This window comes from Rutilus rutilus (genome assembly GCF_951802725.1).
Source record: "Rutilus rutilus genome assembly, chromosome: 15".
In the NCBI taxonomy this organism is placed as follows: Eukaryota; Metazoa; Chordata; class Actinopteri; order Cypriniformes; family Leuciscidae; genus Rutilus; species Rutilus rutilus.
In genome coordinates, this window is record NC_140220.1 from 33091823 (window position 1) to 33668538 (window position 576716).

General features: G+C 37.8%; 9 protein-coding genes and 1 long non-coding RNA gene across 27 annotated transcripts in view; 3 read left to right on the plus strand and 7 right to left on the minus strand.

The window, feature by feature from the left end:
* Nucleotides 1-5780, plus strand: part of slc22a16 (solute carrier family 22 member 16) — an 11049-nt gene extending 5269 nt beyond the window's left edge. The window contains exons 6-9 of the mRNA XM_084432580.1: nt 44-171; nt 3576-3685; nt 4343-4442; nt 4585-5780. Of these exons, the coding sequence (XP_084288706.1) occupies nt 44-171; nt 3576-3685; nt 4343-4442; nt 4585-4749 (503 nt within the window). The 3' untranslated portion in view covers nt 4750-5780. The remainder of the gene's footprint in view (nt 1-43; nt 172-3575; nt 3686-4342; nt 4443-4584) is intronic.
* Nucleotides 5781-9439: 3659 nt separating this feature from the next.
* On the minus strand, nt 9440-76282 carry usta (uronyl 2-sulfotransferase a). Of its 2 annotated transcripts, none has more exons than XM_084431830.1 (8): nt 75692-76282; nt 40399-40442; nt 25925-26092; nt 20063-20142; nt 19782-19935; nt 12220-12317; nt 11586-11743; nt 9440-11334 (listed from the first exon to the last, which is right to left on the minus strand). In XM_084431830.1, exons 1-8 carry the CDS (start codon nt 75915-75917, stop codon nt 11030-11032), a joined length of 1233 nt encoding a protein of 410 aa, XP_084287956.1. In that variant the 5' UTR covers nt 75918-76282; the 3' UTR covers nt 9440-11029. The 2 variants fall into 2 exon arrangements, with proteins under 2 accessions (XP_084287956.1, XP_084287957.1); XM_084431831.1 differs by having other exon boundaries at nt 25937-26092; nt 75692-76147.
* A 1586-nt stretch (nt 76283-77868) lies between these two features.
* On the minus strand, nt 77869-311927 carry sash1a (SAM and SH3 domain containing 1a). Of its 11 annotated transcripts, none has more exons than XM_084431973.1 (21): nt 310536-311927; nt 136751-136822; nt 114456-114584; nt 103955-104005; nt 103700-103749; nt 98730-98767; nt 98442-98528; nt 97915-98027; nt 96513-96614; nt 92966-93095; nt 92040-92437; nt 90293-90364; nt 90006-90137; nt 89294-89426; nt 88720-88889; nt 88162-88368; nt 87443-87593; nt 85272-85400; nt 82087-83033; nt 80142-80273; nt 77869-80019 (listed from the first exon to the last, which is right to left on the minus strand). In XM_084431973.1, the coding sequence occupies exons 1-21, from the start codon at nt 311037-311039 to the stop codon at nt 79759-79761; spliced, it is 4008 nt and encodes a 1335-aa protein (XP_084288099.1). In that variant the 5' UTR covers nt 311040-311927; the 3' UTR covers nt 77869-79758. The 11 variants fall into 11 exon arrangements, with proteins under 11 accessions (XP_084288099.1, XP_084288096.1, XP_084288100.1 ...); XM_084431970.1 differs by having other exon boundaries at nt 90006-90143; XM_084431974.1 differs by lacking the exon at nt 136751-136822 and having other exon boundaries at nt 90006-90143.
* A 5283-nt stretch (nt 311928-317210) lies between these two features.
* Nucleotides 317211-398991, minus strand: stxbp5a (syntaxin binding protein 5a (tomosyn)). Of its 4 annotated transcripts, XM_084432864.1 has the most exons (27): nt 398517-398991; nt 395445-395542; nt 367442-367523; nt 363702-363802; nt 356363-356497; nt 350529-350592; nt 349276-349359; nt 341482-341605; nt 340367-340445; nt 339809-339963; nt 337714-337786; nt 337446-337593; nt 336705-336772; nt 336203-336243; nt 334247-334467; nt 332990-333174; nt 329567-329692; nt 328166-328317; nt 327562-327624; nt 325259-325306; nt 323824-323874; nt 321957-322238; nt 321519-321888; nt 320126-320291; nt 319910-320021; nt 317817-318037; nt 317211-317629 (listed from the first exon to the last, which is right to left on the minus strand). In XM_084432864.1, exons 1-27 carry the CDS (start codon nt 398694-398696, stop codon nt 317588-317590), a joined length of 3471 nt encoding a protein of 1156 aa, XP_084288990.1. In that variant the 5' UTR covers nt 398697-398991; the 3' UTR covers nt 317211-317587. The 4 variants fall into 4 exon arrangements, with proteins under 4 accessions (XP_084288990.1, XP_084288991.1, XP_084288993.1 ...); XM_084432865.1 differs by lacking the exon at nt 325259-325306; XM_084432867.1 differs by lacking the exons at nt 323824-323874; nt 325259-325306 and having other exon boundaries at nt 321957-322196.
* Nucleotides 398992-422665: 23674 nt separating this feature from the next.
* On the minus strand, nt 422666-465015 carry adgb (androglobin). Its single transcript, XM_084432752.1, has 35 exons — nt 464015-465015; nt 463207-463342; nt 462861-462950; nt 461482-461553; nt 461168-461365; nt 459982-460121; nt 458862-458951; nt 455260-455411; nt 450377-450465; nt 449492-449666; nt 449312-449399; nt 447502-447643; nt 444798-444840; nt 441624-441807; nt 441422-441485; nt 440458-440571; nt 440019-440127; nt 439795-439927; nt 436903-437017; nt 436533-436676; nt 435817-435958; nt 435588-435710; nt 433937-434030; nt 433525-433656; nt 433225-433378; nt 432951-433138; nt 431971-432137; nt 430752-430870; nt 430424-430535; nt 425779-425930; nt 424628-424783; nt 424459-424537; nt 424277-424358; nt 423477-423660; nt 422666-423325 (listed from the first exon to the last, which is right to left on the minus strand). The coding sequence occupies exons 1-35, from the start codon at nt 464089-464091 to the stop codon at nt 423218-423220; spliced, it is 4347 nt and encodes a 1448-aa protein (XP_084288878.1). The 5' UTR covers nt 464092-465015; the 3' UTR covers nt 422666-423217.
* On the minus strand, nt 465015-485700 carry rab32a (RAB32a, member RAS oncogene family). Its single transcript, XM_084432756.1, has 3 exons — nt 485117-485700; nt 469744-470021; nt 465015-466025 (listed from the first exon to the last, which is right to left on the minus strand). Exons 1-3 carry the CDS (start codon nt 485328-485330, stop codon nt 465876-465878), a joined length of 642 nt encoding a protein of 213 aa, XP_084288882.1. The 5' UTR covers nt 485331-485700; the 3' UTR covers nt 465015-465875.
* Nucleotides 485508-498644, plus strand: LOC311305195. Its single transcript, XR_014629981.1, has 3 exons — nt 485508-485613; nt 492426-492579; nt 498505-498644. It is a non-coding gene; the product is annotated as an uncharacterized lncRNA (long non-coding RNA).
* On the minus strand, nt 486616-516107 carry grm1a (glutamate receptor, metabotropic 1a). Of its 3 annotated transcripts, none has more exons than XM_084432753.1 (9): nt 516012-516107; nt 513694-514547; nt 508593-508842; nt 498497-498732; nt 496020-496266; nt 493744-493915; nt 492809-492935; nt 490096-491038; nt 486616-488723 (listed from the first exon to the last, which is right to left on the minus strand). In XM_084432753.1, the coding sequence occupies exons 2-9, from the start codon at nt 514427-514429 to the stop codon at nt 487982-487984; spliced, it is 3453 nt and encodes a 1150-aa protein (XP_084288879.1). In that variant the 5' UTR covers nt 514430-514547; nt 516012-516107; the 3' UTR covers nt 486616-487981. The 3 variants fall into 3 exon arrangements, with proteins under 3 accessions (XP_084288879.1, XP_084288880.1, XP_084288881.1); XM_084432755.1 differs by having other exon boundaries at nt 488469-488688; XM_084432754.1 differs by lacking the exons at nt 513694-514547; nt 516012-516107 and adding an exon at nt 508945-509335.
* Nucleotides 516108-520987: 4880 nt separating this feature from the next.
* Nucleotides 520988-541532, plus strand: cd164 (CD164 molecule, sialomucin). Its single transcript, XM_084432757.1, has 6 exons — nt 520988-521184; nt 523018-523092; nt 535582-535665; nt 535837-535908; nt 537778-537834; nt 537937-541532. Exons 1-6 carry the CDS (start codon nt 521109-521111, stop codon nt 538098-538100), a joined length of 528 nt encoding a protein of 175 aa, XP_084288883.1. The 5' UTR covers nt 520988-521108; the 3' UTR covers nt 538101-541532.
* A 2150-nt stretch (nt 541533-543682) lies between these two features.
* cep57l1 (centrosomal protein 57, like 1) lies at nt 543683-551686 on the minus strand. 2 transcript variants are annotated; one of them, XM_084431983.1, is made up of 11 exons: nt 551546-551686; nt 550960-551110; nt 550693-550869; nt 550468-550589; nt 550190-550300; nt 549335-549412; nt 549122-549211; nt 548941-548997; nt 547551-547780; nt 547285-547429; nt 543683-544096 (listed from the first exon to the last, which is right to left on the minus strand). In XM_084431983.1, the coding sequence occupies exons 1-11, from the start codon at nt 551564-551566 to the stop codon at nt 543872-543874; spliced, it is 1407 nt and encodes a 468-aa protein (XP_084288109.1). In that variant the 5' UTR covers nt 551567-551686; the 3' UTR covers nt 543683-543871. The 2 variants fall into 2 exon arrangements, with proteins under 2 accessions (XP_084288109.1, XP_084288108.1); XM_084431982.1 differs by having other exon boundaries at nt 550960-551140.
* Nucleotides 551687-576716: the final 25030 nt, after the last annotated feature.

Sequence of the window (576716 nt, forward strand, 5' to 3'; positions counted from 1 at the left end):
AGTGAACAGCACTTAACTATCCTTTATTTGACTGTTACTGTAGGTGCTGTTGAGATCCCGTCATACTTGATCGGCTGCTTTGCAATGGATCGGGTCGGCAGGAAGAAGACATGTGCCCCGGCTCTGCTGCTCGGTGGAGTAGCCTGCATGCTCATTATTGTGGTGCCCCAGGTATGAGATCACGTGTGTGTGTGTGTGTGTGTGTGTGTGAGCATCCATGTGATATATCACACTGTGATATAGTAGTACACTGTTAAATTCACGATGAAATGGAAGTAGCAACAAACCTTACCTTCTGTATTGTGGCATACAGTACAGCTAAGTGTAGCAGATTATCTAAAAAGATTAAATGTAGGGGGACTTGGTTCTATGTTGTTGATTGGATTTTGAGATGTGAGAGAGGCAGATGAATGCAAGCTTGCATGTGCAGGTTTGAGCGGACTAAATGATTGGAGAAGTCCTGAGTCACCAGAGAGAAGCCTGTAGTTTTCACTGGAATATTCAGTAATGACATTTTGATTCGACATAAAAAAAGGAAACATACGCACAGATGAATCTTTGTTACAGTGTAATTATACAATTAAGTACTAAGTAATAGTAATTAACTACATGTACTTACTATATAATTAGGGTTAGGGTTAAGGTTTGGTTGCATGTAACTACGCATAATTGACTGTTATTACTATAGTAACTACATGTAAAATGTGTAACAGGGACACTGTAAAATAAAGCGTTACCAAATTATGTTACAATGAGATCAATAAACGTGCATTTAGAAAATAGAAGATAGATAGATTTGTTTCATGCTGACATTAACATATGTTAGTTTATGTTTTGATAAACTGTTAAATACATTTTCTATTGGGAAACAGGTAGTTTGATAAATGAAAGGAAGCATGACATGTATTTAGAGTAGAGAGAGAGAGAGAGAGAGAGACTGAAATGTATTTACTTTTCATAGCAGGGCCACAAAAAAATGTTAAAATGGGTCAAATTTCTAACAAATTGTTGAAAATATCAATCTGGCTAAATCAACTTGACAGCTGACCATAACTCGTGATTTTAAGTTGTTTTGATAGATCTAGAACCAATATGCAACAAGTTGCATCATCATCATATTGGAGAAACTGAGTGATTATTAAAATGAATGATTAACCCTGGCAAGAGAGGACATGTGTGTGTGTTTGCTTTTCACATGGTAACTGGGGCAGCTGCGCATCAGTCTCTTTTTGTTTGTGATTAACCTTTTTCCACCTGCTTTCTCAATTTCTTTCACTCTTCTTCCCTTGTGCTTTAAACAGCAGTAATGCATTCACTGCATATGATCCAATCAAGATTCATCTTCTGAATCAAGTTTAGATTTCTACCCAAGCACAAGAGACTAGAGTATATATTTACTCTCAGTACATGTAACAGCTCCTCTGTTGATTCAGCTGACAAGCGTATTTTTATTTTTTTATTTTGATAGGTTGCATGTCTGTAATTATTATATCTTTGACTCTTTCATTGTGAAACTTGGTCACAGCATACACATCCCACTTCATTAACCAAAGAAAGTGACTGTGTAATTATTGCAACGAATTACTGCCAGCTTTATTGGTCTAGCAACAAGGTTTTAAGCACCATCTATTCGATTTAGAGGATGTGAATGCAGCGCAAAAGTTTTTGTCGATGATACCCCAGTTCTTCTTTTTTCCTTATTTTAATTTCTACTGTCTGGTCCCTAGACACAGTCACTTGTGATTTGACAGTTTAACCTCATGAAACTCCCAAGTAGGATTTGTGGTATCGCAGCACCTTTAAGAAACCAGACTACTTACTAGGATATACAATTCTGCCCCAAAAAATATTGTTATTCCTTGGTTTTGTGATTGGTAAGAGCATCCACAGTGGTGCAGGTCATAACAAGCCCAAAACCTTATTGTGCATGTCAAACTTGTCTTGCTTGAGTTTAATAATTAATAACAAGCTGCATGCTACAGATTGCTTCAATGCAGATATCCATATTGTTTTATCGCTGGTGTCACAAGACCTGCGTTTAACCCTCTGTGCATGTGATTTATTTTTACATGCTAAATTAATTTGAATATGTTTGACACAGTAGTCATGTCAGTATGTTTTCCTCTCTCTGTGCTGTAGTTGGTTTCAAGTGTCAACTGGACAACTTTACCCCTCTGGTCAGTGCCAAACTTCAGTTTAACCTAAAATAAGTGGCTTGAATTATAGATCTGCAGGTGTAAGGTAGTCTTCTCGGCTTCTTGAGAGTAATACATGTATGCACATGGCTTGTATGTCAGTTTAGGAATGCTGTTGGATGAAAGGTACTTCAGTAAGTGCCATGCTCACACATAACTGAATCAAAATCAAGACATTTTACTGCTTTTAACCCTCATGGTTGTTAAACTTTGCAATTTATAACAATAGTGTTTAAAAAGATTAGCTTATTCACAAAACATTGCACTATTAGTATACATATCAGCGACTCTTTCTAGCTTACATTAATCCACCAGTAGGTGGCGGAAAGTTACAGTACACTTTGTGATAGAGTCATTAAATAATTTAACCGATTCCTTCCAAACACTGGCTGCGTCCGATTATCGCCTAGTCTTAACTTGAGTAGGTAATTGTTTTTAATAAGTAGTTACTTCACAATTATTAAAAAAGTATGTTCTAATGAATGCGTGTAGTATGAAAATTTGCTACCAGCTTCACTACCTTTTACAAATGGACTCATGGGATAGTAAAGTGTCCATTGAGAGAAGTAGGATGTCCAGGTACTTTTCGACAACTGTTATGAATATTGTGAATTTAGAAATGCTCCTCATTTCACCTTACTATATAGTAAGGAAGTATGCATATTCAGATACAGTCACTGATTTATTTAGAACGCAACAAGAGGAGTGAAGAACTGAATCGATTCAACCACTGAGTTTTTCAAAAATGAATTCTGATACTACTTCATATGATATCATTTTTGTTGGCTAAGCCAAAAATAGATTAAGTAACTGGCAATATTATGTAAAAAAACCCTTCTGTTACTCAATATTACCTTATTGTTCACTGAACTGTAAGAATCACAATCGTGCTGTCAGTCTGAATATCAACATACAGCAGCACCCATTCATATATTATGTATTGATTAAAAATTCAGGTCACACAAATGGAGCAATATGAATGATAGAAATCAAAGGATATAAGTAAAATATGTAAACTATGGAGTGCATTTCTCCAAACAGCCTTGGTCACTGAAAGCACAGGCTATGAAGAATGCGTTAGTGGGATGATATTCCATCAGGATCACGTCACCCCTCATAACTAATAGCTGCACTGCTGACACACTGAAATGGCCGAGTGTGGCGTGAGTACAGCCACCGTTGCTCCAAAAATGTATAAATAGACCTGTCATCTAAGTGGCTGTTTATGGCAGCTGCCTGCTTCTGAGAGGGGATATGTCTTGGGGACGTTTAGACTTCGTGAGCCCATTGACCTGCTACTGGCAACCACTTTCAACAGCTGATGAATAAAACATTGTTGCTGATAAATATAATCTCACTGTTTCTCTCTCTTTGTTTCAGGATATCGAGGTATTGGCTATAGTCCTAAGTATGACAGGGAAATTCGCCATTGCCATTGCATTCGGCCTGATTTACTTGTACACCTGTGAGCTTTACCCCACAACTATCAGGTATTTGTTGTATTAATACACTATAAGTCCAGATTGAAGGCTAGAATACACTACATGACTTTTAAAATCTGAACAGATCATAAACTTGTCAACATATAAATGTTAGAGAGAAATACTGGGAAGCATGCACTGAACGACCAGACACAACAAACTCCCACAAAAACATGCATTTGACAAAGCAATGACAAATTAAATCAATGTGTTCTAAAATCAGCTCAAGACATCACATTGTTGTCATTTTTGTAAAGTCTAACTGCCCAAAATCTGCAGACTGGCTCTGACTTTCAGCGACTAGTGTTGACTTGTCCAGACTGCAAAAAAAACTGTATTCCAGCCTTTAGGCTGCCTATCACTAACTACCTCACGATACACACTGTCTGCAATAGATGTTACTGTAACATACTGTAAAACACTGACGCATTACAATATCATAATTGGACTTGAACAGTTCAATCTCTCTACTGTAGTTTGTTTCACTTTTATCCAGTATCGCTAATTTTCAATCACAATATTTATAATGTTCCAATATAAATCTAGTAACAATATATTTCATCAGTTTCTGAAGTTCACTGAGGATGATTGTTACATATATGCTGTATGCTTTCCGGTGATTATTTGCATAGACACAATCTTTAATAACAGACACTGATCCGGCAGGTCTCTGGCTGTAGGCAGTGGTAGTATGATGTGTCGGGTGGGAAGTGTGGTGGCTCCTTTCTGCGTTTACCTCGCTGACATCTGGATCTATCTGCCTCAGGTATGTAACCGCAATCAAAAACCTTCAGTTGACTGTGGTCAATTGTGTAAGACTCTAGAACTGAAGCATGATACAACATGAACATACATTTTCTGGACTGAGCAGTGCTGCAGTAACTTCTGCTCTCTCTCTTATTCTGTAGCTCATTGTGGGAATTCTGGCTATCGTCATCGGGATCCTGACCATGTTTCTTCCAGAGACTCTAGGACAGCCCCTCACCTCGACTTTGAAAGAAGCTGAAGCTCTGGGCTCCAAGCCCAAAACAAAGAATCCTCCAGTGGATGCACTAGAGATGAACCAAATATGAAAGCATAAATCCATTTTCACACAGGATTCCTGAAAGTGCCTTTACTGACTGACAACAGTACATACTCCAATATGAACGAGACATCAAATATTTTTTGACGTGTGCTACAATTTTTATTTTATTTTGTAGGCATTTGTGGGTAGATGAGGCTGTGTTGTGTGTGAATGAGTTTGGATAATATTGGTGGCATATTTGATTGTGAATGTTTTGATATTTTGTAATTGTTATGAAAAGTATTATCTTAATTTTACCAAAGTAAGAGCTTGCAAGGCAGGACCTCATTTATCTAAGTATTACATTTTTGCATTTCAGTCCAAACCACTTACGCACAGACGCTTAAGGTGCTGTCACATTAGTGAATTGGAAAGCAGATTTTTCCACTGTCTAGTGATGTATGAAGCACAGCTTACACAGATGTCCCTTTTAAGCCAAGAATCCATGATCAACGTAGCGAAATTCTTGTGGATTCCTATTGAAATGATTGGATTTCACTTAATCACCTAAAAGTAAATGTGGCTGCACCTTTCTAAAACATCTATTTGCATTTCCTTCTGTAAATGGTTTGAATTTAAGAAATGGAAATTTAGTTTTGACTCTACAAATGTGAACATAGTTAAATGATGAACATTTCAATGCACTAATGTGTTATGGATCTTAAACTCCATCTGTTTATTGACTGTATTAGCAAAACTCAGCTGTAGTGGACAAGGAAAACTCTTGGTTTTGGAATTGAAAGATAGACCTTGTTTTGTATGAAGCCGTTTTTTTTACACAATTGCATCTCAGGGTTTTGCTCAAAATCTATCAGTATTGTTCATAGTAAACTGTGACTGTACTTTATAATACTTCAAACCTCACTTTGCTTGACATGAGGAATGTATTGTTTAGAAGAGTTTATTAGTAATATTAAAGGGTTCACCCAAAAATGATCACTCTTCTGCCAGAACTAGAATCGCATATATGGCCGTTACCGGAATCCAGTGATTTTAGTTTATAAAGTTATAAATATGGATTTTTGTATAATTTTTTTTTACAAAAATGCATCGCTTCGCTTCAGAAGGGTTGTATTAACCCCCTGGAGCCATATGGATTATGATGGATGGATGTGCTTTTTGAAGCTTCAAAACCTCTATTCACTCCCATTATAAAGCTGGGAAGAGCCAGGATATTTTTTTATATAACCGAGATTTATTTACAATTATGGGATAATTTGAATTTTTGGGTGAACTAACCCTTTAAGTAAGTATTTATTAGTATTATGTGCTAAAACACTTTTTGTAAAGTCTTGACTTAAGGATTTGATTATTTGTAATACAGCTATCTTTTTCTCTTCAAAGACTCCATAGACTTTATACAATTTTCCTTGAGCTCTTGAATCTTTTGTGTGTTTTTGGACCAAAAAGGCAGGGATATTAGATTCTTAGTCATGTGCAGTTGTTATAGCAACACATTTGTCTAAAGAATGTCACATTAATAAAAAAGGTATCGTGTCTAAAATAATCATTTTATTTTTAATTTTGGTTTCATTCAAATTATTATATTGGCTACAAATATTGGCGATTTAAGTACATACTAAATGTCCTGTCATTTCCAGAGAACAGCACAAAGGGAATGTACTCATGGAAAAGGTGGGAAATATTTTCCAGGTTAGTCGGCATAAGGCAAGCGTCTCTGATTGGCTGTGACAGAGGGGAGGAGGCCCAGGACAAATTGTGTACAGTCAGCTCTTACAAAAAAAAAAAAAAAAACACACAAATAAATCACATAACAGTGAATTGTTCAATCAGAGGTTCAGAATTTATACAAAGGAACTTTTGTGTGTTCATTTATTTATGGCCTCTTTTGGACATTCGCATTAGCACCTTTTTGTTTTGTGTATATTGGACTACTACTGTCAGCACAAAAATATTTTCACAAAATAATCTCCATATTCCAAGTGGGCCTCCTACTTTACACATCCTACACAACAAATTCACCCACGCATTAATTGTGGTGCAGACATTCTGCATTTCCACCATCTGCTCACTGTATAAGTCTTTTTACAGGGGTGCCTTTATAAGACATGGGCTTTTACTCATTCGACAGCTTCTGAATTTTTTTTTTTTTTTTTACGTTTTAAATCATCTTCAAAAACCACCGGGGGTCCACATTGTACCCCGATTGTTTATGTGAGGTTTGGGCTATCAGTGCTGGCCTACAAACACAAATAGAAATGATCCTTTGTGGACAGGGCCAGCTGGATAATGCACTTTGACCCTGCTATGAAACCAAACTAATCACGAATACACGTACCCGCACTGATGCCTATTTCAAAACAAACCATGCAGAGTTCAAACCAATCTAAACACACACTGGGACTAAAACTTATAAAGACAAATGAATGTTAGTACATTAGAAACAAGGTATTGTAATGACTGAATATAACAGTAAATACAACAGCTAAATCTTTACAGTAAAATCCTTCTGTTTAAAATGAAGTAGGCCTATCCTTTGGAATACATGTCTGATAGTAAAAATGCCACGGTAATGCTCATGCAGCTAAACCATAACTATTATTAAGATGCTTTATCAAGTGCTCACAGCAAAACCCTATCAAAAACAATAAAGCTGCTGAGGGTTTCCTGAAGCAAGGACTCCCACTTCTGTTGAACTTGGGGAAACACACCTTGGCCTATATGGTACATCCATGCAAACAGTGTCTCTCAAACTTATCAGAGCACTTGCTTATCTTTTACATAGAGTTGACAGACAAATAAAAAAGATTGTTCATGACAAACATCCATGAACTGCAAGTAGGCTATAACAATGACAAATATTTGAATTATAAAAATGTGGTTTAAAATAGTTTTAGACGAAGTACAGCATGCCACACTCTCAACCCACAGGACAAGATTTTGATTAATTGAGTGACTCGATACTTTTAAATCAGTTCAACAAAAAGGTTCGTTTACGTCTATGCATCGTTACGCCAGTAGGTGTGCGACTATTGGATTCAAATGCGGCCGCCAATGCGTCCTTCATTTCCCATTTCCTGTTGTATTCCCATGGGATACAACAGGTGGATCCTACCCGGCTTAGCCGACCCCATGAATTCATTGCAGAATTACACTTTTAAATGCAAGTATTGGGTTTCAACTTACTCAAATATCTAATGATACAAATGTAAAATACATGATTACAAATAAAATTTATAAAAAAAACTTTAAAGCTGTTCAAATGTTGACATATCTTACTAATATGCGATTATACTCTTACTATATACATAAATGGACCATGGTGAACATGTTAAGACAGTTTGTAAACCCTGTTTTTTTTGTTGTTGCTTCAGACAGTTTAATATAACTTTCAAAAGAGTCTAGAAACATTACTGTCCCTCATTAACGGCAGTTGTGACAGTTGCTAGGCGACAAGAATAGTCCTCGATAGGCTAGACCCGACCGACCCATTTAACGAACACCAAATCCAGGGGGAGGAGTTGGATCCAGATCCAACTCCTCCCACCTTACATATACCTAAACCTACCCATCTCCACCCACTGATCCCTAAACCCACCCCTAGACCTACCAATCTCCACCCCCTGATCACTAAACCTACCAATCTCCACCCCCTGATCCCTAAACCCACCCCTAAACCTACCCATCTCCACCCCCTGATCCCTAAACCCACCCCTAAACCTACCCATCTCCACCCCGATCCCTAAACCCACCCCTAAACCTACCCATCTCCACCCCTGATCCCTAAACCCACCCCTAAACCTACCAATCTCCACCCCCTGATCCCTAAACCCACCCCTAAACCTACCCATCTCCACCCCCTGATCCCTAAACCCACCCCTAAACCTACCCATCTCCACCCCGATCCCTAAACCCACCCCTAAACCTACCCATCTCCACCCCCTGATCCCTAAACCCACCCCTAAACCTACCAATCTCCACCCCCTGATCCCTAAACCTACCAATCTCCACCCCCTGATCCCTAAACCCACCCCTAAACCTACCAATCTCCACCCCCTGATCCCTAAACCCACCCATAAACCTACCCATCTCCACCCCTGATCCCTAAACCCACCCGTAAACCTACCCATCTCCACCCCCTGATCCCTAAACCCACCCCTAAACCTACCCATCTCCACCCCCCGATCCCTAAACCCACCCCTAAACCTACCCATCTCCACCCCCGATCCCTAAACCCACCCCTAAACCTACCAATCTCCACCCCTTAGATCTGGATCCAACTCCACCCCCTGGATCTCGTGTACTGCAGTGAGGTGCTACTGCATTTAACCGACCATCGCGGCCTTCGAAAGGCGAGGACTTTGTAGTCAGTCTTTCTAAGGATGCAGCCTTTGAATTGGGACACAGCCAATGAAATGTATATTCACAGAGCGACCACTCAAATGCTATTTGCTCGCTCTATTGTCTCGCTTCAGTGAATGAAATAAATAAGTGCAAATAATCGCACGAAAATGACCCAGAGATGTTGTTATTTATGCCTAGATCTGATGATTTGTTCACAAACAAAACACCATGTTTTAAATAAATAGTAATCAATCCTCATACAAAAATAAAATTAATAAAAAAGAACAAATTTAAATAATTGTTTCATCATAAAATAAGAAATAATTATTTGTACGCACAGATTATTAAATATTTTCATACATCACATATGAAGAAGTCCTACAAACAACAAATGCTGTTAAAATGCTTTTATTTTGAGTGTTTTCCCAGTAAAGGTGCAGTTAATTTGTAATGTTAGCCATTTTCATTCACTTTGGGTATTCAAAACAATAGCCACTCCAGCAGTCCTTAAGTAACCTTTAGCTATCAGATGCTTTAATATTTGCCAGCTGTTAGATGTCAAAAAACAAAAATATATCTGCTGTTTTTTTTTCTTCTTCCTGAGATTCATACATGGAATGCAAAATATACTGCACAATAAATTAAACAATATAAAATCCACACTGAACACAAAACAAGTAGGCATACACAAGTGTATACTTATCTGGCAAGTATAAGAGGAACGTGTTAAATTCTGTGAGAGCTTGTAGCTATGGCATCTATTTAGTCATGTATTAATCATTTTACTTTACCAGTATAGTTGAACAGAAATGCTCCATGAGTCTGACCTGTAATGAATATAAGTGGACCAGTCTTTAGTTAAAACACACTAGGAACAGGTGTTGAACTGTGGAGCAGTATAACAATGATTTAGAAATATATGGGTTTAAAATGCAATTTTGAAAACTTTGATTTTCACATTTATAATTTCAATTTTTGTCCTGTTGTCAAACTTGTCTGATCATTGTTTAAATGTAATTAGCTGGTTATTGTTTGATATCCCAGTAGTTTAACAATATCTTGTACACTGCTGAGTAATACAGACTAGGATACAATTGTATAGCTGCTTTTTCATTTTTGGGTGAAGAATTACCTGTACTTCAGGTGTGCTCAGCACATCATGTGCCAAATGGAACTTAGGAGCCCGATTTTATGCGACGACTGGACTCAACATATGACTCTCTGTCAAAGGCGAACAAAATGTTTAACATCCACATTAAACATTTTAGATGAACAGTGTGCTGCATTTGACATCTTGCAGACATTCAAAAGTGTTTGATTTATTGTACAGCCACTTACATGTACAATATAAAAATAACCTTTCAAAAAGACTAGCACTGAAGTTCTGGCACAGAGTTGCAGCAGGTTTCTAAAACCAGAGGAAGTGAGTGATGAGATGATCAGATCTGATTGGTGTTTTGAGTTGTTTATTTTGATTACAACTATATCGTGCAGTAATCCTTTTCAATTTTTTCACAGGTTTTGCACTTTGTTGTGATCTTCACTTGCCTCTATTGCGTAGTCTGAATGTGTTTGCGTGTGAAAGTGTGGGTTGAGTCAGAGGTCACCCAGGTTCCAGGTGCCTAAAAACTTCCACAGCATCTCATTCTGCTATACCACAATTAGTTCTTCCCTCCATTTTGACAATCCAACAACATCCCTGTAATTCCAATCGTGTATCATCTCACCAGGAAATGACCACAACCAACTGCTCAATTCCATAAACATGAACAAAATCGTTGTCATAATCGTTAGTTCCTTAAATAACTATTCAGACCCTTCTGTGCTCCTCTTGAGAGTGTCTTGAAGGGCCGTCCCGTTAAAAACACGGGGATCACTATTACACACCCAATTTGCGCCTGGGAATGTCGACTACCTCCTGATTGGACATAGACATCAAGCTTATGAGATCTCTGCCATGCCAACACCTCAATGGCTAATATTCAAGGTTGAACCATCCAGATGTTGGCATCCTCTTGCCCCATGTCCTCCTCTTCCTCCTCTTCCTCCTCCTCTTCCAAAGGTTCTTGGGTCCTGAGGGCAAGCTCACGGAGGAAGTCAGGTTCATGAGCTGAGTTCTGGGAGGCGGACTTGAGGCCGATCTTCTTCTTGGTTAAATGGAACTGGTCACGAATGAAGTTGTAAAAGTCGTACTCGTACTTCATCCTTTGGTAAAGCACCTGCAAGGCCTCTATAGTCGGCATGTGCTTCTTCACTGTGCCTGTAAGGTTTCCCATCTTCCAGAATGCTGCAGAGAAATCAGATTTACAAAAGTATGAGCCAGAGAGAAATCTACAGTATGTGATACAAAATCAGTTTTAAGATGAGTTTAATTTTCCAAAACCTTCTCAGAAGATTTAAATACGGTTTTTAATTTTCTCCTTACCTCACCAGGTTTAAAAATGTTTTCATTTTTATTCATATTTGCATTAGCATTCATTTTTTTAAATGTTTTATTTAATTTTTTACGCAAATTCAAAGCAATTGAATAAAACACACTTGGACTCTTGTAGATGCTTAGGACATCACTAAAGTAGTGAGGTAGGAGTCTCTCCAGCAGGAGCAATACATCCTCCAGCTCTTCCAGAATCCCAACAAGTAGGAAGTTCTCTATAACGTTTTGTTTGGCCCTCTCCAAAGCCCAAACTCCAGGCTCTCTGTAGCAGACAAAGAAAAATTACATGAAAACATCCAAATATTTCAGTTTGCTTAACTGAAGAGATTCTCTGTGAAAACAGAAACCCGTGTGAGGCTCATTTTTCAGCGAAACACAAAAAAGAAGAAACCTTGAAGATGTTTGGTAACCAAACAGTTTCGGTTCCCACAGACTTCCATTGTATTTTTTGTCCATACAACAGAAGTCAATATAGGGAACTGAAACTGTTTGAATACCACCAACATTCTTCAAAATATGTTCTTTTGCTGTTTGGCAGATTGCAGAAGAAAGAAAATCATGGAGGTTTTGAACAACTAGTCGGTGAGTGAAATTGCAGAGTAGTAATAAAATCTGCACGATTACAAAACAGCTATTTAACTCGATAATCATTACATATAGCGATACACATGCTTATATAAATGAATTATAAAACACTAACTCATCAACGTTTATACCTAAATGATGGGTCATAATTACCTGCACTGAGGGTGTTGTCCACAAAAGTATGGAACAATGTAAAAAAGGCGTGGGTTGGAGCACTCTGGGTAGTTCTCCATGATGCAAACGTTAATGTCCTGCAGTGGAGACATGGGGAAATAAGTCAGACTGAGAGAGCTACAGCCAAAAAGAAAGCAGCACATTGAACAAAAACATTGGCAAACGGAGCAAAAATTCGAAATGTGCTTATAAATCATAGACATGCTCATTTTCACTGGACTATATGCTTTAATACTGTAGCAGCCCCATCCAAAGAAGCACTAATCAGTTTTAGTCAACACTAGAACTGTTCTACACTACATCACTACATCAGTTCTAGTGATGCACGTACTAAGCTAGAATACTGTCTAACAATTGATGGCTGCTCTGTCAAGTCCTCGTCGTCGGTTAGGAACCTGGGTGTGCTCTTTGATATCAATCTTATACCAATCTTTCATTTGAAAGCCACGTTTCTAGCATCTGTAAAACCGCATTCTTCCATCTTAAAAATATATCTCTAAATTACGACATATGCTTTCAATGAAAAATGCAGAACAGTTAGCTCACGTGTTCATGACCTCAAGGCTAGATTATTGTAATGCTCTTATGGGTGGTTGCCCTGCACGCTTAATAAACAAAGTCCAGTTAGTCCAAAACGCAGCAGAACCAGAAAGTATGACCATATTAGCCCAGTTCTGTCAACACTGCATTGGCTCCCAATAAAACATAGTATACATTTTTAAATATTGCCGATTACTTACAAAGCACTAAATGGTTTAGCTCCTCAGTACTTGAGCGAGCTCTTAATGCATTATAGTCCTTCACGTCTACTGCGATCTCAAAATTCTGGCCAGTTGATAATACCTACAATATCAAAATTAACTGCAGGCGGTAGATCCTTTTCCTATTTAGCACCTAAACTCTGGAACAGCCTTCCTAACATTGTCCGGGAAGCAGACACACTCTGTCAGTTTAAATCTAGACTAAAAACACATATCTTTGGCCTGGCATTCATATAGAACATTATACATTTCTATTATTCAAATCAGTTAGATGATTATTAGGCTGCATTAATTAGGTCAGCCGGAATCGGGGACACTTCTTATAACACCTGATGTACTCGTTACATCATAAGAAGAATGGCATCTACGCTAGTGTTAGTCTTTCTGTTTATTCCGAGGTTTACTGAAGTCAGCCGGATCCGGGCCGTATCCAGATCAGATGGTGGACCTGCACCTGGACCCATCCATAAGGCATCCCTGAAGTGCCAGCCTCATCAGGCCCACAAAATATTTGTATCTAGCAAAAAGAAACCAGACTAAAGAAGTCCTGAGATAAATATGCCTCTCCCTTGTTTAATTATCAAGACTACAATACGTGAAGTCCTCAGAGAACAATATGGACAAGAATAAAAAGATTATATGGAAAAACGGGAGAAGACGATATGAAGTGTTCCTCAAAACAACAATGCAGCCAACATTGCTATAATGATGAAACTAGATGAGAACATATTACATGCTGAAAAGTAGATGGTCAAGAGTCATCCATAAGGCATCCCTGAAGTGCCAGCCTCATCAGACCTGTGACGGCCTCATCGACACGACAGTCATCAGCACTGATCCTCAACAAACTCGTCTCCATACTGGCGTGATGACTCCGACTTCCAACCAGATGGAACTGGATAAATATTCGTAATGTTCTGATCCAATCTGACTTCTGATCTATAATTGCTCGTTGGCCAGAGGAGAACTGGCCCTGATGGAGCCTGGGTTCTCCCAAGTTTTTTTTTTCTCCATTCTGTCTCCTGATGGAGTTTTGGATCCTTGCCACTGTTGCCTTGGCTTTTGGCTTGCTTAGTTGGGGACATTTAATGTTCAACACTATTATTAATCTGCCTTACTAAAGGTGGACGATGACGCAATTTTCTTCTAGAAACAAACTTTGTTGTATTATTTTCATGTTATCACTGTGAAGCTGCTTTGTTACAATCTGTATTGTAAAAAGCGCTATATAAATAAAGGTAAAAAAAAAACCACAAGGGGGCACCACTTACACAAGTTGTGTCTTCTGAAAGTTATGTGACGCCACTGACAGCACATCCAAAACACAAACAATCACTCATCTGTAACAATGTTTTATCACTTTATTTGATCCCAAATCTATAAATCAACATTGGGAACATTAAATGGGAAAATATGCAATCCATGGAGACTCGTATGCACACTTATTTAAAACACACAACAGGAGAGGCCTATGAAACCAATGTATTTTATTTCCATTTTATCTAGCAAAAAGAAACCAGACTAAAGAAGTTCTGAGATAACTATGCCTCTCCCTTGTTTAATTATCAAGACTACAATACGTGAAGTCCTCAGAGAACAATATGGACAAGAATAAAAAGATTAAATGGAAAAATGGGAGAAGACGATATGAAGTTTTCCTCAAAACAACAATGCAGCCAACGTTGCTATAATGACGAAATTAGATGAGAACATATTACATGCTGAAAAGTAGATGGTCAAGATGACATTTCTTGGAAAAGAGGGCAATTTGTCAAGTTAACAACCTCGTCTCTAACTCGAGCACAAGAGAGGTTACGTAAAGACCACATAGCCATGAGGCTCCAGACTCCACGCACTCCTTCCCTTTCATGAGCCCCAGGTGGGGGAATCACATGCAAGCTGTGGGTCTAGAAGAGAAGGACCCTCATGCAGGCAGGTAGAAAAACATACTCTTGAGTTATTTCAGCATTAATCTTTCACCGTAGAATGGCCTTTACACATGCCAAGTATGAGTCGATATGTGAACGTTATTTCTCCGCCTTTCAGGAGCCCTAATTCAGGAAATTAAAAGGTCCCCTAAAGATGAAACTCGTTTGCAATACAGGTTTAGTTTGGAATATTTTAGAAATTTACTTGGATTATCTTCATTTCCTAACCATTAAAAGTATGAAGGCTTTTCAATTATCAGTTACTTTCGAATATTAATGTTTCTGATAGTTTCTCCGGTTTTGTTTGACCCCTCAAAATGGTGGGTGATTTATGTAATTAAACTGCAGACTTGAGTATCTTTGGAATTTTTCAAGCTGGTTTTAACTTTCAGTTTTTAAATATCAGTCAACTGGCTTTTTTTCTCTTCTTCTTCTTTCTACTGCCCCCCTCCCAAATTTCTTTTTTCAAATTTTTAAGCTGGTTTTCACTTTCAGAGTTTCTGGATAAGAGTCAATTGGCTTTTCTTTTTACTGTCCCCCTCCCAAATTCTGTACTTTCACATTCTAAAATACTTAATATTCTAGGTATTTGAGTGCACTGCTTTCTTTTCTTTTATTCCACTAAAACAATTAAAATTGTGGTCAGATTTTTAAAATGCAATATATAAAACAGGATAGATAGCACCCCTAAATCAAAGAACCATTATGAATATTCTCCTACAATAACTACTATGAATATTTTTGCATTACATCAAAACTGTGCTTACAGATCTATCACAGGCTCAGCTCCCTCCTACGAGCCTACATCCCTACCAGAAGCCTACGATCAGTCAACGAGCGACGCCTCGTGGTTCCATCACAGAAAGCCACAAAATCACTTTCCAGAACATTCTCATTCACAGTTCCATGCTGGTGGAATGCTCTCCCCACCCTCATCCGGAATGCAGAATCGCTGGCAACTTTCAAAAGACATCTTTTGGGTTCCAAAAGAGACACCCATCTCTTCCGTGAGCACTTGACCTCATAAAAAAATAAATAATAATAATAATAATAATAATAATAATAATCTCTCATTTTTCCTTTAAATCCTCGTTTATAGGGCTTATGCTACTCTGAACAATGCCTGAACTTCGTATTTTGAGCACTACTTGCATTGTTTCTTGCCTCTTCATGATGACTCGCTTAATTTAGTACTAATTTGTAAGTCGCTTTGGACAAAAGCATCTGCTAAATGACTAAATGTAAATGTAAACTGCCTCATATCTTAGCTTCTCTACAATTTGCCACACATGTGCACAGGTTTTAAACAGTTTTAAACAGTATTGAACATTAACATACAATGGAATGGAATTTATACACAATTTAAATGAAGTTAAAGCATTTTCAATTAATTTAAGCATAATCCTTCAGATAAAAGGTTTTTTAAGATTATGATAAACATATAGTCAAATGTGTCCAAACATTTGACTAAACAAAGGCTTGATATCTTGTCATGATATATATAGGTATAAGCAATGAAGAAATTACAGCAATTATGAACATCGATGCTTGGATTGGGATGTTTGCTTAAAACTTAATTCACTGATTGTGAACTAGAGCTAAAAAACAAACAAAAACCAGATTGTTGTGTTTAGCTTTCTTTCACTGCTCTCTAAACGTGTTCATTTGTTGACAATATCAAGCTGATGCACTGGCGATTCCTTCAAAGCAGTGGAGCTCCAGGAGGGCCAGTTCCTTTAACAATACTCACTCTGTGTGTATCTGAATAGAGTCTAAAAGCCAAGAGCGCATCAATGTCCTTTCATCCGCATCTCCACTCACTCCCAGTGGAAACACATACAACTCTGATGGATATGCACTTTGAACGCACAAATGCTATTGCTGAAAGAAAAACAAGTAATGTCCCATTTGGGCTTCCGTTGACTTTTTGGTTTATAAAAAGGAAACAAGTATTTAAGTTACAGAAAGCCAGATGGCCAAAAGGGTAAATGTCTGCTGAGAACAAAAGGAACAGAAATGTCATCCTCTAACAGATCATCAATTGTGCACCAACTTACAGAACAACATCCTCAAGCGCTGAAGAGATAATGGTGCCTTAAAGCTGAGCCATACATTTAAAACAAACAATTAAAAACAATTCAATGAGGAGAAAGATGCTGTTTGGTGGAGTGGAGAAAAAAAGAGAGTATAAAAAGAAAGAAACCCTGTTTGGACATATGAAATGACATATAAAAAGTTACAGCAAATTTCTAGTGTGCTTCTGGCAAACATCCTGAGCAGTAAAACCAGTCAGTGTTCCTCTCAAGAAGGACCCACTTCAGCTCAGGTGACACACTTATTTGGCCTTGTGTTCTTGATTCAGTCCCAAGGTGGCCATTTCACTAAGCACCTAGGAACACAGCCATTGCAATTTACCCCTAAACTACCTCCAGATGCACGTAACATGCTCTGCCTCACACAAAAGAAAGCATTTTTCAGTCTAGAAAACGCAAAAACAACGCAAAAAAAAAAGGAGCAAATAATAAATACTGGTTACTGCATTCATAATGCTTGGCTGTATTTGAGCAAAGCAGAGATTAGACGAGATGATATGTTACGAAAGGAGACAAGAAGTCAGTCTGCCAGAGAAATGAGAACCTGGATGAGTTCCACTAACGGGGGCAATTTCCTTCCTATGTGCACGGCTGTGCGCACACACACACACACACGCACACGCACACACTTCAGCTGTTGAAACAATGTTTTTAGTCATTAGTAAACATCAGTACTACAGCTTTGAAGGTCTGCCAGCATACTTCACACAAAAACAGTGTTTTTTTTCAGTGTAATGACCTTACAGAACAACCGAGTTTGCTGGCGCAAGTACATTTAATTTTGATCAAAAGTGACAGTAAAGACATTTACATTGTCACCAAAGATTTCTATTTCAAATAAATACTGTTTTGAACTTTCTAATCAAAAAACCCTTTTTCAGCTTTGCCATTACACATAAGTGTTAAAAGGAAACCAGCTTGAAAAATTTCAGTCACAGCAGGTGAAAGAGTCCTAACCCGTCCCCCCCCCGTCCTTGTGAGCATGGCCATTCCTCTAAAACACTTTATAAACTCACTTCACATGCTTCAAACATATGGGACGACTCTGCAATATCAAATTAGCTTACAGCGTCCAGTTGTAATGCAAATGTGTTCGTGTTGGTGAATGCATGTCTGACGTTGAGTATGTGTGTGGGCGCGCGCGCATCCATTCAGATTATGGGGAAATTCCCAAGTACGTCACAGATTATTATAATTAAACTAAATTCAAAAGGAAAGATCAAAAATGAAACTTCAATAGGATACCATCTGAATGCTCATTCTTGTCAAAGTGCCCAGCTATTAAAGACACATAAATCAAGCAAACAGATATGTTTAGTGTGAGATAGATCACAAGCCACAGGTAATCCTAAACTATAAAAACAGAGATGTGGTTTACCAGGCCTCCAGGAAGAGAGAGGATCTTAAGAAGAGGTTATGTTCTTCATGGTGAAGCTTCGATTATATTTATTGTAGTCTCTCATTAGCTAAGATAAGTTCAATTCCTATCGTAACAGAACTGCTACTGTTCTGTGTTATCTTGTTTCATACATTGTGAACTGAACCTACTAACTGAACCATGCTAACCTGCCAAATCTTGACCCCTACTCAGTAGAAATATTCATAGATTAATCTCATTACACCGGGTACCGCATACATGAACAGAGAAAGCGGTCTGGATTGAATTAACTAGTAACTTGATCAAGAAAAGGTCCCAGTTTATGTTCCAGATTAATGCGTGTCTGGGAAACTGGCCATTTATGTTTTATGAAAAACAGATATGAGCCATAATTCTGTCACAATCCTTAGTCGACTGATGTAATTCTTCGAGCGATGCCAAGTTTTCATGCGATTGTCTTGAGTTTCAGCATTTATGTAGTTTTTTTTTCCAAATCCAAATCAGAGGTTAGAGCATTTAGCAATGCAATTGACTAAAAAAGCAAGCATGACTAATCAATTCCTGAACATTCTGCTCACATTGTCTGAGCTAATTTCCAAAGAACCAGCCAGACTCCTGCACCCACTCTCACAAACACTCATTGTGCAACAAATTCATTCCCAAGGGGAAACAGAGTCCCTGTTTACATTTTCTATGTAAACTTGTGTGCATATAAGTACAACTCCTATCTGTTTGAATAGGTAAATTACTAGTCATACTGTATGGAGCTCTGTTGCAGTGCACTAAGCTACAGTAAGCCCTTCACATCACTATTCAGATGTTTAAGTTTGAACCTGTGCTCAACTTCAGTACTGCTGCATCCCTATAGTAACCAGCAAAAAAAAAAAAAAGATGTTGATGCACAAGATTAACAAAGATTATGTTAAAGTTTTCTTAATAGGATTGAGTTTCCGTGCCTAACTGGGTATTTCTGTAACTACAAAGCAGGGTGTAGCTCAAGGGGTTAATTTGCCCACAAACAGTAGATATATATGCATTTATTTTTTGTCTTTTTATCCCCCTGAATGAACAAATGGCATTTCCATATTAAAACTCAGAAACTCGCTGTGTCTACACTGGATAGGGTGCAACGCAATGAGTCCCTGACATTAAACTGATGCTCCGTTCTATTTATTACGTACTCTATCTCTATGCACTGAACTTTTGACAATGAAATAATATTATATTTTTTACAACCTGTGATGTTTTCCCTCACACATTATATCTCAAGCATGCTTTTGTATCCTTGCGCTAACTTTAAAAAAAAATTATATTTGGGGCAAAATTGATGGATGTGGTGAAAATTTGGAAGAAGAGGAAGAATTTAGAAAGAGTCTCTGACCAAATATCTCTCGTCATCTTTCATCTGGGGTGTGCGGATCAAGTGATTCTGCTCTCCTCTCCAGTCCCCAAAACGACGAAAAAAGTAATTGGAGAGGAAACGGTTAATGGGATCCCTGATGATGTTTATGTAGACAGGCTGTTCTATCCTAAACCTGAGAAAGAAAGAGACAAAGAGAATGAGCACTGAATCCATCGCTAATTTAACGGCAGCATAATACGTGCGTCTTTATCTTGGACCTGATCAGATACATTCAGATAAATAATTCCTGATTTGCTTACCTTGTGAAATTGAGAAAGTGAACATGTCTGGTGTACAGAAACGGCTGTGGAATAGTGCTAATGTTTCTCATCAAATCCACCTGGCAAAAAAAAATCAACACAAATAAACAGAGATCAAAATGCATGTTACATAACCGTTCATGAGCATCTCTTCATTCAACAACACTGACAATTGTGATGAATCAAAATAGCAGTGGGATGCAACAAGTTACAATTGCAGAGCACAAAAAATAAAATAAAAATTTAACCACTAGAAGCATCGGTTGCACGACATGTAATTATATATACTTCCGGTCAAACAAATAAATAAAACACTAACAAACAAATGAATTACAGGGTATATTAATTAAAGCTGCTGTCTTCAGTGGCTATAAAACCTTCAGCCACAGCTGTGGATCTATTCAAAAAAATAAACCATAAATGTTATGCAAGTAGTTTCAAATTTCAAAGTGAATTTTAGAATCGCACACACACACATCTTTGTGGGGACTCTCCATAGACGTAATGTTTTTATACTGTATTTTCTATCCCCATACACTAACCCTACCCCTAAACCTACCCATCCCAGAAAACTTTCTGCATTTTTACATTTTCAAAAAAAACTAAAAAACTCATTCTGTATGAATAATAAGCTTGTTTCCTCATGGGGACCTCAATTTAGGTCCCCACAGTGACACGAGTCCCCAATGAGGCGGTGTGCATTCAGGTTGAAGTCCCCACCGGGATAGAAAAAAACACACACACGCACACACGCACGCACGCACACACGCACACACGCGAAACATTCTTCGCGTGGATGGTACGTGGTGCAGTGGAAAGAAGCTGACTTCTCATTACCTTAATGTTTCCTAATGAGGGCCATCTGGGGCCCCAGTCAGCCCTGATAGAGCCCATGTGTCTCTAAATGCATGTTACAGTCTCTACAAACATACCTACACAGGCATAAGGAGACTTAACAATCCCTATAACAGATCACCATACGAGGAGCGGGATGGCGTAATGCTGGTCTGGTGTGCCAGGACGGTATGTGTAGAGTGCAGCACTGGACAATAGGTTCCAGAAGTTTCTGACTTGGAAAAGACCACCCTCAGAATTGAGATTTCATACCGAAACCTAAACCTCTTTATACCCCACATCTCCGTCAAACAGCTTACCACACTGTAACAAGTGAACCCACTTAAGCTTTAATCTTTTATCAAACGCTGCGTCAAAGCCAAAACACACATTCTGTAACAACCTGAGGAAGTGACATCATCTTAATGAGATTTCCTGTGCTGTAAACACTTATATGGGCACAGACATGGCCATGCAATGTACAGCTAAAGTAATGATATACGAGGTGTTGGTAGAACCACATCACAAGTAACACCTCAGGTTGTGTGACACTGGGTAAGCAGTCTGTGGTTTAGTGTTTTGAGGCCAATTAAAAATGTACAGGTCTTATTATAATGACATGCCAGAATAAACATGAGGGTGACCCGATGCTTTATTTTGCTTACTAATACACAGTTTAGGTCATTATAGTTTTTTTCTACAATGTTTTAACCGTTAAATTATTTTGGTGGAAAAAGTATGATGGTTTCCACAAAAATATCAAGCAGCACAATAAAATTAATAACAATAATAAAAGTAAAAAAAATGCATAAAGTACATTTTTAATCTATACTGTGCTGCAACTTCTCATGTCAAGCGCAAGAACATTTGAAACTAGAAAGCACTGAAGATAGCAATGTGCTGAAACGTTTGCTTGCTGGTGTCTATTTGTTTTTAACTCACATGCACTTTGCACTTTTTGCACGATGCAATTTATAAAATAAAATAAAATAAAAAATTTGTAGACTTTTCCAGTCTTGAGTGGATCAGTGTGCGGTTAGCCACCCTTTTTGTTCATTGCGCAAGAACATTAACATTACGTATCTGGAATATATGACCACTGATGGTTAACAGCAGAGTCTTCAGAATTTTCACATTTGTTTGAATATGAAATACCCCTTAAATAGCAAAACCTTGTTCTACACAATCACATTATGATGTGAACATAATGATTATTTAATGGAGAGGAGGTTCATTCGTACTTGTCTCATTGAAAGCTCAGACTGAACATTCCCTTTATACACACACAAATAAACTTTCTTCTCTAAATGAGAGTTTTATGACCCTTATCCCGCAGAGAAATTTGCATTTGTTTAGGAGACTCTGCAGATGCTCCAACGCCACAAACAGGTCATCAGCAGTGGCGGATTTAGCAAATCGGGGGCCCAAGGCGAAGGTAGGCTATGGGCCCCTCCCCATCCAATCTTTAAAAGAGAACGAAAAAAATATGTACCGACTGAATGGTGGATAGGCAGGTAAAGCTAATCTACGGGGAAGTAAAGGTTAGAGAGGAGAAAAAAACGTCCCCTTTAAACCCTGCATACACTTCTTTACTCCTAAACAGAAACATGTTACAATGTTTACATGGTACAATTTCTGTTTTTTTTTGCTTGTATCAGCTGGTATAATTTAAGGTTAAAATAAGTAATATAGTACACATATTTAGCCAAATACTCTCTATAGCTCTTTTTTTTCTAGCCAATTAAATGGCTTTCCTGAGGTAAATGTTATGTGACGATTGTTCTCCAGCTGTTTTACCTCTTTCCGCGGTTGAAAAACACTTATTGATCGAATATTATGAATGAGGAATATATATTTCGGTAAGTTATACTGTATCTTTCAACATTGTTAATTCGTGTTTATTTACTATTAGCTAGAGATGATCAGTTCACGTGCCGCTATAGGAATCTGTCACGTCACATTAAAACGGCAAAACGGTATTTATTGTTTGAATTTCGTAATAGAATTGACAGAATCTGAGAGCTGAGATTTTTTTAAATATCATGATTCATAAGTAAACTGCTCAGTTTTGTCTGTCGATCTCCGTGTCCTCTTTGCTTCACGATTTTTCTGTGCGTTGGACGTTGTTGTTCCTGATCTGTATCCCCAACAGTAGCCGTAAAAAAGTTTGTCATCTTTGGCAGCGTTCCCAAATACTTATCAGCGTCTTTTCACTTTTTTTCTTTTATTTGAGCCGCTTGGGTAACTTCGAAACTTAAAATTTTCGCGTTTAGACTCCTCTTGCTCTGTTTGTGTATTTCCCAGTCCTCCTGTTACTGCGTGTTGTTTATCTTTCGCGCCGCGCACTTTTTGCTTTCCTCCTGCTTCCTCCTTTTTTCAGCACCGCTTGGATAGCTAGCTTTGCTTCATTTTTACTCTGTCTACTATTCTGTACACTCTGTCTGTCAATCACTTCTTTTTCTCCGTCAGTTTTTTGGCACAGCCTTGTCACTTTCGCAGATGCGCAGTAAAAGTGAGATAATGGAATAGTCCAATGTAGTGAGGCGGGGGGCCCCCTCCTGTCTGCGACACTAATGATTTGATGCCATTTTTTGCAAATGGAGTTTTAGAAATGTATAATAAAAAAATAAAAACTTAAGCATAAGTTAATAGGGCATTTTGGGGGCCCCTAGGTAGCTCGGGGCCCAAGGCAATTGCCGACCTTTGCCTAATGGTAAAGTCCGCCCCTGGTCATCAATCACAATCACAGCTGTCAGCCAGAGAACACAAGGACTGGAAATACACTTAATGCGCACAAAGAACGCTATGCTAATGCTAATTATGGACGAAGCCGAGGGGTTAATTCTCCAAGCAAGGTCAACGGTCTATCAGATTATTAAACTTCACTTGTGCATAAATGATACACATCAAAACAAGACATTAAACCCTTATTTTATTGAGTTAAGATTGGGCCAATCCTTTAATTTATTATTATTATTATAAAATGATTTCCACATTTTAGAATACCAGTAATGTCATGCAAGCAATAAAATAAAACAAGTGGAAATATGGAAAGTATTGAGGCGAGACACTACAGGTGAACAGGGTAACATTTTTAACTAGCAGATATCACCATGAAACTTTCCCAGTTGATTACCTACATTAAGATGAGAAAAAAAAAATTCTGTAATTTAATGTTTAAATATGCAAATTAGGCAATATCGAATTAAATATGTGCTAATTTGCATATATTTTAAAAAAAAAAGAAATCTGAGTATTGGATAAAGCCAGGTTAAAAATGATTTTTTCATTGTGTTCACATATTAGATAGGAAAAAAAAAAATCACAGAGGGATTTATGGATATCTACTTTTGTTATCCTGTAAATCAGAATATACTGTCAATAGCCTTAAAAAAATGATTTTCGCCATGTTTTTTGGAATAAAATATTATATAAATCAGGCTAGGAATAATATATTTACAAATCCCTCTGTAAATATCTTCATAATATAACTAGGTACAAGACTGGAAAGTTTGGTGTATATAGGTGCTACTGAAGTACTTGGAGTATGAGAGAAAAGTCATTTTGAGAAAACAGGCTTTAAAGATTTATCATCAGCCAATGAGATCGCGCATTCAGCCCTTTTACTTTCACTATTGGTTGCTGATAAAAAGGAAATGACCATATTTGGATCCGACAGGATTATACAGGAGAGAGAGAGCTTCCTAACGGTGCATGTGATGACAGGGTGCCGGCAGAGATCGCGGAGCAGCGGGATGATTTACAACGCCAACTTTTGTCAGAAATCTACTGACGCAAACAGACAAAGTGTAGTAAAATAAAGACCTAAATGTGTATTTCTGACTTTTTTTCATCACAAGTCTGAAAGAAGACATGGTATTGAAGAGAAATATCCAAAAAAAACTCACAATTGACCAGTAAAAAAAAAAACGATGTTTTTGCCTGCCGTGTCTCGCCTTAAACAAATCAAAACAATCTTATATTTTAGCTTCAAATATAGCCACAATTTGTCTAGATAAATATAAATACATTTATTTAAACATTGTATGTATGTGTGCGGTCCCACTGGATCATAACGGCACCTTCACACCTTCTTGTTTGCTCTTGCAGTATAGTTTCACCAACCAGGTATGGACATTTGTTTATGTAAGATTCCAAGAATAATCATCTCAGTCTCAAACAGAACACAAAAGAAGATATTTCGAAGACCGGAGGGGTCCAGATATCTTTCATTGTATGGACAAAAAGACATGTAGAAAATATCTTCTTCTGCATTCCACAGAAGAAAGAGTCATTAAGGTTTGGAACGTCAGAGAACATTCTAAGAATATCTGATACAACACTGTGAATCACTTTCATTTGCTGGTTTCCCCTCTCTCTCTGTCTCATCTTTCTGAACACACACCACCGTTTAGGACAGTTAGTCGTTCTGATGGCAAAGAAACCTGTATGTGTTCTGAGCTTACCCCCTGTAAACACACACATTTAATATTAGCTTTGAGTATTTACCATACATCTAACCAGTTTACACATTTGAAAACCTATGAATAATGTATCACTCAGAAAAAAAACATTTTATTCTAGGGTTCTGGAAGGTCCCATGCTGTCCAGAAAGAATTATGAGTGTACTCTGGGATATAGACAGATTTCCAGTCAGAAGTGTTCATTTTCATATTAGTCACTTTTATTTCACTCTCCCACTCAACAAACGTATAAGAGTGTTATTTAATCAGCTTATTTATTTGAGCTTTTCATAGGTTGAGTTTAGCTGTGTGGAGGTGTGGTGGCTTGACTCAACCCAAACGGGATGACAGAATATTTTCTTTTCCTCTCCGCAAAGGAAGAAAGTGTGTGTTTTTCTCCACAATGAGTGCCATTCGGATGTGTTTCATTGCCGCTGGCATTCAGTGAGCATTTCCCTTGGCAAACACCTTTATTTAATCACATCAGCAAGTTTTCACAGTATGCTTTTTATATTAGCATGCTTTACAACTTCTCTGAGACATTAGTTGCCTCAGACACACTCACCCATCCACTGACCTGCTCATGCTTTGTGAGTCTGGTTTTGTTATGGATGTCAGAGGACACCAGGTTAAACTGGTGCTTTTCTGCCAAAATCCTCAGCAGCAGGACAACTGTCCGACTTCCACACTTGCCAACCCTGTTGTAGATCACCTGACTTGGGAATGGCAGCTCCTAGAGACACAGACAGTGAAATACATAGTTATTAGAAAGAAGACGACGACTTTATGCAACCCTATCTTCTCTTCCATGTCAGTCTCTGACGCCGTTCACGATGAACCGCGTCAGAGACTGAGACAGTTATATTTGGGGCGCACAAAAAGCATTCTTGTTGCTTCATAAAATTAAGGCTGAACCACTGTAGTCACATGGACTATTTTAACGATGTCTTTACTACCTTTCTGGGCTTTGAAAGTGGTAATTGCATTGCAGTCTATGGCTGGGTCAGAAACCTCACGGATTTCATCAAAAAAACCTTAATTTGTGTTCCCGAAGATGAACGAAAAGAAAGAAAGAAAGAAAGAAAGAAAGAAAGAAAGAAAGAAAGAAAGAAAGAAAGAAAGAAGAAAAAAAGAAAGAAAGAGAAAGAAAAAGAGACAGAAAAAAAGAAAGAGAAAGAGAGAGAAGAAAGAGAAAGAGAGAGAAGAAAGAGAAAGAGAGAGAAGAAAGAAAGAAAGAAAGAAAGAAAGAAAGAAAGAAAGAAAGAAAGAAAGAAAGAAAGAAAGAAGAAAAAAGAGAGAGAAGAAAGAAAGAAAGAAAGAAAAAGAAAGAAAGAAAAAAAGAAAAAAAGAGAAAGAAAAAGAGAAAGAAAAAGAGAAAGAAAGAGAAAGAAAAAGAGAAAGAAAGAAAAAGAGAAAGAAAGAAAGAGAGAGAAGAGGAAAGAAAGAGAAAAAGAAAGAAAAAAGAAAAAAAGAAAAAAAGAAAAAAAAGAAAAAAGAAAGAAAGAAAGAGAAAGAGAGAAGAAAGAAAGAAAGAGAAAGAGAGAGAAGAAAGAAAGAGAAAGAAAGAAAGAAAGAAAGAAAGAAAGAAAGAAAGAAAGAAAGAAAAGAGAAAAGAAAAGAAAGAAAAAAGAAAAAAGAAAAAAAAGAAAATGAGAAAGAAAGAAAGAAAGAAAAAAAAGAGAAAGAGAGAGAAGAAAGAAAGAAAGAAAGAGAAAGAGAGAGAAGAAAGAAAGAAAGATAAAGAGAAAGAGAAAGAAGAAAGAAAGAAAGAGAAAGAGAAAGAAAGAAAGAGAGAGAAGAGAAAAGAAAGAAAGAAAAAAGAAAAAAAGAAAAAAGAAAGAGAAAGAAAGAAAGAAAGAGAAAAGAAAATGAGAAAGAAATAAAGAGAAAGAGAGAGAAGAAAGAAAGAAAGAGAAAGAGAGAGAAGAAAGAAAGAGAGAAGAAAGAAAGAAAGAGAAAGAGAGAAGAAAGAAAGAAAGAGAAAAAAGAAAATGAGAAAGAGAGAAGAAAGAAAGAAAGAGAAAGAGAGAGAAGAAAGAAAGAGAAAGAAAGAAAGAAAGAAAGAAAGAAAGAAAGAGAAAAAAGAAAGAAAGAAAGAAAGAAAGAAAGAAAGAAAGAAAGAAAGAAAGAAAGAAAGAAAGAGAAAAAGAAAGAGAAAAAGAAAGAAAGAAAGAGAAAAAAGAAAGAAAGAAAGAGAAAGAAAGAAAGAAAGAAAGAAAGAGAAAAAGAAAGAGAAAAAGAAAGAAAGAAAGAAAGAGAAAAAAGAAAGAAAGAAAGAGAAAGAAAGAAAGAAAGAAAGAAAGAAAGAAAGAAAGAGAAAAAGAAAGAAAGAAAGAAAGAAAGAAAGAAAGAAAGAAAGAAAGATCAATAATTGAGCCACATTTAGTGCACACTGCACAGTGCCCCTGGAATAAGCCGAGGTTAAGTGTTTGACTGAAGGACACTATGGTGATAGTTCAGGTTTTGCCCCTTTAGGAACTAAAATCTAGAAGCTTCCAGTTTCCAGCCCAGATCTTTATTCACTACTCCACACCACCATAAGAAGTCTTTAAGAAAGAGTCAGGAATTGTTTTTACTCCTAGATGAACATGCAGTGTGGAAAGAAGAATGGAATTCCCTGCAGGCCAGCATCCTAGATGGAACTGGGTTTGGAGAGCTGCTCTGTCCCCTTTGTGTACTGTATGTAATTTGAGAAATGCTCCTAAGAACAAACATTTATGTCAAAAGCAGTCTGTGTGTTTATGTTTGAATGTGTGACATGATTTTCAACTTCAGGTCTGTAAACACATTCCCTTGTTCCAACCTAAATTCCTCTCGGGAGTCTCGGGACCCCTTCAAGCCTTTTATTATTTGGTCTCTCTCAGTCTCACACTCCATAGTGTGGAACTGCGCTCTCTCCCAAAACAACAAATGCGTTCAAGTTCAGAGAGAATGCCCTCTTTTCACCTCGCACACACATAAGAGGCCTTGTCTGAGCCCAGCTGCCTTGCCATTTCTCCCCCATCCTGTTTTCCTCCATTTCTCTCCCTCTCTCGACATTTACTCCTGCCTCACTCTTCTTCTGAGATAATCACGCTTCTATATATGTCCTTCCTTCTCTAATGCAAAATAAATGCATCCTGCAATTTTTTGATTGTTCTGTTTCAGAAGCCACTATATGCACTACAAATGTTCACAACACATTCAAAAGTTTGGGGTCAGTAATTTAAAAAATAACAATAATAATACTTTTATTAAGCAAAGATGCAGCATTACATTGATCAAAAGTAACAGTAAAGACATTTACATTGTTAAAAAGTTTTCTATTTCAAATAAGTGCTGTTCTTTTGAATCATCCTGAAGTAGTATTACTAGTAGTATACTGAAAAGTATTAAGCACAACTGTTTTCAACATTGATAGTAATAAGAACATTTTCTTGGGCACCAAATCAGCATATTAGAATGTTTTTTGAAGCATCATGTGACACTGAAGACTGGAGTAATGATGCTGAAAATTCAGCTTTGCCATCACAGGAATAAATGACATAATATTAACAAAATTTTTGCTCAAACACATGCAGGCCTTGTCCACACTAATACGTTTTAGTTCACTCTCCAACGTGGATACGTTTGAAAACGCTGTTTTCGCATTGTAGTGTGGACTGTGAAAACGGAGGTATTTGAAAACGATGACGCATGTTTAGTCATGTGACGCATATTCAGGGTTTTTCCCAGTAGCACCTCAATGCAGTACACGAGATCCAGGGGGCGGAGTTGGATCCAGATATAAGGGGTGGAGATTGGTAGGTTTAGGGGTGGGTTTAGGGATTAAGGGGTGGAGATGGGTAGGTTTAGGTATATGTAAGGTGGGAGGAGTTGGATCTGGATCCGACTCCTCCCCCTGGATTTCATGTTCTGCAGTGAGGACCATCTCGTTTTTCCTGCGGAGAATGTTTTTTGCCGTGTTTAACTGAAAGAACGAGCAGAGAGAGAGAGAGAGAGAGCCCCTTCCCCGGCCGCGCGTGCGCACTCTCACCGCCTTCAAACTGTCTTGCTCTCTCTCCCTCCCTCGCGCATATTAATCAAAATCAATTGAGAATTGACACGATGGAAAAAGGTCGGAAGAGCGAAGTTTCAGAGTAGCATCTGCCTGCAAAACCGGAGGCTGCATTTTCAGGAACCCAGTTCCAGGACCGCATTTCTAGGACCCTAGGTTTTTAGTGACAACGTCACCTACCGAATTAGAGGACCAGCGAAGATGGATGACAATCAGAGTGTGAGTATCAAATGCGAAGCAATTTTTATTTGTTTAACTTTAAAAACAATTGTGATGCATTTCATTGGAAAGTTAACGTAGCCAACGTGATGGTGATTTGCTAAATAGTCTTGAATGCATAGCCATCATATATTAGCCTCTAATGCTGTAAAATGAATTGGTAGCACAATATAGAAGCGACGCGGCGCGCTCATTTTTCCAGGCGCGCCTCTGTTCATGGTTGCATAGCAACGACAGACTCCATGGGAGAGCAAGCGTTTGTGGAAAGGAGAAAGCGGTACGAATTGCGAAATTGATACCGGGAACCGTGGATTTTCACTGGTCCGGTATTTTCACTTGAAATTTTACAGTAAAAACAAACAAAAAAAAAACACCACATTTGATTGATGTCATTATTTTTGTATCGTATATGTGTGTGCACTCTGTGGTAACTAACCCTAACCCTAACCCTAACCCTAGATCTTTTAAATATGACATTTAAAATGAGAGAGTTGAACATGTTCAACTAAATGTTCCTTATTTAATTCACTTCTCTTTCTCTCTCTTAGGAGTCAGTGATGATGTTGTCCATGAAGTTCTGTCTATGTGGTTCACGTCATGAACAAATTTGTTTTTGTGTGTGTTCAAGTTCAGTTGTTATATATTATTTTGTAAAATATACACAATCTTAAATCTACCCCCAGAGTCATCCTTGTCTCCCCTCTGTACTTGAAAATGTGGTCGATCTAGTGACTGAAAAGACTATACATGATTCCTTGTTTATTTTACTCGAGTTAATATATTATGCTACTTAGACCCAATAATTTCTCAACATTCCTAGGAACCAGGTTTAATTGCAATAAAGAAAGTAGTATTTGGGTGTAATGAAACTTAAAAAAAACCTCAAACTTTAATGTAGTTAAAACTGGGTGGAAATACTGCCTTGGTGGCACTTTTTTCAGTCCTCCAAACCTAGGGTCCTGGAAATGCGTTCCCGCGACTCGGTTCTCCGACTCGGTAGGTGGCGCTGTCACAAAAAACTAGGGTCCTAGAAATGCGGTCCTGAAAATGCGGCCTCCGGGACTGCAGACGGATAATATTGAAGTTTCACGTGGAGCATTCAGAGATTTTTTTCCTGATTTACCACTGGGTGTGAATTGTGCTAAAAAACGTTTCCTTATCTTCTCTCAAAAGCGTTCCGCACATTCAGCTGACATAAACCACACTTTCAATAAACAAAAAAACCTATCCAGTGATGAAATGTTTTCTGTGTTGACACAAATCTTGTACAATGTCCTAACTGTCGGGATAATCACACAACGCGTCTTGTACACGTCCACTAATGACACGTCCGATTCGCGAACTAATGCCACCTTTGAACCGATTCCTTTTAACGAATGGTTAAAACAACTGATCTGTCCGACACTGAACTCACTGAATTGGTGTATAACAAATCGGTAACACTTTACAATAAGGTTCCATTTATTAAACTCTAGTTAACTACATAAGTTAACATTAACTATTAATAAACTGCACTTTTACAGAATTTATTAATCTTTGTTAATGTAAATTTCACCATTTACTAGTAGCCAACATTTTTTAAATTGAAAGTTGTATTTGTTAACATTAGTTAGCCTAATGCACTGTGAAGTAACATGAACAAACAACGAACAGCTGTATTTGAATTAACTAAGATTAACAAAGATTAATAAATACAGTAACAAATGTATTGGTTCATGTTAGTTAGCCTAATACATTAACTAATGTTAACAAATCAATCCACATTTACTCAGAACCTCTTAAAATGAGAATGCACAGTAAGTGTGCTTACCCCATTTTTTTTTAGTAAGAGTGGTTAGCAAGATTTAACTTAATAAACTTCAGTATTTTCAAGTTATTTATATGACAATGTGTAGAAAAATTAGACTGGACTGGAGTGAGGTGAAACCAGAAAAAAAAAAAGTGCAAAGCAAGTTGTTGTTAACTAGCTGCTAATTGTATTCAATTGTATATGGTAGAAAATTAGACTATTAGTTAAAATAAACTTTTTAATACTACTTTTTTTTATTTTACTTTTTGATATTGATATGATTATATACCAAAATAATTATTAGGTCTAGCAAAGAAGAATTTTATCTTACAAAGCTATGAAATCCAGTGGTAAAAATGGCAAATGAAAAAGGCAAGAAAGGATGAAGAAAAACCCTGATATTGTACCGATAGATATTCATGTTTATACTGGTATTATTGGGGATATTTGGGGATATTTAATTTAATTAATCAATCAACAATACTATTGATCAGCATTACCAAACGTGGACGTTTTCCACTAGAAACAAACATTGATGTATTATTTTAATTTAATACTGTGAAGCTGCTTTGATACAATCTGTATTGTGAAAAGCGCTATATAAATAAACTTGACATGACTTATTGTGCCTGTTATGGGCTATTCACTTTCACACAGTTGCTAAAATATTATTCTTTGCGCACTCTTCATATCAAAATCCTGCAAAGACGACAGAATTTACTCGCATTTGCTGTCCTGCGACAAAACATGAGAGCAGTCGCGTTTTAGACCAAACATATAATTGGTGAGTGAGTGCGACCAGGACGCATCAGTGAATGCTGAGATATTTTGCTAAATAAAATGATCCTGTTAACTTATGAGGAACTTGTCTTATTCCGTCTGTATCATCTCAGTGAGCTTTTATGAGGGTTTACGCATGCGCAGTAAGGTGAATTTAGCGATTTCCGAAGGTTCAGTGTGGATGGGAATCTTTTGGAAAACGCTAGTGTGGACAAAGAGCATTTTAAAACAAAAACACCGTTTTCAAATGCATCCGGATAAATGTAGACGTAGCCGCAGTCTTGGTGAGCAGATGAGACAACAGTAGTGTAGATTCATCCATTTAGCAGAAGCGTTAACCCAAAACAATTCCAATGCATTTGAGTTTGCATTTTAACGGTACAGGCACAGGTTTCGAAGCCATGACCTTAATGTTGCTAGCGCTATACTTGACCAGTTGAGTTGCCGATGCTCGTAGTGGCCTGTACACTGATGAGACTAGAGCTAACATACTTCGCTGTAGCATTTTTGTATTATGTTTGTGTGTGTGTAAGTCTGTTGAGTTCTTGTTAGATCTGTGAACGTCTGTTCAGAGTTTGTGTGTTTTCCACAGCTGTGAGATGTTAAAACTGGTTGTTATCATTGCTGGCTTGAGGTCTTTTAGTAACTGTGGGGGTTTCAGCTACCAAAGACTTGACCAAACTAGACAGATCCACACAAAACATTATTACCTAGGAAAATAGGAAAATTTATAGACGGGTACACCTTTTTATAGTAAACAGAAGCAGTCCTGGTAGAAATATGATGATTTATACACATGCACACATTGAACTGGACTTGGATTACATTACTTTCTTATTCAGGAAGTCATATTTTCCAAATGTTTAACTCTGAGCTGTAAAATTTTATACATGCATATATTATATTTATATATAGAAAGCACATGTGTGTGTGATTTCAGTCACATTCTTGTGCACATCTGTCTCTATGGTAAGAAATATATTTTTAAATTTTAGGTTAACATTGCTTAAATTCACTTGTGATGTGATTATCTGTTTGATAAGTTGATAAAGGCTGAATTAAATAAAAACAGTGGAAGAAATAGTGAAGAGTAGTACGCTACTATGCTATTCTGAAGTTCCTAACCCTGAGTACAGTTCTGCTAGCCAAGCAAATCAGGTCAAAGCAAACATAGGTTGTCTCTAAATCAAATCAAGCTTGACCACTATAATTTAATATGTATGTTTGAGTCGCTTTCTATTTCAATCTCTGTCTATGGACAGTTGCTGATGCACACAGTCTCAGGGTCATCCACCCTGGGCAGATCTTCATCCACCGTTACTTGTAAATGTCTCTTATATATCTTGTAGACTTATGCAGGATTTTAGATAAGATTATTCAATATTAAATATAAATATAACTAGTCCAAATTGCTATTACTTGAACTATGGATTGTATAGACAAGATAATAATAAAATATACTGTAAAATGTACTACGATACTATCCCTTTGACATTGTTAATGTTACAACCAATTGTTTTGTATTCTCTCGTTTCTTTCGGAAGTGTTTGTGTCCAGGTACGGTGCTGATTGGCTCCTGCAGGCTAATGACTGGCTCATCCTGATTGGTGCATTCGATTCCAGGCACACCTTAAAAGTCCTGATGTCACTTCCTTTGGGGGGGGGGACATTGTGTTGTTGTGAGGACAGAATTGTTGGTTTTGGTGGCTGTGTATGTGTGATTAGATGAATTTTGACTGTTAAGAGTGATCATTGTTTGTTCTCTGAAAAGAATTACAGATTGTAAGTAGGAAACTGTTTGGTATTTCGACCCTATTGACTGTTACTGACAATGATTTGGATTTCTCTTTTAACACTGTTTGCTTGAGCTTGTAAATAGTTTGTCTATCATTGTAAATCTTAAGAAAGTAAGGAGTTTGACGCCATTATTGTTCATTGTAAACCTTTTGATCTCTGTTTTGGCTAGGGAGTTAGGTTAATATATTGTACTTTTATTTCATTTCATTTTGGTTAGGTTTTAGGAAAGAGGTTAAAGGGATACTCCACTTTAAAATGAAAATTCTGTCATCATATACTCACCCTCATGTTGTTTCAAACCTGTATGAACCTGTCTTTCTTCTGCTGATCAGAAAGGAAGATATTTAGAATAATGTCAGTAACCAGACAGTTTCTGGTCTCATTGACTTCCATAGTAGGAAAGAAATATACTATGGAAGTCAATGAGACCAGAAACTGTCTGGTTACTGATATTCTTCTAAATATCTTCCTTTCTGTTCAGCAGAAGAAAGAAATGCATACAGGTTTGAAACAACATGAGGGTGAGTATATGATGACAGAATTTTCATTTTAAAGTGGGGTATCCCTTTAAAGTAAGAAAGTTTTGTTTGTTATCTTGGCCAGGTCAACTCCCGAAGAAAAGTTCCCTATTTATTTATTTTGACTCTTGTATTTTATTTATTTTTGGTTTCATTAAACTCTCAAAAGATTCCTCGCTTCCACTCTCTCATTTCATGTTGCGTCCTTTACCCCCTAGACGGGGCGTATCAGTTAAACACTCTAAAACACAATTCGCTATGGGATATTTATCAGAATGTTTTAACAAATGTTACTGCTCTCAGGAGGCAGGTTATTGCATAAACTGTAAATAAAGACTTATTTTACAGAGGCATTGACGCCTCTCGAGTGTATATTCAATACAGGAAATGTCAATACTTATCACAGAACAATCCCTCTAGTTAGAAACAATAAAACGTAGTTTGTACCATTGTAAAATTCACAAGAGTATTTTTATGGGTGGACCCCCTCTGCTGTTCTCTTCTGGACTCATTTGTCATATCACACACAGTACTATCAATGCATCATTCCAGCATTCCAAAGTCTCTGAATCATCTGAACCCATTTCACAGCAGAGACACAAAAAAGCCAAAAAGGAAAATAGCAGCGCAGAGAAATGAGTGTTACACTCCGGAGTTATTTTTGACCACAAAACACTGATTAGAACACTGAACATACAATCCCAGTTATAAATCATTTGAAAACATCGAACCAAGTTCATTCAGTCTCGAACATGTAACAAGTGCTTTGAGACTTGTCTTAAAACAACTGTCCTATAACACATAATGACTCCTTTTTCAACAAGTCTCTATAAAAACCATAGACAGACCACAGTGATGACTTCAACCCTACTATTATGAAACAGACCCATCGTTCATCTTCTGAGCAAACCCAGCTGAAACTTTCACTGAGCTTAACCTCTTTTGCAGAGTGCGTGTAATGACACTCCTCTTAAATCAAGCTCGTTCTTTCCACTCATTCCATTTCACTCCCCCTCTCTCTAATCTGTGTGTCAACGATCAGAGTTGTCCTCTTTGTAGGAAGTGCTGATAAGATTAGTTGTCATGATTGTGTTTGTTTCGTTGTTTTGTTGACCCAGGAAAAGTCACTATGTCAGCTAAATGGCAAGAAAGACCATATTTGGGGCTTTTAGGCCATGTCTGTTTTATGTTACCATACTCCAAAAGTTGACAAAATTAACTTCCAGCAGATATCAGGGCTCTAGACTATAGTGGGAATATAGGCGGTGGGTGAACCAACTCCAGGGTAAGGCTAGATGCGCATCTTCATTAACTCTTTCCCCGCCAGCGTTTTTGATCATTTTCACAAAGATTCATGGCTCCAGATTATTTTGTTGTATGAATACTGTATGCAATATATCAAATATATTCTTTCTTCTCACTTGAATGTGGGTAAGTTTAATAAAAAAGCAACATTTTGAGCAAAAATAGTGTTTTTGTCAAAGACTACGCCTGGATTGGATTCAGAATGACGATCAAAACACAAATGGAGTAAATCGAGTCCATAAACACCCTTAATGCTTGCACAGACCTATAGCTCGTTCTGGATTGACATTTCATTCAGTGACATTCGACAGTTTTGATTCATATGCTGTTTAATGTTGGTGATCGCATTATTTTACATATGCACATGATTACATATGAGATCGCTGGTTTCTGCATCTTCTTCGCATGTGTTTTGAACAGGAGACTCGGTACTCTTTCAGAGACGCGTGATAGCGCCCCCCTACCGCGTAACAGTGAAAACACGGAAAGCCAGAAACTTCCCTTCAATGGCAGAGAAGCATTTTCTCACAAATGACGGAAATGTCTGTCAGGGAAAGAGTTAAAAACATTTAAATAGAATACTGCTCAACGCTGCAAATCACGTTGTAAATAGAAACCTTTGACGCTCTCAAGAGCACAACCACAGAATCTCTTTCAACAATATGCTATTAATATGGAGAAAACTGATCCTAGACCAGCAGTTGTGGGCAGCTCTTCCCTCTAAAAACAATCAGAAGCAGCAGCAGGCAGTGGTTTGAGTGAGAAAAGTCCACGCTAGTCTCAAGTCCGTGGCCAGGGGTTTGGCTCACCAGGTTTCTCACCCTTCACCAGCATATGATCATTAAAATCTTAGACACATCACTAGAGAACAGTTTACAATTCCTAAGTCCTGAGTTCCACAAGTCAATAACAATTCATTTGTAGTACAGCCAGATAAAGTTAATGAAAAGTCCATTTACAATATTTAAAGTTGTTCCAACCAATTTGTGTATGCAGTGGTGTGCACAACTCCAATACTTTCTGCATGAACTAACAACTAGTCCCAAGCACAAATTCTATTAAAATCGCACCTGTAACCAGTGACAGTGATTAAAGTAAATATCAAAGGTGTCCATGAAACTAGAAATGATCATCACATCATCGCTGATTAACCAACAGCAGTTTAAATGGAGAGTGAAGCACTGATCATAACTCTGTCGCTGTATGTTATGAAAATACACGCTTGTGTGCAGCTCAGTTCTTTTGTACTATATGACATGACGGACAACTAGTTGTCCAGTCCGGTTCACACAGTGGGGACCCGCAGAGAATGCGGATGTGAGTCTCCAAAACCTACAGGTGATAGAATGCAGTTGTCACCCCGTAAATAACAAAACTGTGAATACAACCATATTTAGGAGGAGGAGTCAAATACAGGACTCTCAACCATATTTTACTGCTGTGTGAACAGAGCCATAGTAACTTCTGGTGCTCAGATACAAGCAGCTGCCCAGCTAGTTTGTGGAGATGGCAAAAAGAAAGATTTCAGAGGAGCATCGAAAATTTCAAATCATAATGAAACATGTTACCTATTTTTTTTATTGATTTTTTCTATTTTTGAGTTCCATGTTCTCATTCTGTTTACGCCAAATTCTGATACCATCTGAATGTCTCAACAGAAATCGAGACTCATCAGACCAGGCAACATTTTTCCAGTCTTCAACTGTCCAATTTTGGTGAGCTCGTGCAAATTGTAGCCTCTTTTTCCTATTTGTAGTGGAGATGAGTGGTACCCGGTGGGGTCTTCTGCTGTTGTAGCCCATCCGCCTCAAGGTTGTGCATGTTGTGGCTTCACAAATGCTTTGCTGCATACCTCGGTTGTAACGAGTGGTTATTTCAGTCAAAGTTGCTCTTCTATCAGCTTGAATCAGTCGGCCCATTCTCCTCTAACCTCTAGCATCAACAAGGCATTTTCGCCCACAGGACTGCCGCATACTGGATGTTTTTCCCTTTTCACACCATTCTTTGTAAACCCTAGAAATGGTTGTGCGTGAAAATCCCAGTAACTGAGCAGATTGTGAAATACTCAGACCGGCCCGTCTGGCACCAACAACCATGCCACGCTCAAAATTGCTTAAATCACCTTTCTTTCCCATTCTGACATTCAGTTTGGAGTTCAGGAGATTGTCTTGACCAGGACCACACCCCTAAATGCATTGAAGCAACTGCCATGTGATTGGTTGATTAGATAATTGCATTAATGAGAAATTGAACAGGTGTTCCTAATAATCCTTTAGGTGAGTGTGTATATATATATATATATATGTCAATCAGAATATTTTGATTTTACCATGTAAAATGAGATTGTTACTTTTTTTGTTCATGCATTTTTTTGAAAGGGCCTAAGATTTTACTATTATTATTTTATCAAAAAAAAAGTTATCTCTCTCTCTCTCTCTCTCTCTCTCTCTCTCTCTCTCTCTCTCTCTCTCTCTCTCTCTCTCTCTCTCTCTCTCTCTCTCTCTCTCTCTCTCTATATATATATATATATATATATAAAACTTTTTTTTTAATAAAATAATAATAGTAAAATCTTAGGCCCTTTCAAAAAAATGCATGAACAAAAAAATGTAAAATAAATAAATAAATGCTCTTTGGTGAAAAAAAAAAAAAAAAAAAAAGTAACAATATCATTTTACATGGTAAAATCAAAATATTCTGATTGAGTTATAACTTAGTTAATAAGAGTTAGTTCCTCTTATTAAAATTGGTCTTCCATAGTACCATACATTTGTAGATCATGATAAACAGGTAAAACCATGCATAGCACCTCAGTCATGCAAAAAGTAACAATATGGTTTCTATTCTATGCCTAGGCCGAACACAATTAGTACATATAAAAATGCAAAAAAGGATATATCTAACAAATACTGTAATTATATTCAATATCTTTAATACATTTAAAGCTACAATATGTATTTTTTTCACCGCTAGAGCTCACTAACCTCTTCCAATAACAAGGGTGTAGGTTGAAGTGAATAAGAATTAAAAAATTCTTGGAAACATTTAGGATAATGTAAGTACACAATTGAAAGAAATATGTAACACCGTGCAAGTGGTTTTTGGATATTTTGATACAAAATTCTTAATTTTGTACCTTTAATACATGTGTCCATTAATAATAGGCCTATAATAAAATGCTATATAATATGTTTACAGTTAGCAGAAAATCCATGGTAAATGTAGCCTGGGTTTTCCCATGCTGCCTTGCGCGCAGCGCGATTTTATTCACGCTGTTAGGCAGCCTGGACACCATGGACCAGATTTTCCCCTCAAAAAGGGGAATCACAGAACGGGGAGGGAGCAGCAAGACGATGACGACGTCTATGCGACACACCGAAGCAGTTTGTTTATATCTATGGATCCAACATGGCAGCAGACGCGAAGTTACCTTTCGATGCAGCCTTAGATAGTGTTCTAAGTAGTTTAGAACGCAAGTTTATTTCGTCTTCTTCCTCGTCGAATTTCTGTCGCTCTACATACGTCATCTGGTATAATTGAAATGATTGGCTATGAGCTACGTACAGGCGCATTTGATAGACATTCGTAGCGCCCAATAAACGGCTCTGGGCATTCGTAAACCACGCCTCAAATACGAGAAAATGAACATGTGGTTCCCAGACCACGTCTCAATGTGATGAGGTCTGACGTTAGCCAGGCTTTGGTAAATGTTGTTGATTTGTGGATTGAAAAGCCTTCTAACTGGATAATTTTGTTTTCCACATCAGTGTTGTCAAAAATGTCATTGCTGGTTCTTCTGGCTTTGAACTATAGTTAAAATCACAGAGACATTTATGGTTTATATCGGAGAACTCTGTGGTGAACTTGAAAGCTGTTTAGTGGTGGCGTTATCGAGATGGCCAGTGAGTAGCTTGTGCTGCTCTTTCTTTTAGCCGAGCTGATAAATGGGCCATGTGACGTGGTTTAAATGAGTTGCACTGTTTTGTCCCACAGTTGCCGTATTTACCATTTAACGTCTCTCATACACAACAGAAATGGCACCACTTACCAGTTTAACAGAACAAATTTCAGCCGCACCGACAGAAAAACATTTAGTCGCAGTCTAGAGCCCTGAGAGCCCCCACACATAACCACAAAATAATAAATATTTTTATTTCAGAGAAACTGACCAATACTGATACTGCAAGACCCAAGTGCATATAGAAATTTCTAGCATAAAAAGCATGGTTTTGCCAGGCTATGATTTAAACTGATAGCAACTGGCTATTAATACAAAAAAAATTGTATATATACACCACTCAAACTTCCTGTTTCATTAGGAAATACATCAACACAGGAAATAAAAATGCATTAAATGTGAATGTGTGGCTGTGTGTGTGTGTGTGTGTGTGTGTGTGTGTGTGTGTGTGTGTGTGTGTGTGTGTGTGTGTGTGTTGACCTTCCAGTCACCGTCAAGTCTTGAAATGTTTTCCTCTAGTGTGGGAAGGACAAAATAACAGGACAAACGCAGACAGGGATGTTTTGTACAGTACATTTCGAACTGGAAGAAAACAAAGGAGAGAAAAAGAGTTTGATAGTGCAAAAAAACAACTTACCCTTGGTGTGGGAGGCCCGTGGTCGTCAACAAAAGTGGATTCTCCTGTGAAGAAAATAGAGTGTCAGAGTGAGCTGCTTACATGAAACATCTATTATTTAGTAAATCATAAGCTTAGAGAACAATGCAAGACAAAAAATAAACTTTTTTAGCGCATTCAGTGAAAAACTATATTTTGGAATAGAGCAGACTCAGCATGTGAGATCTGCAAAGAAATCTGCATGGGAGCCAGATGAAATCCACTGTGCGGAAACGGAAGAAGTGTGTTTTCGTGGGTGTTTGAGAGAGAAACAACGCCTTCTGTGATACAGTAGTGGCTAAAAAGGAGACGCTCTTTCATCTCAAACAAGGGTCTACTCTTTAATCTCCACTCCAGGTGGCATGCTGGAATCAGTGATGTTCTTCTTGTTAAAGGGATCGTTCATTCAAAACATAATTCATCATTTACACACCCTCACGTCTTTTAAAACCTGCACGACTTACTTTCTTCTGTGGAACAAAAATTAAACATTTAGGCTACGTCTACATTAATCCGGATACATTTGAAAACGGCGTTTTCGTTTATAAACGCTCTCCGTCCACACTAGCGTTTTCAGGCGTTTTCAGACGTTTCAGTGCGGATGAGAAACTTTTGAAAAACGCCTGAAAACGCTAAATTCACCTTTACTGCGCATGCATAAAACACGAAAGATCACTGATATGATTCAGATGGAAAAATAAATAATGAAGTTATCGCGCAATTCTTCTGACAGGATCATTTTATTTAGTAAAATATCCCACCATTCACTGATGCGGTCCAGGTCGCACGCAGTCACCATATATTTGGTCTAAAACGCGACTGCTCTCGTGTATTGCCGAAGCACAGCAAATGTGAGTAAATTCTGTCATCTTTGCAGGACTGTGATATGAAGAGTGTGACAATGTAGAATATTTTTAGCAATAGTGTGAAAGTGAATAGCACATAACAGGCACAATACTGGCATAAACATGAATATCTATTGGTACAATATGCGTCACATGACTAAATTTCCGTCATTGTTTTTAAATACCACCGGTTCCACAGTCCACACTACAGTCCACACTACAACGTGAAAACGGCGTTTTCAAATGTATCCACTTTGGAGTGCGTTTTCAAAAAAGCTTCGTTTTCATTAATAAAAACACCGTCTCAGTGTGGACGGAAGGCCAAACCGGAGAGAAAAATATACGTTTTCAAACGAAAACGTATTAGTGTGGACATGGCCTTAGAACGTGCAAGGTGCTCTTTTCAATGAAAGTGAATGGTGACCACAGTTGTCAAGCAAGACTTTCATTGAATCAACATCATAAATTACATTTCGGTCAGTTCCTCACACAAACTATGTCATATAAGTCATATGGACCACTGTTATTCTGCTTTTATGGTGTAAATTTTTTTTTTTTTTTTTGAGCTGGTCCCCATTCACTTTCATTGTGTTGAATAGAACAGCTCAGATATTTAGCTAACCATTTCATTTTGTAACCAAAACAGTCATTCAGGCTTGGCCTGACATGAGGGTGTGTATTTTCATTTACACATTGAGGTGCACTGCTCCTTTAATGCTATCTGTTGTGCTCTGCCTGTGTCCGTCTGCTGAATAAATAACCTATCAAGCAACACAGAGCTGCTATACTTCTCAGCCTATCTTCAACTTTCTCAGTATGAGGCTGAGCAAAAGAATGAGATATTCATAGACAGAGATTGATGCGTTCTCTTCCTCTGAGCAAAAAGTCATACATCTTGAATAGTTTTTCGGCACAGATAAATCACAAACAGAAGGAACAACAAAGAGAATGTACTGTTCTAGACTGATGGTGGCAGTAATGTAACATCTTTCAGCATGTGATACAGTACATGTAAATAAAAGTAAATACACTCTCTTGAGACATGATTCTTGTGTTTACCGAATTATATACACTACACTACTATTCAAAGGTTTGGGGTCAGTTTAACATCCCTACCTTTTATATGTCAAAAGAAAATTTGATTTCTCAATTCATGACCCCTTTAACAAATCGGATAGATATCCGATCAGTAAAAATGCATGAAGTGACCAGGCGTAAACAAGCCCTGTGATGAAGTTCAGAAGAAGGACCCCCTCGAAAACGAGATGTTTCATCTCAAGGGGTTATCCTCATCAATAAATAAATTTCAAATAAAGAACATAATTTATTTGAAATAGAAATCTTTAAGTCATAAAGTCATTTTTTAGATCAATTTAATGTGTCCTTGCTGAATAAAAGTAATAATTACTGTCAAAAATAATCTCAGTTTCTGTGTAATCCATCAGAAGAATCCATCAGACCTCGTGTTCCTCGTTTAGTGGCTGTTGTCAGCACTGAGATCGTGTTAACAGGACCATATGTCTTTAACCACGCATACTATGGCTGTGTCCAAATTCAGGGTCTACATCCTTCGGAGTACTCATTTGAAGGATGTTACGTCACAGCGCCGTGACGAAGGCTGTCCAAATTCGTAGGATCCTTCAAATGCGGCCCACAAATACGTCCTCCTTTTCCCCGAATTGGAAGGATGGGTGTGGTGGATCCTTTCCCGTCCTACCTATCCCATAATTCTTTTCGGCAGAGCGTAATGGCGGACGAAGCGAGCGGTAGCGGAGTGGGAGAGGAGTATGCTTTTCGATGTAAGTTTTTTAAAAACTGGCTTTTCAAAAAAATATTGCTTTATTTCTTCCAAAAGAATTAAAATGAGGAGAATAACTCTTTGTTTGTCCATTTTCCCGCTTCTTGCTTAGCGCTGTCACGGTTGCTAGGCGACAGGATATGAGCAACGGGAGGGAACTGAAAGAAGGGTAGGCTGTCCAAATTCACAAACACCGACTTCCGGGTTTTGCGGTCGTCGGAGGACCCCTCCTCCTTCAACCGGGTAGGAAGGATCCTCAGGAGGATGCAGACCCTGAATTTGGACACAGCCCAAGTGTACACTACACTTATGAACTCGTACGCTGCTGACACACAAGACATGACTAAGTTGATTCAGTCTAATTATCCACAGTCTATTCATTACAAATGAGGAACATCACATGCAATTTGTCAATTTAAAGCTGCAGTCCGTAGTTTTTCCTCTTTGTCGCCATCTCTGTTTGAAATCTGCAATTGCAGTTATTCGCGGAATGATCAACTTTACGTGGGTTGTGCTTCGGGACGGCACTGCGCGGATGAATCCAATGTTTTGAGGAGAATGTGCGGCTGTCAGTCGCCGTGCCGGTGGTGTGGATACTGTCATTCGCAATCACAGATTCTACTTTTTGGATTTTTCACCGGAAAATGTCGTCTGAACAAGTAACAATCCACTTTTGTTCTGACCAACTAAGGGAAAAAAAGCATTGCAGTAAATCATGCTGATTAAATCTAACGATCGCTTATCATATCACGTCAAACCGTGCAAATTATACTTTGTTCTCAAACTGTTAATGTTAACAACATCAGCATTGCGTGACTACATTTAATGCCCTTCCGATATTTATCCTTTCACATGGGCCGGTTGCAGTATCTTTATTTCTGTAGCCACTCCGGAGTCCGAAGTCTTTTGCATTTTACAACGGGTGAATCTCCAGTTGTCACTGATGATTGTTGTTTGAACCTTTCTGGATCCACCATCAAATTGTTAAGTTTAATTATATCAAGTGCTGTGAGAAAAGGCTATAAATCTCCAACATCCTCACACGCAACAATGCCTACTAGCCGAGACTCCTTCTTAGTTTATGTGTACAGATGTGACGTAATGACGCAAAGACATGCTTGAATTTCCTGTGGAAATCCACCAGTACCACTGGAATTAAAAACATTATTACAAGCTTAACGTTTTGAATCGAGCTTTGGCAAGCAGATAGTTTTGAACACTGGCTGGTTATGTACTGTCATGAGCTGGGTTTGTTCTCTCTCTCTCCGTCTATTTTCCCACCTGTTCATTGTTGCAATTAGCGTTCGCCGCTGCTTCTCTGTGACACCTGTAGTCTCATTACTTTCTCTCTACTTCTAGCATTTGTTCTCCTTGTTCTTTGTCAGATTATTACGTGTGTACGTGAGTCATGCCTGTGTTATATGTTATCTCCATGAAGATTTACCTTGTATTATCTTGTCTAGTCTAGAGTTGTGCTCGTCTTGTGTGCTTTCTCTGCCCTGTCACCCTGCTGCTTGTGGCCTTCAACCAGTCTTCTCTATGCGGCTTTGTAGCCACTTACAAGGACTGTGTTACTGCCCTACGTGAATTACCAGCTCTACCACCAAGACAGGAGTCTTCCGTTTCAGCTGACCTACTGTAAAGTACACGGATTTTGAGTTTATTCCAGTTCTGTGTCGTTGCACGACAGACTGCCTATGTTAATTCTTCATTAAAGACTATTGCAAGAACTTGCCTTTGCATGTGGATGGATCCTCTGTTTCTTCTGACATGTAAGTACATGTACAAAAATGTATTTTGGATCATTTTTAACCCAAAAAAGTTACAGACTGCAGCTTTAAGTGTTAAGAATTATTTTTATTTATTTTTATAATATTTAAATGAAGTTAAAAAGTAAATAAAGTTATTATTAAAAATAATAATAAAGTTATTTTTACTATACAGTATATTTATAATATAGTTATTATAGTAAGTGTCTTTCAAATGGTTTGAGATAAATCCCAAAGGAAATTAAAAAAAATGTGGTGAGCTTATAAATCTTGTACCGTTCTCTGGATTAATTGAACGATTGGTTGATGGCAATATAGTAAAATATCCTGTTCTAGAATAAAAGCATCATGTGAATGTCAAGTGACAAACTCTTGATATAAATCGTGTTACATTTTCAGCATTGCAATGTCTTTGAAACAGAATAAAAGTAGTCATGCTATACTGCTGTAAAAACTGGCCATTTAAGCCTCAGAATGACCTTGTCCTAAAATGTACTTGTCACTACTATAAGGATTAAGTAGTTTGTGGGGGGCTTGCTCAATTATCCACCGAAAGCCCGACTGCCCTGTTTACCCCCCATGCCGGCACCCTCGGACCAGGCTTTGGTCTGCATTGCACTTCATCTGATAATGGACCTTCATAACCCCTCAAAGCCAATTAGCACCTGCACTAACTACCCGTCCCGGCTGCAGTCGTCTGGGGTCAGATTCTCAGACTCCAGGCAAGTCATTCAGGTCGCCAGGCTTGGAAATAATTGGAGACCAACGCAGCAGAAATGCAAAACGTAAACAGAGGACTTCTGCAATGATTAGCATGGGCCAGTTGCATGAAACAGAGAGTGGGCGAAGGCTGGAAAGAAATCAAGCAGCGGTGCATTTCTGTCAACTATATTTATAGGTTGTGTTGACGCTGGTTCAAAGCTTGCTTTGGTTATGAGAGGATCATTAATAACCTATAATTAAGACACAAAAAGTCATAATGACATTGATGAAAAAAGCCACTAACTTGGCTTACTCAGACACTAAATTCCCCAGAAGGAACATTTAAAAACAAAATCAATCGTTCACATAAAGTATCCTTTTTTGGCTTTCACAAAGCAAAACATTCTCTAAAATGGAATTTTAGAAAAGCTGGCTTGGCTTAGGAATGCTGTTGTTGTGTCGGAATTCCATAAACGTATGCTTTCGGCATATAATGTTTAATTAGAGTTATGAAATTGGTGTCTCTTTAAAGTATGGTTTAGAGATGAGGAGAGCCAGAAATACTCCAGAGGCAGAACAAGAAGCCACACGGAGTCGAAGTCTCGGTCGTGAGGTACACAAAACACAAAAGCCGCGGGCTATTTTCATCTAGTCTACATTTTCAAATCATATCCCGTAATAATCTGTGACCGCAAGTAGAACATTCTCGAGACGTTTGAGTACTAAAGGAGATTCTAAACATGAAGATTAAAGCAAAAAACATCTGGCTCTTGCTCAACATTCTTGTGAACTCAAAGTCTGGTTTGATCTGATTTTAGGGAACAAGCAAGCCAACCATCCAAAGCAAACAGTGTCAGCATGAACCTGTTGTCAACACGGCCCTCAATGAAATCAATGTATAGACTTCCGTTATACAGTAGTCAACATCTGAAGTGGATCAAAACCTTTCATTAAAGTTATACAAACATTTTGAACAATACCCGTTCTTGTCTTAGGAGAACTTTGATTCACTTTTTTGATCCACTTCAAATGTTGACTACTATATATATATATTTTTTTCTTTTTCCTTTTTTTTTTTCCCATTCACGTATATGTGCATGCAGTCTTTTAAAAAAAAATGACTGTTCTTATTATATAATGTGCCCAGATGATCATATTAAAAACATTGGAAAAAAATATACGAAAAAAATAACAACAATTGAAAGGGAAAAAAGGGGGAAATAATGAAAATAATTTCATAATTCACAAGGTAACAATACCTTGTATTAAGAGATCTACACAAATTGTCACACAATAAACTTTCCACATATTGAACACCACATCAAAATGATGTCTTCAAGCCATTGCCTTTAATTGTGCTGTGGATTCTAAACACTCGCAGTCACTCCTACAAGACACTTTGGCGGGTTGAATTTTATATATAATATATACATTTTTCAAGGTCCGTGAGTCAGGCCTTAAAGTGACAGCAGCCTAATATACCTGCTGCCAAATAATGAGATAATATTAAAAATATCTTGATGACAGCTTTTCTTCATGGTATCGATGTCAATTGTGGCTAGTGAAAATGCTGAGTGGCTAGTAACTTTGGAAAAACCACAAGCCACTGTGGCTGTTGAGCAAAAAAAGTTAATGTAATTATTTGGCAAGCCTTTTAACCCCATATAACCCTATAAATTAAATATATATATACACACACACAGTATATACATGCACATATTTGTTAAATATATGTGTATTTATATATACAAAATAATTATGCACAGTACACATACACATATTATGTATGTACAAATGTTTATTTTGGATGCGATTAATCGTTGCCCAGCACTAAAAATAATATAAACAAAAAGTTGTCATAGTGATTATTAACGAGACAACTTTTTTTCCTCAAGAACATACTTAAACTTCAACCTTACAAAAGTTTCAACTGATCCCACTGTCTTACACCTGCACTGCACTCAGTGAAGTAAGCGCTTTAGAGGGTGTGTGACAGACAGGCTGACAGCACACTTATGCACTCTCACACTCCTGCTGGTGTGTAGCATGGCTGAGAGAAGAACATATGGCTGAGGGTAAGAGGGTCCTGAAATAATGCCGTCTGGTTAAACACACCCTGTTTAAAGAACATCAGAGACTTATTTCTTTATTTCAGACGTAAAGCATACAGCATAAAGCAGTTTGCAGGTTTCTAACTCTGTTTGGTGACACAAGTACTCATAGCCGTATGTGGTCAGACTTCACTCAACCCTTTCATTTAATATGTAGGAGTGGCCCAACATTAACCCATCAGTCTAATAAGAGTGGGTGGTTTAAGAGTCTCCACCCAGGACTGTTATTCTATAGGTCTCAGCCTGCCAAGTGTGGTAGAGTTGATGGACATCTGCTTTCCTTTTTTATAAATAATTGCTAGGTTTTGTTGTTTTAGGAACCATCACCTAGTGAGGTCAAAGTTCTTGAAGGAGCCTAGAAAGCTGTGTCAGGATTTATAAGGTGGCTTGTGTCTAATGTTAGCATGGGCACGACTGGTTCAAGCTCTTCATTTGTGAGGTTTTGATTCAAAGGAATGCCACACTTATGCCATACATCATTTAGTGTTCACTAGTCCCCACACACTGAGCAGGGGATCTTCATAATGCATTGCACTTAAATCATGCTGACTACGATTTAGGAGTACAATGGTACTATCGGTAAGATTCATTTACAATGTTACAAAATATTTATATTTCAAATGCTGTTCTTTTGAAATTACTATTCATCAAAGAATCTAAAAAAAAAAAAAAAAAACGTATCCACAAAAATATTAAGCAGCACAAAATCAGAATATTAGAATGACTTCTGAAGAATCATGTGACACTGAAGACTGGAGTAATGGCTGCTGAAATTCAGCTTTGCCATCACAAAAATATAAAAAGTATATATAAAAATAAAATAAAATAAAGTCATTTTAAATTGTAATAATATTTCACAATGTTACTTTTTTACTGTCTCCTGTTTAAATAAATGCAGCTTTGGTGAATATAAGGCATCTTTAAAAAAAAAAAAAAAAATCTTACTAACCCCAAACTTGTAAATGGTGTGTGTGTGTGTGTGTGTGTGTGTGTGTGTGTTTACATTTAAAAATGATGACTGTTGCAATGAAAATAAACATTATTTGGATCAATTATAATATGCATGTGTCTTTTTTGTAACCCACGGTCATGAGAGGAGGTAAAGGAGAGAAGTTAAGAAGCTAAGCCAGAGTAAATCAGAATCAGAACTAGCTCAAAAGGAAATGTTATATAATAAAGAAAAAGATCTGTTGTTACACCCAAAAATATGAAAAAAATTAAGTAAAACCAGAAAGAAAATGGCTGCTCAAGATAAGGTTACACTTCTCAGATTAATAATGATAAATCAATCCAGTAAGGGTAACAGAAAGTAGGTAGGGGTCAAAAAGAATCCAGGACCATCTGGTTTTCATGTATGTTATTTCCTGTGGATCGGCTATACTGTACATACCTCTGCTCACCTGCTCTGGCCTTGGCCCTGCCATACAGGAAGTGTGCATCGCTATGGCCACATACTGACCTGCACTGTAAAAAAAGTTGCTGCCTTAAATTATTAAGTACGATCAACTTGGATGTTTAGGTCATTTCAACTTAAATTGCATTAAACTGACTTTAAAACAGCTGAAAACTGCTCAATTTATTTTGATGAGTTAAAGCAATGTAAAAAAAATATATGTGGTCATAACATTTTTTACAGTGTGCACTCTTTCCCATATTTGCCTACAAAACAAGCCACATGAAATCACCATTTACAACTAGACCACTATTCAGGGACTTTAGGATGTGCTTAAGTGTAGTCCAGGAATGTCAAAAACTGTTTGTCCAAGTAACTTATTGGTTTAGTGGTTTTGTGCTTTTATGTATGATAACTAATACTGGACATACAGTATTTGAAAGTAGCTTCATATTCAATTCATACATTCACTGGTAATCAAAATCATAACAGTGGCTATGCAAACGCTATGCTTTAGAAACACTAAACACATGAAGTGAAAATGCAACCATGTGAAATTTTACTGGAATTGCTATAGACTTCTAAAATGGTTTATGGTGACAAATGACAACCTTAAGTTTTTGCTCGTGTCGCACTTGAAGTGGTGCCCAGAGGTGCTATTCAGAAGATAAACTGTGGCGAACCCCCTGTCAATACAGCACAGCATTGAACTGTAGCTTGAAACTCTTTTGTCTGTAAAACTTCCGAAGGAATAAAACTCTGAAGGAAGATCCCATTCAGAGATTTTCCTGTAGGTTTGCTGCAGACTTTGTTGTTTTTATGACTGTGCAGAATAGAAACATTTGTAGCAAGTCATCAAATCCAGATATCTCCATGTGCTTTTCTCATCACTGCCTCCCACACAGCACACTTTTCTGGGGTTGGCCAAGCACATTTGAGCACCTGGGATGAACCAGGAAAAGTCTGTTAAAAATGGTACACTTGAACGTGACCTTTGGCCTCTGATGCACAAACATCTATGGCTAACACATAGGCAGAAAACAAAAATAAAAATAAATCATTTCATCAGTAAGACAGTATTTAATAAGCACATGTGCAACTCAAGGCTTAATAACAAAACCTACAGTGTATGAAACCCTAATGCACTCCGACAGGAGCCTCAAATGACATTAACACAAACGGCCGACACACATGCTGGTGTACTTACGCACAAACACATGGCTTACTAAGTAATACCCGAAGGAAATGACCATGGGATTTGAGTGAGCTGTGGAGTAAACTGAATGAAACAGATCTATCCCCATAGACTCACAGTCACTTTTACCAGGGCTGCTACAAAACAGGATTGTGACATCCATTAACTACATGTAAAGAGAAAATCAGTAGCGAGACAAAAACACAACATATGGTGGCAGAAGGAGCTGGAGGGTCTTTACTTTCCTAAGCAACAAGACACAAACAGTAACCTGGTTGCGTTTTTAACACGGAGGTATTTTCAATTCAGCAAGTCTACTGACAGTAAAAGGGTGGGTGTGGTGTTTATGCCTTTAAATGAGTCTTTAAATACATCTCCCTATGGCCAACATAGCCACAAGTTACAATACACTGCCACACACTGAGCAACACTTCCTCAAGTGCTTTATTCAAAGACACAATGGCAATTTACCCAAAGGCCTAGTAAGATTACATCATAAATATCTAAATAAAGTAAAATAAACACTAACTAAAATCATTAACTGCTTAAAGCTACAAGTGAATTTAGGCATCACAACTTCTAATGTACAATATGAGAAATGGATATTCATTATGAAATTTGTTAAAGATTACATTTAACAGTTCTTAAATTATTCATTCACTATTAAAATGAAAATTCTGTCATCATGTACTCACCCTCACTCGTTCCAAACCCATAAGACTTTGGTTAATCTTCGAAACACAAATTAAAATATTTTTAATGAAACTTGAGAGAGGTTTCTGTCCTTCTATTGAAACTCCAGGTAACTAAAACTTAAAAGATCCAAAATAAGGCATCGTAAAAATGAAATCCAGCGGTTCAGTCCAAGTCCTCCAACCCTCTACGGACACCTTGGCAATAGAATCGCCATTAACCGATATCGCCACACTGATAGATATATATATATATATATATATATATATATATATATATATATATATATATATATATATATATAAATATATAGGTAACCATGTATGAATGCATTTTTGTCATTTTAACTGAACTTAAGATATTGTTAGCCAATTTATTAGCCAATGGCTAATGATAGACATTTTTTTGTCGCCCAGAGTGAGATTTAGGATCAGGTTTTAGGAGATTTAGGAGATTTAGGAGGTCGCTAAAGGATCATCTCTTTATATGATGATCAGATTTAATTTAGGCATTTATTCACATATAATCACACGAGGTAAACACGGAAGCTTGTGCGTGCATTACGTGCATGCTTCGCCCATTAGAACAAATCCGATTGGTTTTTGTGCAGCACTTCGCACACAAAAAAACAAATGAGATTTGTTCTAGTGCAAAAACTCAGCTGACAGACACTCAACTACAGTCCGACGTTGGCCAACCGTCAGCTTATCCCGGCCTTAAGAAACTCATCCAATCATGTTCAGATACACATCCCTAGTGGTTTTTTTCATAGTTTCCCACAGTTTCGGAAGGCATGGGAGACACATACGGAATTGACCAACCATGTGCTGGAATCTGTGAACGTCAAACTGAGCCGGCGTCAACACGTTAAAACTCACTGGGGCACCGACAAAAACACTAAGAGACCATTCATAGATCAAGTAAACCTGTCAGCACTAGAAATTGTGATGTGATCCTGCAGGTCAATTGGGGTAGTTGTTCATACTTTGTGAAATGCATATTTTCAGCCCGTCGTTGAACCCAGCATTGAGTTTGGATGGCTTTACTTGCAAAATAACCTCTGATTGCAAGGAAAATATAATGGCACTGGGATTCAAAAGACAGCAGCAATGGCTTCAATCTCAATTTCCTGGTACTCAACACACAAGTCAGTTCCAAGTCTAGCTGACAAGGTCCTGAAGACGGAGAGAGGGACATAGCAGCTCTGCCTCATTGTCATGACGAATGAGTCTTCGCTCATGAAACCAGGACACATGTGGTGGTGATTTGGATCTCTCCGTCACGTGCAGCTCAAAATCTCCCTCACAAAGTGCTTTAACTAAGCTTTAACTGAGCTCTGAAACATTAATTTCCTTCTCAACTATGTCCCTTTGTCATTAACATATGGTGTAATAGTGTGATGTTTAACGGCAACACTTATTATAAAGAGCTACTGCTGCGTCTGACACATCTGTATTCGTTTTTGTGGAAAATTTTGTGTTTGTTGTCTATGGAGCAGATCGAAATTGTGTTAAACATTGGTTTTGCTAGTATAGATTTATCATCATATGGGGAATATTCTACCCTGTGGCTGTAATGGCCCGTGGAGAAACTGTAAATGATTCAAATCCTTTTACAGTATGGCCAGTTGTGATTCAAAGGATGTTAAGTGTACCATGGGATCCATATATTTAGCACGTACTGTATGAATTGTTGCTTATGTTTTGAATTACGGTCGTCCTCTGTGGCTTATTATGCACAGAATGTGCTATGATGTTACACAGGGTTTAGTTGAAGTCTTTGACATTTCCTTCTGAGAAAGCAATTTATGCTTATAAGACTATGTGTCCAGAAGAGATGGGTGAGAAATACTGGAAATGCCATGTTCAGCTCTTAAAATGACAGTTCTCAAGGGAGAATTGTTTTAGTTTTAGTTCAATTGGTCTCTACAACTGGTCCTCTCCTTTGTTTATGAGCTTGTATTTGCATTACAATGTTGGGTTGATAATGACTTCATCTGACAAAGTCTTCTAAGCCTGTTTTTCTTGACCACAGTGATTATCGACTATCAAGTAAATAGAATGAATCTATAACTATATAAGCTTATTTGAATCTGACATAATTTTAATATCAGTGCATCCCTAAAAAAATGTTTACAGTGACTTCAAGAACCGAAGTAGAGAGTTTATTCGAGAAATAATAATCTATCTTAGCAGAACCATAAACGTATGCATTCTTCACTGAAACATGCTGGTTAATGTGTGTATAGTATATAAACATCATAAAACTAGAGTTTACACATAATTACATGGTGCAGTATGGCTTGGCTTTGACTTTGTGTGCAAATCTGTCTAGTACGTAAATAACATATAACAAAACTATGAGTCCTGCTTTAAAAACGCACTTGTACATAACCAAACCCAGAGTCACTGCACTGTAGAGTGGCCTACAAAACAGACAGGGGGTTGATTGAAAGCTGCTGATGCAGGCCAACAGCAGTAAACAGGAAATTCATGTAAGAAAGAGTCCTGCTCTGGAATATGCATTCTCCCTCAGTGTCTCCCTCTCATATAGACACAGACAGCCACACACACCACTCCCTCCAGCTCTAAATAACATAGACTGCACATGTGCAGCACATGTGTATGTTTTCCTGCTCTCTCTGTAATAACAAATATCACAGAATGAGTGAATAAAACAAATGCAACAGCTAATGGATCATTCCATAGTGGAGGACAACCAGACCCTCATATACAACAGATATTATCTAAATCCACTAAACTAAGAGAATGATCTCTAAACCAAACAAACCAAATCCGTCTTAAATGTGTGGATGTGAACAGGAAACAAGAAAATTGGATGCACTTCCTGCTAAACGGTTTTCCCATCATTCCCTCTCAGCTATGCACTCAACTGCAACAGTAAACAGTATTTGGATCATTTAATAATAGTATAATCAAGTTACATTTGTGAAGAGCTTTAATATATTTACTCCCTACAAAACAATTCTATTAAGGAAAAAGTCATGAAACTCAATATCCTGCAAAGTAAAAAAAACAGGTTAGATACATTTTCATAGTTTTGACTAAAGAGTTTCAGGGATGTTTCACTTAAGTATCAACTTTGTCTCAGATATTTCTGATAGAAACTATAATAGAATAGAAACAAATTAGACAATTGGGAAATTCCCAAATCGTTTGGGAATGAAGCATCCTCTTCAATATCCATGTTGGCTATCCCCCTGGAAACTATGACAGTAAAAAAAAAACTAAAAAAAAACACAACTTCCTCTTCTTGATTTTCCAGGGAGAATTACATCATTCCAAAAGATATCCAATGTTATATCGGAGACTTCCTCAAACTGTCTGAGTGTAAGGGCTGCTTACAACAACTGAGACACTCTCAGGTCATCTGCCATCTTGTTATAGTACTACAGTACTATATATCTAAGGCACATTTTGCCTTGGTTTTGGAGCTGGAAATATACTGTACTTCACAAGTTCACATTCTAAAATGTTCTGCAAGAATGTCTTTGGTTGAACATTAAAAGTGCTTTGCTCAGCTCCAGATGTTCTTGATGGAGCAACAGCCATGTTTTATGTGGCAATAATTGACATCACTCTCTAGGAAAAAAAAGCAGAACCCAAAATAGAGCAAAAAGTGTGTGCGTGTGTGTGTGTGTGTGTGTGTGCGCATGTGTGGAAAGCTGTTTCTAGGAATGCCAAAGAGTAAAACGAGGAAACGGTTAATTAGAGACAATGAGGAAAAGAAATTAAGAAACTACGCTACTGGTTTGCTAAAAACACAGAGGTTTTTAATGCAATGATGACATTTATTATGCCAAAACTTCTAGCTTCTAACTATAACATAATGCAATGTTGTGTTACATGTTATTTCTAACGGGTTTCATTCCAAACTAAATTAATAAGGAGAGACAAAAACAATGTGGGAATGTTCATCAACTACAAGAATTGCAGAAATTCTCTTACCATTCAGTCTCTCTCATTAGACTCACCTAAGGGAACTGAGTCATCATTAACTGCAGTGGAACAGAAAGCACTAGAATTCAGTCAAGTTTCATGACACTGAAGCTGTTGCATGTCACTGAACTGTGAACACTATGAAGACTTTATCACTCTGCGCTAATTAAAGCAAATGCATCTCTACTTGCTTTTTTTTTTTTTTTTCTACTACAAACTTTTTAGAGTTGACTAATTTACGATGGTAAAATCACCACTAATAGTAAATGTGGTCATCAGCAAAAAAAAAAAAAAAAAGTGCCTACTGTCTGCACTTCCTATTGTCTCATTATGACATCCAGTACAGCTGGGAAACGCAGAACTTACTGTAAGCAATTCAAAGGAATTTGCATGATGCAACAATGAAAAATCTGCAGTTCAAACTGACACATAAAGTTAACGTATCATTAGTGCTGGAGTGCTTGTCACTAAACAGAGTTGTCATTTTTAACACACACACACACACACACACACACACACACACACACACACACACACACACACACACACACACACACACACACACACACACACACACACACACACACACACACACACACACATGTTGGGTTTCCATGTTTTAAGAGGGCTTTTTCCACAGACAATTATACTATACAAACTGTATATTCTATCCCCTTACCCCTAAACGCAACTCTCACATAAAAATGTCAGCATTTTTGCATTTTCAAAAAACGTCATTCTGTATGATTTAGAAGCAGTATTCTTCACGGTGACAAAAAAATGTCCCAACAAGGTAAAACTGGTTTACTTTACTGTCTTAGGAGATTTACCAGGAACACACACACACGTACATAAATGTACCGATGTTCTATAGAAGAAACTCTTGAGGGTAGACGGAAAGATGGAAAAAAACAGGCAGAGGAAGAGCAGGGACATGGATCAGGGTAATGGGGCTTGTGACATTACAGTGATGAATAAGGTGATTCTGTTGTGTGTGAAGATGGAGGATAAAACGTGTTGGTATCCATCACAGATTTATATAATAATTTCTTTATTTCCACAGAAATATGGCATAATACATGCACACACACACACAAACTCAAACAAAGTCAAGATACACTGACTTGATTTGTGTACTATTTGTAGCTCTTCCCTAAAATCCAGCAAATACAGTATGAGCCACAGTGTCCTTGCCATCTATCCTTTATTTACAAGAAAAGAGAGGGATCAGGTACAAAATACACTATTTACTCACCCATTTACATTTACAAATATGTCCGCAATGTCATAAGTGTCCGTTCAATTCATTTTCATCTGTAATTCAGGATTCCTGACGTCTGTGTACAGTCAGGCAAAGAAGCCAAAGGTGTTTACCTGGCCCCAGGATGGTGCAGTATGCAGTGTGCATTCATGTCTGCATGTTTGAGGTGGTTTAAGACTCAAGAGAAACATCTGGGCTACAGACCAAGTCCTCTCATGCCAACTTGCCGCCCCACTGGAGCTGCAGCGGTCTGGCCGAGGAGATATGACCACTTAAACAGGAGTTTCCGGTCAGTCTAGGTCATCTGTTTTCTATATTACACTCTTTTTTGGAAGGAGATTCATTCTACAGTTAGATGTTTCATTTACAGTATTAAAGGATCTGGCCGTGTTTGGTCAGGTTAATGGTGGACTAATGCAAACCTTCACATGTTTCATGGAAGCTATGCTGTGGTTATGGATCAGGAGTCACAGCACAGCTGCACTGGAAAGACTTGTGCATTGAATTTCTTCACTTTTCCAGGCCGTTTGAGATAGAAAGATGGACGTCCGTATCAGAATTCGTGCTCGGTGGCTGTGCTGAAAAAGTCTCTGGATTCACCAGACACATTCTCACCCTAAAACACTTGTACTGTGGGAGGACACAGAACAGACTGTACTCCACTGTCAGGAATGTCAGGAATGGTTTGTGAAAAACACACACTAAGCAACACAGACTGTGACACAAACACATACACACAACTATTAAACTCAGATAGACCGAAGGATTTACACTGACATTCATAGCATATCACACACATATTCAGATGCTATGTATCCAAACCCCCTTATTTGGGCTGGGTGGTGTTGGGTATAAATAGTGGAGTGGTGTTACGGTGAAGGGCCAGAGGCCACAGAACTCCACCCTACCAGTCTCTTAAAAATACACACTCCCACTCTCTCTCTATAACCCTCTCTCCTCCACTAATTCTCTCTGATGTACCTGAGAGTATGACGACCTTCCTGAAGTGATTTTAGTTATTTCTGTTAACCGTTAAAGGGATGAATTTTGTCGTCGTGACTTTCTTTTGTAGAGAATGAAACTAGATATTTTGAAGAATCTTATTGTGGCTCTTTGTCATACAGCTATAGTTCAGAGTGACCACAGCTGTTAAGCCCCAAAAGTTAAAAGAAAATGCACCATAATAGTGGTCTATATGACTTATGCACTATATTCGAAGACTACTGAACTCATATAGTAACTTTGTGTGAGAAACAACTGAAATCACATCCGTTTTTCACATCCGTTCTTCCCCTCCAGTGAACTATTAATTGGAGAACTGCTGTGAATCATTATGTCACTGAGCTGAATGAATCAACTGACGTTTCTTGAGTTTCTTGACTCAATTATTCGGCTTAGGGATGTTCATTCTGGGGTTTTTTCCCCTTCACCTGACCGACAACCGATGCTCGCTAACTGATCACTAACCTTTAACCGACCAGAATAAATTAGATAGGATAAGTGTCTGTGACCCATTAAAAATACCAAAATTAGTTTTTCAGGGGTTTAGTTTTACATTCGCAAATAACAGCATAAACAACAGAACATGAGGATTCACACATCGTCACATCATGAACTGAGAAAAACTGAATAAAATGATGTATATAAAAGGAATAAATAGGCCTATACACAAAATATATTTCACACAATTAACAAAACTAAAGACAAAACTGTGCAACAAGTAGAAGCATATATGCCAATTTTTGGGCCACACTCCACAAACAAGTTCACGGAAAGAGATGGCAGAAAGCATCATCCTGTTTGTTTTCTTTATTTTACCAAAGCACAATGCACAAAAAAAAGGTTAAAATGACGTCTTACTCTTATCTGTATGACCATAAAATATTTTATGTTGTTCATTAGAAAATGTTTTAAGTGATCACACAGGCTACTTACATTTTTCATTCTTGTTTTGTTCTGAATTCTGTTCAATTTAAAGGACTGAGTGGAGTGAGGTGAACTATTTCGCTTAATTACCGATATTTTACATTATTTCTGAACGTATTAATGGTTAACCAGTTAATTATGAGCATCCCTAATCTGGCTGTAATGATATTTCACAATTTTACTGTTTTTAATGTATTTTTGATCAATAAATACAGCCTTCGGGTTTCAGAAATCTTACCGATCCCAAACTTTTGAACAGTAGTGCTAGTGCATGTTCTCCTTTCATGTTCAATAGTAAAAAAAAAAAAGAAAAAAAAAAAGAGGGTTTGGATTGACATGAGGATGAGTAAATGTCATAATTTTTATTTTTGGGGGGTGGACCATCCCTTTAAACCCTTCTTACCTCACACTCATTTTTCTCCCTTAATTTCACCTACTCCTCAAACCACCTCATTTTCCATGTCTCTGTCCTTAATGTCATCTCTCATTTACATGTCTAACTGACAATTACAAATTAGTAGCAACTGAAAAGTGACAAGCCCATCATTTCTCCAGAGGATTGTCCTCAGGATATGCAGCATAAAGAACTACAATGTTGCTAAAGTGGGTTCAAAATGCAGACAGGCAAATGACAACCTGAAGTACAAGAAAGGGTAAACTAAAAATACCTCAAAATGATTGAACTCAGGCCTCAAGTCTCCCCCCTCAGTGATGTGAAAGCTCTTATTGTCTTGAGTGAACTGGACTCTGTACTTTTCTTGGATGGGCTGAAGCGCCCTACCGACATTCAAAAATAAATGCTCTTCAATGATTCTTTGCAGCCCTTCAGATTTAGCAAAGACCCCTCGTCTTATCACTGTTTTGGGTCCTTGAGTTGCTCATTATAGGTTCTTCAGATTAGAATATTTGTTTTATGTTTCAGTACATTAACTGTGCAATTCATTTCTTTTATGAGACGGTTTCTCTGGTGAAAACGAACGAGATTTTGCATAACATTAAGCTAAACCATCAATGTTCTCCCATCCACACACATTTATACAGTTACACAATCTGAGCCAGAAACATGTTGTCCATCTGCTCTGAGATGCAAATGTTACTATGCCATCCAGGAAACGTTTTAACGTTTTACGTAAACGACTGCCAGAAGACTCCATGAGACACGAGTGAAGACACAAGTCAAGTCATTCATTCAAATCTGCCTGGCGTAATCTCACTCCCAGATAAAACATCTGAAACTTGGATACAAACTGAGAAACAGCCTTCCAACTGCTACTAGAACACATCTTTTGTTAGAGTAAGAATAATCCACAACCTGCAGCAGAAAACTGTTCTGGAACCTTGATGACATTTTAATGATCAGCAGAAAACACATTCAGATTTTATCAGCACATATCAGTTAGTAACCCAGGCAAGAAAACCACTTCCGCAATACATATATTTACCAGCTCTTTCGAGAAACCCTGCACCTGCTAATTCAGCAGATCTAACAAGGAAAAAAAAAACATGATAACCCTATTGGGCTAAATATACATACAGTAAATCTAAGAAATATGGGTAAATACTTATAAAGGTATTGGTATAAAGAAATATCACATGAGCAAGAGAGCTGTTCTGAATATCAATAATAGGTAATTGCATATTTAGTGTGATCGTAGTGTGATACCACTTTTATATGCTAATCAATTAACATCAAGTAACTAATCATTTTAAAAACAAATTATGACCAGTTCATAAATTCAGAAACTAGAGGACTGGAACTAACTGTCGTAACACTAATTATTAAGCTGATTATTTGATTTCATTAGAAAATGTTTTAAAGTGATCACACAGGCTACTTACATTTTTCATTCTTGTTTTGTTCTGAATTCTGTTCAATTTAAAGGACTTGTTGTGGAGTGAGGTGAACTATTTCGCTTAATTACCGACATTTTACATTATTTCTGAACGTATTAATGGTCAACCAGTTAATTATGAGCATCCCTAATATGGCTGGCTGTAATAATATTTCACAATTTTACTGTTTTTAATGTGTTTTTGAACAATAAATACAGCCTTCGCGTTTCAAAAAACTTACTGGAACTAACTGTCGTAACACTAATTATTAAGATGATTATTTAACTTACTTGGTTTCACATTCCTTGACGTGCCAATGTTTTAAATTCTCTTGTTTCCTCTTTCTTTTATTCTTTCACATTGTATTTCTAGAATGTATTTCTGTTTTCTTATTTCATTTATTCACCTTGAAGAAAGTTCAACATAGTATCTTGAATGAGCTTGGTAAAAGGCTCCGAACATCCCATGACCCAGGTCAGATGAACATGAGACGAAGAGGCCAACAGCAGTGAGAATCTCTCCAGAGATCTGAGACTCAGAAGGAATTGGATCTCAGCCTCTCTCACTCTCGGCCTCCTCTACCTTTCTGGGCTGAAGTTCATTCTCGGTCCAAAATCTCTTTTTCTTGGAACAGAAAGCTACTTTTTTTCCCTGAAGCCAAATTCATTTTGGACCAGAGCACAGAGGATATTCAAGTCCAGCTGCTGTATATGGCGGGTCTGTACTGGACCTAAAAGCAGGATTACAACTTAATGAGCAGGTTTCTATAGGCCCAGAGTACACTGGCAGACTGTCAAACGTGACTCTCATTTAGCATTTACAGTAACCCAGCATACCTCTGGATCTTTACCAGTACTTATGGATGTAGTCAATAATGAAAGAAAGGTTACAACTTAACTTTCATTTGATCCAATTTGTTTCTCCTCCAAATCATACCTTTGTCTGAGGTTTGGGAAACACACATAAAAGTGATGTCCAAATGAACAAGCAAACAACTGAACCAAAGAAAGCTAAAGAAGAGAGTTTTACAAAGTATGCAGTAACCTCAAATTCCTAGTTAATTTTCAGGTTCAGTTTAGTTCCAGTTCCATTATTGCTGCAGTATTTGCACTACTTTTTAATTGCTGGTTTAATTGCTATTTATACGTCAATTATTGATTTAATTTTTTTACGTCCCACACCATGAGTTTTGGATTAGAAGTTTTAAGGTAAAATATTAACAATTAAAAACAAAAGTCTCAGAAAACAAAGCTTGAAGATGCATCCAAAAATTCCTGAGTTCTGTTTCATTCCCCTCCAAAAATTAATGCCATCCTCAAACTTTGTTGCGGCTTCAGAGTTCTTCCCTGCAGGATCCCAAATGTCTGACATGTGCTTTTTAAACTAATCGGCAGCAAATGTACGACACGATTCTCAAAATCCCAATTTTTTTTTTTAATCTGCCTACCCTACTTAAAGGATCATGATTGGATTTGCAATTAAAAATATATATATTTTAAGCAGCTAATATACTATATAAAATACTGCAAAACAAAAACAACACAAAACTACTAACAATAGTCTCCACTAGGCACACAACCCAATGCGAGTAGTATAACATTACAACTCCAGATGAAACTAAAGCTGTTTTCAGTGGGAAACAAACAAGCATGAAGAAAACAAAATAAAGCTATATTTCAAAAGCCAAAAAACGGTGCAGAACGGCATCGGATATGGAGTCATGAACAAGGGCTTATCTTACTTGGCATCTTTACAGCCCATAAAAAAAAGCCAAGAGTCATGAAAAGTAAAACAAAGAGTGAACCGGCCTGCGGGCTTGGAGATGAGACCGGCAGTGTGGGTGGTTTGGGATCTGGGACCCCTCTTTTATATCGAAGTTATTAAAGCCTGTAAATGAGTCTGTGGAGATGTTGTCAAAACTATTTATGGAAGGTTAGCTGGAACTATGTTGAAGTCAAAGCTCATATACATCTGGAGATTGACAATAACTTTTACATTTAAATTGTGGCACAGCGCTGAACCAAAACCCAACGGCACACCACCAGAGCATCAACATGGGCCATTAAAAATCATATGAAAGGTGGAGAAAGACGCAGAGAGAGAAAGTAAAGGGTGTGACTTGGATCGCGCAGAAGAAAACAGTGGAAAAAGCAGACACATGTTTGGAAGAGAATGTATAAACAAAAACGGTCTCATCATGGCATGATTTCCTTTGGAAATATCCGTCAACCCTTTCCTACAGGTATTTCATTCTTTTCCACGTTAATATTGTCTGATTTTTCTAATTCATCCTACGTTCATTAATCATATCCGTGCTCCTATACGTGCGTGCCGGGAGTCCAAAAGAAAAGTTTTTTTCTCTCAAACACTTTCTGATACACTGTTTCCTGATTTCTGCAGACATGTCCTGTCAACTAATTTATACACACACACACATACAAACAAGGAAAAATGACAAGTTTATTGCAGAAACTTCTATAACTTCTATGAATAAAGTAATCAGCTATGTACTAATCACTCCAAGTCATGTGACACACATAAGCACAGCCTCACATGACACAATGAAGCTCATTCCTATACATTAAAGGGAATGTCTGCTAGGGCAACAGATTGGCAAGCCCCAAAAATGATAAAAACACCACACAAGTATCATATATTTTTGTTGCGGTCCATATCACTTATGTGCTGCATTCCAAGTCTTCTGAAGTCTAGCTTTAAGTGAAAAACAGACCGAAAATGACATTATTAGCTTATAAACTTTCCTCAACCATAGCTCTCAGATATTTAGCTTTTTTTGGTCCTGGACAGCCCCAATAGCCATCATGTAAAGAAAATCATACAGATTTGATGAATAGTAAATGAATGTTTAATTGGATTAACTGTTTCTTAATTCTTAGTGTGACTGCTATGACATGAAATGAATAGAGCTGTTCAGTCACAATGTCAGTTTGTTAGGATGACAAGGATGTAAAATCCTTATATAATCCCTCTAGACTTTATGGGTAAAATACGGTCTGTTCTGTGGTTAATATTACTTGAAGATCCTTCTCCACAAATATGTAAGTTTATAAAATATGCTTGACGTATCGGACAACCATTGTAGCCCCTGTGTAACTTGATAGTAACTTACATTTTAAAAGCAACACAGCGGCTTTGACATTTAGGTTTGAGGTATGACTAGATGTAATTCGTTTTGCAGAACGCAGGCAAGTCTCTTAAGTAATGCTAACCACAGAGCTTTTGTGTGTGTATATACACCACATAAAAGTGAGCAAAAAAGCGAAAACGTTTTGCAGTCTGCAGATAACAAAATATCATACATGGCTTGTGCAACTTGCTGCAAACGTGCGTGATTTTATGCACGGAAAGAAAGATCATTATCCTTGAGAAGGTATCAGACATTTTGTGGTGTTTAATAATCTGTATCTGTAGTAGTAGCCTACGTGTTCCACATAATCAGTATTGCTCAATATCAGAGTGATGTGGAAAACTATACAGTAATGCGGTCCATCCCTGAGTCATCTCTTAAGAAACATTCCCTTTAAAGGATGAAAGACGATGTCACCTATATGAACAATGTTAACCGTTCATTCCCTGGAACAGCCAGGGACGAAAACCCAGAAATTTCACAGACATGTTGTCAAAAGTAATGACAGATGTCAGGGTTTGGAGCTGATGACTCTTTAAAGACTGACATGAGTGAGGTTTTTTTTATTTATTTTTAAGAAATGATTACAAAAAAAAAAGTTTCAACAAAAATATGAATCATAAAAACTGTTTCTTGAGCACCATAACAGCATATTAGAATGACTTCTGAAGGATCATAAAGGCTGGAGTAATGGCTGCTGAAAATTCAGCTTTGCCATCAAATAAATAAAAAAATCTTTCAAAACATTTAAAAAATCTTACCGACCTCAAACTTTTATATTACAGGAAAGTAGGGGTGGTGAGAGACTTGAACCTGAGCCAACAGCTCTTGCATATCTTGAGCATGTTTACAAGCTTTTCCAAACTGATCTGATCCTCTCTAAATTGAATTCAGATGAGAGTCAACGGACGTTTTAACTTTAGCATTGTTTTTACATTGCTGTCCGTCAGCATACCAGTTGAAAACCATAGAACAAGGCAAACGCGAGGCATGCAGGAACTGACGGCAATGATTGAACTAAATTACTCTGAATGCAAGCTGGCACTGTGGAAAACCTGAAAAATTGAAAAACAACCAACTTAATGCCGCTTACATTTCTCGGCCTACATAAAACATGAAAGCTCAGCGCTGTGCACACACACAACACAGACACGTACACGTTCCCCAACAAGCGTACAGCGGTTACACACAAAGGGTCGGGCATGGCTGCCATATCTGCCCAGCATATACTTAAGGTTGCTATTTTAGAGCGGGTACTTCTGTTCTTTCACAAGCAGTAAATTAGTAAAACAGAGCTGGCTTGCAAATTGTAATGCAGGACAGACAAGATATAGTGATCTGCCAGAACACTTCATCTTCATAACCCTTTTAATGAACAATCAGACTGAAGATGGCTATCATAAAACACCTTTGTCTGGCTCCCTTAAATAGCATTAACAAAGAAAGACAAGCTCATATGGAAACACTTGGAAGGAAGTTTGCGGATTATGTTCTCAGGATGAAGCTGGAAAGATCAGAGGATGACATAACTTGTGGAATGTTCTCCATCCTGGGGTAAGAAGGGTTCTTCCAAATTGCATCATTGGGGAGATCAATGACCCAGTCCAAACGGCAAGATTTAGTACTTAAATTCGAAATGCTCTTGCAAATAAAGAGAAAACAGTAGACAAGACACAGTGGACACACAACACAAAAGGACCATAGGTTCTTGGGGGCCAGGAAGGACAAGGGACGTAAGGAACGAATTTCCACTCCAAACAAGAAAGTTTTCAGGAATTATCTTCAATTGCTGAGTTAATGGCACTGGTAACTGTGCCCCACCCAAAATACCACTGACTGTGCCACCCACACGTTTGTGCCAGTGCCAGCTGTGCCCTCATCAACCTTTCACAAGGAAAACAGTTGGGAAAAAGGCGCAAGTTTTTTAGTTCGAAACATTGCGTCTCATTAGAGTTAATAATAGCAATGCATCAAATTTTAAAGTAGCCAGATCGCTACTTCAAAATTTGATGCATTATCATTAAGTCCATTGTGGCTTCCTCAGCATCTGGTTAGAGTGAGAGAATCACAGTTTGAAAATGCGTTTTTACAGATTTGCGAGATGTTCTTCCCAGAGAAGGAATCTGTGCAGATGTGAAATACCACACCTAGCATATCCCCCTCACCCAAAAGATCCTCGCCGTCAGACCACTGCCAAAATATGCGACTGTCCTTTCCGAACTCAACACTTGAGCTGAGCTCCAAAAGTCATAACAAAGAGTTACAGAATCACAACACTGTTTCATATATATATCATCACATTTTGACTCAATAAAATCACTTATGCCAAGAACTGATGTTTAAAGTGGACTTTTTTGCCACTGAGAATATAATAGTTATTAACAGAGTACAGTAATAGTAAAGAGTAGTGATGCAGTGGATCACAAAACTCACGGTTTGGATCATATTACAGTATTTGAGTCACGGATAAAAAAAAAAAAGTCACTTTGCTTTCCATTTATTACTTAAAGCACACTCGATACCACAGTAAAAACTACTAGCCTGACTAAAGTTCAAACATTAAAGGCAAGTGAAAAGTCAGTAATAAAATAAAAACAATACACAAATTACAAGCATAGGTAAATACAATAGAACAAAGTTACAAATAAAGTAAGGTCTAAATAGTAGTATTCAGGAACAGAAATGTAATAGGCCTAATTACATGTAAAATAACACTATAGTGTTCACTGTATAAATTAAATACAGATTAATATTTGTTAAAGCTGTGTTTTGTTGTTTGATTAACATTAATGACATAGACAGCAGCAGGGACTTATAGGCTGCTGTCACTTTAGGACCGAATGCATGGATCCAATACAACGATACACATCTGATGTCCTCATCAGCATTGTGTTGTATGCACTCTGCTACGACAAGACGACAACGGATGACAAGAAACCTTGTAGCGTGAGCTTGCCCTAAGACTTAACGGACTGTTTACGAGAATTCTTGCTGGGACAGGTATTTTGACATAATTTTGTGTGTTTGTGTACGTTTTTTCACAGTCAGTTCTGCGTTCACGTGATGTCTGAAACAGGCCTGTTTGTGTGTGAGCAGCTGTACGCACAGATAACAGCACACACAAGTAGCGAAACTTTAATGACTTTGGGGTTTCATTAATAATTAGGTGCTGTAATTGAACTAATTGTGTAATTTTGTAGTCTGGGAAAGTGGGTAAATGGTCCAAACCGCAACTTCAATCAAAAAGTAGCCTATTGTCTACTTTATGTTTGCAGTTTGGTTTGGACCATTTATTCTTTTTCTCAACCTGTGAAATTACAACATGTGCTCAATAGCTAAAAGGTAATTGACTGAAATTAAGTTTACCACTATTAATTTAACTGAGTTGGGTTTTTTTTTTTTTTTTTTGTGAAGGTTTCAACCACACATATCTGAACTGATACAAGTAGGATTTGAAAGAAAGATATCTGTGTGTGCAAGAAAGAGAAAATGAAGGAACTCTGATCTTACAAAGGCTATTTGTGCTAGTCAAACATTCAGGAAACCACTTCGGCAGGAGAGCCTCCCTCCGTCTATGCACATATTTCACTGAAAGTTCAAATGTCAAATAATAGATCCACATCGCCTGCTGTCCAGTCCGTTCAGAGTCTATAAACTCCTTTCTGTTTTTCCACTCTCATAGGATAACATTCAGTAATGTGGGATTGTAATGCTCAAACAAGTCAACAATCTGACAAACCGTATGTCCACCAACAACTTACACTGTTAACATTAAATACCCAGCAAAATATGACTGACAGCTCAGCACACTCATTTCCTGCTGCAAAAGCTCCCACCTGCAGCCCTCTGGAGGAGCTGGCCTGCGAGTTTAAGAGAGTCACCGCATAAATCTGTCAAACGGGGGGAGAGTGAGATGAATAAATGAAATAAAATGAGAATCAATCCCTCATTTCTTTAGCTGGCCACTGGAAGCATGCTGTATAGTGCAACGATGGGACCTGCCAAAAATCACAAGTACATGAGAGGAGCAGAGACTCACATCGCCGTGCCGCTAAATGAGGATTATATGCTTGTTTGTGCGTCTGCATTTATATAACATTACTCACAATTCCTATTTTTGCGATTATGAACCCCAAAGACTGTGAAGCAAAAGTGTTTCGCCAATTTTTTTCCGCCTGCGATTAATTTGTCAGCGCATGTGTAATTGTTCCAGGGTGACTGTCATATGCATCTGGCAAAACTCAAATGTGCTGCTCCTATAGCTTTGTGCCATTAGTCTTTTTTTCCTTTAAATGGTCCAGTAAATGGGTCAAGGCATGCTCTTGTACACACTCTCATGCTCAGACATCACACAGTAGCCCTGCTTTAGAAATACAGGCTGATAACAGCGGAAACAGTCGAAAAGAGAGAAATTCAACGGAATAAGAGTGTAACAAAGGTGGAGGGATAGACCCAAACTCAAGGTCAACTTGTGTCAACATGAAATTGGCGACATTTCCTTTAAGAGGACCTACTGTGCTTTTTTATATTTTCATCTTTCTTTAGTGTGTGATGTTGCTGTCTGAGCACGAAAAAAGTCTGCAAAGCACAATGTCCACTCCAAAGCTACTCTCTATGTCAGTGGTCCTCGACCAAGAGGCCGGGGCCTACTAGGGGGCCTCAACAAACTTCCAGGGGGGCCTCAAGATGACTTATAAGACAAAACAAGCATTAAGCTTAGCTAAAATAACTTTTGAGTCATGCCAAGCTCTAAAATATTTACTGAAATTGAGAAGGGGGGGAGGGGGGGGGGACTCCATGAAACACCTATTTTCTTCCAGGAACGTACACTTCACAACATTCACACAATTTTTTTTATTAATAGTGTGTTTAAACTCACGGTTATGGTTAGGGATGCACCGATTGAGCTGCAATAAATATTTTTTTTGTGTCCAGATTTGTCCAGAAGTGGCAGACTACATTGGAATCATTTCGCGAAAATTCGTGGAAATGCAGAGGTTTTGCCTGTCTGAGGCACAGACACCAAGAAGCGAACAGCCGTTAGTGTAGCGCGCACAAATAAGAGCTGCTTTAAAGCACCTGCTGTAGCATCTTTGTTTTACTCATTTTCACTTTTAATATGAATTTATTTTGTTTTTTATTTAGTATTACTGGTAAAGACCCTTTTTCTTTACACCGAATTTAAAAACAAAAACAAATGCTGAATGCTGATTAAATAGCCAATCATCTTTGTTTGGATTGTTGAATGTGTGTTGATTGTGTTGTGAACTATGCAGTTGTTGCCTTAATTTAAGGCCAGTTTTATGTAGTTTCAAGTTCAACCCAATTTAAAAACAAAAGCTAAGTGCTGATGCTAAATGTCAGTACCACGTTTGTATTGAATGTGCTTACTGCGCAGTTACTTCCGTTAATTTTTATTGTTTTTAACAGCCAAAAGCCAGTTTGGCCTGTTAAATACCAAATTAACATATTGTTTTGCTTGTTTACTTATATTATTTCTTGTTTGTTGCTTAAAGAAAAGAAAAAAAAAAAAAAAGAAATCGGTATCGAAATTGGCCAGTTTACTTGTAAAAAAACGGTATCGGAATCGGCCATGAAAAATCATGATCGGTGCATCACTAGTTATTGAAATAGTTGACCAATCAGAGCACATTGCGCTTTTCAGAAGGAGGGGCTTCACAGAGACAGGAACTAAACAGAGCGTTACAGACAGACTTGGAAGAGAGGTACTACAACAATGTAAATTATGTTTTTTGAACATTTAAGCATGAAAAGTGAAACCTATTCTAGTAGACCCCAAAAACTACAAAGACTTAGGGCATTATATGGCCTCTTTAATGCACATTATTCCAAAGGGAAAGTTTTTTGACAATCATTTTTAATTAAAAAAAACAAAAAAACACCAAAGCTCCTTCCATTTTCCACTGATGTTCCTTTGGCCATGTATGATATTAGATGTTTGTAGCCAAATATCTTAGCAAATCTGGCTTCAGTATTTATGGCCGCACATTTTTGCTTGCTGAATATGTTGTTTCAGTATTTTTCATTTTTAGTATGGTTTTTATTTTTTAAATTATATAAAAATTATTTAAATTATTTGACATTTTTATGATTTAATTCATTATTAGCTTTTAATAAACTCATTCTTGAACCCCAGGGGGTTAGCAAACCTCAGTTGAGATAAACAGAGACAGCACAGAGGAAATGGGAAATTGTTGAGGCGAGAGAAGGGGAATGGCCTTGGGACAGCCAAAATCAAACCTGCGAGCCATTTCCTAACAATCAGCTCACGTTAACATAGGTGATGTGAACATGCGAGCTGATTGTTAGGAAATGGCTCGGACAGACAGAAGCACTTTGATGAATCTAGATATTTTGAGTTTCTCCTACATTTCTCTTCAAACCTTAGAGGTCATATCAGTGCAAAGAGTTCATACTGTTCAGGAGCGGAGATCTTTACAAGCAGGATGGATTACGAACCTACAATAAATCACAAACTTAAGTTCATCTCTTAAAGAGTGTTAATGTGTGTGTCTGCGGTGGCCTTCCAACATTCCACTCTAATTCATATTGAGCCAGAGATCCTTCTGTAAGTTGGCTGGTTTGTTCAATCATTAAAAACCTCTCGGCAGCAGCAGTTATTTCTGTGTGTATGTGTGTGATATTATAGTCTAAGAGGGTTTGAAAGTCAAGGCAACATAAATCACGATTAATGGCACAAACACACCCAGTGTTTCTATGAGCCGCTATTAGTCACACAGAACTGCCATAAACTCCTCAGACAGCAACACAAACACGTGCCACTCACATCCGCTGTTAACATCACAGCAAAGCCTTCAAAAGTTTGTGCGGGTAACATTTAACAGTGGTAATTGTGATTTTAACAGTAACATTGTGAAATATTATTACAATTTAAACTGCTTTTTCATATATTTTAAAATGTAATTAATTCCTGTGATGGCCATGCTGAATTTTTTTAATTACGGTTTTCACATGATCCTTCAGAAATCATGCTAATATGCTCAAGAAACACTCCTTCTCATCAACGTTAAACACTGTTGTGCCGCTTCATTGTTTTGTTGGTCAATTGAATGCATCCTTGCTGAATAAAAGTTCACATTTCCTTCAAAAGTTTTTTTGAACAGTAGCGTATAAACACACGTACAAACACTACACTTTAAACTTTGCAGCACAGATCTGAAAACCACATATCATCGTCAAAAAACAAAGTGAAAGGTAAAGATGTACCGCTGGAGTGGAGAGACTGATTACCATTCTGAACTTCCTCACGCTAGTTGAGATACAAAACAACGTTGCACTTGAGCACCGTCCAAGATGGTGACTTAACACACAAGTGTTCGCTTAGTGTACACACACCGAATCAGCCCAGTCAAAAGTAACACCTGCTCTTAAAGTAAATAGGACAGATGCTCATCCTCCTGCTTAAGAAAATAGAGAGAGAGAGAGAGAGAGAGAGAGAGAGAGAGAGAGAGAGAGAGAAACACACTCAGTGACCCCCACTCATACCCTGCAAACCTCTCTCTCTCTCTCTCTCTCTATCTCTCTCTCTCTGATCTGAAGCTTCAGCCTTGATATTTCACTAACTCCTATACCTATATCACTGACACTCCGGACCAGAACAATGCTGTCAAACTAATTACAAATCACAACGAAAGCAAAACAATTACACTACTTACTATTCAACGGTTTGGGGTCAGTCATTTTTTCTTTGAAAGAACTGAAGATACTTTTACTCAGCAAGGATGCACAAAAAATGCATAAAAAGTGACAGTAATAATGTTACAAAAGATTTCTATTTCAAATAAATTCTGTTCTTTTGAACTTTTCAGAATCCTGAAAAAAAAAAATTCTCACGGTTTCCACAAAATTATTAAGCAGCAACTGTTTTCAACATTAATAATAATAATAAGAAATGTTTCTTCAGCAGCAAATCAGCATATTAGATTGATTTCTGAAGGATCATGTGAAACTGAAGACAAGAGTAATGATGCTGAAAATTCTGTTTTTCCATCACAGGAATAAATTAGATTAAAAAAAAAAAGTTCTTTTAAATTGTAATAATATTTCACAATAATAGTACCATTTTTACTGTATTTTTTTAATCAAATATACGCAGCCTTGGTGGTGAGAAAAAGAGGCAAGAACTTTAATAACGGTAGTGTATCAAAAGTAAAATGCAATACTCTCCTGCCCAAAAAGACATGGCACCTAAAAAATATACCATGCAAATACTGAGATTCATCCATGACAAGGTACAGACTGAGAAGGCCGTGTCCATCAAAGCCATACAGAGTCACACAGACATCCGGGAGAGGTTTTATCACACAATTAGGTAACTCTTTATTTTGATGGTCCACTTTTAGACATTCTACTATAACTATAAGTAACTTTGCAACTACATGTCAACTAGCAGTCATTAGAGAATTAGTAGACTGTCTGCTTCAAATCTGCAAGTAACTTAGTTTTCAACTACATGTAAACTTAACCCGAACCCTAACACATAACCCTAACCTAGTCTGTAATACTCTAATGAAAGTTGGTTGACTTGTATTTGTAAAGTTACAGTAGGATGTCTAAAGTGGACCATCAAAATAAAGTGTAACCCAAAATTATATACATCAATGCACCGAACATTTAATAATGTATGAAACAATGAAACTGTGTCTTATGAGGGGAACACTAATAAGGACTGTGACAGCATGAGTCTGTCACCACAGTATGAGGGTCAGTGAGTGATCTGACTGGAGTCTGTGTCTCCATCACTAAACACAAGCTCATTATCAATGTTTTTGGCACAGTTAGTCTTATTCTCCATTCTTTCTTAATGACTGGCTCAAGAAATATTAATTCTTACATTTTTTCTTCTTTGTTTAATTTCGGTTTTCTTAGTTAGTTCACATTATTTTATTAACTATATTTTACTTTTATTTTTGTTACTATTACTTGATCATTTGTACTGTTTTTGTTTTTGTTACTCGTTTTATGCAAATGCTCTGGCGATACCAAAGTAAAGAGCATTTCATTCTAACAAAGCACACTGAATTTGAAAATTGAAAAAGAGTGCTTTTCTGTGGGCAGAACAAATTTGACCCCATGTGTCTTCCTGCAGAGAATGAGTTTTCCTTTGCCTGGGTTTCTGAGAGCTGCACATCCCTGGCTGTCCACAGCTCATTTGTTCATTCATTTCCTACAGCCAGAATACGCTACATCTACTCTGCAACAGGTTTGCCATGTATATACACACAAAGCCAAAGACATGTCAACAGTTATGTTCTGCACTGGCGGTGAGGAAGTCAGCTGCTGTCCACCATTTAAAGGCAGGGAAGATGATTTGTTTCAAAAACATTTTTTGTTATGCTGGTTGAAAGCCTCTTCACATCCCGATAGCAATCACTAAGTTAAGTGGTCCAAATGTATTTATTTGTAGGGTGCAACATGGCTAAAGGCATACCTTAAGAAAAATGTTCTTTTCAATATTCCCATAGTGTATGATTGCAGAAAAATTGATGGAAATTTTAAAAAAGTGATTTACTTTGTTTAAAAATCGTATAAATGTATGAGGTGGGGCAAAATGCTCATCATTTAACAAATACTTTAGGTAAAATAATATGTTTTAAATAATGTCTAAGTTAATACTTGTGTTAAAAAAGTTTGTACTATGTTATATTTATTTTGATAAATAAAAGAACTCAATGTTGTTCAATAAATATAATTGTTAAATATAATAAATCATAATTACCTTGAACAAAACTGAAAATCATTAACAAGACCTTTGTCTCAAAATATATTCAATAATTTTAGCGATTCTCGTTTGCTACTTAAATATACAAAAAACATCAAATATTAGATCAAATTAGCACAGAATCAACTTTGCTATGATCGCGTCAAGGATCAGCCAGATTTCCACGTGCATCTTGAAAAGCTGGTGTTTTTGAAAGTGCTGTGGCAAGTTTGTGCCATCTAGTGGTTTAGAGGGGAATAAAATAAAAGTGCGCCTTTTACCCCGGTGAACCTTTAGCCCCACTGTATCCTATATACCATCTGTGGAAGGTGTAGGACCATAAAATGTTTGGTTCGAATGTAATGGTATGATGTCCTACCTGACTGTCAACATATTTATCGTACAGTATTTCCATACCTCCGTGCACCCTGCTCGCGCAGACATCACGCGTTATCAGCGTGTTTCATGCTATGCGGAGTTAGACAGACGTCAGTCACAGAGCAGCGCAAACGAAACAGCAGCCACCTTTTACAGTTCCTCCTGAACCAAAACATGAGCTTATGCTGCGTTCAACGCAGCATTGTGTGAGAACGCTGATGGCGTGCACATGCGTATTAAGAGTTCAGTCTATAGGTATGCGCATATGCCATAACTACTGTAATTTGGAAGAGATGGAAACCTGTGACGTTATACTCATAGCGGTTCGTGACTCACATTTATGCATTTCAATGGCAAAACTATCAACGCCGAAATGAATCTGCAGCAGTCAGGTGGTACAGGTCAGCGCTCTTTAAGCGGTTTATGTTCATTATGTAAGTTTAACGCCGTCTCTCATCTCGTGACGCTTTATAAACTCTGCTATGTGCATTTTGGAGATTCTCTGAATGGGGGGTGGGGGGATGTCATGCTTTAAAAAGCTAGCTTGCTATTGCTAGCTGCTCCGGAAATTGCTTACTCTACCTTTAATTTGATTGAGGATGGTCGATGTTTTACGAATTGAAGTTTAAAGAATTGCGATCTCTCCACATGCACATGTGGCTGTAACATTACAAAGCTTCTGCACCTCCCTGTAGCAGTGTACAAGGCTGGCTCTGTGTAGTGTGTTGTGGGGGAGTTTAGGAGCTGACTGGCAACCGTGGGCGCTCCTGGTGAAGGTGTTGATGGTAAAGGGTGAGGCTTTCTCAAAGTGGATGAGAAACCACTTAGCAGTCACTTGGAAAAAGCTCTAGTATACCTTAAGAATGCATCACTGACTTTGCTTAAAGGAATAGTTCACCAATAAAAATGAAAGTTTATACATAATTTATTCACCCTCTTGTTGATACTCTGTATAGGTTTTTTTTTTCTATCCATGGAATACAAAAGGAGATGTTAGGCAGCCAGAAATAGTAAAAGATGGTGGAGTAAATGAAAATCAAGTAAACTTAAGTTGCATCAGTCCAGTAAATGTTCATCTTGAGGCTGGACAACATTTTTAGAAGTATACTAGGCCTTTTATTTACTTAAAAAGTATATGAACTATCTAACAACAGATGGCAGAAGTCATGAAGGCAAGATCGTACAAGGTTTTTCAGCAAAGTTTTGATCGTGTTGATAAAAAGGTCTTAGAAATGCATGTATCAAATATGAAACAGCCTTTATGGGGTTAGATGACCCGACAGATTATAGATCAACATGTTGACGCTCACAAACACTGTAGCAGAACGAAAGCAAGCATGCACTGCTCATGCTAATGTTATTCTCAATTTCATACCAACACAATGACACAGACTTCTCTTTACGACTACACTTGATGACCCATATGTTATGCATCGCTCTCTCTCTAATAGACCTCCTGAACTGAACAGCTGAACATACCTAAATTCAAGTGCAGAAATAGGCAAGACTGTAACTAGTCATTTGTTTCTTTTGTCCCAATGGAACATACAGCAAAAATTAAACAATAAAAAAATGGAATTATAAAAAGTCTCTTTATTGCCCATGTGAGACAACTAGACCTGATCTTGTCTATATGTATGGACTACAAATAGGCTATATTGCCAAAACCCAAATCAAAGGTTAAAGCTTGTATCAAAACGTTTTCTTGCCTTACCAAGGCAGACAAAGACGTCACTAACCTCTGAATAGCCTTTAGCAAACTATAGTGCAAGTGTTAAACACATAAAGATCATACATAAAAGATAGAGATAACACACAAAAGTTGATGCCTGTTTAATTAAAGATGCACCAAAAAATGGGTTGGATTGCTTTGACATGTCGATACATGCGAACATGATTCGTGCTTTATATCAGATGGCATATTCTGTAGTGCTTGTGAATAGACAAAACTGCATAAAGACTGAATATGGAAAACAAACTGTTCTTCTATCTAATTTATTAGAAGTTGAATGGATAGTTCACCCCCAAAAAAGTTTGCCAACATTTACTTACCCTCATGTTATTCTAAATGTGTATGACTTTCTTCAAGTGACAAGTTTCCCAGTGCCCATTAACTTTCATTAGTTGGGAAAAAAAGATGCCAAGTTAATGGTGACTGAGTCTGTCATTCTGAATAACATCGTGTTCCAAAGAAAGAAAAAAATCATACAGGGTCGGAACATCATGTGGGTGAGTTTTTTAATCAACTATCTCTTTCAAATGTATTTTACATATGTAAATACCCCCAAAACAGCTCTGACACCACACACGTTTTCCTTCGAGTCGCCGAAAAGTGAGGACGCGGAAAAGCAAACCTGTCCGAACACGTCTATTCAAGAAAACGCACAGAAACCCGTGGGAATCCAACATCTGCCTCGGCGACACACAGAGGAAACGTTGGATACTTTAATGCCGCGACGAGACAGCAGTCGGTACAAGTATCCAAACACGGGGGAAAGCGAGAGGAAGAGCGCGAATCTTACCGAGATACTGCCTGATCTCCAGCAGAACTTTAGGGGGTCCTCCGTTCAGCTGGTAAAACAGTGAGCCGAGACAGAAGAGCAGCAGTGTGGCCATGCAGAAAGCATAATCGCGCAGGGAGAAGCGAAGCCTGAGAGCCGATAACCAGAATCCCTTTCTGCTGTTGCGATCTGTGCTGTGACTCGCGCTGTGATTGTTTAGACGGGGACTGCTGCTGTGATTCTTCATCGTCTCCTCACATGGAAGCGCCGAGAATGGTCGTCACCCATCCGCCTCTTTAGATAAAAACTTTTCAGCCAACATTTAAACAAAAAAAAACTGAAGCCGCTTCACAGATTAAATGCGCGCGCGAACGGAGGCGTTCAGATGTTCGTCCCCTGCTCGGCCGTGTTTTCTCGTCTGCTCTCGCTGAGCTATTTTTGCGAATGAAGTTGGGAATCCATCCTCTGCTTTTTGGGGTTAGTGTCGGTGTCAGATTACCGAATGTGGAGGAAAAAGTTCAACCGAATTCCCGCTCACGCGCTGCCGTGTGCAGCTCAGCACCACCAGGCGGAAGACGCGTGAAAGCGCTCGAGAGCCGACATCTATCTATCTATCTATCTATCTATCTATCTATCTATCTATCTATCTATCTATCTATCTATCTATCTATCTATCTATCTATCTCATGAAAGAGTGGCATTTGTCAAAGTGGCAGAAGGCTTCAGTGTAAAAACAAGCTGCTTTAGGAGGCACATTTCCAGGTCATTATTGTTAGGCACAAAGATAGAAACCATTTTAATTAAATATTCAGCCAAGAGTAAGGTTTATGAGTGAGCAGTTTTTGAGCGAAAAAAACTAAATTTGACTCTTTCAGGCATGTAAGTAAGTGTTAGAAGAATGATAAAAGCAGTCTGTCTCACAATGGTTTTATTTATAGTGCAACACTATATCTTTTATTTCACTGAACCATTGCAAATCAAATGAAATTATGTCTTTATTTAACCCACCCGGAATATTATCATGTCTGGTGATTGCCAAATCAAAGGGTGGACAAGCGTTTGCTTTTAACTATCAAAAGAAAGCAAAATTATAAAATAAAGATTAGTTTACATGTTCTCAAATTACAATGTTTATTTGTAGCCTACTGTTGAAACTAGTTATTTGTAATGATATTGGGTCACTTTGCAGTAAAGTGTACGCACATGGGTATATAATTGTAAATGTTGAAAGCATGAAGACTTTGATATTTCTTTTACAATTTTGGTGAAGTCTTAAAATTAGAGAAATAGGGTTGTCTTACTGACCTTTTGTATCAGACAGGCTGAGAAATAATATAGGCTACTGTTCAAAAGTTTGTGGTCAATATATATTTCAACAAGGTTGAATTCAATTGATCAAAAGTGCCAGTAAAGACTTTTTAATAGATTGTAAATCATGTTTTTTATAGATTTCCATTTCAGATACATGCTGTTCAGTATCATGATTTCTATAAAAACACTCATTCTAATAAGGAATGTTTCTTGAAAAGCAAATCATCATATTAGAATGATTTCTGAAGGATCATGTGACACTGAAGAGTGGAGTAATGATGCTGAAAACACACACAGACACACAGTAAGGAAGAGCAGTCAATGTGTATGATATTCTTTTTTTTTTATTACACCTCAAAGGGACAAATATTTTAAGACATTTTTGTTTGTAAATACACAAGCAAAACCTTTATGGACAATCATTAGCGAACTGAAACCAGATAAAATCATTTTTATACATGTATTTTACAATGGTCACTGAAGCATGTCACTTGCTAACTATAGGTGAAAGAGTATTGCTCTATGATGTATAATACAGCTAATAATTACATTTGATGTAAAAGCAAAAATAAGTTATTTAAATATCAATTACATATACAGAATGTGCAACCACAGTTAATCATTTCATATATGTAATTAAGACCCAGTTTTATATCATTTAAGTTGAAATAATTAACTGGTCATGGTTAGTTCTGTAATTAATTAACAAGTGATTATATTTTTTAACAGATTTGATATTTAAACAGCTCAACTCAACCATCAACATTTGACCTGAAAACAAACATGTTAAAAAAAGAGAGAGAGAGAGAGAGAGAGAAAAACTGTAAATGTGTTGATTTGTAATCTCATTTTCTCAACAATGGAATTAAAAAAAAAAATCATTCTTTAATAAAGTGCATTATTTATTTTTTTACAGTAACATTTCATGAAATATATTTTCGATTTTAAATACATAAAAAGCCTCATTGTTATCAAATCACTCATCTGATAGCAATCTGAAGGCAACCATTCTGATATAAAGGAATCTAACGATTCTCTACGGCAATTTAAAATGTTCATTAAATTCTTGAGCGTTACGGTCTATAAATTGTGCTGCATTACACATACAAGAGAAAATGACATGAGGGTGAAATACAATTCTAAAAGACACCGTTTCATAAAAACTGCAAGACTGGTGTCTTTCCGTAACCGGAAAAGCAAAAGATCTTTAGAAGCATCTGCGTGTACTGAAACGAGGTGAATTCTCAATCAAAACCCACCTGAGAGTGATTGTACGAGAAACTCTCTTCATTGTGCTTAATTTGGAGCAATGTAATGCTTTAAATCTGTCAGCTGTGATGATGTCATACTAATGCCTAAATGACGACACGCACATCTGTCGGCTAACCTTGTACTTCAAGCTCAGTTTTCATTTAGGAGCGAGTCTGCCAGATAAGTCTCCCTGAAAAACACACACACACAAACGTCATTTGCAATGTGTTCTGAATGGCAAACAAAATAATTGTAAATCAATCATCCTTTTTTTCCCTCACAAACAAAAACACCACAATGATGTGGTTATGTGACTTGACTTTCACTTGAAAAATCAAAACATAAATAACGCTTCACGGATCTTTCTTCCTAATCTTGAAATCATGGCTGAAGCCCCAGTTCGTGAAGGTCACTAGTGTCAGAACGCTCCTCCAAGCTATTCATTATCAGTTTTGATTTGATGGACTTATTTTAAGGCTAAGACTGTGTGCTTTCAAGAGCTTGAGGCTTTTTCTAAGATTCAAAGTGTCTTCAACACCCCAGTCAAAGTGCAAGGCAATCTGGGGCGTAAGAAAAAGAAGATAACGCAAAAATAAACACCTGTACACATTTCACTCCAGCAAGAAAATTACAGCTGTGTGATGCACCAAGTCGCATCAGAGATGAGTATGATGAGAGGTAAACAATATGCACGAGTATAATTTTCAAGATAACGGGCAACATAAATTGATACAGTAATAACCTTTGATATGCCGCAACAGCCGAGTAAGTGATGCATATTGTGTGTTTAGAAGACTGGGAAGATTAAATGTGCTGTAAATATAAAGTATTATATTAAGCGTAATACAAGGAGTGATGCTAAAATGTAACCACGAAGAAAGAAACAAATGCAACGGTTTGTACAACATAGTACATACTCGCTAAAACCGTGACCAACTATTGGCCTGAAATCAAAATGTGCATTGCTCTGAATATCCCCATATGGCAACTTCATGCTTTTGGGAATTTTAGAAACACCCATCTTTCCATATACTGTATGCTTTGAGAGATAAAGTAATATTCTATGAACAAAACCTGCATGAAATGACATTGCTTTGGCCAGGTGACATACTCTTGATATTCACGTGCTTCAATAAGCACAAAACCTTTTTTCCTTTACAGTTTTTTTCTTTTTCTAAATAAATCTCACGCTTCCCGAAAAAGCGAGAAAGGGTTTCAAAACAGTCTTCAAATTCATACAAAAGCATACATTTTCAGAAAAAAAAGTGTGCTTTCTTTCGACAGGCGGTCCTTTCAGGCCCAAACTAGGTGTTTCTATGGAAACATCTGTTGACAGGCTCACAATAACAGTCCTTGGAAGGCAGATCAGCCATTTCTGTTTCTGTAAATGCCAAAAGGCTTGAGATTATAAGACGAAAAAATTTGGGGGGGGGGGGGGAATTCGGCAGCTGTTGTCCAGGTCTGTCCCTTCACCTGGCAGAAGAGTTCGATCCATTTATTCTAGTTCATAATAGCTCATTTTAGTATTATGACTGCCCAGAGCTGCTGGCTGAGACTAGTTGGGCTTCACTGAGAAGAATACGTATGTGACGGTCCTCCTTCAAGCCAGCTTCCCTCGCTCTTGTCTCGTTTAAGGATGACACACGACCCAGCGTGTCAAAGCCTGCGGCCAATAGAGGGGCAGAATACATGGGCATTCCGATCGACACGAGCCAATCAGACACGGAGCTCAAATGAACCGGAGACGCTGGCTTCCGACACATGTCCGTCAAACCTCCCGAGGGAATCTGCAGAGAGAAAGAAAACACAAAGGCCAAATGTCAGTGCTAATGCAGTCAAGTAAATAAGAGTATCATGATCTAATTTGACTCGCGTGAACGTGCTAAATAAATCTGCGAAAGTAACTCACAGCCATGCGGTGCTCCTTACGGAGTTGTTTAACTCTGATCTGATCCAGACTGGACGCCACGTCCTTCACTGGTTGCTGGAAGTCCTCCGAGTACCTCTGTACTAAGAGCTGAGGAATACCACAACGGCCGTGCTAAGAAACAGAGAGAAAGGGAAAGATTAGCCAGGATAAGTTCGTCACCTCGGTTAAACGACTGGAAATCACCTCTAGAAACTTTACAACCCCTAAGAGACACAAGTCCGGTCTTCAAAATATAAAAAATATGAGGAGAATTGAGGAGAGTCAAGCTAAGCTGTGATTAGCGCTCAGCTAATGTAAGCGGAGCAACGTTCGACTCAGGCTGTGGACTCAATAACAACAGAAATTATCAGATCATAAACTTCACTTCATGTGGCTTTTTAATTGATTTTACGGGTGGTGGGGACCGAGCATACTTGGAAATGGAGGTTGACTCACAAACAAGCAAACTTTATGTGGCAATTATAGCATTACAAGGAGAGCGAGACTAAATTGTTTGTTTAATGTGAGATTCAGAGCTTTAAAGCTAACATCACCCTGTGTGGCGTAACAGATCCAGTTTAATCCTTTTCTGGACGTCTTTGTTAGAACGCCAAATGACCATCTTGGTTCTCTAAAATAAACAGTGTGGCTTTATAATATTGCAAACCAATCAGTTTTTTAATTGTAGTAAATCTCAACTATGGAAATACTCGGCCATTCACTTTGTAAACTAATCAACAATCCAATAGCACATGAGAGCCACAGTGTTAACGCTCCTCGGGGAAATCACACAATGAACAGCAAACAAGCTGCGAGAGGAGACTGTATATACTTTATATTACACACTTCAGCTTTAACTTATAAGCATCTGGTTAACTGAGGGATTCATTCTAAATCTACTCAAAGAGATTCAAAAATGTCTTGTGCCCAATATGGGATACATCTGATAGGCTGTGGGTCCAGGCATAATTGGATTGGCTGCCAATAAAAAGCACTAAAACTCCAGGCAGTCTGTGCGGTCTGAAACCTCAAGCTGCTCCAGTGTTTTTATTTTAGAAAGGGGACATTTTTCACCTCTTGTTCACCTTTTTGTTTGCGATAACCTCAAAGAAGTGATTTGGTATCAGGTTTGTTGATGGACGTGCAGTGGACACCAAGGACTCAAGAATATGTACCTGATTTGAGATGTTCTATGAATACTAAACTCCCTGCTTATAAATTACACAAAAAGCTAGTCTTCCAATCCTTCCCCTTTTCCACTGCTATTGCTGGCATGACTGAAAGGACTTTAAGGATACACGATATGTTATAGTTATGTCTGTCCTAAGTCATGCATTTTTAGCAATTAAAAATAGCTAAAGGAGGACAATTAATTGTACAGAGACCTATAGGTACTATACGGATGTCTGGTATGAAAGTTAATGAGTGGAAATTAGTGTTTGGATGAGCACGGATTAAAATGGATGCTTCTTTCCGTTTCTCTTGACACTTGCAAAAGAACTTCCAGCAGTAAATGGAAGGAAAAACTAAACCGGCCATGACTTTCCAGGGACAGTGGCATGGTTGAGTCAAGCCTCCAAATGGTAATCATTGTGATTCTGTTTAGACTGCTAAACTGCTATAGTGCCACCATTTCCCACACCATTTTCTCCACATGACGCATTTTATAAAAACTTGCGGTCACTTGAACATGAAGTCCATAAGCAGGGTTCCTCAAATCCCTAAAGAGTTCTTCACGGTCCTGAAGAGTTTAGCTCCAAACACAATCAAAGACATCTGAGCAAGCCAATCAAGGTCTTCAGAGTTACTAGAAAATAACAGGTATTCTTTGAGATAAATTAGAGCTATTCTTCTTTGCCTTCCAGGAAAGGATTTGAGGAACCCTGTCATACGGTGTCCCATTTGGCATTTTAAGATTTCGAAAAGTGAACACAGCATTACTTACTTTATCGGAGTATGGCTCTTCAGTGAGGTCAATCCCTTCCGAGCGCATCCTCTCCTCCAGCAGAGTCTCGAGGTCAACCATTTTGGCGTGGGAGATCTTCCTGCTAAGGGCGACTTTAGCACCGTGGATCTGACGACATGCTGATTCAGGCAGGTCAGACAGCCAGGGTGGACTCAGAGCAGTGGGAGATTCACCTGGTGATACTGGAGAACTCTCGGAGGGAGTAGTTGGGGTGTATATGGGTTTTGGGGGTAGGGTTGGGGTATTTGGCACCGAACCAGAAAGCACCAGTGGAGGGTGGCGCAGACCATTTGGCAGATGTTCTTTGGACTTTTTAGCAGGCACTGGAGGTGGGACAGGTGGCTTTTTAGGGTGAGTCCGTGGAGCCGGGCTAGTCGGGGCAGAGACAGGTTGGCGGTTTGAGATCTGAGCAGCAGGCAATTGACTGACCAGGCTGAGAGGAAGCTGTGTGGGAACCATAGGTCTCTGCAGCGAGCCTGTCTCTCTTCCAACACAACTCTGGTCCTGTTTTGATTCTACAGGATCTGTATATTTTTTTCTCTCCGGTCTGCCCCTATCCTCACTGCCACGCTGGTCCTTCCTCTGATCGAAGGCCTGCTCCCAGTGTATATCCCCCAGAGAATGAGAGCGCTTCCAAGACTCAGGGGTCTCCTGGGAGCCGTCCAACTCCTCACAGCTTCGGCTGACCAGTACGCGGGAGGTTTGTACTGCTTTGGAGCCCTTCTTGAGGCCGAGGCTTCGCAGGTTGAAGCTCTTTATGGGCCGGGGCAGAAAGGTCTTCGGGAACTTGCGTTCCTTCTTGGCCTGCTGCTGAAGAGCTTCGGTGGAGTGAGTCATGGGAAGAGTGGGATAGTCTGTAGACTTTACACCCCCACAATCAAATCCAGATGAACCACGGCTGTGGTGCGACGACTTGCGGCTCTTACCTGAAACAGAGATTCGTGCTTTCACATAAATTAAATCACATACTTGGCGCTAAGTATAACCCTGATGTCATAAAAATGATGAAAAGGAAGAGATAGTATTGTAGCAAGCTCTTCCACTTTCTCATTGATGCATTAGCCAAACCAATAATGCACACTATTATTGGTTTGGTTCATGCATTAATGAGTATTATCATAATTAAAACCAAACTACTACAATCTGAAATGTATGCTGTCAGAAAATAAAATGCAAAAAATTGCACCTTTAGGTAGTATCTTATCTACCCTCAATAGATGGCTATTACCTTAAGGGCACGTATCAGCAAATTGTGGTACTAAAATGCACACTTTAGGAGTACATACATAAAAGTCACTTGAATTTAAAAACTGTATAATTTATATGAAACATTAAATAAAATATATATTTTTTAAATGTCTCAATGTTTTAGTCATGAAAAAAGTATGTCATAAAGGTTTAGAGCAACATGAGGGTGAGTAAATGATGACATTTTCATTATTTGGTGAACTACCCTTTTAACAAGCAAGAAGAACAGAACAAGTATCTATAAAGGAAATAAAGGTATGAGAAAATACAAATGTTTACTAAACAGGTTAGTGGTAACATTGTTTAGCAGGTACCCAGAGGCATAATTCAATTCACAGTTCAATGTTTAGTGATTATCTAAGGGTTAGTTTCAAGTTAAAGATTAGGGGAGTGTTAAATGCGAGTGTTAAGGCATTAAGTGATAAAAAACCACAAATTCAGATCATATTTATTTTGAAAGTGGCATCTTTCCTGTCAATTTTCCACATCAAGTATACTTAATATGCTGAGTATAGAGTTAGTGACAGTCAAGCTATTTAAGATTCCCAGAGGCACAACATTTTGTATATTAAAATAATAATATATAATAAATAAAATGATAAATGAGCATTTATATCCAGGGATCTTAAAGATAAATGTAAATAACAAACAAACAAATGATTATGCCATGGTTGAGAAATGATGCAAAGAATCTGGAAATGAGAGAAAGGAGCCTTCAAGGCTGCATTTAAAGCATTTTTTCCTTGGGCCATTAGTCATACTTTAACAGAACCAATGACTCAAAAAACTGATGGTGACAAAGCAGCACATGCTCCAATATTGAATATAATAAGTTCTGTACTGCTGCTCTTAAAAGAAATAAATGGAAAAGTAATCAGCACAGAAAAAATTATGTCAGGAGGTGAAAAGAGATGAAAAAAGCAAGCTGACCAGAATGCTAGAGATCAAAGAATGGATTTATTTTCCACATTGGCAAATTGCACATATTTTCTGATCCGTTCTAAACACTCAAGACTTGGCTCCACACACACACATACATACATACATACGCAGACTCATACTCTTGACATACATAACAGGAGGAGGGATCAGTCAGTGTTTTAAGATGCCAGTATAAGGTTAAAAAGGCATCAGAAGAGTGAAACCCTTAAACACTGAATTTCTTTGGAAATGCAGAATGAGATACGGTCCTCTCACTAACATAAAATCCTCTAAAAATAGACTTAGTAGGTTAGCTCCTACTTTTACACAATCTACATAAAATATCAGCTTCCAACCGTATGTAGCTTCTATGCAGCCACAATATTTAGCATTTATAAAGTCTATTCTATTTTAGGCACATAAGAACTTGTGCAATATGACCACACCAAACACCACACACAAATATGGAGTGATATTTCTTGAAATGGCAAAGGGAGGGAGAAAGAGATGTTTAATAGAGTTTGAAATGAGTCTGAGGTGGTTCTGCCATGGAGAACATTCTCAAAATCGTCCTGTGTGTAAAGTCCTGCTGTGAGTTTCTGTCGGCCTCTCTTTAGATTTCTCTGAAGCAGCGGATGTATTTTGATTAGTTAGCGATGGCAAGAGTGGTTGCTGCTTTTGGAAATGTTGATTTCTAACAGAATGGAAGCAAGCAATAGCAGAAGTCTGTGTAGGCTGGATAAGAGAGTTAAAAGAAAGGGATGATGATAGAGCGCCTCTGGAAAAGAGCAGCAGAAAGAGAACAGGGCACAGCAGACGTGACAGACAGACAGGCTTGGGTTAAATCCAGATGTGATGACAGGTTCTCATTGGCTGTTAGGACACTGAGTCATGGCAGAGGCCCAGAGGTGAGAGGATGATGTCATGGCGTTGCTACACTAGGCTGGACATGGTGATGCGGTTGGTATGGAGATGCTAGACAAGCGCCTGGTTACCATTCTCTAGGTTTTCGTTGCTTTCGTAGCAGCCAGAGTCCCGTGGGGAGTCAGCCATGAGGCCACGCCCCTCACAGAGGAGTTTCTCCTGAGAGCCAGAGAGGGCGCTGCGCTCCGGATCACTGCTACCTAGAACACAGACACACAAAGTTAGGAAATACAAGTGAAAAAGTGGATGGTCCTGTCATCTGATTAACTGTCATAGCCAATGGATGCTAATGCTAACATATGGCTATGTTCATGAATTATAGACATTTGTTGTTTGGATAAACATTTAATATAGAGTGCATTTAGTAAATCCATGTGTCCGCCACTTTTCAAAAACTAGCGGTTATTAAGAATTAAAAAAAAAGAAATTAATACTTAATCTTGAAAAAAAAAAAGTACAGTGTATTCAAAAATATTAAGCAGCACAACTGGAAAATAAATGTTTCTTGAGCAGCAAATTGGCATATTAGAATGAGTTCTAAAAAATTCAGCTTTACCATTACAGGAATAAATTACATTGTAAAGCACATTAAAAACAGTGAACGGTTATTTTAAATTGTAATAATGTTTCACAATATTACTGTTTTTATGGTATTTTGGATCTGCAGTCTAATGAGCCCAACAGACCCTAAACTTTTGAACAGTGGTGTGATGTACAGTATCTCACAAAAGTGAGTACACCCCTCACATTTAAGCAAACATTATCTTCTCAAGGGACAATACTATAGAAATGAAACTTGGATATATTTTAGAGTAGTCAATGTGCTGCTTGAATAGCAGTAAATATTTACTGTCCTCTGAAAATAACTCAACATACAGCCATTATTGTCAAAATAGCTGACAACAAAAGTGAGTACACCATAAGTGAACATGTCAAAACTGTCCAAAGTGTCAATATTTTGTGTGAGCACCATTGTTATCTAGCACTGCCTGATTCCTCCTGGAGTTCACTAGAGCTGCACAGGTTGTTGCTGGGATCTTCTTCCACTCCTCCATAATGACATAATGGAGCTGCTGGATGTTAGACACATGGCACCTCTCCACCTTTCGCTTGAGGACGCCCCACAGGTGCTCAGTAGGGATCAGGTCTGGAGACATACTAGGCCACTCCATCACCTTCACCTTCAGCTTCCTCAGCAAGGCAGTTTCTGAAGCGAGGGCAACATGTTCTGCTTCAGAATGTCGCAGTACATGTTGGAATCCATGTTTTCCTCAATGAAGCACAGCTCCCCAGTACCAGAAGCACTCATGCAGCCCCAGACCATGATGCTCTCACCACCATGCTCGACTGTAGACAAGACACAATTTTCTTGGTACTCCTTACCAGGGCGTCGCCACACATGCTGGACACCATCTGAGCCAAACAAGTTCATCTTAGTCTCATCAGGCCACGGTTCCAGTAATGCATGCTCTTGGACAGGTTTGCTGTTTTCTTGTGAGCCAGCTTCAGAAGAGTGTGCGTGTATGGTCTGAGCACTGACAAGCCGACCTTCCGCTTCTGCAACCTCGTCTAAGCAATGCTGACAGCACTCATGCGTCTGTCAGTTGAAGCCAGCTTCCGCACCTGACGCACATCACGAGGACTCAACTTCTTTGATTGACCCTTGCGAGGCCTGTTCCCAGTGGAACCCGTCTTGGAAAACCTCTGTATGATCCTGGCCTGTACTGTAACTCAGTTTCAGGGTGTTACCAATCTTCTTATAGCCTAGGTCATCTTTGTGGAGAGCAACAATTCTAATTCTCAAATCCTTAGAGTTCTTTGCCATGAGGTGCCATGTTGAACACCCAGTGGTCAGTATGAGAGAATTGTAGTCAAAGCACAAATTTTAACTGCTCTAATACAAAATACAACAATTTGTATGGTCCTGTCAAGCAGACAAAAACATGAAAATGATGAATAGGACGTGTGGCTTTGCATGGTTAAACGACGTTCAGCTATTATCACTTATGGTGTACTCACTTTTGTTGTCAGCTATTTTGACAATAATGGCTGTATGTTGAGTTATTTTCAGAGGACAGTAAATATATACTGCTATTCAAGCAGCACATTGACTACTCTAAAATATATCCAAGTTTCATTTCTATAGTATTGTCCCTTGAAAAGATATACTAAAATGTTTGCTAAAATGTGAGGGGTGTACTCACTTTCGTGAGATACTGTATATGTGTGTGTGCGTACTCACTGTCATAATCCTGCAGTAGCTCTACAGCAGTCATCAGTACGGCGCGATGTTGGGGGTCTTTGATGTTGAGCTCATCTAGATCTTCTTCCTCCAGTAACTTAAACGTGTCCAGGTCTTCATAGCCATTAAATAGGAACGTTGGCATGTGCTCCTAAAATATACACACACACACACGCAGATTAAAAACCCTGTAGAGAAGTAGCACTATGTAGGACCCCTAACAGCTAAAAATACCCCACTCCACCCTAGTGGTTCAACTATTTATGTGTGGGAATGTTTCCAGACTTCAAACTCTATTGTGACAGCCAACTATCATTATAGTCCATTAACACACTAAGAAACAACACAATGAGGCTTTAAATGTGTCCTGGTGTCTATTGTGTGTAGCCGTAAGGTCTGTAATGTGATGTTATTTAGAGATGTAATAATCCAGGAGCTTGTGGGAGGTCTGAAGGGTGTGTATGTCTCTGAGTTTAAATAAAAAAATTAAATGGCATAGGGAAATGACCTCATCCCACATTCTCATAGTCACACCAACAGCATCCACTTTTTTATTTTCACATCTCTCCCCACTCCACTCTTACATTCTGTCAGTAAAGATTAAAGATGTGCCGCACACTCAGATTTATGTTAGATGATTATAGATATGCCAGTCAAAATTTAAACATGTACATAATTCATAATTCAATAAAAACGGTTGTGTGTGGTCTTTTTCTCACCTTCATGTTGATTCTCTCCAGTAGCTCCTCAACAGAGCTGGGTTTGGGCGGCCTGCCCTTCCTCCTCCGAACCGCTCGTTTGGGCTTCTCCACTTCTTCAGCCAGCACATCCACATAGATGAACTTAAACGTGCCCACCTTGTTATTGAGCAGACCCATCCAGGTGCCCATGGGTGGCTTACTGATGATGTCTATCACATCTCCTCTCTTAACAGAAAAGCAGAGAAATTGAGTGAGTTACATTAAATGAAAGTTCTTATTCAATAAAATGGAAGAAAAAAAAAAAAACACTGAAAGAAAAATAAATACTAAAATAATTAAGCCTGAAACTAAAAACAAATTTCCAAAATGAAATAAAAATAACCATAGTATTACTGTCTCGTATCACCCTAAAGCATCTTACTTCTCATATAATTTAAATGATTTAAACTCATATCAATATTTATTTATTTACTAAGTAGCTATGTAATAAGGTCTAAAGGTCTAATTTAAAAATAATGAGTATTAAACAAATAAATTTGAAATGAATCTGATTAATCTCCTGTGTGTGTTCAGCACCTTGAGCTTGAGTGAGTCTGTATCATATGGACTCGGTGTGAAGTCAGTGTGAACTCTTGCTCTGCCGCAGAATGGGCCTCTGTACGGAGGCTCTTCATCATCCCCATCCTCACTCCTCACACTCTCTCTGTTGCTGGCTGATGAGTCTGTGGTGCTCACAGTCTGTCCACCTGTGAGAGGACCAATGCAATCATCAGTCAGAGACCGCTCAGAAAAACATCTGCATGATTTGAGGCATCATTCATGTCCGTAGCACAAATATTAAAAGTTGCGATGAAATGGTAGACAGATTATCGAAAAAGGAAAAATGTAGGCAGGGACTTGGTTCCATCCATCGGTTGTTAATTGGACAGAGGCAGATCAGAATGCAAGCTTGCAGTCGATTGGCGGACTAAATGATTGGAGAAATCCGGCATGAGTCACCAGAGAGAAGTCTATATAGTTGTCACCAGAACATTGAGTTACCACATTTTGATTAAAAATTACGACGCCAAATTACAATTATAAATTAGGGTAAAAGAAAGAATGAGCAATAGTGATGCTTGCCTTAGCAAAGAACAAAAAACACACTTACTCATGGAGCTCTGTCCACTGAGGGAGCTGCGGAGACTCTCTACAGACCCTCCTGCCTTGAGTTTGGGCTTCTCAAGAGAGTCTGTGTCTGGCTGAGGAGACTGAGGACAACTGGGTGTCCCATCTGTACTGGACTATACAAAGAAAGGACGAGAGAAATTTAAGTGTATCATTATTTATGAAACAAATCAAGAAAGATAGACAGCAGATGATGGACATAATATAAAGCTCACAAAATGGACATTTGCTGCACTGCTGTAAGATCATTCTTTAGTGTGACAGTAATTCCTCTACGTCACCACTAGGTGGGACTACAACATAACATATGATTCGAGGGAGCAAAATATGAAGAACAAATGTGCTGTGTTGACACATGAAATTCTCTCATGAAATGAGCTCAACATTGACTAACACACGCGTCCTAAACGCTTTGCCTAATGGTAACTAAAACCTAATGAGCTTGTGCATGTGAAAACAGGCAGTGAGTGTGTATTCAACACCGCCCGGGAGTTAGGGTGTATTAAATTGGATGAGCTTGTATCAGGCTCCAGGCTACATAAAGTAATGTTTGACCCTAGTTTGAAACAGAAAGTGGGGCACACATGTGCTACTTTCCCCTGGAGTAAAGACAGGGTCTCACCTCTGAACAAGCCTGCTCTATAGCACATAACTCAGCACGGTCAAAGAAAGCGCATGAGCATCTGTGTGTGTACCTGTTCAGAGAGAGACCCGGTGTATTTCTTGGACATGCGTTTCCTCATAGTCTCTTTGACAGACTTGACTTTCTTCCCTAGGGAGATGCGTGATGTGGTGGGAGATTTCACAGCATCCCTGTATAAAGCCTCCTGCTCCTTATGCCAGAGAGAGAGAGAGAGACAGAAAGAGAGCGATTAAGCACAGTGAAAGCCAGCTGAACGACACAACTGAATCACAAACAACGCAGCTGCATATGAGAGCTGAGACCACGAAGAAGCGAAAGAGAGAGAGTGTGTGTACTCACGCTGGGCTCGGTCGTGTTGACCACATGGAGAGAACGATTAGACAGGTCAAATCCTCCAAAGCTACACGTTCTCTGCAGAAAAATGAAATATCAAATGAATATATTTAGAGAGAGTCATTTAAAACGATTCACCAAGTCTCAATGATTCATGCTACTCTTTACAATGGAAACCACACATATTCAAATGACGAACTGCTGAAAGAAATAATTCATGGTATGACCTGATTTCCTATTTAACTCTGAATAAAATCTTTCAGCAGTTGTTTAACATTATGTAAATAAACCGGTGCTTTCTTGTAAAACCTTGAATGAACTGAAAATAAAGCACAAATTTCATCTTACACTGCTTAAACTCAAGCGATGCATTACATTTAAATGAACTGGCTTTTTTAATTTCATTACATTTTGTTGAAATGATCTACAAAAGCAGCAGAGATTAGAAATAACCTGTTCAAAATGAATAAATAAAGATCAAAAGGTATAGTATGAGAAGCTGTTTCATGTTCCATGGAATAACATCATGCACTTTAAAAAAGAATAGCACATCAAAAAAATAAAAATCCATCAAATTTAGCATTCATGCCCAGGCTGAGAGAGGCATTTCCAACCCAAAATGGATGAAAAAGTTCACTGATGAAGATCACGGTCATGTTCACATTCACTATGAATGACGGCGAGGATCCACAGATGGCAGACTCTACAAAGCTGCAGAAGGAATTCTATATCATTTCTTTTTCTTCTTTTTCTAGCACTCTCCACTATCTCACAAGGACTGCGAGTTTCAATTATGATCTGATACACATGACTGACTACAAGAGAAATGAAAGGAGAGAAGCTCAGGATGAGGAAAGATAAAACTTTCAGTATTATCACATACTGTTTCTCTTCTATACATTTCTCAGATTATGAAGTTTTGACTCAATACTACAGTAATCTGAGTCTACGGTAATGAAAAGAGCTGACGTCTTACCGACAGTCCAGGGATCTCTAACTTCTAACTAACAATCGACACAGACATGGGTGTGATTTTTGTGTGTGTGCATTTTATGACATCACAGTCTGCATTTCAGTATCAGACTCCGTCTTGAAATATAGCTCAAGTTCGTCTAAATTGTGCCCTACAGAAATTCTCTTTAGCAGCTTTGTAGCAGCCTGTTCCTCCAGTGCAGCAGGGGGCACTGTAGATCTGCTCTTCTGGCACACTCACAGACTTCTGCTGAATGCGTAAGAGTACACGCTTGGTGCAACGATCCATGCTGGACGCCCACTTCCTGTTTGCGTCTCTTTCGTCCTCCAGGAGCCAACGCCTATCTGCTTTACTCAACGTGACGGGCCTAACCAGTCCGGTCCAGTTCAAGTGGCCATACAGGCTGCGTTCCACCACGTACGTGATGTTGAGCTCGCTAACTGCAGTCCTTCCCTTCAGACGCCTTGGTGGAAACAGCCAGCTGCCCACTACTCCGCTCCCACAGCTCTTCCCCTTCTCCCTGGCCAACGGAAGCTCACGAGTGGGAGGGGAGGCAGGCAAGGTGGAGGACGGTGCGATGGTTTTCTGAGCGTTGCAGGAACGTTGGTAGAGCAGGTGCTTGGTGGAATACGCATAATTTGGGTCTGGCTTATTGCGTTGCCACATGGAGACGGGCGGCCGCTTGGTGCTGTTAATGTCATCTAAAGACACCAAAAGGGGGTGTGGCTTTGGGCGGGGCCTAGTGAGGCCGTAAAAAGCGTAGACACTGTCAGTACTTACCCCGTGAGATAAAGATAAGGCCTTCCGCATCTCTCCGTCTGTAGCCGAGCGGGAGACTTTAGCATTGTCGTCTCCCAAACCCTCCAATTCAGAGAAAGAGGAGCCACTACCCCCCACAACACCCAGTCCGGATCCGGCACTACTCTTCCGTGGAGGGCGGATCAGGCCGTGAGGATGTGCGCCGGGGGTCTTCACTAACTTGTGTGCAGGTTTCCAGGCATCAAGGCTGCTGGTGGAGGGTGAAGTGTTTAAACTATCTGTGTCCTCATCCAGAGAGAGCTGCTCTTGGGCAAGAGAGGACAAAGAGGAGTCTGTGCACTGGGCCGGCTTCTTGTGGATTTCTGCATACAGTGCGTTTATGTCATCACATAAAGGAGCTGCATCTAGACTGAGCGAATCTGCAAGAAAAGGAAGATCAAACTAAAACTTCTATAAACTGAAATATAATGACTTTGAATACACTGAATGATCTCTATCCTACAGCAGATATTAAAATTCTATACTATTTTGTCTAAATACCGTTTGAGTTCTAGCTAAAAGTTTGAGGTCGGTAATTTTTTTTCAATGTTTTTGAAAGTCTTTCATTTTCATATTTCTTTCAGGATTTTTTGATGAATAGAAAGTTGAAATGAACAGCATTTATTTGAAATAAAACATCTTTTATAACATTAAATGTCTTTACTCTCCTTTTTCGATCAATTTAATGTATCCTATTTTCTTAAATTGTTAGTGTAAATTAAATATAAATAACTAAAAGCTGTTTTAAATGCTACCACTGAATTTTAGGCGTCACAACAGTGTAATGTACACCATGAAAAATGGATATACATTGAGACTTGCTAAAAATTACATTGAACAGTATCATAAGAATATTCTCATAATAAACATCAGTTAATGCCAGATAAACAATATTCTCTTCCAGCTACCTTGTGAGCCATGTCTTTTGCTGTCATCCACTTTGATGAGTTTCTTACGAACACGTCGAGTCGAGTTGACCAGCTTGTGAAGCCTCTTGAATTTCGAGTCTTCCTGCTCATCATCTGACTGCTCCACGGACTAGAAAGGGAAAAGTCAGCTTCAATATTAAATCACCCCCTAGAAACATGCATACACACAACATCTCTTCAATATAGACATACACACAAAAAAGAAAATGATGGTTTCAATTGGTATGAACAGATTATGACAAGTTTAGGATGGGCTCTTGCTATTAAGGACTTATGAAAACAATGCAGTATGGAGTTACGTGTTAAGAAGTTGTGAGTCCAAGAAACACACACAAGTCCTGTTTTGGGACATAACAGATGAGTATGAGAGAGCATTTGTGGTGGAATAAATACATTTGATCTGAAATGAATATTTCAGATAGGGACTAAACTGTTGAGATGATTTATGACTCCCTCCCCCAGCCTAAAAATATATATATATAAAATATATAACAAGAAAAATAACATTAAAACATCTGACAGTTAACACAGGAGGGGTATAATTTATGATACTGAAACCTCTCATCCACAAAGACAAAGCCTCTTTAATCCTTTTTATCCAAGTCCCAGACTAGCAAATTACAAACTCAAAATACATTTTGTTCTCTGCAAAAGTACACCACATTATGGGATGACATGGTATTATTTTGACTAACAGGATATAATCGGTGATAACCACAGACTGTTTTTAAATAACCAGGAGAGATTGAGCTGTTTTGACCAAAATGAATGATTGGCAAATATATCTGGTCATCCTAACAATCCACACACTTAAGTGCTCAACTGAGATGTTGAGGTTGAAAGGGATCTTTTACTGGAAACCTAAAGCTCACCCACATAAACACAAAATCTCACTGGTTTACCATTGGTATTGAATAATCTTTCGTAATTATTCAAGGCCACAACGGCCACCAGCCAAAAGGAAGAGTCGTCGATCGCGATGGACACGAAATAGAGGATTTGGACAAACGACAGCACGAATCAAAGAGCTCAAAGTGTATTCCGTGATGCAAAACTACAATGTCTACTGCTCAAATCCAGTCACCAGCAAGTTTACTAAACCATATTTCAAACAAGAGCAAAGGACAAAAGAAAGGAGAAAGAAATGTGTCCAGTGTTCCTACCAGCAGTAGTTTCCTCGAGGACAGATGTTAGCAACACCATCTCACACCAAGATGAATACAAACAAATTTTTGAAGAAAACTCTGCAATATCTGGAGGCTGGGGCAAAAGGCGTGAGCTTGGGCGTCCGGGAACACAGCGAGGTCTCCCATATGACCCCTGAACATCCTTAATGGTCTTCAGAGGAGAGAAGGAATGTGGGCCAGAGAGAAGAAAGGCTGGCCTGGTTGCAGTCCATTCATATAGAGATACAGTACATCCTCTGTGATAGTGGATGCTGGCACTGATCCCACATCAGCTTACTCTGGCGGAGCTGTGATGGGTCACTATATTGAGTGCAGTTGACACTGATCTCATGACAGGGGAACCCTGCAGACACACAGTGAGCTCTGGGTGTTCTGATTAGTGTTAAACTGAGCTCAGATCAGCATGGATGCCCAGAGAGAGTTGTGCCCATCGGTTTAACCGTTAGCAGACTAGCGCTGACCTATTTCCATTTATAAATAGGAGATCATCCACCCAGAGGCCAAGATTCCTACAGAGATCCACTTTCCCATTCAGACGCTGAGATTCAATTTGCACATGCTTATGTGTGCCAATGACAGACAGGAGGAAATGTGTGTGTGCGCGTTTCAGAAACAGCCTTGGGGGTTCAGAGATACAGGGTCTTTTTTAATGAATAAGACTTTCTTACCTCATTTCCTTTCCTTTTGCAATCATGAGTAAAACGGTACAATGGGAGAATCTCAAGAATAAATGTCATCATATTTCACCCCAATAAAATAATAAATTACTTTTGCATATTTAATATTATACTTTTATGTATATTATATACATCGTGTAAAATAATATACTATTATGTGTGTGTGTGGGGATATATACTACAGAGACAGACATACAAAGATTTATCTATAATTTGAAAGTTTAATGTGCATTAAAATACTTTTATTTTGGCGTTAAATATATCCTGGACATTTCTTGACACACAGATGCACAGAAAGCGCGGCAGCAGGGACGGGCAGTGACTTCTCTGAGCGGACACAAGGATTTGCTGGACGAGTGAGTCATTCTGTAGCTGTAAGCGCTGAGCGAAGCAGTGCTGTGGTTTGTTAACATCAAAAAGCATTGCAAAAACAGCTTAGCTGTTGACCATTAGAACAGGAGGTATATGTTTACTTGCAGAGGCTGGAAGCTGCTCAAAGTTTCCATGATAACTATGTGTGTATTAGTGTACTGGAAGCTTATTTCTCGAAAAGGGAGAACTAAATCCACCAAACCTTTCAAGGTTTTAACCAAGAACAATTCATGCAGAGCTTGGGACGGCCCTGTGCGCAGGCACGCACATACACCATATACAAAGCAGTAACTGGAACCAAAATAGTGTGACATATCAAACTGATTGCAGTGGTTTGTTGGTTTCAAAGCAGAAGAAAAAGCCAGGAGGCAAAAAAAAAAAAATCCATATTACCCTTCAGTTAAGACGCACATTATGACCTCTTTGAACAAGGGATGTTTAGTGTGCCAGCTCCCCATGCCAAGTAGAAATGACATCATTACTAGGGGACTTACAGTGAGCCGCCAGTGCCAGATGCTCATTACAACTGAGCCATTACAACATCAGCGGCTCCTCATGAACACACATGACATATCAGCTTTTCAGATAATTCTTTAGTTGATTCAATGGTTTATAATTTCTGATTAAAGATGCACTCAGTAAATTTCCTACATTTAAAAACCGTTACCTCTACAGAAATTAATAGTATTGCAAAAATGTGGTTAAAATGATGTACATGAGACTATATGAGAACTCTAGTCATATCAGCTTTTTTTCATTTTTTAAGTTTTATTTTACTTAAGAGTTGGTCATCATGTTAGGATCACATGACCAGCCTAATAATACTCAGGGCTGACTGCAGGTAAAACATTTTGATAGATACAACTTTTTTGTGTGATACAACATTCACATCCCTAAGTATGGATATAAATTCATAAAGACTACCATATTTGCCTGATCAGATCAGTATACATTCTGAGTGCACCTTTAATGTATGACGACTACAAAGCATCCTAAGCTTTGTACATCCTAATGTTTCCAACAAATGAAAGTGTGTGTTCAGTGTGGTTATGGCAGAAATGGGGATGAACTGGGTTGACGTACAGACCGCCACTGCATGAGTTTATAAACCACAATGTCACTAGTCTGAAGAGATTTAACTCCACACACACCAATATATTGTCAGTACAGTGAGAGACATTACTAACACTTACTGATGGGGGAAAATAAACTTTGATGTGACTGAATGAGGTTATGTTATAAACACACCCACTCAGGTCTACAGTCTGGGTGGTTGGGTATAGTACTTACATTGCAGGCGGAGGAGAGGTTAACAGTGGGACTGGATCCATCAGTCCACTCTGCTGTGTCTGTACTGCTGCTCAACTGTCTGTTCCTTTCATATTCCTTTAACTATGGAGAACAAGAGGTCAAAGAGAGCCGCCCCCTCGCCCTCAAACTCACACACCCTATCTGTTACAGAAATACAGTCTGAGAATACCCCACACAAGCATGTATACACACACACACACAAAACACAGGCACATATGAAGGCGTCATGTCCATTTTCTTATGTATTAATCATTAGTATTTATTTAAACAAATCAAAAGTTTGGGGTCAGTGAGATTAATTTTTTTTTTTTAAGAAGAAATGTATAATTTCGTACAACCCCTAACTTTTGAAAGGCTGTGTATTTATAGGCATACGTACATAAATACAATAAAATGCATTAAATATATATATTTTTATATATAATTAAAATTAATTATTTCGGTTAAAACAAGCATGATTAAACCCCACCCTTAAGTCACCCCAATTTAATTTTTTTGATTATAATCATTATGATCATTGGCTGATCCCAGGTCCATTTTCATGCTACACAAACACTGCACCACTAGACTTTCCTATCTTAAACTCATTAAAAAATAAATAGGTGCATGATGCCCAAGGACACACAGAAATAAACTACAAAAAGACAGAACACAGAACAAGTAAAGCAACATTAATAAAAAAAATATATAATAATAAAATAAAAAGACAAATTTGCATTCAAACAAACACACACAGACAAAGGACAGACACATATCCCAGCATGCTTACAGCATGTATGATGTCAACTATCCACAAAGGCTCAGCATTGATTCAAACTTTGGATCCAATCATTCAAGACTGCTCATAACAGAGATAAATCAACTACCAGCCCAAAGGAAGAAAATGTGAAGCAGAAGAGAATTTAAAGATTATAGAAAACACAGTTGGTTAAAGGAATCAATGTCAGCCTTGTGGAGAGAAGAAAGCCAGATGCTACAATAATCTATTAGGTTCATTATCAGATAATAATTAATCATTATCATGTTCTCAAAACACAATAACAGAAAGAAAAAGAGACCTACAATCAACCAAACACATCTGAACAAATGAGAAAGAACAGACGAGGATCTATCCAACCAACCCCAGCTAAACCAACTTCAGAAATTAGACACCAAAGACCCTCCTTCATCTCAACATGAGTTGCACTAAGGAATCTACTCAAGCCATAAATTCCAGTGTCAGTGCGCATGTGTTTAAATGCATGTGAGTGTATGTAAGAGTGTGTGTTTTAGAGGAAGGAAGGAGCAGGGCGGACTCAGTCCGGGTGAGTAAAGTTAGTACACATGAATGTAAGCAAGGGAAGCTCATTTGCATTATTGTTGGGGGTTAATGGGGCTTTACCCGTGCCAGCGCCTCCTCCACTGTGATCATCTTCTCTTTCACCATCATCATCAGCTGGATCCGTTCCTCATCGCTCATAGTGATCTCACTGGCCACATAGCCAATGTCCTCACCTGCAGGGAGGTCAAAGGTGAGTAACAAGAACAAGGGACAGTCCCTCCAGGGCAAGTCAGTTCATTCAGCAACCATCATATTGATCATCTGTTTGTCAAGATCAAGTTTCAACAACATTTCAAATCAGCAATCATATCAGATAACCGTGCCACCATAAATTCATAAGTTAATTTTTCATAGGCAAATTCTAGTTCTCATTCTAGAGTAAACAAATACTAACAAAAACCAAACAGACTTTTTAAGTGATCGAGGGAACTACAGCTGCCATATTTAGCGTTATTTCTTCTTCCATTTATATTTGTGAGTGGGCTGTCTCCCCTCCTTTACAGTGCCTCTGAACAATAAAAACAAGTGAGGAAAATAGTTATGAAGGAAGGGAATATGAGAAAATAGAGTGAGTTTGTTTTTATTACCTTTTGCCGTTTGCCTTGTGACCCCTTTCTGCGACTTTCGGAAGTTCTGCCAGAAGGATTTGTTTTTCTTCTTGTTGTCCCATTTTCCTGTATGTGAAAATAGGAGAAATCCATCAGGACCATCAAACTCATGACTATTTGTACAACTCTGAAATACCTAAATATAATGCTTTACAAAAATACATTTACTCCACATCTTTTATCTAGCATCTATGTGTCTGCCCATCTACAAACCACCAAAGGTTCATCATAATAACGGTTGAATAGTTTTCATAATGAGAAACAAACCTGATCCATCCTCAGAGCTGGATTTGTGCAGAGGAATTCTGATGAAAAATAAACAAAAAATACAAGAATTAAGACATGACTTCAACATCTCATTACTAAACATTACTTATATCAGCTATGCCCTTATCTACTGGATTTGTAGAGTGATTAATACAGCCAGACGAGGGCAGTGTGGAGCTGTTCACAGAGCACATGTCAGGCTCCTGAGGCTCACAGGGCACAGATGAGACGCTCCTCAGATGCAGCCAAACGAGACGAGGAAGACAGAAAGTGAGAGGGAGAAAAAGGGAACGAGAGCCACCACAGGACAGACACTGCCTGTTTATATTTCCACTTCGCTCCTCTGGGGCACGGTGCCCTTGGAAAATAACAAAATAACATAAATCTAACACAAACAGACCAGCACTCCTTTATGGAGTCGATGGATAAACGTACAGCACTCAGATTCCACAGATATCATATTGATAATGACAGAACATATTTGGTCTATTTAGACCATTTGGGTATTTGCACACAGTGATCGTGTTTTTTGTTGGCGGAGCCGTCCTGGTGGCAGAAAATGACAGTTCTGCCGTTACATTAAATGACAGCAACAGAATAAAAAAGGTAATTTCGAGTTTATATCACAATCTACAATTGTGACTTTATATCTGACAATTATGAAAAAAGAAATCAGAATTGCGAGATATAAACTCTGTGTTCTGTCTTTCTTCCTCAGAATTTGTTCCTGTTCCTCTGAGTTTATATCCAGCAATTCTGACTTCTTTCCCTCAGAATTGTGATGTAAGCTCACGATTGCGGGAAAAAGACAGAATTGTGAGATAAAAATGCTGTGTGTTTAAATGTTATCTATGTAAAATGTTATAGGTTTGAATATTAGAGACAGTGCTGGGTAGATTCTTTTTTTAGAAAGGACATTTTTAAAGACAAAATTAGGAGAATTAGGGAGAATCATTGAATTATAGATAATTTACTGCCATTTTGTGAAAATCAAGTAATCATGTAATAAATAAAAAAGTAACTGTAGTTTGATTACTTCATGTGATGGCAATATATCTTTACTGTCCCTTTTTATCAATTTTGCTGAAGAAATAAAACTTTTGATATATTTTGTCCTTGCTGAATATAAGTATAAAAGTCCTTCTTTTTCATAAATAAATACATTAAAAAAACACACTTTTTATTGATAGTATATATATATATATTTCTAAGCATGTTTGTAGAAAAAAAGTCGGAAAATTATAGCCTAACAAAATTATTACTATTTTCATATAGAACACCTGGACATACCATCCTGATTTTGGAAAATATCCAGCGTTTACATTCCCATTAGCCACGTGACAGACTGTCAACAGAACCCGAAACACAGAGGCAGAAGAAAACAAATCTCAAAAGTGTTTGTTCTGCAGACGAGAACATGAACGCAAGTATGCAAGTATGCAAGTGTGTGCGTTGTGGTTTTCTCATCCGAGTGGATTCTTGCTCATCCTTGGGTTAAGAAAACAAACTCAACCTAGTCTGCACTAAAGTAAACAGTGAAAGTCATAAGCATGTGCACCTCTGCGCTCCAGTCTGGTTTTCTCCACAGGAAGACAGTGTTTTTGCCAGTCACTTGTGCTTAAATCATCACGGGTGCACGCGTGTCTGCGTTTCATCTGTTCTCCATGTGTCCCAAATACATCAATGACATCCTCGCTGTGAAAATCTTGTTGAAAACAGATTTCTGCATATTTCAGGACGTCCATTGCACTCTGACCAAATGAATACGTCAGCAGTGATCTTTTACCCAAGTGACACAGGAGGCCTCCCTGAATTATCATATCATTATGCTGCCATGGAAGCACAAACTTTCTCTGTTTAACCTCTCATTCACCCCTCACGGAATCCAAAGGGAGTCTCCTGCTTATATGCTAACTGCATCCCATGCTAAAAGGCCCTATTGAAGAGCAGCTCAGTAAATTAGGCTCCATTCAGGATTTCTGCTATTGACAGTTGTATGTGTGCTAGTACTGTGTGACCAGAATACAATAAAAGCGTGTTACAGTCCGTCAGTTAGGTTCTTTCTTTTCACAGAGTGCCTTGTGTCTTTACTAGTGTGTGTCTAGCAGAATATAAGCCCTCCGAGCTGCATTCCTTCACTGCGAGTAACTGTCATGTTCACTAACTCTGAAACAGAGTAATCCCTGGCTTGCTGAGATTGTTATTCAGAGAATGTGATGAAAGAACATTTCACACAGAAATATTTGCACTCTACTTTCTCAATTTTAATATGCGGCATGTCTGGGATTGACAACCATATTTACTACCCGTATTGACTCAAATTAACAGGTTTGGACTGAATAACGTCTGTATGAAAAGGTAACCAAAGTCAATAACTACGCCTGAGGATTGTATTCTGCTGGTGTGAATGTGGCCATCTTTTTTCAAGTGTTTGCATGATCGGAAATGATCAGAAAATGGCCTTCCAGAGTATGAGATCAGTCATATTACTGTGCCAACATGTCATCACTATTAACTTAAGAGGAACATCATGTTGTTCTCATCAGTAATGTATCACTACAGTGATGCATGTTCACTGCTCTTTCAAAGCTAGGAGTGGGCTAACTTCCTTTTTCCTCTCGTTAAACTGCTGATGAAGAAGGAACACTTCTATCCCAGGGTGCACCTGGTGTCCTGCGATTGGTTGGTTTGCTTCCTTACACCTGGCGTTGGAGTTCAATGCACGTATATGATCAAGCACAAAAACGCATACAAAGATCGCAAAGGAAATGTCTAGGAAATGACCTTCACTAGAGGTCATGGTAAATGGGGCTTGAGGGATTTCCTTAAAGCCACACACACACACACACACACACACACACTATTCTATTATGTTTCTATCACCTAATTATGTGGGGAAATAATTCAGTAAAAACCAATTAAAATCTACTTACAGCTATTACGAATACTTAATTTAAACAGATGTACACTAACGTTCAAATGTTTAGGGTTGGCAACACCTCTGCTCACCAAGGCTGCATTTATTTGATTAAAAAATACAGTAAATATTGCGAAATTATTTAATTTTAAATTATAATTTATTCAAGTGACGGCGAAGCTGAATTTTCTACTTCAGTTTTGTGTCACTTCAGAAATCATTTTAATATGCTGATTTGGTGCTCAAGAAACATTTCTGATCTATTTTGACTAGATCTGTGCTGAACAGAAGTTGTGCCGCCTAATAATTTCGTAGTAACGGTGATACTTTTTTCAGGACTCTTTGAAGAACTGACGGTTCAAAAGAACAGCATTTATTTTAAATAGAAATCTTTTGAACATTACAAATGGCATTACTGTCACTGGTCATAAACTTAATGCATCCTTGCTGAATAAAAGTATTAATTTCTTTTTAAAAAAAGAAGACTTTTTTTCAACTTTTGAACGGTAGTGTGTATTAGGAGGAAGACTAAACTAACACATGCACATGTCTCTGACTGTCATCAGGTTCTTTCTGGAGGCCAAGGCTGCTTCCTTCTAATCATACAGACAGGAAATCGGGGTAATCTGCCAACTACTCTTTTGTTGGGAATGGGAATGGCATTGCGCTGATAATACCACAGACAACTCTTCTGAAGAGTAGGATAAAATCATACTGAGATTATTATGACAAATATCATTATGATAATGATTTGAACTGCGACATGACAAACATCTAACATGTTACTTCTGCTTAGACACAAAGACTGAAAGAATAAATAGCCATAAAAGCTCTCACAGAATACTATATACCACTATAAACGGAAATAGAGGATCTTTTCTTCTGAAAAATGTTTTCTTTCAATTCAAATGATATTTTAAAAATGAAAATTGCATGGATGAATTGTTCACAATAAGATCTCTAATATGCATTTAGAAAATAGGTAGGATGAATTTTAATTTCATGCCTTTAAACGGATAACTTTCTTCCGTGGAACATAAAAAATTTTTTTTGAGAAACGTATCAAGTGTTTTTTTGTTTTGTTTTTCATTCAATAAGTCAATGGGCTCCAGTGTTGTTTGGTTCCCAATGTACTTCAAAATATATTTTGTGTTCCACATAAGAAAGAAATCATACAGGTTTGGAACGACATGTGAGTGAGAAAATTATGACAATTAACATTTTTGGTTGATCCAAGTTGACCATTCAAACAGGTCAGAAAATGTTACTTATTTTTGCACAGAGTTAAGTCATATGCAACTATAAAAGTGAACAAGTTTAAAAAAAGTTGCTTTTGTCAATCAAAGTTAGTGTCACAACATCACAAAGCAGAGTACCAGTCAAACCCAGCAACATGTGTGTAGGACCACAGAGACGTATAATTGATGAAAGATGTGTCAGCTCCATATGGTTTAGATTCATCTAAGCATACTACTACACTCCAGAGAGTGTGGATGACGGAGGTAGAATTAAATCTTTCCCATGGCACGTGGACTGCTCATCCCCAAAGAAACAGACCATCAACAGGAAAGATTCATGGAGACACAACCCTGTTTGTGCACTGACATCATTCATTTAAAATCAATTCATTTCCACAAAAACACTAGCACTTTCAACATTTCGAGAGTCGCTATATGACTAAAATCACAGAGTCTCACTTCACTTAAGTCTGAATTTCTGTCGGTCTTCCTCTCTCTATAATCAGCGAGTTTCATCTTAAACATCTAAGAACAATAGACGGAAGGAAGGAAGCCTGGAAGCACCAAGATGTGAAGAAGTAAAACGGAGGAATTCACACCCATTCAAACACACACACTTACACTCAGGGGTAAATGGGGGTGGAGAGCAGACCTGACGTGTGTGTGATCATATATCCAAGAGGTCAGCAGTCATATACGGTTTAGATATTGAAAACTACCATGGGCCTGATTCATTAGTTTCGTTCACATTTGTAAAAACCAGCAACTAAACATAACTGAGCGCACCGAGTTGCAGCTAGTTGAAATTTTCTTACTTTCTCTCAGCCTCTGGAGTAGACACCTCACTGCTGAATCCAAACGACTCCTGTGGATAAAGACAACACTGCGGTTAATTACTGACACACACACACACACACACACACATACTTTAATCACTGATGATAAACAAATCAGAGTCATTTGAGCATGCAGTCAGCTGATTTATCACTGAGGGGTTGTGCGTTATAGTGATGGCTGCAGGTGTGCGAAGGTCTGAAAGCAGATATGCACCGCATTGTGGGTCGACTGACCTGGATGTCTGAACTAAGCTCTGAAGAGTTGATGCTGGTGTCTGCTTTTTCCTGGAAAACACACACAAAAAAGGAGGGGGGTTAGGAACAAGGAACACATACTGCCAATAATAAAGGGCCACACGGCCATATGCCAGGAGCTTGCTTGTCATAAAGAAAGACACACCCACTGCCTCCTGCACACACACATCACCTGAGGTGCACCGAACTCGCCAGTCCTGTGCAGCTGCACAAATCAACATGTGGACTGAGCCAAACCTACTGGAAATACAGCATTCAATGAACCCTGTTACAAACCAACAAGCCTCAATCAACACCTTACCATTATACAAAAATAATCAGAGGACTGCAAAGCACTTATATGCATCTTATCTTTTCATAAAGATCTCCTTTGGTCACATTTGTTCTCTACATTTGATCTAGGTTTAAGTGTTTTTTCCCCTTTATACACGCCAAAATAAATAAATACATTCTTGTTCAAAATTTTACATTGTTGTGAAAGATGTGTAATTACTGTAGATAAATACACTTGACCTAGGATAATAAATTTAATAAACATAAATAATCTCAGTCAGTGATATATTTAACGTTTAATATTTAATATATTTGATAATATTATATTTAATGTGATATAGAACTGACTTTAATGTGATATTTTGGTTGAGATTTTTTGACCACTTATGTTCTCTAAACCAAGTTATTTCTCTTTTATAAAAAAAATTATAATAATTTTAACAGTTGTCAAATTATGTAATTAGATAAATAAACAGGATCTTGGATAAAAAAAGAAAAAAAGTATGCCGTCAACTGTGTCAAGTTCAAATAAATATTTTTAGAGGGGTAACAAGCCTGTAAATCAAGAAAAACGTGCACTCCACATGCAACCTCATTGTGTAGGAATCTTGCCACCCCGGGATGTTTGCTTGCTTTTTTACTGGCCACAGTCTTTGAAGCTACAGGCCTGGTAAGTGCCCTGGCACAATGGCATAATCGAGCAGAGGTTAAGCTCGTCTTTTTTTCTTTTTTTTTAACAACCCTGAATTATTGTATAGCTTATAAGCCACACTATAACTATCAGTGCAGGCTGATGTGAACTAAGGGAAAATCTATTGTGCTTCCAGTATATACTCTTTATCACTGCTTACTCGTTCACAATGCTCACTTCTCAAATCCAAGACTTCTTCTCATGCCCTGACCTGTGAAAGCGTGTGCATCAGCAGTTTAAAAAAAAAAGTTCCTAACAGCTCCAGGGTTTCTGTAAAATGAACTGTGTCGTGCTCAATTTGGAGATTCCTCGTTTAGTCATTAATAAACTTGACTTTTAGTATATCAGGATCATATCATAAAATAAAAATTAGCATGGGAGTATCAGAAAAGGTTGCTGAATATAGTTAACATAGCATTATGGTAGTTTGGATGGAAGAGGCCCTCTAACACAACCACCTGGATCTGATCACAAATGGCCTAAGGCTTACTGTCTGTGTTTGTGGATGGTGGACAGCACTTTGGAAAATTTGTGTCCAGACTCTCAGTTATCACAGTAGTAATCTTCAAGCCTCTTTTCCTGCAAGTGAAGCACTTTCTTCAGAGAGAAGCACTGTTTTAGGCCAGGAAGGCTGTTTGTGTGTGTTTTGTCTCTATGCCACTCCATCCGTCTGCTTTAGCGCTCAGTGGTGTGTTGGTAAAGTCCGGAAGTTTCTTAAGTAGTAAATCAGACTTTGTGCTGTAAAAGTGGACACATCCAGAAAAAAAGAAGAATTCACTCACTCAAACACACAGTGGTCAGGTTGAAGTTATTCCTATATAAACACACACACACACACACACACACACACACACACGTCTGTGTTATGTATCATCAGCAGCATGGCATCACCAACTGCCCCATACCCACTGGGCACATGCTTACATTGGCACACACTGAATCATGTGTACACACTGCTGCTGCCCGTGTCATCCAAAACACATATCCACACAACACGACACACAAAGAGATGCTCTGTGTCTGTGTGCACTCACTGACACAGTACTAAAACACAGCCTTCACAACAGCAGGCATAAAAGCACAGTTCTACACTAGACAGACACTGTACCTCTTGACATAGTTTAGTTCAATGTGTGTCAATGTTTATACCACTATATATGGTATACGTCTAAGTGTAGAGCTAAAAGACAATCACTTAACGACTGGCTATATAAAGTAAGTTGTGAGGCACAGCAGCTGGTGGTTGATAAGTGACTGTGTGTGCCTGTGATTGTCTAGGCATGACTGGATTTGACCTTGTGCACACTGAAGATGAATTTGATTTAATAGGCAGCACACTGTCACTACTGTATACACTCACACCCATATACAGATCAGTGCACGCTCACACAAACACATGTAGTTATGAGATGTTGAAGCATAATAATGCAGCCACTGCCTAAACCAAAAAATTATTTGACAGTAAAAAAGTTTTGCTGTTCTTTTGCCGGGCTGCACACTTTGTCCAAAAAGTTTGAGATTATACATCCATAAAACTATACAATAATAATATATTTTTTTATAATTTTGTTATTATTATTTAAAAATTATATTTATAAATTATTATTATTATTATTATTCTTATACTATACACATTTTTTTAATAAAAATGAGATTTCACTGAAAAAAAAAAAAAAAAAAAAAGTGTTTAAAGGGGACCTATTATACCCCTTTTCACAAAATGTAAAATAAGTCTCTGATGTCCCCAGAGTGTGTATGTGAACTTTTAGCTCAAAATACCCAACAGATGTTTTAATGCTCAGAAAAACGTGCTGTTTTAGTGTGTGCCCTTTAAATGCAAATAAGCTGCTGCTGCACGGCACAGGGGGCGGAGCTTCATGAGCTCGCGGAATCTCATGTCTCATCTCACGGAATGATGATAATATCAGAAACTCTCAGTAACGGTGTTCATTTCGACCCGGAGTCGGACAATAATGCCTACAGAGTCAGAGTGCTGTATGGAGATGGAACAGGTATAGTTTAGTTTAATTACGGTTATAACGTATTTGTCATCTTGTATGTATCCACTATTAATAGCCTACAAGTCCAAATGATGATCAAAAATATACCGATGAGTTTAATAAAGTTTATTGTACATCACACAAAAGATGAAGCGTCAGTTTTACTCCAGAAAATCACCGTAAGAGCTGAGTAAACAGTATAAGAAGTGCGTAAGTACATAAACTAATTTCGGTAGAGTTGAGGGAGCCTTTTCTTTGAAAACAAAATGTTTCCATCTCGTCTTCAGCGGCTGCCTCAGATTTCGGGGGTAAATAGAGAGAGCTATGTGTATTAATACATCCAGCCACACAACACCTACAACGCTTGGGACACATTCTCGTCAGTGCAGCAATGGCGGATGTGTACAACTCGCTGTGAACTCGATCAGGGCGGGTCTATGTTAAAACGGCAGTGTCTGTCAACACTCGTGGGCGGGGCCTGTGGCTTTAGTGACGTCACTAAAGCCGCATTCTGAAAACAGGTCGTTGGGAGACACTGCTGATGATTTATGGGGATTAATAAAAAAGGAGTGAGTGGATTTTATCACTATTGGGTGGTTGTGTACACACACTGCCAACACACATGTATGTCCAAACAGCATGCAAAAGTGAATTTTGCATAATAGGTCTCCTTTAAGAAAAACAATAGAAAAGAATTATAACTATTGAGCATGGAACAGCATTTGCTGCAGTCTGATCAGAGACACTGAAAATACCAGATATGAACTGCTCAAGAGTACAAAAAAATAAATAAAATAATAATATCGTACTTCATTCTAAAACATGCAGCACTTTAAAAAAAAGAAAAGAAACCTCAGCCTTTGCAATTAAAAAAAAAATCACAATAAGGTACATTAATAAGGTAGTTGCCCATGTATGCAGGCAGGTCGATCACTAGGTTTTGGAACAGCTATTTGTCAGAGAACGAGATATAGACAGACAGAGATGTGGCAGGCTGGCTGGCACAGAAGCATTGGGGGATATAAACAAACCAAAGGAGGCTAATGAGGTGTTGTACACACATTCATACAGAGTCTCTGTGTGCAGGGCAGGACACACACAGTCAGGCTGGCAGCGAAAAGGCCTGTGTGGTCAGCTCATGGGGAAAGCCTTGGCTCTTATTGCCCAATCAGGTTGAGCAGCAGGTAGAGAAAGTTTCCTTGTAGAACCAGACCAACCATTCCTACTGCTGTAACACAAACAAAACTCACAGTGTGTGAAGCTTTGTGGGGACAATATTCCATCATTCCAGCTTACGTGGTTTCTACCTGGAAATACCAGTCGTGGGGAGGGAAAAAAACACTTTTAAAACAGGTTAGTGTAGTCTGTGTCGAGAAAGAATTGGGCAACAGAGAGCTCCATATCTTTGCACATCACCTGGCGTTAGGTGTGCGTGCGTGTACATGGGTTCCCCCTAAAACAAAGGTTCACTTCCATAACATGATCTACTTTCAGACCAACAGGAATTAAATCAAATTGCCACAACATGCCTTTGAGTAAGCCACACGCAAGTCTGAGCCTGAGAAAGAGAGGGGGACAGAAAAGCTAAAAATCATTAAAACAAAGGGTGTGTGTCAGAGTCTTAATTGAAATGAGTCATAAGAGCAATTACGAAATTAGCTTGTTGAAGTAGAACTCCCCCAAACCTTATCAAGCTCAAGCTACTTGCGTGTGAAGTGTTGTGCAGTAACCTGAAGTAGCAACGCTTCTAAGTTAACAAGTTTTTAGTAGCATGACAGCAGCTCAGTTTGCGTTTTGATCGATGAGATTGTTAAAATGCAATATTTTGAAATATTATTTAAAATAACCGTTTTCTAGTTTAACATATTTTAAAACGTTATTTATTCCTGTCAAGGCAAAGCTGAATTTTCAGCAGCCATTACTTCAGTCTTCAGTGTCACATGATCCTTCAGAAATAGTTCTAATATTCTGATTTGCAGCTCAAGAAACATTTCTTAATATCAATGTTGCAAACAGTTGCGCTGCTTAATATTTTTGTGAAAACCATGATAGATTTGTAGGATTCTTTTATGAATAGAAAGTTGAAAATAACAGCATTTATGTAGAAGTCTTTACTTTGACGTTTGATCAATTTATTGTGTCTTTGCTGAATAAAAAGTACTGATCTCAAACGTTCTGAATAGTGTATATGCAAATTATATAGATAATAATATTAGTAAATATTATATATAAATACATTAATTATAAATACATTTAAAAAAGCCTGATAGCTTCAGTATAATTAGGCCATTTTTGTTTTTAGCTGGTAGTGTAACTTAACTGTTGCATGATTTATTACTCATATTAATGGTTAATATTGTCTACCAAGAGAAACATTCAGCCTGATGTTTTCTGTTTTTATTCCTTCACAACTGATGCTCAAGCTGAGACCCAATAAAACACACTGCTTTCCACAGCACAGTTGTGTGGCTAATAGAGACTCTGTCTGGCAAGTGTCTCTGTAGGAATGGCTAAAAAGAAACATGGCGCAATTGCAGCATGGTTACTTTGTTCTATGTAAAATGGGGGTTTATCCATTCAACACATTCAGTAGGGGATGTTTTCTTAACTCATTGTTATCAGGGTAGCTCTTATAAAAGCAGAGAGAGATAGAGGAAGAGTGCTGAGCAAATGTGGAAGCCCAAAACGACCCAGTCAGCTCTGTTGAGATATCTGAGGAAACGAAACCGATATCAAACCTCAAATTGAACTTGGGAATGTCTAGGGCATTTGAGAATGCCTCAAACTAAACCAGAGAAAAGAAACAGAGAAGAGAAAGTAACAGACAGCTTCAAATAGCATATGGACTTCACCTCTGTCAGAGAGGAAGAGGATGGCAGTGAAGGGGAAACCATGGGCCTCATTTGATGCCGTTCAGGATAATAGTCCTTCACTGTGGATTCTTGCATGTGCTTAGAGATTCATTCTATCTAAGTATGAATAGGCCACAACATTCATGCCTCACTCACAATAGCCTTCAGTGTTGCCTCTGGTTAAAACCGGTGACCTTTCCCCTCTCTTGGGTTGAGGGGAGAAAGCGAGGGCCCATCGCCAACTTGGCCTCTAATACAGGGTTACATGCCTTTGGAAGAGAGGTTAGTTGGGTGATAGTGTTTATGGAAATTAGTGAGAGGATATGAAGAAGATAAACAACCAAAAAGAACAGAGAAGAGACTGAAAGATTAGCATTTTTGTACTTTTTTACTTTTTGAAGCCTCAAAAATGTCAAAGGTCACATAAACGTCATGTCTCTCAAGGCAAAGCTGAAATATCAAGCCATTAATATGACCTTTAAACTACCAAACAGAAAGAGGATAATCACCTGTTACTGCCCCGAGACTGGACAGCAGCCACACTGCTTGAAACACAATGAGTCTACTTTTTTCTTTCACAACTTCTATTTTTTCCCCAATCGATTTAGCCCAGACATAGTGTCATGGTAGGCTAGGAGCTGTGTACATATGAAAAGAAATTGTTCCAAATTTCAATAAATAAACAAATGAATAACAGCACGTACGGAAGGACATGATATTGAGTAGATGACAGCGTTTCCAAAATCATCTGCATTACTAAACAAAACAGTTCAACTTGTGTTGAGCCCGAAAAAAACATGTTTTCCTCGCACATGGAATGCAAAACACCTCCCAGAAAATTCCCACGATTATTCATATCATCCCTCTTCCCATTAACTGAATCTCCCACTAAACAGCAGCTACTCCTCCAATGTCCCCATTTCCTTTCCACGATACTGTCGAGAATGGCACAAGACCAACAACACTAAATACATAAAGCAATGACCTACTTGGCCCACTTGACACTTCCTTCGGCCTCATTAGCCTCGGATTAAAGCCTCCTTTGACAGACAACGCCCTCTGCTCGGGATTTATCGCAAGGTCCTTTGATATATCATTCAAAGTCAGAATGTGGAGACCTATTTTTGAACTCAATTCATGGTGAGATCAGATTCCCACCGCATGAACTTTATCTTGAGCCTTTGTTGGCGGCTATCTTAAGTTTGAGCTAATTAAAGGGGTTAGAGATATTAATGTAAATATAAACTTAAAAAGCAGCAATTTAATAATAGAACAATCATATTCATAAACCCCACACTAAAAGAACACCAGCACTGAAGAGGAATGAATCATGATTACTAAACAAACACAGCCGAACCCCACAATGCTGATTTAGGTGGGACAGTACAGCCAGGTTTTGTTCTGTGCTCAGCCATGTATTAACCAGCTTTAGCTTTAGTAAGGTTTACACAGGGCAGGGTGTGGAGCTGGATACTGGATTAGACAAGATAGATAGATTAAACCATCAAAAGGTAGAGTTCACCTAAAAATGATAATTCTATCATTGTTCAAAAATAATTTCAAACTCATTTGTAGATATTTTTTCAGTGGAACACAAAAGTATACATATTTGGACTTTTACTTCGCTTTTTCCATATAACAATGAGAAGGGGAAAAAAATGCTGTCACGATTCCTCGATTTTGAAAAATCCTTGATTGCAATTTGAGTTGATTAAACGGCAAAACACCGGAAGTGGCACATTGCACAGAGAAGAAATTCGTGAACCGCTTTCAAAGGGTGTGCGATATATTAAAACCACTTAAAAAATCATAATATAGCATAGTGCTATTGTGAAATCACAAAGGCTGTGATTCAGTTTAATAAATATATATATGCGCTGCGGGTTTCAGGGAGCAGGTTACGTGTTTCTCAGAGCTGCCCTGTTCAGAGTACATGCTGTTCCATGCGACCTCAGTCTCTGCATGTGCGGTTTGTTTGGGTTTCCAATAACATGCAGTGTTGCGCTGTTATCATTTAAATGCGTGGAGCGTCTCAGCAGCTCGGCTAACAAACTCCATCTCTGCATATGCTGCGGTTTTTTATAGCGTTCATCAGGGTACGCAACGTGTTCATCGCGATTTCAAAAATATTATTTTAATTAAAGCTACCCTGTGTAGGATTTTCTCCCATCTAGAGGTGAAATTGTTTATGACTACCAACTGAATATTACTTTCTAGCCCCTCCCATTCCGAGGGCGTTTTAATTCAAATTTCAAATCAAATCTGCCGGCAGTCGCGAGTAATCTCCCCCTCGCATTCGTCACGGTGCCACTGAGTGTAAAAACGCGAAAGGCGAAGCTTGAATTTCCATTCTTTGGCTAATGTATTTTCAAGATATTTTGGTAGCTGGTTTGGTTCAGCTACCAAATCGGACATCAGGAGACTACAACGGACAGTCCGGACTGCAGAGAGGATTATTGGTGCCCCCCTGCCAACCCTCCAGGACCTGTACTCTTCCAGAGTGAGGAAGAGAGCAGGTAAAATCATCACAGACTCCACTCACCCTGGACACCCCCTGTTTGAACTGTTACCGTCAGGACGGCGACACAGATCACTGGCCACAAGAACTTCCAGGCACAGGAACAGTTTCTTTCCACAGGCCATTTCCCTTCTGAACACTTAACATGCCCCCCAAAGCATATGCCTGTAAGTGCAATACTCCCACTGTCTAGTGCAATAAACTCAGGTGATATTTATATCTATATTATTCATACTACTCAAAATACTGTAAATATGTTTATAATCTGTAACATGCGCTAGACTCCCACTGTCTAGTGTAATATTCTCTAATTCAGGTGATATTTATATTATTCATACTACTCAAAATACTGTAAATATGTTCATAATCTGTAAATGTTTATTCAGACTAAACCCAACTGTGACCCTACTTTTTTACTTTTATACTATTTTTATTTATTTTTTATATATTTTCATTCTTAGAATTTGTATTACTATGTTCTTGTTGTATTTGTATTTGTATATGTGCACTGGAAGCTTCAGTACCAAGAAAAATTCCTTGTGGGTGCAAGCACACTTGGCAATAAAGCTCTTTCTGATTCTGATTCTGATTCTGAAGATGGAGGCGCAACATGGCTGCCGCCATTCGAGCGACTCGCTCGTATGTATTCTAAATGGCAGATTCTACGCTTACGAGAATACTTGATTAGTTGGTAGAAGTAATTACACATTAATGAGAACGTATCATTTTGAAAGAACAAAATGTTTTTTGCTAAGAATCAACTTAAAACAATTACACAGTGTAGCTTTAAGAATATGTTGTTTTGAGATGTTTTGCAGTAAGGGAATGTAAGGGAAAGTAACAGGTGATTCTGGACACAGTGCGCAGTGGAACTCTGTATCATTCATTTCAGAACTGAGAGAGAGAATCCATCAAAATAATTCAACACAATAGCGTACCTAATGTTCTCTAAACCTTGAGAATGACTGGTTCCTGTCTGAGGCCAGTACCACAGCTGAGCATGACTTTCAGTTGTTTTCTTTATTTTTCTCAAAATCCCCTCATTGGACAGTGCCAACCCCAGCTGCATGTCATAATGAGTCCGCTGGTTTCTTAGCAACCCTGGGTGGCCCACTACCCTACATCCCTGAGAACAGAGACGCTTTGAGATGCAGGCGAGAAATGCAGGGCACTGACAGAACCGCAGACAATCCAAACACGTATGGAGAGAGGGCAGGGGGTGAACACATTTGTCTTCATTTTGTAATGGTTTAAGACAAGCGTTTCCTTCTATTAGCTCATAGGTTTACAATAGCCATTCTGCAGCACCAAGTGATGAAAGAAATAACAGAATTTTGCTATTAGCTGTGCTTGTGGTTCATTGTCCCTGGAAAATAAATGGAACGGAAACTACTGTTCTAGTTTATGACTAAAACAACTGTTGATGCAATAACATGCATGCCATGCAGAGGTAATACCTTTAGCATTTAAAATTCTTATTTATTAAGGCCAGACTCAAGTGTATAATATATATATATATTAAAAAGAATGGGCCAGATCATTTGAACTTTAAGAATTAAAATTAAATGCCACTTGGAAAGCATAAACATAACTTCTGCAGAAAATGTTTCAGTACATTACAATTGTCAAAGGCACACATTTTAGTTTTGTTAATGTTGCTCTGGTCAATATGGTAGTCAGTTGATCATGTGACTCCAATGGCGGCCCACATGAGGTTACCGCTCAATGTCAACAAGGGCTACTGATAGGACTGGAGTTTTCGTCTCATGTGAGATTACATTATTTCAAACATTTATCAAAAGTATTATTCATTTCTTTAAGGGTAAAACCTTTTTAAATGAGGAAATAAAAAGTACTGAGGGCACAACTTTAATACTCGCAAACTCCATTTGCCCCGAAAACGTGTTTAACTGTGCTGATGACTGCCAGATTAACTCATCTGGCTTCAAATGCTGAGTGAGTAAACACGCCAAGATGAATTAAATCCATGGTGAAAGCATGTAAACAATTCTTACGAATTATTTAGTGACACAGAGATTTAATGGAATTGTTGGTCCTTCTAAAAACCAAACACATCCACAGCTGTAGAGATGCGGGTGTACAATTAAGACTGAAATGTGCAGGAAACCTTTTAGGCTGAACATACCATGTCTAGCTCTTGAGAGACTTGCCGCTTGCGTAGTTCCTCCATCCGATCGCTGACGTCGCTGAAGTATGTGTTGTAGTACTCCGAGTACTCCTGTGCCAGGTCATCTATATTACCCAGAGAGCCATCCTGCACAAACAGAGATATGAGTGAGACAAACTTTGATGGCTTTTCATAAAAAAAAAAAAAAACATTTAAAAAGACAATTTTAAATCACATGCTTTGAAATAAATTCCATCTCTCATTATTAAGCCTCCCTTCCCTCACAGCCTCAGAAACACAAACAAACACGAGTGGAGCTGTAGGAGAGCTTCATTAAAAACCTGTCACTGGAACGTGATTTTAATCACGATCGCAAAAACGGCGCCAGCCATCAAGGACTTAACACACTCAGAACACATTGCACACATCTGCTGCGACAAGTCGCAAACGGTCACACACAAGCTGAACTAAACATCTAGCCCTCACATTCCATTATTTTCACTCCACATACAATACTCCTGGCCGAGACCATTGGATTTTACAGTGAAGTTGTCAGTTTGTTGTGATGGGTTTCATGTGCCAAGTATATGGGCCAAGGACAGCCCAATCTCATAAAGCATTCAGTAATGGTACACATTGTATGCAATCATTTTCACAAAAAAAAAAAAAAAAGAAGTTAATTTATAATCTGTATTTATTTTTATACACCAATTATTTAATGTAACATTAAATAAAATAACATTTGTTTTTTTACAACAAAGTTTTGTTTTTATTTTTGTAAAGAAAATATAAGACAACCCTCTACAATGAGACAAAATCACTCGCATAATATGCGACCAAATTTCACAAGAGGCGACTAAAACCTTTATTTAATTAGCCAATGGCAAGTAAATTGTACAATTATAGTCGCCTGTAATTGAGTTAGAGACAAAAAATAACTATAACGCAAAGCCGCACATGTAAGTTCATTGCCTGCTGAGCTTTATGCACCCTGTACATTTTCTCTCAGAAAGAGAGAAAGAGAAGCCCGCTGACTGAACTTTAGCTGCCCTGATCGGACCAGTGCTGCATTGTCATGAAAGTTTATCATTTGCATGCGTTTTTAAAGGATTTGTTCACCTCAAAATGAACATTTCCTGATAATTTACTCATCCCAATGCCATCCAAGATGTTCATGTCTTTCTTTCTTCAGTGGAAAACAAATTAAGTATTTTGAGGAAAACATTTCAGGATTTTTCTCCACACAATGGACTTCAATGGCAACCAGAATGTTGAAGTTCAAATCAATGCCGTTTCAAAGGGCTCTGAAGTGCTTCAAAAGGCTCTGCACGATCCCAGTCGAGAAATAAGGGTCTTGTCTAGCTAAACGATCGGTCATTAATTATAAATTAATATTTATATACTTTTTAACCACAATTGTTCGTCTTGTGCTGGTCTGCGATGCACCACGTATTACGTCATCACGTTGGAAAGGTCACGAAAAAAAAAGAAGAAAATAATAATAATAATAATAAATTAAAACAAAGATGTTGGACGATTTTGAAGTTGGAAGAGAAAATGAGATGGAACTTTTCGCTCTTCCCTACCTTTTTGAACCGGAGTACACAGACAAATAACTTAGAAAGATGACGTGACTCGTGACCTTTCCAACGTGATGACGCAATGCGTGGCATTGCAGACCAGCACAAGACGAACAATTGTGGTTAAAAAGTATATAAATTGTCATTTTTTTTAGAAAATGACAGATCGTTTCGCTAAATAAGGCCCCATTCCTCAGCTGGGATCGTGCAGAGCCCTTTGAAACTGCATTGATTTGAACTTCAACATTCTGATTGCCATTGAAGTCCATTGTGTGGAGAAAAATCCTGAAATGTTTTCCTCAAAAAACTTAATTTATTTTCCACTGAAGAAAGAAAGACATGAACATCTTGGATGGCATTGGGGTGAGTAAATTATGTTAGAATTTTTACGTGTGAAAACCGAACATCCAAAGCACATTTATACTAATCTCTTTCAGGTCTTGCACTTGCACAGACAATTCCACACAAAATTGTCAAAATGTCCATCTTTGCGAGTATCCTAGAAAACATGTACACTGCAGTATCAGTAATCAAACAACAGATTCGCTGCAATACTTGACTGAATAACTTTTGTAACTTCAACAAGGATTCATCTCTATTTAATTTACACAGTGAAGACTATGCAGTGTTATTTTACATTTGATTAGGGTACTTTATTCAATTTCTGCACCTAATCTACCTAATCTTTAAAGCCTGGAAAGCACTGCTTATTTAATTAGCATCTTTGTTCTATTGTGTTTATTTGTGCTTTTGCTTGTAGTTTGATTATTTGTTCTAATTTGATTGCAGAGCGTTTACTTGATTTTAATAGTGTTTGAAATTTATATTTTATATTTATCTTCTATATTTATGTAGAATTTTTTTCATTTGCATTGTTCTTGCATTCCATGTAAGAAGTCTGGTGAGTAAAATAAAATAAAAAAATACCAGCCAAGGGCGACTCAAGCTTCAGTGTGTCCGTAGAGGGTTTTAAGATTTAAGAAAAAAAAATTGCGCACAAGCCCTCTCTTACTGACCAGCCCTTACAACCTTCTCTGACATTTGTAGCTGTCTTGTTGTGAGTGTGGAGATTCATTTGTGGTGCAGTCTGGCTCTGACTTCAGCATGTGGGTGCATTCTATTTTTCTACGAGCTCGTGACACACACGTAACAGCGAATTACCTCAGACTGCTGCAAAAAAGCACATAAAACAGGAAGGTCCTTCACTCAAACCCAGAGATTAGCTTCTTTAGAAAACTATCAATACCCCAGCAGCTGCAGGTGGCATGGTTTCTTTTCATAAATGGAAGAGTTTGTTACATTTAAGACGGTGTTTGTTGTATTTCAGTTCTGGGCTAGGCTGGATCTCTCCTGCTGCTGTACTAGATGCCCTTTAAAGTCCTGATGAATGCAAAGTCAAGCACAAAGGACTTCTTCCTGCTCAGGACCATGCTGACAAACACATACATCCTGTCATTGTGTGTATAGGCCAGAGCTAGGAAAACCAGGGTCTCACACACATACTGATTGGTAAAATTTGAATTTACAGACATGGACTGATGCAATTAGGGCTGTGTTAAAATCTATCAGAATAGTGCTGAAAATAAGTTGGGAGTTTCACGTTTTATGAATAATATAACAGAATTAGACGTAAAATAGTTTTTTTTTTTGCTCTTTATAAAATGTCTCTTAACCAATCCGTTCCAACAGAACTCCAAACAGATGATCTCAGAATACTGAGACTCCCAACGGAACGCTGCTCTCGGTGAGAAATTCCAGCTTTTGCATTCCAATATGCTGGCCTTCAGAGTCCCTCCAGCTTTTAGACAAAACATGATGTGAATATGTGAGATTTATGTTGTTGGATGTGCAAAAAAACAATTTCTGTCAGATTGTTTTAACCAACACAGACACATTCTCCTTACTCTAAGCCATTTGATAAAGAGAGATACTAAGACTAAATAAAAACTTTACAAGAGCAACTAGGCCACAGGCTTTTTGCTGTTGCCATTAGACAGATTTTCTCAAGTACGCACTGTTGGTTGGGGTGGTGAGTCTAACAGCTTGCTGTAATGACAGGTCAGAGGCTGTGCGGAGCTCTGAGTGATGGGTGGAAGGGCCAAAACTTTCATCCAAGAACATATTTCAATCTTAAAATGGACTCATAGCTTTATATAATTTTATTATATAGAAGGCAAAAACAAGCATGAATTAAAGAGAAAAAAGATGCACAGAGGCAGACATTTTTTCTTCATTTACAGAACTATAAAAATAAATAAACATTTTAACTAACCAAACCTGTCATTGTGTAACAACAACTAAGGAAAGAAAATGTATCTATAGCTTTAAATATATAAAAAATATATATAAACACACTCTCTCACACATATATACCTGTATGTATGTATGCATGCATGCATGATATATATAATACTGTAATTTAAATATAATTTTGTAAGATCCTAATAAGCTTTACATATTTTTATTGAAAAGGGTTTAAACAATGTTTTTCATGCTTGAAAAACACTGAACCACAAACAATTATTGTGCATGCAGCTGTGGAACAGTCCTTGGGTTGTTGCTCCAAACTCATAAGCCTTTCGTTCATCTTTGAAACACAAATGAAGATATTTTAATGAATTCTGGGAGATTTCTGACCCTCTATTGACGGTCCACACAACTACCACTTTGACGTTTCAAAAAAAGTTTATGAAGAGATCTCAAATAAATCCATATGAAATGATTGAGTGGTCAAGTCCACATTTTTCTGAAGAAATATGCTTTATGAGATGGACAGCTTTAATTTAGGCTTTTATTTGCATATAAACATTCAACACCGCACACATCAGATATGGTAAACGGAAGCTCAAGCATGTTCGCTTGATGTATGAGAACCAATGAGGTTTACTCCTGTGCGTTTTCATTTTTTTCATTTAACAGATTACAAGTGGTTGGCAATTAAGGTCACAGCTCTAAAACTTCAAGAGACACTCAAGAGACCTTTCGACTGACTGTGAAAAACACCAGGAGAAAGATACCCAGGGTCCCTGATTATCTGCGTGAACATGCCATAGTCCTGCTGCATGTAGGCATGAGGGATCAGAGCAATAAACTGCAATGTCCGAAATGCAAGAAGCCTAAAAGTGCTCCAGCCAAACATTTGAGAGCAGTAGCAAAGGTGCGACTAAGTTCTACTGTTTTGCATTAAAAAGTGCAGTAACTAATAATATGAAATGTTTATCTCTTGGAAAGGCACATTTGACCGTAAAGCACTGAGCTTGAATTGAGATACAGATCAAATTAACTTTTAACAACAGTAACATGTAAAATCCTTATTTTTATAGGGATTTTTTTTTTTTTTTTTTCACATTAAATAAAACTATCGGATAATATTTTGAGATTTGAAGAGCTGGAAAAAGTGTGAAGCACTGGAAAGTGCTTGGATTTCACTCTCAAAAGGTTGTACGAACCCCTATAATGAATAAATGTAATAACATTCGACTATTTTTGCCACAATACCATGGTTACAGTTAGCGTTACTACATTAAATCCATACTTGTGGTCTGAAAACCCGTCTATAACTTTGTTCATGTCTCAATGTTTCTCCTGGTTTCCACACCAGCACTGTTTGATCTGATATCTATGGTCTGCGCTGTCAAATACTGGTCCGAGCTCATAAACTGTCTGTGCAGCGCAGCTTAAACGAGAAGCACAGTTTTGTTTCGTTTGATGTTTTTCATATGCAGCAGAAATGGCAGCTCTTAGTTGGGCAACGTGGTGATCCCACCAGTGCGACCTCTAACAAAATTTAGTCACACTGACAAGAAAAAAGGTTGCAAAATGCTACCATTTGGTCGCAGTCTGGAGCCCTGTCTAAGACAGTGCTACAGGGAGACAGGAAGGACAGCTGATAGTCCTTGCAGTGCCAAACCACATTTAAACATATTCCCCCCAGATGTGTTTGAGAATTTGCAAGAGCCTCGGTGGAAGAGTGGGGCAACATCTCACAACAAGAACTGGCCAATCTTGTGCAGTCCATGAGCATGAGATGCACTGTACTACTTAAAGCAGCTGGTGGTCACACCAGATGCTGACAGTTGTTGAATCTTTATGTTCATACAAATATTTACACGTTAAGAAATTTGCTGAGAAATTTGCTGAAAGTGAGAGGATGTTTAGTTTTTGCTGAGTTTATATGAGGACCAGGCCATCTATCTTCAGACTGGAACTGAGCCTATCAGCACTGAGAGAAGCAGTGGCCCTTGATCTGAATTAGTTCAGTTCCATCTGTACAGCACATGCCTTCCATATTCTTATCATTCCACACATTCCAGGCCTCCAGTGAGGTAATGCTGCAATACTTTAGTCTTAAAGTGAGTGAGTGTGGGTCTGCTGCTTCCAGCTGGGCATTTAACTGAAGGACTAATTCAAAGCTCATGCGTCATCTGTCTGTATCTGTAAGAGGATGTAGATGACAGAAAATGTTTGCCTCACATGAACGTAGCTTCACATGAGCTGAGAACTCGAAAAAAGAAGAGAGGGAATGAGTCTTATTTAGCTGACATGAATCACTGTTCGAGCACCCAAACAGCACCACCCAAACACTGCTGTCCGGCCCGAAAAGCCAAACATTTAAAGCCCCCAAAGCTATCCCTTTGACTAGGGCTGGGTATTGACACAAATTTCACAATTCGATTCAATTTCGATTATGATTCAATTCAATATTGATTATTTTGGATATCAGGTACAATACATTGCAAATTTTCTCAAGGAAAACAAATTTCTAAACTATTATTGTTAACTATGGGAGTCAGTTGTAGCCTATAGGCTTCATTAGCCTACTATAATATTGAAGGTAAAAATTAACTGATTTGTATACAAACACTTAAAATACACTTATTTATTTTTATAAAAATAAAGTTATATGAAATTATATAAAAATTTAAATGGTGGCTGTCATAAAAAACTTTCCAGATTTATTCACACATGCATTAAATAATGAAGAACAGTAAAAATTATAATGAATATGTAATATGGTGCATATATTTAAAGGGATAGTTCACTTTGAAATAAAATTTTGGTATGTTTTAGCTTACCTCAAGGGCATCCAAGATGTAGGTGTCTTTTTTTCCGCAGTAGTTTCAATTTTGATATTTTTAGGTCAAACCGTTCTTGTCTGTCAGTCATATAATGCAGGTCTATGGTCACTGGCTCAAAACACAAGCACAGAGTCCAAATTAAAACAATTCCCCATCGTCCAAATTAAACAATTCCCCATCATAAGTACACATTGATGGCCTAAGACACGAAACGAGCGGTTTGTGTGAGAAAACGAACAGTATTTATATCGTTGTTATCTCTTGAACACAGCACACGTCCAAATGATCTGACGGCGCGGGCGGGTATAGATATATAAATAGATGTCGCCTTGGCTACTGCAGTTCATTGGAACGAAACCGTAGCCAAGCGACATCTAGTGTATACATCTATACCCGCCAGCAGGCGGGAATAGATGTATACACTAGATGTCGCCTTCGCTACTGCAGTTCATTGGAACGAAACCGTAGCCAAGGCGACATCTATGTATACATCTATACTCGCCCGCGCCGTCAGACCATTTGGACGTGTGCTGTGTTCAAGAGATAACAACGATATAAATACTGTTCGTTTTCTCACACAAACCGCTCGTTTCGTGTCTTAGGCCATCAATGTGTACTTACGATGGGGAATTGTTTAATTTGGACGATGGGGAATTGTTTTAATTTGGACTCTGTGCTTGTGTTTTGAGCCAGTGACCATAGACCTGCATTATATGACTGACAGACAAGAACGGTTTGACCTAAAAATATCAAAATTGAAACTACTGCGGAAAAAAAGACACCTACATCTTGGATGCCCTTGAGGTAAGCTAAAACATATCAAAAATTAATTTCAAAGTGAACTATCCCTTTAACAAAATGCTCCTCTCTAGAGTTAATTTTTCTAGCCGACTAACGAGTTTATGGTCACTGGATATGTTTTTTCTGAGGTAAATGTGACGTTACATGACATTGTTTACTAACGTCTTTCCACGGTTGAAACACTGATTGAGCGATTCCATGTCACATGATACGGACTTCGATAAGTTGTACTCTACCTTTTAACACACTTTCACATTCATGTTTATTTCGCGCTGTAACTGGTATTATTAACGCGGAAGAGAAGATCATGTGCATGATGTGCTTCTCTTGAGCTGCGCCAGAGCGATCTCACGCCACCGCGCCAAAACGGTAATTATGTTTTTGAATTTCGAAAGAAAATGGATGCAATTTGAAATCTGAGAATTTGTTTCATATCAATAATAACAAAGCATAAATATTATTGTGATTTATTGGATGGGATGCGCGCTACAATGTTCCATTCATTCATCAACTGAAAACAGAAAGACTAATCGATTCTTGGGATTTAAGAATCGATATCGTTTCGTAAAAATGAGAATCGATTAAAATCGAGAAATCGATATTTTTTACCCAGCCCTACCTTCGACTGTAACTGGAGCTCTATGGTGAACAATTTCCAAACACAAACTAACTAAAAATTACATTTATTTTTTAAATGAAAAAAATTAAAAATGGTAAGCTGCAAATTTACAGCCCAAGTTCTAAAGCTCCTCAGACTTTGGCTCTTAGCAGGTGTAGCTCGCCAGCTCTTATGTTTATGAAGTCCAGCTAGAACTACATTCATTGGCTGATATTATTATTATCATTACTAAAATGTTTGCTCTTTTGGGTTGACTCTAAGATATCCATCACTGTAGCACACAACAGGAGACACTTCAGTTCTATAGCGCTTTGAGTATTTTTTTAATCACTATTGACTTCTCAAAAGTATATACATCATCCAATTACAGTTCAGTTATCCAGAATCTGCTAACGTCAACACTAGTCGAGGTCCTGAGCCACCCACACAACATGGACCAAACTCAACACGTTGTGTAATGACTAGCAACAACATTCTTTCTCAAGACTGTTCATTTCCAGGACAGGGACAGAAAGGAGGAGGAACAGGTCGCAGCGACTGGAAGCGAGACATATCCCACATTAAGCAAAAGAACATGACCTTTTTACAATAAAATGCATCAAATATGCGAAACTGTCTGTTCAAAGAAGCCAACCACATATTCACACTTCCCTCAGATGAAGCAGCAGCCACTGAGCAAAGCCACAAAGATTTGATGTGGCCATTGTGCCGTGAGACAGCTATGCTGTGTATGTGTTGAAGAAAAGAAGAAAAGAAAAAAAGAGTGATTGAGGAAAATACAGAGAGAAAGAGAAACAAAAAAGAAAGATGATGATGCATTTTCCTCTGACAGCAATGGACTCGTGCTAATCAATTAACCTACACAATCATCTCTTTAATTTGCTCAGCCCACCTGCTCAGAAACAGCTTTATGGGACACAAAGGTCCTCAGAGGGTAAAGACATATTTGATTACCGTTCTACACAAATGAGAAAAAAAGAAAAGCAAAAAAAAGTAACCTACTCCAACATGCACAATCAGGCTTTTCCCCCTGTTAACTCTCTTACTGAGAGAGGAAGCTTTTTCTTAGGAAAAATCTTTCATTCTTTACTGACCTAAAACAAAACATACAGAGAATCCAGTGTGAAATGAGTGAGCAGATCTGATAAGAGTTCTGTTCTTTTCACAGCGCTCAAATCAAAGGAAACACATTTCATTCTGAATGCAGTGCAAAGAGTAGAAAGCCATTAGACGTTTGGACAAATCCCTGAATCCAATGCTTCTGCACTGTGACAAATATGTGACTAATTCCAGGAATTCATGAGAAGCATGCACTCCTTGAGGATTAAACAACAACACAGCAGCAGTTTCATTTTAAATAGAATCTAGATTTCCTCTTTGATGTAAAATATTTTCTTAAAGTACCCACTATGTTTAAATGAACATGGTCACAGGGCATGCAAATTATATGATTTAATTAATTAAATCCCCTGCAGTTCCCTCACAAATGTTTGGGAAACCCTGAAATAGGGCATCCAGTGTCACCACATCACATAAACAATGCCTTTCTAAACTATGTTAAAAATACCTTTTTATTATAAATTATTATAGATCGAGATGCAGCACCAATACTAAATTTCTCAGCCGATACCGATAGCCGATTATTCAGAATGATTTTTCTTAAGGAAAAAAAAAAATCTATATCTAATCTGTCTAAAAAGCTTGTCAAGTTTTCAAAAAGTCACTTTGGATAAATGCATCAGCTAAATTAGGAATCTGCAGGTTGTCACAAATATAATTCAAAATGCATTAAAACAACTAAAGTAAATACCTTAGAAAGTTAAGGCTGAACTGAGGTTTTCTTTTGGGGAAGAAGTTTATTCGGTTGCGATTCTGTCCAAATGTAGATTGCATAATATGTCTGTTTTCATAGCTGCTGATCCGAGAATGAGTAACACAGCAAACCACAAAACAGGTTTAATGCATCAGCTTTCAGAAATAGACCATCACAAGTCTGCTTTTGTTTTCCTAGAACGAATTCTCATCATAAATGTTAATGCCCACAATCCCTAAACATGTCATGACAATTACTGTATACAGAATACCGCCTGATTTTTTTAACCACGCAGGTACGCACATTAGGGGTGGGACAAAATATAGATAGGGCAATTAATTGTTGTCCTTCTCCGTACGATGCGAGAATTGATATGCTAGGGGCAAATATTGATATTTTAATTAATAAAATAAGGCGCTTTAAATAGATTTCCTTGCTCCCAACGTTGCTACTTCATGGCTCCTCAAGGTGGCGCTCAACACATGAATAAGGGAAATGTGGCCATAAGAAAATAGGTTTTTAACAGGATGGCGGACAGCAGTGCGAGTAAAATAATAGATGCCCCAGCCACGTTTAAGTCCAAAGTCTGGAAAACCTGCACTTAACCTTTTGACGGGCAATTTGTTTTCATAGTTAGACAGATATCGTGATGTATCATTATAGGACTGTCTAGCAATATATCGATTATCGCAGAATTGCTGTATCGTGATATTATGTATCGTGTATGTATCGTATCGTGAGGTGCCCTGTAGTTCCCACCCCTATCACACATGCGTATTGAATTTGTTTTACTCTAATTAGTTGTTCCACAAGGTGGCAACACTGGCCCAGCCCGTTGTTCTACAGTAGAAAACAAAACTCAAGAGACGAACAACAGCAACAACAAAATACTGGAGACAACAACAGACACCCGCTTTGACAAGAGGGTTATGAGAGAGCCTCAACTTTAGTTTAAAAGAATACAAAGACATTTTTATCGGTCATAACTTCTGGAGAAAAACAGCGCAGACTGGACAAAGATGAAACTTTCTAAAGCGCATGTGTCGACCGCCTGCGCTCGCATACGCTATCAAATTAAGTATACTTTGAGAGGGTATGCATTTGCTAGTGAACAGGTAAAAAAACGAAGTATACTTTGAACTTTAATGGCCTTATACTATGAAGTAAGATTACCAAACAAATGGAAATGACTCACACTCTTCAAAGCAATGGGGGAATGGGAAGTTGATTGATGAGATGTGTGGCGCCGCCCTGGAGGGGAGAAGTGGACATGGGCCGCATTTGAGTTAGAGAGGATGTGAGACAGAAGTTGGTCAGGGGGTCCTGGCGCACCCTCATTAGGGCGGCTTCCTCAGGATATCCACAGAGGCAAAGGAAAGAGGGCTGACGGAAGCATAATGAAGGAAGAAGGGAGATTGGGTGGAGAATTTGTTACATTAACTGGAATCAGAGGTGGGGAGCGATGGCTGATCCAAAATTTAGATCAGTTACTGTCAAGGTGCTCAAGTACTGTGGATATGAGCAGCCACTCTCACACTCATTGTCTAATGTCCACTGGTGAAGCAAATATATCAATTGTGAATACTGCTGCCACATGCATATTGTGTGTTTGGTATTCTTTACAGTTCGAATTAAGTAATACGCTTCTCAAATGCTCAGTGTTTACTGCATGTTGAAGTGCAAAAACTATTGCATTTAATGCAAATACCGTAACTCAAGCTTCAACAAAGTTGCTCCTACAGTATTTTAGAAATATGCCATGAGGCAAACAATTAACTGTATTTCACAGATCATTTTCTCTCTAAAACATTCACAACCACAACAAAACAAATCCGAGAGGCGGCTAAAATGAGGGTGGCAAGCTGTTAATTGACTTTGAAGTGAATTTACATGAGTGGAACCACATATAAACGGTGTTTGCGTACACAGACATCACTTCAATGACAGGCAGACAGAGGTATTCTCATTAGGAGAGATGTATGAGCTTGGCATGCACTATGGTAAACCTCAGAATGTGGCTCTAACCCTTACTACGTTTCTAGGTAGCCGCTAATTCTACAAATGCAGTTTATAAACATTAGCAATAAGATAGTAAATCTTAAAGCCGCAAATAAAATAAAGCAATATACATACTTCAGAAAGCAAAAACTACTATCTTACAACTTAAAAAATCTACATCACGTTATAATAAAATCGTACTTTTATAGACCGAGTGGCGAGCGCCCATCAAAACAACATTTCATAAGGCTTGTAAAAGTTGAAAGTAAAACAACCCGGACTGTCTAATGATCATCTTAAAACCAAGAACTATTTTTTAACGCAGAAATAAAAAAAAATATTTCCCATATTTATTACAAGGCTCTCTGGAATACTTGACTCTGACTGGTCAATCATGGTGTTGTTTATCATTGGATATTTTACCATTGTCCCATTGAACCAATTTTCTACACAGCTGTAGTTTTAATCAGCTTTACACTCAGCAGCCTGTCGCCCCCCTCCTCCCTGTATAATAAAAAGGTTAACATAAATCATCTAGTCGTCATTGCAAAATAAAAGCAGTGCAAATGCACAGAACTCCATTTGTTCGAGAATCAAACAACAGTAAAGCAGAGTGTAAATTCTCCAAACATCCACTATGGATGAAGGCCATGGCGAGTTGCTATAAAGCCAAAAGATAGAGGATTCAGTTAAAGAGGAGTTTGTTGTTTGTTGGGGGGTTGGGTGAAGCAATGCCGAGAACACCTTCAGGTGCTACTTCTGCAACTTTTCCCCGCACAACTGCTTCATGGAAGTAAAGATGCATGAGCAATGTGGTTTAAGTCAGATGAGGAGAGACCACTGCAGGGCTATTTGTAACAAGAGGAGTAGGCTATACATGAGACATATTCCAAGGAAAGAAAAAAAGACTCATCCTCTATTAGTAACATCACAGAATAAAATAAGCCTGAGGGAGGAAGAGAGGTGTGCAACGTAAAGGCAATTAATCACTCATGTGTGTCAGTGAGTAATAGTTTATCTCCTTGGATTTAACAGAAACAACTGGGAGTAGTATATCTTTTCTCATTAAGTAATAAAGCAATACACACACTTCTTCAGACGCCAAATTAACACCACCGCCATCAAAAGGCAAAGCCATTTTCACTGGAAATGGGTGTCACACCTTTATCTCTTTCATCTGGGTGTTTCACAAAAGGCACATTAAGGCTCTGACAAAGTCCCAGGGAATAATTGTATGTAAATGTCCAGTTTACCCAATGTCTTGCACAGCACTAAATATTAAAGATATAATTAAAACCAAAAAGGGACTGAGAAACCAAGACCATAGTCCATTTGAGGTGATCTCAATAGAAACATTGAGACAACAAGGAGAAAATACACATTACTAAGATCTTTTTTCCCCACACTCAAAGACTTATTTGATTAAAATAAGCCCCCCACACCCACAAAAAAAAAAAAAAAAAAAAAAAAAAAAAAACAGTTATATTGTGAAATATTATTGCAATTTAAAATAATGGTTTTCTATTTTAATATACTTTAAAATATAATTTATTTCTGTGATGGCAAAGCTGATTTTTCATCAGCCATTACTCCAGTCTTCAGTGTCACGTGATCTCTCAGAAATCATTCGAATATGCTGGTTTATTATCAATGTTGGAAACAGTTGTGCTGCTTAATATTTTTTTTTTATAATCTGAAATGATTTTTTCATGATTCTTTGATAAGTAAAAAAAAAGAAAAAAAAAAAAGAACATTTTTATTTTGAATAAATGCTGTTTATTATTATTATTATCATTCATCAATGAATACCTGAAAAAAAGTATCACAGATTCCAAAAAGCAGCACAACTGTTTCCAACATTGATAATAACCGAGTATCAAATTAGCATTTTTAAACGCTTTCTGAAGGATGATGTTTCCAAACTTTTGACCGGGATGTTACTGTACAACTGCATGAGAGGAAAACAATAGAAATACCCCAAATGTATAGGCCCTATATGCTACATTTCAATTAAATATATTAACCAGTCCAGAGGAAATACATGGAATATTGATTAATAATACAATGCTATATTGTAGCAGTGTTCGTTTTGTTACTAGGCCGATAGTTCTCAAAGTTGCCATGCTAGACTGCTTTGCGAACGATTTAAACTAACTTGCACGTAAGATAACACGACAGTTTCAACGCCGAACCACTATTTCGTGTCCATATATTATTAACATGAAAAGTATTGTAACATCCTGGATAATGTAAGAGTTACATTGACAGAAGGAAAAAAAACATTAGTTTCTGCGCTCTGTTTGAAATGCGTTGCGTATCCGACTGCGCACGTGCGCCACTGAACCTGCGGAGCGTATAATAATAAACACTTCAGTTACATACCATGTGATACGATTCCCTGGAGATTTCTAAACTTCTCACTGCCTCTCAACAGACCAAATCACACAGCTTCAAAACTCATGTTCACCACGAGTGTGAGCTGAAGTTGTCCAGAATCTCCTGTTGGCTGCTTTAACATGCGCTTGGCATCAAAGCACAAGCAAGCACTAACACACACAATGAGCTCCAATAAATTAAGCCCCTTGGGTTGAAGGTCTTTTCTCAAGTTGCCTTCCTGTGACACCCCTCCCCCAATCCCAAACTTACCAGCATCCCCATCACGTCCGACCAGAGCTGGGAGAAACTGTCCGATGATGCGGCGCTGACCGCCTGCGGCTCCTCGACAGAGGACACTTGATCCTCCTCCATTGTCAAACACTGATGGATTTACAGCTTAAAATTTCAAGTTGATGAATGTTAATCCCAAAACCATAAAATACGTCCCGAAGTCTTTTTAAATCTGATTTAGTATTTCGCTTTTCCGTGGTGCGTGTTCAAAAGTCGATGCCAAGTATTCCGTTAAAGTACAGAAATACATAATCATCAAGGTCGCTGATATGTTTTCCATTTGTATCCAGCTGAGCGCACGGCACAGAATAACACAACTTCAACTCAAGTAGCCTATAGCCGGACAGTTTTCAGTGATTCACTTGGCACTTTGTCGGTGCGAACCAACCAAAACTTTAAGGAGTTAGCTTTAGAGTGCAATATACACAGATTTAACCACTACAATCCGTATATAAAATAAAAATCAACCCCAGCGAGACAAACAACCATCCGAAGTGTCCTCGAAAGCACCATTCGGCAACAACATTGACGAATACGCCCGAAGCGGATTTTTTCGCTTGTTGAGTTCTCCAGCCTCCCCCTCTTCGACCCAATGGTTTACTCCGCCCAAACAACACGGCTCTCCCGCTTCACTGCCACAAACTAGACAAACCGATCCTTCCTCACTAAAACTTCATGAACCTATGACGACACACAGAGACCTTTGGAGAAGGGCATCTCTCCTTTCGCTTTTCCAGCAATACTTTCTCCGCTATAAACAGACACAAAGGAACAAAGCGACATTTTGCTCACAATGCATTCAAAAACAAAAGCCTATGAGAGAATTATTTTAGAAGCATGACGCTATCCATTCTCTATTCATACTACTTCAAAGCACGCCTAAAAGTTTCACATACAGCAGTATATGCATCTTTTTCCTTTTCTTTTCTTTTTTTTTACTAATAAACCCCAAAGCTCCCACCAACTAGCCTACTCATTCACTGACAGCAAATAGCATTATCAGTAATATTACTCACTTTCATGAAAAATTTAATAATTAACACACATTGTTTTATTTCCTTAAACTTTTTTTTTTTTATCTTAAAAGTACACTGATATGGCGAGGTACAATAGTAAACTCAGAAAAGTTAAACTAAGTAGGGTTATTGTAACTAAACAAAAACAAAACATTGCATGCCTTCAGTCACAAAGCTAATAAGTAAAACACAATCAGTAATTTCATCCTCATGTAACACAATCTGTGACATCATGTTCTTTCATGAAGATCTTGTAATGTGGCATCTGACCATTGTGGATGTCCTAAAGGGACACAGGGGTTTCACTAATCTAACTAACCTCTGAGCTCCTGTGTAATCTGAGCCGCAGTAAGCCAGGCATCAGGAGAGAATTGAAGAATTGTGCATGTTCAAAGCACATGCCGTGGATATTTCTCATGTCACAAAGAAGCGGCTATACATGTCTGTTCTTCTTCTTTTTACTTTGCTTCCCAGAGACACATTACCAAAAGCAGCAACAGCTGTCCAATCTCGTGACAGATGCCAGAACAGCCTGAGAGAGAGAGAGAGAGAGAGACATAGAGGGGAAGAGAGAGCAAGTCCCTCTTGTTCTATGTGAGAATTCCTGCATTAGTCATACAGGGGCAGAGGGAAGACCATCCATCCATGTGATGATGTAGATCACACATAAACATCTGTGCAACACTGACGCAAAAGAAAATGCTTTTAATGCGTACTTTTAGTGTCTACACAGTTGTTTTGTAAGCACCATCTACATTATACCAACTCACGCACAAAGACAAATGCACACAGTTCTCAAAGAAATGAATGCAGGTCTGAGGTAAAGGAGGAATGACTTTCACAGACAGGGCCTCAAAACAGCTGCTAAACAGGCTTAGTGTTTATAGCCTAAACATATAAAACACACGCTCAACTCTCTTTCAGTGCGTACACACACACACAATCTTTTATCATCACATAATCGTACACACATTTCAAATGGAAGTCTCTGATTATCTGGTAGTGCTATACCTGATGTCTGCTCCTGTATGTGTGATTATCACAATGTTTGCTTAAAAAGTGGCTGTCAGTCAATTTGGGGGAAAGAGGTCCAGGAAGGGGTCAAAGCTTCAGATCACTGTGTATTTGTAAGGGAGTTCCCTGCTGAGTAAACAGAGTTCCTAACAGCACTGAAAGGTATAGAGCAAAGGTAATGATCTATTGTTGAGACAGCATCCGGGTTCAAACCAAAGTGTGTTGTTAAACTAAAGGGCCTCTTTCACCTGTAACCTACAGGAATTGCAAAAAAAAACTTTCACACAATACTTCAAGAAACACTTAATTCAACGGCGGGCTGCAGGGGGTCAACAGAGCATATAGATCTTGAGGAAGGAAAGTCAACACAGCTGCACCCGATTCACACCACCCATAACCAACATCAAATATGGGAAAGCGACTCTAGGCTAAAAACATGCGAGTCTGTCACTGTCTGCAATGAGATCATAACAAACGCTCTTAGAGCAGATAAGACTTATAGGGCTTGTCCCATGCAAACTTATGTTTACTTTTTTTATCAAAATTATTGAATGCTTCAAAAATAGCTTCTTATGTAAATTGGGACTATTGTGTCTTATAACACCATCAGCATTAATATTTCTGTATTTGATATTTGGGGAAAAGTCATTTGTTTCTGTTTTCTGCTCATGTCTCTCTCTGCACCTGTGGTGCTGATGGTGATGCTGTTGCGTAAGACACACACAGTGGTTCTCTTGCAGGGCTGTGATTGGTATTCCAGTGATCTACATACTCAGTGGCAGGAACTACAGGCCAGTTTGGCCCGGCTCACTGGATCTGTTTATGTGGAAAGTGCCAAAACGCTGGCCACCTGCAGACTCTGGTTCTGTGGACAGCAAAACATTCACTGTTCTGCTGTGATAAGCTACCCTAACTAAAGCTATGAGGTATGGACCACTGAGCACAGGGTAGCATTTACAGCTTCATCCCGAGAGCCCACGGTAACGCTGGACGTTTTGGATCTGCTGAAGCTGAGGATGAAGGAAACTTAAAATAAGGATACTTAAAGATGATTAACTTCTGTTCAAAAGTTTGGGGTCACTATGATTTATTTATTTGAAAATATAAAAATAAATTATTTTATTCAGAAATTATTAATTTAATTGAAGAGTAAAGGCATTTATAATGTTAAAAAAAGATGTTACAAAATAATACAAAAGAAAAAATAATTATTTTAAACACAAACAGAAACCAATTATTTTAAATTTCACAATATTTCTGTTTATGACTGTATTTTTGGTCAAATAAATGCAGTCTTCGTGAGCAAACATTTTCTTGTAAAACCATTTGTAAAAATCTTACTGACCTCAAACATCTGAACAAAAGAGAAGGAAACAAATATGAGATCAAAAAGTGGTTTACCTGATCCTGATGTGATTGATCAAACCAGGTCACTTTCATGAGGGATATTTGGGTGATAAAATACACTTGCATTCATAAGATACACTTGAATGAACACTCAATGACCTTCTGCAACAGGATATGAGCCATCACTTTAAAGGAGAACTCCGGTAAATTTTAACATTGAGCTCATTTTTTTGTAAATTTGGAGTGCTGTCAATACAGAGAACAACGACAAAAATCGGTGTTGCCTACACCGTGTTATCCTCTTTTTAAAATTTGCACCCTGTTGACTTCAATGGGGCAAGTTTTAAACCTGCTTTTAGTCTCTTAACATCCTTGATGTGTCATTACAAGTGCACAGCTAATGTGAGTGATTCCTTCAGAGTGATCACGGGTGAATCAGACTGCAGTAGATGTGAAAGATATTAATAAATATGATGTTATTTCAGCCAGCGCACATACCTGTATTTACATCCTGTTTTCGGTCGAAGCCCATAGTAATCGATTGTCGAGTTCACACGCATAGGTTTAGTTACCTATGATCACGCGCGTGAACTCGACAATCGATTACTATGGGCTTCGACCGAAAACAGGATGTAAATACAGGCTGGCTGAAATAATATCGTTTTTATTAATATCTTTCACATCTACTGCAGTCAGATTTACCCGTGATCACTCTGAAGGAATCACTCACATGGCTGGGCACTTGTAATGACACATCAAGGATGTTAAGAGACTAAAAGCAGGTTTAAAACTTGCCCCATTGAAGTCAACAGGGTGCAAATTTTAAAAAGAGGATAACATGGTGTAGGCAACACCGATTTTTGTCGTTGTTCTCTGTATTGACAGCACTCCAAATTTACAAAAAAATGAGCTCAATGTTAAAATTTACCGGAGTTCTCCTTTAATGAAACTGTATATTTATGAGTGCGTATTCATATGATTGAATCTATACAAAACAAGCACTTTAAAACCAATGTTTGCAGACTTTGCACACAATCCTACAATTTATATAATCAATCCAAGAATTATAAATGAAAACACAATTGTGTTTAATTTGTAAATCAAATGTGACGCAATATGCATATTCTATCGTTTCCAGAAATCATGTTAGTAATAGTATTTCATCCAGTGAGTTTCAACCAATGATGCACAGCATTGTCCAGTTCAGGAAAGTGGCATGTTACTGCAGGATCAGTCATAAAACGGGTGGCTTTTCAACAGCAGCCAGTACTATCTTCAAACAGAATACTCTCAGAGGTGTGTATGTGTGTTTTCTGGTTCATGCTGGTAGTGGGAGGGCTTCACTTCAGCTGCACTGCACAACACACTGCTCAAAGATAACCTAAATAAATAAATAAAAACACACAAATGTGCTATACTCTGTGATAGTTGTGTGATTGTTTCAGATCTTGAGGTGAGATGAGCTTTCTGCTGTCTATAGGGAAGTTTATCCTGAATGTGTCTTCATGCTATGGTGGCAAAAACACAAAACACAGTAATCAGACCTGCACTTCATCCATTCCCCAGACACGAGAATTAAAGATAAAAACCTTTATGTAAAATAAAGCAGCTTTTATTAGTGTGTACATGATTTGGAATCTTTTTTGTATATCGTGCATACTAATGTCTGTTATGCTTGACAAACTTCTTTGCATAAACTTGACATCTCCCCTGTAAATGGGTCACTAAGGTGTTTCAGAGAAACACTTGCTTTTGTCATTATATCTCTAAACTCTTTGGGCGCTCCAGGCACTGAAGGGTACTGAAATGCAGGGATCATTTATCCCTGTTTGGCTGTGTTCCTCCATGACTGAGTAAACAGCTATTAGCTGGAGTGTTTCTTTTAGCTGCATTAGTCTGGCACACTGGAACTCAGCATTTGAGCCATCCAGCAACCGGCCGTCCATGTGCAACCACATTTGTCTGGAGATTTGGCACTGTGTGCACTTTAATCATGGCACGGTTGCTAAATGGTACGGTGGGAAGAAAAGCACAATGAGACACGACCGCACATGCACATTATATTGACAAAAAATGATTAGTGAGCATTCTGCAATCGACAATCTGCAAATATATTTGATAACAGAATGGCTGAGTATGTCATTTCATTCATCAGATAATAAACCATCAATCAAACCATTTCTGATCCTGCAATGTCATGCTGTCCACATGATGACACTATAACACTGCTATGTGTCTGTTAAATCTGTCATCCTAGGATTCATTTCTCTCTCTGGAAACTTAGTGTAGGACAAATAATGTGCACAGCCACCAGTGCGCCCAATGTAATCACAGTGTGAGCTATTCATTTCCAAATAGAGCCCCCTGGTGGCTGACATCATAACTGCAGGGTAAATGTATGTGGAAAAGTACTAAGATTAGTCAGAATGAAGATGAAACCATCAAATCCTAATAACAAAGGCTTTGCACTAAAGGTATATGCTAATAAAAAAAAAATATATATATATATATATATATATACACTGACAAACTTTTTAATGGAAGTGTAAAGTTTGCAGCCGCATCCAGTTTAACTCTCTGATCTTTAATGTCTTAGCGGTAATGCTGAACATGTCGAATATGCTAGAATGAGGGAGATAAGAAACATGTTTGATGCTGGTTTTCCACTGACTTCATCTTTGTGATCTTTTCACTGAGTTTCCCACAGCAAGTCATAATGAGAACTGCACAGACCCATAGCAATTAATAGAAGTCTGACAGAATCTTTCACATCCTCATTGAAGACCCAGATGCACGATAACAAACAGCTGTTCCCCACACATCAGACTTAGCATACATACAGCACATAACACAACATTTTCTTCCATTGAGCTGGTGTTAAAAGAATATTTCAGGTTCAGTATGTTCAGCGACAGCTCTTGTATACATAATGTTGATTACCACAGTCTCTTAAAAAAAAACAAATCTGGGTTACCGTGGGGCACTTACAATGGAAGTGAAAGGGAGCAAACTGTTAGCGTTACAATCCTCACCGTTTCAATAGTATAGGCTTACAACAACATGGCTTACAAACCATTTCTATGAAATTTATAATCAACTTTGTTGCCATTTACAACCAACGTAATGCAATAAACCCTAAAGCAACTGCAAATATGATTTAAAACGCTCAAATAGTGAACACTTTTAAACAGAAAATCAACGTAACATTTTTAAAAATAAGATTATAGGCCTCACATTTCTGTTTCTAAATTCTCCAAAATTTGCCTCATTCACTTCCTTGTGGTAATCAACAATCAACTGCCTATTGATTTTAACTTTTTATTCCTTTAAATTCAATTTAGTTTAAAAATGGCTCAAAGGCACAATGAATGCAAATGCCTGTACTTGACATGCTATGCAGGGTTGCGCCACACCATCGTGGAAGAGAGGCCAGTCCACCAGATGCTGGTGTTTGTCAGTCTCTGCTTCCCACCCACAACAAACAGGCCTGTCGCCATAGCAACCAATCCACTGGAGAGTGAAGTTACATTCAAGAAAAATGTTGTACTGATTGGAGCTTTACACACGGCCAATCTGTCACACCGACAGGCATATTAATATTCATAAACATACACTTTGGAACAACACACAATCGCGGTTTCAGAGGAACACAGTTGACTTACACTAAAGAACAATGGAAATATAAGGATAAGAAAACAGAAACAGAAACACATTTGTGGATATACAGATAAACTAAAGAATTGAGGGTAAATATGCTTAATACAATATTTAGCTGCTGTATAAATTGTAAAAAAGAAGATAGTCGTACTGAAATGGATATATCTGAGAAAGTGTTTGTTTCTCAGTATGGTTGGGTTTTAGAAAAATTCGAAAGCAGAAAGTAAACAATGCGAGTATTTTAGGCTTTAGCAATCTCCTAAAAACCACGTTTTCAGTCGTTTTAATGTGGACTGAGATCAATTCTAATACGCAGCTAAAACGCTGGTGTGGACGGAGATCGTATTCGTTTTAATTCTCCGTTTCTAAACTAAAACGCAGTAGTGCGGATGGGGCCTTAGACTATAGAGCAACTACGCATTTGACCATCATCTCTTAATCCTCCCTTTCTACAGAGAAAATGAAGAGAGGAAGAGGAAAAGAAGGAGGCGAGGTAGGGAGACGCAGAATCAGCAGGCGAGAAATTGAGTTGACTACCTGCCAAACACAAGCAGAGGGGAGGAGGACGCAGGAGGGGTGGAGGGCAGGACACCGCTGGCCTGAGGCGCTTGGCTCAGGTTTGTCTACAGTAGAGTGGGGGAGTGATGAGTGCTCGCTGAGGCCACTGGCCATTGACTGTCATACAAACATGCCAGGGATATAAAAACTCTATGCCATGGGTACCTGTGTGTTTGAGTGTGGGTTGGACAGATCTGCTCTTTGCCTCAACCACAAGGGACAGACCACAGCTGATTTCTATGGAAACAGAAATAATATTTCAGCCATGGGTTATGAACACTGAGTTCCACAGTGAGGTTGATTACTCACTGACAAAAACTCACTGGGACATGCTCCACAATGATAGATAGATAGATAGATAGATAGATAGATAGATAGATAGATAGATAGATAGATAGATAGATAGATAGATAGATAGATAGATAGATAGATAGATAGATAGATAGATAGATAGATAGATAGATAGATAGATAGATAGATAGATAGATAGATAGATATTTCTTATTCCTGGTCCTATTGCTTTCTTTATATGTTCATTCATGTTCAGAAGTCCAGTTTGCACTTGTAAGGAAACAGCTCCCCCTGGGGTCATGAATGCACACCCAGAGAAAACACACACACACACACACACACACACACACACACACACACACACACACACACACACACACACACACACACACACACACACACACACACACACACACACACACACACACACCGTGTTGAGAATGTGGTATATGTGTCATTTTCCCCATTTTTCACCAACAAAATCAACAACTTTAAACACAAAATGTCTTTACCAGGCTGACCATAAAATCTCTCTGAGTTTAAACAAGGGTTTTACTGGTTACAACCATCATTTAAAATAAAACAGACTCTACTCACATAAAACAAGACACAGTTGTTATTTCTAACAATTTCACAGACAGATTAAACTGGGGTCCTTAAGTTTGTGGTCAGGGAACATGAACACTCAAATATGGGCTGCTGCAATGAATTATTTGAGGTCAGACACACACACACACACACACATTTGCATTTGTGAAACTCATTGCCCTTGAGCCAGTAGAGGAGAATCTGTTTTATGAAACATAGTTTTGACTTTAATTTCTGATTGGATGAAGCTCATTCAAAGCCAGGGTAAAATGCAGATAAACAAACATCTCTGACCACACATTCTACCTGAGGGGGAACAGGTAACTATTACTGAATATGAAACTATGTATTTAACAATGATGTCTTTAATCAAGATGCTGTAACTGTCATTATATCAAATGAATGCTTTGCAGCATTTGCTTACTTGTGGTGACACAAACTGCCTCTCATATCTTAAGTTATATTACTTTTATCTCTAGCCTTTTCTTAAATAAAAAGCCTGAAAACTAAAACAACTTTAAATGAATGATCACTGCAACTAAACAAAATTAAAGGCAGGGTAGGTGATTTGTTTTTTTTGTTTTTTTTGTTATGCTGTTTGAAAGTCTCTTTACATCCTGATAGCAATCAATAAGTTAGAAATGTATTTATATGTATATATCATCTGTGGAAGGTGTAGAACCATAAAATGTTCGTCCATGCTTGCTCCGAGGGCAATAATACAGTGTCCTTCCTGCCTGTCAGCGTATGTATTTCCATACCTCCGCGAAGACGTCAGTCACAGATCACCGCAACCAAAACGGCAGCCACCTTTTACAGCTCCTCCTGAACCAAAACAACAAGCTTATGCTATTTTCATGCCATAACTACTGTAATTTGGAAGATATGGAAACCCGTGACGCCTCGGAGCGCCTCGTGACTCGAAATTATGCGTTTCAATGATAACACTATCAACGCCGAAATGAATCTGCAGCAGTCAGGTGGTACAGGTCAGTGGGTCTCATTCAATTATTTTGGTTTAGTATGCACAGAACTTCTCATGAACAATATCCACCTAATTCACAACACATTCGTACGCACATGAATATGTTCTTAACATAGTCCTGATGTTAGTTAATTTGGAGTATTCTAAATGAGCGGCCGCGTGCACAAGGTTAGTCATTTGCATAAAACACGCCCAAACCATCTCCATATATGGGCTTTCCGCACACGCTTTCCGCACAGCCTTTAATCACTCTCGTCAAGCTTGCCGCTGTTTGCATACGAGCTCTCGCCCGAACCTTGAGCAATGCCAAGTGTGCCATTCTCATCAGTTCTCACAATAAACACCTTTTATACAGACCCAGATTATAGACCTCTCATTTGCCAGATGTACATACGCGTATATCTGTGTTATTCAGAGAAACCTCGCAACTAAACATATAACACAGCTTTTCTTACTCTTAGTCTAACATTACACTATCACACTAAACTGATTTTGAATGTGTTGAAATGTATGTGTTAGTTTGTCTGTATGAGACTAGCAGTAAGCTAGATCAACATTAGAATAACATACAGATCATATTCTAACATTTTATCATTGTTGAACTATATAACATTGATTAGTTTTATGTAAATGTGCTCACCTGTTTAATAAAGTACATGTAGGAGCGGTCGAAGTCTCGGACGTGGAGCTCTCGTTAATATACTGTCTATGGGAGCTCTCGGCATCTCGAAAACACCGCGCTGATATTGATTCTCGTTTTAGTTCTTTTTTATCCAAAGTCTGCTTGCCATGGTCCATAATGTTTGAACGAAACAACAACAGCGTGCAAATAGACATTGCGAACTACACAGTTGTCCACGTCAGTCGCCTTGGTTACTATCAGAGGGCTCTGGTTGCTATGGCAGTACGAGCGGAAACCAGGGACAACGCGGATATGACGCCATTGACGGCGACAAAACGGAAATAAAGAAACGGGACGTGTCTTCGAATTAAATTACAAATTTCTCCTGGTTTGAAAGTTGTTGGAAACAGTCGGGATAATGTAAGTACACAACTAAAAAAAATATATAACATAGATATAGTGATTTTTGCTATTTTTAAAGCAAAAAAGTTACATATTGTGCCTTTAAGATGAACTTTAATTGTATTATTAATCATTTTATTATATCATTTTATACATGGATTATATAATACAATTAATGCAACATACTTCAATATAATAATAGTTCGTAATAATACGATAAACAATATAATAATAAACTTCGTAACACGATTATAAGGCCATACAGAGTAACTGCTTTTTACCTACGTGTGGTTTCAGTAGTTCCTATATTTTTTCCGCAAATTTAGAATACATTTTTTTTCAGAAATTGCTCTTAAAATCATTCGTAGATGTTTTGGTTCATTATTACTGTAATGTTATGTGCTTTGAGTCATGGGGTACTTTAACGCTGTCTCTCGTGTTTTTAAGAAGGTGTGGCTTTGGAGACACTCTGAAGGGAGGGTGGGATATTATGCTTTGAAAGCTAGCTTGACTAGACTCTGAGCTTGAGCTAGCTATTACTAGACTCTACACACACACACACACACACACACACACACACACACACACACACACACACACACACACACACACACACACACACACACACACACACACACACACACACACTCGTTCTAAAGATTGGGGTTTGTACCAACGATGCATTTATTTGATCGAAAAATAGTAAAAACTATACAATTGTGAAATATTACAATTTTAAATAACTGATTCCTATTTTAATATATATTTTAATTACTCCAATTGCAGTCTTCAGTGTCACATGATCCTTTATAAATCATTCTAATATGCTGATTTGGTGCTTAAGAAACATTTGTTATTACTATCAATGTTAAAACATGCTGCTTAATATTTTTGTGGAAAACTTGATACATATTTTTAGGATTATTAGATTAATAGAAAAATACAAAAACAGCATTTATTTTTTTAACAACGTAAAACAAAAAGTCCTTGCTGATACTTTTGCGCCCTGAATAGACGCAGAAGTATAATTTTTTTTTTAAAACTGACCCAAACTTTTGAACAGTAGTGTAAGTGTAAAAAAGTTGTTGATATGAGAAACACACATTACACTGGAGAGAATACAAAATCCTAAAATGATTCTCCTCCACTGCACTTTCCTGCTTTTGTGCTAGTTGGCATCATCAGAAAGCTCCTGCTTTATTTACTCAGGCAGACACCCTCTGAGCGTTTGATAATGCTTGGGGGAGAGACAGAGACGGGTTGGGCTTTGATTGCTTCTGGCTGCCTTTAAAAGCGTGCAGTGCAGGGCAGTTCAAGAGATCACAATCTATTCCACAATAAATCATCTGAACAGTGAGCCAGCCAAGATCAACTCAAGACCTTCCTTATTAACTCAGTGCCAATGCTGATGTCAACTATGGATCAATTATGTTAAAGGTGAAGTGTGTATTTTCTATATATAATAAATGCTTTCTCATATCTCAGTTTAATATGCTGAGACAACCAAGTAAACAATTTGTAGATTGATTTACCAGAACAGTCTCAACCAGTGAACTACCTGGTTGTCGAGTGATGGAAATCGGGCTGGGTTTAAGGAAAACTGTCTGGAAACGTATTTTTTAATATCTACAATATCACTGTTTCAGTAGTATTAGTTCAATCTATCAGGCATTTTAAGCTCTTAAAAAAGATACAATGTGACCTGGATTTCATGATGTGTAAAGTAAACAGTAGCCGGGCGGTGAAAGTGAACGTTGTATGTGTTTGGACTCCTGCTGCTGCGGGTAAGAAAAGAGGAAAACGAAAACAACTCTTTTAATGGGCTGTTTCAATCTCCGCTCCCAAAACACCTATTCCCCCTCAGGTAGTCTTCCTCTATTAATATACTACTGTGGTCAGACGCCAACAAACACACACACACACTGCAGCCCACTTAACTCGCCGCTGGGGGTGGAGGATGAAAGGGAAAATAGTATATAGGTACAACTCCGCTGGCACTGATCAGGATGGGCTTGACTTTATTGGCCCCATTATCCAGGTTTTTAATGTGGGACTGATTTTCATAAACACATCAAAATCAGCGGGAGCTTTCAGACACACAATTAGACTTGGCTGTTACAGCAGGCAGCAAAATAACAATCATTAGTCCACAGGGATGTAGATGCTGTGTCAACATATTTGCAGCTACATGTGGTCCCACCTTGTGTGTGTGTGTGTGTGGATAAGCAACAAAGTATCTGTCTCTTTACTGGAAAAATCTACGTATCATCAAAACACTTCTCTGCCAGATTACACAAAGTCTAAACTCCTTCAAATAAACGAACAATGTGTGTTATGTCTTCAAGGTCTTAGCAGAAAGAGCACATTTCAACATGTCTTTTATTTTGAGTCTCTCTGGCAGGACTAAAGAGGTCTGCTTGAGCTCGAAGTATTGTGGGTGTCCTTATTTTATCTTGTTTCAGTGTTTCCTGTATTGATTTATTTTTTATTTTTTACAAAACTGTCCTCACAGAAATACAGTGTGTCCAGTGTAATCTGATTCATGAGAAAATGACTCTTATGAACAGATTCTTTTAATGAATCATTTAAGACAAGAGCTCAGAAGGTACCAATTTGAATCGGGATGACAAATGACAAAAACTCACTGAATGCATCAGGAACGGTTACTAATCAACATCTAAATATCCATCTATCGTCCTATCTTTCAGTCTATGTATCTTTCTGTCTGTCTATGTATCTATTTGTCTGTATACCTGTCTGTCTGTTTATCTAAAGTATTTCTTGTAATAAATATAGTTTACTACACATCAGGCTCATGGAGAGATAGATGTTTTCTGTCCACACTGAGACAGCATTTTTATTAACGAAAACTAAGCTTTTTGAAAACGCTCTCCAAAGTGGATAAATTTGATAACGCCGTAGAGTGGGGACGGTGAAAATTGAGGTATCTGAAACCGATAAAGCATGTTTAGTCATGTGACGCATATTGTACTGATAGATATTCATGTTTATACCGTTATTGTGCCTGATATGGGCTATTCACTTTCACACAGTTGCTAAAATATGTTACTTTGCGCACTCTTCATATCACAGTCCTGCAAAGACGACAGAATTTACTCGCATTTGCTGTCCTGCGCCAAAACATGAGAGCAGTCGCGTTTTAGACCAAATATATAATGGTGAGTGAGTGCGACCAGGATGCATCATACAATGCCAGAAGAATTGCGTACAGTAAATAAATAACTTTATTATATCTTGTTCCGTCTCTATCATCTCAGTGAGATTTTATGAGGGTTTAAGCATGCGTGGACGAGAAACTTGCGGAAAACACTTGGAAATGCTGGTGTGGACAGAGCGTTTTGAAATGAATAAATGCCGTTTTTCAAATGTATCCGGATTAATGTAGTAGACGTAGCCTCAGTGTGTCTGTCAATCTATCTGTATGCACAGTTTTTGCCCATGCCATATATCTTGTAATAAATATAGTGTGTTGAACATTATAGATAGACAGAGCTAATGAGACCTGAAAACTAGCCCTATAACTAAATTGTACAGTTCAGGAAGGCAGGGCGATCAAAAACATGGCAGGCAGGCAGGGCGATCTCTGCTGGCATCACAGAGGCAGACAGATTCAGCATGGACCATTTAGAAAGCCAATTTTTCAGGTTTAATACACACACACACACCTGTGATGCATATTATAAACACATATGCAAAGAGTGTGGAAAAAAAATGGGAGTCCAGAATCAGAACTTAAGAATAAAATACATCTGCTAACAATACGATCCTGACATCACTAATGCTTTCCCGATCTCTTTATCCTTTTGTTTTTAAAAAATGCACATATATTTGGCTTATTCTGAAATTATTTTGTTTCGATATCTTTCTAATATCCAGTAGTTATGCTATAAAAAAAGCACTGCAACCGTTGAACTGACACTGCATGGTGTCCTCCATTGTATTTTTTATCATAAAATCTGTTGAAATAATTTGTGATAACCTGACACAACATATTACATTCTGTCCACCCCCATGGTTTGCCTGTGTAAGATGAAGGGATGTGTCTGTGTGTGTGTGTGCGCGTGTGTGTGTGTGTGTGTGTGTGTGTGTGTGTGTGTGTGGTGCTGGTACAGGGCTGTGTGCTTGACTGCCACTACATGACACTGTTGTTGTGGCATGAGCTCATTATTGAACAGCATTTCTGTCAGTGAACGAAACAAAAGACAGTCCTGTCTCTCTCATTCTACACACACATGCTCACTCATATGGGCAGCATCAGAGCATTAATGTGTGTGTGTGTGTGTGTGTGTGTGTGTGTGTGTGTGTGTGTGTGTGTGTGTGTGTGTGTGTGTGTGTGTGTGTGCGTAGTGAATGCTGTCAGTGTGTAAAAGGGTGGCCGGCAGGAGAATGGGAGTGTCACACTTCATTGTCTTCACACGCATGAACAAGAGCCGTGACTACACAGCACACATGCAACCAGTTTGTGATGTGATTGTATGAGTTCCTGAATATTAAAACACCACTTTCACACCATTTGGTAAAAACAATGCATAGATGTTATGTTGTGGTTCAAAATAAAAATATAAGTAAAAAAAAAATATAATAATAATAATCTTACCGACCCTAAACTTTTAAAGGTAGTATAATTAAACATATATACTTTTGTTTTCCCCCCACAAAACTCTTATGTAAGGCTTACAATTTGAAGTGCTTAATTTGTAAACAAAGAGATTATAGTATGTCCCCATCTAAGTATCTTAGTAAATGTATGTGTATGTGAAGAGAGAAAGAAATTGAGTGTTTCTTGTTCGGTGGGAGAGAGAAGCTTTAGTTCACTGAATAGAGTTTCAAAACTGTGTCATTCTCCAGATGTGTGGTGACCTCATTCAAACTTAACATCATGCTCAAACAGCAGGGAACCACACTGGCTTATAAACACACATCCTAGTGTGTGCTGTGTTGCTGGAATTCTTTGCTGGCATATTAGTGACTTTGTTATCTGCACTATTTTACAGTAAGAGTATCTTCTAGTGTTTGTCATTGGACTGTAAGCCAATCATCAATTCATTTCACATCAGTGATGTAAATGGCAGTTTCTGTTCTGCCATTAAATTGTGCATGTGAGGGTGTGTATGTGTGACTTCATTCAGACGTGCATAAGTAAAACATACAGTACAGTACAGCCGACGTTAGGTTTTAACATGTTAGGCCATCATATTCCAAAAACATTGTCAATTTTTCAATCTTGGTTATATCAAACACATACAGAAAGTGAAAACAGATACCCCTTGTATACTGTAAAAAATGATATAAGACAATATATGTTTTTGCATTGCTTTAACTCACCAAGTTAAGCAATTTGCAACTTTTTTACAAAGTTTGATAGATTCAACTAATTTTTAAAGTCAGTTTAATGTAATTTAAGTTGAAATTACTTAAACATCCAAATTGATTGTAGGCCTACTTAAAAAAAATATAGGATCAAAATACAATGCAAATACAATGTTTTCTGTTTTAATATTAGTTCAAATGTAATTTGTTCCTGTGATGGCAAAGCTGAATTTTCAGCATCATTACTTCAGTCTTCAGTGTCACATGATCCTTCAGAAATCATTCTAATATGCTGATATGCAGCTCAAGAAACATTTATTCTTATTATCAATGTTGAATACAGTTGTGCTGCTTAGTATTTTGTGGAAACCATAATATATTTTTTCAAATATTATTTGGTTAATAAAGAGTTCAGATGAACAGTTTAAAAAAAAAATAGAAATGTAACATTGTAAATGTCTTTAATGTCAATTTTGATCATTTTAATGCATCATTGCTGAGTAAAAATATTCATTTTAATCTAAAAAAAAATAATTGTGAACAACAGACAGACAGACAGACAGACAGACAGACAGACAGACAGACAGACAGACAGACAGACAGACAGACAGACAGACAGACAGACAGACAGACAGACAGACAGATAGACAGATAGATAGATAGATAGATAGATAGATAGATAGATAGATAGATAGATAGATAGATAGATAGATAGATAGATAGATAGATAGATAGATAGATAGATAGAGTGCTGGTCAGAATTATTTGCCCCCTTGGTAAATATGATCAAATCTAACCTTTTATTGAAGTAAATTAATTGAAAGTTCAAAATCACATTAAGAAATAAATGTTTTTCTCCAAAACACATTGGGAACAATTATTTGCCCACTCTGCTGTATCTTTAATGCTGTGGGCCTAATTTTCTGCCAGAGGTCCTGGACATCTTGTTCAGATACATGGCATCATGGATTCGATCAAATACCAACAGATAAAAAAATCAAAACCTGACAGCCTGTGCTATATAGAGATCTTATAATGGGCCATGTTTGGATCTTCCAACAGAACAGTGATCCAAAAACAAACATAAAAATCAAAACAAAAATGGGTCACTGAGCACAAAACCAAGCATCTGCAATGGCCATCCCAGTCCCTAGACCTGAACACTAAATGAGCGGCCAACATGGATCTGGGGATCTGAAGGATCTGGAGAGATTCTGTATGGAGGAATGGTCTCTGATCTCGTCAGGTGTTCTCCAAACTCATCAGGCATTATAGGAGAGCTGTTATCTTGGAAAAAAGAGGTTGCAAGAAGTATTTAATAAAGGGGGGAAAATAATTGTTCCCAACGTGTTTTGGAGAAAAACATTTATTTCATAATGTGATTTCCCCCCCACTTTCAATTCTTTTACTTCAATGAAAGGTTCGATTTTTGCTAATTTTTTGAATAAAATCTCAAAAGGATTAACAATGCAGATTTATTTTTTACAGCCATCTTTGATCATATTTACCAAGGGGGCAAATAATTCTGACCAGCACTGTAGATAGGACATTCTGTCCCAACAATGCAGGGAATCCCTGGACCACACACACTTTTCCCAAAAACAACATCCCTAAAATAATCCATAAATATGGTCCGCTCTGTGTGTGTGTGTGTGTGTGTGTCATGTCTACAGCAGAGGAGGATTGGAGGCTTGATTATACGTTGTCTGCCACTCCGGTATTATTGGAAATGACATCATCAGGCTGATGTTTTGGTTAAAACACAATATCTACAATGTATAATTACAAAAAAAAGTAAAGCTAAGAATATAACTACAGCAATGTGGGAAAATCACACAGGCACCCATGCAAGAGTTGCCAAGAGTGGCTGTCAGCAGGTTGCTATGTGGTTGCTAGGGTGTTCTGGGTAGTTGCTATTTCGCTTCTTGCCCAAGAAGAGTGCAGAGCGCAGCCCCAAGATATTCTAGATTCGACTCATGTCCTTTCAAAGTTTGTGTGTATGTGTAGCTGTTGTAGAGGAAATTGTAAGTCAATGATTTAGAAAAGTAATAGCACTCCTCTTCTCAAAAAGCCACACAATTTGAGGTATCTTTTAAGTCACAAACATAGTGGGATGTACTGAAATGCAATACTTAGGATTAGAGATTTGTCCAAATCCTTAACCATAAGTATGGGCAATAATAACAGTGATGCTTGCTTTAGCAAACCCCACTAATAAACATTCATGCACATGACTCTGACAGAGGACAAGCTGTCATCAAGCTGTGTACTTTACTCCAGCTTTGAAGACACAGACACAGGTAATCAGTAATACAAACACAGATACGCTGCTCCCTCAGGCCACGTGCACATGTCTCTGCATGCAGAACAATAAATCCCAACACATTCAAAAGAGGAGACTGCACAATGGACCAAAGCAGGGAACAGCCGGCGAGCAGGTACTGGCTCGTATCGTCATGGCAACACACAGCTCTGATCAGGAAGGGATACCAGTTATGATGATTTTACTGATGAAACTACCAGCAGTTAAAGCAAATCATTGTCACACTCTCTCTCACTTGATGTAGTTTGCGGAGTGTTTCTGACTTCTGCAAGCTATTTGATTCGTCTCTCCCTCCCAAAGTCTCTCCTTTCTATTTTAATCCTGAATTGATCCAGATGCTGTTGGACGTCTTCCAGACAGGAAGTCAAACACAAGAGGCTTTGTATATGTGTGTGTGTGTGTGTGTGTGTGTGTGTGTGTGTCTGAATGCTTGTTAGTGAAATTTTATTGTCGGTGCAAGAGCTGTCGTCACAACACAAACATAACTCATTGTCTAACTTCCTTTCCAGTTTGAATCCTAACTGCTGGGTAATCACGCGTGGCTATACATGGGTGTGTGTCCGTTCCTGTGCTCTGCCTTTGCTTCTGCTAGATGTTCCTGTGTGTCAACAGTGAAAATCAAATTCATATTTGTAAGGGTTCTTACTTGTGCAGCAAATGACACTATGGGCCCTATTTTAACGATCTGAAACGCAAGTATCAAGTGCGAAACGCAAGTAACTTTGTGGGCGGGTCTTGGGCGCTGTTGCTATTATACCGGCGGGATAAATGACTCTTGCGCCCGACGCAAATCTAAAATGGGTTGGTCTGAAGTAGCTTCATTATTCATAGGTGTGGTTTGGGCGTAACGTGAAATAAACCAATCAGAGCGACATCTCACATTCCCTTTAAGAGCAGGCGCGCTTGTTCCATGGCGGATTGCTATTATAACGGCGGATTTGCCAGGAGCACGCCAGGAGCGGTTCACAGCCGAGGAGGCCGACGTTCTCGTCAGGGCCGTAAAACACAGAGAAGTGACATTGTATGGGGATGGGAGAAACCCACCCAAATTAGCTTCGGTTAAACAGGAGTATAATAATTTGGGTAAATGTGTAAGCTAGATTTATGCCTTCATGGACACAACAATGATTTCCCTCGTGTGTTAATATTGTTCCTTGTAATAATGTATGGTTTTCTAAAAATGAGAACTGCTGCGTCTGTGTGTAGATGAGATAAGCAAAGTGTATGCGCGTTATGCACACGCTACATTGATTATGGCCAAGCATGCGCCCTTAAAATAGCGTATGAATAACATGCGCAATGCGCCACTGACTTTAGACTAGGTTTTTCCTGGTCAGTGGCGGAATTGTTTTCTAAACCTGCAAAATAGCACCAGGGAACGTTTGCGCCGGAACACGCCTCCTCTTTGCGCTGAACCGCCCCCGGGAGCGCAAGTTCATTTCCTAATTTACCGACGTGCGTCTGTGGAGGGAAAAGTCCGCTGTGCGCGGGTGCAAAATAGGAATGATACATGCGTCGGTGTACAAAGTCAATTGGGCTGGGTGCAAGATATAGGGCCCTATGTATCTTTTTCTGTCTGTGTATCTTGATCTGTTTGTGTTGTACTTTATGAACGGCTTTTGTTGCTTGTAACGAAATGAGATCACGATATGAATTAAGTTTCTTGTTTGTCAAACATCCATTCCTCATAATTCTTTTACTTTCATACATACACACTACTGTTCAAAAGTTTGGGGTCGGAAATATTATTTAACGGTTTGAAAGAAGTCTTTTATCCAAACCAATTTAATTTATTTTGAAATGTAATTTATTCAAATGATGACAAAGCTAAATCTTATTATTATCATCAGTGTCGAAAACAGTTTTTGATGAAAAATGTGGAATAGAACAGCATTTATTACAACTAGATTTTTGTTGTGAAAATGTCAAAGCCTTTCCTTTCAATGTAATGCATCTTTGCTGAATAAATGTATTTCTTTCTTTCTTTCAAAAATCGTATTGATGTCTGTATGCTTGCTATGTATTGAATATCCTACCAGCCAAAAAATAAAAAATAAAAACAAATTCAAGAATTGTTAAAAGAATGTTCCTGGTTAAAAATAAATAGACCTACCATATAATATTATTTTGTCCCGTAGTTTCTAAAAACAATGGAAATCCATGGGACAGTTTTAGTACATTTGCCCCATAGACTTTCATTGTAAGCATGTAACTGTCAACATTACTTTTTATTAATTACCAACTGAAGGATGAGAACAGAATTTGACATTTTCTGTGGTGATTGACAACATGCAACAGGTATTGTTCATAGAACTTGTCTTTGTATCTTCAATAAGAGACACAGCTAATGACAGAGTGAGAGATGGATCACACCACTACATCACTGAACTTCATTTTGCTGCACTGAATATAACTCACACTTAGACAAAATGCAAACAAACTGAAATACATTGTATAACAAGCGAGAGTAACACTCTCAAACTTTCTACGACTCTCTGTTGTTCGCCAAACTATGAATGTTAGCAGCCTACTATTATATTTGCCAGAGTGCTGCAACTCTACTTGAAAGTTAATCTCTTGAGAATATTCAAATATTAATATTAAACACAAACTGCAAACGTTTCCACTGGAGTTTTAGAAGGACTCACCGGTATAATTGAGATCCTTGCTGTAATGTCACTCAGAATAGACAGGTCTCCCTCCTTCTTTCTTTGTCTTTCTTTATTTCTTTTTCTGTTCTATCGCTCTCTAAACCTCCCTCCTCTTTTCCAAGTTCCCTCCTCCCTCAGTACAGCTTCCTCCACGCCTGCTCTCTCTCTCTCTCTCTCTCAGTACAGTGGGGAATATAGAACAATGCATGGCAGCAGAGGAGAGCTGGAATCAGGGTGACCATACATAAGCCACCACAGAATCATCCTCTCAGGTTATCAACATATCAGCACATACATAACAGTACTCAGCTGCAATGGGTCTTAAAGTTGTAACAATAAGTATGCACACACACACACACACACATCACATACAGACCGCAGCTGTGTTCCCAATGGAAAGAGCGCTGCAGCGAAACATCTCTGGCTGGAGTGGAGTGTAACTGGGTTCAGTTGGGCTAGTGCTGATTGGCTCCAGTGGGATGACTGGCGTTTCCTGTTACTGTTAACCACTGCCAGCATCCTCCCTCAAACTTTAGAACACAGCCCAAAGGCAAACACACACACACACACACACACACACACACACACACACACACACACACACACACACACACACACACACACACACACACACACACACACACACACATCTCTCTTTCTCTTTCTCACTGAAGAATTCTCATGTATACATGACCCACATACAGAGAAGGGTAATAGTAAGGGAAAGTATGATATTTCAAGCAGGAAAAACAGCAGTTGCTGAAGTGAGTCAATGAACAGTTTCTTCAATGTAAAATAATGAGTGAATGTGCTGTTAAAAAAATGAAATAAATAAACAAGAAAGACAAGATATTAATGAAATCTTTCAAATCATTTGGTTTACTTTTCTAAACAAGTTCACTTGGTGGATGCTCTAATGAGTAGAAAAATACCTTAGACTTACACTGAAGACCAGAATATCATAGATTCTTGGGGATGTGCTCTTTTTAACACTCCAGCAACTGAACTGTGTGTATGTTTATCGCACATACCCTCAGGTCATTGCTTGGTGGTTGCTACTATATATATAATTTAGATTTTTTTTTCTCCTCAAGTGCTCGGCCACCCACTGAGACACTGATTGATGGTTATTTTGAACATTTCAGATAATATGAGAGAATGACTACGTCTATCATACAATCTTGGTCCCATGCCATGAGTAAACCTATTTATTAGGAAATAACATAAAATGTATAAAATGAGATGAAATTATCCAATAATGATCCAATTGACAGAATCAAATAACTTTAATCGTATCTGCTTTCTATCAGCTTTTCTGAAGAACATTTGCCTCTCCTGGATGATTTGAAGAAGCTCCAGTAAACCAGCCAGAAAAAAAAAAAAAAAAAGTGAGCATTTTGTGTAATTGCAAGGAAAGAGAACAGTGGTTTTGAGTAATCCGGCCAAGAGAAAAGCTTGCTCTTTCAAGGAATGCTAAGAGTCATCCCATGAATTATGGGTAATAATAGCATTTCTATGCTCTAGTTTAGATTTAAACCTCTGTTCCAGTCTGGTATTAAGATGCTCTACATTCAGTCCTGGCTCCTCTATGTCTACAGATCCACACAGAAACAGCACAGAACAATACTAACATTAGCATCTAATCTGATTTAACAGAGCGCTGCTGTTGAACTATCAGTTGGACGATACACAGCTCGAGTCGTCGCAATAAGCTATAGTCCAAATCAATAAAAACTAAATGGGAATGGTGATAAATAACATTAATAATAACATTAATACCATACGACCAGTGAAAGAGGATATTCAGGCACAAAATCTACTTTGCTTTCTTAGTGGGGACATACAATAGATTTCTATTGTTTTATATTCTATGGTTTACTGGACGAACTGGTCGAATATTTTATATTTTATTTTATTTACTGGTCGAAAACGAATATTTTATTCTATATTGATTCTATGGTTTTACATATGGTATTATTTAATGGAGTTTTTTCCCCCCAACTAAGGCTGTCCTTAAATGTCCCCAAACTATTGCCAAGAACACACACAAATACACACTGAATCTCAAAGTGTATTCATTCGATACCCCTGTGTTTTCAGTCCTCATTTGAACAAAAGCTCTCATCAAATTTAAACAAGCTCTGTCCTCTGTCCTACTTACTGCAATTTATATGTAAATGAGTGTGTGTGTGTGTGTGCTTGATCGGAAGAATGTGGCTAGGTTAGGTTTGGCAAACTGGATGTGTGGTAATTGTGTTCATTCTGCAGTGTGTACCTAAGTGTCTATGTGAGGGATATGTAAACACTGATGTTAATGTATGCATGCGTGAGATCCCTGACTGCACCAACACAGTCCTCTCCACTCGTCTCTCTATAAAGACAAGCACTGATTGGCTTTTGTGTCTAACAGCAGGAGTAGTGCAGATGACTGAAAGATGGAGAGAGAGAGAGAGAGAGAGATCGAGAGAGAAAAATGTGGCACTAGGTGGCAGCAGAGTATTATGAAAATGAGGACACAAAGTTAAATGACTAACACATATATCCTCCTAACGTACCTTTGATCATGAATTCAAACCAGTACTCAAACATTTCCTAAAGCTGTTGTTTACCATACTGTCATATATATTATAAAGCAAATACACTAATACATAAACATTATGCCTGATGATGAACATAAAGAGGACAGAATTTATGGATCATTGGTTTAACAAATATATATAAAAAGTGACAAATGACTACCAATCAATATATCTGACTGCTGACATTTCACACAAACTTTGACCTCAGACAAAGTGTGACCTATCTAGGCATGACGTGACAAGTTTCCCCAGAGCAATTGGTTTGTTCACACTGAACACAAAACTGCTGTGTGAAAGTGACGATCACAGACAATAAGAAGATCGGATCGATGTTTACTGTAAGGTTATGAGCCGAGGAACAGGGTTTTGGACTAACACACTGGATTGAGATTTTCGGGTACAATGTTGCACAAACAGAAACCCAGTAAACGGTTGTTTTTGGTTAAGTAGGACAGGTTAGAGATTGTCTCACCTAATTAACAGTAATAAACAGTACCTAAAATATAATAATAATAATAATAAATAAATGTTAAATGACCATGTACTGTGTCAGCTACTCATGTGATCAATTCTTTGAGTTTGAACTGAATGCTTTCTATTCTCAGGCAGCGTTAGAGAGACAGAGCAAGACAAAGTGAGATAAAGTGAGAGAGAGACCGGGTAAGAAGTATTGCCATCTGTCTCAACCTGTCTGTGATTACCAGAAGCAGGCAGACAGGAGAGATCTCCAGAGGGATTGGACGATGGATAGAGGAAGAATTGCGAGGTAAAGGGTGAGAGTCAGGGGAAGAATAAAGGACTGCAATGAAGTGAGGGATGATTTAGAGAGGTGTGAGAGAGAGAGAGTCAGACTCTCCTGAGGATAAGCGTGGATGGTCTATCAGTCAGACTGGAGGAAGAGAGAGAAGGATCGTGAGAGAGAAGACATCAGTTAAACTTACATTTAAAGTCTCTGGCTCAACCCCAAGTGTATTAACTGGCCAATACAGTATGCAAGATTAATAAGATCCTCCTAAACCATTGTCCAGTCAAAATAGCATGCCAAAGATGTCCAGATGCCGAGTTCACGCTGAACGACTTTAGGCCCGATTTTCGCTCGCCGACTGGTTTTGGTGAGATATTTGGCATGCTAAATATCTGGACCTGTCGGCGATTCAAAATCTGTGTGAATGTGTTCTGACTGAAAACTACATCGGCGATGACCTACAGCCAATGAGAGAGCAAGAAACAGGACATCGGGATGTTCGGGGAGGAGTTATAAAACCAGAATATCAGTATTTTAATAGATATATTTACCAATATCAAACAGAAACAAAGCACAAACATTTGCTTGACCAGCAGCAACAGCAGCGCATTGCAAAATGATTTATTTACCCCCAACTCTCGTCGCAGAAACACAGTCCTTGCTCCCCTCGTCTCCCCAACCATTTCCTCCAGCATAATCGTTTTTTATTTTTTTCTCCTTTTCGCTGCAAATCAGCAATTTGGATCATTTTTACTAACAATTTCGGTCTCACGCACGCGTGATCTTGCGTTATTTCCTTATCACTTCTCGCGTGTTTGGTTGTGAAACGTAGTTTGCGGACCAGACAGAAGTGGTCAGCGATTCTTTCTTTTGTAAAGTCATGCCGTGTGAAACCTCCTGTCGCCGATCCATCGTGCAGTGTGAACACAGCAGCAACTGAATGTTACCCCGGATAGTCGTGCAGTGTGAAAAGAACAGTGACCCGACTTTGAAAATCGTGCCGTGTAAACTCGGCATTACTCTGTAAGCAGGAGTTTGTGACAGTTGTGCTTTAAATCTTCCAGTTATAGAAAAGACTGAATTTAAGACTGAAGCATGCAATGTTTTTATATTAAAACACACTACCGTTCAAAAGTTTGGGGTCAGTACGTTTTGTTAATACTTTTATTTATTGATACTTTTTATTCAGCAAGGATGCATTAAATTGATCAAAAATTACAGTTTTACAAAATATTTAAAATGTAACTGTTCTTTTGAACTTTTTTATTCATCTAAAAAAAAATCTGAAAAAAAATGCATAGAAAAAATATTAATTAGCACAATATTGATAAAAATAAATATTTCTACACCAAATCAGTGTATTAGAATAATTTCTGAAGGATGACACTGAAGACTCGAGTAATGATGCTGGAAACTCAGCTTTGCCATCAAAGAAATACATTTTAAAATGTCTTAAAATAGAAAAATTATTTTTAATAATAATATTTCACAATATTACTGTCTCTACTGTAGTTTTGATCAAATATTTGCAGCCTTGGTGAGCATAACATCTTTAAAAAAAAAAACTTTTGACCAGCGTAATATGTAACAATTGAGCTATACCATAAATAAACCATTTATATCAATGGCTTAACCAATGCTGTGCTGGTTTTCTGTTTGGCCGACCAATGAAAGGTGGAGGGGCGTGCCTGGGAAATCGGTTTCAAAACTCACTTTCTTATTATAAACTCAGTGACCTTTACAACTTGGAAAAAATGTGAAAGGCCCAAAATCTCTCAGAAAGACAGAAAGAGAAAAAGAATGAAAAGTGATTCCAGATTTTATAACATTTCTTCTAGAAATCAGAACTACAGTAGGCTATAATCAAACACACACACACACACACACACACACACACGCACACACACACAAATCTTATCTAGGTCCTTGAAAGTGACAGTTTTGTCAAAACCCAATTTCAGGTTGGATGATAAAAATAAATTCCATCAAATGAGTGTGGGAGTGTGTGTGTGTGTGTGTGTGTGTGTGTGTGTGTGTGTGTGTGTGTGTGTTAAGAGCGGCTCAGACTGTAATTGTAGGTGTTATAAAATATGGATGCCATTGTTCAGCGGTGGTGGTGTTCTCCATGAGTGATTTTAATTACAGATGGAGGGATAAACTGGCCTGAAAGACTGGACTCTAGTGCACGCACGCACACACACACACACACACACACACACACACACACACACTACTAGCCAACATGATGATAGATGACATGACATTAAAACGAGTCAGGGCTAAAGCCTCTTTCAGGGTGAAAAAAAAAATGAATGAAAAGGTAAGCCTTGGGTTAAGAAAAAAATAAAAGAAAACAATACCAATATAGAATTATTATAGTCTTCTCACTATATAAAGGCATGGGGGTGTGCGCATCTGGGGTTTCTCTACTAATTAATGAAAATCTTGTTCGTTTTGAAAATGTTTTTATAATAAAGCCTTAAGCAACTCAGTGGCCCAGAAATTCCAATTAATAGAGACTCTCTCTCCTTCTATTTTCCCCTTTACTGACAGACTTGCTGTTTTTCATTCAATGAGCAATGAAAACTACTACTACGAAGAAAACAGATTTACAGTTAATGTATAGGTCTATATTATTTTTACCCTCACATAAATACCACAAACACACACAGCCAAATATTTGTCATGATGTTAAAGAAATGCAACACACCTCAGTGAGACTCAACCTTTTTGTTGGCTCTCATCAGAAACTAAACTGAAAGCAGGGCCTTTATTAGATGTGTGACACTGGAGCCGAGCATGACAGCCCTGTCAGTGGTAAAACCATTAGGCTGACTGACAGCGAAATGAGACTATATTTCAGAAGCACTTCATTTAAATCAAGTGTAGTCTATGGTTCCCACAATGCTTTGCGTCAGCAATTCCTAATGTACAAGGATATTACCCATCATAATAACTGAAGCCTTAGTAGCCCAGGGAAAAGAGCAGATTCAGAAATGCAGAAAAAATATAATTTCTTCAGTTTCTTCACTACTTAACACAAAGTGGTGTTTATTAAAAGAGCATACGCAAGAGTTTATCTATTACTTATCATAGTCAGACATAAATGAAAACATTTTCATAAAACACAAGAAAAGGTGTCTGTGTTTTTGTGCCTGCCAGACACTCATAATGAGACCCTGAAGACACACACACACACACTTGTTTTTTGGCCATAATGAAATCCAGTGAACCTCTATGTTCCCATCATCATTGCAACTTACAAAGGTCAAATGCATTTCAGAACAAAATGATGCATTAAAATAGTTTAATCCAAGCTAAACTATCAATGTGGCTTAAATAGATGTATAGAATATCATAGATATCACACAAAACTATAAATTATTTATACTACCTTTTAAAAGTTTGAGGTCAGTAAGTGTTTTTTATTTTTTTATTTATCAAAACTGTTATTCAGCAAGGATCCATTAAATTGATCAAAAGTGACAGTAAATACTAGCCTGGCTAACGTCAGACCTCTTTCTCATTGAGACGTGGTCTGGGAACCACATGTTCATTTTCTCGTATTTGAGGCGTGGTTTACGAATGCCCAGAGCCGTTTATTGGGCGCTACGAATGTCTATCAAATGCGCCTGTACGTAGCTCATAGCCAATCATTTCAATTATACCAGATGACATATGTAGAGCGACAGAAATTCGACGAGGAAGAAGACGAAATAAACTTGCGTCCTAAACTACTTAGAACACTATCTAAGGCTGCATTGAAAGGTAACTTCGCGTCTGCTGCCATGTTGGATCCATAGATATAAACAAACTGCTTCGGTGTGTCGCATAGACGTCGTCATCGTCTTGCTGCTCCCTCCCCGTTCTGTGATTGGTCCCCTCGCTGAGGTGAAAATCTGGTCCATGGTATCCAGGCTGCCTAGCAGCGTGAATAAAGGCAGCATGGGGAAACCCAGGCTAAGTAAACACATTAATGTTACAAAATATTTCTAGTTCAAATAAATGATGTTAAAAAATCATCACGTTCCACAAAAAGCAGCAACTGTTTTCAACATTGATAATAATAAGAAATGTTTCTTGAGCAGCAAATCAGCCTATTGGATTGATTTCTGAAGGATCACGTGACACTGAAAACTGGAGTAATGATGCTGAAAATTCATCTTTACCATCACAGGAATAAATATAATTTTTAAATATATTAACAGGAATAAATTGCATTTTAAAATATATTAAAACAGAAACCCCCTTTTTTAAATTGTAATAATATTTCACAATATTACTGTTTTACTGTAGATTAAATAAGTGCATCCTAGCCGAGCACAAGAGACTTCTTTCAAAAACATTGAACAAATTCCAACCCCAAACTTTAGCATGTGCTGGAGGTGCTGGATCTGGCTTTCTCAAATTGTGCCCTGCTCTAACCCAGCTTCAGTACAACACAAACACCTGTAATGAGGAAATTAAGTAAAACCGGGATCCTCAAGTGACAGCCTATTAATGTAGCATTCACAAGCCCATTAATCTTGATTTAGAGAGGCAGACAGAAGTCACTGGCTCCCTGCTGACTACATTATGCTTGTTTCATGTCTGCCTGAGTGATTATTTTAAACACTGCATCCTGTAATAGTGTGACTGTAAGAAAGCGCATTGTAATGGCTCTTTTTGTGGACAGTGTCACAATGCTGAGCGTTTCAGATGGAAGATGAAGCTCTAAATCAAATGTACCACTAGAACAAATCAGTTCACATTTTTTATGCCTGCTTCCTTTATTGTTTCCAGACATGTGTACAAAGACACAAAAATACATGCACAGACATGCATTCACACAAGGCATATCCAAATGGGCCTTTCATGCTGTAATTCTGGGTTTAAAATCCAATCATCAGAGTGCATGGTGAAATATGTTAAATAGAGCTGGCATAAAATGAAAAAAAAAACATAAATAAATTTGATGCATCTGTACAACCAAATCAGTGACCACCGACTCAAAAACAACTTAAAGGGCAACAAATCACTATCATCAAAAAAAATTTAGGCATTATTCTTTGCAGTAGCAGTATGACATTCATGCTAATATATCATATTAAACATCACAAATAGCAAACACAATTTGCAGCAACAATAGGCTTCAATTATTACAGTGTTGGTATCCATGCATATTTGTGTGTCCATTCAGACTAACAATGAGGGACTGATTGGCATGAATTACCCACAATGCTTTTTCACAGCCAAAGCGGTTGCTCCTGTTATCACAAGCACCGTTTCATTAATTCTTAAACCCTTTTCTTTACTTCTGCCCTCATCGTCTCGCCTCCTCTTCAACCTCTTCAATCCTACAATATACTTACATATATAGTATACATCAACAAGCACTTAATATTTGTCATATTTTAGTCTTGCAAATTCAGATGATGCAACAAGTGAGCCTTTAAATGAGTGTGCCCTATCTGAACAAAGGGCAGATGTTCATTAACAATCACATAGACCTACATGTTATGGAATGCTATGTTTTCTATGGAATAGTTTAATATATTTATGTACCCTGTGGGGCATCTCATCATCTACTTTATACTAATTAAACCGTATATCTAATGTATAAGCTAATGGCATTTGAAAGTGCTCGTTTTCAGCTAGTTTAAGTAATTAGTCTTAGTTAGCACACGTCAGATCTTATAGATGTTTGACCTTCAGGCTATCAGAGCACATAATCGATGACTGAAACATCTGAATGTCTGTTAAAGGCTCACTAGGATTTGCATCTTAAAGGTATAGCGGAGGATTTTCTTTTTCCAGGTGGATCATCAAGACTATTGGTCCTCCTAAGTGTCAATCATTCTGGTGATATATGTTCGTCGTACGTGCACACGATTCACACGATGGCGTGAGCTCAAAACACAGGTTGGGCTTCCCACTGATGCCTCAGTCGCGAAGTTTCTACTTGACAGGTAAAGTTTGGAGAAATCCATTTAAAATCACTGCTAGTAAAAGTTAATGTAAGCTATGATTAGCTCGTGCATGCTCTCTCGTGCACACGTTTAATAGGCGTTCCCTCTCGGGAGCAGGGAAAATCCTCCGCTATACCTTTAATCAGCATGTTGTCTTGTTTTTCAGTAAGAATATCATATGCACATCATTCAAAGAAGAGAGATTCACTTAAGAAACAAAATTGCATATTATATTCATAATAATATATATTAATATGCATAATAAATATGAATGATATTACATTCACATGCATAATACATTGTATACAATATTTTCATAGAACATATCTTGAATTAATTTATTGTTCTTACTCCATTGAATTTATTCATTTATCTGAAAAGTTTACATAGCCTAATTATTTACAGATTTGCTTTGCAAGCAATGCTAATATATTTTTATTAGAAAGCAAAACTATTTTATTTTTATTTGCAGTGTGAAACAAGCTTTTCTCATACACAAATCTGTCTGCAATCAGTCTTTCTGAATAGGAAAAAAAACTGGTGTTTAATAATTTGTTTAGCATGAGCTTTCTTATTTACCAGGACAAGACACTGTTCTTTTCACAACCCCAAGGACAAAGTACAGAAGCCTTCTCGTGAGTGAGTTCATTATACCAAAACATCATCCATGCTACATGGCCTGTGTCAGGATTCCTCAGCAGATAATGAGATAAAACATATAAAAAGCGTGGTCGGTGTGAATCATCCTTAGTGAATAGTGGTGTTGAATCATTGACCACCTCATATATTTCTTTCAGTAACTTACAGTGCATGCATATGCTACCAAGAGGACAAAGATATTGCAACTCTTGTTATATTACAGATAGATACTCTCAGATATTGCTCTTGGGCATCTTAAAATTTCATTTAGTGTTGTTTTATGATCCTGAAAAGGTCAGTTTGTGCCATTTTCAATAAGATTTCTTATTATTGCTCCAGATGGTGTCATTTTCCAGAGCGCACTTTTGTTTTTCAGCATCCGCTGGTGGCAAGACGTGGACTTATATTTAGCACTATACAGTTCTTATTAATGTATTCATCATCTGAGGAGGGAGCGATCACCTCTCCAGACCTGAAACAATCATACAAGCTGTCATCTAACATGATTTATAATAAATGACCGTTCTAAAGCAAACAGTCTGATTCTTTAGGTTTGAAAGAGTTTCATTTGCACTGGTTTGCACCTTTAACACTTTCTTACCATCAAAGGCCCAGATTCATTTGATGCTCAGAATGATACATATACAGCTCATCCACCATTTTAATAATATTCCTATTTAAATGCATGAACAATGTTTAGCTTCAGGCAGGTTAACCCAGTCCCTCCGTGTCTCTATCTCTATACTGTATATATTTCTCTTGCTCTCTTTCTCTTTCTATAACACACATTCATGCCAAAAGAAATATTATAGTATTGGTTGCTTGTTGATAAGTGTGAAGTAAATGGAGTTCCATATGTTTAAACCTGGAAACTCACTCCCTCTGTCTCCCTTGATAAATGTTGGGAAATGTTATAGAATAACAATTTCATACTATCTTGCCTCTGTAAATTGTGAGTGTCTTTTTTCTTTTCTCTTTCAGTGTTGCTGCTTTGGATGACAAACAGCTACTGGTCCCAGGCCAGTTGTGAAACAGTGCCTTCCAGCACGAGATGCACGAGACATCCTCAGCTTTAAGCCTAGTCTATCTAACAGGATTAAGTGGATGGGTTCTGCAGCTGGAAGGAAACGCTCTCAAGAACAAATGAAGAGAGAGCAAAGCTTCAGATTACAGAAAACTAAAATAAACTAAATACGAAAAGATCACTTTATATACACTACATAATATAATATAATTGTGGGGGAAACATTATTTAGTATATAAATACCAAGGAAAATTAGGTAGCATAAAATAAAAAGAATAACAGAGAGAGAGCGCGAGAGAGAGAGAGAGAGAGAGAGAGCGAGGTTGAGCTCTAGTGGACACATGCATAATTCATTCATTCATTTTTCAGTCAGGCTGGATAAAGTCATGGACCTATAGCTCACACTTGGCTTGTCCTATAGCTTAAACTTCCACAGTCTGTGAAGCCTGCAAAACTACACTGTCAGACAAAAACTGTGTGTGTGCAGCATGCTAAACCACTCACTCTGCTTCATTTCTGCCCAGTGTACATCTCTGTGTGGTATCCTACATGCATCCTTGAGTGTTGACAATGCATACATAACTACATAACGCATCACAGCACAGAATACAAAATATGAAGCTTATTACCTTGTATGTAGAAAACTATCCCTTTAACCTCCAAACCTTACACAGATGTTGTAACACACAATATATATTCAATACAAAATAAATTACTAAGATATTTTGAATATATATACACGTTCAATGCATGCTTCATAGCACACACTGGTATGTGAGCACATGTTCAGACAGCAGACGTATGTTGGAGACGTGACACACATATGGTCTATCGCTTCACCTTTAACCTCAAGTGTCATATCAAACATATGGCCAGTGTGTGTGTGTGTGTGTGTGTGTGTGTGTGTGTGTGTGTGTGTGTGTGTGTGTGTGTCTGTATCTGAGGAATGTTGTACCTGTGGAGTGAAGAATCAGGTTGCACAGTGTGTGTGTGTGTGTGTGTGTGTGTGTGTGTGTGTGTGTGTGTGTGTGTGTGTGTGTGTGTGTGTGTGTGTGTGTGTGTGTGTGTGTGTGTGTGTGTATTTCCCAGTAGAGGAAGCCATCCAAGGTCAATGTGACCCATAACTTGAGTTCTGACACACAATCTCAAAGAGGACATAAGATGATTATGTATTTCTACATGGTAAAAATCACAAATGTATCTTAAAATGGGTTTTATAAACAATAGTTGCTTGAATCATATCATAAGTCTGAGGCCATATTAATAATTTCTTGGTCACTAATAAAATCAGATTTTCAGTTTGTACTCTTTGCACACACTTGTGGATTTCATGCCAGAGAGAGAAATAGCATTTTGATGTGTAATTATAAATTTTGAGCTGTTTATCACTCCATAATCATGCCGTGTTTATCTTCCATGCTTTAATGTGATGCACGTAACACCTTTTTCTGACATGTCTCATTCAGTCCCCTCAAGGTGATATTTCAACAAATGTATGATCGTGACCCCTGTGAAGTGTCATCTGAAGAGGATGGCTTCTTGAATCCCACAGCTTTATGACAGTCCGGTCACAGAGAGATTTATGTAGCTCTACTGACATATGAAACTCATATATAGACATTCAGAAGTGTAGGATAACATGAAAAGGTCAATCTAAAATATCACTGTCATCTCACAATGTCTGTTTCCGATTCTGTCAAATCTTCACGTGTTCATTAGCACATGCATGACTGAGCTTACATCGAGACACCAGAGCGGACTCCTTCTCATATTAAATCAGGGGATATTGCTCAATCTTCCATGAAATGAACCATGACTTGCAAATTAGACACTTGGGATCCATAAACTCAAGAGAACCTACTATGTGTTCATGGTGAAGACAAATAGCTTAAAGAAAAGAAAATTTACAATTGACACAATTTACAATTAGCCACCTGTTCTATCCGAATACATTTTTATCAATCAGAATTTATTGATTTTTTTCAGTGGAATTTTTTATTTTTTCCTTAACCCATTAGCATTTTAAGCATAAACCTCAGTCAATTTGATTGTTAAACTAAGAGAAATAGGGTAAGAAAACCCGGTCTAATATTTTACACAGTTTTGCTTTTCAGTGAAAGGTTGTTGTTTTTTTTCTTTTTGTATGGATGACTTAATATTTTTACTATAAAATAAGACAAAAATACTGATTAAGAAAAATATTTTTGCAGTTTACTCTACTATTTAAAAGTTTGGGGTCAGTAAGATTTGAAATTAATACTTAACACTTTTACTTGTATGCATTAAATTGATCAAATTTATAAAGTTACAAAGGATTTCTATTTAAAAAAATATATATATAAAATTTCTATTCATCAAAGAAAAAGTAAAAACTGTTCTTACCAACCTACAATTATTTTACAATAGTGTAGATGTTTATCTTATTGGTATATGTAGATGTTTATCCTAGTAAGACACTATTGTACTAATGAGAAGATATATGATCAAATCATGAAAAACTAATTATAGAAAATGTCTTGCAAAAGGAATTGCTTCATGCTTTGACTGGGGATGCAAAAATGCACAAGTAACAAGACACACAAACACACAGAGATGCAGGTTTATGCAAGCATATTCAATGTATTTGAAAATGTATGCATTATATCAATATATCGCAGCAAAGATGCTCTCTCTCTATCACACACACACACACACACGTCTCCTGCTGTGTGTAGACTCATCATTACCATGGAAATAAATGTTTCAGCAGGTGATACTGCTGCTGATGACAGGTGCATATGAAGACTTGTGTGTCAGCCTTTTCACATATAAACATTGCACAATTTACATTTATTATTTTCCATTTTCAAACTGTACAGGTGCATTCTAAGTTTTAATTACCTTGCCTTGGAAGCCTTGGACTACTTTACTGTGCTCAATAAACATTACTTTGCGTAAAAATAGCGTAGCTCGTGACAATAACGAACATCCCACTAAAGTATACAGACCGAGTGAGAGACCTTTCTTCTAGATTGGTCAGTGCTTTTCTGTGTTGACACAAAGACAAAAGTGCTTGCTGGGAAAAATTCTGGGAAGACTTCATCTAAGACAAGAGATGAAAGGATCCTTAGGTTATGTCTCTACATCAAAAAGACACACACACACACACACACACACACACACACACACACACACACACACACACACACACACACACACACACACACACACACACACACACACCTGTCTAAAAGGAGAACAGAAGACGAGTATGAGCAAAGGTACTTTGATTTCTGATGTCCTCATTGACGTCGGCGAGACGAGTATTTGGAATTTTTTGCTTTGCCACTTGTAAAGTGGAAGAAAAAAATTATATCAAACAACATTTTCAAATAAGCTCTTGCATGACACTCGCGTCTTGATACATAATCCACAATTTCCCCACTGCAGTACAGTATAGAGATGTGAGGAATGCAAATGAAAAATAGGCTGAATTTTACATACATTTTTCATTTCTGCCCAAAAATCTCCAAACCAGACAGAGCGTGTTTCTTTCTGCTTGCACTGAAATTTTTATTTTCAGCATATTGAGGCATATCTTTGATCTGACTTCGCCACTGGTGTGAACTTACACTAAAGGCCTGACGCTGAAGGAATGGCACAGTACTTGCAAAAATGCCACATGACAAGCAAGCCCAAAAATAAGCTGTGAGCAACACACAAACAAACCCAAACAGAATGGTTAATCAAACAGAATCTGAAATAAGAGACCCAGCCAATCTTTAGCTTTGAATCACTCATTTTTTTTATCGTATGTGTAAAGATGATGAATATGCTGCTGTAAACTACTGCACTGTTGTATGACGTCCCTCATCAGGTGGAAACAATGGACAGGTCCTTGGTCACCCAATAACCCACCACAGCATCTCCTGTGCTCCAACATTGCATAAACATTTAGCTGTGCATTTGTTTTATAGGAAAACAGCACAAAATGGCTATAAACTATGCAGTTACGAAAATGATCCTATCTTCTATTCACCATCCTTGATAGGCATGATCCCTGGTGCTGAAGCAATCTCTAATTATTTGATATAAACAGACAATTTAGTCATTAGACATTAACAATCAAAAATGAACAGTAGAATATGTGCTCATTACCAAAACGTCAAGAAGCCCCAATCTTAAATCAAACAATTAGAGAAATGAAACCACAGGAGCTGTCATAGGATAAATGCAGCAATTACCACACTATTTCTGTAAGTCTACAAGATCCTGATCTTGAAGCAACATTAAATAGATAATACATCTGATAAAGATGTGGGCACTGCAGAACAATTCAATTCTTCTATTAATTACTTGAGGTGTGATCATGTCTTTCCAACAATAACACATAAACCTTACAAAACCACCACATGATTTCACTTAAAGTCCCTGTAAAGGCAATTCTAAAAAAAAAATCTAAACACATTATAAATGTTAGAAATGTATTGCTAAAACATATTACAAAGACTGTGAACTGTGAAGTACTGAATTGTGGAGTTAGACCGTTAAACAGTTTTTCACCATTGCTGTGTTCCGGATTTTTGGGGCGGGGCTAAAACGGGGGCTCGATGACGCACTGGAACCCCTGAGCTCCTGGACACGCCCCTACTCGATGACGCACTGGAGCCCCTGACGCTGGCCCCTCCCCTATAGCACATTCATTCACATCAGTTTGCCGATCGCGAGTTACTGTCAGTACTAGTACAGCCTACAGTTTGCTAGCTAGCTATGCCTTCGTCACGGAAATGCGTACTACCTGGATGCGATCACATACAAAACAGATCGGTGTCCTTATTTAAATTCCCGAAAAACAATCACATCAAGAAGAGGTGGATTCATTTTGTGAAGAGCCACCTTGATGGACAGCTGAGGATCACCGCCAAAACCCGCTTCTGTAGTGATCATTTTACACAGGATAGTTATATAAACTTCCGTCGGAGACAACTGGGATTCACTGATAATCCGCTGTTACTGGTAAATGGGGCCGAACCGACTATCTCCCGTCTCTGCCTTCATCCTCCCGTCGACCACCAATGAGTGTAAGTTGCCTTGTGTGCTTATGTTATAATTATAGTAGGTAGTCCAGGCTCGAACATGTATGGCTTTGTAAGCTGCTAGGAGCATCCATTCCGGCTGTAGTGGTGACAGTTGAGTGTGGCGACGGCAGCTTTCCCGCGAGTGGGCGTGGTTTCAGCGCAGCCAGCGGACACGCCCCCAGCGTTTGAGAGCAGAGACTAATGCTCATTTTATCAAGATTTTGATCGCTTATTTTATGTACTTGCCGGCTTTTTTTATCATTCAAATTTGGCTGGGTGGCTAATAACACATTTTTCTGTGGTGTGACAAACTCAGAACACATACTTAATTTTGACTTTACAGGGACTTTAATGTTCAAATTGTGTCTAAAGCTGTGAATATCACTCTAAACAATATATACTGTAAATCATCCACAGTATGAAGTGCCTTTAGCCAGGAGACGTAACAGCTGTGAGAATCTCAGAAGGATGCAGGGATCGTGTGGCTGAACGCCACAAAACATACACAATAAAAGTCAGAACGGACAGCACAGAAAACACTTATTATTGCTGAGTTTTGAGAATGGATTTTAGCATATTATAGCTATACACTTATCGTGTATATTTTCATATTATTACAGTACAGCACATAGTAGTTAAGAACACCTAATATAAAGTGTGGCTGACTAAAGTAAGATGAAGTGACAATGCAACACAGGTCATCAGGCCATCCTTACTGTTGAGCCCTGAACTGAATAAAATTCACTTAGACATTTTAAACAGGATCTTAGCACTGCCATGGGATGCAAAGAGGGTTTTTTTTTTTTTAAAGACAGGGCAAGTGGTTTTTAAAAAGTCGATGTAGAATTCTTCTAGAACATCCTTCTGCTGCCAACTGGCTATGCCTGATATTTCAGAGAAATGTAGCAACCAGAAACAAGTCAAAGAAAATCTCAACATATGAATTTCAGGAAGGAAAAAAGCAAACCTGCAATTTGCAATTTATCCTCCCCTAAATTTACTGACCAGTGTCTGTATGTGGTCTGCGCAGTGTTTAAATTCCACTCCAGCACTGACGTCTATCACACTGTTCTAAGGCAAACGACTGCATCTTGACAAGGTCGCGGGTTTAGTAACCGGTTAACCAGAGTTAGAGTGATATTTGCCGCTGTCCGTCTGAGAGTGGCTGCTCCCCAGACCGAGAACTGACCGCAGATCAGAGATAATCACAGGCTGCAGTGGCCAAACCCTTATAACCAGTGGAAAATTCTGCACTGAATCACACTGCATGGCAATGGCTGACTTGATGAAGTGCAGTTTGATTAATAAAGAGAAATAAACCAAAATGTCGTCATTTGGGGATGACTACTCTACTTTGTGTCATGCTTAAGAATGCAACTGTTAGGGGTACACCGATTTTAGCCGATAATTATTTTAATGTTATGGCAGATAACAATAAATGGCCAATATGAAAATTCTATACTACTTTGTCTAAATAAAAAAATTAAAATAATAATAATAATTATTATTATTTTTGAGATTTGCTAAAGATTACATTTAACAGCATTATTAAATAATTAATTTTTAAAGCATTAATCTTTAATAAAAAAAATCTGAGGAAATAAGCAAGCACAATTAAATATCCAATACTGATTGATACATCAAATATTGTTTGATAACTGATAGAAAACTTGTTGTGAACATTGAGAACTTAGAACATAATGTGCATCCCTAATAGGGCTGGCACTTCATATCTTCTGCTGATATTCAAAGTTAAAATAAAAATATAATAAAGATATCAAGGACCTGAGCTGCTGAATTGGGGGGGGGCTCTGTGGGGGGACCTGAGTCTGAACCTGATGTGCTTGAGCAGCAGATTCAGTTAGGAACCCTGTTTGCAGGGGGTATTCTGCACATCTGAACGACACAACAATCTAGTCCAGAACACAATGAAGGGAAGACAAGTGGAACACTAAGTCCTGTAGTACCAAACATAGCCAAGTGCATAACTATACATAAGCTACTCACCAAACAGGTAAAAACAGGGAGGATGTAAGCTTCACACTTACCTAAGAAGAGAAGAAAAGAGAAAATTGGAATTAACTCATTACAAATGTAAACAAAGAATATTGATAACTATTACAACCATAACACGGATAAACAATAAAACATAACAATGCATACACACATTAATTAATTAATGGACTAAAACAGACAGACTTTCTTAAACTTCTTAAGCTTGTATTGACATTTGAAATAGTTTTAGCCAGAAGAGCGTTCATTGAATAATGGGGCCAGAATGACAGATTCAGCTTCAAGCGGTTTAAATAAAATTTGAAACCCACATCCCAGGTTATTTTAGCGAACAACGGCTGAATAGAAAGGCCCAAAAGGGCACTTTACCCAAAACAGTTCCCCATCTACAAGCAGACAGAAATGAATAAACCACACTTATATTCATAAATCCACATATGTAATTTAGGCCGAACTACTGATGCCAACATAGAACAACACAGCCATGATCCTACAAACACACAATGCATTATTCATAAACCTACAGCATATAGTTTCTTTAAGAATAATACACAGTTTCAAGCATTAACGATTATTAGGAACCCAGTGTTAGCAAGTGGTTTAATTTGCGATATTCAAAACATCATCATCACTTTGATCCTGAGCAGGGGCGGTTCTAAGGTCAGTGGAGAGGTCTGCAAGCCCGTCGGGACCCGACACGCTAAGCCCATTCGGGCCGGGCTCGGGCCATTTAATTTTTTTACAGATCGGGCTCGGGCTTATTTAGCTTCTCTTCTTTCATTGTGCCTATAATATACGTGCAGAGCACACGTCACATAGTGTGTATGAAATATTGTTATATTGATTATATTATAAATATTATACATCGCCTAAGCAACACAAACGCAATACGCATATACGCATTATGTGCATTAACAGGTGACAGTTGACCATGCAGAGGATCAGGGAGAAGTTGGATTTTTTTATTTTTTTTATTAATATTATTTAACATTAGCCAGTTGGCAAAGAGTTCTTCATTTTTGAGACCATGGAGTGCTTTGAATGTGATAAGGAGTATCTTGTATTGAATACGACAGCGTACCGGTAGCCAATGAAGTAATGTGAGAAGATTTCTTTGTGTAAGCGAGGACCCTAGCTGCGGAGTTCTGAATATATTGGATCTTATTTATAGATGAATTGGGTAAGCCATAGAAGAGAGAATTGCAGTAGTCAAGCCGTGAAGTGATGAAAGCGTGAACCAGAGTTTCAGCATCATATATATTCAGAAATGGACGTAAGTGAGCGATATTGCGTAGGTGAAAGAAGGCAGACTTCGTGAGCGAGGAGATGTGTGGAAGGAAGGAAAGAGAGGAATCAAAGATTATACCAAGGTTTTTGACAGTGGTGGAAGCTGATATGGAATTTGAGGGGAAAAGAGCATTTCGTTGAGAATGGATGTATAGTTGGGTGTCGTCTGCGTAGCAATGGAAGTTAAAGCCATGATGATGTTACCTAGTGGGATCATGTAGATGATGAAGAGGAGAGGCCCAAGAACAGAACCCTGGTTCTGTATGCTTATGCTTCTCTCTAATGGACAGTCTGTTCAATATCTGTGGGCATGATTGGGCATGATGTTTCAGGCCTATAATAAAAGTTTACCTTTTAGTAGCGTGTGACGTGCGTGTGTTTGCCTGTAGCAGAGACAGCGCGCATCAGAGAGCGCGCGTCAGAGAGAGCTCAAAGTGATATTGATGTTGGTCTCGGGTCGGATCGGGTTCGGGCTGACAAAATTGCAGCCGTTGTCAGGCTGGGGCCGGGTAGGGCTTGAACACCACGGGCCAGGGCCGGGTTAGGGCTGGAGTTTTTGGCCCGTGCAGGGCTCTACAGTGGATATTCGGGGCTTTAGCTCAAACTAAAATTGGGTATTTTTATTTAAAGGAATTAATTCATTATAAAAGCGATTTAAGGGAATAAAGAAAAAGAAAGGCTTATTGTATTAGTGAAATAACTAACTATTTGCAAACAATATTTTATTTTTAATTATGCATGCATTTTCTCTAAACGAATCAAGGAAATTATAGCATATTTTCAATTCAAAAAGGCAAAATCGTATAAATGAATAAAAAAAGTTGAGTAATTTGTGTCACCGGACACTGTCGGTAGTTGAACATTTCTATTATAAAACAGTCAAATATTAAATGTTTATCTACTTATATTTTACCAGGCATTCGTTCACTTCTTTAATCATTTTGACACTGATGAGCTAGACCTCTGAACTTTTCATCTTGACAACAAACAGAGCGGTGCGTAATGGAGTGTATCAGAGCAGCATCAGGAATGTCAAATATATTGCCGCGAATCTCTTATTTGCATCTTAAGTTTATTGCCAATAATAATGACAGGTTTGCGAAAGTGCAGAACTCGGTGAGCTCGCGCAAAACACATCTTCAGCACAGCGACTCATTTAAACGCCTCTGATTGGCCGATGCGTTCAACAGACATGTCTGTGATTGGCTACAATGCTCAACGCTGCAAAAGCACGTCGTAAGTACCTTTAATGCAAAGGGAAAAATATAAATAAAACTGTAATATGCACTTTTCATGATTAGGTAATCACGGCTGCTGTAATCTTATTCACATTTGTTTTTCTGATTAATTGTTTTGCTCTATGAGAAAGACAAGGTAACAAGATATTCTGGGCTTTACTAAAAACATTCGGGGCTTAAGTCCCCTTAGCCCAGCCCTAGCGCCGCCCCTGATCCTGAGAGTTAAACCATTTTGATGCTGCTTGAGCAGTTCACAACCATGTTCATATTTTCTTTCCTATTGTCTCATCTGTATTCATCCATCTCTCGGTTGAACCCTTCATTGGCATTTTGCAGGATCAATACATTTGGAACAAATGCTGCCTGTGGCACTGAAAATCAGCACACAGCTACAAGAGAAATGTGACAGACCTGTGGTGAACACACACAAATGCATATACCCATTGAACCTTTGCAAGTCACTATATTTGACAGAGGCTGAGGTTTGTGGAGCAAGCATGCCTACAGTATACTGAGGGCTAAAGTCACTCCACTAGGGATGCAACGGATCGTAGTTGATCCGTGATCTGTACGGACCAGGACCCACAGTTTGGCATGCATGTGATTTGTGGATTAATTGCTAAGTTTAACCATCATAGAGTGAACGTTTATCATTTGCACGCTATTATCAATTATATATATTAGATGTAAAAGTTATTTTACATTTAATGATTACATTTCTGTACCTTAATACTACTGTTGGACCTTACTTTATTTGTAACTTTGTAATATTGTATTTATCTATGCTTGTAGATTTGTGTATTCGTTCTTATTTTATTACTGACTGTTCACTTGCTGTTAACAATGTTTAATTATTAAAAACTAGATTTTTGCTGTGGTATCAAAGTACTTATAAAGTGGGCTCTTTAAGTAATAAATTAAAAGAAAAGTAAATTTTTTCTCAGTGCAAATACAAACTTTCGATGTAAATTAGACTTATTATATAATAAGTCAGTAAGAATTTTTTTTCAGCAAGGGTGCATTGATCCAAAGTTATATTAAATGCATTTATAATGTTACAAAAGATTTCCAAATTTTCAAATTAATTCATAAATAATAATAATAATAAGAAATGTTTCTTGAGCAACAAATGAGCATATCAGAATGATTTCTGAAGGATCATGTGACACTGAAGACTGGAGTAATGGCTGATGAAAATTCTAAATATAGTAAAATTGACAACCCATTAAACAGACATCCAGTTGGCGTTAATGGGAAAATCAAATAAATAAATAAATGAGATATAAAAGGCCAGATTGTAGGTCATTAAATAAGCTGGAATTACCAGGCAGGGTTTCCCTATTATACTGGTTTAACGAGGCTTTTCACACAAGAGCTACTGAGATCTTCACAGCCCGGTAAGAAGGCACCAAACTCTCAGTGAAGATGTCCTTCATTGTCCTTTATTCCTCAACCCAAATACTGAAGCAAATCACAATCCTCTCTGCTCTCTGCTCCTTTTAATCAAGGTGGTAAAAATAAGACTATGAGCTGAATTCTCCATTAAGCCTCTTTTGTTAGTTCTGAATAGCTTTTTCTGTGTGCTGATTCTATTGTGCCTGTGAAGGCGTGCAGCCGAGAGAATATTCATGGCCCTGCAGCATATTGTGATCGACTCAGCAGGCGTTCAAAGGAGCTGATCAACAGTCACCATCAAAAATGGCCTAGGTTCAATTTTTATGTGCAGAGCAGATCCGAACCCAAGAGATGACGGGGTGAACATAAACCCAGCTTTGAATCTTATTTGGTAATCGCTCATTTTCAGAGGTGCGAATATGTTGTGTTTACAGTGCAGACACACAGATGTGTGATGAGCCACATAATTGGACAGTATTCATGTGCCAAAAAAAGTTGAGCGCAACAGTAGAGAAAAGAGGTGAAAGCCAAGGTTTTAGCCTTGTTAGAATTCTGACAGCAAGGTGCACTTCATTGGCCGCGACGATAATTCCGCAGAGCTACTTCATGCATATTCTTATGTGAGACCTCTCTCACCCTCTACTGCATCACTGCAATAAGAATAAAATCTGCTGAAATCCCAGGAGAAGGATGATGAAAAAGAGAGATACATGAGGCAACAACAGAGAAAGAAAGTATGCATAAATTAAATAAATAGTTCATCCAAATGAGAATCTATCATCAGCTTAGTGTCGATCTGTGTAGTCTCTTCTTTCTTCCCAAAATGAGATATTGGACAGAATGTGTGCGCTGTTCTTTTCCATACAAATGATTGGTGTGTGTGCCAAGCTCCAAAAAAATAAATAATAATAATAATAATAATTTTGGTTCACATGACTTGTGTGCTTTATTCTAATTCTTCTGACAGAAAGTTTTGTGTGAAACAGATACAACGCAAGTCATCATTCGCTGATATCTTCCCCTCTGGCATAGCTCCCAAATGCAGGTTCATCCTGATAAATGTGAACCAAGTGTTTTTGGTGTCAATAATGGTGACTGTAAAAATCCTGTTTCGACACACAGACACGCAGACACACACACAGACACACACACACGCACACACGCACACACACCAGCCGTTCTCATCCCAAGGCATCATATACTGACGCTTTTGACATTTCGTCTACATCGAACGCACATGGCACCCTTTAGCGTCAATATGAGACGCAGATAGATATGGGCCAGAAGGCGCCTCCTAGCGGTCTAACCCTAACCCTACCCCAGACCTAAACCTACCGAACCGAACAAAGCTCTGTGCGTGTCATATTGACGCTAAAGGGTGCCATGTGCGTTCGATGTAGACGAAATGTCAAAAGCGTCAGTATATGACGCCATAGGATGAGAATGCGTTGCACACACACACACACACACACACACACACACACACACACACACACAATCAGAAAAAAAGGTACAAAAGCTGTCACTGGGACAGTACCCTTCAAAAGGGTTCTAATATGTACCATTTAGGTTCTAATATGTACACTTTTGGTACCAATATGTACCTTTGAGGGACTAATATGCACTTTTTAGGTACAAAGGTGTACCTTTTGAAAAGGTACCGCCACAATGACAGCTTTTGTACCTTTTTTTCTGAGAGTGCACACACACACACACAATATCTTAGAGGAAGTTCTGGGTGGTTTCAACATGACTGCTTAAAGCACTAATAAACCATAGATACTGTACCACTAATAAAGGAATTATAATCAGTGTGTTTGAATAAAATACATAATAAACTTGGAGCTAACTGAATTAAGATCTTTTTCATTGCTGTACCAGAATAAACAGACCGTGGTAAAGATGTCTCAATTGGAGCATGTCTCATGTCATAAGTGAGAGCTGAAAGCCTATTTGATCTGAAGAAAGTTTCAGAGAGCTCTCTCTGTCAGAGCTTTGCAAAACTCTTTTAGGCTTCAGCCGTCAAACTCTCCGAACAAAAGTGACGCCTTTGAAAGGCGGTGTTACACTGGCACATTCCATACCTGCTTTTGAAAACCCGGCCACACGCACACACTCCCAAATTTTAATAACAAAGCGCCATTCAAGCAGACTTGGCAGCAGCAGCAGAAGCAGCATTTTCCATTTCGAGACATGACTGCAGATGTGATAGTTCCTGTGTGGCTGTCAGCAAGTGCAGTACAATTGTTATGGAATGCTGTACCTTCTCAAATCCCCATAGTGCATTAAATATACATGATTATATTACACAGTCAAAGCATGTAGGCCTTGCAATTGATTATATAATTCATAATTAATCACACGAAACAATAAAAAGGTAAACATCTTAATCACAATTTAATGTTTTGACTCATTATAGCTTTTAACTGTGTGTTAGAAGTTTAAATTAGATACTGAGATGTGATATAGATACAAAAACAGACAACTCAAAGGATTTTGTAAACGCACAAAGAACAAAATTGCTTATTATTCTAAAGCAGTAACCAAAGGTGCGTGCATGCCAATATTTTCCAATGTGCAGTCTCCAAGCACAATAATAAATGTCTCAGTTCATTTTAATCTAGTGATTTTGACCTTATTTTCTCTCCAGTACAATATATCTGACTAAATCAGCACGCTCTGTAATGCTTTTACATTAAAGTGCATTTAATTAGAAAGAAACTCCCTGAGGATCATTCTCTGTGCATAACTCAGCTAATACATATTTAATGGGAAAACTGCATGTCACTCTCTTAATGGGTTTTCAACAATCATTGGATTCATGATATTATATTAAAATAGTCATTCAAAGCCTGTGTGTGTGTGTGTGTGTGTGTGTGTGTGTTTGCAATGTAAAAACATATTTAAAGGTATGTAATGGAGATAAACAAGCAAATACCTGTCTTTCTCAGTATGAGAGATATTTTTATGTCAGTTCAGACGTTTTGGTACAATCAAAGTATGAAATCAGCTGTGAAATTCAGCAGAAGACTTTGACCTTGGGGAAACAGGCCTACTTGGTCTAAACAATTACGTGTTTATTGTGTGTTATGTTTCAATTCCAATTAAACGACATCGATGTGGTTCTGTGATTCACTAATACAAACTGCCAGAAGAGAATTCAGCTTTAATTTCCTTGGTGAGCTCAATTCTATGAAACCAGTACCACATATCACTATTAAATGCTAATACAGCAACATGGGGAAACTCCATTACAATTTCTGAGCCTCCCATACAAACATCAATTAGGTTGTCTGGTCTCATTTCCCCCAAACCAAATGATGAGTAAGACGGCTTGAATCAGCAGCTCTGATAACGTATGAGCTTCCTCTCAGCCAAAGCCGAACCCAAACCCAAGAGGCATCATCATACACAGAGATATGTCACTCATGAATAATTAATCATATTAAATGAATAATCAGTATCACATAATGAGCACGGATAAATATTCATTAACCCTGAGACAAGGAAGTGATTGGAGACTGCATTGGTTTCTCAGGCGGTGTCGAGCCAAAACAACATCAAAGTGAAAGTTTAACTGAAAGAAAACGTCCTATGGTAAAACACAACTACGCTGCACAGTTGTATTGCTTTCTTCAGTAATCTCTCGCTGTCTCTATCCCTCCCTTTTTCCCAGTCTCATTAGCTTGTAAAGCCTGTAGAAATATTGCACTGAGACTGACCTATAAATCTGATATTGCAGAAATAGGATGATGCCTGTTTAAAATTATTACTCTACTTCTGAAAAAGAAAGGAGGACTAATGTGACAGCGATGTTGGGCATGCTCATAATTACTTCCTGGTGAGAGGTTAGCTAAAAAAGATTTAATGGCCAACAGGTCAAAGGGATGGTTGGATGTTCATTCCTTTAGCACTGCTTAACATTTGCATTTTTGCAAATTGCGATGATTAATTTTCAGTATCGCCGGTATGTAGAATACCAAGCAATTTGTGCCCTCTATTAACACAGTAATTTGTTATTGGTACACACTAAGATGATGGTTGGAATAGAATTATATTGAGGCTTTAACAGATGGCATTGGATTATTAACAGAGCAACAACAAAAAGCCTTAAATAGCATCTAGCACAAGGGAATTCGCTGCAGTTTTACATGGGTTTAAGTATTTTACACCAGTTTTTCCAAATCTTTTTTGTCTCCCAAATCCTCACTGCCCCATCAGTTAGGCTCAATTGTATTTCATATAATCTAATCATGCTTCTTCCTAAGGTTAAAGCTACTTTACACAACTTTTTTTGTTTGACAATTATTACCTTTTTTTTTAAACAGGAGCAAATGATAGATATAAACTGCTTTGAGCACTAACTGGAGAAAAGGTTCATTAAATTTAGGTTCATTCCTGGAATGAAACCAAGCCTGAAGGAAGAATCTCTCGTCACTTCAAAACAAAAGAGATTATTGAAAAAAAACTGGAGGAAAAGCTCTGCTTATCCCTCCTTTCTCCCTGAAGGTTTCTTTAATTATTTTCATCCATTCCTCTAAATCCTCTGGTGATTTGTGCCTGGTGACATCATGCAAAATGGATGAGAGCAGTCGAGGTGGCATGCTAAGCACTTATTCAGTTTCCACGAGGAAAATCACATTCATGTCAAATGATGATGTATTACAGATGAGGGATGCTGGAGAACAAGCGATGGGGAGCATTGAGTATTGTTACATGTTAAACAATGTGTTTATTGCTGGAGCAGGGTGTTAGGATTGCAAGTCAGCAACTGATATAACCTAAACAATGTAAACATTCAGAAAATCAGCACGGCTAGATGTAAGACTGAAAATTTCATGAAAACCAAGTAAAGGTGAACACGAGCCGAAACCAGCATTATAAAGGGGCCTCCTGCAAGCTTACATGAAGCTTTTAGACAGCCCACTGACTAACCGATTTTCAAAATGTGCATCTAACTGAAGTAACTAATTACATGAAGGGCCCTATTTTAACGATCTAAGCGCATGGTCTAAAGCGCAAGATCACTTAGAGCGTGTCCGAATCCACTTTTGCTAGTTCAACGACGGGAAAAATGGTCGGCGCTCCCGGCGCATGGTCTAAAAGGGTTGTCCCTATTCTCATAATGAGTAATGGGTGTGTTTTGGGATTTACGTGCGTTAAACCAATCAGAGTCTCATCTCCCATTCCCTTTAAATGCCAGTTGCGCTCGCACCATGGAAGATTCGCTATCTACATGACGGAATTTAATAGTGGAAAGACCGAACGCGTCTCCAGAGTGCAAACGGATTTGCTCGTGCGCGAGGTAAAAGTGCACAAGCAGACCATCTACGGGACAAGCCAGATTCCACCATATCTTTATGTACACAATAATAATCTTTTGCATTGTAATCCTTTTATTTTAAACATTTGCCATGTTTGTGTGCTGCTGTGCGTCCCTGTGTGTTTAATAAGCAGAGTGTACGCGTGTTGTGGACCCGCCTATAGGCGCACATTACTGACGCACTCTTTAAATACAAAAATAATAATAATATTGCGCCATTGACTTTAGATCAAGTTTCAGTTGGTCAACGGCGCAGTCTATTTCTGTTGCCTCAAAATAGCAACGCACCAACAATGCGCCAGAACACACCTCATTTTCAGACCAGCACACGCATGGGCGCACAAATGGGCACAAATGCATTTGCTATTTAAACAACGTGGCGCAGAACGTGAAAATTATAACTGCGTCAGACTGAAACTAGCAAAAAACACTTGCGTTGCGCTTGACGCTGCATTGCGCCGGGTGTAAGCTAGGGCCCGAAGAGTATTTCATATTTTAGACACACATCATAATATGGCCCCTTATTTAGCAAGGATGCATTAAATTGATCAAAAGTAAAGACAGTAAAGACATTTATAATGTAACAAAAGATTTCTGTCAAATAAATGCTCTTGAAATTTCTATTCATCAAATAATCTTGAACAAAAATGTTACAGTTTCACACAAAATATTAAGCAGAAAAACAGTTTTCAACATTCATAATAATAAGAAATGTTTCCTGACCGAATCAGCATATGAGAATGATTTCTGAAGGATCATGTGACACTGAAAACTGGTGTAACAGTTATATTAAAATAGAAAACCATTCTTTAAAATTTTAATATTTCACAAAATTGCTGTTCTTCGTAAAGACATTAAATTTACAAATGTATTATTTACAGTATTTACTAATAAATAAGTATAAAGACAGTAAATCAGCCTCTGTACCTTATTTATTTAGTAAATTAAACAACAATTGTACAGGATTTGTGTATATTCATTTGTAAATATATTCCTTTACTAAATCAATAAATATGGAGTGAGGGAGTATCTGTGTGGTGTCTTATTAGCATTTCTGTGTGTGGTGTGCAAGTACACACTTGTCTGTATTGGTCTGTGCTCCCCTGTGGTGTGGACGAAGGGGGACTGAGAAGAGGACACACGGATCACACGGTCAGTTTAGTGCTAGCGTGTTAATGTGAAGCAGCATGGGGTTACAGCTAGCAGAAACAGTGGATCTCTCTTTCAGATCAATAATTAAACAGCAGACATGCACTAATGAGGCCCCGATGTTATTTAGGAGATAACACTTCAGCTTGGGAAAGATGCTCAAACATACAGACTAACAGAGCTTTTGCTAAAATCTCTCCGTGTCTAACACGTTTTCAATCGCATTTTCTTTTTAATGCCCACCTCTTTCTCCCTTTCCCCCCCTCCTGTTTGCAACCCATTCCTCTTTGAAGCTTGACAGTCTTTGTCTTTGTAATTCTCTCTCCACACTTTCTTCTTGAGGACTGAATTGCTTTTGAAGGCTCTTAAAATCCTGTTATACTCTCCAAGGACAGATTATTACTACAGAATATTACTATTGGCAAACGTGCAGGAAAAAATAGGTCAAATCCATTGTAACTAAAAGTATAATAATAGATGCAGACTATTAACATACATAAGTAATAATATTTTTCTGCCAGCTTCTGCATGCATAATGAATCTGGAAAGCAGCAGATAACGTATTGATATGTCTTCTAAAGTAGGAAGTTGACCACAGCAATAAGGAAGGTTACTGACCACATCCATCACGCCACAAGGCCTCTCTCTTTCTCCTCCTCGATTTAATGGGACTCGTTAATCAGACTGGAGTCCCATCCATGACAAAGATCTGTCTGACACTGACAAATTCACCCTTACAACTGAAAATAATGACACAGCAAGTGTTCATAGATACGCATGGCAGCCTATGATATGTCATGTATATTATGACAAGCCATTGTAATAGTCTGCGATAGTTGATTGACGGCACACAGGAGCGTTTTTATCCGAAGTTGTTGCTTAAGAAATATTCTCACATAGCAAAGTAAAAGGCTTTTGTGACGACTGAAAACCATCTATCAAGACAAATGTAAACGGGTGAGCACTTTTCTATTCACCAACTACATCTTGAGTTTGATAGCATTCTGTGGTGGAAGTGAAAAAAAAAAACACCTTTGTCCTGAATATTTTAAGAATTATACATAAATACAATAAATCGTTTTCACATATTTTGCATAATTTGACACTGGAATTACAGTTTGGAAATGGAGCACAATAAAAATATTCTGTTGTGATATTTACCTGAAATTTTCCATAGTCAAACATGAAAAAATGGCAACTTTAACATGATAAAGATATTAGCAATCACCAATCGCAGGTGATAGGTGCATGGGAGAATAGGCCAAATAAGTCAGGTCAAAAATCTGAGATGTGATCATTTTAAATGTGATTGAGTTTGAATAGTACAATTGTATATGCCTGATGAAGGTCATGAGACCGAAACGTTGCTAATCAAATTTTGATACTTGTTTGAAAGTATTGATATAGTGTGCGGGATTTCCTTGTTTTGTTTTTAACAAAAGATTTTAATAAAGATAGAAATGATTCTGGTTATTTGACACTTAATTAAGACTGTCATAATTTAAATAGTTTCAAAATGCAATAATTCATATTTTTAGGATGTATTCTGATATTTTGAGGCTGAAGTTCTGGGACTGAGACAAGCATGCAACAATAAAATATATACATCATAGGGCCTATTTAATTTGAAAAGTAGTAAAAAGGAAAGCATGAAAAAAAAAAAATCTAAGATTGTGACCTTCAAATAACAAAAAAAAGTTTAAATGTGCATGCGTTTTACTACAAATCAACCCCTGGGATAAAATAGTGCGGACAGTAGCTGAAGAAACCCTGCAAAACAGCACAATTCATAACAGAATATCATCAATCACTGCATGAAAATGTGCAAGAAGAATGGGAGGAGAAAAAGACTAATCTTGTCTCATATTGGTCCAGCATCTGTAGTGAAGCATTAATGGTGTTGGATTAGCAGGGCTTTACTGTCATACTCCTAGATTCAGCTCCTGTCTGACAGAAATACACACACATACAGCAGAACAGCTAGATAAGCTTATCAGAAATCACCACAACCCTGAAGTTAATCTCATTCAGACCGCAAACCGACTGCAACTTGGATATCCTAAACAGAGATTGCTAGTGTCGTTTGGGCTGAGTGAAAATCTCCTGGGGATGTTACTGAACCCGTCAACCTGAGTAGCAGTACAGACTGAGACTGTATTCAAGCATGTACTGCATGGATGACCCACAGTGGCAATCACAATCCATATTTATAACATACACACAACTCTATACACACGTTTCCCTTCATTTCTCAAATCCATAATTTATCTCACTCCATTTCCTTGCATCGTCTGTCTCATGCAATTTTATACAAAAACTTGCAAAACGCACAACTCTCGAATACCAAATTTTCATCATTCTTACATGGATAAACGAGAGTGACAGTAACTGTTACTTTAACAACAGCAAAGCAGCCTGTCCTTTGAGTTGTACGTGTTTTATCTGTCCTGAGTCCAGATAATGGCATCTGATTCTGTATGTTAGATAAACTGGAAGATGATGGTAGGGATATTGAACATCAGCTCTTTGGGAAAAGGTAATTACAGGTCTTGCTGTGTTCTCCTGTGATTTCACTAGCCCTCTGAGCATACAGATATACACACACACACACAAAAACCATCTATGATGTAGGTGCACTTAACTTGTTTAATAACATCATGTGTCTTTTAGCTCAGTGGTTTACTGTCAGGATCCAAGGGTTGCCATGATATAGATATACAGTAAATACATACATATATATATATATATATATATATATATATATATATATATATATATATATATATATATATATAATATATATACACACACTGCCCGGCCAAAAAAAAAAAAAAAAAAGGTTGCAGTGCTTATTATGTTTCTAGCATGATATATGTTTGGCAACAGTTCTTACAAGCCTAATTGATGGAGTGTGTAGTTTTTCATTTCTTAAACAGCCATGTAGAAAGACACATTATGGCCATATTCCAGGATAACAATGTCAAGATTCATCAGGCTCAAATTGTGAAAGAATGTTTGGGACGGAGGATTAAGAGTCATTTTTTTCACATGCATTGGCACCTCCAGACCTTAAATTCATTGAAAGTCTTTGGGATGTGCTGGAGTAGACTTTACAGAGTGCTTGACTCTTGCATTGTCAATACAAGATCTTGACCAAAAAATATATGCACCTCTTGATGGAAATAAATGAAGAGTTTGGTTCCAAAACGCGATAAACGCCTTTTTTTATTTATTTATTGAGTTCCCGCAAAAATCAGTATTGTATAGGGTCGGTATTGAAAAGTCAATTTTTAATTATACGTAAAATGCAATATCCGCCGTGTTATTCTGTCATGTTTTCTCCCTTTCTTTCCAAACCGCGACAAACACCAGTGTCCTTTCTCTGCAGAATGCGATAAATCCGCTCAACCAATCACGGTGCACCATTCCACGCATTGTAAACAGTAACGGCGGCGCTTTGAATACACCCGGCATCCTAGTTTTTCCTATCTACTATGTACTTTTTGATCAACAAACAAACAAAAAAAATTATAATTTTGACGGCATTGATGAACCTGTGGTGGTTTCTGCCGTAGGGAAACGTAACCCATCGAAATCTAATCATTTACGTGAGGAGATTAAGAAGATGAGGCACTCGGGAGGAGGAAAAATGCCGACTGTAGCTTGTTCTCACACAACAACATCAAACTTCTGTCACACTGACACGTTGACCCCAGGGGATTTTTTAAAAAACTTTCAATTGTTTTACTCAAAGTCAATGAAAACCGAGCAGGACCAAGCCATTTTACAGCTGATCGCCGTCCAAAAAGTTCAGGAGGTATTTCCTAGCGATGGCTGATTGAATGTATTTTTAGTAAAGTGCCTGTAATAAGATATTGACCGAGTTCAGAGGCTGTCATCTGTGGATCAACTTATTTTATGGTGTATTTTCAACAGTTTCAATATGAAAAATAACTTTTATATTGATTCAATGGATTAATTGCATTTTGAAAAAAAAGTGTCATGAATTTATTGCATTTTAGCTCATTTTTTTTCTTCCATTTTTATAATAAATCTTTGAAAATCAAAATCTGGATTTGAATTTTTTATGTTATTATAACCTAAAGATGCTATGTGAAAGTTTGAAACAGAAAATAGTGGTTTTCATCTTGTCACTTTCTTGGTAAAGAAAACACATTTTTACTCAAATTAATCAAAATGGATTTATCGCGTTTTGGAACCAAACTCTTAATGTTATGATGTTATGTCCATCAAGAAGCTAAAAGTGCAGTGGTATTAGCGGTATTAAAAAGTGAATCATTCAAAGAGTGCCATCTGATTGATTGCACAGCCTTTGATGTCAACAAACGATATAAAAGTATTTTCCCCTCCTTTTAAAAATCACATAAGACTCTTTATTTTATGATTCTTACTATGCATGATTTCATGGTGAGTTGCATTTTAATTGCATTTAGACTCAGAATGGACCTACAACCCACTTTTTGGCAAGTGACCAAAAGAGATCCAGCGCCTTAGCTTGTCCTACTGTATTTTACTGAGAGAGAGAATGAGAGAGGAGAAGATGTGTATGATATGATGTGATATATTACACTTGACAAATAGTGGAGGTCACTCCAATATACCTTTCAAAAGAAGTGGGAAATGACTTTCTATTCTGCTAATATAGAGGCCTGGCAAGGATATGATCCACTTCTAGGTACTGTAGAAATGAGCAATGCTGCAGGGACAGCAAACGATATTTCACACTTAAGATCCAAAGCCACCAGCGGACATATCACTACTCTCTCTCTAACCTTTAGTGTTATTGCTGAGAGGGCTTTTATGTTGTGCTGACTTAAGCTGTCAAAGATTCTTGTTCACTGTGGTCCTGGTCACTCTCAGACATCTGCCTAGTGCATGCAAGCATGAGTACAAGAGTATCTGTGCATGTGGCACAGCCTTACCGACTTCTGTTGGTCTCATTTTTTTATGTAGTACTTTGATGTATGTTAGGCAAAATAACAAATAGGCAAAATAACACACACACACACACACGTACTATATTATAATACATTATATTATATTGCCTAATTATACATAAATATATATTCAGTAATTTGAAATTACTAAATAATGAAAAATTTGAAATTATTTTCAATTCTCAATTTGAGGTTGCAGGACACACACACACAGAGAGAGAGAGAGAGAGAGAGAGAGAAAGAGAGAGGGTAAGTGTTAAACAGTGCACAAGATTTCTCACACTCCCTCTCTCATTTAAAAACACAGGCTGTACTCATGCGGGTGACAAGCCAAGCCTTGGCTGTCAAAACACTCCCGGCAGGGGACGAGCCCAGCTGAGACAAACAAAACCACACGGGCCACGCTTGGTCACTATTCACAGTCTGAGGGCGAAATATTTAGACAGCTTGTTGCATATTAGTTCACAAAAAAAACTTTTTTGTTTAGCGGACAACATAGCAAATTATGATGAAAGGTTGTCTTGTAATTTGTCCACTTTAGGCATTCACATTGATCACTCGTCAGTAATGCAAATGCTGCTTTATTGTTTGGGTGGTTTAAAGGTCAACTTATTAAATATAAACTAATAGCCTATTTGAATTTACAGGAGTTTTTCTTGTGATAACCTTTAGAAGGCGAGTGAACTACAGGCCTCAAATTTCTAAATTATATCAAATTTTTGGGGTCGACTCTTACATTTTCAGATGCTAAATAATTTATTCAGTTAGTTGCCTGTTGTTCAGAGAGAGAAAAAACTGCACTGGGCTTGTTAATATGATTGACCAGTAGTTTCACCCCTTCTGAAAAAAGAATTTCTTATAATAGGGTACCATAAGCTAGGGCTGCAAGATTAGCCGCTTTCCGACCAAGTAGTTCTAGGAACTTAGTTCTAGGAACTGTCCACTTCTAAACAGTTCTAAGAACTACTCTCCCCCAAACTCGGTTTTGCTGTTTGCGTTCACACTGGCCAAGTGGCCATAGGAACTGGTAGGAGGGGTAAGGGAGTGACGCAGGCACGGTGACTTTTATTTTGACGGCGCGACGGACCTTTATTTTGGCGGCGCTGAGAACGCCAGAGCAAACAATGAATGCTCGCATTCTCTGTGTTTATTAGTTAGCAATCTATCTAACAGTACAGTTTAATATGTTATTAGATAGAACTGTAATAGAAAGTAGACAGTATATGAAAAAAAGGTTATTAGCCTATGTGGTTGATGTCCAGTGTTGCTAGCTGGGCAGATAAACATAATCATGTTTGGCTTGGTCCCCTCAAAGTTGCGTTGGATTTTCTCTTCAGCATAAAGGTTTAGAGACCCATCTATCACTGTTTTCCATGTTTGTATAGTTAGTTTATGGAGTAAATATATAGGCTATAATCTGTGTGTTTACATTCTAGCTGTTTTAAAAATGGCGGGTGCTGGTGTTCCGCGTACGTTCGGTCAATCAGCGTACACTAACGTCACGGATAGTTCCTATAGTGCTGGTTTAGACCCTACTCTGAAGTAGGACCTAAATTAGTTCCTACAAATGGAGTTCCTAGAACTAAAATCGTTCCTAGTTCCTGCGGTGCGAACACGCCGACATCCGGGTACTTTAGCCAATAGTTCTAGGAACTGTGAAAAGGTTCCTCCGGTCGGAAAGCGGCTATTATGACAAAAATCAATTGTCGATTCTTCTCTTGAAATTGTAATTGCGATTATAAATTACGATTATCACAATTTACATTGAATGATGTTTTGAATAGCTTATACCATTGTGTGACGCAACTGTATGTCATGTTTTTATATAAAAAAAATAAATAAATAAAAAACTCTACTTGAAAAAATGTATTGCTTTTCTATAGCATAAAGCCTCAAATGTCTGTGCTCAGAATATCGATACGACAATAAATCGTCATGAACTCCTGACGATGCGCGTATCGATACTGTCGTGCTTTTGAATGTAGCCAATTCAGGGCTCGAATTTCGGCGCGGGGTTGCGAGTATTGCACATTGTTCTAATCATTCCCACAGGACTTTCTGCAAGACGCAATTTCACAAACAGCGTGAGTGTTCAGCGGTGCCGCGTCTTCTCTCTCTCTGGCTCTCAAAATGGGTTGCTCAAGGCAAGCATCACACGCACTGCAGGCGGCGATACAAGACTCTCGCGTTTAGGAGTCGAGTCGGGACATGACGGAATATTCACTTGCACAATCGGGCCAGCATTGCATCGTGACTAAAGTTTACCATTTGCACGTCTTTTTAAATCCTACCAGTTTCAAGCGATTTTAAACTATTCAGTACTCGCACGCTCTCTGAGTGATGGTTTTCTCTGTGTGCATACATAGAGTAAAGTAGGGTGACCATATTCCAGGACATATCTGGCCGGGATTTCGAGATCGGCCAAAATACGGCTACGGCTTTTGCTTTCTCGTCGCCATTCATTTTGTTTACATGCACACCTTTTGATTCAGTAGTACTGAATTAATTTCGATTGGTGAATCTGAATGTAGTGTTTACATGAACGCTAAACAAGTGATCGGTTGATGTGCGTTTTAGCATTGCTAAGAAAATTCCTGTGTTTTCATGCTGGTGGAACACTCTCCCCAACTTCATCCGGAATGCAGAATCCCTGACAACATTCAAAAAAACAGCTGAAAACCCATCTCTTCCGTGAGCACTTACCTTTATAAAAAAAAAATTAAAAAAAAACCTTTCCCTTTAAAACCTCACTTATCGTGCTTATGCTACTCTGAATAATGCCTGAACCTCGTATTCTGAGCACTTCTTGCATTGTTGTTGTTTTTTGCCTCTTCATGATGACTCGCTTAATTTTAGTCCTAATTTGTAAGTCGCTTTGGATAAAAGCGTCTGCTAAATGACTAAATGTAAAAAATGTAAATGTTTTCGTCTCGATCGGGATCCGTGCGAAGCAGAATGCATGACCTGCAAAGCTGGCACGTATGTGTCAGTGTCAAATAACGTAATAATGTAAACATAATGAATGGTGACTGTAGAAAGCAAAAGCCGAATCCCGGCCATTTTGGGCGATCTCGAAATCCTGGCCAGACATGTCCTGGTTAAATAGGACGTATGGTCACCCTAGAGTAAAGCCGCCTCACAAACAGCTCGCGAGTAAAAAAAAAGTTATTTTTCGCGGATTATATCGCTTTTACAGACAAAAACACAAATAAGCATTAAATAAGTCTTAAATAAGCATAAAATGCATGTGACATTATAATGAAAACAGGATCTATGCAATAGCTCTTAAAGTGACAGCAGCCACATGTGTCTGCCATTAATTTTGTTGTCAAAACAAAGGATAGCTTTCATTTTAAGGAATCTGGATTAATAGCCTATGTATTTAATACTACCCAGTGTTATTTTACATTTGATTACTTTATTAAGTTTCTGTAGTTTCGCCTTGGTCCCCTCAAAGGTGAGTTTGATTTTCTCCTTAGCGTAAAAGTTGAGAGGTCCATCTATCACTGTTTTCCATGTTCATAGAGTTAGTTCGTGGAGTAAATGTATAGGCTGTGTAGACGGCTGTTTAAAAATGGTGGGTGCTGTTGAAACAACTGTTGTTTCACGTGTGTTCGACCAATCAGCGTACACTAACGTCACTGGTAGTTCCTATTGTGCTAGGTTCTCTGTGAGAGGCGAATCATGACTACTTCAAAGTAACATGCTCTAAACACACCTCTTAAGCAAGCAGAATAATGTAAGTGGACCTTTTTTTTGTAATCACGGCTTTGAGCGATTAAAAAATCGTGAAATCGTGGCATCCGTAATCGTAATCGCGATTAGAAATTTGATTAATTGTGCAGCCCTACTATAAGCAAAACTTTCTTTCTTATATACACTCACACATACTCAATACTTCATGCTTGTCCACATTAATATCTTGACACTATTTGTAAACTGCAGGACAGCAGTTCAAAAGTTGTGGGGTCATGAGCTCACACATGATTCACACAACCCCTGTTTGAACCTGATTGCACACACTGTATTCACTGCAGCACAAACCACAGGGACAAGCTTGACAATAATAAACAAGTCTGATCGACACTCACAAACCGGCACATTTAAACACCCCCCACGAGAAAAAACTGTTGTGGCGCAGTGTCAACATCCCCGTAGTGACATTTTAGCCGGGACAAACTTCCTTAGAGACACCAATCTGGCAGTGAAGCCTAAATGTTACGCTTGGCTTGCCTTCTCCGCTGACCTGTAAATAACAATGCTGGAATACAGAGCTTGTGCTTCCCGGTGTCTTGCCCGGGTCTCAACCCTAATCACAAAGTCACAACAAACACACAAACAGACTAAAAATGCACAAAAAAGTCCATACTGTCAATGATGTTTGCTAGCATTCAAAGCTAAAAGAAGGAAAAGAGACCTCCAGAAAACAAAACAAATCTAGCAGTGCAGAAGGTTCACAACTAAAACACTGTAAGCTCATTCAATTCTTTCTTAAACATTCAGTAAGAATTATTTCTCTAGTGAGGGGAGTTTAACAGGGAGTGAAAATGATGGTGTGCTGCTGTTCACACTTGAATGCTTCTGAACTTTATAATTGACTCCATTAATTTACTCTTACCTGAGCCAAACCGTTTCACAGCAATTTCTGCATGACTGCATGGCAAGTGCCAACTACTCTAAATTCTCAGAGCTGGCAAAACCAACATCTTCAAAGTAAAAGCTGTTATTGGGCCTGATTTGTTCTTGTTATTTCTATACAAATGATATTAGCAAATAAAAAAAATAAAAAAATAGATATCTAATTGTAAATATGAAGACCAACACAGGTTCTACCTCAACACTCCAAAACTATACAATTCACTGCAATTTCCAGCTAAAATGAACACTTTTATTCCTTTTCACACAAATTATGATTACACCATTTACACCTGGTCACATAAATGTGTTTTTGCAAAACGGATATAAATCAGATCTTCAATTTCCACGCTATATGCAGATTTAATGGAGTTCACGTCACCGAAAGCGACAGGTATGAGCTGCATTTAATTGATAATCAGCTAATTTCAAAATCAAAGACCGCAATAGGAGAGAGCGGCAACAGCCCTGGTAAGATCATTTTGTTTCTTTACTTTTAATGAAGATGATTGTGTGTTAAGCATCTGCGACTTACTTTCACTTTGATCTGCGATAGTTTGCGCGTTGGCTTGATGAATAGATGCTCAGCTGCGGTGATGCGTGTTGCAGTAGCGCCGTCATTTCTGGCTTTATGTCATAAAGCCTATAACACGCTGTCACACGTTTATTTTTTAGCATTGTTGGGAAGAGTAAAATGTACATTATGTGGTTTCAACAACCAGATGCATTTACACTTGTCCAGTTTCGTCTGGAATGCGGCCCAGACCTCCTCCTGATCTGGTTTGAGCGATCGGATTTAAATTCGTCTCGAATGCGTTTCGGAGGGCATTTACACCTGGTCTTTTCACGATCAGATAGCTATCCCATCACAGAAAACGCATGAAGTGGCCAGGTGTAAACAGCCCCTAAGATGGCAAAATCTGGTCCAATTATTCTACAGAAGCAGTGAAAAGCTCTGGGCTGTGTCAGCACTAGTGATATATAAATCATTATTTGTGGGTGATGTGTATATATATATATATATATATATATATATATATATATATATATATATATCAGAGTTCCCCAATAACTACAACTAAACACTCATTTTTCCATTAGCACTCTTCTCAACCGAGACAAGATCACACTCTGGAGACAAGGCTGAAGGTCACCCGGGGTTGATGAAGTTCACCCTGAGCATGACAATGACGGATTGGGAAGAGAGAGAAAGAGCTTAAGGGCAGTGGGAAAAAAATGCTTGTTGAAGCATCTGGAGATGACTTGTGTCAGCAGTCATGACACCTCATGGACCTCCCATCATTCCAGGAATTCACATGGAAAGATCTAATCACCTGTTTATTATCCTTTGATTTCCTCAAAAGTGCACAGCTGAATTTCTATCACAGCTTTTCACTATGGTATACATTTTTTTTTACTCTATTCCCTCACATTAGCATATCAGCCTGCAGGAATTAATAGTTTTCTAAACTAGCCAGACTCTCTGTACTGATAGATATTTATATAAAATAAAATAAAAAATAGATGGATGTATAATAAACCTTCTTATACTTAAAAAATAATGCTGTAAAGCAGGACAGGAAGAGCAGTCAGTCTTTTACCTTTTAAACTGTGTCAGTGCTGTTCACGACTAATATTACATGCTGTTCGCAGTCACACAAAACAAATAATGACTTTTTGCTTTACTAGCATGTGAGAGACAGGAAGCAGTCAAAGGGATGCTTTTATATATCTGAATCTGACTCTCTCTCACACAAAAACAAATTGGCCTCATTGGCAGCCAAATCATTTGCTGTTCTACTTACAGCCTCTTTTATCACGGTTTGGCTTCCACGTGTCGTACACACTCACTCACTCACTCATTCGCACAGACTGTCTTTTCTCCCCAAAGCATCTGATCAGTGGGGTGAATCGGTTAATGTGATGCAGACACACTCGTTGAGTTCCTCTCAAACTCTTTGAATGAGTGTTGTAGGGTGAATCGCTCACGCTAGAAGTAAAGCAGAGCTGCAGTTTTCCTGCATTTCAACCTCTCTTTTGTTAACAGAAGCTCTTTTCCTCCCAAAGCCCCCATTTAATCAAACACCCACAGCCTGTGATATAATCCCAATATGAACTCTCTATCACCCTTCACAAATACAGTACACTTTCAAGCTCTTCAAGCAACTATAACATACTATAACCTGCTTAATGATAAAGAGAATGAATGTGACAAGAAAACAGTCTCTTTATCCGCCCCTGCAGCATTTCAAATCATTTAAAGGATTACTTCACCAATAAAAATAACTACTATTTACTTAACCACACATCATTCCAAACCTGCATGATTTTATTCTGCAACAAATATAAAGACAGAGAGATGAGGGTGAGTAAATAATGATCATTTTTATTTTTGGGTGCACTCTCCCTTTTAAAGGATATAACCAATTATGATACAAGTAGTGAAAACTCTACTTTATTTAACTTTGAGGTTTAAAGTTGAAGTCATCAGAGCTTTACGTCTGACTATGTGTCTTTAGGTCTTGCTAATAGCAGAAAACATGCATGCCTTGTTCTCAAATTCTCACATGCAGACGGATGAGAATTACTATTTCACGTTTCAGCAGCACCCAAATCTACATAAAGACTGAAAATCTTTCATTTTCAAAAGAGAGTATGAAAAAGAGAACATGAATAATATAAAGAGGACATAGGAATTGGCCTAAACTAAATCAGTATGAAAAACACACTAAAAGCTATAAAGAAACCCGTGGGGGACCAAGCAATCAAACCAAGTTTGCTCAGCAGATGTCATTTTGTTTGACATAAGAGATACACACTCACACACACCTGCAAAAAACACTCACATCCAGGCCTGTTTCCAGAGGTAGTACAAGAGGATGACATCGAAACACGATCATGTTGTAAAACCACTTCCCACTGACAGAAATGCCAGTGCTTTGACACATTATACACAGATGCACATCGACACAAACATTTGCAGACATCACAATGTGAGAAAGGCCACAATGACACAAGGCAACACACTTCAGAAAATGTCCAAATGCTCAGTATAAACTCAAGTAAACCAGTGGACAAAAAGGCAGAAAACATGTACAACAAAATTACCAAATAAATAAACAAATAAAAGGTGACATGTTTTACTTGTTCCTGTTAAAAATGCAAACATAATAAATGCAGGGGGATGCATGTTATATTCCAGATTTATGAGTGGGTGTGCACTGATTTCTGGGCTGATGTCATTTTCAGATTTGGCTGACATACCATGCTCTGACCTCGGAGCATTTTTACTTATAAGCAAAGCACACAGTAATTTCACCTTGGTGATATTATATGACAAACATAGCCAGTTTGTTTTGAAACAAATGAAGCATGTGTGTCACACACTTCATAAGACGCTTTATCCTGCCAAAGCAGTCACTATCATACTCACTAAAAAGCCAGAGGTTGACAACAGCTGGCACACTATCATTACGATACACATTTGTGGGTGTACAAATCTTGCGCTGCGTCCGAAATCGAAAACTTAATTACGATATAGTATGCGAAAAACAGTAAGTCAATAGGTCAGAATACATAGCATTCGGATAACTGGCGAGATTCTGAAGTGCGCATTTGATGGACACTTTACTATCCCATGAGGCCAAGGGAGAGTATTTATTAATGGAGGTGAAGCGATGCAAATGACGCTGGTAGGTCACATGATAATGACAACATGGTGGATGTAGTATGTCTGGATTACACTCACACTACACTCATTCATACTATATGGAAAATGTGCCTACTCCGTACACGATTTTGAACATACCGTTTGCTTTTGCATTAGACCTTCTTTATGCTTGGCAATAAATCCCAGAACAATAGCTACTTAAAATGTTTTTCATGATAATGGTATGACCGATGCAATTTTGACGTGTGTTCACAAAGTTGCTTAGAAAAATCGACCAGTTGAAAGCTAGTGAAGGCTAAGGTACTGATATATTAGCCCATGTCAATGTGATGAATAGTTGTATAAAGTTAGTAGCAAGTGTACTGGGCTCAGGGTCACAGATATGGTTCGGAGACAATCTGATTTACACAGTGAGATTGGTCTCACTGCAGTGGTGAGGGCATCTAGATTAAAAAGGCCAACCAGAGTGTTTCAATGAACCAGCTACAGTAGATTAACTGCAAATTCAAATCAATGAACAGTAAATACCCATGACATAAAGGGACAGTGCTCAGCTAACCAAAGCAATGAAAAAAGTTTGACGTCTGTGAATTTTTTTTCCAGTGTTTTTGAAATAAGTCTTTTGTTATCACCAAGGCTGCATTTATTTGATTAAAAATACAGTAAAAACAGTCATATTGTGAAATAAACGGTGTAGTATATTGTATACTGTGTTCAGAAATCATTCTAATATGCTGATTTGCTGCTCTGACTTTTCTTATACCAATGTTGAAAAAGGTTGTGCTGCTTAATATTTTTATGGAATTGAATTCAAAAGTGCAACATTTATTTAAAACAGATTCTTTTGTAACAATGTAAATGTCTTTACTGTAACTTTTGATCAATTTAATGCATCCTTGCAGAATACTTTTGACCGGTAGTGTACAAACACACAAATAGCCTAGATAAAATGTACAATTATCAAGACATTTCCCTTCTTTTTAAACAGACATTTTAGTTTAAACTGAAACACGTGTGGTTATTCTATTCAAATAAGTTAACCAAATAAGCAACTAATATGAGTGAGATGAATTCTGACACTGGAAACACATCTCACCAGTCTGAATCAGTCCTAGAGTTACAAGCTCAAAAGAAAAGTCACACACACTCTTAAAAACACCATAATCACTTTAAATGAGCCCTCCCTGTTTTCCATTTGGGACTGATCACAACCCCAGCTGCTGCTGCCTCGCTTTGTCAAGCTTCACAGAAACCAGACAGAAATTGGCTGTAAATAACAAAAGTACTATTGTCTTTCAATGGAGCAACAGAGCTGTCTACAGCCAGACGCATAATGGGGAGAATTTTAGAGAGTCGAAGATAAAGAACTGTGAGGTTTGTGAAGAAGATGGGAACGTTGTGGTTGCGTATTTTCGCTTGCTGCACAAATTTTTTGAATTACAAACATGCAATTATTTCAACCCAACTTGGTAAATAAAGCATGTAACATTTGGAGTTATGAACCTACATCAGCCAAAACTGCCAGATTTCCCTTCATCCAAATGGCTCTATTCTTGGAGAAGTGGTCAATGTGAGCGTGCTTTACTGTCGTCATTCAGTTTTAAACTATTATGCAATTACAATGAAACACTCCATTTCATCTCCCTACTCTTTATTTGACTGAGTGTGTGGTCAGTAAACTGGTATAATACATTGGTGTATAAATACATCTAGACCAGTGAAGTCTAGACTAAAAGCAAAAATATGTGCTCTAAATTAATTGCTAATGCAGTGTAACTGTCTGACCACTTGAACCACTTTCACCTCCAAATATTAAAGAGTTTAAATCATTAGCCATAAAGGGGATTATATTTTCTGTCCTTTCCATTTAGTCATCTCATGGGATCTATGAACAGCAACATTCTGGATTAAAGTCTGAAATATAATCCTGTCTGAAAACTCAACATGAACAAAGTGCCTTCAAAACCACAAAAACAGACATCTGTGAACTAGACAGAATTTGCTTTAAAAAAAAAAAAAAAACAGCTATACTTGATCCTTGTAATTGCTCAAATTTAATCATTGTAACTTGTCCAAAAGCCCACTAGAGGCTGAACATGCAACTAGATGAAAAACCGGTGGTAAGTTTTTTAATGATATTTAAAGTTGATGTCCTTAGCTCAGAAACTTCACTGAATGTAATCTATATTAGGGGTCAAATATTTTCAAATGGGTTCATTAGGTGGAGTCTTTTAACACATGGCTTTAAACCTCCACCCATTTCTGGGTGGCACTGTGACCCTTGATTATGTTCAATCAGGTTTAATGGTCTTGAACAGCACCGAGCGTATAAGAAAATTACAGTGGAGCAGTTCGTGAAAAATGAGTGCAGCTGTGTCAGCTAAGAAAAGAGATTTGTGTTTAAACAAAGAAACATCTTTACCTTATAGCCATTTACCAGAATAAAATGTTTACACAAACACACAACTTATGAGAGAAACACTTTGTGCAACAGTCGGACAGCCCCTTTTTTACACACAGTTCTACTGCAATTTGCTCTCAGGGGAAAAAAGCGTCACACTAGGTGTTTAAGCTCTTTGCGACAGTTTTTATTTATAGACCAGAGACTAATGGCCACAACACAGCCTATCATTTTATTAGCGCAAAGAGGTCTGTCAGAAGCATATTACTCACCGCAGGGCTTTCTTAATGCCGAGTCAATAAGGAGAGGAGACAGAAGAGAAAGTGACTGACTGAGAGATAGAGAATAATGTCACAAGAAATCACACATTAGTCAGAAAGGTTGACCAAGACAAAAAACACTTTAAGAGAAGTGTTGAATTGATCAAATGTGATCAACTCAGTGATACTCTAATGTGCGTAATGATTTGGTCCATGCTAATAGGGAATGGATGAGAGCATTTAGAAAGATTATAGGATCTGTCCATGTCCATCAGGGTAGTTCGGAATGTTCAGAAACAGGAAATTAGGGAACATTTTCATCAGAGAGGCCAATGAAAAATGACCTTTCCAATTTCCTGTGACACCCTTCCACTTCCTGCTCACTCTGTGTGTCTGACAAGCGAGCAGGCTGAAAAGAGGGAGGAAAAATTACTGTCTTCAGGTGCTAAATGAATCTAATCGGCTGGAAACAGATTTTAACCCCTCACAGTGTGCTATTGTCTGTGGAGCGAGCCGTGTGGAGCTCAGTGGAAACTGATACGCGGAGGTCCAGCTCCGTGGAGACCATAAAGATGAGATAAAAAGTGTAATTGGTTCACCACACTCCCTCAGATCAGCACAGCAATATGGGCCCATATAGCACAACAGTTTCTTGCCAAGACATACATCATGTCCAATAAATGCCACTGGCGAACACAGGGAAATTAGGATTAGTTTACAATCTTGACAACACAATAAATCAGTTGGCTGATTGATTCAATCAAACAAAGGATTTTTTTGTTATTTTTTTTGTTATGTGGCATCATTTTGCAGAAACAACCAGAATAAAAGTTTACAATATATTTTGGCCTCAGATTCTCAGTTCCTGATCCATCTGAAGTGTAGACCTAGCCTCTTCAGTCACAGCTGAGTGCCGCTGCAGCAGGGCTACTTCAAATAACAGACTTCATAGTTCAGAACATTAGAGCAGAGATCATATTAACAATTACAATCATGTATCTCTGGAGAGGTTTCATATCAGCTTGTTAAGGGAGTGGAGTCCCTCCTCAATACTCTATGTTTTATGGACTCATATTCTAAAATAGTGCACATCTACAACCATTAAAGTGAAGGGCCCAGAGCTGCCCCTCAGTATAGCAGATTAAATGCTGAGTCTGACTCTCATGCTGCACAGTGTATTAAAGAGCAGTCATTTGCATTATTATACTCTTGTATGCTTACCTTTATGTAAATATCATTTTATCATTATTTTTATCATCTGCTCTCACTGAACCCTAACCTGTCAGCATCAGAAGGAATCTTTTTTTTTTCAACAATTACCCCAACACAGAAAATAATGGAATATAAAAATATAAATAAAATGCAATAGAATAGAATAGAATAGAATAGAATAGAATAGAATAGAATAGGAGTTGGGAATCAAGAACAGATTGCTTATTCAGAATTGCTAAGAAAAGAGAGAGAGAGAGAGAGAGAGAGTGAGAGAGGGGGGGGGGGGGGGGGTAGAGGAGAGGAGAAAAAAAGGGAATTGAATTGAATGTTTTGTTCCATTAATGATTCTTCCACCAATGCAGCAGCATGTAACACTGTACTAAAATAATCTGTCAGTTTTTCCTACCGTACTATTCAGTAGACATTATAACACAGATACTGAATCGTATAAAGCTTAGAATACAGTGCAACCAGTGTTTTAAAATCCTGAATGAACAACTTAACAGACAATAAAGTCATCAAGAAGTCAGTGTGAACACACTTTTTCCAATTCACCCTACTAAAAATATCAGCAGAATTATTAATGGAACCACTATGGAACTGGAAACATTAAATTCCTTATGAATTCCTTATGACAAAACACAACCAAAGCAAAACTAAATCAGAATAATGTTAGGAAAACAGAATACAAAGTCTAACCAGGTATGAGAAATTGTGGGAACTGTAATTCATTGCTCTGCTGATGACACACACACACACACACACACTCCGAGCACAGACTGCAGGCGAGCTGAATGTGTGCCAGTGAATGTTCAGGCAGACATTATCTGAATGTATAATTGACAAGAAGGTGAGGGACGCTGGTAGGTGAGTGTAGATTGGGTGGTATGAGTGTGAGTGTGTATGTGTATGTGTGTGAGGCTGGCACATGGGGTGGAGGAGGGCAGGTTGTCTTAAACAGGAACACACGAGAGAGGAATGGCTAAGCAGTCACTAATTATTTCTAAATCAATATTATGACAGCAGGAGCAGAGAAGTGCACGGTCAAATCCCAGTCTGTCAGATTTCAGTCCGGCTCAGTCCTTTGTGCATCTGTATACTGTGCTTTCCCTCGCTCACTCTTTTCTTTCTCTCTAGTGTGATTGATTACAGGGATATTCCTTGTGTGCAGGGCTGTTTGGAGATGCTGGAGAGGAAACAGGTATTGATCAGACATCTTAATGTGTGCACCTTTGTGTCGTGATCATTGCAGAGCTCCCTTTTAAATACAAGCTAGGCTTAGCTTTTTTACACACAATGCGGGTTTATTTTATCAATAACACATCCCTAAATCCCACTCATACTTACAAAGGAGTTACATTAACACTGAAAATCCTCACTAGAAGATGTTCTGACAAACCTGCATCAAAGTGTCGGGTCAATAGAAAACAGACAGAAGATCTATGGGGGAAAGTCCAATCTCATATAGGCTAATTATGTCTGATAACTCATTTCTGCAGGTCTGGCTCAATCTGTATTGTCTTCTCACATCAGGGGCTATCCTAAACCCTGAGACCATGCTGATCAGACCAGATGTGATGATAACTGACCATATCTCTCCATTTAGCCCAAATCTGCCTGTAGGCAACCAACTAATGTGCCATACGGTAACCCATGCACTACTTTTATTTATATATATTTCATTTTTATATATGTATACAGGATTTATTTTAAATATATATATACAAATAATTTCATAAATTTAATATATATATATATATATATATATATATATATATGTGTGTGTGTGTGTGTGTGTGTGTGTGTGTGTGTGTGTGTATATATATATATATATATATATATATATTTTTTTTTTTTTTAAATAGATACTGTATACATATATAAGAAATGAAATATATATAAATAAAAGTAGTGCATGGGTTACTGTATGGCACATTAGTTATATATATATATATATATATATATATATATATGTATATGTATGTATGTGTGTGTGTGTGTGTGTGTGTGTGTGTGTGTGTGTGTGTGTGTGTGTGTGTGTGTGTTTCTTGAGCACCAAATCAGCATATTAGAACAATTTCTGTGACTCTAAAAACTGGAGTAATGGCTGCTGAAAAATACCTTCTCTGCATAACAATGAGATTTGAGAATGATTCAAAAAGTACCTTGAATGCTTACATTTTTAAAAACTCCTAAAATAAATTATGCTTATTACATAGATCTCTGTATATTCGCATGCTCACGTACAGAGAGAACATCATCACATTGTATTTTTATTAGAAGGTCAAAGTCTTCTGCAAATTGTCTTTTTCTTAAATGGAATGGGGTTGGTTTGAGAAGGAATAATTGGACCTCAAGGCTCACAATAGGCATCCTCATTGAGATTCTTCTTTCCTTGTTCTTTTCCTTGCTCTTTTTGCCTTGCATCTAGAGCTTTTACCCTATATGCAGACTTGTGAACTGGTAGAAAAAGGATATCCAAGGTTGTTTCCATGGAAAAAGCAAAGCGGAGTTGAAAAGCTCTTTGCTGCACTGTGTGACAGGGACCACTTAACCTTCAGACCTTGACGAACAACACACACTAAACTCAGACAGAAAGATGACATACTGTATGCAAATTAACAGTCACTGAACAGACCCTCATAAACACTTGGGGTCGTTTCAATGATTGCTGATTTACAAATCTGACAAAAGGAGAAAGCAAACTTGGATTTTAGTGAAATCTGTCAACTCTGACTCCCTAAAATCTGTAGACTGGAAGTTGTGCAGTGCATTCCATGCTCTAATAAGCGAATAAAATTCACAACAAACACTAAGCACAACGATCAATTTCTATTTACATGCCTGATTTGTTTCAGTACTGAATGAAATGCATGTTTTTATAATCGACAGCTACTATCGATCATGTACACGATCATATCCATGCACTCTGTTCTGCTCTCTGTAATGCAGATAACAGCAGCAAAAATGCTGTGTAAATGGTTTGACCCAAATGTCAAAGACTTATCTACCACTTCAAGTTTAATATGAAGGGAAACTGATATGAAGACATTTATGCATTTGATCCCAAGATGTTTCCAAACACTAATAAATCCCTCGATAACTGACTTTATTTTTCTTTATTCTTCTCCTTTCACCAGTTCACACAGATCATCTCTGCCCATCTCTTCTTCATCACTCTCAGCCTTCAGTCTCTTCTACCGCCTTTGCTTTCCTCCCCTCCCTCTCGTTCTCTCTCACCTTCCACCACTTAGCGACCGAGAGCCAAACTCAACATCTCCACCTGAGCCCAAGGTCACAGTCTTGCTGAGGAAATAAACACCCGTCCTCTGCCTCTTCTGCTCATGCTGTTGCCCTAGCATTATCTCACTTAAAAGAGCATTAATAACCTGAAAGAGGGAATATTCTAGCAAGGTCATTACAGTCCAATGAGACAAATCTCATAATGACAGGTTTCACTGACAAAGACTACAACAGAAATAAAACGCACAAAAAAACAAACAAAAAAAACCGACACATTAAAATTCAATACCAGTGCTGTCTTTATTCAGTCACACACAAATCTGGTTTGAAACTTGTGCCTGTTTAGTGACAAAATTAATGAAAGAAGGAACTAGTAAAATAGATTTGAACAGCAGCTGAGGCTTCTGTTAGATGAAAGGCTCATTAATACAAGCAGGCCTTTTTACTTCCTCCCTGATTAAAAGATGCTTCCTTTTGCTCTGGGTGATATCATATCAAACCGTCCAAAATGTCTTGAGTCCATAATGCTACTGGAGCTTTATGGGTACTTAAATAAAAAAATACTTTTGAGAATTTGACACATCCTGCATTGTAGAATGCTATACAACATCTAAAACTACTTTAAACTATGTTTTAAACTTTAAATGCAGCTTATATTAACCATTGTGCTATGTTGCGGGTCAATTTGACCCGTTTAGATTTTATAGCTGCTGGAAATACTGGTTAACCTATGTTTTTTTTCTTGATATTTTGTGACTTTTTCTCATTTATCATCATGAACATGCATGCAAAGTTTCAACATGCTGGTGTTTTTTGACATATACAAACAAAATTACTGTTCCTTTCGTGATGTTCGCGGGTCAATTTGACCCGCATATTTTAACGCTCTAAGGCAACTGTACGGACCCAAAATAATAACATAATAATAATCTTGGTTATACTTTGTTATTTTAATTTTTTACTACCTTATGAAGCTAAAAAATTTGGTTTTCCACACTTATTTCAATACAGAAAAATATTTTGTCAGCCACAGATGGTAAAAATTACCTATCATTTATTTTTTCAAGCTACCTGAAATAATATTAAATCTTTTTTTTTTTCTTGATATTTTGTGACTTTTTCGCATTTATCATCATGAACATGCATGCAAAGTTTCAACATGCATCAACTCCAGTTCTAAAGTGTAAGTGTATCTAAAAGTGCTCTAACCCAAACCAAACACACTTGAAAAAGCTAAATCATGGTGTTCAGAATTAATTGCAAATTACAAATGAAAATCTTTGACAGACACAGATAGCAAAATAAGCTCTCATTTATATATTCAAGATATCTGAAATATCTTGAGACTTCGACATAGACAGCAGGAAAAATGAGCTCAGATTAATTGATTAATTGTTCAGTTATGATGTTCTAAGCAAAAAAAATGTAAAAAAAAAAAATGTAAAAATGTATATTCAAATACATATAAATATATTGTATATTCAAATTTTGTCAAAACAAAACAGTTTTAAAAAATGGTTAAAAAACATTTTCATTAAATCATATCTTCAGATATATATTTTTTGGAATATTTGACAAATGTTGATATTAAAAGTTTATTGTATTGAATCCAATTAGGGTCAATTTGACCCGAACCATAAGGGGAGTGCACAGAATTCCAACATAACACAAGGGTTAATAGAGAAGATTCATATTTTAAACATTTAAAAATAATAATGTCACATTGCAGGACAATGTAAAATGAACTTTCAGAAGGCAGAAATAAAATAAACAAATAACTATAAATGCCTCCAAAGTCCTAAACGCTGCTCTTTTCAGTCATTCATATACCTTGAATTAATACCTTCATTATCACAGGCAACATATGGTTGTCATGACTTTCCTTCGTGTCATGAAAACAGAAATCTGTATGTGTCGGTCTGGATTGAGAAATAATTGAACTCCGCAACACAGGAATTTTCTCTTCCCCTTTCAAACTGGCTCTGATCAATATAGAAGCATTCATCCATTAAAAGCAGGAGGCAACTAAACCAAAAACATGAAGTGAATGCACATCTGCGTGGTCGCTACTTCTAATGCCAATATGTCAGCTGTAGCAGAACTGAATACAGTAAAGGCTTTCAAAAGACCTGCAGTAAGCAGCGCTGAAGGCTTTTTAGTGTTCTAATCAAGTGAAATGCTTCTGGTGGATGCTGACTGGGAGAAACTGATTGCAGACAGGCTGAAATTCTGGGGAACAACTGCAAGGTCTGGAGGACAAAAAAATCCACAGAGAAGTCCTTAGTGTACCATCTGATTTCATGAGCTTTTATGTGAAATGATTTGCTTTTTTCTTTCAGAATACACTTGATATCAGAGTTATAGTTATTAGTATATACATATAAATTGACAGCCCAATAAAACACACATAAAACATAAGATAACTAATGCTCAAATTCAAAAGATCACATGAAGATGAACACTGCAGACTAACATATAAAACCAGAGATGCTCAGTAACTCAATTACTCAACAGAACTAAATCTGATTAGTCTAAGAGCACCAGGGACACACACGCTGTAAACTTTTATGGATACACACATACAACAACAACAACATCCCTTGTGTATCATAAGTTCTAAACCTTCACATTTAAATCAGATCATCCTTTTGCTTACATAGAAAACTGTAAACAAAGGCAACATGAGCCAGAGAAAACAGCTGCTGAACCCACCAGGAGAATAATGAAACGTCTGGCAAATTCTCACAGCAGTGTCTACGGTAAATACGACTCTTCTTAGCCTAATGAAGATAAATCCTGTGGGTCTTTGGCCTTAAATCACAGACATTAATTAGAACTAGCATTTAACCAGAATGGCGCCTAAAATGCGAGGTTTGGACCAACATGCACTCTCATCTCGGTACACTAATAGCCATCATTGTAATTGGCTAAATGCTTATAAAATATTCAAATACCTGTGTGGAGAAGCCGTGTCTGCATATACAGTATGTGTGTGTTTTCATGCGAGCTTAATTTATTCAACCTCCTCATCGCCATGAGCAACAGCCTCTGAGCACTGAAAATCCAATCAGGAAGGAGGAAAAAACACAGCAAGTGGCATTCAATAGCGGGCCTAATGAGTCTGGTATTTAGCCACAGATGTACACACACTCACATATACACAGCACTGATTGGGGGAAATAGGTTTGATATTTAGCTCTATATATAACCAAATTAATATTACACTGTTAGTGTTAGTGTGTGTGTGTGTGTGTGTGTGTGTGTGGTATTTTCGTGATCAATCACTGTAGTGCTCGATCATGGCAGAAATGCTCGTTTTAAATGCTGCCTTAATTATGGTGGTTTTGTTTGTGTGCGTGTGTGTGTGTGCGTGTGTGTGCGTGTGTGTGTGTGTGTATGTGTGTGTATGTGTGTGTGCGTTCTGGGGAGAAGCTGGTGTGCATATCAATGCTTCCACGGCATATGGCTGAATGTCTCAGGTGCAGTCAGGATACCAGGGGTTTAAAAAGACAGGTTGATTCATTAGAAGAAAGACAACAGATTAAAGAGAGACAGAGACAGACAGGATGACAGAAGAAGGTAAGCTGTAGAACCTGACATCATGAGTAGTTATTAGTATTTGTCAATGAAATAATACAACCAAGGTTTGAAATACCTGTCGTGGCATGAGAATAATGAAAAACATGAACTATACAAGAAGATGATGTCAATTACAATTAAAGGATTAATTTGCTGGATGCAGTGTGAGGAAGTTCAAACATTAAATTAGTCAGCTGTCCAGAACACACATACCAGTGTAAAAGTCAATGACAATGATTTTTTTCAAGTATTTCATTGTCATATTTCATTGTTATTTATTTTACAATTTACAATTCACTTATGATGACAATGATTTCTGAATGATCATGGGACACTGACTGAAGACTGGAGTAATGGCTGCCTAAAATGTTCTATTTTAATATGTATTTTATATGGTAATTTTATTTTTCAATATTAAATGTTTACTACATTTTTGAACAAATAAATGCAGACTTGGTGTACATAAGAGACATCTTTCAAAGACATTAAGATGATCTCCTGCAGCCACACAACCCCTAGGGGTCACAGACATAGACACTGTTATTGACTTTCACGATATTGCAAATCGTGTTGTGAAGGAAGGAACAATGACTATTACCAGCTAAGACAAAAGACAGCACAACACAAACTGTCACAAAAGATTCAGCTTTCCTTACCTGTCAATTATCCACATGACCATGTGCAAGAGAGGAGAGAGTGACAGAATGAGACAAAAAAAGAGTGATATTAAAACAGATGTTCTGACTATGAAACACTGTCAGAAATCACATCACGTCAAAAAAATTCTGCAACAGAATACTTGAAAGTAACTAGCTTGCCAGTCTCTTTCTAAACAATAACCATGATCTACTATGTGCATTTGCTGCCAATGAAGATTAGTTCAGCGTGAAGAGCTCTAGCAAATCTGTTCTGTAAAATTCATAAGAAATGTTCCCACAGTAGCTTTCTGCTTTTGCCCGTATTGAGAGGCTCTTTACGTAAACATTTGATTTTGCACAGAGACAACAAGCTCATCTCAAAATCTGAATGATCTGCCTCTCACAAACTCACATACTCTGATTGTTACTAGTGTTGCTGTCGCTCTAATGGTCTGGGATCTGAATTGCACTTCACACACAAAAATGTTTGACTTCTTTTAAGGGCATCTGTGAGATGGCAGTATTGATTATAATATGACTTTAAAGGGGAAAACCATTGCATGTGTTTTAAGTCTTGCTGTGTATCTAATGGCTGTCTTGACAATCTTGTCCTCAAATTATAGCCCACTCGAGGCTTTACGCCACTTAGGCACTAGCTCTCCTTGAATTTGATCTTTTCAAGTTCATTTGGTTCACAAAACCGGTCTAAATGATTTATGAAAAAACGAATCCAGTTATCAACTTAGTGCATCGGATAACATAAAATTAATGATCAATTATTCCAAGTGGGGCTTTTAACATGGTGTTTTTATTGATAATCACAACATTATCACTACAGCTATCATACAGCACTAATAAAATACTTGAGTGTCAGGAGGAAAACAAGGATAGGTGAAGAAGGTCATACATTACTGTGCTATTGCATAATACAAAACACATTCTAATACACACACAAAACAGACCAAATTCTAAAGCTTTTAGAATTAGAGTCTAAATACAGCAACAGAAGTGCTAAAACAACACATTAGGAAGGTGTTTGCTTTCACACTGTAACATTTGGTGCACTTAGATGCCAGATCAGCAAGCATCTGCATCTAACAAGCATCAGTTTGCAGAGCGGCACTGCGTATCAAAACCAAATCAAAACTTAAAAGAGCAGTATGCGATTTCTCAAAATCGTTGTTGAACAATGTTGATATATGAAATCAACCAAAACAAACACACACAGTGGTTGTCTGATCATATCCCTTTCTCTTTCCAGTGATGTCTCTCAGCCATCTCTCTTTCTAAAGTCTTTCTAATCTCTCTCCTCTCCCATCATGAGTGGACACGCCCCCTACTACTGATTGGCTATAAGTTTGTTATGGTGCTCGGTCCGATGCACTTTCAACAGCGTTTTTTCAAAAATCGCTTATTGCACCTTTAACAGCTTGGAGTTTAAAGGTTTCATAGGCCACACTGTCAGACAAAGCAACCGACTGACAGAGAAAGTATGTCAGTGGCATAGTTTAAATATCTATGTCACTCTTTAAATGTCACTCTCACAAACAGCCCAGATATATGCCAAGGAAGATACTGTAGCCCAAGAGCATCTCTTGAGGAAAAATGAAACAAAATCTCCTCTCCTAACAATACCAACCAATCATTTAATCAATGATCAAATTTATAACGAATAAATTTATATAGTGACATCACAAACCCAAAAATTTACATAAACCCCGCCGCCGGGAACACGCAGTCCATGTTGAGAAGGGGAAGAGTTGTTGTAGTAGAGCACATTGTGTGTCTGCTCAAGCTGTCGCATCCGTCTTTTCACATGCAATACAGTATACGTAACACAAATGCAATAGCATGTCACTCTGTGGGCATCTTACAACAGTTCCCACACAAGCGTTTTTATGGATTATCATGACAGAATATGCTTATTGAAGATAGTTAACTCCACATCAGCAACATAAATTCATCAACTAACCATTCAGTAATGTCTTGTTGCATTCTTACATGTTGTCACTTCTTCTTCAGTCTCTCCATCATTGTCCGACTCCAGTTTGAACATAAAAGGCATTTTAGTGCATGTCTGCGTGAGGTAATTGGAGCTGCTAACACAAGATATTGGAAGCCGGGAGCAGCCTGTGCTGGGAACAGCAGCTCATTTGCATTTAAAGGGACGTGTTTTTACTGACCCTCAAAAATGGACAATATTAACATGTTGTAAAAATTTATCTGTGGGGTATTTTGAGCTAAAACTTCACATACACACTCTGGGGACAACAGAGACTTATTTTACATATTGTAAAAAGGGGCATTATACCACCCCTTTAACAAATTCAGAGCATGCCAGTTGTAAGGAACCCTTCAGTTTAATGGTTGAGGCATTATAGCATCACAGACAGCACTCAACCCCCAAATACTGACCTCTCACTGGGTCTGGAAAGATAGTCTGTGACCAATGGCCATCTGACAAATAAAGAGAAAAGTTACACACTTTCATTCAAATCTCACTTCTATTTGCTCTATTTATGCTTACCTTCACACATCTCTAATGTCATGTGTGCTTATTATTATGCAAATGAGCAGCATTAATTAGCGCCCTGGTCGTCTGAGTGAAGTTTAATCTCTAATTCATTAATACACATTACTAATTAGGCACCGGTGTGGTTTCATAACTCACAAAAATGACTGAGGCACCCACTTCTTATCTAATCAAATCAATTAAAGCAAGAACCGATAACAGAGGAAATCCGGTTACTCTGGAAGCATATCGCTCAACTGCAACATTTGCATGATTTGCATTTGTTTGTTGTTCCCAAGATAATATAGTTTAGAAAAATATTGCAAAATTTAGACTGATGTAAAATCACGGAAAACATTTTCTTTAGTCAAAAAGTTTTTTTTGTTTTTTTTTGTCATTACTAACCCACCCTCCCACATTTTTTGTTGCCAATGGGGTCCATTGTTGTTTCGGACCCCATTTATTTTCTTTACGGACAATACATTTTTCAAAGTATATTCTTTACAATAGCAAATATTTACAACAGTTCAATTATTAAGAATAAAGTGTTATTTCTCTCTTTCTAAAGATGGTATGACGGTGGTATATTGTTTTGTCTCTAGAACCGTGACATGGCTGAGTACTGAAACCACTCTACTTTAATACCTATAGTGTTGTTATTCAGAGTGTGTCAGAGAGACTCCAGTGTCTCATGGGCCACAGACCCACCTCTGTACAAGACTCTCAATAACAAATAGCACCAGAGTACAGTAATTACACTTTGACTCTTTCTCTCTCTCACTCACTTCCCTTTTTGAGAGAGAAGGGGAATGAGGGAGAACTGTCTGTGAACAATCCTTTTACTCTCCTCCCTCTGATTTCTAAATGTTAACTTGTGTTAAGTCAAGCATGCTCAGCAGTCAGCAGCCCAGAAAACACTGGAATCACACATAAAATTATCCACATCAGGCATTAATGTATATGTATATATGGCATCTGTCTATAGCAGTGGTTCTCAAACTTCTTTTACTCCAAGGCACCCATCCTCTACGAATCAATGCTGCAAGCCAAAAAAAAAATTATTCTAGTGGTATTACTTTTCAGTTCCATGTTTATTTTTTTAACAAAATATATTCAAGATAGATTTAAAAACTCAGTGTTCTTTGCAAAAGAACATACTTTGCAAAAATGTCACTACAGACATTCTTTACAACTTAAAAGTAGGCTACTTACTTACTCTGCTCAGTTATACAGTAACTTAAACAAATAAACAGAAGTCAACCTGCCATACTAAACAAGACCACAGGAAGATGCCAAAGGACTGCATACTGTATAGCTACTATACGGATCCATTTAGAATTATTAAACACACCAAAATACAACTGAAAAATAAAAACATTATGAATGAGTGGAAACTCAGCGATCTGAAGGTGGGTCAATGTCATGAGTGAATTGTGTTTAGTGAATAGTTCCTCTATCAGAACAAGTAACCGTGTCTGTGTTCAAAGCGTCTGATGCCCATGTGTACATAAATGTTACTGATCCTCACAAACTTTCTTTGGCGAGCATCCATTATAAAACAACCACAGTACATTATTTTTGTCAACAATGCGAATATATTGAGCAGTGTTCATGCAGAAATACGTTGTTATAGCGATCAGAGAGCCAAGAGGGCACATACACTGTTTGTTTGCGCATCAATAATAACAGACTCGCGCATGCCTAATGTACAACTCCTGTATGTCACTGTAATAGTCTTTACCTTTATTACAATCGTTGTCCATCAAAACTTTATAAGCAACACTGGTTTTCTTTATCCGACTGAGAGATGTAGTTTGCATATCCTATGTTCATAAAGCGGTTGGGTGTTTTGAGCCACAGCTCGGTCTGTATTTCACACAGTGAGATGAGAAACGGCTTGGGCTGCTCCGAAACAATCACAGAATTCGTACAAGAGAGGTGGTTTACAATTGAACGTATTAATAATGAATTAATGAATTATATTCATATATTTAAAATAATTTTTTGTTATCTCGCGGACCCCTGGAGGAGCACTGAGGACTCACCGGTTGAGTACCACTGGTCTATAGGATTCCAGAAAGATTCACACATGGCTGGCATCTTTATGAGACTCATTTTCCACACTCCTGCATCTGGAGAACGACATACCCTTTATAATGATCAAAGCTAAATGAACATGAGGGTGATTACTGCAGCCTGTTAGATGCCTGAATAGAGAGATTGTAAAGAAAATTGCAGGTGACTGATGGGGCAACCCTGTTCAAAGGTAACTGAGATGAGCTCCTTGTAACGGCTATGGTGGTTCTGGCCGGAAAGGAAACTGATGCTGATTAGATTGTCAAATGACACTCTAAGGCATAATAAAACTGGCAGAGGATAGCAGTTCCCAGGATACTTTGCATGAGACAGGATGGAAAGTTAAATGTTTAAATTAAATGTCATTTTATGTACCGTACCACATCTGAAATTTTGCACATGCTGTCGACGTTGTTTTGGTGCTTAAAAAGGAATTATGCAAATCCGGTAATGCCACAAACCAATAGCTGCTGTTATGAATAGAAAATGCAAACCTCTATTTTAAACAAATGTCTTTACAGCCAGCTTTCTGCAAGCAGTAATAATGCAACATTAATTGCATAAGACAAATAGTATTGAACATTTAAAATAAGTTCTATGAGTGTGTTTGCACTGAAAAGTGACTAAATTCTAAAGGTACAGCACTATTTCTGTGAATTTAGCATGTGGTTCAACTGGATTATGGGTGTTTAGTGAAGACAACAGATGTTTTTGCAGTAAAAAAAAAAAAAACACACAGAAAAGTGCTGCAACAGTGAATTTGCCACCAAGGTCTCTCACTGCGCAACCCTGCTGAGAAAAGAGCACAAAATAGAGTGATTGATGGCTTGTGAAAAAGCAAGAAACTTGTTTCTGGCCTCCATTAGAGAGAAGTCACATCAGAGCATTGTGGGTAATGTAGCACACAGTAGGCAAGTCATGGAGAAGGACAGAGAAATGATAATGAGATTTTAATCTACAGCTGTCAAAATTTAAAAAGACTGTGGCCAGGGTTCTTCATGCTTGTATACAGAATGTTTCCATTAAATTAGTCGACTTTTGCGGTGTGGTACACATTCTCATTCCAACAATTAAAGAGAAGCTGTGTAAACATCGCTCAACAATAAACCGCTAATTAAAACAGAGATAGAGGCAGACTCAAGAAAAAACAAATAAAAAGGGTCTCTCTAAACCCTCTACAATCCATTAAACATGATAGTGCTGTTTTATCAGTGCCTCAACGGAGAGATTTCCTGGCACAAAATCACCAGCATCATTAATTCCTGTCAGTAAATCAGTTAACCTGGATGACCAGACAGTGTGTCCCTTTATGACACTTTCTAGTCGAGAGAAAGAGCACTTTCTTATCAGGCACAGATCTCACTTCCCTTTGACCCCAAGCTAGTCTAGGGACATTCCTGCTGTTAGTGTACACTAAAAGTCATTTTATATGACAAGAGTGTGCCAAAGACGGCTTACTAAAAAGGTAAGTGCAAAGTAAAATATAAATTGTCTCTATATATAGGCCTACTTTTTGGTCAAAAATCTCCATAATCTGTCGGCGCCAATAGCCTAGTGGGCAATGTGCCGACACATAGCGGCGTTGTGCCACGGGCGACCCGAGTTCGAGTCCCGACCTTTCCCGATTGCGGCTTGTGGACCTTTCCCGATTCCGTACCACCTCTCTCTCAAACCTTGCTTCCGGTCCACTCTACACTATCCTGTCACAATAAAGGCAAAAAAATTAAATAATAATAATAATAATAATATATATATATATATATATATATATATATATATATATAAAATCTACGGTGAAATAATCTACAGTGAAATGCATAAGACAAACAACAATACTTTCAAAGTGCCTTGCCTTTGTGTATTAGATTCTTCCCTTTTCTTCAAAAAAAGACTGAGACACAGGATGAGCAGGTTATTAAACAAAGAGAGTAATGACTGTCTCATAGTGCTGACCAGATAATTCAGTACACACAAACACATGAGGAAACATGCCCTGAGCACACATGGACACATGGCTGATCACATGGCTTGACGACCAAGTAACTACCAAAACCTGACCACTACAAATCAGTGAACTTACTCATAATGGATCTTGCATGTTAAGAGAGGATGCAATCGGCTGGAACGCTGTATTGACATCCAGGAACAGAACTATCAGTTTCATAAGCCAGTTTACCTGTCTATAAGGACACTAACATTTAGTTTAAGGAGTTTAAGGACTCAAATACTCATTCATTTTCATTTTCATTATATTTAAGAGCGATTAGGACAAAAAAACTATTTCCACAGAAAAAGGTCATAAAGGATTGGAACAACATGAGGGAAAATTACAAAATGCCAGATTTCTGCATTTTTCAGCACTGTACTGCAACAGTAAGCAGCAATGCAACTGGATCAACATTTCACCTGAGAGAATGAGATTGTTCTGCATCAGGGGATGAAAATGTACAAATATTTTCTGTACTAAACAGAGAGCCTACAAAGAGCCTTTGAAAGCAGCTCATATTCAACTGCTGCTGACTACCCTTTTTCCCCGTCAACAAAAACATGGCTCACACACCCTCATAGACACAGCACACAAGGGCTATACACAATCCTGACACTACACAGAGACCAACATACTGCTGCTAGCATCAGCAGCATGGCTCACCAGACTTTCTGCTGAGAGAGACTATTCACTAACAAAGAGCTCAATATAGTCTCATACAATCAGCAATGTCCTGCAGAATAACCCCCCAAAATTATGAATTTGTGGTGTTTTAATGAAAGAAGAGAGGGAATTTGTCTGTCTGAGATGTGGTCATATCCCATGTAAGCCTCTTTGCTAACTGCCCTCTTCACCTTTCTAAAACGTCCTCTCTGCTAATGAATTAGTATGGATTTACGGTAAACAGTCTCTGGGCCCTATCTTACACCCGGCGCAATGCAGCGCCAAGCGCAACGCAAGTGTTTTTTGCTAGTTTCAGTCCAATGGAGTTATCATTTTCACGTTCTGCGCCACGTTGTTTAAATAGCAAATGCATTTGTGCCCATTTGTGCGCCCATGGGCGTGCTGGTCTGGAAACGAGGTGTGTTCAGGCGCATTGTTGGTGCGTTGCTATTTTGAGACAACAGAAATAGACTGCGCAATATATATATATTTTTGTTATTTAAAGAGTGTGTTAGTAATGTGCGCCTATAGGCGGGTCCACAACGTGCGTACACTCTGCTTATTAAACACACAGGGACGCACAGCAGCACACAAATATGCCAAATATTTAAAGGGGTCATATAATGGTACATGCACTTTTACAAGTTGATTGTACTGAAATGTGTGTTGGCAGTGCCTGTACACAACCATCATATAATGATAAAAATCCATCCAGTGGTCTTTTTTTTTATCTCCTTATATGTTTTCCCTGTCTGAAATCGAGCCGTCTCCCACGCCCCTCCCACGATTGTTAACTGACAGCAGCGTTTTAACACAGACACGCCGTGAGCGAGCTGTCATCATAGTCCTCGCGGACATTGTTGATACGCTGGAGCAGAATGGCGTCTAAGCGATTGTGGTGTTCTGTTCTTGGGTTTAATAAGGAACACAGCAGTCATTTTGATGTTCCTAAATCTGAACCGCTGAAGACACAGTGGCTGAGTTTTATTTTCGAAGGGAATATTCCCCACGATCAACGTCAATGCTTTCATGTTTGCGCGAATCATTTCACACACCAGACTGCTTTACAAACGAGGGTCAGTATAAAGCTGGTTTTGCTAAGAAGCTGCTCCTGAAAAAAGGATCGGTACCAACTATTCGTGTTCCTGCTGCACCTCCAGAAGAAGAAGTGAGTGTAACGTTTTATTAACCTTTATATTAATCTTTGCAAATCGCTTGCACGCTTCACGATGAATGCGGCTAAGGTTTACACTGCATGTTTTCTATGTACAACATTCTCAATATAATTCATAATCCCAAGTTTATAATAAACAACGCATTATGGTTATTGTGTTATTACAAACTGTGTACGCACAGGACAGAGGGGCGGGGTGAGCAAAGCTCATTATCATTTAAAGACACATGCACTTAAACGGCGTGCTGAAAACAGCGCTGTTTTTGACCAGGTAAAATGAGTGTTTTCTTACAATACTAATGAGAATTTTTAATTAAAAAGTGTATTACAAACTTTTCATTTAGACCCTAAAGAATCATAATAACTTGTACAAAAATGGCATTATATGACCCCTTTAAAATAAAAGGATTACAATGTAAAAGATTATTATTGTGTACATAAAGATATGGTGGAATCTGGCTTGTCCCATAGATGATCTGCTTGTGCACTTTTACCTCGCGCACGAGCAGTTCTGTTTGCGCTCTGGAGACGTGTTCGTCTTTCCACTATCAAATTCCGTCATGTAAATAGCGAATCTGCCATGGCACAAGCACAACTGGCATTTAAAGGGAATGGGAGATGAGACTCTGATTGGTTTAACGCACGTAAATCCCAAAACACACCCATTACTCATTATGAGAATAGGGACAACCCTTTTAGACCATGCGCCGGGAGCGCCAACCATTTTTCCCGTCATTGAACTAGCAAAAGTGGATTCGGACACGCTCTAAGTGAACTTGCGCCGTGCGCTTTAGATCATGCACTTTGATCGTTAAAATAGGGCCCTCTATCTGTATTTCAGCCTAAGGTTAATTTAATGCAACAGATTGGAAATCAAATCAGGGTTTCAACACGGTAACCTAAATTAACAAGAGAAAGAGCGACTATGCATCTTCGAAATATAACCTACATTTCATTGAATTCTGAATTGGAGCATATCTTGAATGAGGTCTAGCACAGGATAAGCTGATTTTATGCCTCCGTGAAATCCTAGTTATGGCTACACCGTAATCCTTGAGTTAAAGCACATTTGTATGCCATCAGCTTCAGGAGAGTCGTCGCTGCAAAGCAGATAAATTTGTGCATGCCATGTTACAACAAGGATTCAAAGTCAAAATAATAATGTAATATGCTGCCTATCTTCCGCAGAATATGCTCCATCTCATTCTGAATGCTCATTATAGGAGCTTATTTGAGACATTGTAAATGGGAAAGGTTGTGCAGGCCACAGTATTGATTGTGTAAATGCATTTAATGTATGCAGCGCTGTAGACACAATTTCTGAGCAGGATTTATTTCCACTGATCTTTCTACACTCAATTCCCTAGAGAAGAGCAAATGTTATGTCTGTTCAATATGAAGTAGCATTTCTGAGAAAAATTGCATATGTGTGTGCATTTACCTGCCCTCCAGCAGCTAATGAGCTGCCAATTGCCTGAGCGTCAAACGGTAAAGACATATCAAAATCTCTTCAATCCTGTCAATCCTGTCAGAGCCAGACACAAGCAATCGGTACGTAACCAATCAGTGTCAAAGCGCATCAAATTAGCATACCACATCAAACCTCATTTGCATAGTTCAGCCTGACCATACATAACACCTGACATTAGGACAGCATTATAATGCCAAAGGTTGTTGAACAGTTCAATATATCCCTTTCAATTCACGAATTGGAATTAGAACTGAATTAGCCACACGCCAAGAAAAGGCTGACAAGAAGTGGAATTTGCAGAATTCTAATCTCTGCCATTAGTGTACTGAACAACACTTTGGGTAAATAAAAGTCATAGTGAATAAAGACAATTTAATATACATCAGTATTTCACAGATATATTTCATGATGCAATTTAGCCTGCTGCTGTCAAGTTCTTTCTTTCAACTAATAAAATTCAAGAAAAGTAGAAGAGGAGAGAGGTGTTAGACTGAGGCGAGATCACTCAGAGGAGAAACAAAGGGGCAGTAGTGGCAGAGAATCAGATGTCAAATAGGGAGATGTGGGCATTTGTTTCCATAATAATATTTGATGACCCAGTCAGTCACCACTGTGTCCATGAGCAGACCATATGTCGGGTCTGGGGGCGTATTGTAATTCACTCTGGATAGATACAGTGTTGAATAAACAATAACCAAAACTGTTGGGCTTGGGCTTGAGATGTCTGCATTTAGGAATAACTCCTCTCGCTAAGACGACGAATAAAGTGTCTACAAACACTAACAGATTCAGTCATGTCTAGCAATATAGAAAAATGTTTAAGAAATAAAAGTACTTATACTCATGGAAATTTTGTGAAAGACAACAAGAGTTTGAATTAAACAACAGCAGACCACTAAAATAAATGTACTAATTGTTTAAACAATTCATTCAAATGAGCAAACTGTGATTCAATTATTGCCTCAGTGGGCCTTAAACAAGCAGTCACTGATGCGCTCCCTCAGTTTAAAATATCAGGAACAGAGGTTAGCAAGAGAAGATAGCCTGAAGTCAGTGCAGGTGTTGAAAAGCGGCAGGCAGCAGGTTAGAGTCCACCTGGCACACAGCCTGAATCTCAACAGCCAAAACACACAGTCACATCCACAGGAGAGAGAACTTTGGAAAAGACCCCATGCAATGCGTTTCACTTCCCCCACTGCTCCCTGAGAGTGAACAATAACTTCACCATCCATCCCTTTCTTCCTTCCACAATTCCCTCTCCTCTCCTCTCCTCTCCTCTCCTCTCCTCTCCTCTCCTCTCCTCTCCTCTCCTCTCCTCTCCTCTCCTCTCCTCTCCTCTCCTCTCCTCTCTCTCTCTCTCTCTCTCTCTCTCTCTCCTCTCTCCTCTCTCTCTCTCACACACACTCTCTCGCTCTCTGTAATGCTGCATGCCAGCAGTGTGGATGATTTTAAAAAAAGCTACTGGAAATCAACCAACGGAGAAAGAAGGCTTTTAACATGTTACTGTCATAATGTTTCACAATGAAAAATGTTTTTGCAAAATGTAGATAAATGAAATTAAGTATGGGAAATTAATACATATACCCAAATCACTTGGTCACCAAGTCTTGCTTGGCCTCGTCAACATTTGAAGTGGATCAAAACCTTTCATCAAAGGTATATATGAATTTTGCACAATACCCGGTCTTGTACAACTTTGATGAACTTTTTGGATCCACTTCAAATGTTGACTACTGTACTATATATACTGTTTGTAAATTTACTATTTTATTGATGTATTATTATTTTGACTTTTATTTTATTTTTTTGAAGCCAGTCACCTGAGCCACTAGAATCACTCCGGAGCCATGGGAAAATGACAGCATGTCTATAACTGATGGAACCGCTAGTAGCCAAACCTTGACCTACTGAATACACAAGACACATTACTGTAAATCACTATTTTAAGAGTGCTCTTTAAATGAAGACCAACTCTGAGTGTCTCTCTTATTCACTCTCTAACTCACTTTACTACAATGACCTGCTGATAGTGAGGCAGATTTCCCATTTATTTTCATAAATCACTGTCACTGTCAATGCAATAAAAATGAAATACACTGAAATGCTATCTGACATCTGATGCAAATAGATGAACTGTCCACTGTTTACATATTTTTTTTGTTTGTGTGTAGTGATTTTTGTGCCAGCCATGGAGTTTGAGCTCTGCTCTGTCAGCCGATTTGACTTAATTTAAGAGCACTGGCTCTGAACATATATGATTGTGTATGTGTGTGCGCAACCGTGCGTGTGTACATTTCATAGAACTAATTAAATGAACTCCATCAGACTGATGATTTAACCATGCAAACTCATTTATACACCAAATGCGGACCCTCAAATCTCTTTAGCAGGCAACCCACTAAGAGCAAAAAGGAGTGGCAGGTTAATTTATTCTATTTCTCTCTCTTAATGCTTCACAAATGGCGATATAAAGCAGAATATTTTCACTAAGTCTTGGCCAGTGGCTCAGACTATTTTTCTCTAACAAGGCAAGTTATGTACATGGCACCATTTTCATAAAAGAAAACTTTTAATGCTACAAAAAATTGTTTTTATTAACTAGGGTTGACATTATATCAACGTTGATCTATATAACCTACTGAGATATATACCAAAATGTATGGGCTATTAATGAATTAATTCATAAAACAGATAACAGTAATAACCTGCTGAAGCTGTAAATTACTGTGTATCAGAGTTTCAAATGACTGTGATAGGTTTTTCAAATGAATCTGAAACTTAATAATTTCCAACACATTTAATTAAGACTCTACCCCTTTTTTCCTCCTCAGAATTCTTATTCCTACAACATACATGAAAAGTCTTTTAACAGTGGATTAATTATAGCAGGAATTGCACCAGGGTGCAATAGACGATTCCTCCTTGACAACTGCACATATTTAAGCTCTGTTACCCAAGATTCCCAGCAGCCACTGATATTCGTTCCATCCAGAAACTCTGCTACGGTATTGCACACAAAAAAGCAGAGTGACATCACTGCAGTCATGGTATATTACACTCTTTTTTTTTTCATTGGAGTCCCTAAACACACTTAAAAGTGTGACTCCTCTGCTGTTAGCTGAATCCAGCCCACTCATTGACAGAGCTATGGGGAGGAACTCTGACAACGAAACTACCTTAGACACCTCTACTCATGCTATTAGTAATAGCAACCAAAACAGGCTAACAAATACGGCAGGAAAACTGGGTGAAATATATTTCAAATGTATAAAAAATGAGTGCACATTTAAAATGTTTTATACTAGCTGATAAATAAGTCTTTATTTGTATTTGTAGCACAAAGCAATGCCATTTAAATACTAAGAATAGGTCAAACAGGTACTTTTTATTCAATTCATGTACTGGTTTGATTCATAAAGCTCAGTCTAACAAATATCAACACACAATATTTCCAGATTCTGTTTTATCAAGAATATGGTCTTGACCTTTGTCTGGAGCAAAGCCTCCATCACTGTTTTAATGCTGTTGCATTTTCCTTCCCTCTGTGCTTAAGGGTGAATGACAAAATCATGCTTTATTAAGCTGTGCTCGTTTTCAGTGCCAAGAGGGATTAAAAAACCTGACTGTATTATAAATCATAGGGTAAATAAAACCCAGAAAGAAGATCAAAGCCACATTTCTCAGTTAAGCAAAGCATAAATTATGTGTGTGCAGAACAAACACAGAACTATTTAGTCACTGTGAGTAGGGATGGCTTTATTTACTAAACCTTGACCCGATGTCCAGCCATGCAACTACCCCACATAGCAGCTCTCATGCTGTGACCTGCATGATTGCCTCTCTTTTAATGGGTTTCTGATGCTGTAGGAAAGCAAGATTCAGTTCACCCTCCTAATGTCACAGTCTTAGCAACAACATCATTTTGCTGGAATAGGGCCAGTGTTTGCATCAGAAAATAAAGGGAATGTGGAAGCCCTTACTTAAACTGTATACTAATTAAGAAGTACTCAAACTATCATTTAAAACAATGACTTTGAATCATTCTGCATTAATTATGCTTATAGTTTATTGTTAGAGAGAGCAATAATTTGTGATTATGATCGACTTCTCTTCTTTATTTAACTAAATGCTGCCATTGATTACTCAATCCAGATATTAAATAGCTCTAATTAATATCCCTAATTAATACCATATGTAGATGAGGGGTTGTGTCCTATCCATGCATTAAAATTATAATTTTGGCACAGGTTCAGTTGTAACTAATTTAAATAACTGCATTCTCAGATTTCACTTTCATTTTTACTGGCTACATCTGTGGAAATACAGCTCAGAGTGAAATCCCAGTCACACAACAAACAAGCTGCTGGGAAACCAGCCAACGCTTGTACAGAGTAAGAAGATTTGACAGAAACGGTGAGGAGCTGTGAAACTGTCTCTCATGTTTAAATACAAAATTCATATCTGTTCAAATAAAACTTAATGCATCACATGGGATTATGACATTCCCCACAGAGGTATCGGTCATGTCATGAAGTAATTCAGAACAAGACTGTACCGAAAGCAGCTCCAGCTGAGGGTCTCTTGGGTTTTTAAGGTCAGTATGCGACTGGACCCTGAGGATGTTCAATAACAAGCAAATCACCACTGAGGACCACTCAGGACCACTGAGCCAACGGCACACACTGACCTAAATCATGGGAAAAACACTCACCATGGATACTATACTGGGATATCCCGGGGTGGGGCACAACACTTCAACACAATACAAAGACAAAAGAAAAGAGTTGGCAACAAAACCATATTAGGCCATTCTATTTCAGAATTTGACATGCCACAGCATCTATCTATAGAGATGACATTTTCAATAGAATATCCTTTTGCAACTTACTGTTTGATCTTTGATAATAATAACTAACAACTAAATTGAATGTCTTTAGAGACAATATTGTAACAAGTACATTTAAGGTTAAGGCCATGATGTATAGGATTTAGGGCTACTTTCAAATGGGAAATGTTCTGAATGCAATTAATGTTATTATTGTTATTGTACAAAGATCTTAGTCGTTTGCGCACCAATCTTCGGCATGCTTTAATTTTGTTTCAATATGGATGGTATCCAATGAGAAAATAACATAACAAAGAGAGCCAAATCTGCAAACCTGCGAAGAGCCAAATAGAGCCAGATCTGCGAAACAGCAAAGACTGCCCTTTTTAAAATCAGTGCCAGGTAAGAGTACTTGTCTATATTTCTCAGCTCACTTATTTATTAAAAAAACAGCCAATGCTATGAACTCGTGAAGTTTACTTAAATGGGTTTTTCTATAATAAATTAAAATCATATCAACAAATAATAAATGAAAAGACATACGTGACACGCACACAGCACATGACCTTCTGTAACGCCACGTCTAGAAAACACACACTCCCACTTCTGTAATAAACACAGAGATGTCAGTCCCGTCCAAATCGGTACATTAAATCACAGATGTCGAGTGATAAGAATTGTAACTCAAACGTCGTTTAGAAAACTAGTCCCGTCCGAATAGGGCTATAGTTTTGGAGATATAATCCTCAGATTTAAAATGAAGCATAAGCAGACTTGTGGCTTCACTTGAATTGTGGTTATAAGTTGTTATACCACATCCATACATAATATTTGTATCCATTTACATTTTTTAGTTTTTATTTTAGTTTTCATTAACTAAATCTGAGTCTTGAACTGTAAACTCTCAAGTGTTGGTTTTCTAAATATATGTTGATTATGTGTCTATCTAGAATGACTTATGAGCAGCAACCTTTTTTATTTTTGGGTATGTTGTTTATGTCCCACTTGCCAAAATGAGGGGTGTGCAGTAAGGGGTTAATCACCTACAATTAACCCTCTGGGGTCTGAGGTGTTTTTGGGGTCCTTGAGATGTTCTGACATGCCCTGACATTTGTGCTTTTTTCAGTTGCTTATAAACATAGTAATGGCAAAAAAAAATTACACACTATTTAGCACAAACAGGGCTACCATAATATGTGAGCAACAAGAATGTACATGTCTGCATTTTTGAGAGAATAATGTTTATGCGTGGTTATTGAAAAAACTAAAAACTAAAGTTTCTGAAATAAGACCACAAAACACACACTAAATATGTGCCAATAAGACTTTTGTCTAATGGATGTCATCGCCTAGTGTTTTTTCTTCAAAATTATGTGAAAATCACCCTGCCTAATCCTTCACATAACACAATACATTGATTTGAATTTTGCAAAGCACTTTCTGTTTGGAAAGGCCATATGCGGAGTGGGCGTCACAGATCATGCATATGTAGTGGTTCACACCTGAGGACCGCATACTTAATGAGCCATTCATTCAGGTGAGTCACTGAGCCACAAGAATGCAAGAGCAACAGTTGGAAGCATCTCAATTCTTTTTTATTTTTCCACATATTGTGCTTGCAATTTGGCCTATAATAGCCAAGGAAAACATGTAATTGTGCCGTTAATTCTCATACTGTATTTTCAGTTTTGGAATATTTATCCTCTCCCCAAATTTGTCACTAATAAAACACAATAAAAATTATTTAAAGAAAAGGCTTATATTTACCTTTTAATAGTTTGTTTACATCTACCTTGTAAATATTTAAATAAACAACAATTCAAGTGTAATCTTTCTTTGTACAAACTAAAGTATACATTTTATCATACATATTTCAAAGTTAAGGATTTGATTGATTATTTGATTATTTTTGACAAAAAAATTGGCAAATAAAAGCTTATTTGAGGTGGCAGATATTTTACAGTAAAAATGTATAATCTATACAAAACTAATCAACGAAATGTTGTCTTTCATATGTCTGTAACATAGGTCTTTCATTTTTATTATAAGGAATATAAATGCTAATTTGCAGTTTAATACGTTGCTTATACAAATATATATATGTGCATACACACACACACATATACATGTGTATATATTTATACACAAAAATAAATTTTATTTATATTTTTTATATACATTTTTTTTTCCACAAATTGTGCTTGTAAATTGTATAATATCCAAGGTAAACATGTCTAGTAATTGTGCAGTAAATTCTCATACTGTATTTTCAGTTTTGGAATATTTATCCTCTCCCCAAATTTGTGACTAATAAAACACAATAAAAATTATTTAAAGAAAAAAAAATTATATTTACCTTTTAATAGTTTGTTTACATCTACCTTTTGAGGGACATTTTCCCTTATTATTATTATTCCTCACAGCGCTGCGAGACGGTGTAAACAAGTAATGATCTGAATAAACTTGTGTTTTCTTGAGCTGATATGGGGCTCGAGAAAACACAGCCCCTCACAGGTTTGCGCCGTGGATTCCCGCGAGTCAGACGCGGATACTGTGTTTGTTTTAGGCTCGCGCAGTCTTCACTCGGACGCGCGCTTCAATCCGTTGTGGAGACTCTCTTTTCGTTCCAGTGAAATTACAAAACAAAATACACACACACACATGTCTCTGCCTGATATACAACCACTGATAAACATAATCTGATTTGACAAAAAAAAAAAAAAAACTATGAGTGCAGATTTGAACTCAGAACCTTTGACACGCTAGGCAAATGTTCTACCACTAGACCACTTGATGATCTCCAGTTCAAGCACCTTATGTTGTGATTGCTAGCCTATTTACTTTTTATGTATTAAATCCAGGAAATTTGTTAATGAAAATAATATTAAAATTAAGATACAATTAAAACAAAACGAAATTCGTTTTAAAGAATGGATTTGTGCTTTCTGTTTTGAAGTCTCTGTGAAAGTTTGAAAGTCTTTTAGTGCTGCTTCAGAGCGCTCGCGTCCATAATGGAGAACTGTCACGTAATATTGTTTTTTCCTCATAAATGCGAACATGTGTCAACTAATGCAAGTAAATTTAAAAAGACTTACCCGAAATATTATCCACGGCTGGATCAAGTCGCTCAACGTTCGTCGCTCAAAATACAAACGTTCGTCGTCAGAGTCCTGCTCTTCTTCTGAGCAAAATTTGAACTCGTGTCATCTTCCAACAGCACAGGAAAGTGAATAAATGAAACTTGCTGGTTTTAAGGCATTTCAGGGGGCGTTTACCTTATTTTGCATAGATCACCTCAGCTCATTATCTTATGAATAGCGCGCTCTGCGAGTGGGTGTGAACTCATTACCGATAATTAGGTGAGACGGGAGAAACTGTACTTCTCTTTAGTTTCTTACAGATTACATTGCAGGAGAATATTTGTTTTGAATGTGAATTGTTTTATTTAAAAGTAGAAATTTAAAGCTTTCTTTAGACGCATGTTTCATGGTTGTGTGATAAGTATTAGCTGAGTTTCAGTTCATTTTCCAGACTTGTTTCAAAAAGATTTTTGCGGAGACAGAGTGAGCTGAAAGCGCACCCTGTTTATTTTATTTATTTAAAAATAAAAACAAGGTTTTGATGTTAATGTGAGTGTACACAAAAAAAAGAAGACCCTCTATAGTTTATAATCATGTATTTATTTTATTAATATGACCGTAAATGACGGACTTTTTTAAGTTTATGTTGCTGCTATGTGAAAAAAATCCAGCAAAACGCGGGGGCGCGTTTGCCGACCTCAGAGGGTTAAGATTGGGGCACAGTTGTTAAAAGTGTAAAGAAAGACAATCATTATAATATTGAATAAGTATGCTGATGTCTGAAATAAATGGGTTTGTTGTTAAAATTAGTCTTTAGCTACACCTTATGTAGTTCTACGAGCATGCTTCTCACAGCTGTTGGGCATAGTACTGTAAACACAGCTATGTATTGTGAGACATCTGATCAGAGTTACTGAGTTATTTTAGAGTATTAACAGGTGCTCTTGCACCATCTTGAGTAGAGCACACACACACACACACACACACACTTGCAGATGATAAAAAGAAAGAAAAGAAGCATCATTCTCCTTAACTGTTGGTCTGTTTGGCTGTGTTAAAGGAGAACTCCGGTCAATTTTAACATTGAGCTCATTTTTTTGTAAATTTGGAGTGCTGTCAATACAGAGAACAACAACAAAAATCGGTGTTGCCTACACCATGTTATCCTCTTTTTAAAATTTGCACCCTGTTGACTTCAATGGGGCAGGTTTTAAACCTGCATTTAGCCTGCTTTAACATCCTTGATTTGTCATTACAAGTGCACAGCCATGTGAGTGAGTTTATTTAGAGTGAACACGGTGAATCTGACTGCAGTAGATGTGAAAGAAATGAATAAAAATGATAATAATTCAGCCAGCGAAAATACCTGTATTTACATCCTGTTTTCGGTCGAAGTCCATAGTAATCGATTGTCGAGTTCACGCGCATAGGTTTAGTACCTATGATCACGCGCGTGAACTCGACAATTGACTACTTTCATTGAAAAAGTCAGCTACTCATCATGGTAGAGTTCAAATGAAAGGTGGAAAACTGTCTTAAAGAGGAAAGGCTCTGAGGGAGAATGGTAAGTTAAAAGAGATTAGAGAAAGAATGGGGTCTGGTTACTTAAAAGGGGAAGTGCTCTTAAAATGGCACAAAAATGTTTACACATTTAGGATAAAAATAAAAGAAAATCGAATTTCTAATCGAAGTCTATCCCACACAGAAGGTCTTCCAAGAACATTGCTGTTATATTACGTTTTCACTCTCTTACATAGGGTTGCCACCCGTCCCTTAAAATATGGAATCGTCGCATATTTACAAGTAAGATGCGTCCCGTATCAAATCAATTACACTGTAAAAAATTTCTAACCCTCCCAAATCAAAAATTTCAAGTGACCGATAACATCTAAATTTTTCAATTGGCCCAAGTGAAATTCTGTAAATTTAATTTTATAATTTACAGAATTTCACTTGGGCCAATTGAAAAATGTAGATGTTATCGGTCACTTGAAATTTTTGATTTGGGAGGGTTCGAAATTTTTTACAGTGTAGGGACGCGATTTGTCCCGTATTTAACATTAGGCCCACACATAGTTGAATAAAAGCATAAGGATTTTGCAGTATGGATAATACTAATAGCAAATATAAAGTCTCGTGAAGATGCGCCGTAAACCTGCACATTTTTTTAACCCCTTGTGCGCTGTTCGGGGTATTTTTGACCCCAAATGACGTTTGCTGAAATATATATATATATATATATATATATATATATATATATATATATTAGGGGTGTCGCAATATACCGGTATTGACGATAATCGTGATATTCAAAGAATGAAATATCGACATCGTGTTAATTTAGAGCAATACAATATACCGGTATTGGCGATATTGGCGTTTTCTAGACGCAGCGCTCGTCCGCGCCCACGCAGCTAGAGTGAAACACTCTGTCCACACCCGAAAAAAGTAAGCTGAGCTCGCCAGTATTAACAACAGAGTTCTTCGGCTTCAAAGAAAACAGCACCTTAGAGGTGGTCGCACACCGGACGAGAAGCGCAGCGCCACGTCTTTAAAATTCGAACACATTCTGTATGAGTGTACACACACCGGACGAGAAGCACAGCGCGGTTCTATTCGGCGTCTGTCCGCGGCGCCCAGCAACGGCTCAGGACCTTGTTCAAAATCCTGCCGCGACACAGAGCGCAGAAAAAAGTGTTCAGATCACAGACTCAGCAACTATTGTATTTAACTGTACAGTATAATCATAACATAGTACAGACATTATCTCAATTCCATAATGTCCTTAAACATAATGATATTGCTGGCCATAAACTGAGAAAGTGCGTGTCCGGTGTGCAATACCTGGAGTTGTCATAGACGTGACGCGGCTATTATTTTACTAGTCATCATGGAATGGGAAACGTGACATTAACTGTTAACAGGGGGTTTCTGTGTTCATATATTTAATAAAGGGTGATTATTAAAATTAAGAACCCCGTTTTCTTTACTCATCTTATTTTTGTATTTGTATTTGCACTTGATTTTTTTATTCAAATCTGCTATCTGCATGACTTTATTGGCGCCAGTGCAACAACAGGTTTAAGAGCTTTTCAGTTCTTCAGGAAACCTTCAGACAGTGTTTGGCAAAAAAATTTGCCATAGATTGAGTATCCCCCCCCATAGATTCTATAGATATCACGATATATCGATATCGTGAATTATTTTGGCCACAATAACCGTGGTGTGAAAAATCTAACATCGTGACAGCCCTAATATATATATATATATATATATATATATATATATATATATATATATATATATTTTTTTTTTTTTTTTTTTATCTTTGTCCAAATGGCGTGAGACTTTGTATAGTTGACACTTTCTAGATAAAAAAAAAAAAAAAAACTTTTTTTTTTTAATGATCTGTTTTTTATGTTATTGTGAGAGAAAAAAAAAGTCACACTTGTGCTGTTTGAGACCCCAGTCAACAAAATGTAATTTTGTAACAAAATAATAGTTCCCTTTCGGGAACGTTCACTTCGTATTGTGTAGCTATACACAGTGGGAAAACTACTTTTCTCGAGAATATTGAAGCCTTTAATTTAAACGCAGTGCGGCTGCACAGCCAGCAAAATGCAGAGCTGTCTAGCGTACGGATTGGCTGGGCTGCGGGAACTGCACAAACCTATGGCGAAGCGGTGATGAAGCGCGATCCTATCAGGATCTGTTCTCAGTGGATAAGGGGTCTCTGTCCTATTAGTATTCAAAAAACCCAACAGTAACAATATAAACAATATAATCATTGTGGCCTAGGTGAATAGGGTAAAAAAATGTAATAATATATATCACCATGAAACTTCCTCAGTTGATTACATATGGCGCTTTTCCACTGCATGGTACGGCACGGTTCGGCTCGGTACGGTTCGACTCGGCGCGGAACGGTTCGGCTCGCTTCGCTTTTCCACTGCGTGGTACGACTCGACTCGGTACGGCACGGTTCGGTTCGCTTTAGCTCGGTTGCTTTTCCATTGCAGTTAGTACCGCTTCAAAATGGGTGGGACTGATCGTTATAGTTGCCGCCTCTACTGCCATGACATCATCGTAAACGCGCCACATTTCAAACGCACAACACAGGGGATGGTGCTCTTGATTCTCGGCATGTGGATGTTTTTAAATTAAACGTTCTTATAATGGTTTCCTATATGGAAGGAAAATTCTTAACGTGTAATTAAACGTTGCGTTCATATTCTGGGCTCATCTGATTTTTTGTACATAGCATTTATGATTTTAGTATCATAATGATTAATAAATGCACGCACAATTACGCGTGAACTTGATTTGAACAAATGCCTTTCAACTTGTGTGTGCAAAATTCAGAATTAAATGAATGTGCAGCAATCTTTACAAATAGAAAGTCTAGGCCTAATGTGTAACTGCCATTAAAAAAGCGCATTTAGTTAATGTTATGTTATTTTTTTTCCATCTGCCTATAATGTTGATGAAAAGTGAACAGCACGAGTAGAGAGACATGGAGCGAGTCAGACATAATTTTGACCACTTCATTAAGTTTTGTTTTGTAGAAAGCATTTCTTTAAAGTGAATTTCGTTTTGTATAAATTGTATCTTAATTTTAATAATTTTTTCATCAAACAATTGCCTGGATTGAATAAGATGCAAAATAGACAATTTAATCATTGAGGCGCCCGAGCGGTCACTTGCATTGTACGTTAACTGGAGCGCATCTCATCCTCAAATACACAAAGCTTGAAATGTCTTTAAACGAAATAATTCAAAACAAAAAGAAATAGGCTACTCTCTTATGTAATCCATTAGGCCTATGTGCATTTCTCTCTATAGGCGCGTTTACTACGAATATGGCGATCGTCAACTTCATCTTTGCCATGCACAGACAGACACTGACAGAAAACACTATTTTATAAATAAAAATCAGTGCACGCGTTTTAATAAAATTAAAACTTTAATTGTGATCATTAAAATAATTGAATATTAAATATTTTGTGGCCAAGGTTTATGGCCTCATTTATTAATAGTATATATATATAGGCTATATATAGGCCTAATTTTATTAAATTGAACAAGCGCAAAATTCAGCATTCAATCAAATATTCAAAAAGACTTAATAATAATAATGTTATTTCAACATAATATCTCGTTATTTCGACATAATGTGCGTGCAACAAGCAAGATGTGCGTTTGTAAATCCAGGGACGCGTGCAGTGATTTTTATTTATAAAATAGTGTTTTCTGTCTGTGCATGGCAAAGATGAAGTTGACGATCGCCATATTCGTAGTAAACGCGCCTATAGAGAGAAATAAAATTATTATTATTAAGTCTTTTTGAATATTTGATTGAATGCTGAATTTTGCGCTTGTTCAATTTAATAAAATTAAAACTTTAATTGTGATCATTAAAATAATTGAATATTAAATATTTTGTGGCCAAGTTTTGCTCATTTATTAATTATATATATATATATATATATATATATATATATATATATATATATATATATATATATATATATATAATATATATATTTATAATATATATACACACACACACATATGTGTGTGTGTGCCCTCAGCACATGCGTTAAAAATTATCCGGCGCCGCCCCTGACTGCAAGAAACAGTTTACAAGAAACTTTTTAACTGCAAGACACTACAGCGTTGGCTGTTGTCTACTGGCTATTTAAATCTAGCGGGTTTGTCTCGTGCATGGTCTCGTGTCGCAAATACAATGACACTGGTAGTGACGATTCTGTCTGACCAATCAGTGATCTTCAGTGTTTTCACGTCACATTTTAGTACCGGTACGGTACGCTTGGAACCTCAACAGAGGTGGTACCATTTAAAGCGAGCCGAAGCGAGCCGTACCGTACCGTACCATGCAGTGGAAATGCGCCATAAGCGTGCCGTACCGAACCGAGCCGTACCGTACCATGCAGTGGAAAAGCGCCAAAGCGTGCCGTACCGAACCGAGCCGTACCGTACCATGCAGTGGAAAAGCGCCATTACACAAGTATATAAAAAAATGTATTACAAGTTTTAGAAATGTGTATGTTTAATTATGCAAATTATGCATTATCTCATTAAATATGCACGATTTTGCATATATTTTCGGTAGATAGATCTGAACATATGATAAAGCCAGGTGCAAAATTCTTTTTTCATTTTGTTTACACACAAGATTTTTATACTGTCCATAGCCTTAAAAAAATCGATTTTCGCCATATTTTTTTGATTAAAATGTCACATAAATCAGGCCAGGAATGATTTATTAACAAATCCCTCTGAAAATATCTTCAGAATACTGCTAAGTGTATAACTGGAAAGTTTGGTGTACACAGGTGCTACATAGGCTGAGATGTTCGTACTGGAGAATGACAAAAAACTCATTTTGAGAAAACGGCAGTTAAAGATTTAAATAGCTCTAAATGAGATTTCGTCATTAGCTTTAAATCCCCCTTTGGACATTCACGATTGGTTACTGATAGAAAGGAAATGCCCATATTTGGGTTACACAGCGTTGTGCAGGAGACTCAGAGCTTTACAACGATACCGGTCATGACAGACTTCAGTAAACAGACGGATCTCGGCATGTCGCGTTGGAATGCTAACTTCCTGGTAAATTCGGGAGAAACTTACTGCCGCAAGTAAACAAAATGTAATAAAATAAACGTCTTAATGTATATTTTCAACGTTTTCTTTATAGCAGCTTGAAAAAACACATATTGAAGGAGTAAACTAGCCCAAAATCTCAAAACTGACCACTGCATGAAAAATCGATGTTTTTGCCTGCCGTGTCTCGCCTTAAGGTGACTGAAGACATTCTTTCTCATTTCTGTATAATAATATTTTATGATAGAACTGAGGTCACCTATCACTTGCTGTGTCTGCTTTGGACTTATAAGTATGTGTTTCACTCAGAGGAACGGGCCTCTCTTTAATACTAGGGTCCATTTGGTAGGAAAAAGCATCATAGGTATTTATTACTCCCTGAAGGGCTTTTGTAGCATAAGGCTAAGGATTATGGCAAGGCGTACTCAGAGGCAACAAGCTATGACCTCTCAGAGGATCTGTTACAGAGTATTTCTGAATACATAGTAAACAAACTGCTGTAGGCTATTTGTGGATATATTTCACTGTCAGAAGAGCAAGTACAGATGTTAAACAGCATCATTCATATAATATACCAAGAGCAAATAAGTCTTTTCCTGTAATATAATCCTGAATCAATATGATAATAAGAAAAGATGGGTTGAGAAGAAAATGCTGACAAAAGGAATGAGAACAAATATTATAGCTATAAGATTATACAGACATTCATTATTTTTGAAGTATTGTTCATCCTAACATCAGCAAAGTTTCTAAACTTGGTTTTCTAAACAATCGGTCTTTAAAAAAGTGCAAAGTAAACATTATAGTGCAAATCCATGTTGTTACCCTGAATAGATCCAATAAATCATTCAACGTCTATATTGCTGCTGATTTGCTATGATCACCATTTAGACGAGTTATGTAATTCCTGTGGCTTACTTAGTTTTCTTTGTATAGTTAGTATGAGAGAAAGCATTTTGACATCTAGTTACATACTTTAATCTTTCCTAACAGAACTGTGAAGTTTACTGTGTTTTTGTTCTTGTTTTAAACACAGATTAAATTTGTGCTTAAAATAATTTTTATAATGGCTGTTTTAGATGTAGAACACACCAAAAATATTCAAACCTTCAACTAAAGATCCTTCACAGCTACACAAAGAAGTAAAATCAATGTGTAAATACAGGCCCTGTCTTTATGAATGTATTTCTGCTGCTCTAATGATGAGGCCATTTCGCAGATCAATCCAAGACAAGGCAGCAGATGATCAATAACATTGCCATAATAACTGTAGATATTTATGAGAAAACAAATTAGATAGGAGGGACAATTATATGTCAATGCTTTTGCGTTCGATTACAAATGTTTTGCGTTCCCCCGAGAAACTTTGCCTTTGCTTGCAAAGTTTCTCTGGGAAATACATTTGCTTGTAAACCTTTCTACCTAAAAAGTGCATATTAGTACCCAAAAGGTACATATTGGTACCAAAAGTGTACATATTAGTGTACCTAAATGGTACGTTAGACCCCTTTTAAAGAATACCTGAGTGTTTCATCTCATCTTTTTACCATCACCATGTCTTGAGGCTTGGCTTGATACTTTTTTGTGTACCAATGTCTCTATGATGATTAAGACCCTATGAAAACCAAACAAAAACTTTTAGTCCAAAATTGAAAACTCTTATTCACTTACCCAAGACTTTATTCTGTGGAACTTTTCTTTCATGCAATAAAAGTCAATAGGGTCCAAAGTTTAGTTCCTAATTTTTTTTTTTTAAACAAACTGTGTTCAGCAGAAGAAAGAAGGATAGTCATACAGGTTTGAAATGACTTAAGAGTGAGTAAATGACAGAATAACCAATTTTAAGCATCTTTTAAGTATTGTATTGAAGACAATCCCTTCAATATCCTGAATCCAACTTCCCAGTATAAAATATATCAGCATATAAAAACCTACTCGTCAAGCAATTTCATGGGGTTCTGAGAGCAAGACAATAAAAAAGGTATCCAAAACTTAGGTCTTATAAGGTCATGACCCCATACCTATTCCAAAAGACACCTCACCCCCCACCCCAAATCTACAAAAACCAACCCATGACCACACAACAGTCAGCTCCAAAAATAATTTCAGAAGTGACAGGCATCTCAAAATCCATTTGAGGAGATAAGAAAGAAATTCCATCACATTCCAGATTGTGGAAATGTGTTCATGTGAGAAAGAGTGATAAAATATGTATGTCTCCGCTCAGTGGCGGTATGGCGTTCTCCATGGCTGACTTTAATTACAGATAGAAGATAATCCAGCTATAGTGACTGGAAAAACACATGGGACGGGAAACTAACAGGCACAGCCACACACAAGCACACAGCAGAATAGAAAGATGATTGATGATGTGTCATAGAACAGTAATGGACGTACAGGAGAAGAAGTCCTACGGTGGCCCTTTGGGCTACAAAGCAACAAGGAATGAAATCATTCAGCTCATTCACGCATGCAGCAGTCAACATTAATGTGTATCTCTGTGTGTGTTCCTGAGTTAGGCTAATTGATGAAAAATGGATGGACTTATTCTTTTTAAAAATATTTCATAACGAGCCCTTGAGCTACTCAGTGGCCCAGAAATTCTAATTAATAAAGATTCCCCCTCTCTCTCTCTCTGATTCGTTTTTCTACTCTACCAACACCATTTTCAATTTAATTAAAAGACAGAGATAAAAATGGCTTAATCTGAAATAGAAAAAGCTCAGTAATGAAGGTGAACACTCTCTGTTACACACACACATACACAGGCAAAGTGATACAACTCTTGAATTTGACCTCTAACCCTTTAATTTGATACTAAATTGATCCACTGATATCCGCTGGGTTTAGGATGTGATGTGAGAATTAAAGAAAGACACACATTCACACTGTGCCAACGTTTCCATTATGACTAAGCACAGTTGTGTGATTTTGTTAAAAACTTAAATGATGGTATCAAACGGTGATACTTGCAGCTCTCAGATCATTTCTGAAGAGAGTAGAAATAATTTCAATATAATTCATAGATAAACAGAACAAAGCTAATGACAGTTTACATTGGACTGTGTTCGAATAAAAATACTGGTGGACACACACATACATTCTCTTCAAGATGAAGCACACCTTTATGAAAAGATGAGATGATCTGTAAAACTGGGCTGAGATAAACTGCTGGATGGGACTGCTCAAATCACAACAACGGGACAGTAAACATAAACACATCAAGGGAAAATCGAACAGAAAATTCAAGAGTGAATATTAAATCAGTCTAAATAAATACATTTTGTGTCAGCAGGACATAAGGGACTGAATTACACTCTAAATCACCATTGAGCTGTCTGACCAAATAATGATGCAAACACAAAAAAGCCTGACGTGTTTTTCAAATCTGATATTTGTAAACAGTCACCACTACAGTCATTTTGCACATGAATAATGTCATAATTACCAGTCGTCGCAGAGGCATAACCATGCATGTTTCTCAGCTTGAAGGCATGTGAAGCTGTCACTGTAATAGCAGAGCTATATTTTGTTTTGAATCCCTGTGGGCTCACACACACTAAACAGACAAACTGCAGCTCTATTAGAGGTCAGCCTGAGACTCAAATGGTCATCTAGCCCAAAGACACGCAGACATATACCCATATATTTAAGGAATAAATAGCTAAAGAAATACATATAAACCAGCATATACTTTATTAAAGAAAGAGTCAACAACAAAAAAATTACGTTCTGTCACTATTTACTCACCCTCATGTTATTCCAAACCCGTAGGCTGTTTTATTTAATTTAATTATTATTATGTGGAGCGTAATAGAAGGAAAAATATTTTAAAAAATATACAATAAAATATCCATAAAATGACTGTTCACAGTGACAACTACGGAAGAGGATTAGGGCCAAGCAATAATAAAAAAATAAAACCATCTCGAGATTAAAGTCATTATAATGCGAGATTAAACTCGTTAAATTTCGAGAAAAAAAGTCGAAATACAATCTTGAGAATAATGCATTCGATCAGTGTTCATTGCATAGCCTACTGATAGAGGACATGGCATAGTTGGATCACTTAGTCAAGCTATATTTTAGACTTTCTTTCAGTAACAAAGAATAGAACATTCTTAGGTCTTAGGTTGGCTATCTTTTTAGAAGAAAAAATCAGTCCAATTTGCGCGATGTACTCGCTTTTGTCCAACATGAAATTCATCGAGGTTTCGTGGTTTCCCAGGATACCATAAGACGCATTATTAAACTTGTTGATCCTCAAGGTGTGGAATTTCGACGAAGGAGACGCTTGAGAAGACGCCAGTACACTTGCGCTGGCCCAAATGCACTCTGGCATATGGACAGCTATAATAAATTAAAACCGTACGCCATTGCCATTAATGGCTGTATAGATGGTTACAGTCGTTACATTCTGTGGATGGAGGCGTACACAACCAACAACGATTAATAATGCGTCTTATGGTATCTTGGGAAACCACGAAACCTCGATGAGGTTGATATCAGTAGGCTATGCAATGAACACTGATAGAATGCGTTATTCTCTACATTTCATTTCGACTTTTTTTCTCGAAACACAACGACTTTATTCTCGAAATTTAATGAGTTTTTTCTCAAGATTGTATTTCGAGTTTTTTTTTTTCTCGAAATTTAACGAGTTTTTTCTCGAAACACAACGAGTTTAATCTCGCATTATAGTGACTCATATCTCGAGATGGTTTTATTTTTTTATTATTGCTTGGCCCTAATCCTCTTCCGTAGACAACATCTAGAGCTGCTCGATTATGGCAAAAATCCTAATCATGATTATTTTGGTCAATATTGAAATCACAATTATTTAACATGATTATTGGTGGGTGAAATGATCAAAGTCTTACTTCATGATGTGAGTAATTTTATATGTCAATGAAATTTCACAATTATCGATACTTCAGCTAAAACTTATTCTAGGTTAATTAATGCAAGTAAAAGGCCTCAGAAAAGTTACAGAAGACAAGTAAACAGACAGCAATAAAATAAGAACAAAGAAACTAATTAAAAACAAAACTGACAAAAAATATAACAGAACAAAAGTACAATTTAAATAAAAAGTTTTTTTAATGAAGATGTACTAACAGTGGTATTCAGATAAGTAATAACCTACAAAAGAACTACAAAAGTTAGTCATTTAAGAGCAATCTTGTTTTCATAATCGTTGGAAGCCAAAATCGAAATCCGATTAATTGCACAGCCGTAACTACTTCTGTTAAATCCCAAATCGTGCAGCCCTAAGTTTCTCCTGCTATCAGCATGTTCAGATGCGTGACTGTTCAGGTCTCTGTCTTTATATTAGTGTGTTAAATAATGTGCCTTTTTGTCCTTCGGTATGTATCTTTGGATTATGTTGTGTTGTAAATAAATCCAAACAATCAAAAAGCCATTCTATTGATCTCTCCACATTCTTTGTTCTGGTTCCCTCACAGTCCCACCTGATAGGACCATTAGGGGAGGGTCTTTGTCTTCCAAGGTGTGAAACATCAATATTCATGATGATTCATGCCCTCCTCGCATACAGCTTTCTTACACAAAACGCGTCTTACACATTTTAAATCAATATATTGTTTTATGTAAATGAGTGGGCAGGATGATTTTCACATAGATTTGAAGCAAATATTCTAGGCTACGTGATTCAGTTTTCACCTCAGACCCCCAGAGGGTTAAGCCATGTGACGATCTATTTGCAGAGGAATGGAAATATGGACCAATTTTATGGTGCATTTTTAGTCATTTTTATGAACTATCACAGAAATAAACTGCATAAAGATTCTTACAAATTTTCCTTGAGATTGAACCAACATGTGGAGGACAGAATTTTCATATTTAGGTGAAGTACCCCTTTAAGAGCCATAAAGGGTGGTGGATGTGTGTTAAGATTCACAAATACTGTGTCTTAACATTATGATTGTGATGTGCATAAGTGCATTTTCCAGCAGTTTCAGACAATGTATTGTGGTCATGAAACACACACACACACACACACACACACACACACAAACACAAAGACTACAGCGGTGTTTGTCTATAATAAGAGCCAGCAACCAGCTTGTTCACTCTGTTCAGTGTGGCATATCGATCTGATTCTCCACTGTGATAAACCAAACACATGTCCCTGTGGAGCACAGTGGCATTGTTCAAGAATGAACAAAAATGTGTGCACGCGCACACACACACATTCAGGAAAAAGCAATATTTGTAGTTCTATTGTTCTTTAAAAGAGGAACCAAGATATTTGTTCTTGACACCATGAATGATTTTAACTGTTTGTCTGCAGTCCATCCATTCAGAGTGCCATCCGGAGATTAAATGTTGTCCCGTACAAAAGACAGCACATATTCTCTTGTCAATCCTCAGCAGCATTGTCTGCACTTGCAGTGATTGTTCATGTCTAAAGTATGCACACGACAGCTTTTGCTGTCATGACCTCACCAATCCATCTCCTTTAGTCTAACAGCTCACTCATGGACAGTCTCCATGAAGACGTCTAAATGAAGCACTGTAAGGAGACGGCTAAATTAAAATCTACGGGAAATCTGACAGCAGGTTATTTGATCAATACAACATTCCATCAGATGAATCCTTGGCCCAATGAGATCAGCATCTCCGTCAACTCCAAAAAAAGAGGTGGGAGTTCTTTTTATTAAAGTTATCTCAACTTGAATGAACCACTAGAAACAAATTATTTATATTAAATTTAAACCATTTTCTTCCACAAATACACATGTAGTAAAGAAATGTGTGTATGTTGCCATTAATCTTCATTTATTAAGAAATTATTGGTCTCCTGCTGATTCTGTCATTTATGCCACAGCTTATTGGGCAATGATTCAGAAACGGTAACTAATAATGATTTAAGCCATGCAAATAATCTTTTCTCCAAATTAATGCATCAACATAGCCTGACTACGTCAGACTTCGTACTTCCGCTCAATTTCAGTTCGCTCACTGTCCGCTCACTGAGTTCAGTACTCAGTCTGAGATAGCGACCTTTCTCTCCGTTTTCCTCCGGCCTCAAAACAGCCGGCCAATCAACGAACAGAGGGCGGGCTGAGAGCCGTGACGTAGACGCTGATACGCTGACGCGTAGATTTACTTCACATAATCTGCAAAAGTCGTTCACAGCCATGTTCACTCCGGTATTTCGCTCGATGGTTTTGTTTTCGCATCATACATGTGTTTACAGTGGAAGTTAGATGCGGCTGAGCCTGCGCATAACACACGTCATAACCAAACGTTATGCGATTGGCTTACGGGTAACCAATGATTTTAAACTTCAGACAAGCGCCCCCCCCGCGAGAAAGAAAACGCTTTTCAATTATGCCCTTCCAGACTCTGTCTATGAAGCAAAGCGAAGTAGCAGAGTTTGGTATTACCAGGCTAGCATCAACATGCAGAGAAGCTGAACATTTAGGGGCTGCACTATTAGTAAACAGCTATTTTAAAGTGCAATATTTCGCAACATAACTGTTTTTACCTTATTTTTGATCAAATAAATGCAGCCTTGGTGAGCATAAAAGACTTCTTTCAAAAACATTTATAAAAAAATATAAAAATAAAACCTAGATACATGTTCTATATAGATCTAGATATAACTGTCTAAAAAGAGGTGTATCTGCCAGCAACAACCAATGTCATTTATCCACCTAAACTGATGTTATTCATGTTTTATTTGTCAGCTATGGAACTGACTTGTCATCCTAATCTTGTTTCCTTCTTTATTTCCAAATCACAGTGAGGTTCTTATTTCAGTTTTGGCACCATGTATTTGGCTGTTATGATGTGGTGCATGAAAAATCCTCCCAAAACTATCATCAAGCTTCTAGTCAAGACAGGCGATCTCTCCCTCCAGATAAAAACATCAATTTCCGTGAAGCGTTGGGAGATGTTACCAAATGCCAATTTCATTCTTCCTTGACTCTGTAAATTGTGCTTTTCCTCTTAAATCTGATCCTCACTCTACCTGTGCTTCAGTAGACAGAAGCTATTGGTCGCCTTCCAGCTCTGAAATAGAGCCTCCAAAGAACAACACTAGAGTCTCACCGTTTAAGACTGTCTCAACTTTAAGCCCAGGCTATCTAGAAGGATTAAATAGATGGCTTCTGCAGCTGCTGCCACAGAGGAAGAGGATACATACAGGAGAGATAGCAAGAAAGAGAATATCAAGAAAGGTGGAATTAACCTTGAAAAAAAACACACTGAAGTAAAACCCAAGTAGAGCCATAAAAATACTGTATTTAAATATAATACAGAGACACAAAAGACATGGACATTGTCAGATGTCACAGATTTATTCCACTACAGTTTGTGGCCCTTTATCAATTGAGATTCAGCCCTCCCATTACACCACATGAGTGTTTAAAATGGCCTTCCATTAGTGGGTACTGGGACTCATTAAGACATGTGAGATGACACATGGATGATGTGTCTTAAATTCCTCCCTGTGGAACTGCCACATCAAACATATGGCCAGTGTAGGGGAGGAACAGCTGTGAGTTGTGTGTGTGTGCGCATGCAGGGACATGCCGATACATGTGGAGTCAAAGATTGGGATCTGTGTGTGTGTGTGTGTGTGTGTGTGTCTCCCAGCAGAGAAAGACATCCAAGGTCAGTGTGACCCACAGCTTGAGCTTTGACAAACATCTCACACTTCACATTGTCTGCTTTTCAGATTATGAAGTAATTAGGTTGTATTCAACAATTATAACAACATAGCATCATTTTATAAAAATGTATTAAAAAATAATGAAATATTATTGTTGTTGTTGTTATTAATAACAGCAACAATTCATTCTTTAATAATACATTTTAATAAAATAATGCTGTTCTTAATATCGTTTAATAAAACTAAAAATAACATTTAATTAAAATATTGTATTAAATAATACTTTCATAAATTAACATGATTATCAGCATTGAGTTTAAATCAAATTTGAATATATAATATGTAGCAAATATATTTTGATAAATGTAATCTCTATAAAGAAAGACTAAACTTTTAAAAAACGTTCAAATAAAAACACTGACATTCAGAAAACATTTCCAGTTGTCATTTTCAGCCTTAATGGCAATCCTTCCATCATCCATTACAGTGATCAGACAATATCCCAGTTCCTATTTCTGTACTGTTTGTATTTGTATGGAAAGGAAGGACTGAAAAAGACAGAGGCATGTCTGACTCACTGAAAAGTCACTCATTAATGCCTTTTACTGATACATTCTTTTCATACTAACTATGTGCAAGTTGTCTGCCAGACTGTAGAGGTCTGAACATTTGGCGTGCAGATATAAAGAGAGAGTGAACAGAACCCAAGGAGGGAAACATATGGCCAAAATAAAAGCATCTCTAATAGCATTTCAGATCAGGGACCTTAAAACTCCAATTTCAATTAACTCCAACACTCATCATTCAGAATTAAAACTGACTGCTGACAGCAAAGTCATTTACTTCAGATGTGACTCATTCTTCGTGTCCACTGGTGCAGAAGAAACATGCTCAAAATACCAGAGACCTGCTGCTGTGGGGGGTTGTCTGGAAAATGTGTAGCAAGGGTGGCTATTTTAATATGTGAGCTATGAGCTATTACGAAAACCGTAACTAACTAACTGCATATTAATTACATGCAAACTGCACTTAATTAAATATAGAATGTTATTCAAGCATTGCATCTTACTAAAAGCTCTAGAAGAAACTCTGATAATGTCGCTGCCTTCACTTTGGCTGTTTTTTGCATGAAGTTTCATGTTTCTCAACTTTGTGAAACTGTTACCACTTGCCCTGCTGTCAATCCAGCAATCCCTGAGTGAGCCCGCCTCTCATCTCCCACTGAGAATGAATAAAGAACACTCACTTGCATCCGCTCACTCAGCATCAGTGGATACATACGGTGATTACATTCATAATGACTGACTCTTTCAACTTCAATTGACTATAATTTACTTCATTTTTAATGCACATAACACTACATGCTTGTAAAATATATGTCTCTTTCTAATTTCCTCTGCTCCAATGATCATGTAAGCATAGATGCGCACAAGATAGAACAAAAGTGCAATAAACAAACAAAAATGCAATCTTAAAATCAGATTAACTGATTCTGTCAGTCAATAGACAAGAAAGTTCACTTGCAAAAATCCCCACACACATAATTGTAGCTAAGAACTGATTCTCCTTGAACTCTAATAAAACTTTCCTGGTAAAACATTTACAGACAACAGCACTGTAAACTTGCACACATCTGATTAAAAATTATATGAAATATAACACATTATTACAAAAAAAATGCTATTAAATGATTTGGATTTGGATGATGGGAAAGCATGCAATAAGCAGCAGAATGTTTGAGTCACACAGGTTTGGTGATAATTCATTCCAACATCAAAGGAGGGAAATGATGACTGTAATGATTGTGCGTTGATTCCTTTATGTCTATTCAAAGTTGGCGTGACAACAAAAAGCATTCCTCACTTAATAGGTTAACCAAACCAACAATCTTGTCTTATTGCTATTGGCGATTGCATTGTTGCGGCGTGAGCCAACATTCAATCCTTCGGTACATTTAGATACATATTTTTGGTATGAGTTTGCCTGTCTGTGAAAACACACAGACACAAGTCTGTGTGTGAAAATGGGAAAATGCACTGACTTTTAATTTTTCAAAATCCACCCAAACACATATGCAAGCACAACATTTGCTCAAAAGACAAGAAGATGAGGGGAAAATGCATGTCTATTTGCATATACAACAACTGAAAAATAAAATAAAAAAAGAGCTTGATGCAGAAATGAGCATTTGTTTGTGTATAATAGGCTGTCTAGTGTAGGCCTATATTGGTATATATCAGTGCTGGTACCAATAGAGGTCACATCATTTGGCTGTCATCAAACTGTAATCTGTGAGAACAATCCATTTCATACCAGTCAATAGTCTTCAATTACAAAAGAGCAGACAATTATTGCTCACCAAGATGTTTCCAGTAGAACAAATTCGCTATGAAGAGACAATTACACATGCAAACACACACAAGCACACAGATCAATACGTCATGCTTATGACATTTGTCAGACTCGATTGAGCCCCATTAATGTGTGCATGCAGCACAGCACGTTTGACACCACTGGCATAGGTTTCATTTGAAGACCAAATCTGTCTATATTTGACACAACCTGTCATATGACACTGTTAGCCATAGATACTCAGAGTGTGACCATTTCCGCTGGTCCAGATCTCATTACTATAAAGCTACATATTGTAGCACACTATAGGAATAATAAGGAAAATTACAGTTGCATTATATCCCTCCAACTCCATGGTGGGCCAAGACCACACTGAACCTTTTAAAAAGTGGTTATGATTTTCAATATATAAAATAACTCTAATTAGCACAGGTGTAATATACACAGAAGCTTAAATACCTCCAGGATTATTGTTTTTACCGGTAATATAAGATCTATCACCAAAACCCTCAAGGTATTTTTTAAACTAAAGATCTCTGATCCAAAAACTAATGCCAGATCTGTGAATCATAAAATCAGTAAAGCGCCTTTAGCAGTGAGGCAATTCCTTTGATAACCACAAAAAGACTACAGTAAAACAAGCTATTGAAAAAAAAAAAAAAAAAAAAAAAAATTCAAGGTACTTGTATGGGGTAAAACCTCACAGACATTAAAAGCATGCCGGCTGGTGTGTCGAAGAGCTTTGATCACCATCACCGTCTGCATGTAAATGTCAAGATTGACGTTGGTTCTTTCTAAAACATGTCTTATGCCAACCCAGATGCATAACAACTATTATAAAAAGGAAAATAAGAAATGTACTAAATCCTTCCATTTAGAAATAATAATTACATTTTGAGGAAGTTTAGTCTATTTGGCCACAGAAGAACAAAAATGTGGCTGGTCAAACATGTGGACTTGTAACATTTGGACAGTGTAATCCAACTAGCGCTCACATACCTATATCTGCCTTTTAGCAGTGGTGAACAGTAATAAAGTTAAACTTCATGCATTCATAAAGTACATTTTTCAAGTATCTGTACTTTATCAGAGTATTTTTATTTTGGGAAACTTTTACTTTTACTTCACTACATTCCAAAGCATAATATCATACTTTTTACTCCAACTACATTTCATAAAAACATGTCGTTCCACGTTATTTTGAACTGGAGAAACCAACACCCGCACTGAGACACGACAGCAATGTCCGATTTGTGAACACGCTGATTCCCTGAATTGGACTGATCCGATTGCATCTGTTCTCAAGTCAACAAGATGATCCAGTCGGAGCGAGTCTTTAGTTAATAATTCACTGAATTTACAAGTCTGACTCAAAATGAGCCAAGAATGGAGGTCGTCGCAGCTCAAATGTGCACGCACAACTGATGCCGCAAAAAGTTACTAATGACGAATTTTTGAATTTATTATTGTAAATGAAAATCATATTTACTTTGTCAGATGTTTGTGAACTATATCTGCTGTAAAAGGGCGAGCTGATGGTATGAAATGCTTGAATATGGACATGTCCACATACATCTGTGTATTACTGTCTGAACTGGGTAGGTTTTAATTAAAAAAATAAATGTTAAAATAACGCAAATTAATGCCCGCTGCCATAGCAGTTTCAAACGATGTAAACTAGTATGTTTGCTTAGTTTTCTTGCCTGTTTTTATATTGTATTTATACTTGTCAACACACATTTACAATAAAAACTGTTTTACTCATTGTTATAAACTAGGCTACTGTATATGGTATATTTTGTTATTTTCACTTGTTTGCATACTTGAATTATCATTAATTAATTAGTTATTATCAGTGTATGAAAAGTTTTGGTAATAAAATAAAATGTTTTCTTGCTTGCAGAACAATAAATATTAAACAGTGTTTCCCATACATTGACTTATTTGTGGCGGCCCACCACAATAAAAATATTGTGGCCTGAAAATATATTTAAACTTCTCATAATAACATAAAAGGTCTTTAATGTTGTGGTTTTGCGGCATTGCTGTCAAAAACTCAAATAGAAAGCGCGATAAGGCTTTGTGTCCTTATTTATATATGCGCTGCGCAAAGAGAAGTGCGCACTTCGCTCACGCGATCAGAACGTGATCAAATCCGCGGGTTCGATTCTCAATACCAGTTCACAGTGAATGAATGCAGTGAACTCCATCCGGCATGTGCTGAGTTTAGCGTGCATTTGGGACCATCGCGGGCACCAGTTACGCATTATTTTGACATTTGGATAACTGATGATAACAGCATTTCACTAGATTTGTAATGAGGCGCGTTAGTAAACTTGTTTTCCGCCAAAATAAAGGCTTGACTGCAGGTTCCATCAAAATAAAAGCTTACGGGTACAGATCTCTAGCATGTATAGAAATTAGGACAAAACAAATTATGAAAGTTTCATTTATTTTATACCTTTGTTTTACAATATATAGCTATTACAGTCATATGAATACTATTATAACATTATTATTATTATTATTAGTGTAATGTAGACTGATAAACTATATCACAAATAAAAAGAGGTTTGAGTCCTCTTTAAAGTTCAGGCCCCCGGACCCCCGACTCACTCACCACAGTTTCACAAAATCCTGTGGGAAACACTCTGCACAATCTTCCTTATTGACTAGTGCTGGCTACTTGCCAATTCAAAATAATTCATAATATGTCAGGCTGAGCTGTAACCTATTTAAGCTCTATCTGTGTGTCTAGTACATTACATTTATATTTACATTATATTTGCAACTGTAAAATGTCTGGCATTTCAGGAGAGAGCGGCGACCAGAAACATGTCAGCGAAGAAAATCTCTGTATATCAATTTAAGGCGGAAAAAAGCAAAGCTATAATTTATCTCGGATCACTCCCAAATTTACCAACGAGTGTCTACATGCGGTCTGTGCTCCGTTTCAGCACAGCTCCAGTGCTGATGTTTATCATTATAAGGCAAGGGGTACCATCTCAACAACATCTTACATTTAGCTGAGACCGGTTAACGGAAAGTGAAATGACTTTCGTCCCTATCCGATCCACGGTCCAAGAGCTCACCGCAGATCACAGACAATCACTGCCTGTGCTGACCAAAGCATTTCCACATGACCACTGGAAAATTCAACCCGCACCACATGGCAAAAGTATATTAAATCAAACATACAGTGGGTAAAATTATGTGAAATGACTCTCTAGAAAATAGTGACGTTGTTCATGAAGCGTGTTTGTTCCACAAATTATATTAAGTACAGATGAATCTAAAGATTTCATCATGCTAAACTGGGTGGCTGATCTGTGTGTGTTTAGCGGCTCTGCGGGGGGACTTGGGCCTGAACCTTTGCTAATGTGCATGAGCAGCACAGTCTCAGTAAGGAAACCTGGGTCCAGGTGGTATTCTGTGAGTGGACACACATCAGACTGACACAACCATCTGTCGGAATATTTCAGTCCATAATTCAGCACCCTAACACAGGAGGAAGGAACCTGTTACACGGTCGAGGGTGAGAACATGCATTCATAAATATTCAAACACACAGTCATTTTAATTACATTCTTTTCTTTTTTCTTGATGTTTCTCTATGATAAAAAGGCACTCTTATTGTTGTGAGCCCACTGGTCTGGAAGTAAAGATATTTTGTCAGTTAAGAGGGATTTCAAAATTAGTAGCAGTTATTCCAAAAAAACAAAACAAAAATGTGACCCTGGACCACAAAAATGTGACCCTGGACCACAAACACAGTCACAAGGGTCATTTTTTTTTAAATTGAGATAGGTGTTAGGATAGGAAAATATTTGGCCGAGATGCAACAATTTGAGGGTGCAAAAAAAATCTAAACATTGAGAAAATCGCCTTTAAAGTTGTCCATTTATGTTCGCAATTTTGCTGCATCCACTCACAAAAAGAAATCTTTTATATATTTACGGTAGGAAATTTACAAAATATCTTCATGGAACATGATCTTTACTTAATATCCAAATGATTTTTGGCATAAAAGAAAAATCGATAATTTTGACCCATACAATGTATTGTTGGCTATTGCCAAAAATATACCCGTGCGACTTGTGACTGGTTTTGTGGTCCAGGGTCACAAACAAACAAACAAATAAATAAATAAAATATTTTTTTTTTAAATAAAATTAAATAAATAAAAATTAATACTTTTTTTTATTATTTTTTTTATAAAAAAATAAAAAAATAAAATAATGGCTTGAGGGCCATCTGTGGTTGTGGTCGGCTTGTCTCCCATCTTCCTTCAGCTCCAACCTGAAAAAATCATATGAATCCTCAAAAACATTATTCTCAAAAACAAACCTAAATACAATGAGATTGAACGTCAATCTAATTAAAGTCATACAACACTGATATCTAGCTTTTATAAAGAACTTAGACTAGACATGAATGACTGTTTAGGGTGACTTTTAATGGTTTCTGGACAATTAACAAAATGTTCTTATGGAAGGGTCTTCCTAAAATGGCTCTTTAATCTAGGAGAAATTATTTAAGATTTACATAATGGCTTTCACTGTATAATGGACATATTATGTGGACTCCAGAATGACAGACTTAAGCTTTAAGGGGTTTTCAAAGTGTTCACTATTAATGTGGAAATAATAATTGCGCAGAATTTCATAAAATAATAGGGTAAGAAGAAAATGGCCTTGCCCGGATTTATAGGAGCTGCTTACAAAATGAGCTGGCTTATTGCTGAGTACAAAACAATGACTTTAAGGCGAGACACGGCAGGCAAAAACATCGTTGTTTTTTTTTACTGGTCAATTTTGAGATTTTTGGATATTTGTCTTCAATAACATGTCTTCTTTCAGATTTGTGGTGAAAAAAAGTCCGAAATACACATTTAGGTCTTTATTTTACTACACTTTGTCTGTTTGCGTCTGTAGATTTCTCCTAAATTCAACAAAAGTTGGCGTTGTAAATCAACATGCTGCTCCGCGATCTCTGCCGGCACCCTGTCATCACATGCACCGTTAGGAAGCTCTCTCTCTCCTGTACAATGCTGTCGGATCCAAATATGGTCATTTCCTTTTTATCAGCAACCAATCGTGAAAGTAAAAGGGCTGAATGCGCAATCTCATTGGCTGATGATAAATCTTTAAAGCCCGTTTTCTCAAAATGACTTTTCTCTCATACTCCAAGTCCGAAATCTCCACTTCAGTCGCACCTATATACACCAAACTTTCCAGTCTTGTACCTAGTTATATTATGAAGACATTTACAGAGGGATTTGTAAATATATTATTCCTAGCCTGATTTATATAACATTTTATTCCAAAAAACATGGCGAAAATCATTTTTTTAAGGCTATTGACAGTATTTTCTGATTTACAGGATAACAAAAGTAGATATCCATAAATCCCTCTGTAATTTTTTTCCCATCTAATATGTGAACACAATGAAAAAATATTTTTTAACCTGGCTCAGATTTCAATTAGCGCATATTTAATTAGAGATTGCCTAATTTGCATATTTAAACATTAAATTACAGAAAACTTGTAATACATTTTTTTCTCATCTTAATGTAGGTAATCAACTGGGAAAGTTTCATGGTGATATCTGCTAGTTAAAAACTTTACCCTATTCACCTGTAGTGTCTCGCCTTAAATACTGTGAATTAGGAGGAATAAAACATTTATTTTGTATGCGGATGAGAGTTGGAAGTTGTGGATTTGTAGATTGTGTTTCCAGTCCAAATGCTGAACAGATGTACAGAAACTTGTTTTATTTTCACTCTGCTCTGTTAAATGAGTTTGAATTTCTGCAACACTTCCACCACACAACAATATTATACAAAATGCATAATTTGAGATGTGATGGATAGGAGAGTTTCTTTTCTGACCACAAGACCAAAAAGTGACCATATATACATACAGTACATGCACACTATGGCAAATGCAGCCATTTATGTATTTAATCACAAAGCTGGTAAGTGATATGAAGAGGTTACACACACACACACACACACACACAACCGTCTAGCATGTGATAACCAGGCTGTAGCCCATGGGAATAGGTCTCAGTCAGCAGTAAGTGATTGAATAAATGCTGCTTCAGCAGTGAGAAGCAGTACTTTATACCACCTGAAGTGAGGAGGACTCATCCTTAATGCTATTGTACAGATGAAAATGAAGACAAAAATCATGTAGAGCACATCCATTATGTAAGAGGTTCATTCCACCTTCAACAGACACCTCAAGCAACCTTCCCAAGAAACTGAGCAAAAGAATCAAACTGGGATCAATCCTTTCAGAGAAAGAGAAGATGGACACATGCATTCTACTATTGACTACTACAATTCACAGGGTTGTGTGCTATTCAGAAATGAATTGAGAATGCCTTTTCTATTTCCTGAATTTGAATTGAGAGCGCAAACACAATGTAGAATTGCAATTTGAATTTGAATATAGAGTTAATTTAACTAGGTATGTTTACATGCACTAATTTCCGTCGATCCGAAAGAATCCAATCCAAATTCAGATTCTGACAGTTGTGTTTATGAACCCTAATCTCTGCCATTCAACATTACACATTTTCATTTGCATATGCATTACTGTAATCTGAACAAAATGTAAGCGGATGGATGGATGGATGGATGGATGGATGGATGGATGGATGGATGGATGGATGGATGGATGGATGGATGGATGGATGGATGGATGGATGGATGGATGGATGGATGGATGGATGGATGGATGGATGGATGGATGGATGGATGGATGGATGGATGGATGGATGGATGGATGGATGGAGCCAGTTCTGATTTGCACAAACCTGATATTCAGCACTGGCAAGAGATCGTGGCAATCAAGCTTGTACCAAAATAGGACAACAAAAGATGTATTACTTGGCAAAATGATGGCTGGTTTGCTTTCTCTCTTTCTCTCTCTATTTTTACCTTTTGAAAGGTTTATTATTCCTTTATCAAACACTGGCCCTGACAGACTGCAATGTGCACTCTATGGGTCATTGTCATACAAACTGACTGCATGCACTATTAATCTGATCTCGCTCTGCTTTCAAGCTGTATTAGTACAGTATTAGTACAGTGCTCACGGCATTAGGACAGTGCTTCCAAAGAAGTCTGTATGCAATGATGAACCAGAGAGGTAAAGAAGGGAATATCAAGAAATTGCAAGCAGGGCGGAATGTTAAAGAATAAGAAAACTACAGCTGAACCGTATCGTGCTCAAAAGGGGAAAACTTAAGCACTTTGTAGCCTTTTCCTGTCTAGTTACTGATCCAAAACACAGTCTATAGTTAGTTCCACCCACCTATGGTCACGTCACACAGCGCTTCACACCTCCAGGTGGAAACAGGCTGGCAGATAATGAAAATGGAATAATCTTTAGAAGCACAAATAGACAGACGCACACACACACACACACACACACACACACACACACACACACACACACACACACACACGTAAGCCATGCTGTCTGTGAAATTCTCAAAACCTTCTGCAGTACAATAAAACCACAAAAAAAGAAAGAAAGAACAAGTACGAGAGAGGGAATGAGAGAGAGTGTCCCAAGTACTTGTTAAACACTAATATGCACACCAGAACAAAACCAAGGGACGGCGTGTGATGAGTGTGGCTGAAATGCACGACAGGCTACAAGAAAAATCTGGTGGTCTCCATACTACTAGGTGTTTAGAGCATTAAAGGAGAGCCCGGTCAGACACAAAAGCACTCTGTAAAATCTAAATCACTCTTTAATGTTCTCTTGAATGGGCATTGATTTTGTCCTTGGGTTAAGCTCTCTCGAAGCTGTGATCATCAAGACTCTACAAGGCCTTTGCAATAGGTGGAAAACAGAGTATGTCACATGGGGCATGTGTGACACCGGACAGGGCACAAATCCACCATTAGATTATCTACAACACACACAAAAAAAGGAAGTGCAACCTTTTTCCCCCAAAAAAGTATGCAAAAAAGGCTTACCATAATGGTGTTGCTTGGCACTCTTTCAAAGTCTGTCTAAACTAGGGCCTGTCTAAACCATCCGCCCCTCCCGAAGCCATAAACTCTCTCAGCTTGAATGTTTAAATTGATAAGACTTAAAAAGAAGTGAAAATGATCAACTTTAGTTACGATGCAATGCTGGCCCGATTGTGCAAGTGACAATTCCGTCATGTCCCGACTCCTAAACGCGAGAGTGTAGTTTCGACGTTTGCCTTGTCCAACCCATTTTGAGAGACAGAGAGAGAGAAGACGTAGCACCGCTGAACACTCGCGCGGTTTGTGAAATTGCGTCTTGGAGAAAGTTTTAAAATGATTGATTTGATTTTATAATCTGTGTGGATTCATTTAGGCTTCTCATACAATATACATGCTAAAGTGAATCAATGTTTGCAGGGGAATTTTCCGCATTATAAGTGGTATACCTGCGGGAATTATTAAAATACTCATTGAAGTATCAATCTGTTATATTATTTATTTTAATAGTTCAAAAAGTACAATCAATGTTCAAATTGCGATTTTTTAAAGAATTGTTGAAAGGTGTCTTTTTAATAATGCAACATGTTCCCAAAGTCATGTGAAATAATCGTGTTACATAATCGTGATTTCAATACTGACCAAAAAAATCGTGATTATGATTTTTTTCCATAATCTAGCAGCCCTAGTCTAAACATTCTCTGTGCTCTGCTCATGGTTAAGAGGATTTTGCCATGTTACAGAACGACTGAGGAATGTAGGAGACTGACCTCAATGTGCTGCTTTTCTCACTTCATTATGCAGGAATGCATGTTCTTTCATCTAATCCTGCTTAACTTTTTAAGATTTAAAATTTCACTGTGTAACAAGCAAGGAGAGAATTTTCTGAACTTCTAGCTACTCTCTGCTTTCCAAGCATTTTGTGCCAAATTCGATCGCAGTGTGGCGATATCACTCAGTTACAAAAGACAAGTAAATAATAAGTTGCAACATTTTCTTAGATTGTGAATTCTGTTAGATTTTCCTATCCAGATCAACAGAAGTCAGCCTTGAACAATGTTAAGCAAAAATATTTTCATTGAAAATTTCACCAGATGTTTAGCATTTCATCAATCAACTGAAAAACTAAAGTAAAATATAAATGCATTATACTTGGTATATTACAAAACATGAAACTTTTACAACCCAACTATAATAACCTGGTTCCCGTCACTGATGTAAATGAGCCAGGGGCCACTACAGGGCCTCAGCAAACTCAGGATGACTAGAAAAAGATTTAAATAATAAATTATTATTAATATGAATAATTGTATTAATTATAATTACTATTAATATTAGTCTGAAATGTGTACCTTTGTAGTTATGGATGCACATTTTGGGAAATGTCTTGTGTAACTGATTTGTTTATCTTGTATGAATCAAATCCAGCAAGAAAAGTGAAACTCAGAGAAATATGTAAAGAGGTTAGACATAAGTAGTAAAGGCTTCAGCCTACACCTTTTTCGGCATATGCATTTTTTTTTTTTTATTATGCAAAATTGTCTGTGAGGTCTGAAATAATTTTTTGTATCTATATCTATCTATCTATCTATCTATCTATCTATCTATCTATCTATCTATCTATCTATCTATCTATCTATCTATCTATCTATCTATCTATCTTAAAATAAAAATTAAATAATACAAATATTTATCCATTTTTATAACATTTTTAAATTGGACAACAAACAGTTTGAATTCTTTGAGTTTGAGTCGTTCAGGAAGGAATTTTCTTTTATGGCGAAATTTAATATAGTATGTTTTATAATGTGTTTTGACAGTTACGCCACAGACTCTATTTTGTTTATTGGTGACAGAACGAGTGGTTGAGTTGTTGACAGTATCAACCTCATGACTCTAGTGTTCCGTGCTTCTACCTTCTGACTGGGCTGATTGGCCCATGATTAAGTAACCATGACGACAGATGAGATATTCAGCTGTGCGCTTTGCTAACCTGATTAGGCATGAAAAATCACGGGCTGAAAACTCAACTCACACAAAGAGTGGTCATGTCCTGAGAAAATGAAATGAATGCTATTTTTAGGTAGGCCATTTCCAGGAGAGATACAGATCTCGTGGCTAAATTAATCATTAGACATTTGCCACTGAAGAGCGTTGTTAGACGTCACCACAAATGACTGCTTAACTTAGCGGACATTAAAAAAAGAAAAACATACAAATCTAGATGAATTCAGAAATCATCTAAAGCCACGTCTAGAATGTTTGTCCAAATCCGATGTTCGTGCATATCCGATTGAAATCCTATCAGAATTGTGAATGTAAAAAAAAATCACATGAAATGCGATTTTTACAAATCCATTTCAAGTTACATTCATATGTGGTTTGAAATGCTATTTAAATTTCTGGAAATCCGTTTCAGTCTGACCGCTCAGATCAGATTTTGCGTGGTTTATATGACTTTTTCACGCCATGTAAAATGTAAAGTGCAGACATTGTTATAGGAAACATGCTGAAAGTATCTGCAGAAACAAGGCTGTGTTGTTGCAAAGTGCCGGACAAGCAGAAAATGACAATATAACGGAGACATGTTTTGAAACTGGCAGAGATGACAGCAGCAGAATAAAACCACTCATCCCAGCCTCCTAAGTTTCTGCCGCTGCCTCATTAAAACGCAGTAGTCCAGCATTGTAAATAAGACAACATCTGTATTGCAAACCCCTCCACATTGCGATTGTTGCTGTTTTTGGCTTATGCCTACCGACGCAACGTCATAGAAACCAAGGCAGATATTTTGCATGTGGCATGGACACACAAATCGGATATGAACAGTTGTGATGCACAATGTGGATGTCAATAATTTTAGATCAGATTCCAATTGGATACACAAATAATCGGATTTGGACTGACAGTGTGAATGTAGCCTAATTCAATCTTCTTAAGGCGAGACACTACAGGTGAATAGGGTAAAAATTTTAACTAGCAGATATCACCATGAAACTTTCCCAGTTGTTTAAATATGCAAATTAGGCAATATCTAATTAAATATGCGCTAATTTGCATACATTTTAAAAAACGAAATCTGAGTATTTGATAAAGCCAGGTTAAAAATATTTTTTTCATTGTGTTCAAATATTAGATGGGAAAAAAAATCACAGAGGGATTTATGGATATCTACTTTTGTTATCCTGTAAATCAGAAAATACTCTCAATAGCCTTAAAAAAAATGATTTTCGCCATGTTTTTTGGAATAAAATGTTATATAAATCAGGCTAGGAATAATATATTTACAAATCCCTTTGTAAATGTCTTCATAATATAACTAGGTACAAGACTGGAAAGTTTGGTGTATATCGGTGCTACTGAAGTGGAGATTTCGAGCTTGAAGTATGAGAGAAAGGTCATTTTGAGAAAACGGGCTTTAAAGATTTATCATCAGAGGCGGACAGAGTACACAGCTTCATTACTTGAGTAAAAGTACAGATACCCCTTGCTAAATTTTACTCAAGTACAAGTAAAAGTACTACAGTCAGATGTCTACTTAAGTAAAAGTACTGAAGTACTTGTTTTTAAAAGTACTTGAGTATCAAGAGTACAAGAGTAAATTTTCTAAATATTGCATTACTACTGCCACAGTGCTTACATTGGCACATTCCTGGGATGGACCTGCTGCGTCTTCATCCATTGTTTCGTCCATGGTTTCGTCTCTTATCTAAATCTGACCATGGAGTTGACTTTGGCAGAAAGCTGAAGGTGATTGCTGATAGGCTGTCCCAATCAGTGGCGCCTGCACAATCCAATCACGTTTGAGAGGTAAACAACAAATTGAGGGTTTCCGAGATTTTTCTTTTTTCCTTGTTTTTTTTTAGAAGAAGTAACGGGTACTCACGGTTATGGATAGAAATGTAGTGGAGTAAAGAGTACAATATTTGCCTCTCAAATGTACTTGAGTAAAGTCATGAGTACTCCCCAAAATTGATACTCGAGTAAAGTACAGATCCCTCAAAATTGTACTTAAGTACTGTACTCAAGTAAATGTACTCCGTTACTGTCCGGCTCTGTTTATCATCAGCCAATGAGATTGCGCATTCAGTCCTTTTACTTTCACGATTGGTTGCTGATAAAAAGGAAATGACCATATTTGGATCCGACAGGATTGTACAGAAGAGAGAGAGCTTCCTAACGGTGCATGTGATGAGAGAGTGACGGCAGAGATCGCTGAGCAGCATGTTGATTAAGAACGCAAACTTGTGTTGAATTTATGAGAAATCTACAGACGCAAACAGACAAAGTGTAGTAAAATAAAGACCTAAATATGTATTTCGGACTTTTTTTCACCACAAGTCTGAAAGAAGACAAATATCCAAAAATCTCAAAATTGACCAGTAAAAAAAACCCGATGTTTTTGCCTGCCGTGTCTCACCTTAAACACAAGGTTGGTCTCTAAGACCGAAACTGTGGCTCATTACAATACTAACCAGATCTAAGAATGTGAACATTTTTTTATGCGCTTAGATGGTCTAACTGTTTTTTTACCATCACATTCTTGATGATCATTGCAATATGCTAAGCAGGATTGAAGGTTAATAACAATTTCACATTATCCAAGGAAGACATACTGAATCCCTTTCTTCAGAGAAAATTGAGAAATGAGAGGAAAACATGACTGAGACAATGCAGAGATAAAAGGAGTCACAATTCCACTTTAGAGCTCTAACAAAAGGTTAATTAGATCCACATGACAATCAAACACCTGTTTGTGTGGGTGTCAGATGGGAAGGTTATCTCTCATTCTTATATTATTGGGGTTTTATCTCTCAATATTTCAAAACAAAAGAGATCATTTACACCCTCCCCACCCCACTTAATTATTTCCGCAAGTCATCTGCAGGGTTTCTCCACTGTGATATCATGAAAAATGAACAATGGGTGACAGTGGTTTTGACAGCTTCCTATTAATTCATTTAGTCCTTTGCTTGTCAGTGCTGACCATGTATTCATATATCACACATCATGTATGAATGATGATTTGTGGACGACAATGCAACTACTATTTCCTGTACATCTCGTTGGTTGAATGTGCCACCAAACATGCATGATTTAGGAAAGAACTATTTGGGTACGAATTAGTCTTAATCTTTGGTACTACTTTTGAGACATTTTTAATGAATTGGTTGGTTCACAGATCAGAGTTATTGAATCAGTCTAACAACTCACTCACTCAGCGAATCAGTCAGAGTGGACAATAAATAGGACTAGGTGTATACTCACTAAACCATAAGTAATTTCTTTTGAACATTTTAAATTCAAAATGAGAGAAATTGTTGTATTATGTGTACTTGGGGTTCACAAACAATCAAATTACAGAAAAAATATATAGCTGCACATTCAGAAAGAAATCTCAGGAGGCATAACTTTGAGCTTTGAAATAATGAATGAGGTGTGATTCAAAATTTCATCAGCTGAGAAACAAAGTGGAAGTGGAAAACACGCACACAAACACGCACAGTCATTTTTGCAAGACATTCTTGCAATAATCAATTTCCCGAAGCCCTGCTGTTCTCATGAATCCAAATAGACTCCTTTGCCCTTAATATCTTCTGCACAGAATAAAATATGAATGACATCCCACCTAAACTCCGTAATGAATCATCAATGAGTCATTTCTTACATTTGGAGAATCGGAAATGACTCCCTCCTGAGTAATAGTCTTTGATAAATCGTGAAAAATGCAGACAGCACTGATTCATAAATTATAACATGAAACGTGTAGATTCTTGTGGAAATGTAGTGTGGAGTGCTTGAAGTTCATGCATGACAAAAGAGTTCAGTGATCAGAACTTCAGTTTTCAGATAAATTAGTTGATGTTCCAGACACAGTCTAGCTTCTCTTATATTACTGCAAAGGTAATTTAGTTATTTTGTTAGTTTTATGATTGAAAACAATAACGAAAATTCTCAACAGCATGCAGCCTTGTGCAAAAAAAAAAAAAAAAACTTTTCATGCCTACACAAACACTTCCATTTGATCTATTTCCATGAGATATTTAGAAAGAAGACTCTAGCAGGGGTCCTAACATGGGTGTTGATGACAAAAAGGGTTCCCACACCTTGGTTAACTTCAAATTCAAGAACCTTTCAAGGACTTTCCAGGTCCAATACCCTCAAATTCAAGGACTTAATGTGGGGATATATATGTGGTGTTCATGTCTTTCTTTCTTCAGTGGAAAAGAAATTAAGTTTTTTGAGGAAAACAAAACATTTCTGTTTTTCTACACAGAATGGAAACGGCATTGATTTGAACTTTAACATTCTGGTTGCCATTGAAGTCCATTGTGTGGAGAAAAATCCTGTAATGTTTTCCTCAAAAAACTTAATTTCTTTTCCACTGAAGAAAGAAAGACATGGACATCTTGGATGGCACTGGGGTGAGGAAATTATCAGGAAATTTTCATTTTGAGGTGAATTAATCCTTTAACGTAACGCGTAAATGCGCGTAACTAACGTAAATCTAGCAAGCTAGTGTGCATAGGCCACGAAGTGTTGGCGAAATAACACTTTCATCCGACCGGAGGGAATAATATGGAATTGTTTCCCAGAAAACTTCTTGCACAAAATAAATTCAAGCACTTTCAAGGACCTGTATCGGTGTGTGTTTATTTTCCAAAACTTTCCAAGGCCTTGAAAAAAAAATGTCAGATTCACAAACTTTCAAGGATTTCAAGGACCCGTGGGAACCCTGGACAAAAGAAGATACTTTGAGAAATATAATTTTTGTGCATTTTCTTGTCCATTTTGTAAACTTTTCTTAGACAAAAAAAAAAAAAAAACTTTAAGTACTCATTAATACTCATTTAAAACAATAAATTAATTGCATTTAATATGTATATACTGTATCTTAGCCAGTATGGAAAGATGGAAAATACTACCAACCCTTTGTAGCTGCTGAGATTAACATATTTTGCAAATGCTTAAAAAGGCACGTTCAACTCCTGACACATATTCTGAGAATCCACTCCCAAGACCTATGAGCCGAAATAGTTTGTATGAAAACCATTTCCATTTCCACTATTAAGACCCTCGGTTGGCTGCACTGATCTGCGCTTAGGTCATTTTCTACAGATTGCACAAATAAGCAGATGTCAGGTGATATCAAACTAGAGTTTTCTCGAGGCTGGCTTTCTCCTAAAGAGGAAACACTGTGGGGCTGCACAACATTAATTCATCACCAACAAGCTTCCGAATACTTTAGAAAAAAGACACCAATCCACTTTACTTGGTTCAAAGTCTCCCTTTGTGTCTAATCAAAGTGTACTGCCTCAAGTGAGCAAGTGGCCATTTGCTCTCCATTCATTGCTGTCTAGAAGGAATATTAAGACATCTCATTGTGGTTTGTCCTTTCTATTCACAGTACATTGATTTAACATAAAAAGTTTGATCTTACAAAAGGATTTTTGTTACTTTTGTTATTGACAGACACTTTCAAACTAATTTACAAAAACCCTATACAATGTGTCTACATACTAAAACAAAAATAAGAGCCAATAAGAACACAATGCCAACATTGTACTCAACTCATATCTAGCACTATTGTACTAAGTGCTAAGATGACGCCACAAGCTACCACAGGCACATAGTGCTAATGCAACTGTGCTAATTAGTAAATATTTGTGTAAGAAAAAGTTCATTTAATTAAGCTAATTTAATCAATTTAGCCTATAACCATAGTGGCTAAAAATACAAACGACAAGTTTAGTGGGCTGGAACACGAGTGCAACGCTGCAAACTGCTGCTGTCAGACTTACCACTGTGAAGACCTGGCAGATATCACACAGTCACACACACTTACCTAAAAAAGAAGAGAGAGGAAAATTATTTGACAACAGGCCAACCGTGCAAACACACACATGCTGCATATACATACATACACATATGTAAAGCGGAAAGGGCAGGACCATAATAGTTAGTTCTGTTTCATTCTTGTTTATGAATCCTATTATACAGTTGAGCAATGAGATTCCACAACAAAAGTATAGTATTTTGCAGACATACTCAAATCTATTAAACTCTCAACATCCTTTGCTTTCACTGACTGCATGTCAGCGGAAAACACACTTTTATTTCAGCACAATAGCAGGAAGGGACTAATTCCACCGCTAATCCAGACAGAACAGAGGCAAGCGCACAGCAGGCCGGAAGAGAGACGGACTCGCTTATCAGCTACACTATAACCAGAGACAGGACAGCAATCAGGAGGGGAAAAGATAACAGGGAGCACTTTCTTCTCTGTCTATTTCAGAAGCCCAGCCCACAAAAGGAAAAGAGAAAGGGGCTATTTTGGAATTCCATTCTCTGTGGAAAATAAAATGCTGTTTTTAGAATTGAAAAAAAGAGAGATTCGGATTATTCCTGGTTCTTCCCATGAGATGATTTCGGTGTGCCATGTAGCAATTTCGCATTTGTATGATTGGTATGTTTCTGTCGCAAGCGACAATGCAGGTGACAATAGGATACAGAAATATAGTGGCTAGCATAGTTCATGTTTGTTGGTTGGATTCCCGGCGACTGTCTTTTAGCCACTGGAGGTCGTTGGCAAAGTCATGAGCCTTTCCTCTGTATAAATGAGCCCTCCATTTAGCTTGGTTTTGCGCTGCCTGGGTCCAGGAGTCAGTTGGTATGCTAAAATCTATCAGATCTCTTTTCAGGACATCTTCATACCCCAGTTTGGGTCTACCAACAATCAAAACCACGAAAACCTAACCCAGTAAGTTCCCTACAAACAGACCGCCATTGAATTTGTATATTGTGAACTAATAATGGGAACATTTACAAATAATTACGTAACTTTTCAATTTAGCAATGGTACACACATGATGGCAAATAAAAACAAAAACTCCCAGACACACAGCACAACACATTTTAAATGTTAAAATTTTGGGATGCAGTCCTACATTGTTACTAGCCTGACTACGTCAGACTTCTTACTTCCGCTCAATTTCATTTCGCTCATCAGTCGCCCATTTTCCTCCGGCCTGAAAACAGCCGGCCAATCAACGAACAGAGGGCGGGCTGAGAGCCGTGACGTAGACGCTGATTGTACCGTGGATGCGTAGATTTACTTCACATAATCTGCAAAAGTCGTTCACAGCCATGTTCACTCCGGTATTTCGCTTGATGGTTTTGTTTTCGCATCATACATGTGTTTACAGTGGAAGATAGATGCGGCTGAGCATGCGCATAACACACGTCATAACCAAACGTTATGTGATTGGCTTACGGGTAACCAATGATTTTAAACTTCAGACAAGCGCCTCCCCGCGAGAAAGAAAACGCTTTTCAATCATGCCATGCCAGACTCTGTCTACGAAGCAAAGCGAAGTAGCAGAGTTTGGTATTACCAGGCTACATTGTTACAGCAGTCTAATGAAAAACCAAACCAGGCAAAGCAAAGCATGTTAGGACAAGTGCTTGTTTGGGCTTGCATGGTATCATTTCAATTTTCATTTTCATTTTAAATAAAGATGTCAGAACGGATGTGGACTGGCGACCTTAAAATGTCCAGTCGATTTGGTCCAATGTGACCAAAAGGTTGGCTAAGATGCATACTGTACAGTCTAATACAGATGATAGTCACACAGTCTGCCTTGGTTTTTACCGAAGATCTAACAAGGGATCTTAGAAGACTATACAAATACACTACACAATCTTGCAAGAAACAATCATAAAGAACAGGGGAAATGAGCATTAGGATTTAAGTACACACTTGTCTGTGCTGTCCTGTAGTGTGGATGAACACCTATGAAGACACAGGACTGAAAAGAGGAGACACTGATTAGTCAGTGTAAATGTGTTAATGTGAAGCACATCTAAAGCAGCATGGGGCTACAGCTAGCAGAAACAGTTGAAGAACAGTCTAGGGCTCTGGATCTCTCATTCAGGTATCAATAATTAAGCAGCAGACATGCACTAATGAGGAGGACCTGATGCTATTCAGGAGATAACACTTGAGCTATGTGAAGATCTATGACCCTCATATATTTCAGCCCTTACAACCCATCCATCTCTGTTCTAACTCTCCATTCTTCTCTGTCACAGTTTTGAATACTCCTTTGTGTGCCCAGCCTCCTTTCTCTTTGTTCCATTTCAAACTCTTTCACGTGTCAATGGTAATGGATAAACCAATGGTCTTTTGACAAAACATTTTTTTGTAATGATTTTTGTGAAAAATACAATGGGTAAATATGCAGCAAAAATTTATTAGAGCTGTAGAATTAACGTGTTAATTTAATTAATTATGAAAAAATAATGCATTACAATGCATTTAACGCCACCCAGACCAACGTAGGTCATCTTACATTTCATACAGTTGATTGGTGACAAACATGAAGCAGGGCAACAATTCACTGCGTAATGGAGCCTATAGAATGCAGTTAGAATGGCATTAAAGATATTGGGACAAAAATGCCCCAGTTTTTGTCTCATATTTATATCATATGATATAGTTAAGCAATATCACATGAGCATAATATCACACACGTACTGTTTTTGTCCTGAATAGTGTGAATGCAAATGTGATATTGATTTTATACAACAGTGCTATAAAAAATTATTTAATATTGTGTTACATTTTAGACACGATGTATTGTCTGTTTTTGCTCAATTATGCCAACGCACTATAAATATATCTAAATAACAATTCAGATGCAGCAAAAAAAAAAAAAGTATGCCGTTGTAACTTAGCCTAAATGTGTAATATGTGTAATAAATTTTAATGTTAAATAAAATAAAATAAATGTTTTTTGTACTGTCTATTTGATGCTGTTCTCATTTAAGACAATAATGACTGTAAATTATCTTTTGGAGGTCATTTCTCAGACAAATGCGATATGAGATTAGTTTGCCATTAATTAATCGGCACATCATGTAATTAAATATACAGTGTATGTATGTATGTACAGTACTGTGCAAAAGTCTTAGGCATGTTAATACCCCTGTTAATAAGGAAGGTTTCTTCAAGCATCTCGGAGACTTCTGGATTTAGCCTGTCTCAGTTTTTTCTGTTTCTTCATGTAATCACAGACGGACTCGATGATGGTGAGATCAGATCATACCGGCTGGGGGATATTAACATGCCTAAGACCTTTGCACAGTACTGTATATATATATATATATATATATATATATATATATATACTGTATATACACACACAGTATATCACAACTGATTTAAGCATTTATAAATCAGCATATTTTGAGGAATCACGTGACACTGAAAACTGGAGTTATGGCTATTGAAAATTCAGCTTTGCCATCACAGGAGTAAATTGCATTTCAAAATACAAAACCATTTACAAACTTTGATTTTTTTATCGATAACATTAATGTATATACTGTTTATCATCAATTTGTAGCCAAGAAGTTCCATATCAATTAATTCATAATAAAAATCATGCATGATTTGCTGGGAATGAACTGATGATATCTCTTCATCCCTGAAATCAGCAAACAAGGCTGTTCAAAGAGGAGCTTGACAGGAGCAGTAAAGATTGTTACCAATCTCATACATCAACCTGCTAGCTCTTTCTCTCTCTCTCTTCATCAATATCTTTCTCCTCCTTCTGTCCCCCATCAAGATAGAGCTTAATGATGCTCGTTAATCAGAGTGCAGTCCTGAAACAAAAGCCAGTTCTTCTTCACAAATGTATTCTGCTACAGAAAAGAGCAGAACTGAAATGTTTGTGCTAAGTAATGGGACAGGGACATCATACAGTCATCTCATACATGTATACTCATAAATAATAACTTATGAATAGAATGATCATAATCAAATTTCACGTCATATGACATGGCTCATTCTAGTTATAAGTCATCTAAAGGCTGGAATGCACAACACGACTTTTGAAAACGGAACAAATTTTAAGAAAAACTGGACATCATACACAAAACGACGGAGGATCACACACTACCAGACATTCAGATCGTTCCGAACACAACAAACTTGCACAGAAACATGAGCCTCATTGCTAGGAGAAGCATTACAGATTGAACAGTTGTTGTAGTGACTGTAGTTGTAGAAAAAAAACGAGCCAAGTGCATTTGGTTGCAGTCTTGGGTGGGTAGACGTGGTCAGTATGAACTCTACAGATTATAACAGGAGTTAGAAGTGAGTGGTGCAGACAGTTGTTTTATCTGTGCTGAGGAGTCAAATATTGAGGCTAATTTGTTACACATCTTCTGTTAAAGGAGTCATAACCTGCAATTTTCACTTTTCCACGAGAATCAATGTATGTTATGATCGACTAACGATTATACACTGGCCGGGAAGCCGATATTTAAAAGTGAAGCGTTTGTTTACCTCAGGGTAAATAAACCAGCTCGCGTGCACGCCCACTCAAATACGAGATTTTGATTTCAGCTCCCTCTTGACGTCATGAGGTAGTAGGATATACCATATATGGACACCGCAGCAGGAAGCCCTGCTTCCCCTCTCCCCCTCATATTCAGTTCAGTCGAGAAAGATGGAGAAACCGAATGCACACCGGACTTGCTCTGTGGTTGATTGCCATAAAAAAACATGTAAATGTGTTTTATCTCCCAAAATCGGACGAAACTATCAGGGACCAGTGGATGAAATTCATTTTTAATGACGCTGTCCCAACAACCCTTTCAACTGGCGTATCGTTATGTGTGTGCGCTTTATTGTATATTATATAACTATGACAACATATCATTGTATTGATTTTTTATAGAATAGATAACGATACATAGATAAATAAAACAAACAGTCAAGTAATAATAAACATAAAGAAAAACAACACGTTACCTGTCTAAAGAAGAAAAATATTGAATGTCTAAATAACGTGAAACAAGGCAAAAACAGCACATGATAGTAAACGTCTCATCTCAATAACCACTGTTAGCTGATAAAATAAGTAGACTACATCTCCGTTAATGTAATCGACATTAAATAAAAGGTAAACCTATGTGGGAGAAAATAGCAACAAACGTTTTAGCTCGTTACCGATGTTAATGTATGTCTCAGTCAAAATGATTGTCTTTACCATTCAGAGACATCTTGATGTAGACGTCCATCCAACAACTCTACATCTTCCCTTTCCAGCTCTGGTTCAGAGTCCGGCTCAAACATGTAGGGTTGAATCCCGTAGGTCGCGGCCGAGTCGGGTTCATTCACCACTTGCGCCATGATGTCAGTTTGTAATGATGCTGAAGTTACCTGCGTGTCAACCCCCCTCCTTCCTTCAACCAATCAACGCGCCCCTCATTTGCATTATTAAAATGAGCGTCCACGACAGCCAAAACATCGCATTGATCTCGCGAGACAATAATGCCTTCAGAAATAAGGGTAAAAGTAGGTCTGTGTTTATTTTTTTTCCACTTTTCTTTTTTAGAAGGGCCTGAAAGACTATAATACAGCAGTAGGTATCCAATGTAATACTAGGTTATGACTCCTTTAATTCACTTTTGTATTGTTATTGTATTTGTATTGTATTTTATTGGCACACATATAGAGGACAGCTTCAGTTTAAGTAGCGATGCGTCATACACCACAATACACGATTTTCTGTGAAATCTGTCAACTTCGACTGCCCAAAATATGCAGACTGGGGGAGACTTTCGGCTACTATTGTCAACTCATCTATAGCAAATCGGGGCAAAAATCTTAACAAAAGTCGTGTAGTGTATTCCAGCCTTAATTCAGTCATCTAAAAGCTAACATACTGTACTTACCAGGCCATTAATGGTGTAGGATTAATGTTGCTTCACACATTTCCAGATTCAGACAGTAATAATCTCATAGCCAGAAGAACATTCTAGTAAAGCTTATTATAAACAATCACATCCATGAGACCAAACACAACCCATCCCACTCAAACCATAATTTAACAGGAACTCATTATTATGACAAAACTGTCTCAACCAATGCTTGATATAACTAGTCGAAGCTTTAGGCCCATAATGAATCCCAGCCATGGGACCAAAAGAAAAAAAAAGTTAAAGGTCACCATTTAGCAGTAAGAGAGGCTTTATTTTTTTGTTAATTAAGACAACAACAGCAACACACATACAATTTATTATGGTCAGGCTCATAACAACCAGTTCCAACCCTTGTGGCCATGAATGCACTGAGATGTACCTAAAAACATGTTCAAGCAAATCAGTTTGATCAGCAGTGTGTGTGGGACGGGTTCAACTTAACTCCTTGCTAGGACTGACTGAAGATAATTTATTACCAAGCCATCACAACAACTCGCATTTGAATCAAGTCTCTTTAGATGGAGAGACATGCAAAAATTCACCATATTGTCAATGCTACTAGCTTTTCACAAAATGTTACATCCATTATCGGACATAAAAGAGGAAATATAGGAAAAGGTCTTATTGAATGCTATTATAGAGGGTCTCTGGCTTGACAGAGTCTTGGTCTCTTGGTCTGTAAATGAAGAAAATCACAGCTCTAAATGAAACTGAAAACATATAGACCCAAACAGACAGTATACACCCATACACAAATAAACAACAACAAAAAAATCTGTATCTTTGCACACGGAACTAGTCTCCCACCAAAAAGAGGTAAAACCTGAAACCTGAAGAAAAGAGCGCGCGAAAAAATGCAAGAGAGATATCAAGATCTATGATAGCAGTCCAAGGTTTTCTGAGAAAAAAAAAAAAAAGTCAGTAACGGGAACAGAGGTTATAAATTGTTTTCAGTCCAGATAACTGTGGCATTTTGGCAAGGATATACACATTTTCACCCTCAGGCCCAACTGAAAAAAAGATCTCTTGAAGCTGAAGACATCAACAAATAAGCACTATTCCCATCTCACTTTTTTTTCAGCCGTATGCTATGTGGGCTGCATGTCACACTACAGACTTGCGCCTTAGGCCGCTGGAAACTCATCTTCACTAGCATTCCAGCTTACTCTCAACACATCCATCTTGAGTTTGTGTGAGCGTGTGCGTCTACATGTGTGGGACAGCCTCAGGACATTTAACTGCTGGGTGCTCCATACTCTACCCAGGAGCTCAAACATCTTGAGCTAATCACTAGAGCATATATCACTATTGCAAAGAATTGAGAGACGTCTACTGACAAAACAACCTAAAAATCTATGATGATAATCATATAAAATCTGGTTTTGTGAAGGATATCAAATGTTTAGTCATTTTGGTCATTCAAATTGTTAAATCTGTGCGTTTACACAACTATGAAGATTGTGACAATAATTTACATTATTCTTTTAAAATGTTTATTTAAATGTTACCAACTTGCACCATTTGATGAATTTTACTAATTATTACTAATTGACTGAATTGAGCAGCATGCCAATTAATTAACATTATTAATTATACTAACATATTTTAGATTACTATTTAATATATCTTTTTTACAACATAGGCCTAATAAATAAATTATTACAAAAATGGAATTTTAGTTTTGGCATCAAAATTGCCATCATAAGCCATGACAACCCTGCCTGACCTAGACAAAAAAGGAACTGAACGTCTGAATAAGAGACATTCATGTGGAAATCAAAGACAGCAAGGAAGAAGTTCCTGGCAGTACAACACATATCCTGGAAAGAGTTTGCATCACTCCATCTGTCCACATCACTAAACGGGAATGCAGGGATGAAATGCGACAAAGGGGATGCTCTTTTGTACACCTTCAGACATTTCAGTCACACAAACAAACAGGAAGGTTGAAAGATTTAGCAGAGAGAAGAAAACAGAGAGACAAAAAGAGCAAATAAAAGCATGAATAGCAAATGAGTTACTGATGAAAGGCCAAGCTCAGATCAGAAGCTTCTCCACTGATGCACGCTTTCTAGATTATAGATTTTCTATTTTCTAGATCTCTGAGAGGCCAGACCTGTGTGTGTGTGTGTACTGGCAAACATGGAAAGATGCATTATGAGTGTGAATGCATGAGCATCACTACAACATTTCACATTATTTTCCAAAGAATTAAACAGAAACCCTCTGTATTCCATTCACAATAACTATGCAAGATGACCGTTGACCTATTACATACAGGAAAAAAGAAAAGAATCAAGGCTCTATAACAGAGTGCCTAAGGGAGATCCTGGCATTTTGGCCTCACTGTTCTTTCTCTTTTTTCTGCTCCTTTTCTAATTCACTCTCTTTTCAAAAGGTCAGAAATCTCAGCCTGTCCATAACGATTGCACGTGAAACAGCAGGTCAGGCCAAAGTCGCAAGGATCATTTTAAGGTCAAATGTTATCTTGGCTGCCAACAACATGAGAAAGAAAGCCTGCTAAAGGCTTGATCTGCAGGCAAGTAAACCATCAACACAGCAACACAAGGCAAAATCTGACTAAACCTCTCAGATTCATCTACATTGTGATCTACATTTACTACATCCAGTGCTGGAACTGACTGTGTGTGACACTGAATCAACCAAAGGCAAAATTAAGAACGTTTTCTCCATCAACACAATAGCCGCTTTTTTCACTGTAGGGCTAGGGCGAGCAAGGGCTAACAACGTGCACAGCGGGGCTAATAGAGTCAGACCTTGAGCACTGAGGCCAAAATCAAGTTGTGTTTCCACTGTCGGGCCAGTAGCCCTGCAGCGCTACCCTAAAACCCACCCTTAACACGCCTCCGTAGAATGACGTCACAACCCCACCATTTCACCAGCTGACAGAAAACTAACTACAGTACATCGCAAAATGAGCATGACAGAAGCGAATGTTTGATCTTTACTTGAAGACTTAAGATACCAGCATCAATATTTGACCAATGTTTAACAATACAAAATGTTACAGTGACAGTAATTTATTTATTTGTGTCAAGAGTGCACATCAATCATGCTGAATCAAACTTGTATTTACCATTTCACATAAAAAGAGAACACATACTTGCTTAGTAGTTGCACCTGCTTTTGCGATTACAGGAATGCACAAAACAACTCCATTAAGGATTTGCCAAAGGCTTACACATTTAGAAAGTTATTGATAAAATATCAAAAGGTTTTTTTTGAAAGACTGAGCATTTCTGTACATTTTCCATGAAATTATGCAATCTCTCCCGTCTCACTATACTGTTATCCTTTCAGCCAGAGCAACAGAGGGAGCTCACGAGAAGAAAACAGAAGTTATGAGTTAAACAAGTTAACCGGGTAGCTTTAGTCCGGTATCAACAAAGACACAGGGAAGAAACAGATAAAATATGAAACCAAATAAATACACGATTATAATCATATATGATTTGTCTATGATATTCTCCATAAACATATGTGCATTTATTATTACAATGCTTAGGATAAGTAACCTTTAGCATCGCATATAAATTTATTTCTGCCTCATACATTGATCAAAATTCCCATTGGATTGCAAGGAAGTTATTTCAAACACTCGCTGGTGCCTGAAAGTGAGTTTTGAGCTGTTTGAATTTGGAATTGTTTAACATGTCTTAAGTGCTGAAGTTAGCTGGTAGCCTCATATAATAACATGAGAAATGTGCAGTGGTGTTGACCGTCTCCTGACTCAGGTAAACTCTGCCTTTGTTCATGACCACTCCTCAAGCCCTAGTTGGCTCGGTCTGAATCAATGTATTTGGCGGGCCAAAAACCCCTGGCCATTGGCACTGAGGAAGCCTCGATGAGGCCAGATCATGCCCCGGAAGTGACAGTGGAAACGCAACTGGCACTGGCATGCACTAGCATGCTCGCTTTGGCTTGACAGTGGAAACATGACCATGACAATGACTTCTCTCAGTGAATCTACAGCATTGCATTATTCAACCAGTAGCGCACGTGTCAAATAATATTGCACTTGCAAATCACACATATACTTAAAAAATATATGGATATATAAATTAGTCTGCAGTCAAATACAGATTGCTAACACAAATACAATCAGCAAATACAATCTTTATATTGCTGACCTGAGCAATAGGTGGTGGTATTATTCTTGTTACAAAACTGACCCTGAACTCAGGTGGTCAAAACACACAGCAAAGTGGAGCATCACAAGGTGACACAAAAGGTCATTTTTGTCATTGTACACAAAGAAGAGATTCACTTCACTGGCTGTTGTATACTATCTAAAAACAAGCAGCAAAACTTGCAAGTGCCCTCCAATAACTGTAACAATTGTCAAATCTAAATAAAAGAAAATAATTATAATAATGTTAATAATTGTCATATTATCACTTAAACTTCAAGTGGGTAAAAAGACTTTATGGTTTTAAACCATATATCTTCAGGCATAGCTCTTACCCTGAGCTAAAGGCTATTACTCTATGCATTAGGATTCTCACCTCATTAAAAACACAAACACAACTGAAATACAGCATATACCAAGCGTTCCTACTGTTTTTAATCACACTAAATCTTAAAACATGATTCATACTTGAGTGAATTAGTTCCGAGATGTGCATCATTAACCTCAGATCATCAACCCATAGAGCACAAAATTAGCCTGCCATTATAACACCATCACCAACAGCCTCACAGATCACAGGTCAGTCAATGTCTTCCGTCCTAATGCTCCTGAACTCCATCTGAACTGATCCAGGCCTCATTAACTCAACTAAGACAGCATTACTGCTCTAAGATCAGCTGCATAATTGCCTGATTGGTAAATCTTTAATAGTGATGCAGCTGCCCGAGTGTTGCGACTAAATTAAGATCTTCTCCACAATTGATAAATAAGGACGGTCGACAACTCTTAGGACTGGATCTTTTTTTAAAAACCTTTTATGACAAAAAGAACGGCAACAATCCTCTCCTCAAATCTTTACAGCCAACTACAAACGCAGTCTCTTGTCTCAGAGATGGATAAGAGAATAAAATTAAAAAAAAGCTAATTATGGGTTAAAATATCTTCCAAAGATAGAAACTGCCTCAGGCTGTAAATCAGCTATTTCCCGGTTCACTGCAATTAATGAAAGAGATAATCTGATATGATTCAGCATACTGATACATCAGCAACACACACAAAGACAACAAGGAAAGGTAGTATAAATCAGATTATTAAACATTAAAAAAGATATAGTAGAGAGATGGTTGCTTGCTGAGGGCAAATAGGATGTTTTAAGGTAATACATTTAAACTATACTTTGTCTCAGTCAACACATTTTTTTCATAATATTTATGAAATTATATTTTTCAGCCTTTCCAAAGCCGAAAAGAGCACACTGCATGTTTCGAGCTCCCTCCTTCACAGTCAGGTGCAAAATCTCATCTGTCATGACCGACAGTCAAATTGCTTGATTTTACTCATGCAGTGCAACAAGAAACAGCTAGAGATTTTTGAGAGCTCTTAAGCAAACAAACATGAAAACGTACACAAGCATGTCGAATACTGCAGCAGATTACATATTATATTACCGCTCAAGACGGCCGCCAAGCTGAACACTTCTGTTCTGAAGAGAGGACAATCATCCGCAACAGTCATCCATTTCTTTCCAAGATCAGAAGTTAACCACATATTCTGGTTCATGGCTGAATCAAGTTGATTTCTGAACCCTTTGTCTTTGACAGATCAGAGTTTGATCTACCGCACCAAATTTATAATCAATTCACTTGTTTGTTCATTTGCTCATTTACTCATAAACATTTCATAAGAATTATTTCTCCAGTCAGATGAGTTTAAGATGGTGTAGGAGTCAGAGGCAGAGAAAATGATGGTGTGCTGCTGTTCACGCTTGAACAGTTCTGAACTTTATAATTGACTCCATTAATTTACTCTAACCTGAGCCAAACAGTTTCACAGCACTTTCTGCATGACTAAAATCTAAATTCTCAGTGCAGACCCACCCTATGACTATTTTTCTTATGAATTCTTATTTTCTCTTTTCACAGGGTTATATCTCTGACTGCAGTTATTGGGAATTACAAGAATATGTCATCATTCAACAATTTCACCCTCATGTTCTTTGAAACCCATTAAAAATAAAAATAAAAGGAAATATTTATGGCAGATTTTCCAAGATATCAAAACCAATGATATGGTGACCTTGGCTGAAAAGCAAGATTTTTTTATTAAATAATGACTATGAATAATGAATTTCAGTCTGCTGTGCTTACATATCATATGGCTTCAAAAGACATACTGTATAAGTGCATGAGTCAAACTAGGATGCTTTTATGGTGCTTCTTGTAGTTTGACAGACCTTTTTTTATTGTATGGATTAGAACAGCTCAGACATTCTTCAAAACTTCTTATGTTCAACATATGAAAAAGGAAGGTAAGCAAATAATGACAAATTGCATTTTATTTTTGGGTGAACTATGCCCCATGTACAATGAAAAAGATGTAGGAAATACACTACCGTTCAAAAGTTTAGGGTCAGTAAGTGTTCTTTTTTAAAAGAAATTAATACTTTTATTCAGCAAGGATGACAGTAAATATATTTATAATGTTACAAAAGATTACTATTTCAAATAAATGCTGTTATCCTGCATTTATTCCTGAAAAGAATCCTGACAAGAAAAAAGAAAACATGATGGTTTCTACAAAAAATATTTGAATTTTTCAACATGGCTAATAATGTTACTTGTGCACCAAATTGAATCAAATCAGAATGATTTCTAGAGAATCATGTGACACTGGACTCCAGTCACTGGAGTAATGGCTGCTGAAAATTCAGCTTTGTAATCACAGGAATAAATCTAATTTTAGAACATATTAAAATAGAAAAAGTTTATTTTATAATGTAATAATATTTCACAATATTACTGAAAAAAGTTAATAATAATAAAAACGTCTAGACATGAAGTGTCCTTTGCACTACTTGGAGATTAACAGAGACAACAGATGTGTTGACTGTCTCCACATGAGACACAGCGTAGTCCAACACATTAGTGCTGCAGCCAAGTCATTTAATGAGATAACAAAGCATACATACACAAATAAATCACATCTTTGTGCATATAATGATAGATAATGAGCTGCATGCTGTGTTATGTTTTTACTAAAATCTACTGTACATCAGTGACATGCGATGATTTTTGAGGAGGCAATGCCACCCTTGCCTCCTTAGACAAAATACCCCTGCTTTATTAGCAGAAGCTGTAAGGTGCAATGATTCCTTGGAAATCATGTGTTTTTATAAAGAAGCTCACTAATGAGTCTGCCATGGTCACATCTAATGCCCCCAGAAAGGAGATTATACTCCGATTTCTTCAAAAGCACAGCTGAATTTCCATCACAGCTGTTCACTATGGAGCACTACTCTTAACTCTAGCCAATTTATGCCGACACATTAGCATATCAACCTGCTGGGATCAATAGTTTTCCAGCATAACAGACTAACTACAGATGTACTTACTGTGATGGAGCTTTTAAAGAGGATCTAGAGATCTAGTAGTCATTCAGACAGGTCTGAATCGTTAACAGGGTGAGAATGAGCCACTGAAGTCTTTGAGATTTGACTACACCAGTCAAATGTACTGGTGTAGCAGGCTGCTCTGTTTTGGGGGCTGCTGATGTCTCACTGTTGGACAGTTTAGACAGCTAATCATCTGTACTGGGAATAAGAGAGAAGACTTCATGACCAACATTAAACACAAGCTCGTTATGCATGGCTTAGACATGCACACAGTAATTGTGTGTTATACTCTGCATACACACAGCCTCTCTTTTTATAGTTTGGCTTTCACGTGTCGTACACACTCACTCACTCACTCTTTTCTCCCCAAAGCATCTGATCAGTGGGGTGAATCGGTTAATGTGATGCAGACACACGTGTTCAGTTTCCCTCAAACTCTTGAGTGTTGTAGGGTGAATCGCTCGCGCCAGAAGTAAAGCAGAGCTTGAGATTTCCAGCAATTCATAAATGTCTTTTGTTAACGCAATCTCCTTTCCTCTCTAAAGCTCTCATTTAATCAAACACCCCCAGCCTGTGATTTAATCCCGATATGAACTCTTTATCACCCTTTACACACAACCACAAATCTGTCTAACCTACTTTACCATAAAATGTCAAAATTGTGCTTTTTTAAAGCAGAATGGGAACTTTGTGCCACTATCAACACCAAATGCAAACCTAAAATATCAAGTTTTAGTTCAGCAAAGATATTTCTTTCACATTTTCTTTCACTCACCTCTAATAGGATGTGCATTGTTATTCAATGCAGAAGCGCACAAATCTGCATAAACAATTCACGGAACACCTGATGGCTCTCCCTAATCAACCATTTCAATTTCAGAAAATACAGCGAAAGAGAAAAAGACAGACAGGCAGAGAGCCAACAATTACTATGACAAAACAGGAAATTTTTAATAAACCAGCTCCTCTGTCTGTACATGGACGCCTCAAAAACACTCTGATTGTGAACTGCATAACAATGATTCATAAAGCTGACATTTAAAAACACCTCAAGCCAGGGAATCATTAGCCCACACTAGGTGATTGACAGATTGACAAATGAAAGGGGTACGATATAATGAATATTTCAGAATTTTATAAATATAAAACAATTTTGAAAATATGATACAGTAGGTTGATTGTTTGCACATCTAGAGGCACTGACACTGATTGTTTTAACATCTGGCGGCATAATTTGACTCTCTTTTTATGGTCAGACTGAGCTCACAGCTTAAAATATGGTATATATAAATACCCTAGAGGTGTGGTTCTCAACCAGGGGGCCAATTTCCAAGGTGGCCACAGGCTGACTTAAAAGTATTTAAATTAAAAATAATAATATATTAAAATACAACTCTAAAACAAAATGCTAACAAACACAAGTTATTAAAAACCAACTAAAAATCAATCTCAAGTTAGAAAGGTTGAGAATCACTGCCCTAGATTACATCCAGAGAAACGTAGTCTGACATCCAGTATGAAGAGACAGCATGACAAAGAGGCACCTCGTGCTTCTTATGTCTTATCCTGGCACTCTTGGAAGTTCTCTCAGAGGCAGATGGCCTGTTTGTGATACCTGGAATAAACAAACCTACTGTAGCAGCACAGCAAGCAGTGACAGAGCACACACACACAGAGAAACTAAACATCCAAAGGACTGAAGCTTTTGAATACCTTTTTGATTTGAAGGCCCCTCACAGTCCGACACAATATTCAAAGGCTACCCGATATAGGCTATTATTTCTATGCATATATTTCTATATTCTATTTTCTATATTGCTATTTCTTGTAATTTTGACAAAGCTGCATGTTTTCACACATTTTTATTAACCAAAACTGGGAGTATTTATACATTATTTATATATTATACTTTTTTTTTTTTTCAGACGTTTCAATAACTGTAGACTATATTCTTCAATTACAAACAACTGTTATTGAGCAAGGAAATTTTTTATTCACTTTTTTAAATATATTAAAATATTATATAAAATAAATAAATTTCAGTTTACTTCTTGATATATAATCTCATATTTTTTAATATTGTTTGTCATTGCTTGTGGCACCCTATTTTTGTCTTTTTATTGTGTTTTTTTGGCACCCTAGTAGGTCCCAGCCTCCTGGTTGAGAACCACTGTTAAACAGTAATGGCAGGACATATCAGATCATAATAGTAATACTGCCAAAAGTAGGCTTCCACCTCACAAAAAACATTACAGAGCCAACACACTGAATTGTATTTACTTTCATCTGGAGGTGGAAGAAAATGAGAACAACTATTTCTAAAGGCTCAGTATAAATATAAAGCTTCTTTAGGCTTACCCAAGTGTGGTCAGTTTGATGCATTGATGGCATACTCATGTGTTTATGTTGTAGCTGCCCTGTTATTACTCAGCAAGACTGAGAAAAGACAGCAGGGCCTTGCTCATCATAGACCACATAATTGAATACTGATAGCAATTAATCACTTGAAGGACAGAGACGACTTTAAACATGAGTGGTTGCAAGAGCTGTGTGTGTGTGTGTTTGGAAAGGCTGTAAAGCTAATTTAATGCAAGGCTGTGCTGAGTTCTCGAAGTAGATGCTAAAGTATTATAATAGCTGCTGTCACAATGACAGATAGCTTTAAAAGTGAGACCCTTGCTTTCACCACTCAGGGTTGTTGATCGGGCAAAGGGCCAATGTGATTTACACACTATGAGAAATAGTACCAGGCTGGGACTAATTGCACCAATGTACCTGTAGAGCAAAGAGAGAAAACAAATCAAATGGAAGAGGGACAAACTGACTGGGTGGAAAAAGCCGCAAGACTAATGAATGAATTTGCCATTTCTTCTGCAATCTACTTCTGTATTAACATGGACATTGACACTGGCTGCTTGGTGACGGTGGGAATGAGGTAATGAGATTTCCCTGTCTGAAATGTACTCCATTTATTCCTTTTGGGACAGGCCCGACTCCTGCTGCTGCCTTACCTAGTCATGCTTCACAGAAAGCACATACAAATCGAGCCTTAATAACAAAGGGCTATTGTATTGTGATGAGACAACAGCACTGTCTGCAGCTAGACTTAAATAATAGGAAGGGACAAGAGAGAGAGATAGAAATGTACTGAGAGGGAAAAAAAAGAAACTGAAGAAAAGGAGGGGTGGCGTTTGCTGTTTCCATCCAGCTGTGGTTGTGTATTTTTGCTTGCCTGCACAAATTCCTGATTTACCAACATGCAATTATTTAAACCTAACTTGGTAAATAAAGCATGTATAACATCTGAAGTTATGAACCTAGCCATAATTATCAGCTAATAGAAACCCCTTCATCCAAACGGCTTCATTCTTGGAAGAGCAGTAATGCGTATGTGAATGGTTTACTGGCCTTATACACTTTTAAATTATTATATAATTACAGTGAAATGCACCATTTCATCTCTCTGCTCTCTGCTTGACTTACAAGAGTGGTCACTGTTGGTGTTATAAATGGTGGTATAAAATGTACATTAGACCAAAACTATTCAAAACGTGGGCCTAATATATCAGTAAAGAAAACTTTTAAGGTGAAGTGTGTAATTTTTGTACTACTAGCAGACCAAATGGAAGTGCAAAAATATGAACAAAACCAGTTATTATTTTTGCAACATTGGAACATTTATTCTGAGTTACAAACAGGTTCTCTCATGTGTGGTTTGTTAAAAAATATCTAGAATATAAACCTCTCTCAGAAATATGCATTGAAAAGCTGTTTATATAACAACCATTTAAAGCCAAAGTCACCATAAACACATTTCAGAACCTTCTAAGAAAGGTAAATGAGGTCATCTGTTTTTCTCTACCTGCAACATAAATAATTTCATCGCCTGTACTCCTTGTTGTAAAGTCTTTTGGTTAATAGAACATTTTCTCACCGTAGGTTCGGAAAGTCACATTGGGCATCAGTGAAACCAAACTCAAGGACGATTGGAAAAAAAGGAACAGTTACTATTTCCACATAAACTAAAAATAAAGCATTATTTCCAGTTTCCAGGCCTATAGGGGAGCTATACTTCAGTCTCTAAAATTCCCACAATCATCACTCTAGAGGTGTCACGAATAGTTTCCACACATATTAGTCATCTAATCTGAAAGATATTTCATTACAACAAAGACTGTGCTATTCTTTGTCACTGTAGCAAGGAGGAACAAACCTTACGTTCCAAGAACTCCCAGTAACACACTTATTAGCTCAAATTGTAGCAGTGCAACACAGCTTGTTTAAAGTCTCCAGCTGAGTTTCTGGTTGTAAGATAGACTCTCAGCAGTCTGAAGCTTAGTGGCAGAGCTTTTATTTACAGAGCAGAGACTAATGGCCACAGCACAGCCTATCATTTTATTAGCACAAAGAGGTCTGTCAGAAACATATTACTCACCACAGGGCTCTCTCATAAAGACAGAGAGAGAGAGAGAGAGAGAGAGAGAGAGAGAGAGAGAGAGAGAGAGAGAGAGAGAGAGAGAGAGAGAGAGAGAGAGAGAGAGAGAGAGAGAGAGAGAGAGAGAGAGCAAGAAAGAAAGCAAGAAAGCAAGAAAGCAAGAAAGAAAGAAAGAAAGAAAGAAAGAAAGAAAGAAAGAAAGAAAGAAAGAAAGAAAGAAAGAAAGAAAGAAAGAAAGAAAGAAAGAAAGAGTTGTTCATCACATACAAAGTCCCACACTGGTCCAGAGAACAGAGCACAACATGACCCTTATGTATTTTTTGTGGAATCCTGAGCACTGATTTAAAGATAAGGTATTGATGGAGTATTTCTACAGCTCACTGAACCCATGAAGTACCTGAAAAATGTATATTTAGAGACCTACAGTGCAGTTGCACCTTGACCTCCATAAAAGTGTTTCCAGTAAACTATAGACGGGTGAAACTTCAGTACGTTCATCTCAGAACAGTCCTCTTCCAATATAAAGTTTCATTAGGCTTGAACCTATAATATAATGATTGAATAACATAAAAAAAAAAAAAGTTAACAATTAAGTAATTGTATGTCTGCAAAATATATTATAAGTAGTAGTAGTAATATAAACAAATATGGTCTTCAGTGGTGGTGGACGAACACAGTTATCCACAAAGTACCCTACCCATGTGAACGGCGAGCCCAGTACTGACAATAAATCCCCCAAAAAAAGTCTGTAAAATTAACTCATCTCATCCTATTTATTCATGAAATATAAAATATTTTTTCATGAAAAATAATCACTGTCAGAACAGATCATAAAACAAAGTGCTTAGAACTATTTTAGCCTATATTTAAAAATCTGTAAATTTAAATGTAACACACTGAAACATTGAAAAATGAACAACAAAGTAAACACATTACATAGAAAAAGTGGCAGGATTATTCATTTGCATTTACACTCATTTGACATACAGTATCAGATTGTTATGTTTTGTTCATTGCTATGGTTATCAATGTCAATTGGATTCAATCGCACATTTAAATACGGTTGTCAATCCAGAAATTTTGCAATGTGTAGTTAGTTATCAGCATGAAAAAAAAAATTATATAGGCTACAGAAAGTGAGTAAGGATCACTGCCACTATATTCACTGAAACTGTATATTACAACGAGAGGTACACAAAGCTGCACTCTTCCGAAAACTCCTGTTATATAATCAATGAAGCTGTGCAATGAATCTCTCATTGACATCTTGTTTACACTTTGTTGGTTATAATGAAAGGATTCGCGAGCAAGTTGAACTCACGCTGAACAAAAACTCCACCATTTTGAGTGGTGTTGAGCGGGTTCTGACTAACTTAAACACATCTGTTTGGCCATTGCATTCATGCACTCAACAGATATGTTTGTCATTGGCTACATTGCTCAATGCTGACAAAAACAAGCTGTAAATAGAACCCTTTGATGCTCTTTACAGAGCGCTTACACAAACACTCACGGAAGCGTTTTACAACAGTAGGCTATCAGCGGGTACCTGTACTGAAGAACGGCAGATATCGTCACATTAAAGGTACAATATGCAAAAATAATTTGCCGCTAGAGGGCGCTACATTCCACAACAACAACGGCGTAGCTTGATGACGATGTGAAGGAGCGTGGAATGATGGGAACTGTCGTTTTAAATTCCACCGTGGATGTAAATCAGTCAGACGGGAATCGAAAAATCATGTTCATGGATGAGGTGAAGTTCTGTTTTTATAAATGTTGCGTTAAATGACATGCTTTTTGTGGCCAGAGGGGCGTGGTTCAGCGTGGTCTGTAATGGGAGAGAGAAGAGACGAGCGGGACGTAAGTCGGTCAAGTGCAAATGACAAACACCTGTGTCTTATTGCAGTGATCGGCGTGGAGAGACCGCTTATAAGCCGCGCTGGAACGAGAGAGAGAGACTGGAGAGAAAATTGGACGCAGAGAAAGAAAACCGGTGGATCCGAGCTCTCATTTTTGAACTGTTTTGTGCCGTCGCGGTTGCCACGGTGAATGCGCGTTGTGCATGACTTTTGTTTGTTTTGCTTTATTTTAATAAAGTACGAGTCCCAGTCACGCCGACCCCTGTCTTCTTCCTTCTTGACTCTTGAACCTCATCACACTTTTATTTCATTAAAATGAATTAACCGCAAGAAAAGTAAGGTTTAATACTATATTGGTTATCATAGATGTTACTGTGTGTCGAATTCATTGTTGTGATAACGCGGCGCAGTTTTACGTGTTCTAAACAATTGTTGTAAAAGTACATTCGAACATACCCACATCATTTGCCAAAACACTGATTAATCTTTATGTATAACACATGCTATATTTATTTACACTGCCATAAACACCAGATAAACAATGTCAATAAACTAACATTAAACACAAATCTAAAGCAATAATACTTTCCTTACATAAATATAACTATTACCGAATGCTACATGTGGAAAATATAAAATTAAGCATGCTTTGTCGACAGAACCAGCTGCAATCAGTAAAGAATAATTGTGTTCCATAACGACTGCACGAAACAAGCTAACGTTTGTTGCTTGATAGACGCTACAACTACAACCTCCGCATTTGTCCAGGACTCCACGCAGCACGAGCAGAAACCGAGGGTAACGCGGATATGACGCAATAGACTGGCGACTCCCACTCCCTCCCAGATTCATTCTGGCGGCCGCCAAAATATTTTCAATGCAGGAAAAACCCGGTAATAATAAAATCTATGTATTAGTAGTAGTATTCATGTAACAAATATGAATAAATAATAATAATTATAATTATTACTATTATTAAAATACATAAATAATCAAATATTTAAATATTACAGCCCAAACGCTTGCTTTGAATATTATTACAAATTGATCCAAATCAGATGCAATGGTGTCAGTAAGCAGTGACCATGTTGTGTGACTTTGGGATGCTGGGAGATTTAAATTGTGTATATTCCTGCCAGAATGAATTGTTACTATCATACATTTTAGAGTGTGAGCTGCTGTTATATGTGCGTAGCTCTGCAGAATGTCATTTAAGGACACATAAAACTTGCAGTTTTTCCTCATTCATTATGACAGTATTAAACAGTTCTGTTAAATACTTCCTAACGCCTGCTGGAGCTCATGGGGATACACATATGTACGCTCACACTGGAGTCTGCACGCAAGCAATGTTAGCTGAACGTCTAATTCGTATTGAGTGGTGGAACTGTTAATTTCCACGGATTGGTGTATGTGTGTTGGATCAGCACAGAGGGAGGCAGAGTTGTCTGAAGCAGAAACGGTTAGGGAGGATCAGCCAACCAGCCAGACATTATTTTACAATCAATAGTGAAAAAGAACAAAAGAAAAGCATGCTGAAATGTACGATTTGAGTCAATCTTATTTGTTTGTCTATCTCTGAACAGTGTGCTCTCTCTCTCTCACTCTCACACTCTTTTCTTTCTCTCTAGTGTGATTGATTACAGGGATATTCCTTGTGTGCAGGGCTGTTTGGAAATGCTGGAGAGGAAACAGGTATTGATCAGACATCTTAATGTGTGCACCTTTGTGTCGTGATCACTGTAAAGCCCACTTTAAATACACACGACTTAGTTTCATTACACAAGGCGGAGACTACTATGTGAATTTTTAATCACTATTATCTCACAGAGAGAGTTCAATACACTACTCTTGAAAAGTTTGGAATTACTATCGAAATGTTTAAAGGTTTGAAAGCAAAATATACTTTTAATCACCAAGGTTGGGTTAAACTGATAAAAAAATGACAGTTTTTTGCATATATTAATAATATGCATCATTACTCGTGTTATTGGCTGTGTTTTCAACTAATTAAATGCTACCTTAGTGAAAAGTAGTATAATTTTTTTTCTTCATAAGCTTAAAAAATAGCATAGTGTTATTTTTTGCTATAGCTATAAACTACATGCTCCAAAATTAAAATTAAACTTCATGTGTATGTCAAGTATAGGGACTTATTGTACTTGTAAATGTTTATAATAAGTTTAAACCTTTAAAAGCAACAAGTGCCAAAGCAGCTTGCAGATACACCTTGGGTGTTTAGAGTTTAATAAAAACCACAAAAAAAAGGTATGTGAGGCTGTCAAGGTCCATACAGTCTCAAGTAAATTAGGCCAGATGGATGGTTTCCAGTGAGATCGTTTAATCAGGTCTGGCTCTACAAATCTTCTAAAGCTCCACAGGCCAATCTGAGCTCCTGAGCTCTCTGTGATTAGGTCTGATGTGATAACAGCAGACAGAAAGTTTAATCAGCTCTGTCGCTGAGGCCTGTGGGATGGGAAGAAGCCATAGTCTGATAGACGAGAATACAGCTTCCCATTAGCCATTTAGCTCTGTGCTTGTTTCATTGACCAGATGCTAACATAAGGTCAATTTACTATACAAAGATTTGCCAGATAAACAGTAATTCTTGAAGCACAATTTCTTTGAGTGCTCAAGAGGACTTTAAAGTTGCGATAGGCTGTTATAGCTTTTAATTAGAAAAAAAAAGCAGCATTATATGCATATTGACTAATCAAAACCTGTAACATAAGCTTATTTCTTTAGAAACAGCATCAAAGCTGATTAAAAACCGTTTGCATCGGTTTGATACAGTCTACTTAGCCATCTGATCTTTGCTAACAAGATTATACACAAACACACACACAGATAAAATACTTAGGTATAATTTAGTTTGATCCAAATTCAGTGTTATTGTTCACTAATACTAAAACTATTTAAATCATTTTTGTTAATTTAATTAAAATACAATACAAAATACAATAAAATGGATACAATAGATACAAAACTTACTCTATTTCAGTTAGTCGCCAAGGCAACATATCTAATTTTCATTCAAGTTGAAGTACTAAAATACTCAAACTTAAACTGAAATAAAAACAAAGTTAAATAGAAATATAAAAAAACAATCAAAATGAAACTGAAAATATAAAAATAAATGCAAACTAAAAATAAATAGTATATATATATATATATATATATATATATATATATATATATATATATATATATATAAAATAAAATAACACTGTCCCAAATTATTTCATATTTATCCCTCAACAAATGTTTGAGTGTTTGTACTGTATTAAACCTAAAGATAACACATCTATAGATGGGTTAACACACTCAAAGAAATTGTGTTCTCCAAGGGAGTTCAAGTTATGTAACATACACAAATCTGAAAACATGCCGGTTACATAAAAGTTTCCCAAATATAGTGTCAACATGCGCCGTTATAACATCATGAGAACGGATGTCCATAACTTCATAACAGCTGAAATTTGTCAATGGCTTTACTTATGGCACTATGAATGCAGACGAGCAGCCAGATTAAAGGATTATCAATTATCCAAAAGAGGATGGTCAGAGGACAGACTGTAATCCTAATCTGAGAATGTAAATGACACTAACATTATCCTCTACGGTCAGAGACTGGATGACTGCTGCTGAAATAAACCATCAAAGAGCATTCAATAAGAATTCATTCTAAAATTAATAAATGTACTTGTTCTTTAAAAAATATTCAGTACGATGTCGCCATTAAAGAAAATAACATAATTGATTTTGCAATATTACACAGCTCTACGGGATACTCGATCACAACATTCTATGGTTGAGTATTTACTGTATATTTCACCATTTGCTTACACTGTTTTTGTTTCACGTTTGCTTTTTGCTTTCAATGTTTATTTCATGATAATGCTGTTACCACACAAACACACGCTTTTGCCTCCCTAATTCCCCAGTTTTCCCCACATGCAGTACAAATGCAATCCATACAAATTTGCCAAATCAAGCCAACATTCCCTGCTCCTCTTTTTACACCAGAACAAACTTTTCATCCACAACAACACTTGTTATTTTGTTTTGTTACTTTTCCCTGCATCATCTCTCCCCCTTCTTTTCTAGTTCGCTCGCAGCAGGAGATGAGATTAATTGAACTTTACAACCAAAGTCCATTACAAACCAGCATTTTAGCAAAGCCTAAGCTTCCCTCTACAATCTACATCTATCAACCACCCCAAAAACAAAGCGTCCAGCTTCTACTGGAAGTCATTGTATATTCATGAAGTCAAGCACCAAGTAACATCTGGCACAGTAGAAGAACCTTAATCATAAAAAATGGCATAAAACTTTATAGTTTTGACATTGTGGAGCCAATAGTAAATCAGTGTGAACCATGTGAGATGATTTATAATAGCAACTCACTGTGAATGAAGAATGAAAGTGGAATACCCCACTATAATGATGTAGATCCTCAGAACTGGTAGAAATATTAGTTACTGGTATCAAACAGAAGCTGGGTTTTTTTTTATGTTCTTTCTTATTGGAATTGTTTTGTTTCATTCATTATAAAAAAATAATAATAATATATTAGCCTACATTATATTCAGTACTTTATCATATCATCGTCCTGCTCTCTAGATATCATTGTCACTATTGGCCTTAGAAAAACTCGGTAAATATTGGTGGGCCACTAGTTTCTAAGATCAGATAAAGTGTAAGGCCACATTATAAATTTTGGTTGGATAAAATAAAACAACACCCTGACTTCTTTCAATTTTGCTGAATGACACATGATCAAAAGAGGAAACCTTTTAAACCAAATGCCATAATCTTCTAGTAAGACTACACAATGGTAGATAATTACAAATTTTAGCTTTTGTCTTTCAACAGAATGATTCCACTGCTGGGAAAAAGTAGTGATGACACCACAGTTTCCTGTCATTGGATTGAAGAGATGCACAGAGAGTGCTGAAGTGAGACTTACAGCAGCGGAGCCTTCTGTCAGATGAAAGGCTCATTTAATCCCAGCAGGTCTGCTAACTTCCTCCTTGATTAAATGCTACATCCGCCTGCTTAACAAGCCTGCACTGCACCCCTATATTTCCATCTCTCTGATAAATTTATGAACATGGTACAGTATAGGTGCTGCACTACTGTAACTAACACGTCCTTAAGCATTTTAAAACTGGGCTATTGTAGACGATCACTAAGGAAAGGTATAATTTACTTGAGCATGTTGTGTCTATATGATAATTGTGCCTCAAATAAAAACCTCAAAAGACCATAGCAGTGCAAGATGCAACACACTCTACCTCTGGACCACCAAGATCTTTATGCTTAGTAATAAATAAATCTCCTCCCATCTTAATGAAGATGAATATTGGAGGCTTTGTCTCTAAATCCCACACATACTGTAAATCAATGGAACACACCATTCATCTAGTATTAAATGTGTGTGTTGCACTTTCATCTGTGCAATTAAATTGAAAAATGACAGTAAGGCTAAAATTGTGGGCCTTGTTTAACCATGACTTGTTCACTCGTCTCATGTCATTACCAAATAGCATCTATCGCTCTAATTAACTTATCGTGATAGATTGAAATCTGAGATCAGAAATAAATACAGGAAGCAGACTAAAAAGTAAACGGCACAAAAAAAGGCCTAAATTATTGATTAACTACACCACAAAAGTTCATCAGCACACACAGATACACAAAGACTGAACCCCATACACAAAATATGCACATACACCAAATGATTCATGACATGATCAGAGTAAATGGGTTTGGCATTTGCCTCCAGATCTGCACATGAGGCTGTATTTAGCTACAGATGTGCTCTCGCTATCCAATGAACAGACGAATATTAAGCAGGGGCTAGAAACTCTAAATGTTCTGTCTGTTTGTGTGGGAGAGATAAACTCTTTAACACAAGTTTGGTTCACAAGAGGGCAAATGAGAGATGGAGATGAAATATTACATAAGGAAAAACAATTGACTTATTCCTCTCCCACAGTGTGTGTTCACCATTTTATGTCTGATTGAGGCATGTGAATGAGGCACGTGAGTTGCCTCAGGAAGCCAAGCAGACAAATTCAACATTTGGCACACACTTGCATTGCTGTGCACCAAAGAAACATACATACGAAACCCCAAAAGGACATGCTGGATGCTCCTACATGAAAAACATTATTTGGGACAACAGATTATGGTTACGTACGTAACATAACTCATACTATAAAAATCAACAGTCATGCTAGGATATTTAACGCCAAAATCAAATCTACATACACTATCGTTCAAAAAATGTGGGGTTGGTAAGATTTCTAATGTTTATGAAAGTTGTCTCTTATGTTCGCCCAGGCTGCATGTACGTGATCAAAAATACAGTAAAAACTGTAATATTATTTGAACAATTATTACAATTGACCGTTTTCTATTTTAATATATCTATTATTCCTGTATTATCATATATTCAATTATTCCTGTGACGGCAAAGTTGAATGTTCAGCATAATTTCTCCAGTCTTCAGTGTCACATGATCCTTCAGAATTTTTTTTGAATATGCTCATATGGTGCTCAAGAAACATTTCTTATTATCAATATCGAAAAAAGTTGTGCTGACTAATATTTTGTGTAAACTGTGACACATTTTTAGGATTCTTTGATGAATAAAAAGTTCAAAAGCATTTATTTGAAATAGAAATCTTTTGTCAAATTATAAATGTCTTTACTTTCGCTTTTGATCAATTTAATGTATTAATTTAATTAATTTAATGTATTATTATTATTATTATTATTATTTTTAATCAAACTGACCCCAAACTTGTGAATGGCCGTATACTGTATGTCAGATCAACAAGGACAAACATGCTGCATCAGGCCTTGTTGAGTTGGTAAAGGACACATCATATCAAAAGGGACAAAAAGCTGAAAATAAACACAAAAAACACAGACACTTGAAATGTGTGTGAGAAGCTGGCAACTAGGTCTATGGTGTTCAAAGCTCCACCATGACAAGAACACTAGAACAGAATAATAACAGAAATGATGACCCCCAACTCTCTGTCATAACATATTAGACTACAATTCTTAAGACCTCCTGTGTGTGTGTGTGTGTGTGTGTGTGTGTGTGTGTGTGTGTGTGTGTGTGTGTGTGTGTGTGTGTGTGTGTGTGTGTGTGTGTGTGTGTGTGTGTGTGTGTGTGTGTGTGTGTGTGTGTGTGTGTGTGTGTGTGTGTGTGTGTGTGTGTGTGTGTGTGTGTGTGAAAAAAGAAAAAAGAGAGGGGGAGAGAGAAAGTAAAGAAGAAAGGCTGTGCCTACATTAATTAGGAAGCCCAGGGCTGGTCTCTCACTACAGTTCCACACTCTTGATGTCTCCATCACACACAAACAAAATTGCTTTGATTTCCCAGTTCATTTGCATAATGGACCCTGCTCTCCCTGCATGCACAGCCCAAACAAGCAGAGAAAAAACAAACAACAAAAAGAGAAAATTAAGCAAAGAACAAAGCTTGTGCGTGTGAAAGAGAAAAGGACAAAAAAAGAGGGAAAGACAAAGACGGAAGGGTGAATTTACTGAACAGCTGTGCCACTTTTGCACAGGGTTTTCAGCACAAAATCCAGTGTTTTTTTTCCACTAATCACCCACAATAAAGCAATAGAAATGAGCGTTATAACTGCACATATCAGATAAGCATACTTTAGCATTCTCAAGAGGCAAATTCAGGTGCAAATTATGTTCAGCAAGAATTCTGCAAGGTAACAGCTAAAAAATGAATTCCAGTAAGCATGATTGTTCTGGCAATACAACAACAAAGCCTGCACATGCAAATAAACAACACTATCAGTGCGTGCAATTAATTTCTTAGTGAATTATCCCAAGTGTGCTGTTGTTTTACTCATTAACACAGATATTCTACAATATAGCAGTCCTACAAGTCCCTTTTCTTGTAGACAAACCATGCAAATAAACTACTGAGGGCTGAAACGCAACAGAATGACATCAGTCAACTAACTGTGATGTTACTGTGACCTGTATCGACATGATTCATGATTGACTGATGACTCATGGGAGGTGGAGTAAAAGGTTGAAAGTGTGTGACCTTTACAGACACCGTCTGACACATGACACGTTGATAATTGGTGCTAGCTAACATCATGGGGCATTTCATTTGTGTCAGAGACAAAGACAGAAGTCTGGATCAATCATATTCCTACAGCCCACATACACTAGAGAAAAAGAGAAAAGAAAAAGAATGCAAGAGATTGAAAGAGACAGAGAGAGACAAACTGGCCTATATACAGATAAGTTTAACATCAGTTGCCATCTCTGCCTGAGGCCTACAAATTTGGGTGTGTGCGAAAACAGTAAACGGTATAATCTGAGTGGGCCTGTGCCAAACTCTATGATGCTATGATGTTCTTAAGTGACCGGGGTTTGAACAATCCCCTAACCCTAGGTTTGAGTGATACAGTTATGATAGTCATGCTAGGCTTCATCATCATAACTACAATATCCAATATGGAAAGATAAAGTTCTGACTAAATCTGTTTTATACTGAAAATGTACAAACATAATACAAAAACCTATAACAAAACACATTTTACACACTCGAAAATGACAGCAAATTTCAGGTAAACACAAGAACTGTATCTTTTTGTCTTACCTTGGATTGGCACAAATGATCCAAGGGGAGCAGAGCGAATGTAGAGATGGACAGAAATAGAAAAGTTAAAAACAGTTGTTCTTAATCACAACATAACCTAAGCATTTTTAACACATTATATAACTAACTAGTATTGTTAGACATTACGTCCTTCACAGACATTTTTGTTAATATAATTTAGCTTTTACTGATTTCCTAAGAGGTGGTCATTTATTGCCACAGCCATTTCCAAAATGCTATCTACATTTTTGGACAATATTCCACCCATTTTTTGTATATTCTATTTGTCTAAACTCTTATTTGGAATACAAATATATAAAACTTTATAAAACAAAAATTGTACACATGAAGAATGGGTACCTGTTCCCCCACATTTGAATGGAAGTGAGCACAAGATTGAATGTGACCACTTCTTAATGCATGCTCACATCTAGGATCTTCAGAGCCCCATAAATATCTCAAACTATGTCCTTATAGCCTAAACGATGGCTCTCTTTGTCTCTCTTGATCCAACATGTGCAGTTAGTCTCTTTTTATAGCACACACTTATTGAATGAGATCAGTTAAATTTGAAGTGTAGGAATGAGTCTTCTGTTCTGTCAGGACCACTATCGTCAAATACGATTGACAATTAGCATACAGTTCGGATTTGCGATATGGTTCTGTTCTGGGCAAGCAGGGAGAGCAGCAATAACCCCTCTTGGGGTAAACAGAACAGAACCAACATGAATGTATTGCAGATATCATTAATTCAAGATTTGAAAGTACAACATCATTCGAGAATTTATTCTGATTCAAGAGGAATCAGAAAGCCATACTGACTGACGAGGGAGGAGCTGGGGATGGAGGAGGGTAATTAGCTCCTGAGAACGCGATAGCTGCTGATAATACTGAAGGAGCTTATATATGTGTACAGTGATAGGCGTCGTATTCCTGTAGACGTGTATCAGAGCTGAGAGTCAGCTGATGCGAGCTTGACTAACGTGACCTGCCAGAACTGATGCTACGCTTAATCTCTGTTCTGAAAAATCCCAAATGTGATTCAGTATACAAACAAAACTATTATATTCTCTACACAGGGATGCATGATTGTCCTTCTAAGCTATAAGAAGAGATTGCCTGTTCCAACATACCAACTCATAAAACAGCAGGCAAGTCCTCTGTAATGATGAACTGTGTAAGGTTGTGCTCTTCTGGAAGGAAGTATTATGGGTTTAACCCCGGGACATTTGCTCATTTATATGTGTGATGTGTGCACACTGGTGCTCTCAAAGTGGTGAGAGACATCCAGAAGAGAGGTCTCTAGAATAATTTACACCTAGGAGACTGAGAGAGAACACCACAGAGAGAAACACCTGCCACACAAGAATTTGCCACCGTTTAGTGGAAAAAAAAAATACAATATCAAAGATGAAGACCTTAATTATGCCTCAAAGACACAGTTACAAACACATGCACCCAAAAAAGCTTTTTACAGTGGTAACTGCTTATAAATGCTGAAAATAAGCATATCTGACATCACATAATGAGCAGCACAATTGATCAAAGTATGGCTCTGTGTGAAACATGTTTGTGTGTCTGTGTGTATTTTTGGTGATATGAAATCCACAGACGGTTTCATTCTGAAAATAGTGAATATTTACATGCATACTGTATTCATACACCCACATAAACACACACTCCCTGACTTAGAATTCAGTTAAAGAAAAGAGAGCTAGCACACATAACATATAGTATATTAGTGACATGTGAGGGTGGCATTTATTTGCCATTTCAATATTCATTTCTGAGAATAAGACAAACGTCCAGTACCCTGTGAGTCATAGGACGAAGATGTTAATGAGAGATGGAGTTTCTGAAGTACTGCAGTGTCATTGTTGTTTTCACAATTTATGGTTTAGCCATAATACTTAAATAGAAGTCAATTTACTAAGCATGTGCAAAGAACAGTGTGGGTTTGAGAAAAGTGTGGGTTTTCATTAGGATAAAAATGAAAAATGTAAGTATAACTTATTGTGTGTGAGTGTGTATGTGAGAATGAGAGGAAGATTACTTCTTGCAAACTGAATGGCCGAGGAGATTTCCAATTACACTGCCTGTTTATAACACTGACTGTGTGAGAGAGTGTGTTGAAAAGCTACATCCCCTTTAACAGAAACAGAAGAAATAGAAAAAGGGGACTTTTGGGTGGGGTGTCACCTAATATTTGCACAAAACTGGTGTTCCACCCCATGTGCAATGTGCGTGTCACATGCACACACTCAACAGCCTTGCTTGGCACCGAATTGTCTCTTTAGTGTGATAAAGGGTAAATATTGGCAGCGGTAGAAGCTGATAATTCTCTGGTGGCTTCACTTCCCCTGAACCGATCTTATCTACTGAACTAACACACAAACACCCTTACCCATACAAACATTAGCACTGTGCTGCAAGGAGAGAACCCTGCTAAACTGAATGAGGGGGGAAGAAGATACAGAAATCCCACAAAATGCACAGTTATCCCTACAATAAACCTTTAAATCCATATGAACAATGAATACACTAAATGAGCAGTGCTTACACAGCATCTAATGTGTCAATAGCATCACATTATGGAGGTGTATATATATATTCACAATTACAGCTAATGCCAAGAAAAAGAGAGAGAGCGAAATTACTTAGTCAATAAAATAAAAAATATATAGGGAAATCATGAGATAAAGACACCGTGAGAAACCTGCCTACACATAAACACACACACCTTATATTACTTTTCTCTACCTCAAAATTGACTCTAGGATTTCAGGTTTAAGGTGCAATCACATTAGTGAAATTTGGTTAGTGAAACACATTAGTGAGATCCCCATTGAAATGACCAGAATTCTCTGAAATTTCACAGAGCAACAGTAAATGTGACCACACTTTTAAGGTGGGCGTACACAGTTTGATTTTTGCTGTCGTACGAGCTCACTGATGATTTTTTTCACACGGGAGAAATCGCGGCTCTTTTCAACAAATCATTTGCGCACACATTTCTGTCATTTTTCTATCTGAAGCAATAGCTGCCTGCAACATTGAAATGTGTTTAGCGCGAAAGCTCACGTGATTGCCGCCGGCTCGGGATAAAATTCGTGCAGGGCACTCGTGCCGTGTACCCGCTGCATTGACGCGATTATCAGGTTAACTGACCCGCATCGTGTGCAATGTCTCACGAGTCACGACCTCCCGAGTGTCCGAACTCGCACCGTGTACGCCCGCCTTTAGGGAGCTCAGCCCCTTTTATGAGTATGAGATGTTCGGAAGAATATTTCTTACTTTACTGTAAATTAAAAATAAATGTTCATCGACTGACATATTTTTAACCTCATATTATAACAATAATCGAGTCATAATCACAATTTAAGTGTGCTGACAGTCATTATTTTTAGGGGGATGAGTAACAGATTGAAGCTCTCTTAAAGTGACTGTAGAATTCACTACGCCACAAAAATAAATAAACAATCCTAAATGTTTAATTGAGAAATACAAAACCTACCTGCAAGTGTTTTAATTAAATTAGTTAATATTTATATTAATATTTCAAGTTAAAAGATTTAAAGTGCCCCTATTATGTTATTTTAAAGTTTCCTAATGTTGTTTTGGAGTCTCCTACAACAGGTTTACATGCATTAAAGGTAAAAAAAAAAAAAACGTTTCATTTTCTCATAATATACATTTGCACATCACCACATTTTCAATGACTCTCAAACGACTCGTCAGATTAATCAATCTCTCTAAATCCCTCCTTTCCGCTACCTACTCTGCTCTGATTGGCCAGACAGCTCAGTCTGTTGTGATTGGTCTACAGCGCGCGTCGAAAACAAAAACACCCATTGCCATAACAACGTCAGCTGTCCTGAGGCTTCCTACACCGTAAACTAAAGACAGTACGGAACAATGACGTTGATTTTTCCATATCAATCCGAGGGCAAGTCCGATGATGAAACATTGAAAGAACTAGTTATTCAACCCGAACCTCCATCGCAAGGACGACTCGAGCAGGACGTTTCTCAGTGATTCACTACTCAGTTTGAGGTACATTATGAGATGTTGCAACTGTAATTCCTCACCATCAGCATTAACAAGTGCATGTCCATCAAAAAACCGATTATTTTACTTGTACTAATTTATTTTACAGAGTATTTTTCTAATTTATTGCGGTGAACACGTGGAAACTGTATCAATAACAGTGCCTACATTAGCCGAGCTCTAGTGTGATTGACTGATGTAACATAAACGTTGGTAAAACAAATCTTTCTCCATGCTTGATCTTTACTCAAAGTAGTGAGAACGACAGACAATCTGCATTAATAGACACAGTTGTAGGTAATAGTGGTCCACAACTGATTAGCAGAAGTATTTCAGTAAGACAGTAATAATGTGAGTTAGCCAGTTAGCAGGAGACCTAAGTTATACAACATAAAACTCAAAACTAAGTATTTTGAACACCATCTTTCAAGAGCAAGCGGTTTGCGAATCCTGCATTTAACTCCGAGATTTGAGAAGCAGTCATCAGTAAAATAAAGGGAACACAGCGAAAGTTTAGGATTATACTACTACGATATCATGGTAAAGATTAACTTTAACCACTGATTCTTCACATGCTCGTCCTTGGGCAGTGTAAAAAAAAACTGGCTTTACCTTCACATTGTAGAGCACAGTGTCTTCTCAACAGAATGCTAACCAGTATCCACAGGAATCAGCTGCAGTGTTAGGGCGTTCAAGTTTTCCCTGGTGTCTGCACACGCAATATGCTTATGTTTTGCCTTCACGTCATAACGAAAAGGGTTATGACTCGTTTGAAAAACGATTAATTTCATTGACTCAGAGTCGACTCTTACTTTTGAAAGACAATAACTTTATATACGGTGCACTTTCAGATTTAAAACTTTGCAGGATGTTTTCATTCACTTAGAGCTATGTTACACACTACATGAAAGGATATTTTCAAAAATCCATAACAGGGGCACTTTAAAATAAAAGAGTGCTGCTCATAGCCTATTGCATTCAATAGCATACTCTCCTACAATCCATTATGAAAAATATCTTAGCATTTAATAGATTTTTTTTTTTGAAAAGTGGTATGCATGTATATCCTAATATTAACAGGTACAGAGATGAAAACCAGTGAATGCATTTTTTGGCCCGGTGCAGTATTATAGTTTGGTGAAACAGTGGTTTTGAGTTCTGCATTCGGGAGCCAGTGGCTACAGTAAATCTCTCTAGAGGCAAACTTTGCAATTAAAACAAGATGTCTGAACAACTCTCAGCATGAAGCTAAACCTCTCTATTCTGAGAAAGAGAAAAAAGATTTCTAGTCATTTGCTGCTAGTACAAGCACACACACAAACCACAAAAACAAAAAGAAAGAGAGCAGAGACACCAAACACATAAAAACACCAAATATACCAGCCCAGAACCACAGGCAAAACGCATCTCCCTCAAAAGAAATATATACTTCCCTTCAAAAATTGTCTGCTTGTTCTTCTATAAAGATACAGTGCTCTCTCTTTATTCTCTAGAGTGCTGTCAGCAACATAGACCTTTCCCTCTGTGACCCCTTAAGAGCCCAGAGGAATGTTGTCCAAGCCCCAGCAGAGCAGGGGCTTTGTCGTCCTCTGTCATTTTGCTCAGAAATGAAGGGCATTTTGCCCTCCAACATCAGTTCAGCATTCACGCGATCAAACACAAAAATTGATGTGTCATTAGAACATTTATTTGTAGCCCACAGTGTACTACAGGCATTTTGTCTCTTATTAAAGCTATATACCACATCTCACCCAACTGAAAATGTCATACTTAATATTTAAAAATATGAATATAGCTTTTGATCCTAATACCTATTAATAAAACTGTCCATAGTAGACTATGGTAAGTCATCATGCTGTTGATGGAGCTGAAAATGCAAACAAGAGAGTCTGTGCCTGGGCTAACTACTACAGTCTTGACAGATATTCTCATGCTTCAAAGGTTCACTCAGAGGAAGCCATCAACACTGTGAATTTATCCAGAGAAATCCTTTTACTACTGAGAAAGAGTTACTACAGACATGTCACTGCATGCAGCCTTGTGAAAGCATAGCTGAAGACAAAACACGTTTACATAGCACCTTCAATTCTAATTACCATATTGCATCCTGATGTTCTACTTTTACTGTTCCTTTACCTGTATATTTTCCATCATGATTCTCATTACTATAATACAGTCATTTCTTTGGGAGGTGTCCTGGGGCCTCACAGGACAATAATCAGCCCTTGACTCTTGCGGAAGACTGGCAGACGACTATTTTAAACAAATTGGTATAGCATTTGTGCTGTATTAAACATCATCGTCCTGTATTATCCATGCAGGAACAGAATCATCTAAACAAAAAAGACTACAGGTTTTTTTTCAATATAGGTTTGTAGAGCTGCAGTAAGATGTAATATGGAAAAGGTATTCAAAAAATAATAGTAATAACAAAAACAAGAACAAAATAATCTCACATCAACATTTACCAATGTTCATCAGGAGAGGACGTGAGGTTATGTTTGAGCTTTTCCAGTTCAGTTCAACCACAAGACTGAGACAGAGCATTACATAATCTCTAATTCAAAATCAGTTAGCCTGTTTGAATACTAATAATGGCAAAACAGAGTAATAGTTACTATTGGAGATGAGAGTACTTAATTAGCTGCTCCTTGAACTGGTAGTTATAATAATTTACTGGTATTAGTCCTTAGGCACCAATTTCATTACTTTGCAAAAGCAGCCATCTAGCAGAGCATTTCTTCTGCAAAACCTAATGTACTATTGCTATTTAAATAGTTCAGATAAATATGAACACATTAAGTTAAAATAATAGACTGTTCTCCTAAAACACTTGCCTCAAAGTAAATATTGCTGCACGATTAGGAAGGAATTATTCGAGTCATGTAAACAATCAATAAAGAACACATGGCAATCTACAGAAAAAATTACCTAAAACAAACACACTAATTAAATAATAATTTAAAGACCCCCTGTGGTGGTTTTTAATGTTGTTTGTATGACTATGTGGTGTTTTTAAAATGCTTTCAGACAAACCATGTGAAAATTCACAAGTCAACACCATTGCTGAGTATTTTCTCCTTAAAACTGCAGTGAACCAAAGACACAGTTTGAAATCGCTGGTGTTTTTTACGTCACAAACTACCTTGTGTCCAATAAATGTCAATGTGCGGGCAGGCTTTAGCATTACTATGCTGCAAAGCAGGGGTGTCTCAAGAGAAGTCAGGTTATCCCGGCATATTTTTCTGTTGATATGAAAAATCGGGTACTTTTAGCAATATAGTGGGTGAATTATGTTAATTGATAAATGATGTAATGATGAACTATATGCCTTTCTCCACTGACGTTCTATGAACGTTTCTAAGGATGCTGATTTTTAGAAGGCAGACTGAGATGGCAAACGGGAAGCTGGTTTGTGTAACATTAGCAACACATTATTAGCTTTTTGAAAACGTAGTCAAGCAAAAGGCTAATCATATTAATTACTGTTATGTGTCTGAAGTAGTAAAGAGCGATACCTTTGTGCAGCGTAACTTGAGTAAAATTTGACCGAGCGGGTCTCTGAGCTGGTGTGAGTGAGTGGAGGCAGGGCTGATTTGCATATTCATGGTTCTGCGTATACTAAATGAAGCAAGGGTGTAGTGTGTGATGGGTGTGTGATGGACAAAACTTTAACATCTCCCTGAACTTTGACATCTCCCTGAACAGATCCTACAGACTATTATTTTTAAACAGATAAACCAATGGCTCAAGGTGAGATAGGGACAGGCACTCAAATAAATGCACCAAGACATGTGGATGAAGCAGTCAAAAGGTCTGGATTACTTCTTTACCCTGTCTGCTTTAAAGAAGACTAATGTCTCCTTTCTGCTGAGCTCTTCAAACCCTATCAGTCAAAGAGGAGAGACAAAGAGTGAAAGTACAAAGACACACACACACATACACAACAGGGACCATCAACCAAAAATGCTTTTATTTTGCATTCTCTTCTAAGATCCAAATAAGTTTTGTAAATTTTTAAAAAAATTTATTCAGTGTTATCTCAGACTACACATTCATTTAGATAGCTGCTTAGACAGGTAGTTTCTTCTCCACTCAGCTTTTATTAACAATCAGAACTGTGGGCTTAATTAGGTTAATTGCTCTGGGAATCTCAGCGCCCGTCTACAGGGCGCCACTTAGATTCAGACACCGAGTGGCGTCTTCATACAAATCCATTGTCTATGTTTATGCATTTGGGAACAACTGACCCATTTAAAATTATCTACATGACGTTGACTGTGATCAGTGGCGTCTGTCACAAGCGCTTCCAAAAGACCTCCTAAAAGTAAGGTAAAATATTTGTTTTTACACTGCCCAGAGACCCAATTACATTTCTGACAAACACAGGGAATCATGAAATATGAAGGATGGCATTCAAAAAAAAAAAAGAAGAAGCTATATGGTAGGATAACATGGCTAGGATGTTGAAAGATGTTGTCAGGGTTGCTAGGTGGTAGCTTATTGTTCCAAGTCAAGTCTCCATGGCATTACAAAAATCATATAGGGGGGAAGAAATGGCTCAATATGGCACCAGGAATGGATATAAATGGACCCATTTCACATTACTGGGGTACTCAAAAGCGAAAGCCATCATAGTTGGGCAAACTTCTATAGCAGCGAATGAGAGACGAATGAAAATATAAGTTTTGTATTTGCATTTGCTCTAACAGCAAACAAAAACAATATGACACTCCAAAAGAAGGGGAAAATAAATAGAGAGACTGATTAGAGTCAGAAGAGAGAAAGATGTAAAATTTGCCATCACTCCTTCAGCCGCTGTTTTAGAAACACTCACACAGCAGTGTTAATTTGTTTTTTGTCATTTGCTGCCAGGGTGATATAACACACTATTTATAATAGCACTATACATTTTTTTAAATGTAAATATTAAAAACTTTACTAGATTTGCGATGTTGATAACTGTGGAAATGTGTCATCACAGTCCGTGAAAAGGTCCAAAGACAAGCTAGAAAAAAGCTGCCCAGGGCCGTAACCAAAAACGGCCTTGTGTGGAGTGACTTTGGAAGCTCTCATTTTTCAAGTCTAGGGGTGGGCTTGTTTTATCACCCACTAGCCAAAATTTGTAAGCTTAATCACTTAAATATGAAAAGCAATAATATAAACCTAGCACCTGCACTGATGAAAATACAACAGGTTTTACACACACACAATTGTCTTTTTCTATAAATAACTAAAGTAGTATTATAAACAAATAAGTATTAAACAAAGTAAATAAAAGGGTGCTGATAAACAGTTGCCATACTGTTAGGAAGAAAGCCTGTTTGAAGATATGATGATGACGGTTGCAAGTGTATAAATAAATATCACTTCAGCCACAGTCACACACACACACACACACACACACACACACACACAAAAACAACCATCTACTGAGGCGTTCGTATTGGAGGCATATTGCCCTGTCTGCTGGATGAGTGTGAGAGACCGAGCAGGGGGTCAGGAGAGGTTATGTGATGGATCTTTCCGGAACGTGACAGTGAGAGAACATGTCTGATGAGAGGAGGAAAAGTGCTCTTCAAATGCCAACCTCCATCAGAGGGAGGTCACATCAGAGCATTGTGGGTAATGTGCCACACAGCAGGGAGGTCATTGAGGTTTAAGCTTGATAATGAGAAACCAGAATCCAACCAGCACAACAGGACTGAACAAGATGTTCAGCACAACAGATTAATCTAGCAATGCCAAGGAACAATTCTCCCTTTTTGACATAATCTGCACAATTGACCAATGGGTGCTGTGAGTAGGGTGCGGGAAAATGTTATCATCCAAAGAGATTGCAAATAGGCCTTTCCAACAAATGTAAATCAATATACACAGTATAATAGTAACACACAAGTAGTCTCTCACACACGTGTCCCGCAAAATCACATCTCCTGTCCTGCAACAGAGCAATAACCAGGTGGTCACACCAGATCTGAGGCTGTGGTCAAATAAACAGACAAGCAAGGGACTATATACTGATAGTATTTGGGGATTTTGAACAACACGTTTCTAAAAGAAGTATCTTATGCATATCAGGGATGCAACAGATTTGATAAAAATGTATTCCTGTGATGCCAAAGCTGAATTTTCAGCTGTCATTACTAGAGGTCGACCGATTGATCGGTTTTGCAGATTAATCGGCACCGATAACTTCTTGTTGTTACAAAAATCCATAACGATAGTTTTGCCTCTAGAGGCAAAATCACTAATGTCTCGTGGAGTTTGTTTTGACATGTGAGACTGCGCGCTGCACAGAGCGGGACACTTCAGATACGGATTTAAAACATTGACAACGAACTGGTATGTATAACAGTACACTACAGTACATGTTTTCATATCATTATAAAGTAATTAATTTGTTGACTAGATGCTGCATTAGTGGCGAACAGCAGTATGTTTGCCGTCGAGGCTGAGAGGACACTATGATTAGTAAAACCTCAAGCGGTTAAAACAATGTGAAAAAAACACGCTAGTCCGACCAAAATGTTTAATGTTAGGTCTGGCCGATAAAACTGTCTTTATCGTACTTATCGACGGTATACTTTTATCGATAACGAAAGAAAAAAAAAAGATATATAACGCACGATAATTTCACTTAAATGCATTAAAATGTAAATAGACATGAAACGAGTTTGAATTCATGAAGAACTCTCAAGTGTGTGCCGTCCCTGGATCATAAACAGCCTATCATGCGTTGATACAGGGCTATGAGTGACAAGTAAACAGCCAAAAATATTACAAGTTGCATTGCTGTGGGGTTCGGTTCACACAGCAAAAATAACCGCGACAACAGCCAGTCAGTGCATGTCTGTGAGTCTGCATGTTCTGTCTCTGTGTGAATGAATGCCATAGTTTCGTCTACTACACAAACTCACACACACTCATTGTGTTTTCAGCATCTGTGTCTCAGTATGAAGACATGAGCTGCTTCTGAGAGTCACTACACAAGCTGTTTATCGTTTCATTTGAGAAAAACTACCATCAAATACACACTGAAACTGAAACTAAAAGATCTTCACGACAAAACGTCAAAATAAAAGTCTGGTTTTACTTGAAGAAATTCTGACAGAAATATAACTACTGTATACTAAAATGTATAATTCTTATATATATATATATATATATATATATATATATATATAATTTTTTTTTTTTATATATAATCATTATATTTTTCACTAGGAGTGTAACGATTTGTTTTAACAACGATTCGATTCGTATCGCGATTCGTGGTTGTCGATACGATTCAAGGACGATATTGGTTCATTTAGAACGATACGATCCGAATCGATTCAGTGACCTGAAATCGATTCAGTGACTTTTTAGCCAAAAATTCTTGTAAGGGAATCAGGTATCAATTAATGATGGATATAAACAAACAAGTACACAACAATTAATGTCAAATGCATTCACATTTTATTTGAATAAAGTAGGACTGAATGATTATGACAAAAATTATAATTGTCGATTATTCCCTTGAAATTGTAATTGCGATTATTAATTACGATTATCACAACACTGAATGATGTTTTGAATAGTTTGGCCATGGGACCCACATTTCCCCATGGTCATCAAGCCGCCACCCACCTTTTTAGGAATTATATAAGCCTATTATAATACATTTGTTTACACAAAAATTGTTGACACACAAGTTCTGTCCCCCTTTACTTAACATACAATAAAAATTGTAAGAATATGACAAATACTGATAAACAGTAGGCACTTCGAGGTTAAGCTATTAAATAGTAGTCCCAAACTAGTTTTTGTTAATACAATCTTGGTATGAGCCACCACAGTCATATACAAATATACAAAATAACCAGTAAGTGCCATTTTGTTATGGAAACAAACAACAATTAGGCTACCATGGTGATACACAATACTTAGAAGAACTGGTAAAGAAACATGGAAACTGCTCCTGATAAATAGCAACACACATAACGTAATTTATTGGTATTTTACTTTTATTTCTTAACTTACTAATTTACGACGTTGCATTCTCGTATGTCTTTTGCACTTTAGTGAAGTGATACAGCGCGCTCCGGCGCATTTGCGCGTGCAATTGAAGAGTGCGCGCTACTGCAGTATAGCGGCTGAGAGACATTCCGTTTTTCTGAGGTGAGAGACTTTGCGCTGCTTGTTGTCTTTGCGCTGCTGCTGGCGCGTCACGCATGGCGACGACGTCACAGATAGGCAGACTGAATCGAGTAACGTTTAACGCCTTTATCATTAAAAGTGCTAAGAAAAAACATCCATATAAAGTCTGACGTGCTTAAATCCAATGCGTTATTTCCTAGTATCGATACAGTCGATTCATTACCTTTTAAAACGATGTTAGATCGATATATGTCGTCCGGAAGACCAACTTGCCGAGCACAGATCAATGTAGTTGGATCGTAGGAATATAAATCGATACATCGATGTAGTTGATGAATCGTTACACCGCTATTTTTCACCCATGGTTTAATTTATACAGTTATGTCGTGCAACATCTTATTTGAGCAAAATAAATAAAACAGCAATGTTTTTTGTAAATTAATTTGAAAAGATTGATTAAATTGATGAAGCTCTATTAATTAATTAAATTAGACACCATCTTTGTATTGCATCATAAAATATGTCACTTGTTCGAGTCCAAGTCAAGTTGTTTTTTGCAACTTGAGTGAAACTCGGATCCAAATATACTCAAGTTTCCATCTCTGTTTTAAAGCATTCTAGAATTCTCAAATAACACATATCAAGTGTTTAATCTGATTTCTGGAGCTTATATCTAACCCAGACTTCCTCACTTAGTAACCCAAATAACCAAAAAGACAAGCTCCGCTTCTGCCGATGAGCCTTCCGTGAACTATGAGCCACCGGGGAGAGTGTTTACAATATCAGCACAGAGTCACTATCAGCATTCCTGTCTGTGAATCACTTAACCTGGATGACCTCATAGAGCGTCTCTAAGACATCACTACCCATTTGGGAGAAGTCATCCAGTCTTATCAGACACACATCCCTATTCTCATGAGGTCATACGCTATCTGTTCCAGGTCGACAGCCACAGAATGATGTGGTGATGATATTGCCCCTGAGAACCACTGGGGGAAATAAAACCGCATTGAATAAAAGGTTTTAATAAACATGGATCCCAGGTTCTGTTTTGTTGTGTAAACATCTGTCATGAGTTTCGGAGCTTATAGTCAGCCTGTTTTGATTAAATACAGCTCAACCAAAAAACATCCACAAACCCTGCAATTCAAACAAGACAAGGTCAGGAACAGAGGAGAGAGGGTGATAAAGAACAAGAGACAGAGGGGGCTGGTAGCCATTTTATGAATATTTTGACCCTTTTATGTGTCTTGTTGTGTGGTCTCTGTGATTAATGGAGTAAAATGCGTCCTCTGCTTCCACAAGGGCTAAAAAAAATCATTCAATTGAGAGGGGAAAAGTGCTTGTGTGTGTCTTTAGGTTCAAGTGAATGTATACATTGCCAGTCTGGTCAAACAAAACAATACAGAAAACATACACACACACAATAGGCTACCGATTTAGACAGACTTCTATCATAATTTCAGAAGTCATGAGGTAAATTTTACTCTTTGTCTAACTTCTGATTAGTCTGCATTCAACTGTAAAGGGTGCCATCACAGCTGTTCAGCAGCTCAGGATCATTAACCAGAGAGATTAATGGCTTTTTACTACTCAGAGTGCTGACCAGGGGAATCTGAATGCACACACACTTTCTAACAAATGAGCACAGCGACAGACAGGAAATACACACGCATCACTGAGCAACCAACCGTGGTCCAATACCAGTCACCTTTGACCACCGAGCTCGGTGCGCTTAGATATTGACCTTGGCACGCTGGGTAACCTGAAACGCTAAGTCCTCTCCATTAGTGGATTACAAAAAGATACAGACGTGTGCCAAAGCAACATTAACTCTCAAACAATAGTATTCAGATTCAGTTATTGATTTTACAATTTTACAGTTTTAATCTCGTCTATGAAGCTACCAACAAAAAAGTCTGCAAAGACAAGTCAACAATTAGAATGACAAGTTAAAATACTGTAATTAAAACAGACTGTTGACAAAGAAAAATGTGTACATAGAAGTGAATACACACACAAAGTATTCAGGGAATTCAACTGAACCATTTTGCAAGCAGGTTACTTAGCTCAATCAAACATCGACATAGGCCTATACATAAAGTTTGATATGTTTCAGTTTGACAAACTTTTCCATCACTTCGCACATTATCATCAACTAAAATATTCTGTCATCTACAATGCCATTTCAGTCATAGTAACATGGACTGAAATGAATGAAAATAACATGATAAAATATTAACTAAAAAGGATATGCTAATCAAAAAAGGCAAAGCCTATGACAAAACCTGTAAAAAGAAATGTTTAAGTCTTAAACGTTCTGTTATATTTCTTACATGATTTATTCAAATACACCAAAAACATATTTGCGCCATAATAAGCAATTAATTTTTACCCAATATAAATCTATATACGTCAGTAATGCCACAGTACTGTCAGACTAGACACAGAACAAATACAAACTCTAATCCGTAAATATAGAGCTGTCTGAAAAGGCAACCCAAGCCAGAAAGCCTTTAATTTTGTCTGGGGATTGGAGATTGTGGGTCAATGGGTCAAATATGTTTCATCATATAATGGGGAAAGTGATGAGGAGAGCATCGGAAAATGGATCTAAATCTGGACTTTCTGTTTCATGCCCCCTTGCCATTTTCTCCATTTATGTTTTCTAAAGGCCTATTTATACTTCTGCGTCGGACATACGCCGGAGCCTCTATGCTGTAGGCAACGGGTTGATTTTCATTTATACTTCTGCGTCGTTGTCCGCGTTGACGCGCAATTACACTTGAAGAGGGAGCGGTCCTAGCAGACCAATCACAGCGCTTGCGTCCACGTAGAGTTGACGCGTTGTTACATTTTTGGAGAGGTGCACGTCAGGGTACGTCAAAGGGTACGCGCGCTACACATAGCCTACGGCGTGAGTTAGACGCAGAAGTATAAATAGGCCTTTACTCTCTCTCAGCATTCTAGTCTTGCAGCAAAGAGGCATTAGTCAAGCCCAAACAGTGATCTGCTATAGATCCGGTCTGGTTGGAACAATTATTAAGAGTGTTTAACCATGGCATTCTTGACAGTATTTGTGCAACTATATTTCTGTAAATGCCAGAATACATTTGAAGCAAACTTCATATATTTTCTGCTGAATATAGAAGATGTGCAATCCCAGAACAACCCGGAGGATCTTACACGCATCTCCCCAGACAGAGAGCAGCCAGACGTGATGCTTGTTTAGTGTAAAGCATTTTGCATTACTCCAAAGCCTTTGCCTTGCAGAGTGTTTACACTAGACCAAGTAAGGATGATGCATGAATGTGCGTGTCTCTGCCAGTGTCAGTTTTTGTTGGTGTGTGAGTGAGTGATGGAGTCCTTGATTGTAACACTCATTGTAGTATGACTACCGAGACTGTAAAACAAATATGGACGTAGTGTCCGTGACGTCACCCGTAGGTTTCTGAAGAGCATTTTTGAAGCCCAAAATGGGCGGAGCCGGCCGTCGCCATCTTGGCACCGCGTCACTCCCGGATAACCAAAACTGGGCAAAGAGGCGGAACTAGCTGAGGAGATTTGACGGCTAACAGACAGCAGACAAACGGCTGGTGACAGCAGCGGCAGTCCACCTGTCACTCAAGTGGCCACGCCCTTAATTATGCAGAACATTAAGGCTTTTCTATCATTTAAACAGACGAGTTAAAAAAAAATCTCCCCCCTCGCAGTTGTAATGAAGGGCAAAATTTGCTATATAGACCAAAACCACTTTTTGTACCATGCTGTAAACACATTTTTTTTGCTGTAAAGTTGGGGCATATTAACATGGGGGTTCTATGGGATTTACTCTTTTTTCAGTCTATGAATTACATCGTCGAATCCGTGTTGGATTCATGACAGAGACCGGAAGGTTGCCGCTTGCTACTGACATTATATATTAATGTGATATAAAAAATATTTATACGTAACCGAACATTCATAAATGAAAACAAAACTACTGAGATAAAAGACTTGGCCTACATATAGCCAATACATAAATAAACAAATAAACAAATACATTTATTTTCAGGTCAGCAATTTATAGCTGGCTTACAATTTATATACTGCATGTCACACAAATGATTCATTGATTGAGTTCATTGGTTGCATCCATCAGATTATGAAAAATTGATTGAGGTCATTGGTGGCATCTTCATCAGATTATGAAAAATTATTGTGCAAGTGTGTGTGTGTGTGTGTGTGTTTGTCAATGTACCCAGAATAGCTCTGATCACATGGGCATTGCCATCCCATCCATTCTGCACACCTATATATACACACAAGTACACTAGTCCACATACATGCAGAGATATACGGTGTCACACAGCTGTATCATGTAATGGAAAAAGTGTCATGGCAATTAAGATCTTATATGATGCCAGAGATATTTTGCGATTCAAAAGATTCAAGAAATTCAAAACATTTTTAAAAATATTACTACAGCATGTAATTAATAATTAGCCCAATATTTTTTTTTTTGTCTTTAAACATTTTATTTGCACTAAATTAATCTGATAGATTGACAGTCCTAAATGACTGTCTGAACAGGTCTTACACAAGCAGTCCCCAAACATGTTTCTAGTTAATGGAGAGCCCCAAAATATCAGTATTCTGTCTGTTCTGTGGAGTTTTTGAAATCCATCAGGCCATCAGGCACACAGCCTGAATCTCAACAGCCTGTACACATACATGCACACTCACACAAATACACACCACACTGATATTTGGACAATTTTGAAAGGCCCTTTTTATTGTGTTCCTCCCCTCTTCCCCAATGGTACATAATGATCCCCATCACAATCTATTTTCCTTCAGACAAAAACACAAATAATCTCCAAAACCACAATGTACATTTTAAATGCATTATTTTTGACAAGGACAACAAAACCAACAACCAAAATTGAGAGTAAATAAACAAATGTGCATTAGTAGAGATGCACCGATTGCAATTTTCTTGGCTGATTCCCATTTACGATTTTTTTGTAAGTGTGACCTGCCGATATCGATTGTTGCCGATTACGATTTTCTTTCTAAGAACTATAATTGACAGCATACACAAACAAAAAAAATCTACTTTTCTTCAATGCAAAATTAAAAATTAAAAAGTCAGTAATAAAATAAGAACAAATAAACAAATTGCAAATAACAGCACAAATAAAAGCAACTGAATAAAGAGAGAGATGAAATAAACACGGCTTTTAAGTTTTTCAGGTGGGTCTAACAGTATATTCAGGTTATAGCCTACTACAGAAATGAAAGTAATCAAATGTAAAATAAGTAACACTGGATAGCCTTCTTGTAAAAATTAAATACAGATTACTGCTTAGGGTTAAAGTTATAAAACTTATTCAGTCAAGAGCAGAAAGTGAAAGTCCGATTCCGGTCCCTGGCTGGGCGATCGGTGCATCTCTATGCATTAGTAATCTAGTGCCACCCACTCACACTGTGGTTTAATGGTCTTTACCTCTACACAATGTGCACAGTGCACACTTCCACTGAGTGGTCAGAACAACAGCTTACAGCATTATGTAACTGCAGTGTTTTCCGCCCACCTTGATACACACACTGTGAAAAGGTGTGTATAGACATTAACAAACCAAGCAGCAAAAATGAAATCAGAAACAAGTGTCAAGAACATTAGAGTGAACAAACTAAAAGCATTATAATCTGACAGAGCAAAGGTCTGGGAAGTGCAGAGTGGGGATCCAGGTGCTATATACATTTCTATATAGGTCAGTAGATCACCCGCGATATGCTTTTAACTGCTAGGACACTACTGTCCATGCAAAAGGGATGAGCCCAGTTTACTTTCCATTTCACGTAAGATGTCACTGACATGAAAGGGGAGGTGATCATTGTATGACAACACACACAGCCTTTATTCTAAGCCTTTCTGACTATTTTGGAGAATCCACTCGTACGTAGCACATCCGTCTTCATTTAGACAATGAGTGGAATATGATCTTCCGCTTTATTAATGAGAAAGTACTATCTAACACATTAATCACACCTAAATCACATTAGTAGTCATGCAGCAAAACATTCCTTGCGATCATTTTGTCTGAAGGCTTCACATTCTTTATTTTATTAGGGAAAAAGCCTAATGGTCAAAGCCTTGGTGTTTGGCTTTGTGTTCAATAGCTTGTACATGCCACTGTGCTATTCAAAAGCCCCTCAAGGACAACTAGCCAATATCAAATTAAGTTGGTCATTTGCATGCCAAATCTAAATAAGCAATACATTTACACTTGTGCATATAGCTGTTTGCAAGCATACGTCCTTCATTATAAAGAATTACAAACCAGCAGTAAAATATAATACAGGTCAAAATGATAAATTATTAAAATGGTGGTGGAGTGACCTCACTGCTGAAGAAAACCGTTGCTTAAGTACAATAAAACAGCTGAAAAATGACAGAAAACTAGAATAGCAGAGGATGGAAGTATACCAGGCAAAGACATATTTGACGGCACATCAGCTCTGAATGTATGTCAGTGGAACAGACAGGAGTAGATAAGAGAGAGAGAGAGAGGGAAGAGAGAGAGAGAAGTAGGAAGATGTGAACAGATGCGCTGTTGCTCTGAGTGTCAGTTGTGATTAGCAAATAAATAAAACAAGCCTGGGTCCGAGCGCTGTGTGTATATTATGTGCGTGGGTGAACTATGCTTATCTAATTACACACCGAATGCAGACCAAACCTCTGACCCCCTCTGAGCTCAACTCAATTACCCTCCCTGACAGAGTCACAGCAAGACAGAACCGCAGCAAATCTATGCTAACAAGACAGCCTAGCAGCATCTAGTTGTGTTTCTTCAAGTCCCTTTCAAACTAGTCTGTTCACTTGATGGCCTTCTCAGTAATGCCCCCCAAGAAGCCATGTTCAGTGAAGTTACAGGTACTTGTAGTTGATATACGTACCCCCAAGGTACACACAGCTCTTATCTACTTGAATGCAGAGAGAAAGTCTCAAAACTATCAGATTATGTTTCAATATCATATGGTGTACTATTTCTCCATTTCATATTATACTGTCTCTGAGTCTAAATTGTTTCCTTCAAATCGTGCCGGGTTGAACCTTGCTAAAACATATGATTCCCTTGGTGGATTTTGGCAATTGGGAATCTCAGAAGGGTAACATTATTACACCCCCTGGGTAAGACATGTTGTCTCTAGTAGTACTAATGAATGATCTAAATTTTCTTGTAACTGCTTTGACCTTAAGCTGCTGACAGGTTTCATTTTCTATGGACGGACTGTATCTTTCATTAGTGTAATTGATTGGGTGTTATACCTCAATTTATACAAAGCAGAAAAGGTATTGCACTTTGGAGCCAGAGGTAATCTGATCACTGATGACAAAATTTCTGGATTTTAATAGACGACTAAACTAGTGCACAAAACAGACTAAGCAAACAATGAAGCAATGGGTCATTTTCTTCTAAAATAAATATGACAAACCATTTAAAACCATTTAAAAAAAAATAAAAAAAAAACATTACAGTGCACAATCTGAACCCTTATCCTCGCACCTTTAAAGACAAATAGGAGAAGAGTGTGGAAAGTTGTGCTACTTTTTACTGAAAATGTCCTCTAAGCAATGAATTAAATTAGAGATAAAATACAGGTAGGCTACACTACAATTTTAAAGTTCGGGGTTGGTAAGATCTTTTAATGTTTTTGAAGAAAAGTCTATCCTCACCAAGGCTGCACTGTAAAACATTATTGCATTTTAAAATAACTGCTTTCTGTTTTAATATATTTTAGGTTGTAATTTATTTATGTGATGGAGCCAATCCTCTGGTCTTCAGTGTCAAAAACATGTGTTGCTTAATATTTTTGTAAAAACTGTGATACATTTTTCAGGATTCTTTAATAGAAAGTTTAAAAGAACAGCATTCATTTGAAATAGAAATCATTTGTAACACTTTTGTTCAATATAATGCACCCTTGATGATTAAAAAATATATATAAAAAAAAAAAAAAAACACATTACCAAACTTTTGATTGGTGTGTAAAGGTTTCTTCTTTTGTTCTTCTTTTTACAAATCAATAACTCCCAAGTCTGCACATTCACATTTTCATAAACCAGGAAACATTTAATCTGACAATTTAGTTCTCAGAATCTCAAACATTAAAAGAAATATATACACAAAAAAATACTGCAGGAATTATAAATACATACAAAACCATGCTGTTACTAGCCCAGAGTAAAGAGCGTCACAGATTAACAACATTCAGCTTGCAAACAACCAAAATGATTTATAATGCAATTATACTGTCAAACAATCCAGACCTAATGTAATCAAGGAATTGTTTCTCCACTAAATTGATTCACTTCAATTACAATAATCCTCTTTAATCATTCCTCACAATAATCATACAAATGTCTACCCTGGTCACGTTTATTATAAGATGCAGTCATCCGGTGAAAGTTTAACATTATTACTGATGCAACACCCACATCATGTTATGCAAACATTTTGAGATACTATTGCATCATTATGGTGACAACTAGTGACACAAAGGAGTCAAAAAGTCTCTTAAACACTAAATGTTTCTCACCAAAACATCAAACTACTGTAACTGGCTTTTCTTCCACCACATTGTTGAACGATGAAACATTGCCATCACAGAATCAAATCACATTTGTGACAAAGCCATCGCACTATAATACCTGTATCTGATTGAATGTGTTGTTAATGTTACAACCTCTGACCTTTCATTTTATTTCCATCATGGCTAAGGCATCTAACACAGACTAAAGGCAATTTTTTATTGAAACCTCAAATGGCTTTGCTATACAATTCAGTCATAACCTCTGGCTCTTTAAAGAACATGTACATTGTTCTTGGATAATCAATCATTGTGAATAAGGCCAGTGACACCAAAAATGTCAAACTATTTTACTCAGATACCAATTTTGTTCTTTGCTGCATTTCTGATGTAACATAAGATTCAGCAAAAAATAAAAGGTTTCAGCTGAAGTGCAGCTGATTTATGATGAACATACTACATAAGGCAGATATAAAGCTAATTATTATTGATTTTCCATGGTATACTCTTGGCCTTTCTAAATGCATCAAAAAATGCAGATTATTTTTTTAAGGAGCAGTTGACCCAAAAAATAAGAAACATTTTAGCTTGAAAGGAATCCATTCTTTGCGATTGCAGCGGGAAAAACACAAGCCAGTATTTTTCCTTTTGTGTTTAAGAGTCAGCAAATAAATGACAATTTCTGGTGAATTATACATTTAATACAATGCTTTGATAGCAGTACTTTGACCCTTTTTACAAAGATAGGATGGATTTGGTACCTAGACGTGTAAATGATCTTTGTTTGGATATGTGCAGGTATTTGGGTATGCAAATCATCAACCCTTGAATGTCCCACTTTACTATTGCCATGTATTTGCCCTAATATGATTGTCATTTGTTGATTTAAGTTACAAACACCTGTCCTTTCCCAACCCCTGTCATTAGATAGCTCTGATTACCATTCCCTAATTATAATCACAGATTTTGTTTATTTGCTCCTTCATGCATATTGAAATGTAAATTTTCTCTGCCATGAAGAACAAGGTCACGTCTCGTGGATGCAGGGGCGACGGCCAGGCGCCTGAGAAGAATAGAAGCACAGAAGCAGAGCATAATGAGATATTAAATAATCAAGTAGAAGGTAAATGATGCTTCACATAAATACTGACAAAACCATTTATTTCAACGATTCCATTGGCTCCATCTGTAGAAACATAGCCAGTAGCTGAGACACAAAATGACCAACTGTTACTGCGAGTTTGGAGAGTTTGACAGGAAATGAAGGGGCTATAAAGCTGTTCAGAAGCCTGAAAGCTTTTTTCTCTTCAGCAAGGACTCGCTGTTGTACAAGCTGAGATCATTTGACCAACGGACTGATGATTCACTGCCTGACATTTACATGAAATATTTCTTTTGTGCCTCAGTGTATTGGCCTTTACATGTGGATTTCAACCAATCAAGTTACATCGACTCATCACTGAGCTTAGCAGATCACAGATGATGGCAAATATTATCATCAGTCTGCCAGGAATCACAGCTGTGTTAACAAGGTACCAAGCTGAAACAAAGAGGAAGAACAAAACTGGATGTTTTTGAGACATTTCATAGACAGTAAATGAGGTCTATGATCAGAACTGTATATTTTGCTCTGCTTACTAAGATATGTCTGTGAAATAATGAGTGTGTGTGTGTGTGTGTGTGTGTGTGTGTGTGTGTGTGTGTGTGTGTGTGTGTGTGTGTGTGTGTGTGTGTGTGTGTGTGTGTGTGTGTGTGTGTGTGTGTGTGTGTGTGTGTGTGTGTGTGTGTGTGTGTGTGTGTGTTCAGTGGCCAGTGTCCTTTGGCAGTCAGTAAGAATTACAGTGAGGACCCAAACTATCACACAAACAGACAGACACACACAAGCAAACAGCACCACAGGCCCTGTTCAGTATTCTGCCCTTCGTAAAACAGAAAACCTTGCTATTACTGTACCAAACACAATTTTAAAAAGTGGAAAGTCATTTACTGCAAAATTCTGTGAAATTATATCACTACTAATCTTAAGAAATTCTAGAAATTGCTGGATTGTGAAAATCCACAAACAACCACCCCTTCACAATCCTAGTAGAAAAACTACCATTAAATGTTGCCATGGCAACCAACATCCCCATCCTATTTCATCTGTCCTCCCTCGTTTTCTGTACGCTGAACAGGATCCATCTGAAAATCCATCGTCATCATCGCACTTGTCAAAAATCAAAGAAAAGCGCATCTGGGTTTAGAATTCAATTTGCTGTAAAAGAAAAGCACAACTCCATGAGCAGGCAAGCACACGAGCCTTAATGTGACCAATAATGGTATAATAGGGATTAAAGCTGAATAAATGTGTCCTGTGCAGACCCTGTCAAAGAGCGTCATAAATCACAGGTAATTAGATTGCATCAACCCCCATTTTCCTCTCTTTGGTGCAATGTGTTTATGTAAATGTCACCATGGCAACATAGAGGGAAGTCTCAAAGAATTCCAAAACAGGTGGGAAGAATGTTCGGCAATAAGGGAGAAAGAAAACAGGCCTCTCTATCTTTCATCTCACCGCACTCTCACTTTGTACACATCACATTAATGGCACAGCAAAGAATGTTTTAACAAACGGCAAGGGCACTAAAGGAACAAAAGGATGATCTTATGCATTTATTTTAAAATACTTCTCTTTTTTTTCATGCATTCTATTCTTTTTCTTCTTTTGTGTTCCTGTGTGTGATGCATTCATTTGTGTGACAAAACTTAACAGAGTGTGCACCAACAATAAAATCTCCCAGTTGGGCCATTCTTTGATATGTTATATGATGCCTGGAGATTCGTTGTTAACACATGACATGAATGTGTTTGAGCCATATGGTGCAGTTCAACAGTCATATTACAGCTGTTGTACATGCAGCTATGCCCTATGGGATGTACAGTATAGTGGGGTATTTTAGTGTTTTGACAGATGCCATTCTGCCACATGCTGATTTGCAGACTTGTCATAAACTGCACTTATAACAACAACAACGAGTATTAGCCTAGAGGCCAATTTGACTAAAAACAAATAAACAATGTTGAGCAAATAATGCAAATAAAGTTGAGGAACTTGAGGCTCCTGCAACACAATTAGCAGCCTAATTATCAAGACATCAAAGCACTATTTTTCCTTACAGACAGAGCAAACACTATCGACTGCGAATCTCCAAGTATCAATTTTCCAGTATTTCTGTTAATATAAAATCCATATGAGTAATCCGACAATTATGTTCTGTCCATGGCTGAGCACACTGACTGAAGTTCAACTCAAATAAAAACTGACAGAGCTGTCTAATGGAAAGAAGCTTTGTGGGAGGTCTGTGGGCAAATAGGGGGATTTAAGTCTGAATTCTGTGAGGTTATGAGTGCCATTAACATAACATGGCAATGCTTGCTGACACTTCAAAATCAAACTCGATGAATACAAAATGAAATCATTTAAAGCAAGCCTTCTACAATCTTATTGTCCACATGCAGATCTCTAAACCTCATCTCTTTCTGTGCACCATATTGAAAGCATCACAACACTGTGAAAATCACTCTCTGGAGAAAATCAGGGGTGTCATGCATGCACCAATTTTTTTTAGGGAAGTTGGTGGCAGTAAAACATAGGACAAAAAAAAAACCTTTTAAAAGTCTCGATTGTACGACATACCAGAGAGAAGTCTGATATTTCACCAGAAGATCAAGTTTTGACATTTTGATTAAAAAACGACCAGGTCCAAAAAACTTAAAAAAGTAAAATATTCATAATAAGATGAATAGGCCTATGCATTGTGAATAGTGAATATTCACTATGCATTTAGAAAATTTAAAAAACTACTTGGGTCATATACAGTATAATGCCACTCGCAGTTCTGAAATTGAAATTTGCATTGTAATTGACAGCCACTGATCTGCTTTGAGTTTCTCATTAACTAATTTTATTTGAATGGAAAAAGAAAACTTTGGGTATTCTGTTCTACAAAACAATACAAAAAAATAAGGAATTATTTTTTAAAAAGCAAGAGTTTCGAGCAACATCCTTGTTGGAGGTAGCTGACAGAATTTTCAGTTTAAAGCAAATCACCTGGTAAAGATATGACTCCATTAAAAAAAAAATGTGACTGCATCTAAATACAGTTGGCTCAGTTTGAACAGGCATGATGCTTCTTCAGAAAGCACACAGAAAAACAAGGAGGGTCTTTAACAGAGTGCAATTTTTCATAAGGACATTGAGATTAAGAGTCAGTGTGATTGTGGTTTTTACTTCTGTAGCATTCTCCCACTGGAAAAAAAGAATTATATGAACCCCTATATTATCTCCATGCAGAGAGCTCAGTTTAAGACCATATAGGGTATATGTGCTGCCTGTCAGCATGAGCCTGATGGTAGATAAAGAACATAACCTACTTTTTTAACAAAATAGTGATACTCATGGACATTGTGTGTTTGTATCATTATGCATTAACGGATCTATCCTGTCAGTAAAACCGATAAGACATAATTAAATAAATAAACCTCTTCTGTAGTTAAGGAAAGCATTATAGCTATTTATTGCTCCCCTAAGGTCATTTGTGGCGTCATAAAAAGGATTATGGTCTGGCGTGTGAGGGGGGGGATGACATTCCACAGCATATTATCTATTAAGAGCTGCTAGTAGAGAGTTTTCATATAGGTCAGCTATAAACAAAAACACCACAATAAGCCATTAAACTACTGTAATCTATTTGTGGATAAACAACCCAACGAGAAGTGAGGAAAGCTAAAGCCGATTTTCATTGTATGTGTGCAGCAGACAACAAGCAAATCATGGACAAGGACAAGCAAATCATTTGCAGTGCAACATGCATTTCACACACTAAAAACCTGTTTCCCACAATCTACTTCACAATGACTAGACACAGTCACATGAGGACTTGAAAAGCCATCAGCGTAATATCACACAAAAGACTTCCACCCTATGGCGAAATCCAATCTTAAGAGCAACACAAATCACCATTTAGGTTTATTTAGCCTACTGAAACCTCAGTATACAGATCTACCACAGCAGTGAAGCTTTGACACAAAATGTCAGCACTATCTCAGAATCACATGGGAACTGAAAACATTACAATTACTTCCCTAATTTAACGCCATAATAAACTGTTGCCTCGTAAATCAACACTGAATTGAACACTCCACACAACGTTGTGGTTCATTCTGTCCAAACATATGTTCAATGAGTGCCTGAGGGACCATATGTTGTGAGCTTATCGTTTCAAAGTAAAAAGACATATACAAGGAACTTTCTGAACAGACTGAAACAAATGAACCGTTTTAAATACTCACGTTGATGTGTGTGGATCGGAATCTTAATTTATTTTGCTAAAACAAGACAGTAAAATCAACAATGAACTCAAATAAGCACAATGATGCGGTCACAGTAACAGCTCTCCAAAGGGGAAGATTGTGAGCGAATAATGACTTAGGTACATTTTGTTCTGTCCCGTACACAATGCTATCATTCAGCCAAACTATCGAGGAGGGTCTGTTTGCATCCCGCAGTACTACAAAACCCCCCTACAAGTTACACCTGCTACTTCAAGTTACTACAAGTGTCTTTTCAAGTACATTTATTTTGTTTTATATATGAAAAGTGTATATAGGCAAGGCCTATATTGCTTTCGAATCTTGTGAAGTATGAAACATAAAATATTAGAAGTAACTTGTAGTACTCTGGGACATAGTCCCGGGACACTCTTGAAACCATCCCTTTAATTCAAATATTAATTAGAAAATAGTCAACTATGCAAGTAATATGAGCATGAATATTTTGTTCATGGTGTGACTCTAATTGACTTTTAAACAGAAGCAGATGAAGCCATTCATTTTTCTTGTTGGTATTTACTGGAGAGAACAATGGCGACTCATTTATAAGGTGTGACATGGGAATGGATGTGTGAGAATGTGGCTAAGCAAGCATAAGTATGTATTTTAGAGAGTGAAACAGAAGTGAAAAAGACTGATCACAGCACTGGACATTAATTTTCCACCATCTTCATATGCTGACTATTGACAAAAAGTTCATTAAACCCCCCAAAAATGGGCATGAGTCTGAGAATTACCCAACAACGAAAATTCATTTAAAAAAAAAAAATTCCAAACCTGTATCACTCACTTTCTTCTGTGGAAAACAAACAAAGATATTTTGAAAAATGTCTCAGGGGTCATTATTTTGAATTCTTATTTTATATCTTATTTTATGTTCTGCTGAAGAAAGTATGTCATACAGGTCTGGAACAAAATGAGGGTGAGTAGGCCTAAATGATGACAAAATGTTCATCTTTGGTGAACTAGCCTATCCCTTTGAGTCAGTAAAATATTTAATCTGTGCTTATTATTCAAATGTCCATACTGTATGTCATACTGTAGTTATCACTCTCTTGTCTTGATTAATGTCCATGGATTCTGTGACTTAATAATAACTGATTTGTCATTAATATTCATCATTACTTTAATAAAAATCAATCAAAAAAGTTGTTGTATACAGTATACAAGTATAAGCTGTACAATCCTAAAACAATAAAAAATCTCAGACAATCCATTCCAATAAATGGATAAAGAGAAGCAGGATGACACTTGTAACAATTACAGCCTCTAATAGTGTAAAGAAATTTCACTACCTAGCTGCTGGGAACTAAAAAACACTTAGAAGATAGATGCTTTTTTCCAAAAGGGAAACACTGTGGTGTGAACTCAAGCACCTATTTTTGAAGGCCAGGGATCATCTAAGAGCATTAAGTTATTGTACATATAAATCCCATTACTACCTCAAGCAAATCCCCCTCATTAAATCCCTATAATAAAGTATAATGAATACTTAATCTGATACAGGGTTGCAACATTCACACACCAACCAAACCTCTCCGAGGCTCTTTCTCTTTTTCATTCTGTTCCCCCCATGAATTTCCAGCTTGTGTCAGGTATGAATTATCTGATGTTATGTTGAATGCTGGATATATGCGGTGTGATGGCATTTCCTGCACAGGCCAATCGATGGTACAGTAACTGACCTACTGATCCCAAAAAATCCATTAGAAACGCATGGTGCGTCTAAATTCGGTCAGTAAACTATTGATCATATTTTGGAAACCAGATTAGGGCAATGTTCCAGTCATCAAACCTCCCTGCATCCAAGCCAAACAGCTATTATTACCCTTGTCTTCTAATCACATGGATCCTAAACTCACATGAGGTTCTATTCCTATATGGCGTGTTGTCTTGAACAGCTGATTCAAGGACAAGCCACGTGGTTTATACCGACGCGGGATAAAAAGTAAACACAACTACTCACCTTATTAGAGTATGGCTGCCTGGCAAGGTTTATCCCGTCCCTAATGAGTTTATCCCTGATCATTATCTTCAGCTTCAGTTTGGGGTAGATTTCCAGCTCCTTGCGGTTCCCCAGCGTCAGATTCCTGGACGCCCCCATGTACCCCACGCTGCGCACGGGTCTATCACTGCTCTGCTCAGTCCATGACCTGGAGCCCCGCAGCCTAGACTCATATTGCTCTGCCAAGCGACTCGTGTAAACAGGTGAAACCGGGGGCATCGGCTCCAGGGTAAAATAAAGCCCGGTAGCCGTCTCCTTATCGTCGTCTTTTAACCTTTGCACCGCATCGTGAATCCGCTGGCGGTGGTGCGGGATGAAAACCCCGATGGCATCCAAGTCCGGGTCTCCGATTTGTTTGCAAACTTCCAAGTCGTCGTATCCGTTGTCCACAAAAGCCTCGACATACTGACACATTTGAAGGGTTTTCAGCCATTCATAGACGATGTTGGGTCCGTTGGCCATCATTTTGAATGGTGTTTAAGCGTAAAGGTGAGATACCTTTGTGAGCAGGTGACTGACAGCGCGTGCGCCCGCGGTTTATGTAAATATCCCAGTCAAAGCGTCATCTTCATTCAGTGTTTCTCTCCACTTTTTGGTAGCAGGAGATGCTTAAAAAATATCCAAGAGAACATGAATGATAATAAAGACGGTGCCGGGCACTTCAGCGTTTATCAATACTGACAATGTCGAGACCCTTCAACTTGGCATTGCTGTATAGCCTACGTTACTCCACAACTACCGCCCCCCTGCACAGGGAATGGTTGGTTGGCGTCAAAAGTGGCTATGCTGATAACCATCCACAAAGACTACATTTTCCTCCCGTTTATTTATACTGTTCCCACAGCAGTGCCAAGAATAAACGTGAATTTTACGCACCGCGTGGATTTCCAATGGTCTTCTCCAGCGCTCTTACGAGACCGTCCTTCCCTTGTCTGTCAGTACGGCTTAAAGCCAACTCTTTTCCTCTCTGAAGACAAATGAAACCGCGTCTCTCCGGTTTGGAGACGAGCACATGTGGTTTCAGACTTCTAGCCAATATTTGCTGAGCAGCGTAATCACGTTGGCGTAGCAAAAGATCGGCTTTCCTCAACGAGACGACGGTTGGTGAGTAGACACGGTTTTAATCTGAGCACGCGCTGTCAAAACTGTCAGTTTGTCAGAGTTTGTGGTAAATGAAACCCTGGCATGGCGTTTCTTAAAACAAATAGGCAGAATGTATTCCCGTATCGTTTTAATCCCAAACTTTGTGACTTTTATTTTTGGCAAAGCCGAGAAAGGTAAAGGTGCGCGCGAGGTAACTGTGGGCTGCTGTCTGCTGTGCGTGTTGCGCAGGAGCGCGTGTCTCCTCTCTGCTGGTCTGATGCTGTAATAGGATTTGAAGCAGAAGCGATGCTGTACGTGCTGTGGTACAGTCTCATGGTGCCCCCTGCCTTAAAATCGCGCAAAACATATATTATTTTGCTCTTTAGTCTGGGAGTGGGGGTGTTGGGATCAGGGGTTTGAAGGAAAACTAAAAAAAAAAAAAAAAAAAAACATAGATTCAAAAAAATAAATAAATACAAATGTGATTTTTTTAATTATTTTTTTTATTAAACGATCAAATTTTATATGTACGTCCCTCACATGATGATGATCATACAAAACATCATCACTGGTCAGACAAAACACCAGTGTACATCATTGGCCTTAAACAGTATTGTTGTTATCATAAACTAAAACTATTAAAAAATATTTTTCGTCAATTAAGATGAGTCAAAGTTGGATTATAATAAAATATAAATATTAGATGAAAAGCTTAATAAAAGAAAAACATAAAAGAAATACATGAAAATTAGAAATGTTCCTTTGATAACTACTGAAATAAAAAATAAAAAATTGTTAGGATTTACCACTAGAATTACTACAAAAACGAACAAAATATAAAAATAAAAGCCTATATATATATATATATATATATATATATATATAGTGTGCGTGCATGTGTGAGTGTGCGTGTGTGTGCGTGTGTGTGTTTTTTCATTGTTTTGTGTTTCAAATTAAACCTGCAAATTTGATCCATGCCTTCATCATTTTCTCATTCAGAGTAGTGCCTCAGAGCAACATTTTCCTTTTCTTACTACCCCTCCTTGTGGCCTTTTATAGTATAACAGCATTCTTTTCATATATTTCTTTGAATAAAAAGTGGGCAATAAATGGGACAAATAAGTTTCCCGATTGATTCCCCTTTAAATACATCAGTAGAATGTAACAGTCACTGCACTGTAAAGAAGTTCAAGTTAATCATTTATTTTGTTTTAAACATTAAGGATTTTTTTTAATGACTAATTTACATTTAGTATGCATTTTGCAATTTTTGTTTATGGATGTAATATTTACCATGAAAAATATAGAAGTTCACGACATACTCAAACATTTTGCCTCTGTCTGTGTAAAAGCATATATCATATTTTAGAAATAAATTATAATTAATATCTCTTGGGGCAAAAAAAAAAAAAAAAAAAAACAGACCACAAATAACAGTTAAAAAAACAAATGAGCCAATTCTTCCTCATGTACCGTACAAAAAGTGCATGTTGTCAATGTCCATGAATTTTGATAAGGATACATTACGTGAATGTATACATTGTTAATGTTGTGAAGTATCTCTAGGAGAGGATTGGACATTTTATCTAATATTTTTATTATTACAGGAAGGGGAAAATGGTTTGATACCATCAACTATTAGCTCAGGACGCCTCCTTTTGTTACTTCCTGTCTTGTTTACTTACTTTTTGTCTGATATATCCATTTTCAAAGGTCTTTGTCATTATGAAAATCAAAATTTTTGGCTTAATATGTTAGCCTTGCTGTTATCTATAAGCTAGTGTGCTTTAAAACAATGACAAAATTCACATTTAGAAGATTTAAAATTTACAGTCTCTCACTTTTGCCAATATGGATCAATTATTTTGATGACATCACTCTGCACTTCAGCTTCTCATCAGATTTTCTGTCCAATCAAATGCTCTCTAGAATCTGAGGCGTCCCGCCCCCTACATTATAAACAGAAGAAGCTGTGGCTAAAATGGGTCATTTGATCACACATTTACAATTTTCTACATGGTGAATGGCACATAGTGCACTATTCACCATGTAGGGAATGTTCTATGTATTTGAATATATGGTGAATATATGGTCACTATTCACCATGTAGGGATAGGGAACGATTTAGACAGTGTTTCCATTGGGGCGAATAAAGTCTGGTTTCACGTTAGTGTCACGTGAACCGCCGCAGCGCACTCACAGTCTGCTCTGGTCCAGAGACATGACAGCACAGAGCGGATCATACGCGCGAGTCGGAGCATTCCACAAAACGGATCAGAGAATTCTGAATTCTGCACAGAATGCTATATTTTAAAGCGATATGGAGGAGATTAGGAGGAGAAACGGTTAAATAGGAGGAAACTGCGGCTTTACTGAGCTCAACAGCTCTGGCCGAGCTGTGATATAAATTAAACGCTATTGGCTATTTTTTTTTAAAAGGGAAGCAGCTGTTCGATATGTCCCACCCTGTCTTCCTGTTTCAGTGGGAATTGCATCAACACACTGAATAATGCTGCGCATTTCAAGGCATTTCAGCGGGACATCATTGTAGTGGTTGTGGTCAAGCTTCAGCGTCCAACCAATCTCAGCGAACAGTGCAAACGAGAATACTCTTCTTACAAGTCTTTATAGAGAATACAAATAACATAAAACTTTTGTGAAGTGCCATCCCACATTATACGTTTAATAAAATAGGGCAATTTTAAGAACTAGAACCATGAGCCACAAAACACGGAAAAGATTTTTAAATAGTTTTATTTTCCATTGCACAGTAATTTCTATCTACAGAAATTCTAAATCGTTTGTGGCAGCAGATAGTCATAAACATCCATGTGAAATTTGCATAAAACTGTACAAGAAATTGGCTACAATGAGAAAATACTGCAACCCACTGATAAACGTTATATTCAGGACAGAAAATGAATGAGGCTCTTCTGCATGTTAAAAGTGTAATATTTCAGGTAAGAATGTTCTGTCTGAGACAAATAAAACGATTCACTTAAAGTCAACATGAAACATTACAAAATGAATAGATCAAATTAAAGCCAAGAAAGCAACAGGAACCTTTTTTTTTTTTCTCCTTATTCATGAAAGATTACAAAGGGCAAACAACCAGGAAACCTCTATGAAACAGACATGAATGAACTAAAGGTGTGATCGATAAATTCTGCTGGAGTTTGAACACTTATTACTGACATTTACAGCATTACAGTTCAACACGGCTGATTGGATACTTTTGTTTATCGACTGACAATGACAAAAAAAAAAATAGCAACCTAGGACATCAAATCTTTCCTGGAATTATCTCGTGAGTAACCAATCTATATGAGCCTACATGTTGAAAAGTAATTTTTGGTTTTAAATTGTAAATACCAACCATGTTGGGGCTTAAAATGCAATCAAACACACAGAAACGAATGGCTTTTTTCAAACAATGAACCATACTTTTAGACCATACTTTATCATAATTTTAAGGGAGCGCTCACTCACTCGCTCACTCACTCACTCACTCATGTTTAATTGAACAAACAGATTACACCGCAGAAAACAAAGACATGAAGACAGTTGACAGAGCGCAATGAGCTCAAAATACGTCCTCCTCAAAGCATATATAAAAATAATTTTTTTAATAATCGATGATTAAAAATATGACAAGGATATCTATTCAGGGAAATACAGTACTGCAGAGAAAAATACACATCGTACAAATATAATTGAATTAGTTAATCAGGCGAGATGACGTACGAGCGAGATATTCAAAAACAAACCCGGTCTTCAGAAACACTATAACACCATGGCATGAAAACACATCTACAGAGAATATAGAGTCCAACACAGAGAAACATTTAGAGTCTGAGAGAGATTGGCTTCATTTGTTTTGTAATTCTTTTTTCACCCCCCCCCACCCCCGTTTTTCTTTGTTTGAAGTACGGCATACGAAACACACGGAAGGCAGACTAGCACACAGCCAAAAACATCAGAAAAGTCCTCAACACTGTTACCGGATGCAGTGGTACTTCAGACACAAACAGCTGTCGAATGGAATACAGAACTCAATGAAAGAAAATCTTTGGCGTTTGAAAAGGTATGGCAACTGTCTCGGGGTCGGTGTGGCCACGTCCACTCGCGATTGATGCTCCCAGATTGTCGAACTACTTCATTCACAGAATGGCAAAACACTTTGGGCAGAGAGGCAAGTGAGAATCAGTGTCTTGGACGACAATGGATCACGTGATCAATGCAACATATATAGCAGCATTTCTTGCAAACCACAAATAAATATAATGGCACTAAAATGTGGTTTCAAGGGAGAAATGGGACAAGAAAGACATTGACCGTACACTTGTTTAGTGTTACTTTCTAGTTTTCTGGTTTTGAATGTACAGCTAACACTCACTGTAGGTGTTTTCACAGATGAAGATGATCTTGAAGTACGTCGTGCATTTACCGCATTCCGCATGAAGCACCAGCGTGAAACCAGTACCATCAGATGCAAACTTGTTAGACGATGTCTTCCTGACATTCGGAACTATAATGAACATTGTTCTCAACCTCAGTGAACGCATTCTATAATCAAGTCTCAAGTCACCACAGATTAGAGCTGGAAAACCGGTCCAAATTTCCAGGTGTGAATAGCCGTTTCCAACAGTGTAAGTGCTTTTTATATAACAAATGAAATGTGGACCTAAGTACAATCTCTACACGTTCAAGCGGTTTAATCTATGCAGTGTGAAGGGATGAGAACGCTGGTCTAATGGACGAAATTAAATCCCAGAGCCAACACTAAAGAGACTGCGACGTCATTTTCAGTCACAACAAATGTTCTTGCTGTTGAGGTCTATATGGCTGTCTACCCCAAAAAAAAAAAAAAAAAGATGGAGAGTTTTAAACCTTATTTTTGCCTACTTTCTTCCACAACTCTGTCCAGACCAGATATTTCCTGTACGGAGTTTCACAGAAAGTTTAAACGTCTGTATAATGTATTACATGAAAATACCATCATTAAATCACTCGCAGTCGGCTTACAAATTGTTCATCCATATAAATCACGTCAGCTTATTCTAAACCCTCAGGATGGTACTTTAATGTAAAGCATTATTGCACTGATATTCACAATAATTTCGTAAAAAGATCACCAAAAAAGCATTTTATATTTAAGCAGACATTTACATTTTGCTAAATAAATAAATAAATAAATAAAAATAAATAAATAAATATGCAAATGATAATTCAACCAAAAGGGATCATTTGGGAAATGTTATAGGAATATACTGAGTAAATTTTTTTTGGAGAAGGGAGATGTTCTCTCTTTCTCTGAAAGGTTTGACTCCTCCACGTTATAACATCATTTCCTGTGAATGGAGCTCTTCCCATGCTTCACCTGGTGTCTTCGTATTTTAGTTTCACTTATGACAGTAGCGAATATGGCATTTTTACAGACTTTGATGGAGATTTATATAGAATTATGTATATATACTTTAGATTTTTTTTGTATTTTTTTATGTTTGTCGTTTAGTTGTTGTATTTTTTTGTTTAGTCTGTTTGTCTTTTTTTGACTACTTGCTGCTCTCCGATGTGGGAGGCAGGACATGATTCCAAAAAAACAACAGCACAAAAACAATTTCAAAGACTGAGAGAAGAAATGGAATTTCAGGGCCTACAAAGCCCAGCCGCCGCGAGAGAGGATTGGCGATATCAAACGGACAAACGAAAACCGAAGAGTGGACGCCATCGTGGTGTGGCGTTCCTCAGATTGGGGCCGCTCTCAGTCTGTGCCTCAGTTCTGTAGTTAATATTGTGCTAGGAAAGAGCGAGGGATCCCACTGGTCCAGCAGAGGAGAGATAAAGATGAGAGTGGGAAAAGGATTACGGATGAACAAGGCTGTGTAGGAGAACTCCTGAGTCCCTTTGGGCTCTGCTGTTAGCGGAGATCAGAACTGGTACCATTTCTTATCCTTACACTTTAGCATCATCTGCAGCGGGGAGGAAAAACAGTAAAAAAAAAAGAAGATCAGAGTTAGAGACGCCGATCGTACGGCTACAATGCTGGTTCAGCTTCAACCACGCATAAAAACACATTTATGTAAGACGTAAACGTTTAGCTATTTTTAAGAAGGGATTCATCTGTCATTGGCATCAGCGGTGGTGGGAACGCTGTACCTCATGAGCGTGTTTGGAGAATGAGTCAGCGCTGGCCATCATGGCTGCCGTCCGCTCTTCCACCTCGCCCAGTTTTTGCCCTCTCTCATCCAACGCTATCCGAGCTCGAGCTAGATCACCCACGATTCCTGACGCTGCCCCCTTCATGCCTTCTATACCCCCAGGACCTGGAATGTGCTGAGCCAGACTGCGTGCTGCTTTTCCGGCTCCTGTCTCGCCGACTGAAACATGAATACAGAAGCAGAGTGTCAAAAGAAGAGAAGGGGAGAACGTTACAAATGAGGTAACAAACACGCTCTGCTTGGAGAACAGCACACATTGTTAAGATGTTACTTTTGAGAACAGAGCTCATTAAGATAACTAAGAGGCATAGGAGACTGAGCTAGATGACATATGGATCAGTTGTCACAAGTGTTACTTTTGTATTATTTATATACTGTTATAGTATTTATTAATATTCTCAATTAGCATAAAAAAAAAAAATTATGTTTGGTCATTTGTCATTTTCATTACTTTTTGTATATATATATATATAAGCTAATTTTAGAACTTATTTTAGTTTAGTTTTTGAGTCAAATTTTCTCTACATATTTTTTTTAATGTGATTTTGTATGTTGTTTCAAACACCTAGTTAAAAACACTGTTATATCGGAATCATTTTTGTGAATTCTTTTATATCATTATATTTTTGTAATAGTTGATGGGTAAACAAGTGAACACCACACTAAAATGAACTGACATACATGCAGACAAGAGTTACATTATAATATTTTTCATTAATCTCAGGTTGTCACGTGTTTTAAATGCTGTAATTTTGTAGAATGTATTAATAATAATAGCTATTATTATATATTTTATTATAAAAAAAAAAAAGTTCAAAAGTTTGGAAACATTACTATTTTTAATGTTTTTGAAAGAAGTTTCTTCTGCTCATCAAGCCTACATTTATTTGATCAAAAATACAGATTTTTTTTTTTTTAATATTGTGATATATTATTACAATTTAAAATAATTGGTTTTCAATTTATTATACTTTAAATGATCATTTATTTCTGTGATGCAAAGCTGAATTTTCAGGATCATTACTCCAGTCTATCACACGATCCTTTAGAAATCATTCTAATATGATGATTCATTATCAAAGTTAGAAACAGTTCTGCTGCTTAATATTTTTTCATAACCTGTGATACTTTTTTAGGATACTTTGATGAATAAAAAGTAAAAAAAAAAAAAAAAAAAAAAAAGCACATTTCTTTTAAATAGAAATCTTTTGTAACAACAATATACACTACTGGTCAGTAATTTGGGGTCAGTATTTATTTTTTATTTTTAAATAAATCAATACTTTTATTCAGCAAGGATGTGTTAAATGGATAAAAAGTGATAGTAAAGAAGATATTATTAGAAAATATTTTTTTATTTTGAATAAATGCAGTTCTTTTTAACCTTTTATTCATCAAATATATTAGGCAGCAGAACTGTTTCCAACACTCATAATAAATCAGAATATTAGAATGATTTCTAAAGGATCATGTGATAGACTGGATGTCACATGTGACACTGAAGACTGGAGTAATGATGCTGAAAATTCAGCTTTGCATCACAGGAATAAATAATTTAATTTGAAGTATATTCAAATAGAAAACTATTATTTTAAGTTGTAATAATATTTCACAAATTACAGTTTTTTTTCTGTATTTTTGATCAAATAAACGCAGCCTTGATAAGCATTAGAGACTTCTTTCAAAAATATAAAAAAACGTAATGTTTCCAAACTTTTGACCTGTACTCTATATATATATATATATATATATATATATATATATATATATATTACATTGAATATTATACTATTATTTCAAAATTGTCATAATATGTAAAAATTTTACTGAAAATGTTGTCAATGGTTTCATTGTTACTGGCTAATAATGTTCAAAAGTTTTTTATAGCCAACAACATGTTAGGATTTGAGACAATGTTCAGAAATAAATCTGAAAAGTGACAACTAGCCCCAGCCTCCCTACATCTAAACGGTCATCTGTTTGTGGTCTACATTTCTACAACAGTGATACTTCACACATCACATTACTCACAAAGATCTTCTCTGTCTAGAGACTGTGCTCCTCCTCCGAAAAGACCCTTAAAGAATCCCCTGTTAGGAGCTTCAGGTGTCTCCACTGGAGTAAACAGCTCGCCTAGCATCTCCTGTTTCACAATCCAATCATCATCATCATCATCATCAACATCATCAACGTAAATACTGTGCAATAGAAGAGTCTAGAAGAGTTTTCTGAATTCTTTTTGCTCACCTGTAAGTTCTCACAGACCTCCTGGCTGTAGGTGATCCTCTGGATCTCGGTAGGGGAGGTCAGGTACAAGGCCTGGCCGAGGTTGGAGAAGCAGAACGTTCTCGCTATCCTCATATCTGTCAGGGGTAGGTAATTTACATCCAGCAACGGTCTCAACCCCGGCAGACTGAAACAGCATGACACAGAGAGACATTTCTTTAGCTATGGAATATCTTACCTCCTCTATTATTCAAGAGCTGCAATGCTGAGACTGTGGCAGTGATCGTTTTGTCCTTCAGAATGTGCTGTTAAATTACGGGATACAAGAATTTAGGATTTTCTAGATGTTATCTGCAACAATACCCCCAAGGTCTTCATGTTTGATGGTTAACTTTGACCTTCCTGCAGTCACACAGAAGTGTGTGTCTCTGAAGATTTATAAGCCAAAGTGATTCAGAGAGCAATACAATGATTAGATCTGTGTTGCAATAGCAACATGCCCCCTGGCTCTGACTCTGCTGAACAGTGGAGCAAGACGACAAAATTGTATACTGAAAATAGCTTGATTTCCAAATTTACTGTGCTTGCTACAGTGTATTAGACTGGGTAAACTCAGCCCGATTTGATTTCGCCCTGCAGCTCAGGCTGGAAACCTGTACATTTTTCTATCCTGCTTCCGTTACAAATCTGCGGGGACCAATCACAACCTGGCTTATCCACCTGGCGCGCTATTGGCAGGTTTAATCGCTCGATGCCATTGCTGCTTCTGCAAACCACTGATCAATGCTACAAACCAACACGTTGGAGTTTTCGCTGCAAAGTACGTCACCCGGATCGTTGGTCTGATTGGTTGAAGGACTATCCAATTGCGTACAGAGTCATTTGAATTATGCCCGTTGATCACGCCTCTTGTGCAGTAGAAAATACAGAACAGACTCCCCAGACTAATGTGATAGCCAGACTAACAGTATATCAATATCAAGCAACGAACAATTCAGTGATACAATTCCCAGAGAGCATGCAGTCCCAGTTGCAGTCTTCAATAGAGTAGCATTTAAAATATGTTATATACAATAATAAGAAATGTTTCTTGAGCAGCAAATCAGCATATTAGAATGATTTCTGAAGGCTGCTGAAAATTCAGCTCGAAATAGATTACATTTTAAAATGTAATAATTTTAAATTGTAATAATATTTCACAAATTTCCACATTTATGATTATATAAATGCAGTCTGGTTGAGCATTAGAGACTAACCACACTTGCTAAATTTTGATCTAATAGTGTAAACATTTTTATAATTGAATTTAATTGTGAATTCGATTTTTATGTATTTAAACGTCCCAACATGCAGTCCTAAATTAGTGCATCTAAATATCCTCATCTGTCTTATGTTGAAGGGCATCCTCTCTCACCTGAGGGTCATGATGTGTCCGTTGGCACAGAAGCAGGCCAAACAAATGCCAGCGTTCAGCTGTACCACATCTGCCCGCAGCACAAAAGATGTTTCGGTGATGTTGTGTTTGAATACGCAGGTCTGAGAGGGCAGGGCTATGACTTTGGCCTGTTTCTCAGAGCACACCACGGCATACTGGTTTTCATTCAGTTCCTGGGATGTGGATGGGGATACAGACACCGGCCTTCTCTTACGGACCTTGTCCCGCTCCTCTCCGTTGGCTGGAGCGTTGGGTTCATACCATGGCTCGAAAGCAGAGGCGAGGAGAGACCCTGTAGAATCTAAGAAGGCCATCCGGAGGACGCTACCCTTCAACCTGATAAGAGTGCCTGCGCAGAGGAGGTTGAGATGTTAGAGTAAGGGGGGGAGGGGGAAACCCTCAAATGTGCTGACTTACCACAAGGGGAGACAATGACTGGCTGCAGAAGCCTCTGCTCTCCAGCAGGGGGCATGTTGAGGGAGATGGCCAGGACTGTGCCCAAGGACGTGCCAACCCACAGACTAGGTGTGAGCCCGCCGTCTGCTTTGCGTGTGTACGTCTCACAGAAAAAGAAAGATGTGATGGCCTCTCGTGATTCCTTGTCAATACTGGTCACGCTGGAGCTCCGCGAGCGGCTGAAGGAGTTGTCCCTGTTGTCTAGGGGTATGGAACCCCGTGGGGGACATACAGAGAGTAGGACAGTAGAGAGAAAAACACAGAAAGGTAAAGCCCCCACTCTAAGACAACAACTGACAGATTAACATCATTACTCCGTATAACAAAACAGCTCCTTGAGCAGAAATTTAATTTCCCTTGGTCATGTGGTTTAAGCAAGTTAAATCATACAACATCCTTCAGTGGTGAGAAAATGACCTTTAGTGTGGGAAATGAGGCAGTCTCTCCAGTGTGATGGAGACAAATGGTATTCCCAAGATTGGGATGACCAGATGCCCTATTTTCCTGGAACACTTGTGTATTTTAGACCCTTTTACCCCAACCTCATTTATTTGAAAACTGGCTCTACTAGAACATCTCCTAAAACAAATCCACACGTGGACATGTTAAAGGGGTCTGAAAATGGGACTATTCTGGGAAAAACTTGACGTCTGGTCACCCATTCCAAGATGTGTTCAGTCTGGAAATTAAAAAAATATATATAAATAAATAAATAAAATAATGGAAGCATGTGACAGAGAAAGAAAATGTTGTTTACATGAATATAAAATTAGATATTCCCTATTTAAAAAAAAAGTTTGGGGTTTGTAAGATTTTCTAATGTTTTTGAAAGAAGTGTTTTATGCTCACCATGGCTGCATTTATTGATCAAAAATAGAATAAAGACAGTAGTATTGTGAAATATTATAATTAACTGTTTTCTGTATGAATATATTTTAAAACGTAATTTGTTCCTGTGATGGCAGGAATTACTACAGTCTTCAAATGTGCTGCTTAATATATTTGTGGAAAATTATATTTAAAGATTTTTTTTTTACCATTTGTCTTTATTGTCATTCTGTATTAAATTGAATGTGTCCTTGCTGAATAAAAGTATTCTCTAAAAAAAAAAATCGTACTCACCCCAAACTTTTGAACGACAGTGTATATATAAAGCTGTCCTATTTAAAACAAATACCTGACATCCGTTTAATTGTATAACTTTTCTCATATACAGTAATGACACTGTATGTGTGGGGAAAAGATCTTTACATCAACCTACACATTTGATTTCCATTTCAAATCAGCCGATTCCAGAAAGTACTCCTTGAGGGAATTCCCTTAAAAAAAACACTCCTGCTGGAAACTGATGACAGAACTGAAAATGATACTGAATTAAATACCAGCAAATGCTGAACTGGCAAAGCTGCCTTGTGTTTATCAAGATAAGAGTTGGGAAGACTGACAGAAAACCCTGACCACATAAAAAAGTAAATCTGTGGTTTTGAACATGACGTGCCAGACACTCACAAGCCTTTTGATAAACCAATACAATCATCCTGTGTATGTCAGACCCAAGAATCAAGACATAACAGCAGAGTCAGCTTCAGATAAACATCTTTTTTATATATATATATATAAACTATTTGTTATAAATAAGTTATAATGCCAGAAATTCAGTATATTCAGAACTCTGAAAGTGCAGGAATCCTGACACAACCTTAGTCTTTGGCTAACTGACATGAGATGTTCAAAGAAAGTGAGCATGTGGACCCTTCAGATTCTGATAATGTGCTGATGGACTCCACATTCAAAAGTTGTGTAGCATGAACACAAAGTCAAGGCTTACCCAAGTCTGGCTTTAGCTCAGTAGGCAAGCTTAATTTCCGTGACATCTTTGCTGGAAAAAAGAGAACACCTCTCTTTACAAACACATTGAAGCCTCAGTAAAAGCCATGCAATGCTAGAACAAGTTGTGCTCCAGAAAACACCAGACAACATAGCCAAAGGTTTAATCATCCTGAGGGACACAGACGCTTCAAACAGGAAAAAGGAGACACTGCAATATTTTTCAGCGACAAACTGCATAATGCTGCATGCTGGACAAACAGTACTGGGATGTAAATGGGTATAATTTGGCCACACGAAGTCCTGAAAGGAAAATAATTAACATCAGAACAAACAAAACGATCATTCTCAGCACCCCATGCCACAACCATGCACCACACAGGAGAATACAGACTGGACATTATGAATGATTTTGTACATTTTGTGTACCCTTGCCACATACAGTACATGTAGGCATCTGTCAACTTTTAACTATTGACTTTTATATATAAATGTAATAACTGCCAGATGAACATGTGACATATACTATTTTGAACTTTAACCTTAGCTGTGTATATATGTGATCATTTTTTACTTGAGAAGGATGTTTCGCATAAGATATTAAGCCTTGATTTCTGAGAACATTTAATATATTTTCTTACCCCATTAGCAAGCATTCTGCATTTTCAGTTCTGTGTTTTAGTACTATTTTTAAATTTACATATTTGTATTTTACAAAGTTTTTGATCAGTGATTGTTTTCATTAGAAAGTTAAGTTTAAGTTTTTGTTAACACTAATAACCCTGACAAAATTCTGTTAGATTAAGCCTAAAACAAGACAAGGCTAATTGCTAATGGAGTAGGAAAGATCATTAAGGATGTTTAAATATTTTTTTTTTTACAGTTTAATGAGCTCAGCATTCAACAAAAAATAAAAGCAACAAAACAAAAACTGGCTTCACAGCTTGTCTATGTAAGAACAACTAAGGAAATCTAAATGATAAATTCCCCAAAACTGTATATTTTGTTTTCCTAATATTACTCCAGTGAATCCAGTAAAGTGAATACCAAGGCTGGATCCAATCCATCAAAATAAATGTGTATTTTTCTAATTCCCATCCTCACTATCCTGTGCTGAGATGTACGGACATAAAGAGACAGGAAGTACAGGAAGACAACAAATTGAAAACCTTCATTCCTACAGACAGACAATCATCGGACGCAACCACCAGTGTGGCAAAAGAGAAACGCCTCAAGCAAATCACCACAAGCACATGTCACCATGTCACATGCGTGCTACATGAACGTAGCATGCAGTGGGAATTTCCGTCGGGGATATTCAAGTAGCTGTGTTCTAGGAGACAGACACGTCCCCTGTTTTGTTCATACATAGAGACAGAGACAGTGTGGTTGAACAAAACCAGTGGAACCTCTTTTACGCCGTCATCCGACCTTACCTCCTCTCCCTCCTCCATTGTAGAAATGCTGATGGTTTGACATCAAGACTTTTTGGGAGGAAGTAAAGCATACGAGCAGTTAGAGATATTCTGACGCTTTCTGCGAGCAACACACAGCGCAAGAGTGTCATAACGTGAAAGATTATGTGTCGATCGCAATCATTTGCTCTTCATCTGGCCGTGTCGAGGTGTTACAGCAAGTGTACGCTGCTATTTGCACGATGATTACAGGGACCTTCTTTCAATATTTGATCAAACCACTCGCTGAGAGAACAGCTGCAGAGGTCTGTGCTCTAACTGAAGGTTAAGTCATTTTGGAGACACATTCTCATTCTGTTTTGACCTTTCGGAGCAAATCTTATCTCTATTTTGAGATCTACCCGGGCCTCTGAGTGTGAATGTCACGCTCTTTCTAGAAGGAGGTTTTTAGGTTGTCTTCAGCTTATCACGCCACCTTCAGCTGCGCTTAATGAACTAAAGAAAGAGAATGCAAATGTTTTAGGATTACCTTGTCTTGTGTGTTATCACCTTGAATGGTTTTGCATTTTATATTTGCATGTTATCCACAAAAAAACAATGCTAATTTGAATAATGATGGCAAAATAATGTTCTTTATCCCACCCCAGAGGAAGACGTGATCTTATAGTAAAGGTTAAGAATCTGAAAGAAAGAAAGAAAGAAAAAAACTCCCTGGGAAAGTGTTATTTGCATAACATGAATCTAAACCGTAACAAAAAGTTCATGGCAAAACCTCTACAGTACGTGACACATTTTCGATTAAATATTTGGTTACACAATTCAGTGACCGTATCTGAAAGCAATCAATACCTCATTAACCGCAGTCTAAAAGCACTCTCAACTAAGAGTGCAGTGTTTTACAGTGCATTTACAAGCTTTGGTTGTCTAGTAAATTTAGATTTAATGTGTCCTTAACGCCCACAAAAACAGCTGTGACTTGCTGCAGCTGCTACATTTTCAGTTATTTTGTGCATATCATTTTAGAAACCACTTTTTAACAGTTCATCCAGTGTGACCAGCACCAGTCTGTATGACTGCTGTGGACGTTTATTTTAGCAAACGCTTTGATGAAAAGACAGTTAAGCTGAAGGCCACAATGGTCCCCCTTCAGGGCTTTGAACCTACAACTTGTTTCTAGCCCAGATGTTTAACCACTAACCTCCCACCAGGCATGAGCACCTTGTCACAATGTCAGTCAGCATTACCATTCATCACAACGCCAGCCATCATCAGTCATCTGTGACCCTTTGTGAACTTTTGTTCTCCTCCACAGACACACACGCAAAGTTCTATGGTGTTACATAAGGTGTGCCGTGTTAACACTGCTGATGATTTTCAGCAGAGGCCAGTCTAATGCTGAGATATTAACAAAATAACTGCACACTTGTGTTGTGTAAACTTGATATTTGGTGTAGAGGTTATGTTGCTTAAGTAGTAATGAATCACCCAAAAAAACAATGTACTCACCCTTCGAGTTGTTTGGTCAAAAATAACAACTAAAGAACCAGATTAGTCTGAATTGTAAACATAATTCAGACTGGTACATTTAATCAAATGATTAATTGAACAAATATGACTCAACAGAACAATTGATTTTCAGATCATACATCACTACTTCTCTCATGAACTCATGAAGAGATGCCAATTTTTCAATTATTTCACACAAAACTACAGTAAGGCATCAGAGGACTTGACACACAAAGTTTGGGATCAATAAGATTTTTTTTTAAATCCTATAAATTATATATTATATATATATAATCAAAAATACAGTACAGCAATGCCACATGCTCATTATAGGGCTATGCTGATCTGGTGCTCAAATATTTCTTGTTATTATCAATGTTGAAAAAAGTTGTGCTGCTTAATATTTCAGTGGAAACCATGATATTTTTTTCAGCATAACATTTTTTTAAATCTTTTGTAACAATGTAAAAGTCTTGACTGTCACGTCTAATCAATTCCATGCATCTTTGCTAAATAAAAGTATTAATTCTTACTGACCCCAAACTTTTGGCCAATAGTGCACTGTTGTAGTTCTTTTCCAGAAGAAAGAAAGTCATAAGGGTTTGGAACAACATGACGATGATTAATGACAGAATTCTCAATTTTTGGGTGAACTATCCCTTTAGTCCTGAACAGAGGAATCGATTGAAACCCTAAAATCCCCTGTGGAGCTCATAACATATGGCTTTCAGCAGACTCAAGTGTCAGACTCAGGACTGATCAGTATGATGGTGTTAGTGGGCGGTATGGATTGTGTCATGCTCTGAGGGACGTTTTACCTGAGGTGGGGGACTTGCAGCGATCCTCTGAGGTGGCTGAGCCCTCGTTAATGTCACAAAGCCCTGTAGAGAGAAAGAGAAACATGAGTGCCACACTATGGACCATGTGAAATGTGTGCTAGTTATCTGTTCTTTACGTGAAAATGTAGTCTAAGATATATTTTAATGGGTAGTACAACTGACACATACATGAACATGAGGTGCAGTGTGTAGCCCTTGCTCTGATCTCGGAGTTGAGAGGCAGATGGGCAGACAGGAGCTGAACCCAGCTGCTCTGATCAGCACTCTCCCTGTGCGCACATCCGACAGATCCCAGCCCCCCGCTAAATATCACTCATTACCCCCGACACAAACACACACTGGATAATCTAACAACCAGTCCATTGCCAAGTCTGAGCAATCATCTCTTTCTTACTATTATGTGTTTAGCTGCAATTATGCATTCCACCAGCAGGGGTCACATTGCTGTATTCCTCTCAGTGCACTGCTGCATGTCCTGCCAATGGTGTGTTTATATACTATATATATATATATATGTGTGTGTGTGTGTGTATGTGTGCTCTGTCTATTATGGATGAAAACAATGTCTCAGTGCATATCAGACCTCCAGAAGGTTGTCGGCTCTTGCGGGGAGATCGCAGTTGTCTCTGGTAAGGGTCATTAGATCCATACAATTCCACAGTTCCCAGATTCAACAGAACAGTCTTCTGTAAGTAATCCACTACTGCCAGACCGTTGCTATTTCCAAACACCACCCTATGACACACATGAACATTCTGCTTTAAAAAACAGCTAAAAATGAATTTCTTTGCTGATCCAGATTGGTTGGTTTAATGTTGGTTTACACTGGTTTAGTGCTGGTCAGGCTAGTGGATAAGCATAATAATGCCTAAACATATCTGGTGAAGCTGGTCAACCAGCATGACACTTTCTCGAGGACACTGCAGTGCACCAGCATCCAATTCATATTTGCCTGTATTCACATATTTTCAGGGTTTAAGAGCAGGGGCAGTTTGCTGTAAGTTTAGCTTTGATCGTTGTGACGATTCATTGCTATAAATACTTCGACAAGCATGAAATTTAATTAAAAAAACAACAACAACAAAAAACATTCTGCAGCAGGGTCAGAAAATAGCCAGGGCAAAGTAGTGAATTCCTCCATGTAAAAAAAAAAAAAAAAAAAAACTATTACCCAACATTTGATTATCTTCAATTATATTCTAATCAAGTTATGGGTATAGGTTTTGAAATTATAGTGATCATTTCAATTAATTGATTCAATTGAAGTATTTGACACACATGGACAACATACTCTAAATTCCATGTTAAAAATGTGTTCTCATAAAGGTAAAAAAAAAAACAATCCAGACATTTATAATGATACGGATGCTATGATATGAACAGATTTCGATTTCAAATTATTTATGGTCTTTTGTATGGTCTATTTATCAACGAATTGTGAAAAAATAGAATCATAGTTTCCACACAAAAAAATGTAAACTAAGCAAAACATATGTTTTCAAATTTTATAATCATAAGAAAAGTTTCTTGACAGTTTCAAATCAGCATATTCAAATTATTTCTGAAGGATCATGTGACACTGAAGAAGTAATGGCAGCTGAAAATTTAGCTTCGCATTACAACAATAAATTACATTAAAATTTTTTATTAAAATAGAAAAGATGTTTCTAATTGTAATAATATACAAAAAAGTTATTTCCAATTGTACAAATATTTCACAATATTACCTTGTTTTTATCATATTTTTGTTCAAATTCAAACTTTTGAACGATTGTGTTTAGTGTGAAGATCAAACCAACATTGAAGTTGTTATACGTTGAAAATCTTGACATCAATCTTAACGTCAAAATATTTCAATACAAATATAAAAACAAAGCAAATGTTGTCCTTTCATAAAAAATTCTGAAACTAATCTGCAGCGTTTGATTTACTTACTTGAATTAAGCACCGAACCACCTGACAAAAAAATGCAAAACAGACTCACAAGCCATAGCAGGAGTTGATGGCCAGGCTGCTGATCTGCTGGGGCGGCTCTCCACTGACCCACACCAGCTGTACCACCAGCTCCACCTGATACCCAGGAGACTGCTTCAGAGGACTGCTGCGCACCCTGAGGGAGTGACAGAAAGAGGACATGCTTTATAGACAGACCCTGACAAAAAAGTATAACATTTACTACACAATATGAGGTTACACTTTATTTTACAGTGTCCTTGTTACATATGTTACATGTATTTATCATAGTAATAACAGTAAATTATGCATAATTACATGCAACTAACCCTAAACCAAATTCTAACCGTACCCTAACCCTATAGTAAGTACATGTTGTTAATTAATATTACTCAGTGCTTAAATGTACAATTACACTGTAACAATGACACCTTAATATAAAGTGTTACCCAATGTGATATATTACATACTTGGGGATGGGTTCCCAAGATCTTGAAAGTCATGATCAATCATAAAAAACAGATTATTCAACTTCAAAATGAGCAAAATCTAGTAACAACTATATGAAAACATGCCAAAAAAGGGGCAGAACTAGGCAACTCTGTAGTCTGATTTGTCAGACAGCAATTTGCGTCAACACTGAAAACACTAACTTTCAGTCTGTGGCAGCTAAAGCACTCAACGCTCTGTTTGGAGAGGAATAGGGGGCGTACACACAGGACACAATCAATAACAGCCAGACGGAGCACAGCTAAATGGAACAAAATGCAGGAGACGTGAGATGTGTTTGTAAAAGTAGAACCATTTTTGACTTGATGTGTCATCTTAAACAAGACACTCATATTTGGTGAATATCAGTTGGGTTCTCAAAATGACCAAAATGTATACTGTGGGGTCCAACAGTCTGAGACCACATTGAAAAAATGAACATTTATACAAGGAAATAATTTTAAATTAAACAAATCTGGTTGACAAACTTGTATTAATTTGATATTTATTTTTAATTTTACAATATTACTAGGTCAAAATAGGGGGGTCATAAAATAAGGGGATTTGTATGGACAGTCAGATTTTTTGCAGAGTTTTCCTTCCATTGAAGCACAAGATGCTCTTTGGATCATTTGGATCAAATCATGCTGGATCACATGATCATCACGTTTGACACAAACTTGTGAAGTTCAAGCAGATCAAGTGCTGCTGTCATTAAAACAAGAGGACAACGTACCAAAACTAAGAAATTCTTTCGTTAGCCTCATAGCATAATTGCCTAAGTAATTTTTAGTTTTTTCTTGTTTTCCAAAGAAATTGAAATATGACTTAGGCAATTATGCTATGAGGCTAACATGGAAAATAATATAGAATTCATAGACAATTAGAAACGTTTTTGGGGCAGACCTGACATGTTGAAAAGAGATGGTATTCATCCCTCCTGGGATGGTGCTGCTCTTCTCTGTAATATGGCACATAGTCTTAGAGCTCAAACATGAATTGGGGCTCAAGTCAGGAAGCAGACAGACTGGCTAAACCGACCGTCTGCCAGCTGTCTCACGTCACTGAGGTCAGATAAATCCCATCACATAGAGACTATTTTACCAAGATATCATCATATAGAGACTGTGTCTGTTCCCCGAATTAGGAAATACAAAAAACTCCCAAACTCATTTAAGGGTAATAATTTAATTGATGTTCAACAAATAAAAAAACAGATATAATACAGATGAACAAATGATTAAGATGTTGTGTTTGACAGAAACCTGGCTAAAACCAAACGATTACATTACTTTAAATAAGATTACTGTTATAAACATGAACCTCGTCTGAAAGGCAAAGGGGGTGGTGTTGCTGTAATTTATTGTAATATCTTCAGAATTACTAAGAAGTCTAGTTTCAAATATAATTCTTTTGAAGTGTTGGTGCTTAATGTAACACTATCTAGTGTAAATGACAAATCACCTTTGAGATTTGTGCTGGCTACTGTATACAGGCCACCAGGGCACCATACAGACTTTATCAAAGAATTTCCTGACTTTCTATCAGACTTAGTACTGGCTGCAGATAAAGTCCTAATTGTTGGTGATTTTAATATACATGTAGATAACGAATAAGATGCATTGGGATTGGCATTTAAAGACATTCTGAACTCTATTGGAGGTAGACAACACGTGTCAGGACCTACTCATTGTCGTAATCATACCCTAGATCTAATATTATCACATGGAATCAATGTTGATGCCGCTGAAATTCTGCAGCAGAGCGGTGACATCTCAGATCATTATCTAGTCTCGTGTATACTTCATTTAGCCAAGGCTGCAAAGCCGACTCCGTGTTACAAACTGGTCAATTTTTTGATTTTTGGATATTTGTCTTCAATAACATGTCTTCTTTCAGACTTGTGGTGAAAAAAAGTCAGAAATACACATTTAGGTCTTTATTTTACTACACTTTGTCTGTTTCCAAGTATACACAACACGTTATAGACTTCTATAATTCAATGTTAGGCTGCATAGATTAGGTCAGCCGGAACCGGGAACACTTCCCATAAATCCTGATGTACTTGTTACATCATAAGAAGAATGGCGTCTACGCTAATATTAGTCTCTCTGTTTATCCCGAGGTTTACCGCAGTCCACCGGAATCAGGCTGAATCCAGATCTGATGAAGGACCTGTGCCTGGACTCGACGACAACGCAGTCCTGAAGTGTCACCTAGGCTCTCCCCTGTGAAGGCTTCCTTCCCTTCCCTTTACCTCTAAACGTTGTCGTTTTATCTGTACGGAGTCGCCATGTGGCTACGCGGACATGATAAATAATTCTGTATTATACATTTTTAAGGCCAGATAAATAGTTTGTTGAGGATTGATTTGTAAAGAAGGACTACACGCCTGCGCACATATATATTAAAACGTGCATACCTATGGACTGAACACGTGATGCGCATGTGCGCAACGTCAGTGTTTGCGCAGAGGTTGCGTAGGTTTGCGCAGAGATAATTGCTAATCGTTTGCACCTTGGAACCTATTTCCGGGAGTGCGTTCTCGAGCCACCAGACACTGTCGTGTTAGCGGCCCCTAAGTTAATAACTAATGATCTTCGCAATGGAAGTGAATCAATCAATCAAAACTAACTTTAGCTGGACAATAACTTTATCCTAGAGCTGCTGTAAAGCCAAAACAATCTCTGTTACTGTAATTTCCTATTATCACTGTAAAGCTGCTTTGAAACAATTAATATTGTTAAAAGCGCTATATAAATGAAGGTGACTTGACTTGACTGAAATTCATATACATTTTTTAATTCATCTTGAAAATCAAAATGTTATGCTTATAAAATAATTTGCATTAAAAAAGTCTAGAAATTTAGTAAAATGCAAAACAGGCATTTACACAAGTAGTTTAAGACGTTTAGATCTCACGTAATATGTGTACACAAAGATATGACTTGCAAAGCAGCATTACTTGAGGCAGGGTATGTTGTCTCGCATCCCATCTGAAGAGTTGCTGCTAGTGGAAGGGTGTGTCTGCGGGCCGGTGGTTTGTGGACTGGGGGAGGTGCTTGGTGTGGGAGGAGCTGGTGTCTGATCTCCTCCCACATCTGGAGACTCTAGATCATTCATCTCATACTGTAGCCTGACTTCCAGTAACTGTAAAACACACACACACACACACATATGTAACCGACACAAGTGTGCTTTAGAACAGATTAGTATGAATCAGCTAAATGCAGTGAGTTAATTGATCCCCATGGGTGTCGCTATTCTTAAAATGAGACAAGCTAATTGGTGTGCGTGTGTTCTTCCAAGTTAGTGTTTCTGTGTGCGTGAGAGTCACGGGACTGAAGGTGCTAAAAGGTTTAATTTGCCCCCATTATACAGAAGTGTGAACATCCTGTCAGCAGCCGATGGTAACGCTAATGGTTTTTCCCACATTTGCGCTGAGCGTGCGCCTCCACCATCCAATCAGATTCATTCCTGTGCCTGAAATTCACATGTGTCCCTATGACTGTATTTGAACATCTGATTAATCATTATCCTGGTTATATGAGTCGTACTGTATTAATATGTAAATAAGTTGTGTTGATTAAGCATTAATAAAGCACAATTGCTTAACTGCTTCAGTCTTTCCCGCAATAAATTATACGTAAATTCAAATTATTCACAGATATACTTTCTAATGGCATTATCATAAGCTCTAATTTATTTATGGGTCACGGAAGCATCAGTATGCAAATGTGCAGCTTGCATAAAAACTGTGAGAGGGCAAAATGAATGCAGTATTAATTATTCAAGCTCAATATATACAGCTAGATGTGGTGAACATTAATTAAAACGGCTTTGAAAAGCTTAGGGATTTAGTTAAGCATCTGAGTAACAACTGTTCCTCGGATATCCTTAGTTAGCTCTGTAGACGACACATGTACAAACGCATGCATTCAACACACTCAAGACATTCATTTAATGAACAGATTTTATATTATTATTAACATTATGAGTCATGGCAGTTGTCAGGAAACTAAAATAACTCGAGATGGGGGAAAAGAGAGAGAGAGAGAGAGAGAGAGAGAGAGAGAGAGAGAGAGACTTAAGAGTGTCTATAAGGGCGTCATTACTCATTCCACTCCAGGAAACAAAGTTTTTAAGTCAAGAGAACCTCGATGAAAACATTGTTACATAAATTAACTAGTCAGAAAAAATATTATAAACCATATATTTTTACCTGCACCACCTCTGTGGTGATTTCCTGTTTGCTGAACCTGTAGATGATGACGTGGGCAGAGACCCCAGCCACACAAAGCATGCGGCTCTCGGGACACCAAGACATCAACTGAATGGCGAACGGGTCCTCATCCACAATCTCTGTGCTGGGTTTCTCCTCCTTACAGCGTGCCTTCTCAAATACCTTGGCTGTCTTCAGTTTGTACAGCACCTGGAGCATTACTGAGCACCATGGGAAATATAAGTAAAGAGATCATGTACAGTCAACCAGTAATTAACACATAATTAGAGGTTTTTTTTTAAAATCATATCATCGAACACTCACTGTAACGCTCAAGTAAATATTTATGCATATTAAACCAGCTGATTGTACATTATCTATTCTATTACACGGCTACTTCCTAAATAAATAAATAAATAAATAAATAAATAAAAGGACAAACTAATTTGAATGGAAATGATTTTATAATGAGAGAGATTGCAGAGTGATATAAGACATAAAAGATAGCACAATTTTATAGGAAATAGGTTGTCTTGGACAATGATCAGTTTAGCTGTCATTAGACAAAAATGTTTATCCACAAAATGCTGCAGTTGACCAAATCAGAATCCAGTATTCCAAAGAACAAAAGTCTTATAACTTCTAGATTTGTACAGTTAATTCTTTAGGGGATTAAAAGGATGATGGGAAATGGTTTAATGCCTTCAAATGCATAAATGTGTTTTGTATAATTTTTTAGGACCTCTAATCCACTGACTCCAATTGTTCAGTTCAGTCAAAGTAAAAAATAAAATAAATATTAAATAGCATAAGATTAGCCACTCTGTCTTAGCAGGATTAAAACTTCCTGTCTAATTAGATTTATATTTCACTGGTGGACAAAATGAGGGCCACTTTGGTTTTAAATTAGCTCCTACCATTAAGAAAGCCCATTTGAATGTTAAACAAGCGCTTGCATGAGGGGTTGGCAACCTTTGTGGTATTTGTAATTTTACAATGTCTTTTAGCACCTACAGGAGGCAGAGGAAAAGGGGAGGAAAACTCACAGTTTAAACAAGGTCAAATGCCATTTACAGGTAACACTCTCAACATGCTGGTCTCCCTCAGCGGTGCGCAAGGTTAGACAAAGCCGGTGGGATCCGGGGAGTTTTGTGTGTATGACATTATAAGGTCAGTCCCCAGTTGGGTCGTAAATCATGGAAAATTACCTTATTGTTGAGGTACGTGAAGTTTGATGTCAAGTTATACTCCAACAGCGGTCAGCAGAATCCAGTTTTTAATTAGATATTTAACAGTGTCAAATATCTAACTGTAACCAGTCCAAAGAAAACCACTCTACGGCCACATTTGTAACGCCTCGGGCAGCTATTTCGGGCATGCAAGATCAACTCCTATCAACTTGAATGGGGAAATAACAACATATAAAAACTACTTGCCAAAATCAATTTAAATAATATATCTCAAATCAGCAACAAAAACTGCCACAAACTAAGGCTTAAAAAAGCATGTATTTTCGACTGGTAAAACAGTCCTAAGAGCGCGTTTCAGAAACCTGACTGTTTCTATGCGCACCAGAGCTTCTAACGGCAGCTACAGTACAGTGACGCAATGACTTAACCAATCGCCGATTGACTTTGTCTTATTTCGCCATATTGCACATTGCATTTTCCTTTCTCCCATTCGTCATAATACGAGTGAACTGCTTTGGTATAAATACAGTCTTTGCAGTGGTCAAAATAGTAGCACTTGGCACTAGCGATACCAAGGTCATTGGTTTGATTCTCAGGAAACAAAGATCTGAGATACAACTGCTTTGTTTTTAGATGAATGCATCTGTCAAAAGTTTATGAGCTTTGGAAAACCATTATACTGCACACATTGTGGTAAATGAAACTATTATACTGCACACAATGGGTAAATGAGGTGAATATGAATTCAGAAAGGCTCGGTACTCACTTGCTGAAGCATCCCAGAACTTCACTGAACCATCTGCATGCCTGCAAGAAGAGCAGAGAATCTTTTATTTCAGCTGTCTTGCACACACACAAACCTACATAAACTCACTGGCAATCTTCTATTACCACATGTATCCAAACAAACCACTGAGGTAAGCTAAGTTGCTTTGTCAGATAAAAGCTAGTCGAGAGATGAGAGGACGTGCTCTTCCCACTGCTGTCAAACGCACTAAAATAGAGTAAAAAAGATTCTATCATCTCATGGGTAATACATCAGAAAATGCTTACTTTTTTGTCATACTTCCCTTTCGCTACCATCTTGTCCCGCTCATTACCCTCTCTTCTGTGCTCCTCCTCCCTCTCCCTATAGCCTGCCTTCTTCTTTTACATCATTTAAGTCTTTTTTATTCCCATTTCTGCCATTTCAGCAGAACTACACACAGCGAAAGAGAGAGAACAGAGCAGAAAGAGTAACCACACACACACACACACACAGCTCTTACCCAGTTATTATTATTTCAGGGTAGCTTTGTGTGCCCAGGCCCCAGTTTCCGCCGCCGATAGGCCATTCCTGTGATGAACAACAGAACCACATGAAAGTGCTTAAATCCACGAAAGCTAACCACATAAATCTGATATTTCTCAACATATGAGAATATGGGGAAATTTAGTAGTTATCGCCCTAAGCGTGTGAGCATTCCTGGGAAACTTAATAAAAAGAAAGCGGCCAATTTGTACATTTTAGTAAGCTTACTCTTTTAATGTAATGACTGTGGCTGGCACTGGCAGCCACAAAACATTTCTGCAATGTGGGTGGAACCTTTATTAAATGGCTGGACGAGATTCTATAGGAAAGCATTTCCTCATGAGGCGTGGAAGCTGAAGCAGTTTATTCAAAGGTATTCAGAAGTGCTGTGATTCAAAGTGGGCCGTCTGAGTTAACCTGCTCCCTGTGGGAGACAGAGCCACAACTTACACACCGCACTCCAGTCTTGGCTGAGAGTTCATGCTTTCTTTCATACCCATAAATACCCCTGTCTGTGTCTCTGACCCACACAGTCTGAGGACACAAAGTGCTGCACGACGGGGGCCTGAAGTCACACAGGCACAGGGCAATTTTGCGATTCACCAGGGGCCGCAATCTAGTCACTCAAAAGCCAAGGTGTGTGTGTGCGTAGGGATGAAGTTTTAACCTCAAAGACATCATTATCTATTAGATTTGCATATTTAAATGTGTGTTGTACCTTTTTGCTGTAGCCCTGTCGTTTCTGGCGAGACCCGACAGAGTAAAGTGCAGGTATGAGGTCCACAGGACAATCGGCTAAGTACTCACAAGACGTCACAGGAGACTCATGAATCATCATGGGATACGGATTTTCAAAGATAGGGTAACTACAAAAAACATCACAGGTCAAAACCATCAGTTTGACACTGTAGTGTAAAAGTGTGATAGCGTCAAACATGTTAGTCACAAAAATGACGCAAATAACAAATGCTGTGGGCGATACGTACCCATTTTGTGCAAGGTCAATAACAACTAAATCCTTTTCGAGGAGAACTACTACAGCATATGGTTCCTGAAAATCTGCAGAGAAACATAAATGGGATGGGTAAAATCATGAACACATTGCTTTGCATCTGAGTAATTATTTACAACTACACATATTTTTACATATACTGTTGACTACTAGATTTTCTTTTATTTCTTGGGTCTCGCCAAGAAATTAATACTTGTATTCAATGAGGATGTATTACACTGATCAAAACAGACAGCAATGATATGTTACAAAAGATTTATATTTCAAATAAATGTTGTAAAAAATGTATCAGTTTCCACAAATAATATTGAATAGCAGAACTGTCTTCAACATAGATAGTAATAAGTAGTGCCTCTTGAGCACCAAATCAGCATACTAGAATGGTTCTTAAGAATTTTATTTTATATTTTATAATAATTATGATAATACTTAGTAGTCTATGTATATGAAGTCCAAAATGTTTTTAGTGAGCTGATCCTGTTTAGCTGTAAAAGTTACGACTGGAGACGTCACTGCGTGAGTTTGAATCGCTCAAATGTCTCAGTAATGAGTCAGAACATAAAGACGCTCCACTTCAAATATAGCTTAATCAAGAGAGCCAGGCACTATTACGCAAGCAGTACTGCAAACACTGTTCCCATTCCTCCTGCGTTCATCACTGCTTCTCAGTTCGGCTTAACACAAACTCTAAACAAAAACACTTAAGCCTCTAACACAGGTGATTGAACAGAGATGCTGTTTTGGCAAGAACTGCATGTATGAAAGCAAGGTGAATCACAAGAAAAATATATATTTTTAAATATTGTTTTAAACCAGTAGCATGCACAAGCTATTTGAAATGATTGGGGTGTTATGTAAGGGATAAAGTACAGTCAGCCGGTCATTATCTATAAAAAAATAAAAAAATAATTTATATGACGCAAATCATGGCTACTAAAATAAATAAATACATGGACATGAAATATTGGTTTAATCTGAAATTATTTTATTATCTTACTTAGCTTCAAGCTTCAGATAAGTAAAATTGTCCATAACATAGAAAACAATTGCAACAATATAAATGCATATATCACTATTATTAAAAATCTGCAATCCAAGTTACCTTTTTTTATGGACTACTTAGCTAATATACAGTACTATTCAAAATCTAGGGGTTGGTAAGTGTTTTTTTTTTTTTTTTATGTTTTTGAAAGAAGACTCTTATGAACACCAATGCTGCATTTATTTGATCAAAAATACAGTCAAAAATAGTAATATTGTGAAATATTACTACAATTTGAAATAACTTTTTTCTCATTTATAACATTTTAAAATGTAATTTATTCCTGTGATGGCAAAGCTGAATTTTCAGCATCATTACTTTAGTTTTAGTACATTAGTCTTCAGTGTCACGTGATGCTTCAGAAATTATTCTAATATGCTGATTTGGTGCTCAAGAAAAATGTCTTAGTATCAAGGATGAAAACAAATGTGCTGCCTAATATCTTTGTGGGAAGAGTGATGCATTTAAAACATTTTTTTTTTTTTTATGAATATCAAGTTCAAAAGAACAGAATGTATTTTCCTTTATTTTAAGGCACAGGCAATGCTCAAAATTTGTCATTGCAGCCATTTCAGAAAAAAATGTAGAATCAGAGATTGACCAATTGGAATCAAGTACTTCAAAGAGCCGCGTAAAAACTACATTTAATGTAAAACTAAAGTTGTATCAGCCTTTGCTACAGCTGCCTGCAGAGAGAAAGAAATCACTTACTATTCATAAATAGCCATCAAAGTGATAAATTATTCAAATGAGTATGGCAATAATAAACAAATGCAGTTAGAGAACTGAAAGTTATGAATTGAGGGAGCTTTCAAAAACAGAGATGTAAAATGTAATTACTAGGCAGCGGTTCCACTGGGAGAGCTCAAGCTCATCTACAAAGAACATGAAAGAATAGAACAACCCAACAAAACAAAGGTCAGCAAAAAAGAAAAGAGAGGAAGTGGCATGAGATAAAAAAGACTGTGTGCTTATTGCAATAATATTGGACAGAGCAGGTGCTGTCAAAGAGTAAAGTGACCGTTACCGTTAGGATATGGCGTTTCACACAGGGTGAGGAAATCTACAATGGGATAGTCCATCTCCAATACTGCAGTGCTCTTCCCATGCATGACCGTCAAGCATGGCCGTCGACCAACAGTGTCATATGACAAACCACCAGAGAAGATCATAAACGGCTCCCTGTTCAGAACACAAACAAATACTGTACAGTGAGCTTCATAAGTTTTCCATTATATTATCAGCATAACAATGAATGAAAAGTTGAACTGAATGTCTTTTCCGTTAACAACAGCTGCATGAACTCCACAAGTTTGCTTATTTGCTTTTAACCTAGAAATAGTGCAGAATACTTGTTTATTTTATGCTGTAACTGTTTGTCTACTTCAAAGTTTAAATGAGCTTCAAATTAATTTTCAAATCCCATATTTCATTGCTGGATATGCACAGACATGCATGCATTCATTTAAAAACATCTAAAAGTAAGTGGTTCTACATGGTTAACCAGCATAAATCAGCAAAACCCAGCCTGGACCAGCATTCAGGAATGGCCTTAAGAAAAAAACTGCTACAAGCATGTACCTACCCTGCTCTCGTGGTCTTGTACTCTACTTTAAGAATGGGTTTGCAAGGCTCTGGCTTTTTTCCATCTTTAGGCTGCTTTCCTGAAACAGAATCAGACTCATTTAGAGAGTTTGTAGACATCCTTCTCTGGGCCCTGTCCCAAATAGCATACTTGATATGGATCATAACTCGTTGAAGACCCTGTGGAATTGATTAACGAGAGAGTTGTCTTTCCTGTGTTGACGTATTTCCTCTTGAAATAGAAAATTATCAAAGAGCTTGTAATTATATAAAAAAAAATTAATTAGCCAATAGGCTAATTAAAATAGGAAATACTGTTAATTTTAGGGGTATATTAGCATACAGATGGCTTCAGATCCAATAGAGTCTTCAATTACACAAATTTCATTTGGCATTTAAGAAGAAGGTTTCACAGCAAAGTACTACAAGAGTGGACATAAAGGAAGACTGCAAGGACTGAGGGTGCCATTTGGGACAGAGTCTCTCTCTCCCACACACAGGAAGTGTGTCACAGAGAAAAAAAACATTTCACAGACATAACGCAGAACAAAATTTGACAGCATTAAAGACATGGGCTGAATTCTCCCTAAATAGGGGCTACTAATATCTGTTGAACATACCAAATGATATAGCCGTCTGACAATATTTATGGCTTTTTATCCAATTGTGTTTCTTTGTTTTTAAATCTGGCTGTCTGATGTGCTTCTCTTATAGAGGCAGGATGAGGCTGAAGGGGTTGTTGTATAAGAGAGGACTGCAGTGGAGAATCTTCAATAGAGCAGGCAAGGATGTGCGCCAAAAGGAGGAACATGACCTCACCTCACTCATCACTAAAGAACACAACACAGGCAGTCTCCATAAGGGAACAAAATGAGACTGAAAATTAAAGCTTCACTTGAAATGGAAATCAGGTGGGGAGGGCTTGTTTCATGTTGGAAGGGGGGGGGATACAATTACAATCCTGCATTACCAAGTCTTTGAGTGAGATGTGATACAAGCTTGTGAAATAGACATAAGACCAATTGATTTTGCAAGCCTTATCCTGAGAAAAAAAAAACATGAATTTGAAGAAATGAATTTGTGTGTTTGAGCCAGAGAGAAAGAAAGAACACTAACCGTGTGGTGTGATTGTCTGTACAGGCTTGACTGGAGACTTTATATTCCATATGGTCAGTGTGCCGTCTGAGTGACTACAGATAAACTGCTTACCCTCGTGGTGCCAGGCCACAGAATGGATCGCCTGTGAGTGAGAATGACAATTTAAGAGAGAGGAAAAAGAGCAAGAAGTTGGTTATGCTTGCATGGGGGAACACAACTCAATGGGAGATTTCCTAATAGTGACTCACACCCAACTAGGTGTGTATGTTGTTCCTACCCAGGTTGACATGATATGCCCTTGACAAGAGCTGGGGTATGTTGGGGATAAGTGCTATAAAGAAAGACTTTCTTTTTTTGTGCTGAGCAATACAACCTCTTTTGCCATGCTTTTTACACCATCAGTGTTTTGCTGAGCCTCTATCCAGAAAACATGAGGAGGGGTGTTACATTTACATCCAAATGTTAACATTTTTAGTTTTAAAATTATGTTCCTAAGCTATTTTAGTGATATATATACAGTATATAGTATATATACAGTATATATATACTTTCCGATAATTCCTCACATCAGGACCTTTGTTGCTTTTTATAGCTTTGTTTTGTAGTGTTGTTGTATTGACAGAAGACTTTAGCAAAACTCTGGGGAAAACAGTCAGGCCAATATAGCACAATAAATGGAATAGAATTGAATCGAGGGGAAGAGAAAGAGAGAGAATGCACAGCATGAGACTGATCTATAGAGAGAAAAGAGAGCGAGTGAAAGCACAGAGAAGGCTGAAAGAGAGTTCTCATTATTTTCTAATTAAGCACAGTCTCCTCTTGTTTAGCATAATGATGGCGGCTCTATCTCTGTCTCAGGCAGAGAGTGGGGACGAACCTCAGCAGACCTAACTAATCAATGAACCGAGTGCAACATCATTACAGGAGCATCCAGAGAGGAGGAGCCAGACGAACACACGCACACACAGAAAAATTTGCTTATGCACAGCTACATTAACACCTCCCAACTATGATTATGAGGGATTACATTGCTTGCATATTATATGTTCAGAAGGTAGAGAGCAAACGGCTGGGAAACACGGTTGTTTAGCAAAAGCACATTTATGATGAATAACTGACATGCAATGCATCTTAAAGCAAAATAAAAAAAAGAATGTTGTAGCAAACTATTCAGAATTGCATACAACATACTACTGTACATACATACTATTTATGCAAACAATACTATTTATGCAGTATACCGTATATGTGCTTGACTAGACCATCCATTTCCAGTGTGATGAATAAACTGCAAGTAGCTTAATATCAGCCATATATTTAACATTTGATCAGACTATCATGATTTATGATTAACGAATTGGAAACCAATTTCATTTCTGTGATAAAAACTGAGCAGAGGTCATACGACAACTATGTAGCAAAACAATATTTAAAAAAATAAACTTCAAAAATCAAATAATACAAAAATGATATAAGATTATAATTATAGTATTATTAAAAACAGTGATTATTAAAAAGCAATAAGGCTGTAACCATTATAGACATACATATTTAGATTAGTGGGACCAATACGCAGTTCATTCTAAAATTACTATCACCATCTATTAGTGCATGATTTTAAAAATTCACAAATGTGAATGATAATGGATGAATTTCACCAGGTATCATTGACCTCCTTGGTTATATCCTTGAATACCCTGCAGTACGCTAGTATTCCATAGCTTCTGAGTTGTAATTATACTCATAAAGTGACAAGGACAAATGGGATGTCTGTATGCAAGTGTGTGTGTGTGTGTGTGTGTGTGTGTGTGTGTCAGCTTGAGAAATCGGCCTGCCTTATTAATGACACCTTAAAGCTGAACTCGGCAACTCCAGCGAACTCTACTCACTTCTTCGCTGATTTTCCCTTTTGTTGTCGCATGTTTTCCCCACGAGCTCCCCCTACAGCTGTGGGGGTGCTTATATATAACAACACTGTCGTAAGAAACTCACTTGCGGCGGCCTCCTCCCCCTCTCTACCGCTGCTCATGTGCGTTTGTTTTGATCGGAGCAAGCCAACTGTATCGTGTGGAGCTATGTCTACCGAGGTGGGTAATCATTATACATGTGCGTGTGTTTATGTTGAATTGCCGTAAAGCAATTCGTGTTTCGCGCTCGTTCTCGTTCTTGTTCTCGCTTCTCACGAGACTTCCAATTTCTATCTTGCCGGGACGGTAGTCCCAAAGTTGCAAGGTTGGTTTTCCGCCTGGGAACGCTGGGGGGAGCGGGGAAAGTCACCAATATCACTAGAACAGGTTGTTTAACCATCCAAATGATTTCTAGACAGTTTTATTAAGTTAAAAAAGTTACCAAGTTCTCCTTTAAAGACACCAGGACTTCTTGCCCCCCTCTACTCTATCCTCTCTATGTTTCTCTCTCTCTTCGTCACACTCTTCGAGATACCCACAGAGACACCTCAGAGACTGTGACACTGTCATACCTCTGACACATGCACGCACACAGAGGCCCAATTACAGCTAAAGAGGTCTGATGGATTCACTGCAGGCAGCCACAACCCGCCTCTTGAGTCCAAAAATATTGCTGCCACTGCCCTCATACACACAAAACACATCATTCTTGAAGCAAACGTCAACAAGGTCAGCTGGCCCTATTTTCCATTATAACCCAAGAATTACTACAGTAAATGTGTATACATTTAAAAAAGTGATACATTAATTTCAAGTGCTTGTAATCAGCACTATTAATATTGCTCATATTTAAGGTTAAGGATTTGAACAAACCATTTTGCACCCTCCAAATCATGTGATTTGTTGAGGATATTACTTTTCAAAGTGATGGACAAAATGTCTATTGAAAAAATGCTATTGAAGTTAGAAACGTGTATACCAATGTCGTATCGAACTTTAAAGATGGTCCCTAAATTTGCAAATATGGAATGTCCAAAGTACAATGTCAAGCCAACTTAATGCCAGTATATCACTGGGAAAGTCTTAGCATGAAACGCTGCAAGTTACATTCATATACTGAGTCCATCTGCTTGCCTGTAGCTTATATAGTATAGCCTACATCACCAATAAGGTGCTAGTTTGGTATTTTATATCATTGTATTAGTTCTTTAAGCGTTTTATATGTCTGGGCAGGGGAATCATGGAGTATGACGTATAAGTTAAGGAAACTAAACAGCCGAGAGAAATCTCAGATTTAACGTTTGATCTGTGCATCGGGGAATAACATTATAATCTCGTTCATGGAAGAGAAAGCTGCTTACATATACAGTGAGGAAAATAAGTATTTGAACACCCTGCTATTTTGCAAGTTCTCCCACTTAGAAATCATGGAGGGGTCTGAAATTGTCATCGTAGGTGCATGTCCACTGTGAGAGACATAATCTAAAAAAACAAATCCAGAAATCACAATGTATGATTTTTTAACTATTTATTTGTATGATACAGCTGCAAATAAGTATTTGAACACCTGAGAAAACCAATGTTAATATTTGGTACAGTAGCCTTTGTTTGCAATTACAGAGGTCAAACGTTTCCTGTAGTTTTTCACCAGGTTTGCACACACTGCAGGAGGGATTTTGGCCCACTCCTCCATACAGACCTTCTCTAGATCAGTCAGGTTTCTGGGCTGTCGCTGAGAAACACGGAGTTTGAGCTCCCTCCAAAGATTCTCTATTGGGTTTAGGTCTGGAGACTGGCTAGGCCACGCCAGAACCTTGATATGCTTCTTACAGAGCCACTCCTTGGTTATCCTGGCTGTGTGCTTCGGGTCATTGTCATGTTGGAAGACCCAGCCTCGACCCATCTTCAATGCTCTAACTGAGGGAAGGAGGTTGTTCCCCAAAATCTCGCAATACATGGCCCTGGTCATCCTCTCCTTAATACAGTGCAGTCGCCCTGTCCCATGTGCAGAAAAACACCCCCAAAGCATGATGCTACCACCCCCATGCTTCACAGTAGGGATGGTGTTCTTGGGATGGTACGCATCATTCTTCTTCCTCCAAACACGTTTAGTGGAATTATGACCAAAAAGTTCTATTTTGGTCTCATCTGACCACATGACTTTCTCCCATGACTCCTCTGGATCATCCAAATGGTCATTGGCAAACTTAAGACGGGCCTTGACATGTGCTGGTTTAAGCAGGGGAACCTTCCGTGCCATGCATGATTTCAAACCATGACATCTTAGTGTATTACCAACAGTAACCTTGGAAACGGTGGTCCCAGCTCTTTTCAGGTCATTGACCAGCTCCTCCCGTGTAGTTCTGAGCTGATTTCTCACCTTTCTTAGGATCATTGAGACCCCACGAGGTGAGATCTTGCATGGAGCCCCAGTCCGAGGGAGATTGACAGTCATGTTTAGCTTCTTCCATTTTCTAATGATTGCTCCAATAGTGGACCTTTTTTCACCAAGCTGCTTGGCAATTTCCCCGTAGCCCTTTCCAGCCTTGTGGAGGTGTACAATTTTGTCTCTAGTGTCTTTGGACAGCTCTTTGGTCTTGGCCATGTTAGTAGTTGGATTCTTACTGATTGTATGGGGTGGACAGGTGTCTTTATGCAGCTAACGACCTCAAACAGGTGCATCTAATTTAGGATAATAAATGGAGTGGAGGTGGACATTTTAAAGGCAGACTAACAGGTCTTTGAGGGTCAGAATTCTAGCTGATAGACAGGTGTTCAAATACTTATTTGCAGCTGTATCATACAAATAAATAGTTTAAAAAATCATATATTGTGATTTCTGGATTTTTTTTTTTTGATTATGTCTCTCACAGTGGACATGCACCTACGATGACAATTTCAGACCCCTCCTTGATTTCCAAGTGGGAGAACTTGCAAAATAGCAGGGTGTTCAAATACTTATTTTCCTCACTGTAAACTACACAGGGAAAGTAACCGTGATCATCTTTTACGCATATTTACTGGCCCTGATAATCATCGCATGTGACATATATGCTTGCTCCAACACACGCTTGCACCACCTGCTGGTGAGGATGACTAACAGCAGATGGAGATCATGCAACGGCAATCTACTGCTATTCCTGCAGCTCCCGGATGTGAAACATTGAATTTTCTGTTGAATTTGAACCACTGAATTTGTGGAAGCGAATTTGTAAAGCGAAATAAAACGGACCGAAAATTGCCTGTCGAATATTATAGGTTGTATTTTTAAACAGAATGAATATTTTGGAAGTGAAATTTGAAAGGTGAATATGGATTATTGAATTTTTTAATAATGAAAATGTGTGTGAAATGTTTTGAATTGAAATATTCACAGCTTAAATATACAAGTATGTTGAATTTCACCCCATAAAAATGCAAGCCCTAAAAATACATTGCATTAACATGCAAGCACGGTTAATGCAATGCATATTTTTTTTTCATGTAGTGCAATTCAACAAGCTTTTTTTGTTTCAAAAACAATTGTCATTAATTTTATTCCATAAAACTATCCCTTCAAGCACTAACAGTTGAATTGACAACCGCAATTAGTTGCCGTGTGTATGTGGCCCGAAAATGAACTCAGAACACCTTAGCAACCACATACCAATGCCCTGGCAACCTCTCACAATACTACAGCATCACATATACATGGGGTTGGGCTCTTTTGACTTGGTCCAGTAAACAATACCCTAGCAACCAACCACCCAAGCAACCACACAGCAATGCACTAAAAATCACTCTAACAACACTAAAGCATCATAGACACATCATAGGACTTGGTCCAGAAAGCAATACCCTAGAAACCACCCAAAACTCCCTAGCAACGGCTTATAAACATAAAAAATCTGTTTAGAACACGTTAGCAAGGCTACTTGCTGTATATATCACTCTATGCACACAAAACTGAATACATGAAAGAGGAGGAGGAGGGAAAGGAAGATGGAGAAAGCTAGATTATTAAAAATCTCTATTACACAGAAAAATACAGACAAACTGCCTGTCCATATATCCTTTATGCTACTTGCACTGGTGCTCTCCTTTTCCTTATTTCAGCGTTTCCATCCATCTATTACAGCATAGCTCCTCGCCGCCTCAGTACTAATTCTGCTGCTCATTGCACCTCAGTGACCCCTTCAGCACTAATAGCTTCCCATGATCTGATATGATGTTAATTCTGCTGTCTATTGCACTTCTGTGACCCCTTCAAAGATAAAAAAGGTTCCCAGGCAACATCTGCATAACTAAAGACAGTCTGATCAACCTGTCTGAGCCTTGCCCTGGACTCTCCTCCATAATTAGAAACAGCAAAGCACTATTGGGGGTCTGATAGACAAGCAATGGTGTTTCGTGGTACAGCCATGACTCTGTGCTGAGCCGAAATGACACCTTGCTACCCCTACGGAGCAGTGAATTGTAGGACATTTATCTCTGCTGTACTAATCAATCAAGTTAAATGAAGGCAGGAATAAATCAGACATCCAGCCAGGCACAGTCATTCATCAGGGTACAGATGAGTTGTCCTCCGAGAAATTAACTCTCACTCGCGCACACACACACACATACGCTTACACACCAATGAGGGAGTTACAATAAGAGATGGGTTTGACGTGTGTGTGTGTGTGTGCTTGTATGTCTGGAAAAAAGCAGAGTGTGTGTTGGTTTTAATTTCTTTGCACTTTGCTTTGGGCACATCATGCTCATCATAATAACTAATGTACGCTGGCTGCCACTGTTGACAAAAGCCATCGAACCAGCTTAAACTGGAGTGGCAGATTAACTATGTTCTACGGGGGTTTCTTCAGATGCATGGAAATAATTCCCAGGACATGCAGACAAAAAGACTCTCTGGAAAAATAAATAAATAAATTGCTGAAATGAAGTGTTCACAACTAATTCAAGAGATACTGAGCAAATGATTGGAGGAGGACATTCCTCAATTCCTCAAAATTCATCCACTTTTTCATTATTATTATGAGTTTATTTTTATAAGGACAGTACCAAATCGGGGAAAAAAGATCCATTGTTCATAATTTGCATCTCAGGTACAAATATAGTATAACAAAATTATAAATGTAACGACTATAAATAAGCTACACATAATTACATAACAATCATTCATAAGTTTGAGGCTCAGTAAGTTTCTTTTTTTTTTTATGTATACTTTCATTCAGCAATGATGCATTACATTGATCAAATGAGACAGTAAAGACATTTCCAATTTTACAAAAGATTTAAATTGTTAAATTGTAATCATATTTTACAATATTACTGTTTTATAGTATTATTTATAAAAAAAAAAAAGTAGCCTTGGTGAGCAAAAGAAACTTCTTTAAAAAACATTCAAAAATATCACTGAGCACAAACTTTTGAATGGTAGTGTCCTTTGTTAAATCAGAAATTAATTTATTACCAATGTTTTAAGATCAAGCAAGATCTGTGGACTGAACAAACTGTAATCCTTCTATGGTTGTTGCTCACTTTGCCTTTCAGGAAATCAGCTGGAAGAACTGTCTGTGACCTGATTAATATTCATGAGTCATGCTGATAAGGTTTATAATGTGTCCCTCCCCAACATTTCTAAAATGTCAATATGAATGAATGATTGAGAATGGGAAGAACTTAGCATCCAAACTACACACTGCCACTCATTCCCTAAAACCAGCCTCTCCTAAAATAAAGATGTTCTTTTGACGCTGCAGCATCAAGCTGAAGAACTATATGCCTACTTAAAGAGATCTAATCAGTGTCCTTTATAAAAATCAAAACATCTCATGAATATTTGAGTGACGCATTTCCATATTCTAAGCGTTTGTGCCACTGCAGGCGTCAGGAGCCCGGAAAACAACATTGTAACAATACATACCTCATCATAAGTGTACCGGGATTCAGCTCTCTTTGATTTCAAATCCCACAGCACCACGATCCCAGACTCAAATCCTATTATGAGCTAAAACGAGAAGAAAGATGTGGAGGGGGGGACAAGAAAAGAAGGAAAATACAGTCAGTCTGTAAACTGATGAGAGTTCATGCAGGTAGCTATAAGTAAAACTAACTGTTTCAGCAAAGTAAATATTAAATAGCTGTCAGAGAAATTTTAAGTCCTTTCATCTGATTGCTAATCCAAAACAAATCTTCATTCATTCTCAAACAAAATCAATAAATCAGACAAACCAATCTGCTTTAAACGTGGAAGAAATGTGCAAAGCAAGTTGTTATGATTTTCATATATCAAATTTATCATTAAAGAATTTGCTCACCCGGAAATTAAAATTCTATAATTTAAACCTGTATGACTTTTATTTGACTTTCTGTTTTAAATATTATCCTGTACACAAAGTTACTGTATGACTTCAGAAGACTTGAAATACTGCAAAAGCACTTTTAATGGTAAGCTCCAAAGCTTCAGTCCACAGTTATTATAAATGCATGGAAAAGAACAGGAAATTTATCAAAATGTATTTTAAAAGTGACAACAAGTCTCCTGTCATCTGATTAAACCTCTTTGTTCTTCTTAGAGATTCAGTGATGGTATATGAATTGATAAAGTGTCAGAGTTCTGTCAGCCAAGAGGGAGAAACAATGCCTCTAAGGACTTTAAGACCCATTAAGAACTGAGCGGACCTGTTATGGATCGATGCCCCGGTCAGGGGCAGATGTTGGATGGGAGAGAGAGAGAGAGAGAGAGAGAGTGGATCATCACTGTAAAGGCGCCTATGAGGAGCTCCCAGCTGCCAGAGAAAGAGACAGACAGTTTGTCATCCATACGAAGGCAAAACCCCAGCAGGTGCATGCCGGTCTCTCTGCTCCCCTCTGACTGTGCACTGGCAATTAGCGAAGGTAAAATGAATGTCTAAAAAGATGCATTTGGAAGTAGCTGGAGCATTTGTTCATCTCCTTCATATCTTCTCAATCACTTGTTTTCAAAAACAACATAATTTGCTAACAAGCTGTGTGAGATTAGACCCAATTACTGAACTGTGCTGCACCATAGGAAAGCAATGTCTTATGAGTTCAGAATAGAAAGAAACAAAAGCTTTGTGCAACGCAAGGGAAATTCATTATTCATGTCAAGGAGTGTTGATTTGTTTTCGTGTAGTTTTGCAGGCATCTCCATACCTTGCCCTCATCCATAGGATTGTCACTAATGTGAACGACTGGGCCAGGGTGGGCCTTGGAGGACCTGTGGGAGAGAGACAGATTTGGGATTGGTGTTAAGTCAAGGAGAGGATCGAGGAGTTCAAACACATGACAGGAAGTATAGTATGAAGACAGTGAGGAAACAATCCTTGGGGATGTGTGTGTTTGAGTGTGTGAGATAGAGAGAAACTAAGGAGAAAGGACATGCTATATGTACATTTTATATTTTTTATATAATATACATTACAGTTCCATAGTTTGTGGCCGATTAGATGTTTTTTTTGTTTTTTTAAAGACGTCTAGCCAAGGCTGCATTCATTTGATCCCAAATACAGATAAAACAATAATATTGTGAAATATTATTACTATTTAAAATAACTGTTTTCTATTTTATTCTATTTTATTTTAAAATGTAATTTATTCCTGCAATGGCAAAACTTAATTTTCAGCATCATTACTCCAGTCTTCAGTGTCGCATGATCCTTCAGAAACCATTCTAATATGCTGATATGGTGCTCTGCTCAAGAAACATTTCTTATTATTATCAATGTTGAAGACAGTTATGTTCCATATATTCGTGGAAACGTGATTTTTTTTTTTTTCAGGATTCTATGATGAATATAAAGGTAATATAACTTTAATATTACATTACTTTGATCAATTGAACGCATCCTTACTAAATAAAAGTATTACTTTCTTTCTTTTTTTAAATGACCCCAAACTTTTGAATGGTAGTGTTTGTAGTCATTTGTGTCATGTAAGTATGAGTATGATTATGTTTCCCAAGATGCACCATAGAATGAATATCAGTTCAACACACACCAACACTCAAATGCATACCCATACATATTCCTAAGACACCAATATCCCACAAAAAACACCATAGCACCAAACACTAACGTCCAGCACAAACTGGGATCATAGTTTTATCACCACTAAAATAGGGTTTTCATCATAAAAATATCCTCTTTAACAATAGAGAAGGATTTAACAAAAGAGTGGGATTCTTGCCATGCAAAGCTTGACAGGGTTTTACATAACGCATCGAATAATTCATGACAGGCCCCTATAGAGGCATCTTATATTTAATGTTGTCCAAATGCAACCCAATATGAATTTTCCCATCCATATACTTACACCATTTGGCTTTTGAAATATGAAATATATAAGTCTCCACTGACATTCAGACAGTCAGTTTCAACCTCGAGATTATTCACAGCTAAAATGTCATTAAATACATAAAAGAAGCTTTGAGATCTCCCCGGGACACAATGGTGTAAGCTAAAAATTCTACAAGACCACTACTGCCCACTCATTTACAGCCACTGAATAATATACCCTCATTACTTTAGTTAAGAAACAGAGCAAAATATTTCATCCTAATAAATATGGCGCTGTAAAAAGGCAGTGTATCAGCTGTTCTGGTACACTCGGCTACGGTGTCTTTCTCTCTAAACATTACACAACATGCTGCCTTGCCATCAGTAGGTGTTACTTTAGCATGGACTGTACTGTGGACACCCATAAGGCATTGACTGTACTGGCAGGAGTCTTATTCCTTTGTACCCTCTGACTACCCAGCAGGCCAACTGTGCTGTTGACGGCTCTCAGGCACAGGCTTAGACGCCTATAGTGGTGACAGCCGTGGCATAGACAGGGGTCCTTCTCTCCCCTCCAGTTACATTCTGTTGAGCTACAGCGTGATGAGGAGAGACAGAGCAGTATACGTCTGTTATGGTGATGGAGGTTCGACTGACAGGGGTCCTGATCTGCATCTTCCTCCTCCAGTGTTTGTTGGGTGTCTGAAATGTGACTGACAGATACAGCGGGAATAAAAATCTGTAACATGGGACCCCTCACCTTTTCAAAATGACATAAGAGGAGTCTTAAGGGTATTTTCACATATAATTTCCTATGTCTGATGTCATAAAATTCCCGATAATCTAGTTGAGAAGAAAAAGACTATCCCACCATTTTCATCTGCGGCATGCGTTCACCCGACAGAAACCAAACTCAGTTCATGAGGTCAACAAGTACATTTGCCATAAAACTGAGGCCTGTTTATGCACGTGTGTGTTTAGTTAAGAGACAGAGAGTGAACGAGAAAGAAAAAGAGAAAGAATGAGAGAGGAGTAGCACCTACACAGAAAGGTCAAGGTGCCGATCATGTTGAGAGGGTGACGGATTGTCAACTACTCTGTTCCTTAGACCTCAAGATTCCTAATTTACGTCCCCACAGTTCCCTCCTATCTCTTAGCCCTTACTTTAGGAGGAGCAGGCTGGATTTAGAGAGCCGATCACCATGGCAACAAGAATAGGATGGGCAAAATCTCATTCTGTAACTGCCGCCCTCACTCCGCACTGTCTCATTCACTCAAGACACCTTATGATTACATAATTTCACCAGTTTCACCTACATACACCCTCTTACCCACAATCCTTTTCTGAGGTCCAAAATAATGATTATAGCAAATGCACGTACCTCCTATTCTCACAAATTCTCTCTGATTATAAGCAACGCATGTTGACATGAAGTTTAATTTCCTGTCATAAGGAAAAACCACAGCACAGCATCCACTCCCATCGGTGCCAACTGTGCGTGTGTAAATGTAAGCAAATTGCATCCTGGATTTCGCACGTTTACACATGCACACACACAGTTGGTACCGATGGGAGTGGATGCGATTGCATCCATTTGCTTTAAGCAACGACATCTGTTGTGCAAATTGAGTGTCTGAAATGGATGTCAGACAGTCAATAGACCTTCTATAAACATCATAAAGGTATCTGGTATATACTGTATTAATGACTGTATTTACAATCTCAACATGCCTCACGACCTACTGCCGTCTTCTCAACCTTAGCCAAGGAGAGATCTATACACTGTCTTTGTTGGCAGAGAGCTGGATTTATGACAGCGCTGTCACACAAACAGACATGCACAGACTCGTTTCGAATTGCAGAGACAATCTGCTTGTCCGGAGGGCATGGATGCGATTCTTTGTGCCTGGCTTTAGATAGCCTATGCCGTTGTCTATGCACCTGGGTACAGCTTGAAATTTAACCTAATGGTGGTGGGCGATAAACCGGTAGACACGAATAACCGTTAGAAAATTGTCAACCGATAGAGTTTTTTGACTATCGTCTCTAACGCGGATACGCTCACGTGATGTTGCTGTGCTGCGTGGTCACGAAAGCTTATGGTTTGCATACGTTTTAAGCATTACCGTTTGAAAACAAGTGATTTAAAACCATTGAAGCGCAATTAGCAGCGAAAGAGAACTAATTTCAGACATGGTTCTGGACAGAATGAAGAGTTTTTTGATGCCTATTGGGCTTCAATGGTTAAATACACATATACTTATATGTAAAAATGCCAGTCTTTGCAAGTATCCTCGTTAACAGTCATTTATGTCTTAAAGCTACACTGTGTAATTTTTTAAGTTGATTCTTAGCAAAAAACACTTTGTTCTTTCAAAATGATATGTGCTCATTAATGTGTAATTACTTCTACCAACTAATCAAGTATTCTCGTAAGCGTAGAATCTGCCATTAAGAATACATACGAGCGAGTCGCTCGAATGGCGGCAGCCATGTTGCGCCTCCATCTTGAAAATACATTAGCCAAAGAGGGACATACCTGGAAATTCAAGCTTCGCCTTTCGCGTTTTGACACTCAGTGGCACCGTGACGAATGCGAGGGGGAGATTACTCGCGACTGCCGGCAGATTTGAAATAATACGGCCACCGTAGGAGTTAAAACGCCCTCGGAATGGGAGGGGCTAGAAAGTAATATTCAGTTGGTAGTCATAAACAATTTCACCGCTAGATGGGAGAAAATCCTACACAGTGTAGCTTTAAGTGAACATAAACAGCTGAGAAAGAAAACGCATGTGTCCCATGCACATTAGACCCATGCATTTGATCTTAAACAGACAGAAGCTTAATAACCCTGCAGTCATCAAACAACGAAAAAAGAGAAAATCTCTCAATGCTCTAGACTGAATCTCTTTTGTCTCACTTTAATAAGAACATATGTATATTTAATTTACAGTGAAGATATGCATGTTTTTTTATACAATTTATGTAGGCTAGTGTTTTTTTTATTTCTAGTGCTTTAAGTTTTTCAGATAGGTCTATTTCTTTGTTCTGTTGTAGTTTGTTGTCCTATTGCTTGTAATTAGTTGTTTCGTTCTTATTTTATCATTGACTGTTAACTTGTCTTCAGTAAGCTTGTTTTTTTACGTAGGCTAGTATTAGTTTTTTGTGACATTGAAATTGGTGACGATAATTATGAAATTTCAATTGTATCAAAAATGTTGGTGATATAAAAACCTATATTTAAAGCAAAAATAACTATATTGTCATATGTATATCGTTATCGTGAAATAAAATTGCTCATATCGTGATATAAGGATTTTTGTCATCTCATCCACCCCTACCACCTAAGATGGCTCAGAGTCCCCTTGTCAGTGGGGCATCACAGCACTCCATTATGCCCACCCTTAATCCCCCGACAGCCCACACAGTCAAGTGCCAAACTACATGCCCCCGTACTCTAAAACAACTCACCGCTACTGACACCTGCAGCAACAAACTGTTTTTCTCAATGCCTGGCATCATGCCCGTATCACCCACCATCATATTATCATCCCTACAGCAGAGTAGCATGCCAGATTTCTCCCTCTCAAACAGACACAGACCATCTTGGTTTGCTGCTGTGCGGTGGCGTAGCTACTGTGAAGTGCATTTTGAGTGTGTTTTTTTATAGAAAGGAGGTTTACATCCACACTTAAATGGCACTGATTTTAAGACACTTTCCATGTTGGCATATATTTGATGTAAGAAGTATTAGATATGTTTGCGTAATTGATTTGAAAATAATCCAGCATGAAAAGTAGCTTGTTTCAAACACAGATGTTTAACCCTCTCACCTGTTATACATTTTAAAACTAAAATAATTTGATAATAATTTTTACTAGCATAAATATATTTAGCTGTTAAAATACATAATGTACAACCCTGTTATCACATGAGATTCCTCCCATTACAAAACATGTATTATTCTTTACAATTGTGAAACTGTTACCCGATTTATTGCCCAATAATACCAGTGAGGCCATGACAGTAAATGTGGTTTATGCTAATTTTGTTACTGACATATACGTGTGTGTGTGTGTGTGTGTGTGTGTGTGTGTGTGTGTGTGTGTGTGTGTGTGTGTGTGTGTGTGTCAGAGAGACCGTGGAGAAAATTCCCTGCTCAGTGACATGAGAGTAAAGCCATGTTGACTTGCCCCCTTTAGTCTGTCACTACAGGTACAACTGCAAAGGGCGGAGCAGCTCTTTCAACAATTGCCCTTCCTGTCGCAAGGGAAACAACGTGTCTGTCTGCTAGTGTTCGTATGCGTAAGTGCTAAAGCAGGAGGTGAGACAGGACATCTGTCTATACTTCCACTGATCCGATCCGACACCTGTAAATGCATGTGTGTCTGTGTGCCCGCGCGTGTCTACACTGTCTGGGTCTCAAAGGCACTGCAGCCTTTTCAACGGGTCAGGGAGGAAAACAAAACTGCTGACAAAATGTTAAAATGAATAATTGAAGAACTCTGAGTATGAGTAGAGCGATGGAGGGAGGGAGAGCAGGTGAATTGACAATTTAAAATGGCACTTGATTGAAATGATTGCTTAGTTACAAATAAAACATAACAAGGCTACAGGAACAATGACAGATGTGACACACATGATATATTACAAATCAGATTTCTGGACTCAGTGAGATTACATTTCATTTCAAATGTGTGTGTGGCACTCACAGTTCAATGGCTTTGTTCCACATGATGGTGTATCCTGAGAGGGTAAAGGACTCCACATTCACAATGTGGATGTTTCCTCGTTCCGAGCCAATGTACAACCATTTACTTTGGAAGGGCAGATGACAGAACGTTATCCTAAAAAAAAGAGGGATGAAGAAAGAGTAAACATATTATTATTATTTATAATATATCAAATGTATAAATGAATAGAACCACTCACATGCAAAACACAAATGCCTCATATGTCTCCACTGAAATCGTAATACGATTTCTTATCTGAATTTATAAGATAGATTCCCGACAACACATATTTCCATTGTATTCTCAGGTGTCATATTAGGTTATTTTTATCTCATGCTATCATAGACTTTGTTCAAATCAACGCTTTATCTTGATCCAGCAGTCTGTATTCTCATACATCATACTTAAAATTCTAGGGTTCAGCTGCTCAAAATTCACTGCAAGACGACGTAGTATACTGCTGCAAAACAGATATTTGAGCAACCTCGCATAAGAGCACAATGGATTAGATACACTGGAACTTATGCTCTTGGAAGTTCCTTCTGGAATAACAAAAACCATTTCAGTTTTATAAAATATGGGACGCTTTTCTCTCCTACGTGGAAAGGTCATTTGATGTAGAAGGATGGACTCATGTACATTTAGCTCAATTGGCATGTCAGCAATTGATTCATTTGTTTATTTCCCTTAAACAAATAAGGGAGACACATCTGAGACTTTTCATAACTTCCCTAGCATAATTTCCAGCTCTTCTTCCAAGTCTACTTAACTATGAAAGAGCAACCTTTGAGAAATACAATTTTCATGTGGGAACTGCAGGTAAGATAGGTTGCACCAAAAGCCTAGAGCATATAGAATTTAGTACATTCAATGTCAGGATATTTTAATTGCTTTATCAAGGAACGACACAGTTTGATTACACAAAAAAACTAACCCTAACCCTAACCCTAACCCTAACTAAATATATTTGCATGTAATTTGCCATTCCTGAGCATAAAAAAGCTTTGTTTAGCTGAGCTGCTACTTGCTCAACTAAAATTTTTGCAGTACATTCTAGAAGGACAAAACTGCAGGAAAAAAAGTTACTGGAGTAAAGTGCTGGGCTTCTGTTTAATATTATATTACTCAGTCTTAGGACTATAAATATATATTCGGTTTCCAAAACTCACACGACACATCTTGATGACCACATGGGGTTTTTTTTTCAGAAAAGGTAGAGCACATGGTATCATTTTATGAACAAAAGGCTTGTTTGTTTTGGTGCTGTGCAAACGGCTTGCCTCTCACCCCTTTCACACTCCTTTTTCCCAGCAACACTAGTGCACACACACACACCTGCCCCCGACACTTCACACCAGCACCTTGCAGCATCATGAATATATTCATGAGTGGAAGAGTGTTGAGAGAAAAACCATGCATCAAACTCAACACATTTCTTTCCTCTGTCTTTCAGACAGACAAACACTCACACGCACACACACATCAGCTTGAAGAAGACGTTGAAAGATGTCACAAGTTGGGCTGCGGACTGCTCTCTATTTTTCTCCCCCTTGAAAAGCTTTTAGAGAAATCACACAGGTAATGTTATTTAAAATGTAAGTATGTGTGAAAAACACCAAGAGCATGAACACACAAACAACTTTCAAAATGCACTCATAAACACATAATTCAAATCATATTTGCACTACAGCTCTACACAGTATGCACAACTGCAGCATTAGCCTCTCGCCTCTTTTGGCGAGAACATTGAAGGGTGTCAATCGCCAGTGTGTGGGTAATATTACGAATTCTATTCTACTAATGAAATGTTGCGAGAATGTGAACAAACAAACAACGCTCGTGACAGTTGACGGGGCAGTGCTGCATCGGCACGGAAATTTAATACTTTCCAATTTAAATATTCAAGCTCAAGAAGGGAAACTCAATTTGTTACTCGCTGTGTGGAAAGTTTTCTGTGCGCAAACATCCAATGCGCTCGCCCAGAAATGCACGTCTCAGACAGCGTGCAAATACTGAATTAACTCTCCTTCACGTCTGCTTGCACTTGAACCTGCCAGTTTTGGCGAGTAAACATAGTCAGTTATGTCTTAAAGCGGGGCTCAGTAGTTTTGGGATTTCTTCGCTGTATTCTCGCTTTTTGCTCGCAGGTTTCTCTCTAGAGCTCCCCCCACAGCTTCGGAATAGATATTTGACAACACTGTTGTAAAAACTCGTTGGTGATTCTCAGACACCAGAGGCTATAGATCAACGACATCAAAGCAGATGGGACATTCTTTAAAACGTCTTCTTCATTCGGGTTCGAACAGCGTGAGGGAGCGCAATAATGACAGCATTTTAGCAGATTTCTTTTGGCCGTAAAGCAATTGTTTACATCGCGAGACCTGATATCACGCGATACTTCCTGACGCGGCGGCCGGCGGCCCGCCGGCTCAAAGTTGCAAGTGCGGATTTTCCGCTCACGGGCACCAGGGGGGTGCGAAACGACCACCATTCAACCCGAAATAAGTAATATAACCATTCCAATGACTCCGAAGCTGTTCAGTTAAGGTAAAAAAGTTACTTAGTTCACCTTTAAGTGAACAAAAACCGTTGAGAAAGATAACGCATCTGTAACAGTATACTGGATCCGTGCATTAGTCTTAAAGTGACAGCAGCCTAATATACCTGCTGCTGTCTGTGTCCTTAAAGGGATAGTTCACCCAAAAAAATTTATTTTGTCATCGCTTACTCATCCTCAAGTTGTTCCAATCCTCTATGAGTTTCTTTCTTCTGTTGAACACAAAAGAAGATATTTTAAAGAATGTTAGTAACCACCAGACAGTTGACAGTAGCCATTGATTTCCATGGTGGTTTTTGTTCCTACTATGGAAGTTGATGGCTACTGTCAACTGTCTGGTGGTTACTAACATTCTTTAAAATATCTTCTTTTGTTTTCAACAGAAGAAAAAAAAAAACTCATACAGGTTTGGAACAACATGAGGGTGATTAAGTGATGACAAAATGTTCCTTTTTGGGTGAAATATCCCTTTAATGTCAATCAAACAACAAAGGACAAAGAAAAATCGCTCACCGTTCTTGACTAACTACCTTTTGTAACTTTAATATGGATTAATCTGCATTTAATTTATACAGTGAAGACTATGCAGTGTTATTTTAAATTTGATTTCAGAAGGAATCAAATGATTATGTAAGGAATAATTGACGACGGACCGTTGAATTATTAGAAAAATAATGCACACCCGAGGTGGTAATGCGGCCACGATGCGAAGCGGAAAAATACAGGATGCAAAACGTAATTTTAGAGCTAGTAACGGAGACTTGAGCCACTGATAGCAGACTAATACAGTTATTAAGGAGAGAGAGAGAGCTTAAGCACGTGTGAATTACCTTAGTCTGTGCGTCTCTCAATAGCGTCTACTAATAGCAAAACTAAGTTTATCTGCACCTCGCTAGTGAGAAACATCATGTAGCTTTTAAATTGCTAAACTATTTTACTGATAGAATCGTCAGAGCATCACTGACAACAAGTGAGTAAGTGTACGTACTGTATGTGTGTGTGTTTGAATGGGAGAGAGAGCGATAAAGAGATATGTGCTTTTCCATTATAACTAATTAAATGCATATATGCAATAGATGCAATAGATGCATTTACATTTACATTTACATTTAGTCATTTAGCAGACGCTTTTATCCAAAGCGACTTACAAATTAGGACTAAAATTAAGCGAGTCATCATGAAGAGGCAAAAAACAACAACAACGCAAGAAGTGCTCAAAAATACGAGGTTCAGGCATTATTCAGAGTAGCATAAGCACGATAAGTGAGGTTTTTAAAGGGAAAGTTTTTTTAATTTTTTTTTAATTTTTTTTAATTTAAGAAGGTAAGTGCTCACGGAAGAGATGGGTTTTCAGCTGTTTGTTTAATGTTGTCAGGGATTCTGCATTCCGGATGAGGGTGGGGAGAGCGTTCCACCAGCATGGAACTGTGAATGAGAATGTTCTGGAAAGTGATTTTGTGGCTTTCTGTGATGGAACCACAAGACGTCGCTCGTTGACCGATCGTAGGTGTCTGGTAGGGATGTAGGCTCGTAGGAGTGAGTGAAAGTAGGAGGGAGCTGAGCCTGTGATAGATCTGTAAGCAAGCGTCAATGCCTTGAACTTGATGCGAGCAGCGAGAGGTAGCCAGTGCAGAGAGATGAACAGAGGAGTGACGTGGGATGCAATATGCAATAGATAATAAAACGTAAATTTGTGCAAATGTCTTTTCTGGTACCTTCTCCATTATTAGATGATGATCATTAATTAATTAATTAATTAGCACAGGAAAAAAATATATCACATCTATCACATCACTTGGTGTCACAATTCCCTGTGTATTTTGATGTTCTTTTGTCTTGATGTTTCTGGTTTCAGTTCCTGTGATTTAGTTCCTGTTTCCGTTGTCATCTTGTTTGTTTCCATAGTTACCTTTGTTTGTTACTACGTCAACTAATCACCTACACCTGTCCTTCATTTAGCCCCTGGTCTTCGTCTGTTCTTCGTCTTGTGTTCACGTTTCCTGCTGTTTGGTTCCTAGTGTTCATTAAATGTCAAGCCCCATTGTTGTGGATAATCAAGTCAAACCGGCGTGTGACACTCTGAGAGCATATCATGTAAAGAGAATTTAACATGACATCTGCAAGTGTACATCCGCACGTCTATTCCCGGATGACTAGGCAAGATTTATCGCCCATATCAAAATACACAAACATATGTTTTTTTGTTGTTTTTTTATCATGGTTGGGACATTCCATTGACTTGTTTTATACTAAGCTAATGATATTTTCAATCCTCTAAAAAACCTTGCAGTATTTAATTTATTTCATTAAGTTATTCAGTATGTTTTTATACCATTATCCTCATAGGGACAATTGCCATGTAGGTAGTTTTGTCCTATAATGCAACTTTGGTCCCTTCAAATTCGGCAAAGCTTGACCCAGACACACTCATTGCTTCTCTCCCACCTTTTTCCACTTAAAACAACCAGAAAAACCACATTCACAAACATCAACAGCCATCCACGTGTGAGAGTGGCGTGCGTGTTTGTGTTCAGATGGCTTCTGTGCCGGTGTGATAATGAGCTAAATGAGTGTATTAGCATGACAGACGATGCCCTGCACTCCTGACATTTGGCTTGCTCTTTCCTGAGCCTTCGTCCTGCAGGGACACACACACACCCACACAAAGAGCAAATCCATTCAGGAACAACCTTAAAAACATGCCAACCTCCCTGATCATTCATTGTTACAGCACCAAGATGGAGTTCTTTCATCTCTAAAACAGTGTATATGTCAAATCAAAACGGCTCCAGAAATGTAAACATTGATTTTTTATATGGGAAAATTCATTTCGCAGATCTAAATGCTCCAGGTTCACTGAACAAAAACAAGAAGCTTCAAAATCAAAAACAACATGTTGCTTCAGGCAAGCCAACCATATAAAACGCATAATTGACCAGCTGCAGATGTACAACATGGCAGAAAAGAATCTGCTTTGAATGAGCTCTAATTAATTTCCTTCTGTAAACATGTATAGGGACCAATGTGCAGTGTTTAAATCAGCTGAATTATTTTGAGTCAGAATGTTTTGAGCACAGCAAAAGCATTTTTAGAGAACACAGCCTCATATCTGCTTTAATATGCAATCTAGAGAGCATTTTCAGTGAGCAATTTAAATGTCTAGCCCAGAAAAGAGTGTTTTTTCACAGGCTGTTCCTCTCTCATACCTCTCTGGTTGTTGTAACATCTTCCGACAGCTTCCTGTCAGAACGTCAGCTTGTGTGATGCCCACAGTGTCCTGACAGTAGGTCGAACTTTGTTCCTCCCAAAAATATACTTTCCAAAAGAAGCATCCTTCAACAACAAGGAAAGTCTTTTGATTTGAAACTTGATCGTTTTTGTATGTTGTATGTATAGCGTAGTTCCATTTACATTTTGCATTTATTCCCTTTATTCAAAGTGATCCCAGAATTATTGTGAACAATTCATGTTATTCCAAAAATAATTATTAGCTGCATCTCTGTAATCGATGAATATTCTTTTTTTAAAGAATAAATGATTGCATCTTCTCAATTGTTAAGAGAGAGTAGAAAAGGGATGCATTTTCAGAGAGAAAAACAAGTTACATTAATTTACATTTTTTTATATATAATACTTTTTTATATAATAACAAAATGCAATCAAATTAATTTTACATAATCACTCAGAAATGCATCGCATTACGCAAGCAAAATGGGTTATGAATGCCAATTCATATTAACTTTATAGCTCCTCACACACAGAGACATTTTGTTTGCACTCAGGGGCACAGCCGCCCCATTGTAGCCTCAGGGACGAGGCAGGTCGCAGAGGGAAACACTTTCTAAATGTCAAGCACACAGACACATCAGTCCTACACCTATGACCCCTGCCTGTATTTTCTGAGGCAGATACACATGTGCAGACAGACCTGCACACACACGCACACACACATGCAGTTATGCGGTAAAAAACGGTTCGACCCTGAAAGGCGCTGTTGGCGAGTTGTCACTCTCATCAAGAGAAGCAGTGCAGATTATAAGTGAAGGGCTGGCTCATCTCTTATCAGAGTCAACAGCTGTCCAAACCGAATCAGAAGGTTACAACCTTCCTGCACTGATCTATAGCTATGAGTGTGATTAAAGGTCTCACACATTCTTCAATTCTTGCCACAGATCTACAACGCTGATTGAAGTGTCCTTAGCGTGAAGACATGTCTCTGTTGAGGATACTGTTTGAAATAATCACATTTTGATGCTTTCAAAGGGAATGTGTCATGGAAAATGTTTAAAATATCTTCTTTTATGTTACACAGTAGACAGAAAGTCACACAGATTTGGAACAAGTGAGTAAATGATGACAGAATTTTCATTTTTTGGTAAACTATTCCTTTAAATCTAAATGATTTACATTATAATATGATTTTTTTTTTTTTAATCCTTCAAAAGTGTAAAAAAAAGGCTTCGGCCTGGATTAGTTAAATTTGCTCTTTTCCCACTACAGAAGTTTGCAAACATGACCACATGTCGACTCGCCTCCCTATGAGAAATGACTGTTCTGAGCCGCACCTGGGTACCAACAGTGAGAGAGCAAGTGGAAGCCAACAGGAATAATAAGAGAGTGAAACAAAGGTATCAGATGTGAGTGTGACTCTACAACACCAGCTCTGCCATACACACAGTCATGTATCGCTAACACTGATCAGCAGTCTACATGCACACACACACGCTCAGAGCAAGTGTAGATTAAGTGACCGAGGCTGACCTCTCCTTGTTGAACTTGAGCGAGTGCAGCACAGCTGGTCTCTTCTGTCGCAGGTTCCACATGTGAATACTGTCATCGGCCAAAGCGCTAACCAGCGCCCCCTACAAGACAGAAAGAGGAAAAGACAGAGAAAGAGAGCGTTACAAATAGACCTGAGTCAGGTTAGACGGCATAATGAATTTAACGCAGATGAAAACGAGGCTGTGAGGGATAGACGTACAGTGTTTACAATGGCACGCACTGTATAAAGGTCCTAGATCATGTCATTTTCTAAAACTTTTATGGAGGTTTTGTCTACTGACCGTTTTTTTCAAAGATTTTATTTTCAGTTAAACAATCAGATTGTTGTTAAACAATGGTACCATTGGTATTTATTCCCTCACAGCTGAATAATAGCATATATACACAACCATTCAAAAGTTTGGGGTCAGTAAGTTATTAAATTCATCAAAAGTGACAATAATATGGAAGCTTGTTTCTGTCACAGAATAAAAAATTTTAAAAGATAATTGCGACCTTTTTGTCTCACAATTGCGAGTTTACATCTCGGAATTCTGACTTTATTTCTCAGAATTGCGTGAATAAAGTCGCAATTGCGTGTTATAAAGTCAGAATTGAGAGATATAAAGTCAGAATTGAGAGATATAAAGTCAGAATTGCGTCTTATAAAGTCAGAATTCAGACTTTTTTTCTCGCAATTGCGACTTTATATCACGCAATTCTGACTTTATATCTCTCAATTCTGACTTTATAACACATAATTGCGAGTTTATATCTCGCAAATCTGACATCTTTTCTCAAAATTGTGAGATATAAACTCACAATTGTGATATAAAGTCCAATTCTAAGAAAAAAAGACAAACTTTTTTTTACCTCAGAATAGTTTATATTTCACAATTCTGACTTTATAACACTTTATAGACTTTATATCATGCAATTCTGACTTTATATCTCCCAATTGCGTATTATAAAGTCAGAATTGCGAGATATAAACATGCAATTCTGAGAAAAAGTCAGAATTTCAAGTATATTTCTCGCAATTGCGAGTTTATATCTCATAATTCTGACTTTATAACACGCAATTCCGACTTTATATCACGCAATTTTGACTTAACACACAATTGCGACTTTAAATCACGCAATTCTGACTTTATAACCTGCAATTGCGACTTTATATCAAGTAATTCTGAGATAAAAAGTCCGAATTGTGAGATGTAAACTCGCAATTGTGTGAAAAAAAGTCAGAATTGTGAGATTAAAAAGTCGCAATTACCTTTTTTATTTTTCACTCTGTGGCGGAAACAAGCTTCCATACAATAAAGACCTGCATGTGTTACAAAATATTTCTATTTCAAATAGATTCTGTTATTTTAAACTTTCTTTTCATCAAAGAATACTGAAAATCCACAAAAAAAAAAAAAAACACAAAATAATCAGCACGACTATTTTAAACATTCATAATAATAAGAAATGTTTCTTGAGCACAAAATTAGTATATTAGACTGATTTCTGAAGGATCACGTGACACTGAAGATTGGAATAATGGCTGCTGAAAATTCTGATTTGCCATCACAGGAATAAACTACATTATAAAATACAATAAAGTTATTTTAAATTGTAATAATAATTGTGATAATATTACTGTTTTTATCATATTTATGTGTTAGCCTTGGTGAATTTAAAATTACACACCTTTGGATGGTATTTTTAAAATGATTGAAATCAAGACACAAAAATCAAATTATAATTTTTTCACATTTTTTTGCATCGCTTTTTTGTACTGGCAGGGTAATCAGTCAAACACAGCAATGTGAAGGCACTGCCTCTATTACCCTCCTCAGATTCATGCAACAGGATCTCAATGAAACCACAAACTACCTTCCCCTGAAACTTTATTCGCTGATGCTGCTGTTTGACAGCGTTACTTTAAAAAGTAGTGGGTTTTTTCATCAGTCTAGCTCATATTTCATTACATTTTCTTTGTTATATTTTTGTACTGTTAATTAACATTTCAATTTTCTTCGGAGGTGCTGCCTGTCTTGACTGTTTGGAGAAAAACGCCCCTGACGCATACCATACTTTGGTGGAGACAACCTATTCATTCTGCAACATTTCTGGAGGGCTGGAAGATTCGAGATACAGTGGTGGGAGGTGAATATATATGTGTGTGTGTGTGTGTGTGAGAGAGAGAGAGACGGAACTGAGTGGAAAAATAAATCGAAAGAGAGACAGTGTGGGTGGGACAGACAGAGGGGATGGAGGAGGGATACTACCACAAAATATCTCCTTTCCATCTAGGCACTGGGATATTCAGACCAAATACACACAGACATTGCCTTTCCTCTGGTTGAATATAAAACAGACAAAAGTCTGTGTTTTGTCCCAGGTGCGCATGTGTGTGTGTGTGTGTGTGTGTGTGTGTGTGTGTGTGTGTGTGTGTGTGTGTGTATCTGCCTGTCTAGCTCTGCTTGGTCTGCTGAGCCACAAACACACACTGAGACTGAAAATATATACACAAGACCATGCACTAATAAATGTGTGAAGTAACTCAAAATAACATTTTAACTAAAAAAATGTAATGAAGGCATTTCAACCACATCCCTCACCTAAAACATTCCCAAACTATTTTTAATCATATTTGTTACACATTCTTAGAGTAGGAATGCATCTTTACATTTTATTTACATCATCATTTCAAATAAAAAGTATATGATATTTCAACTAAGTTTTTTTTTTTTTCATAAACCAATTAGATAAAATTAAGTGATTGAATCATTTCATTCACACTGCTTTTAACAAATTAGCTAAAACAAATGTATGACAGTTTCATATGATGTATATGTGTTTTAACTTTTACCATGATTACATTTTCCCAAATAATTTTTGGTGTTATTTCAAGCTTTCCTGCAGGTCAACTCGGAGAGCATGCTGCTACTGACGCAAGGGTCATTGGTTTGATTCCCATGGAAAACAATAACAGAAAAAGCACATTCTGAATGCACTTTCAAGTCACTTTAGATAAAAGCAACCACTAAAGGGTCTAAAAATAGAAGTACAAAAACAGTGTTTACAGTGCGTCAAATAACGAGCTTATGACTGCTGAGAAGTCTGTTCAAATTTACCAACTCATTTCAAGATGTTTATTCTTAAGTATTAAATATGTAAATTTATTTTTATCTTACCAAGCGTATTTTGCCTTGTTCCAAGATTTTTTCTTTCACTTATTTTAAGAATAAACCTCACAAAATATATGATGCACTAAAAACAATGTGTTTATTATTTTCTAACATCTAATATGTTTTCTTGTAGTGCACAACTGACTAAAATGACAGTGCTCTAGTGTTCTATCCTCAAAACAAGTCAAGGCAAAATGAATTCAAGAAGAAAAACCTCGATAAATAGCCAAATATTCCCGTGAATGTGCAGTGAACTAATAGTTTTGACACTAAGAAGCACAATCTACAAGACAGCTTAGTGTAAGAGATCCCTGTGGTCTTGACTGTGGGCAACACTCAAGGGAGAAAATGGTAATATCAGCTTCCTCTGTAGGATCCCTCCAGGCCCACTCTGGAGGACAAGAGGGTTTGTGGCAGCAAAGGCTCTGGGGTTAAGGGATCATCTAAGCCTCTTGAGGCTTCATCCTGGATTATTCAAACTGCCTCTTGAAGCTCCATGCGAGTAGGCTCTCGGCATGAGGTTGAGCAGAACACGGAAAGAGTGGGAAAATGTGAAACACTCACTTCATTTATGAGAAACTGTAGCTGGATGACGGCTGATCCACTCTCGTGCTGACAGTAACACTCCACACCGGGTCGGCCGAATCTGAAAGGGTTCTGAGTCAAGGAGAGAGTCGGGAATTCAAGGCTAACAATAGTGACAGTTTGGGGTCAAAATCAGAAAAAAAAATTCTGCATTTTATTCTAATTTTTTTAATTAAAGGCACTGTTCCAGTTAAATGCATGTCAGTCATTGTTCACCCTCTGTGGACATACAAGTTAATTACCTCTGCCAATCTCTCTGGCATTGCTGCTAGCAATGAAGTCTGTCAGTCACTGTCAAATCTGCTCTCTGAAAGCTGCTAATAAAACATAGCAGCCCACTTTATAAATATTATTGTTGTTTTGACAACATTTTCCAAAGTCATTCACTCACCCTGTCTGAAAAGACTGTCAAAAACCCAAATAATGTGTACTAATACACGTCCATCTTTAAAATGTGTTTTTCCATGTGGTAATTGTACCAAAACGTAATGGTTAGTGTCAGTTTCAGTTTGTGTTCCATGAACTTTTGGTTTGTATATTCCTGGTTTTCCTGTGTTTTCTTACTGTTTGTGGTGTTATTGTCACTAGTTTGTTACCTTAGTTACTGATTATGTTGTACACCTGTTTCTATTTTAGTTCTCGTTATCCTGTATATATATATATATATATATATATATATATGAAGAGTTCAGATGCAAAAGCCTCTAAGTGCCATCTGAAATTTTCTTCTAGAATGATCATTTTTATCAAGCTCGTATATTTAAGTTCAATAATTTCACTTAAATGGCAATGCAGATTACCTATTAATTGTCATTTAAGTGAAATTACTTAACTTAAATATACAAGCTTTATAAAAATGATCATTCTAGATGAAAATTTCAGATGGCACTTAGAGGCTTTTGCATCTGAACTCTTCATATATGCCCTCAGTTTGTTTGTGTTCGGTATTGTCTTTACATTGTGTGTTTATGTGAAACAGTCATGTTCTTATTACATTGCAGGATCCGTATCTCCTTGTCTTCATCTGTCAAGCCGTAACACAAATACTACCTGTTCCTCACTTGCAGCCAAATAAGAGAAAATTAAAGTATGACAATCAATGTATTTTATTAACATATAGCCTCTATATATAAAATTGTGCAAGTATGTTTTATCATTATACTAATAATATATATATATACACACATATATTTTATATATATATATATTAAAGGTAGGGTAGTCAATTTTGGAGAGGATATCAATAGGATCCTAGCTTTGAAAGCATCTCCAAAGCCACGGCTTCTTCAAAACACATGAACACACATAGCAGAGTCTGCAAAGTGTCACGAGACGGTGTTAAATTACCAAAGCACATAGCATTACAAAAAAAGTGAACGTAAAAGACTAACAGAGCTCTTACTCATACCACCTGACTGCTGCAGATTCATTATGCAGTAACATAAATCCACACTCATAAATCCGAGTCTGAGGACGTGACAAGTTGCCATCTCATAATTATTGTTACGACAGGGCGTGAACGCAGCATAAGAGAATGACACAGACCAAAATCAGAGACTACAAATAAGAAACACCACGGCAGGTGTGGATTTAAAAGAATGCCCATTTTCCGACCTTATTTGTAAATGAAATTCATTTTCCGATCCTTCTTCTTAATGTTTACATTAGCTACGTTTTTAACCCATGTTGCCAGATAATGTAGCCTATAACCTACTTATTGTATGTCAAAAATGTAGGAGAATATGTTTTGAATGGATTTTCACAAATTGTTTTGTTTGAGAAAAAACATACAATAAAAATATACAGTTAATGTTTTTATTTTTGTTAATTTGATTAGTTTGGCCTCAACTGCATTTTGTGGTTTTCTATAATCGATCTGGCAAACAGTACCGAGTTTTTCCCGCTTGGGTGAGCACCTCCAAGTAGATAAACTGCTCATACTCGTTATGTTCCACCTCAAATGACAAGAAAATGTATATTTATGTTCATATTAAGAAGCAAATCCCCAGACTCATTATCTTGAATGGCTCGGGTATTGCAGAGACCAGTTTATGTTGAGCATGCACAAGTATCCTGGAGGGTTTGGTCATTTACACACAGAAGCACATATTGACAGAGAAGAAGGGAGACAATAACGTTGTCATAATATTATTTAATATATATATATTTGTTTTAAATAAAACAATATTTGTAAACACCTGAAAAGAATAGTGGTAAAAGCACATGTATTTTAAATTACACAAGGCAACTAATATCAGTCCAGACCCATGTCCGAAGCACTCGTCAAAGTTTTGGACCCGAACCCACTCGTTCCGAGTCCGATCCAAGTGGACCTATTAAGACCTCTATAATCAAATCAATCAAATCTTTCAGAAAGTGTATGAGAGGCGCAGAACTTGAGAAAGACACCTGTCATTTTGGGTAAAAGCAATTATTGAAATTAAACAAAAAAAAAATGTTTGTGCTACTGAATGCTGTGCATTTTAAGATTGAACAAATGCTGTTTTTCAAAGAATTTATCACACAAAGTCACAAATTTATTTCAGAAAATGCTCACAGAAAAGTAATTTACAATTCTTTGTTCTAAAAGTAAGCATTAACGTCATTAATAATTAATAATAAAAACTTTTTTTATATTACCATTTTATATTAATGCCAACTGATAAATAGTTGGTGAACACTTTGTAATTTCTCAGCAGGCTCATTGGGAGCCTGGCACGTGGTGTGTGAATGTCTGTGTCTGTGTTTGTGCTGTAGAGATATAATTTGATGATAACCTCTACTGGGAACCTGGGAACTGCACACATTCATATTTCCACAGCAAGGAGAGACAGAGAGAGAAAGAGAAAGGGAGGGAGGCAAGAGAAAAACGCCTATACGCATATGCAATCAGGCTGGTGGAAAATAACAATTAAAACAGATTCAAAGTGATCACCAGAGCTCAAACTGCTGGCACAGAGACATGATGCAGACAGCAAAATACAAGCGTGCATAAAATAAATAAATAATGGAGTCTCACACTCGGAAGGATTACAAACACAGACACACAAATGTCTGATGTTTGTGTGAGTATTATGAAAGAGAAATGTTAATTATAGAGATGTCCCGATAAAAAATTCTGATCCGAGTCACTGAATATTGAGTATCTGACGATACAGAGTCCGGATCCAGGTACTTCAAGTACATTAACTTACTAAAGTAATTATATTTATAGGCCTGTATGATAAATTTTATATTTTAGATAAAAGTCTATGAATGACTTTCGAGTGATTCTGTAAAAAAAAAAAAAAAAAGTGCGCATCAAATATGCTAAACACGGACGCTCAAACGAGTGTGACGCGCGAGAACAGCAGGGACAATGCAAGCAACGCACTTTTACTTTTAAAGGCGGTTTGTAAACTTACTTGAAGGTGCATGCCGCCACCTACTGCATGACCCCTGCGTGACAGCTTCGGGTAGCCGATACCGATCAGTTTTAAAAAATGCTTGATCGCCCCGATATCATTGCTTGAGATCAGCTAGGGACATTCCTAGTTAATTATAAATATTCCGTATTTAAATAATTATAAATAGTATATTTTAATATTCAATACTAGCAAGTAAATAAATATACAATCAACTCCTTGTTAATCTATCTCCTTGTTGCAGAAACACTGTTGCCCTGAAATGACACTTTTTAAGCTGCAGACAGAGTAGCCTTCATCCATCACCTAGAGGAAGCCAGTACAGTCATTCAGTGGCTCATCCCGTCCATCCATCACAGACACTTTGAAGTGACAGGGCTGGAAGATACCAGAGGAAATTGTCTGTGCTGATAAGGGCACGCCTTGAATCCTCATTTGTCCTCCGACCACCTGTACCCGTCTGCTTCGGACCCCCATCATGTAATGAGGAGCAATCAGCTGATATGGTGAGGTCAGGGGCAATCGGTGTGGGTTCAAAAAAAGAATAATAAAAAAAGAGAGAGACAAGAAATACTGGCAAAAAAAATGCTAATGCATCAAGAGAGAGGATCAGAGAAGTATACTGCTGAATGAATGACAGCACAGATCTGCAAAATGCCAAAAATTCCCTGACATCAGAGGGCAAAGCAGAATACAGAGTGTGGAGGGAAGAGAAAGACACTGCTGACTCTATGCCCACACGCAATAAAATCCAGTGGGCTGTTCATGGCTATAAAGAAACGCCTTCACAAACAGCAGTGAGCACCTTAAGATGTTGCCATCCATTACTAGACAGTAACCATGCATTTAATGTATTTATTATTATGGCTCTGTTCCAAAGCCTAGTGAGCTACCTAGAGAGGCAGCATTTTTAGGCATCATAGATAAATACTGCTCCACAAGGCACAATCTTGCTTTGACCAAATTCAAAAGGCTTGGCAAATATCTTTTATAATGCTTAGTGAAATGGCAAATGAGGTGAGAGGAACATTGATTATATACTTATATTTCATCTATAAAAACAGCTAAGTGTAATTAAAAATTGCTTTGCATTTATCTTACCAACATGTAAATCCACTGCGAGTCGAGCCTCATTTTGCAACTGGGGATGCTTGATTTTAATACACTTACAGTACTAATGTTTTGCTGTTTTTCCCAAAGCTGTCCTGTTTTAAAAAATTTGCATACATGAACATTTTTCTTGGCTTCCTTCCATGTGATATCTTATTACAGCTCTTATGTGTTATATGGCTTGCGCTTTAACAGCCATGATTTTCACACATTTTAACATTGCTGGAAAAGATGTGGTCTTTTCACTGACCAAAAGGTGAACTGGTTGAATATTAAACACAACTGTCAATCAAAAAAAAATCAAAAAATAATCTATGCAACAGATAAAACGAATGAATGACAAACAGACAGATCCATAGATGGATCTTTTCTTGGTTTTGGAACAGCGTGTGATATTCATGTGTTTGCGGCTATATCAAAAGCATTAAGTCAGTCAAAAGTAGGCTAAAGGAGGGACAGAGAAAAAAAGACGAACCAGAAAGCAGCCTAGGGGGTCAATAGTGACGTTTATTCTGCTCTGACGTCAAGAGTGTCCAGTCATGCTTTACCCTAAGAGAGACAAGACAACATGCAAACACATGAATATGCACACCGAGAGCTAACGTGTTAGAGTGAGTTCCAGTGATGCTAACAACTGAGTCTGAAACACAAGCGTAACTCTCTCCTTCTCTCCCATGCTCCTGGGGATGATTAATTTGTCTAATACGCTTTCTAAATAAATAAACTCCAGAGGCACGTTTGATTTATTGGGGACCCAAACAATTAAAGTTGCAAGCACTGTGGCTGTCGCTGCAACAAACTGCCTTCACCTTGAGCATGCTTCAGTGCACATACGCTCTCAAACAAGCCACTCTGCAGATACACTTGACACACAGCGTGCTCTATTAAAACATCCTAGACTCAGCAAAACCATATTCAGCTAACATACAACCAGGGATGGTTCATTTTAATACATTTGCTAATGTTTTGCTGTTTTTTCCAGAGATCCTGTCTTGAGAAATTTGCATACACAGGCAGTTTTCTTTTCTCCACAGTCTTGGCTTCCTTCCATGTGATATCTTAGGCCCCATCCACACTACTGCGTTTTAAATTAAATTAAAATTATGTATGTATTAAATTTAAATTTTAAATTAAAACGAATACGATCTCCGTCCACACCAGCGTTTTAGCTGCGTATTAGAACTGATCTCCGTCCACATTAAAACGACTGAAAACGCGGATCACGTGACCATTCACCAACACTGTGCATGCGCGTGCCGGTGTAAACCTAGAGACTTTCAAACACAGACTGTAAAAAAAATGCTTTCAAACATCAATATGTCATTTATTAATATGTATTAGTGTCAAGATGACATATAAACATTTTCCTATTCTATTTTGCCTGGAAACGCATGAAAATATGCGTCGGTTCTATTCTAGCATGCACGCGTTTACCGCGCGAGCCGCGCCTGAGACGCGGCAGTTCTTATGTGTTGAATTAAGCATGATAGCTTGCGTTTTACAGCTATGGTTTTCGCACAACATTTTAAAATTGCATGAAAAGATGCACAATTTGTGACAAAAATGAACTGACCAAGTGGAAAAACTGGTTGGATATAAAACTCAACTGTCAATCAAACATTTTGTCTATGCAACAGACAGAGAGATAAAACGAATTAACAACAAACAGACAAAATTATAGATAGGAAGATGGATTGGTAGATAGAAATTCCGACAACAGCAGTATTACCAATCATATTATATATAATTTGCGGGCATACAGGGAGCCACTATCAATATGCATGGTAGGGTGAATTCAGTTTGATTGGGACACTTTTTTCCAGTCAGTCTGAATTCACCCAATTGAAATCGCTTTTGAATTCGCAATTAGGTGTACTCCGTGTATAGGGAGAGGCAGTACTGACTCCACATTTTACAAGATAAGATACTTGTTAAAAACACTCAGGATATGTTGCACACCACAATCTTCCGCCATCGTCTTGTCAGTCATCTCTCCTTACTTTTGGTTTTGAATTCTTTAAAAAAGCTAAATGATAGATAGATAGATAGATAGATAGATAGATAGATAGATAGATAGATAGATAGATAGATAGATAGATAGATAGATAGATAGATAGATAGATAGATAGATAGATAGATAGATAGATAGATAGATTTACTTAAACAGTAAGAAGTATAAAAAGAAAGTCAAAAGAAAGAAAGTGCTGTGTGCATCATTAAAAGCCTCTCTCCCTGTAGGTGGGTGTGATTGATTCCTAGAGATTGGCCAGAGAGTATTAATGACCCTGTACTTCAAGCTAAATTTAGATCGTTCACCACTCACAGAGGATGATGTAGACCCTCTAAAACACACACGCACACAAATACAAGAGCTAGGAAGCTTGCAATGGCAAAAGAACAGAGAAGAGAGGGACAGGGCAAATGAAAAGCTTTAGTAGCCAGAGGCCAAACGAATAAATATATAGTGCAAAGTATTAGCAGGACACTCTTTAAAGTTTTTCAAGGGCTTGTCAAAATTTGAAAGTGGGACCTTCTTAGTTTGTCAATGAGTTATATAAACTGAATCGGTTAATTAACAAAGTCTTTATTAAAACAATCTGAGGCTGGACACACACTTGACGATTTTAAGCCCGATTTGCAACCACCAACGATCTGGCTTCTCGCAACCATCTTTTTGTCCAAAAAAATTCGCAATTGTGTGGTGTCATTCTCATTATTTTAATGCTCCCGATCGTGTCGGAGGGCGCATGATCCCAAATCTTGATCAGGCTGCCTCTGATGTGATGCCCACCAAAGCCAATGAGAGCAAGCAAGCTTCACCAACCAGATGAGTTGAAGAAAACTTGGCAGCCACAAACATGCCAAGAAAGTGGAGTATTGAGAATTTTTATCCTTCGTTTTTCTTCTCGTAAAACAAAACTCATGCCAGGAGAACCAGCGGACGACGTTGATCGTCCTCCCTTTGTTTTTCTTCAAGTCATGTTTGATCTCGCAAGTCTCCATGAGATCTCGTCTCACTGTGAAAATGCCACTAAAATCGACAGGTGTGTGGTCTTGCGGTCTGGACGAAACTTCTAGCGTGTACATTCGGGGATTATAATGCTAAAAATCGTTTGAAACTGCCCTTACGTCTGTGGTCTCCCAAAATTTTAAAATCAGTTAAGATTTGAAAATCATCTAGTGTGTCCCAGGCCTAAATTTGTGTGTTTTTTAAACAAATCATATTAACATCCAATTGCAAAGATTTTAGAGAAAATTTGAGATATTACCAAATCAAAGATTAAAACTAGGATAGCCCATACAACGTTTGGACTTTGCTACAGGACATTAATACAGCTCAGAGTGCTTTATCTCATTCATATGAGTCTGTGAAATGTCTTCTGACTGTATCTCTAATATCAAATGTGCTTTGCGTTTAAGATGAATAGATGAAGACAGAATCGATGGCTGAAAGAGGGAGAAGCACACTGGGTATGGTGAATGAAATAGGATATTGCTACCCACGGGAAGCAACAAAACACATTCCAAACACCAAATCAATCAACATCTAAACATACGGTGAGGCTGTGAACTGTGCATGATGCTGTATCTGATATACATCTGATCAGAAGTCATTATGGATGTTGAATAAATGTTTTGAAATCCAAGGTCCTATTAAAATGCATGGCCCCATGAGGGAAGGCTGGACTAGTAACTGCAATGCATTAATGCACTTGAAGTGTGCACCAAGCACTAGGAAAATACAATTATTGGATAGGGACTCCGTATCGGCAGATATTCAATATTCAATGACTGAGATCGGGGGCACAAAAACCTTGATCAAGTTTCGGAATTAATGAACCAAATTTTTAAAGATAAATTGATACTAATAAAAAAAAAAGGGCTAAAATAGTAATGAACAGCAGCCTGAAACTAACTGATTCACAAGAATGAATAAGACAATATGAGAGAGATGATCATTTAAGAGAACATGGTCGATCACAATTCAAAGCTCGTTACTGGTAAACTGGTAGCTGGTAAAATACAGTTTGTAGCGATGCTTCCATTGGTAAGTTTCTTCCCAGCACTGGAATGCGCACACAGGCAAAACCTCATGCTTTTTGGCAAGGCTGTCCACTCTGACTTCAACAAGGTCATGGCGCAAGCAATGCGCTCACAATGAAGATGGGTAATATTTAGCTTTTAATTTAAGAAATGGAGAGCCAACTTCCACTGAGAGACTTTACTATGCCTTTCCCCCCTGCGTTTCCTTCTAACGCTACAGCAAAATCAACTGCTCTTTCACTTATCTTATCTGTCCAAGGACAGCATACAGCACACACACAGTCAAGATTTCCAACACTGGAGCAATTCCCAGGGCATAGTGCCGATAAGTCAGTCATTAAAAGGATGGGAAAAGAAGGAGGGGAAAAAAAAGAGGAGAGAAGGTGAGTACGAGAGGCAGAGGGAGAGAGACAAATGGGGAGATGGAAGAGATAGATGAAAATAGTAATGGAGGGAGTGGGTAAAAGAGAGGGAGAAAGAGGAAAGGGGATAAATGAAGAAACGATAACTGAAGATAGAGAGGCAGGTATAAGAACAGAATGTCCTTAAGTGTTGGCACTCGGCAGGTAAAACATTCTGTTCTGGCTACTGAGGATGATTTAAGTGAGTTTTGAATTTGCCTCTTTGTCTTTCAGATTGGGCACAGAAGAAAATGATTTGTGAACAACTTGTGAATAAGTTGAAAGGTTGTCAGTGGGTAGCAGGCCAAGGTTATCCAAGCTTTGGTCCTAACCAGCTCCAGTTAGTGAAAAGGAAAATGAAAACTAAGTATGAATGTGAATAATGAAACATACAAGCACTAAAACGTGAAAGAGCAAGACAAAGAAAGAGAGAAAAAAAAGTCAAGTCACTTTTGAGTGCTTACAAATTGTTGCTGACCCCTCTTAACGAGCCCGAGGGTGAATCAAAAGCCAAAACATTAGAGAGCCTGTGCACTGACCCATTATACCTCAGTCTCTTCCAGATTCTAGAAAATTCCATCAAGGACAAAGCTTCTGTGTGAAGCCAGCAGCACTATTCAGCTCTTCCCTCTACCCATGAGTCAGCATGCTGCCTGGACAAGAAACATCCTTCAACACTATCTAAGAAATGCCAACTTGCTGCAGTATCTGTTCTTTCCTTTATTCTGTTCTATTTTCTCCAAACTCCTAAGTTCCCTTTATTTCTCTTGGTTTTTATTAAAGGGATAGTCCACCCCCAAAAAAGAACATTCTGTCATTATTTACTCATCCTCGTTTTAAACATTATACTGCCACTTTAGGCCATATGGTTGTGTGAGGAACAAAATGAAATTAAACGTATGATTCACAGAAAAAGTTGCTTGACATATGTGATCACCGTTCAATTTCATTGAACAGATTATGCAAAAACCCTTTTTGTGTTCCACAGTAAAAAGTAAATTAATTAGATTTTTGGTTATAACTCATTTAAGCTATAAAAGAAAAGACAAACTAAGCTGTAATGCTGTAAACAATCTGTCGATAAGATGCCGCTTGTTGGTTAAATCGCGTTAAACCTACACCACTTCTTTCTTTTTTTTTTTGCATTTTTATAATCTCCTCCAGCTGTGATCTCTTCAACTGCACCCCATTAGCAACAAAATAAACCAGAAAGAGAAAACAAAATGAGTTTGCCGCCTCTGGAAAAGAACAGTTAGGCACAGCTAAAGGCTGTATGAATCTAACAGCCCTCCCCTGAGATGTACTGCGTCTCCCCTGCAGCAGACAGGGGTTAAGAGCGTATTTTCAAGGACATGACTATCGCTCCCAGATACGAGACGAGTCCCAATGGGACAGGGATACTTCAACGGTTAAGCGGTCAGGTTTTAGCACCAAACACCTCCAAAAAACACACGCTCAGACTTAATGCCACCTGATCATACGATACCCTCACACACCACTTATATGGCATTTCAGCCAACGCAAATTACCGTGAATGACAGTCTCCTGATTTTCTTGACCTTTACAGTGCTCGTCCTCCTGCCATATCGCATTAGACGGCGCGTCTGCATCAGAGAGTACGTGGGGCGGAACATATGGACACCGCTGTGAATAATATCATTACCATCTCCTACAGTCCACATTGACGATCCACTAACACCTCGTACGCACATCACGTGAAAGACTAATGGAGATGAATGAGATGAGCGAGGGAAAATAAGACGAGGAGTAACACACTAAGCAGTTTATATACATAGAAGACAGAAAGACTGATAGGGAAGAAGACACTGAATGGTTTCGTTCTAAGCCAGTTCTAACTGGTGCTTCTTCCAAAACTTTCACAAGTCACTCGCATTTTCTACAATCTACAAGGTCTCATCTATGCAAGAGAGCTAGATAACATTTACTTGCGGACATACAGTGCAGTGCGTACATAAGAAGAATTTGCAAAAAACACTTGATTCAAGTATGTAAGTTTACTGTGACATTTGGCCGCCATGCCATTATTTATGGAAGGATGGATGGATGCAAGCATGGATGAATGGAGGATGGACTAATCATCCTCTTCATAAGAACAGTATACCGTATACCAAGTTGGTGCACTTTTGTTACTTATGAATGAAAGAAACTGCAATGAGTAAAATGGTGCCTCCAGTCCAGCATGGCTCTAGCAATGCAAGTCTTGCCTTCTAAATAAAAGAACCAAACACCAATTGGTAAAGTCTTCATTTCATTGCAGATGTCATACCTGAATTTTGTTTTTAATGCTATTTTAGCATAAATTTATGAGATAGTTCATTCTATTGCTTATTTAAAATATGTTATTAAAGGTGATTTTGGCCGGCAGTTTTTGAGATTGTAGTATTTCCACATTAAAATAGATAGGAGTTGTGGAGGTGTTGCAAATATGGTAGTCAGGTGAACTGACTTTCCTTGAAAAGGACTTTGCATTGACATACAGGACTCAACAATAAAGGATTTTTCAGCCGAAACATTTTTTTACTGGCTATTTTTAGTAATGCGTATTTTTATATTTGCTAGAAATATGTATATTTTTCAGTTTTCTTTATAAAATTTGTATTTACTTGAGATGTTTAAAAACTGCAACAATCTGGAGATTAATCAGCTATAATTACAACTTCATAAATTATAAACTATACAGCTATAATGTTTCTCCACTTTTTAAGAAAGTGGCAAACTTTTATGTAAAACTATGTAAAACATTTTGACTGGTTTGTGGTTTTCAAAACATTCTGTGGATTTCAAGATTATCACAATATAAAATCTGTTAGTCACCTTGATAATATTATAAAATAAGGAGAATTTGCAAATGTTTAAGTTTGCAAGGCATAAAAATGGACGTCCAAGATCAATGAATATAAAAAGAGGCAGCGTTGGCCCAAAAGGGCAAGTGGGTCATCCCTATTGTTAAGCCCTGATTGTACATGTTGAATCCTAAACGGTCAGACAGTCTGAATTCTGTCCCCATCTGACTAACTGGATCCAGCTTTGGCATCAATGAAAACCTTCCAATCTCTCTCTCCGATATCCCAGTCTGCGTGGATGTGAGTATTATGCAAATGCTGTTGTGTTGTGGAAGATGTCACAAGAGCCTTGAGCTAAAGCTGACGGGCTGGAGAATGAGAGAAGAAGAGAGAGAGATGGGTGCACAACCCCCACCAGCCTCCTCTGCTTCTAATTCTTTTCCCTTTTCTTCTCATTATCTCTCTCTTCATTGCATGCTGTCACTTCATCCTGCAATACATTCATTCTGTTCTCTTGAACACATGTGTAGCATGTCCCCCGTTAAAAGCTCTGACCTTCATCCTCAATGCATGTCCTCCAAGGACATCAGCTTTTTGACTTGGAGACATCTGAGACACACACACACACACACATACAGTCGCTGATCTCCAGAGCAATGTGTCTACTGGCTTTAAAAGCAGCGCCACACCCCTTCAGTGCTCTGCCTTCCCAAAGCTCCTTCAGGCTTTGTTCATAAACCTCTGCGTGACAGTTTGATTGGCGATACAAAACACAGCTGTTTACTACACCCACAGGAAACAAAGTTACAATCAGATTCTTTTTAATGATTTAGGAATGCATCTACCACTGTTAACATCACACAAACACACACGCATGCACGCACACACACACAAATGACATCCAATAAACAGTGGCACAGTGAACAAAGACTTGCACAAACATATGGTGCAGTTCAGACATTTGAGACCACATCGAAAACCTGTGCTTCAAAATCTAATTCAAACCAACCCTGAAGTTGCAGGATAAAACAAGTAATAAAAACTCAGTGAGTGTTTTAGCGCAATTTTCTCACGTCATGGGATCACAACACTAAGAGATAGTAAATGAAAGAGAAAATAAGTTGCTCGAGAATATAACTTTCTCTTGAAATTCAAATGAACTTTCTGAAATCAAATCAGCAATGGATAATAAAAAAGGCACAATCACTTGACTAGTTGAACATCATTTTTTTTATTAGCTCATTATTTTTTACATCTTGTGTTCACTCAATATCCTCGATTTTCTCTGTATCAGCTTCCTTTTCTGCTTTGTCCTCTTCAGATTCTTCCTTCTTTTCTGCTTGACTATTGGCTTGTGACTTTGTAAACTCTTCTTCTGCTTTCGAGATATTTGCCAAAACATCCTCTGAAAGCCACGAGTCATCGTAGAAATCAGATCCGCCTGATGAGGAAGCCGTTGGTGTGGATGTCGCCATCTTTTGTCGCTTTGCTGAACGTTCTTCCATTTATTTTGCAACAACCTCTTGTCGTTTTCTCATATATTCTTGCTCCTTCTCCAAATCTTGATCGATACCTTCATTGATTTCTTGCATGTAATTCAGTGGAATTAATTGTGCTCATGACTCTTGTGAATACCTTCCTTACGTATTTCTGTGGAACAATAGTTTTATAGGTGAAAAGGCAATATTTTTCTTATTTCCCTTCATATAAAGTTTTAATTAATTTTTGAAGCATAAAGGAAAGATTTTTGATCAAATCTTTTTTTCTAATATTATTGTAAATTTTAGAAGCTATCGATTGCAATTTGTTTCAACTCGATAGCTATTATGGTTGCCGAGAAATTTGCAAAAAAACGGATTTTTTTCTGGAATTTCCAGGAAATCCTAAATCTTTTCCTGGATTTTTTTTTGTGCGTTCCCGAGATTAGACCTTCCTTAACATAATGCCGAAAACCCGAAGTCTCTAGGTGGTCTGGTTGAGGAGTAGATAGAAGTGCAAGATTGGTGCGCACAGACAGAACAGAAAACAGAGTTAACAATCGGTGGAAAATTGCGCTAAAAAAAAGAAAAAGGAAAACTGAAAACAGAGAAACATTACGGCATAACCTGATTAAGAAATACTAACAATTCTCTACTACTTCTAGGTCGCTACTGAAAAGAAGATGCTATGTAACATTCTCAAATTATATCAGAAAACATGATCATCCGATTTTGACCAAATACTTGGTAATTTCACTTTTAGTCTCAGATATTTAGATGCCACTTAATATTTTTTTTACTCACCCTGACATTTATGTAAATAATATCCTAGAGTTTTCTAATAAAGGAAGCTGACACGGTAGCCTTCACAAACAGTATTACACAATTCTGCTCACGCTGATTTTACAATGTTTATAAAAGCAGCATTTACTCGCAAAGCTTTCACACTCACCTGCACCATTAACTCATCAATACAGAGGGCATAAGGTTGAAATTCAGCTTTTGTTCAAACACACACACACATACTCATTGAGCACAGTGTGCAACTTTGGGAAGTGCATTAAAAATGTATGGTTCTGCAGCAACTGTGTAATAGAGTAAAAGGCCAGAAGAGACTAACAGGAAGACTCCTGTGTTCTCTTGATGTGTCTGTGCACGGGTGAAAGGACGTCTAATGGGGACAATGAGATCTGAGCACACAAAGCAATTCTATGAAAACGAGTTCAAATATTTAATACTACAGAATAAATAGATATGTTATAGATAGATAGATAGATAGATAGATAGATAGATAGATAGATAGATAGATGGATAGATGGATAGATGGATAGATGGATAGATGGATAGATGGATAGATGGATAGATGGATTGATGGATAGATAGATAGATAGATAGATAGATAGATAGATAGATAGATAGATAGATAGATAGATAGATAGATAGATAGATAGATAGATAGATAGGTCTACAGTCTTTCTTAGACAACCTAGGAAGCCGGGGAAGGTTTAATTTTTTAAGTTTCATTGCAAGCTGTTCGCACATTGGCAATAAAAAAGTGATTAATACATGAAAATTCTTACATATAGCCCCTTTAAACAACTGTTCAGTTAAGCTGGCCCTTGTTTACGTGTGTCTGTTTGTGTGGGTGTTTGCCCTGTCATAGGAGGCCGCTGTTCGCCAAACATGGCCAAAGAAGCAGCATGTAGGAGGTTGCAGAAAAAGCAACACTTGGACCAGAAACCCTGTTTAAACTGACACACACACACACACACACACACACACACACAATGCCACCCACATCACACTTTCTATCACAAGTGACAAGATTCTGAATACTGAAATAACTGCCCTTCTGTCTCTATTCAGTAATTTCACTCTTTCCCATCTTCCATCTAAATCTTCCATGTACATTTGACATCACAGCTAAAGGCATGCCGAACTAATCAGACGTAAACACACAAACATCCCTGTTGCCATAAGCATCCCGAATCACACAGGTTCAGCATTGAGTGTGCATGTAAGCGCAAATTTGAGCGAGATATGCCAGCCGTGTGCCTCAATGAGCATTAAGAAAATGGTGACTCATCATGCCACACATTACACGTGTACATCTCTCTCTCTCTCTCTCTCTCTCTCTCTCTCTCTCTCTATAGGGTCTCTGTGTGATGTCATGACAGCAGTAGAGCAGTGCTCTCAGCATAGGTCAGGAATTAACATCACAGTCACTATAGTCTATAATGCGTGCGTGTGTGTGTGTGTGTGTGTGTGTGTGTGTGTGTGTGTGTGTGTGTGTGTGTGTGTGTGTGTGTGTGTGTGACATGGGGGAAGGGAGTTATGGTATTGCGTCTGCACTGACTGCGCTGTGTACTTCTGTGAGACTAACAACACAACAGATCAAAATCACATCCTAGCGGTAGTTTGTAGCAATAGATATCAGTCTGTCACAATTATGCAATAAATGCAGAAGCATTTATACTGGTGGTAAAATAGAATAGCTGTTGGAGCCAATTATGTTATTTGGGCAAATCTTTTCTCTTTATTTAGTTTTTTCTGTTCATCTTTCTAGATTTTCTGTCAAGTATACATCTAATGGGCTACAGCAAGTGTAAAGCAGGTTAGCGCTAGGGATTCAAAGTGTGTGATACCGCAAGCAATTATGCAATTGTGAATTAATACAGCGATTCAGCAATAAATAAACTGCTACAGCTCCTGTGTCTTCTTTGCAGTTTGAAAAAGATGAAGATCTTACAAAAATATCATTGATTCATAACGCCATGCTAGAGCTATATCTAGTAAGATTTTACACATTAGCAAAATAATATCCTTAAAGGAGCCCAAGAGAAAGCCGACAGCTGTTTTAAAAAACGCATCATGCTATGATATCTTCTAGATAATCAAAATAGCCTGTAGTAACTACAAACAACAAGTAGTGTACCAGTTTGTTGTACTATGCTAAGCTAGCAGACTAACCAGTTAAGGTGTGTTCACATTTACTATTTTTCAGCATATTTTCGATAGGCATTTCAATAGGCAACCATGTGATTGGGAATTTCGCATGAGGGCAAATTATTTCCATTCATACAGTAGATTTCACAACGGGTTCAAGTTGGTTACATAAAATAATGTAACATACAGTTTCAAATACATTAATAATACTTGCATAATTAATAGAAATTGTACCCAAGTTCAAAAAAGCCAATAGAAATGCTTTGGGGTCCAAACAGGGGCGTTTCTAACCTTTCATTAGCAGAGCCGGACAGTAACGGAGTACATTTACTTGAGTACAGTACTTAAGTACAATTTTGAGGGATCTGTACTTTACTCGAGTATCATTTTTGGGGAGTACTCATGACTTTACTCAAGTACATTTGAGAGGCAAATATTGTACTCTTTACTCCACTACATTTCTATCCATAACCGTGAGTAGGCTACCCGTTACTTCTAATAAAAATTAAAAAAAAACAAGGAAAAAATAAAAATCTCGGAAACCCTCAATTTGTTGTTTCCCTCTCAAACGTGATTGGATTGTGCAGGTGCCACTGATTGGGACAGCCTATCAGCAATCACCTTCAGCTTTCCGCCAAAGTCAACTCCATGGTCAGATTTAGATAAGAGACGAAACCATGGATGAAGACGCAGCAGGTCCATCCCGGGAATGTGCCAACCCGTGGCCCCACCTCGCCAGACTATTTCAATTTTCTGAACAAGTTAATGATAGTTTTCGCTTCAAGTGTTTGCTGTGTTTACCAATGTAAGCACTTGTGGCAGTAGTAATGCAATATTTAGAAAATGTACTCTTGTACTCTTGATACTCAAGTACTTTTAAAAACAAGTACTTCAGTACTTTTACTTAAGTAGACATCTGACTGTAGTACTTTTACTTGTACTTGAGTCAAATTTAGCAAGGGGTATCTGTACTTTTACTCAAGTAATGAAGCTGTGTACTCTGTCCGCCTCTGTTCATTAGAACCAAAGCAACTGCCCCCCATCTAATGAGCGCCACCCGGTCTCGAGTCCCACGGAGGAGCTCCGGAAGGATAAAAGTGACAGGAAGAGTGACGACAGTGAAGGACAAGAGAGGACCAGGCCTGGGACATTTATGATGCGTTTTATTATGTTTATATGCAGCAGTCGCCCATGCGGGGCTGCCGCTTTACTTTCATTCTGTTGTTTGTTTATCTTATGATTAAACTTTATCTTGATTTTTGCCGGTTCCCGCCTCCTCCTTTCCTGAGCATCTCCGTGGGACTCGAGACTTCTTTTTTTATACTGGATATATGGATATATCTGCAGGACAAAAGGCATTTACAAGCAGCATGTGCGATAAAGAGCTGCATCATTGCTGACAAATGAAGACATTTGCCAGTTTTATTTCCTACAATGGATTGTAGGTAAATACTCATCTCATCCAGTATTCTTATTGTTTTTTATATTATGAAGTATCACACTATTTTAGTGTGAGAAACCACTGCAAATGATTCAGCCTGTGAGTGAACTATGGATGAATAAAACTGAATCATAAACAATTTTAGACCTTTTGCAAAAACTGTTTTACCGATTAGATTCACAGAGTGAATTATTTGTGAATCTGGCATTATAAACAGCTGACAGAAATATTATCAGGAAAACTTATCTGGTCATTATACAGTAATCTCCATTGTCAGACAAGAATTTATCAGTAATATTTTACCAGTGCAGAGCAGTATTTCACTGAGGCTCATGCCACAGTAAAAACAGTTTACCGACACCCCTGGGACATCCAAAAAAATTATGGGTCCATTAATATTGTTTATATATCTACGTTGTGTTTTTAATATGCTATAAGACAAACTATGTGCAAATTCATAAGTAAACACCATTGCTGAGTATTTTCTCTTTAAAACTGCAGTGAAAAAAATAGAGTCTCAAAAACGCGGTTTGAAATCGCGGGTGTTTTTTACGTCACAAACGACCTTGTAACCAATCACGTCAACGTGTAGGTTGGCTTTAGTTGATATGAAAAATCGGGTACATTTAGCAATGTATATGAAGTATATTACGGTGTTATGATGAAATATATATGCCTTTCTCCACTAACGTTCTAAGTTGTTCAAAGTTGAGCGAGCAGGTCTCTGAGCTGTTGTGAGTGAGCGGAGGCGGGGCTTATTTGTATATTCATGGCTCCGCGTATACTAAATGAAGCAAGGGTGGTTACATCACATTCAAGCTATTTTAAGGCATGAATATATATTTTTTTTATACATATATGTAATTTTGTTGATCAAAATTGTGGATACAATTATTGACTACAGGGGAACTTGCAAATAATAGGATCACCAAAACCCTAACGTGTGATATGCTCCTGTACAGATTTATCTCAGTACCTATATAAACCAATGCAGACATCCAGAAAGATGACGAAGTAAAAGAAAAATCCAATTAGACATCTGGAGCAGAACCACTAGGATATGAGCGACAAATCCCAAGAAGCGGGGAAATGATTGTTGAGGAAGCTAGATGACTCCCAGATCATATTGAAAATGACTCGCTCTAATAGCACAGAGATTTTTCTAAATACTGACACATATTTGAGGAATAAGGTCATAAACTACCGGTGAGCTGTATGCACTCGCTTTTCCTTTTCAGAAATCGCTGCTGAACAAACGCAAGATTACGGAATTTTTTTTTCCTTCTCCTTTCTTGTTTTCATGTGAATATCCTCCTAACTTATAATTCCTGAGGCAGGAGGGAGTCAAACACAGTTAAGGGCATGATTAAAGATGAAGTATATTTAGCTGTTCCAAAAGCCCAATGACGCTGACTGTGGTCTTCCCTTTTGCTGAGTAACGGAATGAAAAGCTAAGATAAAGAAAAAGAGAGAAAGAAATACCAGAAATTATAAAACAATGATGGGAGGAAAAGAGAGCATGAAAGAGATGGATATTTCTGTTGTTAGAGCTTGATGTGAGCGGTTCTCAGCCCACAGGAAAGCATGAATGCAGATAGAGAGACAAATACAGAGTGGTTTGACCTGCACACCCACACTACCTCCCTGTCAAGGTCACACCTGCTACTGCACAATCCAGTACAGTGTGTGTTTGGATGAAAGCCACTCTTGCCATGAGGTCCATTCAGGGGCTTGGATGGCAGTACTTAATGATCAAAGGCCATCTCATGGGTGTTACGTGCATCGAATCCCACGACTGCTGATGGGGTTACAAGGATCACAGTCCAGCTGCTAAACCAACAGCAGGACAATTAGCCCTCGTTTTCTCAAAGGTGGGGCCGTCCTGGCAACTGGCCGGCGGCAATCTGTCAGCATAACACTAAACGACAAACCGCAAATGAGTCAGAAGCCCTGCACAGTACCTTATCCAAAAATGTATGGTAAAACAATGGCGGCAGCTGTTTCCAGAAATTCACTCTGAAAAACATGGTGATGTTTCAGGCATTTTTACATTTTTAAATTACACATTTTTCCTTAGAAACCATTATGTTCACAACTTGTAATAATTACTTTAATGGGCTCATTGCTTCTGCCTAAAATGAATACATGATGTTAGCTACAGTAACTGCGTGATTTGTATTATCTGTACATTTATGAAAAATGGACATACATTGACACAGTCACCTCTGATAACAGATCACTCTAAATTGTAACGTAAACGCATGGGGTGGTGTGGCGCAATGGATAAGACAAATGCCTTTGGTGTGAGAGACCCGGGTTCGAATCCACTGTGAGACACCAATGTGTCCCTGAGCAAGACACTTAACCCCTAGTTGCTCCAGAGGCGTGCGACCTCTGACATATATAGCAATTGTAAGTCGCTTTGGATAAAAAGCGTCAGCTAAATGAATAAATGTAAATGTAAATGTAAACGCATGCATTTTCTGTAAAGCTGCTTTGAAACCATATGTATTGTGAGAAACAACTTTAACAATATTTCACCTTAAAAGTACACTGGTTAAAGATGTTCACAGTAAAATACATGGTAATTAGTGCTTTTACTTTCAAAAGCCTATATTATTTTCAATAAATTGCATGTATTGGCCTATTAAATCTAATATCATTTTTCACCATATGGTATGATAACTTACAAGTAACTAATTAACATGATTTTAATCATTTAATATGCATTTTTACTTTATTTTTATATCAGATAAAATAACAAACACTTTCAATGATTTTCTGAAACACGATCCTTACATGACACTTACACACTTGCTGTGATCCAGACACAAAATACCCAATCCGACCAAAAGTGTGTGTGTGTGTGTGTGTGTGTGTGTGCGTTTGACAGGGGATAAGCTTGGCTGAAGGGGCTTGAGTAGCACAGAGTGATGGAGGGGTGAACGGGAAGAGGAAAGGGTTTGGGGTGAGGGGGGGGGGATTCTCTGGAACTGGAAGTCTCTTTGAAGTGATGAAACAGATCAATGAGCCAAAGACAGACTTTGATGGCGAGAGAGATCCGCTGACAGACAGCTCCGTGAAGCCTAGTTAGTGTGATGAAGTGTAAGCTGGGGTGTGTGATCGCGTGTGTTGTGACTGACTGACGGGCGGACGCCACATCTTTGCACGCGTCTTTCGCACTAAAAACGACATTTTTGTGTGTGCATTTGAGTGTTGGAATACATTTGCGTTTGCCAAAGAGCCAATGAAGCGCAATGTGTGCCTTTGAATGTAATTACAGAGCAGGTAGGTGACCTCAAAGACACCAGAGACTCACAATTCTGCCAAGTTTACCGTGAGAGAATGGGAGTCTGTCTCGCCTGGCAACTGCATCCCATAAACTGCACCGCACTTTCTAAACTGCATAGCAACCACTTAGCACAGACAGAAACAAAAATGCACTGCAGTGATGGGGGGGGGGGGGGGTGAAGAGGTAAAGACACAGAAAGGAGAGAAACAGACGGCGAATGGAAGGAAGACAGGAGCAAGCAGGTGCAAAACAGACAGAGGAACATCAGAAGCAATGGACAAGACCTGAATATTCGGCTATTTGTGAACGCTCTGCACTGTTTAGCTATCTAAACTGGTGTCAGGTCTCAGCAATTTGCTATTGTGTTATTTGTTATTGTCTTGTTGACTTAATGGAAAGAGATTGTGTCTGAACTTTGAGAGACATCACAAACAACGGCGTTATTTTCTGAAAATGAAGACAATATTGAATCCTTCTGCAACTTTTCCATTAGCCTTTCCTTCAAAGTGGTGACTCACATGTGCCCTTACATGAGGGTGTCAGCCTGCTCCAGCTCAGCCCTTCTTTTTGTCCTGCATCCTGTCAGATGGGCCGAGACTGTACCAGGAAGGTAATTTACTGTGTATTATTTAATAGCATCTCTGCCAACGTCACAAAGGCCATATTTCTATGACGCCCACGTACCAGCATACATACGATTTTACGTAAGAAGGGGGGGGCGGGGTCAGACTGCGATATTAGATAAGCGCAATGAAAGAGGAGCATTTCGGATTAGCCAAATTCAGTTTCTACAGCACAGAAAATAAAAAGCGCAAGTATTGTGGGAGCTTTTTTGAAGAGGTTAGCATAAAAATGAGCTGATACACTTGATATTCCCAGGGCAATGATGGGGTGAACTGAAGTGAACCTAGCGCAGACAGGGCACGTTGAGATGCAGAAATGCCGGATTAATGCGGGTTTAACATTATAGTTATGTGAGGACCTTGAGAGCTGAGTGAGGGTATAATTAGGTTGGGCTGGACTCTGGAGAAGTCAGCTTGAAACAATGTCCCGAAACAATGCAGAACCGGCGCACTGTCCCCTAAAATCACTGAAGAATGGCTGAGGAGTTTGTGAGAGAGCAAATATAAAAAAATATTATATAAAAGTCACAAAAAAAAAAATGAAACTAGCAATAGGTGCTTTAAAAGGGGGAAAAAAATAAAAGATGCTACTTCTTAGAGAGGGCTTTTAGCATGCTGACAGCATGCCATGCTGAAAATCTAAAGGTAACTGTTACTGTCAACATGCTAAAACCCTCTCCGAGTACTTGCGTCACTAAATGCATCCCATTTAAAACACCGCAGACACATCTGCGTTCAACAATACATTTCAAGACAATTACTGTCAGAATACAAGTGCATGTCTCTCGCTATGGGCATCGCATTAAGACGATTTGTCAAGTCAGAAACTTCTTTAAACTTTCAAAAATCCATCTCAAGACCTCTGGATGCAGTTTTGTTGCACTCCATCTAGGTTTTAAGAAACCTGTCTCATGATGTCTGATCAACATAAAAGACCGCAACCTGCACAATTTTGCAGGACTAACCTTAACTCTGACTAGTAACTAGTAACTCTAACTCTATATCTATTTTTGAAAAATCCATAATATGGTCATTGTGCAAAAATAAAATGATTTCTTCAAAAAGCACCAGGTACTGTGTTCTTCCTTGTACCGTTCTATACCTAATGCAATGAGGTTTGAGTGCCTGGTGAATCTGATCAGATTTGTTCAGTTCTGTATAGGTGGCCCTTTCTGCAGCTACAGAGTACAGTAAGTTATACAGTCACACACTCAATCATAGGCGGCCGCTGCTGTGCCATTATGGCAGAGAGGACAGACTTAAACTCCTTTGCTTGAGCCGATCACAGCACACAAACGTGCACACACACACACACACACACGCACACTGCTGCCAAGCTCTCCAGATGATGAGCCTCGCTCCTGTGGATTACGTAAGAAGTGGCATAGGCATCCTCAGGCAATGCCTGTGTATGTATGTGTGTGTGTGTGTTAGGCTCAGCTCTACATCCCAGACACACAAAGTAAAACAAGTCACAAGCTCTAACGCACATAAATAACCACCACAGCCATGTCGCAGCTAGTATATTTCATATTTCAAGCGGAATCGTACTATGGGACACATCTTTAATAAGTCTCAAGAGTGTACCATCACCACTATTGGTCATTCGAGACAAGATGAGGTTCATTTGAAGCTGATGTGAAGACGATGTGTGTGTGTGTGTGTGTGCGCGCAACTCCTCAATATCCATTTTCCAACAGTCAATGGATGTTTCCAGCAGTGTCCATAAGCTGAAAAAAGTTTCCATTCAGCGGAAGAAAGTTTCCATTCAGCAAGTCTCTTATGCTCAACAATGTTGCATTTATATCTAAAATATTATTACAATTTTAAATAACTTTTCTACTTTAATATATTTAAAAATGTAACTTATTCCTATGGTGGCACATAAAAAAAAAAAAAAAAGCATTTATTACTCATAATTGTGACTTAATGGGCCCTATTTTAACGATCTGAAACGCAAGTATCAAGTGCGAAACGCGAGTAACTTTGTGGGCGGGTCTCGGGCGCTGTTGCTATTATACCGGCGGGATAAATGACTCTTGCGCCCGACGCAAATCTAAAATGGGTTGGTCTGAAGTAGCTTCATTATTCATAGGTGTGGTTTGGGCGTAACGTGAAATAAACCAATCAGAGCGACATCTCACATTCCCTTTAAGAGCAGGCGCGCTTGTTCCATGGCGGATTGCTATTATAACGGCGGATTTGCCAGGCGCGATTCACAGCCGAGGAGACCGACGTTCTCGTCAGGGCCGTAAAACACAGAGAAGTGACACTGTATGGGGATGGGAGAAACCCACCCAAATTAGCTTCGGTTAAACAGGCGTATAATAATTTGGGTAAATGTGTAAGCTAGATTTATGCCTTCATGGACACAACAGTGATTTCCCTCGTGTGTTAATATTGTTCTTGTAATAATGTATGGTTTTCTAAAAATGAGAACTGCTGCGTCTGTGTGTAGATGAGATAAGCAAAGTGCATGCGCGTTGTGCACACGCTACATTGATCATGGCCAAGCATGCGCCCTTAAAATAGCAAATGAATAACATGCGCAACACAAATTGTTTTCTGAACCTGTAAAATAGCACCAGGGAACGTTTGCGCTGGAACACGCCTCCTCTTTGCGCTGAACCGCCCCCGGGAGCGCAAGTTCATTCCCTAATTTACCGACGTGCGTCTGTGGAGGGAAAAGTCCGCTGTGCGCGGGTGCAAAATAGGAATGATACATGCGTCGGTGTACAAAGTCAATTGCGCTGGGTGCAAGATAGGGCCCAAAATGTCACAAAAATGTTTCTTATTTGACCTTTTTTACTCTGAGATAGAAATGGGCATTGATAGTATGCAGATGCTGATCCTACGTAACAAAATGTCAGCATCTGTTTGGTTTTTGAAGAAACATAGACGTGTCCTTCAACTCAAAATCCTGTCCCTGCAGTTTTGGTGGTTGGTGGAAAACATAAGATTAGGAACGGTCGACAGGAGTAAATTCATTTAGAAATGTCCTTTCAATGGTCAACTTATGGCTTCATTTCTAAAGAGAAAAAAGTGTTTTAGTCTTTAAATATTTGCTTGGTTATCTCTAAAGCTCACTTGAATTTGTTCTACATCATTAGATGTGATATTATGATGAGATAAGGTATCTTCATATAAAAATACTGTCAGATTGGGTGGTGAGGCTGCAAGGTTTCAGACACAGCCTTCGTATATTTGTATGATATTTTATTCAGATGTGTTCATTATAAGCCCTAAACATGATCTCTTCAATAATCTGCAACCTACAGTATAATAGGGAAGAGGCTTGAACATTGTGACATACGTCTTCTTTAGAAATACATACCCTTCATTAAATTTGAAGAGATGATCATTGTGAATAAAATGATCAGACTCATAGTGGGTTATATTCTAAATTACAGTGATTATGACTGTCAGCAATCAGTGTTGGAAGACATATTTGTGCATAACAGCCAACAATCTCACTGTCTACTGCAGCCAAGGAAGTGCAAATACTAAGGAGACTATTTAAAATGTATCTGCTCTACCATGAGGTCATCACACCACTTTGTGCACGTGTGTGTGTGTGTGTGTGTGTGTGTGTGTGTGGGAAAGGTTGATCGATAGATCTGCGTGCAAGTTGCAAAGTCTTGGGGCCCACGAGGCTAGTTGAGTTATGAGTCTGCCATTCTCTCTCCACTGTGCTTGAAAATACAATTCGCAAAGGACAGGGACCACCTAAAACTCTCTGCTACACAATAACCACCGCTTCACCACCCACAATTTAATTATTCAAATGTCAGACCACTGATAACAATATGGCTTTTCATAGCCAATGAAAGGTTGTTTAAAGCAGAAGTGTGTAACAAAATCTGTGGCAGTATCGAAACATTGGCTTGACCAATGGTGTGAGTTTAGGGGCGGGACTATACTTTTGGACGACCAATGGCAGACAGTGGGAGTGTTTTGTTTGGTGGCGCAGAAATTACACACTCCACTTTTACTGCAAGAGCATGAAAAGTACATTCTCTCGCTGTCTCAGATCTTTTTAAACATCTGACTGTCATGTCACTTTCTGCAGTCTGAAGCGAGCTGTGGGAAGCAGAACGCTTTCGGGATCGCAGCGCATTTGCCCGCTGGCCTGAGACTGAAGACTCTCCTCTCCCTCCCACTGCTGTAATCTTCTGGATGATTTTGCCAGGATTCTGCCATTCTGGTCTCTTGATCTGCCACTTTCAGTCATTCTCAACTGGGGAGAAGTTTACACAACTGCAAAACAGATCTGAACAGTGCTACGCAGCAACAAATACACACCGTAGCATGAGCTATACAAATACCGATGTGATCTCATTGGTTTTCATTCATACTTGAATTGTGCTTCTAGCACATTTAGATTTTCACACATTTGGACAGAGATTAAAATGTAAGAAAAATCTAAACCTTTTTTCTTCTATTTATAGGTTGATTTTATTCAAATTAAACAAGCTTCTTTTGCTCACGTCCGGATTTATTTAATCAAAGTATTCAGTTGTAATTGTAATTATAAATGATTAAAATATCTGTTTTCTATTTTAATGTAATTTACTCCTGTTATGGCAAAGCTGAATTTTCAGTAACCAACAATCCAGTCTTTAGTGTCACATGATCCTTCAGAATTCGTTTTAATATGCTGATTTGTGTATGATGATGCTTCATATTATCAAAGCTGAAAACAGTTGTGCTGCTTAATATTTTGGTGGAAACTGTGATATATATTTTTCAGGATTCTTTGATAAAAATAGAAATCTCTAAATAAAATTTATTTGAAACAGAAATCGTTTGTAACAATGTAAAAGTCTTCTGACACTTTTGATCAATTTATCATCCTTGCTAGTGGTTCAACAGATAAAAAAAAAACACTCAGAGGAATCAATTAGGTGTTGGCGCACCTCTCTGTAAATTCTCTTTTGCCTCTTCTTGCGCTGGAAATGGTTTTAAAATCACTTGAATGTGTAAAATGGCAAGACAAAACACGTGCAAATTATAAACTTTCACTATTAATCCGCGAATCACATGCATGCCGAACTGTGGGGCCTGGTCCGTACGGATAGCTTATCAACTACGATCCGTTTAACCCCTTGTCATTGCTGAATAAATTTATTAATAAAAAAAAAAAAAAAAAAAAACATTTTAACAGCAGTGTACCTACAGGCTTTACAATCTGGAAACTGTCGGTGCAGTTTCAGTGTCTATCCAAACACATGAAAATGTACATGTACATTTACAAAGAAATATTTACAAATATGAATGAGATCACATTGCAAAAACAATTTGTACCATATCTGACCAGAAATATCAGCATTTCCATAATCATTCACAGTTTTGCTAGTCAGGCCAAGATTTGTCAACTAACTCAGAAAATCAGACCTCAGATGCTCTGTAGTTCAGCATGGCAAAACAAAATCAAAGGTAAGACTTCATTCACACCAATGCATTCAGCTGAATCCTGAGATTCCTTTTGCATTGCCGATAGCTCGGGATGAGACGTGACAAAAGAAACAAAGGACGGTTGCACTAATCACAATTTGGAGTCTCTTAGGGAGATTTTCATTTGCCCTCATCTCGCGGCAGCCAACATTTATCTGATCACAGTCGCTCAAAGGGGCTAAGTAACACCGATATCCTCAGAGAGCAAAGACGATCAGTTTCTAAAGAGGCTGTTCTCTGAAGAGCCGCCGCATGCATCAACTTCCACCAGAATCATTCAACATATGACAAAGGGAGGTGTCAAGCGAGCTCTTCTACCGACCTGACTGACAGCAAATCATCCTGTAGTGACGGCTGAAGAAAGTAATGTCACGCCTCTGTGTGTAGGAATGAATCAGGGAAGGTGGAAATTCATTTTAAAATCAAAGGCCATCTATTTGAATACAGTGTGAATGGAGATTTTGATTAGACAGGAAGTGCTTTACAGTCTCTGAGGTGGGAATAGACCTTAGTGACTTGTTCAGTATAATTAATAACTGACTTTATGTACTAGGATTCCATCATGAGGGTGATGAGAGAGTCACTGAACTAATGTTATGTGCCTTGCTGATCCTAAATCCCAATCCAGTAACAATAAACGCCCTTTTACAAAAGACGTATGACGGGTCTGACTGACAAGCCATCACAGCGGATCAACTCGGTTAAGCACAACAACTGGCATCACTTTAAAGCAGATGAAGCTTGTTATAATGTTGTGGCGCAGCATAATGTAGTCACATTTCAGAAAGGCAAAACTAACAGTGGGTCATTTATGTGCCAATGAATTTGTCATGAGCTTAGTAATGACAATCCGTAAACACACAAGTAGTAACAGCTTACACGTGATAACACAACTGATAAAGAAATGAAATACTTACTTGACAGGTTCACTGTGCACCTGAAAAAGAGCACACACACTATTTCATTTCCATTGTAAAAAGGATACAATCGCAAAGCTCCGCTCTGAGTCCCGATGGCAAGGATTTTCTGGACAGGGTCGAATGCCATAGAGGACGGCTGATAGGGGAAGCCATGGCGCACAGTCTGAGGATCAAATCAGAAGAGGAAAAAAGTTTTAAAAAGCACATAATGTAAAGTTTAGCATCATAACCACTAATTAACTAAGTCAACAATTCAACTATTTAAAATGGTATAGTGTATTTTATAAGGTATTTGAATTATATTTACTTTAATGATTTATCTCTCTATTTTTGCTTGTGATGTTCAGACATTGTTGTTACTCGTCGTAACTAAGACTAAAATTATAAGAAATCATTTTCAGTAATTGAAATAAGATCAAATAAAATATTATATTAAAGAACTTAAACTTGAACGAAAATGAAACATTTAAGTGCTAAAATTACAACAAACTAAAATAAAAATACATTAAAGCTAAATAGAAATATATATTTCAAAAGAGCAATATTTACAAAAAAAAAAAACTGAAATGATAAATAGTACTATAATAGTACATAATACTAAACTAACACACGTTTTACATGATATTATTATTTACGTTTTTATTTATATAATAATTTGAAGGAGAGTGACAAAGCATTGGGGATTTGTGCAGCACCAAGGAGTCAAAATTCCTTTCAGGGACGATTCAATATTAATTCAATGTCAGTTTCAGCTGAATATTTCCAACTATTTTAATGCCCAGGTCTTTGAATTGCTCGAACAACTCTGATGTGCTATAGATAGACAAAAACAACAGGCAGTGAGAACAGAGGCCTTGCTGCATTGTATCCAGAGAACAACAATGGTTGGCTACAGGTTTATAGCACTGGCCTCTGCTTAACAGCTGTCAGCGTCTCTCTCTCTCTCTCTTCTCTCTCTGTGTGTGTGTGTTTTAAATCCTAGGGGGTGCACACATAGATAGCATTGCTGAGAATCAAAGGCGCACCTATAATGCTGTCTAGTCAGGCAGCTGAATAGGTTTTGAGACACAGCCTCTCTGTCTCTGTATGTTTGTTTAGTGGCTAAAGCGGGTTACGTAAGTGATGCACGCGGGGACGAGTACCTGTTGGCGAGCTGTGCAGCAGCAACAATCCTTCCCCATCTCTCTCAGTTCTCTTTTCAATAATTATAAATTAAATATTAAACTAATCCAGCGTTCATAAACGTCTATTTAATTTAGACCTGACAAAAAAAGACCAGTGTGTATGCACTCGCGTAACATCACCGCAAATGATTAATTAAAGAGTGGTAAACAAGTGTATCCATATAGTTCATGACCATTTTTCTAACAACTGAACGCTTAGCCTACTTACATCAACATTCTCCAAAAGTCTCTTCAAAAATAATTAAGCCCTGGGTAAAAGAATCATTAAAGATACTACCATGTTCTTGAAAATATGTGGAATTGATTTAAAAACATACTCCATTAAATAATCATTAGACGGCGTTGATTCGTATAACAAGTTGTGTGTTTTTTTTTCTCTTTTCCACCTTCAAAGACTGATAACAGCGCTAGCAAATGGCATTCGGATGCAGACTGAAGAAGCGTTTCATTGGTTGGACGCAGTGAACGAACACACCCCCTTCATTGAACCGAACCGCTGTTCGGACTGAACGAGACCTCTCCTTTAAAACGAACTAAATTAACGTGATTATCTGCTGGAAACGATGCTGTAAATGTATTTTAATTAACATTGTAGTCTTTTTTTCATTAGCTTAACTGCCTAGCAGTAGACAAAATGGAGGATAAAATGACAGTTATGCTCTCAACTGTTATATTTTTGCGTCACAGCAGATCTGTAGACACAAATTTGAATATAGGATAAGTTTTGTGAACGACTGTGTTCAAATGAATCGGATGAGTGATTGATTCAGTGACTCACTACAAAATGCACTTGTCGCCACCTACTGTCATAACGAGGTTACCTGCCTGTAACAAGGTTGACTGAATGAATCGGAGATAAATCAATGTGCCGATCACATCTGCAATACTGTCATTCTCTTACAGTTTCCACGCACACGTGTGTGGGCTCATAATCTAATATTGCAGAAGAAGAGAGAAACCTCCACAGATAACCCGTTTCTCTGAAAACTATTAACTCCATCCATTGATCTAATCCAGAGAGGGCAGCTAAACTCAGCAACACTTCAACTAGGCCTATTCATGGCACACTAGCTGTGTCTCAAAACCGACCTAGGCAACATTTAGGGCACCTATGATGGCCAAAAAAAAAAAAAAAAAATTTTGATTGCATGTGTGTGGTTTCAAAAAGATATTCAAGATAAAAAAAAAGGTTAAGGGTTTAAAAGAAAGCCCCAACATTGCAAATGAAATGTTAATCCCAGCACAGTAGATTATGCAAGAAATGGGTTGTTTATCCCCCCCTCCCTCCACTCAAACATCACAGAGCTCATTCTATAACCACACATGATTCGGACGCTTCAGTAAAGTAGAATGTCTAACACAGAACACTATAAAGGGAAAAGCGGAAGATATGGACTGCAAAAGCAGCCGTGTGGTTATAAAATAATCTCTGTGTCACGCATGAATATTTTACGCATTTGTGCGCATTTTCCAAACACAGAGTCAGCTCTTTCCACGCACAGCTTGTGAAGAAAAAAAAAATGTAGTCTTGGTTTGAGGGGGCAGAGTATGACAGTATAATGTGTATATAGCCTAACACAGGCTTATAGGAGCGTTTTAATGTAAAAAAAAAAAGAAAAAAAAAATATAGAGAAAAAACACATTCCATTGCTGCGCAACCAAAAGATATTGGACACTACAATGGTTTGTAGAAAATCAAATAAAAATACGACTGGCATTATAACGTTTCCATAAAGATATATATAGGCCTATATATAACATTTCTATTACAACGTTGTGATGCATCACATCTTCGAACCAGAAAAGGCAAACGTTACCTGTATTCTACAAGTCTGTGGATAAAGTGTTAAACAGCATGCACTAAGTGGCACTTGCGTGAGGAAAAAGCACTTGCGTTATTAGAGAAAAAGCCACATAAGGTGACGTTACACATTCACTTGAAAGCTTCCCCACCTTGCAGAGCTGGAAGTGTTCAGACTGAAGCGTCTCCGGGATGAGCTCGTTCTCCTTGGCCCCGAGCTGCGAGGATGGAGAAGGGGACGACACGGCCGTCAAGCCGTCCAGCACCTTACGGATATTAAACTTCTTCATTTTTCGCTCCGGTGCGAGTGACGGAGGAGGACGGGAGCACATGAGTCGAGATCAGCCGTGGATGATGAGAGGGGAAAGCCGCTCTCGCTCGTTTCTGCAGCACCTCTCTTTAAAGCTCACATTTTAAAGTGTTTTCACCGTATCCTCCTTGGCTAAAGGCTTGAGCTGCGAGCGTTGATTTATATTTTTTATTATTAGCGTTTGTGGGGTGTCCGTTTATTCTGACTCGGCGTCCCGCTGCGTCTCGAATTCCCTCTCTCTCTCTCTCTCTCTCTCTCTCTCTCTTGCTCCCTTCTCATCTCCTCCACTCAACACGGAAACACCGCTGCAGCGCCGCGCATGCGCACTGCAGACTGGATGACTACTGAAGCAGCCTTCCAAACCCTTTTCCCGGTGACCAGGCAAGACTGTGGAGCGCTGAGTGAGCCTAGCGTCACATTGCAGAAATAAGGGGCGGAACTCTGCACCTGGAGCCGCAGGGATGCAGGATGGAAAGCGCACCAGCCTCTCCAAGTCATCACATAATGTCATAATGTAGCCTATAGGCTATATCAATTCATCAGATTGCCTGCACTTTGTAAAATGGATTTGACAGGGGAAGTTTTTTCAGGATATTACTATTTCTGAAGGATAATTTCTAGGCACGAACCTTAATAATTAAATACCTTAATACCCTAAAATGATAAAAATCCACCCAGAGGTTTAATTATTTTTTTTTTTAAATACCCATAAATCATAAGCACTAGAACAAGCAGTTCTCAGATTCTGGACAATGTGACGTACTTTAGCACAAGCCCCGCCCACGACTGTTGACAGACACTGCCATATTAGCATAGACCCGCCCTGAGTGAGCTAAACACAGTCCATTGTTCCAGTAGCACCTCACTGCAGTACAAGAGATCCAGGGGGCGGAGTTGGATCCAGATATAAGGGGTGGAGATTGGTAGGTTTAGGGGTGGGTTTAGGGATCAGGGGGTGGAGATGGGCAGAGCCATATAGAGAGAGAGTTGCGACAACTCCATTGACTACAATGGAACGCTTTTTTTACAGCAATGGCGGCTCGTAGAGCCTTTCAATAGTTCCCGGAAGTAACAGCAGCGCGGTAGAACAGACCGTTTGTGATGCAGTTTTAAAAGATAAGACGTTTAAAGAATAAGATTGTATATTATCAGATTATCTGAATCAAATAAACTTGTGTTTTAAAGCATGCTAGTTGATTCCGAAGCACTTCCTGGAACTATCTGAGGTCTACGCGAATCACGTGACAACTAAGCATTTTGAACTTCCGTTGTCGCAACTCTCTCTCTATATGGCTCTGGAGATGGGTAGGTTTAGGTGGGAGGAGTTGGATCTGGATCCAACTCCTCCCCCTGGATTTCGTGTTCTGCAGTGAGGACCATCTCCATTGTTTCGACGCCAGGAATGTCTTCTAAAGTGATTTTGTTGTTGGATGTAAGAATGAACATAGCAGTCTTCATTTACTCTCGTCGTTACTCGAGGATGGATCTGTACCAACTGTTCGTGATCCAGCTTACAGTTTACAGTATTTTTGGCCATCATTTGGACGCGGTCTGCTACAACAGGCTTGTACTAATAGTGGATAAAGGCAAGATGAAAAATAAGTTATAACCTTAATTAAAGGCACACTATGCAGTTTCCGTTTTTCTCAAACAGCGACCCCTAGAGTCGCTGTGGAGTACTTGTATTTAACGTTACTGTCGTAAATACCACTCAGGCATAGCCGTCTCTGCACTCTTCCGACCGCGCTTTCTTCGTCGAATCTCAAAAATGCGTGCTAGTGTCTTCCATAAAGGCTGCTTCACATGTTGTTGATGTATGTGACGTCGTGCCGTAAAGCAAGTCGTGATTCTCGCGAGATTTGTCGGGGCGCCACATCTCAAACTTGCATTGATGGTTTTGCCAGCGGTTCTCATTTGCATTTAAACGGATACACACTAAACGGCGCATTTTTCTCAGCCCCAGAAAGTAACAACATTTTAAAACTATTTCAATTCAATTCAATTCAAATTTATTTGTATAGCGCTTTTCACAATACATATTGTTTCAAAGCAGCTTTACAGAAAGTGCATTTCAGAAATGTACATAGAGAAATACAGTTAGTTAATCATGTATTGATTTAGGGCATAAACATCGCCCGCGTCGAGTCGTCTCAACTGTAGTATAAAATGTAAGTATTATGTGAATGCCTGGCTGAAGAGATGCGTCTTTAATCTAGTTTTAAACTGGGACAGCGAGTCTGAGCCTCGAACAATATCAGGAAGGCCATTCCACAGTTTAGGAGCTAAATGTGAAAAAGCTCTCCCTCCTGTAGTGGACTTAGATATCCTAGGAATGACCAGAAGCCTCGAATTTAGTGATCTTAAAGAGCGCGATGGATTGTAGGGCGATAGAAGTTCCGTTAAATACACGGGAGCTAAACCATTTAGGGCTTTATAGGTCAGTAGCAATACTTTGTAATTGATACGGAACTTTATAGGTAACCAATGTAGAGACGACAGAATTGGTGTTATATGATCGTATTTTCTTGATCTAGTAAGAACTCTAGCGGCGGCATTTTGGACTAACTGTAGCTTGTTTATTGAGGATGCAGGACAACCAGCTAATAAAGCATTACAGTAATCTAGTCTCGAGGTCATGAATGCATGAACTAACTTTTCTGCATCAGAAACAGATAGCATGTTACGTAGCTTAGCAATGTTTCTAAGGTGGAAAAAGGCTGTTCTTGTAACATATGAAATATGATTTTCAAAAGACAAGTTGCGGTCTAATATAACACCCAGGTCTTTTACTGTAGAGGATAAAGTAACAGGACACCCTTCTAAATTAAAGTTGTATTGTAAGAGGTTTTGTGGGCAGTTTTTTGGACTAATAAGTAATACCTCCGTTTTATCTGAATTTAATAGCAGAAAATTACATGTCATCCAGTATTTTATATCTTTAACACACTCTGTTAATTTAGATAATTTAGCGTTTTCATCTGGTCGTGATGAAATATATAATTGAGTGTCATCAGCATAACAGTGGAAATTAATTCCATGTTTTCTTATAATATTACCAAGTGGCAGCATATATATTGAGAATAGCAGAGGGCCTAACACAGATCCTTGCGGTACACCGTAGTTTACTGACGTTATCTTCGATTTTTCCCCATTTACGCAGACAAAATGGTAACGGTCTGATAAGTACGATCTAAACCAGTTTAATGCCTGTCCCTGAACACCAGTGTAGTTTTGTAGTCGGTCTAAGAGTATTGTGTGATCTATAGTATCGAACGCAGCACTAAGATCAAGTAAAACTAGTATTGAGATACAGCCTTGGTCAGAAGCTAAAAGTAAATCATTTGTGATTTTAACGAGCGCAGTTTCTGTGCTATGGTGCGGTCTGAATCCTGACTGAAACTTTTCATAGATATCATTTTCTTGCAAGAAAGAGCACAGTTGAGCGGACACAACTTTTTCTAATATTTTAGACATAAATGGAAGATTTGAAATGGGTCTGTAATTTGCTAGGTTATTATGATCTAATTGTGGTTTCTTAATAAGAGGTTTTATAACTGCCAACTTGAATATTCTTGGAACATGACCTAAGGATAAAGACGAGTTAATAATATTGAGAAGAGGCTCTTCCACTACAGGTAACACTTGTTTCAGTAGTTTAGTTGGTATTGGATCTAATAAACACGTTGTTGGTTTAGATGCAATGATAAGTTTATTTAACTCTTCCTGTCCTATAGTTGCAAAGCGCTGTAATTGTTCTTGCGGGGTGATAATTGAGGCTGAATCATAAGACACCATTAAAGATTGTACATTTACAATTGTGTTTCTGATGCTTTCTATTTTCTCAGTGAAGAAATTCATAAAATCATTACTACTACACTGTGACAGAATATTTTGCTCCGGTAACGTCTGTTTATTTGTTAGTCTAGCGACGGTGTTAAATAAAAACCTTGGATTGTTTTGGTTGTTTTCTATTAGTTTGCGGAGATGCTCAGCCCTGGCTGCTTTTAGGGCCTTTTTATAACGTGACATACTGTCTTTCCATGCGATTCTAAAGACCTCTAGATTAGTTTGTTTCCATTTACGCTCTAAATTACGAGTTTCTCTCTTTAGAACATGCGTAACACTGTTGTACCATGGTGCTTTAGTTTTCTCTCTAACCTTTTTTAATCTAATTGGTGCAACGATGTCTAATGTACTAGAGAAAATGGTGCTCATAGTGCTAGTCATTTCCTCTAGTTCATCTGTTTGTTTGGGTTCACTGAGCAGCTGAGACAGATCAGGTAAGCTATTTGAGAAATGATCTGTAGTTGTTGGAAGGATTGTTCTGCCTGGTCGATAACGCGGCGCAACATGACAAATTTCAGCGGTACGTAGTATGCAAGTGACCATGTAATGGTCAGTGACTTCATCACTTTGCGGTATAATATCTATATCGGTTGGATCGGCTCCATGTGATATAATTAAATCTAGCGTATGATTAAGACGATGAGTGGGACCAGTTACGTTTTGCTTGACCCCAAAGGAGTTTAATAAATCTGTAAACGCAGCCCCTAAAGCATCATTTGAATTATCTACGTGTATGTTAAAATCTCCAACAATTAATGCTTTATCGACATTGACCAAAAGATCTGAGAGAAAGTCTGCAAACTCTTTTAGGAAATCAGCGTAAGGCCCAGGCGGTCTATATACGGTAGCCAAGGCTAGAGATAATATGGATTTCTTTCTTACATCTAAGAGAGTAACATTTAGCACAAGTACTTCAAACGAATTAAACCTGTGACCTGTTTTCTGAGTAACAGTAAGAATATCTTTATAGATTATAGCAACACCACCGCCACGACCAATCAGACGGGGCTCATGCTTGTAACAGTATCCAGGAGGAGTAGACTCATTAAGACCGAAATAATCATTTGGTTTAAGCCAGGTTTCAGTAAGGCAAAGTACATCGAAACTATTATCTGTGACCATTTCATTTACAATAACCGCCTTAGGTGTAAGCGATCTGATGTTTAAAAGACCTAGCTTTATAAATTGTTTTTGTTCACTAATATTGAGATTTTCTGGTTTAATCACAATTAGATTTTTCTTAGATCCTGCAGTAGATTTATTATTTGATCTCACTAAACGAGGAATAGACACAGTTTCAATATAATGTTTTACATTGGTACTTATATCAATTAAGTTTGGACAGCAAAGAGTGTGATTTGGACTTTGACTTACTAGTCATATGGTGTGTAGCGTCTTGGAGATGTTGTCCGACAGAATAGCCGCTCCGATTCTGCTGGGGTGAAGGCCATCAGCACGGAAGAGCCTAGGTCGCTCCCAGAAAAGATTCCAATTATTTACAAAGAGCAGTCTCTGTTCATTACACCATGACATTAACCATTCATTTAGAGCAAATAATCTACTGAACCTTTCGTGTCCTAGTCGGTAGGTGGGAAGCGGTCCAGACACGATGATCGTTGTTTCAGGCGATGTGCTGCGTACCGTCTCGATCAGGCTCCTGTAGTCCTTCTTCAGAACCTCCGACTGCCGTAGCCTGATGTCGTTCGTTCCCGCGTGCAGCACGACAGCTCCGACGGGCTCGTCACCGTTCAGAATCCCGGGAACCTGTGCAGCGACATCGAGAACACGAGCACCAGGAAAGCAGTGAGTGCGAACCTTACCTTTACCTATGGTAGCACGGACATGCCGGACGATGGAACTGCCGATGATCACAGCGTCGCATTCCGTCTCGCGTAGAGGGGAGAAGCGGTTCTGGGTGGAGATCTCGAAGGCCGGGAGGGGCGGAGAGGTCCTAGCTCTGGTCCTGGCCCGCGTCTTCCGCTGTGGAATCATCCAGGGTCCATGTTGTTGTGTCGGTGCCGGAGTGAATGAAACCAGGGATGATCGCATCCTGGGCAGAGAAACACATGGAGTAGACGAGGTCGGAGTCAAAAGGTTAGCACTAACCACTGACTTTTGAGCATCGGCGCGTGATGTTTCAAGCGCGAAACGTCGATCTCGTAGCTCGGCCTGTCTCTCTAGTAGGTCGCGGATCTGCTTCTCCACGGATTCCAGCTCTAACTGCACAGAATGCAGCTCGAAGGTGTCCTCACCTGCACTCAAAGGTAACACCTCACCTGCACTCAAAGGTAACACAAATAGTGCAGGTACACCTGCACTATTTGTTTCTATTCTTTTTCCAGGCATGAAATTCAGAGTCTTGAGACAAAGCCAATATTTGTTTCAATTTATAATCTGCTTTTAAAGATTTAATTAGATTGAAAAGGCTCTTTATACAACCCTCTGCTCTGGTATTGTTCATTTAGCAGTCACACTCGTGTTGAGACCTTAATTGTATAACAATTTCGTTTTTATGAAATGATTACAATAATGTTTTTTCTTTGATGTGTTATTTTAAGGGGATTTTGTAACTGAAAAATATTCATATCTAAATTATGGACCATTTATTTCTATATAAAATATTTAAAAAATATATATAAAAAAAATATTTAATTTTTCAATTAATGCAGTATTTAAGTAAAAATTTTAGCAAAAGTACTTCAAATCTATTGAATGGAGGTAGATTAGTGCCACCTGGTGGAAAAAAATAAAGAAAAATCATCTGTAACACCATAGCCACTATGCCTAGCCATATTTATGAATATATACAGTGCTATATATTCCCTAGTTACTGAAAACAGCGTTTTCAAACATAATTACTTACTTTTATTAGATTTTACATTTGGATATATATTTAGAAATTATCAAAGATTATTATTATTATCAAAGACTAGTTTTTGCCAAAGTTTAGATTTTAATTAATTCGAACATCCAAATTCAATAAAAATGTAACAAAATGAACAGGAATGCTTGATCAGAACTTGATTCATATTTGTGAGTGAGTGTGTCTTTTTTGCACTCTTGGGCCTGCATTCACAGACAGGGTTTAGATTAGCAGTGTGTTCCACTGTACCTTGGTCTAAAGCAGGTCAACTGGCCTTGAGGAGTGGTCATGAACAAAGGCAGAGTTCACCTCAGAAGTCAGGATACGGTTCACAACTCTGCTCATTTCCCATGTTATTATATCAGGCTACCAGCTATCTTCAACATTTAAGACATTTAAAAAAAAAAAACATCAGCTCAAAGATCACTTTCAGACACCAGAAAGTATTTGAAATAACTTCCGTTTGTGATTCGATGAGGATTCTGGTCACCATATGAGACAAAAATATATTTATATGCGATGCTAAAGGCTACTTATGCTAACCATTGTGATAATACAGTACATACACATATGTTTATGGAAAATGCGAGAGACAACATAAAGGACATAGACAAATCATATATAATTAAAATTGTGTATTTATTTGGTTTCATGTTTTATCTGTCTCTTCCCTGTGGCTTTGTTGTATCCGCATATGTCATAAGACCATCCACTCCGGTTAACTCATATAATTCATAACTCCTGTTTTCTTCTCGTGAGCGCCCTCTGTTGCTCTGGATGAAAGGATAACGGTATAGTGAGATGGGTGAGATTGCTCAAACACCCTCAGATCGTGTTCTATTCAAGATAACATTGCAATTGTAAATAAATGTATTTTATAATAAAAAAATAAATAAAATAAACACTCTTGCCTGATTGTATCTTAGTGTGGCTTTACTTTGTTCAATTGTTTAAGTTACAGTTATAAATATGTTATGTGAATGTTAGTTGACAGGATATAATTGACAGATATTTCTCCTTAAAAAAAAAAAAAAACACCTAGAGAAAATGGACTTTTACCTAGACATTTACTCTGAAAACAGACCTTTATAAAGGTTTGCCAACTATATCGCTCTGTATTTGCTTTCTGTGTGTCTGATGTGAGAAAGAGAAGGTCAGAAAGTAGAGGTCACAATGGCTCAACCGTCAGTCTTGCCACTGCTGTTTAAGAGTTTGTCGCTGGTAATTGACTTGGACATCTGCCCTTGTTTAATGAAGGCCAAGTTTACAGCAATGTCTGTGACTCCAAATAACATTTCCTGTGTATATAATAAACAACATCTTGGGAGATACATATTTTACAAATACATATCAAGAATACGTCTGTTAAAGTTTAAAGAGGTCATATGATGCGATTTCTTGTTTTCCTTTTTGTTTAGTGTGTTATGTAGGCTAGCTGTTAGTGCAAGTATAAGATCTGCATATTTACAAAGCTCAAAGTCTCAAACCCAAAGAGATATTCTTTGTAAAAGTTAAGGCTCAGCCACGCCTTCCTAAAACGATTCGTTCAAACACTATGTAACGATCACCAGCTGGAGTGCCTCTGAGAGTCCAGAGGGCACTCCACACCAGACTGATCACTTCACAAAACTACAATTCCCATAATGCTTCATACCTGGGACTGATTGCGCACTCACCTGCATCTCATTCAGACACTCCATATAAACCACACTCAAACAGAAGATCACTGTGAAGTATTGCATTGCCATGGCCTGTAATTTCTGAGCATTTACCCTATCCTACTGATCTAGTTGCCGACCTCGGATTGTTATCTCACTTCTGCCTGCTTGCTGCCTGTCTTGACTTGGATTGCCTTTGGATTATTGTCTCTTGCTGCCTGCCCCGATCTTCTGCCTGTTACCTGACTACTCTCTCTGTGTTGATCTCTGATTTCCCTGTTTGCTGTTCTCTGACCCCTGCCTGTTGGACGTTCCTTCATTAAAAGCTGCAATTGGATCCTACTGAGTCTTCCAATTCATAACACACGCTCCCACAAATCTACGTCAGTGTGTGGGGGCAGAGTTTCATAACACCGCCCAAATGCATACGCAAAGAAAGAAGGCGTGACTTTTATTCTCGCTGTATTATTGTTGCCGCCGGCGCCGCCAATGTCGTGGAGACGCTGTGTTTTTCGTCGCGAAAGCCAAACTACTTTGTTTGGCCTTCCAAAAGAGGACACAACTGTCCACATTTCCGTCACAAATGTTGACATTTCCGTCACTCGCTTAAGGTTTTTGGGCCAATCACAATGCACTGGATCGCTGGCCAATCAGTGCACACCGCGCTTTTCAGAAAGATGAGCTCTGTAAAAATTGACGCGTTTCAGAAAGGCGGGGCATAGAGCAGCAACAATAATATACAGTATGTGTAAAATAATGACTTTTTTACCTAAAACCGCGTAAACACATTGCACTTAACCAAATACACACAAAAAAATATTTTTAGAACCATCATATGACCCATTTAAAGGGCACATTGCAGGGTTGTTGGTGTTGTTGTTTTTTTTTTCTTGTATGAAAATACCATATGAAAAGTTAATGCAGGATTTAAAATTGTTTTGCAAGACATAAGGGCACAAATTTAGTAGAAAACGTGACAGTTTCCTTGAAAAAACGCTTTTTTTTTAACATCGCATCATATTACGTCAGGAGAGGGAGTCATTAACAGGTGTTGTGCCGAATTTCGACCTCCACCAAATGATTACACCCCTAACAAGTTAGTTAGGGGTAATCAGTCTTACTGTTCGGTGTCAAATTAGACCAATCTACGTTTTTATGTTACTGACTTTAAAAAGTTATTAACAGTTGTAAAGAATAAAATTGGATGACTAACTTGTAAGACAGTTTTTGCAACTGGCCACAGGTACTGACTTCAACAAGGAGGGTAATAATTTGGCAGGGGGTCAAAATTCGGCACAACGCCTGTTGGAAACATGATGGTCACGGATCCGTAAGAGATCACTCATTCTACATCTGTTTTACAAAATGTGCCTTTTGTCCTTCATATCCTACATAAACTTCTAATGTAATGCATTTATGTGTTCGTTATTAGTCTGCAGCCAAAACTTATTATCATAAATAGTAGACAATTCATTTTCAATCTGTACAAAACCACTTTAATGTTTGTGTTGGCTGTTTCTACATATAAAGTTTTCATGACAGTTGTGATTGTGATTATTTTTTTATTCATTGTCACCAAAATAGGGCCATTCAAAGCCTTCATAAAGTCCCTCTTTCTCTGGAAACTGACAACTTATGTGTAGTGGCTGACACAACACATGCAGGTAAGGGTCCAAAACTTTGCTATTGCCTGATACATGAGAATAATCTGTACAATATTGTGATATTGTCAATATTGTCAGCTAATGTGTCTCTATAAGATAACACTGGTCTCTCACCAAGACACCTGCCCTGTTCTCCTCACACCACAACTCTCAGTTTGTCTCCTCTGACCGTTGTTTTGTCTAATCCTGGCCTGTCCCTGCTCTCTTGGCTGTATAGCAGGCTCATAATTAACTTATATGGCTGAGGTCCGTCATACGAGTAAACATTTACAATATCCTCAGCGTCCGAACTGTCATTGCGATCCATTGCTTTCCTATTGTTTACTTTGACCGCACTCCCTCCCGTTACGCCACTTCCGGTTCGGCGGTTTTCAGATGCGGAAGTAAAAGTCTCACAAAAACGACACTAGAAGCCTTAATAGCGTTTTATAAGTATATATTTATTTTTAAATTTGGTTCCTACATTATTTGTCTATGCATTGACTCACTGTGTACTCTAACCTGCAAAATGCCCTTTAAGATTTAAATAAAGAATGGTTCTTGTAGCTCAACTGGTACAGAATGATGCTAGCAACCCAAAGGTTATGAGATGGGATCACATGGGATTTAAGCATACTTCAAATTAAAGTTACAATCACAGTATATGTAAATAAAGTCGCCTGTGAAAACCACGCTGATGAAACACTACACCTTCACTGCGGTTTGGAATAGATCCCTTTGATTCTCTTCCCTTTCATACTGTAACGATGGAGATAAGCCTCACATGCATTTCCTTATCAGGCCCTGGGCAAGGCTGAAGAGCCCCTTATAAGGTAAGGGCCATCCTCGTGTACGAACGAAGCACTGACCAATCACCTGCTCGCTACACACCCGCACGGGCACTCCATAAACCACAGGCAGGAACATCAATGACTTCATGTTTCTCAATTACTCTGCTCCCTATTCATAAAAATAAAGAGAGAGAAAGACAGTTAGAATTTAGCTTTAAGTGGGTATATGATTGAGTTTGTAGGCCACTGATAGGGCGCTCCCATTAATTAATTTTTTGGATAGTTCTCTGAGAAGGGGCCAAGATTTACAGAAGCATTACTAAAGCCGGGTGCACACTGTACAATTTATAATAGTCCTTTACAACTGTTGCTTGTCAGACTGTACAGCAGTCAAGACACGTTAAAAACGGACGCAAGAAGACTCGTCCCGAGTTTTACATCATAAATTCGTGACACAGTGATGTGAGCTGCATTAACATGCGGGATAGAAATGGTGTCAAGTAAACAAAAACAATCTCTAGCGTTGATTTTGATCATGGCTTCTCTTGAAAAGAAAACTGAAGGGAAAACGAAGACAATGTTTTTTTTTTATGCTCGAATAACAATAGCATAAGAACATTGCAGAGGGAATACATACAAATACACAAACACAAAATAAAACAATACATAACTGACACATTCACACACATCTTTCAACAAATTGAGAATAGCTACAATTTAATAAAAAATAATTATAGTTCTATAAAAATTATTACCAAAACATAAGTTGCTAAATAACATAAGGACACAGACACTATAGTTGTATTAAAAAATAACATACAGACATTAATACACTAGGAAAGCTTATAAATACATAGATTTTATTTAAATATTTCTTCATAATACAGTATTTAGGCAATCTAAGTTTTTTTTTTTATGTATTATTCTTTATATAATAAAGAAATTTAAGAAGTGAGTTTAATTAAATTTCAAAGTGGGGATAGGATGGAATACCGTTTGCAAATTTTTGCTTATGAATGAAGAATTTGCCATATAAAATAAAATAAAAATAACAATATACTCTAGAGGTCTATTTTTATTAATAAATTCATTAATAAATAAATAAAAAAGTGTGTAACATTAGCAGAATCAAATTTGTGAGAACTTAGGTCAGACCAATTTATTATTATTTATTTTTTGGGGGAAATAGGGCAACCAAAAAACAAATGTCCAAATGTCTTCTTTGCACAAAGTCTCAATTCAGAGGCTCCATCCTTCTAAGGGCTCATTCGAACGTGGATTGCGTCACCGCTGCGTTATGAAGGCTCCTTCACATGCGTCCTTTGTTTCCTATGAAATATAGAATCCAACAGATGGATCCTCCTTGCCTACCCCAGAATTCATTGCGTGCCAGTGATGACATTTTTTGTTTTTTTTAGAGAAATTGCAGAATTACGGCCTTTAAAGTCTGAGTCCTTCGAAGTATGCAGCCTCTGAATTGGGACACAGCCGTTGTGTACAAGCTACTGGTGGTTTGTAATCAGTTTCGGCGCTCCTATTGGTTTTTGATTTGATGGTTGTCGTAGGAAAATTCACATTACAGGACTGTGGGTCAAATCTCCTGACAAAGCAAGGTGCTCCCTGGCTGATGTGGCTTTCATACAAGGAGCCACAACTCCCAGTAATTCCAGACGGAGGATTGAAATTGAGCGTGCACCAGTGCAACCTAAAAAAAGTTCATTATTTCTTTATTTAGTCATATCACCATCGTTTTATTATATAGTGCATTTAATAAAAATATTATAATTACTACAGAATTGCTATACTAGGGTGATACTAGGGGTATATATATATATACACACACACACATACACATATATATATATATATATATGATTACTGGAAAAAATCATATATATACTGTATATATATATATATATATATATATATACACAATATTATATATATACAATATTAATTTATATATATATATATATATATATATTTACAATATTATATATATATATATATATATATACATACATACATACAATATACAATATTATATATATATATATATATATATATATATATATATATATATATATATATACATACACATATACACACACACACACACACAATTCATATCCCTATTTCTTCCTACTGCCATACTGACATTTTAATAAGATGATGAGAAATTAACAGTAATTTTTTATTCTCCGAATTACCACAGAAACTGCCTTTATTACAACCTATGTCAATTGCCTGTCCAATCTAATTAGATGTCCCGTTCCCCTTGGCATGCTTAGCCCCACCCCTTTCATTTAACCGGGCACCTATTTTACTCAAGTTCATGATGATTACACAGCGACTGTGTGCTTTATTTCATAATCAGAAGGGCCATGTCATTATTATTTTGTTTTGATGACCTCTAACAAGTTATGAATAATTCATAAAGTGTTTCAATATGCAAATATCTGTCTTCTGTGATTGAACACATGGGTTTAACCTGAGGGGACTGTAAAGTGTGTTTAATATTGAACTGTATTATAAGGAACAGTGTATTTAAATTAATCCACCCCTAATCCTACAGGGAGAAAGCTGGATGTGACATGGTTTTAAAGGGACATCATTATGACTGTAATAACAAATAAACACATTTACGCACACACACAAGACAAGGCATTAGCAAAATGCATAATGAGAGCTACATTTACGTTTCGAATAGGCACAGCTTCCTAACATGAATCCAGAATGTGATCACGTTCTTATTTTCAGATTTGCAAATGCTTTTCACAAAAGAGATCTTCAAAAAGAGCCACCTCGGTTCTATTCATCCATGTCTATAAATGCCAATTCAGTCTGTGTACTACATCTGTTTCATGAACAGATGTTGATTCTGTATCACTGTCTTAAATAATGCATCGACAGCATCTTAATGAGAAGTAGCAAGAGTAGCAATATTTCATTTTTGAGAAATAGTCATATTTTCAGCTACTATTGAACAAAAAAAGTACCCTGGTAATCCAGAGTTCTCGCGAGAGCACAAGTTGAATTTGCTCAGCGAGTTACTCTGGTGTCCAGTAATGATGCTCATTAAATATGCCCCTCGATCTGAGCTGCACCAATCACATCGGGTTATCTGATATAGGCGGGGCAGAGGCGAGATGACGACAGCGCTGTGACGTCGAAGTCATTAGTAAACATTGCAAGATGGCTATGGATGAACACCAGTTGTTTGAAACGGCTTTGACCGCTACAATGAACGAGTTAGACTTGGCTTTTTATCTAAAACAGCAACAGAAGACGCTGCTCGAATCGTTCCTTTGCAAGAAAGACGTTTTTGCTGTTTTGCCGACCGGATACGGTAAGAGTATAATCTTCCAGTTAGCTCCGCTGGTAGCTAAGCGATGTTGTGATTGGTCGTAGTGTTATCCAATTGCGTGCAGTGAGATTTTCAAATGCATGCTTGGTGCCGCCCCTCGAGCTGGCCGATTTTCATTAGTCGACGCCAGACCATAATCTTTTAGATTTAGGTCTGGATTTCCAGGCTACAAAAAAAGCATCCTGATGTACAAAATAATGTTTAAAGGGGCGGTTCACCCAAAAATGAAAATTCTGTCATCATTTATTCACCCTCATGTCATTCCAAACCTGTCTAACTTTCTTCTCTGAAAGATAATATTCTAAAAAAAGACAATTGGTGCCCTAACAACATTGGACCCCACTGACTTTAATTGTTTTCTTTTATTTTCCACAGAAGAAGGAAAGTCATGCAGGTTTGGAGCAACATGAGTAAATGATGAGAGAATTTTCATTTTTAGGTGACCAATCCTTGTAAGTATCGATTATATTTCTGTCGCACACTGACCTGTAGTCTGGACTCCATAGCAGCTTTCATTGTCCAAGGACTGCCCAGACAGTGTCTGACTGATATATAAAGCAACCAATCACAGTTTGTTTTGTGGGTGTGAAAACATAGATATGTATACGTAGATGCCACATTTGACTGCTCAAGACAAGTCGGCGCGCCCACCATCTTGGAACGGTCAGTGTGTCTTCACTCACAGTAAAGAATTGTTTAATCATCAATGAAATCCATGATGCCACAGCATCGCACAGCTTCTGGTTGTGAAACCGCCCTGATTTAAATTCCCAAAGAAATGGGATAACCTTTCACAGGTTATATCAGGTATATTTTGAATACTGTATATATTAATTAAAATTTACAGGTTTTTGCTATGGTACTTTTAATGTTTTTTACTATGTTAACATTTTAATGTTGTGTTAGCTGACGCCTTCGTCTTGTATTGTGTTAGTTTAGCAAAATCATCTGCTTAAGTCTATTGCAGATATAGATATTCATACATGTGTATAACTAATTTGCAGACGCACAGTTAACTTGCTATGTTCACAGACCGGCTTTGACCGTTCCAATTTGGTGGACAGTGTACATATAGCGGCTCATAGAAACAACCGCTAATGAGGCATCTATATATATATACAGTATATATATATACAGTCGATGTCCTTACAATAACAGACTGGCGTGTAAAACTTTTGGACCTTCGTGACCTTCACATGCTTTTGAAAATCCAGCGTTTTGATCATGATAAGCACTAATTGTCACAGTCGTAAACATGGCGGCTCTCTTCTTCCATGAGGGGGTTTAGCGTCATGACGCCTTTGTTTCCAGGCGGACCATTAAAGAACGCAACACACTCGTCTCCCGTAAATCCTGTTGAATTCAACCAATCAGGTGGCAACTTCAAAACTCCTGAAGTGTTTCCAATTTTGTACGCCATATGCATCAGAGATTCAGCCAACAGTCCATGGGCGTGACTTCACGTCTGAGACTGGGTGACCCATGATGACCTGAAGACTTATGGAAACTGATTTCTCCTCCAATAATACATTTTCAAGCAAGGAATTTTTGTTTTGGATGGTTTGGTTTTGTATTTACAAGCGTATAAGTTGTAGCGGTGTAACTGTACATGTATTCATCCCAAACCATCACGGTGCGGACGTCCCGGTTTGGTGCATACAGACAGATGACGAATAAAGTCATTTACAAGCGATCCACACTACAATCAAGAAGGGGGCGCGTGGTATGCTAACTGCCACATCAGGAAAAAGAGCAGAAGAAGAGACTGTAATTTGCACTACTGTCTGTTTAAAATAAATGAAAAGAAACCTAGCAATTGGGATTTGTTGCTTTTGACTTCTGTGTACCATTACACCCCTAATAAGTTGGGGTGGGTGAGTTTCCTTGACTTAAATCTTACATAATTTGGGGACATCTGGAAACATCTTAATTTGTATAATTATAATTACATGAAAACGACAGTAGACTACTGTATGGTACAGTATGTCCCCATTTAGATGGATAGATAAATGTGTGTGTGGGTGTACTGGCTTGACAACTAAAAGTCGGTGCTACAAGGAGGAACATTAGGAGAGAAAAGAGAGAGAGAGGTTGTGTCATTTGCACTCATTGCAACACATCTGCTATCAGCAGGAATAATCAACAGATGCGATAAGACACCCATCAACAATTCTCAGCAGACACATTCACACACACATACAGATGAACTCAATGTGATGACTAAACTGCAGGATGCTGGCAATGATACAAAACACCCATCACTGAGCTTTGGAGGTGGAGCTGTAATTTAAATAGCACAATAAGATACAGAAGAACGGAGAAAATGTGCTCAAATCAAAGGAGACAGCTTTACATAACAGGAAATACAAGGACATATTATCTTATCATGAGCTTTATAAATTAAGTATTGAAATAGGAGTTCATATACAATAAGCTACGTTCTGTTATAAATCCTGTGACTGACTGAAGGGTCACTCCGAACTGATAAGTTCAAATATGGAGTCTGAAATATGCTATAGCATTACATTTTTGCTGCGTTCAGAATTTCTAATTTGGAACATTTGTCTTAATATGGTCTAAACTGAGGAAGAACTCCTGGGCTCGTATTACAGAAACGTATCATGGTGATTTAAGTTAGGATCTCATTTAGGACAAAAGCTATAACAGAACTTAAGACCTATTGGAAGTTTCCGCTCTGAATTCAGTATCTCAGTCTTCACTTTTCAAACATAACTCTGAAAACCTCCACAATATCTCAAGCACAAAAGTGATAAAGAGAGGAAAAGCGATTGGCAAAGGTTGAATGGCATGTCTTGTGTGTTGTCAGGGTTTAAAATAATACTATTACAGTTTCCACTTACAGCATAAGGGTAGCCAGCGAGACCTCTGGTCTCTCAGCTCTCCTCATCCTTGGCCAAGTCAGAAAACTATTTCAGGGCTTTCTGTCAATAGCATCTCAGCACAATAAAGATGGCAAATGGCCGTGCATAAGGGCATTCTCTAACATCTACACAAATCATTTCCATCAACCAGACTGATCGAACACCTCTCTGGTTTTAGACAACTTTAAATGGCAGCTGTCAATCATTCAGTCTGATGTAGAGACAACCTCTTCCCATTTCTTATGTTTCTGTGGTTAAGGTACAGTTAGTCTAATGGCGCTTTTCCACTGCATGGTACGGCACGGTTCGGCTCGGTACGGTTCGACTCGGCGCGGAACGGTTCGGCTCGCTTCGCTTTTCCACTGCGTGGTACGACTCGACTCGGTACGGCACGGTTCGGTTCACTTTAGCTCTGTTGCTTTTCCATTGCAGTTAGTACCGCTTCAAAATGGGTGGGACTGATCGTTATAGTTGCCGCCTCTACTGCCATGACATCATCGTAAACGCGCCACATTTCAAACGCACAACACAGGGGATGGTGCTCTTGATTCTCGGCATGTGGATGTTTTTAAATTAAATTAAACGTTCTTATAATGGTTTACTATATGGAAGGAAAATTCTTAACGTGTAATTAAACGTTGCGTTCATATTCTGGGCTCATCTGATTTTTTGTACATAGCATAGCCTACTTTATGATTTTAGTATCATAATGATTAATAAATGCACGCACAATTATCTGTGAACTTGATTTGAACAAATGCCTTTCAACTTGTGTGTGCAAAATTCAGAATTAAATGAATGTGCAGCAATCTTTACAAATAGAGAGTCTAGGCCTAATGTAGCCTACTGTTTTAAACTACTGCCATTAAAAAAGCGCATTTATGTTAATGTTATGTTATTTTTTTCCATCTGCCTATGTTGATTATGAAAAGTGAACAGCACGAGACGAGTAGAGGAGCGAGTCAGACATAATTTTGACCACTTCATTAAGTTTTGTTCACTTTGTTTTCTTTAAAGTGAATTTCGTTTTGTATAAATTGTATCTTAATTTTAATAATTTTTTCATCAAACAATTGCCTGGATTGAATAAGATGCAAAATAGACAATTTAACCATTGAGGCGCCCGAGCGGTCACTTGCATTGTACGTTAACTGGAGCGCATCTCATCCTCAAATACACAAAGCTTGAAATGTCTTTAAACGAAATAATTCAAAACAAAAAGAAATAGGCTACTCTCTTATGTAATCCATTATGTGCATTTCTCTCTATAGGCGCGTTTACTACGAATATGGCGATCGTCAACTTCATCTTTGCCATGCACAGACACTGACAGAAAACACTATTTTATAAATAAAAATCAGTGCACGCGTTTTAATAAAATTAAAACTTTAATTGTGATCATTAAAATAATTGAATATTAAATAATTTGTGGCCAAGTTTTGCTCATTTATTAATAGTATATATATAGGCTATATATAGGCCTAATTTTATTAAATTGAACAAGCGCAAAATTCAGCATTCAATCAAATATTCAAAAAGACTTAATGTTATTTCAACATAATATCTCGTTATTTCGACATAATGTGCGTGCAACAAGCAAGATGTGCGTTTGTAAATCCGGGGACGCGTGCACGATTTTTATTTATAAAATAGTGTTTTCTGTCAGTGTCTGGCAAAGATGAAGTTGACGATCGCCATATTCGTAGTAAACGCGCCTATAGAGAGAAATAACATTATTATTAAGTCTTTTTGAATATTTGATTGAATGCTGAATTTTGCGCTTGTTCAATTTAATAAAATTAAAACTTTAATTGTGATCATTAAAATAATTGAATATTAAATATTTTGTGGCCAAGTTTTGCTCATTTATTAATAATATATATATATATATATATATATATATATATATATATATATATATATATATATATATATATATACATATGTGTGTGTGTGCCCTCAGCACATGCGTTAAAAATTATCCGGCGCCGCCCCTGACTGCAAGAAACAGTTTACAAGAAACTTTTTAACTGCAAGACACTACAGCATTGGCTGTTGTCTACTGGCTATTTAAATCTAGTGGGTTTGTCTCGTGCATGGTCTTGTGTCGCAAATACAATGACACTGGTAGTGACGATTCTGTCTGACCAATCAGTGATCTTCAGTGTTTTCACGTCACATTTTAGTACCGGTACGGTACGCTTGGAACCTCAACAGAGGTGGTACCATTTAAAGCGAGCCGAAGCGAGCCGTACCGTACCGTACCATGCAGTGGAAATGCGCCATAAGCGTGCCGTACCGAACCGAGCCGTACCGTACCATGCAGTGGAAAAGCGCCAAAGCGTGCCGTACTGAACCGAGCCGTACCGTACCATGCAGTGGAAAAGCGCCATAATATTATCAGACTATTCCTCTGAGCTAGTAAGATGCTTCAACTAGGGGTTATAAGACATGTAACGGTACATTAAAGGTAGGGTAGGGAATTTTCAAGCGGCTAGCAATAGCAAGTTAGCTTTGAAAGCATGAGATCCTACCCTCCCCATCAGAGCGTCTCCAAAGCCACTTCTTCAAAAACACATAAATGCACACAACAGAGTTTGCAAAGCGCCACGAGATGAGAAACGGCATTAAACTACCTCATGTCTCAAAGCATATAACTTTACAATAATAATGGACATAAACCGCTTAAAGAGCACTGACCTGTACCACCTGACTGCTGCAGATTCATTTCGGCGTTGATAGTGTTGCCATTGAAATGCATAACTTCGAGTCACGAACCGCTCCGAGTTTAACATCACAGGTTTCCATCTCTTCCAAAGTACAGTTTTTGTTTTGTTTTGGTTCAGGGGGAACTGTAAAAGGTGGCTGCTGTTTCGTTTGCGGTGCTCTGTGACTGACGTCTGTCTAACTCTGCATAGCATGAAACGCGCTGATGACGTGTGATGTCTGCGCGAGCAGGGTGTATGGAGATACATATGCTGACAGGCAGGTAGGACATCGTACCAAAGGACATCGATTGGACGAAGATATTTTGAAAAAAGTTTGTAACCAGGCCACTTTGGGGCACCGTTGACTTCCATAGGAGGAAAAAAAAATACTATGGAAGTCAGTGGTGCCCCAGAACTGTTCAGTTTCCCACATTCTTCAAAATATCTTCTTTTGTGTTCAACACAACAAAGAAATGTATACAGGTTTTGAACAACCCGGGGGTGAGTAAATGATGACAGAATTTTCATTTTTGGGTGAACTATCCCTTAAGTTCTGAGGGACCATTTGAACTGAATGCCTTTTTTTTACATTCTACTGCTCTGTTTTCCCCTTGTTTTTCAATGTAAACGTGTTTGACCGTTGTTTTAGTGTTGCACGAGCTCTCGAGCTCTATACTGTGGTTTTCTAAATGTGTTTTCCCCTCAAACGTCAAAACGAAATAACATTTTTTTTCCCCAGACCATTTCAGCGGAAATCCCGCCCTGCAGCTAATTTCATTGGTTACGGTTAGTGTAAAGGGTAGGGTTAGAGATTAATGTTTGGTATACTATAGGCAATAAGCACTGTGATTGACATGACCAATTAAATATTTAGAAACGGCTACTGGGCAAAGTTTCCGCTGAACTGGTTTAAGCGCCTGAATATTTAATAAGGCAAACGCTGTTCATTTTATGATTGGTTGTTGCTAAACAACTGGCCATTCAGTTCTAATGGTGCCTTCACGTGCTATGGAAAAGATGATATTTTCCACTTGTGAACTGGTATTTACCAGCGTGTTGTGTTCAAGTGCTTTTGTTGTCGTAATGTAGGTAAAAAAATTGGACTCACAGATCCAGAACTGTTATTTGGCTAAAACAATTTTAGATTGCTTAAGTCAGTAAATCATGGTGTCGCTGGCGTACACATTCACATGAGTAAATTGCCTGACCGCTCATTACTAGGAGGCTCCTACTGACTGCTAGCTAGCATCTGCTCTGGGTAGGTAACACCAAACCATAACGGTATTTTTAAACCTGACACTGAGTGTTAACGCATTATATTACAATTGTTAATGACACAACATTGTATAGGCTACAAAAACTATCCGCTAACAGTAGCAAAAAACGTTTAGTTGTGTGCAATGCTTATTCACGACTCTTGCGTTGCTCTCCGCCATTTTGAAAAGGTCAAAGGTTATCTCATCTCGTGCATCAAAATATTCTACCACATGAAAATACCACATGAGGGGGTGTTCATGTGCATTTTCCACGTCGGCTTTTGGTATTTACCATAATTACCATAGCACGTGAAGGCGCCATAACTCTGCGTCTATTCTCTCAATGGCAAAATCTGAATTACACATCTGAATTCACTATATATCTATCAAAAATGCGGTTCTAACCTGCTTCGAAATCGGAGCACGGTTTCATATCCCAGGCAGGGTTAAAAGTGCAAACACCCTTTCAAAATTACAAGAGCAAAATGCTGCTTTGGGCCATTACTAATGCAGTTATGAAACCTTCCCAATTAAGTGCCGTCATTCAGAGTGTGTTATCAGAGTCTGAACAGAAAGTCCCATCATATCATGTGCCCTGATGATGCACGGTTCCAGATAGGGTTTCTGTCTTATTTCTGTCAGCACACAATCATTTTCTCATTACATAAACAGCAGGGATTTATCTCATGAATTAATATTGGTATAGGTTCACCTGAATATTTAGGTGTCATATTACTGCTTAGGGGGTCTGTGCACCACACACATAAATATTACTGGGGTAAACTATCAGGGCTTAGTGCAATTATCCTTTAGTAGAAAGTCATTATTTGGTTTCATCATTGTCTTAATTGAAAAAATAATAATTCTTTCAACACCGTCTATTTGTATCTCTCAGGATTAATGTCAGCATGAAATTTGAGACAGTCTTTTCTTCTCTATTGTGACATAACATCTGAAATGCTTTTTGAACAAGACAGAAAGTGGGGTGGGACTTGATTTTGTCTATCGGGAATTGATAGGATCATTATGGTTTTCTATTGCTGTGATCTCATGTAAGTTACAGGATGTCCCACCCTCACGCCAGTAAACACTTCATCGGAAAAGATGTTGTTGCACTAGGTAGGGGAAGCTATTACATAAAGATTACATGGGCACACAAATTTAAATAATAATAATGTACATGGTTAAATCATTTATAACAAACACTGCAGTATTCCATAAAAAAACATTGATTTTGATTTCATGGTGACTAAGATTTAAAGCCATAATTCTCTGACCTTCACTGAGCCCAACATGACACACAAACCAGTAAAATGTCAATCACGGTTGCCCTTGTTCAGTTCTTTTGATAGTACGTGAAGACAAAGACATTATGGTGGTACGACACTACAATTAATATTTGAGTCCTCTGTCTAATCTCCACAGTGCCATCAGCCAAAATAGGTCACATCTGGCTAATAATGATTATTTTATTGTGGTGTGTGTGGCACTTGCATTTGCCAAAGTACTTCATCATACCTTATGTGGAGCTGACTGGACTGTGATACAAGAAAAAAAAAGTCATGTTTTGTGACTGCATGTGTAAATTCTGTCTGTGGCTTAGTGGATTAGCTTCCTTGGTTGGTATAGCTGAAAGAGAACAGATTGCAGACTGAGGAGAGCAGGGAACAAACAAACACATCTCCCTGACCCTACATTACTGCAGATGTTTTGCTTTACAGACAGAGAGAAAAACACCCCAACTCGAGTTTATGTCTGTGTTTGTTTTAGGGATGAGAGAACAACAGAACAGAGAGAGAGAGAGAGAAAAGGGACAGAGAGAAAGATTTAACCTCAATTATCCTTATGAGTAGAGACATCTTACGAGTGGCTGTGAGTAATGCTCTAACGTCAACTGGATTGGAATAATATCTCCAGGAGCAGACCTCTCAAAACCCCTACAAAAACAGAAAATACTGCAGTCCTACCAACAACTAAGGGCACTCGCTCTTTCTGATTCAGAACGTCTCACACATCAGTATGAAGTGGAAACTAATGCATCAGTGGCATCAACTTATACAGATTCACCAAATTAAGGACCCCATAAAATCAAAATTCATGTTTTGTATATGCTTTATATTCCTGGAAAATGGTCCAGAAATATTGTCTCATCCTGCAATATGCAATTTTGTCAAATCAAATGTTCTTTACATTGAGAATGTTCCCTAATACCACCTGCAACTGACTAGCAAGTAGCAAATGGTGGTTCAACTAAAGCCTATTGGCTATTAAAAAGGGATTCTCAACATGCCTTGCTCTAATAGAAAATGTCAACACAGAAAAGAGAAATGTGCTCATCAAGCCATTTCATGGGGTCCTTAACACACATCTTAAATCACAAACACATAAGCTGCATCCTTCAAAGGCCGGTGCGTCACAGGCTGTCCCAAAGGCTCATTCAAATGTGGCCTCTTAATGCGTCCTTCGTTTCCTGGGAAATGAAGGATACAACAGATGCATCCTTCGCGGCCTAGCCTACCCCATTGAGCATGATGACAGCATTTTTTTTTTTTTGAGAAATTGCCGGATTATACATTTAAATGTAAGTATTGGGTTTCAACTTCCTTGAATATCTAATGATACAAAAGTATAACCGCTAATATGCGATTTTATATTGTTTATACACTTTATTATGTACATAAATGGACCAAGGTGAAGTTACCAAGTTTTGTTTTCAGGCAGTTTAATATAAAGTCCAGTACAAGTTACTGTCCCTCATCACAGTTGGCGACAAGAGAAAACCTCCGTAGGCTAGATCATCCCATTTAACAACGCTCGGTCCAACCTTCGCGGACTTCGAAGGATGCAGCCTCTGAATTGGGACACAGCTATGGTAAAACATGAAATGGATGTCATATACAGACTGTACCTAAAAGCTGCTGGCCACGATATTGTGAAGATGGGCGTTTAATATTATCTTCAGATCCTCAAATACGCTGGTAAAATAGCAATCAAATAAATAATTTAGCACAGCTATTCCTATACTAAAAGTAATGAATTTTTTGGGAAGATTCATCAAGAGTTTATTTACAGTATTTATTTTGTTTAATCACATTACATTGTCATTGTCATTCAGCAATAAGCAAGAATGTTGGAACTATAATTTTCCCAAACTACATTTGCCATGTCTTCTGGGAAGCAGAATCAGCCACTATGAGACAGGCTATCCTTCAGAGCTACTCAAATCAATCCTGACAGTAACCATTTAAATAAAGAATCACAGAGTAAGATAACCTGACAGAGAGAGGTGACTCTGCATGCTAATCTTACAAACTGGATTCACTTGCTACAAAAGGAATCTTTATATTGATATATTATCAAAAAGTACAGACAATGTAATATTTTTGATAAAAAGAAGAGTAATATTAAACTGACTATTTTATTGCTATGAAGTTGTGGTCAATCATATCACTTCCTTTTGCCCCCACTTTTAAGTCCACTTGACTGGACCACAATTGGGTTTTTCTCTAGCTCGACCTGTTCGACTGTTTCAGTAGGGTGGCTCCTCCATTTTCTTACGTGACTGTCCCTCGAGGATGCGAGATCGGAACGCCTCACGAGCCTGCAGCATCTTTTGCCGATACGCATCCATTGTGTCCTATAACAAGAACTCAAAATGTTTTCCCTTGCAACTATTTTAGCACCATAATGTTTTTTAATGACATGACTAAAGTACTAAGGTACAGATACATTAAAAAACATTTGTTTAGTGTGGTGTAAATCTGCATTTATAGCATTAACACACAAACCTGAAAGCCAATGTAAGTCTCCAGCTGTCTTTTCATCATTTCCTTACGTGCAATTTTTTCCTGTTCACGCTGTTCCAGAATATTGTCCCAGATCAGGCGGAAACTTTGGAACTTCTCAGAGCGTTCCCTCCTCTGCTCCTCCTCCACCTCTTTATCCTTTAGACGAGGCTGCGGCAAAGACTTCCTTTAAACAAAAAGAGAGTGAAACAATGAGAGAAAGAGAACAACGTATACACTACCATTCAAAATTTTGGGGTCAGTGATTTTCTTTTTCTTTTTAAATAAATCATACTTTTTTTTCTTTTTAAATAAAGCACACTTTTATTCAGCAAGGAGGCATTAAATCAATCAAAAATTACAGTATTGTTATTTCAAAAACATCTCATTCTTTTTAACTTTCCATTCCAGAATGCTGGGGGGAATTTTTTTTTTTTATCACGGTTTACACAAAGATATTAAAGCAGCACAACTGTTTTCAACAATGATAATTATAATAAGAATCTTAATATAATAAGAAAGTTTCTTGAGCACCAAATCAGCCTATTAGAATACTTCTGAAGGATCATGTGACACTAAAAACTGGGGTAATGGCTGCTGAAAAGTTAGCTTTGCCATCACAGGAATAAATCACATTTAAAATATATCAAAATAGAAAACAGGTATTTCACAATATTACTGTTTTCACTGTATTTTTCATCAAATAAATGCAGCCTTGATGAACATTTTCTTTTTTTTAAATCGTACTGACCTCAAACTTTTAAACGATAATATAAAATAAATTATAATATAATATAATGTACCTGATAAATGGTGTATAATCAATATAATTTTTGTCAGCGTTCTGTGTGAACTCTCCACTCTGTTGGGACTGAGGTTGTGTCTCTAAACATTGAAATACACACATGCACATATTATCCCATGTACTAAACCCATATGCAACTATATTAAACACAATCTGAGCATGTGTGTCTTTGTGTGTAACCTGTCTCAGCTGTGAAAGGTTCATTCCTCTCTGCATGTTCTTGCAGCTCTTTGAGATAGCGCAGTCGGGACTGATGAGCCTTCAAAACAAACCAATCATTTACACATGCGGAATTGTTTGAGCAGGACAGAGCTGATTTACTTCTAGTACCTTCTCAGTTATGTAGTACCTTTGCTGCTCTGCCGGGATCCGCTGCCTCCCAGGCCAGTTTCATGGCTCTGATCTCCTCCAGTCTCTCAGTGTCTTTCTTTACTTCTATACTTTCTGCCTCACTGTGGTCACTCACCACACGCAGGATCCAGTGGGGCTTACTCGCATCCAAACTCTGCACACACAAACACACAAGTTGGTACATTTACACAACCATTCAAAAGTTTGGGGTCAGTGAGATTATTTTGAATGTTTTTGAAAAAAAGTCTCTTAAACTCAACAAGGCTACATTTATTTGATCAAAACACAGTAAAACTGTAATATTATATAATATTATAACAAGTGATAATACATGTATATTAAATAAATGTTTTCTATTTTTATATAGTTAATAAGTAATTTATTCCGGTGATGGCAAAGCAGAATTTTCAGCAGCCATTACCTCAGTCTTCAGTAGCATGATCATTCAGAAATCAGTCTAATATGCTGATTTGCTGCTCAAGAAATGAATCATTTTAATGCATCCTTGCTGAATAAAAGTATACATGAAGAGTTCAGATGCAAAAGCCTCTAAGTGCAATCTGAAATTTTCTTCTAGAATGATCATTTTTATCAAGCTTGTATATTAAATTTCAGTAATTTCACTTAAATGGCAATTAATAGGTAATTTTCATTGCACATTTAAGTTAAATTACTGAACTTAAATATACAAGCTTCATAAAAATTATCATTCTAGAAGAAAATTTCAGATGGCACTTAGAGGCTTTTGCATCTGAACTCTTCATATATATATATATATATATATATATATATATATATATATATATATAAAAAAAATCCAAGCTTTTGAATGGTAGTGTATGCTTATAACTCATCCTGTGCAAATATAAAGTATGTCTCTTTCTTACAAGGATACACTGGCAAAAATGCACTGTATAAAAGCTTAACCTTAAAGACCTCAAATGTATAAATTCAAACATGATATATTACCAAAAAAAAAAAAAAACTTGTGGGAGAGAAATTTGCACTTTTGTGTAGCACATCGAACAATATTCATGAGACAATCTCTTTCTGCAAGAGAATATGGGGGCGAATGATTTAAATATATGGTGGGACTTGATACTGACATTGAAATATATATATATGCACAGGCGCACAAACTGTACTGACATGGTCCATAATGGAGCTTGACTTAGATGTTGGTTTGTCTTTGTCCTTTTCACGTTCCTTGGACTTGGATTTGGGAGCATTTTTCTGGCCTTCTTTGTTTTGTTGGTCCGTACCCACGGGCGTGGATGTGCCATCTAAAATATCCCCAAACACTGCCCATGTAAAATAGAGAGATTAAACAGACAAGGTGATACAAAATGTCACAAATAAAATTGAAATGTAAGGCGTGTAATTGGTTATATATAACAATATAGCTATATCTGCAGAAACAACTATAGTATATGCAAGCCATTTCCACAACAATTTGTCCAATCTGTCTGTGGCATTTTGAAAACAGTAATTATTCATAAAAATGTGCATTTATCCACACAGAAATAATCCTTTAAAACCTCTAAATTATAGTGTTTAATACAAAGCCTCTTGAAGCTTTTTAGAAGTGATCCTACTAGATGGCAGTATTGCTCCATTTAAAAACTGTACTCTAAATGTCTTTCCTTTCTTCTGTTATTCTAGGTGTAAGGGTACATCCTACTGGACAGTTTACTTAGGGCACCAACAGTATCCATAAGGACACCATCACAGAACCCTAATTTAATCTGATGTCATGCCGTGCTCTGCTGACCATACAACATGTCACTACTGACTGAACTCACTCTCCGAAAGTCATAATAATGTCATCACTGAACCAATAAAACAGAGAGTATGGATTGTCTGTTGCTCGTCTAATTCATATTGGTGGTGGTGGAGGGGACTCCCCCTTTCTATGTAAAGCGCTTTGAGTACCCAGAAAAGCGCTATATATATGTAACAAATGAAATTATTATTATATTAATGTATATTAATGTACATTATAATGCAGTATATATATACACACACACACACACACACACACTATATAATTAATTGATTAAAGGATATGTGAAAACAATAAAATTCTGCACTGTCTGTGACACTGGGAACACTGAAAGCAAGCACAGAGGTCATTCCAGCCGGGAACCTAAAGGGCAGCCATACTTTATGTTTTCCATATGAGTTCGGTGCACTGGGCCTGGTTCCCATGTGCATTTATTGATTGGTGTGTGTGGTAACTGTTCAGGGTGGCTCTGCTCCACTGAGAGCCACTCAACTGGGTTAATTCAATTCTCTTTCCTCCAGAAATACTTCCCAGGTCACCAGAGGGCAAGAGCCAACTTCATTTGACATCCCATTGACCCATTTTCACATGCTTATCAGAAAACGTAATGAGAGGCATGCGTGGAGTGTGACGCACACGCTCGTGAAAGTACAGTGCACGTGCTGCTCTACACACACACTCACATCACTGATAAAAGCCCAATCAGAGACATTTAACCTCCTACTGTAGATTCAGCTAAATTTTGGATGCACAAAAAATGGCAAAAACAAGGAATACATTTGATATCAAGGGATCAGGAGGACAAAAGAATCTTAATGTTATTATTGGAGCCAGGTAATCATGCAAACTAGTTTATCTCCACTACCTCTTCACAAAACATGCAAATCCAATAGACTCCTCTTTCTCCATCTCAATCCTTCCCATTTCCATTTCTATGAGCTTCTTGTTTATTCATTTTTCCTCAGTAAAATCAAGGTTGTTTGCAGCCTATCCATGCGCTGACCAACAGCAAATGACCTAATGTCATCCAACCAAGGGCAGAGCAAATCGCATTTCCCTATTTACCACAAGCAGATGAATTTAGTAGGCTTCCATTATATGTTTCACGGCCAGCTCTCGGTTAATCAAAGCAGCACAGGTGGGACGAGAGTCAGCCTATTCAGTACACCTCAGATTGAATGAGAAAAGATGAACAGAGATTTAAATCACATACAGCCAGATGAGTCCAGTTTAAAAACATAAAACAAACAGTGAAAACCTTTTTCATTAAAAATAAAACCAGGAGTTTGCAAAAGACCAACAAAAAAGAAATGACATTAAATGTGCACTACAATACTAATCAAAACTAAATAGAATAAAAGATTACTATTTTCTACTATTAGAAGACAGTAGCCTGAAGAATTTACAATCTTGTTTCGCTGATACAAACACCCTCAAACAACACATGAGATTTGATGGCATGAACCTCACAAACGTCAGCAAGCAGTTGTTTTCTGAAATTAGTGGATCCAGACTGAATCATCAGGGATGAATCAACCAGAAATGGCACATTTAAGCACATTTCACTGCCAAAGCACACCAACACAGGATACTGTGTTTTTTGACAAACAGAGATTAGCTCGAGTTCAATCTTAATGGTAATTTGGTATTATTTCATGATGCATTTTTATAAAGCGTCACGTTTCTATCATCATCGGCAGATGGTGCAATTTGTTTTGCTGTAATAACTGAAAAAGAAAATACAAATATATAAAATACATAAAATACATAAATATATATATATATATATATATAATTTAAGATCATTTTATTTCATCAATGAAGCACAGTATATCTGTCCAATACACTGCATTATTCAGTGGGTCGCAGTTACAAGTCTAAAGGCTGTGACACACCAAGCCGACATCAAAGAACTTGCCGGACGAAAGTCGATTGTGTTTGTCACCTCGTGTCAGCTGCATCTGGGCCAGAAAGCTGTGCTTGAACACACCACAAAGACTACATGCGACTGACAACTAGCATATGTGTTCTGCGTGTAAAGAAATAACTCTATATCAGCAGGTATCAATAATCTATATTAGTTATTCAAATAGGAAAACCAAAACTAGGCCTGCAGATATACAAACTGTTAACAAAGCAGTGCTTGCTTACCATCTGAATATTAATCTTGCTGTTCACTTTCTTCATTCCAGGCGGCACATGCTGTTATGAATATATTTACGTATTGGAATGCTCAGGAGGGGTGACATATGTAACGACTGAGACAATCAGACACATAACTATTTATTACAATTAACAAATAAGCTTCAAAGCCCACTCTAAGGAATGAAACATCCTCCGCAAAAGAGACCTAGGCCATAAGAAAGACCTACAGACCTTAAAACAGACTTTCCTGCATTCATTTATCGACAAACTGATCTATAAATGAACATGCAATCCAGAACATTTTGTGAAAGATTTACTGTCTTGCGTCATATCTTTTAATACTTTTTTTTTTTTGATACTGTGTATTTTACAATAGACTCAATGGACAATGTAACCTCACCTATACCATGTTTGGTCTCTATAAATTGGTACTTTGAAGATCGAAATGATCGTGTATATGATATGTTGATAGCTGCACAACATATTAGTATTACATGAATCTTTCATAGTTTCTTCATCAGCAACCAATCCAGCTGCACATGCAAATGAGCACGCCTGAAACAAAAGATCCATAAATCGCCAAAAGAGGAATTTTCCCACTTGGAAATTCCACCTTTCTCATTGGTCAAGCAAACCCGGAGAGATGGGACTTTTCTCAGTCTTTATTAGAGACAAATTCACAGTACTCTCTTTTCTCCTGGCCTCTACTGCGGCTTCTTCTGGTTGATGTCTGTGGGGACCGTGACCACAGCTTGCTATGCCTTCACTCTCCCAACAGAGTCAGACTGTATTTTCTTCAATCCAACTCAGAAGAAAACTGCAACTTTACCATCACTGAATGGGCAACCATCAACTCTTCTGACTTCCTCACTCCTTGGTTGCCTGCGTGGCCTCTCCGGCCCACAATCTGCATGTGCTCAGCCATGTGCTCATGGAGAGAGAGAGAAAACCTTCAACCAGAACAGAGTCAAACAAACCCCTCAAGTTCACCAACTTTTCTTCATTCAACGGCGAAGAAATCGATTGAGACTCATGGAACCATCAAAATCCTTCTTAAAATGTTTTCACTGCAAAGGCCATGCAAGTATACATTTAATGAGGTGCTCTGAAAATGATAAGCTGATGGTTCTTTTCATAGTTAAATGGTTCTTTCCCATAGTTCCATTTCCTGCTTCCGGTTTCATTCTGTCACTTATCATTTTACCTATGCATCTATGCATGTGTGTTTAGATCAGTTATGTTTGTGATTTAGTTACTAAAACTTGTGCACAATACGTATTTGGTTCTGATTCTTTGCTTGCAACAAAACGATTTAGATTTTGACTACAGGCTCCTAGTAGTACTGTACAGTAAGAAAGACATTTCCCTCCCCCAGAAATGAAAATTTCTTAGAATTAATAAACAATTAACACTGAGTGTTTACGGGACGAACAGGTTGACTGATTGTAATATTAATTTTACTACATTAAGTTAATTCTATTAACTGATCCAAATATTCATAATCAATTATAACAAGTTCTTATTGATTATTAATATTTCTTTTCTAATATTTGCTACATATAAAATTTATATCAGCCTTCAGTCTGTGCCCTCTTAACTTCTTTGCTTGCTCTCATCACTTTAGTTTATATTTTCATGCATTGACTTGTTCTCAAAACTGAACAGACTATCAGAGTGATCTCTCTCATTGACGGCCTCGACGCCGATTCAAACATCTGCCGCCGACGTGTGGAACACACCGCAAAAACTAGCCCGACAGATGCTCACGACATCCCGACCGTCGGCTTGGTGTGTCACGGCCCTAACAGCCTGGAAAAAACAGCTGTTTGATAGGGATCGTAGTATCTAGTGTAAGACTGAACGTACCTCTCATTTCACTGCGCTCTATGTCTCTGAGTTTCTGGATGAAGGAGGAGAGAGATTCATCTAAAGGCCAGCTCTCCTGTAACACCTCTGCCTGTATATAATACTTATGAAACTGTAAGACACACACACAAGCATAAAAAAGTCAGTCCATAAACAAAAGAACATGCAAAATATAAAATAAATCAGCCATCAACATGCAAACAGACTGACTTCAATATATAAACAAGAAATCATGTACTTTTCTTAGAACTTTGCAACTAGAAGTTCAGATGCTACCACAAATACACACACACAAGTGACAGCAGAAGCTGTCTGTGGTGACAGGTACCAGTGTGTCTGTAGGGTGCTGGTCACTCCCTTCCTTTCCTCCGCCCCCTCCTGTCACTCTCCCTTCTGCTATAAGGCTGCCCTGATCCTGCCTCGCCCCCGCCTGGGCCACAGAACCGCCTGCAACCAATATACACACACACACAGACACAAATGAACGCCCTATAAATACACTCTGGAGCTGGCAGTGTCGGGCTGTAGCTAAGTAACTGAGACAGTGACTTTATAAAGTGAATATGTGTTAAGACAAAATGTGGAGTGGGTGGACGAGAAGTCTTGGACTAAAGGAAAAGAAAGGAGTATAAACTATAGCATTTGTTTGTGTGAGTCTATGGGATTTCAGTCTGTGTGTGACAGACTGCATCTGTGATTTATTCATGTGTCGAAATATGTGAATGTGTATTGAGTGTCCAAATATATTTCTTAATTTGATCGATTAATTATAATTCATTGTAAGTTTAAGATAGGTTGTTGTTACCTGATTTTCTTTTTTAATAATTAATTATGATTATATATATATATATATATATATATATATTTTTTTTTTTTTTTTACTCTCTACAATGCAATGACATTCATACATTTTAATATTTTAATTGTTTTTTGGGACCACTCTATATTACACTAAGTTTGGGGTCAGTATGATAAAAAAACAAAACAAAAAACAATACTTTTATTCAGCAAGGATGCATTAAATTGATCAAAATTGATATTCTTTTGAACTTTCTATTCACTTGTATTTCCAGTTTCCACAAAAATATTAAGCACACTTCTTGCCAACATTGATAATAATAAGAAATGTTAGCAAATCAGCATATTAGATGGAGTAATAGATGCTGAATATTTTTTTCAATTAGAAATAAAAAATTTACATTTTAAATTATTTTAAATTGCAGTTATATTTCACAATATTATAATTGGTGAGCATAAGAGACTTCAAAAACATGTCAAATAAATCTAACTGACCCCATAGTGTGTGTGTGTGTGTGTGTGTGTGTGTGTGTGTGTGTGTGTGTGTGTGTGTGTGTGTGTGTGTGTGTGTGTGTGTGTGTGTGTGTGTGTGTGTGTGTATGTATATATATACACACACATATATATATAAATATATATAGTATATATTTATATATTTATATATAGTTTGTGTGTGTGTGTGTGTGTGTGTGTGTGTGTGTGTGTGTGTGTGTGTGTGTGTGTGTGTGTGTGTGTGTGTGTGTACAAACCATTGCTGGCTAAGAAGCAGTAGACTGGGAGGATGACATGCCCTTTGCCCTGACTGCTGGCGACCTCTTTCTCATGGTCTAGGATATTGAGTTTAATGTTGACGTCTGATTTTGAGGTCTGAAACAGCACAGTAGCACTGTGATCACTGGAGACTTTTATCACATGTCTGGTAGGAAAAAACACAGAGTTTAGATCAGCCTTGATGCAACACAACTGACTATCCACTTAAAAATCTCAATTTCATTGCAATGCTGTGCAAAGCTAAAATCTAAATGGTAACTTGGAGCTCTGCAGTGCTTACAAAATAACTTGAACATAAACTATGCATATAAGCAGGGGTGCACATAAGTGGTGCGCATGCGCGACCAAAATAAAAAATGAGCTGGGTAAATAAGTCCAGATCACTCATTTGCATACCGACATGGTCGACAGCTATTAATGCACAATCACCATTTTTGATTGACTAACTGTAACACTGTATAAGATTTCCATTTTAACTGAATACATAATAAATCTGCCAGTTTCAGAGCAAAATGCAAAGCTGTGACATTCACTGACGCGCTTCACTCATCAGTGCTAAAACAAGCAGTGCATATACATACTTCCTGGCAACCCGCCAAAATAAAAGCGTGCTGATTTTAGGTTTGAAGATGTTGAAAACTCAGTGTAAAAGTGTAAAAAAAAAGAAAATGTAAATATTAGTAAATTATTTTTAAGTGTACTATAACATAATTGTATTTGATTTAATACTATTTTTTTTATTTTAAAACATAATAGTATTATCACACTTCACAAAATAAAGTGCAATAATGCTATTATTAATTATTACATTTTTTATAGTTATATTTAATGGGTCACACTATGTGCAGTGTGAGCACCAAACTGAATCTCCAGGTGCTCTCATGAGAACCAGACTGAAAAACGTACGTACACCCCTGCATATAAACTATTACGTAGTACGCTTGATGCATGTGCTAACCTGCAGATGATGTTCTTTTGATTAGGAATGTAGTAACCTTTCAACTCTTTTACTGAAAAGATATTGCTTGGGGTTTCTCTGGCTAGTTGTGGTAGGGGTTCTCGGGAGCCAATCAGACGCAATCGCCACTGTCCTCCAATCACAGGCGTGTCTCCAATATGTGCCTCAGCTACAAACGTATAACCACCCTACAGAGTGTAAAACAGAAGACATATAATATAAAAATAATGTAAAAAAAATATGGAGAGGGGTTGTCTTACTGACAAAGACAAACCTTGTTTGGCGTATATATGTATGGCTCCACCCTGTTAAAGACTCTGGGTATCTCCTCTAAGGTGTCATTATTGATGACATGCACAATACATACAGGAAGAGGGGAGAAGATCTTAGGAACAAGCAGCATGTTCTTAGAAACATGAAATACCTCCCTGGAAATGAGAATTGATATGAAAATAAAAAAAGTTGATTAAACAAATACACAAGAAACCTTTGATCTCAATGTATGCATTTTTTTATTAAAGTCTTTTTTAGTTAATTATTGTTTTGCTTTAAATGTAAAATGACTGTCCCTGACCTGAAGATCAGAATCCAGGAGCTCGCTGCCTCTGGTACAGGCACTGAGTAGTCAGTGAACGTTATTCTGTTGTACTCGTCCTCTCTACAGGGGTACAGCTCTGCTATTCCTTCACCATTAGAAACCATGTGTCTACCAGAAATGCACACTTAGTACTGGATAAAGATTCAAGCAGACAAAAACCAACCCATTACACCCAGATTGTCAGCTAGGTTAGGCTACAAGCGCTGGGAGAAGATAGCACCCACCCACTGAGCCCAGACACATGCCACATTCAACCCTCCAGGCCAGAGGTCACTCTCTACAGACCCTCCCCGCAACTAAAGCTAGGCGAACAGACAGTAAACAGCAGATGGTACCACCAAGGGACACGACGGAGGAGAGAAATGATTCTTTAAAAGGAATAATTCACCCCAGTAAAGATACGGCATGTTTCTCCAGATCTGATTCCACAGGAGCCCACATCTCTTGCAGAGTCTTAGCGGCGCTCAAATTTTCCTTGGTTCCTAAAAACACACAAACAAACAGGAGCACACCGTAATATGTACACATACCAACCCACAACGTACAACTTGGAGCTGTGAAATTGGATTGAATAACATGGTTAGAATTGGCCCAGTTTTAGATTAAAAGATGATGCAGAAAAGCATCTTTGGGAGATAAATGAACCCAACAAATCTCAGTCCCTATGCTTCTATAATGCCAATCATTTTACCAGCCAGGTCTGGCTTTGTTTATTGAAATATTGTTCTCTCCTCTCTTCAGGAAACATAAAATGATATTTATTATATCTGCCTCTTGTTAAAGGAGAGCTTGAAGGGACAAAAAGACCCTAAAATGAAATTAATTTCATACTGGCAGATATGAGACAAACCGTTCTGAGGCTCATTTGTGAATGAAAGTCATAAAGACAAACTCTTTCAGAATGATAAAGATAATGACATTCATTAAAAAAATGTGGAACCAATCCAATTTTACATTTAATAACTAAATTTAACACTGCTAAAATTTGTGTTCTATTTTCAAACTGTTATTTTAGTATTGTTAACAGTAAACTCTATTATAATATTTATTAATATTTTGAATTAGCTTTCATTTTTATATATTTCAGGTTTCCTTTTAATTTTAGTTTTAGTAATTCTAATACATTTTTATTATAAAAAGTTTTTATTTATTTATTTATATTTGTTTTAGTTTTAGTAATTTTAGTACTCCAACTTAAACTTATTTTATTTCAGTTTTTTTAAGTTTAAGTTTTTCTATCTAATATTTTATTTTATTTTATTTCAGCTTTAAATAATTAATGAACTAAATATTGAGAAGAAATATATGAACTGCATCCTTCTTTCCTGCACGACCAGCTCATAATATTAAAAAATGTGGATTTATGGTTTAGTGGCAAATCTTTTAAAGACTCTTGAATAGGGTCCTGTTCATCTGTGTGTGACTGCTGAATCCACACTGTAATTTTCACATAATAAATGGAGTTTTTGAGGTAACTAAAGCTTGATGAGCAATAGTAGGATCTTTGGAGACTGCTTGCCTGTTTTAACTCAAAGTTGGTTGAGCTTCCCCGATGCTATTGCTTCTTGAAATATAAATTGACATTATCTTGCTCAGTCGGATTCAACTACATCCTTTATCCTTTTTATTCTTCCTCTCACTTTCCCTTCATCCTTTCCAATACAGCTGCATCTTTCTTTCTCACTTTCTCTCGGCCACTCTCCCTGTCACTCATGCTGTCAGGCTGGGAATGGAGTGATGCTTGGAGGTATGGAGCCAGATGGAGAGAGAGATGGAGAGGTGTGTTATTCTCTCTTCTGTCATACTAGCTTAGAATGACTGGCAGCTTCATTGATAAGTATGAGCTCCAGGGTCTTGCAGCTCTCTCTCTCACACAAACATAAAAACCGACAGAACAGATGTCAGACATAACTGACCACAAGAGAATGGTACGAATCAGATCGCAAAGACAATTGGCATAAATTCCTGAATCCACAGTCTCTTCTCTTCTTTCTATACTAGGTATCATTAGATCCATTTCAGGTGAAGCTGGACTTTACCTGGTCTTGCTGCAGTGAGGATCTCTCTGACAAGGTATCGCTTCCAACCTGCCTGCAGGACCGTGGCTGCCTGCACTTCCTTGTCTGTGGCCTGCCTGCCGTTCCAGCGCTCTGGAGTGTCATCTATTACAGGGCGAAGATACATGTGTACATAAAGTCATGCTATGATAGGTGTTATATGATCAAACCCAAAGAGAGACTCTGTTAGCCCCACATTTCAAAGACTCACCTGATCGTGCATCCACGGCTTTATCATTGCTGCCATGTGGCGATGGGTCTCCGGTCAGAGTCTGTACAGCAAACAGCTCCTCAGAGGTCAGTTTCCGCCCCAGAGCAGAGCAGAACATATGATACACGGCCTCGTTGAACACCTGTACAAGACAGAAACAATATACACTCAAAAATATATATAAAAGCAATCAAATACAATCTACTGACCTCTATTTTATCTATTAGTGTGTGTGTGTGTGTTTGTCTGCAAATTTATCACATTTGTCACTTTAACACTTTAATTAAATGTGGGTTGTGTTCTATCGTCACTGTCTGAAGTACAGAGCAATGCACTAATTTGTTTAGTGAAACAAACCAAAAAACTAAAAGCAAAGCATGACAAAACTTAACTTTAAATGTAAAAATTAATAGTTAAAATGTAATTAAAGAGGAATAAAAGATGTGAAGAAAATGCATTTTGAATTAAACTATAAATACAAAAGATTAGCAATGACATTTTAACGGCTGCTTGCTGATACAGTGGCGTGAACATTGCCGATGAGTCATAAAGAGCTCAAATTCTGACATTTAATTAATAAAATATGTGCTATGCTATGCAGTTGATGTATTTCATGGCTGTTAAAATACAAAAGGAAATACAAAATAGTTTTGTATAGTGTTGTGCATGGTCCCAGGGGGCCGGCCCATAGCACCGACTCTATATATATAACCCACCCTTTGTTGCTGTATGCCTACACCATGGGTCTTCTCAAGTTCTTTAGAGGTTGATGGTAGTTCCTCTGGATCTGAAAAGCAGCTGATCACTCGACCCAGAGCTCTCACGATCATTACAGCCTGCTCACAGAACCTCAGACTCTCCTAGACGAAGGCAAAAAAGAAACAGGAGGCATAAGAACTGACAATTTTATTTCTGCACCCGTCCAAATATTTTTGCTGTTACAGGTTATTATATAAAGCCAATGACAGTCACTCGTTGCTACAGTATGTATAGAACAGCTGGTACTGATATGTCAGAACTAATCAACTAACAGACTAGTCAGTGCAACCTCAGAGTGTATTTGTGTGCGTGTTAATGTGGACATGCCTTGTCAAGGTGTGGCATAACAGTCTCCTCATCACCAAACACAAAAGGAGACATGCTGCAGAGATGAAGGTGGACGGCAAATGAAGCGCTTGTGTGCAAATGAAGCACATGACGCCTAGTGAGAAGAAACAGTGATGAATAGAACTGTTTAGAGGGAGAAATTCTATCATTGCTCTTTAGTCCTCCCTTGTTCCTAATCTAAGTTAATCTAATACACCACTGGATCTAGTTTGTTGAATATTTTGATTTCCATAAGAACTATTTATGTAGTCATCCCTTCACACTTATCACCAGGAGCACTATTGCTGATGCAAAAGGAACCATATATCTAGCATGTGATCATCATATGAGTAAAGGCCTGTTCACACCAAGAACGATAGCTATAAAGATAACTATATTAGTGTCCACAATATCATTCGGTTTATTCTAAGCACGTGCTTGTCTGTCACTTTAAATGCTCAAGCTCATTACAGCAGGATGGATTCTGATTGGCTGTCATCCTTCATCAGCTGGTTAAAATCGTTCTGAAAGTGATTCCAATGATATTGTTTCTCTGTGACATTAACGTTATAGCTGTGGTGTGAACTCTGCTATTCTTTAATATTGTTTATTTTTTTATTTTTAGAACTATATATTTAACTTTATAGTTATTGTCCTTGGTGTGTATGGGCCTTAAGGATAAAGCATATTTGGACTGAAGAAAAGAAAAGAAAAGAGTCAGCTTTGTTTTCAGGTTTGGATTTGGCAGAACACTCCTAATTCACATCTTCGAAATAGAAGACTGATTTGCAAGATCATGAACTATACAAGAGATGATACAGGGATTTTGTGCACGTACAGCAGATCGCAGTCAGCAAAATCTGCTCTGCCGATTATTACAATTTCAACTGAAGTTGCCCTTACGCCTTTTTTATGCACCCTCATAAACACTCACAGAATAGGACTGGCTCTGCATTAACCTATTAGCTTTACATAATTTGCAGATGAAAATCTAAGGAAATCAGGATTTCTCATCACAGAGGAGTTTAACAGAACAGTATTAAGTTGCAATAGAGGAAGACAGAGAATGAAATAAAGAGAGAAAAACAGTATATGAGAAGTACAGAAAGGCTTTTCATAAAATCTTATTAATCTTAAATATCTTATTTTTCCTTTTTCCTGAATGCATGAACATCAAAAATCAGATGTGCCTACACTTGCAGTGTGACCTCTGAATTTAAGCTCTCAGCTTTTAGGCCACTATGCTGCTAGAAATAGCAGACTGGGTCATATCTCTCTCTCTTTCTGTATCTTCTTAACCCATCTTCTTATCTCTCTCCTCTGTTCTCCGCTATTACAGAACTGATATCACAGCTTGGACCACTACTGAAAACACTTCCAACACATTTATACACATAGTATATATATATATATATATATATATATATATATATATATATATATATATATATATATATATATATATATATATATATATATATATACAGGGCTGGAAATGGGGGGGGGACGCGGGGGGACGGAGTGTGGGGAGTGAATTTCGAGGGGGGACGGCGTTCCAGTAAAAAAAAAAAAAAAAAAAGGTTAAATATAGGCTATATATATATGAAGAGCTCTTTTCCAAAACGCCATTTAAAAAAAAAATGAGTTTGTCATGTCATTTTGCTTTGTACTGAACCTATTCACTGCTCCATCAACGTTTCATGCCAAATCGCTATATATTTCCTTGTTTAAAATGTACTGCAAGATGCAGTTTCTTTCCAAACCGCGATAAGCGGCGAACCTATTTTTAGCCTAATAGCGATACATCGTCTGGACTAATCAGAATTCTCTCTCTCTCATCCTCAAATCACTCGCGCGTATCGCGCCAGACGCTCAATTCGCCTCATTCGTGCGTCCGCACCGAGCTAAACGCCTCAGCTTTGCGCCGCAGGACCTTTGCATTGATGCTCTATTCGCGTTTGGTGTGAAGGCCACTCACTCACTCTCTCACTCACACAAGGTCATGTCGTGATTTGTTTTATGTAAAGTGGACAATGGTTCTACTTTTTATGGGTTCGACACTTAACTGAATGCCAATTGTATTTATTACTGACTGACTTGCCTTTTTTAAGACAAACCATACATTTTTGGAAAAAATTTATGGATTTATAGCGCTTTGAAAAAAATTAAAAATAACTTTGAATTTATTATCAACAATTTTGTTGTTTGATTTAATAATCATTGTTCAACATGTTCAGACTGAGCAAAAAACAGGATACATTTTTAACAGGATAAATTGAATATTCACAAAATGGTAAAGAAATGTAAATGCCACAATGACAAGCATTCGCGGAGTTACAGATCATTTTCTGTCGCATTTCAGAATGATCTTCACTTTATCGCGGTTTATATATATACATACACATGATGTTGGGTTCCATGTTTTATGGGGACTTTCCATAGATATAATGATTTTTATACTGTACAAACTGTATAAACAAACCCCTGCACCTAAACCTACCCATCACAGAAAACTTTTCTGCATTTTTATATTTTCAAAAAACATTTAAAATTTCCCCACAAGGTCAAAGATTTGGGGTATTGCTAATCTTTTGGGGACATTTTGTCTTTTGGAGTAGACTTACACTACTGTTCAAAGGTTTGGGGTCATTATGATTTAAAAAAAGAAAAAAGAAAGAATTGAATATTCTCATTTTATTCAGTAAGGAGGCATTAATTTGATCAAAAGTGACAGTAAAGATATTTATAATGTTACAATTATTTATACTGTTATTTATAATGTTTCCATTTCAAATAAAAGCTGTTCTTTTGAAGTTTCTATTTCTATTCTATTCTGTAGACTAGAGTAATCACTGCTGATAGATAATTCAGCAATGGTGGTGATATAGTTACCCAGGAGGAAGCGAGAGTAAGACAGCTTTACTAGCAGTGGTTTGGATCTGCACCACGGGGAGTTGAGAGACAATGCTCTTCCACGAGAAAGGCTTAGCTGTTAAAGAACCAGGCCTGGTTGATGACTCCTTTTCTGAGCACACAATAGACACACACATTAGATTGGATCCTTGTTGTTGTGAAAAGACAAACTGAGCGTGTACAGCATGTCCATGTGTCCTTACTCTCTTCCACACTCGCTCCCCAGTGCACTAAAGCTGAGAACCCAATGACAATTTCTGTGGGTAACAGGTTATCAACAAACAGGAAGTGAGTCCCCCTTCCATCTGCAGACTGAGACAAGGAAAAACAATAGACAGAATGGGGCAGCATCAGCACATATTATTGTGTTTCAGCTTTGCATTTATCTCAGGAGACAATAGAATACACACACACCATTACATAAATTCACACTCACAGTAATTACCAAATATTAAATCAAACCACATGTTCTCAAGGGATAAGGTTTAAAAAAAAAAGTATTACAGCACAACAGAGAGAGAAGAGCAAAAACAGCATGGTTATCGAAAACCACCCATTGTGTGTGTGTGTGTGAGAGAGAGAGAGAGAGAGAGAGAGAGAGAGAGAGAGAGAGAGAGAGAGAGAGAGAGAGTGTGTGTGTACCTTTGTGTAAGCAATTCCAGTCGAATCAGGTTGTCTAGCAGGAGCGGCCACGGAGTGGGTGGAGGCCACAGCGTTGGACAATGCAGTAGCAGACAGTCGAGAGGAGACGGAGTTCTAACAGAGAATTGAGTCACTTTCATGTTCTTTCCTAACACAACACATCCCTCCCACCACAGATACCATAATTATACCAAGCTCCATTACAAATGCCACAACAACAGGTTTAGTTCAATCTTGTATTAGGTGTTTTTATGATAATGCATTCTGAATGTCATCGATACAGTCAGCAAGGGTCCCAGCCCACCTGTAGGGGAAAACAAATTCCAGTTACTATAGCTACGCACACTCATTCCTACTGGAAAATTACGAATTTAACAGAGAAATAGATTTAGATATATTTTTTTAATTTATTGATTAAATAAAATGTTTGTTTAAAGTGCCACTTTTTTAGACAGTGCACTTGACAAATAAAGCTAAGAATAAGTAATGGTGAACATAAAATCTTGCCCCCAGTAAATGGTTATGTATATGTTGCTGACTGTATCAATCCTCAAGAGATTTACATATCCATATAACAGTCAAAAGTGACAGTAAAGACATTTATAATTACAAAAGATTTCTATTTCTAATGTTCTCTTGAACTTTGTATTCATTGAAGAATCCTGAAAAAAATACTCACGGTTTCCACAAAAATTATTAAGTGGCACAACTGTTTCAACATTGATAATAATAGATAATAAGAAATGTGTCTTGAGCACCAAATTCGCATATTAGAATGATTTATGAAGGATCATGTGACACTGAAGACTAGGAATCATCACAGGAATAAATTGATGATAAAAAAAAAAAAAGGTTACTTTGAATTGTAATAATTCGTCAAAATATCAATGTATTGTTAGTGTAAACTAGTCAAAATCTTAATATTCAGGCACACTTGATATAGTCTTTTCCTTCAAAACCCTACCTTAAAGTGTGATGTCCTGCATTGATGAACATATTTGTTTGGCTTGTGGAAAATCAGCAACGTCCTACAAAACATATGATTATTAGCATATTTCAGCCTGCAGCTTAATAGGAACTTAAGAACATGAGGAGTTAATGTGACAAAATAGCAAAGGATTAGCATAATATGGCTTAGGCTTTTTCTGAAGATGATAGACCCTTACTGGAAGCATTTAGTGAAGTTGTGCAGGTCCACCCAGGTCTCCAGCAGCAGGGGTTTGTCTGAAGCTAATGCATCCTGGGACTGAAGCAATGCAGCACTGGATTCCTTGGGTGTCTGCACCCTCTCCTTATCTTTTTCATCCGTCTCCTTGTCAGGGCCTGAAGTTGACTCTACTACTTCCGTATCTTGGAGATTGAAAAAAATATGTTATACAACAGTCTATTACAAACCAAGTAAGCAATGAAATGCTGGCAGGAATACACAAACACATGACCTTGCCTTTTTCAATGCTGAAATAGTAACGCTGTATTACACATGATATGCAATAACAAAGGCCTGAAGTGATTTGTAATTTCCTGCACAGATGTTTGAAATGAGAATAAATATAGAGAGGTACTATGTTAGCATGGCTACTACTGTACATCCATACAATAAAAGCTATTTTGTTTGCTTCACTTTTTTACAAACCTTTTCAAACATTTATGGAAATAAATCAAGAGAAATCTGTAAAAAAAATCTTATTGACAATCTTAATTACTTAACATTGTACAGTTAGCATTACACAGGACCTAATAATGGGACTTCAAGTTGAGATGAAATGGAAGTTGTGACACATTTTTTCTTCAGTACTGTCACTGTGACGAACAAACAACTTGGTTCCCCAACCATCAACCATCGGTTTATTATTGGATAGAGGCAGATCTGAATGTGAGCTTAGTACAGCTTACCAATGATTTTAAGTAAGAGGTGAGTTTTTGCTGATATTTTGATTGTCATAAGTCACCAGAGATAAGTTAAAGTCATGGCCATTCGATTAAAAAGGTCAAAAAGAAAAAAAGAAAATGGAAACATGGAAGAATCGTTTACAATAAGATCAATTACAGTCATTTAGAAAATAGATGGGGTGAATTTCCATTTCATGATGACAGAAAGGATGTTAAACAATAATCGAGCAACTACTCTTAAAAGAAAGAAAAAACAACATTTTAAAACCAGCCTAAGCTATTTCTTTTTTTAGGATATATTAGTTTTCTTGGAGAGATTGACTATCTAGGCAGACAGGGACTTCTGTGCAGGGAACAGTTGAACTACTGTTACGCTTGAATGTAACTCTACAGCCTTGCTTCATTTAGGGTGCTTTCACACCTGCCTCATTTAGTTCGGTTGAATCGCACTAGAGTTCGTTGTCCCCCTTGGTGCGGTTCGTTTGGGCAGGTGTGAATGCAGCAATCGCACTCGGTGCGCACCAAAAGTGGACCAAACAAGCGTACCGAGACCTCCTCAAAGAGGATTCTGGAGCGGTTCGTTTGTGGTGAGAACATGTCCGACCTCGAACAGACCCAACTGCCAAATAACTGTGCATTTTTGGACTAAACCAGCAGCTGTAGTCAGCTGCGCTGTGCATTATGGGATGAGGACTAATGTTTGTTGACAGATTGCTCTTTTAGCATGGCAGCTCACGGACAAACGAGTTGTGAGGAGGTGCGGAGCCTCATAGAAATTTGGTCTGATGACCATATTAGGTCCCAACTTTCAAAAACTCCCAAGTTTAGCCCACGCAGTCGTCTCTCCATAGTAAAAGCGGCGTGTTATCTGTCTGCCGGATTTTCCTCCTCTTTGTTTACTTCCGGGAGTTCTGTTGGAATTTTCCCGCACGTTAATTCTGTCCAATCGAAGTGCAGTTATGGAAATACATTCAAGACACATCTGGCCAATGAGTGATGTGGATGTTGTCACGTGACTACATTTTGGTTCGTTTCATCAACTCATGAACTGATTCGGACCAAAGCAATAAGTGTGGTGTGAAAAGGAACCAAAACGCCAGACAAATGCTACAAAGTATAATTTTTCACCCTTGGTCCGGACCAAATGAACCAAACTACAGATGTGAAAGCACCCTTAGTATACGTGGATTCACGAATATGCATATTATTAGTCCCCGCCTCCACTCACTCACACCAGTTCCGAGATCCACCCGCTATATTGCTAAATGTACCCGATTTTTCATATCAATAGAAAAATATACCGGGATAACCTGGCTCTTGAGACTCCCCTGCTTCGCAGCATAGTTACCGATATGCTAAAGCCTGCCCCCCTCGTGACGGGATTGGTTACAACGGCATTTGTGACGTACAGAACGACTGCTGATTTTAAACCACGTTTTTGAGACTGTCTTTGGTTCACAGCAGTTTTAAGAAGAAAATACTCAGCAATAGTGTTGACTTATGAATTTGCACATGGTTTGTCTTAGGCCTATAGCATATTCAAAACACCACATACACATATAAACTTGATTTTCACCACAGGCGGTCTTTAAAAAAAGACTTTTCATGAGGATACCATGATTATCTCAGTGGTGCCAATCAGTAGAGCTCATTAAACCAATCAGTTGCACCATATTGAATTTATAAATGCTCTTTCACTGGTGTCACTCGATTCTTTATGACAATTAAGTGAAATACCGTTATATATTGCAGCTTTAACTCATTACACTCAGTGTGGTGTTCTGACGTATTAAACCACATAATGAATATAGACGCCATAGCAAAGCCATTCACTCCATTTACTTATCCACAGGTGTTACTAAGCAACACACTGGGCTCTCTGGGAAAGCACATAATTGGCCTGTCGTGATGAGGGGCGAGTGCACGATCATGATCACAGAGATAGAGATGATGCCATGCGTCTGTGTGTGTGTGCATCTGTGTTTGTGCTGATGAAAAGAAGACGGATTGGATGGAGGAAGAGTGGGATAAACGAGAAAGTGAAATTGTGAAGGCAGCCAGCTATCATATCATTACAGCAGCTATTAGCCTCGCTGCTCTGATGGCTAAACAATGACTGGAGGGATATAAGTGAGGCGAATTATCGTCTGCCTTTTCAAATTCATTCTTTCACTTCACTTTCATTTCTATTGCAGATTGTTACAGAAGCACTCAATTGAAAATGAGTAATGCTTTCCCAATATTCCAAGTGGAAAAAAAGCGCATAAATGATGGCACGGTTTATGTGAATAAATATATTTAGCTCACGATCAGCTTTCAACTTCAAAATTGTAACTTTTTGTAACTGCTAACTGAGATATGTAACATCTATGATACATTACAGTTTACGATAAGTGTTTGAGTGACAATGTGGACTGTGCAGTGGCATTGCTCATGGAAACAAGTCTTACCGTTGGCGATGCTGTCGTCCTTTTTTTTGTCCTCTGCTGTTACCTGGGGGGAAATGGAGGGATTAAAAAGTGTACATAGTGAGCTGGGAGAGACATGGCAGAGGAGGGCAGAGGAAAGCAGTGGAGACAGAGAACGTCCATATTCATCCAGACAGCATGCGCTGAGCCTGTTTGGCTTCCAGAGCACAATGAGAAATCCTCTAATCTGACATCTGGACTCGCACCAGAGAGGGCTTTCTCCTTCAATTAACTGCTCACAGGAGACCAAATGCCATAAACATTAAGGGCACTCGGAAGGTGACAGGATTAGAAGACACGGGTTTAATTAGCATGTCAGTCTTTACCCGCTAATTGAGACACCTTTTTGTAAAACTATTCAAATGTAACTTTTTTTTACCCTTTAAGTAACAGTGTGGTGCCATGGAAACAATCCAGCGGAAGGCCTCAGAAACTTCTCCAATGTGCTTTTTTTCCATGATTGAGCCCCAACCTCGTGTCACTTAGAAAAGCCTTTTAAAGCCTGAGGAGTCGTCCGACTGTGCAATTTAAATGTGGAGGACAATTAGGGGCTCTCTCTATGCCACATCTAACGAACGACAGCACCAGTGATTCAGAGATAGACTGTGACTCACCAAGGAGACAATGTGAAAGAGAAGAGAAGAGAACTTGCACTGATGAAGAGAAGAGAAGAGAAGAGAAGAGAAGAGAAGAGAAGAGAAGAGAAGAGAAGAGAAGAGAAGAGAAGAGAAGAGAAGAGAAGAGAAGAGAAGAGAAGAGAAGAGAAGAGAAGCAGCAGTATCTAGCTATATAAAGAGTGAATGTTTTATACATGGCAGTAAACACCTCAGAGTGCATTCCACACATTACTGTGGTAAAACTGCTCCTGTTTACCGAATTCAGCTTACAACATTATCAAAAACTCAATAATAAGTCTAAATCATCCAAGTCCAAGCTGGGCACGTGCCTGGTAGGCCTGTGTGTTAATCCGACCCTGGTCATAGTAGCTTGAAGCCACAACAAATGAACCTCTAATCACATTTGCTGTTCATTGACTAGGTTCACAAAACAATTATGTTGATAATAACACAGCCAATCTATAAGCCAGTTGCTACTTTGGTCTATTTGCCCATAAATAAATAGCCAAGCCAAGTTGTAATTATTTACACAGTTTTATCTCAGTATGAATAGCAATCATTGTGACTAAGGTCAATGTTGCTTTTGTAACATTTTTTTATTTTTTTATTTCAACAAGTCAAAACAACAGCGGCATATAAGCTGCTTACCTGTTCATAAGAGATATTATTCAGATTGTTGGGGGAGTTCTAAAGCAATAAAATTAAAAATTAAAGTAAGGCAATCACCTGTAACCATGGGCACCATCAGATTCATTTGCGAAAAATAGCAGAGCTGGAGCACAAAACAATGTTCCTCCGATAGTATAGTTGTAGTTTTACGCATCAACCGCTAGAAGGCTAAAAGTTACATAGTGTAGCTTCAATTAAGTTCTTTATTACAATTACATAAATGATCAAAAATATTTGAATAGCTTTAGTTTTAGTTAACAATAACAACACTGTAAAAAGACTGGATGTTATAATTTTCAGTGAATAACCACTTAGTTTTGTGTGAGAAAAAGACCAAAAATGTATTCAACTTCGAATAAGTGACCGGGAGTCATTTAGACCTTCTTCTTTCTTTCTTTTTTTCACTGTGTTTTTATTGTGATTTTACAGCTTGACAGACCCAGTTTTCATTCACTTTCATTATGAGTGGACAGGATAAATAATCATGTGGATTTGGAAAAACTGTAAATAATGTAAGTAAAAAAAATGACACTGATGATTTTCTTTTTGGGTGAACTATTCCTGTAAGGGTACAGCAATGCTATTAGATCCCACAGGCACACACACTTGGACAATTATCTTACAAACTACATGGAAGCTATCAGTCTCAGTGCGATCTCAGCTGACCCCCCTGTAAGACATCCACTCTGATGACTGACAGGCTAATTGTGCTGCTTTTTATACATTCCGAGGACACGACCTGTCCTTTTATGTAAAGAGGCACGTGTGTTTTACCACTCTCTCTCTTTCTCCATCTCTCTAATACTGGATCTGCCAGTGGCGCTCTCTTGATTAGAGAGACAGGCAGAGTGACATTGGAGCTGGAAAGAGAGAGGCGTTAGAGGATGTCATAGCCTGTCTCGGCCTCCCGGCCACCAGCCGCACTGCAGCCAGAGAACAGAACATTTTGATGCACACTGCTTGTACAGATGACATAAACTGAAATACACTGCCAGAATGCTGGGCATCAACAGTGCAACCCCTGGAGTACAGTCGAACCCTTGACTGAATCTGTTCCGAGAGACCAGTCACCATTCATACGACAAACACTACCGTTTAAAAGTTTGGGGTCAGTAAGATTTGAAAGACATTTATTCTTTTAATCAGCAAGGATGTATTAAATTGATCAAAAATGATCCGAATGATTTCTGAAGGATCATGTGACACTAAAGACTGGAGTAATGGCTGCTAAAAATGTTTTTTGTATTGTATTTTTGATCAAATGAATGCAGCCTTGGTGAGCATAACACTCTTCTTTTAAAAACATTACAAAATATCACTGACCTCAAATTTTTAAATGGTAGTGCACATCACCTAATATTTGCAATTTAAGACAGCATATCCATTTCCCTTAGGCATACCTCAGTGGTTTCAGTGATGTCTAGTGTATTAAGGCTGTTCTGGGTGATGTCATTCCGAGCGTGGCCATCTTCACTATCATCCATTTCAGAAAAGGAGGAGAGATTAGAGTTACACCCACGCCTCTTTACACCTCCATGCTCCCTAAAAACAGACACACAAATGAAAGAATTTAATAACAAAAAGAACTATTTTGAGAAAAATGTAAAACAAAACCACCAATTTCTGAGGTTAAACACACATTTATTGTGCTCTAAAGAGATTCAGATTAATTATGACTGAATATTGTCTTGTGCTCGAGAGCAGCACAATGAGAACCACAGTCTCTGTCCCTGTCTGACTCTCCCACACAGCCAATTACTGCTTTTAGCACTCAATGTACTAATGTACTCACATGTGCAACTGAAAAAAAAAAAATACCTGGAGTTAAAACAAAGCTCATATTCAGACTCTCTAAATAATTCATGCCTGGTGGGATTCAGCTACGTCATTGGTTCAGTTATGACATGTTATATCTGAGAAATTGTGCATTATCTATCGATTGATATGAAAAAAGCAAAGTACTTATTACCACTGGGCCTATAGAGAAATGTACACATTCAGTACATACATAAATGCACCGGTGTATACATTCAGTGTTAAGTAGTAGCCTCACTACAAATGTCCGGCATTTTCTGTCGGCTATCATTAGCTCTGTTTAGAATCTGAGCAAGTGATTCCTGTTTTGCAAATAGATAGTTTGAGTCCGTTCTTTCCAATGAATCGTCACGAAGCGGTTTGCGATTTAGTCTGGACAAGATATAACGTTTTATCACTCTGTAAAACAATAATGGGAACAAAGAGCATTTAGTGTGACATTTTGCCAGACATGTATTTATTGTCAGAAATTAGTGGTTTTGTTTTATGTTTTTTTGGTGGGATAAATCAAAAAATGGTTCGGGAACATTAAAGGGATAGTTCACCATTCTGTCATCATCCCATGTCATTCCAAAACCTGTTCGACTTTCTTTTCATCCATGCACCACAGATGAAGAGTTTGGAAGAAGAAGAAGTAACCAACTACAGACTTCAACTGTATTCCCAAAAAATGGCATTTCTCTTTTATGTTCCACAGAAGAAAGAATATAGGTCATACAGGTTTGGAACAACATGAGTAAATGATGAAATTTATTTTAATTTTTAGATGAACAATTCCTTTAAGCTTCAACACACACACACGTCTGGTTTACTATCTTTGTGGGGACTCTCCATAGACATAATGGTTTTTATACTGTACATACTGTATATTCTATTCCCTTAGACTAACCCTACCCCTAAACCTACCCATCACAGAAAACTTTCTGCAGTTTTACATTTTCAAAAAAACTCATTCTCTATGATTTATAAGCGTGTTTCCTCACTGGGGACCTCAAGTTAGGTCCCCATGAGTCAGTATGCATTCAGGTTGAAGTCCCCACTGGGATAGAAAAACATGCATACACACACACACACTGTTCCTAGTTGTCGTCCCCTGATGATGGCTACATTTAATTTTAGACACTATATCTGGAAATGCATCCTATAATTTGCCAGCAATAAAGAAGGTCTTTATTAAGTTAAACACCTGGATGTGCAGCTTGTAAATGATTCAGTTCTGCAAGTAAATACATTAGTGACTTTCTCTAGTTTTCAGGGTAGCTTGGGTATTTTCCTTTAAAGTAATTGGTAGCTTAGTTTGCAGCACACACACACACACACACACACACACACACACACACACACACACACACACACACACACACACACACACATACACACACACACAGAGCTTACATGTCATGTGCAGCCATAGTCATAAGTTTGAAGTTGACGAAGGGACTAGAAACCTCAATGAACTGCTCTGGCTTCTGAACAGGGGGTTCTAAAGGGCATAAACATCAGTTTGATCCAACTCAAGCAATTATCATAATAATTACATAAGAAATTAAAACACATAAAACACACACGTCTTACCCTTGGGTTCATCTGTGATGTTAGCCTGCTTGCGGGGGCGGATGAGTTTCCATTGAGGAACTGGGGGTGCCTTAGGAGGGGCCACCAGGGGGCAGTCTCGAGTGCAGGTGAGCAGCACAGGGTGACTGAAGAGCTGAGAGAGCCCATACTGCCTCAGACTCTCAGACGAATCAGCCTGGAGAACACACCCACCACAAACTGACATTTTACAAGAGAAACTTAATAGCAGATTAGACAGCCAGCGCTAATCCAAACAGAGCCAAATATTGCTTGAGACTAAGATAGAGGGAGGGAGAGTACCATTTGGGACAGGTTTTAAATTAATGAGCTTTAGGCAAGTGTGCGCAGTGGAAAGAGTTATATTAAACAAGCTGAGATATTGGTCTAAAACTGGTTTTTGAAAGAAATCTTTTGTGCTCATCAAGGCTTCATTTATTTGATCAAAAATACAGTGAAAACAGTAATATTGTGAAATATTATTACAATTTTAAATGACTTTTCTATTTCAATATTTTTTTATGGATTTTCTGTGATGGTAAAGCTGAATTTTCAGCATCATTACTCCAGTCTTCAGTGTCACATTAGAATTCCTTCTAATATGCTGATTTGGTGCTCGGCGTTGAAAACAGTTGTGCTGCTTCATATTTTTGTGAAAACTATTTATTTTATTTTTTTCAGGATTCTCAGATGAATAGAAAACTACAAAATAACAGCATTTATTTGAAGAGGATCTTTGGTAACATTATTAATGTCTACACTGACACTTTAGATCAATTTAATGCAGCCTTGCTAATAGAAGTATTCATTTCTAATAAACATTTTCAATAAAAACGTACAAACTTTTTAACTGTAGTGTTTATAGTACAGATTGAAAAACGTGCTTACCATCCTTGTAAGCACTGAGGTCCTTTTCTCCAGCAGGTGCAAGGGCTGGTAACTGGCACACACTACCATCTGAGGAATAAGACCAGTGGCTAAATCAGAAAGAAGAAAGAGAGAAACAGCATGTGTGAAGAAGACTAAAAGAATTATACATGAAAGGACGTGTCATTTTTAGGCCCTCAAAATCTAAGCTGAACTTTTTTTCCTGTTGTCAGACTTCCGTCTCTTTAATGCTTAAAGCATAATCAAATGAATGGAGCACAGTCTTGAATAAAAGGGAGAAAGAACGAGTGGATAGATCAAGGTGTCAGCCCGACTAAAGGTCCAATGGCGGTCTCCAATTATACGGGGAAGGTTTCTGCGCGTCTTTCCTTTTACGCAACACAACAAGATTAAATGAAATACATTTTCTCATATGTATTACCTCGTTATTTCATCTGACTCCATAAATGAAAAAGGTTTTAATGATATCTGAGCATCATTAAAAGTGAGCGAATGTTTGATTATTAAGTATATTTTACCCGTTCCAGATTAACTCAGAGGTCGCTCAGAGGTCCTCACGTCTTCTGTTTAACGCGGGTCTCACGTACACAAGCTCATCAGTTTTGATCATCAAACAGAGTTAATTGCTATGTACCTGAGATCGGTCACATTCACGTTTACACAATCAAAGATACTTTGGTATAGACCCCATGGAATTGAATACACTTGAATTTAACTTAGCGTTTACTTCAGTAGAGGTATGGCCACTATTACAGATATAAGCTGACCAACATTACTTCTCTTATAATAGCTTTGGATTGGCCATGCCGTGGTTTCCCACGTACACTTATATAAAGTAACATTAAATTCAAACAGAGGTAAGACACACCCAGATTTAGATTTAGATGTTCTAAACGGAAATTCACTTCTTGTCTTTGCAAACCAAGTACACTTGAATTGGTGCCAAATATTAGTCGCCACTAATCTGACGCAAAACTTGCGGGAACATACGAATCCGTTTAATCTACTTGGGAAAACTATTTCAGAGTCAGTCAGAATAAAATCAAATGTTTACAATTTATTGACCAGGTAATCGAACAATAATTCAAAATCCAATTCATAGAATAAAATCATCGGTCAATCAAATATAATAACAACAATTCGGAAATCGAGGAATTATAGAAATATTTACCTGGCAACGATCGTGTGGGAAGTCTACCTACAGACTCCTCGAACCCTTTGCCCATTTTCCTTATAAACCCAGATAATCAATTTATCTGGGTTACTGATTTGCTTACCAAATGGTGGTGTCTGTCATTATAATTTGATTTTGGTCCCCTATTGAGGGGTTCACAACTGTGAGATCAGAATATGCAATTGAATGGGTTAATACTGATTTACTGATAATACTGATTTAAAACCCCCTTTTTAGGCTTGTTCCAAATGTGATATCAGGGCTGCAAATTAAGCAGCACCTTTTACAATTTGTTAAAAAAGGACTTTAAGAGGTGCTGGACCTATTTTGTGTCCTATTCATGGAAAGTGCCATAAATAGAATGAACAGCGATCATGTGTGAGTACGTTTCAATAAGAGATTCCCCTTTAGGCATTGAAGATCTAGGCCACGGTGCCAAAGTGATATATGTCAAAGCATGTTATAATTTCCAGCCCATTAATTAGCATCAAAGACCCAGAGGAAGTGAGAGGATAACAGAGGGGATGGATTCATTATATGGATTAAAGGACCCTATAGATAAGAGGATAGAGCAAATGAAGACTGTTTGTGAAGGATAACGAGAGAGAGAGTGACTTTCAGCAGCAAACATTGCATTATCCCAGTGTAATCTGAACCACTCACTTGCAGAAGCCAATTATCCAAAACAGACAATCTGAACGGCAAACCATTAGCCTCAATAGACTCATCAAATTGTTAGTCTCCAAAGACCTGTCAGAAAACCATGTTTACATGCACACTGACAATTACACCTTCTTATCACAACAGCACTGAGCTTTTCAAAGAAGGTCGGTGTAAAATTGATGCACATTGTGTATGTGTGAGTGTGTGCATGCCTGATTCGCTGCTCTTTGCTCTCCTTGCATATTTCAGGCATAAACTGTACAGTAACAGAATTGACAGTGCTCGCCCGAGGCCATGCCAGATAATTCAATTCAGATCACACTACCTGAGAGAAAAACACTAGCGCTCTGTTCACTGTCTGACACAAACACACATACAGTTTAACACACCCTTCTTCGGTGAAAACACAAGCGCATTTATGCACACAAAAACACAATCACAGAAAAGGGGTTGTTTTATTTATTCATGCTCATGATACACATCTGGCACGACTGGCAGTGAAGGCTGTGGCACTGACTCCATAATGCATGAACCTGCAGAAGAAGTGATGCATGGAGACGGAAGAGGGTGCTACCTGAAGATGAGTGGTCAAAGAGGGCATACTGATCCTTATGGGTCATTTTCCCCATAATGCCTCACTAAACAGATCACCATCCCTCCCTATACGGAGAGCTCAATGCCACATTGGCTGCAATTTATTATTGTTTTCAGACCGCATATAGAGAGTTTCTGTATGAAAATCAAATATTCAACTACATTGAATAATGTATGGTTAGGAGAGAAGGGAAAAGAACCATATATGTACAAGGACAAAACAAAAAATACTGACTTTGATTTGGATGGATAGCTGCACTGGGCTGAATGGTCTTTCTGCCTTTGTTCTTCCTCTTAGCTGACTCTTACAAGAAAAACAGAACATTTTATGTCTACACCTTAAAGGGTTAGTTCACCCACAAATTAAATCTGAGAGCTGGATCACTCCTCCATAGGCTTCTATGGGATCGAAACTTGACGGCCCATTCATTTTCTTCTGTGTGGGCCTGAGTGAATTCACGTAGTGTAACAGAGCAGCGCTTCTGTGTTGTACATCACCACATAGGCTCACGCATCACACACATGACCAGCGTCAGTGAATTTTCTGGGCCGGCAAGTTTCGATCCCATGGAAGCCTATGGAGGAGTGATCCAGCTCTCAGATTTAATCAAAAATATCTTAATTTGTGTTCCGAAGATGAACGAAAGTCTTACGGGGTTGGAACAACATGAGGGTGAGTAATTACTGACAGAATTTTCATTTTTGGGTGAACTGACCCTTTAAGGATCATCTTTAAAGACCCTATGAATATGACAATTTCAGTTTTCTTGTTCTGTACTGACATTTAATATTAAAACGGTTTTATGTGATTATTTTTATTATTATTTCATATTTAAAAAGTCAGGTGGCTGTCTATGGGAAAAGGGAAAATAATCAAAATACAAGACTATAGAAGGGTCCCTACACTTTCAGATCAAAGAATTTCCATGACTTTTCTATCCTTTTATGATAACTGAATAAGGATTCTCAAAAACTAATTTAATAGAGATCACACGAGTAATGCCGGGGACACACTAAACAACTAGCTGAAACATTCTAAGACTGAACTGAACACACTTACAGACGTTTCCAATGACTGGAGCAGATTTTAAACAGTGACTGAACGCAACTATCTCTGACCAGAAATTACATTCATAATCGGCCTTAGTCGTTAAGTGTGTCCCCGGCTTAATTTGTAGTCGAAGATGTAATTTGAGCATTACCAGAAATTTAGATTGACTATAGCAATATCCATGACTTTTTAGAATATTATTAATTTCCATAACTTTCCGTGACAGTCACAAAGAGCAACTTCCTAATATCATACATTTAAAATACCCTAATATTAAATCATCAATATTTGATCATTTTCCAAGAAGAAACTATAACCTTTAAATTTGTATATCTGCAAACGCAGAGGTCTTCAACCTCGCTCCTGAGACCTAGGCTGCATTCCAACATGTTTGTTGTGGTGGCGATTAGACGGGATTTGTGGTGACGTCACAATCGCACTGCATTGTGGGACATATAGGTGCCTGAAGTGTACATATGAAGTAGACTCGTTCCCTCGGTCAAAATCGAGGGAACGAGGGTCTGTCCATATAAACGTCCCTCATCCACTTCACGAAGTGGAACGCACTTCAAAATGGCGGCAGGGATTCCCCCGAGGGGAAGTGCTTAGGGAAGTTCGCGAGTGCGTGTCTAAAAGTGGACTGGAACGCAGCCCTACTGTCCTGGAGAGTTTAGCTCCAACCCCTAATCAGATAAACCTGAACAAGCTAATAAAGCTCTTCAGGACCATTTGAAAATCACATTAGTGTGAAATTCAGGTGTGCTAAAGCAGGTTAGATATAAACTTTGCAGACGGGTCTCAAGGAGTAGGGTTGAAGACCTCTGTGTTAAAGGGTTCATTTTGTCAAATTTTAGGAGTGCACTAGCACGGATATGATCAAAAATGTTCATGAGGCCTTCCACTCGCAACAGTTCTATAGTGGTAGCCACATGGCTTCAGATTGATCATGTGAGGCCCTGTGGATTTCAAGCGCAAAATAGCTATTAATATCCCTACTCTCACTAAATACTGCCATTGTACCTATAAGCCTAGGAACAAAAGGTTACCACTATGCCACTAAACTTCTACACTGCAACATTCAGAATGACAATCTTGTGCATTTACCATAATCATCATAATTATGTTTTCATTAGCCTCTATATCAACTTACAAAGAGTGTTAGCACAAGGTATCATAGACTGAAAAGTCTCAAATACTTGTTAAACACTTGATATTCTATACCGTCAAACTAAAGCCCCATTTTAAAATTCCATTAGAAAACTCTTAAAGAAAGAGCCATTTGCACAGCAGGCATCTTGCCATATCGATTCTCTAATTTACTCTCTCTGTCGGTGTCTTTTAATCAGACATGTCACACACTGTTAAGGGATAAATGACTGTGATGTGTGTGTGGGTCGGTACCTCTGTGCTTAAGTACAGTGGGAGATTCACTCTTGATCTCGTTCACATTAGAATCTGTCGTCGTGGTCTTCTCCTCTGAGCTCTCTTCCTCCAAATGGAATTGAGGAATATTGTCCCTCAGATATTCCCAAATTTTCCCTTGATACCAGGATCTAGGAACAACATTAACACATGGAAGATTAGTGTCAAATGTTTTGATCTCCATCTCTTAATTGGGGTTTTACTGTGAACTTATCTAATAATCTCAATTTATTAAGTCTGGGAATAACAAAAGGCTTGAATCAAATTAATGGGCAGTCACAGGGTCAATGGATGAGACTTATAAAGCTTAACAAACAAAGCCTCTGCACTTTCGGCAAATCAATAAAGAGACAGGTGAGCAATGTTCAATTAACTGGTACAGGGGATCACTACAGCTTGAATTAAAGTCTAAACGGATAAAAACAAATGCAAACAACACACACTATTATGCTTGTATTCAACTTGAGTATTTAACCTTCAACAAACACTACCATTCAAAAGGCTGTGTTCTGTAAGATTTTTTTAATGTTTTTGAAAGAAGTCTATTATGCTCACCAAGGCTGTACTTCTTTAATCAAAACTACAGTAAAACAGTAATAAAGTGAAATATTATAACAATTTAAAATAACTGTTTTAGATTTTAATATATAAAACATATTATATATTTATATATCAGCAGGTTATACTTCAGCCTTCATTGTCACATGATCCTTCAGAAATCATTCTAATACGCTATACATACATTTCTGTACAGTTTGTAGGGATTATTAATGAATAGACAGTTTAAAAGAACAGCATTTATTTGAAACTATTTGTAACATTATAAATGTCTTTACTGTCACTTTTGGTCAATTTAATGTGTCCATGCTGAATAATTCTTAAAAAAAAATCTTACTGAACCCAAACTTTTAAATGGTCATGTGTATATCCCTTAGACTGGGTTTGCGATTTGATTTCTCCCTGCAACTCAGGCTGGAAACCTGTACATTTTTCTATCCTGCTTCCGTTACAAATCTGCGGGGACCAATCACAACCTGGCTTATCCACCTGGCGCGCTATTGGCGGGTTTAATCCAATCCAATTCCTTTTAACCTCTCGACGATGCTCAATGGCTTTTTTAGTTTAGCAAACAAATCGCTCGAGTGGGTGTAAATACCACTCACTTTCATGTTTTTTTTGCACAACCTCCAAAAATCACTCGATGCCATTGCTGCTTCTGCAAACCACTGATCAATGCTACAAACCAACACGTTTGTTGACACGTTTCCTGCTTGGAGTTTTCGCTGCAAAGGATCGTACGTCACCCTGATTGGTTGGTCTGATTGGTTGAAGGACTATCCAATTGCGTACAGAGTCATTTGAACTATGCCCGTTGATCACGCCTCTTGTGCAGTAGAAAATACAGAACAGACTCCCCAGACTAATGTTCAATCTTAAAAGATTGAGCTTGGTCTGGTGATAGCTAGACTATATATCCCTGGTAATCTTTGAAAGGTTTCTTTTCACTCATTTGCTTGTCCATGTTTTCTAATTTCATGCTGAAAAGTTGTCAAATTGTTTTGCCATCACATGCTACACTGTAAAACAACTTAAAACAATAAGGCATTAACCTATCACATGCAACTTTTTAAGTTAACAACTAATTTGCTCTATTAAAGTAGATCTAATGAGTAACAGGTAGTCTTTTGAACTTGTCAAGGCAACCATAGAATGTTTAGCATTTAGCAATGCAAGCAGCTGCAATCCTTGTTGTTCATCCCCATGTTTGATTTAAAAAACAAACTACATGACATGAATATTATTTGATTATTAAAACTAGAGGCAAACTTTTTACCCTGTTGTGCAAATATACTGCAATTAAAAGTAGCAGTGAGAAGCACACACAGCTCAGCACACACATCTCAAACATTGTGATGATCAACAAATATTAATTCAGTAAAAATATGAACTCTCAACCATATGACAGCTACAGACAGTAATAATAACAACAACAGCAACAGCAGCAGCATATTAAGCCAGTAAATGCAAAGCAATAATTAAATGAATAAATAGTTACCACATACTTTTTTCTAGCTGCAGTGCATGCTGGGAAATGGCACAAGATTGTTCAACAAAAAAATTGTTTGTTCAGATAACCCCTTTTGGAAAGTTGGGACAACATTTGGACAAGTTTCGGACAAATACTTTAGAATCTAAGTAAGGTCTTGTTTTGAGTATTCTTATTTAGTTCACTCAAGATATAAATATTATATAATAATAAGATAACCAACTGACTTGAACTACTAAATAATCTCTGTTCGAGCTACTTTTTACATTTTTTAAAAGAACATGGTTTTCTTGGACTCTCTTGGCTCTCTGATGTTCAGGCAAATATGTGAGCTGTTGGAGTGAGATACGACTCCAAGAACCTGCAGGGCTGCAACATGAAGTAAATGACCTCAGGAGACTCTACTTTGATAGACACACCAGCCAAGCCTCGAAAAGAAATGATAGCACTCTAGAAGATATGACAGCAAGATGTGTGCTCTCTTCTCACCCGCAATTTATTTCTCCAAAATACGAGTGTACGCTCTCCGAAAATGTGTTTACTGGTCTCTTGAGGAGGCGCTGAAACACAGAAACTCATCAGAGCGTAAATTACGAGACACCATGCCGTGTTTCCCAAAACAGAGCAGATGTGAGAGTTATGCTGAGGAAGTGACAACAAACTACAGAGACAGAGTCAAACACTAGAGAAGAGAAATTTACACGCTAATTTCACAACAACAACATTCCTGCAGTAACTCGATAAAGCCGGAACAGCAGTTGAAGGCCAGCTATTTGTTTGCAGAACAACAGCGTAGTGTCTGCAACCCATTTCCTCCTAATAAGGGTGGCATCTGTGCACACTGTGAGGAAAAGAAGGACATTCTGTGTATCGCAAAGCACAGCTTAATGAAGCTTGTTAGCACATACCACAGACAAATACAAAGCTATAGGCAGAGAGAACGTGGTAATAATTATACAACTTAACTTAAAGCTCCCAAAAACGTGTAAGACACCCTTAATTTAGTGCATTTTAATAAAGTGAAGAATTCAGTGTTACTATAGTAATGAGCGCTGACTATTGCAAATCCAATTTACTATAAATATGTTTCTATGTGTTTTTTAAGTCGTGATGTAACAGAAGCAGCGACAGATCTTTTCTTCAATATGGTGACGTACATCTGAGTGAAACAGATTACTGAAAAAGTAGGGTGGGGACTTGGTTCTGTCCATCCGTTGTTGATTTGATGGTTGCAGAACTAAATGTGAGCCAAAATGTATTTTTAAATTAAACATATACAGTACATGGATTAATCATTTACACTTAGATTAATAACATGCATTTATAAAACAGATAAACTGTTTGTCCTATCCCAGTGTCTCTGTATTTAAGTATTCATAAAGCATATCTAAACTGTGATATAAGTGGTACATTGTGTACTAACATTAATTGAAGATCAATCTGTAAAGCGATAAAAATGTGCAGACCAAATAATCTTCAAAAAAAGAAACCTGGGCCTCATTTTTTAAGAGGAAGTGTTTAAAGAGCGCCTCACTTTAAAGGAATGATCTCTGGTATCCATCCAGTGAGACAGTGCATGACTGTAAAATCTCCAAACTCTCTCCCAGAGCCTGAGACTGGAATACTGGAAAGAGAAAACCATATCACTATTACACATTAACAGTTTAAACTTGTTAGCCAGACAGCCATACAATGCATTCAAATAGGTTTGGGTACATCCTAAAATACCAGAAAAAAAAAAAAAAACATCGGTTCTCCTTTCAATAAAGACTGCATGAATATGCACGCTCAGTTCCAGTTCCATTGTGTCATTTCAGACATTGATCTGTGCATGTCTATGAGTGTGAGTGTGTGTGTGTGTGTGTGTGACCTCTTGCTCTCTTTCTCTGAAGAAACCAGATGGCTTATGCTCTAATTGTGCCTCACGGGATGCTGTATTCAACCAGTCCGGCAGCTATTAATTATCTGCACGATTTCACTGTTCATCTTCACGCAAAGAACCATTCCATCATTATCACTGCCACACAAGAGCGCAAGCACACTTCAAACAGGATGTACAGTGGCTTCAGGTGAGTCACGACTGTGATCACTTTAGAGCCAAACCTTGGCAGTAATGAATTCTACAGCATGTACTATGTGTTAATTGGGAATTGCCCTCTGGAAGCACACAATTGTGTTTTTTGTTTCCTGACCATTTTAATTCAAACCATAAATAATTAACTGTCTCAGAGATGGTTCATTTCCTAAGCTATATAAAACTTTTACACCATGAAAAAAATGAGTCCACTCTTTCATTCTTCTGGGATGCACAAAACTTCTGCTAAATAAATTCGGGGAATAATGTACTTGTTCCTTTGCATGCAATGCATGGAGACTGCCATTTCTAAAAGGCTGCTAAAGCCAATCAAAATATCATAAAAGTGGCCCATTTTAACCAAGCTTTCTGTGATGAGACTGAAATTGATGTTGTTATTCACTAATAAACCTCCACTGGCACGGTGAGCTATTCTAGTGTCAAGTCACGTAAGCTGAAGTCGAGAACCTGGTCAGTCAGACTTGTGAATGAATCATTTGGACTGGTTTTGTGAACTAATTAAACCGATTATTTGACAATTCAAACACTTATTGTTTGAATTAAGTTTAAAAATACTCACTCAGTACTGGCTACCTTTAGTATACCCTTAGCCAACAGCATGGGCCAAAGCTCTGATTGGTTTGTAGTAGCAGGAAGCAACAGGTTATCATCTTTGTCAAATGGTAACATATCATCAACAGTAATCTTCCTCCAACTTCCCTAAAAAAGCAGAAGACACATATAAAAAATACATCCATTATTATTAATGAGACAGTAAAATATCTCAGATACACTCAGTAAAAGTTTATCATACAATGGCACATTCCATCTGGATAGATTGTAAATAGTCAGATTTGAGTGACCCAACATTTGTTAAATAACATTTATTCACTTATGTATGTGCTGTATATAAGCAAAGTAAATATAACACAGTAATAAATAAATCCAATTGGTAATGATCTTCTCACCATCAAACTCATCTTAATACACACAAAACCAAAGGTGCATCAATCAGAACTCAGATGAGCCTTTAAAGTCCATGGTTCATTAGTGTGCATTTTGTAAAGTGAAAATGCTGTGATAAACATCATTAACTCTAATGGAGTTATATTAACGAGAGTGATCTTAGAAGATCAGTCAGCAACACAATAACTACTGCCCAGCACATACGCCTTATCTAAAATGCTCTTGTACTTGAGAGAGCGCTACTTCACTGTTCTTTGATATCACCTGTCAAACAAATCATTGTTACCAACGTGCAGGTCAGTCTTTGCTCATACTTCTAGTAATAGAAGCCGTTAAGATAAAAAATAAATAAATAAATTCTCGGTTGCCCGTGACCAGAGGATAGAGCAGTCACGGCTCTACCAACTTTCTCGGCTCCCTGATAAGCATTGTGTTCTCACTTAATCACTGCCTTAAGGACACAGTGTCCTTCTAGCAGGAGAATGTGAACAAATGCTACAATAGGTATAGCATATTTGGCAATTTTGTGTATCACCATGCAGAACCTCTCATTCATTAAAGATCATTTTGTATTCCAAAGATTAACTAAATTTGTGGTTTTGAAATAGCATAAGGTTGAGTTTATGAAATGTAGTTATTCCAGGGGGGGGGGGGTTCAATGGAGAACACAACTTTAAGTTTTCCTTGAATTCTTGTAACAACACTGTTCTAGTTATTCAACCGTAAAAGAGACACAAAGCTGAAAGGAAATGCAGTGATAAAAACATTTAATATGGTGTCTATACTCAACCTGAACTTACCATCCAGTAGAGTTTAATGACATACTTCCCATAGGCATTATAGAGGGGCATGTGATCCTTCTCTGCTTTACAAAGGGAGTAGATGTGTTCCCAGGGTCTCCAAAGGTTGGGAACTGTTTCCGTAGAGACGGCCTTGTCCTCTCCTGTGTTGAAGACTTTCCACAGAATGTAGAACTCACTAATGATCCATCGAATAAGCTGTGAAATCGGCGAGCAGGGCGAGGAGTGACCCATTGTAAGTTAATGCCAATTAAACTAATAATTTGTTGTTCTAATCAGTAACGCAGGCCATCCGAAGTGATTTAATGACTCACCTCACTTGAGAGTAAATGCTCATTTGCTGAGGTGAGGTCAAAGGCAGATTTATTTTCCACCACAACAGGAGTCTGTTTTAAAGGACAAGATACATATAATGTCAGTTCCTGAAGATCTACCTTGATGATTTTAGTTTTCTACTCTAATTAAACACAAAAGAACCTATTCCCAAAAGAATAGGTTCAAAACAAACCTAGTTGTCTTTTTCTTTACAATATATATGAAATATATCTACAGTATACACTATCTTTCAAACGGTTTGGGGTCAGTAATATATATTTTTAAAGAAATTAACACTTTTATGCATTTAAATGGCAAAGTTATAGTAAAGATTTTTACATTGTTACCAAATAAAAATGGGAAAAATAATTATTCCACAGTATAGTTTTTCAAAAATATTTCAGAAATGTTTCTTGAGCACCAAATCATCATATAATAGAATGCTTTTTAAAGGAACATGTGACACTGAAGACTAGAGTAAATGTATATTAAAATCAAATAAAATCAAAATGATCAAATGATTGGTGACTTCTTTCAAAAACAAACCCAAACCCAGTGTGATTATTTGAGATTGCACCATAAAACAGCTAAATCTAACTGAACAATGATTATTGAAAGGGATTCTAGTTTTGCTCACTTGGTCGATTATAAATATTAAAATTTGTGTCACTTGAGAAATTTCTCCCATTTTCCAAATGTTTTCTTCCCACTACTGTCACAGATCATGAATATTTGATAATCTTCTGTAAGTGGACTTTTAATTACATGTAAATCGAAGGCTCTTAGTATCACTCACATACTAGGAGAGAAGAATCGCAGCTATCATCTTTTTATCCCAATTGTTGCCATGGAAATGACAACAGAGCTGACCTTCATCCGTTCTCTCAATTAAACATCTTAAATACAGCTAGTCAGATGGCAAAAAAAATAATTGGTTTCAGAGCTCTAGTGCCTAGTCTTGATTGCTTTGTGATTTTGCGGCTTGTTGTGACTTTTTAGCATCCCATGACTTGCCTAGATTCATCAAAATGGAGGAATAATTGTGAAATGCTCTGCTAGGCATGAGGTAATTTAATCACAACCCAAACATGATATGAAAGCAGCATAAACAGATTTCATCAATTAAGCTCGGCATTGAAGATAAGACTGGATTTTCCCCAAAACATGCAATTAAAGAGCAGAGTGAACACAAATATGAGTTATTTGGTCATTTTTAATATGTCAGTTCAAATAGTACTTCACATTGTACTCAAACAATCTCAAATAAAGTATAATTGAAAAAACCTAAAATGTGACAAAAAACTCTTTACCTACCCAGGATAATGCAGTTCCATCAAGTTTGTTTGACCTGCTAGTGATGATACTGAAAAACTCTTACCTTATTAAGTATGTACTCTGAAGGACGTTTCCAAGTGTGTACTCTCAAGGAGGCAGGAAGCTCAACCTTCCCTTCTGGATCGTCAAAGAGCTGCTGACAATGTTGTTACATAAAAGGCTCAGTATGGTTTTAGATTCACAATCAAATGGGAAAACAAATACAGAAAGTTAAAAAACACTGATCATATTGCAGAGTGCATGATACCAGCCACTCTGACTCATCAATTGCAAAGCTACATCTCTCAAGCCAAGCAGTTTGCCGAAACAGATTTCTACTCTTACCAATGGACCAACATAGACATTACTATGAAAAACATTGAACTGTTGTTCTATTCATGAATACTCACCTTGTTCTCCTTAGAGGTTTTATTTGAATCCCATTTCTCTGCATTGACCTCAGTGTCGCTCCACTCCGGCCAGAGAGAGATGAGAATCTTCTTTAGCTCTTCAGGGCTTTCTGATGCACTGATCACTGAAGATGCTCTAGAAACAGTGCTTTGCTTTTTAATGTAATCTATTCAAATTGATCACTATTTAACATAATCATTTCATTATTGGTAGCCTACTTACGATGTAAGCATTTGAATTTGCATATTGACTCGTGGTTGGTCTTTTCAATTATTATTATTATCTATCTTTAATCTAAATTGCATATTACCATCAAGCTATCTCTTACTTTAATTCCAAACACTGATATGTTCTCAGGAAATGCACATCTAATTCAGTTTAATGCAATTTTATTTTATAACAGGAGTGAAACATTAATATAACTAACTGTTATGTCATTATCCTATGTTTGACCCATTGACCTAAACGCAAAGAAAATGTATCCGTTATTAATGGTAGAAAAGTATGCCTGTTGTTGTTAATGTAAAAAATACAAAAATACACAATTTAGTGTTAGGCAACCATAAAAACCACAAGAAAAATGCAATAAATTAACTTGCCAAACACAAATGATGTAACGTTAACGTTATGTTGTTGTCAAATTCACAACTGGCAAAACAATCCGTAACGACCTCCAATATTGTATTAAAACATAACATAATAGTAAAAATATAAGGCGAATTGGCGAAATAAAGGCTTTATTATTTATATCATCTGTGAAAATATTTTGATGCCATGGCATCAACACAGGATCAAGTCATTTCTTACTCTTTTTTGGGAGATTGTCCAGGCACGGAAGCGCTGAGGCTGGATAAGGACACCTTTTTCTTGGTTGTCTTCGACATTGCAAGTGTACGTAGGCCTTGTTTCTAATCTAAGAGTTCATCGTTTGAAGGAACACTTGGCTGAATAAAGTACGGAAAATAAGGAAGCGATGGCCAGGGTGAGACTGTTTTCAGTGGGGAAAGTTTGCCATGTTGCTAGGCGACAGGATCGCTGGGGATTGCCGACAGCTCGAGCGCAGAGCTGTATTACCACCTCGCGCCAATGAGTCCTGACCTCTTTAAACAAACTCTTATGTCTATCTTCTGTCGTTTAGCGACACGTTTAGTTTCTCTCTTCTTTGGTATGCATAATGTTGCATTACTGCCAGTGCCACCATAGTTTCTCTTTTCTTTTGAACAGTTCTTTTCAAAGAAAGAACCGATTCCAAAAAGCTAAATCAGCTTTTACGTCACCACGTAATTACGTCATTACGCGACAACTGACTTTTTTCTTTTTCCTTTAAAGTCACCATTCATTTTGTTCATTTGATTTAAAAATAAATATAAATTGAAAACATCGGTTTAATTCAAATTCATTTGAGTTGAGTCATTTGTTCGAATGAAACGATTCTCGGTTCAGAGTTCTTCTTTAACCTGTTTAAAGACGATTAATTGAAAAGATCCGACTCAAAAGAATATTTTTTTCACGAATTGGACTTTATAAAGTTTCTCCAAAACACATTTTGCCTATCCACAGCCTCTTAAAAGCCCATGCATAGGAAATTTGTGAAATCGATGGCACTCCACTGAAGCAACCTGCAAATAGGCTATTAAAATATAGATAGCTGTTCCTATTTCTTATCATACAAAGCTCATCCTCAACCTTAAGATGACTTCGGCAATTTTTTGTATATTTCATCATAATAATAATGTCACTTTTGTTAGAATTTTGAATTCATGGCACATTCTCTCATATTTATTGAGAATACAAAGAAAAACCCATGATCATTTAAAAAGTTTTATTTTGTCAGAAATTGTTACTTCAACAAATGTTTGTTTGCAAACTTGACAGAATCGGTCCAGCATATTAAAAATGTATATTTGCCTTCAGTTCATTGTAGAATAAAGCCATGGACAGAGCAAGTGCTCAGATCCCTCATTCAGTACCAATTAAAAAAACAATTACCGTAATAAACATATTTAAACGTTATCATGTACAAGCCTGAGGAAACCCAACATGAACCACAAATGTACATCCATATAGACCCATGATTCTTTGGCCTATATTAGAAGACCTATTCATTTTCTTTTTCCTTGATAAAATGGTTTCATGGTGAGAGCTTCAAGATTGTTGGTGGTTGGATCTTCACAACAGACTAAATGCCCTGGGAATATGTGACATCTTGAGAACTTTTTTCCTGCAAAATTTAGGGTGGCAATTCCCAGCTTGTGCATATAGTCCAGCAGAGTACATTAAAACAGCTCACCCTCTGTGACAAAGGCACTAGTTTAATTGAATTTTGGCTAAGAACTTTTACTGGTATTTGCCTGGTCCTATGACACCCATTTAGTTTCAACATGCACACAATGAAGTAACTTGCTTGACACTACACAAAAGGACAAACAAGGCACGGAGCAAGAGAGAAAACTGGTCATTAAAAACACCAGAAAGATGTTTTATCTGATCAGATCATCTGTCCTTTTGGTGACGTCTTCTCCCCTTTTAGAGCACGAACTGACATCTGTTGGCCCCTGGTTGTGATTGTGATCCGTGGCAGGGATGAGATGGGATGGGGTTTGGGGAATTTGTTGAGCCTCCTGCCTCCTATCCACAGCGGATAATGGGACACACAAGAGCATCCACACTAGCAGCAACCTGGCTTGCTCTCAGCAGGCACTGTTTGTTGGTCCAGTTTAATCTTGTCACCATTGTTTTCTTCATAGGAAAGACCTTTATCATTGAGAAGGATGTTCTCCACCAAGAACCGGGCAGCCTCATCAACGTTGATGTTGTCCTGCAGTGAGCAAAGTCAAATGTTAAAGGGATAAGATTGTTCCTCATGTCGTTCCAAACCTGTATGCCTTTCTTCTGTAGAACACAAAATATGATCTTGTTCTTGAACTGTTTTTGAACATACAATGAAAGTCAATTGGGTCCAAACATCAACAGACCTCACTGACTTTCAGTGTATCGCTGAGATATTCTGCAAGGTATCTTATTTTGTGTCCTGCAGAAGAAAGAGTAAAGTCATACAGTCCTTTCCAGAATATTGAGATCATTTACAGAATGGTCAATAGACTTAACTTGTTAAGCTAAACTGAGTGCGTGGTGAAGTTTCAAGAGGTACTTCAGCATGAAGCTGGATTGATGGCACCCGCCTACGCAACTTCTCATCGGTTTTTTGAGACACTTCACTCTTTCCATTTACATCCCTCTATCCTTAAGTAGTCTGTGGTTTCAAAGCGAGAGTGTGAGTAAGATTGATTTGAGGGAAAGGGCAGAAAACAGAAAGGTTAAACAAAAGCCAACCATGCGTATTTGTCATTCACCCAGAGTACTGAGCACAATACAGGTGGCAAGGCCATGCTGAGAGACAATTAACGTTTGTATGAAACAACTGATGTCCAGCAGTTTATGGAGGGCAAGAAAACGCTGTTTTCTTGGAGTGAGCAGTGTAAATAACTTGAATTTTCAAGCTTGTTAAGAACATCATGAGACTGCTTTGAGCCATGACTTTCAGAGAGTGTACTGTGTCCTTGCTTGTTTTGAATGGTGGTGACCTGTTGTGATCTCTTTTGGTATAGGAATGATGGTCGAAATCATTGCCATTTAGAGATCTGTATGGGCCATTGAGAAGCTTGAATCAACTCTACCCAAAGACATGCTATGAAATTATGATGATAATCAAATAAAACTAAAGATATCAAAGAAGACCTGCAGCCTATTTGTCTGCCCACACAGAGCAAAACAGCAAAATAATAAACGGAGCAATTCCAATAGGGTCCTCACACCATCGACGCTCAGGCCCTAATAATAATAACTTTAAGTATTTTTTTTGTCTTATTTTTCTTTTAGATGCAAAAATGTGTATGACATTTTTTCAAAGAGCATAACTTGAATTAAGTTTGCTGTTCAATTTGCATGCAATCATGAAACTACTGCATTTTAGTGAGGTTTATGCTTAAAACAAGAAAAAACATTTTTGTTTCAAGTATATTGATTTTTAAGGATGTTTAAACATGTTCAATGGAAAACAAGAACACTTTTGCAATCTCTGAATGAATGAATGAATGAACGAATGAGTGAGTTAATCCATGAATGAATGCATGAATGAATGAATGAATGCATGCATGCATGCATGCATGAATGAATGAATGAATGAATGAATGAATGAATGAATGAATGAATGAAATTACAACTTTCTCCTAATTTTTCATAAATGCTATTATGTCTCCCAACGTGACTGTTTCTCATAATGTGACTATTTCTTATTTTAAACTTTATCTCACAATTATTTTCTTCCTTTCTTTTTTACTCTCAAGCAATACGGGCCTTTCCATCCATAAATGTCATTTGTATAAAAAAGGCCTAAAAACTAAATACACATGCGTCCCACTGGGAGAGGAGAAAAAAAAGAGAGACTCATACAATCTCTCCGGACTAGTCAGCACAGAGGCTTGACTGAACACAAGGAGGTCCTGATAGACACATGTACATGCACTGAACACACATACATATACACACACACACACACACGACAGGTGCCAGAGCTCCCAGCCAGACATCTGTGTGCTTGAGTCCCTAATGGAGAGATCTATTTCAGAAACATGTGCTTATGCAGACTGACTGATGAGACACCTTCTGTTAAACAGTTAAGACCAGACACCGCAACAGACAGAAACTGAACAAACACTTTTTAAATAGCAAGACACAGTCAAGATATTTAAGGCCAAATCGTGTGACTTGAAAATGCATTTCAAGGGGTACAATTTAACAGGGTGTTAAATACCTACTCAATCACACACTCCTCAAGACACTGTATTCCCCAGAATTAACAAACAGACATTTTCTTCTCCTCCGCCTCCTCTCTTTACCTGTTTTCTTCCTTCTCTCTTGTTTCCATATAAGATGATTTCTCTTTAGCCAACTTAATTTACCCAGATCCACCCAGCATCCCTCAAAATGTGCGTGCAGGAAAGAAAGAAGATTAATTTGCCAAATACATCAAAGAAACTGCTGATGTAAGACTATAAACACACATATTTTGTTCCCTTTACTCCTGCAGTGTTTTCAAGATTCAGCTGACACTGTAAAATATGCGACTATGATTGTTGGTCATGAATGACATCCATTTGTAATAAGAACCATGTGAAAGTCAGCATACTGCAGGCACTAAGAAATATAGATGACTTCCATAATTCCATAAATAAAAGCAATAGTAAAATAAATAAATAATTTAAAAATGTCTGCTGCTATTTCTCCAGTCTTTAGTGATCCTTCAGAAATCATCCAAATATGCTGATGTGGTGCTCAGAAAACATTTATTATTATTACACTTGAAATGATTGTGCTTCTTAATATTTTTTTAGAAACAGTGATCATGTTTTTCCGAGATTCACTAATGAATCGAAAGATCAGAAAAACAGCATTTATTTCAAATAAAAAATATGTTGTGTACATAAATGTCTTTATTCTTTACTTCTGATCAATTCAATACATCCTTTCTAAATAAAAGCAATCAACATTTATTCCTGTAAAATAAATCTTAAAGCCAGCATGAAGTGGAAGTTGCGATCGTCTTGTCTTCCCTATTATGATGTATAACTGCGAGAAATAATGTAAGGCGGTACTTGATTTTCTGAATTTCCTTTATTTTTATTGTATGTGTATAACTCTCATTGCACCAGTCCAATGAAATTACACACATTTGTCCACCAGGAATCGATTGGATCACTGTCGTTTGCTAATTGCTACGTTCTCATGTGAGTGGGTGAGTGAGTGAGTGGAGTGTAGGGATTATTGTCCCTCCCTCATCAAGAGTCAGAGATGGTATTTTGAATAAAGATTTTATGAGAGCATGAATAAAAAGAAAAAAAAAAGAAATCATAATTTTGATTTCTATTTTGATTTCATGGTGAATTGAGTCCAAACTTTTGAACGGTGATGTCAATTTAAAAAATAAAAATAACTAATTTTAATAAAAATAAATGGATTAAAAATGTATATAATAAAAATCAATATTGCACTGGTCATAAAAAGGCAATATCGGCCAATCTATTGATGTAGCAGTATCAATCAATTTTGATACTCAATTTTTCTCCAGTGCGTCAAACACTGTTCCACTATCTCTCCCATTTTAAAACAGTGGGCAAAGACTCAGTAGTTGAGTAGCTGAGAAAAAAAATCCCATACATACTGCTGCTTCACGTGATGAGCTGCACATTGCACATTTGACATATGTCAGGTGATTCAGGCATGAGGAGTGGCTAATGTTCTTAAGACTGCTGCAGTGGTGCCGTTTTGGCCCTAATACCACAGAGAATGTCAGCCATCTTAAATACTTGATCTAACATGGCAGCTTTTCATGGTCGTCTGAGCAGATCAGAGAGGAAAGGTGTAGTAAGAAGCTTCTATTCTAAGCAAAACTCTATCGTGACAAGTTCTCCTTCATTTTTACCTCGTACAAACAAACATTTAAGAGGCTAAGTGAACACAGAACGAGTTTAGATTACCTTAGCTGATGTTTCAAACCAACCCAAAAACCCAGCCTCCTTGCAGAAGTTGTCCATAAGTGAGGAACTGTTGGATCCATCTTTCTTCTGGTCACATTTATTGGCCAGAAGGACGGAAGGGATGGGATTGCCATTGGCCAGTTTCACCTTGCTGTCCAAATCGTGCTTCCATTTTGAAACAGCCTCGAACGTAGAGCCTCGGGTAATGTCAAAAACAACAAACGCACCCACTGCCTCCTTATAATAAACTCTGGTCATGTTCCCAAACCGCTCTTGACCTAAACATGAGAAAAAAACAAAACAATAAAAAGCCAAATTATTTTGAGTCATATAGATATATATATACACACACACACAAAAAAAATTCAATTAAAAATGATAAAATGTATTAAATAAGGGAAGATTTCATTGTTTATCAAATTAATTACAATTAAATAATATATATTAATTAGAAAATAAGAGTTTTTGTCTGCTACAATTATTAAATTATCTTGAATATCTTCATGTGGGGATGGGGAGGTTCTCAGCATATATATTGCATGTATATCATGTCATTTTATTTAAATTTTAATTCAACCAGTTTAAATTCAGTTTAATTTCCCATCACATTCCATAAATATTTTTAATAATGGGAGATAACGGGAGCACGTGGCTGCTAATTGAAGCAGGTTTATGTGTAGCACTGCAATGCTGCAGTCAATAGTGTTCCAGCCCAGAGAACATCCACTCTGAGCAAGTCTGGACACAATCAGTTTTAGATGTGCTGCTCTGTCTCATAGTTCATCTTGCCTGAGGAGGGATAAAGCCCGGCACAGCGCAAAGTCTTCGAAAGCTAGATGGACAGAAAAAAGGAAGAGTGGAGCGAAAGATTCGCCCAGCGGTAGTTGCTAATAACACATCAAAGAACTGACTCAGTGCACACACCCCTCTCATATCCCTCTCACCTAAATTCACCACACTCACTTTATCATTACATTTACCGCCTTGATATGTAAAAACCAAGAGAATACATTATTTTATATTCAAGCTTTAATATTCAAGTGTGCATAACACCACTGTTACAGAACAGATTAAATGAAAAATGGGGAAAAATGAATAGACCTTGGACCTTCAGTGAAAATGGCATTCTGCTTCACACTTGCTCAAAAGGAAAAACTGAGCTTGACCTCCTTTTTTATACAACACAATGAGGCATTAAAACAAAGGGGGGAGGAAAGCAATGGACAATTAGAGAAAGAGAAAATGATAGAAAGAGACAGTCAACATTGAATATATATTAAACTCAATGGAGGGAAAATATAAATAACGATTTCTACAATAGCAAGATTAGCTGAAGACTTTAAATTTTGAGCAATGCTGCATTCACAGTCCTAAATGTCAGCATTGGTCCAAGACATCTGCCATTTTAGCAAGCCCAATATTAAAGGGGTGGTTGAGTATGATTTAACTTTTCTAACTTTAGTTAGTGTGTAATGTTGCGGTTTGAGCATAAACAACATCTGCAAAGTTACGAAGCTCTAAGTTCAAAGCAAAGGGAGATTTTTGCTTTTAAAGAAATTAGTGACATCACCAACCCTAAAATTTACATAAACCCCGCCCCCGGGAACACGATTTATAGATTATCAAGACAGAATATGCTACGATAAAAACACATAAACTACATAAATTCATCAACTAACCGTTCAGAAATGTCCTGTTGCTTCTACATGTTGTCACTTCTTCTTGAGCCTCTCCATCATTGTCTGACTCCGGTTTAAACATAAAAGGCTGAAACAGTTTCTGACATTTTCAGTGCGTATCTGCGTGAGGTAATTGGAGCAGCTAACTCTTGAAGCTCCGCCCCCTGTGCCGGGAGCAGCAGCTCATTTGCATTTAAAGGAACAGACACAAAACGGTGCGTTTTTGCTCACCCTCAAAATGTGACAATTTTAACATGCTATATAAAAATATCTGTCGGGTATTTTGAGCTAAACCTTCACATACACACTCTAGGGACATCAGAGATTTATTTTACATCTTGTGAAAAGAGCATTATACCACCCCTTTAAAAATGAATGGGTGCCTTAAATCTAATCCTTCTAAATTGGCATCAAATAGATGTTAAGACAATTTAAGACAGAATAAACAGGTAGGCCTATATTAACAGTAGGCCAAGTTAAAAACTAATTTTTCACAAATGAGATGTGAACACCTAAATCAAGCCACCTAGACAGGCAGACCCCTCAGAATCAAATCAGTGGCTTGTGACAATGTGCTGTTTCGCATATGAATAAAAAGACTTCAGAGCAGCTTCATGTGTCTAGAACACTCTAGTGTTTATGCCACAGTTAAGCCAGAGCCCAAAGCACTCTCTCAGATCAGAGTTCAGACAGAGGAAGACTGTAATCATGGGCCTGTCTCGAATGCCTGACATTGCTTTGTTCTTCACTCTCTTTCTCTTTCTTCAGAGTGTGAGGGAAGCTGGGGAAGTGCAACGAGGCATCCGTGTGCGTTTGTGATAAGAGAGATAGTTGATTCGCATATTTCGCCATTCGCCTCTATGCCAAGAGGCTGAAGGATATTGATATTTCTGGTTACAAATAGCAATGAGTATGTTTAATATTCTACTTTAAATTTCTAGCTAAATTTGGTTGGCAACATCCCACAGTTTTTCCAGAATGCGGCTGATCATCTCAACCTGTAATGGATGGTTATTCAGATTAGTTTTTTTTGTCATTTTAGTTTTTTTAAGAAATGTTCAATAAATAAGCGAGTTAATATTGGGTAACTTAGATTTACAAACGTACATCTTACAGACACAATATTCCCAGTTAAATCGCCAAAGAAAGTAGCTCAAGCTCAATTAAATGGCACATATCTCAGAGCAACTCACAACAGTGATGTTTCATTCCTGAATGTTGTTGAATGAGTATCTGAACAGTACACACCCCTAATGCACAAACTGACAGTTGCTTGTTTGTTTATGTATTACAATGTTTAGTTCTAATAAACTGAAAATGAATTCAATAATTAAGATATTAGTAAGTCTGACAAAAATAGTCATTTTAATAGTCCGGTGTTAACTTGACAGGTTTTATTGTTACTTATAGCAGTAAATTCACTTTACTGTGACTCAAAATCTTGTGACAAAAATATGCAAAATTAATCATGCTAACTGCATTTGATATTCAGTAATAATACCTCCTGCTATTAAATTCATTCATTCATTCATTCCTAATCAGGCCTTCAAAATGTTCATAGGGGATCGTGTGGGCCAAACAGACTGGAATTTTTCCAAGGCCAGATTTTAGTCCCAACTCCCAACAGTCAAACCCTGCTCTCCAGCATCGCATTCAATACAGTAGGTTTGTACCATATAGACTTTTGGATATCTATATTTGGTTTCCAGTGATCAGCATTAAAACATGGAGCACATTTCATCCCCCAACAGTCTCAGTTGAGTTCCATTATCTTCGCTCGTTCAGCTACGCACTTCACACGTCAAAAGCTTCTTAGGTCTCTCGGCAGCTAATTGCTCTTGATTGCTGGACTAAATTTAGACCATTTAACCTCAGGTGAACACATGGGAGGGCTGACACATAAGAAGACAGAACCTAATTTTTGGCTCCCAGTCCATTTTGGGCACACAGCCCTAAAAAAATCTTAAATTAAAAAAACTGCTCTGATGAATTGAAGATACCGAGTATTCAGAGACCAGACACAAACGAACTCATGAACGCATTTGGTGAGTTGGGCCAGCTGTCAAAGAGCAAGTCAAGCAAGAAAATCTCAGAACTGCTTTTAGTTCCTAAACGGCATGAGAAGGGCCAGAATCATTCTCTTATGCTCAATACTTTATGCCACATTGTGCGGTGCATGCTGTGCATTTTCTCACAATTAATAGTTAAATGTGTGGCGCTATTATAGCAAAACAGAAGACCAGTGAAGTTTGACTGAGCAAGCGAACAGTACCTGAAGTGCTTCACAGAGAGTCGGCCGTACTTATCGAAAGAGAAAAGGAGAACTGCTGGGAGAATAGTGTGAAAGAAGAGGCTTAGCATGAAATGAAAAAGGCAGAATGGAGTATAAAGCTCTTGTATTAACTGCGAAAAAGCCACAGTGTGATGTAATAGTTTCACAATGAAAGGTGCTTTCACTGGTCCATGGCTCCCTGAGGGGTGTGTAAAATTACACTAAAATGAGGAAGCCGAGAAAAACATTTTCTGAGTTCATCTAGGTTGTGCAAATCAAAGAAATGCACTTTTTTCTTTGAATATGAAAACAATGTATTGTCACGTTATGCTTGTTAAGACTTTTACTTTCTGTAATCAACTTTGGCAATAAGTCCTAGGCCCAATCTGGGGACAAACCATCCAATTGTATTTGGAGAAACTGTGGAGAAAATAATTATTTGATCCCCTGCTGATTTTGTAAGTTTGCCCACTAATAAAGAAATGAAGGGTCAATCATTTTATGGTAGGTTTATTTTAACGGATAGAGACCATAAATCCAGAATAAAAACACATTATAAATAGGTTATAAACTGATTTGCATTTCAGTGAATGAAATAAGTATTTGATCCCCAAGCAAAACATAATTTAGTAATTGGTGGAGAAGCCCTTGTTGGCAAGCACAGAGGTAATATGTTTCTTGTAGTTGGTCAGGTTTGCACACATCTCAGAAGGGATTTTGGTCCATTCCTCTTTAAGATCCTCTCTAAATCCTTAAGGTTTCTTGGGTGTTGCTTTGCGAGTCAAAGTTTCCGCTCCTTCCACAGATTTTCTATAAGACTGGAGACTGGTTAGGCCACTCCAAGACCTTAATGTGCTTCTTCTTGAGCCACTTCTTTGTTGCCTTGGCGGTATGTTTTGGGTCATTGTCATGCTGGAAGACCCATCTTCAGTGTTCTGGGTGAGGGAAGGAGGTTCTCGTCCAAGATTTTACGATACATGGCCCCGTCCATCAGCCCCTCAATACAGTGAAGTCGTCCTGTACCCTTAGCAGAGAAACAGCTGAGTTGAGTTGAGTTCTCTTCCTCCAAACAGTTGAGTTGATGCCAAAGAGCTACATTTTGGTCTAATCTGACCACAGCACTTTCTCCCAAGCCTTCTCAGAATCATTTAGGTGTTCATTGGCAAACGTCAGACGGGCCTGTACATGTGCCTTCTTGAGCAGGGGGACCTTGCGGGCGCTGCAGGATTTCAATCCATTACGGCGTAGTGTGTAACCAATGGTTTGCTTGGTGACTGTGGTCCCAACTGCATTGAGATCATTAACAAGCTCCACTCGTGTATTTCTGGGCTGATCCCTCACCTTTCTCATGATCATACGAGATCTTACATGGAGCTCCAGACCGAGGGTGACTGATGGTTATTTTGTATTTCTTCCGAATAATGGCACCAACAGTTGTCTCCTTCTCACCAAGCTTCTTGCTGATGGTCTTGTAGCCCATTCCAGTCTTGTGCAGGTCTACAATCTTGTCCCTGATGTCCTTTGACAGCTCTTTGGTCTTGCCCATGGTGGTGGAAAGGTTGGAATGCAAGATACAGATTCTGTGGACAGGTGTCTTTTAGGGCCCTTTCACACCTACCTTGTTTGGTCCGGATTTTCAGACTTTTCAGTTTGGTCCTCCCCCGGACCACAGTCCGGACCAAACAGATGAAATTTGGTCCGATGAAAAGAGGTAGTCTCGGTCCGGATCAAACTGAACAAAGGTTTGGTTCGTTTCTAGTGTGAAAGCATTTTCTGTATGGTTCGGACTTTCAGACCATTTACAGGAAGTTCCGGTGGTTCCCGTGTAGCCTAAACAACTGAAGAAGAATATTTATGTGCAGATCTGTCAGTCCTGCCCACAGCGTTTCTTCCAGCTGATTCTCTCACACACACACACACACACACATTTTTCCTGCGTCCTGCCGGCGACGATAAAATGTTCGCACAACGAGGACGTTCATTTGGCGAATTTGAACTCACCTCGAGTATAGTTGGTGCTGCAGGGAGTAATGCCATAATAATAAAAGTATAGTGGCAACAATATGCGTCTGTTCATTCATTCTTGTCAAAGTTCCCCGCCGAACTGACAACACGCTGATGTCAGACGCACGTCCGTTAACAAACCAATCAATGTCAAGATGCAGTCCATATAGATGATGACGACAGGACGCAAGTATGTCATGTAAAGTTCTTTAGTGCGCTCGCATAATTGCAATGTGAAACCAAACCAAAACTAACCAAATGTATACAATGTATCAAAACATGACCTTTGGTTCGGACCTTGGTGCGGACTTTCAGGTGTGAAAACACCCTTATACACATAACAAGCTGACATTAGGAGTATTCTCCTAAAGTGACAGGACTCATCTGTGTTTCACATGGGCACATAACCAATTTGTGGGAGGCAGAATTCTTGCTGGTTGGTAGGGGATCAAATACTTATTTCATTCGATCAAATGCTAATCAATTAAATTATCAATTAATGTCTCTATCCGTTAAAAAAAAATCTAGCATAAAAATTCTAGACCCTTAATTTCTTTGTAAGTGGGCAAATTTACAAAATCATCAGGGGATCAAATAATTATTTTCTCCACTGTATATATTTGGATAAAAGTTATTTTTATTTTTTTATTTTAAACTTAAAACTACATAATATGGGGGTTTATTTCCTTTCTGTATTTACATGTCATTTATTTTATATATATATATATATATAGTTTGGAAACATTACTATTTTTAATGTTTTTGTCTCATCCTCATCAAGCCTGAATTTATTTTAATAAAAAAAAAACAGTAATATTGTGAAATATTATTACAATTTAAAATAATGGTTTTCTATTTTTAATATACTTTAAAATATTATTTACTTCTGTGATGGCAAAGCTGAATTTTCAGCATCATTACTCCAGTCTTCAGTGTCACATTATCCTTCAGAAATCATTATAATATGCTGATTTGATACCCAGTTATTATCAATGTATACTGTATATATATATATATATATATGTGTGTGTGTGTGTGTGTGTGTGTGTGTGTGTGTGTGTGTGTGTGTGTGTGTGTGTGTGTGTGTGTGTGTGTGTGTGTGTGTGTGTGTGTGTGTGTGTGTGTGTACTGTATATATAAACCCTCATATTAAGTAATTTAATGACAGGTTTCCTTTAATTAAAGGTGCTCTAAGCGATGTTGGGTGACGTCACTTCTTGTTGACGTTCACAGAGACTAGCTCGACCCTCCCTCCTCCTCATCCCGACCCCTCCCCCTCCCTTCCGTGCTTCCTGAAACCTTTTCCCTCTTCTTTGCAATTTGTTCATCGGAACGTCGTCTCTTTGGCCGTGTGTTGGCCATATCAAAATTCAAGAGAATATAATTATAGCGTTAGTCGTTGTCTAGGACATCTCTCCTCTAGCTAACTTCCCTCTTCATGCTTCTCTCTCCTCCACTCCCCACACCCCCCTTCATGTGCACGCGCACTAACCCCCCAACCCCCAACCCCCAACCCCAAATCCTTCTTGTCGGTTATTGGCTGGAACACTGTTTGTTATGTTTCATGGTGCAGGTTGGCCCAGTTTGTTTTTGTTGCCGTTTGTGGAGCCTGGGCTATCTACAGAGACCACGTTTTTTTTTTACAGGGGACAGGCAGCTAGCGGATAGTGAGGAGATGTTTGCTGGATGTGACAAAAAAAAAAAAAATCAGCCTAAAAAACGTGTGACATCACTTTGTTACACCACATCATTAAACAGGTTATATCATTAAAAAACGTTTTTTTTTTTCGGTTTTTTTTGTAATGTAACCAATTTTTAAAGGAAAATGGCAGATTTGATAAAAGGCAGGGTTTATTTTCAATGTCCAACTTAATTCCAGACCATGTTAAAATAATATTCAATACATTTTTACCATCTTATGAGGATTTTACTGAAAATCATGCTGTTCCTGGAAATGTCCAGTTCATTCTTTGCATGTAAAACTTGTAAAGTTTGTACTTATATACTTTTTTTTTTTTTCAGTTAAACTTCTGAGTAAGAAATGCAAAGGGTCAGTTGAGCAAAAAAGATTGTGCTTCCCCTGTATTTGATCAAACCTCTACTCATTACAATTCACAATGATGATTCCAATGGTTGACAAACCATGGCTTGTTATGCAGGACAACCACAAAAGATCAGAATTTTGTTCTTTAATGAAAGGCCATTTTTGACAGTGATGGTGACTTCTTGTTTTTTATTATTCTTTTCGCGCTGCTGATCAATAATGTGCACTCCAAACTGTTCATGCCGGGAATAAGAGTCAGGAATGACATGTCAATAATTGTGCAGAGGGAGACCTTATTCTCTCCCCTGGAGAAGCAATGTCAAGAATCAATCTCCATTTATTAACAATCAATGGTCTTGTCTTTATAACTCACAAAAGAATCGATGGGACGTCGACCCGCCTGTAGCATGTGTAAATATAACACAACACAAACTGACAGTTTCTCACCAGCAAAAAGGGACCCGAGGTAAACAAAAGCTTTGACTGCATGACAGCAATAGACACAGGCCGATCAACATTTTGAGAGGTCAATAGCGGCTAATCCTTTGCAATAAATATGATTAGCAATGAACTGTTTTGACAACACTGAGTGAGTCTTAATGATAGTGAAGGTTTATTCAGTGGCTAGTTCTGATTGATGTTTCTGCTACTTTCTTTTTAAAACCACAACAAGTAGCACTAGCTTTATGAATTACGCAACATCCGTCAAATTAGATGTCACTGCATTACATATTTGGAAGAGAAATTAAATCTATAGGCAACTTTTCTTTAGGAAACAGCTTACAATATACTGGGTCAATAAAATAAGAATGTGCCAAGTTTTCATGTTGATTTTAAAAAGGAAAAGTTTCAATAATTGAATCAGTCCAAAAATGTCATGTGGTGTAACCATAAAGTAAAATTATTAATTTTTTTTAAGTTCTTGATTTTTTTTTTTTTCAAGGTTAACATTTTAGAAATTCAGAAATTAAAAACATGCCCATATTAAAGTAACTGCATGAATTAACATTTTTATGTCATTGACCCACATCTTCGTACTGTTACTATATGTACATTTTAAAGTTCAATATTATTTAATTTCTTACTAAGATGTAAAAACAAATCTGTGCATTTCTAAATGTGACTGCTAATGTTAAATAAGGTGATTCTGAATTGAAGATCACTTATAAGCTTGAGACAGTGAGAGAAAAGAGAGGGCGGAGGCATAGGGAGACAGGGATACTTGCTGTCCATAGCCATGGAAACCTGAAGTTTCTCCTGCATGGCCTTTATCAAGATAACAATCTTGTGGGTGTGTTGCTATGGCAACAATCCAAGCCAGACGAGCCAGCTGCATTTTTTTTTTTCTCTGTGGAACAACAACACACTTCAGACGCTTTGGGCCATCATTACATACCCAACCAACAGTACAGCTAATGACCAGAGACAGAGGCATCACTGCACTGGGGCAAAGGCTATCTGCAATCAACACCCCAAAGACCACCCAATACTGACAGCGAGCAATTTAACTGCGATTCAAACTAATTTGAGCCATTTAGAAAAGCTTGAGTATTTAGTTAGTTTAGCGATGGATGGATGGATGGATGGATGGATGGATGGATGGATGGATGGATGGATGGATGGATGGATGGATGGATGGATGGATGGATGGATGGATGGATGGATGGATGGATGGATGGATGGATGGATGGATGGATGGATGGATGGATGGATGGATGGATGGATGGATGGATGGATGGATGGATGGATGGATGGATGGATGGATGGATGGATGGATGGATGGATGGATGGATGGATGGATGGATGGATGGATGGACGGATGGACATGACTAGCAGTTGAGTGCTGTACGTTGACTGGCCCGTCTCTATTGCCGATACATAGGGAGGTCGGATGGATGGATGGATGGATGTGAATGGATGGATGGATGGATGTTGATGCATGGATGGATGAGGCTTGTAATGTCAGACATGAATTAATGAAACACACTGCTTTTCTAACATGTCATCCCAATCTCTGGCACAAGGTTAAGACTTTTCTTTGAAACTCCTCGTCTGTAATAAGCATGTCCCTTTCAGACAGCCTCAGTGGAGCACTGCTATTCTGGGCCAAGGTAGGCGGGTGAGCCCCTGGCTTCAGTCAGGGTCCGACACATACGTATTTGCAGAAGGCCTTGATTACAGTCATCCAATTCAGGGTCATTATCGTAATCGCTACTCGGTGTGGGTATGGAAAAGCAGCGTACTTGATTAGTACCACTGAGCTACCAATTATGTGCATGATTAACAGGGTAAATTAGCAGTGTAGAAGTAAATGCGTAAATGGGACAGACTTTGATCAACTTTATCCAGGATGATACAGGTCTGGACTGGCTTCGGGAACTGGGCCAGGATGTCACAGTGAACAATCGAACGCCTGCGTTTTTAATCCCACATCCTCGTGCGCCACAGTACCGTACTGTATATATTCCAGCTGTTCTCCAGACACATTCAAACATGCACCCACATACTGACTGAAAGAATGCAACCTGTGTAATTCACACATCACTGACGTTGTCCTTGCAGCTCACTGTGACAACCATGGCTGCAGTGAGAGAATAAAAGGCTGAGTGAGAAAGCAATGAAGGAAGATGGGAACAAAAAATCTGTTTTGAAGGAACACTGGGGTCTAAATGAAGAACAATCCACAGTTGATGAAACTGCCACTCAATCCTCAAAAAACAGCTTTTAAAGGCTAAAACCAAAATTTGTTTATTTGCAATAAATATATTTTTATTTGACATACAATATACCTAATCTCATGAATTCAGTTCTTCCTGTAAAAGAACTCATGTTCTTGTAAAAGAATCCCCGCCCCCACTATTTGTTCATAATTGCCTTTTGAATTTGTTCTCAAAATGCTTAGTAAACAACTGGAATGTCCAGATAATTTCACAATACATTTTTCTTTGAAACTTCCTCATATGAGCTATAATTTTTCAACAACAAAAAAAAGCCCTAGTTCACACAGCATGTTTTTCCACTCCTACTTTACCATTGTTTTTCTATGTAAACATGCGCTAGACGGAAGTGTATAACCGTTGCGCTCGCGTCTTTTGTAGCGTCTGGTCACTGATCTATATAGAATGATAGTCATTATATAGATCAGTGGTCTGGCACATGTCACGGCATTCTAGAAACACGGCGCTCAAGTTAAAATCAGTTCAACTTTTAAAAAATGCGTCCCAAGACCTTGCGTTTTTTCCACATTCCACTGCCCGCGTCTCACGTTTTTCAAAGCAAAAACGCGTTCTGTGTGAAGGAGCCGTTTACAATGTCTTTCAATTTATTTGCCTGAAATTCTAAGACAAGAAGTTAAACAAACCTCAGAGGAGATCCCAGAAGGCGATCTAGCCAGCTTGGATAAATAAGGACAATTAAAAATGTACACTTTAAAGATAAATGGAACTTCAAAACTTTTGCTCAGTTTCATAATACTACATTTACACGACAACGATATGTTTAAAACGGAGAAGTTTTCCTTTGAGTTTTTCCACTTACAGGCAACACCATTGTCAAAACGATCCTCATTCACACGGATCCGCGAAAACGACTAAAAACCCTGTATTCTGCTGCCAGGCCATTAGATGGCGATGAAACACTATAGACTGAACACATAATCCGCATGTGCATGATGTCAAAGCAGAGAATGTCTAATATGGCGAGAAGTTTCACTCTCACTACACTTCCGGCTTCTGAACTGGTTGCAGTTCCACTCTGATTCCATATGAGGGCGCTCACAGGACGAGTGCAGAATGAATGGAGGTCTATGGCGCTATACCCCTCAAAATCCACTTTTCTCAGGATATAATTTTTTGTCTAGTAATTTGAATGTTGTATTCGAAAGGAGATGCAAAGAAATTACACATTGCTGGGTGTTAGATTTTTTAGAGTCACTTATTTGCTTTAAAAAGTCTTTCAAAATGTCAATGACGTCAGAATGCTGACGTCATTAGCAGAATGCTAGCGTGTTATGGGCAACAACAACTCAACCTGTAAGAAATCGAAAGGACATAAGTACTCGTTCATTCAACTTTCGACCTAAAACCCATGTTGAACTTGCAAAACCTACAATCAGATCTGAGATTTCTCAACGGCAATCGGGTGAAAGAGACAAATTTAGCTGTCTAGCCCCATTGACTCCCATTCATTTTGCACTCATGGCGATCGCCCCCCAGTGGAACTCTGGTGGTACTACAACCAAAATTCGGTACAATAGGACTTAATAGGGAGTGGGCAGGCTCTCCGTAGACGGGCTCTGGTCAAAGTCTTCAGAGATATGCGTTTTTGTTGTTTACACGGAGACAGTTGCATTTTCAGGCACCCAAAAAGCCCCTAAGTGGCTGTTTACACGACACCGTTTTCAACTAAAAATGTAAAACTTTTGTGTTTTGGCCGTTCGGTTAGGCCCTTCTTGACATCTGTGTTTTGGGTGCCAGAAAACGCAAACTTTTGAAAACGGGTTCCACGTTAACAACAAAAATGCATGTTAAATCTATAGTGTTTCATCGCCATCTAATGGCCTGGCAGCAAAATACAGCGTTTTTAACCCGTGTGAATGGGGATCGTTTGACAATGGTGTCGTCTGTACGCGGATAACTCAAAGGAAAAACTAATCCATTTTAAGCATATCATTGTCAATCATGTAAACGTACCCTAAATTTAACTATTCAATAAATTCAACACATAACACGTAATCTTCTCAATGTCTCAGGTGTAACCAAGATCAGATGTTTTGACTCTGCATTGTGTGTCCCAGTAACAATATATAAGTTATCAGACTCACATTCATGACATCCTATTAAAGAAACGTGGGTACAAAGAGCACCTCAGAGATACATTTTAACAAAAGTTAGACAGGTAAGTCTCAAATAATCTGAAAATACATGCGTCATGCTAGAGTGCAGAGTTTAAGGTGCAAAGCAGATAAGCGATAAAGTTGCTTATGCCCATCTCGTTATATGTAGACTTGTAGACATAAATGCACATAAACCATCCCAGCCTAACAAATCCTGCGATTAAATTTCACAGGATGCTGACGCACATGACACTGAAATTAAATTGAAAACTGCAGTTGTCCATTTGTTTGCTGTGGACAGTTGGTACAGTATATTGAATTAAACATGCCTCCATGGTCCTATTGTGCTCGAGGAATACTGCAGTGGAAAGGCATAATCTGTCATTGGGGAAATATAGATATTGCAGTGTGGGTCTTCCTCTAATAGGAAGAGAGAGAGTGTGAACAGATTACAGACAGCTCACCTTCCAGTCTCAGGAGCACTTTAGTGTGAAAAAGCTGAGTCATTCTGAAGCATATAAATTAACCCTATAAAGCCTGAATACCTAAGGCCTCTAAATTAGCTGAAAAACCTGTTGTACACAATCTTCAACATGACTTCCACCAAATTAAAACAACAGAGCTAACCAAGCATTTAATATCATCTTACTAAGACATATTATTGGGATTTATGTGACAACAGATATGTATATGTTGTTTATTTTAATTACATTTATTTATTTAATAATAATAATTTAAAAAAGATGAATAAAAACACAATATCTGCACAAAATTGAAGTTTGGGAGTTGGGACTATAAATAAAAATGATGTTTTTTCCTCCTCAAGTGGGAGCTCCATATTCTCACTAAATCATATTTTATATACCATAAAAGGTCTACGATATAAAACATGCAAACTTCATATGAAAGGTTCAATAAACTGCATAAAGGTCATGAGCAGCTTTAGAAGAGCTGTTGTTTTTTTCCCATTCTGTGGAGCACCAGGCAATCTGACGAAAGTGATTTTATAAGCAACTGAAATCAAGTAGTTACACTATTCACCCACATTATCTGTCATGTCATATAAAAAAAAGAAAGAAAGAAAGATTATTTTATGAATTGCTTGCATTCCACAACGTCACGTCAAGCTTTCGGCGGTTGATACGTGATTTCACTTCCCTTTTCAGCAAAGCATGCTAGGTTACACAACACTGGTAGCCTGTTGTGGGACTGTTTTGCCACAGAATCAACATAGGATAACGCATTATGCGGGTTAGTGAAGTCACGCACATAGAGCTCCTTCTCAACATTTTTAGGCACGTTCCTGTCCGGATCATGTGGTAGCAATAATGGCATGAAGCATATCACTCCCCTCCCTTCTCTCTAGTCTCACAACATGACCTACATTGCGTTAGTAATTATGTTCGCTACTCAAACGTGGTCACAGTAGCCTAAGCTAGAGCTCACACTTATCCTGGGCTTTCAGAAAGTTTAGCGCCTTCTTTCTAAACAGAATTTTGGCGTTTATTCAACGGTCATATTGCCAAAGGTCATCCTATGTTTCACTAACAGTAGCGTTGGGATGCGTATTGTAACCGTGAGTGAGCATATCTAGTATCAGTGTCTCAAGCGATGACCGAATCGTTTCGAGTCGGATCTTTTCAATGAACCGGTTCACATAACGATACTGAACGGAGAACAGCTATCGAACACGCACGAATCGTAATGATTCGAGAAAACGATGAGTGTGTACTTTTTTTTTCTTTTAATTACAGAATTTGTTATCAAGTTCTTGACACATTTCTTTTACACATTTGGTAAGTATAACTTGAAACAACAATAATTTGGAAAAAAGAAAAAAAAAGTAGCCTAAAGAAACAAAAGATAAAGGGCATCACAAACATATATTAAATTCATTTAGCAGAGATACTACTGGAGATCTTTGGGCTTTTCGATTTTTTATGAGTGTGTACATTTGGAGTAAAACTAATTGACAGTTGTAATCATTTCGCGTAGAAAAGAAAGGTTTAATTTAACTCATTCAACCAAGGCATGTAACACGTTGAGTTTAATGTAGGCTGCAAAGTATTTAGGTTATGTAATTAGAGACATGAAATTGCACAAGTATCCTTTAAATAAAACTTCAACGAAATGTAATTAGCAAACTGTTGCTATTGACTTTATTATTTATCAGATTTATTGGAACAGACTAGTTTATTGCATGCATGTAGTGCTATCAGCCCTATGAGTGCACCACGCGATGACGCAATAGGCCTACGTCATACTGTCATTAAAAGTTCAATCTGTGTACGATTACGATTCTTTGAAACGAACTGTTCAAAAGAACCGAATCTCGGAATGGAGTCGGACTTTCCATCATTAGTCTCTCAAGCTCAGCATTACGTCAAGAGTCATATGCTTGAAGGCTTATTTAATGTCGAGACAACTAGGCTAAACTTAATATTATAAGGGTGGTCATACAAAGCACTTTTAAACGGCATCTGGTGGTTTATTAAATAAAAAGTTAGTTTAAGACATTTCCGTTTAAAAGTCTTCCTTACCTGCGATGTCCCACAGCTGTAGCCGCACTAGTGTTTTGCTGTCCCAGTGAAGGACTTTGAGTGCAAAATCCACGCCTATGGTCGCTCTGTAGTGTTGCGAGAAGAGTTGATGCACGTATCGTTTGATGATGCTCGTCTTACCCACACCAAGTTCCCCGATCACCAAAACTTTAAACAAGTACTCTTTACACTCCGACACAGATCCGCCTGCCATGCTGCCAAATGTCAGTTATGAGAGAGGAAAGTTTTGGCAACTTTGAACAACCACTTCCCCTCTACTCCCTCAGACAGTTTGGAGAAGTGCTTTTGGTTCGGGGACTACAGTAAGGAAAGTATTCAAACAGAAAGCACACACTCCCTCTCCTCCCACCGGACAACCACCTGATAAGTCATAGGACCCGGAAATATCACGCCTCGATTGGATTGCTTTGCTTTTCATCCGCTTGGGTTTAGGGTCAAAGAAATAAAGAACACGCACACTCATGTGCTGCAGTCAGGTGAGTCGTAGAAGTTGGAAAAAAAAGTGGTTGGATTTTAACGTGCAGTTCTCGACTGCAAAGATTTCGTAACATCACATCTGCTGTGATCAAAAGCAGACAGAAATGAACAATATAAATAAAAACCTGATGTTCCATTTAGACTGCATTAAATACACAGCATGTGGGGTTGGAAAATGTTGCCTTATGAAATAAAGAACACATTAAAATCCAATTTCAGAGATATTAAAGATAATGATACCATGTCATAATATAACTAAATGGATACTAAACTGATCCTCAATTCTTAAAGGGGTGGTTGATTATGATTTCACTTTTCTAACTTTAGTTAGTGTGTAATGTTGCGGTTTGAGCATAAACATCATCTGCAAAGTTACAACGCTCAAAGTTCAAAGCAAAAGAAGATATCTGCTTTTAAGGAAATCGTTATTTAAGGACTTATAGCTTATAACGCGATTTATAGATTATCATGACAGAATATGCTAATCAATGACTAGAAGATACTACACATAAACTACATAAATTCATCAACTAACCGTTCAGAAATGTCCTGTTGCTTCTACATGTTGTCACTTCTTCTTGAGTCTATCCATTATTGTCTGACTCCGTTTTTTTCAGTGCATGTCTGTGTGAGGTAAAAGGATTTGTCCTGTTGAAGCTCCGCCCCCTGTGCCGGGAGCAGCAGCTCATTTGCATTTAAAAGGACAAACACAAAAACAGTGCGTTTTTGCTCACCCTCAAAAAGTGACAATTTTAACATGCTATATAAAAATATCTGTGTGGTGTTTTGAGCTAAAACTTCACACACACACTCTGGGGACATCAGAGACTTATTTTACATCTTGTGAAAAGGGCATTATACCACCCCTTTTAATAGTGTATTAAAATATCCACTTGTATTTGCAATTCATAAAACTAAGTGCATTTCATTCTGGATCCATTTAAGCACCAAGCTCTGTCTTACACTGAAAAGTTGGAGAATAAACTAAAGACAGCATTAGATATAAAATATTTATTTTACAGCATGATTTGTCCTGGCAAAAAGAGCATTTCCCTCATTTAACCATGTAAACAGGTGATCTGTCAATTACATTGAGCAAATTATTCTGTTCCCAAACAACTTACACTAAAATACCTAATATTACAATCCATTTTAACATTTACAATATGTAAGATATTCAAGAATATTGTTCTTTTGAGAGTTGCATCCTAATAGTCCTGTTAAACTTAAAGCGTTACAGTCGCAAATTCATGTGATAATCCTACGCAAAATTGGCAGTAAATGCTACAAGTTACCACTAGAAGCAACTACTCATAGATACATTTTAAAAATGGAACATTTAAAAGTTTGTAAAAGTTGCTGAAAAGTTCCTCCAGCTTCAGTGCCACCATATACGTCCCTTTATCACAAAGAGCAAGTTATAAGACATCGTTTTTTAAAACTTACAAATATCTCACATTCTAATCATAGAAACATATAGCAGAAATACAAAGACACCATCTGTGTGGAAAACGATAGATGGCAGAACAGTATACAAATGTTTGAAAACATTGCTCCCATTTTCAAGGATGAGTTCACACATGACACAGTTTCTTTTATTTACCTTGGCTCCACATTTAAGCTAAAAAGTATTCTATACCTAACATTACAATCAGCATTCTTGCCTTTGACTCTAAGCAAAAAGCACTGAAACTTACATTTGGGAGCCACAAGGAAATTGGAAAATACCTTAGCTGGGAAACTCCATATTTACTCATCCAGTCAACCAAGTGAGGGTTATTGTGCACACATGGTTTCACTGTTTCACTCTGACTTGTCCACAGTTACTGAAAACTGTTTAAAAATGGAAATCAGATACTAAAACCACACACAGCAGCCTGATACTAGATGTGTGTGTTGTACTTATGTCTCAGTGCTGTCTACATCCACAAACCCTCATTTTTCCATCATTGACTTTTTGTTAGTAATAGTAAGTAAACTTTTTAACCAGAACCAAGTCCAGCTACATTGTTCAAAAGCACAAAATCCCAGAAAGTGTGTCTCATCCTGCTAAGAGTGTAATAGTAAAGCAGCAAGCTAGCATTATCACTCCTGGACTGTTGTGATGTCATTTGCCAGCGGATTTCGGGCACAGCAACACAATAATATTTGGCACTCCAACTTTCTGCAGCATTTTTGGAAAACGGATGCTGCCAGCGCTGCCTTAGAGAAAAATATTCCCAACAGGATCTCCCACTTGTTAATTTTATGGTCCTTCTTGCTTTTCTGAAACATTTTGACAAAGACTTGCAGAGATAGCCGAGTAAGCAAGCAAATTATATCCTGCAGTGATCGATTAATAAACAGCGGCGTCCTGAGCGTGTGCTTTTACAGCGTAAAAGAGCTTTGTTTTGGGGTGTAGTTCATATTTATGGAAAAGGGAGGGTTGTTATCAGAGCCGGGGGATCCGGGAATGGACTCCCCTGACCGAAGCGAATCCCTGAAGGGGGAAGGTGGAGTGAGCAGAGTCAGCTTACTCTGTGCCAACTCTTCCTCCACACCTTCCTCTTCCTCCTCCTCTTGTGTGGCACTCTCACACAGAAACCCCTGAATGAGGTCAAGAGCTTCCATTTCAGAACCTTCCACAGGGAACGCCTCTCCCTGCAAGGGAAGAGGCAGCTGATTGGTGGACAATTTATAGTCGATGGGGCTTGACTTGTTGCCCGTGCCAATTACAAATTGCTCAAAATTAGGAACTGTAGAGCTCAGAGTGTCCACCGGCCCCCCTTGAGGACAATCAGTGTTGTGGTCTATTAAATTAGGGGGGGAATAGGAAGGTGGTACCACTCCCTCCTGGGTTGTTGGATGTTGGGGACCCACATCGTGCCCCTCGTTGAGATTGTAGAGTTCCTTGTCTTCGGGGTGAGAGCCATTGGGGGGGGTGTTGAGACCAGCATCATATTCAGACTGGGGGGGTTGTGAGGCATTAGTTAGGGGTCGTATGACCGCCATCTGACTCTGGCCGACCGCTTGCCTCCTCACATGCACAGACAGTCTGTGGAACACACTCGACCCCCTCCCCTGGGGTCTGGCACCTGATTCAGACCATGACACAGACTTTCCATTAGGACTATGAATGAAACAGAGACCCAATGTTATTCCCATGGAGAAACACCAGAATGCGACACAGAGACAGAGAAGAACATGACAGAAAAATGATCATTATGCATGTCATCATTCATACAATTGATACAATTATCAGCCATAAAACTCATGATTAGGGTTAGCACACGATGCGTTACTCAACATTGTTAATTCATGAAGTCGCTGACAGAGACCTCCCTCAAACATGCTAATTGCATATGCTCATAATGGCCTGCTTACAGAGCATTATGAAAGCCACGATGGCGCTCATTCTCTGCCATCCCTTCACTGCACTGCTCTGCTTAAACTGAACGTCATGCAGTATGAATAAGGGTTTCATGGAATTCCCCTCAGTTTCAGATCAACGTGGCATTCGCTGTCCGCTCTTAGTGTAATTAAGTTAACCGGACAGAGAGGCCTCAGAGCTGAAAGCTGCATCAGAATCAAGGGGCGTTCACACAGACAGTGATTTGCAGCACCAAACTGGAAGTCACTCTTTTTCAATGAGAGTGAATAGACTCTGGCGATGCGATGCGATGTGGGTGTGTGCAGTGACGCGTCAATTTAGAGAAACGTTTAAGTCTATGCGATTGAGCGGCGACTCAATGCAGTTACCAAAGTTTTTACAAACATTAAGGTTTGTGCAAATGAGCATCGACTTAATGTGGCGATAACCAAGTGATGCGTCAACGTTAAGACAAATGTATGTTTATGCAAATGAGCAGCGACTCGACAAGATTCCAAATACTTATTTTGAATTAATCAGATTTTTGTTAGAAATACATCTAATTTGTGATTAGATTTTCTAAAGCCCACCATTAACTTTGGGGCATCGAGCTGTAGGAATGTCAACCAGCAACCTCCAGTGATAAAATCATTGTCAGCGTGAACGGGGCATTAGAAGGGAATAGGGTATGGGAGATACAGCCTCAGAGAACTGGGTTAAATTTTTAGTCAGGAGAAGGTTTGACATGGGGGGAGGAGGCACACTGTGAAGTGGGTTAATACTGAGGAGGAGAGAGAGGGACTAAGTAAATGGGTAGTTTGATGAAAATTAGGTTATGTTTTTTGGAAGAGGACTCAGCACAGATAGAGGACGACCGGATAGTGTCAGTCCCTAGCCAAATGCTACGTACATACTCTTGGTTTGCAGCAGGTAGAAAAACATGGGAGAGACAACTCAAATACACACACATGCTAGAAAGAACACTTTCAGTGCTATCACTGCAGTCCAACTTGTTGGTGTGCTACTGAGAAAGAAATACTATTATTTTATTTCCATACGTTTCATAGCCTGTATGTGCATTTAGCTGATATTTCAGAAATGTGACTCAAACCTATTATTAGGTGTCACTCACTTGGTGCTGCCGGTCGCATTGTTGTTGTTCTTCTTCTTGCGAAACATGTTGAAGATGCTGTTGCTCTGGCAGGGAGCTGGCTTCCCATCGCCCACGTGCATACGAACCACGTCTGAGGTCGTGAAGGCGCTGCGCACGTTGCGCTCAGGCTTGGAGATGATGATGTACATCTTGGGTGTGAACATGCAGCCCAGTGCTACGGTAACACTGAGACTGACAGAGAAAGAGGTGGTGATGATCTTGTAGTTGGAGCCGAAGTAGATGGGAACAAAGGCCAGCCAGATGATGCAGGTGGTGTACATGGTGAACGCGATGTACTTGGCTTCGTTAAAGTTGGCCGGCACGTTGCGGGTCTTGAAGGCGTAGTATGTGCAGCTCATGATGAGCAGGCCATTGTAACCCAGCGGAGCCACTACGCCCACGTTACTTGTGTTACAGATGAGGAACACCTCCCTGATGCTGGGGTAGCTTTTCACCGGCTCGGGGGGTTCCAGCACGATCAGCGTGACCTCCACAGCCAGCTGGAGACTGATCAGGACGAAGGCGATGACCAGCTGGGCCCAGGCACTCATGAATCGGGGCTTGCGTGTGCAGATTTTCTTCTTGCTGCCGGCTAGGATGCGTGCAATGCGGTTGGTCTTGGTTACGAGGGCGGAGTAGCACATGGAGGACGACAAGCCCACCAGGAGGCGCTGCAGGTAGCAGGAGAACACAGTGGGACGTGCGATGAGTGTGAAGGGGCAGATGTAGCCAAGGAAGATACCCGCCAGGATGATGTAGCAGAGCTCACGGCTGGAGGACTTCACCACCGGCGTGTCACGGTACTGGATGAAGATGAAGGTGACGAACAGCGTTACCAGGATGCCGAGGCAGGAGAACACCACTGCGATGATGGACTCCACGCTGCTCCACTCTAGGTATTTGAGTGGGAGAGGCTTGCATTCTGGAATAAAACAAGCAGATAGGAAGTCACGATGGGTGGAAAATAAATGAAGAACAGGACAACGAGACACAAAGAATTGGACTTCTGGATCTGCCAATCTTCTTGGTTAAAGGGATACTCCACTTTTTTTGGAAATAGGCTCATTTTACAACTCCCCCAGAGTTAAACAGTTGAGTTTTACCGGTTTCGAATCCATTCAGCCGATCTCCGGGTCTGGCGGTACCACTTTTAGCATAGCTTAGCATAGATCATTGAATCGAACCATTAGCATCTCTCTAAAAAAAATGACCAAAGAGTTTTGATATTTTTCCTATTTAAAACTTGACTCTTCTGTAGGTACATCGTGTACTAAGACCGACGGAAAATGAAAAGTTGTGATTTTCTAGGCTGATATGGCTATTTCCAAAAAAAGTGGAGTATCCCTTTAAGATTGAATCGCTAACATGTGGTTTATATACTATGCGTGTGAGTTTTGATGTTATAATAACATTGGATAAATTATAAAGAAAATGGACAAATCTTTAAAAAATCTAGTTTAAAAATATGTTGGTTTCATATGGTAAAACTCAGATGTGACTTTCAAGAAAAGTTTGATTGTTATTAATTTAAAATGACTGTTTTTTTTAAATATTCTTTTTATATCCGGACAGTTAAAAATGAAAACATGCTCTTTATAGGAGAGGTCTATTCAAGTTTCTGTATATGTACACTACCTTTCAAAAGTTTAGGGTCAGTAAGATTTTTTTTAAATAAATGGATTCTTTTATTTAGCATAGATGCATTGAAATGGATCGAAAGTAACAGTGAATACTTTTACATTGTTAAAATTAACAGTATTTATTTGAAATATATATTTTATTTTTTAACATTCTTTTCATCAATGAATCCTGAAAAAAATAAATAAATCATGGTTTCCACAAAAATATTACTGATAAGCACCAAATCAGCATATCAGAATGTGAAGCATCGTTTGACACGGAAGATTGCAGTAATGGCTACTGAAAATATTGCTTTCACATCACAGAAATAAATTTTGTACAATATTTATTTTTTTATAAATTTGTTTTAAACTGTAGTAATATTTCACAATATTACTGTTTTTTATTAAATAAATGCAGCCTTAGATTTCTTTAAGACATAAAAAACAGTAATGTAACGGTAATTACTTTTTTAATATATTTTTGAATAAATTAATAGAAGAGTGTCATCAACCCTTAAGCATATGCCCCACTTTTTCTGTGTGCATTCTTAATGCTCTCATTCTCTATGACAGCGCTTTCTATACATCTCTGAAGGGCCTCTCTTTCTCATTCACTATGACAGAGCTTTTTCTCGATCTCAGATCAGTCTGTCTCTCTGGTAATCAGAATTCCCTGTTGCTGCTCAGGTTCTGTGGTGAAACTGTTGAGCCTGACACACGGCTGCTGGGTACTAATGGGATTCCAACCTCAACGTTATCCAGCTCTGCTCGCTGCTGCAAAGAGCTGTCAAAATAACGCGCGGCGCTCACAGCCCAGGGGGAGAGAAAGTGTTGGTGTTGGGTAAGTAGGATGCGAAGGGCATAGAGAGGAGTGATAGCAAAAGAGCCGGCAGGATAAATGGGCTGAACAGAATCTAAAGTCATAAACGTTGCCAAAATACAGCAAATTAAAATTTTTGAGTTTGAGCTATTCTCAATGAAATAGTGGTCTAAGTATTTGAATAAAGAGCTATTTTAATAGATGTGTGGATAACTGGGAGAGTGAATAATATGTACACAAAGTCTCTTACCTGCCAGTTCGTCATCCGGCCACCAGCCCAGGTCACAAGCTTTGCAGGTGAACTCATCCTGAACGTATTCATTATCTTTACATGTAGTGCAGATCCAGCAGCAACTCACTTCACCTTTACGGATAACCTACAATCAGAAAACCAGAGCTCTTACACTGAGTGTTAAAAGTTAAAACTTCATTGATCTCGCACTAACTAACAATGGAAACTTTTATTTACAGTATATTGGTATTAGTATATATAGAAAGTAACATTAGTCTAAATTAATAAATGCCGCAAAAATATTAGCTCATTGTAAGTTCATGTTAATTATTACATTATTATTATGTATATTTTAGTTATTTATTTTATATAAATGGATTGTATGATACAAATTATACATTTTCTTGAGATATTAATTTACTTGCGTGAAATATTGAGACTGAAGACTTAAAAAAAACTAAAATGTAAGATATTCATTAACACAAGTATCATAGTGTTGCTTCTCAAGTAAATTTGATGTCAAATATTTTTGCATTTTTTTAACTGAAAAATTATACAAAATCAAAAATAGTATTTTTGCTTTTGCAGTGTACAACCTTACTGCAAAGTCTTACCCCAGATGTGTTCATTGACAAGGTTAAACTGGAAACCATAAATCTGAAATATGTCATTACTGTATAAGGATTGTTTCCATCCCCTGTCATTGGACAATCAAACGGATGGTCCCGCCCCTAACTCACGAAATTGGGTTGAACTAATCTTGTTGCATTGGGCTGGGTGAGGGAAGCCCAAACAAGCAGAACAATGTTTTGATAGCTCAGGGAAGCAACACACTCAGGGAAGTAGAATCTTACAACGTATTTTAACAAACAAAAACCGCACACTTCAGACTTAAAGTGCTTTCATCTGGAGAAATGATGTACTATGCATACATAATTATGGCACATACACACCTTGATCTGTCCCTTGGAGCATGGGTCGCTGCAGACAGATCGGACCATCTCGGTGCGGTTCGTCATGAGTTTGTAATCACTGATGCTTAGGAGACCTTCATGCCACGACCCAACCTTAATGTAATCAAAGCGGCCAATCTCCTCCACATACTGTAGATTCATAATGTCATACCTTAGATAGAAGAAAAAGTCAGAGAGGCAATGATATGGGTAGGAAAAAAAAGAGAAAGAAAAAGAGCAAGTCTTCCATAATAAGTAGCTCAGTGTTGCTGAAGCCTCGGGACTAGCAAGAGGCAGAGTTCACACTTTTACCATGTTCACACATTCAAGTCTCTCAACTTTGCATCCTCCACCTGGGATATGAATCCACAACCTCCCGAGTGCTCAGTCCACTCATCCATACTAATGACACTCCCTATCTTACAGATGAGGCAAAGTTTCACAAACGCACACATGTACACAAAGCCGTGGCAGTCTTGGCAGCAGTGGAGCTGTCATCTTTTGTTCATGTATAGCCAGGGTGACAGGAGCTGACCGCATCATGGTATTGGAGTGGAGAGGACTGAAGCATCTCCTTGAGACAGGCAATCTGTTCCACTCCAAGCCCATTACCATCCGATATGCACCTCTTTGCATGTGTTGGTTAGACTGCCAAATCTAACCTGAGGGTGATGATCAATTGTTGCCTTAGAGTAAGGCAGGGCAACTATTGCCTTTGAGATCCACTTTACAGCTGAGTTTAGCTCCAAACCTAATCAAACACACCTGACCAATCTAATCAAGGGCTGGGTCCGAAAATGTAGGTCTGCCTTATCAGACAATGACTTTGTAGGCAGCGATTCTGCACGGAGGTACCTATTCAGACAGACCTCTGAGGCAGCGTTACGGTTTAATGATCTACAGCCAAATAGAACAAGCTTTGGTGATAACTAAGCAAATATTTAATTACTGCAATATTATTTCTCTCTAGAAATGACATCAGAGGTCATGTCAGAAGTGAGAAAACATTGGTAAAAAAACAACAAAAAAAACACCAATCGCAACTTTTAGATGTCTTATTTTTTAGTTCAACTGTCACAGAAGGGAAAGCACAGGATTGTGGGATATCAAAGGCAGGATAACTATAACAAGGCAGGTGTGTTTGATCAAGGTTGGAGCTAAACCCTTCAGGAAAGTGGATCTTGTGGGCCTTGAGTTGAGAATGGGTATTCACAATGGTCCGTGTCACACTGGCCATTCAGGTATGAGTTGTCATACTGACTTTAAAGGTTGTATCAGCGATTTCAGGCCCAAAAAAGGCCCAAACATAAATGATCACATTCATCTAATCTTTCCTAACGATCCGCTAGCTGCCCGCCAATCACCGACAACCAGTGCAACGCGTGCAGTAAGGAACCAACAACCAACAACCAATGCGTGCAGCCGCGCACGAGCGCAAAACCCCACCCCCTGTCTGTGATTGGTTGGAACACTATTTATTTTGGTTTTGAGTGGTTGGTGAAACCAGTTGTTTTTGTGCGCAGATTTCAGAGCCTAGGCTGCCTACAGAGACGCGTTTTTTTGACAGCCTGCTTATGGGGCGGGCAGCTAGCGGATCGTTAGGAGAGATTAGATGAATGTGATCATTTATGTTTGGGCCTGAAATCGCTGATACAACCTTTAAAGTAGATCTGTTCCTAAACCTAGTGAGCTGGATTTGTACTAAGACAGCTTCCTTCTAAGACACCTTCCTAAAACTCATTGAAATATCAGATTTGGAACACTCTCCATAGGCAGCAATTCCACACACAATTGTTTGTGATGTTAGCATGTTGCTAAGCTAACAGCATAATACTCCAAGCATAAAAAAATACACAACAAAAATATTGGGTTACACAGTCAATTTTACTCTAAGTTATAAGCTGGTATCAGCTGGTAGCTGGACAGGCTTGTTTTACAGTGGCTTTGGGCACTTTTTAGACTTAAGGACCTGCTGTCCGTCATGTTAAACCAGCTAAACACCAGCTTTGCCAGGCTGGGAGGTCAGCAGTGAACAGCAAACCAGAATAGGCTAGTTTAAATGTTTGTTTGTGAGGTTGTTTTTTTCCAGCAGAATTTCAGCACATGTTTGGGTTAACGTGTTGCATAAACACATCCATAAAAATACACATATTTGGGGTAAACAGTCCATTTTTATTTACTCTGAACTATTTTAGCACTGAAAGAGCAGTTAAAGGGGCAGGTAGCTTACTAGGTTTTGGAACAGAGCACTAGTACATATTAGTCTTGCCATTTACCTCCCAGGCGAGTCTCCGTTTACATCAAAGTAGATTTCCTCCCCAGATACGCCGGCAAAGGAGGTCTTGAGTATATAGTCCAGCAGCTTACTGCCGTCAATGGGATCCATCGCCTCACACAGGCCAACGTCGTCTGGGCACAGCTCTTTGTGCATATCATGAAGGCCATGAGCCATTGCATAAATCGCATTGATCACAAAGCCCATCTTGCTGTCCTGGACATAGTTGTCTTTCAAGCTCTCATTTCCTGTCAGGGAAAGATTTTAAACAAGTGCGTGAGATTAAAGTAAGAACTATTTTCATATTTGTGCCACTCTGCCTCCATCCATCCAGGATTTGACATGTATATCTGTTGGAATTGCTTGCCATTTGAAAAATTAGAAAATTCTGACACTAGATGAATTCAGCCAGAGGCTCTGTGCTGTCAAACCAAAAAGTTGCAAATTTTCTCATTATTATAGACTGACTAAAGGCAGAATGTCACTTTGTCTAAATGTTATATATAACTGTATGCCCCTAATATTAAAAATATGATCACATTTAGAGAGTGTCACTAAGAGTGAGTAAAGGGAAGGAGAGTCCTGCTGGCAGGCTGGCAAACTACATGCGTTCACTTAGTTTCAAATCTTAGCACTGGCAAGCCACTGCAAAAAAAGCCATATTCATAAGCCAGCTGATGGAAAAGCCATTCCAGTGCTACATTCAAGAGAGATCAGAGGCAAGAAATAAAATCATAGATTCATTAAATAGAATTCTCATTTAAATGCAGTTTCTGGAAGTTGTGCACTGTCTTGTTTTTCAGTAAAAATGCCATCCTTAAAACAAAATATATTCACATGAGAAAAAAAAAACCTGCCATTGCCATTAGTTAAATGTTTTTGTTGTTGTTGTTGTTGTTTTAAGCATAAATTAATCAGAATTTAGTTAGATTTTTTGCTTAAAACAAGAAAATAAATATAAACATTAAAATAATGTGCCAATGAGGTAAGAAAAATAAACTAAATTCACAGAAAATAAGTTTTAATAATTTATCCAGTTTTGCTTTAAAGGATGTTTAGATATTTGTACAGGAAAAACAAAACAAAAATACTGATTTTTTGCAGTGAATAAATCATCCAAGTGAACTCTTCACTCTTACACGCATGCAGACGGTGTGGGTATACCTCGTTACTCTGTGACTGTCTTTTTTTGCGCATTCACACAGTTTCACACACACACTTTGTGACGGAATATTCTCCTTGTGCAACAAGCTTCTCTTGTGCTCTGAGTGCCATCAAGCCAACCCTACAAGCAGCACAGAAAAGCTGGACTGATATCTTGCTTTGGCAGCATACAGTCTGACCTTGCTTGACTTTTAGACTAAACTGAAGTCTTCTCGAGATACAGCTCATCAAAAGTTAAAGATCAATATCAATCTGATGCCTATCCAAGTGCATGGTCAGGCTACAACAGTAAAACGTGAGACAAAGAACAGCCTTAGCACAAATCATAGCACACTTTGAGCTCAATGCCCTTAGTGTAGTTCAGGATATGTTTATTTTACAGAGTGTCAGCAGCTTAATAAATGATAATGATGAAACTAACTGATGTATTTTCCATCTTCACTGTATGTGATGTACCTCTCTGAACTGTACATTATCTTCATAACTGAGAATAGCTCTGCCAATCAAATAAGCCAAACACAGTCCAACCTATTGTGCTGTCTGTTGCCATAGTGAAGTGCTTCTTCAGTGCAGGTATCATAACATCATAATGTCTCTCATCAACTCTCACTTACCACCATGAGTGTCTTTCAGAAGAAGAGAACAATAACAAACTTTAAGCTTATTAAAGCAATCAAAAACGAACCGACATTACTACAGTCTTAGGATTCTAGTGATTCAATTACAATATAGATTATATTTGTTATGTGTCTGATTACTGTTATGCAAAATAAAGTTTTTATTAACTGAGGGAGAAGCAGCATGTTTTCTCAAGCACTGTCTCTCAACAATACAATATTATGTATAGGACAAAAAAAATATTTCTATGTGGACAAGCAAAGGTGAAAATTATTGGAAAAAGCACAAAAGATGAGGGGGTACAACTCAGTTTACCTATGTCACCTTTTTAAAGCGCCAACCAGAGGATAATAACATGGAAAAAATGGAGGGAAATATACAGAGTTACCATACATAATTCAGTCAAATGTCATCATGCACACAATATTTTCCTGAAAACTGAATAATTGGATCAGACAGACATCAGTTATGCAAAATAACAAATCTTTTTCATTCAATTGCCAAACAGACTATATACAAGAATATACGTGTATATTATATAATATAATATAATATACAGAATTATACAAATATATCACATTTACTTGTTCTCCTTCATTTTATTTAGCCTAATATGAAATGTTACTCATATTCTTATTAGATATCAAATGATATCTTGCATATTCATACTGATATCATTTTTGGTTCTTTGTTTACCTGTGCAGATTTTCTGGAAGTTATGGTTCTCCTGGGGATGACCAGGAATGCGGCACTGGAAGCGGTACTGCCAGAACTCAGCAAACCACGGGTTCCTCGTGTTGGTGTCCAAACTCAGCTTCAGAAAGTACTCATTAAATGACTGAACTTCTTCCGTTTGCAACTTCATTGTGATCCCACCATCTGCTTCCTGCTCAAATCCTTCTACCACCTCATCACGATCTGCCCAGCCATCGCTTTAGAAGAAAAGAGAGAACGTAACATGTCAGAGGATGAGGAATTTGTGTCATAACGATCCAGCTTCTTTGTATAAACGCAGCTTTCATTTTTCATACAAATGAGAAGAGATTCAGTAAACCAGTGGGCACCAAAGCATTTCAGTGTGAGTGGTTGTGTTTAGTTGATCTAATTTAATCCTGGAAGTAAACAGAACATTTAAGGATTTTGTAAACATGGAACTTCTGAACAAATAAATACATTAAAATTTCTTGAATGACAGCAGCATTCTATTCCTTGAGACTAAGACATTTAGCCTGGGAAAACCCAGACAACTTCCAGCAAATTAAGATTTGCTCTGCAAGTAGTCTGGCAAAGAGCTCATTCAAGCCCATTTCTAATCCGTCGAAATCGCGGCACCAATCAGAAACGTTGAGGCGGGCTTTACACGATGACGATCGCTCTGATTGGTTTTAGGTCTATCCAATTGCGCCCAGAGGCATTTGAGCGAAGTCCGTTGGTGACTTTTAAATGCATTATTATATTCAAATTGCAAACACATGAGGACAGTCTCCATGAAAGACCCACTGGCAGATGAACGTGCTACTACATTTCTCTCCGAAACGGTAGGAAATTAAATTAGATTTAATAGAGGATTTTAACTGTGACAAGATGATTGACAGGGCAGTTTACGTGACAGGACGCACGCAACAGATCCGTCCGATAAAGATGACGAAGTAGTATGTCCCAAAGCTTGCCTACTTTTTTGCTACACATTCAAAAGTAAATACCTTTTCTTCACAAAAAGAGTACATACTTTTATGGCGTAGTGTAACTTAGGCGAATTGGGACGCAGCATATGGCTTTACACGATGACGATCGCTCTGATTGGTTTTAGGTCTATCCAATTGCGCCCAGAGGCATTTGAGCGACGCCCGTTGGTGACGCCCCTTTGGAAATGAGTTATTAATGAAGCTTTGCCAGACCATAACTCAGTTACTACTGAGAATGGTCTGGTTTTAACCAGAAAATTCATGTTTTCAAGTCATCTTCTCACTTAAAAAATTATGCCAATAATATAAATGTATGTATAATATAAATAAACTGAATTATTTATTTATTACTAAATTAGAAGCATACTTTTGGACCCCATTTTCTTTCTCTCCTCTTTCACTACTCACATATTTCTCACAGTTACTGCCAAATTTTTGCTCATTTTGTTTTGTTATTCAATATCTTCATCATTCTCTGCTCGCCCATCCTTCCTCCATGTGGTTTCATACAGCGAATTAGACAAAATTACCTTTAGAGGCTTTGACCTAAAATGCATCTCCCTAAACAGCTTTGCACCCCACAGTAGAGCAGAAAATGGTAGAGATTAGATAGAGCAGAGCTCTACAGAGAGTTTTATAACCTCTATGAATAATGAATGAGCTGAAGCTCAGGTAGAAACTCATGTGTGCTGCTATGATAGGCAGATATGGCAGTGTCCTGAGGCTGAAGACAGGCTAACTAGAGAGGTGATGGCCCATACTGTAGGAGGACAGGAGCTGTTTGATTTCATCACGGCACAATCCTTCCCTATTTCTATGCGTAGATTAATCTCAACATGTTCACCTTCCCCTTCTCGTTTCTCGCATCGTCTCAATGCACATTGTTATTGTGCCCTCTTTTTTACCACTTATTTTCTCTTCTTCTCTCCATCCTCACTTTTCGTCCTGTTCTTTTGAACTTTCTATTCATCAAAGATTCCTGAAAATAATGTATCCAAAAATATTAGGCAGCCAAACTATTTTTACCATTGATAATAATTCAGCATATCAGCACATTCAAATGATTTCTGAAGGATCATGTGTAACATGTATGCTGTTTTTACTTTGTTTCATTGTGTTTTTGGTTCTGTCCTGTTTACCCGTGTTCCCTGTCAGCTGACCTAGTTGTCCTAGTTTGTTTCTGTTTGATTTATTACACCTGTCGTCCAATTAATTAGAGGGAGTGCTTGTGGATTTCGAGGGCATGGCATGGAGGGAAGCCTCGCCCACAACCCCGCCTCTGTGGATAATGTCTTGTATGGACTCTGGAAGAAATTTGGAGGTGTCTGGGGAAGATATTTCTCTGTTTCTCCCACCCCCACTGGTCCCACCCAGCCCTGAATCTCCTGTTTCTCCGTTGGTTCCGCCCAGCCCACTGGCGCCTGTGCTCCCTGTGATCCCTACCAGCCTCCCTCTCCCACCTCCTCTTCCCAAATCAGCCAGTTCCTCAGCCCCACCTCCGCTGGTTCCCTTCAGCCTCTCTGCATCTCCAACACCTTTTCGTGAGGAACTGCCTTGGTGCTTCAGTTCTACAGCTCCGTCCAGTGAGGAGGTTCCCCTGGCTCCGCTTCCAGCCTACAAACCCATCACTCCCATTGCGGCCTGTCGACCTATCGGCTACGCCTTGGCTCCTCGCTCCCTTGGCTCCACCAGAAACCATCGCCCTGACGGCTCCACCGGGCTCCCTCTTCCCACCAGCTCCGCCTTGGTCAGATGTCGTCCTGCCTGCACCTTCGGCTCCATCTGGCTCCGCCTTTGCCCTGGCTCCACCTTCGTCCTCAGTCCCACCAGCTCCACATCAGTCCTCAGGCTCCCTGGTTCCACCTTGGACGTTCGTCGCCGCAACTCCACCTCGATCTCCCGTGCCAGTGATGTCACGTGGGCTCTTCGGCTCCACCTAGGTCTCCATCTCCTCCATCGGTCGTCCCCAGGGTGTCGTTTGTTGTTCTGCTTTGTTTTGTTGAAGCTTTGCCATCACAGGAATAAATTACATTTTAAAGTCGACAGTTGCGCTTTCGGGCGACGAAAGTTCGAGTCCCGGCTCGCGGACCTTTCCCAATCCCGTCCCCTCTCTCTCTCCAACCTTGCTTCCTGTCCACTCTATACTATCCTATCATAATAAAGGCAGGAAAAAATCGTCAAAAAAAATATTTAAAAGTTATATGTATTTTTAATAAAATGAATGCAGCTTTGGTTATCATAAGAGACTTCTTTCAAAAACATTTTAAAATCTTACCGACCCTAATCTTTTGAATGGTAGTGTATGTTTATACTGTACATTTATATTGCATTGTTATATAAACAAAACGTCAGTAAAACAGTCTAATGTAAATACCACATAACAGTAACGGTCGGTTACCAGTTCATTTTGAATCAGATATTTGTTGAAACTGAAAAATATCAGTTCAGAGAGGGAGTCAATTGTGAACTCTCTGGCTTTGGCTGATTCACTGAATGATTCGGATTCAAACTGCTAACTTGCAAGCAAGATCAAGGCTTTCCTTTTGAATCTTTTCAACTGAACCAGTTCATAAGAGTAATTTGATAAAGAACTAAACATCCCGGCTTGCACTGTGTTTGTTGTTGCGTGCAGGAAACACTAACAATCTAAAGATGCAATAACAAAACTGCACATGTGGATGCAGACAATGTTTATCCGACTAATGCCAATGGTGACTAAATGCTCTCCTTTTCTGTCCTCCTCTGCTCTCTCTTCCTATCCTCTGTTCCCTCATTACTCATTCAAATCCAGTATATTGTGCATGTGTGCTTTGGTTGACTGTTGCTCGATCCTCTCTAGAGGACTGAGTAAGACAGTGCAGGCTTAGGCTGAGGGCCATTAGAACTCATCCAGAAGCCTTTACTAATTCATGGCGCTCCAGTTAGCAGCAGCCTGGCTCTGTGTTTCACAAGCAGCATTGCTGCTGGGAGCCCCCATCACGCCCGCTCTCGCTCGCCCCTCACCAGCTTTCATCTGCCTCCATTACTCTCTCTCCCCTTCTCACATTCACACACACATCACGAGACTTTTTCATGTCCTCTCTGCATGCCTCTTTTTTCTCCGAAAAACCCAAATCAGTCCATTCATACCCAAAACCTTTCAATGTCAGCCTCTTTCTAAGATTCCTTGAATTCGCACGGGGCAAAACTTGCATATATAGTGACATGAAGTAAATAGTGTAAAATCAACTTCTTAAACATTACAACAGCAGGTTGAGCGCAAACAGATGTGCTTTAGGTCCTATGGGACGTGGTGTAATACAGTTCCAATGACAGGGCTGCTGGGATGCCTGCAGGCTTTCCTCGCTCTAATGTAGTTTTGCTGTCGCTGTTTGAACTTTAAAGACTTGAAAGTGGCATCAGAGCATCTGTGAAGCGCTGCTAAAGACTGGCAGGTCAACACAAACAGGTTTATATCTGCAGCTTCCCAGAGACTGTGATGTTAATGCTTCAACCCGGCTAGCTTCCTTTTTGGCTTATTTTTGAGGCAGAATCTCACTAAAAGAGTTACTTACTGTTCCATCCCAACTACTTCTCTAATGAGCTGATTTTGCAGCCAAATGTGGGAACTTCCCATACACAGATATTTCGAAAACCTGTTACAGTCACTCTTTCTCACTCTCTGTTCGCCCTCATGACTAATACATCTTTTAATACATTCAAAATGGAGGGCTAATGAGAAAGAGATGTTTCCTGAGAATTAGCCTCCGTGGGGCTTTACGAGAGCGGTTCTCTTACAAAACCGCAATATCCGTAGATGATAACTTCTACAAGGAGGTCACAGGCAATCACGCAGCACTGCATGCGCTAAAGAACGCTGAATCCAATTCGCCACATTACTTGAAGAGAAAATAACCTCCGAAGAAAAGCTATTTGGAGAGTTCAAACGCACCTTTGAGTAAATGACCCACTTAAATGCAAACGTGGTAAAGAATGGTGCTAAAGTCATATGGCAAGTTTAGAACATGAAAGGGTAAAAAAAGAAGTAGGAGTGGATCTCAAGGACATAATGCTTCATTAAAAGTACTGATAGTTAAAATCAGATAAATTAAGGCCAAGCACTTCAAGTCATTTTATTATTATCAATGGTTGATGAGTCGTACTATGAAACAGATGTCCTTTTCCAGTTTGCTAAGTGATAAGTTATTTACTGGTATATACAATTGTATACAAATAATAAATAACATAAAATGTAACATATGTTGGCATATAATTATGCCTTATAAAAAGATCATTTAAAACTTTAATTTCAACAAATAATTACTTTTCGGTTATCAGTAGTTTATTTTACAAACCTATAGAAATAGGGGTTAACATTTTAAGATTGCCTCCTAATGATAAACATAACAAAACATAAAACAACCTGATTAAAAAAATTAAGTAAAGTAAAAGTAAAGACATTTATAATGTAAAAAAAAAAACTTTTGAACTTTCTGTTCATCAAATAACCCTGAAATAAATGTCTCATGGTTTCCACAATATTAAGCAGCGCAACTGTTCTCAACACTGATAATAATGAGAAATGTATCTTGATATCATCATATTAGAATGATTTCTGAAGGATCATGTGACACTGAAGACTGGAGTAATGGCTGCTGAAAATTCAGCTTTGCCATCACAGGAATAAATGACATATGAAAATGTAAAATATTAAAATAGAAAACATATTACTGACCCAAAACTTTCGCACGTTAGTGGTCCCATATTTAACCTAAACAAATTCCATGCAAATAATGGCCTATTCTCCTGAGACACACTGATAAGACTCCTAATTTCTCTCTATAAAGAGACACATAAAAAATAAAAAATAAAAATATTGGCAAAAATCATGACATTTTTATTACAGTCATGATTTACAGATTTTTTTTTTTTTTTTTTGTAAATTACAGATTACAGGAAAAAAATGAACAGATTACAGGAAAAAATAATAAAAAAAGGCTGATTACAGGAAAAAAAATCAATATGCAATATTCTCACAGAATGAGCAGAGCTGAGAGGCAGCGTGATGCTAATTAAAGAGAGAGGGCTTCTCAGGGACGCTCAAGTTGAAAGTGGAAAGTTGTACAGTAATAACAATATGTATGTATACACATATATACAGTATATATATATATAGACACACACACACACACACATTGCATGAAGGATGAAATCTAGGAACCAAATATGGCAAAGTAATGCACTAACAACCACTAAGATTGTTTTAAGTTTGTTTTAACCATTAAGCAATCGTACAGGTGGCGAGTTTTAAAGATGGAGAAGCACTCACATTTTCATTTCTGAAAAATATATTTCTCTCTTCTTTCAACTGATCTTAGAAGAATGTGTAATGAGAGGGGAGAAGGAGTGTTTGGAGGGAAAACGCAAAAAGATTAGGAACTAGGAACACAGAAGGCACTAGGGGAGGAGAGCGCTGCTATTTAAACATTTAATTTGGATTCCTGTTAGTGCTTGAAACAACACAGCTGAAACACTGAAGAGCTGATGCTGTTCTTCTGTCCTGAGAGCAATAATATGTGCCTATATGAAAATATCTCTGGGGCACATGCTGTATGGGACACTAAAAAAGAAGTTCGAATTAATTTGATTGAATTTAATTTGATCATTAAGAGGTAAACATATAGTGCCTCAGTGTAGGGGAATCAAATGTAATAAGGGAAGCTCCCTGCGAGACTGAGGATGTTGATTAGAAATTACAAAGTCGATGTTTTTTCAACTGCTGTAGAAAATTACATAGCCTGCTTTTTGGTAAGACATGAGCTGGCTAAGAATAAACAAAGCAGAGGACGAAGAACACCTGGACCTCATCCTCTTTCACAGAAGAGCTCTCCAAACATACTCCCTCCCTTTCTTTCTCTCTCTCTTAATCACACTCTCTTTCTCCTTCACTCCATCTCTATCTCAGATACACATCATCAACTGTCTTGCTTGAAGGCTTGGACTCAGATTATCATGACAATGCAAGGCATGTTTTAATGAATAAATCTCCATTAGTTCCCAAAAGCAGTTCAGCTCTCTCTTTCTCTCTTTCCCCTCTGTTTTCCTCTCAAACATGTACTGATGAAAACACACATGTTCGTTTCTATTACCCAACTGAAAACTGAATGAGACAGGGTCATGCAAACACGAAAGCAGACGAAAAGCCAGACACAATGTTTTGACCTAGAAAGTCTGTTAGCTGAATATGATGGCCTGTCTGTGATTGTACGTGGGTGGGCTATAGATGCTGTCTTGATATAGATTAAACAAGATAGCTGCTACAATCCATTTCCAGATCTTCAAGTCTGCAAGGATTCCGTCCGTGAATATTATCCAGCATTGCTCTGATTTCGCTATCAGACAATTTGAACGATCAAAGAATAGCCTTTGTGAATCAAACCCAGAACTGTGAGGAAAGTGTAATATCTTTGATTATATGACAATACCTCAAAACACTATTTACCCATTTGGGGTCCCTGAAGGTTTTTTTTTTTCTTCTTCTTTGCGATATTGACTGGCTGACTGGTCATTATTCAGCTTATTTACTCAGCGATTGAATTCTGCAAATATTAGGAAATTTCAGACCACTCACTCTTAAAGAGTGTTCTCTAGAGACTCGCAATAACAAGAAGTAGCAAATAAAGAACTAAATGTATTGTGGTGGCATGGCTTATGGGGACCAGTGTTATTTTAATAATATTTATTATAATATTAATGATAGCTTTTATTTGAATGATTAGCTTTTATTTTGATATTTTTCAGGTTTCATTTTAATTTTGCTAATTTTTAGGTGGTTTTAGAATTTATATTAGTTTTTTTTTTTTTTTTTTTTTTTGAACTTCAACTTATTTCTTCAACTCATTTATGCCAGGGCAACATTTCTAGTTTTTCTTTTTCAGGGATATTTAAAAAAAATATCGGCCGATATATCGGTTGACCACTACTGAATATTCAGCTTTGCCATCACAGGAATAAATTACATATGAAAATGTAAAACATAACATTTAATGCCACTATTCATTTCATTCTCTTTCTGTGCCTCGAGTTAGTTTACGTAGTGTTTAAGCGTAGCGCGTCTGTGTTGCACGTCACCACGTAGGCTCACTATTGGGCGATGCTGGTCATGTGTGTGATGCGTGGTGACGTGCAACACAGACGCGCTACGCAAAAACACTACGTAAACTAACTCGAGGCACAGAGAGAGAATGAAATGAATAGTGGAATAAAGTCGTTATTTTTTTTAGCGCACAAAAAGTATTCTCGTCACTTTATAAACTTAAGATTGCGCCACTGGAGTCACTTGGACTATATTAACGATGTCTTTAATACATTTTATGGGCCAGCAAGTTATAGTGTCCATAAGCCTATGGAGGAGTGAGCCAGCTCTCAGATTTAATCAAAAATATCTTAATTTGTGTTCCGAAGATGAACGAAAGTCTTACGGGGTTGGAACAACATGAGGGTGAGTAATTACTGACAGAATTTTCATTTTTGGGTGAACTAACCCTTTAATGATAGCTTTTATTTTAATGATTAGTTTTTATTTTTATATTTTTAAGGTTTCATTTTAATTTTGGTAATTTTTAGGTGGTTTTATCATTTATATTAGTTTTTTTTTGTTGTTTTTTTTTTGCTTTAATTTATTTTTATTTCAGTTTTATTGTGTAGTAATTTTAGTACTTCTTCAACTCATTTATGCCAGGGCAACATTTCTAGTTTTTCTTTTTCAGGGATATTTAAAAAAAAAATATCGGCCAAAATATATGTTGACCACTACTGAATATTCAGCTTTGCCATCACAGGAATAAATTACATATGAAAATGTAAAACATTACATTTAATGCTCTACACTTCTGTGACCGACAATACTCCTATTCTTCTCTATGAAGACACACATCTAAAAACAAATGGCAAGATGACAGCTGATTACAGAAAAAAAATCTATACAATATGTAAATATGCAATATTCTCACAGCAATTTTAGTACTTCTTAGTCACCTCATTTATGGGTTGCACATTATTTTACAGTACATGCACTTTTAAGGTACTTACAGTGTACTTACCCACGAAAATACTGAGTAATGTAAAGTAACAACATGGGTTAAGGTTAGGTTTAGGGGTAGGTTCAGGGTTATTACTTACTACCTAGTTATTACCCAGTTATTGTCATTACTACAATAAGTACATAGCATGCACATGTGAAACAGGATTGTAAATTAAAGTGTTACCCATTTATGTCAAGGCAATATTTCTTCTTCTTTTTTAGCATTGATGGTGCGAGGACCAAGTTTTTCATCTAATATTTATAGCTTTATTTCAATTGCCAAAAACATAGTTTTAGTTAACAATATTATATATAATATGATAAATATATTATATTTTAGTGTTCAATTCACAAGTGATGACATGATGCATGGTTTACCAAAAGATCAAATTTTGCTTGCCTTCTTGTTATTTGCCATCAGATTCATTTCCTGAGAGTCTGCGAGATTGAATATTTAATACTCAGCCCACAGCATTTTTCCATGCCTGATCTAAAATCAAGTGACGAGCCTTTCTGGCACACGCACCCAAACATACACTCAAACACTGACACCATATAAGACAAAGGCAGGAAGCAGGAGGCAGTTTCCAGGGATGTGTGAGCCAGCTACTGAATCACAAATTATTCATTAGTGGCGAAAAGTGTGAAAAGCGCCTCTGTTCACAATGTTCATATTTAATCTCATCTGGTTTCCCTGGAAACTTCTGTATTCAGTAGCAACACTTATTTCCATGCATTCCGATGTCTGTTCTTCTTTCGCCATGATTGGAAACACACAGGCACTCACATAAAATGTAATACTAATTATTGACAGTATAAGAATCATATTTGCTTATTTTGCAAACAATATGCAAAAGTGTTTTGCTCCACCAAAAATGATTCGACTGTGATATAACCATGAGCAAGACAGTGTGGGTGTCATTTTGACTCGTTTGCCCTTTGTGTCTCTTTCAAAGCTCGCAATTTATCTCTCTGACGTGATCGAACATGAGCAAATTATAGCTAAGCGTTCTCAGGGATGCATTTTTTCTTGGTAAAACCTTACCTCCCAATTAGCTGGAACTCTGCAGCAACCCCAAGGCGCCGCATGGCCATCAGCAGGCCGCGCACAGTCATTCCTTCACAGAAGCAGACGACCACGCGGGCTTTGGGCAGACGCTCCCGCAGTTTATTAAGCAGACGGTCAAAGTGCTTTTCGCCAGCATTACTGTATATCTTATCAGAGTGTGCGATACACAGACCCTCCTCTGCGGCCAGCTCCTTAAAGGCTTCCATGCCACTCTCACCATAGTTACCTGTGGTCAGACACAAAATGTAAGACGGTTAATAAAGGATATGAACACACATATGAAACTAGTGCAGTTTTAATCAAAGACACAGAATGGAGGATGGATTACCGCCACTGATCCAACACCTGTCAGAACAGTCAGAGTCCAGGATAAGAAATGGATGACAGTTGACTATGGAGGACACAAAATGACAGGCAGACAGGCAACTGAAAAAGACATGAAATGGAGAAATGGTCACCACCATTTAGGATACAAAATGGTGTCATACAGTTAGAATGAGAAACACAAAAAAAAAAAAAAAAAAGTATCATTATCATGCCTTTTTGGAATACTTGATTCTGATTGGTTGACTACTGCGTTCTGAAATTTTATATTTTTGTATAATGACTGCTAAACTGCAAAACATTTCCTAAAGGGATATGATCTATACGAAAAATCTATTATCATTTACTCGCCCTCATGTTATTCCAGATTATGACACACAAAAAAGATCAATTACAAAAGGTCTCTGTGCCTTTGTGTACACACAATAAAAGTCAAGGCGGGTTTGGACAGATTTGAAGTTGAAACATTCTTCAAAAACACCAACATGAGAGAGAAAATGACAGAATTTTCATTTTTGGGTGAACTGTCCCTTTAAGTCACTCATCCCTCTGCACTCTCATTCTTCTCACATTCCATAATCATTTGTTTATTTATTGAGTATAAGTAGCCAAGCAATATTTAAGTTAAGGACCGACTGACTGATCATTATCCCTTAATTGTATTCCACAGGCTTTGTACAGTAACTAGACAAGTAGGGCACCAATAACACTTTGTGGTGCTCTTGAGAATTACAGCAAATTACCATAATAGGTCACTTGAACACACTGTGTCCTTTTCAAAATATTGCGTGAATCAGAAACGGGTCTGTACAAAAGCCTGCAGCTCACGACGGTACACTTAAAACATCTTTCGTTCCATTCTACATCTGGGCTGCCAGGCGAAATTTACATCTTCTTGTGCGGGCAGCAGAGGTCACTGCCGTTGACTGAGCTCAGACGAACAGAGAACGGTGGCTCTGTCTTATCAGGAGAGATGAGTGGTGTGTGTGTGGTCACTGATGACTGTCTGGAGGTCAGTCTGTGTGGAGTGGGTGTGCGGGTGACAATCTGAGCGCATTCACAGGTCTGTGGCTCTCTAACAATTCCTTCTCTCATTCTCTCTTTCTTTAGGTTGTTTGGAACAGGTTTAGGTTATCCCTTTGTAGCTTTCTTTTACTCACTAGTCATTAGTATTATTAGTCATTAAAGCAGGGATGCACGATATATCGGCCACCATTTCGGTAGCGGCCAATATCGGTTCATTTTTAATGTTAACGTTATCGGCCCAGTAAGAAAATTTGGCATATATATTAAAGCTGATAAATAATGTATTATTTCCTTCAGCTGAGACTCTTCAGATGCGCACTGATCAACATGATGGTTCTGAATTGCTTGAATTATGATTGAAATCACTTTAAAAAAGGGAAAATACGGTTATGTGCAACATGAGCAGCTCAAGTCTGTCAAACTATAACGAGAAAATGGCTTTTAATGGTGAGACTTTTGTTTTTGTATCAGGCTCTCAAAAATTATATAAAAATTTGGATTTTAGGTTTATCGGCCAATATATCGGTTATCGGCATTCAAATATAAAGAATCATCGGCTATCGGTATCGGGCCAAAATTCTCATATCGGTGCATCCTTACATTAAAGTATTAGTAGACTGTCTGCTTAATATCTCCTAACACTCAAAATATTCCACTGACTAGAAGCAATATTTCAAGTACGTCAACTTATTATACTAACCCAGTCTACTAATACTCTAATGAGAGTTAGTTGATGTAGTTGTAAAGTTACTTATAGTTAGTAGAATGTCTAAAGTGGACTATCTAAATGAAGTGTAACCAAACTGCATACACAATATGGTTGTCCTACAAAGTGAGAAGACCAAAAGGTTTACTAGTTTAAAAAGGCAATACTGGTTTTATTGTCTTGTATCTTTTTTTCTACAAGGGAACGATGGTGTTTTTCATTTTTAAAGGCATCTCATTTTAGCATTTCTGCTCATGTCCATAAAATACCTGTGAGTTAAAATACCAAACACTATAATCCTTGTCATTATTAATTCATCTTTGATAGATCATGTGAATCTGATTTGAAACAAATACTTAAGTAAAAAAAAAAAAAAAAAAAAACGAAAGCTAGTGATGTCCTCCTGGTGTCATATGTAGCCCCGCCCCTTTTCAGCACTGCGCTCGTTGTCTTTTGACTTCCGGTCTGTATTTTCACAGCGATTCTGCGTGTTTATTAATGAACGGCTCGTTTTAAAATATTCCCGGTCGACTGACATTTGTTAAGACATCTGCTTTAAACATTACAGTCCTCATGATAACTTTCGTTAACTTTACATTAAGTAAATCCACTTCAAAAACGAATTACTCCTGAACAGCAATGCCATAGAAATATACAGAGCGACCGCAAAAACGGAAGTTAAAAGACAATATTCTAAAGATGGCGGGCACCCTCGTTTCTCTGGCGCATAAGGTCTATAGTTAAACTAAATTAATATTCTCTAAAGAAGAGAGGTAAACCACAACAAACAATCTGATGCTTGTACTCAAAGTTCACTGCTCTGTTGTTTTGGTGATAACTAATGAAAATACTGACATGATTTGTTTTAGAGGGATTTTTGTGGCACTTTTCAACTGCTTACGCTGGGAGATCAGCCAAACCAGTTAAAGACCAGGCTGGGTGACCAGCTTAAACCAGTTGAGACCAGCTGTAGATTTAGTTCGATTTTTCAGCAGGATTTACATCAAAACAATTATCTTTTCAAAAAGATCGGCATGCAAGGTTGTGTAAAACTGGTGCCTGTTTAAATAATTAAAATGTCTCTAAACCAGACATTAATTTATATTTGGCTGGGTAATTAATGTAATCAGAGATCTTTGCTGTTACTATGAGCAACAGACAGTGGTGTCGGACACAGTTGCTGATGTTGTGTTAATGAGTTATTGTCTACAGTTCATGACTGATAAACCATTACAGAGTCTCTCCTGAAAGGGAAAAGTCATAGTTATTATCACCAAAATAACAGGATAGAGAACTAAGCATCAGCATTATATTGCTTATTTAAATCTGTGCCTGTGCTGCCCCTTTACTTTAGGAAATTCAAATATTGTGAACATAAACTTGTAAGTAGTAGGCAGACATGTCATAGTAGCCTATTAATAAGAAACCAGGAGGACATCAGTAAGAAAAATTCAACTAGTATCACATTACGACCTGGCATACATCTGAACTTCAATAATATATATATATATATATATATATATATATATATATATTTTTTTTTTTTTTTAAGGTCTGTCTGACCTTATTTACTTTTAATTCCAGCTGAGAAACAGAATTAAAACACTATCAGCATAAAAGAAAGCAAAAAGTGATTTGACCTATACATTAATCATCTCAATGTGTGGTTTAACAGACAAGCCTTCCACCTCTGGACATTTTATAAACAAATTAACTGCATTGAAAATGATACACATAACAATGCTAGAGGCAGCAACAAAAAAATGTGTGTGTGTTGTAGGCGAAAAGGGGAGAATACATTATTACTCTCATTATGTATGGAGAAATTAAAGCATGCTTCCATATGCAAATAATAAAAAAGGTCTTTGGTCCACTTGCACTACAACTCTAATGGAAGTGAATTACCATTTTAATAGTGGTGCACTCATTATATTCAAATGCAGCTTTTCCCAATTGTTTTGACTTAATTGAAAAAGTTATCACTTAAATCATATAGTTAAATGTTCATGTATTTATATTCAAAGCCAGACTTACAAAACCTCCTTGTAATCTAATTTTGATAACATATATTCAAAGTAGAGGAAAATAGAGAGGGTTGTAAGTAACATGGAGTCAAACCCATTAGAACTGAGTTACAATGGTGAAATCACCATCATACCACAACCCACTTTGGTGGTCAAAGTGGGTTGTGGTATGATGGTGATTTCACCATTGTAACTCAGCAAAGTGTAGTGTAGCAAAGTGTGTAGTGTACACAAAGTGTAGCAAAGTGACAGCAGAAGTTATAAGATTATGCATAAGTAAAATGTCTGGCTTATAGTTTGATTTGTGATCGTGATCAATTTTGACATGTAACATCCACACCAGCTTTGATGTTTCAAAAACTGGAAATATCATGGCTGACCATCATGGGGCTATGCCCAACATATTGGGCTATGCATTTGCACAACACACTGTCTGTCATCTTATCTTAACCTATGTATTTCTATATTTGTAACCAATTTTATTTTCTGTTTATTTTAAAATGCTTAAAATAAAATGGGATATTGATTTTTTTTTTTTTTTTTTTTTTATTACCACAAAATAATACACAAAATTTAAAATGCCTTTGTTTTCCATTGACAACCCATCCATTAAAGAGACAGATTGTACAGAATGTACTGTGCATTCATTTACACAGTTTTTGGGATGAGTTGTAAACTACATTAAGTTACAGATTTTTTTTTTTTTTTAAGTGTAACAACAAACAGAAACGTGCTACAACACTCTTCAGTCTCCGTTACTAAGTTAAAACACCTGCTCGCGTTAATTTATGAATTTACATAGGTTTAGCAGAAAAATGTGTGAAGTTTTAGTCAAATAGCAACAACAACAAAAAACAGTCAGACAAAATGTGTTACAGTAATGAAATGAGAGATAGTTTACCTGTATTCTTCTTACATTTACAATGTTTTGAAAAGTTGTTTGAAATGTCTCATAGCTAGAGGATAGTGAGAACGGCCGGTTTCGCCAGTGACTTACCCTCTGTGTGAACCGCAGACACGTAAGTCCAGTTATAGTGCTGGACAATGTCGAGCATGGCGCGCGCCTGCAGAGTGTCAGAGGGCACGACACGGAGGAAGTATTTGAAGAGGGTTTTGTCGCTCAGGTCTATGCTGGTGGCCGAATAAGCAATCTGGGGGATGTTAAACAGCTGGAGGAGATTCTGCACCTGGATGGCCACCGAGCTGGAGCCCGGACCTATGACTCCAGCGATGGGCTTCTTACTGGGAGGAGGCTGGTTGGAAGGCGTCCCGTCGATGCACCACTTAGATCCGTCTTTGTCGTCCCGAATGGAAATGAGAGAGTCTCGAATGAACTCGATGCTTTGCTCCAGAGCAACGGATGAGTGCCAGCACGAGTCTCTGATCTCGCAGCCCAGGGTGATGTTGGGCAGCAGGTTCTTGTCGGAGTTGATACGGTCCAGCGTATAGAACATCGCCTCCACCCGTTGAATACCGTACTGCTCTCGCACATCCCCGCATTTTCTATCGGCCACGCGTTCGGCGGACGGCTGGTGGTGCACGGAGAAGAGCGCACCGATGATCACGTCGCCATCCATGCGGGCGACAGACCGGGCCGCCGCGCGCGGGACCACCGAGCGCTTGTAGATGTTCCCAAGCGCGTGAGATAAGAGTGTCGGTAGAAACAGACACATGAACAGTGGGAAGTGTTCGCACGAGACACGGGGCATCTTCAAGCGTGCCATGTTCCACATTGTGTGACGGGCATAGCGTGCGAGCTGCTCGTGCCAGCGGTGCTCGTTTCTCTGCAGTCCCAGATTCAATTAAGCAACCGTGATGCGCACGTGAGACAACATTAATGCGGCCTGACACCTGCTGAGAAAACACAACAGTTAGTTAGGGAAAACAAGTGCATCTATTACAAACCATTAATGTAATATGCATCTATTTTTTAAAAAGCATGCATAAAGTAATGCAATGTTGGGTGTGTTTAACCAATTAAAAATTAGTTGCATGGGTGAAATCACTTCCCTAAATGCTGAGATGGTAGTTATAAAACTCAAAATAAAATATAAACGATTTATAGGACAAATATAATGAAAAAGATCATGCCTATAGTTTAGAATTTGATTTGTGATCATATTGATGTTAAATGACAGAACATCTGAATCTCTCAGATCTTGTTTAATCTGATACAGAACATCCACACAAGCTTTTCATCAGTCTAAAACTAGAAAAACCATGTCTAAGTGTTGTAAAACTTTGCAACTTATTTCTGGGTCCAAAAAGATGTGTCTGTCATGCTTTTAAAGTTGTTAGCCAATGTTATCTTGCATTTTATATCTGTTGTATAATTTTATGTGCAAATATTTCCTATAGATTATACTATTTTAATTAAAATGGGGGTGATATAACAATTGTTTGTACATTTGATCACCACAATAAATACGTACACAATTTAAAATGTACATGTTTTCGGTTGTTGTTAGAGCTCACCTAGTGGGGTAGGCTGAAACAACAACACCCTAGTGACATAAAATTACACAGTTTAGGGATAAACTGTAGATTTACAAACTCGTTAGTTAAGTAGCAAGACAGATATAGGAATAATATACAACACACAACGGTCTCTGTTTGCCAATGAAGTTTTCCTATGAAGGCAAACTTACGTCATTATTCAGTCTTTGACTGCGAACGAGAGACTCACATGTCAAATTTAAGAAAAAGAAACATATAACCACAGAAGGAGCAAGTTTTATTGACGAGGTTGTCGTCTTTCACGTCCTTGCAGGGGCAAGTTTGGGGCGGTTTCAGCACCGCGGACAGCGCAGACAAGACAACCGTATGACCATGACAATGAATGAAACTAAGACGCGCCTTTAGTCAAAGCACAACTATTGGATGCAATGTGTTTGCACACAAACCTAGGATACCCTGTGCCCCCTTAAAACTCAATGCGACTGTATGCAAGACAGACTTATTTTCATACAGAACGAGATTAATTGAATTGCCCTCATCTCACTAACATATTAATTTGAGAACAAATCCAGAGAAAGAGAACAAATAGAAGCCTAAAAACAACTATTGTGCCAAAATCACACATCATCGCAAAGATAGATGTCTTATGCCATACATTCGGATTCGTTGTTCTATCGTTTTCATTCAGCGTGCATAAGCATTAATGGCTTAATCGATCGCACTCAATGACAAATGAGATATAATTACGATGCAATGCCTCCTGTTAGTGACATTGCCGCACATCTGTCCGTACCTGCAGTTACCAGGATATACAAACAACAACGGAAACATCTGCACAGGAATTCGATCGCTACGCACCTGAGTCAATGAGATATCGCCTCACCTCCTTCTGAGACAGCTGCTGCACTGATGATATACTTCAGTTATCAGTCTGCATCCCAGCCAGTGGATCTCTCTCTCTCTCTCTCTCTCTCTCTCTCTCTCTCTCTCTCTCTCTCTCTCTCTCCCTCTCTCTCTCAGTGATGTAAATATCATATGGCACGTACAGTGTGGATTGATTGACAGCCTAACCGAGCCTAAATAATTATAACCAAACTATTTTTTTTTTTAACAAAACACTTTTGTTGTAATAAACTTGTTATACCTATCTATAAATATTTAATAAGTTTACAAAGTAACAAAGGATGTCTGCAATTATGATTTGTCGATGTATCAGAACGGAAAACGTTCGAGCAGGCTTCTGTTGCTATGGTTACATCCTCAATCGAACGCGATTTCTGTTCGCGAGGGTCGCTAGGTGAAATTAAAAGCTCGGACTAATTTGTAATTAACTTTTTTTCCCTCTCTCTCTCTCTTTTTTTTTTTTACTGAAAAACTTGCATTTAAAAACAGACATATTAATGAACATAATTCTATAAGGAATACGTAGGCTACTATTAAGATCGAACAGGGAAAGCCAGCATGGTCAGGCTGAGAGACCATCTTAAACCAGTTTAATGCAGGTTTAAACCAGCAAACCATCTTAGACAGGTTAGTTTAAAATGACTAAAGAAAGTTTTGGCATAGTGGAAAAAGAGGTAGGGGTGTGGAAGAAAACCACTCAAAGTCGTTTTTTAATCGGGTTGAAATCTGTATAGCCTAAAAGTATGTTATTATTTATTGGCACATATGTAACAAAATGAAAGATTAAAATGAATGAAGCTTGCAGGGTTGTTTTAACCCAATTGTGGGTCAAATATGGACAAACCCAAACGTTGGGTTAAAAATGTAATTTAAAATTTTTCCATATTTGACCCAAAGTTGGGTTGAAACAACAATTTTTTAGAGTATGCGTCATAATGGAGGCAGCAAAGGATGAACAACGGAAATCAATGGAACTGAATCAACACTGAACTGACCTCAGCTGAACAATGACACTCTTTGCTTTTTACAGCTGCTTTACAGCAGAACTGAACTCTGTTTGCATCATTGAATCATTGTCTCCCTGTTTACTCCTGTTAAGCTTCTTTGAAACAATCTGTATTGCAGAGTATAAAGCGCTAGGCTATATAAATAAAGGTGACTTGACTTGACAGTAGATAACATATTAAACACTAGAAATACATATGCTGATATGAATCTCATGTGAAGTAGCATAATTGGAGTATGAGGGTGAATAGCATGTGAAAGTATACAGCGCCACCTGCTGACAGAACGACTCTTCGTTTCTAGACTTGAAAGTCTAATTAATGACATTCTGCCAACGTCATGCTGTTCAATATTTATTACAATGCTGCTCTCTGGTGATGGAAGGTTGATATTACAATACAATACATTTAGGTAGAGTGAAATAAAGGTAGACTTTTCCATTTCATGTTTTGTTGATCTTTTCCTCATACTTTTTAGATGACTTTTACATTCGTGAAAAATATTGCATAATAGTATTTTCTTTCTTTTTTTTGCCATGTTATATCAAGGTTATGTAATTATTAGCATTTTTTTAACAAATAAAACGTGTTCTAAACACTTGCAGGAAATATTTTAAAGGTTTGACAGATGGCTTCACGTCAACAGATTGTAATGGACTCGTCCACTGGGTGGCAGCATAGCAACAGTTATCTGCCAAGTAATGATCCTAAAACAAAATTAATCATTTACTGTTGTGTTTGTTCTGTACCATAAGCAATTTAGACCAGTGTTAATCATTACTTGTATGGGATATTTCAGCGATTGTTGCCTGTAGGTGGAATGTCAAAGCATAGTAAACTGTTCCAACAAATTATACATTATTTTAATACCTTCAGTGCACTGTTTTTTGAGTAGGCTACTGGCATAACATAGATTATATGATGTTATTTTGGATATGTTCACCTGCTTCTATATCTCACAAAATTGGCTTTTTCTTGCCTAACACTCCATAGATGGGCCAGTAACTAAATGAATGCATTGGCCTATCACATAACCTATTTAAAGTATGTGGTGGTACGAGGATATGTGGTTTTAAGGTTAATGGTACATTCTCTGATTAATCTGCCTTTTTAAAAACTAAAGACAAGTAAAGCACTATGTAAAGTTGTTGTCCCATGTCTCAGAAATCAGTGACAGCTCTAGATGGCGTTTTCTTATTACTCACCGGCATTTTGGTAGGAGGGCTGGAAAAGGTTTATACGGTAAAATCATTTTGTACTGGTTAAAACGTTCGCTCTATGAATTATTAATAAGCTAAACAAAAATATTGCACGCAGGGTTTCGCCACTGAAGCTTTATTTTTATATCTAGGCCTACTGTATAAATACTGCATGTGTGTGTGTGTGTGTGTGTGTGGATGGAGCTGGAAATCTCTCTTCGGTTCTTGGGTTTTGGAACAAACCCACTTGAACTCACATGAAGCTTGTTTGTGAAATTCCGTGGAGGATTGTGAGCTAATTTAAAGTGTTTCCGATTATTTTCGCTAATAAAGCAGTGTTCAACGTTTATGACAGTTGTTTTTATATTGACACTGCAAGACGGCAAGTTGTGCCACGTGATAAAATTGGGAAAAGACTGACTAGCTTAGTTTTGCAGTCCATACCCTGCTCATATGTTTATCAAGAGTTAAAATGTTTTATTTCATCACAAAACGTCAACATAAAATTTTAACTGCAGTGTTGAGAATATATCATTTCAGCATGGATAACTAATATGATAGGTTTTAAGTTATTACAGTAAACCCTGCAAGTTCTTCAGCTGGAAAAAAAAATATGCACTTGTTCGTCAAAGTGATTTTAAATAAATGGTGCTCACACACATGACCACAGTGGAGAGCAGGATAAACGCCCCAGATAGCACACATACATCACGGAGACGTCTATTTGATATGCGTGTTTACGTCTGGAAGACTATTTTTAAGAGTGTTTGCTCATCTGCAATACGTCTATAGGACGTTTCCTGTCAGATGTCAAATAGACGTTTAGAAGATGTCTTTAAGATGTAATGATTTCGAATGTATGTTAAACTGACATCTTAAATATGTCTATCAGATGTTAGTAAACAGCAGATGCTTTCCAGATGAAGTGATCTTTAACAGACATCTTGCAGACGTACATGTGCTATCTGAGTTATGTTATCTGTGAAGAAAGCCTCGAAAAGTGTCAAAGAAGTCGATGCTGTGCTGCTTTTCAACAGTTCTACAGCACTAGACCGTTGCGCTCCCGTCTTTTGGAATCCAAGTTTCATATAAAACATATAGGGTAATATGTAGAAAGATGTGTGAAGATGACCCCCTTAAGAACAATGTTCATTTACTTGTAAAATATTTAGACATAAGTTTAGCACGCACATGACGATGATGCATCAGCCAATGTGTTATTAAAGAAATAAAAACAAAATTATACAAATTATTCCACTGGAATCACAGAAGAAAAAATCCATCTGAAAGTTAGATTTATTCAATGACGTGTACACAGGCCTATGAATATTTACATATCTGGTTGCCCTTATTTTTAATTGAATATATGCCACAATAGCAATCTGAATTATTTCAATCAATTAGCCTATATAGGTTTTAATGAATAGCAACGATGTCTGAGATGTAGGCCTACATCTAACTTATGGAATTATTGAATAATAGCCCATAAATTAAAACGAATAATTACATTAAAATATAATAACACGTCACTTATATTGTGGATCACACGCATACAGCGCTTTTTCTGTATTTAATTCTGAAACATTCCCATCTAGTGTTGAAAAGTGGTAAATGCAGTGCAGTAAATTGTATCTCTTGACAAAACTGCCAAAGTCTCGTTACCTTTGCAATCCACGCAACGCACTACATTAGCAATTCATGTTTCAACATAAACATCTTCAGATTCTTGTGTTGAAAATGATTTATTTCTTACTCAAATCTTGGAAAAATAAAATCAGTCTAAAAAAAAATACTGTTTGCATTAATATGATGGAAAATATGCATTTCAGCACTACAATTTAAATGTTCAAGCTCAAGTTATATATAACATGGAGAACTGCCTCATTCTGGTGGTCTGGGTCTCTGTCTCAGCACTAGCCTATCGGGAGGAATCAAATTAGATGATTTGAAGCTAACAGCCAAACTGAAACTTAACATCATGTAACACACTCAGTCACCTTGGAGGGTGTATAAAGATGCAGTAGCTGTCTGAGCTCAGTATTCTGTTGTTGTATATCCTGTGTTTCCACCAGAAGCTCAGCCCTTTCAGTCAGTGCAGTGCTGAGGATAAAACATCCTTATTATTAGGCAACTAATAAGTCAAATTCAAGGTTTTGATTTGGGCGCTGGCAACATTTGCTGGAAGTGTGAGGGAAACACGTGGCAATAAGAGAATGGAATGGCTACATCAGAAGGAAAAGAAGTCTGAAACAGGCGGGGCTTAGCGGCCCAAACGCTAACATTAAATAACGTTAAATCTTCATATTTGTACTTTTCCGTGTTTATTTTCCCCTTCAAATTCAATTAAATGTCCACGGTGTAAATATCGTCTAGATTGCTGTTAAAGCGGCGCTGCGTTGTCACGTGGTACATGTTACTTTTCTCAGCGCCTGTTAGGATGAGTCAATCACGGTTGTTTGTTGATTACTATTATTAAACTTATTTTATAGCGACTGTCTGTGCAGGTTTCTATTTCAATGTCAGGTACCAGTTCTAGTAACTACCAGCTTTAAACGCTTACACTTTTTAAAACACAAATGGCGCCAATCAAACACAAAAGTTCCTGAGATTTGTTTGCAGCTCAATGGAAATTTAGCTTAGTGAGCCCCCGAGCGCCCCCTGCAGGACAACTGGCGTTTGCCACACGCTTTCAAGCCGCATTTCCCATCCAATGGTGACAAGAAGATCCAGTCACGTGATCTTGAAAGCAGGAAGTGCAGCCAGCCACATCCACACAGCACTACAGTGAAACTGCAGACAGCTCGAACTGAACGCCCGAACAAGGACTAAGAATAGACCAATTAGACACCATGGTTTGGAGACTTTTCTTCGTGACATTATTACTAGCCCTATTGGGATCAATGACAAGACAGGAATCTGTGACGGGTGAGTAAATTTATCATCTTTAATGTAACAGTGAAAACAGCGTGTCCTGGTGTTACGACGCAAACCAAAACAGTCTCTGTCACGCCATCGGCGACACCTAAACTGTGATTTTAATTAGGGTGGTGGTGGCGATTCCTGTTTTATAACGATATCATTAACGGTTGTTTCAGCACTTTTGAGGAATAAATATTGGGTAATGATTCAGTTCTTATTGCATCAACTGCCCTCCGTCAGAGTCAGTTGCCAAACGACGAGGTCATTTCAGATTTCAACAGAACAGAACTGATAAAACAATACTAGAAATCAATTAAAAACTATGTTTACATAGACATTTTAAAGTACTGATTTATAATCTGACTACATCGGTCTGCATGTTTTATTACACTAAAAATAACCGATTCCTAAGAGTCATTTATTCAGGAATTAAACTTCTCCGGTCGCTCTGAATGATTTTGACTTAGAATCGACTAGAAAGAATCATCTGTTCGAGTATTTGTAATATATTGGTCGGGATGTATGTTTCGCGCTGTAGATTCAGTAGTGGCGTAATACAGGAAACTACGGTGTGTATTCCATACCGGCGGAAGTGTGATCGTTCGACGGCCGTTGCCGTTAAGCGAATTTAAAAACAAAACTTTGCCTTTATTTTATTTTTTTTATTAATTGTTCTCAAACGCGGTTGATGCATTTTTGCCACAAAGTAACTCATATATTTAGACTTTGTGAAAATATTTCTGTTTTCTTTATTTGGTTTCGATTTTGCCCTGGGCTCTCTAACCTTACCGAACTCAAAATAGTAACGTTATAGGGTTTTTTTCCATAACTGAAACGATTATTAATCTCTTTTAATCTGTCACACAAAATTATCGCTGTTATGTAACGTAATCAAATACATTATGGTTATCTTGTGGCTTTGCTTCCATTTAGATCTACTGCAATTTGAAGATCTATATTTATCCAGAGAGTCACATGTTGGGCTGCAAAATAAACCAGAGAATTCTGTCTTCACCTCTCTCTCTCTCTCTCTCTCTCTCTCTCTGTTGGGACAAAGACATAGACAGTGTTTCATCAAAATGTCATAACTTAATATTCCGGTGAAGTATGCAGGACTTCTCCATTCATTTCAGTCTGCTTAAACCCGGCCTGCAAGTTTATGTTTATCTGCCTTCACTTTTGATTGCAATGCTCACGTCTCAAAAATCAAGTCAACAACCGATACACAGAACCAAGTCCCCAACCTACATTTTTTCTCTCTTTTTCTTAATCCATTCCACGCGGATGTACGTCACAATACAGAAGAAAAGATCTGTCTGTTAACGTTACTTCCATTCCACTGTGACTTTAAGCGTGTCACTTGGGTTTTAAACAACCTTTGTTTGGGTTTTGCCAGAGACGTCAGATCATATTCACTTGATCACAAGACTCATTGGTCCTCTTCCCAGTTTTTCTGTTCAGCTACTCCTCATCTACACTATTCAAGATTAAATGTGTCCGTTCACAAGCAGAGAATATTCTAGATTGGCATATTGTTAGCATGGTTCTGTTATCTTTCACCTAGAGACTTGGAAAATGGATTACTGAATGAACTGTGGTTACGTAGTTTTCCTTGTTTTCAGGGTTAAAGGCCAAGAGATAACACGCTCTGGGAGCAAATCTAGCTCAACAATGGAGTAAACCTGTATTAGATGTGCCTGCCAATGTGTTCCTTGATTATGGAACTATTAATCATATCATAATTAATCGCTTGATTATGATATGATTGTTGTAAATCTCAATGATATGTTGTTTTGGTATGCAAGATTATGTTATTTATTGGTTTGTTTCTTTTTGCAGATGATCCCTGTGGTCCATTGGCATCTTGTGATGCATGTGAAAATGTGGCTTCTTGCCAGTGGATGAACTGCACAGGTCAGTCCCTCCTCCATGTCAAATTCAAAGCTCACATGACAACAATTAACTGACCTGAAAACAAGTCAAATGCAGACAAGCCATGATTATACCATGATTAGGCAACCTCCTCTTGAACATTTTTGATGTATAATTACATATATGATGTTTCCTATTAAAGATTTCTTCATAAGTGGGATACATAAATAAACCAGTTTGCTCATATTAATGGAAAGCCTTACTTTTTCCCATTACATGGAGAAAATTCTAAGCACAACCTGTGGTTCCCAGAATATATGAGTAGTTCTGCTCTTAAATGAATCTGAACACAGACCATGTAACTGTCTAAGGTGTTCCTGATGTGGCATACAGATAATAAATGAAAACCAGAGTAGTTCATTCAGTGATTAATGCTGGCTTCGGTCAGTGTGAACCTGAAGTAACTGCCCTTTAATCCCTGGAGTCCTTCTCCATGCCGCTTTGCTAATGGATGACGTGAAATGAATCGGAGAGAGTAAATATACTAATGAAACGCACACACTGTTGCTATGGCACTCAAGGCTCTTCAGGGGGGGGGGGGGGGGGGAAACAGGAGAGAAAGTAAGCAGAAAGATGGCCGTATCATGGATGAAAGGAGTGGAAAATTAAGAAAATTGAGTAATAATGAAATATATTTCATATATTGTTTCAAATTAAATTAAATGAGGGCTTTAAAGACGTAAATGATCTTGAAACTTCTCCCCATTTTTGTGGTATACATTTGCACAGATTTGAGTTTGCTTTAACACACAGACACACTTGATGCTTTCTTTTTCCTCAAGGAGCGCATGTGCTCATAAGTTGAAAGATTTAGGAGCATAAATTTTTCAAATGTGTTTTAGCTTAATAAGGTGAAACATAAAGAGACATTACAAGGAGGACACAAAGTGGTACTTTAAATATTATTGCTTCAAGCTATTTTTCCTAATTGAGCAATTATTAAAATGAGCAGTAGCTTGAAACAGTAGTTATTATTCTTTGTTAACGTTAAGTAATAAAAATACAACCGTTCATTGTTAGTTCATGTTAGCCATTGGTATTTGAACTCATCGAATTTGTGTTTGACTAAATAGACTTTACATGTCTTCAACTCAATTTTCATCGTAAACACAACTCAAATACCTTGTGTAACAGAAACATAATTCAACCGAGTAAAAGGCAATACAATTAGACGTAAAAATAATTCAAGTGAATTCACTTTAGTACAGCATGCTTTAGCTCTATTTCACTATTTACATTTCTGCCGTTCCATCAGCTTTCAGAAAGTGAAGGTCATTTTCATTCAGCGCATCCATGCTTTTCATCAGTGTTATTTATTCAATTAAATAATCGCCTTTTAAAGTTTAATAATCATACTAGGCCGTGTCGTTGTTTGTCCATAACCAAATTGAAAACATCTAAAAATGACAAGACGTTTGTTATACCATTTAAGAAGTTTTATTCACACTCATGCATGCTCCTAAATACATTTTACAGTTCATTTTTACATTTTTAGTCGCAAATGCGAATGAAACGTCCGCGCTGTCGAGCCCTGACATAGGAGAGAGACCTGCTACCAGATAACTTTAAAAGAGCCTTGGCTACTCTAAGATACGTGGTAAACCATTTAAAATAGGCAGAGACTGTGATCGATTAGCTTTTTATTGTTTGCTATTATACATGATGCATAGTATTCTGTTAAAAATTGCAGTACAGAGCCAGAGGTTTGTATTACAGTAATGACAATTCATGCAAAAATCTGGGGGGGAAAGAACCCAAGTTTTTTCCACTTTTTAAAATCGGTCATTTGTCACATGTCTTTTAATTTGCATATTAAACAGTTACTCACTAAATTGAAACTAAAGCTGGGTTTTTACTTTAGAAACCGTTCTTGCTTCACACAGAAAGTCAAGAAAAAGCTGGGTTGAATCAACCTTTTGCCGGTTTTAGACTGTGGAGATAGTCCACAAAAAGACCCTGTTGAAATCTTTGGATTCTGTGTATCATTCAGCATTGAGAGATTTATAATGCATGCAAAGTACTCTGTCCATCACGGTGTATTATATGAAATGGTTGGTTGGCTCTCACTTAACACAAGAAGGCTCAATCATTGGTCGACCTTTGTGTACAAATCAATAACTGGACACACTCCTTCTTATTTAACTACACTCTTAGCACCTAGTAGATCAGAATACAATCTAAGATCAAGTAGATACAGTATGTATGATGTTCCACAAACTAAAAACAGAGTTTGGCAAAACTGCTTTTAGTTACAGTGCTCCAACTTCATGGAACGAGGTGCAAAATCAGCTAAAACTGCAGGGCCCGTATTCATAAAGAATCTTAATGCAAAGAGTAGCTCCTAGTGACAAAATTCTAAGAAAATTCTTAGAAATGTGGGCGTTTACTCTTAAAATTAAAGAAAAACTCCTAGTAAAGAAAAAAGTAATTCAGAAAGCATCTTAACCCTTAAAAGAGGTCTTAAGGTCAAAATTGTTAGGAGCACGGACGAGGACTTTTAAGAGGCTTAAGAGTTTCTTTAGCAGAGGAGAAAATGGCAGAAAGATGAAGAGGGACAAGAAATGTGTTGCAGACAATGGATGACAGTGAGTTAATAAGACGCTATAGATTAGATCGTGCAGGGATCATGTTTGTGACTGATCTTTTTAGAGACACGCTAATATCTCCGACACAGCGCAGAAATGCCATAGCGCCTGAAATGAAAGTAATCACTACATTACGATATTTGGTAACTGGGAAAATTCCATGTTTGATACATTAAAACCAACATTCAAACCACCACTTAAATAGACATGCCAGCAATCAGTGTAACTGGAAAGAGTGGAACAATTTTTATCATTCTAAGCAATCAAATACCTTATAGGAAATCAACAGCATGGTAAATAAAAAAAGGATGTATATACACATATATAATGTGTGTGTGTGTGTGTGTGTGAGAGAACGATCAAATAGGAAAAATTACGCATGTAAGTTCAAAGTGGAGGCTTAGAATAGACCCTATACTTAAAATCACTTTTTTTTCCCTTCTTGGACAACCAACCAATCACAGTCTTCAAAAGATTGTGTCATACATAGCAACGGGGTCAACCCCGCCTCCTCACTAAGATAAAAGTTTTTGTATTTTCCTTACTCAGAGTTGCTCTCAGATCGGTCCCGAATCGCTCTTAAGCTAAGACTCCTACATAAAAGTTTTTAAGCTAAATTAAGAGTTTTCTGAGAGGATTCTTAGAATCTTTATGAATACGGGCCCAGGTTTTTATCTCACGTACTGAATTCACATACAAGTCCCACTTGATGCTTGATAAATCAAACTTATCAACATGTTTGCGATTGTTTTAAAATGTAATTTTCTGTTTTTATTTGTAATATTCCTGTGCATTCCTGTCTGTTTGTGTCTTGTTGTCTGTTAAAGTGTATCCTCTATGTGCTGCCTTCTTGGCTCACTTGTAAAAGAGATTGTAATCTCAATGTTTTTTTTGTTTGTTTTTTCCCCTGGTAAAGTATTAAGGGTAATATAAATTAGGTTAATAGTTAAACAGAATTTATATTACACTGCCTGCAACAACATAGTTATAAACCACTTCCTTGAAGGTTCACTTTCACAGGCTTTGTTCTCGATCTTAAATTAAAAAAAAGTCAGCTGTCATTCTCCACAATCCGTGAGAGACTGTAATGTGTCTCAAAGTGTGAGACTATGCTTGACCGCAAAGAGAAGTGGTCTGACGTGCCCGAGCAGGTGTAGTGTCTCTAACCGCACCTCCCCCTGAACAAAGACGGTAGCATTAGCATTGTCGTATCGGCTCCCTAGAGACGATGCTATCGGTTTACACTCATTCAGTCAAACAACAGACTGGAAATATCTGGGTCTTTCCTACTGTAGCGCAAACTAGTGTGTACTGGTTCTGTAGATAATTTGCACATTTTAGGACAGGACTTTTTTTTCGTTTTGAGGGCGTTTCCACAAAGCCATGGTTTATAGAGGCCTGTCTGAAACAATGTTCAGGCTAAAATCTGTGTGTTGCGACATGAGCTGTGAATATACTCGTTTGAATTATTGACGTATGACTCTGTGTGGGTGTAGAAGGAGGGTGAGACGAACTGGAAGGCAGTGTTTGCACAACAAATATTGAAACGTTTCACTGTTAAATATTAATACCTGTTTTGCTGATGCGATCTGACATAATCATAACTTGATCGCTTGCTCTATATAAACTCACCAAAATCACCCACATTAGACTACATGTAGTGTTTCATTCACTTATCTTACAGATTGTTGAAACAGTCTTTTATAATAATAATAATATTAATAATTTTATTTTAGAATTATTGATATTTATAGCTGCATAATACCAGCACATATCATATGTTCTTATTGTTGTAGTCTAAGGATGTAGTTGTTATTATGGTGTCAAAGCACAAATAAAACCATTATTGAAAATCCTTTAATGGGATAGTTCACCCAAAATATAAAAAAACTCACCCTGTATGAAGTTCTTTGTTCTTCTGAACACAAAAGAAGATATTTTGAAGAATGTTGGTAACCAGACAGTTGCTGGCCCCCATTGACGTCAATGAGTGAGTAAATGATGGCAGAATTTTTATTTTTGGGTGTACTATCCCTTTAAGTTTCCTGCATGTATTTTTCATATCAGTTATTAGACTCTTAACCCTAAAATAACCTGTATCTGTCATAAAAGATAGTTTGGGTCATAGCCGCGGGAACATATTTTACCAGGGGGGTGCAGGGGGCGGGGCTTGATATAGCGGGCAGTGCTATGGCCCTGTTTTCAGATTGTTTCTGATGAAATAGAACGGTTAAGATTGAAATTTGGACACATGCTGCTGGCCCGAGAATTTTCGGTTTCTGTGGCAGATATATTAAACATTTGAACAAAATATAAAATATAAAAAATAAATTAGAGCAATGACATTCAAGGTAAATTTTTTTATAAATTTAGCAGCATTATCTCATTTATTATAAGAAACCAGAGTTACCGGTAATAACTTTATCTTGATTCTGAACTTTGAATAAAAAATATGAACAGCGATTATATTAAACAATGTTTAATATTGGTAACATATGATAAGCCTCATTGGTGATATATTTGACATATGGGGAAGGCCTATATTTCATGTTAAACATAAATATATAGCAGCAAAGACAATGTCGGCAGTGTTGACGGCAAAATAGGCTACAGAATATTTCGTTCTGTATTGAGAGGTGCAGTATTTGAAAATCGATAATATTTTTTTTAATTACATTTATATCTGCATTTATGTCAAAACCTAGAGACTTTCAAACATCAAAATGTCATTTATTAATATGTATTCGTGTCAAAATGACATAGAAACATCTTTTCCTATTCTATTTCTATTCTATTTCTATTCTATCTTCCAACACGCTTGCGGGTCGCGTGAAAAATTGGCGTCGGTTCTATTTCTAGCATGCACGCGTTTTCCGCGCGGCTCGGGCTCAGTTTATACTGTCTATGCCTGAGGCGTGTGCTAGCTCTAACCTGTTAACATGGGAGCCGAAATAAAAACGGCGCACGCAGCCAGTGTGTCGCCGGCCTTACAAATCTGGAACGCGGTCATTCTTAGAAGTATCGATACTAATACATTTAGGAATCGTGACGTTTTTAATTTCCGAGAATCGCGATACTTTTGAAGTATCGGTGCACCATGCAACACTAATCTATATTTAGTTTTTTCACATGCATTAAATAAGTGTCAAATCAGTTCTGAGATGCTGGCCCTCAACCAGTGTCACGTCACTCACTCCATGCGAGATCGGCTTATTGATATATTCATTTCTTTTAGAGTCATAAAACCCTATTCAACAACATATAAAAACGAAAAAATCTTTAGAGTAATTGTATAAGGTTCTTAAAAAACAGGTTGAAAAACAAAAAGTTATTTAAAAGTCATGTCATCTTAAATTCCCAATGTAGTGAAACAGCTGTCGTCAGGGGGTGCTGCAGCACCCTCAGCACCCCTAGTTCCCGCGGCCATGGTTTGGGTCTATCTCTAGTTTGCACTAAGTTATTTTACTAATTAAACTTCAGGAAGTTTTCATGTGACCTATCTTTCCAGTAAAGTATGTGGCGCTTCTCATTGGCACATGTGGACTGAGACAGAGGCACAGATGTTCACTCTGTTCTGTTAAGAGTAGAATCTCAACAGCAGGTTTTGCCGTCTAATCTGTGAAAACCCAGTAAAAGCGGGCTGATTGACATCATATTCATTCAACTGATTGCTCCAGAAAGTGCCAGTGCAGTCCTTTTAAAGTAATGAACATGTATGCATTTCCCTTCAATCATTACTGAGTTTGGTAGCAAACCAGTCCATGCAAACTGCTGAGGGGTGGGAAGCAGTGTGGAATGTAAAGACATTTTTGCTAGTCAAGCACTTATTCAGAAAGCAAGGAATTGAAAACATCTTGATGTGTTGTCATAGTGGAATTTCAACATGAGAGTTGTACCTTTCACAAAAGCATGTGACATTTCTTTCTCTGTGTATGCTGTCTTGAGGCATAAAGAACACAATGTACGCACTTCATACACTGAGCTATAGTTTAACACAACTGTTAAAGCTTTTTCTTGGGGCTCAGTTCTCACCGAGAAGCGCTTCTTCTGACAATAAATGCTCAAAAGTCTGTGAAGGTCAAGGACACGTACTGAAAGAGAAGGCTGTTATGCTTGACTCCTCAAACTCAATACACAGTCACACAATAGCAAGTTGTAGCAACAACCAAAACCTTTTATACTGGCCTAAACTAAGACTACACAAGATTATTTCGTAACTTGAGAACTTGGTTATTTCATTAATATATTGCAATATAATATACCCATATTGTTCCAAATATAAGACGGTGCTTTTTATTTGGGAATACATTTGAAAAAATGATATTCAGGGTCTAGACTCTTACATTTCAATAATACACCACAACAATAGGGAGCGCCAAATACGTGTAAAACAAGTGTGCCCCCCAGGACTAATAAACGCATCAAACAACTCTAAGCAGCCCAGATATACTGTGTGTCTGAGCGTAATGTTAGAAGATGGCGAGCCCAAAAAGACAGTCTTAAAGGGATTCTCCACTTTTTTTGGAAATAGGCTCATTTTACAACTCCCCCAGAGTTAAACAGTTGAGTTTTACCGTTTTCGAATCCATTCAGCCGATCTCCGGGTCTGGCGGTACCACTTTTAGCATAGCTTAGCATAGATCATTGAATCGGACAAGACCATTAGCATCTCTCAAAAAAAAAATTACCAAAAAGTTTCAGTATTTTTCCTATTTAAAACTTGACTCTTCTGTAGTTACATCGTGTACTAAGACCGACGGAAAATGTAAAGTTGCGATTTTCTAGGCTGATATGGCTAGGAACTATACTCTCATTCCTGCGTAATAATCAAGAAACTTTGCTGCCGTACCATGAGTCCAGCAGGCGTAATGATACGACGCAGCGCCTGAAAATAGTCCCCAGCTCGGTAACTTCCAACGTGACCGGGACTAAGTTTGTCTAACCTATTAGACCTATTTTCAGGCGCTGCGTCATATCATTACGCCTGCTGGACCCAGGAATGAGAGTATAGTTCCTAGCCATATCAGCCTAGAAAATCGCAACTTTACATTTTCCGTCGGTCTTAGTACACGATGTAACTACAGAAGAGTCAAGTTTTAAATAGGAAAAATATCAAAACTCTTTGGTCATTTTTTTGAGAGAGATGCTAATGGTCTTGTCCGATTCAATGATCTATGCTAAGCTATGCTAAAAGTGGTACCGCCAGACCCGGAGATCGGCTGAATGGATTCGAAAACGGTAAAACCCAACTGTTTAACTCTGGAGGAGTTGTAAAATGAGCCTATTTCCAAAAAAAGTGGAGTATCCCTTTAAAAATGCTAAAAGTTAAAGAAAAGCTTACCGCCGTCCTCAAAGCAACTAATTTCTGCTACGCACTGACACACTTGCCTGTCAGCATCTTCGAAGCGGCCGCTTTGATGCGGCGTAATGCTAATTCATTAGAAGTCTTGCCCAGCGCTTGCCCTCCGACTTTGTAGAGAAACTGCTGTCTTTTCAGTACTGTGTGATCAGCGTAAGGAAAAAACATTAATATCCCCAGGCCAGATAGGTAATGCAGATGTTTTTCTGTCACTGTACATAAAAAAAAAAGGTGAGAAATCAGTCATCAAATGATAACTACGGGTTATTTTTATGGTATGCCATGAAGTGCTTATTTTTAAATGTGATTTGTTGGTAAATTTTACCAGTATTTAGCTTTCAATACAAAAATTAAAATACGAAAAATATGCAATATGAAAATTATAGAAGACAATATTTGGTGTTCAAAAAGCCTTTTTCCGAAAGATACATCTTGAAAAAAGGGGGCAGTCGTCTTATAATCAGGGTTGTCTTATATTCAGAACAATATGGCTTATAATATAAACAAATAAAATGTATTTATTTATTGTGATTTGAAATGGTTCTACATTTAAGTATTTTATTTCTGAATAATTGCAAGTGTAATATAATACATGATTTCGGTGTGACAATGTTTGCATTTTAAGCACACATTATCTGTGAGTGAATGAGTCAGTCAGTGAGTCCATTGTGACGGGGCTTTCTGAACTTAAGTCAATGACAAACATGAGGAAGAAAACAGTGTCGGTAAAGTGGATTTCGAAACAATGTGTATAAAAATTGAATTATTGCTATCAGTAGGAATTCGAGTGCTGACCTGTCTGTCATACAATGCTATTCATGTGTGACGGAGGAGGTAAATGGAAACCAGCTGATTGTGACACAGAAGTTTCTGGAAAAGCTTCCTTGATTCCTCCTACTCTCTCTTTATCTCTCTTTCTTATTTGAGTGTGACATACTGCCAGTTCCTCATTATTATTTCTGGATCAATAACCGGTTTTAAATCATGGGACTGTTTATGTGACTTTATTCTTTATCTGATGGAATGTTAGGTGTACCGAAAAATCAATGCAATCACTCCAGGTCTTTCTGCATATTTTTTTCTCCCGTTTTTTAACTGTTATATTCCTAGTGTTGAATTAAGCAATGTGGTATGTCTTGCTGCTTTTTATAACAAGTTAACTTTTTCTTTTTTTTTCACCTCCTGGGGCCGGTTTCACAAAGCTATTTTAGACCAGTCTATAGTGTTAGAAAAGTCTACTTGTTTCACAAAAATAAAGACTGACTTAAAGGTGAACTAAGTAACTTTTTTACCTTAACTGAACAGCTTCGGAGTCATTGGAATGGTTATATTACTTATTTCGGGTTGAATGGTGGTCGTTTCGCACCCCCCTGGTGCCCGTGAGCGGAAAATTCTCACTTGCAACTTTGAGACGGCGGGCCGCTGGCCGCCACGGCAGGAAGTATTGCGTGATATCAGGTCTCGCGATGTAAACAATTGCTTTACGGCCAAAAGAAATCTGCTCAAATACTGTCATTATTGCGCTCCCTCACGCTGTCCGAACCCGAATGAAGAAGATGTTTTAAAGAATGTCCCATCTGCTTAGATGTCGTTGATCTACTAGCCTCTGGTGTCTGAGAATCGCCAACGAGTTTTTACAACAGTGTTGTCAAATATCTATTCCGAAGCTGTGGTGGGAGCTCTAGAGCAGTGGTTTTCAAACTGTGGGTCGCGACCCACTTGTGGGTCACACAGTGAGAAAAGGTGGGTCGCACAAAGGCACTTAGCTGCAGCTAAATTTACATTACGATGAGTGAAACAAAACCAGTCCGATTAATGAACAAACGACTCTTAAGTGAGTTTTAGCGCCCGCCAAAGTGAATTTTTGTCCCGCCAAAGTCTTATTTGATCGGTGAGTAATGTAGATGAACGGCTGCGCTTGTGACAGAGTACGAGCAGAGAGAGAGACTCGGTCGCGCGCGCGCTCTCTCTCTCTCTCTTCGGAGCCAGGCGAAAGTGTAAACAAGACTTCACGGTCTCCAAACTAAGCGCTGTCTTGCTCTCTCTCCCTCGCACATATTAATCAAAATAAATCGACACGGTGGTAAAAGGTCGGAAGACCAAAGTTTCATGTGGAGCATTCGGAGATTTTTTTCCCCTTAATTACTGCTGGGTGTGAATTCTGCTAAATAAGTTGTTGCCTTTGATCTTCTCTGAAAAGCGTCCCAGACATTCAGCTGACATAAAACAACACTTTAATTAAACAAAAAAACTATCCAGTGATGAAAGGTTTTCTGTGTTGACACAAATCTTGGATGTCCGTGTCCTAACTGCTGGGATAATCACACAACGCGCACGACACGTCCAATTCGCGAACTAATCGACTCCTTTGAAATTAATTTGAATGAATGGTTAAAACAACTGATCTTTCCAACAGTGAACTCAGAAGACGTCTGAATCGGTGTAATCAGTAACACTTTACAATAAGGTTCTATTTATTACATAAATTACATAAAAAGTACAGTTTGCTTACTCAAGCTTAAGCTTTAAAATAAATTAAACCCCTTGTTTTTTTTTGTTTTTTTGAAAAGCATATGACTACATTTTTCCACACAGTGCTATCAAGAATCGATAAGAGAATCGTTAAAGAATCGCATCGATAATCAGAATCGTCAGTGGCATTATTATTATTGATAAAATATTTTAATTTCCCATCTGTAAAATTGTAATCAAACATTAAAGAACATGTTTTTTTAAAGTTTTTTTTTAAGAGTTAAAAGTTTAAAATATTTTGCTAACATGAGGTCTTGTCACTGTCAGTCTTTTTACATCAGTGCAAAACTAGCATGCAAACTCATCAGCATGCATTGATCAATCCCATGGCATGTAGCAAAAAAAAAAAAAAAAGGTGCGACCAAATCATTCTGATGCGACCAACTGAGAAAGTTGGTAGCACCAGTGCAAGTGGGTCTTGAGATTGATTATACTTGTCTAGGTGGGTCCTAGAATGAAAAAGTTTGGGAACCCCTGCTCTAGAGAGAAACCTGCGAGCAAAAAGCGAGAATACAGCGAAGAAATCCCGAAGCTACTGAGTGCTGCTTTAATTTAGACCAAAAAAAATTGCCACCTTGGGCTGGTTGCACCAGTTGTGCGTAAGTTATAACTTAGCCTAGTTTTGACGTAAATGGACACTAAGTTACGACTTACGCACTTCTAAATATTTTTGCGTTGCACCATTAAACTTAGTTGAAGTGTAACTCTACGTCTAAACTAAATATTTACGGCAGCCTCCGATCAGGAGTAACGGTTGGAATAAAATATTAGACAGACTGAACTGCATCAATAAGCTCTTCTTTTACCTGTCAGACTTCAATTCTTTAGACATATATGATAATGTTGACATTTACACTCGCTTACATTTTAAGAGAGAGAACACTATGTGAAAAAATTACTTTGTTAGCGGTTCTTTAACACGAACCCGTCCTAAACAGCCCACCGCTGCGTGCATCGGTCCATGTTGTGCATGTCAAATATCAGTCATAATCAATAAACGTAATTTCTTATGTTTTTTGTATCAATATTTATTTATTGATCCTTATTCATTTCATTTCAAATACAGTTTCTGAATGTTATTTACATATAAAAACACTTGTTACACAACATCTGCTCACGTATTTGAAGGCTGCTATTGGATCATCAAGGCTAAACGTCATATTATGCGACTACGCATTACTTTACGGAGAGCTTACGACCTACTAGCTACGTTCTGCCTTACGAACAAATGGTGCAACCGAATAAAGTACAGAGTTAGTTATAAACTAGCTAGTAGTTACTAAGCCTCTAGTTTGGACTTTACGTTCCAGTTTAAGTAAGAACTTACGAACGGCTGGTGCAACCCTACCCTTACCCCCAGGCTAACTTAGGTCTAAGACTCTGTTACCTTGGGAACCAGCAGTAACAATCACATTACATTACAAACAGCCAAAAGAAAAGGGAAAATGGCTCATAATTTAAACATTTCTTCTTGTTCCTACATACTCCGCTAAATTTACCAAGTAAAATGTCCTTATAACTGTTATATTCCTCCAACAAACACCCGCTGGGGTAAACCGCACTGAGCGGTTGAACGCGCTTACTCGATCCGCCATGTTTTTTGTTTTGAAAAGTGTCTTATTTTACCCAGAATGCATTGCAGTGTAGTCCTACTTAAGATAGTCAGAGAGTCTTAAGTGCTTTGTGCAACGGTCTAATTTTGATGTCTGACTATTTACTATATCTAAGCCATAGTCAAAGTCTATCTTTGTGAAACCGGCCCCCAGTGTACAAGGATTATTTGAGTCAACATTACAACACCCGCAAATAATAAAACAAAATGCCATTTGTTGAAGAACTTCTGCATATTCTGCAAATATTTCAGTCAATCAGTTGATATTTAGATGCCCATATTTGAGTATCAAATTTCTCTTTCTTGCAGTTAAAATGCACAGTGATTGTTATTTGGTCTTGTTTGTTTAGTTTGTTTGTATTTTTGTCTCCACTGCATTTCAGTTGATGCCGGTACCCCCGTAGCTAAGTGCGTTAATGGCAGTGTTGAGAGCCAAACAGCCAACTGCACCAGTATAAGCTGCACAGGTAAGTCCTGTCCCACTGTCTCAAGCTTGTTTTTTAATAACTAAAATAGTGCTTGGTTGTAGCATTCATCAACTCCAAAACATAAGCAATTGGCTCATTAGCTATGATATGAATGTTCTGTGTCTTGACCAATTGTATGTTTGGATGATGACTGTTTTCTCTGGACTGCAGCATCAACACCAACACCGAACGCAACAGTGAACAGCACCACCCCCACCCCCACCACCGTGAACCCTACCAATGGTACGACCTTCACATCATTTGCATTCATACGCACCTCACAACACATAAGTACCTAATTCAAAGCCCAATGTCAATTTTATTCAAAGAGCACATTTAAATACAATATAAATAAAGAGCAGATAACAATAGTGAATAGAATCAACAATCAACAAATTTAAAATAAAGTAATTAACTGATTTGATAAAAATTAAAGCCCACTTACATCACAATGATTCAGGGCCCTTATACACTATGAAAGAAGCTATGATACCTCCTTTACTACATGCTAATATAGATACAGGCCTAAACAAACTAGGGCTGGGCGATATGGCTGAAAACTGTATCACGATATAAGTGTTTCATATCGGTCGATATCGATAATTATTGAATTTTTTTATAACATATTTAAAATAAGGACCAGTCCAGGAGACAAATATATTACAATTAAAGATTTTTTATTTTAAACTTCACCTACCTCTGATTATAATCCCATCAGTTAAAAAGGCAGAAATGTCAACACGACCATGGAAAACTCAAAAGTCTAAAATCACAATGAACACTTAACAATTATCTCTTAACATTAAGGTGCAAAATTAAAGAATACGTAAGAAATGCTTTATAAAGGGGTGGGCGATATGGCAAAAATATAATATTACGATTTCTTTCTATAAATTATATAAATCTATTTCTTTCTATTTTCTATAAATTATACATTGATACTTATTAAAGCTATTAATAAAGTTATTAGTCAAGAGCAGTGAGTGATTTTCTCTTTACATTTTGTTGTTTTATTAACATTAAAAGGATAGTTCTCCTAAAAATTCTAATTTTCATAATTTACTCTCTCACGTTGTTTTAAACTCGAATAAGTTTCTTTCTTCTGTTGAAAATAAAAGTTATTTGGAAGAATGTGGGTAACCAAACAGTTGATGTACCCCAGTGACTTCCATAGTATATTTTTCTCCTATGGAAGTCAATGGGGACCAGCTACTGTTTGGATACCCACATTCTTCAAAATATTAATATTAGAAAATATTAGAAGGCAATTAATACAGGTTTGGAACAACATTAGAGTGCGTAAATAATGAGATAATTTTTATTTTTGGGTGAACTATCCCTTTAAGGACAAGCGGCATCGTGTTTACTATTACTACTGTCTCTTTAAGAGCTGCGCGCGACGCGTCTATTATACACGCATTTGACAAGCGGATTTTCTCTCAATTTTCTCAAGTTTGCTTTTACTTTAGACATATCCGACTAGTTTATGTAAACCTTGTGTGTATAACAGTATTAGCAAAATAAGACTCGAAAGATAACTTAGTATTCAGGCGCTGGTAGACAGGCTTTTAGTGCATGTGAGCTTCACATGTATGCGCTGAGAAACGCACACGCTAGAACAGCGCATAAGCACGCGAATAACAGAAAAACTGACGACGGTCTTGCATAATCTGCAGACGACATTGGTCTGACTACGGTCAGACTTTAAGTCAGGCGAGCTGACTTTTTCTGTTTTATCTAGTTACTAGAGAGTGAGTGCCTTTGTTCATGCAATCAAACTTGCTTTGCTGGTTTCTTCCAACGAAAAAAAAAAAATAATAATTATCGAACGTTTTATCGAACGCATTTTTTATTGATATTGATTACGTGTCTATCGCGATACATATCGTTATCGTTTTATCGCCCAGCCCTAAAACAAACACTCAAATAGAGCATTTTATCGTGTGTATCCGTCTCACAATGACTTTTAAACGCATTAAAAAAAGAAAATACACCCACATCAGCTTATAACAAAGAGCAGTCTGAAAAATGTGATGTATTGGCATTTTTATTGTTTACTGATACAATACAAAAATGAATCTGAACAGCACTTTTTTTTTCCTTTCTGTTTAGCTACCACGATAATCGCTTCCTCCACCTCAGCTCCGACTTCAAACGGGACGACCACTAGTAAGTACAGCTCTCTCTCTCTGATGTCTGCACCTCTTAGAGAGTGAAACACTTCCTCACCCTGTCAGGTTTGACTGAAAATTTGTTTGTTTTTTCCCACAGACAGTACAGCCACCCCGTCACCTACAACTTCTCCATCTAAGACGTCCACATTTGATGCCGCCAGTTTCATCGGGGGAATTGTGTTAGTCCTTGGCCTTCAAGCTGTCATCTTTTTCCTTTACAAGTTCTGCAAATCCAAGGATCGCAACTACCACACCCTGTAACTCTCTGCCACCTGGAGGCACCACACGGCACCACAAAACCTACACTCCAACCCCAAAAGAGAGAGAGAGAGAGAGCAGTACACACAGATTCTATGATATTTCTTGTGATTCCCCCCATGTTTAGCCTGATATTTGACATTTGATGCCTGTGATTGGAGCTTTAGAATTCATTTATGTTAGAGCTCTCACAAGCCACTCAAGTTCGTTAACACAAATTCACACACGTCTTTTTTGAGCTGTGGAATTATGGGGTGTGCAAAATGTGTCCTGCTGCGTTCATGAACAACCACAACTTTCAAAATTAAGTTATGTCTTTACATATTTTACATTTACATCTTTACATTACTGAAATGTTTCAATTATTTCATTTTTGATGACCACACAGTGATTCGTCTCCTCACTATCTTGGCGTTTCCCCTGAGAAAGGGGCATGGAGCCGGATCTTCCCATCATGCCTGTGGCAACACTTCCCCCATTTCCAGTGTTAATTTCACTATGGTCAGGTATCTTCACTAAAACAGTGTTTTTTTTGTTGTTTTTTTCTACAGTTGCCATGACTTATTTTTCTTTTATATTCTACCCAGTCATCTTCACCAAGTGCAAAAATAATATCTGTATATTTCAGGAGTGAATGAATGCCCCCTCCTGCATTTTCATCACATACTCTTTTGGTTTGTGACTGCCTGTGTTGTGGTGTTTGTTTTTAAAACACTTTTTTTGGCCATTGATCTCATTCATACCAACCAAGAGAGCCAAAGTGTTTGCAATAAATTACATTCCCCAGCTTTAACTATCTACAGTTAGAGAACCAGTGGACATCCGTTCTCAAAACTAGTTAAACCTGGCATCTCGCTCCCCTTTTCCCCCAATTTTGACAGTGGAGTGCTAGGTAATGTCAGAGATGCGTTATATACCCTTTAGTTAACATCCCACGACCTCATTGGGGGATCATTGTGGTGGACTTAACCAGCGTATAGGCCGTTTTAAGTTGTAAATTTATGGGGCTTTGAAAACAATAGAGGCTCAGCCAATCAATGAAATGAGTTATTAGAATTATGACATTCTGCCGGACGTGAGAACGAAACGAGGCACACTGTGAGGGCAGAGTATCGAGGATCCCATTCAGAATGATTAACAGTCGAGTCAAAGTGCCTTTAGGTGGAGGCAGTGGCTTGCTGCCTTAAAAGTAAGCCTTAAAAGTGTGAATGCGTTCTTGGTGGGCCGCCGTCGAGGCCGGGCTCTGTGTTAGTGTGTCTGCCTTGTATGTCGGTGTGTTTATGGACACGCATGCGTGCTTGTATCGATGAAGTAGATCTAGTGTCTGCCAGCTGGACTGATCGCTATATTATACAGAGTAGATAATTAAAAGGTTTAATGTTATGTTTTCCCTAAAGCTTCTCCCAGTTCTCAAGGGTCATTTCTTGCTTGCACCAGAAATATCAGTCAGATTCTAGTACTCCCATTCAAAAGTAGATTGACATTTGTACATAACCTGAACTCTCTTTGACCTTAAACTGAAATCAATATAATTTTATATAAGGCACTGAAATGTCTTAAACTGAGGTTGTACACAGAGCATTTTTAGGAGCATTTGTGTTAAAAACCCTTAAAGAGAACTGAATCGTGCCCTAGAAAAGTGCATTCAGGATATGTTTTGTTTTGCTACATTCATCTGCAGATTTCGATGGACACTTAGAATAGAGAGCCGTGTCAGACTCATGATTTAATGCTTGGGTTTGATTTCTGGAGTATAAAAATTGAGTTTTAAATGCAGAATTGACTGCCGCCTTCAGCATATTTCGTTTAGTACTCTGTTCTTAAATGCATTTGTCTGGCTATTGCGCTGGTACGTGTATAGGCCTAGGGCCTGTTTTTTTTTTTATTGCATTATTCTAAATTTTGAAATGTAATAATCTTGATTAGCTTGCTGCTAATAACTTCCTCTACGAGTCGTAATGTGGTTGGTTTAGGAAGTGATTCATGTTATTTGGGTTGCAAATATTGTAATGGCAGAAATGAATAGATTTGTTTGGTGCGTGCTTTAGTTTCATCCGCTTCCCCGACATCTCAACGTCGAAATGTTCGATCGCCAGCATTGTGTTAACTGCATGTTTCTCAAAAGATGACTGTTAAGGCCTCACTCTTTATTGAACCACTCTCAATTGCTTGTGCGTTGTCATACTGTATCACGGTGCTTAAATGCCAAAGGTGTCTATTTTAGCATGAGTCACTGAAAAGCTGCTATAATGCTTCACAAGCTTCATCTTGCCTGTAGTGTAGTCAGATAAAATCCTACTGTTTGCCATGTTCACTTCAGCTTTGCCAAATTAAAAACACTGGTTACATAAATACATAATTACACAACTCATCACAGTATTGTGTGTGTGTGTATAGCATCAGGCTACATCCAAAGATCCCACTTAATTGCAAATGGATTTTTAGCTGCGCATGCAAAGGGCTGTAAAGGGCATATTACATGTATGGATTTAAAGGGACAGTACACACAAAAAATGACAATTGTCACAAAATATTTATTTTTGCACCTTCACGTCATTTCAAACCTGTATGCATTTCTTTCTTTAGTAGAAAAGGTCATTGTATGGACAAAACACTTAAAACATTCTTCAGAATATAATCTGTGCACTGAAGAAGAATACAGTCGTGCACGTTTGGAATGACGCGAGTGTGAGAAGATTATGATAATTTAACATTTTTGGGTGAACTGTCCATTTTAGATCCATATTCAGGATGCTAATGCTTATAGATAAACGACTCAAATCCTTTCGCACACTCAGAGAATTCAACCTAACTTTAATTAGTCTGTGGCCTTGTTTTCTTATGCCATTATGTTAGTGTGCATGCATCAGATTTCGATAGAAACAGCCATAATAACAATGCCATATTTTTACCATCGCTCCCCCTGAGCTAGTGTTGCATTCCTTTCTGCACCTTTTGAGGAAAAAGTGCCTTAATTATTTACGATTAAATGAAGATTACTATTGTCATGAAGACTTCTACTCAGAGACTTAGAGTGAAGGTTAAGATTATTGAAGTTGTGAGTAGTTAATGAGAGAAACGTGGAGTATTGCATCTTGCCTGAGCCAACATTTAGTTATCTAATTACAAAGTTGATAATGTCTTTTTTTTTCTCTTTTCTTTTAATACCTGTAATTACTTTGGCCTATTGTTCAGTAGTGCATTTGCTTTTCATAAATCACTGCACACGCCCCACATAACACTCTTGTTGATTTACTTTTGTGTCTTGTTTCCAGAAAGTCTGCCTTAATTGTTTTACGCTCTATTATGTTGGTTTTATTTCTCTGGAACTCGGATATCTATCTTTTTTTGTTCTTGTGTTTTCCCTCGTTGCAGATCTGCATTCGCATTTAGGTTGAAATGTGATAAATTAATTAAAGTTTGAGTAATGTAAAACAGTTGTGGGTGTTGTTTTATGTTGCCTGTTTATTTAAGAAAGCTTTTACAGTGGCGTATGTTTACAGATTGCCACTATGGAGATCCGCTCTCATCTCAATGGTAAAATAAATTAAAAGAAAATTTGTAGCTCCCAATGCAACATTAAATCTTGCAACTGTGACTGTTTATTTTTTATCAAAGTCTCCCATCTGTAACTTTGCATCTAACAACATGACTTTATATCTTATTTCAGACTTTCCATTTTGGAAATGGACTTCATAAATCAGTTTGCTAAACATAAGGATTGTCTTTTCGGTTTGTAAAGATGTTTTTAGGATTTCACTTTAAAAGCTGCTAGAGAGAAATAATGATCAATATCTCAGACACGACCCATAAAGCTGAGCAAGATCTCATGCACTTCTTCACTGTTAAATATGAGCAAGCAAAAATGTGATTAAAGGTTTATGTATAATAACGGATCACCTTTCTAGAAGCCAAGGTCACTTGCAGAGCAGCATAAACAAATGGGTGTACAGCTTAAAGAGCAATTACAGAACATTATTGACAAAGATAGAAATGGACAAAGCAAATGCAGTGTGTCAAGAATCCGAATCAATCTGAATATTTCAGACCCGCTGCCCACGGAGGATCATCTAAATTCAGGGAATAACAATCACACCAGCACCAGAGGAGCTCAGAGAACAGTCAAGGGAACATGCTCTGATATTATCTAGAATAAAGAGCCTTAAGATAATTAAGTTTACAACAAAAATCTAGTCAGAGAGTACTGTGTTTAATCTATTTCAATGTAACTGTGTCCTAGAAAACAGTCCTTAAAACACCCTCTTGTAATGTTTAACTAACAGGATATGCGCTCACCCTGAGGGTTAGCTCCATTCCTGCTTAGTCTGCATTAAATCCTCAGATTTCTTCTCTGGACAGGATGTGCACATATTGTGATTCAATGTTTTCCTCACACACACACTATTGAAAAGATGATCATAAGGGTGCACGATGCACTGTAACAATACCCTTATGTCACGATTCAATACATATCCCGATACTGAACTCACGACACGATATTATTGCGATACTCCAAGACGTTAAAGGTAAAAGGTTAACAAATAAATGTACTGTTGATTAAAATGGTGACATGATTCTGAAGCTGAAAATACAGAATTATTTTAGACGAATATGCTCTTTCACTGACTAGATATATTTAAAATAATGTAGGCCACTTTTTTACTGGTAACATAAGACATTCAGCATTATCAGGACCCACAAAAATTCCCACATTGCATTATTATACATTATATTCAACATTATATAGTAGTTACTGATGCTAAAACTTTGTAAACTTTTTTTTTTTTTTCGCTCACACAATATTTTACATTTTGGGTGAACTAAACACAAAACATATTGTCACTATCCACGATACATATTGTTGTATTTTGTATTGCGATACATTGTGACATGATATATTGTTACACCCCTAGTAACAACCAGTCAAAATGTCACAAAAAACATGCAGAATTGCCAGAATCAAGGATTGTGATCACCAAGAATCAATAATATTGCAGTCGTGTGTGTGTGTGTGTGTTCGCCAGTGTTTCCTGTATTCAAATGAGTTTATGCAATACTGATTTAATCTGTACTGTGCCAGAGCGTAATCCAATAAAACCGTCTGAACAAAACAGAATCCATCTTTTCTGCCCGGTTACATCTAGAATGCTTTTTGTTCCCCTTTTTACATATTTTTGTCATCTGCTCTCAAGGTGAACAGCGTGGTTGTAATAAGATACGTCGGAGAATGGGATCATTTTGTTGTGGAAACAGTGGAGGAAACAATGTGTCAGCTGACTGTAAATCTCATATGAGGAAGAGCTGATGCTGCAAGGATGCTCGTTTTTTTCCCTTGTGACCTACCTTTCCTGGTGTTATTTTCTCTTACTTCGGGTGAAATAAATCAAATAAAGCCGACCTCAACATTTCAACTCATTGTGTAAAATAAGTGTTAATTTAAATCTATTATTATTTTGTCTTATTTCTGGGTGAAACGGCATACCGAACCAGAAAACGTAGGGTGGGATTTAATTGTATCCATAGGAAATTAATTGAGATCAGCTTGCTAATAAACCACAGATTAAAAAAGCCAAGTTGGTCTGCGCTTTAAAACATACGTAGATATTTTATTTACAACTTGCTCAAACAAAACAGAAATAAAAATCAATTAAGCTCATTAAAGTCATTGAAAGCTATATGGATGTGGATGTGATCTTCTGAGGGCATCATTCCAGTGTCCTCTTGAACTGCGATGACTCTTCTATGCCCTGGATGTGTGTTTCAGGATAATATAACTATGTCTCCCATGTGATGTCCTGTCTGCGGAGGCTAGAACACAGTTTCTGTGTCTCTCTGAGGAGCTTCAGGGACTCATGACCGCTCCTGCTCTGTTTCTGTCCCGTGCTGGGTGAGGCTTGGACAGGAGATGGTGGCAATGGTTTGCCCTCTACACTGGCGGTCCGATGTGGCTTCTTCTGCTTCTGCGTGGGGCTGCAGGATGGCTGGGAGAGTTTCTGAACCTACAGGAGCAAAAAACATACATTTAGACACAGAGCAGCTTGATATGTATCGGTTATTTGCTATAGCAGTGGTTCCCAGTCCTGGTCCTGGAGACCCGTGAAATATTTAGCATGCTAAATATCTGGACCCGTCTGTGGCTCAGAGGGTGCATCTCGATCAGCTCCTTAGTTCAGTAGTCAGGGCACTGATCAGAGAGTCGGCCACTTTAAGGGCAGTCTCTCAAGCGCAGAATCCTTCCAGTGCACTGAAAGGTTCGCACCCTAAAAAGTCCCACAATGCACCATGAAAACCAGGGGGCATCGATGCTCACGGTGTTCCCTTAAAGCTACACTGTGTAATTTTTTAAGCTGATTCTTAGCAAAAAACACTTTGTTCTTTCAAAATGATATGTGCTCATTAAAGGAGAACTCCGGTCAATTTTAACATTGAGCTAATTTTTTTGTACATTTGGAGTGCTGTCAGTACAGAGAACAACGACAAAAATCAGTGTTGCCTACAACGTGTTATCCTCGTTTTAAAATTTGCACCCTGTTGACTTCAATGGGGCAAGTTTTAAACCTGCTTTTAGGCTCTTAACATCCTTGATGTGTCATTACAAGTGCACAGGTCATGTGAGTGATTCCTTCTGAGTGATCACGGGTGAATCTGACTGCAGTAGATGTGAAAGATATTAATAAAAATGATGTTTATTCAGCCAGCGCACATACCTGTATTTACATCCTTACATCCATTGAAGTCCACAGTAGTCGATTGTGGAGTTCACGCGCATAGGTTTAGTACCTATGATCACATAACCTATGTCATAATGAACTTATTTGAACATAAAAATGAGCTCAATGTTAAAATTGACCGGAGTTCTCCTTTAATGTGTAATTACTTCTATCAACTAATCAAGTATTCTCGTAAGCGTAGAATCTGCCATTTAGAATACATACGAGCGAGTCACTCGAATGGCGGCAGCCATGTTGCGCCTCCATCTTGAAAATACATTAGCCAAAGAGGGACATACCTGGAAATTCAAGCTTCGCCTTTCGCGTTTTGACACTCAGTGGCACCGTGACGAATGCGAGGGGGAGATACCTCGCGACTGCCGGCAGATTTGAAATAATACGGCCACCGTAGGAGTTAAAACACCCTCGGAATGGGAGGGGCTAGAAAGTAATATTCAGTTGGTAGTCATAAACTATTTCACCACTAGATGGGAGAAAATCTTACACAGTGTAGCTTTAAGGAAGTGCAAAACTTAAATCACGTGAGCCAACTCACTACACAATGACACGCAATAGATGTTTTAAAAATTATTTTAATCTATTTCAGCAAAAACATGCATCACTAGACAGGTTATGAACATAATCTAGCTAACATTTAGCTTTTATTTACAGATGAAATGTTGCACGTGTATTTAGCAAGCAAAGTATTTATCATAATGTACTTTAAATAACTTTACAAGTCATTTTAGAAAGATATCAGCTCTGCTGATCTGCTGTTCATAAATACCAGAAGTGATGATGTACAATGAGGGCGTTTTCACGTCACCAGATATAGAGTCGTCAGTGTCCCGATGTGTAGTGAACCTTTACCAGTGCACGAACTCGTGAACATGATATACTGATCCATGAGCTTGGGAGCTAGGTAGAGCTGATTGAGACACACCCAAAATCATGCAGTGTGAAATGTGTTTTCACTGGGAATTAAATCAGTGACAACCTACAGCTAATGAGATACAGGGTAAGTTCAGGGGGAGGAGTCATAGACCTGCAACATCATCAGCAGTGAGTACTCTGGGTTCGGGCCGAATACCGTCTCCTCGGACAGCACGCCGAATACGCTTTTATTCTATCTGACTTATTTGTAAGTGTGAACTCGTGAAATCTGTATCGCTGCAAATCGGCGCACAGGAAACATGGATAACAAGCTTCCTGCATGCATCAAGAAGAAATCCAGTCTCGCGTGTGATTTTACGTTATTTCCTGTATCACATCGTGTGTGTGTGTGTTTGGCTATGAAACGTAGTTTGTAGACCAGACAGAGTTGTCTGCGATTCTTCCTATTCAAACAGCAACTAAATGGTAAGCCAGACTGTCACGTAGCGTGAGAAGAACAGCGATGCGATGACTTAGAAAATTCTGGTGTGTTCCCTGCATAAAATGTGCAGTGTTGGGGGTGCTCCCGGACGAGGGTTGGGAATGTTTTTATTTAAATACTATTAAATGTGTAAAGGCCCTTTCACACCGGATGCGAAACGAAAAAGCGAATAGTTCGTGTGCGAATAGTTCGTGTCAAAACCATTCACATCAGCCGCGATGCGAATTTGCGACATCTGTGACGTTCAGAGAGCTTCAACATTCCAAAACTTTCGCGCCGACAGCTGAGAAAACATGGACACTTCATCATCCAGTGAAGACGAGCTTTTCATTTTCTTTAAAAGACAGAAAATAAGGTTTTGGGTGCAACCAATCTTAAAGAACAGAGTCTGAAGGGGAGTATGCTTATGTGCAGTTTTTTGCGTCTTCACACAGTGCGTTTTGTAATGTCACTACATATTACATGTAACACACGAAGTGAGCGAGTGTGTGTGTGCGCGAGTGAGTGAGCGAGCGAGTGTGTGTGTGTGCGCGAGTGAGTGTATGTGTGTGTGTAACAAGTTAAAATCATTCGACTAGAAACTGTAGATATCACACAAAGAATGTATAGTATACTAAAAGCAGCATAGTCTCACTACATTTTGTTACATGTTCAAAGTAAACACGGTCTCTGTCTCTATCTTTGACGTAATAGTGTTAGCTTTCTATCCCAAATGTAGTTTAGCCTGCTAGCCTACACAGCACAGGACTATACAACGACTAAAACTATCACACAACACACTCACAGTCGTGATAACCGTGTTGGTTGGCAATGCTACGCCACACATTGTCTTTCAAATCGTTGTCCTTGTAGTATGTGATTGGCTGAAGCCTTTTCTGTCGCCGCAAAAGTAAAAAAAAAAATTAACATCGAAGTGAATAAAATAAAAGTCGTTTTTTCGCTGCAGCACATTCGCGTTCGGTGTGGAAGCACTCATTACACAAACAACTGATCGAAAAATAAAACCATCGCGCGAATTATTCGTGCGTCAAAATCGCGTCCAGTGTGAAAGGGCCTTAATTTGTAACTATAATTAGTAAAAAAAACAATGTTACAGACTCACTGTTTGCTGATGTTTGCGCAGTTTGGTGATTTGAGCGGCTTTCTCCTCCATTCTCTTGACCAGACAGTCCAGCTCTCGTTCCAGATCGTCACGAAGCTCTCGTTTAATGGTCTCGTCTATCTGTTTGACCAGTTCCTGGTGTTCACTGTCTCACACACACACACACACACACACAAACAGTATTTAAATCCTGTCTAATTACTCCCCGCCAACACATTTCAACAGCTCATCTTGATCTGTTCATGGTCAGGATGGTGTTTACTCACAAGCTCATCTGTCCCAGTTCATCCTGAAGGGCGAGCAGAAGTTCAGATAGGCCGCCCATTGTGGAAGCCACCTTGCTGGGGGAGGACGGAGGCCTGCGATGGACCCGTTGGTTCTCAGAACCTGACTTATGCAGAGCGCTCACTCTCTCACACAGCCGCGGGTTTCTGTGCTTCATCATGTGCAGCACACTCTGAACATTGGCATTGACTGAGTGGCTGGGACTGGTCGACTGAGAGAGAGAGAGAAAAATTAACATTAAACATGCTGATATATATATATATATTATGTTTTTGAAAGAAGTCTTATGCTAACCAAAGCTAAAAATTTTGGCAAAAAAAGTAAAAGCTGTAATAGCTCTTGTGTAAAAATAACTTTATATTTTAATATAATTGAATTGTGATGTGATGTGATGGCAAAGCTGCATTTTCAGCGTCACATGATCCTTCAGAAATCATTCTAATGTTGATTTGCGGCTCAAGAAACATTTCTTATTATTATCAATGTTGAAAACAGTGCTGCTTAACATTTTTGTGTGAATCGTGATAAATTATGTTCAGTATTCCTTAATGAATAAGTATAAAAATCTACCCTGGTGATCCAGAGTTCTCACGAGAGCACAAGTTGAATTTGCTCAGCGAGTTACTCTGGTGTCCAGTAATGATGCTCATTAAATATGCCCCTCGATCTGAGCTGCACCAATCACATCGGGTTATCTGATATAGGCGGGCCAGAGGCGAGATGACGACAGCGCTGTGACGTCGAAGTCATTAGTAAACATTGCAAGATGGCTATGGATGAACACCAGTTGTTTGAAACGGCTTTGGCCGCTACAATGAACGAGTTAGACTTGGCTTTTTATCTTAAACAGGAACAGAAGACGCCGCTCGAATCGTTCCTTTGCAAGAAGGGCGTTTTTGCTGTTTTGCCGACCGGATACGGTAAGAGTCTAATCTTCCAGTTAGCTCCGCTGGCAGCTAAGCGATGTTGTGATTGGTCGTAGTGTTATCCAATTGCGTGCAGTGAGATTTTCAAACCGCCCCTCGAGCTGGCCGATTTTCATTAGTCGACGCCAGACCATTAATCTTTTAGATTTAGGTCTGGATTTCCAGGCTAATAAAAATCTTTTGTAACATATATTATAGATGTCTTTACTGTCACTTTTGATTCACTGAGAGCATCCTTGATGGAAATGGCTTATTTATTTTAAAGAATAAAACATAAAAACACCTTACTGACCCCAAACCAGTTTGAACAGTCATGTATCTCTTTATCTTTATATAATGTATATACATATTCATCAGTAATTTCAGACATTTGGACCACTGTATATGATTAAAACTGTAAATCATAACCAATAAATATATTGTGTCAGGATGAGGTCATACTCACTGTTCCAGCCACAAATGGGAGGTGTTTAGCTTTAGGAGCGTGGGCAGTTTCCACCTTCTGCCATATGAAAAGAAAAACACCACCATTAACACCACTCACTAAAGACTACATCGGTAGTGTTCTGTTCTGTAAATATACTGCCACCTAGTGCTCACAATACATTACTGCAGAGCATTATTACCTCGCAAGAGGCCTTGCCTTTCTTTTTCTTGCCTTTAGGTTGAGTCGCAGCAGAAAGGGAGAGGAGATTGTTTTCAAGCTCTCGCTGCAACTGATGAAAGTCAAGGAGACGACAAAAATGCTTTTTTAATGAAAGATGTTTTTCTAAGGGAAAAGTTAACATGATTCATAAATCTTTTTAGAAGGATTTATAAGTCTTTTTGTTTTGTTTTACCTCCTCTGCTTTCTCCTGCACAAGTTTGCGTTCATGTTCCTCCTCTAAAAGTTTCTGTTCTAAGAGCTCAATCTTTCTCTGCAAATGAAAGACATCACAGTTTAAAAAAAGAAAACTGTGTCCTAAAAGTTTAGAAACATTACAATTTTTCCAATACAATACAAATACAAAGTTTTCTATTTGAATACATTTTAAAATGTAATTTATTCCTGTGATGCAAAGCTGAATTTTTAGCATCCAATACTCCAGTCTTCAGTGTCACATGATCCTTCAGAAATCATTCTAATATGCAGATTTTCTGCTCAGGTAACATTTCTTCTTATTATTTTTATCAATGTTGGTGATGGAAGTGGTGGTACTTTTTTCAGGATTATTTGATAAAAAGAAAGTTCAATGAACAGCATTTATTTGCATTTATTAAATAGAAATCTTGTAATCTTATCACAAATGTTTGAATGGTATCATTGATTTCACAAATGTGTTAAGCAGCAAAAAAAAAAAAAAATTCAACATTGATAAACGTTGCAGTAAATCAGCGTATTAGATTTGATTTCTGAAGGATTGTGTGACACTGAAGACTGGAGTAATGATGCTGAAAATTCAGCTTTGCATCACATGAATAAATTACATCTTAAAATATATTCAAATAGAAAACATTTTAATTTGTAATAATATTTTACAATATAACTGTTTTTACTGTATTTTAAATTAAATAAATGTAGCCCTGGTGAGCATAAGATACTTCTTTCAAAAACATAAAAAAATGTAATGTTTCCAAACTTCTATATCATGTATTATTTAATCATTATATTATGAATATAATATAATACATATAGCCTAGGTATGTGTGTGTACCTCAGCCACAGACTGTGTACTGGTGAGTTTGAGATACTCATTTTCCAGTCTTTCCAATTTATTGAGTTGCACCTGCATCTGTAGGTCTGTATGTTTGCTCTCTTTAGATTCCTAAATAGCAATTAGAGTTGAGGGGAGAAAAAAAAGAGAGAGGGATAAAGAGGAGCTTTGAAAGTTTCCACACAAAATGTATTTTCCAGATGAGCATTAACAGCATACTTAAGCTCTTGGAATATAGCCTATGGCACAAGCACTTTTGCTTTTGTCAGCCTGCTCACCTGTCTGTCTGCGTGAGTGATTCTGTCTTTCTCTGCACACTCCACCATTTTCCTCATATAATCGAGCTGTTTTTCCAGCAGAGAGCAACGCTTTTCTGCAGAATGAAGCTTGGAAGCCAGCCCTGAAAAGAAACGTAACAGAGACTACTTAGTGCATGCTTTCTATTTTACTTTCCAAGAACTTTGGGAATAGATCAATAACTGCTGTTCAACACTTTCGGTTACCATTCCTCTGTGTGGGGTGATTCTCTCGTGTGCTGTTCTCCGGTTCTCTCTGCGCAGAAGCATCCGCCTGGTGTCGAGTAGCATGAGAGAATTGTTGGATGTTCCTCTCTGCCTGAACTCTCTCCAACTCCAAGCGTCGCATCTTCTCCTGCAGTGTTTTCAGGGCTGATATCACTGCTGCTCAAATGCAGGAAAAGTTGTTTGGAAACTTTTACATTTGGTCTTACATATTTGGATACAGCATCTATTAGACCTAAATAAATGTACCTCTACTTCCGGCATCTGGTACTCTTTGATAAAGCTGTGGACTGATGTCCTGTACACCTGAGCTCTTTCTGTCCAGTTGATCTGTGATTGTGTTCATGTACAGTCGCCTTGACAGCGTCTCTGGAGGCTGGTAAAAACTCCCAACATAACTCTGTTTAGACGAGGAGTCTAGATTAAAACTCTGAAATTCGTAAAATAATTAGCAGATTAGCAAAAACCAAACTAAAGATAACAATGCAGCTATAAATACTGAGTCAACATCTTAAAAAAAAAAGGCTGTTAAAAAAATATAGCCTAATAATAAAAACCTGAGAACCACTGCTTAAAATAGCCAAAATCATTGACAAAAAAAGGATGTTAGCCACACAAACAGATATAGTACAGTCAAATGAGGTATATATCCTGGATAAATACCGTTAGTTGAATGGCTGTGTCTGCATAAACGCGTAACGAACCCAAAACTGCTGCTCGAGGCGAATCAATACACAAATAAGCTAATAAGGCTAACGACTATGTAACGGCAACGTAAACATCGATAAGAATAAACACAGCCTTAATAAGACAATTCAGCATAAAGTATATATACCTTATCTCCTAAGTGATCCATAATGAATCAGTTTCTTCGTTACACAAAAGAATGAATGATGTATTCATCTAGGTACATATGAATTAGCTTTGAGTGTCATGTTAACAACAGCTGTAGCCGACAGCGCCGCCCAGTTTCAAATTTCCCTCTTCTTTTACCGCCTTCAGTGGTTCCGCATGCAAACAATGACCCGCAGACTGTAAAAAAGACCACAGCTTCTAAATTCGAGACAAATACTGTTGTCAAAAAAGATTATTGTGTCTGCCTTTTGTGGTTTTGTTGTGGTTTTGTTAATACTGTTCAGTTGATGCCTGTTTTGTTTGTATACTTGTCTGATTTCAATTTATTTATTTATTTTACTTGTTAAAAAAAAATAACACAGATATACATTCAGAAGATAGATAGATAGATAGATAGATAGATAGATAGATAGATAGATAGATAGATAGATAGATAGATAGATAGATCATTTTGAGACAGATTTGGCAGTGCTGTAATTCTACAGACAGGGTTTAGGGTTATTACATTTCAAAACAATAAATTCACAAATTGACACTTATCTTACAAATATTTCTGGATTAGTCAGGCTGACAACAAACTCAAAATATTCTACTTGTTTTCTAGGTCTATCTTTACTGAGGATCATAGGCTGAGGATGCCAACAGAGGAACATTTAACACAAAGAATGGTGCATTGCTCATACAGTATAAAGCGTAATGACAGTCACATCTATTCTGGTTTTAGCGATTAGTTAACATATTTTCATTGAATAAGATTAATATCTGGTGATAGCTTTGCATTAATCATAAGGGTTTTGAGATAAACAAGTGGTGGCGGGGCCCCTGCAGTTACCAATGTTTTTTTGTGTATATTGGTATTTGTAGTTCTATGTTGCATTTGCTCCACTATGACAACGTTGAGATTAACGACCTTCTGAACTACAATTCCCGGTTTACTAGTACTGGGAGGCGCGGCCTGACAGGAACGCCTTTCTAATCATTGGATTGGTGCATGGCGAGTATGTCTCCACCCATCAGTTTTTTTCTAGAACACTATTGGACTGTGGTACCTGTCAATCAATTGTTAACTCAAGCCGCTGTGCAAAGGACTGAAATCGACTGAAGAGCTAGAGCGCAGGAAGGTCTCATTCAACGGCAGCAGAACAGAGACGACTAGAAAGAATGTCAATTTAGTAAGTATTTTCATCTGACATGTTTCGCAAAAATATAATAGTACGCGCTTAATAATTACTAACCATACCTGTGGTTTCATTAATGGTGTAACCTTATATTCTGGAGTTGCCTTATAACAGAACTTGATTGAACGTCATTCAACGGTTGTTGTTTTTTTCACAATGCGTTTACTGTATAATATTATATTATATTTAGTGGTTAAAAAAAAAAAAAAAAAAAAAAACTATGCATAATTATTTGCCTAGACATTTTGAAATTGTGTCAGTCCTTTTGTTTAAACAACAGGAAAAAACTTAAAACTTTTGTTTAATTCAGCACATTGATTATGCCCACGCATTTGCAGGTCTGTTTATATTAGAAGAATATGGAACATTTTTAGAGAGATTTGCAGAATTCCATTGCCAGCTTGCTGGAAAGATTGGTTTAGGATGGTTTTGGCTATATCAATAATTTGCACACCTTTTTTTTGTCCTATGCATGGATCAGTCTGTCAGGTGTATATAACTGAAGAATAGCTGACTGTTACAATGATGGATGTGAGAGACTCTGCGGGAAGGTGGGATGCTCTGGGAAGTAGAGACTCGAGCTTCAGACACACAGCGATGGAGCTCATTCACCAGGAGGTGATGAAGAGAATAGAGAACATCGGGCCGATACCAGGCCCACAGTCCTCCTCTCCCCCTGCCACGGATGCCCTGTCCAGTGATCTCAACTCTCTTCTTGCCCATGTCCTGATGCTCTCCAAAAGGTGTCCTTATGAAGACGTCAGGAAGAAATGCATATGTTTGCTCCAGATGGTTCAGGTAGGTATTATAGTAATTATTGAGTTTATAGTTAAGATGACATCAAATATATGTTCAACAATGCCATATGCTCTACATATTCTATGTGTCTTTTCTCAAGAAAACACCCTTGCAAATAATATGTTGGTGTATAATTGTACCACATCTATGCAGAACGAGCCCTGTGCATTTATAACCTGCTGGATAAATGATATGGGTGGAAATTGTTGGAAAGAGAGTCATTTCTTTATCTAAATGAAATTAGAAAAAAGTTGCTTTGATATCAATAATAATTTAATCTTTCATATACAATATAAAAAAAATTAAAATAAAAAATCCTCAGTTCTGTTGCTATCATAATTTTAAATACTTTTTTTTTTAAATTAATATGATGACCAGAGTTCCCACGTCATGGAAAACCTGGAATTATCAGGGAATTTTAAAAGTGTGATTTCCAGGCCTTGACAAGTCATGGACATTTTGATAGTCAATATAATTGTTTCTATTTATGCTCAATTCCAAAGTATTTATTTTTGTCCGGATATTTACTCATTGTAAGTGGGATCTCTATAAAATGTTGTTTTTTTAATCCTTATCCATTCATCACAAATGACTGGAAAAGGCATGGAAAAATCATGAAAGTGTTGGAATCCTTAAAGGACCATTTATTATTTTATTTATTCATTTATTATTTTATTTAAAGGCAGTTTGCAAGTAATAAATAAGTGTGATTTTGGGGTTTGGCTCTGCCATTAGTAATGTTCCCGTGTTCCTATGTTGTTTTTTCCATTTAATTTCATACCATACTAACATTAGAACAGTAAAAGCCTGTAGCTTTTAAGTAACGACTGCATGAGAACTGAAGCAAAATATTTTGAGATTGCCGATAGGCAAGATATGATGAGGTGAAGTCTAGCAGTTACAATGTGTGTTTTTATGGGATTTAATGTACGCCACAACTTAAAATAGCTCTGCCCGGGTTAAGGGAGCTAGGGGAGCGGGTCATTTCTTATACTATTTCTGTTGTCACAGAGTTCAGTGGAGGGGTCAGAGAGGATCAGGGACTCTTCACATTCCTAGATGATGCTGAAAAGTTGTAAATTAATTTGGTAAATACATTGAATCTGTATTTGCTATCACTATTTTTTTTTTTTTTAAGTAATCCTAAAGAGAAAAGGAGAACATTGTTAATATTTTCATCAGAGAAACAGAGAGGAATCTTTTGATGTCAGAATATTAGCATGTAGTTGTTGCAGTTTGCTTTGTCGATTTTCAGGATCAGCAACTTTGGTAATTAACACAGATGTGTGAGTGATTAACCCAGAATGTCACTCCACTGTGTCCACGGCCAAAATATGCAAAGACACATACACATGAACACAGATTAAGATTTTAGATCAAGGAGGATATTCTGAGTGAAGGTTCTGAGTTAAAATCATTAAAATGGTTTTGTTTAATGTATATTATAAGGACAAAAATATTTGATATTTCAGTCATGACAACTCTTTGAATAATTTTAGCATGTTATTAAGTATAGCAATGTTAATGTATTTGGTCTTGGTGGAGTAGATCTGCTCTGTTGCTGCTGTAGAATTGCGACTGCTAACAGATTCACTGACACTTTGAGCATGTAAGATATGCTGCTGCTACATAAATAGACATACATAAATCCTGTGGCAAATCTAGGCAGGTGGAGCTGAGGGAGGTAGAGGGCATCAGAGGGAGCGCTGCAGGACTAGCTTACAACAAACAATGATCAGAATATTAAAATGTAAAGCAAGCCATCTCATTGGCTGCAGGATCAGCAGAGGCCAATCAGCTTGTGCATTTGGTAATGATGTGATTACCTGCAGACTGCATGTAAAGGACCTGCGCCCTCTAGAGTTTCATGTCTGAACTATATATGAAGACTTCAGATGCAAAAACCTAACATCTAAAGTCTAAAAGTCTAACATTTTTTCTTTTAAATTAGATTTTTATGTTTTTAATTGTACTCTATCAGTGACATTTTTTTAAATAAGGCATTTCATTGACTGACTCATAAACATTTCATTGCCATTAAAGTGAGACCCTAAACATAGGAGTCTGATAAAAAATGTAATTTAAAGGAAAAATGCCAGACGGACTTATATATATATATATATATATATATATATATATATATATATATATATATATATATATATATATATATATATATATATATATATAATTAAAAGCGAATGCATAATCTCTTCCTATTCTGTTCAAAAAGCCCTCTATTTTAGATGCTTTTTTGTGGTTCATTAGATTACAGGATGTTCCTCCCTTGTTTTGTGTTGACCTTTTGACCCTTTCTGCTTACTGTCTCAGCAGTAAGCTGTCTGCTCTGATATCAGGAATTATGTGATTCAAAGGGGCATTGATAAATGAGGCCACAACAGCAGAGAAAAAAAATAAATTAAAATTAAAATTGACCTTTGATCCAGTAAGCACCACACAGATGCTGGCAGGCGTAGACACACTCAGGATGTGACCTCAGAAAGCACTAATCCAAGAAAAAAATTATTACTGATGTAACACAGCATCTTCACTGTCATCGTGGATGGTGCAGCCCACTTGCTTGATAACACACTAACAGGATGGGTCCTCTGGTTGTGCATCACATCTGAGTGACTTGGGCATTGTTCGTTGTGAGAGTGTGTTTGTATGTGTGTGTGTGTGTGTGTGTGTGTGCACTAATGCATGTTTCTGCAGTGATAAGCCCTGAGAAGCTGTGGATAGACAGACAGATCTAGGTCAGTGTCAGTCCACTGGTCTGAAAGGAGTTTAGAAATTATGTAATTTCCTAAGGCCTGTGTTTTCGTTCGTTATGGCTCATAGTGTCACATTTCTCACTCTGAAGTGGTGCTAGTTGTGAACGAGAAATTTACAAATACTCAACTTTGCAAATTATGTTCACAAAGAGGGTTTTACGAATAATATTTATATATGTGTTTCCATATTTCACGTTTAAGATATTATACGGCTATTTTCAAGCAAAGGTGTTTACCCCATTAGATATGAGCCCGAATGAAAGACGCCAGGCCTCCTGGAATAATACAAAAACATTTAATTATATAGATATTAAGACATGTTATAGAAAGCTGTAAAGTAGTGTATTTGTTTGCCCACCCAGGCTTTGAAAATGATTCCTTCCCTTGGGTCTTAAATTAGCTGTGGGCCTTGTGAGGGTCATGTGGATTGAATGTGTGTGTGTGTGTGTGTGTGTGTGTGTGTGTGTGTGTGTGTGTGTGTGTGTGTGTGTGTGGAAGCTGGGTGTCACCATGGCACTTGGCACCAGTTCAGTGAGCTGAGTGCTAGTAATGTTACGTCTACTGTTACGTCCTGGGCACAAATTATTGGTCTGGAAATTAACACAAATTAAGCAAATGCATTACTACTACTACTACTACTACTACTAAAAATCTATTGCTGTCTCAGAAAAACATCAGAGACAGAATTAAGTTTCTGGCAGCATATGGGAAGTTCCAGAGCAGTGTCTTTGAAAATCTGGTGAGAAATATAATAATAAATGCATCTCTACCACACTGAAGTATGGAGGAAGAGGTGTCACTAGCTGCGTTTCCATTACCCTTCAAATTGCGCAAATTGAAAATACGCCCAATGGAAACACGTCAATTTCGCAAAAACTCCCATTTATCGCAAAAAAGTTTTTACGCTCGCATGAGGAGGTTTTTACGGAAGCGTATTGCATTCACTTGAGGAAAAAAAAATCGACTCTGGTTTTCTGAATTAATGACTTAATTATCTCAGAATTACGAGATAATTTTCATGAAAAATTTTTTTTTTGCTCTGTTTTTCTGAATTAATGACTTAATTATCTCAGAATTATGAGATAATTTTTCATAAAAAAATATTTTGTTCTGTTTTTCTGAATTAACGACTTAATTATCTCAGAATTATGAGATAATTTTTCATTTAAAAAAATTGCTCTGTTTTTCTGAATTAATGACTTAATTATCTCAGAATTCTGAGATAATTAAGTCATTAATTCAGAAAAACAGAGCAATTTTTTTTCATGAAAATTATCTCGTAATTCTGAGATAATTAAGTCATTAATTCAGAAAAACAGAGTAGATTTTTTTTCCTCAAGTGAATGCAATACGCTTCCGTAGGTTTTTATAGGCAATTCGAAAAAGAAATATTTCGCAAAACTGCAATGGAAACAGTTTTTGCGCATTTATAGGTCACCTGACGTAGATGACGCGGTGTGTTTGGACAGAATACGAGACAGAGTTCTTTATTAAATTCATATAAGACGAAAGAATTACAGGAATAATGGATTCTAAACCTCAAATAAACGCCACGATCAAGACCTCGAAGCAGATATGAGGGAGAAACACCCAGAAACACCTCATACGTTCACAAGTATAATAAGAGTCTTTCCTTACCATTAACGCTTGGAAAACACACACACATCTCCTTTGATTAATAATAACGGCCAGTGCGGTGGCTGGGATATAGTACATAAACCTCCCAACGTCCGTCGCCATGATTTTTGGAATGATTTTACTTATCGCGAGAGGAAAAAATGAAATTTGAGTCGGTTAATGGAAACGCCGTCATTTCGCAATCGTTTTTTGTCGACATTTAGAAAAAATCGCAAAAGTTTTTCGCAAATCTGTAATGGAAACGCGCCTACACTCTAAAAAATTGCTGGGTTAAAACAACCCAATTTGGGTTATTTTGGCAACCCAACGCTGGGTCACATATGGACTAACCCAGCGGTGGGTTATTTTAACCCAGTTGGTTGGGTTAAATCTTTGACCTTTTGAAGCTACTTCACCGAGAAAAGTCATTTAATGCTTTGGAGTACAGGAGAATATTGCAGAATGGCTTGCTTTCCACAAGGAATTGATCAGATGTTATTTTGGCTCGGTCCATATTTATTTATTTATTGCCCAGAAGTGTACATGCAGGGGGGAAAGTCTTATTTAATCCTCTATTGGATGCATTATGAAAGCAATGTTAAAAATGTTTCATTCGGGTTTTCTTGCATGAACTATATGTTTTATAGTTACAGTTATCGTTATAGTCATCATCCTTGGTGTGAATGTGCCTTTATTGCTACATCATGGAAACTAATAGCATTGGCTCATAACTTAACATTTTATGCAAATGTTAATTAAATACTAAAAGGCAGATACTAAAGGGATATTTTTCATATCCATTCCACACTGTTGCTTCTATGACACAAACACATTTCTTTGTAAATGTCTATACATGTTTTAAAGTTAAGTTTACTTCCTAAAAATTGTAAATTATATTTCTGATGGTTGAAAATTAAGCTGTTCTCAAAGCAAATCTCCAGAGCAAAAGCTCTCGTTGTGTAATGGTTGTGTACCATACCATGCCAGAAAAATACTTTAACAAAAATAGCTTTTTATTATAAGTCATGCCTTCATTATTAACCATTTTATTGCCATTTGTATGCACTGTGTGACTGAAGAAAATGTCTCCCTGAGGCAGCATTGTGCAATAGTGGGTTAAGTGTGGAGAAAAGGACAGAATAAATAGGCACTTTATTTTTACTTTACCATAGAGAGATAGAAAGAAAATGAGTGGAAAACTATCTGCAGACTGCTTTCACCCCTGTTAAGACAGAGGGCTATCATGACGGCATAGAGCTCTGGAGAACAACAACCCCACGATTGGGGAGGGGAACTTGTTTGTGGTAACTGTGCAGAGGGGAGGGTGAAATCCTTAGAATCCTCTCCCAACTCTTGGACTCGAGGAACGGTACTGACCTAGAGGTATGACGTCGCCTATTTGGATGTGAAAAGTGGCCTATAGTTCCAAAAAAACAAGTCTTATTTGGATTGAAAAAAGGGATTAAAAGCCACACACACGACATAACATCAGACAGTTAACACATTGGCGTCTAAGATGTGTGTGTGTATGTGACATTTTCTCTCGCCTGCTGGTTTCGGTCTGTGAGTGTTGTGAGCTTTTATGAGAGTGTTGTTAATGCCTTTTCTGTTGATCTGCACAAACACCCCATGACATAAGTCAGATGAGGAAAGTGCTGTGGATGAAATGCAGAATCTGTTTATGGCAAAGCTACCAATGTGAAAGTTGGAGACTGCAGAAAGATGAGGACAAAGCAAGGGAACAACATTTTTTTAGTGTGTTGGATGTTATGTTGCGTATCAGGATCAGATTACAGCCCATCTGTTGTTGATTAATATGGATGAATGCATGCAAAGCTGTGCACATGGATCCATACAGGATATGATTTGGGAATAATTTCAGACTTTTACATATATTTAGGTTTGGAATCAACATTTAGTCCCCATGGTCAGGGAGGAGACCCTATTTTTTACGAGGTTACGTCAAATGCGTGCAACAGTGTTGACTTTTACTCAAAAATTACATTGAAATCACGTCATGAATGTTATATAAAAGCTGTATTTGGCACTTGGACACTCTATGACAATACTGTGGTAAATCTGGTGAGTTACCACAAAACCAAGTTTTTCCCATAGTGTAAAATGCGAACACCGGAGGGCGCCATTACCTCATTATTAAGCCACATACTAACTCGACTGCCTTGAGCTTGATACAGCGGAAATTTCCACCACTTGACCTAAATGCTCGCAGAGCTGTTTTATTTCTTTACTCCTGGTTGTCAAGACAAGAATCAGGATTAGGTTTCTAAATATGTGTCTATAATACCATTAGCATTCCCATTAATCTCAATAGCATTTGCTTTTTAGCTGCCCATAGCATGCAGGAAAATGACGTTGTGACAAAGTTGATAGGCCATGGCCATTGGTAAAACATCTACTGTACTATAATGTAATATTATGCTTGCAGATTTATTTTTTGGTCTGAATACGCAGCTAACTTTGAATAGTAGTTACAGCGTCTACCAGTAGGGGCTATTGGGACCATTCGTCCAGCCAAACTTTGACCCCCTGGGCTAAATAAGTATGTGTATGAGAGTTAAAAGTATAAAGATTGAAAACACTTAGGGGGATAATACATGTTTTTAATGTAAAACTTGCAGATTCGTGTGAAAATGGGTTGTTTTGGCAATGTTGGAGTTTTTTTTTTCGCCGTTGTGTCTTTGATTTTGTTTCTTTTAATAATATAAAAGTTATATTTGGAGCTTCTGGATATTAAAGTGTGTGTGTGTACACTCTATAAAGGGCTTAATGAGAGCTTTCACAACTGCTCCTGTATTTAGAAAAAACATTGTTTAATTTGTTCTTAAAGCACATCATCAACAGGTTCTGGACACTTTTATTTTCTGGTGAAGTACCTCACTGTGATTAGCCACCCGTCTATAAAACCACAAATGAAGTGTTTCCTTTGGTCAGCGAAGTGCACGTTAAACCCAGACAGGTGTGATTTAGTTGTTATAGATGTGAGCATCTCCATCACCTCAATGCTTCTGAATGAATTCTTCACATTTAAAGTGTCCTTTGAGTTTCTATTAGAGTAATTGATTCAGTTTATTGAAGTAAACATTCTCTCTCCCATCTTCAGTTACCTTGAAAAAATGGAAGCTGCTGTTTAATCTCATTGGATTTGGAGAAACCAATCAGAGCAATGCAGGACATTTCGATGCATCACCACTTGTGTCAAACTGACCACAAACCCGATAAAGCAAACCAGAAGTTCTCAGCTTCGATTATGGACACATTCGGGGCACCAAAAGTGTTTTTGCCTGCACGTGTGTGTGTGTGTGTGTGTGTGTCCACACGTGCCACAGAACCCACGTGTAACCAGACCCAAAGAGGAAGTAGCATTACTCCTGCAGAAATGAACAGTTTTTTGTATTGTTATAGAGCATAAGAATGTCATAGTTTATTTCTGTTCTCCATTTCACATCCCTCTGATTTCTATTTTTTTTTTACCCTGTGTTGTCAGGCAAAGTAGAAGTAGAAATCTATTTGGAGATTGCAGAGTCAACGCCTAAAAATAATAAAATTGACCATTAAACTTTAGCTATTGCATAGTTCAATGTCCATGAAGCATTCTCACAGCATAATTTTTTTTTTTTTTTTTTTTTTACATATACCTGCCATATTTCCTGTTTGATTTTATTTTTATGGGAAAATTACAAACAATGGCAGGTGTAGGATGGAAAATCCTCTTCATTGTAATGAAGCCCCCATATAAATGTGCAAATCAAGAAAGGATTTGATTTGACACAGCCATTGAGAAGTCACATTTTGCAGTAATGCTACGTTCTAAAGTTTGACAGGCATGAGGAATAGCTTTGGCCAAATGTGGGTGAAGGAACGTGCCTCGTGAGGAATGCTGAGATTACATTTCAGTGTTTACATTGTGTATTGGGGTTAGTATGAGTCTCCAGTCATTGCAACAGTGTAACAGGCCTTTCACGCTTACGCATTCAACACACGTCACTCGTCCGTGCAAGTATTATCCTCTTTGTTGTGATGTGATGCAGGTCTCACTATTCAAGCATTTCAGAGGGTCTTCTAATGGATACTGTGCTTTGCTGGTTATGTCATGCTTAGCCTTTCTCACGTAATTATTTTTACATACAGCTTGGCATGTCTGAAAGCAACAGATCATGTTGATGACTGAGAAAATATGAAAAACGAATTCAACAAAGAATGAAAGGACTATCTCATTCATAAGTAAACTTTGAGAGGTGGAATGTTTAGAGGCTGAATAAAAGGTCTGAAAGGAGTGAGAGATGAGTTATATCTTCAGAGAGATAGAGAGAAACAGTGAGGAGTGAAAGGAAGAACAGAAAACAGGGCTATTAATTTCATAACCTGAATGTTGGCCATGTTTATGTCTCCCTCTGGCCCCTTGGCATTTTCCACCTCCCTGATCAAACACACACATACTCGGGATATCAGAGTACTGGTACTACGGTACGATACTTAAATAGATAACTAAATTAAACTTATGTATTATCGTGGACTTTTTTTTAAATATTAATAATAATTAATATAATCATGTGTGACTTTTTCAAAATATATAATATATAATTTTTTTTCTTTTTTATGAATCAGCAATAATATTTATTAATATAATTTTTTATTATTTATAATGACGGTGTTAAGTAGGATATTCAATTTAAACATTCTCAATAATTTATATACTTATTTAGATTTTACTTTTAAAATATTAATAAAATAAATATTAATATGAATTACTAAGGATAGTGCATTTTTTTATTATTAATGAGGGTGTTAAGTAGCACTTAATAAAAATGATTAATAATTTATGTATGTGTGTGTGCGTGCGTGTGTGTGTGTGTGTGTGTGTGTGTGTGTGTGTGTGTGTGTGTGTGTGTGTGTGTGTGTGTGTGTGTGTGTGTGTGTTGGTAAAGCATTGAATTTAGTTGTTGTACGTTGATATGTTTTTGACCAACAATTGTTTGTGGAAACAGAACAGAGCTAATCATCATAATCAGAGTCTCTCTTTTTTTACCTCAGGCTCTCATCTGTATTTCCTTATCTTCAGAAGTAAATAACTGGTATTAGGTTGACAGGCCTGCACCAATGTTGAGCTTGGCAAAGTATGGCTGGGTTGCTGGACAGGTTTGAATCAGTGTGACTTACCTCTAACTCTGATTTAGCACCACGTGTGCCAGTGCTGGCGCTGAGTCACTCGCTAACACGTTGTGCACATTTAGGGAAGAGAATAACAAAACAATCGCGCAATATTTGTTCCTCTCACGAACAGCGGTCTGGTTTGCGTGTGTGTGTGTGTGTATTGTTTCGGGGTTTTTTTTAGGCAGACAAAACCATTTTGAAGACGCCAGTTATGACATTATTATCGGTGTGTCTGGATATCCTTGTATTTTTAGTCAAGGTTTCCACAGCAGTGTCACCCGCCGCCGTCCACTCTGTCTGGACGTGGGCTGTGTGGTCAGATGTCTGACGGCCTTGAGATGTTCATGTGACTTAAATTTTTTTTTTTTTTTTTTTTTTTTTACAATTGATGGTTAATATCAAACCCATGGCCACAAAGTGGGCCTTACATTGATTGTTTAGCAAGTTAGCATCTGTTGCTAAACGATATTGTGTGATGCTATTTTTTATTTGAAGAAGAAGCTATACTTTTTTCCACACATTTTTGTTCTCTTCTTTCAAGTATTTGAGAAGACTCAAACTAGCTCTCCATACAAATCAGTGTAAAGACACAAGAGCCTGCTAAGGTACGTGTTAGCAAATGGCTTGACTGATGTATTTGTCAGCTATGAATTGTGTTATGCAATGGGCCTAGTTAAGTAAGTGGTATGATGAACAGCCAAGACTGTTAGCTTGCTTTTGACGATTATAGACTTCATAGCATGCCATTGTCTATATTAACCTTATGGGAGCTCATTGGAACTCATTGGAGCGCGTGTGTGTGTGTGTGTGTGGGACAGTTTAAGATGCACATGTGTTCATGTTTTACAACTAGAATGATCTAGAATGCCCCTACACCATGTGATGTGATATTTTAAAAGTAAACTAGTAAGTATTTTCCCCATTTATCTGAAATAAAACCATTACAAATGTCATATTATGTGTAACTTTTTGATCTTTATGTATTTATTTGTTATATATAAATAAATATTAAAAAACTTATAATGGTTAGGCCTACCATCAAAGCCAGTTTGTGATGTTTTCTGGGGTCTGGATTTGTAAATAAAAATTAAATCATGTTCTCTAACCATATACAGTACTGTTCAAATGTTTGGGGTCAGTATAAAAATGTATATATTAAATGTGCATTAAATTGATCTAAAGCCACAGTAAAGACTTCTATATTGTTACAATTTTTTTTTTTTTTTTATATAAAATATTTTTTTTCATTTGTAATAATATTTCACAATATTACTGTTATTGTATTTTTGATCAAATAAATGTAGCCTTAAGCATAAGAGACTTATAAGAGAGATAAGAGATGCAACATTATTGTGATAAACATAATACATAAAAACATTATCAAATTATTACAAGGTCAATTTTATTTTACACCAACAGATTTCTGTTGAAAATAAAATTACTTTCATTTTCAACTGGTTTTATTTCCTTTTTAGTTGCTGAATACTTGATTCTGTCAATCGCAGCCAAATATTTTTTATATAATGACTGTTAAACTGTATAATATTGTTGTCCCTGGCAAACCATCTGTGCCAATTGAATATCTCTCGTACCACTTCACATTCTCTTTGTATCAGGGACCTGGGTTTATCATCATGTCTGGGTTTATTTTGTGATAATGACCGGCTGACTTTATTGCAGGATTGAATTAACACTGTGAGTGTTTGTGTGTGTGTTTTTGACTCCATCAGTAAAACTAATGGCCAGGTGTTATTGCTTCTGTTCGGTACAGATAGTGCTTTCAGTTGGAGTTATGGACCAGGCCCGCCCCTCTGACCAGTTTACTCAATAACTGTCATCAGCAGGCTATGTGTAAAGTGGGGGCAGTGGGGTCCTGAATAAATACCTTTCTAAAATGGGCAGTTCATAGTCTATTTATTCCAGGTCCTGACCTCTGCTTCATTAGAATAATAAATCAATAGCGAGGGAGAGAGAGCGAATGATAAGGTCAGAGGAAGATGATAAAAGAAAGAGATGGGGTACAGTACAAAACAACTAATAGGTTACATAGCCGCTTGGTGTCTCCACCCCCACTCCTCTGTCATTGGTTGATACGCACAGCATGAGCGCACTGCGATTGGCTGAGAGGATACACACCTCCAGAATCCTAGAATGTGTTTGTGTCCTGTGTAAAAAAGAACATTGCTAGCTGAAAAAAAAAAAGAGAGAGCGAGACAGAAGCATGAACTGTAGAAGACTCGAAAGGGGAGTGTGGACCATATGGCTGGATATGTCCCAGAAATTTCTAGGAAAGCGGAGAACTATTTGTTTGTGGTGATGCCTGGGAGACAAAAGGAGTGGACTCACATTAAAACGCTGATTCTCCTGCATCATTAACTACTCCCTTTATTGCTTCTCTTTAGGCATTCCTGGAATCATAGCCCAAGTAGCTCACATTTCCCTTACAACAACATGTTTTTCTGCACTTAAAATCCACCATACTCGCAAAACATGCCTACTTTTGATTTGTGTACTTCATCGTGAGGAAGTCAGACTTCTTGGTCAAAGTAAAGTTGTATTTTAGTTTCACGCTTGTTTTTTTTCTCTCATTAGATGTCAAGTTAGATTAGATTAGCTAATGCATTAAACTTAATGAAGCCAATTGGCCATGCTAGTAAATAGAGATGTTGACTGTAGAAAATGTTCAAGCATTAACAGGATACAATCTGCAATGGAAGGAATGGGACCCTTAATTGTGAAAGAAACGAGACAAGCATAGGTGTCTGTAACAGTAGGCAGTGTGCATATCTTTGACATAGAGTTGTTTTTGTAAGCATATGCCTTGCACTGTGTATGACCCTCTTTGGTGCAGTATTTTCTAGCTCAGTGCAAATGAGAAACAGGTCTGTTGCACTTTGCATTGCTGCCATAAATTTGACTGATAAACATGACAAAAAGGTTATTGTTATTAGACGAATTCATGTTTAAAACAACCCAATTATGGTTTTATCTCACTTCACTGAGATACGTAATTGCTCTCGGTAGTTATTATTGGTGTTATATTTGTAGGGATGATGCAGAATATTAAAAGTCTGGCAGATAAAACAAGAATGATTTTTATGTTCCATTGTTTTGCATTGAAAACCAATGGAAAAGTAGCACAGTGGAATAGAAAAACGCTATACTATTATCATGTATCATGTTAGCAGTGGAGTTGAACCGAGCTGAAGAAGGCTCATGCTGATATGCCACATTTATCGCAGACCATGGCCAAGGCACCGGAGTGTGTGTTATTGTCGTTATCTAACTGATAGGCCTAATCTTAGTCATTAGGTGCTAGTAGGAACAAATAAAGAAGCCAGTCTGATCACATGACAACAAACTACAGTTTTATTGGCCACACAACGGTAACAAAAAACCCAAAAGAGGAACGTTTTTTACCAAGTGTGAGTGAGTGCCTGTGGCTGGTGAAGACACATTTTGTACTGTCTGTTTGTCTTCGTTTGATCAGCTGCTAGTTGTTTGGACATGCGATACGACGGTCCAGATTCACCTGCCACCTGTCAGCGCACATTTCACTGGAGACATTTAATGGCTAGCAGAGTTTGGGAAGCTGCCTTGAAACTTCCCAAGTTACTCGTATAATTAAAAGCAGCTACTAAAAAGTAATTAAATGCTAATAACTGATGAATTTTTATATATCCTGAAAACATATGTGAACAGGGGCTTTTTTAAACCAGCTAATTTATATGAATTATCTGAATTAACTGATTCTCTACTTCCCAAAGAGAGTATTTTGCAAAACACTTGTTAAGGTGCGGTCACATTAGTGACATTTTGTGGGCAAAAAAAGTCCCTCGTCTATTGTAAACATACAGTCAGCGCAATGGTCAAGCACGTCTGTGTTTGTGTCTGAAAAATAAAACAAAAGCAGCGCAGTCAAATGTAAAAATCAGTGCTGTCAAACGATTAAAATATTTAATCGCGATTAATCGCATTAATGTCATAGTTAACTCGCAATTAATCGCACATTTTTATCTATTCTAAATGTCCCTTGATTTCTTTTTGTCCCATTATTTTTGTCTCATTTTAATGCTCTTATCAACATGGAAAAGTGGATCGACTTGCTTTGTGCAAATGTTTTTTTTTATCAAATACTGTAGTGTTCAATTTCACACTAACATTCTTACTTGGAGCAAATAATCGCATCAGAGAATGCTTGGCCATCAAGTGGTGTTTCAGACTGGACGTGCTGCGATGATCGCTCACTTCACAACGACACAACACACACATCACTTTGGTCTAGTCAATGGAACCATTTGGCAACTTTTTAAAAGTAAACTTTCCATTCAGAATCTTATTGGCATCCATTTCGGCGTCTCGCGCTCGCCATCCACTCAAAACGTAACGTTAGCCTTCTACTCTTTGGCCGGCTCGCAAGCCCAAACAAGTGTGTGCGGTGTGCCAGTTGTTTTGTTTCCGGTCTAGCTAGATCCGGTGTGGTGTTGTAGTTTTACTAACGTTACTAGTTGTTGCAACAGCATGTGAAAAAAACGACAAAGTTTGCTAGGCCAAAAAGAACGTTAAAGGGATACTCCACTTTTTTTGGAAATAGGCTCATTTTACAACTCCCCCAGAGTTAAACAGTTTTACCGTTTTCGAATCCATTCAGCCGATCTCCGGGTCTGGCGGTACCACTTTTAGCATAGCTTAGCATAGATCATTGAATCGGACAAGACCATTAGCATCTCTCTCAAAAAAATGACCAAATAGTTTCGATATTTTTCCTATTTAAAACTTGACTCTTCTGTAGTTACATCGTGTACTAAGACCGACGGAAAATGAAAAGTTGCGATTTTCTAGGCTGATATGGCTAGGAACTATACTCTCATTCCTGCGTAATAATCAAGAAACTTTGCTGCCGTACCATGAGTCCAGCAGGCGTAATGATATGACGCAGCGCCTGAAAATAGGTCTAATAGGTTAGACAAACTTAGTCCCGGTCAAGTTGGAAGTTACAGAGCTGGGGACTATTTTCAGGTGCTGCGTCATATTATTACGCCTAGAAAATTGCAACTTTTCATTTTCCGTCGGTCTTAGTGCACGATGTAACTACAGAAGAGTCAAGTTTTAAATAGGAAAAATATCGAAACTCGATAATTTTTTTGAGAGAGATGCTAATGGTCTTGTCTGATTCAATGATCTATGCTAAGCTATGCTAAAAGTGGTACCGCCAGACCCGGAGATCGGCTGAATGGATTCGAAAACGGTAAAACTCAACTGTTTAACTCTGGGGGAGTATCAAAAAAAGTGGAGTATCCCTTTAATCTCATGATTAATTTTACGCCGTTAAAATGGGTTTGCGTTAATGCCGTTAATAACGCGCTTAACTGACAGCACTAGTAAAAATGCATTCTGTGTGAAGTGAATGGCCCCCACACTGCATTGAAATAGTTGGTACAAACAATATCGCCTTGTTGTAAAACAGACAAGACTCGTTTGTACATTCCTTGATGCGTAAGGCAAAGTAATAGTACAGTTCAGTGCAGGTTCAAGTACAGGTGTTAGTTACTCGTCAGTTATGAATCAGTGGCGCTTTCTCTCCCCACCCCCATCCTCTCTACCCATATATCAGCTTGTTTACCATCTCAGGACAAAGCTGAAGGAGCTTATGAGCTGAGGGGAGTTTGTCTGCGTGTGTGACACAATAGGAAGGACAGGGAGAGGGGGCTCACATTGTGAATGAGAGGTAGTGGAAGTGTGTGCAAGTGCACGATTCAGACCTCAAATGCCTATTGCTAAACAATCGCCCCACCATCTAGCTTTTAAAAGGGTAACTAAAGGTCAGGACGGACAACGTCACAAACTATGCCTCCCGATAGTTAGATATAATACACAAAGTTTTACACAAAGTAAATGTGCTGCTACTGCAAAAAAATACAAATGATTGGAAACTTGACATACATTTGTTCTTTTGCACTTGGTAGGTTATAATGTTTGCAGACATTAAACTGTTGACACACACCAACTTCCTTACATTCCCCTTCTTGTCAGTGTGTTCTGTGTGTGTTATCTCTCTGAATCCCCTCACCCCACCCCTCGTGTGTTTGTGCAGCAACTCAGCGCTCATTCTCATACTTAAGTCAATCTGTTAAGTAGCTGTGGAGACAAACAGCTCAAGTTGAGCAACTCGATAGAGAGAGAGAGAGAGAGAGAGAAGTGTAGGAATACTGTTTTGAGAAACGGCGAAGACTGTGATTAGACCTCATTAAAGGCCCTGAGCCTCACGGCTGAAAGTAAGCCTCTGTGTGTGGATATGTGAATGTTTGTGAGCGCTCACTTCCCATCCCCCCTTAAACTCAGCTCTGTACTGTGTGTTTCAGGCCTACCTGTAAGTAGACATGTTTAGACTTGTTTGGATCTCAGTTGTTTTTTTTGTTTATTTGTTTTCTTCATCTTTGACCTATTTTTAGCATGAGGACCAAAAATGTGGGTTATTGAAAGAAGTATTTTGTACTTTGTAATATTGTGAAATATTAGTACAATGTAATGTAATTTCTGTTCTATTTTAATATATTTGATCCCTTTAATGGCTTTCTCCAGTCTTCAGTGTCACATGATCCTTCAGAAATCATTCCAATATGCTGATTTACTGCTCAAGAAACATTCCTTATTATCAATGTTAAAAACAGGTGCACTGCTTAATATTTTTGTGGAAACCGTGACACGTTTTTTCTATATTGAATGCATCCTTGCTGAATAAAAGTGTTAGTTTCTTTAAAAAAAAAAAAAACTATGGCCATATTACAGTAATTATGATTAATTATGAGCATTGATAAAGAGCATTTTGAGAGAAGACAAATATTTAAGACTCTCATAAAAGCTTTAACAAGGTAATAAAACATATACAAGATGTCCATGCTGTATTAAAGGGCAATCATTTTAATAATACAAACTTCATAGAGCTGATCTATGAAGAAAACAGCAAGCTAATTCCTAACCAGCTAATACATTGGATAAAATATTATTATTCACACTGTATGTAAACATTTGCCAAACATTTCTTTGGCATTTAGTATTATTGGGAAGTTTAGCTTTGACCTATGACCTCTCTCACAATACATGCAGTAATTTAAGTCCTAGGAAGTACTGTTTTGTGTGTGTGTGTGTATAGGTGGTTGGGTATGTGTGCACTGTGCAGGTTTTGCTTCGCTGGTGTAGAAGAGGCTGTGGTTCAGGGATTCTTCTTTTGGTAGAACAGCATGTTCTGTTTCTTTTTATAAAACAGGAAGTGAATATACTTAAGTGTCTGAGAGTGTTAGGGGTGACCAGATCTTTTGATCTTTTGTCTAAGATGCATGATGCATGAGCAAGCTGCTCGTAACTTTTTCAGTAGCATCAGGGTTGGTTTGAAAGTGTGTTTTGAACAATTTTATATGTTGTTTTCTATATGTTTTTGGCCTTAGAACAGTGTTCCCTCATTCTTTATGCGTTTTATTCACATACCTATTTTCACATTTTCCTATGGCTCAGTGTTTATCTAATGTCTAGGAAATATCATGTTACTGTGGCTGTCTACTATGTTTTATGTTTTGGTCAGATAGAGGTAGAGCTGTTAACAAAGATGGGAGATGTTAACAGTCTGAGTGCTTTGTGTGACTTAGTGCTGAAGAAACAAGTTTAGAAGTGCATAGCCCTGAACAGGAAGTGCAGAAAAGTGTGATGGCTCTCATAGGATGTCATGCTGCAAATCAGAGGTTGTCTTTACCTTGGGGGAAATTCCCCTCACCCTGATATATTCTCACACACACACACACACACGTACGTTGGGTTTTCTTGTTTTATGGGGACATTTCATAAGCATAATATTTCTTATACTGTCCTAACCCCTAACCCTAAACCTACCCATCACAGAAAACTATTTTAAAATGTAATTTATTCCTGTGATGGCAAAGCTGAATTTAATTCAGCATCATTACTCCATTCTTCAGTGTCACATGATCCTTCAGAAATCATTCTAATATGCTGATTTGGTGCTCAAGAAACATTTCTCATTATTATTAATGTTGAAAACATGTGTGCTTCTTAAACTTTTGTGGAAACAGTCACGTTTTTTTACAGGATTCTTTAATAAATAGATTTATTTCAAATAGAAATGTCCTTATGGTCAGTTTTAATCAATTTATTGCATCCTTGCTAATCAAAAGTATCAATTTCTTTAACAAAAATAATACTGACTTTTGACAAACTTTTGAACAGTAGTGTATATAAAAACATCACTTAATATGATTACACACACACACACACACACACCATATCTTCACAAATAATGTGAGAGATAACAGATAGATGCAAAACAAAACATGCAAAGACACTCTCAAAACCACAGAAGCAAGCTCAATTCTGTCACGCTTTTAAAGGCTGAACACTAGTATCTTAAATACTGCCTTGCATTTATCACTTACAACACAACGTGTCTTGCGGTTAACAAGCATCCTTGTAGCACACAAATGAAACATTACATTTTACATTTACAAAGTTTCTGTATTTTTTGCCACAATGTCATTACAAAAGTCATCATTTTGTTCAGAGATATTATCTATTCTTCATAGTTGAGCACAGACCACGAAAATGTCCGAAAATTACCCATTCAGGTACTCGTAACTAAATGAGATTGTTAAAGGGATATTTCACCGCTGGAAAGATGGATGTGTATTTAAATTGGATCATTTATGTAATAGAAATGAGAAATCATTTTAGAGGTTGGTGCCTTCTAGACTGAGAAAAGCCAGAAAATGTATTTTTGGCTCATGTGGATGAAAGACAACAACTCCCAGAATGCACTTGCTTCGCTGCCCTACGAGGCCACTCCCAAGCCACGCCTACCGGTTACAGAGGGCAGTATTAAAAGAAATTATACAACTAGGTTAATATATACGAGAATACGAGAAATTTCAAGTTCACCTCAAAATTCTGTATATACTGCTGTTAAAAAATTTGTCAAAAGTCAGTAATATATATTTTTTAAGACATTGATACTTTTAATCAGCAAGGATGCACTACATTTGATATCAGTGCATCACTACAAGGATACATTAAATTGATCAGAACTGACAGTGAGGACATTTCTATTTTAAATAAAGAATCCTGAAAAAACATGTATGACTGTTTCCACAAAAATTTTAAGAAGCACATTTTTTCAACATTGATAATAATAAGAAATGTTTCTTGAGCAGCAAATCAGCATATTAGAATGATTTCTGAAGGATCATGTGACACTGAAGAATGGAGTAATGACTTTGCCATCACAGGAATAAATTACATTTTAAAGACATTAAAGTTGAAAGCTTTTATGAGAAAGATGTGTTTTCCCTGTTATAAGGTGGGGGGTGCTATTACGCATCTTGAAAGAGTACTGAATCTCCTGATCAGAAACAAAACAGGTGAAGAAGATGCAGAAACAAGCAATAACATTATGTAATCATATACAAGTAAAATTATACCATCATCAACATTAATAAACAGCATATAAATCAAAACTGCCTAATGTTACTGAATGAAATGTAGACCCAAGAAAAGCTATAGGACTGTGAAGCTTTGGGGGTATTGATGGGCCCGATCTACTTTTGATCAACGCTCTCAATCCAATCCAGACGTAGTCTTTGACAAAAACGTGATTTTCTCAGCTCCTTGCTCACAATGTTGCTTTTTTTATGAAACTTACCCACGTTTTGATAAGATAAGAATGCATTAAGCTAGAATAAAACATATTGCTTTGTTTAAAAGCTGATGGCTCTGTTCTTTCTTTTGATATATATGTTCAGATATTCATACAACAAAATATTCTGGGGGCCATGAAATATTTGTGAAAATGTTTTTTTTTTTTTTTTTTTTTTTTGATTTCTGGCGGGGAATAGACATCTTAAAAAAAAAAAAAGGCCCACGGGGAAAGAGTAAAATCGTAATAATTTATTATTTTGATCAAATAATTGCATCCTTGCTGAGTATGCAGACTTCTTTAAAAAACGTTTTCAAAAATCGTACCGACCCCAAATTATTTGAACAGTGGTGTAAATGTAAGATAATTGACTGAAATGCCAGTATCTTCTATTAAAACAAACTTCTTATCAATGTACGACAGCTCAACAACTACCTCGGTACATACAGATGGGCAGTGACAGAGGGATCATTGTTACTGAGTGTAGCTGGCTCTGGTCTTTCCTGTCAAAACACACAAATGCTGAGGTAGCAGAGATACAGGCTGAGAGCTGTGTGCGAATGTGTTTGCATGCAAGGGAAAGTGTGCGTCTGTGAGAGAGCGAGGTCCGGCAGGATAAAGGGAAGAGATCATCCCATACCCTGTGCCCCCTAACCACCAGATCTTCCTGTTCCCCAACACACACACACACACACACACACATACATTCTCACGCCTTTTGTTACATCACAGCTCTTGATGAACGAAACATTTCAATGCCACATTACTCTTTGATTTCAGTCAGTCATGAACTATTCAATACTATTGTATATTTGGTGTATACACTCTTGCCCCTATGACTTGTTCCCCGATGTCTGTTAATGTCTGTGGCGCTGTGTGACGCCCACAGAGAGGCTATTTTTTGTGCTCTTACAACAAAGTGTGAAATTCTTCATCCTGTAGTTTGCATGTGGGGGTAGTTTTCCTCCAGGGTGACAGAAAAATACCTTTCATTTCTGACGTGCACTTTGCAGCTCCTCTCATACATTTTATATTTGGTTTGTTCCCATTTTGTTTTAAAGACAGCTTGATTATCCAGCAGAGTGATCCAAAGAGCATCACATATATATATATATATATATATACACAGTACATAAATAATAATATTTGATTTAAAAAAAATATAACAATATTTTAGTTAATATACTGTATATATAAAACATTTGAACATGTTCTCATCGTTTTGGAGCCCACTGTAGCTACTAAGTGCATGTGTGTTTGTGCACACTTGTGTGTGCAAGTGTTCTGTGGTATGCGCATCTGTGCGTGTGCAGCATTGCTTGAGGTTTTATCTAATCTTGCCAAAGGGATACCTCTTGCATTTACTGTAATGTTGCACATAAAGGGCTTTTGTGTTGAGAGACTCACCAGCAGGAACTCACCAATGTCCGTTAGGTAGGGATCTGTTTGTTTCGGTTTTTAAGTCAATGTGTCAGCGTGATACTGAGAGAACATGTCCTTACAAACCACTGTGGGCCATTAAAATCAATGCATAATAAAATAATTCATTCAAAAATTAAAAACATAGTATGTACACATTTACTAAATAAATGTTTGTGTGATGGATTGGAGTTAAAGGGATACTCCACTTTTTTTGGAAATAGGCTCATTTTACAACTCCCCCAGAGTTAAACAGTTGAGTTTTACTGTTTTCGAATCCATTCAGCCGATCTCCGGGTCTGGCGGTACCACGTTTAGCATAGCTTAGCATAGATCATTGAATCGGACAGGACCATTAGCATCTCTCTCAAAAAAATGACCAAAGAGTTTCGATATTTTTCCTAATTAAAACTTGACTCTTCTGTAGTTACATCGTACCATGAGTCCAGCAGGCGTAATGATATGACGCAGCGCCTGAAAATAGTCCCCAGCTCGGTAGACTATAGGGTCGACTATTTTCAGGCGCTGCGTCATATCATTACGCCTGCTGGACTCATGGTATGGCAGCAAAGTTTCAAAAAATTATTAACATGCCTACGACTTTTGCACAGTACTGTATGTGGAACATTCTTCGCATAAACCTCGAAATAGTTAATCGCATTGGGTCTCACATTTTTGTGACAGGTGCCGTTACCGCTGAGACTGTCTCATCTCGGATATGATCATTTTTTCTCTACCGTGGGAATAGAAGATGTATTGCTTTGTGTGCTTTGTCGATGGAAAACAGAGTGAGAAGAGGACAGGGCGTTCTGGGTTCCGCTCCAGTGGCCCTCCAGTCCTCTAAAGGCCGCCCTACAGCCCTGTCACTGCCGCAGTGATGTCATCACGGCAGCTGGTGCAACATGTTCTCTTTGTCTCCAGACTTCCTGCTGCGAGACGGCAAGCCCTCCTCTCCTCTCCTCTCCTCTCATTAACTTTCTTCCTTCCGTCTCCTCCTCTCTTTTGATCAATTATTGACCATGTGTTAATTATTGGCTTTTTTTTGGGAAATAACTAATCTAAACTTGCATTTTTTTAGAAATGAGAAGGTCAAAAGAGAGCGGCTCGGGAGTGTAGTCAGTGGGCGATGATGTCACTTGACCTCACTCTCACAGACTCTGACCAGACCACAGCTTGCGGAGGTTCAAGCACGCGTGTGAGAAAAAAGTAAGAGTGCTGCAGACGTGTCGGTTTCTGCAAGATCAAGGCCTTTGTTGACGTACACTTCTGCAATTCTCTCTCTCTCGACCTTTCCCTTATTCCTGTACGATAAGGCAGTTAAATATTAAGATTCTTTGAGGCAAATTTAAGTAATAGTTGCTCAGAAACCTGCCTTTTATTTTTATCAAAATAAATTATCTTTTGATCGTTTGACCCTTCAGAAACCATTCTAATTCGCTGATGTGGTGTTAAAGAAACACGTCTTATTATTATCCATGTTGAAAACAGTTGTGCTGCTTGATATTGATCAAAGTCCCTTTAAGGCAAGTTTAACTTGGCGGCCATCTTTGAAATGCCTCTCAGGCCCCGTCCACACTACTGCGTTTTCGTTTAAAAACGGAGACCTTTTGCTACGTTTGCACCTCCCATCCACACTAAAACGGCAAAAACGGAGACCCAAAACGGAGAAGTTTAGAAACGCTGCCGACCCGTTTTTCGTTTTGAATCTCCGGAGGGCGTTTTAGTGTGGACGGGTCAAAACGGAGGACTTTAGAAACGATGACGTAGTAGAGGCTCACGCTCGGATCTATGATTGGGTGTCATCAGTCATGGCGTAGGCTATATCTTTTCTAGCAGCTGTTGTGCAAGTAAATTCTGCATTTTACAATGCTAACTGCCTACATGCGCCGGAGGCAAGCTATTATTCGAGCGATCTGTGACAATTCCCGGTAAAATAGTGACAATGTGACAATTCCCGTGTGCAACTGACAATTCCCGATAAAATAGTTTACGTTTGACAATTCCCGGTATCGACCGTGTACATGGAGCGTCGGTTTTGGGTTAACCCGGGAAGAACCAGCGCATGGTGGGATAATTTTATCAATGAAGTTGTGTTTACACCGGCTCGCGCATGCCCAGTGTTGGTGAATGGTCACGTGATCCGCGTTTTCAGTCGTTTTAATGTGGACGGAGATCAATTCTAATACGCAGCTAAAACGCTGGTCTGGACGGAGATCGTATTCGTTTTAATTCTCCGTTTCTAAACGAAAATGCAGTAGTGTGGACGGGGCCTCAGGCTGCTGTTTCAGTCATGAAAGTACAGCTCCTATCTCTTTGAATTAGGGAAACATCAAATTCTCCAAAGCTGTTTACCAAGCTTACGATTACATTTCATATTCAAAATCACCAATGAAATCTGTTTCTTAATAAATTTAGTTTCTTATACTCAAATCTTAATCGTATTTTTTCAGGCTAATGTGCATTACATATCGCGTGTTGCAATTTCTCCCATTCACA

Coding starts and splice junctions, on each gene's coding strand:
- adgb (XM_084432752.1), bottom strand. CDS start 464,091: ATGTCGAAGACAACCAAGAAAAAGGTGTCCTTATCCAGCCTCAGCGCT. Junction 437,018..439,794: donor TTACTCTCGCTTCCTCCTGG/GTAACTATATCA, acceptor TCTTCTCACTAG/GCGTCATGTGCTTCATTTGC. Junction 430,536..430,751: donor AGCACCCTACAGACACACTG/GTACCTGTCACC, acceptor TGTGTCTTACAG/TTTCATAAGTATTATATACA.
- sash1a (XM_084431970.1), bottom strand. CDS start 311,039: ATGATGGCCAACGGACCCAACATCGTCTATGAATGGCTGAAAACCCTT. Junction 98,529..98,729: donor CAGCTCTGAGGATGGATCAG/GTTTGTTTCTCA, acceptor TTTCACATACAG/GAAAATGGGACAACAAGAAG. Junction 87,594..88,161: donor TGGAGAGAATCAACATGAAG/GTGAGAAAAAGA, acceptor TGTATATTTTAG/GAGCACATGCCAACGTTCCT.
- rab32a (XM_084432756.1), bottom strand. CDS start 485,330: ATGGCAGGCGGATCTGTGTCGGAGTGTAAAGAGTACTTGTTTAAAGTT. Junction 470,022..485,116: donor ACAGCTGTGGGACATCGCAG/GTAAGGAAGACT, acceptor TCTCATGTTTAG/GTCAAGAGCGGTTTGGGAAC. Junction 466,026..469,743: donor GGTTTGAAACATCAGCTAAG/GTAATCTAAACT, acceptor TGCTCACTGCAG/GACAACATCAACGTTGATGA.
- cd164 (XM_084432757.1), top strand. CDS start 521,109: ATGGTTTGGAGACTTTTCTTCGTGACATTATTACTAGCCCTATTGGGA. Junction 535,666..535,836: donor CACCAGTATAAGCTGCACAG/GTAAGTCCTGTC, acceptor TCTGGACTGCAG/CATCAACACCAACACCGAAC. Junction 535,909..537,777: donor CACCGTGAACCCTACCAATG/GTACGACCTTCA, acceptor CTTTCTGTTTAG/CTACCACGATAATCGCTTCC.
- usta (XM_084431830.1), bottom strand. CDS start 75,917: ATGAAGAATCACAGCAGCAGTCCCCGTCTAAACAATCACAGCGCGAGT. Junction 26,093..40,398: donor ACGGGCCTCCCACACCAAGG/GTAAGTTGTTTT, acceptor CTGTGTCTCTAG/GAGCTGCCATTCCCAAGTCA. Junction 11,744..12,219: donor GGACAACACCCTCAGTGCAG/GTAATTATGACC, acceptor TGTCTGCTACAG/AGAGCCTGGAGTTTGGGCTT.
- cep57l1 (XM_084431982.1), bottom strand. CDS start 551,566: ATGGATCACTTAGGAGATAAG. Junction 547,781..548,940: donor TCCCATTTGTGGCTGGAACA/GTGAGTATGACC, acceptor TCTCTCTCTCAG/TCGACCAGTCCCAGCCACTC. Junction 547,430..547,550: donor GAACTGGGACAGATGAGCTT/GTGAGTAAACAC, acceptor TGTGTGAGACAG/TGAACACCAGGAACTGGTCA.
- grm1a (XM_084432753.1), bottom strand. CDS start 514,429: ATGTGGAACATGGCACGCTTGAAGATGCCCCGTGTCTCGTGCGAACAC. Junction 496,267..498,496: donor CTTCCAGAAAATCTGCACAG/GTAAACAAAGAA, acceptor TTTCCCTGACAG/GAAATGAGAGCTTGAAAGAC. Junction 491,039..492,808: donor GCCGGATGACGAACTGGCAG/GTAAGAGACTTT, acceptor GTTTTATTCCAG/AATGCAAGCCTCTCCCACTC.
- stxbp5a (XM_084432864.1), bottom strand. CDS start 398,696: ATGTGCTCCCGTCCTCCTCCGTCACTCGCACCGGAGCGAAAAATGAAG. Junction 339,964..340,366: donor TACAAGACCACGAGAGCAGG/GTAGGTACATGC, acceptor TGTTCTGAACAG/GGAGCCGTTTATGATCTTCT. Junction 318,038..319,909: donor TCTAGACAGAGAAGATCTTT/GTGAGTAATGTG, acceptor TTCATGTTTCAG/TCGGCGAGACAGGAGCCGGA.